We start from the raw sequence: 556,783 nt of genomic DNA on the forward strand, positions 1-556,783 counted from the left end.
GAGTGAATCTCAGTCTCATTAGAGCAGTGTTCAAACGAGCGCAGCTAGTAAAGTAAATGTCGCGACATGATTGCTCGGTCTAACATTTGGTAGGTCCCTTCCCAACGTCCAATTAGGCGAATGGCTTTGTTTGTTAAGGTTATCGCCTGTTTATAGATTCCAAAATTAGGTTTACGAGGATGTGGAACCTGATTTATATCGAACTCTTCATATATCTTCGATGTTTACGATAGAGAAGGGATTCGATGTTTATTTAATTACTGGACGTAGGTTAGTAATTTGAGTTCTAAAACATTATACAAAATTTACATTCATAGATTTATTCAAAAGATTATATATTTTGTTTTTTTTTTTTCAATATAATTATCACTTTAAAAAACATTAACTTATAAACCTTAAAAATTAACCCATCTCTATCAAACTATCAAATAGAGTTCAACAACAATTCGTTACTAATTAGTTTACCTCGCTTAAACTAAAGACAATACTTAAATTGTTATGTCAAAGTTTTATTAAGCCGGTTTCAATCAAAACTTCCGCACAAAGACCTCCTGAAACGTGTTTTTTAAACGTAAATCACGTCACCTGACACAAACTTAATTTTCACCGGCAAGAACAAATATTGTTTCAATTAGCGGAGTCAAGACAATTTTCTTTATGGGGCTAGGCTGCTCCCTGTCCCCATTCCCACCATCAAGGGTGGGGTTGAGTTGCGCTGAAAGTCGTGCCTCTTTCATACCACTGAATAGTTGAACGGCTAACAAACTGACGAACGCATATCAGACGACTGTAGATTTTCGCCGACTCATACACATTCATCAAAGTTATTTGTAACAGAGTTCACTTTGGGACGATGCGCTTAACAGAAACTTTTTTTAATTTTTAATATATCATATTTATTTTATACTGATTCCAATCTGAAAGTTACTTTCGAGAAACTTTAAATTTAATCATACTAAGGTCAAAGTCAAGTAATTTATCTCTAAATATTGCAATCGTAAATGTTTGTGTCGCGTTAATTTTATCAAAACAACGTACCTGTCGTTCAAAGTGATGAAGCTGCTGGTGCTCGTCGTGATAACAACCACATTGTCAGGTAAGTTCATTGCTTAAGAGTACTTAAACATATTAATAAAAAAAGATTGACTCTTTGTAAAACTTTAGATTTATTTAAAATACGAAAGCTTTTATATTTATTTTTAAACTCATGAAACTAACTGGCCGGTAACTTTATTATTGATGAATTGTAAATGTCAAAATAATTTCAATAGAAAAATAGTAAATAGGTATAGCGCTTCAAAACATTTTCAATTATCGAGGTAAAATAAATGAAATGCTTCGAATTCATATTTGCGATTTAGAAGTAACAATAATATACTTCATCAAGTTTCATTTCACCTAAACTTAATAATAAAAATAAAAATAGCATTATAAAACTTCAGTTAGTCTATCAAATAATTGGTAAGATCTGTAACGATTTAAAAACGAGGGATATTATATTGTTTTGTAACTTGGCAACATTAACCGTTTGTATCTAGACGACACTACCAGAGCCGTAAAATGATTTACAAAAAAAAAGAATCCAGGTGACGCATATATTTATTTTATTTTATCCTGAATATCAAAAAAATAATACTTTAGTCCTTAGAGTATAGTCTCCAGGATAAAATATTTGCTTTATATCACTTCAATGACATTACTCACGGTGTTGATAGAACAAAAAATACATTTAATAAGAAAATATATAATGTTAATATAAATTAAAATTATATTAATTTATAATATAATAATACGTACTATTAATAAAATTCATAGAATAAAATTAGGTATAATTTTTTTTGACATTCACATTATCAAGCAATCTTCGCATAAAGTCATTTTATAAATATTAATGTAATGGTAAATAATGAAATAGTGAATAAGATTTATAATCGACAATTTATTTATTTATATAATTGCATGAAACATTGACGTTATTAGTTAATTGTTATTAATCTTAATATTTATTTATTTTTTTATTTTATTTAATTTTTATACTTTTTTATTAAATACAACTAAAATATAAATTTTACCAATAAAAGTTTAAAGTGGTCAATGAAATCGTTTTTTGTATTTGATAAACGTAACATAGAGATCGGAATTACCTTAGTCATGAAAAGTAAACTATTTTTTTTATAACTGCCTTTAAATTATTCTAAAACAACAACAGAAGTTCATCGGAAAGTAACAGAGTGTTTAATTGGTATTAATGAATAAAAAATTCATTGTTTTATCAACAAAAGTATTTGTGTCAATATAAGATTTCTTACGTTCATATTAATTATATAACTCATAATTTATTAGAAACTTATGTTATACAGTATGATATTTACGAACCGATGACGATCTCACAGCCGATAGTGTTAAACCAATAGTAAGTTTATAAAATACGACTTTGTATATTTACTTTCATTTGTTAAAGTCTTGACAGATATTATTTGATTTTTATTTAAGCGTTTTATAATTATACTGTACTTTATAGTGTAATAAATAAAATAAAAATATATAGTCCGTTTCAACGTTTTTAAAAGTATTTGCAAAAAAATATACCTTTGAATAGTTTAATTGTTTTTATGTGAAAAATTATAGTGGACAAGCTCTTTTTTATATCGAAGCATTTCAAATTAAAAATAAATTAATACATAAATATATTCTACTATACTTTTTTTATTCACACGCGCACATACTGGTGCAAAATGTCAACATGCCAAGCTACACGATTTCATAAATGGCGGAATGTCGAACAAATTAATATAATAATGTATCTACATAGGTCACCGTTTGTTTACTCCGCAAATTGTTTACATGTCTTCGATTTTTAATTAAATGTTAGTTAGATTGTCCCTTAAATGTCATAAGTACAAAATTTGTCTGATTTTAGTACCCGAATGACATTTATATTTTTTTTTCAAATTAAAAGTAACTTCTTTAGATAAAAAATATTACCTACTTAGATGATAATTTAGATAAATATTACATGGATGCAACTCTATCTATCACGAGTTTTCTTTATATAAAAACATCGTCAGACCGTTGATGTTCTCAGCTTGCAGCCTTAATGAGTGAGTGGTGTTTCCAAGGGAATAGAGAGAGACGGGATCAGCTCCTGAGGGCTCAATGGGTGCGAGCGTGAGAAATATGGGGCGCTGATATTCCCTGTTTACCAGGAGCACAGAAAATATAAGGATATACCGTCGACTAGAGAAATAGTACACTTAATAAGCATTTGGTTCACCACAGTAAAATATATTTTTGGTTGAGACTTCTTTTATCATACGAGTATTTTTTTATTCACATTGACATTAATGAGTTATTTTATAATTTACGAACGTGGTTATGAGAAATTCGTCATATTATTATATTTAATGGGTTAATAAAGAATTTCCATTTAATTATAATAATATAAATAATACCATAAAACATCGCCAGTATTTTCATGGTCATCGCCCAGCCCTTTGACTATTAGGAGTTTTTTTTTTACGGTTTGATGGGGACGTTAAAGCTGAAAGTCATAACGCCATAAGGCGTCTCCCCGGCACTCCCCTGACATTTATCCGTACCCATAAAAATAAATGTCTACCAGGGAAGCATAGCTCGTGAGGGCTCCATTTATAAAGGTCCCTCCACACCCCTTCCCCTGCCTCCCCCAGCGCCTCTCCCCGGACGCCCCAGTAACCCGTTTACCCCGCAACATTCACGGGACGTACTATTTTATAAAAACTTCTATCAACCAAGTTTTATTACTTACGATAGAGACATAGACTATCGATATTAAAGTTAATTTACAGCCTTATATTTCTATATAACATCTGAATAAAAGATTTAAAGTGAGATTTATAATTTCCACAATGAACTAATATAATTTTATTGTTTTTTTCTAAGCCCTTACAATGAAACCAGTCTGTCGTATCTGCAATAACTGGCAAGGAGGTCACGTCATTTCCGTTGCGTGTCCAGTGACTAATGATCTCTTGTTTATTGCTCGTCCACTATCTACTAGTTGTAAAGAAATGTAAAAATAAATTCATTTTTATTATACATACATTCAAATAAATTTGTATATTAAAGTTAATAATATATATATATTTTTATTATTATATCAAAAGGACAGATTTATCACGTACTGGTTTTTAACAATCAAACCTGCTTTTAATCTTATTTAACAGATGCAAGATATTTCAATATGAATAGTAAAAATGTTTAAACTACTCTGAGTTTTATAACATTTAAAAAATATATAAATTACGTCAAAAAGAAATAACTAAATAACTGCATGTACATACTACAACTGAAATTGAAGTGTCTGTTTGTAACTTCAAACGAACAGTTTGTCACTAAACGCATGTGGATGTGTAAACATATATATATATATATATATATATATATATGTTTACATTTTGGTTCTTTACCTCTCAATTTGTTCCGACTAATCGCTATAACGGCTCAACCGATTTTAACTGGGTATTAACTCACAGGTATTTAATGTCACAAGGAGTAACTTAGGACGTTTTTTTAAATGAATTCAAAAAGGAGGTGGGTCTCGATTCAACTAAATGTTTGTTAGGGTATTGATTCTTAAATTAAAGATGGATTTTTAAAAAATATTTTTTATTTATTTATTTATTTATGGGGAAACATACAGCTTATATTACAATAAATTATTTCGGTAGGGTGAAAACAATTTGCGAGAACAATTGTTATATGACTCGGTATGTCCTGAGATGGTTCAATTGTTACCAAGTCAGGATCTGATGGTTGATCTCCAAAAAGTTATATGAAACCTCATAAAAATAATGACGCTTATCTCAAAGATTACTATCCGGCCAAGTCGTAGAAAAGAGCCAGTACAAATGTACACTCCGATTCGAATGCAGTTTTATTGGATATCTGCGATAAGGGTCACTCGACACAGTGCACAAAACACACGACATACGAGAAGCACACAACTAACACATTATACATGACAGAATACAACACACGACACAGCGATATACGACACAAGACACATAATACACAACACACGACAGAGTGTATGCAACAGTCAACATCCTACAACACCAACAAACGACAAAAGATCACAAGACAGTCAACATGCGTACAGAAACAGCTCTCTGCGGGCACAGTTCTTTCACCGCCGCTGGAGTCTGTACGCCTGGTGCTGTGGCCGCCTGCCCCGGCCCGGCCGGCTGGCCACTTGGCAACCAACCAGACAAAACCAAAACAGCCTGGCGCTCAAACAGACATTCAAAGGATACGAAGAAATAATATTAACGACACACAGTCTGATAAACCTATTAAAGGAATTTAATAAAATATTTGATATATGGAAAAAAAATCAAAAAGCAATAAAATAATAAATTCTTGAAAATCACCGGAATATTTGAGATCCATTCTTTCCACCTTCCTTTATAACTTTGTTTCCCGTAACATAGAGACCGTTTTCCAAGACAAAGAATGTGTCGAACGAATTCTCCGAACACTGCTACTACGCTATGCTGCCCTGGTCGAACGAATTCAACAAAGTTTAACCCTTTCCTCTGAAACCAGACATTATTTTTAAACTCTTAGAGATTAAACAAGGGAAGCTTAAAAATATTTTGATGTTTGACAGGTGATGATTTTAAACCTCCCCTCCACCAATGAACGCAGATGGTTAATTTGCCGTCTTCGTAACTAAGAACCACCTCACAACCTATGAAGTCCTGATCAGGATAGATGCTAAGCTTTCAGGAAGAGAAATGTGCGCAAGTCACGCATACTTGCCGTCTCGCCAAACGAAGGGAAATAACGAAGAAAGAAACGTTCAGTCAGTCCCTTTCACGTTAGCCCTCACAAACAACGCTATGAGAATATGCTACCCTGATACTTCGTCGATCTAATTACGCATATCATTATTCTTTTTTTTTTCATATTTAGAACGGATATCGATCGTCCTTCAATAATTAAAATGGAAGAAATTTACAAAGCTGCTTTTATTAAGAATTAAATATAACTAGTTATTCTTTTCAAAGCTACGTTTTATAATATTCCAATTAATATTAGTAATTAATTATTAACAAATTTATGTTAAGTCTAATTTAGTAACTGTTTAGCTGAATAAATTTCTTCACTATAGTTCGTAGATTCGGCATCGAGTCACTCCCCGCAGAGCCTCAGTATCGTTTCATTCACCTGTTTTCAACCGATACATCCTGCCCTATGCTTCGGACACGTATTATAAAGTATTGATTTCTGTTAAGTTAACCTTCTCATCGTCTCTGCAGCCTTAGTATTTTCCGACTGGTTCGACATTATCAGTGATCGCCGATACATTTCCAATAACCGAAATAGGGCTGACTATCGATACTAAAAAGGTCATTCCAGAAACAACCCTACCTTATATTAAATAGGACATATTATGGCTTGCGAATTTTGAGGACTAAATAAATGTTTTCAGTTTTTTTTTTATCTGTTTTGGGTAATATTTCCAAAAACCCAAATAAATAACAAAATTGACTAAACAATGTCTATTTTTAATAACCGGATGGATATCGTGTTAAATTTAAATAAAATAATAATTTTTTGTTCTCCCACAAACGAGGCGGATCCGCTACGACTGTATCGACGTTGATACCAGGAGAGCATGAACGGACAGCAGTAACACGTGTCTACCAAGAACTGCTGACACCTGTCAGACGTGAGCCCTTCGAAACATTAATATAACTTTATAAGTAGTCATATACTCGATTATGACTTACAGGGGTGTAGTTGTGTGTTCGTGCGTACGCGTATTATCTCTTCAGAAAGTTTGTTATAATTTGAATTTTAATAAGAAAATACTGAAAAAAAAATTATTATACTTAAAGTCCTTAATGTTTTAACTATAACGTTATAAGCATACAATAATCATTCATATTTTATGTTAATTCCAGGCTCATCAGTTTAACTTAAACGTAACTTTATATATTTTTTTATACTTGAAAATTTTAATTATACAGTGTATAGGATATTTAGATTTAAAACTTAAAGAGAGGATATACTTAGAGTGTATCTGGAATATAAACAGGGTAAGTTATTCAGTTTTAAAAATAAGGCAGGAAGATATACATGGCATGGTTAAAACATTTATGGAGAACTAAACTGTAAAGAGAAAAATAACCATAAAATATCTTTGAAAATCATTTTCTGTTCCATACGAATGTTTCTTAACACACCCACACAGACACAAACACCCGCGCCCACATACACAACAGACAGCTTACACCCACAGCCGTACATTCCTTAGGGCACGGGACCTTGATGCGTATCTTGCGTAAGTTGGTCTCTCCCCATTGGTCGGTGAGACCACGCCTCGTGCGTACGAACCTTGAAGTAGCTGCGACCGGCCCTTACGAGGCCCTTTTCGAACTCCTCGTAATCTTTGCGTTCCTGGTATTCTGTGTTTTATTATAAATAATTTAAAAGGGCTCTGTCAATAAAATAATAATTTATTTGGAACCTAAGTGAGAGACTCTATTATTATTAAATATTTGTTTTCTCCCCCGATGAAAGAAAGACAAAGAGACGGGCGGGATGCAAATTATTAGTAATTAAATAACGAACAAATAAATAAAGGACGGACCCGCTAAGGGAATTTCTTAAGCGAGAAATAATAGACATGTCACTCCCAATGACTTTGTGTACCAGGACTACATGATTTGGGTGGATATGGTTCTGAGAAAGGGATCCCTAGGTTGGTTTTGTTCCATCCGATGCAGTCCCTTCGTTACAAAAAAAAATAAACGAATGTAAGAAAAAAGAAGTACAAAATGGCCCGATTCCGTATTGTTCTACTAGGATTACATAAAGAAAGAAGAAATGTTACAGAAGTATGAATTTAACAGCTGCGGCTACTCGGCTGACGGAATGCAAGCAATAGTTAGCAAGAAAGGTCTTTTAACAAAAAAGTTTTTGTGTTGAATGCAATAACTTGTCATTTCTTATATCATTTATAATATAAGATTTACGAGTAGAGTGGACGCAACTGGACTTCAAGTTATTGAACGATTATTGTGGAATTAATTTTTATATTACATAAATATGTATGTATATACATATACTATAAATAGTTCATAGTCTATCTGCCTTATAACTCTTTAATTGTAATTATTAAATCAAACTTGAATGGAGGGTATTAAAACTATCATTTTAATTTCAATGTATGTATCTGTTTATTTGTTCCCAGAAACGCAGAAACTAATCAGACAGCTACAGAGCTGAAATTTATCAGAGTACATTAGTCAATTGACAATAGTTTCTCATATCAATGGAACAATATCTATGTTTTTTTAGGTTCCATTTTGTACCATCTTAAAGATTTTAAATTATCTATGTTTATATATGTATTTATGTGTCACTGCATCGTATAAGACAAAGTCACTTTCTCTTTCTCTGTCCCAATATTTCTAGGCATGCTAACATCTTTAAAACTACGCAGCGGATTTGGATGCTTTTGTTTTTATAGATAGAATGATTAAAGAGTAAGGTTTATATGTGTAATGATAGATATTATATGGTAGAGAATTACTGTTATTTTTGAAGTTGAGATTGATCAAAATAATGTACTAAGTGTTGTACACATTGAAAAGGTCTACAGAACACTCCGCGATGGTATGTCTATCCCATAGTAAAATTTATTTGTCATTTACTTTTTACGACAAATAATTGTTAATTTTCGAGTCGATTTTAACCAAAATAGCAATAATCCTTATCCAAATAAATACCTTAATACATTGTTGTTTTAATATGGATCTATATTCTATACGGTCCTATACAGTATATGATATAAACGTTATACCCGTGCGAAACGGGAGCGGGCCGCTATGTTTTTATATACAACCTTTACAACAGTTTTTCTGTAGTGTATTTAGTACCAGCATTGCACCCGTGCGAAGCCGGGCAGGTCGCTTGTATATTATAAATGATTTATACTTGGCGATATGTATTGTTGCGAAACCGAACTGAGCCTACTAATATTACTATCCACGATTCTGGTATGAATTGTTCGTATTGAAACTTTTATTAAAAAGTAAATTTTTGGAACTTACTTCAACTATTTTAGTTTATTGACCTTTTTAGTGTGCGAAAATACAACTACAGTTACATACAGTGTTGTGGAAGGATAACACACACATACATATATAACAACACCCTACGAGTGTGGGGATCATACTCGGGCGGGTCATGTGTGACATTCGACCTCCAGCGAGGCGATGCTCCCCTGGTACATGTAGCCCACATGTTCAACCCTTCTGACACGTGGCAGCCAACACAGACGTGTGTGTTGTTTGATTAGTCTGCCTGACTAGCAAAACAAATTCAATTAATGTTTACATCTGAACTAAAAAATAATACAGTCTAATGAAGCATTTTTGAATTTCATCCTTGTCACTCATCAACAGATTCAAAAAGTAAAACTGTGCTTACAGATAGATATCATAAAAATTATAAGAAATAAATATAAATAATGTTTAATCGGTTAAGTAAATAAACTAACTAGGTCGTGTTTACTTTAAACACGACCATAAACGCAGTGACATGCGTCAAAGCTGACTGTGCTACCAAGACATCAGCGGTCCCGAGAGATAAAGCCCTCATTCCACTTTTCCTTGAAAGCAAATAATGCAAGACACGCGATAGAAGAATGCAACTGATTATATCTGTCTCATTTCCTCTCACAACATGCATTCAATTATTATATTTTTGTCTCACACCGCGCACCACACTTGCGTGTTGCAGTGTTCCAACTTAAACCGGTCTACGTTACTCTAGGAAAAGCACTGCAACTTGGTACTTGTTTGAAAGGAATAAATTTCATTCATAATTGTAAAAAAACATGAGCTCTATTTTCACCTCTACCTTTTATTTTTTTAATAGTATTGTATCTTAAAAGTTCAAAAACTTTATTCCAATATTTATATTTATATAAGGGCTATGGCCTCTGTTGCGCGCACTAACTGTAGTCCTCTACTAATTATACATATCTCAGAACTTAAATCTTAATAAAGAAACTCTACATATTTGAAGTAATAAATAAATATGTTTTGATTTATTAGGAAATCAGTAATAAAATAAGTAAGTAAAAATATTATGTTTTTCAAAACCAAACTAAAACGCAGTTAGTTAGTTAGTTCCCTCCTATTTGAATGTATCTTTAGGCAAGTTGGAATAAGTAAAGGTACCAGGAATACATAAACCGTAGACGTTGTTACAATGTTTCATTTATATACCTTCTCGCATGCAATAGGAACCTATTACTAAACGTTCTACTTGGATACTTTCTGCTGCTTCAGTTACCCTAGTAACTCGTATTCTAAAACAAGAGTCACAGAGTTAGGTTATTATTATTTATCCGTTACCGTGGTCACATAGTTTTAAGTCTAAATTAAGTGTATCAATGGTAAAAACCTGCAAATGCCTATTTAAAATTAATTATTCTAATACTAATTATAAGTCTAATTTATTTATCTAAGTGCTATCATCTTATATTCCTTATAATAAAATATTCACTTATAGTCACCGCCTAGACCTTCTTTATACAATTCGTCTCTACTCCTGGCTGCCTATGAAGTCCTGGTTAAAAATGACGTCATATGACGCAATCCCTACCCTACCATATTTGACGTTATAAATAAAGAAAGAAATATATAAAAATAAATCTTTAATTAAATAAATAAGGCTACTTTAATTATTATGTAACAAATCACTAAATAATTAATTTTAAAATAATATTAATCCTTAATTGAATGCGATTAAGAAAATTTGTTTATTTTTAAAACAAATTTTTAAATTAATTTAATTTTTAGAAAACATATTTGGCCACTTTCGTTTTATAATTTAAACACGAATGGAAAGTAAAGTAAATATAATCTTAAACTTTATGAAAGCCCAGAGCTAGCTATCGAAATAATATAATGTTGCATGTGTCCTGCTCGGAAACCTAATCTCCTGTCCACCTATATCTCCCTGGTATTAAAAGGGAGCAAACGATTGTTTTCACGCACACGCATTATTTTATTGTCAAACCGTTCCGTCTCACTCCTTCGTATAGGTTCAGAAAAAAAAGGTGCGTGTATTGAACGTAATAATAACAAACCAATAAATATAAGTTAGTTGCATACGAAGTGAACGTATGCACCGCGGTCGTTGGCTCGTTATCCTTGAGCGCCTTGTCCTTTCGCAGGACGAAGCGGCACGAGCAACCTCTTATAATGATTTGCCGCCCTAGTATATCGCAGGATATTTTGTCCCTTTGGGAGACGTTGAAGTTTTCCATCCCAAGGGATAAAATTTGTTCTTGGATGTATTAAAAGATGGTTATTTGTTTTTTTTTTTAATGTTACTATGTAATATGTACATTTACTAAAAAAATAACCGGATGTCTTAAATAATCTGATAAACAACTTTTTTATAAATATTTTCTTTAAAATAGAAATAAAATTCATTTTAACATAAAAGCATACAAGATGTTTATAATATTTATAAATATAACGTCAACATTATTTATTATTACATAAAAATATTTTTATATAATAAAATACTTTTTTTATTAAACTATTGAGCCAAAACGCGATCTCTTTTAAACTTCTGAGATCCTGATAATTGTTGACGTCATTCCAATAGAATCCATCCCTCGGGTACCTCCCAAATACATCCCCTTAACCAACCTATGGACTTTCGGGACTTTATTTATAACTAAAGTGCTTAACGCTAGTTATTTTTTATCCATGTTAGTTTGTCGTTTCATATTACTAATTAATGAAAAAAAAAGTAAATACTTTTTAAATTATTGTTTATAGTTTTCATTATCATTTTATTAATATTTCTGAAGCTTTCTCGCTCCTTCCTGACCGATATGTCAGTTATTTACACATCTTCCTCTTTCCGAATGATTTCAAAGCGCCGCCCAGACCGGGTTCGGACAGTACCAGTGTTAAAGGGAGCGGGTGAGAGCGAGAGGCCACGCATGCGCCCTACAGGCTCCTCTTCTAACAAACGAGCTTTCGAATGCTTTCGTCTTCGCTAGACCCCTCACGAGTTCTGTGTTCCTGGTACGTTCCCGCGCCAGTACTGACGTTGTCGCTAGCCGCTTTCTCCTTTTATAAATTTATGTATGCGAAGGGATGTGAGGGTTTTACGGTGGTGTATTTTTTACTTTTACTTTTATGATTATGGTTGTATTTAAAATTATAAATAAAGTAATTTTGATTTCCCAAACGATTTTTACTATATTTATTTTTAATAAGTGAATATTCACTAGCTCAAATCAAACTATTTAATAGTTTTTCGACATCAAATTATTATTACTAATAAACATATTTGTTTCAAAACTTTTCAACATCTACACGTATCAACTATATATACTATCATAATATATAAGTATACTTATATATTTTTTATGTTACAGAATGTTTGTCAGCACGTGTGACGCCAACGACGACCATTCCGAGCACTCCATCCTCTCCAACGCCAGCGACCCTACTCATCAGCCAGGAGCTGCCCACGGTGCCTCAGCCCCCTCAGATATGTTCGGAAGCCGCCAACCCCAACACTCCACTGAGCAGACTGCGGATCGCGATGAAAAATATTACTCAGTTGAATGCATTCTACGACGCGTTCCTAGTGTTCTTCAGCGACGAGCACCTGGTACGTCAAATATGTTTGAATCTTAACCACAACCATGAAATAAAAGGTCACGGTTTTATGACGTTTGACGTTTTTGAAGAGACGAGTATTTAATTTAAAACTATGTGGAATTATGTTTATGTATTTAAAATACTTTTATTGTACTGAACACAATCAAATCGAGACCTACAAGCTGACGAGCAAGATAACGTTGGTTCTATGCACAACAAACATTTCACTTTAACTAGCTTATAGCTTAGAGAAATAGCCATGTAGAATACAACAGTTTTGGATACAACTTTAAAAACACGGGTGAATTAAAAATTATATTAATAATTCGCATAATTTTATAAACACACAATGCATACATACCAAAACTAACATCATATATGTTCCATATAAACAAAAACAAAGAATAACTTAACCTTTACCTTAAAAAAGCAGAATAAAACAATTAATGAACATTCTTTATTATTTTGTTGTATGATCAAAACTATTTTATTTAATTTTATTCCGGATGCTGACAGAACATACTTATTACCTTAGAGCTTCTTAGTGTTGTCAATTTAAATGAATTAAGAATTCTTTAAAAGCAAATTACGATCACCTTTCTCGTTATTATAATTTTCAACTTAAATACTCTTCATAAGATAAGAAATACGGATGATATCTTTCTCTTAAAATTTTATTTATCAGTCTCCAATATTAATTGTGTTTAACTTAGAGTGAAGAACCTGCTCCGGAGGAACGTCGTCTGGAATACATCAGCGGTTGGGAAGGTTCTGGAACAGCGGCTGTATTGGCTGACGGCGGTGCAGCTATCTGGGTACCCTCGGGAGAAGTCAGACGAGCTCGTGATTCACTATCCTGCGCCTGGCTCGTGCTGGATGAGAACGATCCCAGCCAACCCTCCATCGCCGAATGGATTAGCGTACGTTATATTAAATAGTATTCGTACGTTAAGCACCAGTTTCAAGAAATAATTAATGAAAAACCTTTACGTGATTTAGATTTACCATTGAAACTCACTGTTTGCTCACTATTCATTATAAGAAGTTTATTATTTTGATAGCAATAAAACAGTTTCCTTTGAAGCAGGAGCATCCAGGGAGGAACGGTCGTGTGGGTGGTGATGCAAGGTTGATCTCAGCGGCTGAATGGCATTTATTAACGGCGAGCCTCTCACAAGAAGGGCTGCAGTTGGTCCACGTACCGACCCTCGTGGACCAACTCTGGGATACCGAAATTGATCCTGCGAAGAGACGACCGGAATTCTCCAGGATTGTCGCCAATTTACACAATATAGATTATACAGGTTTTGATATTGTTTATCTAATATTACTTAGACCATCTCTTTTCAAAGTCTCTGTCGTTGTCCCTGGGTTGAATGGCACTTTTGGGGGTATCGACGTCTCTAAATGACGGAGAGATAGAGAAAAAGAAAACAAAGTAGGTACGACATTACAAAGGCTCACGTAAGTTTCACGTAAGAAAATTAATAAAACTAATCAAAAAATAAAAGACATGAAAAATAACAGAAGGGACGGGCTATAAAAAAATTATAATAGCTAGTTTTGTCATGAAAAAGGTCGATAACACTGTATTACACTGAAATCTTACAAAAATATAAAATTATATATAATACATATGTATATATATTAATTTTACATTTAGATATGAACATGTTAAAGTAAATCAAAATTTATAACGTCTGTAGCAACAATCATCGGTATTTTCAAAGGTTATAGACATATCATAAGTAACGATTCAAACAAATTTTTATGATGAAATGCTAAAATAAATAAAGGGAAGTCCTTTCCACGAAACAGGAAAATAATGATGAGAAAGTATACTAAATAAATCATCAATAGCCACGCTCTTGACCATGTGGTCACAAGGATTTATTTCAATTTTCATTAACACTAGATCGTGTCGTCCCAGCACTTTGGTAATTATTCTCATTTCGATATCTCATCCTGAACCTGATAAAAATATAATAATATAATAAATTAAAACACAACCTTATGTACAAAGAAACTGCAACACTGCAATAATTATACATAACACAGGTGTTTCTTGGCGTGAAAAAGTGCAGGCTGTTAGGAACGAATTACGACCTCTGGGTTCAGACGCGATGGTTGTCACTGCCTTAGACGAAGTGGCTTGGCTCCTTAACATACGCGGCAAAGACCTTCCGTATGCTCCTCTACTGAAAGCGTTCGTCGTTATTGGCTCTAAAGATGTCAGAGTTTATGCACCGGCCGGCAAATTATCTTTACCAGTCCGAGAGGCGCTCGGCGTATACAATTGTTACGCCAACTCTAACAACTGCACGAGGTAAAGATACATGGATTTGAATATCGCTTAATGGCTTATAAAATAATTAACCTAACGTTATGTTTGCAGAGTAAACGAATATAAAACTATATACTCGGATCTGAGACGAGCTACTGAATCAAAAATTCTTGTTCCAACCGCTGGGACATTCCAACGAGGTGCGTCAGCGGCCATCTTGCAAAGCGTGCAACAAACTAAGCGAGTATCCCAATTATCGCCAATTATATATCTTAAGGCGCAGAAAAACCAAGCGGAGATAAAAGGTATGCGCAAAGCGCATTTACGCGACGCTGTAGCTATGAGCACGGTACTGAGTTATATGGAGGGCATGGTAAGAATAAAGAATATTTCTTTATAAGTACAGCACCCATATTAAATAAGTTTAAAGCGTCAGTGTACATACGGAGACTTTCCGGTTTTTCGTGAATTACCGCTGTTAATTCTAGCGTGCTAAGATTTATGTATAAATAACTGAATAATCTCCGTATGTTAACCTTTAAGTAAGATAATAGAAAGTTTAATTGAAGCTTAAACACTGAGGAGTTTTTTGTTATTAAAAATCTATTTCGATTGAATTTTCTTATTTTCAGGGGAAGTCAAGTTTAACTGAGAAGTCAGTGGCTATGAAGGTAGATCTAACGCGGGCTACCCAGGCTGGTTACGTAGGCCTGTCGATGCAGACGCGCGTGTCTTTCGGACCTAATGGTGCTGAATCTGAGTATAAGGTCACTAACACATCCAATAGAAGAATATTCACAAATTCGACGCTCATCATACAGTCTGGAGGACAATACGACGGTAAGTTATATTCATCCACTCCTCCATAAAATGAGCTGTGTAGACTCACTGCATCAGCGTTGGCTCAATTATATACTGGGCCTTTCAGCACCAAACATCGAAAATGAATCAAATATAGGGGACCAACTCTCCCAATCCTTCCAGTAAAGTCCAATGGTGCTGACAATAACAGACATGTCGAGAATCATCGGGATCCTTCTTAATATACTTGTCTACCATTTCAATAAAAAAAGTCTAAGTTGAAATTAACTTTAAACCGAATTGTAAAAGAAACGGCAGCATTAAACAGATTTAAAACAACTAATGCTTCTAAGTTTTAACCATAGTTCTGTGTTTGCGTAAAAGCATACCACTGCTGTACACAGCGCAACAACGCAAACACCAAATAATTATAAACTACAATCTATTGTCATAGTTAAGTTAAATGCGATATTTGACACCACGTAAATTCATATTCCAGAGGGCACGACCGTAGTTACCCGTACTCTACACTACGGCAACCCTACTCGTGATGAGCGTAAGGCTTACACGACTGTGCTGCGTTCCCTGTCTGCGCTGTCTATGCTGCAGACTCCGTCTACATTACCCGCCGCCCACGCTGATCCTCTCGCTAGGGCTCCGCTGTGGAATCACAAGCAAGACTACATACCGCCAACGGGACACGGAGTTGGCGCCGCCCTAAACAGACGAGAAGGTAATGTTACTCTAAATTCAATCTAACATTCCTCAAAAGTTTATTTGAATCTAATCTGAATCTGGGAAATTAATTTGAATCTCACAAATCACAATTGACTTTTAATTGTTTCCAGATCCCGTTGTCATCGATTATCGTCAAGACACCAATCTACATCCATTCAGAGAAGGATACTTCGTCACAAGTGGTAAAAAAAATACAACGCGCTTCATTCATGTTTATTAATATACTTATTATATTGCCAGCTTTCTGAAGTGTGGATTACCTTATAGGTTAGGGAGATAAACGCATTAATAGAAAATATAATATCTTATTTTAACGCCATCTGTCACCAATGTCACGTAACTTTATAGATATTTTAATGAATTTGAATGAAAAAATACCAAACATCCAGAGCATACAAACTTCCTCGGTTATAATAAAGGTGGGATATAGATCCTACGATCCTTATCTTAGCAAATATTTATTTTAGAGCCCGCATGGTACGACGCTGGAAAATTTGGTGTTAAATTGGGCAATGTCTTAGAAGTGGTCCCGCGGACTGCTGGATACCTAGGCTTCCGAGAGGCTACACTGTTGCCCTTCGAACCTAAACTGATTGACAAAAACCTACTCACTGAATACGAGGTAAAATCATCTTAACTTCTTTTAAACTGCTATACGGTTTGTATGACATCCATTCTATAACTTAAATATTCTCATCCTTCATCAAAAATAAAGTCATGAAAGAGGGCTCACTGTGATTATGAGAACTTAATTTTATCGTGAAGTGTTCACACGATATTCTCAGTACTTATATTTGATACGTGTTTGTTAACGTATAATACTTTTTATATTTGTTTGCTCCGAGATAGTTAGATTTTTTTTTATGTAAATTTATTTCTCGCATTCTTCGCATCATACAAAGTGTTATTATTATGTGTTGATCAATACTTAAATGTATCGTAATGCAGTGTCAGATAATTCAGTTGCTACCGTATTCGTCGCTTAATTTCCCTTCCCTGTTTAAAAAAAAAATCATGACATGAGAGTTTTAATAAATATATTTTTAATGATGGTGATCACTGACGGAAAAGAGTCATCCCAATAATAGCAATAATTTTTATCTACAATACCCTTTAGTATAGTACACTTAAGCATGTACTTTTACGTGAATTAAATACCTATATTTACATTGGAACAAGTCCTTTTCGGCACCTTGTAACTTCATACAAGAATCTAAATAACTCTATGGAAGATCATGATTAATTCCTGTTAGCCTTATTAAAATCAAATAACTTTTAAAATTTGTGATGTTTCGAGGCAATAAGTACACTTATCAGACAATACTTTTCGCAGAAGATAACTGTTTTCCTTTTATCTATTAACATTGAAATTTTTTGTATTAATTACTTCTTAATAATGTACCATCAGATAAACTGGTTAAATACATACAACGAACGGATAAGGAAAACCGTGGGACCCGAATTAATGGACCAAGGACTAACAGACGTTTACTACTGGATGATGAATAAAACTATCAAAGTAGAATCACCGAGAGCCAAGAAATATACAAACTCAGCCTCTTCAACATATTTAAAAGTTCCTTTAGCTTTTGTCTTAGCAATTATTATTAACTACGTTTGATTGCTATTTTAAACCCTTTTTGTGTTTAATATTTCGATGTATGGAGATCTAGAAATTAATGTTGAAACAGGATGTCTCTGATCAAAGTGACTAAATCAATTTTAATTTGTATTTAATGTATGATTTTAGATAGTTATAATAAAAAAACAGTATGAGAAAAATTACTATATTGTGTAATTGTATGTTTATTATTGTTTATAGAGGTACTTACGCACCTTCTAGAGCCCGCGCACACAGCAGTCAGAGATCTGCGTTCTAGTGACCAATGACCGCCCACGAGTTCCAACGCACACAAGCTGCGTGCAAATTCTGACCGCTCTCTGTGTGCGCGGGCTTTTACAGTAGAAACTATCCAATTTAAACTAATATATATACTAACAAATTGTTAATTATTATCAATAATTTAGATTAAATAACTAAAAAGATATATATTGCATAAGCACCAAAGACTGTACAAAACCGTTTCTTTTAAGTGCCTTGCTTACAAATACAATCATTAGTTTAAGAAGATATATATTTATAAAAATTATATACAAACATATATTTGTATTAGGCTAAAGCACCGAGTGCCTTAAACAGTAGTCTGTAAATTGCTTTTAGTCTTATATTATTCTTAGTAAATATTTCCAATAGAAAACTGTAGTTAATATTGATAGGGATATCAAATTAGCAATATTGGCAATTATATGAAAAATATGTACATTTAGATATTATATATTTTATTGTTTTAACATACAAGTTGTTAGTAATCATGTATAAAATGGCTTCCTCCATACAATTTATTATTAGAGAACAAATTATTTAACTATATGATAAATATTCATTAGTTTTGCTTATGTTATGTACTATGAAATAAATGCTTCATTTAGATTAGAAATTTATTAGGTATTTTGTAATAATAAAAATTATATTAAGTAATTTTATTCAATATAGTAGCTATGCTTCTATATAGCAACACTGCCATACATATCATAGCGTGCAATAAATGAAATAAAAAAAATATATATATACATTTTAATTTTTATTGGTCCATAATATATACTATGAAAAACATTTAATATAACTCTAATAAATAATTACACTTAATGTACATGACTATATAATATTAAATCATATTAAACGACCTATTTCATATTTTAATCAGAGTACTATTTTCGTTGGAAAGTGATTTGTGTGATCAATATGAATTTTTATTCCTATCTCATTAAATATATAGCACAATCATATTATAGACACAATAATACTGACATTTTGTTATATAAAGCAAGGCGTAAGCTTAAAATATTTAAACTATAAGAAACATCAAACAGTGCAACGGTTATTGTGATGTTATAAAAAATGTAATGTGAGAGCAGTTTGATTAATGTACAAATTTAATTTTACATTAGTCAGTCTTGAAGAACTCGTAGATTTCACATACAAAAGCTCTAGTGCGAATATCACAGTACAGAATGCAGTGTTCAGACAAAACAAAGAAATTATGACAAAACAACTGATACCTTATAATTTATTATGACAAAACATAACAGAGTAACTTATGTTAAACAGATTATATATTAATATAAATAAAGGTGCTTCATCTAAGCTGTGACGTCAGTAGATTTGTCAAATTCAAGCCCCCTAAGTTCTGAATATCCCTTCATCTTCTCAAATCTACCATTTCAACTGGCGCTGATTCATCAAGCTTTGTGTGGGTTACGCTCTGTAAATAATATAACAGTTAAAATAAATCATAAGTTCCTTCAATTTTGTTCTTAACTGTAACATGCTGGAGAGTTCAAAATTAACTTATTTCTAATCTAACTTTCATATAGTATGTATTATAAAGCAACACATGTATAGGACAATCTAAGTTTTATTATTATATAATATTTTAAGGGCTTATAATCATGTATATGATTTAAAACATACTTAGTGTGCATGACTGATAACTGAAATCTAACTTGCCCGTGGTCACGGTTGCTGCAAAGTAACCGAAACTTCGGGAGTATGTAGTTAAAATAATAAAAAAACGCGTAGTAATCCGTAAACATTAGTTTTATTTTGATGATTTCTCGCGAGTCTTACATCTCATTATACCAAAAGAATTTATTTATAATAAAATTTTAATTATTTCTTATAATTAATATCTATTTAGTAACATAACATATACATACGTAGAACAGCGGTGGATCTGATGGATGTGGATGGAACCCAGGCTGACGACATTTGGCTATGAACGACATACCGTGGTCCTGAGTCAGAGCGAAGTAACCGGTCCTAGGGGAAAATAAACAAATATTAGACATATAATATATATTTGAAAGTTTCTCCGAATATAGTAATAGGTATGTTATATAGCTTGATTGGACCAACTCTTGATATTTTGGTGCGCAGACAATAGCGATGGCTTCCGGCATCATGAGCTGGTAGGAGCACTGTGTGTGAAGATCCACAGATGAAAGAAATGCCGTCTGGGTCGGATGGGTCTGGAATTAAAGAATTTATTATTATTATTTTGTCTAGATTTTGTCTTTATTCTATTCCTATCAGATATCTTATAAATAATATGGACAATAACTGATAATAATTTATTTAAAAATCCTGATTATAATTACATTGTTGAATAAAATAAAGTTTGAATTCATGTCAGATTTATCTTAACATGTGCTAACTCTTTTAACAATTAAAAGATCTTTAAAAATACAGTTAATATATATTAAATTGCTGGCAACACTAAAATCATTATTAATTAATAAAATTAAAATATATTAACACACTGACATGTATCCATCCCAAGGTGATGAGATTGTGTTTGTCCTGGTATTCAAAGATGTCTTCCTCATTGTTTGTACTACACGAGTCTGATGTTCCCGTCTGTTTGGGCACCACCACATGCGTGATCTTCAATTGATTTTGTTCCTGCGGATGTAATACTGCTCTCGAGGTCACACTTCATTGACTAACGTAATATAAGATTTTTATTTGAATACTAAATCTCTAACTTGAACATACTTATAAATTTCTTAATTGGAGCAAAGAAATTTTACAATTTAAGGATTTAGTAAAAATTCTCTTTTGTTTTGTTACATGTTTGTGATGGGAGAGATCACTACAAAAACAGATTAATATCGATAGGATAGAATCAAAAGTGTAAAATATATATAAATAATCATTTAAAAGTCATAATATTCTCACCAGTCTCCCAGCTAGTATGCCGCAAGTTTCTTTGTTTGCGGCTGTGTTTTGGGCAGCCAGTGATAAAAATCTTGGCAACAGTGCCGTGGGTATCACAACCGTACGAAGACGCCTCGCATCCAACAGTCCACTTGAATCACTGGAATTGAATTAACTAATCAACTTGATATGTCACAATAGGATTTTGCAGACCCATAACACATTGGAAGACTCTGCGAAATGTTATTTATTACGTAATGAACCAAATTGAGGGTTTTTTCTACCTCTTTAATTCTTAGAGATTTAATACTTCATGAATATAACAATCGTAAAAACTTTATTGTAAAATAGCCATACAAAAAAGCGAGCCATTTATAATACATCTACCATATAATGTATAATGTATATATGTTTTTATACTAACACAGCAGGTCTTGACGGTGGAATGATGGCGGGGGGTACAGCTGATGGAACACCTGGCAATGAACGAGGAGGATCTGCAAAGTCATCCGGATACAACACATCATCCACTGGAGGCGCTGTTGGTGTCACAGCCCATTGATCCTGAAGCCATCATAAGTTAGTGTAAATTATGTGCTTAGAATAACTTGGAAAAAGCATATCAATTAATCTATTGTTAAAATATTATTATTATTTATATCTCCTCAGGTATAAACTATGTATTTTACTGGTTCTAAGTGATCACAATACATTGAAAAATATTCCAAACAAATATAAGATTACTCACATCGTCACAGGCAAAATAAAAATACAAAATTACTGATCTTGGTCATAATAACGACCGAGCAGCTTCATAAAATTTATATATACATTTTTTTTTTATAGACCTGTGTATGTTTTCTATTTTTTAATCAATACACTTACATTTTTTTGATAAAGATTAATTTTATGTAAACAGGTGAAACTTATGAAACAATTAATTGTAGCAATTCTATGTTGAATGACTAATATATGATCACATCAGTTAATAGGACTGTTGAACTAATTATTAAATTTTGCCTTTCCATACTAAGTCCATGTATATATATAATACTTTACTAGATGTAAATATATAGTCTATGACAGTTCAACTAATATAGATTGTCTATGATTCTGTGGTACAACAAGTGTAGTTTATTATCACCAAAACTCCTTTATTTAATAATAAAGTTATCAAGGACAATACAAATTGTTCTCACCGCATGTAATAAATATGGTGTAGTGCTGTGACCATCTTGTCTGTTCTCATCGGCTTGAAGTCTTTGAGCGACTTTCGCATCTTCTTGCTCTTGCTTTCTTCTTGCCTCCTCCGCTATTTTTCTCTTTGCCTGAAATAATATAACATACAATACATTTTTTTATAAGCCACAGTTGATTATAGATGTTTAAATAAACTTTAAGGGGTTAGTGTATTAATGTGTACCTCATTTTCAATATATAGAGTGTGTTCTTTAGCATAGACATCTAACAACTTTTGCTTTAACTTTTCTGCCTTTGGCATAACTTCTTTTAGTTTACTCTGATTGACCGCTTTAACTTCTGATGGCACAGTGTTGTACTCTGGGTGTTTCCGAATCTTCTCTACAAACAGGGTCATAAACTTCATGTATAATATATAAGCGTTTTCTAAGCTGCCCTCAGCTAGATACACATTTGCCATCCTCACCATTTCTAATCCAGATCGATAATACCTACAATTTTATTGTTAAAGCAAAAAATATGAATCATACTTGGAACACTACGAAATGTTTTTCATTTCAAACTTTTTTTTTTAATATTTATTAGAATGTAATCAACTTAATAGCAATTGTTCTGCAACCCTAAAAAACCTGAGTCACTGCGTAAATACTATAAAAATATCTATATAATTGATAACGCTTACCTTCTAGGAGGAACGTTTGGATCAACATCTACCATTGCCCCATAGTTCGCCAACTGCTTAACCCTAGCTGCTGGTTCTAAGGATGCTAGATCCACTGTTTTACCCTTTTTTTCAATTGAATGCATATTTTTAAATAAGTCTTTCCTCGTGTAAATATTTGATAACTTAATTCAAATAATATACACTTCGTGAAGGCGCACAGAATATTTGTATGTAATTATGGCTCATCGCAATCTTTTAATTAGTAATCATATACTACACCATACAGATGACTGTTTTACTGTTTGATTATCTGATATTTTTGACAACTTGACATTTATCGACAAATTACATTTGACATTTAAAATAGTGCCAGTGTATTTTCTCCATCATAAGATTACCTAAACGAAAACCTATATCTTAATTGATTATCTGAAGAGGTAAAATGTAATCTAAGTTTTACGTGTGTTTTTTTATAGTGCAGCATTATTGAAAAAAATTATACTTATTTGGACAACTTAAACTTTTAAAAAATTAAAGAAAAAGGTTTCAGCATTATGTAATAGTTTTACTCTTACTACTATTTTAACTTTTTTAGTCTGTTAAAAGCCCATGAGATAAACATGAAAATTGATATGTCTCTAGAACCACTGGATCTCGAACACAACTTATTATTTCTTTAATGTACGATTCATAAGGACAAAAAGTTAAAATTTTTATTATTTAGTTAGTTAATTTACTGCAACAAACAATAAGACTGGATGTGTAATTGCAAATAATAATTATAAAATTATTTTAATAATGTTTATAAATATTTTAATTAAATACTTTAAATTCATTAAATATTTCTAATGGTTTTAAAAAAACATGAAAAACAGAAATAGCAACAGTAAAGAGTCGGAAGCCAGATACAAGTATTAATCATAAACATGAAGCTCATCACAATGCTTCCATAAAATTTGCAAAAGGTCGAGAAATTCATTGGAAATGAGGGGCAGCGTTTTTTAAGACTAGAACAAGATACTGTTCTTGATATGTCATGTCTCGGCATAGGTTTGCATACATTATATTTCCATACATTTCTATCAGCATTATTAACAAAGTTTGCAATAGTTTTAAAGGTCCTTTTACACCAGTGATCTTTTTTTGTTACATTTATCCATCCACATTGTTGATGCAAAATGTTTCTTTCACTTTTACAAGGAGGATAATTTAAAACATTTTGTTTCCTTCCGTGTCTTGGGCATATGGGCCTATGATATATTTTTTTATATCGCCTTGGCCGATTACATCTTCTATAATTTGGAATTCTACTATACGACAAATCACATGGGATATTATTTAAAGATTTTTTCGAAACAGATCTTTTTTGGTAAGGCGGGTGAAAGTAACTTTTCTCGTCGGATAGATGATTGAAATCGACAGGTTCTGGTGTTTTAGGTTCATGGGCAATATTTTTGCGATATTTTATGTCAAGGTCTTTGTCTGATTTTTCTTGATTTTGTAATATAGGACGATCTTGTAAAGTTAGAGGACGATCTTCATAATTATGTTCTTTGTTTGTGAAAACCTCCGGAGGTGATGTTATGACAAAGTATGATGAATTAGGTGAATTTGCTAATTTCATATGCTTGTTAGTGTATGTTTTACGTTTCTTGTAAGGTTTCATAACCCACCCTTTATTTCGTTTATAATAAACGCAGTACTTCATTCTTGGATCAGCACACAAATTATGACGACTTTTAAATATCAAATTTTTATGGCAAGTAGTCTTGACAACAGGCGGGTTTAAGCAATCTGATTTTGTAGATTCATTTCTTTTAAACACAGAATATATAGTGTTGGCAGTATATTGAAGTCTCTGAGATATATTATGAAATAAACGACCAAGTTCCCAGCCACCGCGACTACCATCATTACAATATCTATTTTTCGTAGTGAAATCGTTTTTTTCAAATAGATTGAAAGGTCGCACTGGATATGTCAGCAACCAACAAAAACAGACAATTATTATGCAAGGAGACCATAGTATTACTATTACTATAAATATAATACCCTTTAAAATCGACGTTGGTAACGATTTGCGATCACCGGCACATCCTGAAAACGTTGGTGACTCTCTCTCAAATTTTAATAGACCTTCCTGGCACCTTCCCATTTCTTGGATTTGAGTTATTTTACTTTCACATTTAGGGTTTTTTATTTTTTGCTTCAAAATGTGATCGTTAAAATTGTTAGTGTCCCCAGACCCATTCCTGGGAATGTTGAAGCAAGATGGAGTAACCCCTATGCATCTGCTATGAAAATTGCATCTTTCATTCGTTGATAATCTGGAAATACCTTCAACACCAGGTTGATCTGGAGCTGAACATGTAACATCGGCCTGAATATAACGGTCGAGTGTGGGGTAATTGTAATCGCTTGGTTTGCAAAATTCGTAGATACTGTTTTTTATTGTTTGTGAATCTTTGTTACATTCCGTTTGTTCATTGAAATTTCTGCTACATTTATAGTTCAAATCAGCTCTAGATGTGTGACAAGAACATCTGTATAAATGCTGGTTAGATTTGAAATTGCATAGTTTGGACGATCTTGTATTATATATCCGATCCAATTTTCTGACGTCATTTTGAATGTCATTTCTATGATTTTTAGCAATTTCCGTTGTGAAGAGAACACGGACATCTTGGTTATTGCATTGGGGCTTACATCTTTTAGATCTCAAAGATTTTGAAGTGATATACCGTAATGCTTCTTTAGTTTTATTTGCAACCTGACAGTTAGCATTTGAAAACTTTTGTTTTAATTCGTACAAACTCGCTGATCTTTTGATTACAGGCCTCTTAAATTGAACTAAAAATGTATATATTTTTTAATTCGATTCAGACTCTAAAATTGAAAATATAAAAATGACTATAATCATACTCACTAGATGGTCTTTTAAAGGGGGTATTTTTACATTTATTTGTTGTCTTTGCTTGCAGAAATGTCTCTGACGAACTTTTAGTTGAAATAAATTTTGCACGTTTTGCAAGGAAGTAATCAGGTCGTAAGTTTAGCTTCTTTTTTACACGAGGAGTCGATTTTCTTACTTGTCTTTTGAATGCTTTGCTAATATTTGTGTCTTGAGAATCGAAGCGCAAAAGACGTAAATTGTGCATTTGTCCGAGTCCTTTACCCATTTCTAGTTAAGTAGTTACATATTTATTATTAAATGCGTAACTTTCCTCAGAACTAATATAAATAATAAAATATAATTTCTCTTATAAAGTGAATAATGTAAATGACAAACAAATTATATACAATGTGGAGTAATAACAATATGACATCTTAAGACGCAACGTGCAGATTATACACAATGTATTATAAAATTAAAAACTCAACTCTTATTATAATTGTCAATGCAAATATCCTTCGTATTGGATATTGTTCCTGGGCGAAAGATACATTTTTTATTCACTATAATATACTTATTAGACGGGCAGGGATAATGGGCTTATTTTTTCTGTATCTTTTTGTTACGATTCTTGGGAATAACCAAGGGCCAAGCATATACAGGTTATATTTGATTACCACAACTTTGCATCTTTTTCCGTTACTCATTCATTAACTGACATTAATATTGATATTATTATATACATATATTTATATAATGTGCGATGATTTATGATTAAAAAACTCGTAACGCTTCGTATATAGTGTGAATATGCAAATCATGGTAAATATGCTGGATGTGGCGAAACTATGCCAACACTTGAATTATAAAAGTATAAATGTATATATGATTATTAGGTATAAGGCGAGCATTCTGCATACTGAAGCCTTTCGTCACGTAGGTGTACGACAGGAAAATTGACGACTTATAGGAGAAATTAATCCTTCAGATTTCTCCATAGCAATACCTACATAGAGTAATAAAATAAACAGAAATTTATTTCATATACCTGTATTCTACCTGTCTATGTAGCGAATAAGACTTTCGTGATCTCAAACTTACACTATCATTATTTATTAGAAACGAGTTGTAAATCGCATTATATTGTTTATGAGAGAACTTTATATGGAGCTTATTAGGAGCGATCCATTTATACAAGACGTATTGATATACAGTCGTTGTACAAATACATATTTTAATTAACAATCGTGGCAACAACAACATAAAAAGCATTTGCAGACTTCGATTAATATGAAACAGGGTATCCAAAATAAAAATCCAAGAAGGAACATGCACATGAAATGACAATTTTTACATTGACTCCTCAGCTCGTAGTATGGGGAATACATTTTAGGCCAACGGTGATAGATCCAGGCTTGTGGAGTCTTTCTTAAGGACATCAAGTAACAGTCACCCGCATTTACCGGTTGTCTTCTCATGTACTCTGATCTCTTCGTTAGCTGTGGTGCATAGATTGGATTTAAGATTATCCTCGTAAGAGATGTTAGAAAATCTTTGCTTTTGATAGATCTAATCTTTTTTATTTTATTGTCCATTTTAAAATAATTATCAAAGAATTTATGTAAAAAGTTCAATGGCATGGTATTAGTTCTCTTTTTGTTCGACTTGGCACGTCTCTTCTTGGACTTTTTAGCATTTTTACGTTTCTTCTCAAGTTTTTCTATTTTTTCTTTCGTTTTGATTGCTTGATGCATCTTCTTTCTCGCTTCCTTTAAATTTAATGCTGTTTCCGAGTCCTTTATCGGACGACTTTTACGCAGTTTAGCTGCCTCCTTTATTAATTTGTCTAATTTTAGTTCCTTATCCATAAGCACTTTTTCTTTTAATATAATTTCGCATTGCTTTTGTAAAAGTTTTTTTAACTGCGCATTACTTATTGATACATTGTTATTCGTGCTATCATTTAATAAATACCTTTGCATTTTGTAAAAAAATGTTATAAGTGATATATGCTATAAATTATGTTACCCATCGGTTTTAATATTTTTTTTATTTTTTCTTATCATTTTTTAGATTTTTTTGTTTTTTCCGTGTCTTTATAAACCTCTTAAAATATATGTGAAATAGTAAACATTATGAAGCAAACTGACACTTATTATTTATGTCATTTGTAGAAGTTTGGAAATTTATAATATAATAAAAAAAATATGTTAATAAAGTTTTAAAAGTATGTATAACATGCAAACTCAAAAAAAATATTCACCTTATATATTGTATTAGCTTAAGTAACACGTATAAAGATAATGTTGTACAATAAAAAGGGCGTCTGTCTTAGCTATGTTAATAACTAAACATTTACCTACTCTCTAATATTGTTTAAGAAATGTTGATATGTGATGGTGACCTTATTGCATATTATTATGTTTGAACATCAAAAACAAAAGTTATGGAGATGGAAATCTTGTATCGCCCGGTACACACTTTTGGGGTAAAGCTCAAGATACTTAAGTCTCGTTCGCAAAACTACCTAGCCATGGTAGTTGCATGGTTTTCCGACTTTTATAGGGGCTAGTTTTCTGTCTACTTGTCAGGGATTTTCGTGTAGCAACCCTATTTTGCTGGCTTTTAACGATCATGTTGTTTTTGGAATACTAATGTCACTTTTGAACAGGTTTGATGATTTGGTTATCATGATGCCATTCTTGAGCTTAAGAATAAAGTAACCAGTATGCCCTATTCTATTATATACACCGTTTAATTCTACCATCTGCTTTTTACGACGAAACAAAATAAGCACATCTTCCTAAACGTATAAGAGGGGCCTGGGGTCATAATCAAAATATAAAGCAAAAAAAGTTTTACAAAAAAATATATATACATTATGAATTGAATGATTAAGACTTCAGAACATATATATAAGAGTGGTTACAGAAAATGTAACAAGCGTCGGTTGCAGGTCACAGTTCAAGACACCCGAGGTCAAATATAATCCCATGAACAAGTATAATGAATTATTTATATTATTTCACCTCCCGACATTTTCTGGTCTCCTAGTAACACAATCGACTATTTAAATACGATTAAACTTTAAATCAAAACTTGTTTTTATTAATAACTTATATTATTATGGTTTTGGTGAAAGAATCAGAGGATATGTTGCGAAGGTGATGATATCTTAATAGAGATAAATTAAATTATATATTAATTGTAATTAATTTTTATATTTTATTTTATTTCTTTTTTCTATTATAATTTTTTTAAGAAAACGAATGGGATTTTTATATAAGCATAACATTACATAAGTAATATTATTGAAACAATATTGAAATGAATTAATTATTGTAGAGAAATTTACATAGTTTACGGCCATATAAAATTTTAAATGGAAATGCCCTTATATAACCAGGATAAATGAGGCAGACGTTATCCTCGAGCCAGATTATTTATAATGTATTGACGACGCAGATGTAAACATTGTGGAATCGACACGTTCAACCCGACATGTGTTGAAGATAATGTTTGCACTTGGCACTATTTATAAAACATCTTCCAATGTTTAGGTCTATTAAAAAACAACACAGAGTAAAAAAAAAAACAATATTTTAATACAAAAACATTTTCTGCAATGGAATTTAAGTCTTTTATAAATAAATCTGATCTCTTTATATTAACTTACGTTATAACTTATAGCCCATCTGTTATTAATGTATTATGATTGCTCGATTAATACGGAACGGACTTTACGGAACTGCGATATACTGAAGTAATTCCATTTTATTTCATATAAGAGAATGCCTTATCCAACAAGATTTCGTGGACTTCCTGTATCTGGGGGTCGCCGCCATTGGTCTGTCGCTGTGGTTCGCATTTCGAAGTTCGAACGCTCTGTCTTAGATCGCCGCAAGATCGCGACGCGAGCGCATGCGTCGTACGTGCGTGTTACGGAATCGGTGACAAAGCGTGTGTAAATTAATTTACAAAGTTAATTGGATATCGGATTGTGAATCGTTGAGGTATTTTTAGACGTGAGTATTTTTTAAACTGGTTTGAGTGCATCGTATTATAAAGCCAATTAACCGCATCTGATAATAAAATCTTACAAAATTTATTCCGTCTGCAGAAAATCAGAAAAGGTTTTATTTTGTATTTACCGAATAGTCACTTTAACATATATTTGTTATAAACTTTTAAATATTGCTATTGCGCATATTTTACATATTATAATTCATAAAATTCATAATTCTTCTTACAACATTACCATTGTCATTAAAAACCTATTAAGAACTAATTTAAAATATTTAATTTTATCAATGTCTGTTTTAAAGTAAATATCTATGTTGAAGATATTTATTAATACATCTACAGCTAACAAATGCTTTCTTTATTTGTTTACTTTTGAAGTACTTGAACATGACATTTAAAGTTGCAACATCTAAACATTCAACGTTGCTTAAAAGTAAATAATTTAAAAAGTCGTTATAAATATCTTCTGGATGTTTCTAATACTTTTAATACAATTAAAAAAACTGAATTATAAGTATATACGTATTGTTGTTGAACAAGGAATTATGTTACAAAACATAATTAGTATAAACTAACATTAACGCCACTTACTAGAGTAAAAACTTCTTTTTAAGGTTAATAAATTATTTTCTAGGAAACATTGCTGCTTTTCTGCAAAATTAATCAGCGTATTACAGGCTTAAGTGGCTCTAAAAACAACCATTTGTAAAATTCAAACCGTAAGTGAACCTCAACACCAACGAAAACAAAACTGTTCTTTTATATTTTATAACTACTTATATTTAATATAAATATAATAAAATTTTCACGTATTTCTATTAAAACTGATAACGGAAATGTGTCATAATTGTTATTTAATTTACATGTATCCATATTATGACATTAACAAGTCAATATGTATGTAAGTGTTTATTGCCTTCCATTCTTATCAGATACGCCGACCGCTGACCGCGACGCTGATAGTGTACTCAAATATATCCATTAAAAATGATATATCAATTTAAATACGTAATAAAGTAAGAAATTTATATTCAAATCTTAAATAGTATTATTATTATACCAAATTATTTTAATATATAAAACAAAAAAAACTACAACGAATACATTATTACAAAACGTCACAATTGCTACGAACTGATGCATTGATAAAAAATGTATTTAAACATATCGCTAAGAAGTAATTCTTTGAAATTATTATTATTGAGACAATCGTGATGTTAAAGTAACTACCAGATGAGTAATGATTTTTCCAACTAGAATGCGTTCAAATTAAACTAGGTATATTTCTGTATTTTCAATGTATTTTAAATATGTATCTATATTTGATTTACTTAGGATTTGTTGGCGAAAATTTTTTATACTTTGTGGTATAAATAACTATGTAAATATCTTTGTTATCTGTGATAGTTATATGTTTATAAACTATGCATGTCGTTATTGACATGTAATTATATTTATCTTATTAATGAGATGCGACTTTTTAAGTTAATTGGAATATGTAAAAAGAGGTTTTATGAAAAAAAAGAAAAGGTATTGTTGATTTTTATTTCATTTATTGTAGAACCACTGCTGTATATTATTTTACATTAAAATTACTATATACGACAAAGAATACCTACATAATATTTGATTCTTCAATTATCTCACGATATATATACAGATATCTCACGTCAAAATCGTTGCGATATTTTCACACGAGAACAAACAATAGATTACTACCAATCACAGCCATATTGTTTTAAATTTTTACTTGATTATGTAGTCAAAAACAATGTTTATTCATACAGTCTTTATCTTATTTATATGGTATTTTAATTAAGGTTTTAATAAATACATATGTATATCTATTTCAGAGATCCTGTGAACCGATGGCGCAATACCAGTTTTTGTTTCTCGTCGCTGTGGCGGCATCAGGTAAATTTTATCTACTATAAATCGGCCGAAGGGTTCCGATCCCAGACGCTATGCCTACAAAAAGACTATCCACAGATAAGAAAAAAGAAATAATAGTAATGAAATACTGAGGCTGACCAGATGACAATAATATATGAATGCGTCATAAAAATCATTATATTTTTACCAAAAGTCCACTTTGTCTGTGTCACACTGAAGATGGCTACCCGATTATATAGAATTTAATCTGAATGTTGTATTGCTGTTTCTTAAGGACTGTTTTGTTCTTAACGTGAAAAAAATATATAGATATTGTATTAAACTCATTCAGACGTAAACTTGCACAGAGCTAACAATAGGGATCCCATGCGTTGAGTATTGAGGTATTGCTATACATATGTACATATATGTAAGTTTACGCGAAACGGTCATTGCCTTGTTCTGTGATAGAAAAATACAAAACGACATTAAAGTACGTTTCTACTTGGATTGTTTAAAACAATGCAACTAAAAATTAAGGATTTGAGTCACGCGTTTGAAAATATAGTAATCAAATTATTTCTTTTTTTTATTTTACGTAAACACTCTACAGAACGTAAAATGTCTTCGTCTTCTATTGAAATAGATTTTAATAACAACACGAGGAAAAAACAAGCGATGGGTTTCAATAACACTTATACGTACCTATAAGTTTTAACACGTACCTACATACATATTTATTTCATTATGTAAAATGTAGATTAACAGATTCATTCATGTACATATGAGTAAAAATAGTTGAAATATACAGAGTGAGTAATTAAAGCTATAATACTATAATTGTTGCTTATATTATTATAAAAAACTCAAATAAATTTTTAATTTACATTTAACTTTAAGAGAAAACGATATCTTGTACATATTTCATGAATATATATATTGAAATATAAGTTTTCCATATACTACGCGTTTCTAATTATTTTATATCTACATGTTCTCGATATTTCGATTACTTTTCAGCAACTGTGGTCACGGCCAGCTGAGACGTAATTTAAACGTCCGGAAACTTATTGAAACGCAAAACTTACAAGTTATAATTACGAAAATATATATACTTAGTAATAATTCTATTAATATAACACTAAATCTTTGTATGGAGATTTTAGTTATAAATATTACAAGACCCATGCTATTCTGTCCACACAAGTTATTTATAAAACTTCACGTATGTATTATATTCAGCGTGTAAACAACGTCAATGTTTTAATATATATTCCAAGCGCTCGTAGTTTTTCCTTATAAATATTAATTAGTTAACACATCATAGTAAGCCGCAATATAATAAATGTACCCTGGGGACGATATCATTAATCATTAATGATTATGGGTCACCGCAATCATTAAATTGCACTCTAATGATATAATCATTCAAAGAAACCAGGTGATTTTTGTGAATGACTCACCGTTTGGGGAGCCCGTGTTAAAAGACGTTCTTGTTATTTAAATAAGTATTCTTCCGCGTAACTAATTAGCTGATGATTCATGGGTCCGTGGATGGATGTGGTCATAATTATTTACCTTAGCGTGACCTTTCATTAGATCTGATTTTACCTGGAAATGTGACTGAATAATGATTTATACTTACATATGCTCTCTTAACAAACATTTAAGGATAAAATATTTCGCCAGCAAATATTATGACATGATTTAATATATACGTATATAAAACGTATTCGATATTGTTGTAAATGAGATGGTAAACTAATATTTTTGGCATAACAAATAAAATTGTATTAACACTTCTATATGTGTCAAAAATGTCAAACTTTAGATAAAATACATTTTAAATATAGCTTTACCTTTTGATATTATGAGATAGAACAATGTATATGGACAGTTTACACATTAAAACCACAATATTGACAATATCGCATAATATTTAAAAGAAAATTCTTCAATAATTTAAAAGTTTTTACCCGTATATGTAATCTGATGGCATGCCAACGCCGCCAAGGCTCTGCTGTGCTAAATAAGTGCTTACTCGTGACCGAGAGTACTCGAACCGACTTTCAATATAAGTAACAGAACTGGCTCCTGCAAAACAACATTACTTTCTATTTATTTTAATAAACTTAGATTCAGTACTGTAATTATATAAAACCAGTTGTATATCACAAAAAAATAACATTTCATTCTCTCACCAGACATATTTCAAATTTTATTTCTTTTATTTCGATCTCACCGAACAACTTTTTCTATTAAAAATCAAATCATTTATTGTGTGCTAAACGCCTTTCTCCATTTAAAGTCATACATATAACATTAAAGCTTGAGACTGGCAACACTGAGCGGAAAAAATGCCGACTGGACGAGAAATATTAGTCACTTTCGATGCCTGTACTGTATATATATGTACATGGATCGTATAGCTATCTGACTGGTTTTAGCTTTTAATACACCCAGCAATCAATAACACTTGCACCTTTATCCAATACAACACCGGAAAATATTAGATGTAAATGACCGTTATAAAACAATCAAATGATTACAGTTTTATGTATATTGAAATTGAATTCTATGTATGCTTTAAACTTTAAAGCTATTAGGAAGCAATAGATTATTGACTGTTGACCCATTTGAGATAAGTGGATACTTAAGCAATTCACGAACGGTTAGAGTAGATTTAAACAAGACGGCTTATACGCGTAAATGATGGAGATAGATTGTTTGTTTTTAGAATTTATCCAATAAAATTACAAAAACGATTTTTTACATTCATAAAGCGTGACATTTTTTTTTTGTATCTTAAAAGCAGTAAATAAGACAATTATTAATAGTGTTAAACGTGGTCCGTATTTCGAACTTAAAATACTATCAACTGATACTAACTAGATCTTTCTAGGCGATACCCCATTTTGGGGTCTTTAAAAATATTGTATGAACTGAGAATATAAAACTTACCCTTAACTCTCTTATAAGGCACAATGGTTTTATTTAATTTAGTAAACGAAAACTTCATCTACTCATATCATTTTCGCTAACTAATATAAATGTAAGAAAAAGCGATTAGATTACATGTAGTGATTTTAATCTTGAATATGAGATCGTAAGGAAACTGCAATGGACTCTTCCGGCAGCTGTGTCTTGCAAACAAACGGGCCAGACAACATAAGTGCATAATGCATTCCGACCATTTACACTCGCAAGAAACAAAGACACTAAATAGTCAACATACGTTCTCTTTAAATCAGCGCATTAAAGATGTTTTTTTTTATTTATATTTTTTAATTTATACTCTCCTTTCGTGCCAAATGTGCACAATATATTCCTCCAATGTCCATAAGAACGGAGACGACACAAAGATATTATATATTCATATAAAAATTTTAACTATTTTAATTTGTGTCTAGATGGTGCTATTTCTAATTATAACAGTACTGACCAACCCACAAATTGTTTATTTTCTCGAGAACATAAAATTATGTAAAGGAATGCTTGAGAAAAACTTAGGTACTTAAGGTATTATATATATGTGTAACGAAATAAAATGTATTATAACTAGTACTGTTATCAGCTAGTTTGCTATCAAAAAATGTCACTCGATTTTTTTGTTTGTTTAGTTAGCATAGTTTTTCATATTTTCATTTCCTGTCCAACTTTGTGAACTATTTTTTCGGGTATACAGACATAGACATATTATGGGAATAAAAAGGTGTCTTACAGTAATTGAACAAGTTCTATAATGAGGCACGGAAATACTTTCTGACAGAGTAATGACTTAAAATTACAGATAAGATACGGACTTGAGGTTGCGTGACCAATTAATGCGTATCTTATTCAAGTTGAGAGTGACGAGGTAGATTTGAGTTCACATATGTATCGATGGGTATATATTTATCAATAACAAATATGTGTGACGATAACAAACAAACCAATCAGCCGATCCGTCTAGCTTAGTGACTTTCACTGAGATTTATGAGGTTACATGGCTTCAAAAGCTCCAATGATCTTAGTACCCAATGAGTCACACCAATATCTCGTATTAAAATATACTAAGGTTTTCATAAGGCTTACAAGAACCGGGTTTTGGGCACCGTTAAGCAAGCAAAGAGTTACGTTTGACCCACTAATTGAAATATTCGGTTGGCTTCCACCATATTTACTTACGGATTTTATGTTAAGTAGTTCCCAACGTCTCGACCACTTAGATGACTACAATGGTTATCTGACTACAAAATTTATGAGCATTTTAAAGAGGAATAAATTTCTTTTGTGATATAATATATGTATCTATGTGTGATTTATTTCGTTTTGCATAATTTTATAGGTATAGGACCATGTCTCAGTCAGAGTTCCTTGAAAGTTGGGGCCTCAGAAACAACACCAGCCAGTTTGTTGAAAGAACTCGAAGACAACAGTCGTTACAAGACGTTAGAAGCAAACGCTACCCTACTGAAACTTCTCGTTGACGACAAAGGAGGAGTTAGCAAGTAACGTTTTGCTCAAAATTATAGATTTTGTAAACCATTTCTAGAACTTTCAAGCGTAATAAACGTGTGAAGTATATTCCATTTATTCGCATTTAAGATGATATGAAAGTGTCTATTTAGATGGAAATGTTGAATATAAATAGTCAAATTTCTATTCTTAGAAGCCTCTGTCTATTTAATGTCTAATTTATTTAAAAATTGTTTTAAATATACATAAAATATTAAGTAAATGTTTTATTAATTCTACTAACATTATACATGTGAAAGTTTGTTAGGGTGAATAGATGTGTGTAGCCCTTTCTAGCAATAACTACTGAATGGATTTTGATTAAACTTCACACCATTATAGTTTAGATATCAGAATACGGCATAAGCTATATATAACCCGTAATGCGCTCCAGTTACCACAGGATCAAGGCACAAAGTCACACAGAACGTAGATGTCGCTGCCTTTTGGTTACCATGTTTATTGTTATAACACTATACACGACGCACTGCTTTCTTAGCCTAATTGGGATTTTGCAAGCAAAAAGACTAGTGTTATATAAGATTTAATACATCATATATTTCAAGACTGAACAACAATTCTTACTAGCAGCACACGATACACTATTCATTAATAAAAACGAATATCTAGGTCGGAGGTTTTTGACATGTTGCACTCCAAGGATGATAATCAGGATCACGTGGATTTGCCAACGTTCCCTGAAGACGCGGAGGAAGGTCGGGTGGATGTGATGGTCGTACCAGATTCACAGGCAGAGTACCTTCAAGGTACGAATTTTAGAGTCTTATTATTATGAATTTGGTAAAGACTTGTATTTAACGGATTGAAATACGTTGCTAATTCTCGCTTTTACTTACTACACGAATAATTACTTTCTTACTTGTACTTAGGTTAATAGTTTATATAATATAAAAATATTAACTACATAATTCTTTCAATATTTTTCATTAAACATATATTGCTAACTATTCCAATATTATAATTATAATATTTTTTTATTCCTAATGCCAAGAAATTATACCTAATCGAGATCTCTATACATTTCGTCATGAAAATGACCATAAAAATACATAAGACAGTATAAAAACACCTGTACCAAAATGTTTGTATTTCTTCTTGCACGTTGCGATATTCAATTTTACGCACTTTAGTTAAACAGTCATACAAGACATTTTGTTAAGCACACTAAAACATAACTTTAAATCTTTAACAACGAAGATAACACTACGTGAAAGCTATTTCAATTATAATTGACCCTTTAATATGTTATTGTATTTGAAAATGATTTAGAGGATCAAGCTAAAAACTTCTAAGCTCGAATACAGAAGATCAATGGATACCTACACATTAAAATGCTCTCTTTAAATGTTTAGCATTAAACAATTTATAGATAATGATAATAAAACCAAACATACTGGCAAGTCGCCATTAGCGACAGGAAAAATACCTGCCAGAACAATTTAGACCGATGTATTAAGAGAGATATATAAGATGTATAATGGTCTGTTGAAGTTTATATTAAAAGCTATATATATAACAGCATCAGAGTCAGTGCGTAAGGACTCACGAAGACTCCGTTCTGCAGGCGGGCAGGCCGGGGCCGCAGCTGGCGTCATGGTTTTGGTGACGTGTGCCATAGTGGTGATAGCTTACACCGCGCTCGTCGTATGGAGGCGGATATACTTGTAAGTTTGACAAACAGTAGGTACCCTTGCTCCGATTTTCCATCGTCATGCCACATAGCACGATTGTCAGTTTCCGATTCGTGAGTCTTCGCATGATAATGTCAAAAATATGTCTCTATTGATGATATAATGGAAAAATTTCGTATGTATTTTGATGGTGTTAAGTTATAATAAGGGTCGTATCCTATAATTTGTAATTACTCATTTGCAGTTATAAGTTGTTTTTTGATTATATTTAATGTTTATAATATATAAATATATATATATATTGATTTTATGCAAGTAGTTTAGGACGTAGGAATAACGTAAGTAGATTTTTACGTTCTTTACCTGGTTAAAAATATATTTTTTTTATTTTGACTGTTAACGAGGATGAATTATGTACGTAGCTGCTTACGAAGACGCAAATAGGTTTTATAATATCTTAACTGTAAATTTATTGGCCATTAAAGAAAATATTTCATTATACTAGAGTTTTCAACGGACAAACACAGTAAATTCACTTTGAATACTATAAATTTTTATAAAAATAAAACTGTCTGACGCATAATGTTTAAGATATAACATATTTTGTTACGAGATCATAAAGCTGGAGGGTACATGCTTATAAATCGCCACAGGGGTCCTATGGAATAACGGCCCATATTCACTGGGACTCATTGATCGGGTCTTTGACTCACGATTTATTTGGTGGCTTCTCGTTGCTATCCCACAACGTGGGATGCGATCAAATCAGATGGGAAAAACGCTCCGCTGAATTAACATCCTGTAATAAGAGATTGTACTTTCTCTCGGTTATACGCTTTTATAAGGTTACTTTCGTTGAATGATGATCAGCAATAGTATATAATAATTATTACAGTCAATTATCAGACAGAATACAGAATGCTTAGCACAAATATGGATGGCCGAACATACGAAGCGTTATAATGAGATCTAAGACTTACGCGAGTCATTTAAATAAAACTAATACCTTTTCGGATATACTACTCGACATTTTGTTACTTTAAACTACATAGTCCCGACGTTTCGGTTACTTTTCAGCAACCGTGATCCCGGGCAGCCCAGATGTAATAAAAATTCGCGAAGTAAATCCGGAAAGATATTAGTTTTATTTATACAACGCGTTTCCCGTTACTTAATTCAATAAGACATGATAGTAGTATAATGACGCACTTTGACGCAATTTGACTCACCAATACTTCAGCATTTTATGAAAATACTTGTTAGGAGATAGTATAATTGATTGTAACTCCTAACATTAATTATGTAGTATCCGTTTGGTGTGTGGCTATCTTGTTAATTTTAATTCTGAATACTTTGTTAATTTAGAGATTATTATTAGACTAACATAGTTTTATAAGTAAAAATTACTAACAAGTGGGCCTATGTTGCACAAATAAAGAAACTATTATTATTATTATTAATGTGCGATGTGTTAAGAGTGTAGTTGTCTGTAATGCGTCCTAAAATTATGGCAAGCGTACAGTTCGACTCGTACATTTTAGCTATTTCCATTTTATTTTTTCACACCTTTCTTTGATTTACTGCCGTTGAAATCACCGTATATTTTATTATGCATAGAGTAATTCAAGACACTGGTATAAGTCCTCGAGATTCCTTTGATAATTTATAAAGAAATCAGCACGTTAACATAATTAATATATGATAAAAACAGTAGCAGATGTACGGTTAGTGCTAAAGATAATAATGAAGTCTTATACTCAGTTTTCATATTCATTGTAAACAAATTCTTTATCAAATATCAAACAAATCTAGGTAAGCCTTTTAACAATCGCAAGGTTTAATTGGTACATCTCGGATGACGTTAATATGCCTACTAAATCAAAATTATAAATTAAAACGTATTTATTAAGAAATAAAACCTATAATAGGGTGTCCGGTAGAGATTTCTTTTAAGAGATAAGTTATCCTTTGTGCGTCACTTTTCTTTTGTAACTAATTTTGTAACTATTTTTACTCTGGGTACATAAATAAATAAATACCCCCCAATCAAACGCATCCGTATCGTTACTTCAAAGCATCGTGTCGTAACAGGCAGCGTTAACAGATTTTCATAAATTTATTTTCGAACATAATAATTGAAAGTATTAAAATGGGTTATTACATTAAAAAAGGAAAACACTTCGTATGTAGTGTGACGGTACGAACTTGTAGTAAAATGTAAAAGTTCTGGTCGATAAAAATAATTGTAATAAATTTTTGTTGTCGTTTAGAAACTCGATTATTACAATTTTTTTGTTGTGAGTTTTAATATATTATGAAATGTTCTAAAATGATAATGTCTAATTCAATCTGTTAACATATTTTTTACGTTTAAATTTATTTTTCGTAATTGAATGGATTGAATATATTGAAACATTAAATATACAACAGAAATGTGAGAACTAATGAATATATTCTGTATATAATTAATAATAATATTATGAAATTTAATTTTAACAATTGAACAGCTCATGTTTAAATAGACACTGACCAGTGTTTTGTTATAATTCGTAATTGGCATTATGAAAACAAAACGCAAATGACGCATTCATTTAATTTAAACACAAAGGCAATATTAATAATGTAATTTACCTATTAAGAAGATAGTAAAGATATTTATCGTTGTTTCGTATAAGATTAAGGTTAAATAAATTTTTAGGTAGTAACGTTTTTTTCTGGAAGATCCAATGAGAATTTTAGATTTCTTAAATAAAACTTAAAAAGATTTTTTATTTATCAATGATCCGGCATTCGCCTACGCTTCGTCAAATTCATATTACTCATTGATATTCATGAAATTTTCTTATAGGACAACAGTCAAATAATCTTTTGTTAATTTTCAGAAAGAAGCACGGACTGAAACATGAATTGTTACGAAATGAAGAGATCGCCGAAACAAGAATTGAGGTAATTTGCGCTTATTAATATAACGTCAATCATGATAAAGAATTGGCTATGGATAGTATTTTTAACATTTTACCTACAAATAAATGATGCTTGACGATATTCCTAACTAAATACATCTTTTTTTTTCAGTTGTGAACGTAACAGTGCACGAGAATATTCGAAGACTTTCGTGATTACTTTCATTAAAATCAACAATTCTATAAAAAGATGAAGACTGAATTATTTATATGATGAGCCACAGAGCTTGCTAAGTTGGTGTCACAGATAATAAAAATAGTTTTAGTACCGTACAATGGATAAGGAATGCATAATACACTATGAATTATCCCTATGAATATTTAATAGTACATAATTTTGTATTACATGTACATTGTACAATTAATTTGTACTAATTTATTTTTTAAGTAATCTTTTCGAGGTTTTCACATTCATTGTACTCACGTCATTTTACAATTGTTTGTAAGCCACAATGGAATAGATTATCACACTGAGTTTATATAAATAATATTTTTTTACTTATAATCTATGAACAATTGAATAATGTAAGTCCTTTTTATGACTGTAATTAAGAGGAAAAATGCATTTAAAAATGTTTACTCAAAGGGAAAATTTACTGACTTGTGCCATACAACCATTGTCTACTATTAGTTATTGAAATTTTAATACTGTAATTTAATGGCAATTTCATATAATATAGATCAAATAGTCTGTGATGTTTTAATAAAATAAGGAATAAAAAACAAAGCAAAATGCAAAGTTTATTGTTTGTTCATTTATCACTTGTAAAATGATAATCTTAAAAATAATCCAACAACATTGATCTATCCCTACATTTGTACAAATCATTAAACAAAACACTTTTTCTCTTATATAATTGTAGTCTAATTAAGCGGATATGTTTGGGAAGCCGGAGATAAAATCTTTTAAAGCATGAATATGTACATATATGCTATGAAAAATATTTTCAAATTCTTTATTTAAAGCAATATCATGATTTGCGAGACAAAAACGATCTTATCATTGTTTATCATCAATTTTGTTCATATTACTTGTTCTCCTTATGCTTAACAACTACAGGACCTGTGTTGTCTCCCGTTGCTTTGTTGTGGGCCCCATGAGCACCGTCACAGTACGGCCACTGGAAATACAACATTAATTTGTACTCAAAAATATAAAGGAAAATTTTTATTACTAACCTTAAAATAAATAGCATTGGAAGACAAAATGCAGTCAATATTATATTTACATTATAGGCTATATCAAGCGATGATAAAACTGATAAAATGCTGATAAAATTAAGCAAACATGAGCATTTCAAATGAAAAATATGATAAAAAATATATGCTACAAATGCATCATTCTTAGATGAAATTGTTAAAGAAATAATAAGATTAATACTTTCTAAGTTGACCCACTGGCCTAATCTACATCCTTGTACAAAAGAGATTGTAATTTAAAACATTTTTTTAAGAACAATTCTTATATACTATTTAGTTAAACATAGAATTGTTCTAGTTATTGTGTGGATTACAGAATTTTTTAAACTCACATTTTTGCTCCTCCAACATCTACATAAAGACACCTTTTCTGTGATATCCTCGATATCAATGAAATCGACCACTTTATTTATGTCCTTCCGAATTCCAGGATTGACCTGGCCATTACCAGCTTCATTTCCTTTTTTTATAGTCTGATAAGAATAATATGATATGCCTCCAATTGCAAGGGTTGGTGGCAGGAGGGCAAGCCAATCACGGACTAAAACAAAATTTATTTTTTTTTTCAGTTTTTGAACCTTGCAATACTGCATGATCAATTACAAGCCTTTAATATTATATTTAATCCGTAAATACTAACTATAATATAACAATTTAATAGCAATTTAAATTTAAACAAATTTTGCTCCCTCAATGTTGATAATTGATAATAAATAAGATGAAACAATTGTAAAACTAATAATCACATCATTTAGGATCATTGTTGCTTGAGATTATTATACTATGATTAGTTGAAAGTGTGTCACTGGCCTTGGAGGCTATAAGTTTTTTTTTAACTTGAATTAAATACATGTAAAACCGATTCAAAAGTTAAAATTATTCAGTTTAAAATTCTTAAATAAAAATAATAATTCAATTACTTCTGTAAATAGAAATATTCGAGAAATAATAAAATAATTGTTTATTTAATAATGTTAAAACTACACGAGGAAAATTAGCTTACCTCCAAGTCGAAACCATCCTCCAAATGAATCGGGGATTGGCAAACTTGATAAATAATTGGGGATAGTGACTTTAACAACATTGGAAACAAAATACATGTTTGGTCTTAATTTAGACTACACACAATAGTTACACAACTAATTACAAAGTGTGACGTACTCGAAACGACTTGCAAGTTGCAAACTAAAAAGTGTTCAGTCAAATGAAGATGAAGTCGGCTGTCTAGTGTCTAAAATTAAAATGAGACAGCTGACAAATGACATTAACTAAAGTACAAAAAATCAAAATTAATCACAACTTACAACATTTTTGTTTGTGTACTTAAAAAATATTTCATTCTTAATGATATTTTTTACTACCAAATATTGTTTTCAAATTAATTTTTACGATAGGGGAGCTGAGATCATATAGATAGTGGTTATTTTAGAACGGAATTTATCATTTAATATGAAGAGGGTATTATTTCATTTGTAAGTAAAACATTTGGAGAAAGTAAATGCGTTTAACCAGAGATAAGAATAAAATAATGAATATTTAATATATGTATATCTATTATAAATTATATTTGTCATCTGTGCTTGTCTGTTTCTGGTTTCATCGTTTTGCTGGGTGCGTTTGCTATCATACGTTGTAATTATGAATATTTTCATTGGTTTTATTGAGTAATATTCGTCACGTTCGTCCTTTATGAGAAATTGTAAAGTGGTAGAAGTGAAATCCTTCCCAGGATATTGACCAATGCTGCTGTGTACTGAATATGGCTGACGAAAGGCTAGTGGTCCTGAATCGTTGTGACAACTTGGGTTTTGGATTTTCTTTACTCGGCGAAGCCGGTTTGCCTCATATTATTTACGAAATCGAAGAAAATTCTCCAGCTGCTAAGAGTGGTGAGGTGAGTAATTGACATTTATTTCCCCTCGTAAATTATCAGTTCAATAAAGTTTAAGTTACGACAAAATTATATCAAAAAATATTTTAAACATTAATTTTGTTAATTTATCTGTATATATATATATTATAAATAAATCGAGCTTTCTACGAGTTTAATTTATAAGTCCTCAAAGTCATACTTTTAACATGACTGCACAGAAAATATATTATAGAGATAAGAAATCTATAAAAACATTCGATTTTCTACGAAAATATTAACATAAGATTTTATTATAAATTAAGTATGTTTATACTGACACTTTAAAATTTTGTAATAAATTTTACAATAATATTTTACACACTTGTTCTGATAATATTAATTAAACCAACCTTCCTACTGAAGGTAAATTGAATAATACTTTCTACTATAAACTTAACAATCTGTTATATTTATAAACAAAATTTATAAATTTAAATGAATAAAACTTGAAAATCTTAGATCTCATTAAAAGTTATAAAGCTTGATTTTGTCATATATATAATAAAATAACAAATTTCATGTGATCTTTAGGAGTAGATTTCACTAATATTTTATTTTTAATAAACAGTTAAAGAGGTAAAGGTATACATTTGAACATTTTGAAACAAGGATTATTTAAAAAGTATTAATATTACTGGTTCATATAACACAAGCATTACTTAATTTTAATTGATTGGTATTTGTGGCTGTCTATCAAATGGATTTTAATTGCATGACACTTCAGTAGAGATGTTCTAATTTTTTAATAATATTTATAACTAACTTATAATTTTGCCTCCTCTATTTAAGATTATCTGGGAAACATCTTACAGACTTTTAGTAATATTGATCTTATTTTATAATAAGCTTATCGAGGTATATTTAATCAATACAGATCTTTACATATGATACTAAGTTACAAACCAATAATCTACATTCTACATTTTCACTTTATTAGTTAAAAATATTTTTCTTACATTATCAAAGACAGCTCTTGTCTCAGGTTTTTTGTTTTTAGGTTTTGTAAGTTGCCAATACTTTAAATGCAAATTTTTGGTATTATATTAATGTGTTGTTTTTGACTCACAATAAAATCACTTTGGTTTGTCATGAAGTATGTATTATGAAGCTTATAATATAGTATACATTTTATATATGTACATAAAATAAATAAAAGGTTATCTGTGGACTTAGCAATATAAAGTGATGGCGAAAAGTTATGGGTACTTAAATTAGTTTGATGCGACGGATGTAACTATAAAAATATTTTATTTAATGTAAAATTACTTTAAACTATTTGAATTATTGCTATGGAAATATGAAAAAAGATATGTATTTAATGAACTGATGTCTATTAGTTGCGATGTAATTTTAAATAGTTATATATAAGAAATATATTTATTATTCTTCTTTCTTGTTCTTTCTTCATTAAATCCAACAGAAGTAATTAATTAGGAAACTTGTATACAAAAAATATATGCTTTTTTATATGAGTAATGAATGAACCCTGTCATAGTCATGTGCATTTTTAATTATTAAATAATTAATTGACAAGAAACTCTCAGATTTATTGGTGAACATTTTAATAAAAAAATATTTATTTTTGAAGTAAATTATTTAGAATTTTTACTGTTGGATTAAATAACTATCCCTCTACATATAAATTATTATGCTACAATATTAAAAAATCCTTTATTTTACATACAAAAAACACTTATTAAAAAAACTTGAGAATATATTTTATCATAATCTAAGAAACAAACTCAGGAATCATAGACAGAGAAAAGATACGCAAATGATTTTTTCCTATATAAAAATGTTATCTATAATTGTCAAACTAACAAACCTTCAACATTTAAAACATATATATATTCACCCTTTTTTATATTTATTAACCCCGACGTAAAAAAAAGGGGTGTTGTAAGTTTGACGTCGACGTGTGTATGTGTCATTATCGCTATCAAATGGATAAACCGATTTCGATGCGGTTTTTTTATTTGATATCTAGTTTCCTTACAGTGTTTGTTTGTTTTGTTTGGTGAATATCGCTCCAGTGGTCTACGATTACTCGATTAACTAGCAATATAAACGCTAGATGACAATGCGTAGAGGTTTTTTTTTAATTTAATATAATAGCACGCAATTCTGTCAATCTTGATGCGCTTTAAACCTCAATGATACTTTGTAATGTAGAGCACTCTTAAGGCTGACCAGCTCATCAAGTGCTGATAAGATTCAAATCAAGTTTATTAGACTTTTCATTTACTCTTATTAACACATAATACACGCAAGTCAAGATATTAATGTAGTTCCCGTCCGAATTTGGGCAATCTAGTACGGAGTTTGTATTGAGATATACCTATTTGGTGATGATGTTTGCCGTGGTAACTTCAAAAATGTATGTTTTATTTAATGCCATTAAAATGTTAAGATAAATAATGTGTCGTTTGTCATGACTATGATGTAAGCCCATCTTAAAATCAAGGCAGGCAGGCATTTTAAAATGAACGTTTTAATTGAACTCCAATTAATTGAAACGTAATGATATCTAAGATTTTCGACTGTACTCATTCAACGTCGGGATTGTGTAGTAAAAAATATTAAGAAACGCGTAGTACCCGAAAACCTTAATTTCATTTTAATTTAAACATGTGTTACGTTGTACGATTTCTGATGATTTTATCTCGTTTCAGAATTATTCATTTCATTGTAATTAATATAAATTTATTTGAGTTACGTTGTATTAACTGATCCTCACCTGAATAGGATGTGGATTTTCTAATTTTTAGGAGTCGTATTTGAATTTATCTAAACGCATGGAGGATGACGGTTTGAGACCGTTGAATGTTAATAAAGTTTGCATCGTGTGCAACGCTGAGACATTGAGTTGACCTAAATATCAGAATATAAATTAAATAGCGTTACATCGAGCTGCACCAAGATACATCAGTGAATCAACAGCCAAGGATGAGACGGCAACAAACGATATCCCGGATTTAATCTCGAAATCTATCTTAGGATCAAATCAGCGGATCTAATATGCTGTTAAGAGTTTGTAAACCTTCATTAGATAAAGAAAAAAATAGATAAAATGTCGAAATGACTAAGACGTCGAGACGATTGGATGACGCACTGTCTGATCCGTGTGTAACGTGACGTTTGTAACTAATGTCGTAAATTACAACGAAATATTAATATTTACTAGCAGTGGGCGTCTATAGAGATAGGATTAATGATGTAATATGAATTTCAGCACTGCAACGTTACAGTTCACATTGAAATGATAATTAAACACTGAATAATTAAGGCCCGGAGCTTAATAACGGACAATAGTATCAGACGGGGACAATGGTTTCCTCCTCAGAAGATACGCTCCAAGAGATCGTACTTTGTCTCCGTCTGATAGCTAGTGGCGTTCAATATCTTCAACTATGTTTTTCACGAGGCATGCGATGAATTACAAATTACGTACCAAGATTTAGACGCCAATAAAACGCAGCGGTGCCCGTCTGGACTTTACATCACCGCACTGTACTATTACGTTTTGCAATTACTACACTATATATTGACCGAAGTTTTCCGAGATAACAACTTAATAGGTATACGATATATTTTGAAATGTCTGTTAATATAGATGGTATTAATTTAAAATTTTCCGTATAATTTTCAGTTTAGATACGGATCTTATTTTATTTTTTTGGGTATAAATTAATTATATGCATTCTAAAGAAGCAATTACTAATATATAATATGTATATATATAAATGTAATTTGAGTCGTATTAGTCATTCCCTGTCATGAAACCCGACACTAGCCAACCTCATTGGGTCCTCTGGTAAGATCTACTTCCTCACGCTACTTGTAAAATTAGAGCGAACCACTTCAAGAATGGTCGATATCCAGAAAAGGCTTTTATTATTTCATTCATATATCTAGTTATTAATTTTTCTTTATTCCATCACTTTCACGTAGTAGTATTTCTGTTATAATAACACTTAATTTTAATGCTATTAATTTTATCTGGGTATAATTATAGTTTATACTACACTGTTGAAAATAAAATACGATACAAAGTTAATTAGGTTTTATGAAATATGTGTTCAGCTATGTCTTCATGAATTATTCTTGACTTTTGTTTTATAATTCTTTCTACGAAGTATATGAAAATGTATTCCATGCAGCGTATATATGCTATATATATGATGCTATATATGTATATATATAATTTTAACATTTCTTTTAGCTGAACGGAATACAAAAAGAAAAGTTACGTCATTGCAACTCAAACTTTGCCATTGAAAACGTTCAATACCTAATTCAAATACAAGTTAGAAAGTCATTAAAAGTAAAATCTAGCTCTAGCCGGTACACCAGTATCTGCTTATCTAGAAATGCTGCCAGCGCTTTCGATTTTCCAATAACTCATTAGTTATGTCAATCAAGCGAGACGGTGTTATATATCAATATAACCAGCATTATCATAAATACGATCGCAGTGTATGCTGTAGGTAAAGTGTGAGTGTTTGCTCATACTAATTTATTACAAAAGGTATTGGAAATTCTTAAAATGTTATCAATATTTACCGCTGACTGTAGGTACGGTTACGGTAATTGTGGTGAGACAGTTTCATCCGCCCGCCCGTGATCACGGTTGTTGTAAAGTGTAAAGGAAACGAAACGTTGGGATCATGTAATAAAATAATAAAAAAACGCGTAGTGTCCGAAAAACTTAGTTCCATTGAAATCCTGATATGATAGTTCAAACCTAATTAAACGGTTTTCGTTTTGTTGTGATTAATATGACTGTTCTTTACTTTGTTAAAATTAAAAGTGATTTATTCATAAACACACAAACACACATAGACATCACCAATATTTCTGCACTCCTGCCGCTAGTTCGCAATGTAGAACTTAAAAAAATATGAAAAAATAACTTGAGACTGTCTGTGTGTAGTTTTAAATTTAAATACACACCCTTTGTAATTGTTCAGTATCGTGTTTCAGAAGTCCTCGCTTACCTTTAGACGTTTTTAGCTCATATACATGTTAAAATACAATAATATTCTGATTTATATAATTCGCTACGTCGTAGGTCTATCGGAATCCTAGCCGTGACCGTGAAATGTTGCCGTCGAATGGCCAGAATAGAATATTTTTATAGCATATTTGATAACATTCCCAAAATTGCCATATTGGCTTAACAAGCACGAGATGTTTGGAAGCTATTCTTTAGATTTAATTTTAAACTACGGAATACACTGTTAGTGCTATTATTATAAATTAAGATTAAAGTTAACGAGAGCTTTATAACAATAAATTATCGGCTTTGTTTGAATTTCTTCTTTGTTGTTAACTATTTATTAATTGGTGTCTATTTCAGTCTTTCTACTCTCTCTATTCTCGAGTCCCGTTGGTGATATTGGAATAATATAAAATCTTTACCACCGAGTCGTTTTGATTACAAAAATATCAATCAATACTGAAATCGTCTATATAAAAAAATAATATTGATTTATCAGGGATACTGGCAGTATATAACCGAAACGGATAAGTTGTAGTAAAAATGTAAATTAATAAAAAAACTCGATTCATATCCGTTTTTTTTTTTTAATTTATTTGGGTACAGGTTAATTATAAAATGCAATCTATGAAACAATATCTGCTGTCAAATTTTAAGCAACTCTTTTCTATAAAACTATAATACATGAGTGGGGACACGGTAAAAAGTTAGTTATGTTCTGATACTGCATCCTTCCGAGCACTCCACTTGTATAGCGGAAAATTCAGGTCGATGGCTTCCTTTACCGGAGCTCTTGTAGGAAATTGTACTGGAAAATATATAATAATGATCTAGAATGAGATTGTCTTTGTGGTAATACTTATAAAAATGTATTGTATTTATTGTCTCAAGGAAAAATTAAGAAAGGTATTATTAGTAACTCAGTTTTAAATAATAACTCGGTTGTAAAAACTGAATGAGAACTCTTTAAATATATCACATAGCATTAATATAAATTGCTCAGCGGATATAATTGAGGGCTAGGTCACAACTCGACAGGTTACAGCCATACTGGGACGCATCACACTTGATACATGACCCTACAGATGCGTACACGGCAGTCACCGTACTACAAGTTTCGTACTAAAAAAGCGTTACCATTTTATCATTCGTACCTAAATTATTAGCATCACGTACAAAGATTTATTAATGAAAAACTACAAGTTCTCCGTGTGTAATGTGACGATGCAAACTTGTGGTAACACTATATACAATTCCCCCCTACCAAGATCGACCTTGATATGTAAACGATACTTGAACCTCGGTATTATGTAAACTTAGCAATATCAACAACAAAATACAGTAGCAACAAAGTTTTCAACTCGACCTATATGGCATTGTTCAGCCAAAAAAGGGAAATAATAAGTGAAATCGGTTTCCTACTACCATTTTATGATTGTTTCTATTAAAACAATTGAAAATGTATGTTACTTGAAATTAAATATGTCTCCAAGTATTTATTGCTGCGACTTAGTATTTTGGTTTGCGTGTAAGTTTAAAAAAGACACATTTGTTATATATTCCCGTTGTATATAGGTTGAAATTCACAAAATTGTTATTAGTTTGACTATTAAACTATGTATATACTTTGTCACCAAAAATATTATTTCTATTTTAATGATTTACTCGTTATGCCGCCAGTATTTTTGCCATTTTCTATGGTCAATATAGAAAAAAAAATTTTTTTATTATTATTTTGAAATATATAAATTGGAAAATAAATATAAAAATAGGTCGAACAGGTCGACTATTCCGATGTTACAAAGTTTAATCAAATGCAGTTTTTTTTTGAAGCAAAGATCGGAATGCTGAATGAAAGCTAATTGGATCGTGGGCTGGCACGGTCGGAGGTGTAAGAACCGCCCACGACTCCAAGATAAACATTTTCCATCAGCGGGATTTACCGCTTTTCATTTATAATGCCCCATCGACCTGAACAACCTGTCCCTGTGTACTGCGTTACTATTAAGAGATGGTATGGATACTATTGATAGTATTATATAAAGCAAGATTTCTTGAAATATTTATGAAACACCATATGTAGCCATTTTCATAAATATTGAGGACCCATTCATATATTTCATAGTATTAAAAGAAATTTGCTACCGATGATTTATATATTTTAAAATATAACTTTTTTCACTGGATTTGATAAACGTATTTTATTACGTATTTGAGCTTGTACATAACATAATCTTAAATTTATAACAATACTCAGAAGTCTTTCTAGGAAGTCATTTGTAACTATTAAAAATTTCACCAAAAATAATTATATCGGAAATAATTGAAAGTAACGAAAAATATACCCCAAGTTTGCACATCACACTACATACGGAGCGTTAACAGTTTGTCATTCAGAAATCTTTACACATTATAGTATTAACGTAGGTTATTGACAAACGGGAAACGCTTCGTATGAAGTAGGAGCATGCAAAGCATTCGCTATTAATACCTACAGATCAGATATATATATATGTCGTATAAACATTTTAAATCGTATCTTTTTTAATATTTAAAATTGCTTGCCATTTAAATAGTAAATATTATTGTCCTTATACGCACGGAAGTTGACATTAATAAGAAAAATGTACATACTGTTTGTTACTTTTAAATTTTAATCAAGTTTTCGGTAAACATTTTTCGATCAAAATAATTATATTTTTGTCCTTTTTTTTTGGTTCATTATAAGGGCGGTGATGAAATTATGAGAAACACTTAGAAACCTGATAGTTGGTTTGTGGTTTATAGATACGCTTGATTACACACACACACACACACGCTTGCTTATATATTATTTAGGTATTTCTATTTATAATAGATATCAATTAAGGTTTTAATATATAGTCTATATGAAGGTTTTAATATTAATAAAAACATTTTTTTCTACGTATATATTTCTCGATTCTCTCAGTCCGTGCTCTACACTAAGGTCTGTCTATGTGTAACTGAAAAACCATCTAAATTCAGGTGAATGCCTATATTAAGGGTACTGCTCTAAGAAATCCTTGCCATAGTATCGAGAATAGACCAAGTTATATATATCAAAAAATAATTAAAACTATATGTACGTATAATGAGTAATCTCATTTTGATTATTTTACTAAAAGACGTTTAAGATATACCTTATCCGAATCAAAGATGTACGAGATTACTTTTTATTAATTCCAACCTTTCATAACTTGATATGAACCAATAACTATATACGTATATATATTATGTTATATACATAGCAATAAATGTCCGTAAATTTGACTTATTTCCTTAGTAGGACCCGTTAAATTGCTCATTATTTGACAGTCACATTTTATTGCTAGTTTCTACTATTTGCAGGTTATATATATTGTCTATATTGCTAAAAAATAACTGATAAAGATTGTTGTTTTTTGCAGTCATGAAAATGTAGTGATTTTTTTTTGTTGTGATGAAATAATATCTCATTTAATATAAAACGGAATTAACATTGATTTTGTTGTTTTGTGTAGTTAAAAACAAATGTTAATTTTGGTTTATCACTCGGTCTGCGTAATGGTATCTAAGACTTTCTCGAGCATACATTAAAATTAAACTAAGTTTTTCGGATACGATTTTTATTATTTATTGACTACCTACATAATCTCGACGTTACGTTTCCTTTGCAGCAACCGTGATCACGGGCAGACAGATGGAAATGACTTGGCGTGCTTAACCATACTATTTTTTAAAACAGTGTCTGATATACTGTCCCAATAATCTTTGACATGCACATAGCAATACTTATTAGTATGTTTACATGCCTGTTTGTTATATAATTATACACAAACTACCAAACGAATAAATGTTGACAAAAAAATCATATACATGTCACTATAGTAGGCAAATAGTATTTTACTTTTTGTGGGAAAAATTTACTTGGAATTGTGAGGAAAGACGAATGTAAATTCATTATAAATCAGGTTTAAGTGACGATTTTATCTAATATGTAATATACGATTTAGTAACTTAAACGTATCCTTATAAGGATACTTATATAGATAACATTCAAACCGTTATATCAATCAGTATATCAAATAATATACAATATGTTTTTTAGTTAAAGATTTTGCCATCATCAAACGACAATTACTCTTTCTCAATATATCAGGCAACGCCTGCAAGAATTTTATAGAATTGTTTCTTATGAGATGATTGATTATTTAGTTATACATTTTTTATCATATCATTCAAATTATAAATAAATATATTTCAGTTTGTATCATAAATTATATCACTTTCATTTTATCTTTTTTTTGTACACGTAGCGTATTTTTATATACACGTATCGTATTTTGATTTTTTTCATAAAATTTTTCAGTATACACAATTCATATAACTGTTATGCCTATTGTTAATCTAACATATGTAGTAGAGAATGCTTTAATTAATTTAAAAACAAAGGATTTTATCAATTTGATTATTATAAAAATTAATTATATAGAAAAATTTATATAATATATTAAATGGTAAAGGTTATCTAGATTCATTTTAATGTGTAAATTAAAAATAACTTTTGCCCAACTGTTATATAAATTTATTTGTTTTATTTAATTAATTAAATAAAAGTATAAGTGTATGTTACTGATTAAAATATCTCATAACAGAAATGTTACTATCGGGGAATGATTGCCGCCACGGTCGTGATTATTCCGATTTAGTTTTTTTTTATTACTTCAACGAAAGACCATAAGGTTCGTATCATGAAGATATACAAGAAGGTCAAATAGATTTATAAATTTGAAATAACATTTACATATTTTAAAATCGTAATCCTTATTTTAAACTTTCCCGCCATTAAATCGGTTTTCGTAACCGTTGAAATATTTTATTTAATAGGTAATTCTGGTAGATAAGAAAATATACTCAATCGTCCCCTGATTTACTCCCGACGAGTCCAGGTGGAGAGGGCGAGTAATTTCTATTTCCTGCGCCCTTATATAGAGGTTTCATTTAATTTATCTCCTAGCTGCCATTAGCGCTCCCCAGTTCGACTTTGATAACAGTTGTCGGCGAGTGGCGCCGCGTGCGGACGTGTCTCAAGTTAGTCGCCGATTTGCCCGCAGTTACAATACTTGTTTTTCGTCATTACAACTCCGCTTTGTAAAACACATATCTATATTTATCGGAATCAAGTTTTTAACTGCATACCAATAGTGATGTGATCACGTAAATTCTTATAAGGTATTGATGATAACTTATACCGTTTTCGTGTGATATATATGTATATATATTAACATTTTTAAGACATTGTTGACAAATGCGTCATATTCGTCAGCCCGCATAACACGAGAGTAGGGTGAGTCGGCCCTAGATTCGTTCTGTTTTTAAAACGGCACACTTTTTTATTATTTTTTCAGCCAGCGCTCTCGGACTTCACACAATACAGCCAAACGTTAAACATTTGTTTTAAACTCATTTAAAATGTTCATATGAGTGACTAAACAAGCCGCTATATATATAATTGTAAATCGCGTACGTTATTAATTGTTATTATGTTTGTAACGCGTTACTGATTCACATTAATGTGATAACGTCTTAATGGTTCGAACGGTATATGTTATTGTATAATAAATAAGCTTTATGTAGGCCAAATGACACTAATAAGGTTATTGGAATATCATATTTAGAAATTATTTTTAAATTTGACAGTTAAACATTTAGTTGGCGCGCTTTTTACTATTTAATTTACAGTTACATAATTAAGTTGTTTTTGTAGATGAGTTTATTATTTATTCATGGATAGTACATAATAAATTTAAAAGATGAAACTAAAGCTTTCTTTTATGAATGATGCATAAAATTAAAATAAATATTAAGTATTATATGTAGTTGTGTGAACCGTTTGTGGTAATGCGATAAGCCCTCTCAGAAATGCCGATTATATTATAATATGAATGTCAATAAAGAACAACTCGCAATTGTCCTTCGTTATAGAATAAAAATTTTCAAATGATTTATTTGTTGTGCTATTTAATTGTCGATATACTCGTGTGCTATACTTTTTTTTAATTTAATTTAATATTTTATAAAATGAGTAAGCTTTAAATAAAGAAATGCAAAAAGGATTTTCTTAAAAAGCTATATGTTTCTGCGTCTTATAGGAAGCAGTAGAGTATTTTTGGTTTGGTTGTTACAAACTATTATAATAAATGGTTGTTATTAAAAAAAAATTAAAAGGCGATACATTAAAGTAGTGGCGAAACGTAATCAGAGCGTTCCTCAATTACAGGTTGAGGTTGGTGATGTATTGCTCAAGGTCAATGGAACTGATGTCAACAGGTTCAGCACACGCGAAGGTAAAGATTCAGACAGTGAATATACATACAAACATACTGTAATATTACATATAGTATATATAGCAGCAGTGGCTTTACAGTTTATATGTATACTTGGAAGATTTTTTTACTGTATTAGAAATAGATTAGATTTAATATTAATGGCATATCGATCAATATTAATATTTAACCAATCTCACTGTCATCTCACGCTTCACTTCGCAAACACGCTATCGATTGATTCACATTTTAGAATAACTTCAAAACAAATGCTACTTATAAAATTTACGTACTTATGTAAAAAAAGATCGAAATTTTTATTACTATGTTATTCATTATAAACTATACTATATAATTATATTTAATTTTTAATTTTTTTTACTCAAGAAAATTCTTTTACAGTCTTAAAATGCTTACGACTGTCGGCGGATCCTGTGACTCTTCGTCTCAAAAAAGGTGAACGTTTCTTAAACTGATAATCTGTGTGTTTGAGTAAGTTCGTTGATATTCGATATGTTGCGGTCGCTTGTAATTCTTGTATCCCCAGCGGATCGGTCTAGTTCACGAAATAAATCGAACAAATGGGAGTGGCTGGGAAGTTTATAGCAGAATATACCAGGGGATATTATATGGAGTACACTTTACCATTAATATTTAATTAAACAGAACAGGGTTGTGTATAGATAGCTTTATTTAGTTGCACAGCAGTCTGTATAGTTGAGGATATTCTTTTATTATACGAGTGTGATAAGCTCAGTTTTAATTGGTATTTTGTTATAGATCCTCAGATCAAAGCGAACGTGCGACGCTATCTCTCATCCGGCGAGAGACGTTCTAGCGGGCCGCGTATCAAACAAGATAAGTATGTATTGTTAAAATTAAACTATGCTATGATAAATTTTATATTAGCGTATGTTTATTTCCGTTCAGTTTATTTCCGTTAGCCCCCGTGTTGTGTCGTATCCGATCGACCCCTCCGAGTCTTGACAGTTGATATCCGAAGTCGATAAGCGATTTCTGGTGCCATATGTCTCCCAGACACCCTCGCCCCCAGCAACCGGGGCACGGTCTCTACGGCTGGCTATAAAGTTACGTTGTGACGTATCGTTAATGACATTAACGGCGGTACGGCGTACGCGGACCGAGTTAAAATTCTTCGCGTCATATTAATCACGCTCATGATTTTAGCTTTCACCTGAGTTTTGAGCTAAATTAAATTTTTGCTCGTTTCGCTCGTATCCCCAGTAGGAAGGTTCGAGCGATTAAATTCGCTGACCCAGCTTCAACTGTAATGATATGAACCTAAAGTTGATAGTAATTTTATAACGTTCCATTGATATGATTATACTATTATACTAATGTATTGCCAAAGTTTATGTTAATGTACGTATGTTGTTTCTTTCTCTTTCACGCAAAAACCACTCAACTGATTTTTAAAAAGCCAAATAGATATCTAGTATAATACATACATGTATTTCAAAAAGTAATATAGTAAGTTAGTTGTTTTATATTAATCAGATATTTTGTTTTCAATAAAAATGTGAAATACAAAAACGAACAGTTAGGCGATCTATTGTTTTTATTTCCTATCAATGTAATCAATGTTTTATATTAAACAATATTAATATGCAACCTTTCATAATAACTGTATGTTTTATTGCAATTCATATAAAATATATTTGATACATCGGTATTCTGTTAGGAACGTTCATTATACTTAGATACTGTTATTCTAGGCGACGCCTTCACAGCTTCCTTGTACTGTAATTTATAACTCCAACTAAACAGCATTCCAAGCACGTGTATCACTTTGTTCATTAAAATTTAATTATCGGTATGTTAATGTATAAAAACATATTAATTTACGCGAATCAATAGAATTAATATAGAAAATACGTGTAGATAATTATAAAAAATTATACTCACGGAAGGATTGCTTATGTTTTTTTTTCTCTACATTACGGTAATTTAAAAAGTAGAAAAATATTTTAGCTTTACAATTTATATTAATATTTCTTGTAAGTCGAATTAAATGAAATCATTATTTAAATGAATCATTGCATACAGATGTGGATCGCCTCCGTCTAGTAATTCGAACAGCTCGTCTAGTTCGTCGAACGGTCTAGCTCGGTCTGGCGAGAGCTGCGAGGCGCTGATCGAAGACCGGTCTGACAGACCGAGACTCACCCAGCCGAAGTTCGAGGCCTACATGATGACCGGCGACCTGATGCTGAACCTCTCCAGGGTTGAACACCCACATCATAATCACCACGCGCCCACACACCGCACACACTATCATAGGTCAGTTTGTAACATTATATTTCTAACATAAATATATATCGTTTTAAAATTATAACCAAATATTTTAATTTATTAAAGAATAACAAACAATTCCTAGGTTATATGGAAAGCGGTCAATGATGTTATATGCAATATTATTATGAGAAATTTTCGCTTATTGGATACTTTATTTTGTCGTTTGACAATATTCTTATAATTGTTATATTTTATCTTTTTTTCGCAGATATAATTCAACCCCAGCCTCCCCTAGTGAAAACCGTCTAGCTGCTCGTGTGGAACTAACACAGAGGCACAACTCATCACCTAACACCGGCCTATCGGATCATGCGAGTAAAATGTGTGTATTAAAACTGAGGATATACTATATAAGAAAAATATCCGTATATCAATAAATAAATGTGTGTGGAGTCCCTCCGCGCGGAAGAAGTAACATATTAATGTTGGAATGAAAACAGGGAGGGGGGGTAAAAATGATTTTTAAGGATTTTTTTGTGTTTCTTTTAGACAAACTTTATTAACATTACTTACGAGTCACAATTGATGGCCCGCATGCGGTCGAGCGCCAGGCATTCCCTCTCGCTCTGTCTCTTCTCCCCCTCCCCTCATGGTCGACAAAATCTACTTGGTAATTAACACATAATTAATGATATTACTACACTAAATTTTGTTCAGGTTCAACTCCCAGCCGGCATCTCCAGCTGGTGGTAATACCTCATCAGCTGAGTCCGCTACAAGGACCCAGCACATCGTCAGAACATCCAGATCCGAAGATCACTTACAGGTAGAGACAGCTACACTTATATGCGTCATATAGGGCCAACGAAACGTAAATATGTACAACAATATCAAATTATGCATTAAAAAAAACGATTTATTTACATTGTTTATCTAGTTTCGTTGGCCTTACACAACATTTAGCGGATGTATAGATGTATGTCAAGTTTCAGAAGGAATCGTCTTTGAGCGCGGTAGCTGTTGATATGGAAGAGGATGTGACGTCATCGCTCAATACACTATTGGACGCTCGGCCGGATTCCGCCACGCCAGGACCTCGCTCGGATTCCGACGAAAGAGACAGGTTCATAAAATAATCACTATTGGAACATATATGAAGAATAAGGCTATTTAAATATATATTATGTTGCTTACAATTACATTTAATCTAGTACACGATCGAATAATACGGAAATGTTTATATACTTATATATAATTGTTTGAAAATTCCAGGATTGTATGGACGTACAATGCCCCGGTGTCGCAATGTAACGGGTCGGCCGCGACATCAAATTCTACCTCCATATCAGATGGGATGTCACAACGGTGAATACATACATTAAACTATTATAATATACAGTTTTCTGAAAGAAAGTTAGAATAACATTCTACTTTCATATATATATATATATATCATTTCTATGTGTATCTTCAGGTCTTCATCCCCGTTGTCGCCAACATCAGCGTCGTGGTCGGCGCTGTCACCACCTCACCGCGCACCCCCCCTACCACGAGCACCACTCAATGGTACCACCACATAAATCATACCACAGAAACTGCTCAAACTAATACAAATTAGAATATCAATGTACTCTCACAGTAGAAGACATCACACAATTCATTAACAAGAATGACATTTGGCCTGTTCAATATTAAACTTTATATAGAGATGTCAAGTAAAACTACGTAGACTATTTAGACTTTTAGATAGATCTTTTTCCTTACCACTAGTTGACATCATCAGACAGACAGACAAACAGACAGTTTCCATTCATTAGTCCTCGTATATGTTAGTATCAACATTGGTATATTAATGTAAAACTGGATGCTGTTAAGTTTAAAAACATACGATGGGTTAGGATAATGTTTACTAATTATATTTTATCTACATTTAATGCGCATCAATTTCCAGGCGACATGAGTTTATCGGAGGCTGTCTCAAACATATCGAGCCCCGATTTCCAAGACCAGGACGACATGTTCGAAACGGGTCGGGAGTGTCCGAGAATGGAACTGTCCGACCCGTCGGACTCGGACTCCACGATACTGGTGTCTGAGCCGTGTCACAAGAGAGCCAAGTCGAACTCCACGTACTCCACGGAACACGGGAGTGACGTCACCCTCAACGGCGACCACAGCAAGGAGTACAGAATAGTCATACAGGTCAAAGGTCCGGACAAACAGAACAACTCCAACGACAACGTCAACAATAATAATAACACGAATTACGCACAAAATGGCAAAGAGAACGGGCACAGCTCGCCCGAAAATCAAGGTTATCAGGTGAGGTGAATGTTTGTTCTGGATTTTTTAAAATAAATGTTGATATATTATGTTTTTTGCTTACTTTTTATAACACGAATCATATACATTGAGACTTTGTACGCCTGGTCTATGTCTATCGAGCTCTAGTTTCATAACTTCATCAACATTTTACGTAATTGATCTTAATTTATCAATTATTATTGCTGGTAACTCCATGGCTTGGCCTAAAAGTAATTTATTCCTTGCTTCACTGAAATGGTCAAATCAGCACATGCTTTTCATTCATAATTTCACGTAATTTTATTTGATATTTTTGTTTCTTTTCACTTTATAATGAATAAATCTAGTAATAGAAAAGCTACTTTAAAAAAAAAAATGAAACTAATGTTTTCGGTTTACTAAGCGTTTTATAATTTTTAAAAATTGATAACGGTCGCTGCCAAGTAACGGAAACGTCGGGAGTGTGTAGTTTTAAAAAATCTATGTTTTAAAATATTAGCCATGTACGAATAGTAATAATGATGTTTAATGTTGTGTTTTCAGGAGCTGTGCAGTGGTTCGGACGCTTGTTCTGATGACGGGTCAGACGGTGATTCGCTCCACTCATTCCACTACAGTCCGAAGGCAGTGGACATACCTTCAGCTGAGAGGCTTGCGAAACGACTATACAATCTAGACGGTTTCAAGAAATCCGATGTTTCTAGACATTTAAGTAAAAAGTTAGTATTAGGATTCAATAAATAAAATATCTATGACTCTATAAAAAAAAAATATGTTTAACTATAAATCGATAATAAAAAAAAATACATTATAAAAATATACTATGGTTGATCTACATAAAACTGTATTTTAAATAAAATTAGACCTTACATGGCAAAAACATATATTAAACAGGTCTTTAAAGATCTCTTCATTATCACCATATTATAAATTAAAGAAAAGGTTATATACCAAAAAAAAATGCTATTAATAATTAGGAAAAATATATAATCTGAACACCCTATATAGTCTATACTAATAATATACCCTGTCTTTTCCAGCAATGATTTCTCCCGCGCCGTGGCGGAGGAATACGTGAAACATTTCGAGTTCGCCAACACTACTTTAGACGAAGCGCTACGAGCGTTCCTCGCGCGGTTCGCTCTCAGTGGAGAAACTCAAGAAAGAGAACGAGTCTTAGTTCATTTCTCACGACGGTATTTAGAGTGTAACCCGGGAGCGTTCAATTCACAAGGTACATACAGATAGTTAAAGAAGCTGTTTGAAATCAGTTAATAACATAGCTCTATTCTATATATATAAACAGTTCCTTTGGTAAAAGTTTGTAGCCTATATGTAAGAAGATTAAAAAACGTGTAGTTGCAAAGAAACCATTCTATCCTATTTTGTATTTAATCATTAAAAACTTAGCAAAATTTCGTAAATCAAAGATTTTTTTATTGCTTTATTAGCGTTGTCTTTTATGAAGTTTTTATTGTTTCAAAAACATGATTCCGTATAAATGTAACAAAAAAGTAACGATAATATTTATCTGTATGTTCCAGATGCCGTTCACACGCTCACCTGCGCGATAATGTTACTTAACACAGATCTCCACGGCTGCGGAGGGACGTTCAGGCGCATGTCGTGCGCCGAGTTCATTGATAACCTGGCTGATCTTAACGACGGCGAAAACTTCCCTAGAGAAACATTAAAACACTTGTACCACGCTATACGGAACCAACCGCTCCAATGGGCGCTGTTAGTATACTGTATCATAATAATAAAATATAAAGTTATGTATAAACCCATAATATAATATTTGTACATTGATATTTTGCTATTTGAAGATCTAATATAGATTTAGATTTGAAAAACTACCAATGATGATATTGGCCGCGTGAAATATTCACTTCATTCATACCTTATTTATACAAGTATTATGGAATGTCCATTTATTGGATCAAAAAACATTTAGTTTTTTTCGATAAACATTAATTTACCGTTTTGGAAACAAACTGACGATTGACTAAAACTAAATCATGTGTCATATATATTAAACGAGATCAAAGAATGATATCTTTTTTATGTAATATTTTTACAAGTATGAGAAGAAACTTCTTAGCTTTCCATGGATTCAGACGCGTGTGCTGGGTCCATCGCGTTGCAGGGAGAGGAGCTTCGACAGTATCTGGGACTTGGGACCCAGGTGTAGGTTTAAGGGCTCCTACCTATGTCGCGTTAAAAGCTCACCTCCACCACCCATGCTCCTCTCCCTACCTAACCTAATATTTGAAATGACTTATATTATATTTACTTATGACGAATTCATCCTCAGGGACTCTGAAGCAACAAACGAGATTCGGACCGCCCCCGCCGTTGGCAACAATCCGTTCCTCGACTTGCCGGACCAGAGCCGCGCGGTCGAGTACAAGAAGGGTTATGTCATGAGGAAATGCTGTTACGACGCTAACGGAAAGAAAAGTGAGAACTACAGCACAACTATAGTAGTATAGAACTCAGTGTTATCATACCTTCACTCATAGATCTGCGATGAACCGACCAATAAACGTTGGCCAATGAATATATATAGCTTACATGTCTTTATTTACTTAGTGTATGCATACTTTTTAAACTTATACTTACTAACAAGCATTATAATTTTTTTCATTATACCCCAGCTCCATTCGGCAGACGTGGTTGGAAGATGTTCTACTGTACGCTGCGTGATCTAGTCCTTTATCTGCACAAAGACGAACACGGCTTCCGACGGAGTCAGATGTCAGATAACCTGCACAACGCTATAAGGTATGGAAAGTTTTAAGAATACCCTCTGTTTGACAAAAAAAATTATAACGTATATATTTTGTTTTGTATTTAAATTTTAATACTTTTCATTAAAATGACCTTAACTTTTATTCAAATTTATCAATGTCATTATTTTTACTTTTAAATATAAATCTTTATTTGTATTTGAACTTAAATATTCTTATTATTTAAGTTAATTTCACGTCAATGAACCGTTTTTTTTAATCTCATCCCTCTATTAATTATATTGAAGAATTAACCTTTGAGGCATTTTTTCAAAGAAAAATTTCGATTGGGGAATTTTTTGGCTTATACAGTAATTTACATAGCAAAAGAGCCAGAGGCAGAGGTTATTCCTTAACAAGAAGACTACTCGATATTATTATAGAATCTGTCAGTTAAAATATTAGATGATATTTTTTATTTGTAGGTAAAAAAAAATATTACTCTTTCAGAATACATCACGCCCTGGCGACTAAAGCCACAGATTATACAAAAAAACAACACGTGTTTAGATTGCAAACTGCTGACCAGGCCGAATACTTGTTCCAGACGAGGTAATAAAATGCCATACTTTTATGTTACTGTCATTTTAAATTGCACTAAATTTAACTCGTCAATGTTTTTAAGGAACATTTTTTTTTTGTAGTCATTGTAGATTTTGTGTTTCTATTTAAATAGAGTTTGCTTATTTGTTCATATTTGAGGAATCTCATTGTTTTGTTTATCCTCAGTGATTCAAAGGAGTTGTGCTCATGGGTGGAGACGATCAACTTTGTATGCGCGTCGTACTCAGCCGCGCCTCTGGCTGGCGCTGTCGGCTCGCAAAGGAAATTCCAAAGACCACTGCTGCCTTGTACTCACACCAAACTTTCCATGGTAAAAATATTATGTTGTGTATATCTAGATAAATAGACGGACAATATGGATTATCGCTACCTATATATCTTTAGATGTACAAATGTCTCTGTAGGGAAAAATTATATGAGAGAAGTTAATAGGATATTTAGGATAGTCCTACAATAACAACTAGCAAGCTTAGTTTTTAAAGTAATAATAATAATAAAACATTTTACCTAAGACCCTTATAGTAATAGAATTATTTGGTTCAGATAATTATATCAATAATCAATTTCTATGACTTAAACGGTATGATTATAATATATATAATTTTATATCCAGCGAGAACAGCTAGCGGAGCACGAGGAGCGCGCTGCCCGTTTAGAGGAGGAATTGGCAGCGTTGAGACTAGCCAGAGATCCACACAGCAGGGACAAAGATCATTACCTCGTGCACGAGGTAATATATAACCCTTAATTACTACTTCCATCAACACATTTAAATGAAACTAATAGGTGTCGGTTACTTTGTAGCAGCCTTGATCACGGCAGATATCTCGACGGCCAGTTAAAAATAATAAAATACGGGTAGTAATTCGAAAATATTAGTTTCATTTAACTGAATACTCGCGACAGTTTGCCGTCAACGCCCGTCAAAGAAATTCAAATGTTCCTTAATACATTATACGCAACTGAGATGAGTGCTACGTTCAGGGTGTTGTATTTATTATATTTGTTCTTGATGCAATAGTCATAGTTTAATTATAAAATTGAAAGGCTTAATAATAATAATATTTTTGTCTTAATGCAAATAATTTTTAGTTGATCAACACAATGGTATTTAATGAAAATACACAAAGTATGTAGTTATTAATAAAATTATTGACAGTAATTATTGAAACAGTCAATTCACTAAAAGATAATATATGAATTCACATATCCCTAATCAATAATGTATCATATAGGTATTCAGACACTGAGTTGTCTCCGAGTTGTTATAAATAACACATTCAGATTAATGCTAAACGCGAATCATACCTTTCATATTCAAGCGATAATGATTATTTAATATTTTTGGGTTATACGATAAACGGTAAATATAACAAATTTAGTAAACAACACATCATTAAAAACTGTGATTCTCGTTTTTTGTATAAAATTGTGTTAAAGGGGGGCTTTATGCATAAGCGACTTCTCTGAAGGATATAATTATAATAGCTTTGACAGTAACCAGTTATATAAAAAAAATTGTTCTTATTTCTGATCAACGTCATTTCAGATAAAGAGGTATCGAACATACGCGTATGTGATGCGTACTCGTGGTGGCGGCATCGGCGCTGAGGAGAACGCGCCCGCGCTGCCCGAGCGTCCTCACAACCCTCACCACGCGCCGCCCTGACGCGCCATGGGCCTGTTCGCGGCCTGCGTACTATGATGCTACCCGCGCGCACCACGCTAGTACGACAGTCTGCCCAGTACAAAAGTTATTATGATAAATAACATGGTACACGGGACGAGATGTCGATTGAAAACGTGTCATGAACAACTAACGTGGTACGCGGGTGCGTGATATTCATGCATGAATAAACTATGTTGATTAGATCGTGTGTGATAAGTGTGGACTACATATGATTCTATCTGCCTTATACAAGTTACTCACACTTGGCTTTACTTGCTAAAAGTGCATCATACGTGTTATAAATGAAAGTAAAACCAAAGTGATGGCATCCCCACCTAATCTTCAAGTGATTGGATAGCGAATGTTTCAGTTTGACATCACACTATCGTCTTTTTTATTCTAAAGTAATCTCAAATAAAACTAAGTCAACTATCTGAACGAGACTCCCTGTACCTATTATTACACATATTATTTGGTAACCATTGGTACTCGGTAGTGGGTTAAAATTATAGGTTAAAGTATAACAATCAGTGTAAATAATTTGACACAAAGTGATTTTAAAAAATTTTAAAACTATTGTATAGCTAGTCTATTTGTCTTCAGTGGATGACGCTTGGTACAGTTGTGAACACAAACTCATTGTATTCTATTAAAAATGCCTAATGATTCTGATTAAATTGATACAAATTATATAATACATTTACTAGCTGCGTTTTCAGTTTTTGTATGTCAATTGCTGTGACAATATGATTTACGCTCAACTCATTCAGTTATTGCACCACTGTAGATGTAAGCTCTTATTAATCTGAATAGCGATAGTTAAGTCAAAAGTAAAAAAGTATTGGAAGATTTTAAGGTTTGTTAACAAAATATAACTGTCTAATACTTTGATGGAGATGTAATGATAGTGATCACATAACTATGTATATGTATATCTTAATCTCCCATTGGCTTATTTACTTATGAATTTGATGCCGCAATTGTCTATCTGTTGACCATAAGACTGACTGATACTCACCAAACATTCCATTCCCCTAAATGCTTCTAGCATCATATCGATTACTTTTATTGTCGAAGGAGGTTAATGAAAAGTAAGTCAATTCGGATTTGAGTAAATAGAATGGAATTGGTGGTTGTTGTAACAAAAATATGATTATTATAGAACTGTTTGAACTCACAATGGATTTTAATGTTGCTCATAGCCTAAGTTTGTCATTTACTTTTGTAAACAATACAATAATGCTTGTACGGGTCACATTAGGCAAAAAAATAATGTAATCTAAAGTTATAACTTACTGTTAAAGTATATTCATATTCTTAAATTATTTAATTTGGTCCAAATTATAATTCTTTGATTGAAAATTGATATGATGTTACTTTGAGAACTGTTAATTTGCGTGGACATAATCATAAAATACACTAAATTTGTTCTTTCTGTGACAAATAACTTAAAAGCTATTTGGTACTATATAGTGTTGAAAAATCTGGTAGCAACGTAATATCCGTCAGTAGTTTCAGATAAAATTCACAGATCTAGTCTTGTCTTCCTTAAATATGTAGTTTTAAAACTAATATCCCATGTTTTGAAACTTTGCTAAGAAAATTACAAAAATTACTTCACCATTAACTAAACAAAATACAAGTATGTAATGTATTTGTCTAAATCAAAAAATTAAAAAAAATTATGAATGGGTAAGCTAAGAGTAATTCGCCCCATCATATTGATATTCTTAATGTGAATTTGTAATGCTCTAGAAGTTAATCCTAAGTAAACATTAGTATTAAACTATCAGATAAATTTATTTATTATGTGAATGACCCGATTGAGAAAAGTTCAGTGCGAGTGATTAAACCGATAGTATGTTATGCTTTAATTATTATCTTAAATTTGAAACTTTATAAAAAAAAGCTTCTCTACAGTTTGTGAAAATTGTTAATCATTCCATGTAAAATCAGTAATATGTATAGATGCAAACAGAGTTGTATTAAAAATATTTATTTTGTCAATCATGCTCGAATGCTTTATAGGTTCGTTATTTCTTACTTTGGCAGAATTTATAACATTATATGTAGATTCTAAAGTATTGAGACTGATAAATGAAGTAATTTATTTCTATGTATCAACCAGTGTCAAATGTTGGGCTCTAAAGACTTAAGCATCAGCTCTCGATGCGCCGAGTGATTGTATCGTTATATAAGTATTAAAAACTTTTAAATACACTGCTAGCATAAAATATAACAAATTATTAATATATATATATATATATATATATAATATATATGTAAAATTTTTGAGCAGTGCACCACTTACTTTTGTATATTTTCATTTTATTTGATACATATTATATACTTTGTGTTAAATCCGTAAAGGTGATTTTAATTTTCGCAAGATTCTGTTGCATTTACATATTAAATATTCCAAAGTGTTATTGTAACCGAATTTTTTTTACACAGTTGGTCTATAATCAAAAATCATTTATATAACTCTGTGAAATACTAAAAAATTAATATGATTCACTCAATGTTCTGAAGTACAGGTGTGATTAAAATTTACAAGTTAATTAAAGTGTTACACTTTTTACTATACATAATGTTAACTTTCTATACCGAGAAATCTACATGTACTTGGATCATATCAACATTGCCTTCAATGCAATCAAGAATCTTGAGCAAAATGGACAATACAAAGTAATGTATTGATAAAAGTCAATCTTATAAACGAATCAAAATAGTTATTTGTTAAATATTTTGTCATGTAATCATGTAAATAGTTTTTTTTTAGTTTTTATTTACAAGTTACTTTTATTTTTTTTTATTATTTACTGAAATGTATAGTTGGATTAGTTTTATTTTGTTTTAAATAAAATGTTTGCCTTGAGCTTGATGAAATGTGTGCTTTTTTTAAGTGGCTATTAAAATAGCATATTTACATACTGACATACATACATATATAAATTTGTGGGGTTATATGAATTCATTCACAACAAACACATTACAAACATATCCTTACAAGTGATTGAGGTCTTCCTTGATTTGTTTATAAACATTAACGTTATAAAAAGATTTTAATTCCATAATGTCATGGTGGTCTTACATTCGCCATACACCATATTTATTGATTCTGCCAATGAAAAAAATCAATCAGAAAGAATTGCAGTGCAATAGAAAACTGGTATGTAAAGGTGACTTTCAAATCATTAAAATTGCTGTAACATAGCTATACGTTCTAAATTTTGATTATGTCAGTTTTGATAGATGCAAATAAAACTTAAGATGTGACCTAATCATACAACTCAAAGGGCCTATATAAAAACACATAGTTCCATTTTGTATGACTGACAAAATTTTTGCATCAATCATACAGCCAAGAAAGACGTAGAATAAAAAATTTAGGTTAAATTTGTTACGTTTTTTTTTTGGTTATACTCCTTTTAATATATAAATTATTACCTTCTTTATAATTTCATTGACATTCAAATTAATTATCCATTACAACTTTATTAAATAACAAATATTAAAACTGCTCATAAAATATTTGTATAATTTGAATACCTACTAGCCTCTGAAACACAGTCACCACAATTATTCAATGTTGATAAAATACATAATGTGTATATAATTGAAAAAAGTAAGATGGTTTTATTTCTTTACATTTACATCTAATTTAAAAGGTTCCTTAATATTTTTTTCAATACTCACAATAGAGCTCTATCAATGATTTTACAAATGTGACCCACTTGATGGTTAGTCTTTTCGAGATTTGTATTAATTAGCACAACTAAATATGAAAATCAAATCTTTCTCAGTACTTCCATTGAAGGTCTGATTGAAAAATTCCATTGATTTATTGCTTCACTTAACTGGGACAGTTAACAGCTAAATGAAAGTATAAAGGGATAAGTATGAGAAGATGAATGTTTGTTTTGTGATGCTAACAAGCTAATAGTTTAATAGTAATCATTTAGCGGGTAGAAAATTAATGTATTATCATTATAGTAAAAGTCATAAAAACAGTTTCAAAATACTTAATCTTAACTTAACATAATTACTTTTACAATATATAGGACTGTCTAGTACAAAATGTATAGTCTGTATTTTTTTGTAATGGCCTTTGTAAAGGGTGAGCTAACAGTTTTGCAATGCAATCATGGATTTTGGTTGCATTTTTTGAGACTTCAAACACAAAAGAATACCCATTGTCCAGGTCCTGTAGTGCATCATAGATTTCTTCACATTTGTAGAGAGCACAGTCATCTTCATGTGCATATAAAATATCAAAATAAAAGAACAAATGCTTCTTTAAGATATTAAAATATGGATCATCCTGTTGAATGACAGGTATACAGTTGGAGCGATTATACAATACAATCATACGAACCACATAAGGAGGTGGTAGAATACATTCTGATTGTTTGTATTCAGGTATTTGTATATCCTGCTTCAGAATCTTAAAAATTTTGTGAAAATCAAATGTTTCCTGTGTGCATTCTTCTGGTTGAACGTAATCTATAGCATTAATAATATCTTTAATATTGTTGGTAAAGTTTTGAATGTATTGAACATCTGAATCATTTAAAACAAATAATGCAAACTCTGTCCTCTTATTGATTGCATGTTTTGAATGTATAAAGAAGTCAAGAACTCTCTTCAACATGTTGATTGGTGTGTAAGTCGTTCCATCTGCCAGTCGAAAGAGAGAATTTTGTGCATCATAGCACAAATCCAAACATATAATGATTCTCTCGGGAACATTTATGTTAGGCAAATTAGGCTTTTGGAAATTTGCCATTACTTCTTCATGTAGCTGTTGATATTCATCATTAATCACCGGATTACTAAGTGTCCTGTAAGAAATGAAAATACATTACTGTATATAATTAGATATTTCCAAGGGTATAAATTTAATGTATCGTACCTGTTTTCTTCCTGTGTGATAACATGGGACATTTCCTCGGGAGACTCCATTTTTTATATTAAAATAAATTATCACCATTCAATTAATTAAAAAAACAACGTAAAGTGTAAATGTGTATATGTACCTTTACTTGTTTTCTGATATATTTTCTGTCATTCAACTGTCACTTAGCAATTGACAAATACGAAAGTCCTCTACAGTTTCTCAATTCTCACGCACTTATTATTGCAATTTACAAATGGTTGTTTCATGTTTTGGGTTGTATTCAACTCAACCCCACTTTGGATTTCTACTTTCTTGGGCTAAATGTTGTAAAATATAATACATTATTGAGTAATTTCTTTATTATTTCCCTTAATTCTAGTATTAAGAAATAAACTAAATTTAAACCAATTGATATTAAACAGTCATTTTATAAGTTATATAAACTTCATATTTATCAAAAGGTTGAGAAAAGGCAGTACATCTTTGTGTACCACCTCATAATATTCACAAATTGAAAAATGTCAGACGTCAAAAGACATATGACATCGTAAAAGTCAGATATTTACCTACAAATAACCTATTCAATAATTATAATTGTAATAAGTACAGAAAGGACAATAAAAATTGAATTAAAAAAGGTTTTACCATGGACTATCATTACGAACAAACTAGTGAAGTTGAAGCTTTAGATTCCATTTATTATGGAGATATGCAAAGTAAATAAAATGTTTTATAGATTTAAACTTACGACAAAATATTGAAATACTTATAAATTTACTTTTAGTTTTACAGACAGAGCCTATGCACAAGTTTAGTATACCAATTAAATCAGAGGAATATGATGAGGGAGAGGGTTTAGCATGTGAATTAGTCTTCACATACACACCAAAATACCCTGAAGAGTTGCCTTCATTAGAAATAAATACAGATGAAAGTTTCGATGAAATTGTCGACAAAAACGAACTTTACAAACATCTTATGGAACAAGTATGTATAGATTTATTTCTGTCCCTGGAATTTGTATGTTCCGTACAAACTTTGTATGTTATACATAGAAATGTTTAATACAAAAATACTTTTGTTTATTTTAAAGTGCAATACTAAATAATGCATTGAAAATAGTTCACTGTGAAGTAGTATATCTTATGAAAATTTTGTTTCTTGAAAATATTTATATTTTACTTAAATATAATGAAATGATTTTTATATATAGAATTTATGAGGAACTCATATTAATGACAGTTTACAAAATTAGTAAACTATCAAAATTGTTTTCCATAACACTATTTATGATTGAATAAGAATAAAATGCATGAAGAATTATTTCAGGCTAATGAGAATCTTGGAATGGTAATGATTTTTACGCTAGTGTCAGCTGGACAAGAGTGGCTCAATGAGAAATGGGATAGTATTAAAAAAGACAGAGAAGAAGCTGTTCTACTGAAGAAAAAGGCTGAAGAAGAGGCAGAGATGGTTAGTTAGATGTAAAATTTAAGAATATTGATGAGACCATTTACATCAAAATGCAACAAAAAATTACTCTTACTTCTTTGAAATTCAGTCTAAATATATCCTATGATAAACTTTTACAGAAAAGATTTGAAGGTACCAGAGTTACGGTTGAATCATTCCTTGCCTGGAGAAAACAGTTTGAAATAGAAATGGGTATTCCGGCTAAGAGGGAGAAAGAAAACAAGGACAAAAATAAGTTAACAGGAAAAGAATTATTTATGAGAGACACCACACTCAACGAATCTGATTTGAAATTCCTTGACGATGGTGAGTATTATGAATACTAACTATTGGCTGCAGCTTTGTCTGCATATTAAACCCCCTCTGTGCTATCCATTATGACATTATGACATTTCATTTGATTTCTCAGATACCCTTTAAACAGTCCCTGACTTGGTGATATTGTCTCACCAAGAACAGTGCCATTTAAAATAAAAAGATTTAAAAATTAACCTTTAATTTAAGGAGTAATAGTGCAATAAACATTTAGTTGTTTTGAGAGTCACCCCCAAAAAAGTATTCCAAGTATATCTTTATGACATTACCTACCTGCAAGTGAAATTCCCATCGAAATCAGTCATGGCATCTCAAATATTTTAACAGGTGATGCTGTTAAAGTGGATGAATCCCTGTTCCAAGATCTCGATGACCTGGATATATCAGACGAAGATGATGAAGATTACGTACCAGGACAGAGTGAAACTGACAGTGACTAACAAATAATATTTATTAAATGATTTGTACAAAACACAAATAAGCTCTGTTTTATATCCTACTCTGTAGCAGATTACAAAATGATAACCGCATACCCGATTATAATATTTACAGCATTAATTTGGTCAATATCTTTGCCTTAACTATGTCATCCTTTAAGAAACATAAAATCATCTGAAAATTTTTTAACCAATATTATAGTGTAGGATGAGACTGATTAACTGTGTTAATGTTTTTTAAATTAAAATTAATTATTTGAATAACCAACAACGGAATGATAATAAAATGAAAGCAGAACATATTTGATTGTTGTTATAGATTCGATTTGTTAATATACAGTTATATGTGCCTTGCAAAATTTTAATAGTTATAACCTTAAAAATATCCTACGGCATTGATTTTCATGACTTGAAATGTTATGAACCATATTTTTTTTTTTACAAAAACCTAAAAAGCCCTGGATAAGAATTTAAATGGTCATGTTATAAATTGAAGGTCTATTTTAAATTTAAATTTGGCTTTAAAATACTCTCACAAGCTCCAATGTATTAGTTCATAAGTGCTACATTGTAATTTTTAGTTTAACATTTGCAGTCTTATGTTATCATATAGAATTTAAAAAAAAAGTCACTCAATTTATAGAGAACTCCGACTTTTTTAAATAAAACAAGTTGTTTTTATTCAGAGAATAGTTATTTTATTTACATTTTCTCTATATACAACTGACATCAAATAAGTACTTAGTAGGTAAACAGATAGTTCAACATCCAAGTAAGAAGGTAATTTAACAAGCTAAACTTAATAAAGCAAACAAAACCGAAGCTCTCATTACTCATATAATTAATAATTATGTCTAAACTTAACGCTAATTGGCAACATAAATACCAACTTAGTTTATTTACACTAAGTGCAGTCTTGAAATTAATGGTGAAAATCAAGATTATACATCTCGTTTTTATTAAGTATTTTTTTTAAATAATTAACCACAGATATGTATATTCAACGAATGTATATCTAGGGAAAATTTTGAATCACGAGTAAGATTATATAAAAAAGTAAGATTTAAACATTTCAAATAAATTCTCAGTCAACAATGACTTCTTTTTAAATAAAAGATTTTGTCTTCCGAGTTCCAACGTAAATCCTCCCTTAATGTTAATTTGGTAAAGCATTGAAAGCAGTATTTGTTATTAGATCAAGATATCATGGATTTCTAATTACTAATCAAGTTTGTATTTTAAAAATATTACTTAACGCAGACTTATCGTTCTTCAACACAAGCTTTTAATCGTGGAAAATTTAATTAAGTGAAAAAGGTGGAAATAGAACATTTAAATCTTTGAACTACATCCTAAAAGTAGATGTAATATAAATAATTTACTAACATCGATAACTTCATATTATACGTACCGTTGACAAATAATTTATAATATTCGACTTACACAAAACAACAATATGTCATAAAAACTCATTTCTGAACAAATTCTCACAATATTGCCATATCCCAAACAACAACTATTCCTTCTACAGACACTAACGATAAAGGCCAGAAATACATTAGCCTGATGTGTTACATTATAATTACGACCCTCGCCTCAGTTCTATGTATGGTAGAACCAGGAGACACGTTGACTTACGACAACACATGGTATGGCTAGAAATACATTGATAATAGTTAATCAACACTACACAATATCATACCAAATTTATGAAAACAATTACTTCATCGTAACGACATAGGAATTTATTACTTTTTAAAATCTTCTCCATTTATTCTTCTCATTAGATATTTCGCCTCGCGCTGTTTTTTTTTATAAACACATCAAATAAATTAATCTGTCCTCAAAAAGATAACGTAATATTAATATTCAATAAATTTAAACAATAATCGCGGTGTATAAATTATTACTATTATTTGGGTGCAACAACACGTAGTAAGTAGTTAAAACAGATTATATTATGTATACTGTAACCCTAATATGAACAGGTACCAATCAAGTCCATCATTAATCACTTGCAACAATCTGTGGCCACTATTCATAAGTCATAACATTAGAACATGTCTAGCTACTTACGTCTAAAATTACAGAAGGCCACAATAAAGAAATTCATAACAACATTCACTTCAATTCTAACATCGAATTTATATATTAATCAATGTAATTAATTAATTTATCAATTCATTCTAATTTCAAATAAGTGTCTTATCAAATACACATTTATGTAGGAGTCTACAACTATGTAGGATTGTGTCTAAAAAAAGGCCGGCTACTATATAATAGATAAGTCGATGGTCCCAAAGGCACCACGCTATTATTGTTCCTACCGGCGAACGGATATCATAATATCGAGTGAGAAGCCTTCTTGATTTTTCCGTGTAAAAATATTAATGAACGTTTGGCTATAGCTTTCATAATACACACACATATAAAAATTATCCCTATTATTATAACATTAACACTAAATTCACCGACGTCCGACTACAACTTCCAATGAGTGCCGCTATTGTTCGTAAGGTGTCACCTATAACGAATTATTATTTAACATCCAATTACAATTACATTTTAAAGGAAAGGTACATCGATATAGGGGGAGAGGGGTTATGGGTGCAGGAAACAAAACGTATATATTCACAATATTGTCCATTGTAGTGCACGCTAGCAGCAATTCACGCCCCACAGCGGTTGTAGAAGCCGTAGGAGCGCAGTCGTTTGCTGTACGTGACGGCGAGTGCTCATTTGAGCCGTTGCGTCACGTTCGCTAACGCGACCGCGAAGGCCTGCAGCGACGAGAACGGGTACTGGAAGTCCAGTGTGTACGCGTTGCCATCGATACGACCGAATTGCATCACCTGGAGTAAATATATTGACTATCTTGGTTACTGTAAATTATGCTATATGGTATTGTTTGTTTTTTATTATTTTGAAGTAATTTTTTTATCGATTATTTTGAAATTAAAAGATCCTAGATAATTCGCCAATAACAATTTACACTAATAACGATTTTTCTTCTTTATCCGAAAAAATTAATATATGGTTTTTCAACAAAACGAATGAATAGAAGTCCATTTTGTTTTTTTTTTTTTAATTTAATAATATATTTAACAAAAGCGCCTTTCAAGTCTAAAGGAAGACCCTTAGAAATAAAATTCCATTACATCTTAAATTACATTTTATGAACAGATAGCTATATTGAACTTCCTTAGTCATTTTTATCATAGTTACACGCCTTAAGACAAATAGTCTACCAACATAGACAAAACCGTGATGACTTTGAAAAATAAAGACATTTACTTGCAATTTCGATCATGAATATAGTGTAAACGAGTTCAATGATCTTACTTGCTTCCCGTGGTACTCAATTTGGAAGTTTTTGGCGGACTCTTGCGTGACCCGTCCGCCGAAATCTAGCTGGTACACCTGGCTGTTCTCGTTCCACATGGGCGCCTTGTTGTGCATCATCAGCTGACGACGCTCTCGGACCTCCCCCGCACCCCCCGCGCTCGCCCCTCCACCCGCGCCCATGTTACCGCCAGCACGTTTTAGCTTTTATATAACACCAGTTATAGTAAAAATATATAATGCTATTCCTAAATATTCCTAACAAAGATGGGACAAATTTTTAACAATTGACCTTGGTGTGGCCTTGCAATAATAAAACTCTAGATAAAAACGGTGAACGTGTCAGTATAAAGCAAATACAAACAAACTAATTCTAATAAATACTATTGCCTACCGAAAAAAAGTTACGATGGTTTGTTTTTAAAATACCTTATTTCTAAGTTGTGCCTTCTGGAAACTTTCAAGGTCTCTGTAGTTCTTGCTGTTAACTTCGTTGTAACCGTTCGAGTACTCGTCGTCTGAACTCTCAGACAGCTTCTTGTTTCTTCTTCTATTTAATAGAGGCGAGTTGAGCAATTGTCTGTAATGTAAATCATTGGAAAAGTCTAAACCAATCAATGTGTAAATTTCTCACTCAGTTCGCCATTTATCTCCGATTTATTGTCAAATAGGTTTTATAACTTTTCTATACTTAACGTACATACATAAATGAAGGGTGTGTTTATCTAATAGTACCTTATCGGTGACGCGGAGGAGTATCTCTGTCTCCTGGTCCTCGGAGCTGGTGTCGCGGGGGTGGGGGAGGTGGCCCGCGCCGGACGAGGAGAGGCTGGTGCGGAGCTGCTTTCGCGAGATAATGACCCCGCGACCCCCGCGACACCACCGGCCATCCCCTCGCCAGCACGCTTCGATGACCGCGAAGCCAGCAGCCGCAGAGCCAACTGCTCCAAAGAACCTGCCCACCAGACTTTTGTTATTCGTCTGTCATATCCTAATTTCTTGAGGGTAATCTCAGTCTATTGGAATTACTTGTAAAAGCGTAGTCTCGTGTCCGCATTTTAGCCGTATCGAGTATTTTTTTCTGATGGCTAGAGAAGCGGGTGTGTTATTCTACGTACGCTTATGGAATGTTATTTACGATCGATACAGACCGGTTGTGTCTGGGAAGACCTTTGCGAACTACTCAGCAGTTACTTTACTGGGAAAAACTAGCTCGCAGTAATTAAAGCCGCATGCGTTTCGACGAAGCGCGGTGCTCTTTTCTAATGGAAGTCGCATGGGTCTCACCATTGAAGTATTCAGAGGACTGGTGAGAAAAAGCATCTACTACTAACTATAATACTTGCTGTAGTCGGAATCACTGTCGGTGAGGAGGGGTGCCGGGGGCGCTGCCCGAGCTGCGGGCGGTGTGCCCGAGCCGGCGGGTCTAGTCCCAAGCTGGCATCCTCCTCTAGTTCGCCCTTCCTCCGTACTGGTGCCGCTGCCCTCTTCCCCTGTACTGTTGTAGCGACTGCTGGAGTTGGCGGAGACGTCGGGCTTGATTTTCGCCTCCGTTTTCGATTGCCGTTTACTTTTCTCTGCTGTGATGGTCAGTTCTCCAGAATCCAAGCTCCGCGATTTCCCACATTTCTTCAGGCTTGGTGTTTTGTTGTCCATTTGTTTCATATCGTTTTTAAGGTATCTTTTCGGGCGTCGTTGTCGTTTCGTATTTACGAGTATCAGGCGACGTGGCGGTTCTCCCCTCAAGGCGGTCAGGCTGACTTGAGCATGTAGTACTTGTGGGTCGACCAAGTCAAGATAGCCCACACTGCAACTGCGCGTCATCGTATCATATACGGGAATGTTTGCACACACTGGACTAATGGGTACTACAGTAGTCGTTCTTTGAACTCTACCTTCTCGAACTTTATCTGTTAAATTATTAATATTCGTATCGACTGGAGTCTCTTCGTCAATAAATTTTAAATCTTCACCTTTTTGCAAGTTTTTAAGTGTTTCTGACCTTTTAGACATGGCGTCAGGATGAACTTCGTGTTCAAAATTCTTATTACAGAGAGATTTTAAAATTCTGTTAGTATTAATTTCGTATGACGATTCTCCCCTATTGCATATATTTTTTCTTAACTTTGACAGACAATTGTCGGCCACATGGTTATCGCACTTCTTTATGGTCACTTGCCTACTAGGTTCCAAGCTGAGGTTTAGGCTAAAAGATTGTTGGTCCATGTTGGGTAGATTTCCTTTGATTGCAACATTATCTCTGACGCTATACTCCGTGCGTCCTCCACAAAAGTCGCCCCTACCGCCGCAAGTGACAGTCTGAGGCGAGGGCCTCTCGAAAATTATATCGGTCGGTGCAACAGCATTCTTAGGGGACTGCAATGTGGGTACGGAACCCTCACACCTCAAAGGTGATATAGCATGACGGTTGGTCACCCCGGCTGTGTTGCTGACACGTCTTTCTGGCGCCTGGTTACTATGTCGAACAGGAGTCGAATTAAAAACATTATCTGTCACATTGTTAACAGATTCGTTGGTATCTATAAAGGGAAATTCTTCGTAAGATTCCGCCCTAGCCATAGCGGGGTTTGAGTTGTTGTTGGGTGAATATATTTCCGATTGATTTATTATATTATTGGTGCTAGTCATCCTATCAGTCATTATTAATGGATTGATTTTTTTTCTAACATTGTTATTAGTGTGTGACGGAGAGTTTGTTTGGCTAGGCTGGAATACTTCTTCTTCGTCTTCGGAAAATATATTCGGATTGAAATTAGGATCTGGCCCGACGGGGTAGTCATCTCTGAGTTCTGTTATTGTCAATGTCATCTGTCTGGGTTGGAGGTGTAGTAATGAAGTTTTATAGGTCACTTGTCCGAGGTTCGCCGGCACGTTTTTGGCCAAACCGTGCATTTTAAATTTGGTCCCCCATATGTTCGATGTTACTTCCACTAGACGTACATCCTGCAAACGAATTTTGGGTATATTTTTTTACTTTTTACTAAGTAAAACTAATAACATTATATAAAGTAAGATTAATTGCCATCCTTCAGGTAAAAAAACATGTTAGAAATAATTTCATTTAAGACAAATTCGTAATACTTCTGGTAACGAGTCTATATAGGCCAATTCATCAGGGGTGTCATCTTTTTCACTGGCATTGCGAGCTTTCCGTCGTTCTCGAGCTCGTCTGCGTCTTTGTAAGCGTGGAGAGCCAGAGCAACCTGAAGTAAATAATGTGATTTAAATGTTTCAACAGGTAAAGTATAGCGAATATAGATTGAATGTTCCTTACAAGGTCAATAAAGATTAGAGACATAGTGGATGAATTAAAATCTTTTCTCTGATGTTACTGATACACATTACTCATTAATATGAACTACAGAAAAATAATGTTACAGATAGGATTGAGTCAAATCTGTTATCACAATGTTGTTATTTATTCAATTAATTGACTCACCATCCTCTCGTTCAGTGTCCGAGGAGCAAGAGTCGTGTTGTGTTGCGGGTCTTGGTCGGGGGGCTCGGGAACGGGGCGAGCCGTGAGCCCGGGACAGGCGGGGGGAGCCACGGACGCCACCGCTGCTGCTAGACGCGCTAGTGCTGCTACTGCTGCTTGACTCGCGCGGGGGAGGGACCCCTTCTGGAAGGTTTGCTGTTTAATACTAATCAAAAACCTGTTACCTCTACAGTTTTACTACATAACTCTATTGTTATTCGAAGTTTAAATTACGTATTATAAAGAAACACTTTGTTGAAATATTAAATCCTCTTTATCAATTAACAGTCCTCTCATGTCACTAGACGTCTTCTAATTCGATAGTATTTTCAAACATCGTTCAATGGACTATCGTCATATAATCACCTTCACCCTGAGGATCGAATATCACGAACTCTGGTCTGATCTTGCTGGTCCTCCTTCCTTTGAGTAAGGGCACTAGTCCCCCGAGATGTTCGAGGTAGAGTGTATAAGCACCCGCCTCCTCATCGTCATGTCGAAGCATAGTGCAGTGAAGACGGCCGCCGGAGGCCGGTGGACGAGATACAAACCGGCGTAATTCGTTCGCTTCAGGGACGTTGCACTGCTTACCAACAGTAGAAAGATGTATAAAAAAAATCTTAATAAAGTATATTGATTGTGACATGTATATTGATACTCCATAGTATTATGTGGTAAAATAAATACATTTTTAAAATAAATTTTTGGTACTTATAAGATAATATATGAGTAACAAGATGAACTCATATTAGTTCTGTTACCTAAAGAACTCCAATTTGTCTATCTGTATCTATCAACAGTTATATAAGTTTTTTTGACATACCAGTACAATTTTTACTAACTATTAGAATATATATCGAAGTTAGAACATAAATTTTATACTTATACATGTAAAAATGGTGTTACCCGTATGGTATGAGCGAATAAACTCGCTAAAGCGGGCTGCAGTCTCGGTGGTAGAGGCAGTTTGGCAGCGAGGCGCGGGTGACGTAGAGCGGCAGCGGCACGAACACGTGCCAACAGTTGCAGGGGTGCCACGACTCGCCACACGCGAGCAGTGCAGACGGAGCCCCCCACACCCACGAATAAGCGACGCGCTGCATGACCCCACGTCAGAGCTGTCACACGCGCCTGATTAAACCGTAGACATTAACGTTAGCTGTATTTGTTTTGCTACTATGTGACTACATCTTAGTTAATGTTAAAAATATTGTCTTAAACATTTTTTTTTTATATTTTTTAATTCCACGTCGATAGATAAGAAATTTTCGGCCGGCCTGTCTGCAATACGAGGGCTATATATTTCGCGCAACATTACACACTTACCACAAATACATTAAATTAAGTATTATGCTATACAGAATTTTGGATATAAAACATTTTTTTTGTTAAGGTTTACAATAAGTTTTATTATATTATTATGGTCTCATTTGGTATGCAAACGTCTTGAATAACAACAACGCAAGATGGCGTTAATTCGTGTCCATCCTAAAGGTAAACTATGCACAAAAATTTCATAGTTTTTTTGATTTTCATCTCATGTTATAATTTAAACAAGGAAAAAAACTTGATCATTTTATTAAAAAGTATCAAAATCATTAAATAGTGGCCGAAAAGCGTCTAAGTGATAAAATAAATTTAAGCCTAACAGATACACTTAGTTTATTTTGTTAATATTTTCCCAAAAATTTTAAATTCTGTCTGCAATGAACGTCTTATGCAGCTCTTTGGAAGTCTTCACTGACTGGTGAGTGCAGTACTTGAAAAAATATGCACTGTTTTTTGTTTACAGTTTTACAATTTTTTTAAAATGACAAACTTCTTAGCAGCTTTGTTTTCATTTTGTAGTTTTATCTGCCATAAGAAACACATGCGAGATTTTTCATTAATATTTATCGGTTAACAAATCCAAATTTTCTGAATTTTTCACTTACTTGGGTACAAGGGACGGGCACGGTGTAAATAAGAGCTCCTGTGTCCGCGTAAAACTTGACTATGTTCTTAAAGGGAGGTTCGTCTTCAGGTTCATTTGGTTCTATAATAACAAACGCGCAGTTTGTTATAAATATTCTCCATGCTAGAGAATATATGATTCGTAGTCTTTAGATATTAGAACAAAACTTACCGGCAATTAAAGTGCCAGCAACGGCCAACAGTTCCCTAGAATTCGCCCACTCCATGGCCAATGTGTTTCCTCTGACACCAGTGTGTATCCTGATGGGACTGACGTCATCATGTCCTCGTAATAGTACTATCTCTCCGTTGCCAAGAGCTACAGCCAGCACATGCCCGCCTTTATTCTCCCCAACCTCCTCACCTTCCTCCATATTAAATTTTTCGCAAGACCAAGCCATTGAAGTTATACCGCCTTCTTCTACTAATTGCACCTTTAAAAATAACAAGAATTAATACTTTCTAAGCAATCTAAATCTCATATATATATGATTTGCAGTTATAACATAATATTTTTTTACTTTATAAAATTCACTATTGTTATGGGGGCCTATACACTATAGCATTCATAGTAACATAGTTGCCACTTATTATGACATCTTGACAGTTATTCCCTGGCATAATTAATTAATTTACATTCTATTCATTTGTTATTATAATTTGTTAATAAATCCTATTAAGTAAACTATTTCACAAAAGAATTATGTAAAGTCAATAATCATTTTTGAGGTACAAATTCAGGAGAGCATATAGATAAAATACATCGCAATGTTTTATAATTAATTAATAATATTTTTCTATGTATTATGTAAACGACACACTTAAAATAAGTTATGTGTGTCCGGAAAACCAACCGCTCTATATAGAAATTGATCAAATGACCGGGTGCTGTACGTTCATAATTCACTGTGCTTGTTGGCAGAGTTTCAAATACTAAGAAAATCATTTTTAATATATATTTTTTTAGAAAAATAATTCTTGACGTTTTTTTTAATTTAACTCTCAACTATTATTAAAGGAACAAATGTGATGTGTGTTATTATTATATAATACGCGTAACCATTAATTTCGTTATTTGTTTAATTTGAAAATAAATTATATATAATTTATGTACAACATGTTAACTTCTTCACAAAAAGCTATAGTTGTGTGGTGAATAGTTATTTTTAAAACGACCCTCGTGTGTTACAACACAAGCGACCTCTCAGAGGCGCGTCTAACCCTCTCGAAGACCTCTATCCTCTTAAACACGTTCGCGTATAGAGATTTTAACAACTAGTAGTATCACAAAAAAGAAAAAAAAACTATTGTTGGCCGTGTCTTTTGATCTGTAGTAAAGTGATTACACTTTTTAAACATAAGAAAAATTCTTCAGCTTAAAATCTATTAATCGATTGTTATCATTTCAATTGCATCTTTTATACTCATAAAAGAATTCACATTGCGAGGTACTTAGCCCCCATTATTAATGGAAGCCGAGGTATCAAAGTTATTGCTATGCGTTTGCCTTTTTGTCTGTTTCTATTATAATTGACTAAGAATATCTTATTAATATGCTTTGAAATGAGACAAATTGAAACCAATTAACATTAAGCCTATTCGTCCGTTAAACAATATCCATTTGTGCAACTATATTTAATTAACAAGGGTTCCAGAATCTAGAAATTATTGAACGTTTAACTTAGAAGAAAGAAAAAATAATTAAGTTTCTTAATAGCTAAGACAGTTTAATGTTAGGATTTGTTTTATAGATATAGGTAAAAGTAATATTTTATTGTGGTTTCTATTAGAAATTTTTACCCGGTATCGATCTCTTTGCAATTCTATTACTGATTACTGAACTGAACTCTGTAGACCATTTCATAAATCCTTGTTATCGATAAAAATAATGAAGCATGTAAAAATGAGCATAGATAAAAAAATACATCGTTTTCACTGGTCAGCGTTGCGATGATAAAACGATATATTTAAAAAAAAAACCTTTTTTACTTATTTATTGATACAACCAAAACTTAAATCTAAAAACCAAATGCCACTTGAAATAATGCTCAATCGTGTATAGTACAAAATAAATACAAATTTTTTAAAAGATTTATTTCAATTTAACTAACCTGGGACACCATAGCTCCGTGAACATCCATGACAACGAGTTGTGCGGATGCAGTGCCGAGGTAAACCTGGCTGTCATCAGGAGTCCAGCATCCACATGTAATACGAGCATCCAGGGACAGCATGGAAGACCAGTACCTCTGTCCGGCCACAGAACCAACGAGCACGAAGCCATCCTATTAGGATACATAACATTTCTTAAGTTCCTTTCACTTTTCGATCTCTTCAATATACCATAATTTAGTGACTGATATAAATGATCACATAAAAATTGGCTAGATCATTAAATTTAAATAAAACTAGTATTATTCGGATATACTACGCGGATTTTATTATTTAAAAACTACATAATCCCGACGAGGTGTTCATTTAAATGAATAAAACTCGCGAAAATCTTAGATCTCATTAGATCATTAAATATTTTTCAATTTTATATGTTACCGTTAATCTTACATATTTTCATCCTTATTCTAAGTTCACACAACATACGAAGCGTTTCCCGTTTCTCATTCAACACCTATTGTTTTTAATATAATATAAAGTAAACTATTAATGACCCCCATTTAACGTGACCAAGCCAACAAAGAATAAAGCGTACCTCTTCACAGACAAGGGTACATACTTTATTTTTTTGTACACTGACTCAAAATATGGACCTAATTTCAAAGACGTAGACCGTTTTAAAATTCATGGCCGAAGTAAAAACACGAACTAATTAGAGCACGGTTTTTATTTTATATTCAGAACGCAAAAAATTCAGATAGTATTTTTTTAATCTAATAAGAGTTTACTTTTTGTTATTTTTTTCATTTTCATAAGATAAGAGTATTTTATTATATTTTAGCTACAGATATAATTTCATTTTATTATTATCGTGCTGGAACATCTGATCTCAACCCTAAAACATTTTGTAATCTTTGATATAAAAAAATATATAACGATCCAATTTTCCTACGTAATAATCGTTTTTGTAATGCCTCTTGTCTTAGGCAGGCAGCCGGTTTAACATTTTTTTATATTTTATCAAATTCTGTATCTCGCAGAATATTATTACACACTGTTTTTTCCACGTTCGAACTAGACATGTATTAGACCCTACAATATATTGCAGGATGTATCAAATAAACTCCCAGTTACTTATCAACAATTAATTTTTCGAATCAGCAGAAACAAATAAATCATGTCCACTGTTCTAATAGACTGTTCAGTACCAACAAGTTGAACCTGACTCATTGTGGTTATTTTTCTATTTCATATTATACCAAAGTCATGTTCTTGGGAATTTAATAACGTCCAACAAATCCGGTGACCTGTGCGCCAACTGCAGTGTAGCAGTAGGCTGAAAGTGATTCTTTCGATTCACCGCCCTTCAGATTCTGTTCCACAGGACGCGGTTGACCAATAGCCACCATCTACTTAACCCGGTCATGTCTAATATAAAAGTCGTTAGCCTAAGGTTTAATCTTAACAGCGAATTAAGTAAACATAATTTTCACTTAGTCGCGATGAACCGAGAATGAGATAAATAAGTTAGAAATTAAATTAAGATACATCAATATTTATTTCTTTCGGTGTTTTAATAGTTAAGAAAACCGCGCTCTGAACTAGCTTTTAAAGTTTGTTCAGCTACCTTGGCACTTCAATGACGTGGAACGTACATTGTACATAGTACTTGATCTGCCTAGCGTGCCTTGAGTTTGCAATTTTCAAGGTTTGTTGTTCGTAAATTCTATTAAACTATTAACTTCGAAAGAATTCGCATTAAAATTTATACGAAGGTTATACATATATTAACATTTCCATCAACGATCTTGTTTTCTATGTAAATACTATTATACACTAAGGTTGCAAATACAGCCACTATATTGAATTGGATCGGACGCTCCCGATTTGAAGAATACGTCTAGTGGCCTGAATCTAATTGGTGAATAAAAGTAATAACACATTGAGCCGTACAGACAATTTTTGTAATGCCAGTGATTTAAAAATTCAATCAAACTTTCAAGGCTTTAAAGAAAATATATATAAGATTCACCATTCATGTTTTCAATACGTATAGGCTTTAAATATTTTAATTACAAAATTAAAATTTAACTTCTAAACCACGTCCTCAATTTTCATCTTAACGACTTAAAAAAAAAACATTCTCACACATTCACACAAAATAAGAGATTATTTATGTTTATGATATTCTTAGTAAGTTGTGATGCTATCGATGCCATCCGAGTGTTTCAGAAGTCGAGAGATGACATAACTCTTCCTATAAAATCGATTTTTGACAAGGAACAATATAAAAAAAAACATATAAATATGTGTGTCTATTTGATGCTTGCAGTTTTTGGATTGGATTTAATTTTATGTATAAACATAACTTCGCAATAAACGAATATATGTAAATTTACGTAACAAAATTCCATAATAGTTATTTTTGGTATTCTCTTTTTAAAAATGCGCATTCATATTATGTGTAAGTATTTTAATTAAACAGACATTATCGTAATAAATCGTTGACCAAAGTGGGTCGTGAAATGTAAACATATGTACGTACAGCCCGACCTAGACACCCTTCGCTCGAGAGTCGTGGGAGACTTTAATATACATAATTTATGCGAAATGTGTTTACTTTCAAAGTGTCGAATTCCTTTGCTCGTATGACTTCAAACAGTAAGCTTTTAATAAAATTAAAATAATATATGTATCTCGTAAAACAAACTCATAAATAACGTTATTACATACACACCAGGCACTAAAGCGAAAATAACTTTGTAAGAATACAACAAACTTAATTTTTATTAAAGATATCGATTAGTGAAAAATATAAAATAAAAGTTTCACATCGAAATATACATATGAAACAATATTTTGGATAAAAAATGAATTGAAAATGATCCTATTATTGCATTATTTACTTATAAGGAACATTTTTATACGCATCATTCGTACAAAAAAAAAACATAGGTGGCCAGTTTTTCGAAATGAGAATCATTACTATTTCACTTTTAATAGTAACCAAACTAAAAAATTAATCTAAGTGATATTAATAACTAAAATTCTAAAATACCTGATAGCATATTAGCGCCATCCGACCATCATGAGACCACGAGAAGTGTGTGACTGGAGTGCTCCGATCATTAATCAGCTCAATGCTCCAGCGGCCCTCGTACTTAATCCACACGAAGATCACTCCCGAGCTGTCACATGAAGCCAGCTTCTGATACGGCTCATTCCATTTCACCAGAATCACCTGGATAGAAAAAAGGATCTTTAAAGGCTAAACAATTCATTCAATAGTATAAACTCTTTATAGAAATAAGGGAAAATATTTTATAAAATTAACCCTTTCTTTTAAAAAAGAGAAAATGATGTTCGAAAACTCAAAACAGAAAATATTGTCTAAAAAGTCATTATTAAGAAACTTCATTATCAATTATTAAGTAGGTTGAAGGTTTGTACCTAAAATAAATAATATTTATAGTTTCCAGATTACGGATTGTGTTCTATTTTTTTTTTCTTACTATATTTTTGAAATTCGTAAGTTATATTACTTTACTACGTAGTTGTATTATTTTACTTTGAAAAATAAAAATAAATATTTTTTAAAATGATGTAATCTTTGGCTCCACCGTAACATAGCCTGGAAATATGATGTCCGAAATATGATTCTGAAAGTATATTTATTAAGATTTGAATTTTATAAACATGGCCAGTGAGAAAAATAACTTTAAAAAAAATCACAGATCTAAATATAAATACACAATTCCAATAACTGTTTAAATTGTTTAAAAAAAATTATTCGTTAATTTTTGTATAGACTCGTATTGTACTTAATATAAAAAATATATATAACATCAGTAGTTTAAATACTTATAAAGTCCATATAAATGACTCGGCTCGTTAAAATGTATTGTGGTGACGTACCAGCCGGAGTGCGCTGTCATTATGTAACAGTGAGAATTGTCTGAGTGCTTTTATACCATATTTCAATTTAAAAGTATAAAATACTAAAATAATTATCTTAGAATATTTTTTATACATCTTGTATGCTTTAACATATTATTCTGATTGTTATGGAAACATATTAATCTCTTTGTTATAAGTGATGTGATTATGTTTAATCTGTGCGCTTAAAATACAGATTTATTAATGAGTTATGACTAAGCTGTACAGATTTATTTATGACTTTCTTCTGATGTTAATTATTCTATATTATATATTAATTAAATGTATATCAATTCTTTTTAGTTTGTTTATCAATTTGCTCACAAAAATCTCTTCCATATCTTACATCCAAAAGTTCCCTTAATTATATAATTGTTATTACACCATTATGATGTCTAAAATTACGTTTTTAGTGAAGATTCCTTTAAAGTGCTCGGAAGGTTAATAAGTTCCGTCGGGAACAAATGGAAACAAGGTAGACTCATTAAGAGGAACAATTTTTACCGGCATTGCGAAAGTCGCCTTATTTTAATTACGTCAAAGGGAAGAGTTACTCTTTCACCAGCTAAGCAGTTTTAAACTTTATAATAAAACCTGTTTTATACATTTAATGACGTCTAGATTCGAAAATTCATAAAATCAAACAGATCCGCCTTTCCATTTTGGTTTTTAAAGTGACTTATTTTTATTTTATATCTTTATTATTTCTTCAAAAATTTTAATGAATAAAAAATTACACAAATTTACCTCAAAAAGAAATTAAATCCAATTGCTAGTGTATGTCAATAGCTAGTGTATCTCAATACGATAAATAATAACAATTATGGTCATTACATGACCGAATATAAATAAAACAGATGTTCGTTCTAGCCATTTTTTTTTTTCAAAAAGCTCCATTAAAATTCAAAATATTTCTTTTTCATATGACTTTGAATACATTGTTTTTATTACCAAAGGCTCTTTATATTCATATATATTCACATATATACTGCGTAATAGTCAGCGTCGGTTATACGTAGCAGTCTACAGCGCTACGGAATCTCGTTAAACAACATATAATTTAAAAACTAAATATGTAGATAAAGAGCACAATTTGTTTCTGTTATAGATCCTAACATAAAGCTCAACCTTTCGTTGAATTATTCGTAAGAGCACTAATTGTTAATAACAATAATTAATCAACTTTTATAGTTGAAACAACTTAGCGCTTAACGTTAATTATAAGACAGAGCAGGCATCTTGAGTCCCGGCCTTGTTATTTCCAGAGGCTTGAGTATTATTTTAAGACTTTTTTTAATTACATACTATAAAGTTCTCAAAGACGGTGTTCGAGCTTAAGGCGACGGTTGAGATGTTATTAATAAAATGTTTCAATGTCATTAAATGCTTGATAAAACTGCTCGTCCCTAACAGAAGATTCATTGAAATTTTATTTCCCTAGCTGTTTTAAAAAGCAATTTAGTCAGAGATCAACTTTAAATGTCGAGTTACCTCTTTTGCATACTGAAGAAGTGAAGTTGAAAACAGATACTGATTTAAATTAACAAGAAATATCTGTGGTTGAAAATTTTGTGGCGTTGAATGTTAGTGAAATTTTGTAAGATAAATAAAATAGAAAATTTTATTTACTTGACACTCGTAAGTTATGAATCATTACGAATATAATTCGCTCTCAGAACAAGATGCTTGTAAATCGAGTTCCGAATAATTTTTATGTATATTTACATTTATTATTATTTTTTAAATATTATTTAAGGATTGGTTTGATGGAGTGCGACTAATACTGTTCTCTGAATGTTCTAGTGTACATGGACTTTGGGCTATATGTATAATAAAGTTTTTATAACGTTTTTTTTAACGTTGTGTGCATTTCCATGATTTTCTTGCTGTAGTTATATATCTTACATCTGATCGATGTCCTCGCAGATTGTAATTGGTTCGTAACGGAAGCTCGTGTGGTCTTCTCGCGTGTGAAGATGTGAATGTAACTCCCACAACCCCACGCACGTTTCCAGTCGCTAGCCAACCTTCTTGATAATAATTGTTACGATTCAGCTTCCATCCTTCTTCCTGTTGGTATAAATATAATTATTAATTGTTTATTATTTTTTATTTTCTCTAAGTATCATCATTTTGCAGAATTATATTTTTTATATATTATTGAAGACAGTAATCTGAAAAAATAACAAGCATCATTCAACCATTACAGAGTAGTTTATATATCGAGTAAATTTTTTTCGTCCTTCTGTCGCATGTCGCGTTACAACCAACCGAAAGGTAGGCTTAAAGTTTCAGGAGCTGTTTAAAGCAGTCAAGACATAAAATATATTATAATATAGCCAAAGGCGAGAATCAGCTATCCATTAACATTATATTTAAACTCATTCTCACTAATGCTCAGCGATATTTTCTATTTTGGTCAATGATTCAAATTAATTTTCAGCTTGGTTTTACGTGTCCGTCATTTGATTATCATTTATTATGAACTGTAAAACGCATATTGAAATTAAAATTTATAGTCCCATAATTTGGTTATTTTAACAGCATAATAAATAATTTACTAAAAATTCTCAGATAAATGCCTATGGCCTGAAATAAAAAGTTTTTGCATCATTGTTTCATAAAATTACATCATCCTTACAACTCTAAATATTTTCATAAATGCTAAAATGTATAGAAATATATAACCCTTTACTGCGCTTATCTTCAGTATTGTATTTAGTATTTAGATGAAAATTTGGAACCTGTTTGTATGTCAATGGAAATAGTGGTGATGGCAGAAATTTAAATCGTATAAGAGTTCATACTCATAAACAGGGACACCGAAAATTGAAAGGAATAAGCAGGTATGTGTATTAAATGTTTTTTTTTAAATAAATGTAAACGTAGTTTTTACCGTAGTTTTTTTAAGAGAATCAACTCTTTTTCAAATATGATGTTAACGTATTATTCTTAAGTGCTTTACGCGTGATACTATAACCTTTAAAGGACAATTAATGAGTAGGATTTTTATTTATTTCTCTAAATAAATGGTAAATTGTGTAGCTTTTTTATTCCATTTTTTATAATTCCATTCCATTCCATTCCATTCCATTTCTTATTAAGTCTTTCTTTAAAGAACGCTTCTATCAGTTTCATTTGAAGTTGTCGTATTTCTCATAAACAATTTATGCACTTAATAATGTGATTGGTTCTCACTTAAATAATATTCATTCTAACACAAATGAATCTTCGCTGTACTTTTTTTCTATAATTTCAAGTAACGTTTAATAAATAGCAAAAAGAAGAGGGCAGACGAGATGTGATTGGTGCTCGTGATCACGGTTGCTGAAAAGTAACCGAAAGTTTTTTACAAAAATAAAGCACGCGTGGTATATCCGAATAATATTAGTTTCATTTAAATGAATAAAACTCGCGAAAGTCTTAGATCTCATTATATGTACATATTTATTTAAGAGATACATGAGAGTTTAATAAAATTTTAAAATTGTAAAAAAAAAACATAATATAAAAGCCTTCTTCTTTTATTCCGTTCACATATCGTACAACGAAATCTTAAAATTATTAGTCCAACTGTGATCCCGGTTATGGTTGTTATTTCAAATATAAAGAGATGTTTTTCATTTTTCAGTTTAAAAGCTTAGTTTAAGTAAATAAATCCAAAACTAAAAACTGCGGCACTGCCAGGAAATTACCAGTTCTCCTATAGAACATTGTTTCGTATCCTAAAGTAATAAATGTACATGACCTTAGCAAGAACATGTGTTTGTCTCATTTTTTTAATACAAAAAATTTAAATTATGACAGAGAAGTGATGAACAATAATAATTATATGTTTTGTCTTACAAACACACGAATGTATTGTGTAAAAAAATCATCAGTGAAAGGTATTATATGAACCTCTTAAGTATATATCTTTCTAATAATTGTGTATAACTTGATAAATAAAATATAAATAAAGATTACAACAAAATTGCTGGATAATTAAATAAATTTTAACTATAATATAGATAGACTAAACTACATGATTTGTTTTAATAATTGACATGAATTAAATAATCAAATACCTGTTATTATTTAATACACGTTTATTAATAGTGAAACTTTCAATATATTGATAAATAGGTGCGAGTTTAACTGAGGTTTAATATAAAATGTAAAAAAAACAATTCCACAGCACAAATTGCAAGAAGTTTGACATTAATTTGGTCTACTTTCACGAGCCTTTTAATTGTGAACAAAGCGGAGGCCCGGGGGTTTTTAAGGGGTTATTCAGAGGCTTAGTTAAACTGCCACCTAGTTATTGGTTGTTTCAAGCCTGGAGTTATATTTTGTGTGGAATTTAATATGAGGTTATGCGCTTTTCTGGCACAAAGTTTTCGTTATATTTTAAAAATGAATAAATTGTGTTGTTACTTAAATATATACCAATATTTAAATCAGTTTGTGTTTATTTTTTCTATTTCTGTTAGAAAGGGCGAAATAAAATAAATGAGTTATTTACGCGTCACATACGTCTTCTATGATAAAATATTGAATTTATAAAGCTGTGAAACCTCAAAAAGACGATGTGATGGATGTAAACAAAGAAACTTAGTAGGAATAGAAGCGAATCGCTAGATAAAGAAAAATATTGTGACCTACTACCGAAGTAATTGCTTATCACGCGACCGTCGCATTATTTTCCTTACCCATTATTTAAATGTTGAATTATATTTAAATATAACATATTACATTTCCATATTAAACATTAATTTTACTTTTACTGTAAAGCCATATCTCTTAAAAAAATCTTTTTAGAATTTTTTTCCATGCAACAGGTCATAATTACTTTAAACGGCGCTCGTGAATCCAGAGCCTTTTATGACGTCGTTAAAGCTACATTCTAACGTAAAAGCTCAATTTATGATAATATTGTTACAGCAACATGATTTGAGGGTACGGATGTGATAGAAATGTGTTTTAATAGGAAACATTAAGTTGCAATTAAATATTCTGACGGACAGGAAATGGAAGACAGATTGACTATTCGCCGGATTATTGCTTCGTAACAGTATTTGGTCCACAGATTATAAAACAAGTCTAGGGGAGAGCTCCAATCAAATATCATTTCCATTACTATGTTTAAAAAAATAAACGAATAAAACACATAACCTTTATATACTAAGTAAGAGCTAATTCGATTTTTATTCTATGTTACTGTCTACGCAATTTTGTTTCACATTATTAAATCTTCTAATAATTGTTTGTGCCGAAGCATATAGCAAAAATGTAAATTGGTTCCTTGGATCAGAGGGTCGGGAGAATTGCCTAAAGAGAATCCATTCTATCCCGAGTTACTGACCGTGAAACAGATTCCATCAGGACAGGCGGCTTCTTTACACTTTCCATCTGATTTTTATCTGCAATTGTCGCCGCTGTTCAACTATAAGCAAGTATTCACAATTCGCTAGCTTTCTCTTATCTGATGATCAAGATTTTGTTTATTTATATATATATATATATGATAAATGACACAAAAAATTCCTTAAATAACATATAAGAAGCTTATATATTACTAATTTAAAAAGGTTGTTAATTTATAAGAAACCTTTAAACTTTGGTCAATGTGAAATGAAAAAAACTTAATCCGAACTTAATCCGAAAAAACTAAACCGTGATCACGGACTCACTTCTCGTCTGCCCGTGGTCACGGTTGCTGCAAAGTAACCGAAACGTCGGGATTATGTAGTTTTTAAATAATAAAATCCGCGTAGTAAATCCGAATAACACTAGTTTCATTTAAAAACTTTTATGTTTGAAATTCGAACTATTTCCATACATATTGTGAGTCGATCTACGTCATTTCTTTAAGGTATATTAGATATAGATAACACTTATATTGAGCGAGATTTTATATAAACTGTAATATTATAACGAATGCATATATTGGTAATCACATCAAAAAAATATAATAACAGAGGTATTTACATGAAGACAGCAATAGCAGTTCGTGAAGTTGATCAGAGGTAAGTACTAAGTAGAATTGTTATGTATGTTTAAATTTAATTACATAACATTGTATATTGAAGGTCAATAAAATAAGACTGAGAATCTTTTACACTTCTTATATAAGACATGTTTATTATTGTGACTTTACAAGTATCAAGGAAGAATATCATATATTGGAAATAGCCAAGCTGTAGGTATATATTCGTATCGTTTTTTTGAGATTTTAATTTATATATGTATATTCTTTACATTGAATTAATGTACATAAAAGATTAAAAAGTAATTTAGCAGTAGTTACACAGAATGAGTGCATTTCCATTTTTTTAAGAATGCACTTTGAAGAAATATATAACATATTTGCGATAATCCTTTTGTTCCTCTGGAAACTGTAATACTCTTATGCATCCAACTTACGAGTACTACTATGATGTAAAATTCTTTTATGAATTTTTAAGATTTTCAGTTACTAACTCGAAATAACGTTTCTATGGCACGCTTTAAATGGCGATTCTTTATACGTATATTAAAACAGGGATATGATGGAAGTAATGTCAATAAATGTAATCCTTCCGAATGAGGATCTTTGGCTCAGTGAACGTTCAATAATCCTTCTTAGGCAGGCATCGGCTACCTTTATAAGCGTTCAAACTATAATAAAGATTAGCTACGATTTACATTCAAGTAGCCAGATTATTTTTTGCTTCATTCATAAATAAAAAAAGCTAAATAGAATTTCACCCAGCTCCAGCAATGAATTTTTCACGATTCCTTTTCTATTTTATCTCATTTCGACCGTAAGTGCTTCAAACATGTTTCGCAGTTCAATTGGCATATTCACCAGATAGCTTACTGAATCGCTAGTAGAGAAACATTCCTTATTTTAGTTGTATTTTTTATAGAGGAATTATCATTTACTTTTTAATTATTTAATATACGAGTACACACATAAAGGTAACGTACGACGATATAAATTGTAGAATATCGTACAAGTATAGGTATTTATTTATTTTACATCTGGCGTATTTTATATACCTACTTAAATATTTTTTTTGTATATATTTTTGACATATACATGAAAAAATTAGATATTTTAGATGGTAGAGCCTAGCTGTGGTCAAGTTACTACAGCTCGAACATAGGCTGACCCGACCGGAGAAGTACCACTCTCACAGAAGATCCGCGTGAAGTAGCTTTTAGTGGCTGCGTTTCGTCCGATAAGTGAGAGAGCCGGTTGCCCTTTCCCTGTTCCCACCCTTTCCTACCATTTCCTTATTCCCACTCGTCCCTTTTTCTCAACCGTTAAGGTTGGCAACGCATCCGCAAGGTAAATGTTGCGGATGTCCATGGGCGACGGTCCCTACTACCCATCAAGTAGACCGTCTGCTCGTTTGCCACCTTTCACGTAAAAAAAATTCTTAGAAGCTTTAAGAAGATAAAATCACAAAATTTCTAATAGTATTTTCGTAGCAGCTTCCATTTGAGATTAACACTGACAGGAAAATGAAGGAAAATATCGTGAGAAAAACTGGACTTATAAATCAAATAATAAGTTTGAAAACACCAATCTGCCTTGAGCAAGCTTGATGATTAATGATCTAACCTTCTCCATGTGAGAAGAGGCCTTTGCTCAAGAGTGGCCACCGATAGGCTGATGATGATACATAAATAAATAAATCTTACACAACTAAATGTGGAAGGTGTGAGTCAATGATACGACTTAAAGAGATTTTGCAGTTATTATGTTCTACCTAAGCTTTGTTAAAAGAATTCCACTATTGTACAGTCAGCAAGATAAGTCAGCTGACTGGACGTTTTGAAATCTATATCACTTTAATTTATTAATTTCCGTATCGTATTCTTGTGTCAATTGTTTACTACAATATATCTATTTACTTTATAAAAAAATATATAAGCTTCGTTTGACTATAGTTACTGTTAGGAAAACAAAAAATAAGAGCTCATTAACTCGTTGTTCACGAATGTAAATGAAGATTTTATGAAATATATTTTTAAGGCCAAAGAATACGTTTCTCATTTATATATCATGTATGTAAGAGCCCCAAAAAATTTTTTTTTAGAAAAAATTATTGAGTTTTTTCTCATAAATAAAATATTTTTCTCGCAAAAAATCAAAATAAAGTTTAAAATAAAATATTTATATTTCGAGAATAAAATATCACCTAAAAAAACTAAGAAGTACTAAATATCACTTAATAGAGCTCAATAATGTTATTTCTTAATACTTAATAATAAATACTCGTATACAGTATAAGACATAAGTATATAGTACGTTAGTCCGAATTGCCACGAAGAAACAAAACTATTCTTTATATAAAGCAAAGAGATATAAAATTACACAATTTATATAAAACCTACATCAGTTTTAACAGGATTTCCCTTAATGGAAACGCATGCTTTCTTCCACGCAATTGCATTTTTTTTTTTATTAAAATGGACATGCAACAAACATTATTTATGCGTATAAAACCTTTTTCTTAAAATGTTAAGTAAAATATGACGTTTATAGGTATTTTAATATTGTATAATTGCTCGTGAAGTTAACTGCAATGTAATACTGACGCAACTATAAACGGCTTACCAACGTCCACTTAGAAACCCTTGGCCACGTACCTACATCAAGTGCTCGGTTACAATTTGATATTTTATACTTCTATCCACTCCCAACTCATAGAATAGAGAAAGCCATATGGATTTTTCATTGATTGAAAACTAAAATGGTCCAAGGGAAAGCAATTTCGCCAATTCAGATACCAATATACGAGTCGGATTACATTTTTCATCAAACGATGTCTATAGCTTTTTGCTTTTATGCAATTTTGAAAGGAAAAATAAACAATCGACTTGTTAAGTTACGCTTACGTTACTAAGGTTAAAATTAAATAATGTATTTACGACATTACTTTCATTCCAATAATAGATGTAAATGGAAGGAAGTCATCACAGCTGAATATTAATTCTAATCATTTGATATGGCAGGATATTTGATTATTTTTAATACACTCACTTAAACAAAGAACTTCAAGCCGTCTGGATACCTGTTCTGATGTAAGACTTCGAGTTGAAATACATATATGAGTGTTGAGTGGGAGGCAAGCTTGTCGTTAATTAAGAAATATGTTATACATGTGTCGGCAAATGCAAGGGGAAAGTGAAGTGCGTGCTGCTCGCCGGAAACGAAACCTCTAATTCGAGTATGGCTACCTCAAGATACTGAAGGGGTGTACATTAATTTCTTTTAACCGAGAATCAACTTGAATCTATATCCGTAACACTGCAAATGTTTTGGATGTTAGGAAAAAGGAAAGTGACATTTCATCATCTCTAATACTGAATCGTATTTAAAAAAATACATTAGTTATTTTAACAATATTGTTATCAGAGAAAACTTAAGACATTTAAACAAAAGAAGAACAACACATTCTATTTTTAAAATTAAAATCGAACGTTTATTATAATATTACATTTTTTTATGTTATTCAAAGAATTACAGCCATAGTTGAACAACAATGGAATTGTAATTTAATTTCAGATATAATGGATATTTAATGTAGCGAACAATTTACAGAAAAAATACTGTTTTAACGACCGCTAATTGGTTAATGAAAATGACTACGAACCAAGTTTTATATAAAAACTGTTTGTACAAAATTAAGTAATCGTTATTAAAATAAATATAAATATATAATTATATGCAATTTACTTCATTATTTAAAAAAAAAACTAGATAAACAAAACATTAAGTAATTCAGTAGCAGGCTCACCTCGGGCAGCTCGTCTGGTACTTTACCCATCCATGACAGAGACAATATAGTACAATCGCACTTCGCGTTAACGTTTCTCTCGAAATGTAAATGCATTTTGACAAAACACAGTCGCCGTTGCACTAAAACGAGCGGCTATCACTCATGAAAGTCGAGGATTCATTTTAGTTTTACGTGTAACCTTTCACGGGGATGGGTCCGCCAGCCAGCGAGGGTGACGAGTGGTGTTCGCAGTGCGCAGGTATTGATTGCGGGGTGAGGGACGAACGCGCCCTCTGACGGACGGAAAATGGGAAAATTCCCGTACGTAGATGGCGCGAAGATTAGATTTGTACACTGATTGGCGTTTATTAGCCCTTTATTTCGAGAGGGTTTTTCAATGAATATGGTTTGTTTGATGCCCTTCGTAATTGGCCACTTTCGTTTCATTTTAGGGTGTAATTTTATATGGTTTAATATAAAATTACCAATGATAAAATATAATTCATAGAAAATTTGTATGGCTTCGTTTTTTATGTACATCGTTCAGGATTTAGGTATGCAAAAAAGAGGTCGTAAAAAGTGTGTAATTTGGTTCAGAAATATTTTATTAACAGTAATAATACAAAATAAATATCACAGACTACTAACTAAAGAATATAACTAATTAAAAAAATTCATGATTATACGAAATATTATTTGACGTCCTCCATTGTACCCCAGGTTTGACCACACTTTATTTTGACCGGTAAAGGTACGTTCAGACGGACGGTATTTTCCATAGATTTTTTTAAAATAACTATAAAATCTTGTTTATTATTAACCGGTACTTCGTATATAAGTTCATCGTGCATTTGTAATATCAGAAGTGATGAAGTGCTTTGTTGTATGGAACACATCGCTGACTTCGCTATGTCTGCGGCCGATCCTTGGATGGTCGTGTTAACAGCTTGCCTTTCAGCTGCACCTGTAAATTAATAAGCCTTTAAACGAAACTAATATTTTTCGGATTACTACGCGTATTTTATTATTTTTATCACATCTCGTCCGGCCGTGATCACGGTTGCTGCAAAGTAACCGAAACGTTCAAGTATGTAGTATTTAAAAATAATAAATAAAGCATAGTAAATCCGAAAATATCAGTTTTATTTAAATGAATACTCGAGAAATTCTTACATCTCATTCATAAGCTTTTATATATAGAATAATAACTAAGGAGTTTTAAACAAATCCTACTTTCACGTTGGTATAAAAACCGTAGCGCATAGGAAAGTGATTTAGGACTATCAAAATCTGTCTTGAACGAGATAAAAATCTACGAATACGTATATAAAAGGAATATATGAAACTTAAAAAATATTCCAAAAAATTTTCATTTCATTTTTAATAGATTCTTAAACTTAATTAAAAAATATCACAAAATAGTTACATGATAAAGAATATACATAAAGTGTTATGTATGTCATTATAAAAACTCACTCCTCTTTGAAGGAACACTGCTGTTGATGTTAGGAAGATATCTTCTCCTTTTCATCAAAGTTTCCACGTAACCTTTCTTCCTACACTCCTCTATCAGACTCGCTGTAAAAACTTTTATCGATGGATAGGTCTTATAAAACATATCCATAAAATATGCAGCCTCTAATTCTGTTACGTTTAAATGTTGAGACAGAGTCCTATTACCCATTCCGTATAATATACCGTAACAAAGTTGCTTGGCTTTATGACGTAAATCTTCGTCTACCTGGATAAAAAAAAAAAAAAACATTTTGAAGCGGCAATAAATTATAATTCATACAAAGAGTAAGATAGTGTGATTCAAAATCGTTGAAGCTGAAATTCATTAACAGTATTCATATTTATTCCTTGTAATTAGAAATAACATATGTATTTTCAGTTTGCCTGTGTGCGGGAAATAAAGGTCAATATTAAATCACGTAATTTAATTATTTTCAACACACAACCATTAGTAATTAATAGTTCAGTCAGAATCACCTCGTGCTCGGGCACACCACTCCAAGACGCTGCAATCGATTTAAAAACGTCAACATCCGAACCCATTATCCTAGTTAGAGTAACGTCCTTGGAAAAGTGTGTCAGAATCCTCATTTCCAACTGGCAGTAATCAGCCGATATGAAAACGTAACCGGGCGCTGCTCTGAATATTTTCCTACAATTGAACTCTATTACGTCGTCACAAGATTCATTATCGCATAAATAGTTTGCTGGTATCGTGAATTTCCGCGGTAAGTTTTGCAAATTCGGCTCGTGCATGCTAATGCGTCCCGTGCATGTGTACATGGTATAAGATGGAGATATCCTGGAATCGTAATACATTTATGAATACCCGCAACGAATTGATCGGAATATTGAATTGGTTATGAATATATTGACAACGTTCTGCCTTCGACTTCACTTGCGTTTTCAGTTTTCTTGGAGAACTTACTCCCAAATAAAGTTTTATCGGACTTAGCCTCGGTTAAAAAAATACTTGTAAGAATTTATATTAATATAAAATACTTATAAAGATTTCCTTCTGCACTAAAACTATAATCCGATTCAATAGTAATTAATCGACCACATGACTATTTAAAATATTAACGTACGATGTAGTCAGCTTCAATATCTATATGCAGCAACTTCCTTCACATGGCTGGTTTGAACAAAAAGATACAACTTAAAAAAATATACAAATAAATATTTCATACAAGGCATACCTATTATCTTCAGTGTATACACAGGCTTGTTCAGTGATGGGATAAAGACTCTTGGTGAGGATGGAGTTGAGTTTCCGCCAGTATATTATAATACTAGACATAGGACTGTTGTGCGCCGAAAGAACACTCTTCCTAGTGCTGGTCTTACGACCCTTGTAAAGTCCTAAAACCTACAAAGTTATTTCTATAAATCTCGCTGCCAACAAACTTCGCTTTTATGTTACCTAGATATATTATATTGAATCTAGTTTCCACCGTATGATAAATTTGCTTTGTTTTTGTGTATAAAAAAATCTAATTGCGAGTTTGTAATTTGATCTTGACTTTTTATTTTATTTTCATTTAAATAAATTAATTTTTTAACCTCCCTCTTTTGGTACAAAAACCTAACAATTTGCACCTACTTTAGCTACATCCTTGGATGAGTTGAAATTAAAATGGTATCCGCATATCTTAAATGCCTTCTTCTGTAAGATCTCTTGAGAATTTTTCACATCAATCAAAAATCTCGACACGAGATCTTTATCCACCGTAATGCCGTGGTACTCGCAATCCCCAAGGATCTTGCAAACTTGGATTTCTGTATCTGAAAATACAAATATTTAGAATCTGACGTTAAATGTGATCGTGTTTTTCATTCAATAGTTTCTTCCATGTTATCTCACTTAAGATCTTCTCCATGACCAATGTTTCTTGCGATATTTTTTTCTCCTGTTGTTTTACTATATCGCATAAACACCATGCCCTTAAACAATTCATCTCATGCATGTCCAAGGATTTGTAACTTTTTATCTGATTGTCAATTTTTATTTCCATCTTTTGTAAATCTAGATCACAGTACTTGAACGCCTGAAAAAAAAGTTATAGTTTATAAATAAAGTTAACGATTTACTGAATCTTATAGTTCGACTTCAAGGTGCACACCAGATCAGCGATTGTCGATATTTTCTCCTCACTATCTAGAAGCCACTCAGCTAAAGACACGTCGTTACAATAAGACAAATTAACTCCAAAATATTTCTTGATTTCAGCGTAATACGTCTTTATCGACAGCATATCCAATTGGAGGGAATCGTTTGATAGAATCTCCGACATCTTTGTTTTAAATATCTGCTCGTGTTCGCCTATATCAATTAAATCTATATAAAAACACGTATCATCTCTTAAGCAAAACGCAATTCCTTTAAAGGGTAGCTTATATTTGTGTAAATTACTTTCATTTTCGAAAATTTTATTCCCTATGTTGCAATTGGTTTTTGATGATGAGTTCATGTCCAATATAATCGAAGCTCTTTTCGCTTTATTAACATCTAACAGACTCATAACTATATCTTCGTCTCGTGAAAGCTTACAAGTTATCTTGGTTTTATTAATAGTTAACAAAAACTCCTGAGATCTCGATATTTTGTTTTTGACCTGTATTTCTTCAAAAGGTCGGTTACTAATTAACTTTCTTTGTAACTTCGATCTCTTTGCTGAGGAAATTTTATCGGTATTAGCACGACGTTTTAGTGGACTTATGAAGTGATGTTTGATAATAGTTTCATTCATATCTTGAGTGTCTATTATTATTTCATTCTGAGAATTGTTTATATCGTTGTCTTCGCTGCATTTTTTTTCGTCTTCATACACTAATTTAATGTCTTCATCCTCATCTATATCAAACACTGAACTAAATGCATTCACAGTGGAATTAGGACTAAGAGTACAATTTTTTGCCTTTACAGAGCTGTCATTGTTTAGTTTATCTATAATAGTGGAGGGCAAATCTGCTGGGAAACTTTCCTCAAAGAGACTAGAATCATCTCCGTCCGAAGAAAAAAGACTAACATCCTTAGACGATCCACTTTTTGTTAGCGCCATATCACTGGTCGCGCTTTCATTGTGTTTAAGCTCATTGACCTTATCAGAAGTATCTATTGGAATAAGGTTATCTGAATTACGAAGCTTAGATATGTTATCGAATCCTATTTCAGTTAGATTTAAAGAAACCCATTCAATTTCTTCTTTGAGACCAGGACTGCTATTTAAATTTTCAATATTTACTTTATTAATTTTTAACTCACATTCTTTGTTACTTTGTCCAATTTTAAGACATTTAGTACTACTGAAAGTCAAGCGGTTATTAGTTTGAATTTTTTGATCAGAATGAGATATTTCTTGAGCGATTTTTAAGTCAAGATTGTTAATATTCGCATTTCCTTGTGTTTTTGTTTCTTTTTCATTTTTAATAATTTCATTACAATCTGTATTTCTATTATTACGAGTTAGTTCTTGCTTATACAAAATTTTATTCTCATTGATACTACTATCACTCTCCCCATTTTCTCTCTTAGAGTAATTTATAATACTGGGTTCCTTGTAAATTTTTCGTTCAACTATCTCTAAATTTTCGGGTTCGACTATTGATTTGTTTTCTGTGTCTATTATATCTTTACTTTTCGTTTCGTCATCCCCGTTCATATTCGGTTCAATTTTATTTTGTTGTAAACTATCGATCTCATTTTTTACTAATATATCTTTTTCCGATCTTGTATCTTTCCATTTTATTTCTGTGACACCGATCTCTTGGGCTAAATAATTCCTCGCTTCTATTATCAACTTTTCTGCTGCTTCTGTGGCAGTCATACCACAGTAGCCTGTTATCCATATATTCTTTATTTTATTCCTTTTTCTTAAATCGCTCATATCATCTTCGTCCCTTTGTTTTTCACTTTGGAATGGTACGGATTTATGAAGTGCATTTTCTATAACATTAACCTCAGCTGATGCAATGCTTGCAACAGTTTCAAAACCCGCATTAAATAAAGTTCTCGCTCGAACGCCATTTAGGGAGGATAGTTTCATGAGTTCTAATAACTCTGAATGTATACCAAAATGCAAACGATCTTGAAATTGCGATATAATCATTTCCATGTTTTTCCATCCAAGTTGATGACAAAATGATGTTACCATTCCTTTTATAATAAAAAAAATATATATTAATAATTTATATTTGAATAAAAACAAAGAAACATTTCACCAGCCTACCGGCAAATGTAGCGGAAGCTTGCTGTAAACCTTGTAAAAAACCTCTAGCGCACTGAAATTTACCAGCAACTTCAGAGAGTGGCACTTCATTCACTAAATCCTGTAATGCTAGTGCTGTATAAAATCTGTAATAAAGAGTTCCTATATAAAATACACTTATTCATGTCAACACACGCTTGACATTAATATCCTCTCACCTCTTATGTATATTAAGTTTATTTTGGTTATTATTATTTTTGTTTGTTCCCCTTAAGCAACGAATTATAAAACTCTCTTGGACACCAACAAGCTCGCCAACTCTTTTCATGGCGGATGTGAGACTTTCCCAAAGAGTGAGCAGATGTAACCAATCTATATTATTCCATTGATTACTAACGCTATATGGAGTCACTAAATAAATAAGATGTAAGTCTGTTTCTAAGACTAAACATTGTCGAGCTTTTTGTAACTCACAAAACAATGATATTCCATCGTTTGGCGACATGGAAGATGACAAACAGGCTTTCCCTAATGAAGTGGCTACATATCTTATTTCTTCTCCATCTTTTTGTATTCTCACAAGTTCATAATTGATGAGTTCCTTTAGAGTGTCATTTAATAAAAAGTTTTGGGATGGATGGAGACTTTGTTGGCTAAATAATAGTGTACTTTTAGAGTACAAATCTAACTGTTCTTCTGTACAAACATCTTGACTAGCAATCATTTCTAATACAGCTCTCATAAATTTATCTTCAGTCTCTATGCAACTTTTTACAGGATCCAGATCCCCCATCATCAGATCAAATCCAACTTTTTGTTCATTTGGAGTGCATATTAGAATACTTTCTCCCTTTGTATCTTTTCCCATGCGCCCAGCTCTGCCAACCATTTGTTTGTAGGCCAAAATATTAATTGGCTGCTTCTGGAACATGGGGCACCTGATGATTACTTTTCTAGCAGGTAAATTAACACCGGAACTCAAGGTGGATGTAGCAACGAGTACTCTCACAGCACCAGATTTGAATGCCCCTTCTATTATGTCCCTCTCATCGAATGTAAGTCCAGCATGATGATATGCAACTCCAAATGAGATAATATTTTTTAATACTGGATCCAAACCAACAGGACAACCTTTCAATTGTTCTAAAACTTCGAGAATACTTGAAGTCTTTAATTGTTCTCTTAAAATCATACCTTGTTCATTATTCATACAACCCAATTTAAAAAATGATGATGCAATGCTCTGTGCTAAGTTTTCACATCTATTCTTAGTCATACAAAATATAAGAACAGAACAACTGCTTTTTATTGTTTCCAGACAAATCAAAAGGACACTATCATCATCAATTTCTTTTAAATTTGACTTACACAGCATGCCTATGTGTTCACCTTTTTTATTATAATACTTGTCTCCAACCAAACATGATTCAATAAGAGGTATGGGCCGAAATTCTGTTATAAATAAATGAGCTTCCAACCAATCCGCCAACATTTTTAAATTTGGTAAAGTTGCAGACATTCCTATTATTTGTATTGAGAGATCATTTAATTTAGATGCTGTATATTTAATTTTAGTTAAAAGAAGCTCCAGAATATATCCTCTATGTGGATCTCCAAGTAAATGTAATTCATCAACAACTACAGCACCCAATTCTGATATATTTCCTTCATCTAAAAGTTTATTGATTAAACTATTCGCTTTTTCAATTGTACATATCGCAATGTGTACTGCCTGTAAACCACCAGGTGGAGACTGGGAGCCCATGAATCCTTCTACCCTGATACCTGAACTAGATAATATTTCTTGCAAATAAAACATTTTCTCTCTCACAATTGATACAAAGGGTAATATGATTATGACTTTTTTCTGTCTTTCCAGAACAGTCTTAATGGTCAATAATTCAGCAACAAGTGTCTTACCAGCAGATGTTGGTGCCGAATATAACAGATTTTGACAATCTATAAGCACTTTTGGATTGCTGAGACATTCAACTTGCCAATCGAACATTTCAATAATACCTTTTTCTTCATATTTTCTACATATTTCAGTGGGCAGACCCCAGTTTTTTAATTTTTTTGTAAAGGACTTATTATTGTCAGTAATCTGCGATAACACGTGCTTGTTACTTAAACTTAAGTTTAAACTATTTCCTGGTGACTGTGAACAAATCTTATTAACTTGAGATGCTGATCTTTTACTTCCGGTGGCCGGTTTTGGCTGTATTTCTGATACATAGTCCTTAACATAATTTATAGTACTCTGAAGTGAGAAAGTATTTTCAAAAACGTCGGCTAAAAATGACACATTTTCTTTTAATTTCTGCAAATCTATTTCATCACTATTGCATTTCATTATTTCATATCAATTAAAAGTAATTAAATTAACAACATTTGAAATTACATCAAATAAGAAGAGATTTAAAAATTAACTTTAACTTAAACATTTCATTGTATTTCTAAATAAACTTGTTTGTGACACTGACAAGATAGCAAACAACATTTGACACAAACCATATGTTTTTATAAAGGTAACTCTACACGAGGTATTTCACTTAATTAAGTAACAACTATCAAAGATATAAGTAGCATACTTAAGAAAGAATGCGAATTGTTATAGAATACAATAATAACGAATATAGAAAATAGATACGCCTTATCTTCAAATAGAGTCATAGAGCTATCGTATAGCAAAAAGTGATGGAATTTATACTTTATTTAAAAAAACATTTCTATTTAGTTAACTCGATGTTTTGTTAATATTTCAACCACTGCCGAAAATGTAAGTTTCTTTTTATTAGTAAACCTAAAATTAGGATTTCATATGACCATAGTCAAAACACTCAAATAATGGTAACCCTTACCCCTTTGGGTAAGTAGTTAAGGGTTAAAATTACTAACAGGCAAGAGCTGTATAATACAAGCAAATGTTTAATATAAGCAAAGTTTTTATTAACAAAATACAAACAAAAACAGCCATTTGTGTTAACATTTAATCAACATTATGTACATAATATAAAACATTTTATATTATTTAAATATTAAGGCAAGTTTTAAACTTCTATCACAGCAAAATAGACAATATATACTTTGTAGAACATATTAAAAAGAAATATTTATGATTCACTATTTTAACACATTGTCACCTGAAAATATCATAACTTAATTTCTGTAGCAGTTGGTTCTTTTCCCTCAGTTAAAGCTCGGGACTCCAGGATAAATGTCGCATATGTAACACCCTGGAACACAGTTTAATTATATACAATGCAATTTTATAAAAAAAATTATATACTAAAAAACTTGTTTTACCTGTTGTGCCGCCGCCCTAACAAATCCTTCATTCGCAGAAACTGTGAGAGCTTTAATTCTGTGTCCAAAATTAAATATTATTTTAGATCTTAATCTGACATGGCCTCTAACTTTTAAGTTTTGTCTGGGATAATCATCTTGACCTGAAAGTACCAAACTATTTATAGAATACACATAAAAATTTAATGTATAATATTTCAATTTTTTTTTAATAACAATTAATCTGTATAACTATGTTTTCCTCAAGATGACTTATTAGTTTATTATTACAAAGTGTTATCTAATTGTATATAGTTTACCTCCATAGTCATCTTCATATACTCTGACCATTTCCTTCAATTCTAAAGTTCGTCTCTTTTCATTCGGACCTCCCAAAGTATTTACTATCTTTTCAAAATCATCCCACGCTGTTCTACAGCATACAAGCATTTTATCTATAAACAATAAAAATATTAGTGTTATATAATTAAAATAAAATACTAGTGATATCTTCACACAGAACTATCTATTCAAATTCTCAATTGTTTTCATATATCCTTATATTTGCTACCTTTAAAGAAAAATTTGGAATAGTCTGCTACATCAAAAGGAAAGGCAACTCTTCTCTATTATTTATTATTTAAATGCAAAATTAATTTACAAGATATACTGAATAATCTATAATTAATGAAATAGTTAAATTAAAAAGCTTTAATTACTTTCAAATAATTTTTCTAAAATTGGCTTTACTGGCCGTTCAGCTTCCCATTCAGCTTGTTGAGTCAAAACAGGCTGTTGGAAGATATAATTGCAGGAGCCATTTGTCATGTTACTCACATATGCCATCATAGCCGTCACATCTAGGTTTAAAATATTAAGATCTCTGTGATCTTGCATACATTGTGAAACATCTTGTAATATCTGAGAACTAACAAAGAGGTTTCATGATATATTAGAAAGCAGTACTTTGAAGCTTTAAGTTGAATAAAACAAAAAAAATATATAGTTTCGAAAAATAAGAGAAAATGATAAATTATGTTATAGTAACATATATTACAAATGTTTTATTTAGAAAAACATACATACAAGAATATAAGTTTAATAACTTGTTCTTACCAGAACATACCTATTATCTACTTCACCATCACTGGACTCAAAGGGATCTTCATATTCCTCTTCTTCTTTAGAATCTGACAATATTTCTCCTTCAACAACAACACCTTTTGACTTCAGTTTATTTGCCAATGATTCTTCTATTCCACTTACAAATTCAAAAACAACCTGTGCAAAGATCAAAGCATTTAGGAGCAAGTACTTTTTAAATTATTAATATATTAGAGATATTTATGTCCGAAATGTGTTTCATTCATGTTAAATAATGAAAAGGACTTACCTTAGGAGACTGATACATACATGGATATAATTTAGCACATTCTATATAGTCGACAGCTTGGTCAACTATTGAGCGAGCCCCATATGATGAATTTCCTGAACTTAATGCAGAAAGAGATCTCGGATTTCTTGCAATTACTGTAAGCACAAATTAAAGTAATACATTAAATAACATAATACTACACAATTCGATTAATCTAAATATTTTAAAGACCAAACAAACTACACCTTTAGTCCAAGTCTTTCCATCATCACTTATGATATCAACAAGCAACTTGCTATCATTGCTGACATGAAAGATTTTACACACAGATACAACTCCAGGTCTTATAGCACAATCTACCATCGCTTCCAAATGTCGTAAATTTGAACACGACAACTGTTCTTTTTTCACTTTTTTAGATTTTTGCAACTAAATTAAAATATAAGATTTCATGAAAATATCATTCTTGATCTTGATAATTTAAGTTAAAAAAAGCATTAACATTAAAAATAATACGAACTCTTTGGAGAAATTCTATTTCTTGACGAACTTTTCTTTGAAGTTTCTTCACCCCGTCAATTTCATACTTATCCTCTAGTAACTTCACTAACTTATTCCCATAATCAATTTTGTCATCTACCATACGCAAGAGTTCTTCTGTAGTGTAATTCATTTTTAATGATGTATCTTAGCTCAATGTACTGTACATCGATTTAAATATAAGTTTCAAAAAAGTTGATGGAAAACAATATGTCACAAATTTAAAATTAAGATCAAGATTTATTAGTTTCAACGATGAAAAATAAAAACCAAATTAAGTATTCTTTTTCCTACTAAAATAATCAGATCAATTTAAAAAAATACATGTAATGAAATAAAATTGTCTTTAAAAGATAGGTACTCTGGGTTTGAAAATTTGAAAAAGAGATTTGTACTTTCAATAATTTATAAACGTCAATTCGAATCGAAGATATGAAAATAAGAAGAAAGCACTCAACCACAGAGTAAATTATACTTTACGTTACTACAAGTGAAGAAGGTTGTGAACACGATATAGCTTTATCTGTATCTTTTGTCTTCTATTATTATATTAATGTTTATTAATTATTAAAGAAAACAAAAGGAACAGAAATTATAAATAAAATATTATTTAAACAGTTGTGTCTATCATTACGTATTGTGATTACCTAGCAGTAAACATGACTATGACAAGACACGTTACACTTATTAAATCGTTTTATCGTGCCATAAAAGAAAGGTTTTACTCAATTACCTTAATATGAAATAAATTAGAAAATTCCTGTAATAATATTTTTAAACTTACGACTGTCATTGGAGATATAAATCTCTTCCATTAACTTAGTAATTAATTAATATGCAATAAATCAATATTTTAAGAATTAAAATGACTGCTTTTTTATAATTTGTTATAATTACTCGATTTTTTCATAAACAAGTACATCTATATTATCAAAGGCGTTAAGTTCTCAAAATATTCTAAAAGAATCAGAAAACACCAACTATAAATATTTTGTACTCTAATTAGATTTTGCACTCTATTTCGCTTATTATTATTTATATTTTAACTATCTTGGATAAATATTTTTTAATCTGAAGATAATTTACTATTGGAAAAAAGGCTCTTAAAAAAATTATAACATTTCATGACAATAAAATTAAAAATCAAGTCAGTTTCGACTCAGGCAAATATTTTAAGTAATCATTCATGAAGCCATAGCTAATATTTAAAAAAGGAATCTTTCATAACGTTGCGTATGTTTGACTCTTAAATATTTAATTCTTTAATAACGGCCAATGAGTCTTTAATGCTTTCCACACTACATTGCCCGCCATTTTTGACTATACGTCACGGTCACGTGACTGACAACTAAAGAGCCAACCAACAGCTTCTATAGAGCGTAGTTGTCTAACCAAACTACAAGTTTGAGAAATGGCTGACGATAAAGAAGTGGAAAAAACTGTTGCAGAAGACTTGGTTGTAACCAAGTATAAATTAGCGGGGCAAATTGTTAACCGTAAGTTAGAAACTTGTGTTTGTATAAATTTTATTTCGAAAATAGTTCAGGTACATTATCCATTTGATTTAATGACTCGGACGCGTGTCATCGCCATGCGGACAGTGTGGTGCCGCTTCTATATTTTAACCCTAGAATGTTGCTTAACTTTTATTACTTTATGTAAATCCAGACAATTTTCGCACTTGCAGGTGTTTTAGAACAAGTGATTGCTAAATGCATACCAGAGGCGTCTGCACGTGAAATATGTGAATTTGGTGACAAATTGTTGCTTGACGAAACTTCTAAAGTCTTCAAAAAAGAGAAAGATTCCAAAAAAGGCATCGCATTTTCGACATGCGTATCTGTAAACAATTGTATATGTCACTTTTCTCCAATACCAAGTGAAACGGATTACATCCTGAAAGAGGGTGATTTAGCTAAAATGTAAGTTCCTAGACTTTTTGTAAAGGAAACATCAAACCAATTTTCCGAAAGTGTCTTAATTTTAAATTAGATATATACACTTTACGACTATTTATCCTGAAAGTCTTTATTAAAAATGCTTTCCTTGCTGACTTTCTCTTTTCTGCCTTCTTTTTAATATTGTATCACTGTCATAATGTTGTAAAAAGCAAACAACATTTTAAACTAGTTTACATGTGCTCGATTTTATAAGTAGTTCAGAAAAAAATTAAGTGCCAACTCATCACATGTTTTTGAATTAATGTGAACTTGTTTTTTAATACAAAGAGTAAAAATCAATATATTGAATATTTATTTCAGTGACCTTGGAGCTCATATAGATGGCTTCATAGCAGTGGTAGCACATACAGTGGTGGTAGGCGGTGGTGAGGTCACTGGTAGAGCAGCTGATGTCTTACTAGCTGCTCACTATGCAAGTGAAGCTGCTTTGAGACTCCTCAGACCTAGCAATGAGGTTATATATCCTGCATATATTCATAAGTCGCTACTAATAACCTAGTTCTGTTTAATTTATCATCATTTGTTACAAATAATTATACTATATCTAGGAAATTTTGTTTTGTTTTAAAAATAATATATATATCTCTATTTGGAAAACCATATATTGTATGAACTCTACAGTCTGATTGTTGATTTTTTTTATCAGTTATTTAAAAAAAATATATTTGTTTGTTTTAGAACTATGCTATCACTGATGTTGTTCAAAAGATAAGCGCAGAGTATGGCTGTAAGCCGATAGAGGGTATGTTATCCCATCAGCTGAAACAGTTCAGAATTGATGGAGAGAAAAGCATTATCCAGAATCCATCAGAAGCACAACGGAAGGAACATGAAAAGGCTACTTTTGAAACTTATGAAGTTTATGCTATGGATGTATTAATCTCCACTGGGGAAGGTGTTGTAAGTAGATGCCCATATGTTATCATCAGCAATCAGTATGAAACTATGATTTGTTAAGATAATAAGTAGATATTGATATACCCTGAATTCTTTCCATGTTAATATTACATTGGTTAACATGGCAGTACTCAGGGGAAAGCAATTCTGTTAAAACTCTGAATTAAAATGTATACAAGCATTTTGATTTTTTTCATTTATAACAGAACAAAATTATTTTAACTGAAGATATCGTTCATAGAATTGCAAAAATATTTAGGAAATTTTTATTATTTTTGATGTTAATATTTTGTAAAAATTTACCCAATATACTTTATTTTTCAGGGCCGTGAAATGGATACTAGGTGTACTATATACAAAAAAACAGATGAAATCTATCAACTTAAATTAAAATCATCTAGAACATTCTACAGAGAAGTAATCATTTTGCTATATAACTTTTCCCTAATACTGTTTTTCAATATCACAATTGATATTGTTATTATATTTTAGGGAAGATCAATGTAACAAGTTTGAGCCAGTATATTTCTTATAGTATACTGGTATAGAAACTTACAACAAATTTCTTAAAAACTAAATAACAAATATATCTTTGAAAACTTTTTTCACTGTTTCCAATTACTGATAATTTTGTATTTTCTCATCCAGGTCCGAAATAAACATGGGTCAATGCCTTTTAACTTAAGATCCTTTGACAAAGAAACAAGTGCAAGACTGGGTGTAGTTGAGTGTGTTAACCACAAACTCATTGAGCCCTTCCAGGTATACTCATTGTTTAATAACAGCAATTTGTTTTATAGATTATTATGTTGACCTCATACCAAATACAAAATGTCTGATGTGTTACAGGTGCTATATGAGAGACCAGGTGAATTGGTAGCACAATTCAAGTTTACAGTACTCTTACTGCCGAGTGGCACTCATCGCATAACGGGTTTGCCATTTGACAAGAACCAGTGTAAGACTGAACGGACCATTAAGGACCCAGAACTCAATGTAAGTGTAGAGGTTACATTAAAATGATCTCATTTTAAAAAGAAAATGCCATAGTTCAGAAACTTTGAATACCATTCCCTGTTATCTTTCAAAACAAATTTGATCAGTAATATGTTTTGAACAAGCACAGGGTATATTAAAAGAATTTTATTTTGAGCTAATTTGTGTTTTATTCACAATTTAGTTTGAAAAATTTCGACATTTTAATTCTTCTATGAGATTTCCATTTCATGGAAAAAATTTAACAATTTCTAATTTGCATGTTATCTCAATTCAGGCCCTTCTGAATTCTTCGGCGAAATCAAATAAAAAGAAGAAAAAGAAGACCGGTGCGGAGGAAGCGATGGAAGTTGAAACAGCTGCCTAGCGATTGAATTTAATAATGCCCAAGGACTCTAAAGATTCAGCTTTCCTTAACTTTCACACGGACAATATTATAAGTCACCTCTAACAGTGATTGTTATGAGCAATATCAAAGCTTATCCTTTTTATATGGCTTACAAGTGTTTTAACTCCCAAGTGTTCACTTCAAGCTGTATATATAATAACGAAATTGTTGTTAATGTTTAGATGTTTATTTACAAAATTTTCAAGCATTGATAACTGTTTGAGATATACACTTTTTAATTCATCCGTCTGTATTTACCGGTGTGATTTTTTTTTTTTTTACTCCGACAAAATTAAAAGGATAATGTACATAACATCCATAATCATTTCGTTTTTACATAATAAAACAGGCATAATGTATAAATGTTAAAATAGGACCATTCCCCAGAGTTGTTGGTTTTGTTAAATACAATTTTAATGTGCACAAAATTTATATATACATATACTTCAAATCTTGCAATTTAGTATATGTATGGTAATATTTACTATTATTTTGATGTTTTCAATAGTTTATTGATCATCCATATGTTTTGATTAACTAAGACTATGAACACTCTTAACAGATAACTGATTTTATTTAACTATTATATACACTATTTGAATGCTTCAAAATGATAGTATCAGTATGTCGATGGTTCCAACATCTCGATTGAGTTTTATAAATAGATAATGTATTTTCGGTACATTACATTTCTTTTAAGAATATGTGGAACTAAAAACACAGGAATTGAAAAAATGTTGTCAATGTGTATGTGACATTACAAGAATGGAACAAATCAAACTGCCACAAAATATTGTGGCTTGTTTTGTAATTGGTATTATTATTTACTGTCCTTTCTATAGTTCATTGATTTCGAAATTGTTGTCTATAGTAATCCTTCTTTGTTCTAATAATGATAGAATTTCTATAATCAACAAGGTTTAAGATATATTATGAGTTCATATTTACTTTCTTTTTTAAATCAAAGCATTTAGTGGACATGCTAATTAATTTCCGGCAATATCTTGTTTGATTCATATTAAGACCCAATTTATAATATTTTAAAATATAATATAATTATAATACTTAAAAAATAAGGAAATTTAAACAAAATATTTTTTTTTCTTATAACTACAGGGATTTCTGGAAATGCAGTGTTTTTTGTTAAACTAATGAGTACTTGTGCTTCATAGACCCAGTGCCATCCCAATATTATAGAGAAAAGCTATGTAATTTATTGCAATTAATTAAGGTTATTGTAACCATTAATTACCCTAGTACAATCGGACCCCATATAAAAAATGGTTACACTACTTAGTAGTACAATTTATAAAATTCCACAGTGCAAAATTTCAACAAAAAGTACTATTATTGATACAATTTTCCTTATAAAAAAGAAAAATTACTATTAATTAATAACACAAATATAGCAATAAACTGAGTAATATAATTCTTCCAAATTTTGAAACAATAATGAATAAGTATTAAAAAATGTGCAATTTAATTTATTTAAAATATTCTTTGGAAAGAATTTCCTATTGGTTACAACTACCGATTTTAATTTTAAATGTAATAACATTGGAGTAAATTACTTCTAAAAACAAGCTTTATTCTTAATTAATGTTTATTTAATAATTTACATTTGCTAGAAAACAATCATTTTTCATTATCTTGTCTAGAAGCTGGATCAACTGGTTCTATTACTGAATTTATAAATTCGTACGACTTGCTTGCAGCATTCGTGGCGTGTGTAGGAAGATCAATCAAAAACCTAAATGTGGCTTTCACTCCACTATTCCAATAATATTTGAATAAATATGTCATTCTATCATTAGACGGTAGTGGAGGTAGCTGGAAACAACACTTCAAGTTTATATAAACATAACATTAAAAAGTAACATTTACAGGTGAAAACTTACTTGCATTTTCTTAATCAAAAATGTTATATTTGGTCTATGAAATCTTACCTCGTATGGTATTTGTTTTTTTAGTTCGCCTACATAAGGTGACACACCTTCTTCAAGTTCTTCATACAGCTTAGAAGTTGTCGAGCTGTCTTTCCATACTCCTTTATCAATGGTATAATATACTGCTGAGCCCAGTATTACAGATTTTACACCAAACCTTGAATAAATATATTGTTCAATTGAATTAAAAATAGTTGATTAAATGTATCCCGAAAAAATATGTGTTCGTCATACTTCAACATTTTAGTTGTATTTTCTTGTTTTTAAAGGAATTATGTAATTTTAAGTCTTCAAATACATATTATACGAACGCTCGAGGAATACAAATGACATGTGACAACTTAAAAAAAGACAAGTCGTTTACTTTTATTATAGCTCTAGGGAGGACTTAAAATATACTGGTGCAGTATACAGATATTTTATTTTAATTAAAGTTTTATCTAAAACAAAATTTTTATAAACTAGAACAACAAATGCGATAGTAATATCTTAATGTCACAAAAATAATATTTACATTTTATATCTGAACTACGCACTAAATCGGCTGTCAATATTAAACCAGAAACTTCAAAAGTTCATTATATAGTATATACTTATATAGCAATAGGAGAAGCTAACAATGTCTGATTATTAATTAGTCCTATTATGTATACACATAATATGTGTATTTAAGGATAGGGATAATAATTTAAAATTATCAGTTTTCTCCTATGTAGTCCAAAAAATTGGTGTGTGACTTACCTACCAGCTTTCATTTTGTTGAATGTTTCGAAAGGAAACAATTTAAAACAATGAAGTATATTCTCAAACTATTGGATAGTATAAACCAATGCTTAATACCAAAACTAGCAAAAAATTTTGACGAACGGGAGAATCATCCAGAGTTTGAAATTCGAAATAATACCTTAGATCAAAACTTCAAATCTCTTGAACAATACTTAGGCGATCTGGATCTTCCAAATACAAAAGGAACCGCTACAATTATAGCAGCGCTTATAATTTTATATAAAGAATTAGATTGTGAATGCCCATGGAATGGCGAAAAATCAAAAGAATATTCAAAAAAATTAAATATTTACTTTGAACTTGTTTGTGGTTCTCGTTTGGACACTATTTTGCATGAGAACAAAAATTTTAATATACAAGAAATATTCAATATATGCTTAGAAAATTTGCACAGCAAGTTGACATATGAGAATTTCAAAAAATATCCCGGCCAGGTTGAAGTGTATTGCTGGCTGGCTAAAGATTTGAGGGTATGTATCTTATTATTATTGAATTATCTCAAGTGATCTCTACTACTATAATTTATATTTGTTATAGAGATTTCAAGTGAAAGTGAAACCAGCCCAAGTTTTTCCAGCAGCTCTGCTTTTAATTGAAGATTATATAAATATTAATACAAGCAAGGGACTTATATGTTGTTTATCTATACTGAGGTGTCTGGTAAGTATTTTTGTCATTACTTTATCACCTAATTTTAAAATTTACATTAATTAGTTCTAATTGTAGGAATTGTAACTACCAACAGTAGAACCTCGCAAAATTTCAATTGATTTCTTATTACAAATAAGTGAAGCAGATTTGAATTTTTGATGTAACGTTAAGACTGGTTACTGTTAATGATTTTATATGCCTGTGATATTTTTAGAAATCTGGTGATTATGAAGGTGGCAACTATTACGAAGTCATATACAGGAGTTTAAATAAAACCTTCATTGAGAAAGATGCGGACATAACTAAACTGACTCATGCTTGTCTCCTGGAGTTGTGTGAAATTTTTCCTCCTATATTTAAGGTAAATAATATATTTTTTTAATAATATAATGACTTACATAACATTTCATATATAAACATTGTTTTGTTTTTTTAGACACAAAAACTTCAAGAAATGTATACTGGAATTCTAGACCAATTAATGACTGAATCAAATTTATACAGGAAAGGAGAATGTTTGAGTTTTGCAAAATCTATTATAGAGATGCACAAAGTGAACTGCATCAGTGAGAACACTTTTAAAGTTATAATATGTGACTGTTTAGATATATGCACTAACGAGGTTGTGGCCGATATACTTTTAAATAAGACATTGGAGGTAATATGTAATACTGTGTGCTAACCACATATAAATAGTTTCCCATTTCTAATTTGATAATTTTTCTTAATAGTATTTTTAGCCAAGATTTAAGAATGAGAAAGTGAAAACATATAATATATTATGTATTTTGTATTCACAGCCTAGCCTAAGATATTTTATTAACAATTTTGTCTGTTGTTCTATTTAAACTCGTAAAGTGCTGGACCAATTGTTATGGTACTTTTCTACGGTTATATCTGTTGTAGAAAGGAATAACGAAGACAAAGTAGCAGGTAAAGCAAATAATAATTTTAATTTATTTTGCAGTGCTTAGATGAGTGGATTCAATACGGATGGTGCGTTTGGAGATTTTCAACTGATTATAGAATGATATCAATACTGTTCAAAGTGTTGTATGTATGTAAGGACAACAGCACAGCTCTATACATTCAAAAGCTGATCGTCACATTCATTACATTATGTAAACCTGAAGAGAAGAAGCAGATATTGAAAAGTTTGGAAAATGTTAACAAAATATCGAGTGTTAATTTCAGAAATCAAGTGGAAGCAATAAAAAAAGAAATTAATATTTAAACAGTCTATTTATTTTTTATAACAAAGCATATATGTAAAGTACAAATATAACCTGATTTCATTTTGTTAACAATTAATATCATATAAAATATCACAAACTTGGTCGATGCTAGGCCTACTTTTCCTGTTCTGAGCTAAACACTTTTTAGCTAGGTCATATATTTGATTAGCTTTTGTCCACACTCCGACAACAGGGTCCACAAGAGGTGTGATATCGTTATTGAGAGTATTTTCTTCAACATAATCCTTTATATTAATTTTTTCGCCATTACTTGATAAAATAGGCTTTAGACCTGTAATCAGCTCTAAAAGAACAATTCCAAAGCTGAAAATGTCAATTTTTTGAGTGATAGTTCCGTGCAGACCCTCAGGTGCCATATAAGCTGCAGTTCCCATAGGAGCTGACGTCATAAAAGTGGAGTCGTATTGCTTTGCTAAGCCAAAGTCACATAACTGCAAAAAAAAATAACATCTTAACCACATTAAAAAATAATGATCTCATTATTATTTGTGTTTGCTAAATTACCTTTGGGATACAATCCTTTGTTAGCAGAATATTCGCAGTTTTTACATCACCATGTACAAAATTCTTTGCAGAGTTCTGTGAATCTATTTCACTGTTCACACCAAGAAGATCTCTACTTTCTTTGCTACATAATGTTTTTTCACTCGTGTGTAAATATTTTAATCCCTCAGCAGTTCCAATAATAATGTTCATCCGTTGAGTTTTGTTCAAAACTTTAGCTGCAATATTTTCTTGTAATGAACCACCATAAATATATTCGCAAACTATACAGGGTACTGGGCCATCTTTAGCAAACCCTATTATAGGAACAATATTACGATGTCTGAACTGAGATAAATATTTAACTTCAGCATTAAAAACTCTCATAGTAATGTCTGGTTTCTGGTGTAGTGCTAAATGGCTGTGGGCTTTCTTAATGGCAAGAATTCCATATTTTGGATGATTACCAACAAAAACATCTCCAAAACCACCACTGCCAATACATCCTTTCAGTCCAGAACTCGTCTTATTCAAGGTTTCACTAAAATTGTCAGTTATATCTTGCAATTCCTTATAACTAAATTGAATAAGATTTCTGTCCTGCAGAATTGCACTGTCTATTCTAGATGATATGTCAATATTTGGAAAAGAAATTTGGTAGCTATTGGGATATTGAACAGGGTCAAAACTGGTGCTGCTATTAGTTGTTGTGGAGACGTCAAAACCTTCGGAATCGAGTACTGCCGGCAAAATAGAGCTTTTGCTTTCAGTTTCATTACTATTTATCATAACACTCAAATGTGGTATATTTGGTTCAGATTCAGTTTGTATACTTTCCTGTTCTTGGGTAAATTTCATAAGATCTGAATCAGATTTTAGTTGAGCTGTAGTTTTTCTACTGAATGATGGTTTGAGATTGTTATCTGCTATATTATCAGGACAATATTTTGAAAACTCAATCATGTCACTTACAGACTTAAGTTGTCTGGTGGTACCATTACACATATCGTGATTGGTAGTCATTTCATTTTTAATACTCTGTTCAGTGGTGTTTTGTAACATCTCTGTGATATTCATAGTAATTGGAGCTGGTGGTCCAAATAAGGGACGTTCAGGTCTAGGTTCTGTAAATAAAAGAATATAGTAAATAATTATATAATAAAATGTAATAATTATTATTAATATGTTATATTGATTTATTTTTAATATTACCTACCATTTAACATATCTGCTATGGCATCTGCAGCTCGAAATATTTGTGCTTTGATTAAAATATTCTTAAAGGTATCAAGAGTTGGTCTGATTCTTCCAGATGTAGCCCACTCATCTATTAAAATTTCGGTGCATTTTTGATTACTAGCCTTTGCTTCCTCTTCAATTAATCTAATTTAAAGGAAAAGAAAAAGGTTTAAATATACTATATATTTTTATGTTATGATAAGAATATTTCTTTTATGTTTAAATTATAGAAGCAAGGATATTGAAAAGTTCATTGTATATTTCAAAATTGTAGAAAACGTACCGTATGTGTTCATTGTTGTATTTCGGTTCAAAATAATCACTATTTAATTCTTTAGGTATAATAGACATAACTCTTTTCCAATCATTATCAATTTCCAAAATATTGACGATATTACACAGTTCATCAACAGGTAGTTTTCGAAGTTCTACGTGTTTATACATATTGTTTACTGGCACTTTAAAGAAATTAGTTTAAATTTCTTATTAATCTATCTTCATAATTAATTGAAACGTTAGTTCTAAAACTTTTCATCTGTTTAGTAGTTACGATTTAAAATATAACAACAAACTAAAACTTGCAATTATTTCGGGATTCCCGATGACAACATATCTCTGTCAGTTGTCAATTGTCATCCTTGACTTTTATGTGCATTCACAATTACAAACATGACATAATTCAAAAGTCTGAGCTCGAATTAGAATAGATATATATAGAAAATCTTTTAAATTAACAATTAATGAGCAGGAAAAATTAATAAAACTTTGATTTTCTGTTTACATGTTTTGAATGTTGGTTGGAGTCTGTTAATTTTGAACTAAGAAATTTTTGTCTTGTGGTTGCATGTTTGATATTGATTTAATAAGTAACTAATAATGGAAATAATATTATATAAAAATGTACTTAAGCTTTCTATTTAAAATAGAAAACATATTCCAGAAGTCCATTTATGTAGTTTTATTTAATGGAATAAAACAATTTAAATATCAATTTTAACAGACATATCGAATTTTAATAACGCGACTTGGATCAATTAGAATTTGACAATAAATTCGATGGCCTCTTAAAATTGCTGACCTTTATTAAATAAAAATATATGAATAATAGTCGTAAGAAAATAAGATTGTCTATTTATTAGTACATAACTTATTTTATTGGATAAGTACCTTCTAGATATATTCCAAACTAATTAAAGAAATTTTTAGTGGCCACTGCGACTTTGCAGGTGTATGAAAAATCGCTAGTTGGAATAAAACTCTTTTTTAATTTATAAAAAATATATTATAAAAATATTAATTTCATGATTTTATAAATTAAAAATTAAAAGCTAGATCGTTGTATGCAGGAGGAAGGTTAGAAGTGACTTCGTATATTTCATGTAATTTCTGTGATGCCGTTAATCTCCGCCACAAAACTGGACATTCTGTATTCTCGCATTCAGAAGACGCTTGATGTCCGCAGCACGAGTTACAGATCTGTAAAAATATTTCATGATTATTATATGTTACTTATACTAAATGTTTGTTGCAAAATTATAATAATTTAAACGAAACTAATATTTTCGGATTACTTCGCGTATTTTATTATATTTAAAAAACTACATACTCCCGACGTTTCGGTTACTATGCAGCAACCGTGATTACGGGCAGACGATATGTAAATGTCTCTCAGTTAGTCTTGTTGTTTACCATCTAAGGGTGGTATGTGGTTGATCAATTCGACATACCGAGATCAATCCGCGGGGCTACTGAAATTTTAAAAAATCCCAATTCCAATAGAGAAGATGGCTGGAATCTATCCAACACCTGGGACTTCCTGCTTAAAAATATAAAATCCCATGTCCGGGATCACACCGCAGGACCTCGTGACACAGTAAGCGCATTCTGCCGGCATCCAAAGAGGTACGTTATACGAGGTAAGAAACCGTTGGCGGTAGATGATAACAAGATCAACTGACAGACATTCCCGTCTCGTCCGCCCGTGATCACGGTTGCTGCAAAGTAACCGAAACGTCGGGAGTATGTAGTATTTAAAAATAATAAAATACGCGTAGGAATCTGAAAATATTCGTTTTATTTAAATGAATACTAGCGAAAGTCTCAGATGTCATTATATAATAATTTATATCACGGTAAGCTCGTTTCAGTGTTGCTACTCCGCAAAAAAAAAATACATAGTTTTTCCTTAATATTCGATTTAAACCCTCTTTAACAAGAAAAGTTAAACGTGAATCATTTGTATATAACGCGTTATATGAGGTCATACGAGCGCGATTTACGAGAATTTTCGTACAACGCGTTTTCCTATAACGCGGAACAAATATACCGTGTAATAGGGGGGATTACTGTACTCTGCTCATATTTTAACAAATGTATCAACTCTTATTAGATTTATGACAGGGGTAATTACAAGCGTCATGTGACAAATGACTGTCTACGAGAGGCTAAAGTAGTATTTAGCTATGGAAATATGTAATATCAGTATTAATAATATTATTCTCAGTGCGAGTACCTTGTTATTTTATGTATTTAATAGTTATTGTGGTGAAATTGAGATGAAAGAGAATTATTTTAAAAATATATATATTTTTTGTAACTACGTACGTAGATCACGAGCATTCAATAAAATTATAAATTAAAATAATAAATAGCCAATTCAATATATACATATGTTATATTTATGTAACCTTATCGCAGTTCTGTTTGTTTGTCTGCGCCCGCGCAAGTCTCACAGCCAATAAGGCAGCGGAGTCTTTCGTCTTCGTCGCACACGTTGTACATAAAGCGCGCTGTCCCTTTCCCCCACAGGCGACACACCGCCCGCGGGACATGTAACGTGCGATTCCGCCGCGTGCGTCGGATCTCTCGACCTGTGATTCACGAGTCCAGCCGATTTCCTGCCACCTGGAATAACATGATCAGTTATAACTGAAAGGCAATATGGTAAATTAACAGTTATTTTAAAAGAGCACACGATTAGGCTGATTTTATCAGCGATCTTCTTAATCGCTGTCGGAACATAGATATTATGAGATGTTTTTGTGCGAACTCACTCACCACTTAAATACGTCGACTCCTAATAAAGACAGACATCTGTGCAATGGCGGAAGGAGTACTCTCATAGCGTAGTACGCCACATGGGGTGTTAGGGCGGCGTCTTGCAGCAGTTCTTGGGGGGCCCGGGACAGTCTCACGAGCGGGACGTGGGCAGGACCCGCGCACACCAACCACGCTACACGACTGCCCCGGGCCGGAGCGCTGCGGCCGTCGCGAGAGAGAACACGTCTGACGGACAGAGTTATATCACATATTAAGGCGGCCCATACATCTACAATAATATTGCACAATACAGTCGATTGTACAATACTATCAGCAGTGTAGGAATAATATTGAAAAATTGCATAATGATTGAACAGAAGTTTGAGCGAGCTTAAATTTTATCTCGCAATATTCATTTTTATACTGTGTAGAGTTAGCGTTGGTCAATATTTTTTCAGTCCGCTGTTCTGAGCGGTTGTGATCGGTTCAGTCGCGGGAATGGTTTGTCAATCTCATTGCTAAATATTATTGAACGTTTGGATTCGAAGAGGTTTTCAATATTATTCGACAATAAAAAAATTGTGTGAAATTATTGCAGATGTATGGGTCGTCTTACGGTCTTTTCAACCTTTCTTTAACATTCAATAGAATATAAACCTCTTTTGTTATATACACTGAACAAATATGACTTGGATATATTTTGTTACGTAATACATTCTTATAAAATGGTAGAACATTGAACTGTTTTTTTTTAACGTTACCGTTTTGACTTTCGAGTCTCGTAACTGACCTATAGGATAAATATCAATGGTTATCAAAGGATTTAAGAACAGAAAGCTAATACGAAAGCTAAGTACATATGTATACATACTTAGCGATCTCATTAGGCGGAGCGGCTGCCCCGGGCCTGTAGCCGCCCTGTCCGTGATACTCCCTCGTGAAGAACAACTCCTGCTGTGGGAGACTGCCATCAACCATCCGGGCCAGCACGCCGCACACGAGACGCTTCACACGAGACATGTTCCCGGATTCGAACAACTCGCAAAGGGATTTTTGAAGGAGCTACCGGAAATTAAAGAAATTTAATGAGATCCAAGACTTTCGTGAGAATTCATTTAAATGAAACTAATATTCTCGGATTACTGCGGGCTATTTTATTATTTTTAATTCTTTCAACTTTTTTTAATTTCACATCTCGTCTGTCCTTGTCCGTTGTTGCAAAGTAACCGAAACGTCGGGAGTTTATAGTTTTTAAAATAATAAATCCGTAAATATTAGTTTCATTCAGAGATATGTAGCTCATTGAGATGAGTATAGAAATATGACACAACACAAGCGTATATATAACCTTGACTCCCGCCGGACATCCGTCGCGTCTAACAGTTTCGATTCCCTTGGCCTCGTACACAGGCTTCTCTTGCTCCGCCGTCTCATACATGTACCCGACATACCTCTTCTTGGTCTGTAATATACACGGCTGGTACACCTACAGCGATAGAACTTGGATATTACATATCATTATTTCTTTTATTGATAACAAATACAACATGGTGAAAAAAATATTATGTTCATTTCTTACACTTGCTGTTTTTTTACATTTTGCTTTTTAAAAAATAGTTTTAGTGAATCTGTTAAAAGAAATGTGACTTTTAAGTTTTTTTTTTTTGACAAATGTATACATTCGTGTAACAATAATTTATAGTAAAATATTCTTCAAATTCTACTACGAGTATCTGAATTCAGATGTAAACACTTTGTCTATGACTACTACTTGTTTACGTCTGTCAATGTCAGTAATATCTGTTTAAATATGCATCTAATTGGATTTGTGTTGTTTTAAATCTACTAACAAAGTTCCTAATTGGGACTTGGAGGCTGTAAAATTTTATTCCATTCAAAAGTTAATCCCGGATAGTCTCTCCTCCATTCTACACGACACTGGCAGAATATACTGTACACGTCTTTGCACGGATGAAGGCCACATTTTTTTTAGAATTTTTTTTCAATTCTAAAAATCAATTAATCGGTATAAAATGTTAACTTTTCGACTTTCAAGTCGACTTTTTAAAAATTACCTCCAATTCAAGTTTAACAGATATTAAGCAAACATTACAGCTATTTATTTATTCCCAATAAACGATCTATAATTCGCAATAAATAATTATTTTAGCGTATATACAAATATAATTTCTAATAATTTCATTAAATATGTATTATAAATAAATTGCACGCGATAAAGCACCGAACATTAGAATAAAATATTTAAATTAAGCAATTGAAAAATTATAATATCATAATAGTAATTACGAATATCACAAATCTCCAACTGATCTCAAAAATACCGATTCATCTTAGTGCTGCGGTGATAACCGGCTCCTTATTTGATTAGCACCGAGTTCAGCATGAGGGAATAGTCTCTCGATGACTAGCGAGGTTGTTAAGATTGTAGTTTCTAGCAATCTTAGCTTCTCGGCCGCGGTCCATGAATGTGGATATTCGTATTTTTTCGACTCGCAATTGACGAGTGGATTAGAATTGTTTTACTATCAAAAGGGTCGTTGAAAAAAGTCTAAAGTCACCAAATAAGAATCGATTCTAATCGATTTGAAGCACTTCAACTCTATTCTAAAAAGTTGATTCTTTTCAGATATAGATATATAGATTTCTATCCCTGTGATCAAATTGGTTTCAATATTACAGTATTCAGTACATGTTAAGCAATATATTGTGAACGCATAAAAATAAAGTATTAATTCTAAGGGATATGATTTTCGAACAAAAAAATATAAAGAAATACCTTCTCCAACTTCAGTAGAACAGGTGATGGATTATCAGCGGTGACAGCATCAGCTATCTCCTGCCCGATGATAAAAGCTTCCTCGCGAGTCCCGCCAGGAACCAACACGAACATAGAATCCGTGTCGCCGTAAATCACCTGGTAGTGAAGAAAAACACAACTGAGTTTCCGACACTATTTAAGTTTGTCTTAGAATATTTAAATTAAATAATAGCAATAATAGTTGATTCTACCAAGTGTTATGAGTCAGGTTTTCTTGTAATTGTTAACATATTAATAAGATTGGCTTGCTAATATTTTAGTTTTCGTGGTTTTGATACTGTAAGTTTTAGGCCAGCAATAGAGGGGCGAGTGTCTCAGTTCTACTGCATCATGCGGCCGGTCTATGGCTGGCCTTAGTAAAACAACATCACTGAACACGTAATGCTCACATTAAACCGTAATTTCTTAAAGCTTTAATAATATTCAATATTTTTGTATATAACGGCCAATGGCCTAAAAAATAATACAAGAAAATTTTATTACAATCCCATTCAGATATTCTGTAGTCTGGTATCATTTTTATAATATGAACGTTGTGGTATCATACTTTAGCGTTCCATCTTCCGTTCCTGACGAGACTGATGGCCCTCTCCAGCGTTTCCCTGGCCTTCGCCAGTATGCTGTCTCCGAGCTCCACGCACGGCATGCGACCGCTGAAGTTGGCCGCTGTATATCCATATGTCACATTCGCTATCAGCTTCAGACCTGGTATGAAGCCGAAGTAAAGCCATTTACGATTCTATTGCCTCAGACTCATGTTAAAAAATGAAGGAGATGAGTAAAGAATAATTCCCAGTGGCACAAACGATGATGACGGTTTTTTTGTTGGTCGTATCATACTTAGGACTTAGTAATGTCAGCTTGTAGCTTACCCAGTTGCCTAGAGTGCATAGATTTTTTAACAGCTTCATCAGTTTGCAGCTTCATGCCTTTTTTAACAGCTTGTCTCGCTGCCAGTATTCTTCGCAACAGACTCGGCAGGACTCCGCGCCGCACGGACTGCTTCACAAACCCAACGCCTATCGGAGACCAGTTCAACAGATTGTGGTTGGCGAGGGTTTGTAATCTGTTCTGTGATATCTTGAGACGCCATGCGCCAAACTCGTAAGGTTCCTTACTGTGCGATGTTAGAGAATAGTTTTATACATTAGTATGTAAGTTTGTAGGTAGTTTTATATTTCATTGATCATGCTATTATTATTAATTTCCTAACGCTCTCGTATTATTATATACCCTACATACATTATAAATATCTATGAAATCGGTTGGTGCTCACCCATTAATGTTCTGTATCCGTCCTATACATGTAGAGAAGCAATAATTGTAGGCGATCATCATAGATGGATAAAGACTTTGGAAATCAAGTACTATCACTGGATCTTTATAGAAACGGGATTCTGGAACATATTTTAATATTAATAATATTTTATTTACTCTAAAAGCTTTGTCTAGTTTATGAAAGAGAGTAAGCTTTACTCTACCGGGTTCAAATATGAGAGGAAGACATTCCGGTGCTTTCATAGCTGCCCTCTGTCTTACGGAGGGCGAGAGCGCGACCAGGTTGAGGGGTCGAGCGGCTCGCAGCATGAGAGACTCCACCCTAAACTGTGACCCCCGGGATAAAACCTCCCACCATTGAAGACCGAACAGCCGCGCCAGCTCTGACGTACGGTCTAATGAGGACAGACATTCAACCCAAATAATTTTATTTATATGATAAATAAAAGTTTGAGAAAATTTCAAACATACAGCAACCAAACGCACCTGCATAGACTACATGCACAGAAACACTGAGTCTATGAAACATATGTATGTATGTAACTTATGAGACGGATATCTACTTCTGTATCCAAGGGTGTTAAAGGGAGGAGAAAAATCTTATCCGTAATTATTTTTTTTACCAAACTTCTATTATATTTTAATTGTTATATTTTAATTTCAAGGTTTCTAAACCATCTTCATTGAATAAAAAAAATGTTAAAATGTTAATGTTTTATAATACTGAAGTGATGCATAGAATATAAAAAAACCTATGTCTTACTTATCATGTCGAGTTTATCCAACATCCTCACGGTTCCGGACAATCTCGTTAAATAGTATTCCACTGGAATCCACCTCAGGATCCGGGATTCGTGGTTCCACCACTCAGTTAGCTTTCTATAACTGTATTTAGGAACCCGTTCGTTAAGTATCGCATACATACAGTTTTCAAAACTATAACTCGACAGCGCCAATTCATGCCTGAACAGTCGCCAAACATTAAACGTTATTCTGCCAATGACTCTCCCCTCCAATTCGTTCTCATCTTGCCTGTATCGTTTCTGGCGATTCTTCTCCGTGATTCTAGAAAGTTCTCTCACCATCTCAAGCCCCAACGCCGTAGATCTTTCAAGAACATAGCCCCAAGATTTCGACTCTATATCATATCCGCACATGATATCTGGATCGTGTTTCTTAACCATTTCCACGAGCTTCTCCAATAGCTCGTTTTCATTTTCAGCGTAATTCACGTTATACTTAAAAACGCACCTATTCAAGTATTTGCTATTCTTTTTATCATCGACTATAAAGACTTCAGTAATATTCTTTTGTAAATAATGATTAGCGGGACAATTATTTGTAACTGTAATGAATACAGCCATTATATTATCTATTGCAGGATCGGGATAAAGATCCGCTCTAGTTGAAGTATGTACTTCCAGCAGCATGATAGTGAGGAAATCTGTCTAAAAAAAGGATTTTTATGTAATTATATGTCAGCATCAGAATAAATGAGACAAGTCAGTGATATTTTTACCTCCACTGTCGGCGTGTTAATATCCGTTTTTGAATCGCCGCTACCGAAACAAAGAAATGAACCATCTGGATGCATCGTTATTTGAAGAGATGTGTTTAATTCGCTTTGTTCCTGCACAAAGAAGATAAAATATAAATCGTGATTAAAAAACATTATTTGACAAAAAAAATTATATTTAAGCACCTTGCTTGTACTTTCCAAACTTGCACTGCTGTTTAATTCATTGAGACCCAGAGCTTGTGAGTTTTCTAAATCATCAACAGTCATTCCAATTTCTGTGTCGTTATTATCAAAGATCTCTTCAGTTTTTAATTTGTTCTTCTCGTTGGAAAGCCATTTTTCAACGTGGCTTCTTAAGGGAGCTACTTTGACAGGTTGTAAAACACAATGCCCGTTACTAGCCAATAACAATCTCAATTTTTCCGGTTTGGAATATTCTTGGGACATCTCGTGGGACTGCAAGAAAAATAATTGCCTCCATTCTTCTATACTCGTCGTGTTTAATATCTGCTCGAATGGTTTCTGATCGCGGGCCAACCTGCTCTGTAGCCTCAGTATCATCTGACCGATTTCTACTTTTTCACCCACGTCTTTGTAATTCGAGAAGTAGGGCTCTGGATTTACGGTTCTTGGTATCTTATATTTATCTAATGTTGACATCACATACTCTTTAGACGGAGGTCTGAATTTTGGTATTAGTATTCTATCATCAGAATATTTAGCATCACAGATTGGGAATTCTGATTTTTCATGTTTTATAGGAACTTTATCATCTAATATTGCACATTTCTCAGGGGTCTCATCATAAGATTTTAAGATGGATTCGGATTGTTGAGATTGCGGCGGGTCATTTTCTAATGACAAATCAAAGAAAACTGACTTATCATAGAAGCTTTCTATCCCTTTTGCGTTATCGTCTAAAGAAGACTCTAGGTCGCTGTACAGATCTGCTTCTATATTATTTTCTAATATATTATTATTAATATTCGAAGGGCCAGCCACTGGTTCAAATTCTTCTTGTATATTTATATCATTACTGTAACGATTACTATCCACATTTTCATTTGTACTAAGTTTTTGCACTAAATCCGTAACCGACTGTTCATTATTCGAGCTATCTATGCTGTTGTCACTTGCTTTACAGCTTCTTCTAAGATGCAAATTTGATATATTCTCAATTGTTTCCATGGAAACGTTGATCTCATCTGATTCATCAGCATCTACACTGTTACTGTTGTCATTGATCAACACCGGTTCTGCGGACCTCTTACTCCTAGGTCTTGACAAGCCCACCTTAATTGGTCTCATTTTTCTTTTTCTCACTTTTTTCACGTCTAAATAAACACATTTTTTATCGTAAACAGTAACGTGTAAAAAAAAAATTATGATAGCCTAATTATATTTAATGAATTTTAAATTATTATAACAGTCAAGATTATATTAGAATTAAGTGTCAGTTGTACTTTTTAACATATATATTAATTTCAAAATAGTTTTCTTTTTGTTGGGAAGCGTATTGAAATAACTCACGTTCATCGTCGCAGGTTCCGTCTAGCTGTGGAATATTCGCGTCTTCCCAGATAGAATCGCTCCAAGACGACGCTATGTCACCGTTATCTCTGTTGCTGTAATTATTTAACTGAAATATATCGTGGTTACAATTTTGTAGTGCTCTTTTAACTATAGCAACATGTATATCATATATTCACCTTTTGACTTCCATCAGTATGGTTTCATCATTGAAAGCCTGTGAATATTCCTCGTTTTCAGAATCTATTTCGTTTTCTGTATTGTCCTCAACTTGCGTTCCCATAACACTATCTTTGTCTACTGGTTTTTCTTCCAGATCCTGTAGCATGTCTACTAATTCCAAATCTTCACTATCCACTAAAAAACAAATTTCCAAATTGTTCCAAATTCCAAATATTGTTTTTATTGCGAAGTAAAAAATGATACTCACACATAACCTGGCTGTAATGAAGAGAGTAGCTACTATTCAAAGCTATTTCTTCATTAACTAAAGTGTCGTCAAAAGAATTACAATTAGAATCTTGTTTTATCTTTCTTAAAGTATCATTCATATTTTCATTAATGGTGCTCTCCCGTATGTGATGGCTAACATCTGTTGCGTTTAGTAACTGAGATCCTTCCAAACTTTCTGCAGGATAATGTATGAGTTCGTTCACTTTTTTAATAATTTCGAGTGGTTTATCGTCCAAATTGGATAGCTTAACTAAAATCATGTTTTCGTATTTCTTATGTGTATTAGTTTCGTCATTTAAACGGGTCTGGGACAGAGATTTTGAAGCCATGGAGACGTTCAATCGTTTCCGCCTTTCCATTTCTTGGTGCCATACTTCTTCTAAGCCTGGATTCTCAATTCCATCGCCTTTACTCACATAACGACGGTTCAGAATGTGAGACGCCACACAATCGGCTTCGTAAAAACAGATACTTTCAGCTTTAAGATCAAAATTATCATGACTTACGACGGGTTCATCACTGTGCTGTGAGGACCCCGTTTTTCTGTATTTAACCGTCTGCACATCGATGTAGCTCATACCAAATAGATTAAAATCTATGAAGAATTGTAATGTAAAATTTAAATGGGCCTCATGGGGTTGGAATGCTTGACCCAATACTGCTCCATTACAGCATAGTTCCACAGCTTGTTTTATAAGACCGGGATTGTAGAGGAATATTTTCAAAAAAAGATGTTCCTTATCATGATAACCATAAAATGGTCTGAAAAAGATTTGTGGAAGTTTAAGATACATATGTATTTTTATATAATGAAACTTATTCATAAACTTTAAGTATACATAGTAGGTATAAATACATAGATAGAAATACTTACAGCCCTTTAACCACTGATATTTTATAAACATGTTGATTTGCTGATGTGGCTTGTTTTAGAGCAATGTTTAATGCTTTGTCAAGACTTGCAGCAATCTAAAAGAAAAATATTAATATAAACGTTAATCTATAAGTTTTTTATAGTAATGGCAACCCTAAATTCTTGTAATTTGAATGTATTTACTTTAATTACATTGTGAAGTGGCAGCACTAATCTTACAAACTTTTCCTTGAGACATTGTAAACATGTGTATTCACATACTATTTTTGTAACTATTTTGAGAAATTAATATGACTTTTCAATTGTAGATTGCAACATTTGACTACAATAACATTATAATGTTTAATTTTTTGAGATTTTAGAATTATTTGAGGTCTTTGTATATATGTATAACAGATTGTTAATGTAATATTGGTATAAAGAACACTTACCTGGTATAAAAACTGTGGTTGAGGATTCGCTTCAGGGCACGGAATATAGAAATAGGGAAAGACACCATGAATATGCAAACATGCCTTTTGACCTCCAGGACTAGGTCCAAACACTCTCAAAACTGGTACCTAAAATTATCTATATCTTCAAATATTTTCTGACAGAATTTTTAAAGTTCATCTATTTATTTTAAAACTCAATATGTAGTTTTAATAAAGTCAGATAACCCACAAGGAAAATCATTCATTATGTTTTTTTAATTGAGGTAGTTTTACTCTCATATTATTTTTACATTCTAAACTACATTTTCTTAATTAATTTTCCACATAAATCTATGAAACAACAAATTTAGAAGAATAATAATACTTTCGAATATTTCCTAAAATTTAACTTTTATACACTTACTTGTTTAATATCAGACCCCCTAAATTCTGAATAAATAACATCTATTCCGGGAATTGGCCTGGTCAAATAATGGTCACACACCACTATCCGCACAGAAAACTCTGGCTTCACAAATGACAAATCTGAAAAATATATACCATGGCATAGATATACTATACACTATACTAATACATATAAAGATTGTATTTATTATTGCATATTAGCAATAGCGAGTATTATGGGGAATTGTCTATAAACTGACAAAATAATAGTATTTTCGTTACTCACTGTATTTTCATCACAATACATTTTGTTAGAACAGACAATACAAGATTAAAACTAAAGAACATAAAAATCGTAATTATTACATAGAAGATTATATACCTATCTTTGAAGGTTTGTCGCTGCTACTGTCCATAGTATTTTGTTTAGTGTAAAGAAAACTTCTTCATTGTAATCTTCTTAATCGATGAAATATTATTTTATTCATCAAATGCGATTGAATTTACTAAGTGAGTATTTTATGTCGATGATTTTTCCTCTTTATTATTGTGAAAACATGATTACGTATTAAATAAAATTAAGTGTCACATACAAAATTAACCATTTTTCATTATTTTAGTACACGACAAGATTCAACTTGTTAGAATTCAATATTTATCAGCTTCCGTTTATCATAATTTATATTGTTAAATGTGACCATTCACACTTCACAGTATGTCTGCTGTCTTAAAAATCAACAGTTGTTATATGTCATATGTCACATGTCACATGTCACATGTCAAATTGTCATTTTTGTTAATGATAGGTATTGGAATTATGGCGATTATGGAATATTTTATAAAAGCGCCAATGTGGGATGAGTTTGTTTAAGATTTTACAGTTTATCTTATTAGTTGAGAGTTGAAAAAGTATTTGCCTATTTTGTAGATATATTTTATGTAGGGCAGATAGAAACTTAAATATTTATATATAATTTTCAATTAATATTTGTTATAAGTTAATATAACTAAAATTGTCGCATTGTTGGATAAAATAATATATAACTTTAAATTCCTCTGCTTGAATTATTTCAACCAACTTATTGTTACAAAGAGGAATATTTTTCAGTTTTACTTTAGTCGCTCTTAGGGATAAATGTTTTTATAAATATCTATCGTCTCCAGTTATTTTGTGTCCAGGTTAAAATTAAAACTAATCACTAACAATAATATATTGAACTAAAACAAATGTTAATTTCATATTTTCATCTATATAAATTGACTTCCCTATTTTATATACTCTATACCCTGCGGTTTAAGTTCCTCATAAGCAGTCTGTGCTATATATTGTTGTCTGTAAAAATGCTTTTTTTTCTCCGTCTGTTCAGCTGATCCAAAAATTAGTCGTGTTTTCAGTTCTTTCATTTGAGTGTTGTAGTTTTTTTTAAAAAATAGAAAATAGTCTCGATAAAAACGAGACAATCTGATTGTGTTCTAGCGATGAAGCCATTATTTTAGTAAACGTTAATTAAACAAAGAGAGTTTATTGTGTTTTGTGGCGTTGCAAATAATAAAGATGAAATTTTAATTTGAAAAATGAAGTGCAATTTCGATATTATAATTGAAAAAGAGATTTTTATACAAAGATAATAACGCGAAAATAAGGCGATGGATGATGAGGAGGCGGACTTGCGTGAGCAGATATTCCACAATAATGTTAGGGAGCAGATAGTACGTTTAATTACATTTAATTGCCTTCTTCTAAAATAAGGTACTGTCATTAAAATGAATCTTTATTTTCAGATATTTCTTCTGCTTTTTATACTCCTGTATCTATTATCGTTTATTCTCATCGAGAAGTTCCGTCGTCGTGACAGTGAGGATTATTTTACGGCTGATGAAGATGAAGTTAAGGTTTATAGAATCAGCTTGTGGCTTTGTACCTTCTCACTGGCCGTATCTCTAGGTTCTGCACTCCTGCTGCCAGTATCAATAGTCAGCAATGAAGTGCTCATACTGTACCCAAACAGCTATTATGTTAAGTGGCTCAATAGCTCACTCATTCAAGGTTAGAACAAAGATTTTTACCATGCTACCATTATTAAATTATTCTAAACTTTGTTATGATAATTTAAAATTAAATTTAGTTCTTCAAAAAAAGAAGATAATGTATGTATGTTATCATTAATTATTAAATAATTACTTAAGACAATTGAAATATGCCCTGGATATTTAGCATTGTTTTTCTTTTTCAGGGCTATGGAATCATGTGTTCTTATTTTCAAATTTGTCATTGTTTGTGTTCCTGCCATTTGCATATCTTTTTTCTGAGTCCACTGGATTCCCAGGCTGTAGAGGTCTGAAGGGCCGTGTATATGAGACCTTTATTGTGTTGGCTCTATTAGGAGTGGCTATGCTGGGCTTGGCATATGTTATCTCAGCTTGGCTGGAAGGTGACAGATCTAGTTTGGATGCATTATTGAGTAAGTAAATTATTAATTTATATTTATATATATATTTTACAATTATCATTAATTTTAAAGTTACTGAGAAAAGATAGATGTCTTTTGCTCCTTGGTACATTTATAACTAAATCAAGTTGTTTTAAACCAAAATAATGGAACCTGTAGTTATTTTTATTAGCTTCTGACATTACGTTTGTCTATATTACAAGAAGGAAGCATTATTTTTTTAAATGGTTTTAATTTTGATTAAACAAGCTAGGTTGATATGTATTAAATTTTTATGGGATATTCTGTAATGATATCATGATTTTACAATTGGTGTTGCCTGTGCGATATATACCTCCATGAGTTATAAAATACATCATACAAATAATTTGCATTGTTTTGATGGTTTGTAAGACAATTATATATGTTTAAAAAATAAAATTGATTGCCATGTGGCAACAGTCATTAGGATCTGTTTTACTTATAAGTAAATAAAAGCTGAGAGCAATTTTTTTATAAAACATTGTGATGGACGCTAGGAGAAAGTTAAAAATAATATTAAAGATAAAACTAGTAGGCCAATGAATTCTTTAATGGAATTACTTTTAAACTTCCTTTTGAAGTATACATCTTAAATAATCAGAGATTTTTTAAAAATAGACAGAGTACATATTTCAAAATAAGATTTTTTTTTTTAATTTCATTAATCATAGATATTGATATATATTTTTTTAGTCAAGATTACCTTGGCTTCTTGCCGGTATAACCGGTTTCTAAATAATACTTCACATAAAAAGTTAAATAAACTGTGATACTGTTTTCTCTTTTATAAATGACTTATTATTCTTTAACTTCATACTAATCACATATTCCTATGCCCTTTTAGATATTTTATTTATTTTTATAGTACACACATTATTAATATATATTATAAACCAGAGATATTTATATTGAAAATATAATTTTAGTTTTAATTTACAATAAATAGCTTTTTATTAATAATATTTTCAAATATAATAAACAAATGACTAATGACGTGTGTATGTGATGATCACTGTTCAATTGTCATTTTTCTGTTTCACTCGCCATTGTCTTATATATTTATTATTTACAGCAAATGTTTCTCTTAACAACCTAATATAGGCAATGTAATTCTTTTCCTGTTTGTATGTTGCATAAAGCTTTCTCTTTTCTTTATTTAGATATCTAGATTAAGAACCAGATTTTGTAATGAAAGAAGACAGTTAGTAAGTTGTATACAACTATATTAATGGTTAGAAATATTTAAATTTAAAAGTTGACACAACATAAAATACTCATTTTATTAGAATGTGTAAGTAAGTTAATTAGAAATTTAATTAATATCACTTTATTACATCCTATGCATTATTTTGTTGGCTTGAGGATAAGAAGCAGGTTTTTGGGTTGAAGGTAAACTTATTAATAAATAAAAATAATTGATGTACAAGATTTAAAAAGACTAGTTTATCAAATATATTTACTGTTTTTTTTTTAACAATTTAAAACCAAGGCATCTTCATTTAAAACCAATGAAAATTAATTTTAAACATGTTTACAAATAATTAAAAAAAATTGTATGGATCAAAAAATCTTATAACAATTTTATTGCCTTTTCATATGTCTAAAATATTTATAAAAATTTGGTTTTAGTTATCTTTCTATATATTTCTGTATATATGAATCAATTTGTCCACAGATCTATGGACATATCTACCGTTTCTCTACTCCTGTGTGTCGTTTGTTGGTGTCCTCATGTTACTTGGTGAGTTATATTGGATTAGCTTACTAGCAAATGTACTTATTTCTGAAGGCTTATAATACTTAAGTTTCTTTTTATAAAATTTTAAATGTTTTCTTTATTTGAATATGTGTTGACTTTGACAGGTCGTTTGACAAACGTTAATAACAAGCAGATTTATAATATCCATATCGAATCTTCACCTTATTATATTTGTTTCGTCACAGGTCATACCATATTCTTAGAATATTAAGTTTTGTTTTATATAAAACTATTTCGCCTATGGAATTAGACTCGGAGAGAAATTTATAAAGTGTGTTAAAACAATAGTGACGGTAATCAATAGGCAGAGTTATTTATAGTCTATGCTACGTGGCGTCATATACAAATCACAATACAACTTATGCACCGTGACCCTGCGCTAACTAAATTGAATTACGGAATAAATTATATCCTGTTCTGATGTTTGAGCTACTGTAGTTTTTTCGTAAAGCTAAACCTACAACGTAATGTCAGTAGGATTTAACTATCGTTTATATCAATTACATCAGTGTTGTTACTAAAATTGTCCTACCAACAAAGGTCTGTGTTCATTCAAGGTCGACCCAATTATCAATAATTATCACAGAGTGACCCAACGGAATAACATTTATCAGATTGTGTAACACCCTCGATTGGATTAGTATTATCGGCGCCGGTATGAAATAAGCTATTAAATACAATGAATCCATTTATCGTAAGTCTAATTCAATTTAGTGTTAAATTTATTCAAACAAAACAATTATAGGTATAAAAAGATGACTGTAAATTTAGGCGTCGTCATAGCCGTCTTTCGCATCTAGGAAGTATTTAATAAGCTCGTCGTGTTGTGGGAATTTTTCCTCCAATTCCCTCCTGCATTCTTCATACTCGTCACTATTTTCCAGCTCTTTGTGTGCTTTAGCTCTGTACAGTCTCGCTTTAAAGCTGTTTTCATTGATACGCAGCGCCCACTCGCAGTCGCTGAACACCTGTAAATATGTTATATGTTATCGTTATCGTACATTATAACATTTGATGCGTTTTCTTTTGCTTATCAGTCGTTCTTGACACGCTTCTAGTTATAAATTAGTTTAATAATATGATCATGGCCACGTTTATCAAATAATTGAATAGTGAGCATTAGAGATGCTTGATACAAGTTTGAATCGAAGAGTTTTCCGTTTAACTTAATAACTTATGAAAATAAAACTTAAAAACACTCAGTATGTAGTGTGACTATGCAAACAAGTTTTAAGCACAGCGTTAAACTATGGAATTAAGTTATTTTTAAGTTATATAGTTTTTAAGGTTTCACGTATCTTTAAAAAAAGGAGATCATCAATTCGTTTGTATTTTTTTCTGGGTATGGTATAACACAAATATTAAACTTTATTACCTTTAATTCTTATTTAGATAATCAATATATAAGCCACTCAAATTTTATATATTCATATAAATAATTAATTTGTTAATTGCGTAACTGCACTACCCGTGTCTTTATGTATGTATATATATACATATATATGAGACTTATAAAAAAACATTTCGTAGTTATCCCGTGGTCTTGGAAGCGATTCAAATGTTTCGCATTAGATAAATCGATTTGTTTGATCGGTATAAATAATTTATTCGTATTAAAGAATAAGATGGATGCATTTGTTATTGTTCAAAACTATTGTACAAAAATAAACGAGGTATAAGTATAGTTTTTAGTTATCACAGTCCACAGATGTGAGTGTACTTAATCTTAACATTATGAACCCTAGACACAAATAGAAGTGTTAATAATATGACGTCGATGCGTGTGTGCGTATGTACGCATGTGCGTGCTTGTGAGCTGCCGTACGTATGTGCGTGCGTGTGTGCTGCCTGCGTACAACTACATTATAAATATATTCCTCACCTTTTGATAGTTCCCAAGTTTGATATTGGTCAAAGCGCGATCACAGTACAGCATGGCGTTATCTTTAACCTGTTCTATAGCCTTGTTGTAGCAGGACAGAGCTCTATCATAGTCCTCTCTTCGAAACGCTTTGACGGCCTGAGTTTTGAGAGTATCAGCTTTTTCCAGACGTATCTTTCTATCCAGTGCTCTTTTCTCGGCATCCTTACTGACCTCTGCCATCCAAGCGTCTTTGTCAACTTCACCCTAAAATAATATCATTAAGTGACTTCGAGCTATTACCTGCGCTCAAGTTATGCAAATTTTTCATTTGAAATAATTTCAGTTCATGAATATCTGGATAATTTGCAATAAATGTTTTAGTAAACCTCTATTCTACGAGTAATTTTTTGTTTGGATTTTGATTTTCAGCGCTGAAGACAAAAGATTCAGCAAAAATCCGTTTTGTAAGGAGGGACTAAAAGTATAGCTTAATCTTCCTACAAGAGAAACAAATTCTTTTATATTACAATAATATTATAAAAATGCAAAATTAATTCTATAAAACCGGGTTACACCGGTAAGACAAGCACCTAAATGCTCGTGACGACAGCTTAGTCACGGATCGTGAGCTATGCGCCTTAGCTATTTAAATTATGCAATTTTCGACTAAATACAAGTCCTATTTCGTTAAACTCATATAAACACAAAATAGTTTAGGCGGTTTCTGAATAATAACAGTATTTCCAAAACTTTTTATCTACGTTCTAAAATAAAGCGCTTGTTTATTTTTATAACAGTGTAAGTTAGCATATTTGAAGTCGATTTCATATCCTAAAAGTAGATGATAATAAAGAGGTCAAGGAACTCATACAACCGAAACTGTTATTCAAAACAAAAATATATCGTCTATATACAATTTACCGTAAAGCCAATACAATTTACTATACATCAATGTATAGCGTAAGTAAATGCCTAAGTCGTTAGCTATAAGTAGTGGACATTAGCGAAATTGGTTTCAAAAAGACAAACATATTAATGTATGTACAATTATACAATATATACATAAGTTTTTATCTTGTTCATGTTAATGAACTAGAAATAAGTCGCAGTTGTAAGTTACGAATAGATAACTCGATTCACAAATACTTGTTCTACTTAAAATCAATGCATGCCATTATCATACATACGACAATAAAAAAATATCGTGACGTAATAATACGGTATTGCTATTGTATTATTGGAATTTATAGGAACTTTATCTCGATGGATTTTCTCACTTACTGTATCTTTCTTTCCCATTGTTTTGAAAGCATTTTCGTTAATAACAGTCCTATCTTCTTTGACGACCATTTTGATGTCATCGTCTAAAATCATTTTGCCCTCTAGGAATTTGTCCGCTACAATCTTAGCTGCCTCCGCTCTCTCCTTATCACCGCTAGCCATATCTTTGACCAGATTTGATACCTCTCCTATTCTCTTCATAAAGTTATTCCATTCCTCGTTAAGTTCCACAGTTTTATGATCCTTTAAAGCAGGATTGGATAATGCTCTGTTGCTCATTATGTATGATCGTTCGGAGCAGTTATTTAAGTATATATCTTTGTTTCTATAAACAAACTCGTCGCTCAGCATTGTTCGATTGACGCATCTGTTTACATAGCAACCGCTGATACGTGGACATTTTGAAAATAGATCGTTTTTATAACCAGTATTTAAGATAATTTCAAAATAATTTACATGTATGTATATATACAATAAAAAAACAACTTAGTCGTATTTAATATAATTAAAATTGGGTATATTATAAAATATATTAATATTATTATAAAACCTCGTTGCTGAATGATGGAAAGTTAAACACCTTTAGTTAATATGAAGTAACGAAACCAGTGTGATTACTTTTGGTAAATACTTGCTCTTTGGTTAAAGTTGACACAAATGAATTGTTTAATGAACATGTTACGAGTCAATACAATATTGATGTAAGATTATAATGTTCTGCAAATATTAATTTAAATAATGTTATACCCGATTACTTGGTGGGGGTAAATCTTGAATATATAAATATTCGTATATATATAATACTTTACATTTTCAAATCGAAAAAGACTTGTAATAATTTTAGATATCATCATGACAGAATTTTTCAGATTTCCTATTCGATTTATTTTGATTGTTCCATAAGTTTGGTGTTTCCTCCATTAAATGAATGTGTAATTTTTATTTATTACGTTAAATTATTTTCATGTCAGTGTTCACTCCGTTGGGCTTCGTCCGTCTTTTTGGTGTGGTGGGTGGAGTGCTCGTGAAGCCGCAGTTCCTGAGGGACCTCAACGAGGAATACTACGTGTACTCATTTGAAGAAGATACCATAAGACGTAGAATTAACAATGCGGTAAACACAGGTGAGACATGTTTATAAATATACTGTTATATATGTATATACAAATTAATTTAAACTAAGTGGAATATAATTTACATTTTTTTTTTATATTGATGTATAAACATGTTTGTATTGTAACAGATTTAATAGCTACTAGAGTAGGCAAAACATTATCGCGTTACAAATGAAATATTAAATAAATGAACAACATAATTCAATCGGAATATACCGAAGTAAAGTTTAAAGTCGAAGTTCAAATTTTTTTTATTTTTTTTTATTAACAACAATATAAACTCAAAGATTCACAGTCGCACCTCTCATTAAAAATATTATCGGAATAATAACATATTGGTATGCAAAAAAATATAATCCTCCGTTCAAATTGTAATTGTTTCGCGTGCTATTACGATTTGTTTTGACAAAATACTTTAATATTTTTGACTAGTTGACTAAAATATCTACTGTATGCTTAGTTCAAGTTGGCACCGTCATACTCTGGAGAGACCGTTTATAGATTTTTCCATAATACTTCACTTGAGATTAGCAGGGAGAGGGGCTTGGACAGTGGATGTGAGCGTTTAACGCGCGTTAGATAGGGGCCCTTAAACCTACACCTGGGTCGCAAGTCCCAGACACGGTTTAAGCTTCCTCCCCCTGCAACGATGGACCCGACACCCGCACGGTGTCTCCATGGAATGCTAAGAGGTTTCGTCTCTTAACGTAGATTATCCAATGAGAATCGGGAAATGCTTCGCGTGTAGTGTGATAATGCAAATTAGGACTAAGCGTATCCTGTGAGATGTCTATCAGATAATCAGATGTCATTATACAGTTTGTTCTCAACCATGGTAATGCTCTGGCCTCCATAACGCGACCTTGTTGTTTGAATAACTACGTGACTTTTGTTAACGCTACATCTGAATTCTGTGTGCGCATGACCCGGCATACATTTATTTTTAATCATATCTCTTTTTTCGTTACTAGTAACAAGTTTGATATGAAGGTTATATGATGAGGATTGATGTTGAGAGTCAATAAATAATTTAACTACTTTTTATATTAAATGAATATGATATGTAAAGAAAACATCTCGAGTTGCTTAGTAATTCAGTTACTACGATTTTTTTATTGCACTATACTCACAAACATTAACGTATAATTGTACAAAGCATTGACGATTTTTCATTTTTCATTCAGAAATCTTTTCATATTATAGTATTAACATAGGTTATTGACAAACGGGAAGCGCTTCGTATGTAGTGGCGACAAACTTGTATGTTTATCAAAAGTTTTAGAACAGAGGCGGATAAATCAAAATTGTTTTTGTATTATCTCTTTCAATCCAATCTCTTTACAATCGAATTTCTGTTAGACAGACATAAAACTATTTTTAATCTTGTCAAGAAACTAAGGAATTGTTATTTTTTAACCTTTGAAAGTGCCACAGTGTACGTGATTGTGTGGTCCTTCCTTCAGACTTTGTAACTCATAGAAGCTTTGTAAAAATTAAGAGACCCATAAGTATTTTCTTTGTTTTGTCTGTCCGTTTATAGTGTTTTCACTACGATCGTAAATTAAGTTTCGATTCTTTTGCCTTCATCTATCTTAATGTCTTACAACTAACATTGATGTAATCTAAAATATGACATAGAAATAATGTTATATACAATCATACGTAATAATGAGATCTAACACAATCGCGTGCATTCATTCAAATAAAACTAATATTTTCGGATACGAAACTTTCATCTCGTCTGCTCGTGGTCACGGTTGCTGAAAAGTAACCGAAACGTCGGGAGTATAAAGCTTAAAATAATTAAAAACTCGTAGTAAATCCGATAGTATTAGTTTTATTTAAATTATATACAATTTTTATGATTCATACATGATGGAGGGAAAGGTTAAAAAATACAAAGAAAGTTCATAGTTCATAATGATTTAGCATAACGAAAGCTTTTATTGTTTTGTACCGACTTCAAAAAGGAGGAGTCTTCTCAATTCGACTGTGTATATTCTTTTTATGTCTGTTCGCGCATTATTAGAATCTACATTGTAACAGAATATTTGTTCTGAATTTTGAATAATTTTTGATTTTTTCATTGTAGTAAAACTTAAAAGTTAGCGCTCTTGTTATAACAGAATCTTTGTTTTTAATTTTTTTTGCCAAACAAAATCGGTTTTTGTTTTATACTGTAGATGTTTCCTCCAACAAAGCAGACCAATAAATATATATATATATATATATATTAATTTGAATCCCATTTGTCGTATCAGGAGTGGGCTACATATCACCTGAGCCGATGTACCCTGATCGCGGAGACATATCCGCTCCTGTTACTCCTGATGTCTCGAAGGACGGAATTTCAGTTAACAAGGAGACGCCGTTATTGAGACTCAGTAATGGCGCCCTACAAGCCGGCCTGAACCAGAGGCTCAGACAGGTCGTCGCTATGAGGAAGGTGCGTTTAAATATTCTGTCGTACATCAAGCCGTCCCGATATTATGTTTGCATGATCAAAGTACATACGGAGAGTTTTTAGTATCAACGTAGTTATATATACGAAATAGTAGAAATTTGCCTCGTTATGTATGACGTCGGAAACTCGTGGTAGGGGAATTCAAATGCCTGTGTATATATTCGTCCATTGTTCTGTTGGTGCTACGGATCGGTTCGTAGTACTGCGGTATAGCCGGATGTAACGGTCATAGGCAATGGGTTATTATTTATATTATCTGTTACTTGTATGCATCCGAATTCCACAGGTTAAATAGAGCTCGACACATTTCATTTGTCTTTTTTGACAGGACATCTCTTGGTATTTAAATCTACTAATAAATATATAATTATAATTTATAAACAGCTCAAGTTGAGGTCACACTTTTCTAATCCGGTATTAGTTAATCGTCTTTAACACAAAACTGCTAATATTTCAATATAACACTTCAACATTAATAACATCCACGTTCATTGAAATTAAATTTTAAATTCACATAAAAACATTTCCAGGAAGTAGAGAGTCAACGGAAGACGTCATCGTTCCAGCGTAACGTGGTGTATCCCCTGGCTATGCTGCTGTTGCTGGCGTTGACCACCATCACCGTCCTCATGGTGCTGCAGAATACACTCGAGCTGCTCATCGGCATTAAGGCACTGCCGCTCAGTACCCGGGTGAGTGCTACAATTCTATTTTCATTACTCGTTTTCATACAATCTTGTTAAACGGCATTTTAATTTTCTATATCAAATTTCATGGTGAACTATTTTACAAATTCCTAAATGTAATATTTCTTTTATAAAAATCTCTTCCATAGAAGTATGCAGAAACATTGATATTAACGGTTTACTAGTCGGAATTGAACAGTAAAATTTAATGAAAACAATTTTTGTACCGCGATGTTTGTTGCCAAACTCCTCCGGATAAGCTCGACCAATTTTGATGAAGTTTTGTGTGCACATCGTGTAGGTCTGAGAATCCGTTAAAACATATTGTTTATACCCCTTCTTGTTGTGTGCTCAAACCTTATTTTTTTTTATTGTTAGTCAACTCTTTTTATGAAAGAAATACTATATACAGCCAAAAACTTTTACTTTCCCATGATAAACTCCTATATTTTTGTATTCATATGATAAATTGCGCAGTAACATTGAAAATTTAATCATATTTTTATTATATTTGTTTATTTGTCTATGCTAAGCACATTTGAAATGACAGGCGCTTGTCGAATATGATGATGTTTGTATCAAATAAAAATGGCGGAATTTTATTTGAATAACTAAATAGTTAACAATGATACAGTGACATCAAGAATGTCTCTATTCCTTCAGCAATTCACATTGGGCATCGCGTCTCTATCTAAATTGGGTTGGGCGGGCGCTTCGTTGGAGGCTGGTTTGATCCTGTACTTGCACGCGGCCTCCTTGACCGGCCTGGGTACGCCGTTGCGTGCTCTGCGCGTGCTGCCTAGAGCACGACGCACGCCGCTCGCACGAATCATCGCGCTATGTACCGTGCTGCTCGCGCACTCCACGGCTCAACCCCTACTGGTTAAGATACTCGGTGGGTAAAATATATAAGACATAGACATATATATACATATATATATTTATTACATACGACAGTGCTATAAACTGCATATGGTATTAGTATAAGAAATGAATATATTCTTATAAGAGACTAACGGTACTAATATCTAAAGCCTAAATGAGATCTAGACTTTCGAGTTTTATTCATCTAAATGAAACTAATATATTTCGGATATAGTACGCGGATTTTATTATTTTAAAACTACATAATCCCGACGTTGCTGAAAAGTAACCGAAACGTCGGGATTATGCAGTTTTAAAATAATAAAATCCGCGTACTATATCCGAAATATATTAGTTTCATTTAGATCTAAAGCCTTACCCTGATTCCCTTTAACATACTCAGCAGGTAGTCTTATTGCTAACAATCTCATCCCCTCCCCATATAAGAGCTAATTATAACATTCAGTACATTATATTATATAACATAGTCTGTGTTTCCAGGTATAACAAATTTCGATCTGCTGGGAGAGTTCGGTCGTATAGAGTGGCTCGGTAACTTCAAACTGGTGCTCCTCTACAACGCTATCTTCGCGGCCACTGTGACTCTATGTCTGGTCAGCAAGTTCACAGCGAGCGTGAGAAGAGAACTATATAACAGGTTGGTAGAGAACATTAATATGTTGGCACATTGCGTCTCGTTCCTTAACAACTAGGGTTGCGGTTGACAAAACTGTTTCAAATACAATAAATACAAAGGTAGGGATGACAATTTTAACATTTAAATATATCAAGTATTGGATTCAAGGAAATTATATTGAAATAGATTAAGACATTTCCACTAGTGATGTGCGAGGCATTGAGGCTATGTAAGATAAAATATCTATTAATCTGCCTCTTTTATATCATTAAAATATTGTATAGATAATTCAATAAGTGTATATTATATGCCAAGCACAGCCCTAGTGGATAATGCATTATTTTATGGCAGCTAATATATAAATATAGTGTTTTAGAAAAAATATGGACCCATATTGAAATATAGATGTGTAATTTGATCAAAATGTTATATCTAGATTATGAATTTATTGTAAATAAAAAGATAAATGTATTATAGATATAAACAAAAGGTTTATATAAAGAGCTGTACATAGTTACAGCCCTATATACACCGCAACCCACATGCATTAGAAATACATGTTTAAATTTTTTTTATATTCAATTACTTACTCTATGTAAGTCGTCACATCACATTGAGTATATAAAAATATAATTCAGTAATATTATATTGATAGCATTTTAATTGTAATATTTGCATTTATTTTAGTATTCATAATGTAATTGACGGAATGTCCTTTGATGGAAGAATCAGATCTTAATTTTAATATTATTATTATTATAATTTTTTTTTTACCGATGAGACTGAATTTGTTAACTGTTTAAATTTATGTTGGGAGATTATTTATTTTATTTGTAATTAGAATTTTTCTTTTTTGTGAATTTTCTTTAATATGTACTATGATGAAATTTGTATGAGAATCCAAAATACTGGAAGGTTAAAAGACAATTCAAAGACTGTTTTCGTTTTAAGATAGTTATTGTTCCCAGGAGGTTACACTCTAGAAACATAACAAATTATAGATTATATGTATTATTTGATAGAGTTTTTGGTAAAAGTGTAATCTCTATTACATTTGCTCAATTGTCACTACAACTAACTAACTAACTAACTAGATTAAAACAATCAAATGTTAGAAGATCAATCTGTGTTTCATACTTTAGGTCTACTAATATGTTTGTTGAATTTTTGCTTTGAACCACTAATATAAACCGTATGTAATGTTCTACTCAAATTTTCCATCATCAGTAAGAATATAATTTGTGATGGCAAGAAAAAAGAGGCTCGACGATAATTTCTAGTCTTTAACGGATCTCTAAATTTATTGCAGCTTGAATTGTCATCATGGAATAACAACTAACGCACATTAATACAATGTACTGGTACATCACAAATAATATAGTCAATGAAAAATTATGAAATAAATTGTAATGTTCAGATTGCCATATAAAACTTAAGTGAGGCAGGCTACCGAGCCAGGTTGCCTAATAGACTAGCCATTGTAATATTAGATCTTGAATATAATATAGCTTACAGAACCCTGGTAGAATTATAAACATATCCAGGGCATATTACCTAGTATATCATACACATAGTATTGCGTTCTATATAAGTGGTGCTAAAGTTTGATTGCCACGAGATTATAGGTACTTAGTGTGTTTATATTGTTGCTTAAATAAGACCCTTGTGTGAATAATCTATGATTTAATTTTAAAAAATATAACGAGTTTTATACATTTTTTATTATCTGTACCAAACGTTGAGATTGCATTTGAAAATATATGTGGAAAATTTAAAAAGTTCTTTTTATTAAACCCCCATACATATCATTATTAAAATTATTAACAATTGCATTTTAATGTCATTTAATATTTAAACGATTTTAATATTCATTCATCTGTAAACCATATGTCAAGCGCAAACATTAATTTGACTTACAGTCTTTGGGTTTCGTAATTACCAAGCGAAAACGAGAGAAGGTAAGAATTTTATAGTCATAATATAATGGCCGCTATTTTGGTATTTTCAAATAAATTATTACTAAATTTAAACAGTTTAATTCAGTCTCGATTAGCGTTAACACAGTTTTAATAAATTTTTATATGTATTCAGATTTAAATGGGTGGCCAATATGTTCAGTGTGCCAGAAGAAGTGCAGAGTGGGAATATTACAAAAACGAATAAACGAGTAAGTACGGAACGCTCGTTCAACATTGAGAAGACTGAATCACTAGATCCATCACATTTGAAAACAGAGTAGCACTTTTTTATGGAATATTACACTTAAAAAATATGAAAATAATAATAATAGAATCTGTCACTGTATTAATATTTATCGATTAAAATGTTAATTGATGTCACAGATAATAAAAATTTTCATTTCATGTTTGTGATAAATATAAATGTAATTATTTTGCCGACGTTGCGTTTAGACTGCTAGACATTTTTGTAATGTTAAGAATGTATTAATTAGTTTGTCTATATTAAATGTATTTAAAATTAATTTCAGTATACTCTTTTTGAACAATCTCAGGAATTATTTTTAATTTAATAATTGAGTTATAACAGGTATTTTTTTTATGTCAAATATTTTTTATTTTCTTGCCTGTTTAAATAAAATTCGGTAGTCTTGGTTTTTTTAATTAATTGAGTAATGTTCTTCACATATTTAAGTTCCGTTTAAATATATATTTCTTTATTTTCTTCTATTATTATAACTATAAAATCTTAAGAAGATATTGAATGTGTTCCTCTAGTTTGTAAGTATTTTTTTTATTTACACTCATTAATTATTTATAACAGTAGTAAAGGCAGATATTTTTTGTGTATATAGTACTATTTTTTATAAATTATTTATTATAAGAAAGTAAAAAGGGATTTCCTTATAAATAAAATATGATATAATATGATAAATTTATAGGTGTTTCAATGACTTGTTAATTCCAAATAAAATTATGATATAATTATTTTTTAAAATTTGAATGTGACCTTTTGCCATTGAAATCCTTGTTTAAGAATTTCTGATTTCATACAATCATCTGATGGATAAAATCTCCTTCCGTCATTTATTTTATTAAAAAACTATAGTCATAATCACTTTCAAGAGGGGATGAATTAAATAAAACATTACATTACTGTAAATCAGATGTTTTATTTTCATCTAATTCCATTTGTGTAACTTCCACATAATATTTACCACATCTTCTACTTTGAGCTTTGAGAATGAGCTTCCAAGTATTATTTCTTATAACCTGTACACTTTCATTGCTTTTTAAGCCTAGAATGAAACCAAGGTTGATGACATCGTGAACATCTCTAACTTGTAGAAAATTGGCCGCTCCACTAGAAACAATAATGTTTTTCGACCGACCTACAGCATGATAAGTGTGAGCTGTAGTGATAATGTTCTTCCTTGAGGTAGAATCCCGTATTGCTGGACTATACATCAATTCAAAAAATATACCACGTTCAACAGCCTGCCCATACAGTTTACGGGACATTCTGAAGGGAAGCCTCGACTGAGGGTCAAATGTTATTATATCTACATCTAAAGTAGTGCAAATATATTGGAAAGCCTGACTTGTTCTAGGCAAAACAGCTATGATATCATACTTTTTAATATTCTCTGATTGATGTATTTTGTGTGCTATAGCTGACTCGGAAAATTCTATAGTTACCCTTTGCAGTATATTTAATTTAGAGTTTCGTTGTAAGTCAGCAGGTATTTCAGGAGGTGCTGGGATATAATCTTTTTTTTCTTTTGTTTGTTCAGCTTTCTTCTTCTTTTTTTTGGGCTCGTCTTCAGCTTCTGGTACGTATGTGTTTATAGCAATTGTATTATAATTAAGTTTTTTTATTGAACTCAACGTTTTAAAGTCAAAGCCTCTATCAATGCATAAATCACAAAAACCCCAGTTGGGTCGTTCTGCAACCTCCATTATTATTTATTTCTTATGTCTCTACTGGGTATAATACAGAATAATAAATCTTTAGCCTTTTCTAATTAAGAAAGAGTTTCAAAATATAACCTCGCAGTCTTGCACGAACAAACAACAAGGTTCGCTATCAACAAAATGTCAATGATCTTTTTTGATTACTTGTCAATGTCAAGACTTCATATTAACGTCAAACATGTTTAAAAACGAAACTACTTGTAATCACTAATCGATTGGTCTTAGAAAGCTTTGCATAAGAAACCGTATTTAATGTTATATGAACTTAATTTATAACGAAAATTGTTACATGTGACGATTTATTGCTGTTAATATTTTTATTATGATTCGAGTTGAAGCCTCTAGAAATAGAATAATTATAAGAAACCAGTTTCTAAATGAGTTAGGTATTTATTGAATATTATAAAAACTTTTTATATATGTATTACCAAATGACATCCATATATTAAGAGATGAATAAAAATGTTGTTTACAATATAAAAAATACAGGAATTTATATTGGTCTCAATAAAATGGTTTTCCGCATTGTAATCGCGGGAGAGTCACAATGTAATATTTTTGCTGAAGTGTGTTTGGTAGCTGACCATATTTCTCAAAATTTGCCTAGCTTTTGTTACGAACGCATAGAAAAACCAGTAGCTGAATGGAAGGTAAGAAACTGCAAATACCCCCTTACAATCTGAACAATTTCTATAATATTCTTTTGCTTTAATTCATATCATAATGTTAATTTCAGCTTTGGTTGTGTAAAATAAACCAAAAAAACAAGTGGCATCATATAGATTCTCCAATAATATGGAAAGAGCTGTTGATGATGGGCAGCAAGCCATTTTATATTGGTGGCGCTTGTGAATTTTTGGAATATTGTCATTCATATTATAATTTTGATCTCTTTTTGTCTCCAACGAGATTTGAACATTTGGTATATAATTACGGACAATATCAAAGGAAAATTAAACAAGAAAAAAGATTGAACTCGTCATCACAAATTTTCGACTACCAAAATGATGTTAAAAAGTCTGATTACACAATTTGCATATCTGGTGCAGGGAATCCGATATCTATGTTTATAATATCTGGTTTATTTGAAATGACATCTGGTGATAAAATAATTTCTAAAATATATATTTACGATGACGATTGCTCTCAAAGTTTGATGGATTTTATTGAATATGAATGTAATTTCCTCGGTGGCGATCTTTCAAGCAAAGTTGTTAAAAATATCGAAAAGATTGGCGTTGCTCTTACCGGGACCAATCTTTTAATAATCTTAGACTATGTACCTTTTAGGTATTTTCAGAACTATTTAAATGTTAACAAGTTGTATAATATCATATCTGAATTTTTTTCTTTTGCAGATCTACTTATTCTATTGGAAAATGGCTATATGAAAATAAGAAAGTTATGGAAAGAATTGCTTTAAATATTAATGCATCAGCATCCCAGAAAATGTATATTGTTTTCCCTAATCTAGGACCTGCATGTTATAATGCCACTGTTTTAGCAAATGCTGTAAAGAGTTTGCCTAGGAGTAATATTGTAGTCGTTACGTCGGATATTGGTTTAGATATAGTTCCAGTGGCTGCCGAAATAGCCGATGTTCCTCTTAAGAACATATTTTGTCCACCAGTCTGGGGGTTTGTAGGAATAAATCATTTAGCAGATATTCATACGACTATTCACAAATACGAGTCTTTCGATCCTTATAATAGATTTATCAAAGTTAGAAACTCAACACTTTGCGTTGGTACGCTTACACCGGAATTGCGATCAATGGAATACCTCATGTTTTCAGATGATACTTTGTGGACAAAAGTTGCTGAACGAAAAGTAAGTATTATATTAAAAATAATACTGAGATGTCAATTTTTATATGTAAAAAAATGTAAATCATTGTTTAAGATTCAAAAGAAGTTGTCTGAAAGACCAATTTGTATAAATAAAGCAGTTGCTGTTTTAAATTTGGTAAAGTTATGGCTTTTTTATCCTGATCCCAAAAATGTTGTTAATCTAGGTATTCCATGCAATGGTGAGTTACTAATTGGGATTTATTTATGTAAGCTTTTTAATTGTTACTTGTAATATAAATTCATTAATAATTTTTTATATCTGACGTTTTAGATACAATGTAGGCTTCTTTTTGACTGTTTTTTTTTCTCATTGTGTACTATTTTTTAAATAATTTTACAGGTGCTTTTGGCTTAACATTTGGAGGACATTTTTCACAGCCTGCAAACTTAGTTAATGGAAAGTGGGAACCAGCTTCGAATTATGCATTACCAAGAGATCCAAATATGTCAATTTCATATTTGGAAGAAATAGCAAAATTGGTAATGAAACTCTCTAAAGAAGATTTACCTCAATTGGTTCCTTACACTCCATGTATTTGTAAACAACCTATACGATTCACAAAATATAAATAATTGTTGTTTTAATTTCTATGTTCAATATTATGTTAAATTGTATTTATTTATGTATCGATTAATCTATATGTTTATATAATGAAAATCGATTTTAATCGACTTACAAAGTTTTCGAACGCAAAGTGCTAACGTCACTGAAGGCTAATGACAGTGGGATGTAAACTAGTAGAATCGAGTCGTTGTAGGTAGTGAATCTACTTTGAAGTTCAGCGGTGAAATGTTATGACGTGCAGCTGTCTTTGTTTCAACATAATTCGTACATTTATTCAGAATCTTAGTTATTATAATGTAATAGCCGCGTATGAAATATTAGTTCCATTAAAATGTTTTTCGAAGTATGATCGTGCCACGAGGAATTAGCATAGATAGGTGTTCACATTGGATAAGTTTTGTGAATGTTGTGCCAATAATGAGATAGTGGAGTGTTGTGATGCGGCTGTGGGACATGTGGGGTGCTCTCTGGACCGTCGAGGCTCTGGTTCTGTTCCTGGGGGTTCTTGCGACGCCTTTGGATCCTGTGCCACAAAGTTTGGGAGGTGAGAGAAGACTCTATTACTCCTACGCGCTCTTTTTTTCGAAGTAACGTTGCATGTGCTTTTGTATTTGATTTATAAATTTGTGTTTTGTACCACATAATAGAATCTCGAAAAGCAAAATTCTTTTCATTTCTTGTCAAAAGTTTGTTCAATAATATTACTGTAAAAAAATAAATCTATTTAAAGATGTAGATAGTTTTTTTTAACCAATGTTGTTAATCTTTAATCTGTTTAAAATATTTTGTGACCCAATATCTGTTTCATATTATAAATTGTTTAATAATAATATTAAGAAAAGTCAAGAAAAAAGTTCAAAAAAAGGAAAAAGTTTAGTAACAAATTAAATGAGAAATTGTTTAGTTGAGAATTTAATTACTAATAAATAGAAAGAACTGACAATAAGGATTTGATCTTAAAATATTTTTCAGTTTCTTGTTAATACAAATAAATTATATCAAATCGTAATGTTTTCAAAAAAACTAAAATAAAAAAATATTATACGGTATATTTAATAATAGAGAGAATTAAGGGGAAGTTATTTATAATATTATCTTTCTTTGATCATGTATCATTTGGTTTGTATATTGAATCCTTATAAATGATACTGCAAATATTATGAAAGTTTAAATCTCAACGCAATGCAAATATTAGGTAGATAAAGATATATATTATAAAATCAACACTCAATGCTGGCCGTGACAAGGTTTTGTAACATTTAATTAAAAAAAAAGAACAAAGAAATTATTTTAATTTTAATCTTAAAAAAGTACAATATTTAATGTCTTAAAAAATATGTTATTTATATTCATTATATGGATTTCAAATATTAAATAACTAAACAATTTTTACAGCTGACTTTTCATGTTTATTACTTGCTTATTATACAAAAGAGAACTTTTCCATCCCAACTATGATATATGTTTTTACTTTTAACTGTTTACATGGATGCGTAATAAATTCAAGTATGCATATAAATATGTTATGAAGGTGCGTATGTCTATATTTGTATATCCTTAGAACAACATCCTTATCAAGTATAGTGTTTGATTAACGTAATTTATATCATATATATTATGATAGAAAACAGGATTACTTTTTCATTTGCCGTTTGGAGGATAATTGTATTCCTATATAATTCTTTTATTTAACTGGTAATGTGTATTGAATACTTTCGGACGCGCTAAGGTCAGCCACAAATCTGTACAAATCGTTCTCATTGACGATAATCTGACTAACGCGGGGCAAAGTCGAGGGATGAGGAGCTTTACTCGGTCCTACGTTCTGGAATGTTCTCGTTTTCTTTTAATGGAATCCAATTGAGTATTTATGGGTTGCAATACTTTCGATCTAAATGAAACTAGTATTTTTCGGATTTACTACGCGGATTTTATTATTTAAAAACTACATAATCCCGACGTTTCGGTTACTTTGCAGCAACCGTGATCACGGGCAGACGAGGTGTGAATGTCTGTCAGTTGGTCCTTGTTATTTATCATCTACCGCCATCGATTTCTTAATTTTCTGGCGTACCGCTCTGGATGCCGGCAGAATGCGCTCACGGTGTCTTGAGGTCCTGCGGTGTGGTTTCGGACATGGGATTTTATATTTTTAAGAACGGGGTCCCAGGTGTTTGATAGATTCCAGCCATCTTCTCTATTGAAATTGGGATGTTTTTAAATTTCAATAGCCTCGCGAATTAATCTCGGTATATACTTGTCTTCCCGAGCGAGGATTTGAGGTTTATCAAAACGAATGTAGTGGCCTGGTTTGTCCATTGTGTGTTCACACACTGCTGACTTCGACGCGCGCCTGTTTTTGATGTCTGAGATGTGTTCCTTAACTCTTGTACCGATGCTCCTCTTCGTCTGTCCAATGTATGACAAGCCACAGTCACAGTCGAGTTTGTATACACCCGCTTGTTGTAAAGGAATGTTACTCTTGATTGGTCTCAAGAATTGGCTCACTTTCTTATGTGGTTTGTAAATAGTTTTAATGGAAACCTTCTTCAAGATGTTGCCTATTCTGTCAGTAACTCCCTTCACATATGGTAGTATCGCAGGTTGTCGTTCAACTGTGGGTGGCTTCAGGTGGTTCTTGCGATGCTGGCGAGGCACGGGCAGGTTGTTGATGGTGAGAGCATGTTTTACATGCTGCAGCTCGGCCTCTAGGTGGTCAGCATCACAAAGGTGTTGGGCTCTCTGTAACAAAGATTTGCCAACGGTAGCTAACTGTATAGGGTGGTGGTGCGAGTTACCGTTGAGGTACCTGTCCGTGTGTGTGGGTTTCCTATAAACAGTATGTCCCAAAGTAATCATCAAAAACAGGCGCGCGTCGAAGTCAGCAGTGTGTGAACACACAATGGACAAACCAGGCCACTACATTCGTTTTGATAAACCTCAAATCCTCGCTCGGGAAGACAAGTATATACCGAGATTAATTCGCGAGGCTATTGAAATTAAAAAACATCCCAATTTCAATAGAGAAGATGGCTGGAATCTATCAAACACCTGGGACCCCGTTCTTAAAAATATAAAATCCCATGTCCGAAACCACACCGCAGGACCTCAAGACACCGTGAGCGCATTCTGCCGGCATCCAGAGCGGTACGCCAGAAAATTAAGAAATCGATGGCGGTAGATGATAAATAACAAGGACCAACTGACAGACATTCACACCTCGTCTGCCCGTGATCACGGTTGCTGCAAAGTAACCGAAACGTCGGGATTATGTAGTTTTTAAATAATAAAATCCGCGTAGTAAATCCGAAAAATACTAGTTTCATTTAAATGAATACTCGCGAAAATCTTAGATCTCATTACTTTCGATCTATCCGATTTTCGCAACAGATTTATTTAAAGAATAGCGTAATTAAAATTAAGATTAATTATTATGTATTCTATATGATTTGTATTTTACTGATATACATCACAATTGCCTTCAAACCGATGCTTTAAAGATGTTAAGGCATCGATTTTGTGGTTTCCGATGCAATCTCCTTGTAGGCTTCTATTCAGGTTTGAAAGCGAATTACTTGCCTCAAATGTCAAGTTAATGTACGGTGCATACAGCATACTATAAATAATATAATTTCTATCTGCGGCGAAGCGTCAAGACTACGGACAAGACACGCTACATTACAGTTTAATGAATATTATATAAGACCAGATAGCGTATCCTAGTGGGTGGAAACAAGCGCATGTAATGTCACCCATTTGGATTAAAGGCTAATTTAAATTGTTGAGCCTCGGATGAACGACGATCTAACATTGAAATTAGTGGACAAATGGTATAGACATTACCGTATTGAGGTCTATCTTAGTCGTATATTTGATTAAAATTACAAAATTCTTGATATAAATTCAAATAGGACAAAAATAATATGATTTTTCTAATCTAATTGTTACATTTACCAAAAGGTCGTATAGCTTAAATATGTCAATGTAGAGATGAAAGTGAAAGTTTTTTTAGGTTCAAATTGTCACAAAAATGTCAGTATTATTATAACTTTTAAGCAATTTAATTTCACTCGGAATGTTTGCTTTCACTTTTCAGACCCAGACAAATATAATTATGCCATCACACGTCAAGTTTTGTCGAGACGCGACCCTACAGCGGTTGCGATCGATAAATGCTTTAATACAAACACAAAATAAATATTCACCTATATATAAGGACTTGATTGTTTTTGTTTATATATTTTAATTTTTGTATATTGAAGGCATTTATAATAAATATGTATGTATTATATATTTTAATATAACAATGCACCAATTGTTGGCAAAATGGAATCAATAAATTTATAAATTAGGCCGAGAACAAGTTCAAAAGGGGGAAAATTAATTTAAGGTCTGTACAAAACCCTTGAAGTTGATGGTTTTCGAAGTTTTTAAGCAGACTTTGAACAGTTATTGGACGTCTTCCTCAGGCTTTGATAAGAATATAGTAAATAACGTAGAACATAAAGTGCTCCAAGATCGAACGAAAAAAAAAGTTGGAATATTTTTACTTTTTATAAAATACTTGAGACAACAATCAACTACAGAGAAGTTTAAATTATAAAATAGTTGTAATAAGTAGGTACTGATATAATCTAAATGTAAATTATTGCTTTACCTTCTTGGTAAAATTCTGGTTGGCTGGTCACGTTAGCCCCGACGTGTTTAGGAATGATTGCCATTTGCTTGTCATGGCGATGTAACGTAAGCAAGTAATTATAAGGCGCTGTGCGTGCAGCATCAGGACATCTACAGGCACATCAGTTGCATAACAAGCGAGTTGTGTCATCTAACGGGAATATGGCGCGAGCTGACCAGCCGTCGGAGATCCGTTACAGCTATATTGACCGGTAATTTGCATCCGCCCAATTTCGCTGTTCGGAATCTCACGGCACTCTCGTTTGAAAAGTTTTTAATAAAATGAGTGGGTTCGTTCGTGCGACGGTGACTCCGTCCGTAACCGATTGGTCCATTGCCCCTGTCGAATGCATAGATAACCTCTTTAATAAACGTAGCGCATGTCGGATGTGCACGCTGGTCCTTATACGTTATGGTTTACAATGTAATTGAATCATAATAATAACAAGGGGAAGAGGCGAACCGCAATTCCTGTTTGCTCGCATACTTCCAACTGGTTTGTAAGGGCATTGGCGGTTGTCTACATTAGCAAAATGACGACGTTACATGTTACCATCATTACGAGATCAAACGAGAAATATGTAATGTATAGACATGACAATATTGCATTGTCCACAATTGACTACTAGGCAGCGTGTTCCCACTTTATAAATTTTAATATGGCAATACTTTCCATTATTATAAGTTTGTTTGAAAGTTTGGCTCATAAATAAAAAAACAACAACAACATGTTATATACCCTGTCGATTAAGAAGTTTAATAACTACATATGTTTTTGTAAATCGGTTGAGTGGAGGGAACAGAAACTAGGTTATTCGGTTACGTATGATTGTATGTAAATAAAAAATGAAAAAAAAAACTACAATCCATAGCTTTATAGATTTTGTTGTAATTGCCCAAAAATAAAATTACCCAATAAGTCTGGTTGTTTTTTTAAACAAAGATTTGCTGTAAATTTTAATGCAATACAAAATTCAGGATTCAATTTTCTGACAATCGTAAGCTATATGTACTACAGATATGCAAATATAATGTACTTATTCAACAGCATTATTAAATGTTCAAAGACGTTAAAGCTAAATTACAAGTGAATATATTTTCATACAAAATTTCGCAGCATTCATAAAGCCGAAGACTGAGTAAACTTTTATGAAATCTTCCTTAATTAGTACGTAATATCTTATTTCTAGCTTCGGTAGCTTGGCTTAACATTGAGTCAGTTAATTAGGTGCTTTATTCTACATAGTTATAATGTTTTGACTGCATGTTACTTTTCGGTGTAACATAATACACTATAACATTATTTTTTTAATCATTTTACTTCAATGTAGACGAGAGCACTGTTCACTTTAAGTTCTTTGTTGTGAATTGTTTTAGATAGAATGTTTTAAAACTTCCAAAGTTCAAAACTATGAATTTTGTATTCACCGAAAGAAAAAATATATCACTACAACGCTATATTCGTTTTAAAAACAGTGTCTATGTAAATCCTAAGTAGATTCCAGCGGATTAACTCGATGGCCGTGAAATCCGTCTGAAAGCCTTTTTCCGTGTTTTTTTTCAGGTTATACTGCAGGTCTTAGTAAAATTAACGCCTCATTATCATATACACTCTACGGATATACACATATATATTCATTTCATTTAGGTACCTACAACCATCGTTTAGTGCTAATAAGGAAAATTAAGTTTTTATTTTTTAATAATATCATGTATTTTATTCCTAATAGACTTTACGTATTTCTTTGTAAAACAAAGACCGACTGGAAAAAGAAATTCAATTACGCTAATTGTGTTATATTTTTTCTCTGAGAAACTTATTAGTAAGTTGACACATAGCTATATAACGAGATCGTTCTTTCATCATGAGAATAAGTCGTAAACTTGAGAACATTTTGAATCAGTATAAATGTTATCGTTGTATGAAGAAATAAGTACCAACTCGTTTGATGTCGCCCTTTGTTCCTATAACGAGCTCACAGTTCCGCGCTCACTAAACCGAATGTAAAAGGCCCTGGCGAGGCTATTTCGTGTAATTTAAGATTGGCTGTTTCATTCTGAACTCGGAGTTCGAAATTGTCTTTTATGTTTTCCTTGGTCATAGAAGACTTAGAAATGGATTTAAAATTAATCAAGTCCAATTTTAAATCGTTTTTTTGCTATATCTCAAATTCTTTAAAGAACAGAGTTCAAATCTTACTAAATCGGAGATAATCTACGGTGGACGTAAAACATAGTACATATAAAACACGTTCTAACATGACAAAATTAATGAATATTTTCCAAATAATTTATATAACTTTCAGTCGAATTATTCTTTTTCTTAAAATTCAGTGAAAAAATTAATAAAGATTTCTAACGACAGTCGCCTACGGGTTTTCTCAACGACGATGTTAATCATTTATAACATGACGAGGTCATCATAAGTTCTCACTCTTAGCCTACATTAGCTAAACAGTAATAAAATACATCAACACAATCATACACGCTTAGAGCACACATAAGCAAAATATTACCTATCGTTAATATTCGGCATTCTCAAGGTCATGTATAACAAAACCTGTTAATTCTGTAAATTCTCATGTTATTGTTACGTGATTTTATTAAAAACAATAGACACAGAGCCATCTTGATAAGCATGTGGGTAAAAAGCATAATAAGATTACAACACCTCAACTATGGGAATATTACGACAGGTTAGTCAACGATTGTATCGGAAATGTGGGACTGCCAGCAAGCTATTTTTATTACGATTAGTGTGTAGATCCATATGAAGGAATTGTTATCTTGTTTGGTCATCTACGATATCGCATTAGAACAATTGTATTTTATATTTGAAGAAGTATTAGTTGAAGTATATACCTTGTTAGATCAATAGAAAATCCATTATTCCTGCTACAATACCTCGTTTGCATAGTCTGTACTTTGCGGTCTACGGTATTCCACTATACTGCCGTTTATCAAATAGGTATGTGCGGGTTTGGATCAATTAAGAAATCATACAGACAAACGGCATTTAACAAATACCATATTATTTAAGACGTGAAGAAAGTCTATTTTCAAATCAAAGAAAAAATTGGTATAACATCTAAAATATAAACAGGTGAATTCATCAAACATTCATAACAATTCATCGGCTGAGACTTCACTTATTATTAAAAGGGAGTCTTCCCTTACACCTTACAGTTAAACTATTAATAGAATCGAAACCGGTTAGCATGTAATGTTATTTCACTTTATAACGTAGCCGGGACCAGTAGACTGACCTTTGGCAATTATGCACGCAGTTTTAACGCTGTTTCCAAATTGAGCTGAATAAGACAACATGAAAGATATTTATTTCATCGTTAGTATTTTAAACAATCTATTTTTCTATATTAATAACTACACCAGTTACCTGACATTCGGGATATCCTCACGATCAAGTCGTTTTCATGAGCAGCCAATGTCATAATCCCGACATTGATCGATTCTTTGTTAGCGTGAGAGCAGCGGTTTAAACGATTTACAAATTGAATTCTATATAAATATTGTCGTTGGAGTGATACAAAACTACTTTAGATTTGATTTACTATAATGTGATACACATTGGTACATATATGCTTTATCAAGCCGGACATGGAATTATAAATACGCGGTTTTCATTAATTTCGTTACGTTTAGATTTAAATCGGTTTAAATGAAACTAAACTTTTCGGATACTAGCCTTTTTTATTATTTTGTAGCTACATAATCCCTAGCGACGTTTTAATTCCATTACATCAACCGTGATCACAGGCAAACGAGATTTGAAGTGAACTTAGCTTCATTTAAATCAGAACACGCGAAAACCTTAGATATAATTATTTGTTTGATAGTAAGCAAGTTAGTTACACTTTGATATTCTTACATACAGACGTTGCCATTAAGAAAATACGTAATAAATATTCACATTTAACATATATGTATATGTAAAAATATTATTACAGTTCTAAAACTATATAAGTATTTAAAACAAAATGTACTCTTTAAATAACAAATTATATGATAAAAGTTTATTTGAGCGTAAGTTTATATTAAGTTGAAAAGTTTGAATTTTTTATTCTCACCACCACTTTTTTATATGAACATTATATTTCAGCTTGCAAGTTTTATTTTTAATTATATGATTAAAAAAGCTAAGAGTAAAAGATAACACAAATAAAATTAAAGGAAAACAAATCGTAGATGACGTCATAGTAAAAAAAGATCGCGGATAAGGCACCAGTCTCTAGAAATGAATCTAGTTTATCTTTTCAACGTATAAGCTCTAATACATGGGTTATGTGTATGTTACTTAACGCACTCTACCATTTTATGTTTCGTATGACCATATTCTCTATGGAAAATAATTTATTCACTGCTAATGAATGTAAACGACAGTCAGCTAAATGGAAATAAAAGTCCTTAGGGACGCTCGCACAAGGCTCACATTGTACGAGGAACAGATTTTGGAACATCCTACTTATCAATATTTGGTTTCACATTTTACATTTCTGTATTAAAATACGTCATATATACAAAATATCATTTTAAAATCTGTACAAAGTTTGTCATTTTTCAACATGTATATTTTTTTACCATTCTATTTTTTTTATATTTTATATAAAATACACAAATCCTCAGGGAATTTCAACTTATAATTAAATTTAAAATACGAGATAAGATTTGATTCTCGTATTTCATGTAAAATATCATTCCAAATTTCTTTTGTATAGCATTTTGGATCAACTGTTATTTAATTAGAGAAATAAACATTAAAAAATATTTCGTTATTTGAAAATAGATTTATTTTTTCGTCATGTTTAAAGATTATTATTATTTATTTTGTTTATTGTGAACTCCAGTATATATAGGGTTGTATCAAAGGATATCAGCATATTTCATAGGCGCCCGAAATCAATTCCGCTGTGTATCGATGAAACATGAAAAAGTAAACATTAAACTCAACTCATGCCCCGACCCCTCGTCGTAAAAACAATTTGAAGGAAATAAAGCGTCATGAGTGCCGCGAGGGTGGAACTTTATACGAATATCAAACTAACTTCGACAATAGCTACCAGAAGTTCCTCCGCGAGCATCTCATTTCTATACTGTCATGTTTCAAAAGATTTAATACATTGCTTCACGTCGGTAGTAATTGAACTGTAGTGTTAGTGTGAGTAAATAACGTGTTACTATCTCGCCTGTCCGTCCACGTTTACTGCGAAGTCGACCGAAACGTCGGCTAAATTATATAATCATGAAATGCAAACGAATGGAATCATGCTTTTATTTTAATGTAATTATGATGTTATCGTTGATAATAAAAAAAAATATATAAAAAATGTATTGAGCGATCTGTGAGTGAAAAACACTAGTAATGAATTTGTTCAGGTAAAGTCAGATGTTTTTTTTAAGTGAAATACCTCATAAAAACTCCATTCTATTCTTCACCAACTGAACTAGGGCATACTTATTACTTCATCGTTTATATACTCGTAAGTCAGTCCCATATCATGTATGTAATTATATTTAAAACCGTTAAAAACTTTCAAAAGAAAAACAATTCTATTTATAAGCTATATATAGTAGTTATAATAAATAATTATAGGCGAATAAAAATAATTATATAACAATGTTTTTTCAACATCGTAATGTAATAGGTAGCAGTAAGGTCGACATGCTCCTTCCTACACATTAAGTTAATAATTGCCGTACAAAGTATATCATTCATATATCATAATACTTTAAAGTAATGATGAAATATCTCAGTAAACCTCTTCGTTGTTAGAATAATATGTTAATATATATTCTATAGTACTATTATAGGAACGTTTTTTTCCTTTAAATCCTTTCGTCGGTTGATTCATGATATGGTCATCATAAAGGAAGTCACGTTGCTATAAAAGATCATGCGAATGTTTACAGGAAATATATTTAAATAGGTAAGATTCACACAGTGCGTGTATAGTTATAATTGTTTTTATTTGAGATATTTCATATAAAAATAAAAATTAAATATAAAAAAAAATTACAACTTTAAATAACATATATATATATTTTTAAATTATATATTATGTTGTGACGTATGAATATCAGATAAACGGCGATACACCAGGGGAATATCGCTTTGGAAACTATGTGACAGTCATATTACAATGTTTCGTATTTGAATCAAATCGATTTTATCATATAGTTTCAATTCCACATAACGGAACCTGTGTTTGTTTGACGTTGATATTTTACTGTCAACTTTTCTTAGTTTAAATTTCTTTATCTCATTTTATTGATATTTGACACTAACATTATAAGTATATTCGGTAATTATTGTAAATTGTTTGCTATCGGATTGTTATATCAAACCTATTTCTGATGAAGTCATCAGTCTGTTTTCCGTTGACGTAACCAGTCTAGAATCTTAAGAATATATATATATATATATATATATATATATATTAACGAGTTTGTATATAAACCATTGTTCCCAAGTCAAAGCTTATTTATGTAATTTTAATTTCATTGGAATCTGTTGAGACCTAAAACTATAGAAAAGAACAAAAGTAATAAAAGTGTGACGTCATTAAAAGTGCTTATATATGGTTTAAAAATCACCAAAATTTACATTGGATATGTAAACATTTATTTTTTTAAAGGATAAACGTGCTCTATAATGGCTTAGTTGTGTCGTAAGAACATAATTCCATAAAAATCTTGAGCACCATAACATGGTTAATTGGATAACACTCTTATGGTTTCTGTATTCAAAACAACCTGCTTCATTACATCATATGGCTTTTGCGTGTTTAACACCAACAGATCCCGTCCTTCGAGCGCGGATTTGATTAGACGTCTTACATAAGGCAAACTCACTAAATCATAACATACAACAAACTGATTTCTTAATATTGAATGATTTCTAATATGAAAATTATAACACCTACATATATATATACACATGCAGTAATAATTCAGTACCACAATTTCATAAATATATACACAGTACATGCCAAAAAGTTAGGGAGCACTTGTTTTATTCTTAATTATTTAAAAAAAATTGCAACATATACCATTGTTACCTGAAGAAGGATTAGGTATTCAATTAATATAAAAATTGTAGTATAAATTAAAATAAGCGTCTTATTTATAAGGCACAAAAGTAATTTATTTAAGTATTCAGCGATAATTTCCTTCTAATCTTCCTGTACGTATGGCCTGCCTCAGTTCTATAGTAATCGTATAAACAGTTCTCTAGTTAACTTAGTGGTAAACGTTCTTTGGCTTTTAGATCAAATTCATCCCATATTTTTTTTAAGGGCGTTAAATATTCTTTTTATTTCAAAGGCGGCAAATGAGCAGACGGCCTACTTGATGGAAATCTGCAACACCCCTTATGTCGCAGATGTCCATTGCCGACCTTGGTAGTGGGAGAGGGAGAGGAAAGGGTAGGAAAAGGGAAAGGGCAGGAAAGGGAGGGAAAAAGAAAGGGCAACCGGCTAAAATCTGGTGATTGTGGAGGCCATATTATAATTCAAAATGACTTCTCTATTCCTGTTCTTCTAAAAAGGTTTTTCATACTCTTGCTGAATGCACTGCAATAAATGCATGGTTCACTAACCATACGTAAGCCTGAGGGCAAAGCATGATTTTTGTATGTATTTGCAAATTACTGCTCCTTCCTCATGAATTCCTAAATTTGAACAAGATCTTTTACAACTGTTTGATCAAAACAACCCCAGACTAAATAATTATCACTGCGTGTTTTACCGATGATACCAAACAGTCTTCAGATACTCTTTCATCAGATCTGCGGAAGAGAAAAACTTATCTATTACAATCAAAAATTTGAAATTTTGATTTACCTGTCCATAGTGCAGTTTTCCATTGTTCCTTTGTCCAATGTTCATGCTGTTTTGCTCATTGTTGAAGTTTTTTCTTATGTATTATTACTCGTAGTAATGGTTTCTTCACTGCCGCGTAACAAAGCGAACCAGCAGATAGAAGGCGCTTCATCCTGGTAGAAAATGACACTTATTTGTTTCGCATTTTATTTAACTCCCGAATAATATCCAGTGACTTAAGTAGACGATTACGCTTTGAAGGTTTTTGTATAGACATGGTTTTTGCCGCACAAGTAACTTGTGGTCTTCCACTTCGTTATCTATACGACAACCTGCCAGTTAATTAACTTACCGTTTTCCTTTTTACATTTTAGGCACACAATGGTAAAGTTGTTGGCAGTTTAAAAAAGTCGAAATTAAAGTATCCAAACTCCTATTTATATGCAGAAAAATAATAAATACTATTCTAAACATAGCTCGCTAGAAATATAGCAAAAACTACGTGACGGTAAGAATAGTGTGTTTGTCAATTTTACTAAAATGTTTAAGAAGAGGACACACAGAATTTGTAGTACCGTAAAATAATTCAATTTAACAAATTATTTTATTACAATATCGATTATATATACTTTTTACCGATTAGCTAGTTTTTTTTCCGAAAAATATTGGTGCTTCCAAACTTTTTGTCGATAGTGTATGTATAACTATAACTGAACAGTTACCAGCATAAATCGAAATAATAATCGAGACATCTAATGAATTAGTTTATATTATCCTAATATATTTCAATCAAAAAATTCTATACCCTGTTTGAGATGTAATGGAAAGAGATCAAAAATGATGAGAACCAAGTTAAATTTAGTAACCAGTAAGCGAAGTTGATTAGGCTTATAGGCTTTGGTTAATTCTATTGCGGAGCTTTATGCAGTTTGCCAACTCACAAAGGTTACAGCGCAGATTGAAAAGGTTAGTTGTTTGACCTCAGCAGTCAAAATGCTTGGTCATGAATTATTTGATCATCCACCTGTATTGAAGACCACATTCCTACATACTTGCTCCTAACCAAATTTAAATAATCGTAGGTATTTAATTTAAATTTATATGTTTTGAAGTATGTCTTTGATTTTTTTTTTAATGCAATAATATTTTTGATTTTGTTTTATTTGTACTCATATTAAGGACACGTAACTTATGTTAATATCGGATTGCGTCAAATGCACTTCGTAGTAAAATTTATCCTGTTTCTTGGATGATATCATTTACAATATTCTTGTGACACTGTACTTAGGTACATTAAAATATTATAATATGTTTATACTAAGAAATTGTATTTCCGTGTTTCAGTTTTTTATATGTGACATTTCAGACCATAATTCTTCGTGCTAACGTCAATAATATAATGATTTATAAAGTGTTCACATTAAATATTTTTTTAATAGAATTAAACAGAATTACGCAGTGCACTAAAAGCTGAATGAAATGACATCATCGACTTTGTGTGTGTGTGTGTTTGTGTGTGTGTACCCCACACAAACACGTAAAGAAAAAGCCTCCGTTACAAAGCTAGATATTAAATATATTAAAGTCACCACTTTTTTACCATACAAATCTATTAAAATAGACTATAAGATAAGATCGTAAAAAAAATTTCAGCATTGATATGAAAGAGCATTTTTTCCATGAAATGACTTAGTATCCCAGAATAAGAAGCTGCATCCCATACAAATATTTATATGATTAGTCCTAATAAGCCGATTTTATAGAGACATTTCGTGGTCTAGTTTTTTACCAATGGCCAACGATAATATAAACCTATAATCATGACCTAATTCCAGTCCGTGTTGATATAGTAACTTCGGAAGCGCGTATTCTGTTACCGTCACAATATTGTTTTTTTTACCAGTTGATGTTATTTTACCAGTTCATCAAGTTAGTCAGTTAGTGCCTACTAGGTATTTGGTACCTAACACTGTCAGTTAGTTTCTTCACGGTAGTCGTCTAGGATACGTACACATATATTATTTCAGTAAAACTGGCGTCAACTAGACTAGACCAGGCTGTGTGAAGGCATTTTGAAGGCAAGCAATTCTTAAGAAAGCGCTGAAATGAAAAATAGTTTAAGCAGCCTGTAACTGTTTTGAAAACAGTAGCTTTTATATAGATTTATTGTTGGGTCAAGTAATAAACATTAAGTGTATACAATTAGTTACCGGGGCTTCACTTTAATGGGACTCTTTGAAATTACTGTAGAATAAAATACAGCTGTTATGACACATGTATTGTGTAAGTTTTTGTTGGTGCATTCCTACATTAATTAAAATTCCGTTATAGTTTCTTACATTCATTAGCCAAACAATAATGGAAAGAATTTCACATACATTTGGTGTTCATACTTTATTAATTACTATCAGTCTCTTGTTAAGATCGGAATATTACGCAAATTGTAAATTCTTAAGCCATTTATCGGTTACTTTGCAACAACCGTGATCACAGACAGACGAGATGGGAATGTCTGTCAGTTGGTCTTGTTATTGATCATCTACCGCAAACGATTTCTTGATTTTCTGGAGTACCTCTCTGGATGCCGGCAGAATACGCTTACTGTGTCACCAGGCGTCACGAGGTCCTGCGGTGTGGTCACGAACATGTGATTTTATATTTTTAAGCAGGGTCTCCCAGGTGTTGGATAGATTCTAGCCATCTTCTCTATTGATATTGGGATATTTTTTTATTTCCATAGCCTCGTGGATTAACCTTTGTATGTACCTGTCTTCACGACTGTCTGAGATATGTTCCTTTACCCTAGTACCAATGCTCCTCTTTGTCTGTTCAATGTATGACACACACAGTCCACAGACACGAATGAGTTTGTTACACCCGCTTGTTGTAAAGGAATGGTACTCTTGATCTCAAGAATTGTTTCACTTTCTTGTGTGGTTTGTAAATAGTCTTGATCGAAACCTTCTTCAAGATGTTGCCTATTCTGTCAGTAACTCTCTTCACATATGGTAATATCGCAGGTTGTCGCTAAAAATATGTTAAGTACGCATAGTAATACGAAAAATATTATTTTAATTCAAATGAATACTCGCGAAGGTCATAGATCTCATATATGATATTTTATTTTGAAAAACTAACAAAGACTATAAGAAGTAGTTAAGCTCATTAAATACGTAATATACATAATTTAAATCTAATTTAACATAAAATAATCATTTTTTAAAATATTTTAATACATTGTTTAATAAAAGCCATTAATGTAGTATTTAAAAGAAAAATAAAATTCAATTTCAAATAAAGAAAATCACTGTTTAGAAAGGTTTTAAGATTTTTTTACGGTTTTTAAATTAATTAAACTGCAATAACTCCGAATGTGAGACGAGCTTAAACGAGAGCAAAATTACAAAATTATTAATTAAAATATCGCGACTGAGGCAATGGAAATGTTTGAAGATCTCTTCAATTATAAACACGTCAAGAAAAACACTCTTCATGTATAAAATACAAACAAACAACGTTAACTCGGATGTGGTAATGAATGCTTGTGATAAATCGTTGCGAAAATTTGACAATTAATTATCACGAATGGCTCACGGTATGTATATTAAGGCCTTCCTCAGCACCACAAACAATGTAAAGGGAAAAATATTATACCTTCTTAATTTTTTAAACATCATCAAAAGTTACCAAGCAATATATCCGTGGTTAACTAATTTTACAAGTCAATTTCAAACTTCAGATGTTAGTACGCTGAAGTGGAATATTTATTTCCACTTAAAAGTTTCAAGAGAATTACTTATTGCTAATTAAAACAGGAATATTTATAGCACAATAGACTTAACTGTACTTTTTAACGTGTCGCTTTGAATCAGCGATCGTTAACCCATTTCCGCCCACGTTCAATTATAGTGAATACCTAACTCGTATTATAATAAGGATCTGTTCACATGATACTTAATATCTAACAAAAAGACTCGATCGTTACTAATATAGCTGTTGCTCATGTAGTGTTAGGGTTTTTATTTTTTGTTTTATTGTACACACAGCCTTACTTGTGTAAAAGTTGAACAGCGTCATCGACCTCCGCCCGTCGAGTGTCAGTAGTGTCGTGACACAATACTGTAATCGTTCTGCTTGTTATAAAAAATGTCATGTGAAATCCCTTTCTAGTTACAAAAATAAAAGGTTTACTGCACAACGTAATGGAACTATCAACCATTCATGGGTTGTTATACGTTTAAATAAAAATGTTTGTTTTTTGACGTCGTTGACCGTGAATTCGGTATAAATGTTAAATAATAAAAATATGTCTGTATTAACTATCAAGCACTAAGGTTTAATGTTTGCAATTCTTTATTGTGATCGTTGATTTTAATGGAATCCAAACCAAGTCCAATGTTGTGCAATAACGATCCTATCGTCAGACAAACGCAAAAAATTAAAGTAATTAAATTTTCTTTACAGCTAGATTTTGATGATTTTTGTAACTTTATTAATAAGTTATGAAAATATTTTACATATGTAGAATTGTATATACAAGTAATATCGATACTAAAGGTTTACTAAAATGTTCATAAAAATATCGCAAAAGAGGACATTTTTTCGTCACTCAAATAAAATGGATCTTAGTTGAAGCATTTTTGTTTATTTTAATTTCCATTAAAATAGTCAAAGTGTCTCCCTCACTTTGTGTTTATAATACTTCCTGTGTAATGGACGAGTTTTAATCTCAGACGCTCCGTGCTTTGAATAACATTTCGTTCGTTAAGTTAAATTTTAAATATCTATTCGGAAAATAAAACTCTGTTATACGTAGTTTTATATTTAATTGACATTAAGTGACACTAATCTGAATTAAGATATTGGATAGATATTTTAAAACTTACCCTGGTTGTATGAATATTGTTTCTTCATCTGAATTACAAAATAAACTCTTTTTTAACTTTTATACGTCTCTGACTTAACTTGCGAAAGAGCCCCGGATTCACTGGACCTTTTTTTAATATGTTATGTTATCGAAATACAAGTATATGACTAATGCGTTGTTCTTTTAATATACATTCATTTGTTGCAATTGATTTCAATCTTTTGATAATTTTGATTGGATTATATTGAAAATAAACTGTACCAATAAAAATAGATTATATTCAACAATTATTATATCACCATACTTAACTTTCGACTTCATTATTTTTGGCTAGTAATTATCAAGAAAAAACAGACGTAAAATTATGGTAACTGTGTGACAAAATATTTTCCGTTAAAATAGAAAGTATATGCGGAACAGTTCTAAAGGAAACAAATTCTGTTACCCACACGTTACTCACCAGTTTTAAAGAAAAACAGGTAACATGTTGATATTTATGTACAGCAAAATAACTCTAACACATATGTGTTTAAGGCTCTTTTGCTATAACTATAAAAGGACGAATAAAATTTTAAGCTGACATTTATGGAGCCGTAGTTTTAAACAGTTTTTTTTTGCAAAAGAATTTCATCCTGGTTACCGCTCGCAGCTCGTGTGCCTTTTGGAATCATGAATGTACCTAGACAGACTTTATGTTTTTCATATAAAAAATTAAGCATGAGTTTAAATAAAATTAATTATATTTATAAAAATAACGAACATACGTATATATAATATAAATCTGACCTTGTGTTTCGAGGTCTTTATTCATTAATTTAAGCGGTAGCTATTTCGTTCTAATTATTATATTATTATAAATTATTTGATAATTAATGTAGGTACTGAACATTAATGTCGAGGGACGGACTTAGGCTTCTATTGGATGATGGTTGTTATTGTCTTCTTTAGGATAATTGTGACGTCAAACGGTAATTAGTATTTTAAAATGAATGAATTAGTTCTTTTCGATTTTAACTTGGCATTGCTTGGTGTAAATTTTTTTGATGTCCGTATTGACTCTCCTACGATGGTCAAATAAATTGAACCAAAATTTCAGTGTCCTATCTTAACATGTCAAAGTCTTATCATACGATTGCATTGATTTAGAAGTTTGATATTTTCTCCGCTCCTAACCTGTGTATTTGATAATAATTTCAATAAAATAAAAAGAAAACATCCTAAAAGTTTCTTTAGAAGAATGGTCAAGAGTGTAAGACGGACGGACAGACGGCCAACAAAGTTATCTTAAGATTTCTCTTTTATATTAATGTCGTATAGACAAATGTACGTCGTCGAATTCGCAGAGCAAGTCCGCGATATCCACTAAGCGTGCTTCAATACGACAAAGCTTTGTGCGACCTCACAAACACCAGTTAGGTAAATAAGTAAACGACGAGTACTGTATGAATAAAATGGTCATTAAAATAGAATTTTCATAAAAAAATAAGAAAACTTGTGTATTGACAAAAAATAAAATATTATTCATATATATGATTAGTAGGCAAATTATATTTTGATGGACTGACTATTGGGGTCATTAACCTTATCGCGTTGTATTGTTTTAAAGCCTGTGAATGAAACCCCGTGCTGACAAAGAGAAAAAAAAGAATACAGTCAAAATTTTCCGAAACGGAATTGGTACGAGATTGGATTGGAGTTACGATGGAACTATAAAATAAAAGACAAATCACACTGTGATAAATTTTTAGAAAACTTTTCAAATCTAAAACATGGGTGAGATTATTCTTCGTCACGAACATTCGCATAAAGTGTCATTTAAAAGAAAAAACAATTACAGATTGAAATATTGCACGATGCTTTTAAAAAAAAATGCTTACGGTCCGTTATTAAAATATTCAGTCACGATTATATTATAGTAAATATTGCATCATCTCATAACTATATATTTATTCATTATAAAATAGTGTTTTTTTTTATCACTACTATATTGATTCTACCCTCATTTTTGTTTCGTTTTGAATTCACACAATAAAATAAAAATAATATTTTTCTACATGTATATGAAACTTAACTGAAGTATAGGAAATAAATGAGACGTTTTAAAATATTTTAAGTTTTTCTAAGAAATCTGTACATTTCATGTTTGGGAGTGTCTTTTGTGAACACACCAAGGTTGTAGATGAAGTTGGCATTGCTTGTTTATTATTATTTATTTTTAAACCGTCTATTGTAGTTTCTGTAACACGTTGTATGAAGAGTTTTTATCGGAAGGTTGCTAGGACCTCATAATGATCCTTTAGTATAAAGTAATTTTTCAGTGCCATTCGATTAAAATATTGGCAAAAATTATATTAAACTGACTAAAATGACTTAGTTCATATCCAATAAGATATCAGACACTGTGACTTATACAATTCTACCAAAATAGCGGATAACCCAACATCTGTTAGGGATGTTGCACTTCTTAGTACAACAGAACCAAACTAAGTCTCTGTGCTCTCGGATTTATATGTAGCATTAGATTGTTTCGACCGCAAAATATTTTTGCGTATAATAAATTCATTAAAATTTTCATAGAATTGTGTGAAGTTTTCTATTCAAATCTCGACTGTTGTAATAAAAACTATATTGACAGGAATATAATTACGTTTGAATTTTTTTTTCTTTTATTTATCTGCTAGTTAGTTGCACTATAAAGAAAACGTACTCTTGTGTGAATACTGTATTAATTGCTGATGAAACATTACAACTATTTTAATTGGTCAGTAATTATGCTGTGATGAATTAAGTAAAACGTTATTTTCTGTTTGATTCGCTAGATTGGTTTTTAATGTAAAAAAAAATCGCAGGTATACAGCACACACTTATTTTAAATTTAAAATAAGCAATCAAAGAAAAAAATACATAAAGTTTAGAACATTAGATGAAAATTTCTACAAGAACTCATCTTTTAACCCTCACATGTAATGTCAAACGCTTGCATTTAAGAAAGTAAGGCTATTAACAGCAGTAGACGTGTTTATTTTTTTATAGCTTATTATTTCTTTATTTTTTTAAACCGTATTTTGAAACAGTGTTGCCATAGTTATTGAATATTTAAATAAATAGAATTGAATTATAATTAAGGTGCTTCATAGCTGTTTTAGTAAATTCATAAGCGATTCCTTCTAAAACATTTATTGCGTCTGAGTTACGATTGTAAAGTAAAAGAATTTATCGATATATTTTATACAACTGCTAAACACCGTAAAAATGATTTTCCCATGCCTGGTTTACGTCACTAAAAAACCGATCAAATCGTTTATTGGCATTGGAAAAAGGGAACGAAATAAGCATTTGTTATAGTTTTTATGCTGAATGTTCTCATAGGTATTTAAAACGTGGAGTCTTATATATGTACTTAGTATGCTCGTCTGAATAGATGATTACAAGCAGATGGTAGCATCAATACAAACACACCTTAGAGACAAATAAATGATAACGATTCAAAGTCTATGTCATATCCTATCAGAATATATTTACATCAGATTTAATTTCATATTCGAGGTAGAGCTGCTTCTCAAGTCTATAATATCTGTATATATATTATAATTACCATTTACACTTTAAAATGATTAATCAATAATTTGAAGATGTTTTTTATATTATTTATCTCTAATTAAGTTAGATTACATTACAATTGAGGGTCTTGTTTAATTGCGACTTATCAGCAAATTGCAAAAACGATTGGCTTATACATAAATTATCTCGTATTCATAAGAAATTATTTGAAATTACTTCTTAATTAATTATATTTATTTTAAATTAAACATAACAAACAAGGTGGAGTGGAGCAATATGTATCTTTATACATTTCTTATTATTTTTGTGTGTTCATAAAAAAAAAAATAGTTCATGAAATAAAGGTTCCGTTGAAAACTTTTTCACAATATCTTAAATTTCTGCATTTTTTTTTAAAGATTTATTTATTTTAATAAGTTAACATTACTCATGATTAATATGCATGACGTTGAAAGCAGTTTTTAATAACCAGTTAATGGTTAACGCAGATAATATTATTTTAACAATACAATAAGTTTATTATTTGCTGGAGATTAAATTGTTCGATGCCCGAAATAAGTTTTTTCATAATACATTTTTAAGAGAATCTACGAAATAATGTTTTTCAGGTTCTTTCAGAGAATTTCGATTTCAAGTATCTTCATCAGCGCCGTCAAAACATAATTGTGTTTTTTAATTCGAATCTGCAATTTTATTCCAAAGACGTAAATTAATAGGATGTGTTCAAAGTAGAAAAGTGAATATTATCGAAAAAGTTTACTTAAAAATGATTTATCACATCTAAATACCGCAACCAATCAATGTTTATTTTAAAACCTCGCTTGAATTGCTGCAACATAGCCTCGGACGAGCAGTAGACTCGCGTTATAATTGTGATGAAAAAAACCCGGAACTAGACAGCTCTCGTGGGAAGCTATACGAGCGGTAATAACGTAATAACGTAACAGTAAACAATCGCGATCGGTGTACGTAGCTTGTGGAGCGTGCGATACAGTTCATAGCAGTTTAACATAACGGCTGGCGAGTGGCGGCTAATCGGCTAATCGGCTCGACGCAACTATTCAATGGAATGTGTTTAACAAAATAGCTTTCCGTTGTCATCTATAACACTTCGATGGTTATCTTTTGTGTAACATTGATCATATAGTTCTCATTGAACTGTTAATTAAAGCGTTATTGAGTTTAAAGTGAATAATATATGTCCACTTGCTCTTTTCCTCGAATTATTCCTGATGTTCTAAATCATTATAGTATTTTTTATATAAATAATAACTTTCTACATCTCTTTACTGTAACTGTATCCAATGACGATGGTCCCAGCTAGTTTGCGAACTCCTTCATATGCTATATGAAAATATAACATTAATGTACAGTCAATTTTTATTTATACTGCTTTGACGGCGAGAAGTTTCTTGTTGGGAGGAACGATACATGTACATTTTTAATGCAAATTCCTCGTCATATCTTTTAAATTATACATGAGCTTGACAAAAATATGTTGAATTTTGATGTAATTTAGTTATTGACGCCTATAGGCGCGTCTATATTTTTGTGTATATCACTTTCAAATTCGAAGCGTAGTGCTGTTGATAACTCGATAATATTTTTTGTTCTAATGCGCAATTTCACGGATGCGACATCGAGATAATGTCAAGGATGCGACGAGTTTGGTAATTGTGAGATATGGTCCGGTATCGACATTGAAACATGTTATCCCCCCCCCTAAACCGTCGCTTAACATTTGGACGACTTGACTCATCAAGACAATGTGTGACAAAACTTTTGTTTAACCTTGATTATAATGACTTTATAACATATTCTTTATTTAATTTTTAAATAATAGCTAGGCTTGTCATATTATTTAGATTTTTTTTTTAAATATTAAATTGTTTTCGTAAGAAAAATTTATATATATATTTAAAAAATGTTCATAAAAAAGGGGAGTTTGAAAACAACTGCTCTCTGTAGTCATGATTTTAAGTATAATTATAATGATACTAAAATGACATTTTTGTTTCTCATCCACATTCATCCGTTTTTTCATAACTGATCTGGATGTTGGAGGCGGTTGACCAAACCAGTATTAGGATTTCAAAGTAATTTTACATCAACGATATCTGGAATCTGGATAGACGCGATAATAGCATTATGGTCATTATAAGTTCATCGTTCTAAACTTCTACATAATGCTTTTTATTATTACTAAAATAGTCGTCATTAAAAATATTCCGACCATAAAACTGCTATTACCATTATATACGCTTTAAAAATTTCTCCTACTTTTCAATTAATTTTAAAAATAAGAGCTCAGGCCTTGGTTTGAATTATAAATATTTAAAGTCAAACAAAAGTCATTGAATATCATCTTTTTTATTTAACATTAAAAATGTATAATTTTCATATGATTTCAAATGAGTCTTTCATGTATTGTGTTAGTGAAAAAAATTAAGTTAACTAAGTAATATTGTTGTTGCCTTATTGTTAAAAACTTCTCGTTGTTTTGTATTTTAAGCTAACAAACCAATGTTTGCTTAGTTTCGCTTTATGTTACTAAAACAACAAATATCTTTGAGAAAGCATATTATAATTAATTAGTTTAGATATCCATAGTCAAATTAAACTCGGTGAATTGTAGATTTAGTAATATGGGGATTAAAAATATGAAACGATATATATTTGGGTTCATGAGGCGATTGATCTTGACGTACCAATGCTAGGTAACTCTTAACCTTACAGCTGTTAAACTAATCTCAGCATCAATTAATTTCTATCAACTGTGTTCCACGGCTAGTATAAATTTAAGTAATGTTTAATTTAATCGAAAACCTATATGAGATTTATCAGCGTGTTTCAATAATTCTTATTATAATTAATTCAGAGCAGTTTACTTTTCTCTTTTAGCAATAACAGAATGTAAATGTTCGATTGTTCAATATTTAATATTTGTAATGCCGTAATCACGAATGCCGGGGCGAGTATGTTTGCAATATTAAGGGAAATAAATGCGATTGTTATATTATTCCGTTATTCACATGATTTTCATTATTAAATAATTTACTGCAACAATATTTACTTTGCTTCTTTATGTACAAAATTTACTTAAGACAACATGTAAAACGCTAATAAAAAATGCAAAAAATATAATCAGAAACATCTCACAATAATGAGATAAAATTGTTGGGATGAGTCCTAAGATATCTTTTTATAGGAAAGAAATCTGTTCCTGTACGTCAAGCAATGGCTGTTGAAACCTTAAATTAAAACGGTTATCTCATTGTAAATCAACAGAGATACATCTTTCAATCAGTATTCCTCTGGCGTACAGATCCGACCGTTAATCAGTATTGAATGCAGAACGTTTTAATGAGATTTCTTTTGGATATCTGTTTTAAGATGTCTCAAAATGTTTTACGGTTCAATCAATTCTTTTATACCCAGTTGTTTGTTGGTTAGCTGTCGCAATTAGTAGAGGTTTTGTTTTTTTATTTTTAAATAACGTCCAATTCAATTTTCTCATTTATTCATACTTGTTTTATGTTATATTTTGTTTATCTTATATACGAATCTTACTAAACAGTTAATGTTACGGACATCGTCCAAGCACGGGGTTTAAGAACTCTACGAGGGCTCACACGAAATAAGAATATTTTTAAAAGTCATACCTAATTTAACGCCACGTGGTACAAGTTATTTAAAAGTCTTTCTTAATTATTTAAGTGATAGTTACGCTTGTTCAACATCGTGTAAAAATACAACTTGTCTCATAAGAAGCTCCTCCTGATCCTAGCATGTGAATTTTAAGCTTCAAGATTTTCTTTTTGTACAATAGATGAAATCATTTATTTATTACTGAAGACAAGACGAAAGCTATATAAACCTGATAATTAAACTAAATGAATTATACGATTAAAGGCTATGTTACAATTCATATGCAATTAATTTAATACCATCTACAATAATAGGAGGCTGTAATTTAGTTACGTTCGTATGATTATGTAAATGATTGGCCTTTCCTTAGTGTGTCCGGAGTGCGGTCAAGGGCGTGTTTGACACGTTTTAATAAAACATTACAATGTTTAGATAGGGTTAAAATTGCTTGCGTATGTTTCTTATTTACACTTTTTCATAAAGATGAAGACACATAAATCTAATATGTAAGCAATATTATTGCACTATAAGTATTTGATGTATTAAACCTTTACAGAATTGTGTTAATGACGAATAGCTGTTAGTTAATTTTGCTTATAAACGTTGTATTGTAATAAAGAACGTCTGTTCTGCTGAGCCGTCCGGCGCCACTTGATTTATTAACTTTTACTCCTGTCTCGAGGCTCCTAAGTAAATAAGCCTCGTAATATTGCGTTATCGACTCTCACACGGCGTAAAACATGCAATATCTCCAACCAAACAATTTCTATAATTATTCCATCACAACAAATTGAAAAGACTATATACATATATGGTTTTGTTTTATATCAGCTTCAATAAGAAAGATGGACGATTGGCGTTGTGTATACGGCCTGAACAGTCATATATGTTACTTACGAAAAAAGTATAATTCTATGATAATTTATAAGAACATTTAGTTCTTTATTAATGAATGAAGCCATGTCGCTTTGGATGGTCTATGAAGGGTATAAATAGTTATCATGTATAACCAAGATTCATACATCAAAAATTCCTTAAAGTGGCTTACAGGGAACCTTTCTATGATTGGGAAGTTGATATCCGGCCTGCTTACACCTTCAAGCAAATTGTATGGACACGCCCGGGACTTTATAATATTGAATAAAATACTGAATCACTTTACTTTGTTGTTATTAAAAAAAAAAAGTATTCTTTGCTATTGTAAGAGTTTCAATACTTAGGTATTTTAATTAATTTAGAATTATTATTTCATAGCATCAAGTTTTTCGCTCCTTAGCATATTGTTATTGTATATCTGTTCTATACTATCTTTTGTCAAATAGACTGTAGTTAATAATTTTACATTAGCGTTGATTTATCTACGTCGTGGAGCGACTAACGGAAGTAGATGTTTAACAGAAACGTAATAAAAATACTCAATCATAGTTAAACTAAGAAATTGATTATACTTTTAAAAATATTACGTACCCGTGAGAACTGACTCGTTCCCTTCTAATCCATATAACGCCGCGGGTAGTTCATGTTTTTAACACTCCTGTAGTTTACAGACGATATCTACGTTTCTATACATGGCACGGGACAGAACGTGGTGTTATTAAGGAAAATAAAAGCTTTGTAAAGTTATCCTCAATATAATTGAAGAAAAAAAAATCTAGACAAGATAAACCTAGTGTAGAACCTTAAAATATACTCAGAATGGTTTCTAACAACATTTAGTAGTAATTAATGTAGTAGAAATACATGCAAAATGCAAAATTTTTCACAAAGACTTTTAAAAAATGCTTTTGTTAAAGGCTGTTGTTAAAAAAGAATGAAAACTTGAGTCTGAGTAGTGGCTTTCTACTCGTTGGTATGTTTATAAAATGTCGGTGATGTTGTTTGTTTTATTTGTAATAAACTTATATAAATAATGATCAAATATTTGTGGTCGTTGTTTGGAGAGCGTCTAGTTTATAAGGACATCTAGAATCCAACAACGGTGGAGAGTGTTTCGTGCCAAGTCGTTAGTGAATGCTTCCACGTGGATGCTTTCGACTCCCGTTCGCCGTTTCCGTATTGTAATTCCCATGTGTTGACGCTGGAGAAGTTTGCTCAACTTATTTATCACTAACAATAGTCGAGATCGTGTAAATAATAAATTGGGTTGCAAAATCTTTACAAAATAAACACTGCACTCATTTTATCTCAGGATCTTTATGTCAGCTAAGTTGAAGTGGATGTACGTTTGTATATTTATGGTTAGAAATGTCACGTAACCCCAAGAAATAGGTGCCGTTTGGAATTAGTTACGCCAATGAATATGTGCCATTAATTTTATTTTAATCCGTAACAAAAATCTAAGATATTTTAAATCTTCAGCCTATAGTAATCTTGCAAAAGGAAAAATATAAAACTATAAAAAACTGTATCAAATAAAAAAAAAAATATCTTCTTGTTTAAATGTTATTTAACGTAAAATTAATTAAAGCAATAAATGCGTTTTCAATTAGTAGTAATATTTTTTATAATGTATAAAAATAATTCATATATATTATTTTCATTTCAGGTAACGAATTGATATAAATTTTGGATTGAAAGCTGGAGTTTTCTTGGTCGGGTTTGTATGCTAATATATTAGTATGTATGTATGTATGTATGTATGTTTGTATGTATGCTAATATTTCTCTTCTACCACAACTGGTCTGTTACATCTGGTTTAGTTATGCACAATTATCGGCAATTTTTTTTTAAGTAATCTGAGATCTAGTATACGTCAAACATCTCAAATACTCAACAGTATGTGTGAATGAAACCGCTTTGGTTGTCTTCTTATCGTTCTAGTTAATAGCTGAGATTCGTAAGAGTTTTGAAAGTTCCTTTGGAGTCTTTTCTCTAGAGGCTCAGTAGACATGGTCTTAACTGCAATGCCCTCAAATCTATCTAGGGCTATCCGTGTAGTTTTTGGCGTATTGTCAACTGTACTTAGCTTGTAGGCTTTCTGAACTCGTATGTGACTAGAATAACACATTGTTGTTATGTCAAACACTCTGTTTACATAACTTTGGAATACAAAAATTTTTGTTTCTTTTTTGTTGTGGAATGACTGAATGCATTTCTTAAGTTATGTATGAGCGTTTGTATTTTTAATACGTTTGGTTTCCTTTTAAAGTTTAGTTCAGTTTGGCTTCTTATGAAATTTGCTTTTCTTTAACCAAAAACTTGCAGAGCTTCTCGTCAGTTCTGGAATCTCCTGTGTTATGTTTATAACGAAAAACCAAAAATTACGAGAAACCACAGACATTGAACTTACTACATGTACTGGTTGTAAGTTACTGGCAACTTTATAAGCGTCAAAGGGCCTTACCTAAACCTAAAACATGTTCGTGTTTTCGTATAAATTGGAGGTAAATAAAATACGCTTTTAATTTTTGTTAATTTGCAAATATTCAGTAAAATTGTTTATCTTTTTCCACATAGATTCTCATGTAATAATCGAATTTTAATATATCTAATAACAAGAACGTATAAGAAGACATTTTTTTATAAATATTTTTCACGATCTAATGAAACGAGAGTTCAACGGCTGATACTAATGAGGTACGGACACACTTGTTCAATAAATAATATACAAAAATATTATGATTGTAACATATATCAGAATAAATAACTCACGATAAAATTATTTTCTTTAACATTTGTAAGAGCTTGTGTTGGCTCTATTTTCTATATGTTTGCTTTGTTCTTATAAAGCTTTATATAAAGTTTTCTTAGCTAGTCTTTGAAATAAATAAAGCGGTGGAAGATTTTCAAACCTTTTGCTTAAATAAATAGCCTCGGATTTAATTAGCACCGCGTCTGTTTTAAGCGCAGACATCGCTTTAAGAGTTTTACGCTCACATTTCTTTAATTTGTCAATATCTTAAAACTAGTTGATGTTGTTATTTTTCCATAAATACATGATACATCAATATGTACGGATAGTGCTAAATAACAAGATACGTTTTTGTATGTCAATAGAGTGTGTGACGAATAGTTTGCATGCGGAAAATTAAATAATTTGACTCCCTCATGATATGATCACGGTTACGTTACGCTACGTAACTGAGATGAGAAAGTTCCAACAGTCACAAAACTTTCGTGATCATAGATAATGACCGACGTTCCTTGTAACTGGATACATCCATTGTTTAGAATCGGACGCATGATTGCAAATTTATAGTCGATTTTCAATATTGCTTTATATCTGTAGTATCATATAAAAATCAACTTTAATTTTATTTCAAATGACCTTTGAAATTTTTTAATATATAAAACTGCGGCGATGACGTAAATGAAAAATATTTTAATATAGTATATAACGTTATGCTTAATATCTTCATTTAAATAAAATATTCCATACTCAAAAAAAATATTGGGTTCACAAAAATGTATTGAAATAAAACATAAATTTTCAACATAAATTCATCCAGCCGATTTAACACATCCGTGCAGTATTTTTTTAAAACTTACCCGAAATGCTTAAATTAATATTTTATGCAATATTAATACGAGAACTTGTTAATTTCTGTGAGTACGGTAATAAAGCCTTTGTATCTTCGACTATACTTGTCCGGTTTGTCTATGAAGGTCATACATAATAAAAAGAAATCACAATAATGTTATTTTTATTATAATAAGTGAGCCAGTGGCGTGTGGTACCCAGTTTTATTAGTATCAAGCACTCTAAGACTGTTGAAAAATATGTCGCATTTACCGCAAAAGTCTCTTTACTATTGTTCACTTCGTCTATAAATACTCCGCCTTCGATAATGTCCAAGAATAAAAGTTTGTTAGTTATAAATATTGTAGGTGACCGACTGAGTGACTGGCAGCTCATGAAAGATTAATCTCTGCTTTTGGGCCGACGAGAACAGTGAATGGGACCAGGTTATGTTGAAGGATTACATGAACTATAGTTGTTAACAAATTGTTTTGACGGCATTCCGTTTATAATGGATTAGAGCTTCATAAAGGAATACGTTCAATCTTATGAATGAAAAATTAATAGGGAAACTGCTCGTCATGTCCGAGAGATTTTTACTTCAATTATATAATCGCTTTTGAACTTATATTATCTTTTAATTAAATTTGATTGAATATGATATAAATTAAATACGTAAATTGGAATCCCTGGCCATTAGATCGATTAAGAGGATTCTACTGAAATTTAAATATTTTCATAAATAAGCATATTAATATCAGATTTTTTTTTTAACACAAATTCATTTTAATACCTTCGTGAGAAATTTTATATCAGTGAGTCTCGTGATAACTTGGTTAAGTGCCTCATATAATCATATAGAGTTGAACGAGATATCATCAATAATTATTATTTAAACACAATTTTATGTAATATATACATATTTGTAATTTTTATATACACCATAGATACTTACAGATTTATCACCCACCAGCTAGCAGTGGTGAAAATGAATTACGGTATAGAAAACGAAATCTGTTTTACGTACCTACATTTGTTCTTACGTTCGTAAAGACTTTCACCATTCACGGCACACTGGACACGATATTCACAGCGATACTTTAATGGCAATCAATTAAGAAAAACATCTCCAATATAAACAACGCCGCATTTATTATGTGAAAGCACGCGTTTCAAGAATCAAGCAAATATTACTGCTACTGAATGAAAGGATACCTATAAAACCGATGAGTTTAAGAAGGTCAGTGAAAATGATTTATTTTAGTGGTAATATTGAAGCCATTGAGAAAAAACATAAAACATTATCCAATATTTTTATTGTTACTAAAGAATGAACCTTGATATGAGACGTTTAATTTTAATAGTTTTTCGTTCGCTTACAAAACATATTTAAATTTATAAATAGTGTTTGAGAGTAAATTATGAAGTAGAAATTCTAATATTGCATCAGTATATTTCCATCATAACCTATTAATTGGTTCATTCAACACGTATGATCTCAAGATGTCCCTTGGATAATTTAGGAAACTGAGAGGTCAAGTTGTATCTTATTTTGTCTCGGCATCTGTCCCTTAGGAGACCCTCATTTCGAGGTCGCCGAGCATTTCGAGGTATCAGGATCGCTAGGAAGTCGACCGTGATTTATCGGAAGAATGGCGTTTATGTGATGGTCAGATATGGAGAGAGGGTCTCATATAAATATATGATTATACCTTATCCTTTCTACTAGACATTTGAAAAATGGGAGGCGTTAGTGGATTGTATATATATAACATAAATTTAAATAAATAGAAACCGAATGTCTTTCTTTCAAATTTGTTTTCATTACAAAGTACAACGTTTCGTTTACGCACTTGATGTTTTAGATAAGAATATTAGATGTTCTTTCAAAAGCTTGTGTTCTCACAAAGGCTCGTGAATATTGTAAAAGTGAGACACACTTCTCACGTCTTGACGGCAGTAAAACGGCTTCGTAACCTCGACAGACTTTATTGCAGAGCAATTTTAATTTTACGGACTTAAAGCAGAAGGTGCTATATGCTCCCTTTTTAAAAGCTATTGGATGTTTGACATATAAAAGTATTATGCTAAAAAACCTTTGTATTATATAGCTGCTGTAATGTTTTATATTAAGAAGAGTTAAACTAAAACATTGAATGAATCAGATTGCATAGGTTGAACTTAAAGTCAATGAATACAAAAAAAAGTGTTGCTAAAACTTTCATAATTGAGTTCGTCTTCTTGAATTCCTATGTCATTACGACTGTGAAAATTGAATGTAAAAAAAAATTATTACAATTTCAATATTATCTCAAATTATATTTTTAAAATATCTAATTACCCAAAATAATTAAATTGCTTCACTCAAGTAAATTTGGTTCAAAAAAGTAATCGTTTTCGATCAGCGTTATTCTCACATAAGCTTTTAGTGCTATCCTAATTTGGTTTTTCCGCATATTGAAGGTTTTTCATATCTGTCCACGAACAACCATACTTTGGAATTACTCGATAGGACTATACCTAACAATAAGATAAGATTACTACACCTTATAATTTTTTCTTAAGTTAAGGGAAAGTGAAGACTGGTTCGTAATATGTACATTTTATAGAACACTGGAGCCTGGACTCGCTTTCGTTGCCCGCAGCTATTTTTACTCTACTATTAGAGTTTCAAACATAATCCCGACATTGTAGACGTTTAGATAATGAAACCGATAGCCGTTTAATGAGCATTTTTTAATATTTTTATCTCAAATCATCCGTATTAAGTCTCAAATAAGTTGATACATATATTAAAATAATATTTCATCTGAGAAAAGCCAGCCGAAGTTTGTTAAAATCTTATAAATGAATATCGATTCAGCCTATTTCATGACTTTGAAATGTATTTGTCATTGGCTTCTAAGCTCCGAGTTAAATAATACAATTGATAAAAAACAGACCTTCTTGTAATGTACTTAGCGTTATTCTGTTTCCAAAGCACTTTAGTCGATTTTATTGTCTTTCAGAATCTTTTACGTTTCTCTCGTCTTATTCGTTGAAGAGCTTAAATGGACGAGGGTCAGGCCATAATAAGGGTCTTGCTTGATTGGTTATATTGTATCTTTGTAGACTGGCGGAAGGTTACCAGTTCTATTAGTGAAAGAACCTATTCGAGACTTGTTAACTGTTATAAGAATTAACAATCCAGAAGAATATGTACGAAAAAATAAAATTTTGTACATTTTAAAAAGTTATAGTTATTTATAAATGAACTTACCTATTGCTTGTGAGGTGTTTATGGTAGTTAAAATACAAAAATATGTGTCAATAAATTCTTAATTACAATCTAACCCAGGTTATATATTTTTAGTCTATATATCAAAAAACATTTTTAGTCTATATATCAAAAGACATTTTATTTTATTACACCTTTCGATTTCATTCTTCGCGGTCATTCATCTTCCAAAAACTTACCATAAAGGAGTTAATCAAGGAAAAAGCCTACGCAATAAAGGGGATTGACCAGTGTGTCATCACACTAAACAAGGTAAAAGAATTGCAACTGCCACAAAAGATATTGCTCATTTTACATTCAAGAATACTACATGCTTAGGGTGTTTTAAATATTTTGCATTAGTAATTAGTAAACACGGTAAACTTTTGCCAAAATAATGCTCTCATAAGAGAAAGCTTTTATATTTTAATAAACACGATGCATAATGCAATGAAACTAAAAATTTATTTAGTTTGCAGCGTGTTCTATATTAAATCTGCTGGTATAAATTTCTTGTGCACTTGAACAGCACACAGCGAAATGGATTAATGCAATCTCGGCGTTTAGTTTGATTTCCAGTAAACAAAAGAGTTTCCACTAACAAAGCTAATAAAACGAGTTTCAGAAGTACGCTATAAATAAGAATGTGACACTGCCTTTTTGCTAGTATAAATTAAAATTACCATATTTTTTTAATCCTCATATATATAATGTATGTGTCAGAATTGTTTTTAAACAGGCAAGTATTAAGAGTGTTGTTAAAAGCGTACGCCTAAAAGGAAATTGTGTGTTTTAAATAAAACTTTCTTTGAATACGTTTAATAGCAAACTTCACATAAGTAACATTCACATTGCGATAATTTTTTCTTTCAATTCTTTAAGTTCCTTTGCGTGTATCCATTTAATACCCGTAGCTGACGCAGCACTGGGTGGTCTTGAAATGCACCTACAGAACAATAATTTTGTATTACTATTTTTTTTAAAACTATTACCCCCTGAATTAATGTTGCTTAATTTATTTATTCTATACTTACTCCACTTTCTTCCCAAAGAGATTTTCGAGTCTATTTCTAACGAATGTCCACGGTCCCTGATTTTTATGTTCTTCTTGACAAAATGCTACTTTAGCGCTGGGGTAAAAGCAAAACTCTTTAAGTATTAGGTCGTATGGGAATGGGTATAGTTGTTCGATGCGACACAATGCGATCTTGTCTTGTAGCTTCTTTTCTTTCCGTAATTCATCAATTATAATTGCGACTTTGCCGGAGCAGAATATTAGCTTCTTTACATTTTTAGGGTCCTTACTGGCAGGACCGGTTTCTCTTATTACCCTAGCGGATGGATTCATTATAATTAGGTTGTAAAACTTATTTATTCCTTTGAACTGCATACGTACCTCTGAAACTGAGTTCCAAGCAAGAAGTCTTTAAATGGTGAAGTGTAATAAGGATGTTTGAGGCCGACTTTAGGAGTCATGAGGATGAGGGGCTTGCGGAAGGGCAACGCGATTTGTCTTCGTATCATATGGAAATAGTTGGCTGGTGTAGTCAAGTTGCAAACAATCCAGTTTGCGGCACGAAGTTGGTTTACTGTCGACGTACATATATAAATACTTGAGAGAACCGATACTTCCCATTTGGATGGTTATATTCACATAGAATCGAACCAAAAAATATTAAACATAAGATCTGACTAAGAGTTTCACTATCATTCACTGGTAAATGTAATGATAATTCATGGATATAAAAACTTAGAACCTAGCTGTTTTTACTAGCCGTGTTATATATATAAAACAAAAGCTCGTTATGTATATGAAAAGTCAATAGCGTTTTGGTCTCAGTTTGGAAACTCACGAGGCATATTTTTGTCATCGAGATCCGGTATGACATCTTCATCATCATCTGCCTGCTGCAAGTATCTTTCTGGCCTCGCTGAAGAATGCTCAGGACCCTTATGAAACCATATCAGAAACAAAAGCATAGAATGAATGCCGTCTAAACAATATTTGTTTCTATTGGATAATAATTTTTGTTAAGATACTGGATTGATTTTATGTTAAATATATTATGAATGGACTTGGTATAATACTTTCTGATATTTCAAGAAACTTCTTGAATTCTATGTATAAAAAAAAAAATCTATGTTTATATAATATCATCTTCCTGTGACTAGTAGTATTGTTTACGTTATTTTAGAAATTTGTTGATTTTTTTTTATATTCTTTATATCTGATATGATATTTACCGCTCCGTCAATGCCGTGCGGTAGTTGCACTACAAGGCCCGACTGACAGACCCACTTGCTTTCTCCGTTCACGATGAAGGTGTCGAAAACCGGCTGAGCCGTGTCCGCAAAGTCACCGTACTGAGCTTCCCATATAGTAAGTAGATTCGGACTAGAATAGGAGTAGCCGACCTCGAAACCCAAAATACCTGAAGATAGGATCGTTTCAATCTAGAGCAAAATATTGCAAAAATATATTGCATTTATATTTATCTTTAATATCTATACTGAAAATGAATGATTTAATATAAATTAAATTCAATCGCACATTAAATATCCCGATACATTAATGTAACCTCAACCTTGGTGCTGCTGCAATGTAATGCAAATGAGGATGCACACTTAAGTGCTCGTAATTGTATCTTGCAAGTCAATTCAACCATAATTACATTGGTAACCAGGCCTTAATAAGTTTTGCTACTAATATATAACGTCCACCCAACACGAGTAGGAGGCTAATGCTATCTTGATAAATAAATACTCGGCGAACAGGACAGATGCGGAATTCTAACGTGTAATGTGACTTCTATCGTCGTGTTTAATTTAAAATACCTGCACGTGAATGTAAGCATTGGAACGTATAAAAATAAACTAAGACGATATTTCGATGCATAGAATACGTACATTCGTGCAGTCGTCTATCCATATCTATTTAATATAAATATTACATAATATTTTACTTTATAGGTTATTAAATAGTCACCAAATTCGCATAACGAGCTGTTGTGAAGGCTATACAGTGATTGATCAGCGTACAAGGTATCCAGTACTCGGTGCGTCGCCCCGTCTACACCTTGGTGATGGTAAACATGATGTCTGTTTTAAACATTACATTAATTAAATACACAATTGTATCAGTTTAATTTAATTTTTATATTCCACTTTAATATGCAAATGGAACTGGTAGTTCATTTTAATATTTATCGAAACCCAACACCACAATCAGACCGAGTTGTTAGGTCGCAAGCGAATATATCGGTCTAGCTAAAACTAATCAAGAAAGAAACGTTAAAATAAAAGCTGAATTGTCCTGCAGCGGAAATTGAAGCCTTTTCGGTAAAACATAGAACAGTTAAGCTATTGTGGGTTAAATTGTGAATGAGGGTTAGTCGTCCGATACACGGGAAGTCGGTCCCCGGTCGATTAGTCCGGGCTGCGGTGAAATGATCAATTTAGCGAGAAGAATAAAAATGCGCCACTTTGTTGCAGATCTTTGTTCGGGATTTTGTTCCTTTTTGCAATTCCTTTGGTCTCCGGCCATCGTTATAAAACTGTTTTCACCAGGCTTTAATGGCCTTATTGATCGTGTTATAGCTATTTCTTTTAACACAATGCTTCGTTTTGCAAACTTTTATCGAATTTGTAAGTTTTTCGAAGCCAAAGATATGTATATATACTTATTTATATCTCCTTAAATATATAATGTGTATATGTATTACCTATGTGCCATAGTCCCTCTTTCTACGTCTTCCCCTGTGAGTCTTATGTGTACTTTATCTCTTAATAGCGAACCGTAGGCGAGAGCTTCTCCCATCGCCCAATCTGCAACGCCTTCTTTTACCTGTATTTATTAAAAAAACATTGTTTTGTATACTTCATGTACGGTTGGTTATCGTTTTGTATGAAATATTTTAATACTTGATGTCATAAAAAAAACAATAACCATTTTCGCCCTCTTTTCCAAAATCTTGTGGATGCCTTTATGGACTTCGAAAGCCCACGGTTCCGGTGCTTTACAAAAGTGGTGTGCTATCGTTGATAACGATGTTTCGCAAATTCCAGTCTCTTTTACCTGGTGACAATATATATATATATATATATATATATATATATATATAAGTTAAAATGAAATCTGGTCCCAAACGGAAAGCTCAAACTTTATTGTTGATATCACTACAAAACCTTTTTCGGGTCACAGGATTCGAAGAATCCGGTCCATGGCGTGTCAATCCAATCCATTATGCTCAGTTTGGTAACCTTCTTTGCCAGTTCGAAATGTTTGTTCAAAGTATCGTTGTATTCCTTTTCCCATCGATTGATATCTGCTTGCGTCACGACGCCCTCTGCCAGTATTTTTTTCGCATAGATCTTATCAACTGCACAAATCGATTAATCAGTAAAGTACCATATATATGCCTCTTCAGGTAGGATGTATGGCAATAATATTACCAGTTTCCATACTCCGTATTTTCTTGTACATAAATGGCTGCGTGAACATCGGTTCGTCTTCCTCGCTGTGTCCGAACCTTCGATAGCAGACCAGGTCCAAGACCACATCCTTCTTAAATTTGCACCTGAACTCGATGGCGACCTTCGCCACGTGCGCGACAGCCTCCGCATCATCGCCGTTTACATGTAACACTGGCGCGTCCATGCATTTCGCTACATCTGTTACAATTAGATATATTTTATTAAGAATTCACTGTTGTTATTCTTTCGCTTTGTTTCTCTTCATGACGTAAATTTTATATCTGTAAGTTTTTTGTTAACAATTAATAATTTCAATTCTAACTTGATTTAGCAACTAATATAAAAATGGTAATTTGGAAAATACACCTTCGGTAATTCATAATCGCTACTCTAGTTTTGGTTTTCCAAAGCCGGGACACGGGAAGACACACATATGATAAAAAAGATTTAAAATAGTTAAATTAATATTCAAATAGAATCCCGAGCTAATTACTAATTGCCGTAATTATTCTAACGGCTTGATCGTGATGTTATTACCGGAACAATAAGGCGAGCTCCTCGCGAACCTCGGGTCCGTGGTGTACCCGATCTGATTATTGCACACTATGTGTATGGAGCCGTGAGTTGTGAAGTTGGGTAGGTTGCCGAGCTGAAGGGTCTCATACACTACACCTTGCCCGGAGAACGCCGCGTCACCGTGCATTATGATCGCCATCACCTGGTCATATAGTTATTATACAACTTTGTAAACTTTATAGCTTTTTCAGCTCAGTTTTAATAAAAAATTGATAGTTTGTGTTTGTTTTCACATGTTATATCACAAACCATTTAAATTTATATTTATAAAATTAAAAGATTTACATTTTAAACTATATATTTATATGAATTATTATGGATCTATTAGAAATTATACATTGCATTGACCAGTACAGATATAAAAAGGATACAGTACAGATATAGGAAAAGACAAGTTCCCAACCTTATCGCCTTGATTGTCCCCCTTCCAATGTTGTTCAGCACGAGCTTTTCCGACTACAACCGGAGACACAACCTCCAAATGAGATGGATTGCAGCTCATGGACACCTTCAAATATTTATTCGTCTTCCGGATGAAGCGGTGGATGAATGTACCCAAATGGTACTTTATATCCCCTGACCCCTGGTAATTATCGGTAATTTCATAGAGATAAGACATTTATTGAAGATATAATGGTATAAAAGTCAATCGTCTTTAACTAAATATAGTATTTTATTATATACCGGCTCTTTAGGTTCCATAGGTTTAAATTGAGCAAAAATATCAGTCAGCTGTTTCCGACACACATTCACTAACATATTTAGACGACCTAGAACAATATAACAATATATTACTATTATGATATTAATTGCATAAAACTGAAATTAAGAATTATCAAGGTGGATATAAAAATCTATTATTATTATTATTAAAAACGTGTTATCATAACATTATTATGTATTATCTTAAGCTACATTTTATAATGTATTTACAGTTGCAAACATCATACCCACATACATTATCGGCTTTGGCTCAGACTAACCAAACAAATTACTTACGCTTTACTTCTAATCAGATTTCAGTTTTATTAATTCATAAAACTATAAACTTTTAATTTATTTTCTGGTTTAATCTACAAACAATGCGAATAATATAAATCTGTGTAGCAGTATAAAAACTATAACCTTTTTTCGAGAAAATAATATCACCTTAGCCTTATAAACGTCTACGTTACTATTATCAAGTCTTATTTTGGAACTGAATCTTATGTTGGAAAATCTAAGGAACCAGTCTGCCCGTTATCACGGTTGCTGCAAAGTAACCGAAATGTCGGGAGTATGTGGTTTTTAAAATAATAAACTAACGCGTAGGAATCCTAAAATATTAGTTTCATTTCAATGAATATTCGCGAACTTGGATCTCATTATAAGGAAGCATTTTGGTATATTAAAACTGTTATTTACCTCTATGCTGCATGGCCATCACTATAGACTCAACTCCCAATTGAGTGCTGCTGTCAACAATCTCCTCCAGCATCACGATCATACTCTCTCCACCTTCCAGACCAAAACGCTTTTCAGCCGGCCATTTCGTTGCGAAGTACTTTTCTAAGCTTAAAAATTATTTACCACGTATATTTATTTGTGTACTAGCCAAAAATATATATTAAATTCTAGTTGATAAAGCGGCTATCACATTATAATCAAGATGTATAGAAAGTGTAAATTGAAAAATATCTTCTAATTAATCTGTAACTTTCTTGATCGCTTTTGCAACATTAATAACAAAGTGTCCAATTTTAAATACACGAGTAAGACAAATGTGACATACTAGACCGCTTTCGTTAAACGTCTCATGATGAGTTTCTTCTCTTCAACAGTTCTCTGTAAACATCCTGGTGTTTCCATTTTTTCCCTCATAAACTGCAGACAGTCGATGTCAAATAGATGCATGTACTCCACACCTATAGGACCGCAGTACACTATCTCCAAGCGTCTTATGATTTCCCTATACGAGAGCACAATTTGATGTGAAAAACCTTACAAAACAATATATTATAATTATTTCTTATGAATTTAAAATCTGTTTTCTGCAATAAGTCCACATCCGAAACGTATTACTTCCACTAATGTTAGGTTAAACACAGGTCGTAGGTGTGAATGACTATCTCAGAAATATATACTACACACTCTACATTCCAGCCTTGACACGCAAATTTTATTGGTAGGAAAGAGACGAAGGTGAATTGTTCCAATCCTTTGCTGTAGACATGAGATTGGACGCGTTTATAGTAAGATCTGAGTGTTGGCGAATTATCCAATGATAAAAGTATCATAAAAAATCGGATAATAAAAAAGGCAAATACGTAATTGTGCCAAATGCATACCAAATTTTTTTTTTCCCAGTATTTTTAATATATTTTAAATTCTTTTTAAAATCTGTTATACAATACCTAAGAGTCAAAGCAGTTTCATTTCCCCCGATACAAGTTCTTTCAGGTAGTTCAAAAACAGTATCCATATGCTCTTCGCCTGTAATATTTTAATACTTAACTTACAACTTGGTATCGCTATAAAATAATGGAAAAGTTACTCAGTTTCCTCAATATAAAATTATTATCTTAGGATACTATTATATATTTTTCTTTAAAATACTTATTTAATTAAAGTGTCGAATAAAAATCAACAATTAAATGAGCTGATACTTAATACACCACTTATAAAGTGATCACGCGAAAAAGTAACTGTAATATTAAATCACATTTTATTTGCTAAGATATAATAATGCTGGTGTTTTAAAGATATCTTAATGTTGTAATTTATAATAATTTTATCTTTGATTAAAGAGTTCCCTTTAAAACGTTTTTTTGACGTACATATAAACTTACGCAATATAGTACCAATTTCTCTTGCAACTACAACACTGTCTACTCCTTTTATTTCCATTGTAGGCTTTTGAGTTTTAAGCAACCAACCCGCTCCTATAGACAGGTTCAAAGGATCTGTTTTCGCCAGGAGGTGACCGCGAGCCTAGGCCATATATTTCGAAGATAAGCTCAGTAGGATTACAAATATATTTTATGAAACTCATAGATATTAATATCACATTCTTTTCGCAGTTAAAAAGATGTATAATACTAAGACACTTTGTCGATGCTAATTCCGTTTAATCCTTCAAAGCACGGATCTCAAGCTATAAAATAATTACGAAATTCCAATAAGACCTGATAACTTCGAATGAGATTCTGTACAGCCAGATGAAGTTTGATTCGTTCTTTGGCTTCCTTGTCATCTTTTTCAGATCGCGACGTTTTATCTGGGAAGTTTTAGTTATGTATCTTAAGAGTAATAAGATGTTAAAATTTGGTATGTCTAAATTAAATGTTGTATTACTTTGACCGATGGTCTTAGGACTGAACTCGTCTTCAAACTCTTCTATTTTTAAAGTTGGACCACTGACGCTCTCGTAGAATCTGTCCCATGACTGTTGAACATTACATCTTTAATAATAGATCTGTTCTAAAAGTTTTATAATTCTGCTGCAAAATACTCACAGGGTCCACTGATCCACGGGATTTCGACCAGTTTAAATATTGGGCTTCTAAATAATTCGCATTGGTGCCGCTTAAAAAGGTTTCCGCTTTGGATGACACGACTCTCCCTAATAGCATTAAATGCTGAAAAAAAACATTTTTGTGTTATATCAATAACAAACAATCACTTATAAAATAAAAAATTTGATATCAATTACCGTCGAATTCGATGTGTGTACTGGAAGAGTTAGTTTCCGAATTGTACGAAATAAAGCCATATCAATAAATAATAGAATTAAGTAAATATTTATAATTATATGTTTATTTTTTTATAAATATATCATACTGTAAATGTTAATAAATATATATAAGTATAAATTAAAGATATATATATATATAAGTTGACAAAAGTAAAATTTATGTCATCCAAATTTTTTACGTTTTACGATTCTCTATTTAAAGATCTGGAATATAACGTGCCAGTAATAAAATATATCGTTAAGTTTCATGAAATAGCAGATAAAGACTTCATATTAAATTAATTTCAATTTCATTACACTTATTATAGATTTTACATATTAAAATACTTTTATGGTGTGTATTAAAATAGTACAGTTAGAAGTTTTATTATAGTTTATGAATTTACCTGATGCCAAACGTATGGGGGTTAATTAAACACACGTTCGTTTAATATTCAAACATAAATTTCCATTAAACGGGTGGGCTTTACGCAAGATGCGAATATCAAAATAAGGGGCAGATTCCCGGCGCCGTGGGGGAAGACGCGGCGCCACTTAGAGGGGAACTCATGACAGCTGTGACGTATGTGGGGTATTCAGTTTAATTTACTTACGCGATAAGCTGCCCCGTGCATGTTTACTTCAAACTTTTATATTTGCTTCGGGGAGATACTCGCCATTTGTAGGCCCATCTTAATTTATTACAACATTAGCTGGAACTTGTGCTGTATTTACAAATGTCACGTGAATTATATCGACGTCAGAGATGTCAGATAGTAAAGTACTGAGATTTATATGTTAATGTGATCTTATATAGCTCGTTCAACTACATAGTTTTATTTGAAGTTATATGACAAGGGTCGTGGCTGTTAGCCGGTCGTCAAACGTCGGTCGTCGCACGTGAGTGATAACCGCCGGCGTGATTAAGCATCGGCTCCCTAATGTCAGTGACCTTAATACTAATTAATGCGGTGCATGTAATCTAAAACTAATTTCGTTACCACGTTATTACGGCACTTATATCAACGTGAGTACATTATTTCATACTGTACTAAGTACGGTATGCACAAAAAAGTTTGATGATGTTGTTTAAGATTTGACATCGAAATTAATATGAGATTTGTTCTATTTATGTTTAACCTCTTGTGCAAATGATCAAGGTTGGGACTCTAAACTTGAATATAACCCGAGGGCTTATTGTCTCTAGTACATAATGAGGTCCCTAAGCGACTTGCTTACATTTCGACGACTTTTATTTTATATCACTTTAAAATATGAATGTTATGTAACATTACTAAAGTAAATTTTTACGGTCTTTTACTTCTGCAAATTCGTAAAATCGGAACTCTTGTGAAATTAATTAACTATCTTTTATATATTTAATCTGTTTGTAGACTTTTATTTTAAGGAAACTAAGGGGTTTTCCAATAGGGACGCTTGAACTTTGACAGCTGATTGCGGCCATGTTGTTTGAGTGACAGCTGTCAAATGCAGTGTGTTATATTCATTCCGTCCTCCCAAACCACCATGGCAGGTTACAGTGTCGAACAGCACGTGCAAATCATAAAATTGTTTTATGAAAATGGGTCTTCAGTTCGAGCAACGTTCCGCGCACTTCGCCCGTTTTACGGTCGCGATGATCGTCCTGCCGAGTCGACTATCCGTCGATTGGTGGACAAATTCGAGTCAACCGGGTCAGTTAACAATCAGCCGGTTCCCGTGCGTCAACGTAACGCGAGATCTGCCGAGAATATCGCCGCTGTGCGCGACAGTGTCCTCGAAAACCCGCGGCAGTCAATTCCGCGTCGCGCACAGGAACTCGGCCTTTCGCAGACGACAACTTGGCGAATTTTGCGTTGTGACTTGAGCCTGCACCCGTACAAGATCCAGCTGACCCAAGAGCTCAAGGTTAATGACCATAGACAGCGCCGTGTGTTCGCTGACTGGGCATTAGAGCAGTTGGAAGTTGACGCCGATTTTGGCAAAAAAAGCATCTTCAGCGACGAGGCGCATTTTTGGATGAATGGCTATGTCAACAAGCAAAATTGCCGTATTTGGGACGAGACCAATCCACACGAGGTTCACCAAGTGGCAATGCACCCGCAGAAAGTGACTGTTTGGTGCGGATTTTGGGCCGGAGGCGTGATTGGTCCGTATTTTTTCGAAAACGATAATGGTGTGGCCGTCACCGTCAATGGTGAGCGATACCGGTCGATGATAACCAACTTCTTTTGGCCTGAAATCGAGAATATGGATCTGGACAACATGTGGTTTCAACAGGACGGCGCTACGTGCCACACAGCACACGCTACGATGGAAGTTCTGCACGATCAAGCGCCCTTAATGGAAAACCCTATATAACTTATTTCCTGCTACTTCTATCAATTCAGTCTAAGGAGAAGATTCTGTCTTCTCTAATTAAAATATTCAAATAATTATTTATTCGTCTTTGGTAAACTAACCTGAGCCTATGGTATATGGCATAATAGTTTTAAAATAGATTAATTCTTATTTACTGCATAAGAACTCTTAATTGCAACTAGATACCCACACTTAGACCCGTAGTTGTGATGGCACCCAAGAGACAGTTTGGATTTAGGACGAAATTTAGTAAAAAAAATAAAGAAATTTAGCTTTGAGAAATATCAATTTTGATCTCAACTGCAGTTAAATGTAAAGCTAAAGTGTAAAAAATATAATTATATTAGTCTCTCCTACTTCTTTTCAAACTTGAAAACATTTTGATTTGTTTATTTTTTTGTTACATCTCCACTCTATCATCGCCGAGCCTTTGAAATCTTCAGTTCTTCGCACTTCGTAGTTTCATATAGAAAAAAAGAGCGTTTCTTAAAAATTTTAATTCAGTTTTAAATATGTTGTACCCAAGTAACAAATCAACATTAATATTATTTCGTTTTCTTTAATTAAATTGTTTTGTATTGAATCTCTTTTAGCCGTGACCTTCCCTTCAATCAGTTATTATAATTATTATAATTAAAATCAATGGTAACATTTATTCGTATATTTACAATAATATATAAAATTAAGCCACTAATTTAATAGAGTTCATAGTTTTTATGAATTGAATCCATGAGCCCTCTAGCGCACATTTTAATTTTCATTCTGTGATAATCTAATTTTAAAGCTATATTAACATAGTTACATAAAACCAGCTTTGTAGTATTTACGTGAAAAAAAAACCATCATCAGAATATTTAACACTCACATTAAAATTATTAGTTGGTTTAGTGGTAAATGAATAAAATATAACATTCACTTTAAAGCGGTTATTTGAAATATTTTTTTATAGAAGTAAAATAATAATGAAAATTTAATTTACATTTTCACAGAAATTTGTTAAACCTTTTGTTGTTTATATATATTTTTGAAATGAAGCCGCTGTCATATAATCTCTACCTCTTAACATCTTTATTAATATTACCGACCAAAAGTACATTGTTAATTATAACCTTTTTCTTTGACTTGAACTCCTAATATTTTACATAATATCATCAGCAGTAGATAGATAAAGGATGTCCGCTATCTGAAAAGAAAGTGCGTCCTTAAAGAAAATAAGATATGACATATACTCAAGCGGAACCGCAAACAACAACTAGTTTATTTAAACATTATATCATACTATGTTACCTTCACGGTGTTATAACTCTTGCAAATTGTATTTATGTTAAAAGTTTCCTGAGGTGAGGGCGATCCGCAACACGTGCTGCTGAACTTTTGACGTATATTCATGGTTAATAAAAGTTTCACTAGTGAAAACTGAATTCCGTCCGCAAACAGACATCCAGCTTAATGAACAGAAATAAAATTCACAGTACATTGCTCGTTTCCGTATTATATTGTAGGTAAAATAATAATGGTGCGTTCAGCTTAAAACGATACTACGTGTCATAAAAAAAATCCTTTTACAGAATTTGTTGTATGGCAACTGAAAGATTCCTCCGTGATTGCAATATTATCCATAAATTCATTTATATTAAAAAAATTAAAGTCTTTATAAATGTTATTATTATAGTATAATATTAAACAAACAGTCGTCGTCGAAGTCTTACTGCAGTCTGTACATGAAGCAACTTGAACTGGTTAGATGTTTGCATTAAGATTGTCTTGGGGACTGTATGACAGCTCAGTTATGTGGGATGTTAGAAATTTGTCAGGTATAATATATCTGGTTTTCCCTAATTAAAAAGTTCTCTTACTTTCTTTTCCTTTATAAATAATAAAGGTCGATACCAGAAGACGCATTTCTGCAGATCTCTATGCGCTAAGATAGTCCATCACGAGTAAGACCGTCTCCTCGTCTACCTGAAATATGATTAAAAAAAAAAAATCAAAATTAATCAGATCATACTGGTTTAATCCAGTTAAAGAAACTAGATTTACGTTATAAAAGTATTATTCAAATATCCTTTAAACTATAATATATAAACATATTGTAAAAGAAAAACTACCAACAGATTGAACAATAAAAAAGAAAGTTGCGTCTGTTTTTATATCATGTTTTAAATTATAACGAAACGTGACTACAGCGTCGTGTTTAAAATGCTATTGTAATATGCTAGAATTCTTATAAAGGAATGGTTATCTTTCTTTAAAGGGATACTTGACACACTTAAATCCAGCTTCAATAAGAAATAAAGTTACGTGCTGTGTGATTTAAGTTGTTACGAATATATGAAAACAAAATAGGTAGTAAACAGTATACTACTTCTTATACTATAAATATGACCAAATCGTACTTTAAGTAAATTTGTCTGTTACTTTTCGAGTTATCTCTTTATGTATAATTTTATACAAATTTGTCTTTAGTTGCCCCTATTTGCAGAGTAAACTTTCGGGGTTATAATATAAGATATAGAACCGGGAGAAAGTATAGTTTACAGGTTGCAAACGAAATACAACCAAAAAAATATCCCAATATTTAACATTAGAAATAACAACCTTTTAAAGGTTTTTATCGTTACTCATTAAACATAGAGTTATGTTTAAGTTATACATATGTATTGCAATTGAATAAAAGTTATTAATAGATTTGTTTATGAAATCTATAGTAAGCGTTTTTCGTAATTCATGCATTGGGGTTTATTTTATGAGTGTACTGCGAAAACAAACATTTACCCACAATGTTTTCTCTCGATGGTCTTAAGTTTTATATTTACTAGAATATTCCTTTGAGAATATAACGCTGTACCTTTGAACTTTCAGCATTCCTTGTTTATTTATACAGTCTGTGATAATACCAAATTTATTATACAGATCTATAAAGTAATTAATTTTAGTTATGGTTTGTCTGAAATACGAAAATAATAATTTTCTAAAGCCACCAAGCATTAATGAATTTATTAAAGAAGTTTTTATCAATTACCCCGCACACCTGTTGTCATGTTAAATAGGTTTTCCGTATTAAATACTGAATACGAACTGATTTAAGTCCCAACAAAGTTCTAGCGAAGTTAATTCAACTTATATGAGGTGGCAAATGCATTATTCCGCTGTGTCACCTGGTACGAGGAGAAAATTGCATTGCTCCTTTGTTTCTTAACGCATTACGCTAAGATGTATGTCCCAGCACAGCTGTAAACTAATTCTGACATTTGACATTAGCTTTCTGTCTTCCGATATATGGAATTGTCTTATTTTTATTATTTCTTCCATAACATAAATAGAGGAGTTATAAAATTAAAATCAGGGACATGTGGTGCAAAATTTTCTAAGAGTTAAAAAAATACAATCTACATATATTAGGTAAAATTTTAGCCTAACATTTATTATAAAACGCTTGCAAAGATATCATTTTTTGAACTATAATTTTGTGTTTGTAATTTATCTTTTATTATTGATTTTGGCCACGAATTCCTCATTCGATTTGCTTTGTTTTTAAATTGAAAATATATGTGAATATTACGAAGTGGAAAATGTAATATTTAACGAAAATTATTGTAACAGGTTCTTGGTAGTCGTAACAGCTACATTATGACAGATTAATGTTTCTTCAAAATATCAACAGATTCTAATTCTTTCTTTTCAATCAATAGAATGGGACTTGTAACGAACGAACGAAAATTATTTGGTTTCACTCTGACTTCAATCATTTCTCTTTAACCGACACTGGTTTTTGTAGAATTATTAATTAATTTAACTTAGTTAGCTGTAAAATTGACGTTGAAAAATATATATATTTTTGCAAGTAACGCTTGTCAGATGTGCTACAGAACAAATGATGGAATCAAAAAACGCATATAGTGTGGCCTAGGAATTAACTTACAGGTGTGTAACGTGACGTTTAGCCTAAAAGACTGTCGTAAAGTCTACACAGAAAATATTGCCATGTCAAATTATAAAATTATATTCCAGATGTGTTACCTAATCGCGTTGGAACTAAGAAACTATACGGTTTAAACGTGGTATTAAAGTAGCCCGTGTTTTAATAACATGTACTTTGTGTCATTTGTTACACATTCATCTCAAACAAGAAGGTCCAAAAAGAGAAAAACAACAGTCGAATACGCCAATGGAATATAGTTTGTAATAAAGTTATTTTTAACTTACAAGTTAAGAAATAAACGATAACTCTAAACTATATTATATTATGTTTAAGTTGATTTAATTATAGGAGCGTTTGTAAGGCAACGGAACAAAATTATTTAATATTAGACGTCGGAACGACAAATTGTTCAAGGTAAGAACAATAAAAAGGATTTAATTAAGGCTTTAGGTCTGCTCATTACGTTACGTTCACCTGGCCTTCGTTAGAACATTTCATTGAGTCAATCGTTCAAACGACTTATTAAAAGAATTGTACGCACCACTACAATTGAATTGTTGTAGTTATATAATGTTAACTAACAGGGTACAATCAATATAAAAGTGATAAAACGTTTAATTTGCACGCTGATTTAAAACTATAAGTAATTAAAGTTATGTAAGGATTTTATGACATCATTGACAAGAGTTTTGTTATTTAAAAGAAGTCTTCGTCTTTAATATTCATAAGTGAATGACGTAATACGACTTCGTTAACATTTTCTTTATAACGTTAAATGTATATAAAACAAAAATTTGGAATTTTTTTATTTTTATCCCGATACAAATGTTGTCCGCCAATATTACGATGCCCATGCGATCGATAAGGGCCCGCATTTGTATTAAATATTAATATAAATACGTTTCCGTCACGATCCATTAACACGTATGCTTTGTATTTTTCATAGACAACTGTCTATTAAGTCCCTCTGACCTGCAATAGTCATTTGTCATCAAAGTTTTTTATTCTATGTGACATTGGCTGAATATATTCTGTCAATTCTGGCACCCATCATGAAAGAGTTTAAAATTATAATTGGATTAATTCTAGAATATCAATTTAGGCTAATTATTTACTTACTGTATGTATATATATATATATATATATATATATATATATATATACATACAGTAAGTATATATATATATATGTGTGTAAGAAAAGTGGTGTAATGTTCTTTTCATGTTAAATTTTCACTAATTTCTATAATAATATTCTCCGTACAATTCCATAACGATGGAGGTGTAATATCGTAAACGTAACCTTTTCAATAATCAGCATAATTAAAATAAATGCCTCTCCTTTCATTAATCTTGAAAATACTGATTGTTCTTCAAATCATGGCGACTGTTCAAATTATTATATAAGCATCAATAATAGGTTCTTGAGTTAGTTATTGTCTTACTAGTTACTTCTTAAGCATAATGTGCCTGATAATGTATTTTAATTTACATCTTCATACCAAAATATAATTTTAAAGCTGTGAAAACTTAAACATCAACCATTCAGCTTCATCGCGACGGTAATTGTGAAAAGCGAAGTGCATAATTTGAAGTAAATAAAATTTGAGCCAGACGAGAAATTGCCCCAAAAATAATATGAAGCTTGGAGCGTAGAGCTTGAAAAGTTCAAGAATTTACTCTCACAAAGACCTTACGACATGCCTACGTAAGTTGAAAAAAATTGTACGGCTGCTTTGGGATTTTTATCTTTCATTCAGAGTACTCATATAATTCGTGAATTTAAGCTAACTTATGCAATGCTTCATCAAATTTGAAATTGTATTAAATGTATTTGAAAGACACGGAGTCGTCTGCATATTTTAAACTGGTTTTGATAATGTAATGTAGAACTTAATTATGTGAATTGTGTCCCGATGTAAATTTTCATGTACGTTTCAAGTAATATTCTAAATATACTCCACGTGAATAGTGAATGTTCAAGTTGGGAGTACATACAATATGAAACGTTCAATTCATTCCCTGAAGGATGTTGTTTTTAACTTTGTAAGCAATTTTTCTTCCATTTCAATATCACTTGTGTTTGTTGAAGAATGCTTAACTTATTAATATGCTCTGTACGTCTGTAAACACAAAAATTTCTTTGAAAGCGATATCATTATACCGTTTTACCTTTTTTATTTTCAAATCAAATACTTGAATCAATAGCAAAAGTTCATAGATATTTTTTAATTGATTAAAGAAAATCCCATAGAACTTAGTATTAACGTAAAAGATATATTAGAGACGGGCAGCAAGGTCAATAACCTTCGCCGTTATAAACGCAATGAGAGGTCTTGGATGTTTTTCCAGGAATCCTTGAATATCTTTCGATTAGCGTACTGAACAAATTACAAATAAAATAAAGAAGGATCTCGGGTAATATTTATACAATCGTTTAAATGAATTCACTGGAATTCAATCTAAAAATACATAACTTATAAAAAAAGTTAACATTATTCAATTTACCAATAAAGCCCACCACCTAGTGTTACATTTACAAACTGTCTAGTTATGACATTACTTGAATCAAATATTCAGAAAGACTTACCGGCTCCGAGTAAAACAATTTATCCTTCTTTTGAGACAGAAATATTGTATACACCGCAATCGTAACGTTTAGACAAATTACTTAAGGGCGATATATATTTTTACGACATAACGCTTTGAACATCCTTTACTGACTTTCAAAATAATTTTGAAAACATCAAGGGTAGAAAAATCTCATTGTTATTATATTAACGTCTTATAAGACAGTGACAGTGTTTCTGATAGTAAACAATATAAAATAGCGCTAATAATACTGTTAAGGTATTGAAGAATTATATGGGATAGCTAGTAGGTTAGATTGATTCTTTTGCTACAGAACCATTTATCAACACAACAATCACTCCACAGGGAATGAATTACTTTAGTGTAATATTACTAAGAGCGGTCCAAGGGAACCCTTTTTTGTGAGAAAATTCCATTTTCAGTAAAACGACAATGAATTGAAGGTAATTTGTATAACTCCAGCAATCTCTCCGGCCATGCTACAGTTCGCCAATCTCTGCTGCGTCCACTCAGACACACAAATACTTCTTCCATATTGACGCTCGTAAAGGCCAACCGTGCGTGAAATTGTACAGAAATAATGTGAAAATTTAATTTACGTAGAATATTTTTGTATTTACATAATTTGTTTTTTAAATATCTCAACATTTATAGTAATTTATAAATATTCAAATAAATCTTTATCTAACCGACGTTTAATGAATCAGTGACTGACAGCACATTAAATTGAATAAACCATAATGTAACAACTAAAAGCTACACTTGTTAACGTAAATTTATAAATGACTGAAGACGTCACTGGCTGGCATTCGACAAATTGTACCCACTTCAATTTATTACAGTGGATGTAGTCGGCTTGATTCCTCTCTAGACGAGCCCATCGACATTGACGTATGCTGATCGATAAATTACTAGTAACAATATATTGAGACTAATGTAATATACAGGACTCATTAAACAATGTTGCATGAACGTAGGATGCTGTGTATGTATGCTGTGTTGTGACAAACTGTTTGGTAATAGCCAGGTAGCTGTATACATAGTGTGGACGAAATCGTGTTAGTGGTTGTAGGAGCTGATAGAATCTGTCGCCTGCATGCGACACGCCACAACAATGTGAACAGTGCACTTCGAACTCATCTCATATAAATGTTAACTCACGTTTACGCTTCAAAGTGAGACAAGCCAACAACTAGCCACTACGGAGCTTTATAAAAGAATCTACTTCTTTATATAAATAATAATGTATATATATACTATCCTTATATGAATATGAAATACCAACAAACTACCAGACGAAATAAAACTATGTGATAGTATAGGGATTTTTAAACTCAAACTAAAAAATCATTTAATATCCTCGCTATAGTAAATAAAGGAAGCCTTTTATATCCAATGGCCCAGATGTTAAAACTATTTTTTTGCAAATGTATAGAAATGTTCATTGTATCTCATTGTAAGTGAATGTTAAATTCTTATGAGAAATAAAGTTCTTTATACCTAAATATCAATCGTGTTATTGACAAATTCTGACATGAAAATAAGGAGAGACACATATTGCTGAATCTCGTTATTTTCCGCCCCCGCCGCGTCTGTGTAATCCAAGGTGACGAAGATTGGAAAGTCATACCGTCAATAGTAGAAAAAGCAGAAGAAAAGATAAATTTAATGATTCCAACATTATTGTCATCATCTTCAATACCGATCTTTATAAATATGTTATATATTTTATAAATTAACCATAACAAGGTATTTACTATAAGGGAGAGTAAACATTTACTTTGCTATTATTTTAAAACATCATGGAAAAGTTTTATAACCTTTACCGGCACTTGTGTACGTGAATCTCTTCCTTGGCCGTCTAGTCAAATATACCTACTGAAATTGGCTGGGAAGGCTCTTAAAGGCTCTTCACGTTTTTCATATTCTGAATATATTAAAGCAATGCATTAGTGAGGTTTGACGTTAAATAAATATGCTTTATACATATAATTGAATGACTTAAAATATAAATAGTATTAATAAAAAAATATTATGACTTATTATTCAATATCAACAAATAAAAATTTCGAGATATGATTCTTTATTCCTTTATAGACAGACTGTCATCCAAACAGGTTACGTTCTCAAAAAAAAAAATATCAATAACCTTGAATATATGTGCATGTGTGATTTCTTTTCTTCTGATCTTAAATTAGTTTTTTAACAGTAAGACCTTTTACATACTCTTACTTAAATAAGTTTGATTTGTTTACATCAAAAGAATACTTACTTTGTTAGTAAAAAACGAAATACTTATAGTCACGAGGTACAAATTATTATATGAAATCCTAAAAAAAAAATGATTATATCGCCTAAAGGTTTGAGTTTTTCGTTTTCAGAAAATTATAATTTGAGTTACATTCAAATATTATTTCGTAGATTATTTATTAAATTTATAAGCATATTAGTTTAATGATGCTAAAAGTCAAATTAAAATATGAAATGTCCGAGACGAGGCTGGTCAATGAGGTTTTTATAAAAATATGTCGAATAAATCTGATTTTCATATCAAGAGCGTTGGCCGGTTTGAAAATTTGAAATACATAAATGCATCATATCTTGTATAAATTCGTCATTTTTACTGAAAATTGTTATGTATGTTTTAATATTTTTTGTACATTCCTTGACTTTGTTAAGTTTTGTTATATATAATATTATAATTAATGTGATTATGTCATCAAATGAAATAATTAAAAAATGTGTTATGTTCAAGTCAAGAGGCACGACTGGGAAATTCATTAAGGAAGCACTCCTGGCAGACGCTTGAGTTTAATCATTGAGGCGAATGCTGAGAGCGTGAGCGCCGAAATTAAAATATTTACTTTGTATGATACTCACAAGGACATTATTGAGCTTATCTTAAAGTATGAACAATTATAACAAACTAAACATTAAAAGACTTCCATATAAATTCTTAATTAACTGTGAGTTTCAGACAGTATATATAACATTTTATTAATATTATTAATTTTGTTTTAAAAAATAAAACAAACAGACACACATGCAGACCCCAGCCCACGCTCACACGCGCATACATTTGGAAACGCTCACTAAATCATGGACAACACTAACACTGACACAAATAACGTATTTGGTGAATAGAAACATAACGGGTTTGTCAATAAAGGTCCAGGGTCCGCGGTGATGGGTTTAGCCAGAAGAGTTATATACTGAGGATTTAAAATTCGAAACATAATTTTTTTTTTTTTTTCAAAAGAACCAATGAGGTCATGTAATGTCATGTACTTTGTCGCATTTCACTAAACGAGGTGCTAAATACACACGTTGCGGGATTGTAATATTACACAATTTTTTATTAATATTACACAATTTTTTATTATAACAAAAAGTAAAACTAGTTGTGTCATAAAAGTTTGTATTTTATTTGGATGAAAATGTATTCGTCTGTGTCTGTAGAAGTAGTAACTACATATAGTCCGAAAATGATTAATAGAATAATGTAGAATTTTAAAAATACATAATTCCACAATCTTGAGGGAACATAAGTCTAAAATTTTTATCTTATAAGGTACAGTGCGAATATTTTCCAACACTGTGTAATCTGATTACCTTTATACTGAGAGTTTAAAAGTAAATCATGATTATCACAGTTTCAGTGCAGGTAATTAATTTTAATTACCATGTTTTTATTAATTTAGAAATTCCTTTAAAAAAATATATTTTTAATTATGTTATGTATCACTTATTAAAAAAATTGGCCAGCACATCATAGCAAGCCGATAAACATTATACGTTTTACTTAAGATAATAAATCACTAGCGGTCTGCAAGCTTTTAAAACGCCCGGTTTCGGTTACGAACTTAGCATATTCTTTAAGTCTCACATGCATACTTTGCGAAAAATCTCCCCGTCGTAAATGTGTTAACATAAAATTGTGGATCGGTCCCGGAGGCCCGAGGGTACTTTTCACTCTTTGTGTTGCTAAAAGTTCACTCTTTCATGTGCCTCGCGAAGTATATTTGTTGGAAACAAATTGGTAGGTATGGATTACGTCCTTTGAACTCCTATCAAAACAAACGATAGTTTAACACGTATTTAGAATATAACGTTAACTGTACTTCATATTTGATATCTTTGAAAATGAAACAATATATAAACCTTTTCTTTAAATTACGATTTTTGTTTTACCATTTACTAAGACAAAATCATTGTTAGTTACGAATCATAAACTTACATAGTTTTAGCTCATACTTAAAAATTGACAATTTTTAAATGTGAGTAAGTTTAGTAAATTTAGTAGTCTTAATATCTTTAAATTTAACATTTTCAACGACTCATATAAATACTAAAATATTAACACTACAACACCCAGTGCTATTTAATTTAAAGTGACCAAGTGGTCCATTGTAATTTCAAACAAAAGTTAATAAATAAAATAAACCAGACATAACACGAGGCGGTCATGTTTTGCGTTTATTTTTATTCCATTCTTTACAGTAAATTCATCATAACTTATAAGGAGTACAAAATGTATTATGATTTTTCAATATAAAAAGATCGACAAGTCCATTGTACCCGGCAAGACACGGATCATTAGTTGTGTAAAATGCGAATAAAAACCCGTAAAAATAATTATCGATTGGTTTCACTCTAAAAAACATGTAAAGCAATTTATCCTTAACGGATTATTTTGCTTATATATTTAAATTTTAATAATAAACACGACTAAGCCTGGAGACAGTTTTGTGTTTAATAAAGACTATTATAATTTACATAAACTATATACAATCACAAACTGTGAGAAGGCTATACTTTAAAATATATTCTTATTTAAAAGGCTGAGGTCAACTGCCTCGTGTTGAGGTAACTCATGAAAGACTAAAAAGGAATCAGCGGTGTGAGTTGAGAGTGAATGAACTCTGGCTAACATGCATTGTCCTCCCACAAGACAATATTGATATTTATGACTTACGACGAATATACTATTTGCAAAGTATAAGTTCATAGTATTAATTATTTGGACAGTTTGATGGACGACCCAACTTCAATCAAGTTTAGATAAAATGTAAGTCTTTTGAGATTAAAAATTCATCAGTTTTTTAAGCTTACTTTGTGGGATAACTTTAATAGAAACAGTAAATTCTTATAGTTATAATATAACATAATTGATGTATGTATTAAGTTTCATTGTTATTCCGTCTATATATTTCTGCAGCATACCATTCTATGAACAAACAAAAAGTTCTCGAACTCTTAAACCTATTAAACTATACAAACAATACGAGCTCCGCTTGTCTTTATTTCAAATACAAACAAGGCTCCAAAACTACAGAAGCTCGTGATGATACAAAAGATTTTGCCAAAGTCAAAGTCTATGGAACGAACGCTAACTTCAAAATATAAATTTGAGTTTCGAATCAAGTCAAAATATTATTCGGTGCTGGTTTTTCGGATCGTTCCCATTCCTCAGACTAGACTTCTGAGAATTAATAAACTGCGAATGTTAACATTTTTTTTTGTCCTCGATACCGATATAAGCAAAAAATTCTTAACTTATGTGGATAATATTTTGTATTGTAAAACTAGAATACAATTAATCATGCTTGGATACAAATTGTTAGAGGAAGAATTAAGTTAAAATTATTAGAATTAATTTTATTGAACCAATTAATGTATCTTCATTCTATTGAGTTTCCAAGAAATCATATGGAAATATAAATTTAAGCATACAACAGCCATAACTTTCAAGGAATCAATTTCAATAAAACATAACTGGAATTGTACTCCAGCAAACGACACGTAGAAAGTAAAACGAAGATATAAATGTTTAAAGGTTATTGTGACTCAAAGAAACTTTCTGTAAGAGTGAAATCAACTTAGTAAAATTCATTTACAAATAGTTTTTAAAACAATATATCATTTGGTTTTTGTTATTCTGTTTAAAAATATTGTTAAATAACATAGAGTTGAGTAATTACATTAGCAAGGTTCGGAGGGAGGTCACTTACCGAGATTCAAATTCTCGTTACAGGATACTTTAATAGTCACATGTTTTTGTTTAATTGAAATCTCGTTTTAAAGCAAAACGTATGCTGAATTTCGATATTAGCGATTTAAGCAAAGAGATGGGCAAAACTATCTATGTATTTATAACTAACACCAATTGTTAGAGATCTTATGTAACTATAAGTAACTGTATCTACAATTCAGGTCGGTAACTCATCCGCAAAATCCCTTATGCTGCAGATGTCCATGGACAATGTGACTATCTTCCACCAAGTAGGCCGTCTGCTCGTTTGGCAGCTTTGATATAGAAAAAATATTAATCTTATATTTTCTTAGTTTCAGGTAATATTGTCTCATCAATTTAGAAGAGTTACACATATAATACAGAAAATTTACGAGGTATTTGGTATGTTTATTTACATTCATATTACAAACTTTGAAACGGGCATTGAAATTAACGCATCGATTTTTTTTTTAATTTAATTAAAACTTTTTTAATTTGTTTACGACAAAATGAAATCACTGGTTTAAAATAGTCCGAACATTTTTGTTGTACGAATAGTTTTTAATATCGAATACCAACAGCTTTAATAATATGCGATATTTATGTATTCGTTCTTTGAACATGACTTCAGTCATTACGGTAATAAGTCCATTTATCGTATACCGGTTAAAATCTTAAGAATTTTTTTCCTTAAATACTGTTATTTCGATGTTCCGTGAACAGAATTCATGTATTTTTTTTTTTATTAAAAAATCTGTTAAATTTAAAACTGTTATTATGGTCAAACCGTGCGAATAATGTTTTATGTTAAAAATTTCTTAATTAATAAAATTAGGTCCCATAGCACCTTTTAAGTTTAAAGTTCTTTTTATGTGAGGACTATAACAATGTGATGGGCAAAGTTTTTTTAATATATACTTATTGTCATGTCTTAATTATTACAAACTCTATGAATAATTATATTTTATATTTGTCCTTATTTTGTTAACACATTTTTCTTTCTTCAGGACCTTTATTTAACGAGATTGCTCAAATCGGACTAGGTTCGTAGAATCTCCTTAGAAACTCATCCTTTGTCTGGCTTTGTTGTATAAGTTTATTTTTAAAATATAGTTCTTGACTTATTCTAACTACCCTTTGCCGCCAGCGATAGAGAAGCACCCAAGGCACTTGTGCAACCGAAAATATTCTTAAGTCCTTCTGCTAAGACTAATTTCTTATTAAGGTTTTAAGATTAGACGATTATACGTTTTCTCTCATACAATTTTTAGCAGAAGTATAGTAACTCTGTTTATTATTTTCACTAGAAATAAACTATACAACGAATCTCATTTCTAATGAAATAATTTCCTGATTTTAACTTCGATCACAATTATATCCTTGTCTGTTATGAACGTTGAATAGTTTGCATTTAAACGATGTCTATGATTAAGCGATCTGAAATTAATATCCTGTTATGCCGTGATTGCATCGGAATACGCAACAAAATGTCCAATCGTGATTGATGTCCGGGTCCCGCTTAATTGCCGGCCTCCGTCATCTGTATTGTTGTCAGTTAATCTCCGCGAACCACTCAAAAATCTTTAAAAGTAAAGATTTCTCGCTAATTAATAATAGCTGTCAGTGTGTTCACTCATTAATTTTTAACGGTCAATTTTTAAATGGTTCCTTTATATTCTAGACGTTAACGTAATTATATTTTCATGGTTAAAATTTAACGGTCAAAATTACCTAAATGAAATAAAATTTTATCTTGATTTTTCTAACGTCTTTTTAGTTAACAAAAGATATTGTAAGTTATATTACGATATTATTATATAAGTCGATATTTATGTCAGTGTGTTAATATGCGGTCAATGACATTTTTGACATATAATTAGATTAACATTCTAACTATTATTGCCGGCACATTTATAAGAATATGTCTTTTTGTATTTCAACTAAATCATTATATAAAATGAATTTTTGTATATGCTTCTAGAAAAATGTAAGTGTAAATGGGTTGTTATATATCTTCGTGTTTGGAATTTTTACTTTCTTTAATGTATGATTTTATTAACGTTATTGAAAATATGTTTTTTGGTGTAAATAACAGTAATCTCACCACCACTTATTCTTTCGTGTACCTCCGAGCACAGGATTGCGTATCAAGATTTGTATATATAAAACTAGAATTTTTCTATATTTATTGCGAAGTTGGAAAATTGCAGTAAATTAATCGCATTCATCAAGTAAAAGTATTTTAATCGGTAGTTAACAATTCTTATAGTTTTATGTTTGTCAAAGCGCTTATTACATAAAATGGGTTGCTCCAAACCAAAGTTATGAAGCACACTAGTAATTAATCGAGTAAAAATATTTTAATCTACAGTAAATGTTTAAAGTAAATGATTAATGCATATATATAATAAGACATACATATATTATTAATAAAATTGGTCATGAAACTATAATTCCATACTATATTTTATTTGTCTCAGTTCCGTGATACCAAATAAATAACGTTCATATGTTTAACAAATCCGATAATAATAATAAGTAACCGTAATTATGTTATTAATATATATATAAATTTAATACGATTTAATTAACTATTTAAAACCGTAATCGACTCGTATTGATAAACGTGCCAAACGAATGATAGCGATATCAAATTTTTAATTTATTTGAAAATTTTTGTTGGCAAATAAATAAATTAATTAAATTAATTTTAATTTTAAGTGTGCATTCCAGCATATGAAATATTAAATTACATGCCCGTAAAGTGAGCTTTCAGGTGAATAGTGAGGACATTTTTTACCTGAGCTCATGTTTCTTCTGGTTGCCCTGGACGTCTAGTGACCCAACAGTTTCTCTATAAGATCCTTAGCTGATTCCTTCTTATAAGAAAATTTAAGTTACGTTTTAATAACATAATCTCTGTTTCTGTTGGTACAAATTATATGTAACATTATATAAACATCTGTTAACTGCATGAGGTTTAAATATTTCCCTAGTATCCTGATGTTCCTCGACATATACCTTTCTTTATTAAATCAGAAAATTTATAATTTACTATTTTTAAATATCGATAGAAAACTGTCAAGATTTTCTTTATACTGATTTTCTCATAAATCGTTGAACACTAACTTTACGCGAAGTTATATTAGGTATTGTTAAAGTTAAGGAAAATCTCTTTGCATATTAATTGCTTTATTAAAATTAGTTTTAAATTATATTCTTTTATAAGCCATTTGTAGTATTATATTGTAGTTGCATACTGTAGTAGTATGCTGTAGTGTCTTCAACAAGGCAACTGTGTTTATATAAATAAGTAAGTATCTATGCATATGTATCAGTCCTGTCAAAAATAATACTAACATGGAAGAGAATTCACATACATACTTGATACATTTAGCACGAAAAATCAAATAATTTATTAATCTTAACATTAGTTTAATATTGTCACAGTGTTATGTCATTCCATCAAATAAATAGCAAGAGTATAAATTAAAAATGAATTTAATTATCAACTCAATTTTAATATTCAATATAGTTTTGAGCCTCGCAAATTTAAGTCGTAACGTGATACTACAAGCAGCCCTCTGCAAGGTGGGCTGCGGTCGGCTTGTGTTACTTAGTTTACAACACTTGATAACTTAAAACTACATAAAAATATATATAAAAAAAAAAAAAATCATCATAAGTCACTTTTACGATTGTTATATTTCCAGCGGATTCTCTTGATGACATATAAATAAATGGTTCACCATCAAATAATTAAGTTTTAATTAAATAAATAACTTTTTAACGCATCTGAAATAATGGGAGTTGATAATAATAGATACACTTATATAAAAAAGCTACACTGAATTGCATGGTAAAGAAAAATAAAAAGACGCATTAGCGGAAATTCTAGACATGTCGTTGGTTTATTCAGAACGATTGCACGAATCCAAGAAACTATTATAGCCGCTTAAAAAAATGTACAAATACATATTGTAACAACACAGTCACAAGCACTTTACATACGATATACATTAATGTGTACTTATATAATAATTTCTTTATTAAATCGACATTTCGAAGTGACTGTTATACAGTCGTATTAAGACGTGATAGTGTAAGAATAAATAATAATAGATTTGAAATACAACGACTATATTTTGTGATATGTTTGAAAATATGATTAATAATACTTAAATATCATCATACACGTGCAGTAAATGCTTTTATGGACATCGCTTCGATTCATATATATACTAGCTTTTGTCCGCGACATTGTCCGCGTTAGTTTCAGAATTAGAAATGTTTTGATTTAGAGGCAGTTAATTTTTTTTAAAACAGATTTTGGGTTTTATTAGCAATTTTTTTTTTGGTTGAACAAATACAAGTATCCAATGTCCGTCTCTTGATTCCAACCTACCTCCCCACCAACATCAGCCAAATCCGTACAGCCGTTCTTAAGTTATAAATAGTGTAACTAACACGACTTTCTCTTGTACATATGTATATATATTTATAAATATATTTATGAGTTACACCTACATCTATATAAATGTTTGTATGTGTGTAAGTTATCAGAGGATGTATGTATTACAACGGCTGTATATCCTGACATCCCTCAGGACCACTGGACACCCGGGATAATGGAATACTGGGCCATTAGATGTACGATACGGCTTCAGCTATATTACATAACATTGATGTAATAATACAGAAACTAAAATACTCCTACACAAATATAAAGCAATAAAAATATAATTATAATAAATAATTTAAATCTATTTATACATATAAAAAGTATTATATATTCATAAGTTTTACAACGTGTATAATATTTTTTTAATGCTATATGTATAGTTGTTTGCCCCAATAAAACAATACAAACGTAAGTAGTTATTAAACCGCAGTAAATTGAGGATCGTAAACCAATAATCCGGATTTCCTTTATTTGTTCAGTCCTTTTCTTTCCATATCTTTTATCCTTACATTGGGCATTTTAGTGGCCCCATATAAGTTTATTTAGGACTCGTAGGCCTCCGAGCGTATTGGGATCTGATTGGGCACACGAGGCGGCCTGTTTATTGTACAAATAAATCAATAAGAAGATAAATAGTAATTTAAGATGATATATTTTCAAACGTGCCACGAAATACACTTTTTTTTATTCAAAGAAACACTATTCAGTAAGCCCAAGGATTAGTTTCTGATGTATTAATATTATTGAGAATTAATTGAATCTAATTGATAATGTGTCCACTGTCAAAATCAAATTAATTCCTTACCACAAAAACTAAAAGTTACATTAATATAAAACAAATTTAAAATATTTCCTCATTTGTAACCATACACTCTAAGATTTCGGAGTGTTAATTAATTAAATTTAACATTAAATCAAAACGCCAGAGTTCTGAATCTGAATTGTTAATTGAGACATTATGTGCCGAAATTTGTTTCTAGAAGTTTCTTACGGTCGGTCGGCTTTACTAGCTGTTATAAATTAATTAGCAATCACCTCAGTCTAGCGAAGTTTCCGAGGGATACAATGAAATACATAAAGCAAATGAATTCCTTGACTAACTACCATTGTTCGAAACGGTTAAACAAAACGTCCAGAACAAACAGCTCATTGGTTGCTCCTGATTAGATTTAATACTTATTTCAAGATACAGGTGAATTATTTTCATTAGAAAAATATAAAGAACTGCATTTTCATCACGACGTATTTATATACCATTACCGAGGATATATATGACATGAATTTATTGAAAACTGGCTTTGAATTCTAGTGCGGAATTTTCGTTGATCTGATTCTAAGGTATTGTTGTATTGTGAGGTGTCCCGGGGGAAATAAGCGGGTAATGTGTGAATTCATTGGGATAGCCTATAGATATATACGTTATTCGGAGGCTCCGTTGATAAAAAAAAAAATACAAAAACATTTATAATCAAAATATCTTATGAAGTAACCTTATTTCATAATTGAAAATTAACCCTCATTCCGTTTTAGAATGGGTCCTATTAAAGTTTATCTTAAACATTAAAATTTTAATACAATAAATTCAACCACTTTAACTTCCACCTGAAACTTAAACCTCTGAAATTTAAAACTTCTATTGTTTACTCATTTAAATAAATCCCATAGATTTTTTATTCAAGTGACTAAAATATTATTTAGATAGTATTTTTATCTAAATGACAGAGACGATATTATATGAAGAAATGTTGTGTGTATATTAAGTTAATTTGTACTATCAACATAAAAACTGTTCACGAATAACCAATAAGAAGTTATAACACAGACCGCTACCTCTTTCGTGTTGTGCTCGATGCAAATTACCGGGTGTGGTACAATTGGCAAACATTAAACACGAGTACACAGGTAAGTTCGTAATTTCACGGATGCTTGATCAAAGACGTATCGAAGAATACTGCGTGTTGTTTAAAAGAAAACATTCGAATTTTATGCTCCGAACATAAAAGGAAAGTAACGTTTGTTTTCACTGCCATTGCAGACGTTTTAACATGATAATTACAGACAAACATTGACACACATACACACACACAGACATTTATATATATATAATTAAAATTAAACTGTAATTTTCTTATTAACTTATACAATTCTGACAAAAGTTAAGTTTCATTAAAAATAGCGTCTGCATAAAACATCTCAATATTATAATTATAACATAATATTAGAAAAACAACTCTATTTTTTCCATTAAATTTAATTATTTATCTAACCGAAAAGGAATAGGATTGTTTAAACAGATTCCTTGCTATGAATTCAATACAACGAAACGTACAAACGTTAGCGTTTTGAAAAGTATGATAAATTTTTTGTTTGTAAAGAACATGAAGTAAAGATATTTATAAGATAGTGCTTAAGTAAGTGCGAGAGAAGGATAAGTCCCCGTGTGACTGGATGATACTAGAGGACTAAGCTTTGAAGTGCCAACCCATGTTGACGTTGGTTTATCTCAGCTCTATTTTAGTACCAGCATTGAGCACAGGTAATAAGGAAGGAGCGCCGCAAGCACTGGCTCTTACTCGTGACTTCCATCCTTTTGTCTTCAAACTTCGCTATCATTATTTTAGCCTAAATTTTACCTGTTGACATACGATGCTCGCTGCTAAATCTCTCCGTTGATTTCGGAACTTGAGTGGAAATGAAAGGGAAATAACAAAAACAAAATATTTCTTGTTACAAGGAATATATTCATATAACTAAATCGTATAGGCATTAAATTAAGCAACACGAATATTGATGAATGTATATATTTTTTTATTATACGAAATGTATTTTTGTCCTGAGTATCTAGATATATTCGGGTTTAAATCTTAACACAGTTATTAACCAAATCACCTCAAGTAATAGCAAAAAACCGTTAAGTTTGGGTATATATTCTTCAAAAATTACCGAATACGTATAATTGATAATCAATAACTATAATATAATATTATAATAAAAAAAAATTCACAATAAAATGAAATATGTCCTTATAGTAAATTTGTAACGCTTGTATACAATGTTTTTGTATAACATAAAGATATTTTTTTAGAGCATTAAATAAAAGCTTAAAACAAATTATTTTATTATTCTTAAAACATTTCCAAGGTTGGAAGAAATCGATAATATTCCCAAGGTTTTTAGGAATCCGTATTAAAACATTATTATTTTCAAAACTCTCGGCTGTTGCTGTCGTCTGCGTGTTTTAATTGAATGTGTTTATGTTTTACTCGTAACTTAATTTTACGATGTACTCGCTTGTGCTAAGTTTGAGCAACTTTAAATATTCCGGATATCGAGCATCGGCTATGAAGATGATTTTAGCAACAACCTACAAACAAAACTCCATATTGTTTACGACTTGGAGTATCTGTGTATCTTGTTGTGTACCGTCTGGGTACGATCGTATCCGCTTAGTGCGGAGGGCGTTAATGTTTTTATAACCCATGCCATCACCGCGAATGCTTTCATAGCATCCCACTCAAGGGATCTCGTAAAAACCACAACAAGTGCCTCTATAGCACTAATTAATCCATTTGAAATGGTCTTTCTTCTTTATTAGGACTCGTCCGTGATCCTTGTTTTATTGCTATGGCCTGAAAAGGTTCGCTCACGGGCCGTATAACGTTAATGGCAATAGCGTTCATTAGCAACTATTTCATATTGATATGGTAATGATTTTATACATCTAGAATTAACCAATATATATTTAAAGGAGAGATAAAAACCTTTAAGTATATAACTTGAATATTTTTATTCTATACGTTTGATAAATGTTTATAATTTCAGAATTTTGACAACATGCCGTCGATCGGAGTTTTTGGTCTTAGAATCATACAAACCTTTCAATGTTGAAAATTCAATAAAATATAAAGTGAGATAAGAGTGAAATTTTTCTTTTTAGGTTAGAAAGGGTAAAAGGTACCCTTTTCTAAGAGTACTTGTCTCCTTCACATGTCGTCGAGTAATAATCAACGGTATTTTTTTTTAAAAGCATCGCTACTAGTATGGTGATACAAAACTGTTGAAAATCTATTCAAAGTTATTGTCCGAAAATTATATCTCAAACATATGTATAAAATACAAATATCTTTCTCTTTATTTAAATTTTAAAAGCATTGTAAATTTATTTAACGTTTTATTTTCTGTTATATTGTACACAAAAACAAATTTGTGTATCAATATGTGTACATACAAACATACAAATGTATATAATATTTTTTGTACTTTTACAACTCGATCAGAGCATTCATTAAACTATATTTCATTTAAAACTTTATTGATCTATGAACATTATTTAATACATCTGTAACCAAATATAAGGAGATCGGAAAATGGTTTTCGTTTTCTTAGTCTGCGAGAGAGTCTCGACGTTTTCTCTTACAAGAACATCTGTAATTGCACTAAAATTGAAATTAACAAACGTATTTTTTTTATTAAAAATTTAAAATAATAAATTACGATAAAGATTAAAGTAAACGAGGTACAGGTTAGCATTGAATTAAGAATTTTGAATTAAAACTTTAACGAGTATATACTCGTGAACGAAATAGACGAATTTATAATAAAATACATTTTCATGTGGATTGTTAAACAATAATAAGTGAAACGAATTATTCTCACCCTAAAACTATGTAACATAGGAATTCAATTAAAGTGGGTGTCATTTTATAGAATTTCTGCCGAGATATGAAGCGTGGAAGAATGTTGTCGTCTTTGAATAGAGTTATTTCATTTATGACGGAATGTCGGCTAAATTTTACCCGCGAATTTGCTCATCTAAGCTACGGAACGTGCTCCCTAATGTCTGAGCTACCTTTGACAAAAGATAAGATCATTTTAATATCGACAATAGATATCAAAGCAAGCGCTGCCGAATTTAAATGGAATAGCATTTATATAAACATAAGCCTTATAACTGTTATGCTATTTCATCTGTATTTATCTCATTACAAATACGAGTAGATTTATGTAAGAATTAAGCAACGCAAGTCTTACTATCAATCCGATATTTCAGTTCCAAATTAAGTAAACCAGTTTAGTTATGTTTATAAATCATTGTATAAGGTATGAATGTTTCATTGTATCTGTACTGAGGAACAAACTTAATTTTATAGTCGTTAAACGGTTGAAATTTTACATCAACATCGCTCTCGCTTAGTTTACTAATTGCAAATAAGTTAGAATTTACGAAGCCATAATTTAAATGTTCTGTACAGTAAAAACAAATTAATGGCTTTCTCCTTAAAGTAACAATCTGTAACAAGACGTGATCCAGGATCACCGTTGAGTCCTTCATGCGTATATTCTGAGTGTCTATTATTTGCGAAATGTAAAGATGCTTAGAAGTCTGAGTTTTCACTGAAAATGTATTTAGTGCGCATCAAACTGTGAGAGTTCATTTTCATTCAGATTATAATACGAACCTTAAAAGAATGACAAATAATTAAAATGGTAATTTAAACAATGAAATAAAATTTTTCCAATCTCATCATTTTCTCGATATATTGTCACCATAAGCATTTCTCTCCGTTTCGTTCCACTGGTGAAAGTAATTGCCGCAGGTGGAAAACAACTCATCGCTAAGGTGTTGTCATTCCAATTTCCTTACACCCCAGCCTTTATTGGATTTTTTTGTAATATTCCTCGCGCCTGATAAACGAGGCGTGTTGAGACTTAAGAGCCACAAACGACACAAAACAGAAATGTTTAATTCATTCAACATTTTTATTTGTTTCGCTCCTTATTATATTTTAATTAAATTTATAAACTATTTCTTTAACGCTTTCTACAGATTTATTGCAAGGCATTTTTTAATAAAGCTTTTTTTTTGTATATTATAATCTAGAATCTTTCTTACATTCTTTCATTCATATAACTGTTCAAATTTTAAATGGTCACCGAAATTTCTATCATAATTTTGTTAGATTTGCAGCTGTTCTTACTTTATAAATCATCTCCTACTATTCCTTTCATAATGTCGTTACCTATTTACGGCCAATCCGTGTCGATTAGCTCTCATAACAACCGTTTGAGCTTAATACTATATACAACAGAATTTAAACATTCTTTGAATCGTCATTTGAATTAAGTGCCTCATAAATCTTAATCACTGATGATTGCAGATTTAAACGAACGTGTCCTGAATATTTTAAATTTATGGGAATTCGCGTAATAATGATTTTCGGGGATTCGTAATAACATTTAATAGTTTCAGATAAAACCTTAATCCTCTCAAACGTCTTTACTTAAAGCTTTTATTGTCTTTTATATTATATAGTCTTTATCAAAATTCCCATAAAGAAATAAGACATGTGACTTGAAATAACTTAAGACGATTATTTCAACGACTGCTGTTATATAATTTTCTTTATAATAACAACTTTATAATAACAACTCCTTTCTTATTAAACCTAATGTGAATATAGTGTACATATAGTGTAAAGAATGGTCCACGAAACCTTTGTTTGAAATAGAAAACACGGGAGTTTCATATCTATTTTTAAGTCTATTATAAAACTTATTATATATGATTGACGAACAAGTCTAGACATGAAAGAATCGAATCGAATCGACGATAATCGACCCATGTTCAATTAACAATGTTCGATTTAATATTAATATAATACATCAGTCGCGGCGCACGTCCTCACAGTGCTATTGACAGTGAGATAAACGTTTTTAATGGTGCGATAGTAAAATATAAAATGGAATGTATAAAGATTTAACATAATGTATAATTTGTTAAAAATATTGTCAGTTATGGCTTAACCATATGAAAAGTTATGTATAAATCATGTATCTTTGTTTGTTAATTTTATATATCTTGACTGAATGGAGCAATGTTGTGTAAAATTGCAATAATGGGCGTCTTATATATTTCAAATTTTTCTTTTTCTATAACAGAAAGCTTTGTTTTAGAAGCATTTTCCGAACCACGTACATACGAGACGTGTCAGTTGCTGTTCGTGTTGACCAGACAAAGTGGGACACAAATTTATTAATAAATCAATGTTATGATTAATATTTATTTACAGTTTTATAAAAAGGATATCTTAATTTTAAGATCTATCAATGTTTTCAAATATCTACTTAAAAAACAACCACACAGACACACTGTGAACATTAAATAACTTTATATATAAATAATTTATTTATGATCCGAGAAATTCAGAGGCGTACACGTAATTTGATTCCTAATAGAATAGAAGTACTTTATTAGATCTGAAATCGGAGGTTGTATTTACATAAATACCAGCCCCAAAAATGGGCCCCGTAACCCGTTAACTACTAAAGTAATATGCGTACGTAATTAAAGTCGCTAGATTAAAAGCCTTTAAGAATTTGTTTTTCAGTATAAAAACTTTTTAGTTCGTCTTTTCTATTAGAGATACTTATTGACGGAAAAACGTCACTGATTTTGTTTTCTCTGTCTTTTTTTTCTTTGTTAAAATCACAGTTTCAGATTGTGTTCATTCTGCTTATCACTTACAAATGATTTATATCGATGTTTGATCTCTAATAAAAATTCACACTTAATATCTCAATGGATGGCGATTTTCTTGAGTGATTCAGTCCAATAAAGACGTATTGATTTGAACTAAAACACATATATTTTTAATGACTATAAAATATAAAATGGCAGCTGTTTGTAAACATGCAACAACAGAATGTGCCGTAGTAAAACTATTAGAGCAATGATTAATCTCAAATTATGTCTCATTAACTTTATCAGTATTTCTGATTAGTAGTTTGTTTTGATATGGATTACATATTAGCAAAATTTTATTTAACGTAACCAATAAAACGAATTTCAAGGACCTTAATGAATAACTTGAATTTAAATACACCAGTATCGGTTAATCGTTTCATAAATTCCAATCAATTTATTTAAAATGTAACACAAATAATTAATTTATATTTCTAGTTATTGATTGATTTTTTCGAGATAAACATACCGAGTTACATACCTACAATATGACTTATACGTAATCTAAACAAGGTCGAACTGTTCATAGTTTTGTGTACATTTAAATCATTAACTGAAATTATTATACAATATTAAAATGAATACAATGTTGATTTACAAATCAAAATTATGTACCGATTTTCAATCGGAGTTAAATAACATTTTGTTTGAATTATAATTTATTAAAAGTAACGCCGAGTGTCAAGATTACGGATGACATCTGGAGGCAAGACAGCCCCTTGACCTGTTCCAGTGAAAGAGCTTTTCGAGTAGACGTTAATGCCGAATCCCACTTCTCGGAAGGCTTTTCATAAATTAAATGCGACATAAAATGAGTATCCGTTTCTTTCGATACACATTATTACACATTTAGTAACATTATAAATATATAATGCGTGATTAATAACGCTCCGTGCGATTCAGAACATTGATTTTCTATTCATATATCCGAATATATAATTTGCTTACGTAATTAATAATTTGACTTTGTTAGAAATTGTTGGACGGGATTAAAATTAGATCAGTTGTTGAACAAAATAATATTTGACAACGGTCATTTTATTATTACATTACATTATAGGATTCGGATAACTAGAAGTTGAATAGTATTTTTTTTTAATTACACATTAACCACTATGAATATTTATTAATGAAACAAGAATACGAAAGCGCTGTAGATATTGTTTTGGGGTTACACATGTTTTTTATAGTGATAACTTCTATAATACTTTTCTTTAATAAAGTGGTGTTGTCCTAGATATTTTAACGGTGAGTTTAAAACTACGGCAATGTCTCATACGTTCCTTCCTTTTTTATACTATACTGACGTTCTATTGCATATCTTTAGGTATAAACTAGTGCTATACGCAACATTGTAGAACAGAACAAAGTGATTTTTATTTATATATTTCTTTTAAAGCCAAATTGTAGACGGAAGCAAATTACATTTTTTTTTTGTCTTATGCATCGTTCCATGGCGTAAGCAAATGCTTAGCCAAAGGTCAGAGAGGAGAAGAGGGGAAAATATGAAATTTAAACAACGAATTCAGAACATTGTTTTGGCAGTTGCGCTCGAATCTTTCTTTGAAGGTTAAATCCTAACCTTGGATTTTATAAAATAAGGTTTCCTGCCAAACGACCTCTTTACGATGTTTTTACAATTTGGCAACCGTTTTCAAGGACTCAAATAAAACTCATATATTTCATATTATTGTACGAATGCCAGACTCCAGGCCAAGTATCTGAAATAAATCGCTTTGTAAAACATTATATAAATTGTCAGAGTTTGGGATGCCGACAAAGCAAATTCACTGACAAGCACTGAAAAGCAAATTCACTCCAATACATTTGCTTCAATTACTCAGTTGGAAGGATAACTATTGTTTCTGTTGTTAACATTAACTACATATTATGCTTATAACTATGTTTGTGTATGTCTATTTACTATACGTATGGATTATAAATTGTTTTTATTAAGGCTTCGTGCTCAAAACTTTTATAATTCAAACCACATAATGAGGGATAAAAGCTATTACGACGTTAGAAACTGGAAGATACTTTTCTGATTACCCAAAGACAACTTATATTAGGTCCCAGTACAGGCAGGGACTTGGATCTTGGCCAAATATATCTAACATAAGATTTCGCCTTGTTAGGTTTAGATAAGTACATTTACAACAAACTTTATTTGATACTTCAAACAGTAAAAATAATGAAGTTAAATATAAAAACAATTCAAAGCAAAAGTTATAAAAACAAATCAAAATACACGACAGATTAACTATTTTTCTTTGCACTATGCTACCTTCTACAACACTTTTTACACGCTCAATCGGATTCAATTTAATTTAAATATACAGAACAATTGAATTAATATGTTAGAAATTTAGATCACACTTTCTACAATCGTGTTTACAAAACGTGTATTACGTAACACAACCTTATTACCCACTAACACAGCATTCGGTGCGTAAACTGTGAATGAAAGTATAACTCGCAAACTTGTTATTGCGGCCACACTAACTTCTATTACAACGATATAAAGATTATATTCAGAACAGCAGTGGTCATTAGGATTTTTTACCCAAGCATTAGTCTCATTCACATAGTTAGCGATAATTTGTGCCTTGAATTTTATGTGTTTAAAAAGGCTTTACCCTGATGAAGCTATCGACTGCGTACTTTTTAATAAACTCTTATAGCACAGCGGAAATTTATCTACAGATACAATCGACGTAGTATATATTTTACGTAAAATATAGCGGATACATAAATATTTTCATTTTATAGGAAAAATACGAACGTGAAATACTTTGCACTGAAATTGAAATACGAAATCCACATAAATGGACAAAAAAAAATTCTCGATGGTAGCGTCCAACGCAAATGTTTTGTCTATAGTTAAATCGGAGTGCAAACTCGTACAGCGGACGATATTGCATGCGGAATACGAATTTTGAAATTTATGGACTAACTTATAGAATACGTAATCGGCAGAACATTTTGACAAAATCCTACTACAGCCTAATTTGCATACATTCCGATGCGGGGAGTATTGAGAGATTCTCCAGATAGTACTGATATCGATCAGATGTACGTATTAAGTCAGCTTAATCTGATTCTAGTGTTCTGAATGAAGTTATCTTTTGATGAAATTGATTTAACTTGGATTCTGTTACAATGCTTTCAATGGAGCGCCCATTTCTGTATATTCAATCGCTTTTTGTTAAGAAATCATCTCTATTATTTTCATGATGAAACTATAATTTTTAATTTCATTTATTACAACTGTTTCACCGCCTCCAACAACTTACTCAAATAATCAATATGTTCTTTAACAGTAAGGTTATTATGTTGAAATGGACAACAGACAAGACAATCTTCTGTTTCGCCTAAATTAGTTTTTTGCCACTTTCTTGTATCGATATGCCATATAAATGAAAAAACCATGTAGATTGCTTGTGTAAACGGAAAGATGCTGTACCTACCTCTTCATAAACCAATAGTTGTCTTACGGCATTTCACAATTATTCCAATATATGACAGATGAAAACATTGTACATTTTAAAAGCTCGCTCCATTAAAATTTTAACATGTACGTTTTAACACAATAAATTTTAAATTAAAAACATAAACGTAGTAAAAATGCTGTTCAACAAGAATGTATTAACAACGAAACAGGTCACTGACAACGTAATTAAAGTGAAGCTAATATATATAATATGAAAAAATTGCCTTTATATGAGAATAAAGGTCTGGCCTATACTCTATGAGTTTTATTTCATTCAATTACCTCGAAACATCTGCAGTTTTGGACTTTATAAACTCATCATCTGACCTTATTATTTCAATTAACTGAACATAACTATCAGCTATAACTTTTCACTTCAACAAGCAAAAGTTTTTCTAAGAAAATTAGTCACTTTTATGTCTTAGTTCGATTTACCGATTCAAAATGTTTTAAGTTTTATTGTATTAAATCTAATAAGACGTAAATTTTTATATTTATATACAAACGTTTACAAAAATAAGTTTTTTATGAGGAATAACAATATAATTTTGTATTATTCAATATATTTTGTTAAATTACATTTATTAAATCGTTAAAATAGTGACCAATTATTAACACGATGAAATTTCCAACTCACGTAGCCATTGAAATCGGAATGTGCGAAGTTTCTAGTGGGATCAGCTTAAAGCTGTTCAGTAATTAGCATTGGTACTCGAAGCCTAGGAAACCTAAAGTTAGACCTAAAGTTTGTAGACAGGTACTTAAACCGTAGCGCATGACCACTTCCCGACCAGGCTTTTAAGAGATTTGCTCCTAAGTCCCTCGCAAAAATATATTATTTTAAGTCCCTCGGTGGACTTAAACAAATTAGTTTTCTCGTCTATAATACTGTTTAATGCTCTTCAAATTACCGAGTATCAAAGGATGTGTTAATATACGAATTATATAACGTTTCGTTATTTTGTTGTATGTTCCTGTTATTAAGGCCCATACCTTACCATTCTCAAATGGTAAAGTCAAGGGATCTCAATATCCCTGGATACGATGAATAAACAACAGATGTTCCATCAATTTCTTTGAGGACGCGGGCAGGCGTGCCTAAATATTCAGTATACACAGGTACCTTATATATTTGCATAGTATATTTCAATAGTCTCTAAAATAACGGCAGACTTTTCACAAAGGAGAGTTTGGATATTTGTTATACTTAAAGCATATGTAAATATCGGTGTGTCTGGATATATTAAAATACTAAAAGGCTATAATTCCCGGACTGTTTAACACATATAATTTGGCAAACCAACCTTCATTTTGACAGCTGTACTATTTGTTTAGAAAAAGTAGGGAGTTGGAACAATGAAGCCGATAATCCGGTCATACTGCAGATAGCCAGTAGGTAGTATAATTACAGTGTACAAACCCAACTCGCCAGTAATTGGATTAAGGCATATAAAGCAGCTAGGGAGAGCAATAAAAAACATGAAACTGCTGTTTTTCAACATTGAACGTAAAAGATCTCTTTAGTACACGCTGTAGTCATTATTAAGAGGCGTATCGGAGCAAATAATTAAGTAATTCCATAGTAAAAAAAATATTAAATTATACATTTTGACTTCTAATAGCAATAGTATTTAATATATCTATATATTTCCCTCCTCACTCATTAAGATCACTATCAAAACTTTTCTTTTCTCATATATCTCATAACGTTTAAAATCGAGCGAAAGCCGACATGAAAATTAAGCCTTCAATGAGATGTTTAAATCTAGCCTTGAGCCAATGAAGCGAGATATAGAACAGCCTTCGAAGTTGTGGATCGCTGAACATTAAGAGCAAGTTAATCAGAATAACGAAACGTGATAACACACTCGTCACAGTTCTGAGGCTTCAATATAAATTCAATTAATAATTCCTATTCATCTAAATAAATATACAACTATATGACAATATATAACTATAATTACAGAAATTATTCTTTAGCCATTAGACTATAAATTAATCTTACTAAACAAATCAATTACTCGTTCTGTTAATAGTGGTTCTTAAATGGTGTCTACTAATATATAATATATCGTTATTTGTGTAAAATTTTATTATAAAATGAAATAAACTGGTTTTGTACTCTTATTCGTTGTTTGGTGAAATAATCACAACTTTAAAATCCGATGTCTGTGAGTATCGTATTCACTAGCTAACTCTTGCATAGTTCAATATCTCTTCTGAGAGCCATTAGTGGCTTATGAGCCAGTAAGCCAATAACAGCAACGCTTGGCAAGCTCGCAGGTGCTTTTTACTTTCATGCTTATTTTGCTTGTATTTGAATTATAATTGTCTCACTGTCTGCAGTTTTAAAACATTGCAACTTTTTCTCCTGAAAGCAATTTTTAGCACTGGTTTAACTTGAACTATTGAACTACTTGAAATATTTATTTTATTCTACTACTAGTTTATTATATAGAATTATAAATAACCTTTATGTCCATAAACACACAGTAGACAAAATGTTTTCAGAAAAAACGGTTCTTCAACGAAGTGCACGTTTGACGATTTTTTTATGTCCGTAAGTAGTTTAAATCTTAATATGATATTTGATATATATGATATAAGAATAAAAGAATATCCTAAGTTAGACCTGAATCACCCTTTTCATACCGCAGCTACAATCATTGTTACTCGAGATTAAATTATCTCAGGCGGGAGATAAATAGATTCGCAATTTATTTACGTACAGCACAAGAGGGAACATTGCTTTAGTTATCTTTATGTAGTTTTAAATGTGTTTTTAATTATTTCAAAGCTTTTTAGGGAAATGAAAGGGAAGATGACGTGTAGACAATGCTTTTTAGTACCATTTCAACGATATCAGAAACAGAGATTCTTAATGCACCAAATTATATAGATTTTTATACAATTTAACTATAAAACTATAACATCGTAGAGAGGACGTTAAAATTCTTTGTGAGTACACCGCGTCTTTGTGTTATCAGATTTCCCTCAGAATCTTGATAGCAGACGTATAATGGACAGAATATTTGTACATCGAGAAGCTTGGCTTGGCCCTGCTCTCTTCTTTAATAAGATTTCGAACCAGACGTCCTTTCAGTACTACCGTTGTACAAATTCTTGATACTACGTAGCTTCGGTATAGTCGAATAAGATATTAAATGAGCTGACCTCCTCATACCATTACCCTTTAATTTATAATTATTGAAAATAAGTTATCAATTTGATAACTTTAATGTATATATATATATATATATATATATCTCCGTCATTTTTAATTATTTTCGCCATCTTGTCTTGCTGTTTGTGTTTACACTATTTTTTTTCCTAATAAAAGCTATATTTACTTCGCCGTCCTTTCGGGAACAAATTATAACAAATACAAATGAAATGTTTGTAAATATGTAAAATATAATGTAATTTAAATTCTTCACATTGGGAAAATTCATACAACGAAAACAAACCAATATTAATTATGACTAATCTTAAGAATTTCTCGTTAAGCTGACAGGACAGTTCTTTAGGCCTCTATTAAATCTTAAAGACTTAGTCAGCGCTTAATAAACGTTCAAGCGGTCCTCATTAAGATGGATGGCGTCTGTGGCTATTGATTTTGCAGGTATCACAATGTTTCAGAACCGCAAAATGATTATTAATTAAATCTCACCGATACCCATTTGCCGACTAATAAACCGAAATTGAATTTGATCCAAATTTACCACTTTCGTAATTCTGTCGATATATCTACACTAATAGAAAAATATGGTTCGTGTAGCGGAGAATATTTCAAAATTCGTTATACAATTTCCAAGCGAGGTCGGTTTTCTCTGGCTTCGCTCAAATTCATTTCGTTCGGTTGGCTGGAGAGGTATTTATTTAGCAATAAATAGGCTGAAGCGGATTGCTAAAGTACAGGAGCGGTGTGTATTTCATTGAACTAGCTGTATTAGCCATTGACTTCCAGAAGTTATGGAAGCTGTAGCGCTGCAGAAAAATGAGATTCCGTTATCAAATTTCAATTTCATTTGATGTCACTTTCGTACTAACTTGACTGTATACTTTGACTCGCTTTGAACGTGTATGAAGTGCTCGAAGTGTTTTTGTCTGTCGATATAATCTTATACACAGACATTTCAATTTTTTATACCTTTATTCACAAAAATATAGAAAATCACTTTTAAGTAAGAACATTGGTTTCAAATTCATATTATATTTGTTTTAATTCTGTGTCATTGTACGAAGGTCATAAGGCGTTGCAATTTTCTGAAAATGCCAAATCTAGTCTTATAAAAACCAATCAATTGCTTTTAATGAATTAATATTTAGTTATACCTGATATTTTTAGAATCGTTACCAAAAGTAAACCCTGTAATGGTATGTAATAGGGGGAGAAATTGTGCAAGCAACATTTTTAGCCGAAGATATTTGAAGCGCAAAATCACGTCTGCACACGCTGACGCCGCGCACGTCCAACAAATGACGCGAAAAATTACACACTTTGATTCAGTTTGGTCCTGTTCGAGTGCTCTGCTGTTATTTTAGATGTTGCATTGAATTGTTTACAATCTATCAATTTTTTTACGTTTACTTCAGTCCCAAATAAACAAAAGATTTGTATATCCCAATATTTGGTCATATTGTTTTATTTTTACGGTCTTAAATAGAAGCGGGCACTCAAATATTCCATATACCTACTTATTGTGATAAAATGTATAATAAGTTCCGTATAACGATTTATTTGCGGATTATAACCGTATGTTAATCTAAAGTATCCACCATATAAATCCTAGCACACCCCGGAGACCGTTGAAACGTATGGCTCTCGATTTACCAATTAGGTTGAGTCGAAGCTCATATTTCGGTGGAGGGATTAAGTTACTACCGAACAAAAATTTGTAATTTACTATTTAAACCGCTTATTATTGCTTAAACTTTTCACATATAATATTATAAACTTAGAGTATTTTTGGACAAAATCTTCGTATTACGTAAAAATAAAGAACTTTCTGTCCTATCGATAAATGTAAGGAATTTGTTGAATAAAGTAATTCAATGGTAGTAGACGATGAATCGCCTCTTTTAACAGAGTTGTTGAAAGAAAACTAAAATTAAAAATAGCTGGCTTTATGCTAATAAATATGAAAGGTTTTTCCATTTGAAGCCGTCGAGGAGAATCATTAAATTTATGCAGATCTTAATAAAATATGGAATAACATTAAATCGTTAAGAAATATTTAATATGTGTGTTATAATAACCAAAGAAACTTTAAAAACCTAACTTTTAATATACGAAGTTAAATGTACGTGTATATTGAGCTAACACACATTTATTTAATTGAGAAAATATTTATAGGTTCAAAAAGAGTCTAAAAAAAAACAAATAAATCCATTGCAGTCGATAGGTATTGGAAATATAAATTTGAACGCATAGAAAATTGGGTTTAACGAGCATTTTATGTAAATTTTGAGCAAAAAAAAACACAAAAATCAAACCGAGCTATCAATACCATTTGAGACTGGCTTTTTGTGATAATTATTCAATTTATATCTAACTGTTTCTAGACTATGCAAAGGTCAATGAATATATATATGTGTGTGTGTGTGTGTGTGTGTATTGTGTGTGCATGTGTTACGTTGGAATTTCTGATATTTTACTTCAATAGCAACAAAAATAACTTTCATACAATGAATAATTTAAAGAACAAATTCAAATTATGAAACCCTTACTGTAGTCTATTGCCAATAAGAAATTGTTAATAAGTAAAATGATTCACAACATCGTTTCTGTAACTACTTACGAGTATGTTATATTGAGAAGAAGTTTATTTCACATTCGTCAATAAAAGATTTTCATTAAGTCCACCTAACCATAACTATGTGGGACCCTTTATGTGGGACCACTACACTCTAAAAAATACAATAAATATTTTAATTACAATTCCTATTTATGTTCAATATTATTTTTCTAAAGTGCGTCTAAATATATAGATTGATTTTCAGTTGAATATAAGTTTTATTATTATATTCCCGGTTTATGAACGTAAAGATGTTGTATCTCGCGTGTGTATGCGAGCATAAGTAACAGAATAGAACATACATATCACAGTTTTTTAGTTTTTCATTTAATTAATAATAAAAAATACACAAAATTTTCTTCTTTGTTATATCAAAGATAAATATATAGTATTAAAAGCGTTTATAAATCTTCGACATTTTAATCACTACCAAAACAAAAGTAGAATATATAATTATAGGCTGAGTCGAAAAATTTTCTTAGTTATTTCTAAAACAAAATACAAATTGAAAGGCAATTTTATTGTTCTCTTGATATATTAAGAACGTTCTATAAATAAAAATATAAGTTTACAATATTGCTTTCGTATCAGTATTACGTTTTGTGGAATTGTTATTTCTTGAATATTTTATACGTAAACATATAATAATTCATTACTTCTAATTAGTTTAATATGTTACTGATAATAGCTACAGTAAAAATACAGTAAAAATAATTTACTTAATATATCGTATATAATAAATTAGTTACCTTTGTTTTGATGAATATGAAATTGTACGTTGCCTTTGTACCGTCTTTGTCATCAAGGTAAACAACATGAGGCACGCGTTACGTCGTCACGTGTAATCAATATTCGGTAATCCCGATAGGATTAGTGTTAGATCATCTATAATAATTAATAAAACTGTTACACTTAGTGTCAATAAATCTGCATAATGTGAGGGTCGTTATAAATGCCATCAATTAATTAAATACTAACTGTAATCGGCGAGAGCTCTGCTTAAATTAATCCCATTATAAATTGTTTAAAACCCCTGATATGTTATTCTGATTATCTCCTTTCTATGTTATGTATATTTTATGCTGGTAATGTCTGTTATTGTTCTATATAATTAGATGGATATATAAATTTAATATCAAGATACGCTAGGCTGGCAGTGCCTTTGTAATGAAATGTAAATAATTAATAAAAATTACAAAATTTAGTTTGCAATGAGGGAATCTTAATCCTACCATATCATTTTGAATTACCAGAAATGTTTCACATTTAGGAAAACTATAGACGTCAATAGTATGAAATACCATATATGTATGTAGTCTCGTTTAGTCTTGTATGTTTGTTTTGTTTTAATTGTTATTGCTCATATTTATAATGTATTAAAAAAACTCTCTACACTTTTCTATAAACTTTGGTTGAGCCAGATTATATTCGGATTCATTGCATTTTAGTTAAAATAGTTACAAACTTTTTGCTTCGCGTGTTCATGTATTCGTAAATCCTTTGGAGATATTAAGTTTTGCTCTTTCTATTTAACTATATTATGTGAGTATGAATGTCGGGTTTTATTTTTAAATGAGAAATCTATTTTGCGAATTTGAAGTTTTTTTTTTATGTAACCAACTATTTACGAGTATCATTCGTAGTATTAATGTTGTTTAAAAACGTAAAATTAATAACTTATTGCCGTTAAAAATATTTTACTTTTGCTTGCTCAGAAGAAATTTTTTTCGGTTTTTTTTTTAAATTTTAAAAACATATTTTCATTCATTGATAACTACTTACATTAAGATATACATATTATTATATGATATTTTCATTGTATATCAATCAATCTTTAATTAATTTGCTCCATTATTCCTCATGAACATGCACAGCCATAATAATCCCTAAGGATCCAGAGGAAAAATTTCACAACGAATATGTGAAGATTTTAATGAAAAATTAAAAGTTGAAATGCTTTCGGGTTACACATAAATCTAAAGCATACTCAAGCGACTGTATAAAAAGTTCTGTTTAATAATGAAGTATGATTAAAAGTTATTACTCGCTCATGTCGCTCGTAAATTAAAGTATAACTTCTATAATGAGTATGTATGTTTTTCCTCAGAGTTGTCACCATTCATACGTCACTGGCAGCCTACGAGATACGAGCCGGCGCGGGGGCGCGGGCGCAGGTCACTCACACCCTCCCCGCAGCCCCCCACAGATATAAAGTTCTATTTCAAAGCCCATAACAGGTATGTACTTTGTGATTTTTTATATATGAAAGCGAATAATCAATATTTCAGGGCCATTAAACATAAAATGCGAATAATGTACAATAAGTAACTGTGGGAAATCATATTAATGATAGATCCATTCAGACATCACACACGCAGCTATCTGTGTAATCCGCAATATATAAAAACCAATTGCACTCAATTTGCATATTCCCGTTAAACTTTAATTCTATTAAAAATTGATGTTAATCAATTTAAACCTTTATTTGATATGAGTAGTAATTTTTTTAACGCTGCCATATATTTGATGTTAGAAAAAAAACCTTGTTACAATATTGCCGCTGAAAAACAATTTATCTTCACAGCCATCCACCAATTCCATTTGCCGTTCAATAATTATTGAATAGAGGGTTCGCGTGACTCATCCACATATTATAACTATCTACCTTATCAGTCGCTTTGATGTGGCCGCTCTGTTAATTTATTACTCTGTAACAGCGAGCCCGACACAACTGTACGAACTATCTATGAATTAAACAAAATTACTCAGTAGTTGTTAGTTCGAAAGCTCGTTTAAATGAAAATATTTATTCAAATAAATGTATGTACAGCTTTTTGCACGATATATGAAGCAAATCAAAGCCAAATTTACGAAGAGCTAACACAATATCAGTCCTAAGATTGCGTAAGTTTGAATTAGCAAATCCAATGATAATGAATGTCACCTACACTGTTATATCTTTATTTTCAACTGACATATAATTATTCCCTTTTAATATCATTCGACATGAAAGTAATCTTATATTTTGAATTATACATGCAATGAATACCAATGTATTTATTTAATTTTTGTTTACGGTTACGTTGATATTTACCACGTTAATAGAGCGCATAACACTCCGACGATTTCCGCACTTGTAAGCTGTACAAGCTATTTATATATGTGAATAATAAATAATTTTTATGATTTCATAATTACAAAATGATTTACTTCAATTAAAGACGGATTAAACGATATAGGAATGTATTTTTTAAATTGTATTTGATATTAAGTTATACTTTTGTATACGTACAGTAAATATAGATTTAATTGAAAAAATTGTAGAATATAACGGAAAGTTGCAGACGGAAAAGGAAGCCGGTGAGTTTGCGAAACTAAAAAAAAAAAAAAGTTAAGTCGGGGGAAATCAAAGATACATCAGACTAATACGTTTGTATCAAGAACGTACCACAAACATCCATTCCCTTAATTAAAACATTCCCAATAGAAACGCCCTCGGTGTAAGAGATCGTTTAAACTAGCCTTTTTATGTATTCCATTTCAGGGTTATTCAATTAACTATATTGATGTTCGCACGGGATTGTTAGCTCGTGTCCCGTTTTATTTTATTTATGACTTTGAAATAATTTAAGACACAATATTGACATGATCACATTTATGTTGTTATAAAAATAAAGTATAATTCACAACATTCATATTATGGTCAAATAGTTTTTTATTATTCGTGCGATATATTATATAAAATCGTATAGAGAACGAGAGAAAAATTTACAAGCAAATAACTTAAGGGCTTCTTATATAAGTGCTACCTTAGATGACCGTACTGAGAATTTTTATTTATAAAGAATTTCAGGTTTATGTTTACAAAGAACTCCAGCGTGATGCTCAAGGAATCTCGCTGTCTATATATTGTTCACTTGTAATGGGTTCAAAGTTGGAACGGTTTTCGCTCTATATGTAAATTGCAGGTAACTTAAAAGCAGACTCATGTGTTGTATCGAAAATCAATTTTTTGAAGTCGTTCATAATATGTCTATAGAAGACTTTTAAATTAGGAAAAGAAACAAAAATATATAAATACTATATATAATACGGGCCTTTTACCATGTTAATTAATAAGAAGTGTCCCTATACTTGCTTTCATTTAAATCGATCGAGTTTTTCTTTATATAATAGTTAACTAGTAGCGTTTTTCCAAAAAGTCACATGAGATTTTTTTGAGTAAATTTAGATTTTATATACAGATAAAACGGCAATGGATTGTTTGGTCTGCAGAATTAAATCGAAAGACATATTATTTTTGTTACGTTACGTTACGTTATGTATTTGAATGAGGCTATAGCTTAGAAAAAACATGGTTATTTCTAGTCGATAAAAAATTTTTGGTATACTTCTCATTACCTAGACAGAAAAATGTATTTAAAATTAATTTTGTTAATCTGAAAGCAATGACAATCCTAAAGCATGATAGTACTTAAAGCCACAACTTAATACCTAAATGAATTAAAAACTCCATACATGTAAAATTACAAATATAAATGATTAATCACACAAAATGAAATTGCCACAGAAAACAGTCAACAAAATTTAAATATGCCCAGTAGTTAACACTGTTTTACTGGAAATTATTACAGAAAAAATTTGTTATGTATCAGTAAATGTAATTATTTTTATGTTAGATAGATTTGAACATTTTTAACAATTACTTTTCTTACATTTTAATATTCACAAATTCCAGACAAATTAATACTATTTATAAAAAAAATTAATTGCTAAATACTAATTTTACAAGAAATACTTAATAAGTAAAAAAACAAACATCAATTTGAATGTATGAACGAGTGAAAGAATGTATTTACAAGGCTTTTGTTAATATTAATCAGATTACCTGTTTTCATATTCGGTCATAATATATAGGGCCTTACTTTCTTATTTACTACTATTGTATACGCTCCAGGTTACGTGATTTGAATAAAATGAAAACCAATAAGATAAATTAAACACAATCGACGCCGTCTTCAACTTGCCGATCTTTAAATCATTAATTTGCCAAAACATTTTTGTATAACATCCTCTCCCTTTCGCTTTTTATTTTATTATAACCGTTCCACACAATTCAAAGCTTGAATTTCACGTTTCATAACAATGTTGCATAAAATATAAAACACTAACCCCGCTGTAAAACACAGAATCCATTAAACAAAAGCTAAAGCTATTAAGGCAGCAGAACTGTGTTGCATTAGCCCCCAGGTTCCAAGGGGTGGATTAACCATCCTTCCAACCAATTGGGTTGAGTGCAGCGCTTTAAGCCGTCTGTATGCAACCGTTTAACAAACCAGATGTAAATAAACGTTAAAATAACATACTGTATATACAATAATATTTTTGTTATTCATTCGCTCATTTGTGGCGAACTTTCGGAAGCGTGACCCGAGTTTAATCGTACTTTCCGTTCACTCAACAAAAAGTCTTAACAACATCAGTGCGGGAATTCCTCTCAGCCGTAGGTTAATCCCGGATATCTACGGGCGAAGTTTTTGTGACAAATTGTAAAAATATATCCCAAGGATAACGGACTTTGTGAGAACGAATATCCCTTAGTGTTGGTGTCGGTTACATCATAAACATGTGTGTCCCTTGGCTCCAGTAACAATGTCTGGACAATATGAAAACTCTGTATGATATTAAAGTATTTCAAACTTTCATATTTCTACCTCCCTCACACTACGTAAACTATTCCAGCCTCACCAAATAGATACTTATCACATTGACCGTTACCTAAGTTAAAAATCATGCAGCACTGTCAGTTTTAATTTAAATGTACGTTATGACAGGTCTTTTATGAGATGGCTTTAATATTGCCTTAAAAGTCGGGATAGAACGTCCCGGGACGAGCTAAAAGCCCGTCTTGTTACCAGAAATGAGTAATGGCTTCGGGAAATTGCGTTCCCTAATAACTTCTTTTCTGAGTTTCCAGTGTTGAGCCACACAAATAAGGACTGGCGAATGTTGGCCGAGCTCTTAATAAAACTTCATAATTTATTCTGTCACTTCTGCTTTGATTTCAAGACATTATTTATCTTAAATATAGACTTGTTTCCATAATTCTGCCTACAACGACTATGAAAGAAAAATATTTTTGTTCTCTCTACTTGCTATTTAATTTTATGTGTTTACGATTTTATAAGAACTCTCTTGTAAAGTCGTAAACACTTTTAATTTATATAAATGTTGCGTTGCTTGCTTATTCGTTGCTACGTCAAAAAAAATATTGTTAGTCCTAAAATTCAAACAATGAAGCGAACATCTTCGTCAGTGTTAAAAGTACTTAACAATTTAATTAATTACAATAAATGCAAAATAGTATACCATGTTTACCAGTAACTTTCATACGTATAAGAATTACAATTTATAATATCTTTCATAAAACAATGTATATATTAATAAAGAACTATATTGATTACGTATAATAATTATTATTATTCTCCTATATATATATTCTATATAATAATAAGATAAAATTCTTAATAATCCGAACTCAATTCATCGTAGCTCTAATACGGAGCAAATCCGTAATATTCATCTCGTTCTAAGTCTCTGAGGTCAAATAACTTCCTAAACTTATCCATTAATATTTATCAAAGGATCTTTTCGAATGATATCAATTAATAGGGATATTGAATTTGGATTTTGATAGCTAATACAATTAGACTGCACATCCAGTTAATATGTACGGTAAATTAATTCATTAACGTACATACATATATATAAACTAATTGGATACGTTTAATTTAGTATAAACGCAGATTAATTTTATTTAGAGTTTATATTTCATTTGTAGGCTTAATTTAAGTCAAACGTATCGCAATTAGCACCTATTTACTTGATATTTAGTCTACAAATATATATACGCTGTTGTAGAAATAAAGTGTCCATTTTTTTGATATCTATTTTTTTATATATATACGAAATAGATGCCTTTAAGACATTTTAAGGCGCCCACGTCCTTTAAATATAGGTACAATTACACAAAAGCCTGATTGAAGACAAAGTCTCACTTTCCAATGGATGTTATGTGATAATTCCAATCGTGCGTCAATTCAAGAACTATTATTTAGGTCGATTCTGGTTTATCCGAGAACAATAAATGGGATTACATTTTTATGTTTTTTTTATACAATTGTGTCCTGGAGTTCCTTTAATAGATTTTTAAGCTTTCGTTTCTTTATTCAATGTCTAATGTCCATTATACATTATTATCATATATTTGCTATTAGATCTTAGATGAGAAATCTAGATCTTTAATACAATTTAATAAACGGTTGTAAAAGTATGATAATTCTTAATCAGAGGCGTCCCAAATAACAATGTGGCGGTGGACAAAGAATAAGTCACAAGTTTTCTATAACTGAGTTAGGAGAAACAGTTGGGAGTTTGTAACTTCATTATACGTAGGTCGTTAGCGACGCTTCCGATCAGCGTGATCTTTAAACATAGCATTGTACTACAACTGACAAAGCTGACTAACCAATGTTGAGGATTTTTGTTTTATTAAGCCAGTATTGTAAATTTTCAATATGATATTCTTTGATGTTATATGTTATTGTTGTCTTAGTGGTCATAGATAAATCTCATCTAGGCCACAATATTAAATGTAAATTAAACTCTTTAAAACCATGACCGTCTGTAGCTTGGTCTAGAGTGTGCGAGTGGACGTGATGTACTGTGTAGCATCAATATATCAGGAAGCCGCTATATGTTATAACGTAACAATGATTTAGAACCAACACGTGAGCTTTATCGAATCGCTTTCAAAGTTAAACTAAATTTTCTTACTATCCCTGAAACGTTAATGAATTCAATTCACGACAGATGTATCGCTTATAACAATTATTGCTATTACAAAAAGCATTACAACATCGAATGTAGTTCTAACAGCCGTTGAAATAACTTTAACAAACAATCATGATAAATCGTCTGAATTAACACAGACTAAACTTTAACAATCTTGTTTTAATCCAGAGATCGTTCGTTACAGACATTTCTGTGATTCATAATGTTGGACATACCTAGTTTCTGTGATCCAAAACTACTAGAAGTTTTCCCGTCGTTAAAAAACATACTCCCTGACAAATACTTCAAGTAATAACCTCGAATAAATAAAATTAAACTTTTTTTCTTTACGTTTTATGCATATTAAGTTCTATCATTGACTACGTAGTTAGGTAGTCGAGCGCTGTTATAAGATCCTTAAGATGCGAGTAGCCAACGTATCCAATATATTAAGGCGTGAAGGTGATAAAATATAGGTCAGCGCTGTAACGACGATAAATCAAGCCATACTTTTATAGCAGTACGTGGTTGACGTTATAATTTATACACGAATCCGGAAATATGTGAAAACTTACACGTAGGAAGAATTGAATCCTTGACGTCTCTGTGTTATATAGAACATTATAAATATATCTAAGAAAGAAAGTTTTCCAATCTCACCAACATTAAGGCTAATTTGATCCAAAAATAAATATCCTTAGCATTAAAATCTCAAGAGATAATAGATCGAGGTCAATAGAAGTTTGATTATATATTTTGTTTGTTGCAGGGAATTCAGGCTGATCCTGCATCCTGATCCAAGCTCCGTGTTCGCTGAAGGGGTGCAGTTCCATTCATCAGCCGGCCCAATAGATTACAATACTGCTAGTGTCTACTCCGGAAAACTAGAAGGTATTAGCAATTTTAATCTTATGTTACATAATAAGATCTATATTCATTGATCTCGGTAACGAGTTGAACAATTTTAAACTCTATTCGGTATTAGGATTCGGTAAGAAGAAATCATTCTTTCAGTTCAGAAATAGTGAGAACCTCATACAAAGTCCGATGGTAGCTATTTCGATATTTTTTGTAACATTTTATATAATACTGTTTAAGAATACAATGAGTATAATCAACAAAATTTTACGACAGAATACGATATTATTGAAAGCCTTGAGGCTTAGATTTACTGTTAGCGTATTTTATTAACTTCAAAATTAAAAAAAAAATATTGTATGAATATGTTATAAATATGAGAGATAGTTTCCGCTTATGATTGCTATGTTTTATTTATCACACCGCAAAAAACTATCATTATATGAAACAATATTCTAATACATCTTTTCAAATATTTCTTCTTTAAATTTTTGATTTTATTTTTAACATGGGCAGGGATGTGAGTTTACTCTGTATATTCCTTTGTCTTTTCAAAAGTATTATACGACATTTTGCCATGTGCCATCTTCACGGTTTTACTAACGCACTTTACTCTTCAAAGTTAAATGTCCTCAGCATAATCCGAATAGTTTTCAATGTAAACGACTTGTGTCTCGCCTCTTCTTACCACGCGCTTCCAACGCACGGCGGTGGAATGTCTAGAAGGAATGCTCAGGTTTTGTCGGAAAACTATAATATAGGGTTGTCAAAAATCTCACTTATAGGTCTTCCTTACAAGCAGTACTTTTTTATGTTATTGCTCTATAGGTGAACTGATCACAGTTACCATTTAATGTTAGGTGGATGGTATGCGCAGCCCACATTCATAACATTAAAATGATCAAATGTATTAAAAATTTGAATTAAAAATTTATCAAACTATGAAAATATACTAACCGTGTCCTATTACACAGGTTTTTATTTGAGTTTTCACCGAGTTGAAGCTCATTAAACACAAAAATATTCAACCGTTATGTTAATTAATGAATAGGTAATAAAGTAGACGGTTAATTTTATTCGATTTGATGGTTTTGTGGAATTATTGAAATTTTAATCGGAACTACATACCTTCAACTGAAATTCAACATATAACTTGACCGAGCCATAATTGCGAAATAGTATTTGCAGTCAATGTTATTATTTGCCAAACTAATCGGAGTTGTTCAAACAGTATATATATTGGCGTTCAGACAAATGTCACCTGGGAATTAATGAGGAAAGTAACAAATGGAACGCGCTGATATCATTATCATACGCTATGTTCGAAGCGTATTATCTCAATTTGCGATTTAATTACACCGTTCGTATATATTTTACTTCATTAGTGTATTAGACGTGATATTTAAGGAAGCAAATACGATAATTAAACGCTCTTCATTGGCTTATTTCAAACTGCCAGCTGTGACACGTGAGAGACGCGACCAAGGATATTGACTGGTATCAGAAACTAACGGAGTGTAACTTATGAAATATTGAAGACGTTCGAATTTTAATGTATATTTATTTATTTCAAACTCGCTTTTGATTGCTACTTAGTGTGCGTATCGAAATTGATTTCAGAGAGGAATAAATTATATGTGCTTAAAAAAAAAATCATCTTAATTATATGACATTTAAGCACAATATACATCTTAATGTTTTACCGCAAGCACTACACGGAACTTAAAGATAATTTACATTATTTTTTTCATTTTCTATTCTATCAACCACTAAATGTAATTTTATTACCCTCACGCCCTTTCATATAACGGGATTTAAAAATGAAATTTTAATAAAAAGGTTTCTTTCTTTTAATTATTTTTCCATACAAACCTCGTCCTGACAATAACGAACACGAAAAAAATCCAATTTGAAAAAAAAAATGTCCAATTTGGAGCGGTCCATCGGAAGTTCGCGTACATACATTTCGGTGATTAATTTTTATTTATATAGATTATTCGTTTATGAAATTTAATCTCGACACATTTCATTACTGTATAAAAGCGTGCGTTCGTTTGATTTAGAACTAAATAAATCAATAAGAAGTAATCCAGACATTCTTCTTTCACAACTAACGTCACATTCTTCACGAAAATGTACATCATGTATTTATTTCGATATATTTTCTTGTTTTTTATACAGTAAGGAGGTCAAAGCAGATAAGACTTATACATTTTTGGTTCATGCCTTGTAAATTGTGTTTCAAGTCCTCGCACGCTTCGCAGATGTTGGATTATGATCTCGCAAGCCTACGAATGATACGTATCTTAATGTCAAAGCAATCAGATCCCATAAAGACACAAGACGTTTAAGTGCTTGTTACAACTTTCTACGAAGTTTCTCACGATCTGTCCTTTATTATTTTAACTGACAAGTTGTACAGTTACCGTATTCTATCTTTGTTATAGGTGTTCATAATGATCTGCTTTAATTATATTTGAACTTCTAAAATCTGACTCTTTAATAACTTAAACTGAGGATGGCTTCTGTATTGCGTAACAAACTTAATAAAATTAAATTACAAGGTGCGACCCATCTGGTACATTCGAGACAAAGTGAGTTTTGATAAAATTAGCTCACAAGTTTAATGGAGTATGCTTCTTCGAAGTTTGACTTCCCTTGTCTTTGGCGGCGCAACGCAAACTCATTTAAATAATAAATACTTTTATAATTACTCGTTTATTTGGTGGGGAAGTTTATAAGGGCGGATGTTTTTATTCATTTATACGTTAAGCTCAGATCGTTTATAACAATAATGGCTGTATTCCTAGGTTTGATCGCAAAAAGAGAATTTTATATGTGTCTTATATTCAAATTTAACTCATTACAAAAAATATTTTAGTATTTTATCGTAAATTTATCTCATCATAGACTTTATAACATTAGTAAGAATTTTTCTTTACCACAACATCGTATTAAAAAAAATCTATTTTCTAAGAAATACACAAAATCTGTTCTGTGCAATTTTATTCTGATCGTTTTATCAATAAAATAAATGTAAGGAAGCTATTTAGAGTTGTAATTATGGTTATTTATAGGCGGTTTCCAACCCTCCCGCAACCAAAGCAAGTTGTGATTTTAATACATTGAGAGACTCCGGCTCTTTGCACTTCTAATTAGTTTGTATAATATATAGCACTTCATTAATTTTCAACAACCTTTAGTTACTTGTTTGAAAGATTTATTTGCAGAATTAATTATTACTATTTAATCATAGTTAACTCGAAGTGTTATTAAAAAAATCTAAAATATATTAACATCTTAAACTTAGTAACTGTGGTATGATAGTATAATACATTTTTATTTCAGACGACGACTCGTCTCATGTATATGGCGTGATAACCGCTGAAGGTCTTTTCGATGGCACCATATGGACTCAAAACGAAGAATATTATGTTGAGCCACTCTCACGCTATGATATCGAGCACCCTTCCATGCACAGCGTCATCTACAGACGATCAGACGTAGAACATCCACATGCGAACAGTGAAACATCACACTGTGCCTCTCATTTGCTTCACATGAAGACTAAACAAGGATATGAAGGGGACTTATTCAACTTCACCGATCATGTATCCCTCAAGAGAGTGCCATTCAGCAATAGTACGGAAGACTTGAAAACTGAAATCAACAGGAGGAAGAAGCGATGGCTTCCAGAGGACGAAATGCAAGACGACGAGCCAAAGAAGAATCCCGAATTACCTTTAGATTTAGACGTCCCGTACACGAGTAATAGCGATCCTTTTGATAAGTTTAGTACGAGAAAGCCAAAAACTAAAATCGATAAAAGTAATCTCATAACGAAGGTGCGACTCGATTCAGAGGAGTCCAGACCCAAACCAAAGACGCACGTGGAACTTATAAAAACTAAAGCCGGCGTAGTGACTGTCAGTAAGGACGTGGTCAAAAAGGAACCGGTTGGTTATACAATACTGTCGGCGAACGCTACCGACGACGGAAGACATGTCAACAAACGAGCCACAGTCGATCCAAGAAAGACTACATGTTTAGTTTACCTACAAGCGGATCACATGTTCTACCAAAGATATGGATCTGAAGAGGCGTGTATAGAAGTCATGACAAGACATGTCCAGAAAGTTAACGCGATATATAAAGTGACAGGTGAAATATTTCAGATATATTTTTTTTTTTTTGCAAATAAAGAATAAAGTTGATCATAAACAGAATTATTATATAACATTTATCTGTAAAGTCTGCATTTATAAATAATTCAAATAATAGAATAAGTAGCAAGAGTGAAGTAATAATAGAAAAAATAATAGTAAATAAGACAATTACGTTTACATAACACTAATAATGACAAATTTATATTATAACAAAATGTAAGTGAGATTTTATTATATACTTTATTGAAGTTATTCGTGAAAATAAATTATTTTTATATTGTACCAGATTTCAATCAAGACGGCAAGCCGGATAACATCACGTTCATGATTAAAAGGATTAAAGTGCACACGCTGGACGCCCTCAAGGACCCGGCTTATAGGTTCCCCAACAACTACGGCGTGGAAAAATATTTGGAACTGTTTTCAGGTACATGGAAGAATTAATAACGGTCAATTTAAAGCGACGAACAGCAAAAATAAATATTCATTTGATGTGATAGCTATGGGATATATCGAGCTCGAAAAATCCTTACGCGATAACATTTTTATTCCTCACCCTATTCTTCAGCAATGCGTAGGATAACTTCAATTATATATAACAGAATCATATCAAGTTGCGTGTGTCCTTAATATGGGAGAAAATCAAATTCTCATTTAATGAAATCTCAAGGATATTTCGTTTATTCCGTATTTTTTATAAATATGATTATATTTGGAACTGTTAGGGTATATCGAGAATAAAAAAATTGTATACAGACAAGGCGTAGTGAGGAGTAAAGAAAATAAAATTCAAAACAATTCTTATTTGATATATTTTACAATAATTTTAACAGAGGAGGACTATGACGCGTTCTGTTTGGCGTACATGTTCACTTACCGAGACTTCGAGATGGGTACCCTGGGTCTGGCCTGGACAGGGGATCTCAAGAACGCGGGTGGGGTCTGCGAAAAAAACGGAGTAAGTTCAGCTCTTGTTTATGGATCATGAAAAATATTTATCACCACCACTTCTTTCTTATACTTTATACATACTTAACAATATATTAAATATGTTCTGTCCTTTAAAACATTCGTTATTAATAAAAAAAATATGAATTTTAATCATTGTGGAGTAAGAACTGTCATTAATCAGAGTTCAATATCCATTCATTATTCAAGTTTAGTAGTTAACAAAGACTTCTTGTAATGAGTTAGTACATATAGAATGTCATGAAAAACAAAAAAATCTCTAAGTTTAATACATTTTTAACTTTGAATAAACTTCTCCCAGCACTACCGAGGCAGTATGAAGTCTCTGAACACGGGTATAGTGACGTTATTGAACTACGGCAAACACGTGCCGCCGGCCGTGTCTCACGTCACACTCGCCCATGAGATAGGACACAACTTTGGATCGCCGGTGAGCCGTATATATACTACACAAGTCACAACTAGACCTACACATAAAACATCCAAATGCAACAGTGGTCAATGTTTTTCAGTTTTACTGATACTAACAACTACTGTTCTATAGATACACTTTTACTATTCAGTGTTTGTGTGTGCGTGTGTTGCTTTTGTATGTGTGTAAATTTAATTGGAGGGTAGAATAGCTGTTTAGTTAATATTTTTATAACCATAATTTCCTTACTACTTTTAATTCTAAAACATAGAGAAACTTTTAGTATCTCATCTATTTAACATATTTATACAATATATATAATATATTTTAATAGCACGATCCGGAAATGTGTACTCCGTTCGGCGAAGACGGTAACTACATAATGTTCGCCCGCGCTACGAGCGGCGATCGTAAGAACAATAACAAATTCTCACCGTGTTCACTGAGAGCCATAGACCCAGTGCTGAACAATAAGGCGCGCTCACCCAAAGGATGTTTCACTGGTAATACATTTATTCTCAGTTGTATAATACATTTTTATGTTATAATATCCTCAAACGTATATTACGATATCTGTTCTATATTTAGTATGGAGTCACAATAGACATTGGTTAACATTTCAATTAAAAATGAAGTGTTTGAATACATTACGCCATTGTTCCGTTATAACAAAAAATATACAACAGACTTCATACATTACAAAACAATAAATGACAAATGAATGTGCTTTTTTTAAAAAAAAAAGGCTTAAAGCAATCAAAATAATTTTCTATCCTGTGATAGTCTTTTTACAGGAGAATTGTTATCCAAACAATGTGAAACCGTTTTAATACATTTCTAACGTGAACTTTTATGTCAGAACCTCAGCCCGCTATCTGCGGTAACGGTGTAGTTGAGGACGGCGAGGAGTGTGACTGCGGCTGGGCGGCGGAGTGTACCGATGTCTGCTGCCGCCCTCAAGCAGCACGACCACACTACAAGCCCTGCACGCTCACCGAACATAGCGTCTGCAGTCCCAGTCAGGTGATAACACCACAGAAGACCTGCAACAATAGATTTTTTTTTTGCTTTTTGGACATTCCAAACCACCACGTTTTATAGAATTAGATTATTTGGCATCATCTGTACGGAATGATTCCGATAACTTCGTACTAATTATTGGACCTCAAGATTTTTTTAATAACCTATCTGTTTATATTTTTGACTGCCATACTTTCCTGGTATTTTGTTTTCATCGCTACTGAAACTATAAACATAAATCAAGTCATAGCCGATATGATAATTTTAATGTTGTCCAGGGTCCGTGCTGCACGGCCTCGTGCACGCTGAAGTTCGGGGACAAGTGTCGTTCTGATAACGGTTGTCGTGACGCTGCTCATTGTGATGGCAAGCGAGCAGCCTGCCCCGCGAGCAGACACAAGCCGAACCGCACGAGATGCGACAAAGAACTCGTCTGCTTTATGGGAGTACGTACTTCATCTGAAATATAATGACTGTATAGCATCGAACTAATCCCATATAAAGCTCATCACGATTACATCTAAACTGAGCTATATTCTTAACGTAAATATGTTCCATACAAATGGAAAAAAAAATTATAAATAATTTTATTAATTTATTTTCATTTTAATCACCGATCTTATTAATTAAGTAATTCACCATCAATGTAACTAACAATAACGGAATAGTTCGCCTCTAAACAGTACTAGTACTATCTAACTTTCCATCGTTTCCAGGAATGCACTGGATCTATTTGCCTGGCGTATGGCCTGGAGTCCTGTCAGTGCGTTGCCCGTAAGGACGATCCTCGGTCCGCCTGCGAGCTGTGCTGCAGAAAACCCTCAGGACCCTGCGTGTCGTCCTTCCACTGGAACACCGCCCCCTACGATGTGCCAGATATGTACGCTAAGCCCGGCACACCATGCAACGATTACAATGGGTAAAATCATTATTCAAACATATTTAATGTATGTAGGTTACACTATGTTAGCTCTTGTCCACGACTTTGTTTGGACCTCCGAAGTGTATTCAGAGCGAAATAAATTTTGTTTAATTACAAAGATATGGCAATCAACTGTCTGCGCAACTCGCCCGTATCACCTAATTTTATATAACATACATTTTTCTTTAATTATTCCTGACGCTGCATGGAATTTTGGGATAAATGTCTTTTAACTATTCTGATGACTTGGTCCCATTATTGGAAATCTGCTAAGTAATATCACCAACAAACATCCGTGCATAATCATTCCTAGTACAATAACAGCCGAAATAAATTTGTTATAATACAAGTGACACGCATCCTCATTCCATCAGATACTGCGATGTGTTCCAACGTTGTCGCGAGGTCGATCCTTCCGGTCCGCTGGCCACGTTGCGTCGTCTCCTTCTGTCCGATGAGTCTCTGGCGGGCTTCAGGCGGTGGATGCTGCGTCATTGGTACGCCGTCCTGCTCATCCTGCTCGCTGTCATAGCGCTGCTGGTAAGTTATGGTGGCCATAAAACACTTACATATATGATTAAGATTATTATTAAACAGCAATATCTTTTTAATCAATGTAGATGGTATAATATTATAATTGATTGTTTCATATTAAAAAAGATTAATCGTAGTCATTTCGGATTTTAAAATTTCATAAGAGAAAATCTGTAGAAATAAAAATGTTATATATTTACTTATTGTATGTTAGTGCTCTTACATATTTTGAGTTTAGGACCGGACGTCAGTGACGACATAAAGGAAACAAAACTATACGTTTACTTGATCTTATGTTAATATTTATATTTTTTTTCTATAGCGCTGCTACAGAGCTCTGAAGGTCCTCGATTCAGCCATACAGAATGCCGAAAAAAATAACTAAATATCTTTCACGCTTCATTCGTCTTAGGTACTGATTGAATGGAACGCGTAGGCTAACAAAAAACTATGTACAGCGCCAGACCTTCCATAATATGCTATGTTAATATTGTAGAAACGCTATATTTTAAATCTATTTAAGTATTAAATCCGATCGTATGTCCATATTCCTACGACGTGTTTTCCTCTGTGCAGGTCGCTAGCACCCGTTTCTTCGGCCGTAACGCTAAGAAAATCAAGTCAGTAACAATAATACACTCGTCAACCACCGAGACCGTTCGTCTTCCGGACGCTACTGACCAAGGACTCATAGTCCACACCGCCGTGCGGTTAGTTACAAATATCTTTAATATATCTAACATTAAGGCCATCTTGAAGTAAATCGTATAGAATGCATAGAATGAAAATTTATATACAGCTACCTGCTACTAGCATGTTATATCCCAGACGTTTAATGTTCGGTTCCTACACGTGGAGATATTTTTTTTCCATCAATACTTTTCCGCATGAATGACAATTATAATTGAATAATGTTTCTTAAGTGACTTATGTTAGAGATGGTTTTATTTAAAAATTATATTATCCTAAGATTACTCACAGCTGTGAATTCCTTTCGCATTTTCTTATATTAATAGTCTCTTCAAAAGTTTACCAAACGAAAAAAACTTGTTAAATATAAGTCATATAATAATTTGTGAAAAATTGTATCTCAAGACACAATCTAGGACGAGACTGTCGATTCGCTTTTAAATTTATTATACAATATTTTTATTTCATTCGACAGATCAAAACTGCCTCTGAAAAAGAAAGTAGCACTCAGAACGCGCGGCTATAGAGTCAAAAAGGAAATCCAGAAACAGGGCGACAAAGCGTCTCCGTCTCATAACATCAAGAAGAGGGTGAGTTTCATGAAAAAGTTCAGCATTTTATATTTTATTAATATAAAACTGTGGTTCATTGTTGGAAATTTCAGAAGCCGAACGGTACTCCGAAAATTGACGACATCCATAAAGAAAACACAGCAATTGTAACAAATGCTGAAGGGAAATCACCGAAACATGTTATACTATCGAAACATAAGAAAGGTAAAAAACGAAAAGTTAAAGTCAAGAAAGAAACTATAGATTACAGTTCAATGCAGAAGCACTCCTCGAGCACACCGCCCAAGGACACCGAAGCTTTAACGAAAGTACAGAAATGGCTACTGAGTTCACCACAGCCCACTGCCATACCTAAGTCTAAGTCAATTCCCGTGGGCCTCACTGAGAGAACTCACAGGCAAGTATCGAAAGGTAGAAAAACTCGACCGTCCAAAAGTGCAACAAATCTACTTTCTGGCGAAAAAGCCAGACTGCAGGTTGTTTTTAAACCTCCGTTTAGGTTTAGTGTAAAAATCTGTAAGAGTGACAAGACTAAGGTTGTACTCGATAAGTCTTCGAAGCCCGACGTAGAAAGGAAACGTCAGGATACTCTGCCAAAGGCTATCTGTCCGGCCGAAGTGACCAATACGAATACAAAGCTTCTCAGACAAACTTCAAAAAGTACAGACAACGCAAACATTCCAAAAACAGAAGCTGGTAACAAAGAGAAAGACTGCCATGGATATGAAAATTTACTGCCACGAAGTGCCAGCGATTGTAAAGTCGCTAAAAAAGTACCAGATTTAAAAAATAGATCGGGCCATAAGAAGAGCAACTCGGTGGGACAAAAACGGGAAACTACTGAAAGTAGACAGAATCTCATTTTACAAGAGGACTGTGATAATGTACACGTCTACGAGAACTTGCTGCTGACGGAGGACACCTTCACCCCCAAAAGTTGTAGTATGCCGCGACGACAAACATCTCCCGGAATATCTCGCCAGAGCAGCTACGGTCATCTACCTCGAGCTCAAATCCGCCCACATAGACATAGTACCAACAACGTAAACCGTTCACGAAATAACAGCACCAACGAACAAGAACCCTTCTATAATATAATAGAGACGTTAAAGAAAGACAAAACGAGCGGAAACAAAGGGAACACGTCCAATACCAACACCAGCAGTTCATCTGGCAGCGCCAGGGACGAGGTGTCCAGGATAAGTAGGTCCTCGCGACAGAACAGTCTAGTCGACAAGCCGTCTCGCTCTAACGTCAGTGAAGCGCCGAAGAAACTATGTCGCCAGTCAAGCGAGGCGGAGTTAGGGAAGCAGGCGAGTGAGAAAAACTTAAGGGGCTTCCAGTTGGTTGTGGGGAAAGACAAGCTGAAACGGCAGCTCAGCGACAATGAACTGAGTCGATCAAGGATGCAGTTGGCGATGCCGATGTCAGCCGGCGCGGAGCCGAGGCGAGCCTTTTGTTGGAGCAAGCGAGCGAGTCTCGACTGTGAAGCCTCGCTGCCCACCACGAGGCCCAACAAGAGAACCACGTACACCTTCGGCGAACTCAAGAACACGGTCCCCAACTCCACCGAAGCAGCAGCCGTCGACGGCATACAGATCTCGCCCGAAGATTTCCTTAAAATTATCGACAATTAGTCGACCAGGTAATGTTGGTATCAAAGAAGTTATTAATCGACGTGTATGTATATTATCTATCGGCTGGTGTAAATATTGTATGTGCTTCTACTGTTAAGATTAACACACGCCACTGAAACAGGCCATTGCTCAGTTCCTTATTAACTATTGTGTGGGATCTATTTACTATACTAAATCAACAACACTCATCGATTCGTTCAATGCTATATTTTTTATAACAGCGATGTGTTTAATAATTTCTTCTTCAATACAACCAAGTGAGATTTCCTGGGAAAAATTTTAATATTCAAAAAGCTTCCAAATAAAATATTTTTGTAGTTTAACCCTAGTTATTAAGGAATGTTTGTTGATGAACAAATATTATAAGATAGTAGTATGATCGTGCTAATTCCAAAATTTTAATAAAAATCACATTGTTAGATCTTCTATGAATAATTCAAATCAATTTTGAATGTGTCCCAAGAACTAGACAACGTGTATTAAAGTTCAAGGTCACTATCAATTAAAGTAATACCAACAGTCATATTTATTTTTCAACAAGTTATTCTTTACCGCTGGCAATGGTTTTGTTTCACTGTATTTCTATAAACGAATCCCTATTTTTTCTACATACTATGTACCTATTGTACAAATTTATTAATACTTATGTAAAGATTTGATATATAAATAATTTCATTATATCACAATATGTTTATTTATCTATTTTATTTTTATTAAAAACAAGCTTTCTCGTTACAATTTCTGGAGTGCTTAGTACAGTAATATATTTCATGATTACTGAGGACTTGTATATTCTTATTTCAACATGAGCTGTCAATTAAAATGTCAATATGTTTGAATCTCAATAATGCTCTAAAATTTCCCAAAAATAACTAAATATATTATAAATATAAAACAGGATTGTTGTGATTGTAATAGATGCCATTATTTCTATCCAATATTTGGTGTAAATTTTATGGGTTGTGAAAAATTGCATAATAATTTTGAAGATACAAACTGAGAATCCTGTGTTAATATAAAATCCAAAAACATCAATAATATTAAGGAATCAAATGAAATTTTGTTAATAATAAGCATATTTTTCTATTAACATTGATATTTATTGAAACTATATCCTAAAAAAAAACTTTTAACGGCTGTTATTTTTATGTTCTGCAATATCTGGGATGGAATTAATATTGAAATCTATGTATTAGAGTGACAATATTATGGTATATGTTATAATTAATATTAAATGTAATTGTAAATACGCTATATAAGTACAAGTAACATATGATATTGTTTTATTTTGATGTAAAACTTAGTTTCGCCTTTTGTGTTGTACTGTTATCTCGTCATTAGTGCCAACACTAGTCTAAAATTGGCGGTTTTAATGATATAATTATGTTGTTAGCTGTTGTTCAGTTTCCTATCTCAGATATCAGAATGTTTTCATTTCGATGGCGGTCTCTGTAAGGTGCGTACGCTTTGCTACGCCATAACGCAACGGCATCTATGAGCTTCGTTTTAGGGAGTTAAGGGTAACCATAAAGCTAGATATTGTATTCTATAGAAATAATTTCTAAGACGATACTAAGAGTATTGGAAGTGTTACAAATTTGTATCTTATTTTTTTCTTCGTAAAATAATAAAATTAATAAAATTATAAATGATAGTCGCTAATGTTATTGCCTCTGTGTGTAGCTCGTCTTATGATAGAATATACAATGTATTGCGTTAAACCCTTCTTAATAAACAAATGTATCCGTTCATTTTAATATATTGTAAAATATGTAGGACTCGAATTTTAAGACGCAAGAAAATTGCTCGTTAACATAATGACTTGACCTTCCCATGAACTATCTGTCCACTAGCAGATACCAAGGAGCAGATTGTCTGACGGCGTTTTTTAATTTTTAAATTAGATATTGATGTATTAAATGTTTATTGTAATGTTTTATAGTCCACAGGCGCTTTTATCTATTTGAAATGGATTTTTCGTACGTTATGTGTTTCTGTCAGTTTGGGTAACGATTTGAAATTATAAGTATACAATCTAGACTCTAGTGACGTTCGCTAGACGTGCCCATGATCTCAGTATTTGTTCCAAGTGCCTTATGAACAAATCGATTCATTCCTACAAACATTCCAGTCTGTCATGTTACGTTCATGTATTACTGATATGATTCATTGTAAGTTATAACTATATAAGTAATAAAATACGTATTATAATATTATATTCAGCATCTACTTAATTAATCTGTGATAGTATAATTTCGAATTTTTTTTTTCATTTACTTTTCTCTTTTGATCAAATTATGTTATTTAAAATAAATACAAATTTGTAATAAATTCATCTTCTAACATTTACTATTTTTTCTGTATTTTTTAAAAATAAAAGATCCAACACGCTTTTTGTGTATTATTTATAAAAAGTCCAAAACATTTATTAGTGCTGAAATTGTAAGGCTAGTGGACTCATTAGCCTTTCAATTTCAAAACTGACTAGTTTACACACAAATAAATGAGTATACAAACTTTTTAGTGTGTGTTGTGTGTAGGTGTATCAACGCTGGCTGTATGCAAATTGGTTTTGATAGTTCTTAAAAAGTTTATTTTGAAACCTTCTTTGTTTTAACCTTTGAAAGTTGTAAATATAGTTGACATAATTTATTGAATTTACATGCATGGTAGGTTTATTGAAAAATACTTTTAAGGAATGGCTCCTATACGATACAGCTTACACTATGAAGATTATTCCGAACATTTAATGTCTAGATTTGGAAAACTGTTGCAAATGCAATCCTTGGTAGATATGACTCTTATGTGTAGTTCCCATACTTTGCGTGTCCATAAAGCCGTACTGGCAGCGAGTAGTGCATATTTCCAAGTGAGTAATTTTAAATATGTAAAATGAACGTTGATCATTGCTTGCACGTTGTTTTAACCTACAGTAGATCATTCTCATTAATATATTTTATAGGAAGTGTTACAAAAACAAACGGGGGAACCGTTAATCATTTTAAAGATGAGATTCAGTGTGTTAAAGTGTCTAGTTGAGTTCATGTATTGTGGTAAGACTCAATGTTTGGAAGAAAACTTGGACGAGCTGGTATCTGCTGCCCAGTTCCTAAAAATAAAAGGATTGTCAAAAGTCACCAAAGAAGGTCTCGGTATAACTAACCATAGTAAGTTTCAGTTTTCACATATTCTTCGTTTTGACATTACTTAAACAATTTTTATAGTTATACAAACTATAGAGCGTTTAACAATTTTTATAGGTAAACAAACTATAGAGCGGTCACCACAGATAATTAAAAGTTTAAGGCCGCTTTTTTAAAAATTTAATGATAACCTCCATCCAAACCATATTCTATTTTACAGCTTCACCTTAATAATTCTCTACAAAATGATTAAACTAAAATGGGCTGCCAAATTTTTCTTTTTAGTTTTAAACAGAAAAAGGTTGAATTACTAATTTTAAAAACTTGGTTGCTTCCACTCCAAATATCACTTTCTTACTATAATATGGGCGAACTATTATTATGGAAGTGTCAGCTTTAGTTCACTATACATTATTTAAAGTGCGTCCCATACATATTTGATGTATTTATTTGGCATTCGAGTTCTGGGCTTAGAAGATGCCCTCGTATTGTAATTGTTTGGAGTTAAAGAAAAACACTTTAAAAAAATTGCAGAAGAAAATATTACTGAGCATCCAAACTGTATAATACCTTCCAAATAAATTTATATAAAGTGTTTCTTGTGCTTGCATAATGTTTGTAATTTAAATCTCTTCTCCATTCCATGCGGTGTCTATGAAAGTAATTCACGATCTCGAGGCACTGTTTGGCCGACAGTTTTTGTTTTATATATTAGATTAAATGATATAATTTCTCTTAATTTGGCCTCTGACAAATATTAAGGCTGCTTATATCACTCCCGAGTCCCGTGTTTGTTTTTTTTTTTGTAAACCTTAGCCTAGTATTAGAATTATTAGTCCGTTGATATTTGTGGCAAGTAGTCGGGCCTACGTTTTTGTAAACCTTGTTAGGTTCCTAGAAAATTGTAACCAACATAAACCATAGGAAAACTAGTATAATGTTTTATTTATTAAATATTAGAAAAACCAGAATATTTCCCTTCTTTAAATGTTTGTATAATTAATTTGCTGCTTATATACTTGCTCGCCTTATATACTTACTCCGCTTATATACTAACTCGCCTTATATACTAACTCGCCTTATATACTAACTCGCCTTATATACTTACTCGGCTTATATACTTACTCGCCTTATATACTTACTCGCCTTATATACTTACTCCGCTTATATACTAACTCGCCTTATATACTTACTCGCCTTATATACTTACTCCGCTTATATACTTACTCGCCTTATATACTTACTCGCCTTATATACTTACTCGCCTTATATACTTACTCGCCTTATATACTTACTCGCCTTATATACTTACTCGCCTTATATACTTACTCGCCTTATATACTTACTCCGCTTATATACTTACTCGCCTTATATACTTACTCAGCTTATATACTTACTCGCCTTATATACTTACTCGCCTTATATACTTACTCGCCTTATATACTTACTCGCCTTATATACTTACTCGCCTTATATACTTACTCGCCTTATATACTTACTCGCCTTATATACTTACTCCGCTTATATACTTACTCGCCTTATATACTTACTCGCCTTATATACTTACTCGGCTTATATACTTACTCCGCTTATATACTTACTCGCCTTATATACTTACTCGGCTTATACTTACTCGGCTTATATACTTACTCGGCTTATATACTTACTCGCCTTATATACTTACTCGCCTTATATACTTACTCCGCTTATATACTTACTCGCCTTATATACTTACTCGGCTTATATACTTACTCCGCTTATATATTTACTCGGCTTATATACTTACTCGGCTTATATACTTACTCCGCTTATATATTTACTCGGCTTATATACTTACTCGGCTTATATACTTACTCGCCTTATATACTTACTCGCCTTAAGTATGTAAGTAGAGTAAGTGTACAACGAGGGTTAATATATAAAGGAGTGTAAGTATATAAAAGAGTAAGCACATAGAGCAAGTAAGTATATAAGAGCGTTAGTAGATATGGGAGTATGTATATAAACAAGTAAGTATATTAGCGAATAGAATATAAGCGAGTAAGTAAATAAGCAGATTATTATATGAGCGAAAATAATATCGATATATACGATGTGGTAGACGCAATATTAAAAGTCGTTTAATAACAAGATTACGCACACGCACAAAGTACACCTTAAGTGTACTCTTTACTTTACGTGCACATCCTAAGTATTTAAAAAATGTAAGCAATATGAAATATTTCAAGAAATGTTTTATTTCTAAGCCGAGTTGCCTGTGTTCACTCCGCCCGTTGTCATCAATCGACCTCCCCAATCACTTATTGACTTACATACACAGGTAATCTTTTTATCATTTCGCAAAACATTTAGCTTTAGAAAGCGGCTAGCTCGCTTTAACGCAAAGTTGTCTTATCCTATTCCTAATTAATTACCAGAATTATACCAGACACTATGTATAAAACATTATTACTTTAATAATAAAATGAATCATTAGGAATTCAGTCTAAAATAGTGTACCCTCTGTAAATTTGACATATGACTTTATTTAATTGTAAATTTATTGGTGCCCCCAACAAGTAAAACATATTAAATTTAAAATTTTAAGGACAATGTGGACCCAAAACCACAAACGACCCTCTCTACACCCGCCAATCAGCCAGTGGATGCTTTGACCAGAACTAATAAGGTTTATATATGCATACTGTAGTAGCTAGATTGCAATAGTTACAGTGAATCTACAGAAAAACAATGTTTAACTTAGTAAAATTTAATTTTAATTTAACATCAAATTACTTTAGCAAAGTTCTCATTAACACATTTATACACTAAGAAAAAATCTGATTTGTTAAGTTGCCTAACAATGGAGATAATCAAGGATTAATATATGTAGTTCAGGAAATTATTTCCAGGATATGGTTGTCCGTATTCCATTCGACATAGAAGGTTCAGGGGCGGAGTACAACGACCCTCGAGCACGACCGAGACGAGGCAGGCCCAGCTTTAAGGTAACATAGATTTGTCTATGAGGAAATGGCTAAGAAAAAATTATTATAGTACCAAAACTAATTGTAAATAAATTGGTTCATTTGATTGTAAATCATGAATGAAAGTATGAGACCGCTGTCCCCTCTATCCCTATAGCGTCCTCTCTCTTGGGAGAACGCGGTGGGGGGCGGTGTGATGGGGACAGCCTCGGGGCTGGGGCGAGCCGCGGAGAGAGCGCTACTACGGAGAGAACAGGATTCGAGGAAAGCCATACATCATCTCAAGCATCTCCAAAGTAGGCACATGCAGGTATAACCTTTTTATAGATAATTTGGCTGACATGGCTATTTTTAATTAAAATTTTTTGGTTTAATATTTATCAAGATGTCCGTCTAAAATCATTTAAATTATTTTCAGCAATAATTGTTGGTACAAATTGTAATGCGTTTTGTATTTTATAGGACTATATGGACAGAGTGACGTTATCACAAGCAGTGAACAGCATCTGTAACGATGGTTCATCCAGCTACCTCAATATGGACAATGATCTTTTGTACATGGACCAAACGGTCTCCTCCAACTCCCTCGACCCCACGAACCCGTACTCGAAAGATCATTCTCTGGGAAGCGAAACGATAACTTCAAATTACTCAACCGCAATAACCAGCACGGCCAATACTACAACGAATAGCGGAATCAACACAGCTATGTCCCAATACGTAAACGCTTTGAAGAATGCTGGTCTGCCGACAGATTTACCGATACTGTTTGAATCTGGAGATGGCTCTTACATTAACGTGAACGAGCAGGTCCTCCTTGATATGGTACAAAGTAGCGAAATACAATACGAAGTTATAGAACAACCGAATATAATCGAGAAGGTCGCTGATCCCAGTGAAATCAAAAGCATAGACGATCTTTCAAAATCCATCGAACGTGGGGAGATGTTGATGGGATCTAAAAACTATACGACATCTAGTGACTTCGACAAAGAGAGTAGCGTCCATGAAGATACAATACACAGCTTGAACGCCATCCTGCCTGATAATTTAGAATCGTTTGGAGATCAACAAAACTACGTGGTTCTAGATAAATCCCTTCAAGACAGTCGAAACACCATAGATCATGACAGTGCTAATGATTTCTCGTGTATAGAAAACGATATGCAGTTCTTTACTAAATCTATGAGCGATGATGTAAAAAAATACTACGAAGAACAACAACTGAACGACGCGACCACCTCGCTGGACACCAGCTTCAACATGTCTCTCCTTGACACAAAATCATCACATTTGACCGACAACATGAATCAATCTTACAACTCCTTGAATACCGATGACATGAAGAGAAATGTCGATTGCTACGACTTTAGCTTACAGTTACCACACGCCACAGACTTTAAAGAAGACGCTCTCGACTGCCTGATGTCGACGCCGAGACGCACTGAAAATCAGGACGGATATATTGATGACACCCTCGATAACACGAGAGTTCAGGAGAGGGACGAAATAATAAAAGACTTGATGAACATTGAGAACAAGATCGTTAATGAACAGATAGACGATAAGAGCAACGAGCAGGGCAAGGACACAGCTGACGATGACTTTGGTGCCAGCAACACTATTAAGGACAGCAGCAACTTCTCAGATGTTTCCACTAATGATCTACACTGGAACTTAAACACGGATGCCAATAATCACAAGAGTAGCGATTTTATATCAACCGACTTCATGGCGCCTTCGACACAAGCGTCAGAGTCAATAGAAGATTTAGCCGAGTCCCTCGAAACTGAGAAGTGGGAAATGACAAACGAAGATCAGACCGACAAAAACAATGTAGATAATAATGATGACACAGAGAAGCTTGACACGGCAGTGAGTGACGATATACCGTTTGCTGTAGGACTCCTCCCACTCAAACAAATACAGGCGGCAGAGGATGAGAGTTCATTAAAAAGGAAAAGTCTTTACGACTTAGATATGACAGGTAACGATGACGCCAAGTGCCTGAAACGGAAATTAAAATATAAAAAGAAATAACTTTTATAGATGTACGACTGTAAGGAAATATAATACTTTGATCCCAAAGCTTGGTATTCGTTCCGTTAATTAAAATTGCATTTATATCCCTTACAACTTACTAAAAACCTAATCGGAAAATGAGGATTTTATCACTAGTAATGTGATAAAACAATAAATAATCGAAAAGATGTAAATTAATATACAGGCTATAAAAATAGCTCTTAAAACAAAAGAAAAGCTACAAAAAAAACAAATTTACATTCTGACTATGAGATAAAAAGTTTATTATGTTACACTGAATTTTCACAATTACTGCTTGGGCGTACAAAGCAAAAACGAGGATTACTAATTTCGGTTCGTTAAAACGTTAAAGAAATAAAACTATCAATAATAATACAAATTAGTTTAAGAAATTTTATTAAACAATAGTTCTTTACAAAAACTAGTGTATCGAATCTATAAGGCCTTACCCACTATTACTTTCACATCAGGCACAGCATGCTCATTTAAGAGAATAGTTACATCAATATTATTTGATTGTTCACTGAAGGTCAACACAAACTGACAGTTGCACATTTATATATTTACCAGATCTACCTTATCTATATAAAATGGCTCGGATTCAAAGCTTGTCACAACAATCACAAATATAAAGATTAATTTCGTTTTTATAAAAAAAACTTATATGACATGATTCCTAGTTCCACAAATATACATCCTATCATTTAAAGTAAAAAAAAAATTAGAGATTCATTTGTCTTAAGTAGAAGTTACAGTTATTGTCAAAACTACTATAAATATTTTAAACAATTACATAACTATGTGTAAAAATAAAGTGAAAGTTGCAAAAAAAAAACATAGTATAAAAAAAATAATGGCCGGATCAATATCACAACAAAATGCAATAAAAACATGAACAATAATAATATCAGAATAAGTTGTATAGATTTAAGACATATAAAAATACTTTTGTAAATGCTCAATATTTAAAGTGTCACTTACAACTACAGACTGTAACAAGTTAAGAAAAATATATAAAATAGAAACATTTCTACAGAGTATATGTGAGAGACATTTTGTTTATGAGCTGCACTTCTAACATAGTATCCGTAAGCATCACTGTGGTAGTCGCCCATTTGGAATGTTATTGGGGGAGAGGACATCCTGCCGTCCCCACCATTGGAGTAAGCCAAGACTCTCAGGTTATAAGACTTCCCTGGAGTCAAACTATTGACATACGCTTCCAATTTATGTTCCACCGGCACTAAAGTGTCATTAGCCGTGCTCATATCTTGATCTATCTCCCACACTCTCACCTAGAAAAATATATGAAATATAGAGGATTTAATATTATAAGATTGTCTAAAGTTTTAAACGAATTCTCAATTTTCTAATGAACCTATGCAAGTAGTGTGATTTGTTTATATAAAACCTATAAGTTATTAATAGTAATGGTAATCGAACCTTATAGCCTATGAGAGGTTCCTCTTCGTCAGTGGGCTGGACATATCGCCAAACAACTCGCACGGTGCTGGGGTTGACAGCCCACACGTTGACAGAAGCAGGGGGCTTCTGAGGAGCCTTCCTGTATGTACGCTCCAAGTATCGCTCGCTTTCCGGACCTTCACCAGCTGAATTAAACGCCATAACCTAGAAGAAAATAACATGTTCGTGTAAAATCTCCTTTAAAAGAACCCACCGAAAACTTGTGTCTTATATATTACAACTTATAAAGATTTATTCAAACAATGTATGAATATATCAAATAACATTATTTGTTTGTGAAATACGATAACGATATACATATATATTTATATTTGTTTGGTTCTTAAAAAATATTAATGCTACCTAATCAACAGCGAATACTCACTTTGACATAATAGTATGTGTCTGGCTGGAGCCCTACAATCAAAGCCCAATTCCGTGTTGTTCTTGATAAATAGTAGATGCATTCCTCTTCCTTGTTAGCTTGCTTCCAGTACTTAAGACGGTGACCGATTAATTTCCCTCGTAGTCTATCACGTGACTGGTCGATAGGGTTCCACGTTACATTAAGAGAGGTAGAATTGAATGATCTTGAATATACTTGCTGAGGGGCGACTTGAGGCATATCTTCAGCAGAATATATAGTGACTACCTCACTCTCGGGACCGGCGCCAATGTCATTGAACGCCTGCACTTTTATATTGTAAGGAGTGAAGAAGTAATCCAAAGGTACGTGTACAACGTGCATTCCTATGTTCCCATATTCTTTAAGTGAAAGTGACTGAAATTCGACTTCTGTGTTATTCCGACGCCAAAATATCTTATAGTAAATGCCTGGACCGTTTTGCAAGGATCTTGGTAGCGGTGTCCACTTAATGGTAAGGTCTCCAATTTTTCCACCACCACCTCCAATGTTGAAAGGACTGTGATAGGGCTTATCGGCTTGTGTGGAGAATTGAGGACTAGGAGAAGACGGTTCCCCTATACCTAAACTATTGACAGCTTGGACCCTGAACTCATACACAGACCAAGGCATCAAGGTTGTGGTTACGGTGGCTCGTTTGCGTCCATTGTATCTGTCTATTTCAAATACATTTGTGACACTCTCGCTCAACACAAACCAAGTTGAATTCCATTGTGTTCGTCCCGTGACAACATAATTAGTTATAGGACGTCCATTAGGATTACTGTCGGTCCATTCCAGGGTAACAGAAGATTGTTGAATATTTGAAACCTGTACACCACCAGGTGGACCAGGCGGCCCTTCTATACGTAATTGTGTGCGAGTCGAAATACGACCTATGGCTGATTTAACAATGCACTCGTATTCTCCAACATCCGACAAACTCACGTCGAATATCGTAAGTTCACCACCGTCGATTTTAATTCGTTTATCTGCGTACAGATCAGCAGCTTCCTTCATCCTGATACCATTGTGATTCCACAAGTAAGCTGTGTCGAGCATAGAATCTATTTCAGCATTACAATGAAGGAAAATGACTTGTCCTACCTGTGTTGTTATTCTTGGAGGTAATCGTTCAATGAAACGAGGGGCTCTAAGAACTATAAGACGTCCCCGACTCTCATCCGTGCCGTATTGATTCTTGGCAACACAAGTGTAAACACCTTCATCGTCTCTAGATAGTTGTCTTATAATAAGATTTCCATTCTCCGTTATAAACCTCTTCCCTCCGGCACCTATGACAATGTTATCTTTCTTCCACGTGAATGTAGGCTTTGGCGCAGCTTCAGGGTTACACCTGAGAGTCACATTCCCACCTTCTGATCCATATGTTTCGGACTCTAATGGATGCTTCTTAAATGATGGCTTCAATGACAGCACACGTAACTGGCCAGTGGAATACTTTGTTCTTAGCTGGTTCTTGGCCTCACACTGGTACATACCCGGATCTCTGGTTGGATCTAAGTATTTTATTATCAATACATTATCCTGTATGATATACCTGTCTCTATCTTCAGTCTCTAAAGTATCCATAGAAAGTTTCTGACTATTCTTCCACCAAGTGTAATTTACATCAGGGATACCAAATGCCTCACAATTCCAATGTAAATTTCCCTTATTATCCACATGTTTATCAGTTAAGGGAATGGTGAAGTTAGGTTCAGCCTGCACTTTAAGATACACATTATTTGATATATGAGCTCTATCATTACGAACATCACATATATACTCCCCTTCATCTTCAACCCCTACACTGGGAATGGTTAAGACTCGGTTAAAGTTACTTAAGTATGCTTTCTTAGGAATATCCCCATTTTTCCTTGTCCAATTGTAAGAAGGTACTGGATATCCAAATGAAATACATTCAAATCTGACTTCCTGTCCAACTATTGGAGCCTCTGGGAAGAGTTTTGGGAAATTGTTTGGGAATTTCAACTGCTGGTAGTCTGAATGTGGATAAACAAGAAGTGGAAAGAATGGTCCATTTCTTCCTGCATCTGAAACTTTACTCATAACATTACAACTGTAATTGCCTCTATCAATTGTCTCTAAAGCAGAGAAGTATAGCCCTCCATCATATGACACAAAGACGCGTTTGTCTTCCTCAACAAGGTTGGGGAAATAGTTGCGAGCCCACAAAAAGTTAACTGAAGGATAGTAAGAGGGTGGATCACAATACATAACCATTCCCCAGTACTGCTTACCACTCTCAACCGGTCGCTGCTGATTGAATTCTCTTATAAATCCAAAAGATAACCTTACCGACTCAGACCTTACTGTCCCATATTTGTTCGTAGCTGTGCAGTGATACTTAGCATTATCCTTATCTGCATCAGGATCGTATATCATGAGGGAACCTCCGCTTAGTATAAATCTAGAATCAGACAGAGGATCAATTTCAGTGAATATTGTACTGTCTACTTGATAATCTTCTCGAAACCATTTATATGTAGGTGCTGGATAACCACCAGCAACACAGGTTAACTGGACATGTTTATTTCTTAGAGGATCATAAATAGTATCTATTGGTTCTTTGATAAAATAAGGACCTCTAGGAATCCTTTCTGGATCAAATGTATCCAAGCCATATGTAAATGACCTCTGTTCTTCAATTAGATAGTGCAGTCTCTGTGTTTGTCCTTCACAAATAAAATGAAAGTATTGTGTTCCTTCAACAGCAGCAAGACCCCAACGGCCATCTTCATGTGAGAATCTATACACTAGGTAATCACGTGGGAGTAAATTGTAACTGGTATATGTCAGTTTTCTATCATCGAAGAAAGCATTTTCCAAACCTGACAGTTGTGAGCCATCTGCATCATTCGACCAGTAACCTGGAGATTGCTGATGAGCTCCAATGTACCACGACCCTTTCTGTGGATCCAGACGCATTAAGTTAGTTATTATAAAACCATGTTCTTCCGGACTGTTGACGGATACGAGATCTGCTTCGTAAGCTTGACAAATTTTTCTAGCTTCATTTCGAGGCCGGTCTGGGGATTTTGTAAAACGGTAGCATGATTCTCTATAACGAATCCAATTAGGAGGACACCTATAACGCTCCTCGTAGTCCAAGCCGGCGTAATATGTTGCTGTATTCTGAGGGTCTTCACCATCTCCATCCCCATAAACATCTGAATTTTGATTGTCTTGATAAAATGAGCTCTGTGCTGTATGTTGTTGGTTAGAGTAATCATTCCCGTTTACTGGAAAACTTCCATAGGGAATTTGATTTGGCCGATATGCTGTTGCATTCTGACTATCAGATTGATAAGTCTGTTGGTAGTTAGGGTTGAAGGGAATATTTGATTCCGACCCTTGACAGTAAACACAACCGAAAAAAACTAAAACAAAAGGAAAACTCTCCTTCATGTTTATATCATATACACAATTCTTTCTTCATTAATATGTTTATATTTCGTTAATATTCTGTAACACTTTATTCAAACAAAATATATCTTAAACGAATTATAGTAAAAACACAAGTGCTATATACATTTTTATTTGAAAACGATACGTTAACTCTTTAGAATTCCGATCCGCCTCGCCCAAACATTGTCATTTCGAATAAATAACTTACAATTCACATTCTACTCTATGGTCACTTCCTCAGAATAACCGAGTATAAACCTATTAGAACTTTGAAGTTTATTCATGAGTAAAGTTAGTTACAGAATAGGTAAATGGTTGTCGTGTTGTCAAATCATAGACAATGATTAAATATGACATTTAAAGTTTATTTAAAAAATATTGTAAGGATTTTATAAGTATACAAACATTTTCATCAACAAGGAATTGAATAAATAGTTTTATTTTAAATATTTCAATGCAATTGATACCAGTAAAAAGTATATAAAGATATGAATTTAAAGAAAAACATTTTTTGTAAAACCTTTTCAAACCTTAAAATAAGTTCAACATTTTATTAAAAACAATCTTTACATTTTTAGTATCTGTTCTTCTTTGAAGTGAGTTTGATTGGTATTGTTTAACTATTTATACTAAAATAAGTTCAATAACGTTTTTTGAAGTCACAACGCACATTTTCATGTGTTTGATTCGTAGGTTTAATTGAAAATTTTCAAAAAATATTTCATTTAGGGCGTTAAAATTTAAATTTATCTGAAAAATTGAAATGATTTTTTCTAATCAATAGTAGTAGACAAGATATCCAACTATAAAATGTTCTTTCGAAGCGAAAGGAATATATCTTAAAAAAAAGCTCATCAGTCAGGCGATACGAGATTATTCTCCCGAGCGGCTTCACTTTATTCTTACTCCGTGTCCGGTTGTAGTCTATCAATTAATAAGCAATGAAAATAAAATTTGTGGCGATATTATGACAGTTTGATTTGAAGCGAGAAGTGTTCTTAAAATTGTATATGTCGGAAAAATATCCAAACCGTGGTTTTTAAAAAGACTGACGTCACCAATGACTTTATTCTTGAATGTCGTCAGGATCTCAGACCCTTGAAGGTAACCTCGTAGATGGTTTGACGAATCCCTTACTTTGAAGAGGTCCGATCTCAGCGACGGCTCGAGTGAGACCCCCTATAATCTGTACTCTTGCCTCTATTTATACCAACTGACACTCATTGTTGTGACAGGTGGCTACGCAGGTGGTTATGCGACTGACACCTGATAATTTCAACTACCCTCAATTATTAGTTATTCAAATAATAAGAATTTCGCCGACATATAATATCTCAATAAATAAAAGAAACAAATTTTATTGATCACTTTCTTTATTTCCAAGATCATCAACAAGAAATAGTGTGTCAATATTGATAATTAATACTTACACTGTAGGTTACACTTAACAAACAGTATTTTATGCAGTTTTATTTTCAAAGCATACAGTTTGCAATATAGCTTTTTTCACGACCTCTATAAATTTGGGACGAACTTCCACAAACAAGATTATTCTTCTTATAATATTTCATCACAGATCGATCATGTACTTCTTCGTTCAAATCTCCGTAAAGAATTGATTTAGGGCGGAATAATTTTTGATAATGTAATAAAAAAATGATATCCACACATTTCACAAAGCTACTTATTTAATACTGTCTGAAGATTAGCGTCATTTGACAATGACATTGACACTTTCGTTATTCAGGCAAATTGGAAATAAGTTAAAAAAAAACATTTCTTTACAATTTATTACATTTAAAAGGATATTTTTGTAGATATGCGTAAAAACTATAATTTAATAAATTTTTCTAATACCGTATGGGACTGTATAAATAACAACATAACTTTAAAAAAAAAATAAAGGAATAAATTGTACAATAAAATATTTCAGGCAGACAAATATTGGCAAACATAACAATAAACAAAAAATAATAATTTTAGTCCTATGAGATATATATCTAGTAACTTAGTCTAGCATAATCTCAGGAAAGATGAACAAAGAACTTTATTGAGATAACGTATCAGCGCATTGTACAAGATCGTATGAAAATATACCTTATCGAAATGTATTTATCATGCCTTATATGTAACTCACAGAGGCTAACCGTAGGAAAGATTTACGAAGAGTGTAACGAGTATACTAAATATATTTTAAATCCTGGGACGCATTATAAAACATTTCTCGCCTACATATGGACACTTTGTTCACAACAAAATGTTACAACTACAGTGCGCCGTCAGAAAACGTATACTATTGCACACTAATTTCAAGATTATGCTTTACCTTAAATTACATTATGGTAACTATAAATCGTATTTCCTATAATTATTCTATAATTGCCGACATATATTTAACTAACCGTCTAACTTACAAAGTTAACACCGTACACCAATGTTAAATAGCACCCATGAAAATTATTATACATTAAAAGCGACATATTATTATTTTTTTTATACAATTGCAATAAAAATAATCTATTTACATTATTTACACCTGTAATGTCCCACAACAATATCTCACTCGTAACACTCCAGAGCCGAACTCGTCGAATTCTTACGAGGCTCTCTTAATTACACTTATATTATTTTGTTCCTAAATGAGATGCATTTTATTTTTTGTTTAAAATAAATCAGTCGTAGTGGATTTTAGATCGCTTCGTTATCCTATACAACATACATAACCTTAAAATTATTTTACGTAGTTTCGACGTCAGTCAGAGATCAAAAACTGTGTCAAATCGATTATTTTAAAAACAACATTAGTTTTCGACGTTCTGTTTTTTATATAAGTTGCTAAAATCAATCAAAGATTTCACCAGTGCTCGGTTAAACTTTAAGCATTTACAAAAGTGTTTTTTTTACTTTTGTTTTAAAATCCATCAAGGTGTAGAAATTTTTGAGAGTATGTCTACTGTCAGCTGACAAGGACGGTCTCTATCTTGAGCAGTTGTCGCAGCTTGTCGGTGACACGGATCAGCGCAACCTTGGAAGCGCGGACGTTGACCTTTTCCCCCGCACAGAGGAGCTGGTGACACTGAGCGCGCTCTAGGAACTCCTGCGTGCGAATCTCCCGGAGCAACTCCCGCGGTGATCCCGACCCGCAATGGATCTGCTTCAGTAGACTATCCTTTGATTTGATCTGCAAAATACAATACATTGTTACTTCACTACAAATTTAGCTCAACAAGACGGCTAAGTGTTTGATGAATAGCTATAACTGACCAGGTCTTATTGCTGGAGATAATAATTATTACTAAACTGTTATTTAATTAGAGAATTCTTATTAATAATCGTAATAGCAACCAGTTGAAGGTCTAGCCAGCTGTGGAACTTTACAAACTCGGTAACGGATATGCAACAAAAATAAGTCATCGTAAAAACCTGTCGCTTGTCACAGACATGCAACAGACGTATCAAGAGCGAACCGTCGCTGATGTACCTGGAGAACGTTAGTGATGTCCTGCAGCAGACACCAGAGCCCGTCGGCCGGTTGTCCTGTGGCTGTACGTAAGCTGTAAAACGGTGGCAGAGGAGCCTCCGTGCATTGTATCTCGATGGTGGTGTCGGGTGGTGGGGGAGGAGACGCCGGCGGTGGGGACGACAACGGGTCGCAACCTAATTCCTCACGATCTGCGAAACGAGAACGCCATATAGTATCATATTGCTCTATTAAATAAATGAGATAATTTGATGAGCTTCGTCTTTTTTAAATTTTGACAGGATAGTACTTGTGAATACTTCTATTGGTAGGTGATGAAAGCACTTGTCAGTAAAAGAATTTCACTAAACGGTCTCAATTCATTGCTGTGCTCATGAGGAACGAGGAAGCGTATCGCTTCGCCTGATGCAGGCAAAAAATGAATGTTACCTATTATTGCTGCGGGCGTCGGAAACTTCCATGGCTCGATAGCCCGTCCTTGAACATCGGCTATATAGAGATGTAACAGTTTGGCTGACTGTCCCTCCGCTAGCTCTTCCGGAGTTTGGCCCGCATACGTTCCGAGTAGCGGGTCGGCCCCATACGCCAGTAGCAATCTTATAATTTCAACATGGCTGTTCTCGCACGCTTCGTGTAACGGTCTGTAATATTAAACAATTTTTGCTTTTAGTATCAGCACACATGTGGACGGTAGTTTTTAGAGTTATTCTAAGTATTTTTAATAGTAACGAAATTAAATTTACCTTATTCCGCCCTGGGCTGCGGCCGAAACGTTGGCACCGTATTGTAAGAGTAATCTGGCTATTCTAACGTGGCCTCTAGCTGAAGCCACATGTAAAGGAGTGAATCCTGCATTGTCTTTCGCTGACGGATTCAAATCCATTTTCTCTAAGCAATACGCTACACAGTCCTGCAAGAAAATATTTGTTAATTTTCATTTATATGTTATTTCGAGTACACTTTATGTCTGAAATAATAAGATACCATACTCACGGTAAAACCGAGTCTCGCGGCTCGATGTAAATGGGTTTCTCCGATACTTTTGTTAATAAACCAACTTTTTATTTCTTTTTGAATGTCATGAACGGACTCTGGACTAGGTTTAGGTGCAGCTCTACGTATCTTTGGAGCATTATCTTCGCGTCTTATAATCTTCTTCTTCTTCCTGATGTAATCAAAACCAGAACTAAATTTTCTCCTGCCAAAGAGACGTTTCAAGCGCCTTTTAGTATTGCTCTCGGTTGCACACGGTGAAGTAGTTCCTTCTTTGCTATTATCTTTTTCATCGGTTGTAGAGCTAATGTCTTTTTTCAATTTATTAGTCATGTCTTTTCTTCGTTTATGAGCAAAACTTTTCATTAAACTGTTTCTTTTCTTCAAACGCATGAGTCTTCCTTTAGCATCATTTGTTTTCAAAGACTTTGTGCTCCTCAATCCATCTCTAATTGAACTAGATCGCCGCTTCATCTTGTCCTTTACTTTCTTCGGTTTCATATTGTTCTTAGTATCTGGTTCTTTTTTTATTACGACACTTGGTTGTTCTTCCTCCTTTTCAAGGGCCAATTCTTCCCTACATGATGAAGGAGGAGCTGAAGCTGGTCTATCATCACCAAAAATTTCTTTAATAGTAGCACGTTGCTTCAATACTCTACTCTCAGTTCGTGTCCTTGACTTCAAAACAACCGGAGCAAATTCTTCCGTAGCACCGATAAGCCCATCAGTCTCTTTAATAAATGCTGTCCTAAACATAGTGACAGTTTCTTTTCTGAAAGCACCTAAGTAGAAAATATCCTCCATAAATTTTTCTTTCTTTGCGCTCAAATTACCCTTATTTCCATTTTTCAAAAGTCCTAAGCTTGGAGTTGGTAAAAGTTCTGCAGCATTGGAAGATTTTGCCATAACTTTCGGTGTTTTGTCATCTTTATCCTTATTCTTTTTTTTAGATTCTTCTCTTTTACCACATTTTTGTATTAGAACGTCGACTATAGAGCTCCTGTTTTTATTAGCTTTCGTCGCAGAAAAGACTGTTGACGTTGAGGCTTCTGAATCATAATGTAATTTATTAAAAGCTGAACAGCTTGAATTAGAATCGAGGTCACTATCCAAGTTAAGTTTATCTGGTCTTCTATATAATTCATCAGTCGCGGCGGAGGGCGCCGATGATGGGGCTGGAGAAAGAGGAACGGGATCTAAATCAGGGAGAGACGTAGAACCACGTTGAAATTGTGACATACATCCTTTAGCAAACGGTCCACCAGAGCGCCCTCTTGGTATAGCAATGAGTCTCGTAGGCATGCGAAGAGATCTCTTATATCTATATAATTCTTCCTCCCAACCTGGATGAAAATCAGAACCGTCACCAAAACCTGGCTTACGCATTGGTGAACTATGGGCACTAGAACTATCGAACCTTTTGGTAGGTGTAGATTTAACACATAATTTTTGTGTAGCTGTGCTTGTTTTACCCTCATCAGTGTTACCATTTTTTCGGACTCTTAGTCTGTTAGCTACACTTAAAGTATCGTCACTATCCGAGCTAAAATCGTCGCAAACTTTTATTTTCTTCGTATTTTCGGAAGATTTCCCTTTGTATTTTGTTTGACGTGTTTTCTTAGCTTTACTTACTTTTTCTTCTTTTGGCGAGGTATCTATTGAATTTCGTGAACTTGTCATTTGATCGTCACAGCACTCTAGTTTGACATATGCAGATTTTTCAGACAAGTCTTTTAATAATTGATAATTTAAGTTATCATTTTGTTCCTGTTGTTTTTGTTTGAATATTTTGCTCTTAATAAGAGGTTCATCGTCATCAGTAGACTCTAACTCCTCTTTAATTACGGTCTTCATTACTACTTCATCTTCTGCTTCTTTTTTTACTAAGACGCTATTCGTAGAACAAGTGCCATTATTCAGAAATTTATTTTTAGTTTTTTGATTAGATCTTGACTTAAGTGGCTTATCATTGTCTTTATCGTTCTTTTTCAAATTTTTGCTTTTTTCTGGCTTACTCTTTTGTTTGTTTTTTATTGAAGAGTCATTTTTATTTGACTGTTCATTTTCTAGCTTCAGTTCCTCTTCATCCACTGGTTCTTTTTTAATTTGAATGACAGTTGATTCTGTGAAGGAGGGTCTTGTTTCAGATGGATAGAGAGATGAAACAATAGACTCATCGTCTTCTAGATGATCTGTTTTATTTTCACTCTGAGATTCTAAGGTACTATTACGTTTCCTTATTACCTTTTTCTTGTGACAGCCAACTTTTAATTGTTCCATAAAATTATCGCAAGCATTAGCCCAATCTATATCTACTTCTTCTACAGGAATATTTGCTTTTGCTTGAAATAAACCAGAGTTTATAATTGGTTCATTAGTTTCAGATTTGATATGTAGCATAGCATCTTTTTCAATTTCATCAATATTCATAGGCTCAGATTTCACTTCTGGAGCTGAGTCACTTGGCTTTTCATTTTTAATAACAGATTCCAATCGTAAGTTATCTTCCCGTATTTGGTTAAAAAGGTGTTGTTTTTGTGATTTGGGCAAAGGCTTACATTTTTCATGTTTGGATAGTAACAAATCTTCTTTCATTTCAATTTTTGAAGCACTGTCGTGACTTGGAGGCATAACTTTAAGTTCTGCTTTAGTCCTTATTCTAGCGACATCACTCTCCGGTGAATGCGTTTTTGCATCACGACTTTCAAACCGTTGATAGTCTGAATCTCTTGGCAATGAATCCACTGCTTTAGGCATTTTTATGTGATAGTCTAAACTAGCACTTGACTGGCATGGATTACTTAAATGACTTGAGTTCGTTGCTATATCGCCATCAACTTCTTTAGTCAAATCAGTAACTTCTATTACTGAATCGTCAACATCGTCAATAACAATGAGATCAGGAATGCCTTTTGTTGATTTACATGTTTCTGAGACTCCCGTTTGTTTGGTTTCTAAACTATTTCTTAATATGCTCAAGACTTTCTTTTTATCTGGAGGATGTACATTATTATGATTTACGTGGGGGTGGAAATCTCTATGCGTTTGGCTGGGAATCTTCTGAATAATATGACGATTATTTGGCATCCTTTCGTGATACTGCGTATGGTAATCATTAGCCTCATGCGTATGGTAATCATTAGGATAGTGATGAACAGAATGATGTTCACGGTACACATTGGAAGTTATTGATCTTTTATGATCACTTTGATATGCTTCAAATTTTTTATGACTAGTATAGCTGTACACTGGTCGACTCATAAGTTCGTGCTGTTCGCGAGCTGATTGGCTCATTCGCTCCATACGATCAGACTGAGGCCAAGCCTCATATCGTACGATTTTTTCGGGAATGTTAGTAACAATAGGTCCAGATGGTCTTTTTCTTTCTTCTATGATCAAATGTCTATCATCACGTATACGACTCTCGTTATATCGATCCTCGCTATTGGGCCTCGTTAGATCTATGCGTGGAACATAATCTGGTCTATTTATTGAACCGTTATATTTAATACGTTCAGCGTATACTTGGTGGCGAGGTTCCACGGGGTAAGCTGGCTGAGGCGAATCATTTGCACCGTTGTAACGCATTTGAGGAGGAACATTTGGCAGTGAATTATATCCCTGACTTGATGTTCTTTCCCTATATTGAGCAAAATCAGGTGAAAAATCTACTTTATGTGATGCTATATAACCGATTGAACCATTTCTTGTACTTGATGTTGGTCTACTTTGCAAAGCAAGATTATCATTTTTCAACGATATCGAATCAATTGCATCGTCTTGTGTGGTCGAAGAATCCGCCGAATTTTTTACAGTTTTTACCGATAAATCTAAAGGTGATTCTCGTTTCTGTTTAGTTTGGTTCATTTGATTTACTATAGATGTAACTGACACTGTCATTCGCGCCTGTTGACTAGGATAACCAGGTTTAGCGGTAGAACGGGATGGAGATATTTGTACATGATTAGATGTTGCAAAATCATAATTCGTCTTTGGAGCCACTGCGCTGCGATATGAAGATCTAGATTGCACCGTCGAGTTATTTTGAACGGCTGGAATATTTCCATTCTGTGCATATCTGACTGACGAAGCAGAGGACGTCGATGCTGCAGCATAAGGATAGTTACTTCTCTCCACAGATCTATTTTTTCCTATATAATCAATGCGCGGCGGGAGTCTAGCAATTTCATGACTTTGCATTTGTGATGTTCCCTGAACTCGATCATGAGGACGAATAGCGTAATGTGGGCTGACCACGTCCACGGGTGTATGTTTATATTGTACTTGGTGATGTGATTCAACTCTATTATTTGGAATATGTTGTGGCCCTGCAGACGTGGGTCGATATCCAGGGTACACTTGTTGTGGATCATATTTTCGTTGCGGCAAAACCGCTTGCCTTTCATATTGTGATGATGGTCGAACACATGATGCGGATTCTCGTCGTTGTGGTAAGGATGAATATACTTGCGCCGCCCGACTTTCCAACGGAGTAAGTCTTTTTGTAGATGGTAAATGTGGATGATGAATCGGTGGTACCCTGTCGTTATGAGGAGTTGCGACTTGTGTTGGTACATTATAACGCTGTACTTGTAGATGATGTGCAGAAGATTCAGTCAAACGACTGACGGCATGCTGCGGCGTTTTATTTGATATCCTTGCATATGTTTGAGGACTTTGGCGGGGGGCTGTAGCCTGAGGGACGACGATTGGTGGCCCATGTGAATTTCTTCCACTCTCAACTACACTTGACTCGTACTGATAGCGCGTGTAAGTTTCTGAAGGATGCGAGATAGAATGGTGGTCTGCAGGCCGACTATTCGCAAATTCGGCTGGTCTACCAATGGGAGTTTGTACCCTGTGGTTAGACGCTCGATATTGAGTGGATGGATCTGCTTGTTCTGCTGCCGGCGTGGACAAGTGAGACACGGCGGAAGGTGGACGAACTGGGGACGGACTTGGCACCGCCGAAGCCGGTGCTGGTGATGCTAAGGTATGAGTTGAAGGCTTCCGTATAATATGAGAAGGTGGTGACAATCCCCCGACGTTCTCCTCCTCATCCTCTATCTCGTTTCGCTCTCGGCGTTTTTCTGCTGCTTCACGCATAACTGTAGCTTTGTGAATGATATGTGGTTCTGGTTCAAGTGGCTCCGAGGGTGGTCGTGGGGGCACAGCAATTACCGTAGGCGCTGGCGTTAATGGCGGTGCAGCGGCAGCGGAAGGTGGCCGTGAACTTGGGGTTGGAGCCCCCGAAAGCGCAGGGGTTCCTTCCTCAGTTGAAGCTCCCGAAGGCCACATTTGTTGACCGGTACTCTCTTGTGCCGGCTTTGGTAATCCCATGAAGTATTGGCGCACTGTCCCTTCCAGCACATTGTTAAAACTGACATCCATACTATGCAGCCCCCGGTCCTGAATCCACCACCTGGAAATAATAATGAGGTTTTGAATAAATTTCATTTAAAATATTAACACGATTTTCTTCCACTTAACATTTATCATAAAATCATATAAGAATGCAACCTGCAAACCTAAAGATGAAACTTATTTAAAAATTGCATATGTTTTACCATTAGCACCAAATATTTGATTGCACATCCATATTCAATTGATTAAATTACGATTTACTACGTTTTCATTGAAAAAAATATGTATTCACTCTTGAAGGTTCATTACGAGGACATTAACCGCTCGTTGCCCTTGAGCGGTTCTCGCCCTCTCAAAAAAATTCACACACGCGCACACCACAAACATACCATGAACACAGACACTTACTATACCAAGGCATGCAATAAACATACGATAAATCATATTGATTGAACACAAACGGTTTATTTCTGATGGCTATTAAAATGAATAAATAACATTTACCAATTTAAATTTTAAAATTTAAATTAACTAAGGTTAATAAAAAAATCTTTAAAATTTGTAAATTAAAGTATTATAAATCGTATACATACTATTAACTTTATATAGGGGCTAGGGGATAATCCTAAAATTTATTGTTTTAATATAGTTTCCCCCGCGTCGTAATCAAACATGAACCGGAAAACTACTGACAAATATTTATGCATTGGAGTTGAATGACCTCATTTAGAGAATAAATAATGTAGAAATAAACATTTTACATGCTGGTACTGACACAGTAAATATCAAAAGTAATGAAGGGACACACATTAATTCGTTTCATTTTCTTACTAATGGTTTTAAACTAAAAAATTATCTTCTGCAAAGACCACTCCTAAAACAACACGATCCTTAAACTCGATGTGTGTATGATACACAAGCACGATATATTAACTATGACAACAAAAATAGCATTACCTGAACAAATACAAAGCGGGAGTAATGATTCATTTTATAGAGACAAATATGAAATGTCAAAATCATGTTATTACAGGCCGTCGCGTCGGCAGATAACATTGAAACAGCGATACCCAGATCAAACCGCGAGAAAGGCGGTCGCCCTGACTACCGAAATCGATTGCGTGCCCTGACGCTACCTACACACATATATGATTATAGCTCACCCTGTATAATGTACTCGTGTACCCGTACATATAAAACATATTAAAGTCCTTTAATAAACTCCTTATAATTAACAGCCATGTCAAGTATCTAACATGTTCCACGCCTATAAGAACTGCTTAACGTTTAAGTTATGTGAGTTATTTGCAGATACGACTCTTCAATAAACCAGAGTATTGAACTTAATAGTATAAACAGTCGGCCAGTGACGTAGCGTATAATATTGTTTAGTATTTACAAGACGCATTACCGCCAATTGACGAACGTAACTTGTTTGACGTAAATTGTTTAAGAGTACTAGATACATGTTTTAACATATTAAAATATGTGTTAATTAAGAAGCAAACAAAATCCACATCATAGTGTTGTTTTGTTAGTTAGGACGAAAAAATAGTGATATATTAACGAGTAACAAATATGTAGACATAGACATAATTTTTTATCATGAATACCGATAACTACTAAGTTTTTATTAAAAGGAATAGTGCAGTTCAAATATATATGTACAGCATACAAATACGATTTTTTAAAATAACACAACTACATCTTAAGTCTTTCATGTCCTGTTTACCGGCACGTTACAGTTGTTAATTAATAAACAAAATTCCAATTAGAGAGAAATTAAAATTAGTATAAAATCGAAAACATGTCAAGTTTGAAAATAAATAAATAAAAATTTTAACAAAGAGACCTTTCTTAAATAACTGCTTAAAATTCTGCTCTCCTTACCATGGTACGACGCTTGTGACATTCCCTTGCCAACAAAAATATAATCATCAAAATTGTTTACAAAGGACGTCGAATTGAGCAACCTTCTCCTTTTTAAATGGTTTAAAAAAGTCCAAAATAAAATGGTTAAAATTTTGTAAGGAGGTCTATTTACACACGCTCGAAAATATATTGCTAAAACTGGTTACCTCACTGTATAGTGCACCCATACAACGTAATAAACACAAGAAATTCCAATATGCAGTTATAAGGTTTTTGGTAACTTGTAGACGATATCATATTCACCACTCTCGACGAGGAAATTATATGGACCTTTGTCCCGAATGATTTTTTGTCAGTAGGTAATTTTTTACTTATGCAATATATATTTTTCATAATCGCTTTATTGTGAGTAAGTCAATTTATAATTAATATATTAAAGCAAGGAGAATAAGTAACTAACCTAGTTTATATTTTTGTTTTTGTCTGAAATTAAATATTTACGTTCTGTAACATTGTTTTTTTTATCTTGCCTGATATAAAGTTACTCTACACCCTACGAAAAACAAACATTAAATGTCACAAAGATAAAAAATGTACTTAGGTTTAAACAATAAACTTTCTCTCTAAGGATGATAGTTTTGTTTTGTACTAGTTTTTTTCTGCGACTTTTTCTGCTTGAATTTTTGAGTTGGCCTGTGAGAGTTATGTATAAACTATAAAGTGTATTAGAGCTCAAACATGCTTAGCAACTGAACTACACGTTATTTGTCGATAAATTATAGCCTAATCTTATTCTGATATCTAAGCTATATTACAGTGAAGTTTAATTAAAATCTGTTAAGTAGTTTTTGCATGACACACGATCCCACAACCCTATATCCTCACAAACTTTGCATCTTGTTGATTCTTAAGACCTCACAACTGGTTGTTTCTTACGACTTTGCCAGTGTAAAAATTGGTTGGTTGCGCATAAAAATTATTGTTACAATGATATGTCTCCCAGTTCAAACATAAACTTAGTGGCCCCTCATTCTTCTTAACATGCATTATTAAGAAAAAAGAGTTTTTTTTTTTCGACATACCTTAAATCACCAGAACCGGAAAGAAATATGATATTGGTTTCATAGATATACCTAATACAAATTAAAATGGCTTCTGGTCTTTATAACTTTTATTGCTCGCAAATGTTAGGGCAAAATTATGTAATACCTTGTATATGTACAACAAAATTAATGGATAATTTGCGGTAATTATATGTAAGAAGAAAGTGGCTTATATTAATAATTGTTTATGTATACAGACACGTGAAAAATATAGCTTATTTATTCACGTGTATATTAACTTATACATATTACTGTTTCTATCATCCACGTGTCTCACTAATATTTATCGTCACAATATTAAAAATAACTACTTGACATTTTTGTTTTGAAATGAATTCTACGATTTAAAAAAAATTATAACAAGACTATTCGATTATTATAATTTTTTATCAAGTTTATATGAATAAATGATTAATAGAAAATCTTAAAAACGGATGATTTTTAAGATTTTTATTAATCATCACGTAGTCTATCTGTAGATAAAACTAACAACGCGATCACGGTTGCTGCAAGGTAACCGAAACGTCGGGAGTATGTAGTTAAAACAATTAAAAACAAAATATACGTTTCGTTTAAAAAAATACTCGCGAAATTCTTAGATCTCGTTGCATATGTGTAGATGTATGTTTCTAAGAGAAAAACCTCTCTGTACTAACAGAGTAACATTAAGTATGCTTTAATATATATTTGTATACAACAATATATTAACCTTGTGATGCCAGTTATCCTCCTTGATGAGAATGAAGGTTCCTACTTCCACTCATCTCTCCCGTCTTCTTTCTTGTGTTATCTGTAACAAACATTAATAAACATTAATTTAATGTGACGAGGTGTGTACGAAGTCATAGCAGACGGCAATGTTACGTTTAATTCAAATAGATTGATGTGTTTCTAATAAAATATACACCACAGTAATATATAATATATAACCTTTGACTGTTTTTAATTAAGCAACCATCTTTCGCTTTACTTATTAACTAAAGAATTGTAAACATTTAAAAGGCAGATATTTTGTCGAACGCTTTTTGTTTTACCGAAAATGCCTTTTAATTTATATGTTTAATATATATATTTATTATTTCTCCCATACAAATCTTTCTTATTATAAAATCATTACGTTAACTTATTAACTTTCAAGAGTATACTGTTGGAAGTTTTAAAACAATTAACGAATAAAGCAATTTTACTTGTATATATAAACAGTAAATAAAATGTATGTACATATTTTCTGTTTCCATTAATATCAAATGTATCAACATTTATACCCGACGTGTGGACATTGACCCAGATATGTCTATGGATTCAAGAAATCGCGTGGACCGAGTTTTAAAACCGTTTTGTTCAACCGGACCCGTGTGCTCGAATAACAGTTTGAATTTTGCATTTACTGTATTATATATAACATTCAACATACTTTTTAAATTAATATCAGAAATAATGAAAACTCGTCGATGATTAATTTTAAATAAATTATATTTTATAACATCTTTTATTTATAATGTCGATTTATTTGGGTGTTTCACACAAACATAATGTTTCATTGTGTGCGTGTTCTATTAATACGCGTTACAGCTGTGCCAGGTCATTCCCCCGCGAAACAAGGTGAATCGTAAAACAGTTTTTTTTTGTTTGTCTTAAAGAAATGCGACTGCATTCCAATAAGCGTATTATATACATTATTTATAACTACTGGCTTTAAATTTCTGTTATATGAGATATCATTTTAATTATATTAAAAAACCCATTTTTAAGTATATGTTTTTTATTATTTTTAGTGACACGTCGTTAAAAAAGCTCGCAACTCAATGATCTCCTTGTAAGATATGTTCCATTGATATCTTTTTATTTCTATAATAGCGCCGCAATCGAGGCGTTTGCGCCAGTGCTATAAAAAATATTATTTTATTTATTTACATTAGAAACCATAAAAATTAAAAATTAATTTACTTATAACTAATAAGTACTACAATTTTTTTATTAACATATTATAGGTTATACACAGTATAGGTTAATTATAGGTAAAAAAATCAGTTCCATCACAACTTCCGATATAAATACTCTTTCGTAGCCAAAAAACCCAGACAATTATAAATACAAATAGATCGCAGGAACACTATGAAATAAATTATTTGGCTGTGATTTCGATCCGACGGTGGACGCTCGAGAGATTTACGATAACAACTACTTATAGGAGAAAATTATATTATTAAAAATATAGTTAACGATCACACTTCGTATATATAATATATGTGTATGTTTATGTATGTATATATAGAATGATGTGTAAAGCTTTTAAGAAATTTATTGTGGAATGTAAATATTTGCTAGCGACACAGTTTCAAATGGTTTGCGAAACAATTTCATAGCACATTAATCTTAGCGCCCTTGTGCGTTAATTTTATTATAATTTAACCCGCTGTGTAAACGTGGGGTTCAAACGAAGGTAGCGTCCGATTGAGGCTCGTTTTAAGGTTTAGGGTGAATTGAATATATTTAAAGTAATTTATTTCAAGTTGTTTGTAGCACAACCTTGATTTTATTATAGAGTCATATTATATAATAATCATTCAATTTTGATATACGTGTTTTTCTTCACACAGTTATTAATAAATATTTATATTGATAATTTTATCATTTTCATGGCAAAATTAATGAAATTAATAGCGGCCTGTTTGTTATTCTGTTCATCCACATTCATTGAGCTCTTAAAGTGTCATTTTCACATTTTGAAAACATCTTTTTTGAAAACCACATACAATTTGCAGAATTTGGTTTAACCGTTTCTCATTAAAACTCGTTTATATAGACGTATATTTCAGAAACTTAACCTTCTTTTTGCTTAGCCGCAGTCGGGTAAAAAAATAGCCTTGACGTCATAAAGAATACTAAAGGCCAATTAAATTATCGGTGGGCACTTCCTGATAAGTCTCAAATATATAATTTAACATTCATATTAAACATACATATCTTTAAAATTAACAAGTTACCTGCTTTAATATATGTGAAGTACGTTCTATGACTGTTTACATTTGATAGATTTATTTAAGAATAGGATTTATTAGGAGACGTACATAAACTAACAAAAAAAAAAATTTTCTTAATCTTTAATTGCTAAATATTTATTTAAAGTTGATGACTGATGTACAAGGAATTATTTATTTTAATTAATAAATACATATTTAGTACCCACATGTTCTTGTTTTAACCGGTTGGCAGTTGAAATAATAATAACCGTTGGCTTTATCATATAATACCTATGAATATACGATAATGTTTTTAGTTAATGAATTACATTTAAAATTATATAAATTACTTCGTACCCTTAATTATCGTAATCATTATCCAACTAATTTGAAAAGAAACAAAGTAATTAATGCGTGATTCATACTAGCGTAGAAACTAACGCCATCTATATTTTGCATGTGGAACTAAGCAAGAATGGCTGTAAGCGATAAAATGTGTTTAACAATAATTAATAAAAATCTATGAAGATGTAATATGAGGAATGCAATCCGTGATGTAAGGTAGCGGTGATGCTCGTCCACGCCAGTGGCACACATATCGCTAGTTCTATTTTTCGAACTATCGCTCTCTATAATTAGATCCGCATTGTTTATGACCGCCTTACAGAGTACAGACTCAGTACTTCCTGTAGCATCATTGATAACGCTGTTGTCTTTTGGCAAATAGATATGTCGAATTCCGTCGTGTTTTGTGTAGATTGTGCGGCTTTCAGATAAATTTCTTTGATAATAAAAAATAAACAGTGTTACTGACCTTACCAGTACGACTTTATCTTTATAATAATAATTCATTATACATGTAGTTCGTAATACGGAGTCGAGATTTTAATTTCAGTTCTATATAAAAGTTATACTTATTTTATTAGCACAATTATACTTCAGTGTTACCAATGCCATACCAATACTTGGCGTTAGTTATAAGATGTCATGAAAGTTTCGTGTTCGCTTTATTGAAAGTCATTTTATATTCGAGATATACTTGATACTTATCGATAAAATTTCACCGACATGTAGGCCGGTGAACAGCTTTACCGTGTTGTAAAGTACTAATTTAATAATGCCAGAGATTATATTTGAAAAACAGAAGAACGAATTGTAATTGCATCTTCTCAACATTTATATTTCAAGTTAGTAAAGAAACAACCGTGAAGGTATTTAGCAATAGCACACAGATGTAATTTTTAGTGTATATTTCAATCAGAAATTATTTAAATCACAAAAACGAGACGACATTCGACTATCTGTTAACAAATTCGAACATTTCAAATAATATTTAAAAAGCATTTAAACGTCATAAATTTTCGTAGAGGCCAGCATTAAGGACTCGACATCTGTCTAAACGCAAATAGGTCGAGATAAAATACCTGATTCTATATTAAGAGACAACTAGCTCTATTCGTTTGGAATTCATCCAACGTATATAATAACATTGTGTTTGTGACCGTTCTTATGTTTACATTGTGGATTGTAATAAAAAATATATTTGTATAAAATTTATTGACCAACAATTGCCAAAGCGGTGGCAATAGACAATTTCATTTCGCGCCATTTTATAAACGTGCTAAATGCTACGTCATTTAGTGAGTTCTTTTTTATGTTGGCAAGATTGTTGCAATCTCAAGTCATGTTGAATCCAAGTTCTAAAACTTCCTCTTCCTCCGTTCACAGTGCCGCGGATGAGAGCACGCCCGTTAGCCGTGAGGTTGGCTTGTGACACGCAACGGAGTCGTTTTCCTTCTACAGTTTGTGTGTCAGTAGGTCAATAGCTGGTTACTTTGGAATAATTTTGAAGCAATACAGAAACCGGTTGCCGTGTTACATTCATTCTAACACAAATTAACGTCGAAAGCGAAATGTTATCAAGGTTTTTGATGAAAGATTTTTATTGCCGACATAACTGACCTTCAAAAGATATTTAAAGTATTGTCGATGCGCTATTTGAATTATACAAAAAACTGTTGTATAGCAAATAGTTTTGTGAGTCACTTGGTAATTTTTATTAGGGTCATATTCAAATATATTGTAAGTTGTCACATAGGGGATCGAAAAGTTCATGTTTATGTACAGCTTATGAATTAAACATTGAATTGTTATTTCCGCTGTCCGTCTGTCTCTATTACGCAAATTTATATTAAAATTGCTATGTCAGATAGTAAGAGCGAGCGTTGTGCAAACCGCTCGATCAGTAGTGGGTTAGCGGGCCAATGTCACCGCTCTCCGCGCGAAATGTTAAATTTGTTAATCTTTTTATTTGAGTTATAAACTACATTACATGGGTTTAAAGGCAACAATCCAGATGATTAATTTGCAATGAATAAAGATAAACACGATTAATGTTACAGGAAAATTCCTACCCAGAAATCGTTAAAGATATTGTTTTAATGAATAATTAGTAATCACATTTTTCGAATTCGTTGTCATCACGTATCTATAAATAAATAAATTAAGATACTACTAACTTTTAAGTAAACTGAAAGTTCAATTCAATTCAAAGTGATTATTTAGACGTATGATCATATTGAATTGTCATGAAATTTTTTATAAAGATTTAAATGGAATCACGAGAGGCCTACAAACTTAGCAAAATAAGTCCGTGAGACGTTATAAAAAAGCCGTACAGAAATGTGTGCTGACGCGGAAGTGTCGGTGAAAGTGCGCGAGCGCGGTGAAAGCGCATTTACCTAATACCAACACCGTTACATCAGCCAGTGTTGTGAAAGTCAATGTTACTAGTAGCGGTACACGTCCACATATTGTGCTTAATATATTACGAAATACATCGAAATCATCGTAGGGACATGTTTTATTGAAACATTTAAAAATTATCAATGTGTTTTAAAAAAAAATTGTAGTGTAATTCATTTACGCAAAGAGCTTAGAGCGGTTCAAAGTTGACATTTTATATTTTTTTAGTGATGACGAGTATAGCTAGGTTACTCTTCCTGGAAGTAATATCGGCATCTTTCGTATAGCTGACAAGAGACTGCCGCTTAATACGAGTTCTTATAAAGATAATTAAATCACTACTTGTTATTAAATTCCTTTATATATATTAAGGTACGTGGGTAGTTTCTAAGTATTTGTAATTTAGCACTATATGTCTAGAATGTCGAACTTACTACACTATACTATGTGAATGTGTATAATAATGGTAAAAGATTAGCAATTAATAAACAAAAACATAAAGAGACATTTTCACTTACACTTTTTAAAGTTAAAAGATTTTTTATTCTAAAGATTTGAAAGAAATATGAGGGGACTTAGACGAATAATATTTTTTTTTTGAGGTCCAAAATTTTTCCACTTTTCTATTTGTCATGTCAATGGAATTCATTATTTCTTCACAAATATCAAGCTAAGACGATTATTAGACAATTTTTAATGGAGTACAAAATGTAATAAATTTAATTATTGAAAGTTGTTAAATAATTTCTCAACACTGTATTTAGAACTTATCATATAAAATACATTGTGTTAAAATATTATTCCATTAAAAACAATTTTTTATGGTTTCAAAACACATGCCATACATAAGATGACAGTTTCGAAGCAAGTGTTAGATTTTTTAAGTCATATAAGGCCCAGTTTCACCAATCAATGTTAAATAAATAATGTCTTGTTAAGGCGTTTGATGAACTGTTAGATGTATCGAGCGTCTCACAACGCACTAATATCTGTTTAAATGTCTTAACAAGGCATTATATTCCTGCTCTAGAGGTCCGTCAAATGCCTAACGGACTGTTAATAGTATTGTGAAAACTCAAATGTCCAGTCCCATCCCTAAGTTTTTGTAGCCATAGTAACAGCATCTGTTTTGTCATTTTTCATTATTTAATTGCATTTATAAAAAGGGGATTTAAAATTTCTTTTTTATATGAGGAAAAATTTTGCCCCCGGCTTTTCTATGACATTGCAAATTAGGTACACTTTTCATTACTTATAGCGAACACAATTTATGCCAATACATTGACAACACGATTTTGACAGGTTACACCTAGTAAACTGAAAAGAAAGATTTTTGCGTACCAAATCTATGCAATCAATGATAAATAAAATTTGGTCGCATTAGCTAACACGTTACTTATCGATGGATATATACGATCAAGGGATAAAGTGGTGCATCCTAGCAAACATGTATTAAAGGCTATAACTTCAATTTGGTCGTCTTATAACAAGAACGAATAATTTGGCTCCTCATTTTACGTGTCATTTAATAATTTCTTGTTAATTATTTTCGTGGGACGTAAATATTTTGACAGACAATTATATTTTTGAAGGTTCGTTAATAAATGCCTCGTTAAGATTTAACAAACAGAGTTTTGTAAAACTGGGCCTAAATGTGTTATAATAATTTTTGTCACATAATTTGGCTCAAAATTGTAAGTGAGTTATACGAAGGGTTGTAACAATAGGAGCGAACATTCTGTTATTATATCATAAGGATTCCCATAGGTTGTGTGGCTGTGTTAGCTTTCATAAGTATTCCTATCCGGCATGTATTATTCAATTGTGTTCACGGCCTACATAACTTATATAAATGAATGTTTATAAATATATATTACGTAATGACTGTTTGTTCATATCTACATAACGACGGTACCGAACATATAAAACATATATAAAAATATATATAATCACTTAATAATATATAAATAATAATATTATAATACATTTAGTTATTTTATCACACTATCTAGGACGTTCTGGTGTGTTGATACCGTCTTCGTGCCATCGTTATGACTGAATATATCAAAGCGACTGATAAGGCACGTTTTGTGATTAAATTCATTTTTTTAATATGCCAACACGTGATCTTCGTCACTGATAACGTATATATATAAAATGTATATAATATTTATAAGACACGTTCCTTTATTATAAACTCATCATAAAAGAACAATACTTTGATATTTTTAAAATTTTATTTAACAAAGTAGTTCTTGTCTGCGAATGCGTCTGCGTGGATTTCAGAACTAGGCTCATAGAGTGTATATTGTCATACTACAATAAACACGGTATTAAACAAGTAGCCACATCTATACTCTGTGTCACGTGACAGCATACACAATACAACTATTATGCCGTGGTCGTGAGCATTAAATAGATAATTTATAACCTATGTGTTATTCCGAATTCTAGCTTAACTACTGTAACTTTTTTATCAAAATTAGTTCAGTGAAAGAAGAACAAACATCCCTACATCATCTAAAACTTTTGCATTTGTAATTATTATTACTACATATTTAATTGAGGTTATTATATTTAAAGTAATAATATTTTCAGATCATGGGGTCAGTAACGGTGTCAATGCGTCTTAAGGGAAGTATATATTTTTCTGGTTAAAATTAAGTTTTATACTTCGGTCTGTAGTTTGCGTGTTTGAAACACGAAAAATAGATGTACAATACATATCAATACAGAATTAGATGACTGGATAAAAGAAAACAGTATACTAGTTATTGTTTTTTGTTTAAAACACAAACAAACACATACAAAGACATTATTATTAATATCACTAGCCAGATAGTCTTTATTATCAACGATGACGAAATAATTGTTAGAGAAAGCGTGTTTATCAGTTTGATAGTTATATCGAAGTAGGTTACAAACATACTCGGTCGCTGATTTATTGGATGCAGTCAAAATACAGGCAGAGATACAAGTGAAGAAAGGCGTTTATCTAACCCTTGACCTAATATTATTTATCGTGACCCACTGCTTGTATTAGATAAAATATATAGCCATTCTCAAGTCTCGAGTATCTTAGACTGATTGTTAGCAAGACTTACTTTCATTAAATTTAACTGTCAATAAACTTTTGCGCTACCACGAGTTTACACTGTCAAAGTAATTATAGTGAATTTTTAGTTTTTAATTCGTAAATCGTAAACGTAGGTAATGCAAGATAATTGTAATTGTTTTGTTGGTAATTTGGTGGAAATTACATAGAATTGATTGAAACAATTCAATATTATTGAATTCTGTATTTGCATCGTCATACTATTTACTCAGAGTCACAGTTCTGTCATTTATAAATCTTCGAACATTATATTATAGTAAGTAATTGTATGAGAAACGGGAAACGCTGCGTCTGTCGTGTGATAATGCAAACTTAGAATAAGCATACAGATAACACAAGTATGTATTAGGCTGTCTAAGACTTATCAATCGACCGATCCATGTTCATAATCATTGTAATCTGAACATGATTATGTTCAGCTGGTCTGGTTTCTTTGAAATATAATATAACTGTAGTGTTTATTTATAAATTATTCAAAAAAATCCTCAGAACCGAAAATAAAGTGAGTCATCGAGGAAATGCTGCTTCTAAGAAATTTTTATTATGTATTTAATTTCTGTCCAATTTACCTTAAAACATTACATTTATTGTATACACATACATATACTTTAATGATATAAAAAATATAATTCAGATTTATGCTGTCTATAAACCTGTTTGTTGCTAACGTACGTATTAAGAGTAATTATTTTCATTAAAACTTCAACAACACAGAACCAGCTAATTCAAATATGTCAATAAAATTTTATAGATAATATAAAGCAAGATATAACTATAGAGGTATTATATGTAATCTACACCATAGACAATAAGGAGTTTGTTGTTTTAAAATTATTTCATAGCGTCAATCCACGAGTACAGTTAACGAGTGGCTTCCTTGTAGCGGTGGCGAGTAGGAAACAGAGTAGCGCCTTGACCTAGTTCATCAATAGCGATGCCTCTCTATGGATCTAGCAACGAGATGCAATCATCTTCAAACAACAATATTATCACCAAAACCTTGATTATATCAAACGGTAATTACTTTACGTTCGAACTCTAATACATATGTCATGAAAAATGTTAAATCATGAAACAAATAATTATTTATTTAAAAAACAGTTTCTACATATTCATCCCGCCTTTGCCCGGCCATTTTGGCTCTATAATCGCTCATATACTATTAATGTAATCTGTGGTCTATGCTGAGCATATTTTAACATTTTTGTCTACCAATATAATAATTGTAAGAGTTCTGTTCTATTAAAAGTTGCGAAAGATTCCGTATAACTCGGATGTTCCTCTTGAAGATGGCGTGGATAGAGTTATCATTAGAGCAGCCTTGCGCTGTGATCCGTGTGATATACATATATGAAGGTCGATCAATCGCCTTGAGATTTGAGAACGCCTGAGACAACATAATTGAGACTGAACTCGCCTAAATTGTGCGGACGCTTTCACAATATTGATATTTATTGCTCTAACAGCAGATTTTAAACAAATCTCATCTTTATTTGAGAACAAAGGACGGACAGCATTGACATAAATCAATTTATGTATGATAAAATTATTTTTATATTTCGTGTCCTGCAATCGTAATATTCGAGATCGTTGGGGACTGATTTCACTTGTTGGTTGTAAGTCCCAAATATTTATCAGAAAAAATATTAATTTCAATATCACACATAAACTATATTAACAATGATTTTATATGAAATCGTTCTGTAAAAAACGTTTAATTTCAGATAATATGATTAAAATGAAATTCTATAAGCAACAGAATCAGACCACTTCAGATTCGATCTTCCATATTTAAAAAAATAAAAATAAAAAAATCAACATTATATAAATACTAAATATTTTTCACAAACGAATGCCATCAACTTAATTTGAATTTAATTCAAATACCGAACACGTTTTTAATACGTTCCACCGCAGTCGTTAAAACTGTTATGTGTCGAATTGATAACCTCAATTAGAAGGACGCCCGTCTAGATAACTAAAATGTAAGGGCTCCGTATATTAAATACATTATTTACTTACAATTGCCATCGAGCCGATTGGAATCCGAGTGATTAACAATCCATTAACAAACGACACAGAACACTTATTTGCGACACAATAGAATAGAGTAAGATTCCTCACTTCACGGACGAATTCACCACAATGCAAGAATGAAATATCTATAACACTCACAGCTCAGTTTTTATATGTACACTAACTAGTAACAGTTTAAATTATGGTTATATAAAACTACACACACAGAGAACGTATCTGGGCTCACACCCTGCTCCGAGGTACCTGTAACAAGACAAAGCGGTGAGTTCACAATACAAGCATCGTAAACAATTAAATTAACAATTTAACAAAAATATCATATTATACGAAGACTCACTTCAAACGAAATGGATAAAAGTGAACACAAAAACGGAGACGTAAATAATATCGTTGTTAATACCGGACGTGCTATCGTTAGGTTGAGCAAACGCTGACTGGCTAGTGGCTGGCCGACGGGGAAATCGAGGGAGGGGAGGGATGGAGGAGTGAGGACGGAGATCGAGGGAGGGAGACTGTCTGGTCGACTGGTTGGTCGACCGGTCGGGCGATCTGTTGCCACGACACACAAACAAGACTCCAGTAGAGTCTCGAGGCTGATTTGTTTGACGCCTACAGCCGCGTCTCTCGTATCTACTAACAGAGATTATAATATAAGAACGCGGTAATTTACGCGCACATTTAACTTGATTTGAATAACTTTATAATAATAATAAGTCTGCGAGTTAATCCACGGAATCTCTGCATTTGTTCTGAACGTGTAAAATCAACCTTCAGGAGTTCTCATGGCCGCGCGCTCGACCATAAAGGTCATCTTATACTGGCAAAATAACAATGTCAGTCAAATTACTCGCTAGCTATGAGTTCATCTGAAATAACACGAAACCTTGCCAATACACAGACAACAAATTATCATAGAACCCTACATCATTAATAACATTGACGTTCCCAAAAGAGAATAAAGACAAATGTATATATAGACATTAATAGTTACAAAGAATAAATAAGTTAAATAAAATAAATATGATATAAATGATGAATGATAAAAAAAAACATAACTTACTGTTTTACAGAATAATCATTAATAATGTAGAAGTTACTATAATTACATAATTATAATGACAATGAAATATATTGTTGATCATTATTATAATCATAACATAATTAAATATAATTCTACCATGAAACCATTTGAAAATTATTGCAGGAATATCACAAACAGGTGCAATATGGAATCGAAAGTATCAATGTAAATAAAATACATATTTCAGACTATCTTGTATTAAAATATAAAATTATATTTAAATTGTTGTCTACTTTACGCCTTATATACTTTGTTACTATAACATCGAAGTAAAAATAAGTTATAATAAAAAAGCGTTCTGCTACAATTAAACTGCGATAAAATTTATTAAAAAAATAATATTAAAGTGCCAATGTGAATGAATTGTTATTTTTTTAATAAGAGAAATCTTTTTTAAAATATTTAAATTTCGAACGACACTGTAAGTCACATTTGAACGTGTAGCGGTATACGGAGAGATAAATAAAAATAAATAAGTTGGTAATCTTCGCGGGGGTAACGTACTTGTTAGGTTCTCTACCTCTTTCCCTCTCGCACTCAACTGTACAGGTTTTTTTTGCTCGCTGGCCGAGTCATCGTCTTAGCGATTCTTTATTTTTAATGGTCGCATGCGAATTCAGTGACAGCTATCACGTTTCATCGAATTCCACATTCAAATAAACTATGATTAATAATACCGCTAACGAAGATTATTAATTTAAAGTTACATATATGAACTCACCTATAACATCCAGCGCGACGTTACGCGTACAGCATACGACATTGCAAAACTTTAATTCACAAGGTTATAACACTGTCGACAGCATGTTTAGACTATAGAAATACGGTCTAAGGAATATTTTCTCTATAAATTCGCTATTTCATTAACATTGCAACACCGAAGTATCACGTGGGCAACGTAAAGCTGCGAGCGTCGCGCGAAGACTGAGACCTGTTCTAGAGAAAGTGACCAAGCCATTACTTTCCAGCCGGTCCGTGGTGTTCATACTCCGGAGGCTACCGTTACCCCCTTTTTGCGCAACCAGGTCATTATAAAGTTCAATTCTGAACATAGCAACCTAAAATCTTATTCAGAGGTATTGAACCTTGATTCTTAATCATACCTTCCGCTAAACGATTGCGTAATCCCAACTAACAATATCAAAATTATTATCGCTAGAATTAATTAGTGTAAAACCAGCTTATTAAAGCTCATTGAGCTCACAATGACAACTAACTACAGTATTAATATTAAATAACACAGCTATTTAGATTTAAAAATACTAATTTATTTGAACAGAAAAAATATTATAATACTCAAAGGAGGATATTGAAAAACGTTCTTGTATCGGAACAAAATTATTTAAATAACGTCAAAAAAAAATATTTTTAATCTATGTACAAGCTTATTTTCGCACGAAACCCAATAAAATACAACGATAACAAGTCAACGTCCTATTGAAGGAGGGGATAATGGGAATGCCCTCTATACAGACCGACTGTAAATATAGCCCTTTATATTAAACGAATTTAAATACATCCTTATATATATATACGACGATAATGTCTTATAACATTTTTACTGTTATTATATAAATTACTCTTATGTTATGTGTGAGACAATGGAAAATATTAATAAAACACAAAGTTAAACAAAAATGATTGATATAAATGAAATACATTGATTTTAGAAAAAAATATATATAGAGAGCTTTAACGAAGGAATCCATATATATTTTTGCTTATTTTCCTTCGTTAAATCTCTTAAGATAAATTTCTAATTAATTGTAATGATCTTTATACTTCAGTTCACTAATTAGATTAATTATTTTAAAAAAGGGAAATTTTGGACAAAATACTTTATTATAAATAACAAAAATATATTTCTTTCTATGTCCTATGATATGGTGATACGATTTAAGATAATTCTCAAGTTACTTATGTCGTAGAAATTACGAATATTAAAGCAAGATAAAAGTCAAATTTTAATGTCATCTCAATTTGTGTTTACAGAGTGTTTCACATTTTTATAACTTCGTTACGAGCGTTTGTGAGGAAATGATTCATTTTGGTATTCGATTCCGTTCCGTCGTAACTTGTATCGCGAACATATATTTAATAATAATATTATATAAACATTTCTCTCCTACAGATATATTTATATAAATCTATCAAGATTTTTTTAAATAACTATACTAATATTATACATATTCTATGATATTCATGGTTCACCTAAACTTGTATGATTTAAAAGAGTGTGTATTATTGGGTTTTAAACAGTGATAAATAATAAAATACAATTTTTGTTACGTACAGACATGAAAAAATGTAATTTAGAATAAAAAAACGAAAGTTTTTTTTTACTCCATTTTGGAAGTTTCTCGAAATGTTTAATAACTCGATTCCTTATCCGGTTTGTTTTAGTTTGAATTGTTTTAACTTTTATAATTTAGACCAAATAGAGTCTGAGCGAGTCGACCTTGTCTCTCACGGACACCGCAATGAGGTCACTCGGGCAATTCGTACTGTTCGCTGACATTCGCATTATACATTAACAATCAATAAGAAATCCGTAATAAACAAATAAATTCATTTATATTACATAATAATATCTTTTGTATTATTAAATATTTTTTTATGTCTACATAACTTATACGTCATAACTTCAATAGACAACACAAGCTGAACACAGAGTATAAATAATCGTAAGGATAATTATCGGAAACACAGTGTAAATAATATCATAGCTTCGCTAAAACCACGCCAGTTCGGGATGGTATCGGTTAAAATAAATATTTTCTTTAAACGGAAAGGTAATAAAAATGTCGTTTCAAATCGATGGATTTTTTTTGTGTTTCCACGTGTTCGCGTGAATCTTTACTTATACCTCTATAAATAATGTTCTATGGACTGGGATGGGAAAAAAAACCTGTCCAAATGTCCTCTCTCCGCTCGTTATCCATCGCAGGTAGGTGAAGTAGGGATTCCATAGAGCAAGTTTTTTTTTTCTATAAAATATTTGTCCTTTGTCAGCGAGCATTGTGATAAATAAGTTACATAATGCCATCGGTTCACAGTTCATGCCGGATGCGTTTTTCACTTTTTAACTTTTATTGACTGTATTGATATAAGTAATTCTATGTTATCTGTGAAAAATGTTCGTAAATAGTAATGCATTTTTATATAATAATGTATATTAAAGTACATAATAAAAGTAAACGAAAATGCTCTTTATATCGTTAGCTTAATTGTCATTTCAGCTTGTACATTTAGTAAATTCACATGACTATTATGTACATCGTTGGCGGGATTGGATTGCCACAGATGTTGCGCAAACAACGGACAATGTCTTCGTAATGACACGCCGATTTTATAAATCCATTGTATTTTATTATTATTAACGATTAACACAGTCTTATGATAACAAAATAAAAAATATATAACGATACGAAAGACGAAATATATGTACACTGATCGTATTCCTTTTATATTAAAAAAAAAACGTATATTTATTTGAAGTTGTCTTCAAAAACGTATAAAAGCTCTTACAATGTGAAATAATTAATTTATAACGAGATATCTTAATTTAAAATAGTAAATGGGACTTGAAATACGTTTCATAGTGTCGTGAGTGAGCTTAAAAATAATAATAACTCGTAGCGATTACAAACGAGTCAACGACCTTCGAAATATCTGACCTGAGCCGCCGCAAGGTTGCGCGAGTAACTAACACGACCACTAGCGAACAAAATATTTAATAATATATTTAGCTATTTCCTTATTTAACTATAGATATCTATATAAAAAACAACGTATTATATGACGATATTTTATTATCAATATATTCCATGTTGATTTAAGTGTGAAGTAAAAATATATTTTAATAATATTAGTACATATAATGTAATAATTAAAGACTTCTTGTTACATGATTGATGAAATATCAAAAATAATAAAAAAATAATAAAAAACAATGTTCAATGGTAATGAAAAAATCAATTTGAAATTAGAATCTGTTTTTATTGTATTATGGGTCCAATCTGAATTGTCTAGACGACTATTCATATATTTTTTCTTTATGTGATCATAAAACCTGATATTTGTATAGAATTCCTTTTAAGAACAAATCACTATCTGATATATATTGTTGTGGTATCTGTATCGTTCGTTCACCTTTCATCATACGTGTTGTATCTGATTTGATTGTCGTTTAAATATTTTAGAGTTTATTTAATTCCCTTGACCTTTACTGTTGGCGACTAAAAGTCCAGTTTTTGCAGAAACACGTCCCTCTTGAAAATAAACGAAGGTCAATCATGAACGCTTTTAAGGTATTGAGACAATCTCGTACGTCTAAATGTTTCTTAATTATATAAAATTTAATATATATGTATATATATGAAAAAATACCCGTGGCTTTTTACAAATATATTTCCTCAATCATGATTATCAAGTCAATAAATCTAAGTCTAGTTGCGTTGTAACAATTTATATAGTTTAAGGCTAGTATTTACTTGTACGGATTGAAAACTTAAAACAGCGGAAAAATATTTCCTATGTCATTGTTTTAGTCTACTTGTCATATTAACAATCGTGAACTACTCCTTTATTTAAAAGCAATTTAATGTTAACATCTCTGAAGTAATGTCGAGAGATATGACTATAGCAATTTTCCAGTGTAGGAGTTTGTACTCCTACGTACGACCGGTTTGAACAGATCTAATCATATAATCATATATACATACATTGTTGTAAATACAAAAAAATATATCGATTTTTAATAATGTTATAGTGTTGTGTTTCTCTATCGATTAATCTATTTATCGTAATTACCAAGCGCTTACAGTATTATGTCCGTAAAAGATTATTACCAGCGAGTCATCGACCCTTTAAATTATGACCGTTTCTACATTAACGCGTAAATAGTATGTACTGTGAACACAAGGCCGTTATGTTAAAAGATTCAACACGGACATTTACGATCGGCATTGTAGCAAATTTATTGAAATATAAAGAAAACACATTTAATTATACTTTACTGATATGTTTACAGTTTTTGTCATGATTTGTTGCTCAATAGTATTCAATTTAACTAAGCGAGATGTGATCATAGAAAAAAAACACTTACAATTAATTATTATTTGTAATTTTGTTTATATTTATTACAAATAATTAAACGAGACAGATTTATAAGGTTTTTATGTAGAATTTGACAAATACATATGAGATTTGGACTTGCGAATTTATTAATATTAGGATATACTAGTTTTTGATAGATCGATGTTTTATTTAAATACCTTACAACATGGCGACATCCGCGGTTCATGAGAAGGTCGATGGAGGTGAACATCCTATCAAGGAGAACTGTTGAACCACGATCACATCCGCGTAGGATCTCGAGGCGCGCTGGGTACCAACACAATTGCGCTACGTGAATTATATTAAACACGTATCATATATATGTGAAGGAAGTATAATTTTTTTTCATGTTGTTCAATGGTCTGCATCTTGAGTGCATCTCATTAGTTCAGTGAGTCGTTATACACAGGTTACCGTTGTTAGCCGTTAGGGGAAGCCTACACAAACAAGTTGTCTTTCCGGGTTCATTAAATACTGTACTTTTTAAACAAATGCACATCAATACACTTAACGCGGACTGTACTTCGTCGTATGTTTCCTTGTATACCTACTTTAACTAATTTCTATCGGGTTAATTATGTATGGACTGTTCCCGTAACATAAATTTGTGTATAATCGTTTCTTAACCTAAATAATTCTAAGATTTACATATAAAGATCACGTCTGACCATTGTCATCTATTAGTACGGAGTGTAAGCGACTTTCGTACCAATATTAAATCTGAAAAATAATCTTAGGTTTACGAATTACAATGAAATGTTAGGATTTTTTTTAAAAAACGTAACTGCAACACAACGTACACAATGATTAGATGTATTAAATTACCTCTTATCAACTCTCTGGCTTCATCTATCGAGATCAACAATCAAGTTAAAAGTACATTTTATTACGATACTAAATTAATATAATATTAATAGAAAATAATCACATTTTTTATTCCTATTAAATGACGAATATAAGTATTGAGTTAATTGCTTTTCTTGTTACTGATTCATTTGAATATTTATATTTGTATGAGTAGGTCGCCGCCGACGCTGTAATAAATTTGACAGTCATTGTCTTTTATCCTACTTTCTTATTTGAATGAACCTATTGTAATTAATTTAAAGACATATAATAAATTAATACATTTTTTTTTACATTGATTAAATATAGTTTAGAAGTGCTTAAAATATGTATTATAAATAGGTCACATGATATACAAGGAAACGAATAAATTAATTATGTAATTTAGATTGTAAATAATACTCCGTCACTTCCTAATTTTATGTGAAAATAATATATTTAGGTAGGCACAGAATTACGTTACAAGGGTTAACAAAAAAACATTTGAGTTGACGGCCATCAGCCATGCCAAATATAATTGGAGATTAACTTTCGACTATTTTCGGCTCAATAGAATTACGAAACATCTTGCGAAAGCAAATGTTGCGACACGAGCGTGTCCACTCCCCGATATCATCTAGACCGGTGTTTGGTACAGTATCGTGAGATCAGTCGTCGTGGGAGTTCTAGGAGTATCATATAGCAGATAGGGTTATGGAAATAGGACCTCACGCCGTTGGGAATTTATATAAGATGGAATGTTTGGCAGGTAGAGTACTGTATGTCGGCGTAAACTAGATGGTGGTAAGCTATATGAGTCGGTCGGAAACTGGTTCAGAGCGGGGCGGGAGTGAGGGGGTGCGGGCCCAGACGGAGGGACGTCATTGACCTGCGCCCCCTCGCTCCCCCCGCGCCGCGCTCACCCCCCCGCCGACACCCGCTCTAACCGTAACTTCATTGTACTCCTGCACTGCGAATCAAATTCGGTATAGCGGAGACGTTTTTGCTAAAGTCGTCCGCCGACTGAACTCGATTAAGCTTTCAACGGCGGTGATGAGGAAACACCACAATGGATGTATTTAGGTGCTTAATAACGTTAGCTTTGTGATGATGGTAGGACCGGATGTTTACTAATGATATAAAAAACTCCATGGTTACGTTTCCATTAGAGATTCCATAAAAAAACGAAGGTCTAAGTAAGTTCAGACACAATTGATTCGGAGGTCCCGAACGCAGACGGGAGAAGCAATTTCCACCTCACCGCCCAAATTTTCGGGGTCAAGTTCATTGCCCATGTCTTAAAGACACATTCTTCATTCATTTAAACTCAAGAAATAAATATTAAATACTATATAACATATATAAATAATATAACTATTTAACTTGTATAATATGTATTGACCGTATTGGACTCTAATATAATGCTCTAATCAGGCGTAATCTTAAATATTCTTAACTATCCCAGCATGTGTTCAACACTCAACACTCGACTAGAGAGCAGAGCCGTCACGAGTGCTCTGATGACAACATAACAGCACATGTTCGACATTAAAAAAAAATAAACAAATACAAAAACTCTTCGAAACTAAATAAAACAATTATATTCAGCTTAAGTTCATTAAATTCTCAGACTTTCTACAACTTTCGATATAATGTGGTTGGCGTGATTTTTTATCTGCGAATGAATATTGCAAACGAAGGATTTAAAAAAAATTATATTCCTTTGAAGCGATCATTTATAATAAATGTGTTAAATAAATATAATGAATTCAAGTGTTATATGAATTTGTTTTATTAAACGTAAAACAAATTTAAAACAAAGTGACTTTTCAGTACAGCAGTGACGTTGATAATATTAAAATCTTCAATAGGAATATTGACTGTTAAAAAAAAATCCATCACGTATTGGATATAACGAAATATAGAAGATTTATATGAAATACATTTAATATGGTGTAAATTGATAAGAATATAAGTTTTTAGGCTACACAAACATTTCACGATGTCAGTGGCGCACGAACGTCAAACCACACTTGCGACCGCGCACCTGTGGATTATATACTCCTACACTTATTTGAAATACCCAAAATGTCGTTTATCGCCATACTCGTATTATATCTCTCAATACAATAGCTTTACGAAATACGTATTATATACGTGGACAGTTACCAAACTCTGTCTATATCTAAAACGAGAGTTTTTTATTTGTTGCCAACGCGAACATTGTTTGAAAAACTTGACGTCATTTTTTTTTACAAAGTAACAATAATCGTGCCAATTCCTCAATGAGGTGCGCGCGCTCATGACACGCCGTCGACAAAATGGCGGCCGGTGAAAGTGCTCGTAGACGATTTCCGATCACAAACTCACTGATGCCAGAGGCTGATTACCGTAACTAAAAATTAATTTTAATTTATCAAACAAAAATTTTAATTTATAAGAAATCTGTGTTTACAATTATTTTATCTTGTGGAAAAATCAGCCGTAGTGAGATAAGAGTCTATACTGACATCGATAAGTAATTTCCAAAAAACCTGAGAAGATAATCTAGTTATGATTAAAGCAACGAAACACATAACGTAAAAAGTCGGACATGATAACAAGAATCGTCACTTACACTACGTTTATTAGACATTATGACATTAATTTAAAAACCTTCCATATATCTTAGGAATAAATCAGACAGAGGCACGGGTCTAAGTAGTTTATTTACTTAGTAATTATATAACAAGCATAATATAATATAAGAGGACATTTAATCTAACTTTATGCTTCCTGTTTATGTAAATCTTATTGGAATATTCAAATCATTCCAAACCGTACGGTTTCATAGATTTGATACGATTTTCATAGGTGAGGAGTAATTTTCTAAAAAGTATTAATATGTAATAAAAGTTGAATAGTTTTACTTTTTAGCATCTAATTATAATTTAAGATTAAAATTTCATGTTAAATGTCAATTAAATAAATAATTTAATTATAAATTATTATTATTATTCAAAGTTTCAAACGAAGTTTAATATTAAAATGAGACGAAAGTTTTGCTAGTGATGTAATAAAATAAAAAAAAAACCGTTTACTAACAGTTTTTGAAATGAATCACCTTGTATTGTTGGGTAACTGGATACCAATTTACATAAAAAAAGGAATTGCATACCCAATCATGCTTAAAATAGTATTCGTATAAGACATATTAAAATTTTTGAATACAGCAGTAGTTTATTATACAAATTTTGTTTTATTATATTGTAGAACCATTAAAGTTCACAACCAACCCTCAGCCATTCCACACTCGGTTCACACGTAATACAATTTCCTTGTCATTAAAACGTCAAAGGAATAAAACAAGGCTTCCAGAGTTTCAAGGTAACTTTGTAAATGAAAGGACGTTAGTTAATGGTATACAGACGGTCGATGTATTCTTAGTGTGTATAAATTTTCATCGTCTACCTTAAAACTGACAGTATAATCGTTTTTATACATAATAGGACATTTACACAGACGATTTATGAATTAAAAACGCTTATTCTATAAGTTTTATATCAATGCGAACTATTAGTAGGTATTGGCTGTTTTATTGCAAAGCAAATAATATTTTATTTGTTGACACATTACCTTCTGTTAATATATATATATATATATATGTGTATATTATATATATATATGTATATTATATATATATATATGTATATATATATATTAAATTTATCGTAATTATGAGAGTTAATTTTTAAAATACCAAAGTTATAATTACGGATTAACATGCAATTATTTTTCAGCTTATTTGGATGAAGGCTACAAACGCGAGCTTATTGTTAGTTAATGTTTCATGCTATGGATAACTCGAGGTATGTTACTGAATATGTAAATCTGCAAGTCTGCTCCATGGATATCAATTTGTGGGTTCGATAAACGATCATAAACCAGACTGGTGTCAGTATTGAAATATGATTCATAATGGCAGGGAGTAATCTTGGTCAATTACCTGACGCCCAACTATAACCTTGAGTCGAATTGGCGATGACGTCACTATACGAAATATATTACGTTAAGCGTTCGTCGGACGATGGACTATTGTCTCAAATATTATTTAAATTGTTTCTTCATTTATATATTTTTATTACAAAAACTATGGAGCAAATCATGGTCACTCATTATTTATATAAAGTCAATGTGCACTACAAGTTCGAACTCTATTTTATAGTATATGATATGTCCGAACTCTATTTTAAAGTATATAATATGTTCGAGCTCTATTTTATAGTATATAATATGTCCGAACTCTATTTTATAGTATATAATATGTCCGAACTCTATATTATAGTATATAATATGTCCGAACTCTATTTTATAGTATATAATATGTCCGAACTCTATATTATAGTATATAATATGCTCGAACTCTATTTCAGCGCTGACTTCCATAGTATACAAAATACCAATACAATTTTCGATACCGCACATACACCAGTACCCAGATGTCAATATTACAGTTGAATAAATCATTCACGATAAAAATTGGAGACATTTAAAATTAAAAAAAGTATATACTTTATAATGTTCTTTCAATCAAGTTGTTTAAAAACAATAGCTGTATTTTGATAACCTTGACGAAACCGCTTGGCAACGATTGAAATGGGAGACCTTATCACGATGTGAGTAACGTTAAATGTTTTATACACTGGTTATTATCAGTGGCATCAAATAACTCGTAGTATAGAATTAATTTTTAAGCAATATATATAATATTCTAATCTAATCGATTGAATCGATGAAATTAATAATCGAATTAAGTTTAGTTCAATCGATTAATGAGTTCTCTTGATACAAATAAACGTCCTAGTTTAACCGTTAGCGTGTTATCTGAGACTCCAATCCGATTTATAATAGTCCCGATAACCCCCCGACCCCGTGTTACGTACTACATGCAAGATAAGTGCGCGGACATGAGACAAAGTCGAGGTCGTTAACCTCAGCTATCAGCTGACGACATCGCTATATAGCGGGGGATATTATCAATGATGCCATTCGATCGTCTGCTGAAAGCTGACTGTCGACTTCTTACAGATCATTGCTTACCAACGACTGTTTACTTCTAATTAACACATTTGGGGATTAACTGACGTTAAAGCGTAAATCTTACATACGAATGATTTACAAATTATTTTAAATTTTAATCTGTTATTTTTTGTGCTAACTTTCAAAATGACAACAATTATTGCTATTATAAGTCAAGTTTTTTTTTATATTGTTACGAACGTTCTGAAATATTATCGCATTGCCATTTGTATTGCAGACGAACACAATTCATAAAGAAAATACATCGTTTCAAAATGGACACATCACAAATGTCTCAATAATTTTACAGCCACGAAAAAATAATAAAATAACAAAGAAAATTATCACAAATTTGTTTGACTAACATAAAACTTCAAGATATGTTAACTAACGACTTATTTGTCCTTCATACGTATGTCAGTGAAGACGCGGTCGCAGGTAGTATAGCGCGTCGCGGCCGAGCGCGTTCCGCGACCTACTTATACGACGCCCGCGCTCCTACACCGCTAAATATAGACGAAATGTTGAGAAAGCTGAGCTATACTAATTGATGATCCCATGTTACTGAACGATTTTTATATGGAAAATGTTTATCTAAAATCAAATTGAATTATTATATTCTTTGGACGGCCATGAACGTTTCGTGTGTGGGAATTATAGCGAAATTACAAAAATTCATTAATAATCTACATAAGCTGTCATTTGAGATACAAATAATAAATACTCTCGATTTTTTTATTTATAATATTTTAGTAATTATTAGAATTTAAGTTGGATAGGGTTAAAATTAAATGCAGCTTGCTACAGTGAAGAAATATTTGTAATATAAACATGTTCTTTTAATAGTATGACAAACAGACAGTATAAATATTTAACAGTTGGACGTCCACTGTTCACTGTCCAGAGTAGTCTAGGTTTGTGTAGTTGGTTTTCGATTTTGTAATCTGACAATTGGTAAGTCGTGGTGGACGATTTAAAAACCCGTCCTCGCGGACCTTGGAAATACTTGGCTACTTGCCACGCCCGTATACACTCGAAAGCAGTTTAACACTGCAATCTTAATGGAATCCCTAATTTGATAGCTCTTAGTATTCCTTGATATATAAGCTAATCAATTTTATTATATGCTCTATAGATACATGCATAAGATTAGAGATTATCTTTTAACGTAGACATTAAATTGTAATGTTCATTTGAATGAAAATTCATAATAATAATTCCGCGAACTTTTGAAGTTTGAAGACTGCTATCTTAAAAATACAAATTACAACAGGGAAGCACCGTGAAGTAGCTTCACTTCCGTATACGTCAACCTCCATAGATAGGTAATGACATTGAATTATGTTAACCTCTTATTTCCTTACTCTTTTATCAAAATCCACCGAACTGCTGCTCAAATAAGGTGACATAATCTACGGATCAACTTATATTTGTTCTTTCAATAAGACACGTCACATAACGGTAAAAATATCGCCCGTAAACGAGAGAGACCTTAAAAGATATCTTGAAATTTGTTTAGCAATATATTTATGCACTTCACAAGTCACAGTTTCGTAACTACTGAGAAACGATATTACAAACAAGTAGAAGTTTCTGTATTTACCTCGAAGACCATAGGATCCACGACGACTCGTTCAGTACGACAACGTCGCGCAAGTCACAAGCACTCTCACAAACAACATAACACCCGCACAACACGCTCCCACCTTCCGATCAAGCGTATCATCCAGTTTTTACATAAAACCCAAGAGTCTTCAGTGCTCACAAAGAACTTACGAATTAAAAGTCTGAACAATACAGTTTTAGCGCACGCGACAACCACACACACGGATAGCTCGCTGAAAACTGAAGTCCCGTAGACAGTAGAGACGATTCGACGATAGCTCGACAGAGAACGACGGATGTGTGGCGGAAGAGAGACGAGCTCTCAGTCTCTCCCGAGGCTCACGTAATCACACCCGAGTTTAGCCGAACGTTTCCGATGTTGAACGACTAGCGACTTGCCAACTATTCCCGCTATCAACGAAGCTGGTGCATGCCGCGCAGCGCGCTGTCAAATTTTGAAGCATAAACGTCAGACACGTCAAAGTGTCTTGACGGAATTCCGTTGTCTTAATTCACTTCCTCCAAAATTTACATTTGTCTTTCCTGAGATATTACCTTAATATTTCAAGCTTTCTTAGAATAGGCATGTTAAATATAATAAACACATATTCATTGCATTAAGTGTCTTTGCGTGCTTCTAAAATTACTGTGTTAACATTTATATATAATACCAATTACCAATACACAAAGATAGTTTTTGTTTTTAATTTTTGTCTATTTCTCATTATACTTGACAGGGGTATTCTTCGGAAATCGATGAATGGCTTTAAATAAGACTTTGGATGATTCATGATAGACAAATTTATAGGACAAAGGGCAACGTAAAATAATTAATTATACAAATCTGTAAAGTTAAGACAGAATTTGCTTATCAGAAAAAAACAAGTAATACTCACATTAGATAACAAAAAATTTTCAATCTCAAACACATGTTGTAAATGTCATTAGACTACTAGAGTATGAAAATGAGGAGTAAAATAACCAACTGTTCATGTGATTGAATCTCTGAGACAATAAATATAAAATTAGTTAACACAAGCTCATAAATTTGTATATTTATAAAAACATATAATAATAAGTTTATATATAATAGTGTGACAGTCTCCCAACTGTTTCTAATCCTATACTTATAATAATTACTCAAATTGTTAAATAAAAGTCTATCTAAATTAAAATAGTACATACGATCAAAACAGTTCTATAACAGAGGTTTTTACCCCTCAAATATTTTATATACTGATATAAAACGATTATAAACAATTTGCATAATAAAAACAGTGTTCGAGAAAATTTCTCCACGAGAATTTTTTTTTGAACGTTTCACGCTCGAATCGTGCCTGACGCGAATCTGCGTTCTAAAGAGCGAGAGGCCAGAGAAAACTAAATAGCTCTGTCTCTCTCATACCTACATAACTTGAATGGCTCACTTGATGCGTATGGACTCGCTTGACTTTTCTCCACGACACGTTCGCATAACTTTCCGAGGCATTGTTTTAGCACGTGGGAAGCGTGTTTTTGTTTTGTTTCCTAGATTTTCTACAAAACACACTTGGCAACGAGTTCGAACACAATAAGGAAATAACTTATTTTAACATTAAACCGTCCTGTTTTTTTTACGAAGACTGAATGTTTTTTTCATATTCGTGATGATGTGTACATCGAATAATTATAACGGTGTTTAAAAGTTAAAAGCATACCAATATCCTCAGACAAAATATTTAAAATAGCGACATTATGAGAGAATTTTTGGAATTTTATTACTAATAAAATCTTCTTGGCTCTATAATTATATGTACAACAATGTTATGTTTTTATATTACCTCTCTTTCTGCTACATTTATTATACAGAGTTTCTAGTTAAACAAATTATAAATTTTATGTAGGCATGTCCCCTCTCACTATCCAGAAATGTGTTATGTAAACATTTTGAAGAAATATTTTATTTTTAAGCCGGACTGAAAGAAAATATGCATTCTGTCACTTATACAAAAACATATTAATGGTATTTTATTTATTTTCGACTGGTATTAATGTTAGATGTATCGTCGGTTAGCTTATCAAAGATGGTGTTCCAAATTGCCTTTCGTTTGAGAGAAACATGGAAAAAGTTACATTGAAATAATTTTATTGTCTTCTTACTATACTGATACTTATATTTTTAATTAACTTGATATATATACAACTATCTAAGAACCTGTAAGCTAATAATATAATTTAAATATTAAATTAACATATTACGTTATGGAATGTTTAGTAAGCACTGAATAGTGAATTCTTGTGACATTTGACAGATGCTCTTGTCTCTGCAACCATTAAAACTATGATCCATAAATTAGGTCGACAAAAATAAACACAGCTAAATGATTTTTTTTTTATTTGAAATACTGCTCCATTTGAATTGTATTATTTCGCGTATAAATAACACAAACTCAAGTATTTTTATTAATTATTCAAACATTATATTTTTATTATGATTTATAGGATTTTCACGGAAAACACACATATAGTATCCAGTTGTCGGATTCTCATACATTATATTTATATTTGAGTCTCCGACTGTAGAGATGGTAATTATAAAGAAATCGAAAGTTGGTGTAAATAAAGTATATATAATCTTTTAAGATTGGTTTACACGAGGATAAAATAATGGAGGTACAGGTAATTTGAGTCAATAGTTGATGTATATGCGAATACAATATTATTGTTGATTTTCTAACTGTGCATGTGATGTCAATGACCAAGATTCGATTGAATAATGATTTTTTAATGATTTAATTTGTCATTAGTTGACGGTTATAGTATGTACTTGCGAAATTTGATGTACCAAAAATGTTGAGCACGTGCTGCGGTCAATGTCTGTGGTAGACTGTACAGTGTATATACATTTATTTATATCAGCTCGCTTGGCAAGCGCATATGACTCTGCATGACGACTTATCTTGACCTAGAAATGTATCGGAAAGCGATACATATTAAATTAGGAGTTCTATGTTTTTTTAACTGAATAATTTTGCTGTATTTAAATATAATTAAGATAACTAACGATCATCACCACTCAAAATAAATTGTGACGACAAACATACATTTATAGAAATATTTTGACAGGACTATTTAAAACGTGTTAACCCACATTTTAATAATTATTATTGATTTTTCACAATATATATTCCAATAATATATTATTCACTTTCAAAGTAAGTAACCTTTGAAACATCCTACTTCCATAATTAATCTTTTATATTAATAATGGTGTGTAAAATAAAATTAATTTTATCAAACAAAAAGTATCTATTCTCACAGATCTTATAATAATAGTTTTTTTCTACTTTATTGACATCCAAAGACCTTCAATGTAAAACTAAAAAACATCGCAAGCACCTTATTAAGAGGAAGTATTATTACATAATCATGATCTCATGACGCAACTGTGAAAGCCGATAGCGCCAGGAATTGGGTTAGTATGAGGCGCGCTCCACCACTCTGACCATTTATTTTTATTCAACTCGTTTATACTGTTACATTACAGTTATCTCTGTCACTCCATTGTCTTACTTTCCATGGTTTTGCTTGTGCTTTGTGCGATTACATTATCAGATATAAAAATTTTGGCCTATTAAGAGTAAAATCATGTTATGTTGTTATTTTAAAACTTCTACGATTTGATGTCAGTTCTTGTAATATGGAAATTAGAAATCATTTTTGACACCTGTAATACATACACTATACGTGAACGCAAAGCTCAATTGGAATGATTTTTTTAGTTTAGAATTTTTTTTGTTATTACAGTGAAATTTTTATAACACAGCCTTAAACTTTTCGTCCATCACATGTCACTTAACATCACTCAAAGTAAAAGGCACTCCGTAGAGCAACCAAGGTCAATATGGCGGCACCAATATAAGGCATCAGCTGATCACTCATTGGTGTAAATATTCACGATATTTGCGTGTTTTTACATTTTTTACAATTATTTAATTGTTAGGTTTTAGTTCGAAGTTCACTTAAAAAATTGTCTTTATTATGTATGAATTACTCATATACATCAACACGATGAAATAAAAAAATATGTAATATTGTTTTTCAATTGACATTTATGTTTTCTAATTAAGAAGATAATTTTAAATATCGAATAAGTTGCACTTGCGTCGTGATTCTATAAAATTAATTATAGAAAAGCAATAAAAGAACACTCTTTTCCCTTTTATATAGTCTCAATTAATTTGACATATAATTACATAATAATAATATTCTCTTATTTAATACCCAAGTGACCAAATATTGTGACTCCAGCCGTGACACGACTTTGACCTGACCGTATTCAGGTCACAAGGAATCGATTTGCGTTATTTATGTCTGTCTACGTTTGCTCTTTTCGCGAACTTTCTCACAACAAAGAAGCTGTTTGTCTGGAGACAGGAAAACTGTTTTCGAATGCTTTTTGCGATGACATTTGTTAATTTTTGTTTTTGAAGTTCTTTCTCTATTACAGTTGACATATACATATGTGACAAGTCTGACATTTTCTTTTTCTGTTCTTAATGCTTTTATCTATTATTTCTGTATATTTATAAAATAATATAGTAAATGTCTATTTTATATATCTTATTTAATATAATATATGTTTTAGGATATAAATTATTTTTTAATGTAATAATAGATATTTTTGTAGCTATTTTAAAAATTTACTTTATTAAAGGTTGTCTATAAATATCATATTAAGTAGTCCCTGACTAACGGCAGGATCTAATTATGGAGTTACCTTTGGCATTTCTCGGATATTACTCTTACAAGCTCTTACTGGCTCTATTATTAGATGCTATCTAGTATCTAGGAATATTGCCTTTTCTATGACCCTTGACTCCTCCTTCGTTTGATATTAATTTCATTATATTGTTTATACGGATTATTTTCATATACATTGGTTTTTATTTTAATATATGCGTCATTGTTTTCTAAATGACAAATCAACGAACATTTGAACTATTTTTTACAAGATCAAAGATGGTTATTGATCTTGTTTAATTATAATTTAATATTCAGCTAGGGAATTTTTATATAACTGTGCTGGAATGTTTTTAAAAAATGCAATGTAGGAAAAATTGAAATCCTATATCTTAAATGACCGTAACAAGTAAAATATTCTAATCTTGCTGTTAATTCTATGTAACCGTTTACTAATTTCATTTAAACGTAGACGGTTGGGATTGCAATTTTATTATTTGATTATCTGTGCTTTCCAAATAAATATTTATTTTATTTAATATACAATAAAATTTTATTTATTTTAATATGGCAACATTGTTTCACAATGAATTTGTCGAGTTTAACATAAATATTAAATAAATCATCAAAAGATGTCAAAGCGTCTGGTTGAAACTGAATCGTATTGGTCCATATTTTAGGATTAACCTACTTCACTCCATCACGTCTATAAATAGTACTTTTATGAGTGTATAGCTACAATTTAAATATTAATCTAGTGATTTCCAAATTTCTATGACACATAAGCCCTAACCTGTGCTTTAATTTTAAATAAAATTTGACTTATTTTTTTATACGACGTAAGCGAAATACCTAATTAATTACATAAATACACCTATTATTTTTGTTATAACAATCACTGCTTAGCCGTTATAATTATTAACAATTTATACAATAAGTATTATAGTATTTTACAATTAGTGTTATAGTATTTTACAATTAGTGTTATAGTATAAGTTTTAAAGATAAGGAAACCCGCTTGCTAGCTAGATTACTAGCTCGCTAACTTCCTCGCTCGCTCATTTGTTTGTTGCTCGTTCGAGGTCGCCGATCTCGTTCTTTCCATCTAATGCCAATATCAAGGCCTTTGCTGCTTTGTTTCCTTGATTATTTAAACTCCTCTTGAAGCTTGTACAAAATTTTTGCTCATGGCTTCTATCACTTGACTATATATTGTATATACCCAAGTTATTTTATGTAACCTAATTATTTTCATACGTTATTTAAAAAAAGACGCCCATTTGTCATACATCCTTAAAACACAAATTCGAATCACTATTGTGAAATATAACAAATTAACATTAATGTGTTACGACTTTTTTTTGGGTTATATATCTTAAATCGTAATTTTTATTTACCAAAGTATTTTGTTAATAAATCGTATAAGTGCAATGAATTCACAGATTCCAAATGTGAAGATCTGATCTGTAGTAACAAACTCTAAACACGTTATTAACACACTTTATCCGTACAAGGAACTTTATGATGTCGGACTAAATAATGTGTACTTGTCAGTTGTATATGGTCGTTCTGAATGCCTTCACGACTTCACGCATGACATCAAGGGTCCAAACTGTAAAAAAACCGTTAAGATTGATATCATATGGAACGCCTTAAAAAAAGTTGTATAAGATACTAATAAGAATGGGAAAAAGCTGGTTGTATACAGCTATTTGTTACATATCATGACCACACTTATACAGTATTACATTTTTTTTTAAAAGCAATTTGCGGTATAGAGCCTCTTTATTTATAGAAATAATAAACCTTGATAGTTTTTGAGTACTGTTTAATGACATATTCAAAAACACCTTAAAATACATTTAAAATATATAGAAATAAATTTTTCATCTTATAAGACTAGAATTTTATTTGATCATGTTATTGTTTACATTGGCAGCATTCACTCATTCATAATGGTTTTATGAAAAATAGGACATGGTTGTCAAATGCACGTTGACATAGACATTTAAAAAGAGCTTAAAGAAAAATGGCGACCCTATTTATATTGATCACTTTTAACTGTAAAAAAACGGAGTATTAAATTAAAAAGTATTAGGCCCGAATCACTGTAATAAATTTTAAACTAAATACAAAATCTAAATAACTTTATATATATAAACATAATATAAAAGGGGTGGTGACGTCTGAAATATATTTTCAATGAAAACTAATAATTTGATAGCATAATACTGAATCGAATTAACAATGTAAGTCAAATTTTACACAAGGCCAATGTACAATTTTTATCCTTAGGAAAACCATTTCTTTGCTTAAGTTTAGTTTCTTAGGAAAATATCTTTCTGTTAAAAATGAAACCATTCACTATTATAAAACAATTCATTATAATTTTTAGTTCATGAACTAACTATTCATAACTATTTAAAAAATAAGCAGACATTACTTAAATAACAGATATGAATAATTTTTTTAAAATAATCCCCAAAACATCTAAATATTAGTATAATTGAGAATCCATATTTAATTTTAATAATTTGGCTCTGGCTATAGTTATGCTCTACTACATCATGCAGTCATCACAAAATTAAAGATTTTTTTACAGCCACAACACATTTTATCAGCTTGTGATGTGACGACTGTGAAAATGACATTTTCAATGACTTTTAAATGTCAAACAAAAAGTTGACTTACTCATGATTTTTAAGTAAGTAGATATTCATTTCAAACTATTGCTTTTCATCACTATATTGCAATAGTGATTAAATATTTGCATCTTCTCTTTCTTCCTGAAAAACAGACTGAAAATGCCTTATATCGTTCAGACAAACAATTTCATACCGAAATAGATGCAACGATGTTAAAAAATATTGTTATAATCTAGAATGAAATACAAATTTAATGTTTCAACATTCATACATTTTATTTTAATAAACCTAATATGGAAAATATTAAAAAAATATTGAAACATTAAATATCGTATGATATGATTTCACATTTGAATGTAGCTTGAGCTACACGCGTGGTGCAGACATGGCAACATTAAAAACTAATATTTCTTCATTAGTTCTAGTTGTCTGTCTTCAATTGTATATAATAAGGTGATAAAACCTTCCATATATTGAAAATATAGGATTGGAAGAAGCAAATCCTAAAGAACGATGTAAAATATGACACAGTGCAAAATGAACTTTTATAGCAAACACATGCAACGTGAATAAATGCACAAAAAAATTGTATGCGCAAAAAAGTGTGTATGCTTTTTTTTCAAACAGTACTTATCTATCGATGAGTTTTACAAATCATTAACCAATATCATTTAATTATACAACAAAAGGAAGTATATAAAAACAAATCTTTTCCACAAAATATATAACTAACAGCACAAAAAACAATAGACATTAATTCAAAATATACTCAGATAGGATGAATTTTGACAAAAAACAAAAATTGAATAGTATTTAATGTAGAAAATCCAAGACTATTCTAGAGCTATTGTTATGAAATTGTAAACAAATTTTTAATACTTTGAATTAAGGACCAGATGACTAAAAATATACCATAATGTAATTTGATTTTTTATCCATCGTTATAATAAAATGATGTACAATGTCAATAGTCCTTTACATTTGCCCGCAATGTTCTTGATAAAGGTGAAAAGTAAATCTGGCATCAAAGGAAGTTTAGCTTAGAGCAATTCAAAACTGTATACGATAGTGGTGTGTTCTCTTATTGTTATCTTTAGCGGATTCAGCGGAACGTCGTCTAGCTGCAGCGTAGACCGCCAGCTTGGAAGGCGATGGCAGGCTGGAGTCGCGCGGCCTGACGAGAGACTCACGAGATTCAGCCGCCGGCAGGGAAGCGGATGTTGGCACTGATGGTAACTTACGGACAGTGTCGTACGGCGAGGGGGAACTACGAGATGCTGTTGATGCGATGGAACCAGACCCGTCGGAGTCCTTAACGAATATTTAATAAGGATATTACACACCAAATATAACGTAATGTAGATTAACAAATGTACAAAATGAGAAGCAGATATTTTAAATTACATTTAATTCTTTTCCTTAAAAAATATAAGTATATAAATCATTAAAACACCTTTAGTGTAAACAAGGTTTATTTATTTATATATATCGGTCCGTTTAGTTTTGTCTACGGTTAAGTAATATAAATTGCTTACTTTCCGAGCGTCCCTGTGTTCCATTCTCTCGTATCTAGTGTTTCTGGCGGAAGGTTTCCGTGGTGGTCGAGGGAGAGCTGAGGGTGGCGGCGGAAGGCTGGACGAACGTGTCTGTTGGGAGGCGCGACCTTGACGCTCCAGGAGTAAAGCTTCCTCGCCTCGACCGCGGACACCGGCGGCGCTCAGACCAGGGAAACAGCATAACCCTCGCTAACACATAAAATTAACAATCTAACGAATGGCTAATAAAAGGGGTTGTGTTTTAATTCATATCTATTTATCGACTTCAAATTAATTGCTCCCCTACATTTATTTCTCGCATCGTAAACACGTATTGATAATATATGTACGTGAATACTCTATAATGCTTTGCTTCTGTATGCATTTGCATGCATCTAATTGAAGTAGAAATGTTCAGAAAGTGTTAAGGAATCCGCACTTTGTTATTGAGTTAATGAACCAGCACAATTGAACAATACAAACAAACTGAATGATTTCTTAGCTTACCTTGTTCCGAAAACAGCTCTCGTGAAAGCATCGTCCGTCTTAACGTGAGCTATCAATGTGCACAATTCCTTGTCTAATCTCAATTATTTCAGATTTAATATCTATACTAGAAGTACATACACATTACATATAATTTTTAATTTAACTTATTTTAAGTCGTCTCAGTTAATTTCTTGCCACCGAGAAACGAAGTCGTTTTAATTACGGTTATTCTGCAGGCTTTTTGAGTTTGGAATATGTAATAACAAGAGGTCTTGTCATGTAACTACATGAATCATTTCATCAAACTCTATACCTGACTGTAGACTGAAAAATTGTCGATATTTAATTGATTTCAAATATTACCCGAAATTAAGTTATTCTTGAAGTACAACACACTTTTGAGTCTCCTTACAATCCTATCTCAGACAGACATTAATTAGGTGATTTTTATAAAAATGTATATTTGTACGTTTTTTCTTAACTATTATATTATTTTAAATTCCATTGTCGTAGCTATATTCACTTAAAGAAAATTCGCACACTGATCAAAAATAAAACTCAGCCAACACACTACACTCAAAATTAAAAAAAAACGTGTTATTTGAAGCTCAAAACATTATCAATCATATTGGAATCACGAAATACCAGCCGCGTCTCTTTAAAGGCTACAAATATTCCTTGATCCCAATAAATAAACAAATCAAAGTTAATATATCAACTCCAAGCCTCTAGTATTAGGAACAATTAAAACCACAACAAACAAAACATTGTTTATTACTGACATTCCATTTTTAAATATGCCGATTACAAAACCCAATACAAAATATATTGCTAACACTTAAGAGCCTCGCTGTGAAGCTGCCGAGAGGAATATCATCAATACATTGACTTATTTTAATATACAAAAATACGAGTCAGACGTCTGAAGTACATTCTTAGTTTATAATAAATAAGAATACATTTTTACCAATATATATACTACAGTAAGATTATCTCGAGACTATCTTTATACTAGCTTTGGCTTAATTTGTGACCGACTCGATACAACACAACAATTAAAAACATTACAACACAACAAAGTTTCCAATCATTTGGTTAATAAAACGTTCTGTTCACGAAATCTATTCTCAGAGATTCTTATAAAAATATATTGGCACCTACAGTTTGTATATATTATAACAATATCAAGGCCACCGTTTAAGGCAAGTCATTTTCCAGTCACACATTAATAACATAGTACATACTGTCTATGAGATGCAATACTCGTCATATATTAGACAAAACGCTGTTAAAAAGCTGATTATGAGGTTAAATAAATTTATAATCTAAACAGAAAGCTACACTCGTTCATACCGGGATTACTATACACACACTCTTACGGATCACCTTCAAGTTCAACATTTATATTAAGTATATGAAGGGACGTTAATCTGTTATAACATTGGTTCGTGGTTCGAGGAATGTTAATGCGCCATTTTTGCTCTTGGAATGTGTGCAGGGATAAGTTTAAAAAATATATAGCAATTAATGAAAGACACATTCTAATACCTTTGATTTTCAGACCAAGTGATCATTAATTTTTTCGTGTTACTAAAACATTCGTATTGAACTTTAATATTAGTTAAATTTTTAATTAAATAAAGTTAAAGTATATAGTTATGATTATATTATATAAGAGATATATTTTCATGAGACAACAGTTATCAATTCGAGTTTTAGCCGATTCTGTATGTCTTAGTAGTAGCTGGCGTGTGGTCGAGGGTGGGGGGAGTGCGGGGAGTGTGGGGAGGGGGGGCCGTCTGAGAGGTAACTCACAGCGGGCACCGGCGGCCGGTCCAGGCGGGACTCCAGCGCGGCCAACTGCTCCTCCAGGCGAAGAGACGAACTGTCGAACCCGCAGCCTGAATATACCAGTACATATAAAGAATAAAGTTACGTCGCCCTCACAACTATTGACAAAAACAAACAAATGCTCATTCATTCTTATAAAGCCACAATATGAAACTCGTGACGTTGTGCTAAATGTTACTATCTGCAAGGGACGGCCGGCTTGTATGGACACTCAATTATCCGGCCTTAACCTAGTATAAGCTTTCCCAGTATATATAGATATATATATGTATAGTGTGTCGTCATACCGCTGTTGTCGTTGTGAGGGGAGTAGTTCCTCCTAGCGAGGTGTCTGTAGCGGTTGGTGACGCCGGCAGAGCCCACACCCTCCGCGCTGGAGAAGGACGCTCCCGACGACAGACCCACTGGAACACACAACAACATATACATACGTGTCTTATACTTAGGAGCAGGTGATGTCCGCTGTGGGACAGTGAATTGAACTATGTATAATGTCTCACATATATACTTATATAGTGGTCAGTTTTTATTATATAACAATTGTATAAAAAAATCATAATAAACGAGCTTGTGTCACTATGCATTACATAAGATTATTAAAACAATATCAGTTTAAAGAGACCATCGCCGACTTCTTTAAATTTAAAAAAAGCATAAAATGTACAATGAAATATTTTTATTCGTTATCTGATCCTCGGCCGGGCCATTATATGACCGAAGCGAAAGTTATATTTCAATGTAGTAGTAACCCCTCACCGAGTTCCTCTCGACTCGAGTTGTTTCTGAGCGAGGCGGCGCTCGTGTGCTTTTGCAGCACTTTGATCATCGCATCACGCTCCGCCACCTTGGACTCTAGCTCTTTAACCCTAGAATAATAATCATACTCTGACATTAAACGATACGTGACGTCACACAGCAATAAACACTACATTGGAAATAAAAATTATAATATATTGAGATCAGCCGCTTCGAAACTGCGCCCTGCAGAATATTCCAGTTGCTTCATCAATATACTAATGGCAATAGTAAAAAATAATTTACTAACGACAACTTATTGGGCGTGATAGGTTTCATAGTGTGGAACGTAATAGATGTTGTACTGCGTCACGTTTGTCATACATCCGCTGTCCCTCACCTGCTCTCCAGGTCGGCGACCTTCTTCTGTGCGGAGTGCAGCTCGTCCATGTGCCGTATCTTCTCGCTGCGAGCCTCCGCCATCAGTCGCTCGGACTCCGCCGACGTCTTCTCCAGGGCCGCGATCTTAGCGTCCCTGGTACAGATCATACGACGCGCGTTAGACGGAGGTTGCAGCACAACATGGATTTCATGAATATTGCTTATCAGATTATAATTACAACTATATCTCAAGAACAAATTTAATATTTTGTTTCTGTCAAAAACCGGCCGTTCAAGAAATTATATATTTTGTTCACTTATTAACAGGAGTCTGCAGGACATTATAGTTGTCCAGTTAGAAAATTGATCGACGCATTTGAACGATTTTTAGTACGGTCTTTTTATTTTTTTTTAATCCTGTGAAAATACGCGACACGGAAAGTTAAGTGTAACACGTACTTGGGTATGGATGCTGCGGACACCGCCGCCTGTCTGAGTGCGGCCTCCTCGAGGTAGCGCTGTTCCCACTTGGCGCACTCCCCCTCTAGAGCCAGCAGCCTCTCGTCCCTCGACCGCAGCGCCCGCCTGAGCTCGGCCTCCGCCCCCGCTTCACCCCCACACGCGGCGCCCCCACCCCCGCCACCCCCACCACCACTCACACCGGAGGTATCCACACCGCCACACACACACTCACGTTTCCTGGAATATTTATAATATTATACATATGTATCACTTGTTGTGCTTATTTATTTACAATTAGTTTCATAGATTAAAAAATAAAACCGTTTAAAATAAATATTTAACTGTAACACTTTTGTTTTAATACAAGATTTCTATACAAAAATTTCATGGTGTTATATTAACATGTTTGTAGCACAACATATATATTTTTTCATGAAGTTAAAAGACAAACGAAAAAAAATGGATATACTTCCAACCGCAAGAAGAGATCGCATTAATCGAATTAAAATAAAATAAAATGAGACAAGGGTAAATAAAATCCCGATTTTCATGATAGTTTGTTTGAAAATTTTGAGAGATTTTTGTGAGAGGGAAGTACCTTCTAATACTACATGATACGTATAGCATTATTCAACTCCGAGTCGGCCTCCTACCTGAGAGCCTGTAGTTCTGTCTCGAGCTGCGCCCTGAGTTTCCTCTCCGTGTGTTCTCTCCTGTCAGAGGCCTGCTGCAGCGACGCCAGCGCCCTCTGCAGACCCAGCACGCGCTCCACGTACCCGCTCGCGTGACGACACTAACACATCCATACTTTACTAAACAAAGGTCACTGACACGAGTTACGACAAATATTAAACAAGAAAACATTATTCAATTTAATTTAAATCTATTCAGAAATTTTGTGACCCACAACATTGTAGACATATATAATTTTTTTACATAATAAACACGGGACATTTATATATATGTGTGACGAATCCCTAATATATAATGTGCGTTACAAGTGGCGCCATTTGTTCCGTAGTAATTATAATATACTATAATCCTTAGAATTATTTTATTGACTAATTATAATTAATTAACATTAATTAATTAACATTTAATTGTAAGTATCAACTTGTATTTGAAAACTATAAATACTGCCTTCAGCCGTTCTTCTGAGACATTACTGAAAGTAACGCTGAACATTAAAAATCAAGTCTGAAATTGTACCTCGAGCACTAGGTCAATCATACTTTCTTTGATATGTTTAGTGTGTTTGAGTATAGTATCGTGTGTGTATATCTGTCCCACCTCGTCCTCCAGCCTGACCACGTTAGCCTGAGCGTTAGTCAGCGCCGTGTCCAGTATGTCGATGTGTGTCCTCTGTTCCTGTAGAGTCGCCCGCTGAGCTGACATCTCTATCTCTTGACGCTCCTTAGCGCAAGCCAACTCCTTATCTACAACACACGGATGTAAATATCTATAAAACAGTTTAAATTATTTTTTTCATTGATGAATAATAAAACAAAAACTCTCTGGAGGTGATATTGAAAATTAGTAACCCATAAAACAAAAAAAATGTTAACAACAGAAAAAATCAATAAAATACCCTCAGTAAGAATACACGATAAAAAAGTAAACTTCTTATATTTCGCTTCTCTGTTTATTTCGGACAATATTTTCATATAACATTCTCTCCTATAACTGTGACCTTTCTGTCAGTACTAACTCTGTGTAATGAGTTGCGCTATGAGCATCTCCCGTCCTTGTAGTTCTTTCCGCAGAGCCTCCACACTAGCGCCGCCCTCCGCTCGACCTCCAGATGACAGTAACTCCGTCTGTCCACAAAAAATCAACAACATACTTATTGTGGATTAATAGTTACTTAGTGTGCACACACACACGCACACACTCACACATGTGTGTGTATATGTGTATACAATACCTTTACCACAAGTTTGCATAGTGATTTTATTAATATAATCAGGTGCGAAAATTATGAATGAAAAACTGAAAATACTCCGTATGTATTGTGTTGTGTGACTGTGGTAACAGTAGTAATAATTTATAAATAAAATCTAATAATCTGAATTAATGTACAATACTATCAACTGATGACCGGTGTGAATCTGTCGCTTGAGAGAATCCAAAAGCAAGGAGTTTGTCCTTGACGAGTCGTTTGCACCGTATCGTACCGAATGAGCGATGTATTAATTATCTTCTTCCGTGCAGCAAATCGGAACATATAATATAACACGGCCACACGTCGTATATTTCTTCACCTGATGTTTGAGAGCCCTGTTGATCTCGTGTAGGCGTCTACAGTCAGCTTGCAGCCTGACCCGAGCGGCTCTCTCCAGCCGCTCCCGTCGCTCGCACGAGCCCACGAGCTCCTCGTGGGCAGTACGAACCTTTTCCACCTCCTGCTCCAACTACGCGTACGATAAACATTATTTACCGTTACATTACATACAAAAAGCCACACCAAGACTCGCCTAGATTAAGGTTCAGTTAAATCAGACACATGTTCTATTGGGTTAGCAAAATTACTCGAATTGTTTTGCACAGCTAAGTAGTAGATAGTAAGTAAATTCAGCTCTTTTGATTCAGGTCTATTCTCCCTGGACTCCGTTCCAGGTGTAAAGCCAGAATTTAAAGTTTTAATTAACAATATTTAACTGCTCTTAAGAAATAGGTGTAGCGTCTTATATGATTCATAAGTGAAAGGTACTTAATGGAAAGGATTTAACATAACCACCGGTAATAGGAGTCGACAATTAATGTGACTTTTATCGGGCTAGCAACAATTCTAATCAAAACTGCTACCAATTATTGTCTTCGCCATTATTAAAGTGAAATTTTTTTTAAACACCAAATTCCTTTATTTAGTTAGAAAAAGTATTATGAATCTTTATATATTTTTATATTGAATACATATTTTGAAACTGTCAAAGAGAATAAAAGATTTTTTTCTTTAAATTCAAATATATACATATATATGTTAGAGCAAGTAAAATTTTTACGTATTTCAATAGCGATGATGAATGAAACCCAAAATGAAATAATGTTAAACACGGTCATGTGACGTGAATCACTAAGAAAAATAGATCGGGACGCGGTGCAACGCACTTTAAGAGGATTTCATTGAAATAGTGTGACATCACAGGAATATAAAAATAAAAACTTACTCACGATCGACTCGAAATGTACGATGAACAAACACAAGTAAACAATACCTTCTTGCTGGATACCGATAAGTTTTTTATAGAACTTAATCAAAAAAACGTCTTATATTATTGAATACGAACTACGAGTATGGCAAGAATAATGCTCAATAGACTTGGATCTTGTGTTGAAAAAAGTAAAAAAAAAAAATACTAAGATAATATCTAAAAATGGACGTTTGACAACTGTTACTGCTTTCACCGAACCATAAACAAAGAATATTCTTTTTTTTTTACTTTGACTGAATAACAATAGAAAGCAAAAGTTAAAAGAGAGATTGTGTAACAGAAAAATCTATTGCGTATCTGTCTATCAGCTGTTTGTAGGAACGTATAAAATTAATGAGAATTTGAATAAGTTAACTTCACTCGGAATAATATTTATACTATTTTATATACAAGCTCTTTACTTAATTGCGCAGAACAGACGAGAATTTAATGAGTACTTTTTACATATAAATATATATGATGATTATGTATTATTGTTAATTTACCAAAATCACAATAAAAAAAATAAATATTTAGGTGTTTTAAGTATTATAATTTTAATCATAAGAAAATAAGTAGACTGATGATGAGGTTACATTGATGTATTAAATAATATATATATATATTATTACTGAATAATATTCAATTGATGAACTTAATTAAAGTTATAATTAAAAATCGTGTCTCTTAATGTTTGCCAATTTAGAAACAATCTAGTGGAAATCTTTCCGTCCTTCTTTCTGTTAAAATGTATAAGGGATATTCTCAATGAGATTTTAAGAATGCTTTAAAATTTTAATTATCTATATTGAAAAAAAATGTATTTTAGGATACCTTTTAGTTTTAAATATAATACATTTCCTATGACTTATTGATTAAAAAGTAATTTTCTTATCTGTACAAATTTTGTCATTGTCTTTCTCTCTAGCTGTTGAACTGGAAAATTGGGTTTCTTTTCGTAATTTCTAATGAATTCCATTCTTGTTACTGAGTGATGAAATAAAGTTTGATTTTAACGGATTTTTCTATATTTATAGTACGATTTCAGTTTAGTAAATTAATTAATTCTCTGTCTATCACCTTCTGTCTCATACCTTATGTGTCTTAGCGACTCGCTCGCACGCGTCGGCCAGCTGTCTCTTTAGAGCGTGGTTCTCAGCTGCAAGAGCGTCCAGAACAGCTGCAAACGCGTCATCAGCCTCCTCCAAAGAACCCTCCCCTCCACTACACCAACCGCTGGACTCTGATCCACCTGGTACTGCTCGGACGCCAACACTTGAACACACATACATACATACAATTTTAATATAAATTTTGTATGCAATTAAATAATATATTAAAACTATATTAAAATTTTCAATATTAGATAGAAACACTCTAATACAAATGTAATGGTTATAAAATTTTTTGGCTTAACATAAAAATTCACATGGAAAGATATCAATTTCATATTAATGCGCTGCTGAGAGAATAAACTTACTACAAAAAACTCTGCATAAATATGTTATCTGTGAATGCATGTTACTGTAACAACCATTGTATTAACTATTATACAACTTCTTAAAACTTTAAGCCGCTTGCGTTTACTACTATTCCAAGACATGCAAATGCTCTGTATTTATACATACTACTTATTAAATACACATTCATACAAATAAGTAGTCTTATATACCTTGTTAGATCGGGCTGTGATCTTGACAAATTCAACTTCTCCTTACTGAGTTTAGCTTTCGATCCTTTCCCTTTCCTCTCTTCGCGGGGTTTCGAGGGAGCCCGAGTCGAGTGGGGAGACGCTGGAGGTGTGAGCCCTCGAGGTGTCGGAGATTGGGTTACTTCCTTAGCAAGATGTTTCAGAACTGATGACTGATTCAGAAAATCATCCGGTATTTCATTTATTTCCTACATATATAAAATAAGTTTATGAGTGTCGGTATCAGTTACTTGGTTGGTACTGTTAAATAGTGATATGCCGTCAAGTGTATTATCATATTAGCTTCTGTCATTCAGTCTTGCAACTTAGCCAATACCCATATAACGAAATTAATATAGTGTTATTGAATGCTACAATAAGCATAATGGCTTTATAAATCTATGTTCAAGGTGGATGGCACTGTACTATAAATATATTGGTGATGTTATTACCTGAACCCCTTGATCCGGTGGGCTTGTATATATCCTCTGACCTCCAATATCAATATAATTAGCACTTGCTGTAACAGTCTGCTCTTTGTGAACTTTGGGTAGCGGAATCCCGCTAGGCTTCTTCACTGCATCACTCTTTTTTAAAGTGTGGTATGGTGAAGACTGTGTAGTTGAATGCTTAACTTCACTGTTTGTTCTTTCATGTTCCCTGATAACAAAATAAGCAATCACTGGCATAAGACCATTAGAATATTTAAAATTTTTTGTATATTATTTTAGAGAAAACTTAAAGCACACCTAATTGGTGTTGGTCTTGAAGACCAGGAGTCGTCCTGGTTATGAATGATCAGAGTGTTATATGATGATGATGAAACATCCAGCGAACTCCGATTGCTGTTACCTCCACCTACTGAGTCTTTTAGTGAGTTGCGGTTACTGCCCCCTACGTTATCCTGTACATAATTTCAACAATCTTTTAATGTCAAGAGCTTAATCATATATTAATAATATATATTTTTATGACCTTCAATGTGTTTCTATTGTTGTTATTATTATTGTTAGTCTGACTTTGATTTTCCTGTCCTTGTGGTTCAACTCGTGCTGTGTGCCTCACAACATACCTCTCCTCTCTTGACAGATTCTCATTTGATGTGGACACATCTGTCTCACTACCGGATAGACTTTGAGGAAATCCACTTGGGACTAAAATTATAACGTCCTTATTATGTAATTACTATAAAAATAATACTTTGTGATGTGGATTGATTATGCAAAAAGTGTTTGTTGATACACAGTAATTATGAGTAAAAGGTTAAAAAATCTATTTAGATATTAATTTTTTAATACAGCTTTTTGGAACTTATAATGAACGTAATTTTTATTTTAAAAAGAAAATTTCTAATTTTACTCACCAGGTTGCTTTTGAGTTCTCTGTATGTTATTAGCAAATGAAAGGAAACGTCCATTAGGTCGCATGGACCCCATGTTTGCAATATGACCTTAAAATTTCAACATTCTTTCACAACAAACTCATAGCATTTATATCGCTCACACACTATATTATGTTAAATCATCTGAAAACACATGTAATACCTGCTGTATATTACCATCACACATATTAATAGAAATGGACAGCAATAAGAAAAACGAAGAGTAAACTATGTCGCGAATACATTCAAGTAACTCGACAATATACTAGAAAGTTGACACTTTAAAATTCACAACATATTATTTTAAACTTACAACATATAGAGACTGTACAATAATGTCGTGCAGAAAAGAAAAAAATTATACATATATAAAACTATTAAGTTCAACAATAGTTGATAGATAGGGTCAGCCAGCTGTCAAAATCTATGTTTATAAAATTTGTCTATTATTAAACCATAAGCATTAGTCACGGAATTGTATATGACAACACAGTAACCATTGTACAGTCTTACAAAATTCATTACCTTCATACGTAATTACGTATCATTTGTGGTCAATAATTTGAAATATTTTATTTTTGTAAAGTATTTCGAAACTTAGCTATTATATTCATTCATCATATCTTTAAATCTGAATTAACATATGATATTTACTTTCACACAAAATCAAAATAAAATTCTGAACTTAATATCCGATATTCCCCTATATTTTTTTTAAAAGAAACAAATAACTAAATGAAAATTCTAATTTTCAAGAAGCAATGTGCAATAAACAACATAGTATATAAACGTTTTTGTCGCTTAAGTGTCAATACTTCAGTGATCAGTCCTTAATCCTTATCGCACTAGTCAGAATAGAACTTACAACTCAAATCCATTATTAACATCTACCGGAGTTTAGTAATCACTTCTTAAATTTTTTATTGTTAAATATATTTTTTTGTTTCAAAGAAATACTTTGAATGTTATATAACGTATCTTCAATTCTTATAAAAAAATTGTTATATATTAAAAGACAAAATCTATTGTTGATAACAATTTCAAACTTATTCGGCGATTTTCTCTAAAATAAAAATTATGGCCGGCCGATTGAGCAGGATTTTTTACGCATCTGCTTATCAGGTGTCGAGATCTATGTCGTATGTAAATTATTTTAACAAAGTGTCACCAAAAAGTGTTTCTATTGTAAGTAAGTATAACTTTTTAACGTTATTAAATTCTGTACAAGATATATCCATGTATAATATATATCTATATTTTATTATACATACTTTCCAAAATAAAATTATTGTTTTCAACTGCATATTTGTCCATATAATAGTTAATAGACAGGATATAAAATAATAATTTAACTTAAAGAATTGAAATCACAATTATTTCTGTTCCTTTTTATTTTTAATGCAGTATGTAAATACTTTACGCTTTTAATAATATGCATTAAAAATAATTGTAAAGCAGAAATAATTGTGATTTCAATTCTTGTCCTGTCTATTATCTATTTATATGGACAGATATGCAATTGACAATAAAAATTTTATTTTGGAAATAATTTATAATAAAACATTATTCATTATCATCTATCCAACATTATTTACAATTTACTGGAAGTTTAATGGATTTGTATTTTAAACATAGTTTCATGATTTATAAATTTTCTATACAGGTGGCAAGCTTCAATATTTTGCTGCTCCTAGATTCTTTTCACAACAGACAGAACAGATGATAGTTGATTATGATTACGTCAAAAAGGCAACTTCCGATGACAACATATATATAATAGATGTAAGGGAACCTGAGGAAGTTAAGGAACATGGTAAAATACCAAACAGTGTCAATATCCCATGTAAGTTTGTTATAGAACATTTTACATATTAATTGCAATACCGTTCTATTTCAATACATATTTTAATTGTAGTGGGTGCAGTTTCTACTGTGCTGGGTCCAATGTCTGATAAAGAATTTGAAAAAACATACAATAGATTAAAGCCTTCAGAAGATGCTGAAATTATTTTCTATTGTATGATAGGAAAAAGATCCGGAATGGCCCAACAGAATGCTTTTAATCTTGGTTATAAAAAGTGAGTATAAATTTAAATTTTTGTCCAATAAAAAGTTGGAAAATGGATATATAAGAGTTAGTTCCATGGAAAAATACTACTTAACCATTATTATGTAAATTTTAGACAAAAAGTTAATATGTACATTGTAGACATTTCAGTTCATAAATTTGGAATTATATTTATATATAAGAACAAATACTTCAAGCATTAAGACTAACGATTTATAATCTATAAGCTATATGTTGTTTCAGTGCTAAAAATTATGTTGGCAGTTGGACCGATTGGGCAACAAAGATGTAACAAAATTTAGCCAATATTTATTACACACAGACATACCTAGTCAAAAATTTATTTAGTTACATAACCATGCATGATAATTTTCAACCAGTGATTACAGAAAAAAATCTCTTAACAAAAATGGTTGTGGAATAAAGAATATGCTTTAATTATGCCATTTTATTTGACTCTCAATATTTACTGCTGTCTGCTCGACCAGTCATTCCAGCTTCCCAAATATGTCTTGGATCTGTAAAATAAATGATGATATTATATTTATAATAACTGATATGCTATAAGTAAATGGAAATAGATAAGGGTTGTTGATAAAAGGTTAAATGTCATTATTACTTTGTATATCCAAGTTTGAGTGCTCTATCCAAAGCTTCAGTTGAACGACGCCCAGATTGACAATAGAAAATTAACTCATCCGATGAGGATGGCTTAGGTCTCTGGAATTTCTTTTTAAATTCCTCCTCCGACATTGTTGCTAGTGCATTTTGAACATTATTTACTGTAAACAAAATATATTCAATTTATTGAAAAATGGAAATAAAAGAATTTATAAATAGACTTTAAATGAATTATTTATTTTAAAAAATATTAAAACAACATGTTTTAGTAATTGGTAAAGAAGAGTATTTGCAACATTACTAATACCATTCTTACATGGAATGTTAATGCTGGATGGAATCTTGCCAGTAGATTTCACTTCTTCTGGGTTTCTAACATCTATTATCACTTTCTCGGGCTGCTGAATGACTTTAAGCATGTCTTCATAACTGACAACTCTTTTGGGATCAACCATATTAGAAAATGGAGCTTTTGATACCCTATTAATGTAGCGTAGCGTAATCTTCGTAGCTTTGAAAGAAAAATATACATAACATTGAATGTTCTTGAACACAATGAAATAGAGCAGAATTTTTTTGGTCTGATTTTTAATGGTAAGAAAAAAGTGAACAAAAACATCACAAACTGTACCTAGCATATTTTTTAAATAAAAAAAGAGTGAGAAAAACTTCACATTTATTTAAAATATCTTCTCATCAGAACATTGTTCTCTTTTCTCCTGTAATTGTATCCAAATTAGATATTTTACTTGATGTCATTGATCTAAAAAAAAAACTTAAAAAATACTAACTCAAAGGCCACTTTTGAAAATAATTAATTTAAAATTGGGTGTCATATTTTTTACATTGTATATTATTAAATGCAAAAACAATTTTATGTATTCAAATTAGTAAAATATGTTTTTAATATACTTGCGAACTGCGACACAGCAAAACAAATGTTCTGCGCTATAATAACGCTAATTGCAAAAACAATAATAAGAACTCCCATACTTTTCTAACAATAACTTCAGTTATCACAACTGTTCAAGAGCTAAGCTGATAAGAATGTACCTACTCAGAAACTTTAAATGCAATTGCATGTTGAAACTGAAATATTTTGTTTGGAGAAACCAGATTTGTTATACCTTTAAGTCTACGTGATATTATGACTTATTCCAAATGAATACAAACAATATAGAACGTTGTTTAATATTATATATTATATAAATACATAATCCACAGAATGTTATACCGCAACATTTGTCATTGTGATTTGTGAATGTTCTGTCATACGTCAACAAATGTAAAAAGTTAGGTAGGTACCTGCCAAAGTAGGTAGGTAGGTGCTTACCAACTTTAACATAAAGAAAAGAACTAGCCCCAATTTTTTATTATTATTTGAAGCCCAGATTTCGAATATATAATTTTTACAAAAGTAGGAAACACTATTATTAATTTCAAAAAATTGTAGTTTAAAAGTCAACACGTAAGTCTATCTTGCGAACGATTTAGATTTTAGTTACTTGTAGCCTGTTTTGTTTTTGTTTTAGATAAGAGTACTATACTACTTACATAACAATTAACATGACAATAAATTCAAAACAAATTGTAGTACTGTATATAAATTTATAAATTCCAATAATTGATAAGTAATACATAAAGTAGAAAATGTTGAGTTAAGAAAATGATGATGAGGCTGTTACAAGAATAGGTATTCCTAAGTATCGCATAAAATTGCAGGATCTTCATAATATGAGTTAAAATACTTATATATTATTTTTATATAACAAGTATTAAAATAAAAAGGTGTTGTTATTGTTTCTTGAGGTGACCATACTTTAAACCAAGCAAATATCCATACCGATTACCGACTAGTCGTTGGGATATAGTTATACGGTATACATTTCGGGTGTAAGTTATTTACATTTTACGCCAAAAGTTGTGTTCGTAAGTCAGTGTTTTTACGTACATCAGTTTCCTTAACAGCTCGATATTATAGAACAGAGAGATTTGGTCTTTTTTTTAGCAATTTTTAACTCGTATATTTCTGAAAATCTTATAAATAATAGTGTTATATTCGGGACAATACCACTTTAGTTCTCCAATGGTAATGGGGAAGTAGATTCAAGATAGTGTCAAAAGCCATCGTATACATTTTTTAGTGTTACATTTAATGGACTATTTTGAAAGAACAACAAATGAGTAACTATAGTTTGATTCTCTTCAGAGGTATCCCACAACGTAAAATTTAACCTGCATAAGGTAATTTGAAGAAAAACTATGATTGCTTAGGGAAACAGTAGAGGTGCATATAAGTTCTTCCACTCCCATAAGATAAGCCATATAATAGTAACAAAATAAGCATGTCGGTAGTAATCACCAGTTTTCCCCTTCTCTTCAAGACAGCTCTGTTGTTAATCAATCAAAAAATCAATGTATCAAAATATCTCTAGTTTATCAATTCTGATTCAATAGTTGCTGTGTGAGATCAAGTCTCTAAGTATAAAACGGAATTTCAAGGTACAGATTAAAGAAACAGACAATTAATAGAGTAAGGAACATTATCACTAGAAAAATTTAGCAAAAGCGCACTAGCTTTCCCATCAAAAGCTTTTCACTTCTGACTTTTGGCCACATTATAAAAACCCACCTCTGATAGACACAATACTTATTAGTTAATTATTGTGACCCTATAAATAAAATAAAACATAAGAAACTATATTTTTTTATTATATAAACTTTATCTGTTGTTAAAAAATACAAATGCATTGTTACTCATCAGTCTCATCACTGAATATATAAAATTAAATAAAATTGTGGATGTAAGTGAGTATTAACATGTAGATATGTATTAAATATAAGAATAAAAATATACAGACATCACCGAGTGTAATTCAAAACCATCTAAACATTTTATGCTTACATTAAGTAAGGATTTTTTTAGATAAACTTGCAATATAAGAAAAATTATACAAAATTAATATATATTAATCATGTCAGATAAGATATCAGAACTGTTATCAATAATTAATTTATCAAAAATTTGATAATTTGTTCATATACTTGACTTTTAGCTTAAATAAGGGAAATATGTGTGTTATTTCAATCACTTTTATTTCTATAGATCTGACAACTTTTCAAAATATTTTTTCTTTTCATCAGGATTGGGAATAATCTGAAAAAAAATTGAAGTTAAAATTGATTGTTTAAATATGGAATTTGTTTTAAACAAACAGTTTTCACTTACTGTATCTTGACCTGGTTTCCATCCCGCCGGACAAACCTCGCCATGTTTGTCAGTGTACTGGAATGCTTGAACCAGCCTTAGCGTTTCATCCACAGATCTGCCAACTGGCAGATCATTCATTGTAATTTGTCTAAGAATTCCTTTATCATCAATTATGAATAAACCTCTCAAAGTGTGACCCAAATCTTCTAAATATACCCCATAGTCTTTGGCAATGGAATGTGTGAGATCACTTAGTAATGGTATTTTAATTTTTCCTAGACCTCCCTCTTTCCGAGGAGTGTTAATCCAGGCTAGATGAGTAAAGTGTGAGTCTACAGAACATGCTACTACTTCAGTGTTGAGTTTTCTGAACTCTTCAATTCTTTCAGAGAAGGCCAAAATTTCAGTAGGACAAACAAAGGTGCTACAACAGAAATATTAAGTTTAAATATTTAATATAAATTATAAAAGTTTTTTTTATAGAATAAATTATTTAAAAAAAAAACTTACAAGTCTAAGGGATAAAAGAAGAAGACTAAATATTTTCCTTTAAAACTTGATAGTGAAAGTTGCGTTATCTCGCCATTAACGACAGCTGTAGCCTCCCACTCCGGGGCTGGTTTCGAGACTGAAAAATACCCAATATTAAATGTTGGCAGTGGAATTTATATGTTAAAACGATATATAAAACATACTAACTCATTGCCTTAGTGAATTGCAGTTTATGGTCAATTCTTCTGGCGCCGCCAGGAAAAACATTGCCGCTTCCGAAAGAATAACAGGAATCACTTTCGAACAGCGTAGCACTGCTTTGGGATATTAAGCTTACTAATACAAATAATAATGTTGGTAAAAGCATGATCAAAATAGTTTTAAATTGAGCACTAGAATATTAACAATAATTTATATCAGAAAATTGAAAAAGCTACCAATTCGCCACAAAAACCGGTTCACATTATCGTCGCTTAAACTTCATCTACTGTTGACAGTGACACGTTGCCATTATGTTTCTTACTATATAAATAAAGATTGAGTTTAAGTATATTTATACAAAATATTTACAAAACATAATGATATTATAGTTTACTAAGATTATATATTATGCAAATCCGAAGTCGCAAAACACATTTTATAGAATGAATGAGTAAGAATGAATAATCAAAGACTCTGAGCTCTTAGGTTTCAAAGATTTAAAGCCCTATTTTAAGATTGAACTTGTATTTATGTTTTCAAAATTATTTGTAATAGTTTATTACTACATTTTTATTTTTATTTAAGCTATAACTTCATCAGACTGGCACCATACTTATAAGAATTAACAGAATTTTTGTGCAATATTGAATATTATTAATTTGTTTAGGTATTGTGAAAATTACAATTTTAACATTTTTGTATTTAACAAATTAAAATGTCATAAATACTTTTATAGGAATTATCTTTATAAAATGATTATTGTTAGATTATATTAAAAAATTTCAATATACTCTGTTCCTTAAAATGACGCTTTGTCAATTTAAAGTATTATCTGTTATATACTGTTCGTTCGCAATTGTAGCGAATGCTGTATTTCTTCTTTACTAATTTATTTGTATTTGCATGTAATAAACCAAAAATGTGTTTATTTATGTATTTTATATTATTGTCATAAGTTTAAATATACTCAAGTCCATCGCAACGTATTGCGGTAAGTTTACAAGCTAACTTTACAAGTATCCACTTGTCGTTCATTATGGCGGTCTGATTATTATAATAAGTTTAGTTTTATAAACTAAGTTTGTTCTTCTGTCCGTAGTATTAATATTTATGTAAATCAAATGTTTAATAAAGTGCGACATGTGGCTGTTACAAAATTCATATGTTTTAATTAACTTCTGTTTTAGATGGACGGACAAGACGAAGGGGTGTTAGATGTGGATTTATTAGCTGACGATGGCTCTGATGAAGAATGCGAAGCTCAGCCGTCTTCAGGTACATATAAAAATCTAATTAATAAATTAATTTAGCCAAACACATTAAATAATCTACTCCAAAACACCATTACAACAATTAGTTGTTTGTTTTTCGTTTGTCAGCAACGATTAAATAAAAAAAATGTTTTACTATGACATTTAATCTATATATATTCCCTATTAACCAATGATTTCACAGACTTTTATGCAGGACCCGCGTCTACACCGACGTCATGCGCGTCATCTCCGCGGGGCGAGGAGCCTGCTTCTCCTCTCGCCGTGGTGTCGCAACCAACATTCTTCCACCACCAAACTTATACTCGCCCGTTTTTCACATCGGGAAGACGTGGACCAGGACGGCCGCGAAAAGAGGGCGCGAAATTAGCCCGAGAAGGAAAGATTGTCAGAAGGTAGACATTTACTTAAGTATATTATTTACTACAGTAATCTTGTTTGGTACTACAAATAATAATTATCGTCACTTTTTTAGAAATAGAGGCAGTGCTGGATCGGTAAGAGGAGCTAAAAGGCATCGCACTAGTCGTGATGAGGCTCTTGATGATATGATGGATGAAGATGATTTCACTATGCCTGCACCCGAAGAACCCCCCTATGCACCTGAAAAATGGTATTGCAATTAGTTAAATCCTATTGAGTATTAGAGTTTTAAAACAACTATTGGAATGGTAAGTTAGAATTGTATTGGTTTTCATGTTTCAGGCCAGGGAAATTGTGTGCCTTATGCAACTTAAGTGAGCGTAGTCAACTTGGTCAAGGAGAAATGAGGCAAATAGTTTGTAATATAGAAAGTGAAGGTGGTACCACACCAGGGGTCTCCAACTCTGGTGGAGCAACACCAACCAGTATAACAACGCCTAGTACACCAACATTTCCTTTACCGCCTGGTCTTACTTCGCCTTCACCTGAAATGTTAGATTCAAATCAACCACAACAATCTCTGCCTTTGAGTAGACGTCAAAAAGCATTTATGAAGTGCAAGTGAGTCATGGCATTCCAATAGCTTTTATTTCTGTTATAAAGCGCTTATCATTAATATTTTTTATACATGGTTTTAGAACTCCCCTTTACAACATGGAACATACAGATGAGTTATCCATTATTGGTTGGACTGAATCATTAGAGCTTCCTGCAGTAGTGTCATCGGGAATGTTTTATGTACACCGGTGCTGTCTTGAATTCAGTCCTCCTTATCAAGATCAAGTGGCGATAGCATGTAATAATGATGATGACAAAGAACAGCTGGAGGAAGCGAGGATAAGAGGAATTGTGATTGCTGCTTTGGGAAGAAAATGTGCCTTTTGTCAAAGACATGGTGCTAGTATACCCTGCAAGGTATATACAAGAAAAATTGAAAATTAATGATTATTATTGATAATCAAAATAAAATGTCAATTAAATAACATACATTTCAGATGAGTTGCAGTAAATATTTTCACCTACCATGTGTTCTTGCATCCGGCGGTTTCATGGATTTTCAAACAAAGTCATCATTTTGTAAGGATCATTTACATCAAGCACCATTAATATGTAAGTAGACATACTATAAACATACATTAATATAATATAATAAATGGAATTGGAGTTTTGGATTGTAATATTAATTTAATTATACATGGTTCATATACCAAAAATGTTTATTTTTTAATAATTTGTATGTTTATCATCAAAAAATCTGTTCAAAAGCTTTTCACTGGTTTGTAGCTGATGTATAGGCAGTATCCTATTATCACAAACCATCCATGTTATACTTAGGCTTTATTGCAGAAGTCTTATATATATCTCTTTATATAAATGTTTAAAAAAACGGGGGTGCAGTGGTAGGAATGGCTGCTTATTGAATAAATATTTTTATAGGTACAGCGGATATAGACTGTCGGACGTGTCGCACCATCGGCGACATGGCGAATCTGATGACGTGCGTCACTTGCGGTGGACACTACCACGGAACATGCGTCGGTCTCGCTCAACTTCCTGGTGAATATCACGCGATAATTAACTAATAAGTTATCAATGAAGCGCCTTTTAAAGTTTTAACTGTTTTTGTGTTGTCGTTTTCAGGCGTGCGCGCCGGTTGGTCGTGTAGATCGTGCCGCGTGTGTCAGGTGTGTCGCGGCGAGGCGGGAGGCGGCGCAGGCGGCGAGGCGCGGGCCGTGGCCTGCGAACACTGCGACAAGTTATACCACGCGGCGTGCTTACGACCCGTTATGGCCACTGTACCCAAATACGGTTGGAAGTGCAAGTGCTGCCGCGTGTGTTCGGACTGTGGTGCTCGCTCACCGGGCGCGGGACCATCGTCGCGGTGGCACGCGCATTACACAGTGTGTGACTCTTGTTACCAACAGCGCAATAAGGGCTCGTGTTGTCCTCTATGCCGCCGCGCCTACCGCGCTGCCGCTTATAGAGACATGATACGCTGTTCCGCCTGCCGGAGGTAGCTATACTTTAGCTTATATTGGGTCCGCCAGATAACGTTTTTTTTTTAAATGCGATAAAAAAAAACTACCGAATATTTTCTCAAATAATTTTTTTTATTTGAAAGTACAATCCTTCCAGCTAATAATGAAAAATAATTTCATTCAAATGGCTGTCTCGGATGGCCATGCAGTAGCCTATACGATAGGTCCAATTTTTAAGCACATTATCGATTGTGTGCAGCTGTATTTCACCAATGGCTTCACGTATATTGTCTTTGAAAGCGTAAATTGTCTCTGGCTTGTCGGCGTACCACTTATCTTTGACGGCACCCCACAAAAAATAGTCCAACGGTGTCGAATCGCAGCTCCGAGGTGGCCAAACTATATCAGTTCTGCGACTGATACGATCTTCAAAAACAGGGCGCAAAACATCCAGTGTTGTTTCGGTTGTGTAGCACGTTGCGCCGTCCTGTTGAAACCAAATGTTACCAATATCCTCCTCTTGAATTTTTGTGAACTGTAACGGTCACTCTTTGCTCATTTTCGAAGAAAAATGGCCCAATTATTATTATTAATATTATTTATGACAAAAGGGGGAAAATGAGCAGACGGCCTCCCCGATGGAGGTAGTACCGTCGTCCATGTATATCCGCCAAATAATTTTGCGGATGCGTTGCCACCCTCGTTTGGGGAAGAGAGGGGAAAGGTTGGGAGAAGGGAAACGGAAAAAGGCGGGAAAAAGGAAAGGGCAACCGGCTCTCTCACTCATGGGACGAAACGCAGCTATTAAAAACTGCTTCACGCCGATCTTCTATGAGAGGGTGGTACTTCCCAGGTTGAGTCAGCCCATGTTCGAGCTGCAGCAATTTGACAACAGCTAGGCTCTACCACCATTATGCCTCTGCACTAAAATCCGCACCAAACAGTGACTCGTTTTGGGTGCGTCGGCTTTTCCATGTATGCGTGCGGGTTTTCTGTGCCCCAAATGCGACAATTTTGCTTGTTTACATACCCGCTAAGATCAAATGAGCGTCATCTGAAATTTTTTTTTTTTGCAAACTCGGCATCTTCTATAAGTCGATCGCAGGCCCACTTATCGACGCGAAAACGCATTGGATGGTCAGTTGGCTTCAACTCCTGAACCAATTGGACTTTGTATGGCGTCGTACGAGGTTTTCATGCAAAATTCGTCTCAATGATGTCTCCGAAATGTTCAATTGTCCAGAATGACGGTGAATTCATGTGGATGGCGCTTCACGCACACTTTCTGCCACAGCAGCAATTTTCTCGGGTGTGCGCACTGTTTTCGGCTTCTCACGTTTTGGTTTACTGATGAGGATGCCGGTTTTCACTGTTTCATAAGATAATAAACATACGGAGCTGACGGTGCTTCTCTTCCAAAATCCGTACGCAATTTTTGCACACATTCTGCAACATTACCGTGATATTCAAAGTGATGTCGCGATATTTCCCCGCGTTGTTCAAGCGTACACACAACCATATTCGTTCACCGGAAGGATAAAACTAATTATCTGTCAAATCAGACATGAGCTAAGGTGTACCATTCATGAGATAAGCACTAGTTGAAAAAAAAAACGTTAGATGGCGGACCCTGTATGAGTTCTTTGTTGTAATTTTCTTTATATTACAATATGTTATTTTTCTAACAGATACGTACACGGGATGTGCGATCCTGAAGCAGAGCCTCAGAACTACAAGCAAAAGAAAGGAGAGAATTCATCATATGAGTACACATGCCCTATATGTAAAACTAATCAGCAAATGGCTGGTTCCAAATCAGGCTGTAAGTTACATATTTTGAATATACTGAGCTATAAATTATTCTGCTTTCTTACAACTTATGAATGCTAAAAGAATCTTAAAATTTGGAGTTTAATATATCTCTAATTGTCTTCTTTAATTAAATGTAATTTTAGCATTTGATGAAGACACAATGGCTTCGACATCACAGGATTCATCATTTGGTGATGAAAATACACAAGAGCAGGATCCTCTTGCTATTGAGACTAAGGTAATATAAATTAATTTTATATATATGAATAAAACACTACTTACATACTTAATAATAAGACCTTTTTTCAGCCTGACGTTGGACTCGGTAAAGGAAAACCATATACTGTATCATCGAAAGTAGCTAAGAAAAAAATAGGTGGATACAAGCTTAAGGGAGGTTTCCCTCCAGCAGGAAAAATAGGTTTTCAAAAACGACAGAGATCCGTTTTAGATTTTGGAAGGAAGAGAGGGTCTAAACCAAAGATGAGGGGTGTGTTCGGAGTCCCTGGCCTGGGCTTGCAGAGACCTCAGGCTCCTGACACCAAAACCTCCGAGGACGATCCAGGTAATATCGAATATATTATGTTTATGACTATATCTCTTCTCGTTAAAGAAAATATATAATGAACACAATATTACAAAGGGTTTGAACCCTGCTCCAGGCGTTTTATATCTCACATATAATCTATATCATTATTAATTAATTTATTGTTTGTTTTAACTGACTTACTATCAAAAAAATATTTTTATTTCAGGAGTTGAAAATAAACTAGTCTTATGTTCGAGTAAAGACAAGTTTGTGTTGACTCAAGATCTATGTGTTATGTGCGGTGCTGTGGGTACAGACTCCGAAGGGTGTCTCATAGCTTGCTCCCAGTGCGGACAGACATATCATCCTTATTGCGTTAATATTAAGGTACTTTGTAATAGTTATTTTTGGTACTATAAACTTCTTTGGTAAATATTATAACAGAAAATAATTCATAAATCACTATTGAGGTATGTGTCACCAAATATTTCTGAGGGTAATTTGATGTTAGGTCATTGATATGTTACTGAAGCGTATCACGTGTTTATTTCAGGTGTCTCAAGTGATAGTGAGTCTCGGCTGGCGTTGTCTGGACTGTACGGTGTGCGAGGGCTGCGGCTCCCGCGGAGACGAGCCGCTTCTGGTGTTGTGTGACGACTGCGACACGGCATGGCACACGTACTGCGCGCGCCCCGCCCTGGCCGAGGTGCCGCGCGGCGCCTGGCGCTGCGGCCGCTGCAGACGATGTCTCGTGTGCGGCACGAGAGATACCGCGCTGTGGTGCGACAACTACACCGGTAATGTAATATTTCCCGATTAAAAAAGACTAACAAGATAAGTAATGATGCCGTTGCTCAATCCCCACGTCAATTATATTTGAATATACCACGAATTTCTTCATATTCTATATAGTTTTTATTGTTTGATGGATACAAGTAACAAAATATATTTATATTATTGAATTACTATACTTTTTGCTACTTATAGGTAGAAAGGCAATACTTTCCCAATAGTTACTAAATTGATATCATGCTGTTTAATATTGACAATACACTTTGCTGTCAAATATTTTACTCTGTATCTTGTTATATCAATATGTATGGTACCAACTAGTCATTAGTGTTTCAAAAAACCTAATTTATTTTTAATCTTACAGAGTGCGCTCCGTGTGCGTCCCTAGTGATGTGCTGCGTGTGTTCAGAGCCGTATTCGGACGGGGAATTAATAATCCAGTGCACCGCTTGTTCGCGCTGGCTGCACGCGGCTTGCGACTCCATTCGGTCCGAGGCGGATGCGGAGACGTGCTGCCGCGCGGGCTACAAGTGTACGTGGTGCCGCGGACGAGAGGTGCCCCCGCCGCACGCTCTGCCGGGCTCCCGCGCGCCCAGTCCTCGGCCGCGTCTCACACCGCACGCCCTCGGCCTCGCGGGCGAGTACTACGTGGATGACGTCTGTCTTTCGCAGCGAGGAGCCCACCACATGAAGCAACTGGAGGCTGAGCTCGGCATCACACACACTAGACGCAAACGACGCTTTAAGAACGACAACACCGAGAAGGATGCCGGTGAGATATTTCTTTGTCTATACGTAGCCCATACATTGACGATACATGAATTAGAAAATAATTGTAAACAACTTAACGCAAAAAGTGATATTAGATTATAAAAAGTCATGTATCTAACATAATTTTTTGTATGTTGACTGCTGGCATATTGGAATAGAAATAATGGCATCTATTGAAACAGTGGTTCAGAACGTAGAAGGGGAGATGGGAGACGACACGAAGCCTGACAGCACCGCGGAAGTAAAAGAGGAACCTGGTACGTTACTATATAAAGACTTACACTGTTCTATAATCTTATTTATAACAACATTGTAATTTCGTTTTTATCGCGGCAGGCTTGTCATCGACCAACTTCAAGGAAGGCATTCTATGGAATGTTGCAAATGATGGACCAGTTCCAGAAGGCTTCACTATTTACACAACCGACCTCGGACTGACGGTTCTTCGGCGAAAACGACAAAGAAATCTTAACAAGCTCGGCATAGGGGGCTTTGTCGTTCGACAGAGACAAACTACAAAAGCTCAGGCTGATGAGGAGAAGGATGGAGACGGAACACAGGGCTCTGGAGGTAGGGTTGGCAACACTGACCTCAATATATTGTTATATAGTTCTGAAACTGGATTGCATATAAAATATAATGATGTTATATTGAACGTGAATTCAGAGTCACCCAGCAACAAGCGCAAGCCTCGTCGAAAGCCGCGGTCTAAGTTGATGGAGCAATTTCCGTCGTACATGCAGGAAGCGTTTTTCGGGAAAGACTTGCTCGAGCCTGTGAAACCTGCAATGGGTTCAACCGGTACGTTTTAGATGATTTATATCATTTTATACTAATATTTATGGTGTAGTCAATGTTGTTAAGAATCACTACATCCTCACTGTACCAAACCTGTTTAGGTGAAATTATTACAAATGACTATTTCTTATCAAATACATTATTACTTAATATATTAGAATGACACGCAATTATTAAAACATAATTTTGAGACAAGCCATCACATCTGATTGCACCTTTAAGGATGTGGAGAACATAAAAAATATTAATTTAGTTTTAAACCAATGACCATAAGGAATAATAAAAATATAATTGTACATATGTTTGTAGATATAATCCACAAAATGAAGTAATTTCCTGTAAGCATTTGATCTATTACCCTTGTAGGTTCGGCGGATGGAGAAGGTCTGTTAGGTGATCGAGACAACTCCGACAGCGAGTCAGACGACGTATTGTCAGCTCTACATACGTTTAACGAACACGACACCACCGTTTTTATAACCCTCAATACAGTACGTACATCTGGCTAAACAATAACAACATTTGTTCCATTTTGTAATCCGTTGGTCATCATATTAATATTTCCTCTTTCAATACAGGAAGAGACGGAGCTCCTCCAGTCGCTTAAACCTAAGGACGAAAAGGACGATCCGTCCACATTGAACCTGGAGCACGTCAAGATAAAGACTGAGTGTGAGGAAGGTCAACTGAAGCACACCGAGGACTCGACGGCCCTCAAGAATGCGATTCTCGGCCCGCAGCCCAGCCCCGACCACGCCGACCACGCGCCGCACCCGCCCGCCAACGAACAGAACACCGGTAACATATTGCATCCGTACACAGCTTTATGTATCATAGAATCCCTCCTTTAGGACACTTTCTAATAGTCTTAATATTCAAATCCGTTGGATTTGAATGCTGAGAGAATAAGCTGTCTATTCAATTACATACGAACGTGTTCATATATTGTAGTGATGTTTTCATTCCTACATATATTTTTATACATATTCCATTGGTTTGCTAGGCCTATGTCTTAAAATTGTCTTACAGTGAGCTGGCAGCTACATACAAAGCAGCTATATATAAATACTGTACAGAAACTCACTCTCCTAGGATAACATTGTATACACATCGCCACATGTACCTATACAAAATACAAATGTGTCTATTCTTATAAATATGTCAACGAGTAGCTAGAGGTGATAGCTAACATTTATGTTTTTGATATTAATAAATTAATTATTTTTATTTTTCTTTTCGCCTTTTCTATTCTTTTAATTTTATGATATAGAGAGCGCTCCACAATCTGCCGTAATGTCCGCTAAAGAGGAGCTGTCCCTTCTGGGGGTGTCCCTGGACACGCTGCCTGACATGGACAGCAACGACGTTGACGAGATATTCAAGGGAGTGCTCACAGATGACTCGCAGGTGATGATTTGTTAGAATTAATATTCAAATAGAAAATACACGGAGAAAAAATTGACACCGCAATAAACAGAAGTCGACCCGGCGCGAGCGTGTGAGAGGAATCCTATAATGAAGAAGTCGTAGATTCGAGTTCTGATCGTGTCGAAAAATTTGGCATTGTATACTTTCTATTGGAACTGTAACTCATTAATTAGCTTTGAACACACATGGGTATACAGGAATATATAATGTTTGATTATTTTATATTCAACAACCCAGTTTAATATTTTAGTACATACACATTGATTTTTGTAAATTTAGATTTGAATTTTATTTCTTAGGAATCTCAAGAATCATCTGTTTCCTATGTGAATTCTATGGCCGGCACCCCGTACTCTCAGCAGCGGCAGCAGTTACAGAGTCCGATGGACTATGCTTCACCTTACCATACAGAATTCGGTAGTAGGTACGTAAATCTATCTAGTTTCATGTTTTTGCTGCATTTTATTTCGACTTTTTAGTTACCAAAACGTTTTAACACATATTTTTAGCTGTTATTTTAGGAAATATTTATTTTCCATACGGAAAAACCTAGTTTATTTTATATGATGTTTGAATATAGATTTTTAATTGGATTTATATACCATGTTCAAAAGTAAGACGTCAATATGTAATCAAGTGTTGATCTCTCTCTTATGGCGAGAAATGTTTCGTACAGCAGTTCTCTCAGTCCGCTGTACGAGTGCGGTTCAGGCGCCGGCTCGTGGCCCGACGCGCCCGCGCCACCGCCCTCTTATAACCAACGCAGCGCCGATAAAATGCGTGCCGACGAAAGTACGTGACATCCTTATTTACTCCACAAAACTACCATAAATCAGAGCCAGCTCGGACGAACACCAAACGCCATAATTCTCGTTCAGGTTTAGGATCAGCCGCGACCATATCAGCAGTGCTGTACGCGAACACCAATCATCCGGAATGGAAGACCGAGTTCCCCAACTGGGTGGACCGCTGCAAGCAGATACTGAAGAAATGGCGGGCGCTCCCTTCCGAGCAGAAGGCGCCGTACTTGCAGAAGGCGAGGGACAACCGCAGCGCTATCCGCATGAAGAAGGCGCAGCAGGTACGTGTCTGTCCGATCGGACGTGTGTGCTAACCACTACTCACTCACTGTGTTGTCTCGTACTCACCCGTGTGCCCCTCACCACTACCCGCCCCGCCACGCCGCCATCCCCACTCCCGCCCCGCTTATAAATACTCGTCCGCTCCGTTAACAGTTCTCATTTGGTGTTATCGTTGCTCATTGAATGTGTTGCGTCGTCGATGGCCACAGTCGTCGGTCGACGGGTGTATAAGCTGATCCTCGGCCTCGTCCCGTAGGAGACGTATTATGACATAACTTTGCATATACGTACGCTTTAATGAGATGAAAGCCATGGGATATAAATTTGTTGGCACGCTTTCCGTCACTCGACATCGAGCTGTAGATTCTATCGCTTGTTTAGATATGGCACTGCTGTATATAAACAACGTTATATCGTTTTACATTGATTTAATATTAACTTCGACACAAATTTTGAACCGGATCCTCTTCATATGTAACGAGTCAAGTAATTTATATAACACCAATGTAGTCCATTCTTTATTCATACTAAAAGTATACTTTACCTGTGTTAATATCAAAGGGTTATCTTCGTATATCTGGTATAATTTGACGCTGTAAATGTTAACTTAGAAATTTATTTACATTTGTTACTTAGTTTTCATATCTTCTGTGCAGGAAAATATAAAAGAGTGGATTTGTTATAAATTATCGATGAATTTGTGTTTTTTATTTATAGTCATAAAATTTTATTTAAATCTATGCGAAGGAATCTACAGCAACCATATTTGGTTTATTTAATGTATTAAAATTATTTAATAACGTTTTTAAGTACACTGCGGCCCAACTAACGAAATAAAATATGCAGGAGAACTTTCAAAATTGAATGCGGTTTTTAGCACAATGTATTATATGTTTTATTAGTGTATCATGATGAATTACATTGTATACGAAATTTATCTCGTTTCGTTGGCCTATTGTATGTATTATTGAATATAGTTAAGTGTATATCCTTTGTTATTTCCTATATTCTACGCGATATATTAAAAGTTATAAAACGTGTATTTTCTTACTAGTTTTTAAGTAAAACTTAAATGCTATAATATTAGTCCTTAAAGGAATATGAACGCCAGAAATTGTAACACTTATCTCATTAGCAACTTGCTTGTTGCCTCACATAGAGTGGAAATATTTGAGAACTCAGGACATCGTGTTTAAACCATGACTGTCAATGGTCAACGATTAAAATGTACCGAGAGCCCGATTTTGCGTTCGGCCGATTGAAGTCGCGGTCGCCACGGCGGAAGCGTCCTCGCACTCCCCGCGTTGAGAACTCGACAATCGGCCGCTCGGAAAATCGAACCGGACTATGAGATTAAGCCTGAGTTGGCGCGACAGAGCTCCGGCGGCGCTGACGACGGCGGCCGCTCTCCGGCAGGCCCGCCGCCCAGCGCCTCGCCCGCTCCGCCCCCGCCCCCGCCGCCGCAGCCCGCACCCCCGCAGTCCCCGGCCGTCCCCCCGCCGGGACCCGCCGGCGCCCCGGTTCGCGCCCCCAATGTGACGGTGACGGCGGGCGGGCTCCTGGAGGCGGACGCGCACATCCGCGTGCTCACACCCTCCGAGATCATGCGCACGCTGCCGCGGCTCGCGCCCCCTCCCGCGCCCCCCGCGCACCCCGCGCACTCCGCGACCCCCACACCGCACTCCGCCGACACGGTACTCGCCCCGCGCTGCCCTCGCACACACACACACACATCCGCAGACAAACTACACACAGACACAGGTTTCCAACTCTGCATTCCTCTGCCGTCCCTCATTTCGTTTGAACAGAAAATAATAAAACACTCGTCCACCACCACACCGAGATGTCATATAAAGGACCTCTTCCCCCCACCCTCCACACACATACACACACACACAAACACACTCCCCTCCACACAGGTCCACGTACAGTGTGAGTGTGTCTGCGAGTCGCTTCCCGTTTCCTTGTTGGGTGATCGCGCGCTCTTCTCGCGTCCTTTTAACTTTGTCGATCGTCATTTAACTAAAGTCATCACCCAACAAACTGGCTGTTTAATGGCGTTGTAAGCTGTGTGATTATTTTTTTTATTATTTTCTTTTAGCTTTTTGTAAATCGAGGGAATATATCTGTGACGCCTCCCGGACTCGCGTCCTCTGTTTCCGTAACGTTGTTTAATTTCATTTTTGCTTTGTCTTGGTAGAATTGGCTTTAACATTGGAATTTGGTGGCTGGTTTTGGTGTGCTAACAGTCCTAACACTAGATTATTATTTTTTTTAATTAAAACTTGAGTTGCATTTTAGGCTCTTGATGTCTTGTATAGAGTTAAGGTCATATATGTTATTATGTGAATTTTATGAAAACAATTTAGAAGAGAATTTAAAAAATTACTGATTTTTAATTTAATTAATCACTTAATTAGTTGACACGGTAGTTCAAATGATGTTTTTATATTATGATAGTTGTGAATTTGTACATAAGTATTTATCGTTTTTGTATATATATATTTTATAAGTCGATTAATATTTTTTTTATTAGTTCACATTAATTTAAAATAATTTATTAATATATCCAACTAACTAGTCACTTTGAAAGAGCTAATGTTAAAATGAAACCATAAAGAAAATTAACTCGGCATGTCAATTTTTTTTTTTAATTGTAAATACATAACACACATGATTACGTATTTATTATAAATATATGAAACAAGGTTTGAGACCATTTTGTTTTAAACATCTTTGAATTTGAAAAAAAGAAACAATAAATGATTTTTTTTTAATTTAATACAATTCCAAACCAAGATCTTCACACCCCTCGCTCGTTTCTAATTATTATACGTTTTAATATATTTATTTTTTCCAGCAATTATTTTGGTTTTCAAGCCTTGCAATAATATTGTCGATGAATATAACGGTATAAGGACGAGGAAGTCATTGCGACTATAATTCTGCATGTTCATAGATGTATTTAATTTCGTTGTAAAAATATTCGTTTCAAAGATCATAACAGATTTGATGGCTTCACAGATAGACACGAACACAGTATTTATTTATAAAAAAATAATAAATGTAGTTTGCACAAACGACATCAAGTGAATCGTTATAGTTCGGTTGAATAGAAATGTTGTGAAATATTTTAGCTGATATAATAACGAGGGTCGTGTGTGCAGGAGCAGGAAAGGGCTTGCGGCCAGCAGAGGAGCGCCCGCGAGGCGGAACAGGAGCGGCAATGGAAACAGCTGCAGCAGATGAGGCAGCAGCAGACACAGCAGCAGCAGCAGATCATACACGACCAGCGGATACAAGGTACCACATACGCTTTGATGAGTTACTGAACAAATTCAATATTATATTCGATTCTAACTAATTAAGATTGTTTGGCAAACACGGGCATACCTTCTGACGACATGGTGAAAGTCCTATCCTACTAAGTTCTATATGTAATAAAGTCGGGTTAAAGAACTTCCTCTGTGTTGTTGAAGCAGCGATGCAGCGTCTCCGCACGGAGGGCAGCCCGCCGGGCGCGACCCCGCCCCCCACCCCGACAGCCCTGCCCGGCCCCGCCCCTCACCCCCCGGCACACCCTCCTCCCCACGCCGCTCCCCACCGTTTCCCTCTGTACTCCACCAACGAGGACATCAACCGCCAGCTGCGGGACCTGCTGCAACGACATCCCGAGAAGATGTGGCCTGGACGTGAGTATTATACACTATTGAGTACTGATCATGGAAGTTTCTTTTAGTAATCTCTGTGTCTCAGAAACGAACACAAACTCATAGTAACCATTCATTCTGATGACTATAATATAAGTTAACACAACATGTGGACGTTTTTATTGTAATACTTACTTGTCGCGTCCTGTATTGTCGCCAATGAAGGAGTTAAAAATCGCTAAAGATTTATACATATCAATATTGATATGTATAAATCTTTATCTTTAATATTGATATGTATAAATCTTTTGTATATACTAATGAAGGTGCCGTGTTACGTCGGGTAGTCGATATATACAGAAATCAACATATATTTGTGTATTATCCAGCTTCTGGCGAGGAGTCCCCAGCGGGGTGTGTGGAGGGCGGAGGCCCGTCGTTCCGACCGCCGCTGCCGGTGCCGCTCCGACCCCGCACACCCTTACATCACGCGCATAGACCAGAACATAGTAAGATACAAACAAAAATACTATTATTACGTGTATTCTAAACGATGTTATTATAGATTAACCAAACAATATTTATCTTAAATGTCCACGCCATGTCATGCCCAAGTTTGTAATACCCGGTTGATCTCTAGTCTAGTAAATTTTTATATTAAACTATGACGTATTTTCGTTTCAGTGATCATTCAGCATCGCCTGGTGTTTTCGGACGGCGGTCAGATGCAGCAGAATGTCCAGAACTCCTCGCTGCAACAGATCATGGAGCAGAAACAGGTCACCCAAGGAAACAGTACGTGCTCAAAACATTACATACATACATTAGTACTGCTCCAATATCGTTCTTTAAGCTGATTCAAGACATTTTCAGTTTGATTTTATGTTGGAGAATAGAAAATTATGTTTGTGATTTTACTTTTTGTTTTTCTTCTAAATAGAAATACAAGCGATTACCGACATTACAGAATGAACTGGCGTGTGAAATAAGTATTACTTATGTGATGTAGATATTTACACCAGAATGATTTAACAGTGAGCAGTAATGACAAACAAGACAGCGGGCCAGAGCAGGGAACCGATGAGATGGACATTGGGGACATGGACAAGCTGGAACAAGACGCCGGGAACATTGGAGAGGTACAGAAAACGCACAATACATTGGCAACATAATATATTAACTACTGCACTTAATATTAAGATAAGATAAGAGTATGAAAAAATATTCAGTTAAGTATAAAATCGATTCATAATCGTTATTATACACCAGGTTGATATCTTGACTGGTCTCGGAGCGGAGGACGACGAGGAACTGCTGGAGTCGCTGACGGCCGAGATCGGGGAACAGTTCAACATACTGGAGTACGCTGACCCCGAGCTGGCCGCGCTCAACGACGAGACGCTGCTGGACGGACTCGACCTGCCCGACGACGTGCAGCACCACAAGAGGGGGAACACGTATGTACACGCACGCTTACAACTGGTCATATATTAAAGAAGGAAGAAGTAAACAATAACATTTTCTCTCATTTCATCATGCAAATATTTATTGCATATCCAATAACATGTCATACATATATGATTCAGACCGCGGTTATAGTTATTAGATTAAGCTTTTTGTTATGATTACGTTTACAAGGTCTTTTTAATCTGAGTAAGGCAGCCTAGGTGTTCTTGATAGCTTCATTGCTTGTTCCTTGATTGTGGCTCCTATGTACAGCCTAGGTAGCAGTTCCTAAGATTATTGCAATTAAACACCTCTTTGGTAAACCAGTAATTAATTATTATTATTCGGAACAGTGATGACGCTGATCAAAAAGGAGACAACAAAATGGACAGCGACTTGCAGACGGCAGTTAAGAATGTAGAGCCGAAAACTGAGATGAAAAGTGAACCGGAAGTGAAAACTGAAGTGCAAGACGTCAAGCCGGAGGTCCCGGTGTCATCGAGCATGGGACAAATGTTCCCGGACGGCGTCCCAAGAGTGATCACGCAGAATCAACAGATAGCTTTACACGTAAGTCGATAATATTTCTTGGAAACCATTTCGATGTGAATACGCATACATATTTAATATATATATATATCTCTAACTATCAGCTTGATGCATTTTATTTTACTAATATTGTCTCCAAATTTTGTCTTTGGAAAACTGGTAAATTATACTTAGGTTACATTACGTTACGTTACACAATTTTTATAATATTGAGGAACATCATAAATACTAAAAATTCACATATGTAGAACATAGTATCTTCTTGAGAGTAATGAGTTTAACGTGTCTGCCAGTCGGCCATGCAAGCCATGCAGGCCATGCAGGCGGTGAAGGCAGAGGTGAAGGCGGAGGGGGACGACAAGCAGGACGGGGACTGGCCGCGCCCTGTGTTCTCACACATGTACGGTCTGCAGCTACCCGCACAGACACAGGTCACATACACCAGCATTAATGAGATCCAAGACTTTAGCGAGTATTCATTGAAATGAAACTAATATTGAGCGGATTACTGCGCGCCATTTTATTATGTCTTAAATATAATAAAATAACGAGTAGCAACCGAAAATATTAGTTTAATTGATAGTACTATTATTAAAAGATGTTACAGTTCACCTACATTGAGTTGTCATTAAAGTTTTAAAATATTCCGTCTCATCCATAACGATCGTGGCTGTTCGGGTTTTCAACATCAACGTAATTCCGCCATCGATTGCGATCTCTACAACTCCTCGCCGCTTCATGGAAACCTTATAAAAACTATATTAATATTATCTTCTGAGCGGATGACACTCTGTTTGATTATTATCTAACAAATTTTGTCATACATGCACGGTGTGAGGATTCAGCATGATGTATGTACGGCAGGTCCCCAACGTGCGCGCCGGCCCGCCAGCGACCACGCCGCAGCGGCCGCAGGGACAGTTCGTTAATCAACACGTGCAGTTCTCGCAGGTGCCGGCTGCTGTTCACATACACTTGAATATGTTATATATAGTTAATGCCTTTATTAACTTCGGCGGTTTGATACGTATATAATTATAAGATAGCTATTTTTATGCAGAGACTGTAAGTGTCTTGCCGGGGATGGTGTCATACGTCACCTGATATAAACATTTTATTACATTTACATGTATATATTAACACCTTTGTATGTATAATACATTTTCGTCTATATTTTTTTATGCAGTAAATTTTTGGTCTTTGCATCTACTTCTGCGATATAACAACATTTCTTTTGAGAACACTTTTTATCGAAATAAAAAAAAAAATGTATAATAAAGTGAAACGTTAATTGTCGTTATATACAAAAGAAAGTTTAAAAGACCTGTTCTTATTGAATATTTGTAAAACCCTCCAGCCGTTTGACTATAATATTGTATTCGTACTAACGGCTTGTGTCTTTCCACTTGTACCGTCCGTACCAGGAATCTAAGTGATATCTTTTCCACTTGTTCAGGGCGGTGTGAGTGCGAGCACTCAGAGTATCGTGAACGCTATGACCGCTCAAGTCCAAGCAGCGCTGGCCGCGGGTCGCGCCATCGCCCCCGGGACAAGACTCTTGGGGGCCGACGGGGCCGTCGGGGTCGTCAGGCACGATCGCTCTGTTGCGCTGGCTGTACTTCCGCATTCAGGTATATTAATAGTGCAATATATAATGTTTTTTAATAAGTATTGTCGTGGAGACAGACGCTAATGAGTTAATATTATCAATCCATGCCATCATGTACATCAATCCCCAGCCGCTCGTGGTATGGTGAACGCCGCTCGTCCCCACGCGCCGCCGCCGCTGCGTCAGGACACGCCGGTTGCCGGTTCGTGTATTATCGCTACAATATAAAATATGTAGAAAATTATAAAATAAACGTAATGATTAACATTGAAAATTTAATATATGTATAAAATATACTCTGTCACAGTTCAGAAATGTTACCATCTTCATGTTTGATTCATAGCTCAGGCTCAAGACTTTTGCTTCTACTTATAAGTTGAAAATATATAATGACCTCATTCCTATTTATCTGTATTTCGCGGGATTTAGAAGAAACAAAGAAATGCAAAGGTTTCATCATAACAGGCCCAATAAAAAAAGTAATGTCTTGGTTCTATAAGTCGTTCGACAGTTATAATTACTGAGTATTGTCGGTCGTACAAAGGAATACATAGTACAGTCCTCCCAGCAGGCGCCGCTCGCAGTGCTCCTCCGCCGCCATACCCCGGACTGCGCGCTCCGCCGCCGCCACCGTACCCGCAGCTCCAGCAGGTACGGACACCGTAGTCATGCCTCTCTATACCTTCTAAGACATTGACCTAACACTCGTAAAATGTTACATATTAATGAACAGAAATTATTGAAGTGAATATTATAATAATTAGTACAGTAAAATCGTCTTTGATAACATCATGCTTAGAAGGTTATTCAGAGCAGTTTATATACAAAAATAATATCCATAATACTAATAAGTGCAGAGACAATAACTGTATTAAACTCTGTTATGAAAAAAATTAATTCTACTTTTGTGCATGTCATAATATTTTTTTGAATCTAATTGTTATGGTATTTCGTTGCGCTCCCCTATAAAGGGACGGCGATTTTAAAGCTTTAAATGTATGCTACAAGGCGACGGTTCATATTTATTCAGGATCTTAAAGAGATTTAATAAATATGATCCATTAATATCTGTTATTCTGCTTAAAATGTGACCGCATCGCAATACAATGTTACATGTTCGGCAGTAACGTATCCAGCAATATTACTTCATTGATTGGTGAAGGATTCACGTTTATTGAGACGAGCCAAAACGCTCATGAATCATGCAAAGCTTCAGAAACTAATATTGCATGGGTATACCAAATGCTGGCTCCCCTTTCACGCGTTTGTCGCGAAACGTTTATATAAAGTAGTGTGAGTGAAAGGGGCGTCGTGGTAGCGGAGGATGTTAGGCGATACAGGCGTGTTGTTGCATGTTGGTGATTGGTTGTCCGGCAGGCGCCCTTTGATGCGGACGCGTGGGGCGACTGGCTGCACCGCCGCCCGCTGCTGCTGCAGGTACCGCTCCTGCTGCACCAAATCCCCCCCCCCTTCCCGACACCACCTTCCACTTCTTCATATAGACCGATAGTCCTTGCCTGCCCTTAGACACAATCGCAGAACATCTCTGACCGTATACCTTAGGAGTACCCTCTACTCTCTAAAAGGCTTCCCAATCTATATAGTCCGAAACTACTTAAACTTCTCTGAGAAAGCTATAATATTCTATGATCACTTATTAGAATGTTGATTTGGTGTTCTAGAACGTTCCTTAGACCCTGCACTCGAGAACACTGCTCTCACTAAATATACGAATGTAGTATATACCAAATTAGTATAACAATATTTTTTGGGTGATTAATAGAATAGCTCAATCACATTTTGCATGAATGAACTGCGATTTTGTATCGTTCGATGGACTCCACAGACTGTTTTGCATCTCGGTTTAATGAAACAACTTGGTTTAAAAAATTAAATGTAATGGAAGTAAATCTATATTTGAAGTGACGCCTTCCTTTCCCCTCTACGTCTTTCCGTACTTCCAGCAACACGATATTATTTCTTCTTGTCTGTTCCCTGTTACATAAAACAGATGGATACCTACAGCGAATGTTCCACCTATAGGGCCTTGTCACTACTGATCACCTCGTAGTTAGAGCTTATTTGCTTGCTCGTAGCACGCATGCGTACTGATTAACTTCTAATTTCTTTTCAGCATTTCCTCTATCTAACAATACACTAACCGATAGGACAATAACCTTATAGTTTTATATTATTACAAATTGTATCAGGTCGCAGGTAGGATTCGTCAAAATTTGCTTTTTTTATTCGCTCGGTGATGGATTTCATCAGAATTTTTTGCTATTGTGATCGTTTATACTGTAATAATTGAGTTTTACGAATAAAGAATGAAAAAGGAATGATTTTTTAAGTATATATTCATTATTTAATTTCTTTGAAGATCCATTTAGGCAATATAATTTAATGTTATTATATTAAAAATAATTTGTTGATGTATACTGACTTGTCTTTTTTAAATCGGTAGCCATACAATTGAACACAGCCTTTATTATTATTTTGCCATAGAATTTTTTATGCAATACTTGTCACCTAAAGTAGCACTAGATCAATAAGGCGATAACACTGCACCCTTTTATTAAGAATGTAAAAGCAAATTCTGCATTACTTTGATATCTTTTAGAGAACGAGCTTGTAGAGAATTTTATTACATTCGAGCGTTCTCATTTTTTTTAAATAGCAGTTTTATCGGAGAATGTGATAGAATAAATTAAATAATGCATCGCTCCCTCAACGAACCGAGTCGAATCGTGCGGACCGAGATACCGAGCCGCGGAACGGATCGCGACCGACGATGAGAAAGTCGACGGTGCGCGAGCGTCGAGGAGCGATGTGAAAACAGACATTTAACCGTCAGAACGTAAACCAGGAGCAACCGTTGCTTCTGGAGGAGCTGTTGGAGCAGGAGAAGCGCGAGCAGGAGCGGGAAGGGGGCGACTGGGGAGCGGCGGGGCCCGGGCCGGCGCCCCCAGCGCCACCCGCCGCCGCCGCTGCCCCCACAGTGCCACTTTTTGCTGGTTCTGCCCCACCCGCACCTCCTGCGCCTCCAGACCGTGCGCTCTCAGACGCCGATCACCATGCTCGCCTTGTCTACGAGCAGTGGCTCAAGCAGTACAACACCTTCGCGGCCGACCAGCTGCGCTACTATGAGCAGGAAGTGCAGAAGTTGCGCAAGATACGCAAGGTGAGTGTCCAGTAGAGTGCTTCTGTGTTCGTGCGCTTTGTAGTCGCGTGTTTGCGTCCTCCGGTCGAAAGTCACACTTCTTTTGCAGGTTTCCGTCGGGGGTGTTGGCACCTGTGTTAACCGAATGTCAATGTGTACTAACGAGGGGTTGTAGATATTCTCTTTGTCTTTTATTCCCTACACTGTTAATGTTCTCTTTCCAGTCGCTGAATAGTAAGCAACGTCAATTGAGAAAATCCGGAAATGAGTTAATGCCTAACGATGCTGCTGAACTCCAGCGGGTATCGACAGAGCAGCAGGCGCTTCAAAAACATTTAGAAGCTGCTAGAAAACAAGCTAGACAGCATAGTATGCTTATACAGGTACTTTTATAACATACGCATATGCTTCATATGATATTTTTTTAGTGCTACATTTCATTATAAATTTTGCAGGAGTACGAAACAAAACAGCGTCAAACAAATCCACAGCTAGCCCAACAGACCATTATAAATCAATCACAAATCGGCAGTCAAACAGTCTTTGCCCAAAATCAAAACATTACACAAAATCAACAAATGCAACAACAGACAATCAATCGGACTATGCAAATAGGCCTTCAAGGGTCGCAAATACAACAGCAAACGTTAATAAGAACACAGCAAACTGTTCTCGGCTCTGACGGACAACCGATGTCGCAGCAAAGAATCGGCCTCGTCACCTCACCAATGAATACACAAGGGAGGATCCTACAAGGTGGGCGGACCCTTGTAATCGAGCAGGCGGGGGCACCACAGCAGCAACTAGTCCGACAGCTGTCCGGTGTACAGGATAGGCCGCAGTCGGTGGGAGGCATCGTCCAATTCAGCCAGCAGCAACTTGGTGGCGTGCGAGGCCCTATGCCTGCTGGTGGGCCGGCTCCGAGAACACCAGCACGTCCAGCGATGTCGCCACTTCATGTGCAGTCACCTCACTCGCAGTCCCCTCATCACTCGCTTGCGCCGCAGTCCCCTCTGCATCCCATGCAGTCACCGATGCAGTCTCCACTGCACTCGCAACAGTCGCCGCTTCACCACACGTCACAGTCGCCCTTGCATCCATCGACGCAATCGCCTCTCCACTCGCAACAGTCGCCGATGCATGTGCAACAGAATTCTAATATGACACAGCAGAGTCCGATGCATCCACAACAGAGTCCGATGCATCCACAACAGAGTCCGATGCTCCCACAGCAAAGCCCGATGCATCCTCAACAAAGTCCTATGCATCCCCAGCAATCTCCTATACACCAACAGTCACCCATGCATTCTCAGAATCAAATGACTACGCAAAATTCTCCGATGCATCCTCAGCAAAGTCCTATTCATCCCCAACAAAGTCCTATGCACCCGCAGCAGAGTCCCATGCATCCGCAGCAGAGTCCGATGCACTCACAGCAGAGTCCAATGCATCCTCAACAATCTTCGATGCATCCTCAGCAGAGTCCAATGCATTCCCAACAATCACCGATGCATATGCAACAGTCACCTATGCACACACAACAGTCGCCGATGCAATCTTCGATGTCTCCGCAGCATTTCTTGCAGCAACTGCAAGCTCAAAGGACGAGTCCGCAATTGCCAACTCCCAGTCGTAGTCCACAGGTTGGTTAATGTTGCTTTTTATTAATATTATTTATAGATTATTGTTTCATTTAAATTTATCATAATATATTGTTCTAGATTTATCAACAATCGCAAATTCAAAGTCCAGTCGCTTCTCACTCTCCCCAAATGCAAAACGTAAGACATGGTTACTACAGCTTAGTTTTGATATTGATATGGATTTTTAGTACTCTCATTTATATAATGTTTCATACCTTTTATAGGCTGACTACACCTCGGGAAGATTTCCCCGGCCAACATCGGGTTGTTCTCCACTACCGACCCGTTTTGCAAGACCGCCTCATCACCAGCAAGGTACCACTTCTGCACTTGTAACTTTATAATCAAATACGTTTTACCTATTAAACAAAATAGTTTCAAAAATATTATCTTCAAGGTATGAGAGTAGGAGTGCCTTTCGTTAATCGTCAACAAACATCACCACTAGGAAGTCCGCAACCTCTTCCATCACCGGGAAATAATACCAATGAAATGACAGTAAGTATAAAACAAGAACCCGAGAAATACCAATAAATACAGCACTAAAATAAAATATAACACGAGTGATCACTATTTCAGCGTCAACAACTGCTACAGCGTCAGCAGTACAGCCCTATGGGAGGTGCGCCATCATCCCCATCGTTATCTCGTTCGCCGCACGTTGCACGGACGCCGACACCGTCTGCGTCACCCGCCGCCTCTCCTGCGCCGCATCACGACCACGGTGGCGGACACCATCACCACGTAGCTCCCATTCCCCCTGGCTATAGATACTTTAAGCCCGGCCTGTACGGCGGAGCACCCGTCTGGCCTAACAAGGACGACGACAGGCGACGGGCAACTCACATAAACAAAGTATCCATTCTGAAACGCCGAACCCCACCCAGACCTAGATTCACGGGTAAGACGGCGCCTTGTACCGACCGCTCGGAGGACACTGGAGATTCGACTGACACCAGGAAATACGTTCTCTATTCTTCCGATAGCGTTGAATATTCTACTACTTCGGACGACTCAGCACGTATGAGCTTTTCTAAAGACGATGACGATGACGATATTCAAGAATTTGTCGAACACTTGGATGATGATGACATTGTTGTAGTTGAGCCTGGCGCTATCTCTCCAGAGGAGCGAATAGCCACAGAAGAAGATTTCGAAGAACTTATCGACAGTGGGAAACCAGAAGATGAGGTGGAGGAAGAAGTTTCTCAAGAAAAGCCCATTACGCGGACAGAAACAACGACTAAGACTGTCGCAGTAATAAGTCTAGCACCAGCAAAGCAGCCGTCATCTAATATGCAGCAATATAAATTACTAAATCCCTCTCAAAGCTCTGCGTTAACACGCCTACCGGTATTAAGTGCTACAGTGATTTCACCGCACTCTAACGCAAAAATTTTAAACGAGGTCTCTCAAGCTACGGTTGCATCCGTTTCTATCGCTAATCACACTATATCAGTTCCAGTATTAAAAAGTCTTTCTGTCCCAATCGCTAATGTCACCGGTCATGCTAGCGGTATGGCAAAATCACAAATTAAAAAAGTTCCCTTGAATATAAGTAATTCACCGATGACAGTAAACATGTCATCCTCTCTATCAAAGCCAATAAGCTCGGTTATAAGTGTAATATCATCGAATGTCAAAAATGCTACGGTTAACCCGGTGATAACGTTGGCTACATCTAACACAGTTGCTGGTGCGACAAGAGTTCCAGTACCTTTACTGACGCAACATCAAGTTAAACAGAAAATAGTAAAAACTATAGAAAAACCAATGGCTTTATCGTTGTCTAACACAAAATTGTCAAGTCTTTCGGTAACGCATGATGCAACATTACCAGCCAAAATTTTCCAAGATGATGTCGCTTCACCTGATAGTACTGTAGCAACGGAAAGTAATTTAGAAATGCAAAACCCTACTTCATCACGACATATAATGTCGATCTCGCCACAAGATCACTCACAGAAAGAGCAAAAATCTAGCATTTTAAAGGAGTCAACTAAAGATATCGATATAGAGTCTGAAATAAGTCAACAAACTGAACTTCCTCACACAATTTGTCTCTCGGACAGAACCCCCCTTTTACTTGGCAAAGCGGATATTAAAAGTCCCGACCCCATACCCGAAAAAATACCTGATAATATCATGGAAGGTGACGATGAAGATAAGCCTGAAGATGACCTTCAGAGTCACCTCCTACTATCATATAATAAAACAATACAAGATCAAAGTATTCTAAATCCGCCTTCCACTGATAAAAAGCCAGAAGAAAATGTGGTAAAAACAATAAAAGCCATTGCTAATCAAACCAAGGAAATGGTCATAGACTCTAATATGCAAATTACCTCGGATTTAACACAAGATTCAGTGCAGATTTCGATACCATCTCCTACTCCGTCGCAAGAACGATATTTGAACGACATTACTATGCGTGAACATTCGGAAACGGTTGAAGGCAACCAAAAACACGTCGAATCTTTTGAAGAAATGCTCTGTTTGATAGAAAATATAACAGATGAAGCTAAAAAATTCGCAATGAAACAATCTAACCCTAAAACCAGCTCGGCACCTACTCAGAGTAGTGTTTCGCAGGCTAAGAGTCGTAACCTTGCGCCAAAACAAGAAGTGAAGGAACAAGAACAATCCGCTTTTCCTCCCAGAGAAGTTGAAAGGCTCAATCTTCAGTCAGCTACGGTACCACAACTGTCTCCGTTATCTCAACCAGCTGAATTAACGTCTAACATGGCAAATGTATCACAACAGCTGCGAACTATAATGTCTTCGCTCAATACTAACACTTCCAAAGTTGAAACACAAACCGTTATGAGGAAATCTAGTGAACCTACTACTCCAACGCAAGTTAATTTTGAGAATTTGCTTCCATCGTCTAAAGTTGAAGTAACAACTTCAAGACCGTCGCCGATTCAAAGAATGGAAAAACCTCAAACTTCCACTTCTTGTTCTGACCCAGTACCAATGAGTGCTGCACAAGTAATAGGATCAAGGGTCAATGCGTTGTCTTCTGTGGGACAAGTTCGAAAATCACCAACAGTTTCGCCTATTAGTTCACCAGTTGGGATAGGGAATCAAAACCTTATGAAATCTCCAGCACAATCTCCGTTAATAAATAATCAATCGTATAATGTAAATGATGAACCCCAGACAACGTCTATGTCTACGCAAATATTACAAATGCCAGCCCTATCTAAAATACATAGTAGTTCATCAGTACCTACGTCACTTATGCACGGAAACAATATTATAACAACTAGTGTAAGCAATTTTCAAAAGTCACAAACTTTACCTTCGAGTATTTTAGGCCATACGTTATTACAACCGACGAGGCAAATAAATACAAGTAATTTACAGTTCAATCCACAAAGTATAAGTTCTAGTCAACCGCCTGCCTTAGTCATGACTTCGAGGACAATAATTGGTAACAAAGAACCAGCGCCCAATGTTACCGTTCGTACTCACAGCATTGTCAGTCCTGGAATGAATCAAATGCAAAATAAAGTGTCACAGGGCTCAATTAACTTTATAACATCTTCGAAACTTTTACACACACAACTGACATCACCATTAAAGCGATCAAAATCGACAGATGAACCAAAGAGTGAAGTGATCGTAGGTCACATTCAACCTACAAAACGACACAGTGTTGAATCAGTGACGGTTAAATCTGAACCAATGGAAACTGAAGAATCTAATAATGTGCCAACATCAACGCCTGAAAGTTCTGTAAATAAAATAATACAGCAAAACGTAGTGAATCAGAGAAACGATGAATCCCAGAATGTGTTACTGAAACAATTACTCCAAACTACTACAACTTCATCAAGTGTAGTTCCTCAAAGAACTATGACAATCCAAAGAACGGCGCCTGCGCTAGGCACTATTCCTTCGTTAGAAGCACAACTGGCTAGACCATCGATACCACCCCCCACGCTGTCTCTATCACAAGAGGTCGATATACCTAAAAATTCACCTCGACACATAACATCTGTGAGTTCCCATTTCGCAACTCGTTCAATGCAGTCAACTATGTCTACATCTACTCTATCTCCTCTCATACATACTACAACGCAATCGTTAATGGACGTAAGAAAGCAACCGATGAAAATAATGAATAAGGAGGAAACCACACCGCTGCCAGAGTGCTCTCCAACAATGAAAACTTTGCCAATGTATCCGATGAGTATAGATAACCAACATCAACCTATAAAGAAGGAAGTCGCCCCACCACAACAAAGTCCCGTACATCGTCCATTTACTCCCTTAGACGTAAAGAAAGAATTGCTAGATGAAAGCTCTCAGCAATCAGCGACTTCTGGTGTATCAACAGCTTCAGATCAAGGAAAACTAGAACAACCGATGAAAGAAGAATATCCTGAAAGCATTAGTATGGAGCACTCATCAGACATAAACCCGTCGGAAACGCCTTCTGAGGCTAAGAAACGTAAGCGTCGAGAATACCAACAAAAGAAACGTAAACAAATGCAATTGAACATGAAAGCTGCTGCCGAAAACAACATGAGCTCTATCAATGCTAAAAAGAGACCACGTAAGGGCTCAAGGTATGAAGAGGACTATGATACGTTTATAGATAATTTGATGGCGCAATTGAGACTACTACCGCCTATGCAAATTCAAGAACCCTCACTAACCACTAATTTTGCTGTTTGTCCTTTATTTGGTTCCGGTGATTTAACTAAGCTCAAAAATCAGGACTATGATATTCTTAAGGGTGACTTATTAGGGGAGTTCGGTAATGCTAAAATTCCTAACGTAGCGGATTATTACAATACTAAACCATTTGGCGATGAAGAACCCTTACCAGAGAAATCTACGGCTTCTACTCAAAGAGGATTTTACGATCAAGAATTTCAACCCATTATATTTGATGAAGATCCGGAGGATAAAAAACTTGACTTTATTTGCAAAGAAAGAGATACGGAAACACCTGATACTATTGTTAGTTGTTCAAGTCCTGAAGGTTATGAAATTGAGCTTGACGATAGTTTTCCTTTTCTTAAACCTATCGATGATGATGATGAAGATGAAGACGAAGAAGCATCGCCATCCGGAAAAGTTTCCCCCATCATACCACTAATAGCTCCTATTCCTATTAGAGTTAAACCTTGTTCACTGTATCAGTTAAAAGACGAAGAAGATAATCAAAAATCACTTAAGGGCTTGGATTCAGATGCTCCTCTCAAGACGAAAGGGGACGACTCTCCTAGTAGTACGGAGAGTAATGAAAACGTTACAGTAACTCTTACTCTTACATCTGGTGCTGCGGAAGATATATTAGGTGTATTGAAAGAACTGGCCGGAATATTGCATATCCCTCCGCCGACATCGTATCAAATCATCGAACGCACGGCTACCCCACCATCACACAAGTTGGGTCTATATAGATCTAAAGGCAAGGATGGCAAAGAAGGAACGCCTATTGACATACAAAGTATATTAAACGGAGCTGCCAAATTCTGTCGTCATTGTGACGTTGTTATTCTAGATTCAGTGGTGAGAGCGAAGGCATCAGAGTTTCCTCTACTAGCAGCAAACAAAGGAAATGCTGAAGAAATTCTTTGTGATAGTGATTCGGAGCTATATTTCTGTAGTACGCAGTGTTATGAACGATTCGCCTGGCGACCAACTAATATTATATTGGACGGCAAAACTAAAATAGCTAATGTTAAAGAAGATAATAAATCGGATGTCGATACTAATCTTTCCAAAGACAGAGACGATTTCGACACAGCATCCACTGAAAGCATGGAAACTGACGATTTGGATATAAAACCAGACATCAAAGACGAAAAGATGGATTTGTCTTTCATAGACTCCTTAGATAACGACGAATTGATGAAAGAGGTCGGTGATGACGTCAGCGCTTTGAACGAAGACTTGAAGAGTATGGAACAGGACGAAAAGAGTAATCAAAGCGTCGAGACGGAGAAGTTCAAGGGAATTCGGTACAAAACCTGGTCACCCGGCTGCATCGGACCACCCATAAAATATAAACGACCTACGGATCGAGAGCTCACCGAACTTGTGTTCAGGACGGGAGTGGCCATCATGCCGGTCACCAATGAAGACACCCGGAAATGTGAACTATGCGGTATACAAGGAGACGGTGTGGCGGACGGTGTGTCGAGGCTGCTCAACTGTGACGTCGACAGATGGGTTCACTTGAATTGCGCCCTGTGGTCGGAGGGCGTTTATGAGACAGTCAGTGGAGCCTTAATGAACGTGGACACGGCATTGGTAGCTGGCTCTAATGCGACGTGTGCGGTGTGTCGCCGTCTAGGAGCTACCGTGCGCTGCTTTAAAGTCCGCTGCGGCAGTGTCTACCACCTGGGGTGTGCTGTCAAAGACAATTGCGTTTTCTACAAGAATAAAACCGCTTTTTGCGCATCTCACGCCCCTAAGGTAATTTTTAATGTTACATTATTAAATATTAGCTACGCAATTTATAAGCCAATCAACAATTCTCTACAGAACAATGTATGGCGTTAAGCAATCTTGGATTACTTTAAAAACCTTTAATTATTGTGAAACATAAAAGAATTCTAGCGACATTTAGTAAAGTAAATTTTATTAAAATAATAATATCACATTAAAATTATTAACTTCCTGCCAAACTACACCCTCCCAGTAGAGCAGCTATCAGCCCACAGTCGAATTAAATGCCATTTTAGATAAGAACATGTACAAATTATATTCTAAATTAACTGTACCATTCAACAGAACGAAAAAGACAACGAGCTTACGACTCTCAGTGTCGGTCGTCGGGTGTACGTGTGTCGCGACGAGCAACGCCAGGTGGCGTCTGTGATGCTGCACTCCGACACCAACCACCTCATCCGCGTGGGAGGACTCATCTTCCTCAGTCCTGGACATCTTCTCTCCCATCAACTCGCAGCTTTCCATACGCCAAATTACATCTACCCCATCGGCTACAAAATCGTATGTTGTAGTCTTGTTATTTACTGTTTAAGAATAAATGCGTCATTTGGAATTGAATCGACATATTTCTACAATATATGTTTGTGATTTTCTTAGAACCTCAGATTCGAGCCTTATAAAGAGATATACTTATGTAGGCAATATAGTATAGTTTATACCTTATTGTTTTTTTCACGGTCAGGTTCGTTTCTACTGGTCGATGCGTCGCGCGAACAGTCGCTGTCGCTACGTGTGCTGGATCTCAGAGGACGACGGCCGACCGAGGTTCCACGTGCGAGTACAAGACGAGTCCAGACACGAGATGAGTGCGCCCACACCGCGCGCCGCTTGGGCTGCCGTGAGTACATACCGACTCTGTACCGTATGATACGTATAGGTTATAAAATAATTACAAGTTAATTAATCATAAATACGTATCTTCCTCTTAGGTTTTGGATGCCGTCGCCGCTCTAAGAGATGGACGGAAGGAAGCGGGCGAGGAGGGCGTCTTGAAACTGTGGCCCAACTACGTGACCGGGGAAGATCTATTCGGACTCACCGAACCCGCGGTCGTGAGGGTTCTAGAAAGTTTGCCAGGTATCGAAACGTTGACGGACTACCGGTTCAAGTTCGGTCGCTCAGCGTTGCTGGAGGGCGGGCTGGCCGTCAACCCGTCGGGGTGCGCCCGCGGAGAGCCGCGGTGTGCTCGCTCGTGGCGGAGGGCGACTCGCTCACTCCTGCCAGCGCCGCCCGTGCCCACGCCGCAACCCACCGCGCTAACCCCGCACGACCCCACGCACCAGACGCACCCCGCCTGCCCCTACTCTAAACAGTTCGTGCACACCAAGAGCAGCCAATACAAGAAGATGAAGCTTGAGTGGAGGAACAACGTCTACCTGGCCAGGTACCTGCGACAAGCGTGGATGTTGTTCCCTAACTTAACACTCTTTCACATTCAATTACTGATCTAATGCTTACGGTTACAGATCGAAGATACAAGGGTTGGGGCTCTACGCAGCCAGAGATCTCGAGAAACACACGATGGTGATAGAGTACATAGGAGAGATCATACGTTCAGAACTCTCCGAGATCCGGGAGAAGAAGTACGAGGCTAAGGTGAGTCGAGTTTTAGAGATGTTTCTATCTGTCGTGAATGAAGCGCTAACAAACTGCCGTGTGTTTGTAGAACCGCGGTATTTACATGTTCCGCCTGGACGAGCGGCGCGTGGTGGACGCGACCCTGTGCGGCGGCCTGGCGCGGTACATCAACCACTCGTGCCAACCCAACTGTGTGGCGGAGACGGTGGAGGTGGACCGACATCTCCGGATCATCATCTTCGCTAAGCGACGCATCGCGCGAGGGGAGGAGGTGGGTTTGGGAAATACTTATTATTAAGTAGTAACTATCTTTATGTGAACTTTTTTATAGGAAGAAAACTGATTTTATTCTACTAGTTACGCGTCGCGACGATTTCGTTGCTGTGTTATGGGTCGTCTTTTAATACTCGTGTGTGTGTGTTCCAGCTGGCGTATGACTACAAGTTCGATATCGAGGACGACGCTCACAAGATCATGTGCATGTGCGGGGCGCCCAACTGTCGCAAGTGGATGAACTGAGCGAGCTGCGCTCCAGGACGATCAGGCTATGAATTAGTTGTACATACCAAAGTGATCTTACAACCTTAAACTTAACTAGATGGATGTTTTCCATAGCTAATGAACTTAACATAGAGCTGAAGTGTGATTGAAACTTCTTATACGACAATATCGACAGAATTTTACAATCGACATTCGTTTTACAGTAATTTTGTATTAGCGCTGTAGAACGCTAGGTGGTATAGGAGAGTTTTTGTACATAGTCGATACAGATCATTGTTATAAATTTTTAATGTTTACATACTATTAATGTTTTGGAAGTATACGTAGGCTTAGATGTAATTTCGTTTCTATTGTATTGTATAAATGTCTCGTCACCGCTTTATGTTCTGATATATAATATACTTCCTCACTCTGTTGTAACACCAAAGCATATTCCCTGTCGGCGTCGGTTCACCTTATGTTATTACAATTGTTTGCTTCAAACTGTTTCCATGGACACGTTATTATAATAATTATTTACCATTTCCATTTCTCGGTCGCCTCTACATAGAGTATATATGTACAATAAGTCTATAATAAGCTGAATGGAAACGTTAGGTTAAGCGAGTGATAGAACAGTCTGCATTTAGTAAGCACGTGTTACTAGCTCTTTAGTGTAACGTATGCCGCATCGTGCCTCCGGTTTTATATGACAGCCCGCAACTAGTTCGTAGAGTGTATGATTTCGCGCTCAAACAAATAATTTATTTTTAACATCGATACATAAGTGAGGTGTTTTTTAAAGTGAATCTCGATAGTAATCCTAACACCGATTTCAAAAAAAATATAATATTTTATAGTGATTTTTCAAAGCCAGCGAGAATCGATTGTTACTAATGGACGCGATTTATATTTAGATAGTTTTAATAAAAGATTTTATTTCACAAGTAAATGTATAAAAGCGACCACTGCTATAGTTTAGTTTTATAGTGAAAGTGTTAAGTGTGGCCACCTCGGTTAGATCGGAATTAAGAGTTAGTGAAAAAGGATCAACTATGTCTAGAGGCAGAGGATTCACAAATGAAATATAGCGTGTATTATATAGAGGAATAGACAAAGAGAAACTCGAATAGTTTTGAGTGATATACATTGATTAGAACATTTTTTACATTTTTGTTACTGGAATATATTGGAAAATTTTATGGCATCGATGAGAAATATAAAATGCATAGTTCTTTAAGTTACTTCACTCCGGGTTGCCATCAGCCAACTCTGACGAGGTGTAATTAATTATAAGTTTAAATGTGCAATATAAAGTCAGTACTGATTGTAAATAATATACACTTTTTGCAATTCTGTGAATAATTTATAAATCATGTATTTATGTTGAATGCATTATACGCAGTTAAATTAGGACATGAAACTGCTTTTCCATCAATTTATTTATTAAAAGCATTCCCTATTATTTATCCTATATGAGAACTGACTGTTGTTTCACTGGACAGTTTTTCGAGAGCTAGTGAAAATATATCTTTTAGAATATTCTATGATTATTTTTATCACATTATTTTCCTTTCATTAAAAATTTTAAGTATAACGTGTCTTTTTATTAAATTATATATCGTTTTGAAATAAGCGACTGGAAAAAAAACTTACAAGTAAATGGTTATAAATAAAAAAACATATTCTGCCATAAAAATTTTATTACAAACTGTTTTTGGACTTAAACCAGTGTCTGAGAAACGGCTTGTCGTAGTAATAAAAGTTGATTCGATATTCCGCACTTGAGAAAAATAATATATTATATATAAATTGTGCACACAAAACGAAAATACGAAGCGTAAACTAACAGACTGCAGAAAATATTATATAATCTTTTGTATATCAACATGAATGACAAACGTACTAGACCAGCCGTTTCGTTATATTCTCACGTATCTGAATGACATTCAAATACACACCCGACCGAGATGAATGACGGAAATATTTTACAAAAATATAATAAACATGTCGCGTTTACAAATATACAACACAATGAGTTGACTTAAATGTCGGAATGATATTACCTCTTCCATAAATATACCAAAAAAAATAATATTGCGATTATATGGAAATTAATGAAATGTATAATACCTACCGCTACAAGGACGAATACAAAAAATATATTATGAATAAGAAAACTCCGAAAATCAGATATTACATATACTTGCATCAAAATCGAATTAAATATACAGAACCCAATGACATCGACTGCGGTCTCGCAAACCGAAAGGAAATAACATATGATGTAGATAAAACAATTCAAATAAAGAAATAATTACATTATACAGGTAGTAGTATATGAGTAAGTTTAACAAATCTACACTGAAGACAGCTGTGCTGTAAGGATCGTGAGTCCACTGCAACCATGATGTATGATTGTTGTAATGAAAATTAAAGGCCCTTAAAGTAGGCATTAAATAAAACCTATCGTAAGCACTCACTTACCAAAGCATCTGATGACGGCGGTACCTAACCCGCTCCTTTAAACGTTCCGCCCTGAGAAACTAAACAATAATACATAACAATGAAAGCTATTTGAGGCGAAGTTATTTTAAAAAACTGCTGTAGAACGTACGTCAATAACTAGTAACGCCTGGCTCACAACCAAATGGCAATATGATTATTTTTGTACTCTGATTTGTTTCGGTAAGTACATATTGATTAAATATAATATATATTCGTAAAATTAATAGCAACTTTTATTTTATGTGCAATAATTTCGAAAAAAAAAATGTGGATGGAAAGGTTAAGGAGCCGAATTCTTGCATTACTAGTAGACGAGAATTAGGCTAGTTTAAAAAAAAAAGTAACCCCATACACACACATTGCGACCGTTTATTACAACTGACACTTGTTTAGATATCCTATTATTGGGCCCAATCTTTTCACTAGACACGTTTCGGAACCACACGGGTCCCGCCGTACTTGACTGTCTATCAACTAAAATAAAACATTTCTATAATAAGAACAATTGTATTAAATAAAACCATTAAAATGTGATGTCATTATTGTCAGTACGTAATAAACGGAGTAAACGTAAGAGTCGATCACGTCGTTGGCCCCGAGCAGTGTCTTGTACACGGGGCTACGAAGGAGGGGATATAAGGAAGCGGTGTGTGTGGGGGCATAGGGCCGAGCGGGCTACTTCGTTCAGTCTATGTACTGCGCTAGCCAACGGAAACCTTCTCCATAACCCTGACGCTTCAGCACCGAACACATGAACAACTCCAACGGCCGCCCCGGCAACTCCGAGCGCGACACTTTATTCTGCGGAACACACAATCATATACATATCCTACAAGAACTGTCACTGTACTTCACATAACCATACACACCTTTCCAGTAGTCTGTTGGTAGAGGTTGAAGAACTGGCGCAGTTCGTCCTCGCTGGCTGCGCCGGGTTTGTCGATTTTGTTGCCCAATATGAGCACGGGACAGTTGCTGAGCGTCTCGTCGGTGAGGAGCGAGTCGAGCTCGTTCTTGGACTCTACCAGCCTCGCTCGGTCGCAGGCGTCCACAAGGAACACGATCGCGTCCACGGCGGGGAAGTAGTCGCGCCACACACGCCGCGCCTGCTGATGCCCGCCGAGGTCGAAGGTCGTGAACCGCATGCTCCCTATCGACAGCTCTTCTGATGCTGCAAATTATGTGAAGGTTTCATTTAACAAGTCCCACTGACATATTTAAAATCAATTCCACATATAAAAACACATATTAAGGTAACAAACTAAATTGTTGAATATTGTCAATGCATCAACGTTAACACATAGCTTTACACATTAATTATTTAATTATAGAACTCTAGATTATAACCAGTTTGGTGATTCTTTTAGCACCTTAAAGTATTCTACATTATTAAAATATAAATTTTATTACATAAGATATACCGTTATGCTTATTTACATATGAAAAATATTTTAACATCACCTATATAAACATTACAGCCATTCTGAATTCTTTATCCACATCAATCGAATGCATTTTTATACTACAAAGACTTCAATGTTAATTGAAATTATTTTATAATTTTTGTTGTGGTGACATGACCTTGACATGATTTCTTAAAATTTTTGTTTCATTATTTAAATTTATTAATAAAAAGACAGTACCAGTATATTATGAACTATGTTTGTTACTCCACACCAAATCTACTTATGCAATTTTAAGGTTAGTTAATTAATTATACAATCTAATGCCCGTAAACTACTTTTGTAATCAAGAGAACTTATATTCAGATTTAATATATTTATAAAAGAATTTTGCTATTTCCACACAAAAAAATTATGCAATACATTTCATTATAATTCGCTTCTAATTAATTTGAAATTACTTTGTAATGTATCGTCTATTTTACGCAAAAATTTGTCTTATGAAACTAAAATAAAAAACAGTGTAAGTTAATTACAGAATAGGTGTAATAATTAATTAGTTTAGAATTAAGAGAAATGTATATATTGTGATTTATATTATTTTTATTGTATATTACTTACTAATATGGTCAATATAGTTAACAAGTCCCAATTGCCTAACGTGATAACACAGGACAGATTGTTCTGGTGCAAAAAGATAAGGAGAGCCGACCCCAACTAACATGGGAAGAGGCAAAGAAGAAGATTACTTACTAGGATGTAATGTGGGTACATGCTGTGCAAGTCGGTCATCCTTCAACATGTGCAGCAGTGTTGTCTTGCCAGCATTATCCAAACCCAGGAAAAGGAGCTTACCGGACTTCTTGTACAACCCTATATGTAAAGTTATTAATTACAGTGATTGTTTGAATAACAAAGTCAAGTACTTCAAGTATTTATTGTTAGATCTTATTTGTTTAAGTATGATCCAGACAAAAACACTATTTACTACATTATTAACTATGCATACTCAATACACAACCACTCTTCTCATAACAAACTGATAAAAAGCAATAAAATAAACTTTATCTAACAGATAATATAATGTTAATATAATGTTTATAAATCAATATTAATAATTTGATATTTATGAAATAAAATTATTATATATTAAGATCAAATTTAATTGTAACTCTAAGTAAAAACTGGAGTTCTTAAATTGTTAATTGATTTACAATAATTGATTTACTAGGGAAAATCCAATATTCAAAAACAATGTGCTATTTAACTCACCAAGAAACCCTAGTACACCAGTGAACCAATCCCAGATAAACATTTCGAATCTGTAAAGGTTATTATAAATAATTATAAACTTATACCCAGCTCCACTAGACAAGGACTTCACTTGAAGGCGATGACTTGCGAGTTATCATAAAATATCTCATCTAAAACTAAGTTTGTAGCCAACAGTTTTGATTGAAGTTTTAAAACAGTTTAAATTTGGGTTGAAATCCTTTTAAAGATCATTGCGAGTCACATAGCATTGCGATAATGAATTGAGTAATATGAATGACAAGACGTCATTTGCGTAGTTAAAACTTCAGAGAGAAATTCCTGAAATATAAAAATGAAATACTCACTTATTAAAATTGTACTAGATTATCTAACACTAAATTTAGTTGTATCACAATGTTTCGCACTTATTAGCAATATGTTTCGTCGCTAAAACCGACGATATCATAAATGTTCACATACGAAGAAATATCAATCTGTTGGCAATGAGTGACGTGCACTGACTTATGTCTGTTGTACTTCCGGAACTAAAGATTTGACACTCTGCCCAATCAATGCTTAAATTGTAATTATTTATTTAATTTCCTGACTTGGTTTAATATATGTATCTTATAATAGTTATACTAACTATATTATTTACAACCAGAAAAATTGTAGTCATATATTAAAACAGTGTATGTATTATGTAAAGTACTACAAATACTTTCTATAACATGAATATTCATATTATTTATATTTAATATTGAAAGCAATTGTACTAGAAATGGTGATACATTTTTTTGTTCTATGTTTATATTTTGTTTTAAACAAACTTTACCTCAAATAATTTAAAAAATATATTTGAAAATGTTTTTAATATAATGGTAAATCATTTCACTTATAATATATTTAATGATAAGAATTAACAATTACATTAGGTACTTATAACATTTACTACACATACAAAGCCTTACAACTGGTAACACAATAGTCATCCGGAAATGTTTCTGTCTTTTTAGTGTTTGACAGCTTTCAAAGCTAAAGGTACAAAAATGTTTTAAGTTTAAAAGTTTGTGAAATCTTGTAAATATTAATGGAATATATAAAATAACGTCTAGATACATCCCTAATTATCATCAGTGTACTATTATTTCACCTAAAAGTTTACGGATCGCTGTGATTTTTTAAGGTTATTTTGGTGCTTTGAAGTGTTGTTATTTTCAGGCTAACCATGGCTCCGAGGAAAAACAAAGTTGCCAAAGAAGAGGTGCAGGTAACTCTTGGCCCTCAACATTTGGTTGGAGAGACCGTTTTTGGAGTTGCTCATATATTCGCATCTTTCAATGACACATTCGTACATGTTACCGACTTGTCTGGCCGGGAAACTATTGCCCGAGTCACTGGAGGCATGAAGGTTAAGGCCGATCGTGATGAAGCTTCTCCCTACGCTGCTATGTTGGCCGCACAGGTATGTTATTTGTTATCATGTCAAAAACAAGTTAGTCTTCTAATATTAGTACATACTTCTACTAACATAACCCTACTTTTATTTACATTATTATTTACTAAAGTCTATTAAACTTATTTTAATTTTTTTTTGTTTACTTTAACTATTTACTTAGGATAAGTGACATGATTACATAGACCACTATTACAAGAATTTACTGAAGATTATATTTAATAAAGTATAACTATTTCTTTAGGATGTTGCTGAAAAATGCAAGACTCTTGGCATCACAGCTCTCCACATCAAGCTCCGAGCGACTGGTGGAAACAAGACTAAGACCCCTGGCCCTGGTGCACAATCTGCCCTCCGTGCATTGGCACGTTCAAACATGAAGATTGGCCGTATTGAGGATGTCACTCCAGTGCCATCAGACTCTACCCGCAGGAAGGGAGGTAGACGAGGACGCAGGCTGTAATTTCTTAGTTTAAGCTACTGTGGACTCAATATAATGGTTTACAGTTCAATTTTGTTTCATTCATAAAAACGCCCATACTCTACACATTTGTCACTATTCTGAAGGTTACTAGGTTTATGGGATCCATTCAAAAAATATTCAAATATTAAACCATTAAGAATACAGACATCAAAGTATCTTAGATTTGATTCCCTCACAAATTAATGTTTCTTTGGAAAAATTGAGACAAACTATTTTTTCTGAATCTGTTTTTTCCCCTATTCCACAGTTGGTGAGCTTCATTTCCAAAATGTTGTTTAAAGTTTATCAGTATTAATAAGTTTTTAATAAATGAACTTATCATCTTCAATATTGTTGATATATTCTTATAAGATCTGAAGCTATGTTACTATCAAGTTACGAAACTTTGTCTTGCCTAAATTAGTGAAGTCACACACTGCAAGAGATAATGAAGTTATAGTGCCATAATCTCGAGACAACCACCAAATTTGTACGTGAAAACTAATCCTTCTAAGTTAACTGTCAAGAATTTGTTATCCAAAATATATTATTACTATACTATACTTTTTGACTGAAGAAATTTTATCAGCAATGGTCACGAAAAGAACTAGCTATTGGTAAATGTTTTATAATATAATTGTGTAGAAACACAGATCGCGTTGCAGTTCTTTTTTATGGCTGGTTCATATGAACTTGCTTCCATGACATAATGTGCATAAAGTATAGTATTTTGAATAACTAATTTCTGTACATTTGTGCGACTTGATTTCTAATGTAATTGGCAACAATATTTTTGTAAAGCAGAATAACAGACGCTGACAACAATTCTTCTCCTGTTTTGGGTTCTTTAATATCGATAAAGTAGTATGATAATTGTTTTTCTGATGTCTTAAAATACACAATTTTTTATTGTCACACTACAAACAGAGTGTTTCCAGTATGTCATTCAAAAATCTTTGCACTTTCCTCCTCCTTTTCAACTAATATATATTAATAATGAGCTAAATATAATAAACTAACAGGCTGATCATAAGGTAACAAATATCTGCTTGAGAGTATTTTAGACTTGCATTTACAAGTATAATTCCAATACATATGGAAATATTAAATTTCAATTGACAGTATATTTTGATCTGCACATCATGATAAATTTATATAAAAGCTAGGTATTAAGTAACTTGTGGATCCAGTCAGGATTTTGTAATAGCACATGATTTGAAATTTTATATGGAGATAATCAGATTAAATATTGGATTGACTTAGAAAAAAGAAAAAAATAATTTAAATTTCCTATGGAGAAAAACCGACTCAATAAGTTTTGATGAAATATTACCTTAATTCTGTGCTCTCATGTAGCGGTTAACAAAATTATTAAAAGCCATTGCTTAATAACTTGAAATACTTAAATTAATAGTAAATAACTTTTCTGTTAAAAAATTTACTTATTTAACGCTTTACTTGAAAAGTGCTTAGCATGTGGCACAGCTCTTTAAAGTTCCTTTTATGATATTAACGTTTAAAGAATAGCAAAATCCAAAAGACAATCCATATAAAGATATACTTCACAACGTCGATTTGAATATTAGATAGAATTCTTTCTAGTAACAAGTATGTATGAATTTTACCTTTAGTATAAAAACTGTTTAAGGTAACAAATATCCCAAAAGGGTGTTAGCAACAAATAACATGGAACTATTACTCGGTTACGAATTGAGTACATTTAGAAGAACATAAGCCTTAAAAGAGCAATATGGGGCAGTCGTCTCTCTTAAATAAATAATAATGTATAATCAAATAATTTTACATTATTTTGCTTATAATTTATATTTTTTTCATAAAAATCACGAACCAATTTCTGTCCATAACATACTGTAGGTACTCTTTATTATTTTTTAATTTTGACGTTTCAATGTTGATCACAAAAAAAAAAAAAATAGTAAATCGGTATTGTTATTGTTTAATATATTAATATTTGAGATAAATAAATAATTACCATATAATAATATACAGACGATGATTTCTATGTTTAAATATTTTATTTATACACAACGTTTAATTTTTAGTATGGTAGGTACATATATTTTTTAAATTCTATTTACCTCATACAAGAGCGTTATAAATCTTCGTCAACTAATCCAACAATATTGCACTCTCAGTTAACCTAATTACCGCGCACCAATGATGTTTGTATTTTTTTTTAAACGTAATCAACTTTTAAAAATAGAAAAAATATTAACACTAGTTTCTTGTCGATTTTTTTCTGCATTTTTTTCTAGTAATAGTTGATGCAGTAAGTTTTATTTATTTTTTCCAAAAAAATTTTGATTATATTGCAATGAGATCATTCGGTTCATTTTTTCGTTTGCTCCTTGAGCGTACTTATCTGTTCGATAATACTTTACAATTTAAATAATAATAATAATAAAACGTTTTCTTCGTGTCTTTTGAAGTCTTATTTTAATTACAATATTTTTATATCTAACAATTATCTATTCCCAATCGTCTAGACAGTGAGCTACCGTTCTAAAATATCCTTTTAAAACACCGCGGCGAACAACATTAATATGAATTGTAAAAGTTATAAATTTCTTTAAAATGCAATACATTCCAGAAAAATACCCTAGAACTAATGGCAAGCGACAGACGTGTTCCGTTTTATAAAAGTAACGAAGTCTCCCGATGAATCCTATGCTCTAATACTGAGATATTGAAATCAAAGTTAAACAAAACTCACCAGACGTGTTATGTAATGTATTCTATCGTCGCTACTTACGCTATGTAATATAAAATGGATAGTTTGTTCACCGACTGTGGAGTGTGTTGTGGGCGTGTGGGGTCAGTGGCCTTATCTCGCTGGGATACTTCAAGATGTATTTGTATGTATGTTTCGCTACAAGCCGTTCTTGAGGCGTATCTTCTTGAGGTGTGAGGGCGCGGGGTTCGGGAACTGCCGCCTCTTAGCGGCCAAGGCTGTCTCGTGGGAACCGCCCGCCTCCCAAGAGCTGGAGCCTCCGGCGGCCTCTGATGAAGAAGTGGATGTCGGTTGGCGCCTCGCTCTCCCCGGACGGACATACCCTCGCTTGCCGAGCTTGGCGGATGTCGCTCGGTCGTCTGAATCGTCCGCGGCTCTTCGGTTCGCCTTCGCCTTCACAATGCCGCTCATCTGCGTCTTGCTTGTATTTGGTTTCCTGATAGCGAGAACGTTGCGCCTCTTGGTGGATAGCGTCTTAGGTTTCGGCTCGCTGTCTGCCAGGTAGCGTGTTCGTGATGACGATTTTGCTGGTTCGTTTTTCTTGCCGAACTTGGTGTTGAGGTTTGTGAGGTCGAGCCCTGAGCGCGGTGCCAGTATGGGCGGGCTGCGGCGCCTTTCCGTGTCGCTCTTTGCCGCTATGTACGCGTTCTCTTTCCTCTCGTCCGTCACCTTGGCCTTGGAGCGCGCGAACAACGGCATCCTCGTCGGGGAGGAAGTTTTCGGCCGCAGTCTCGACATAGTCAACTGGAATTTTGGGAACGCATTTGATGTACTTATGAATCTACACCTATCATAAACATGTGTCAGCTCTAGTAAACGACATGCTTCATTTTATATTCCATGTGCCCGCTCTACAAGCACGCTAATCAGTTCCTTACCTAACATATTAAGTATTAGGCTGTTGATTGTATTTTATCTAGAAGTTTTGGGGGATGTTTTAGCACTGAAAATTAAAGATAAATATATATATATATTGTTAAGAACTAAAAAATAAAATGAGGTTACAGATTTTAAGGTAAATTATTAGTTTAAGAAAGTAGATTGTACTGATATATATTTAGTATAACAACTAAAATTAACGACCGAGAAAAACCGAATGTTTAAATAAAGCTGGTTTAGATACACATAGACATAAAACAAAGAAATACATACGAAATAACTTAATTAAAAAAATAATATGGCTAAGTGGATTTAATGTCGTGAATTTAAGTACGTATACAGTGATTTTATTAAGAAGACAGGTTAGGACTTCAACCGTGACGTAGTTATTAATATCTGTCAGCGATACTTTACCCATATCTATCCCGTTTTATTACCTTTATACCCGTCGTCACTTCAATGTAATCATTACCTAAATAGTCCTAACAACTCGTCCCCTAATTATTCCAGCTCTATATACGTTATATTACCTGAGGGCGCGCGGTCCTCGAGTGCGTCCTGAGCCAGTCGCGCACGGCAGCCAGATTACGATGTTCGGAGCACGGGATTCGCGAGTTAGGATGCTGCCCCGTCAGATCAAGTATGGACGCTCCGAGAGATCGCCCGACCTGATCATACATATAATTTATCCTAATCTGTCTTATTGTCCACATTTATGTATTGTCCCGGGGAAGTGTTCACACACTATATAGTTTTATTACTCGGATCTTTCGAGCTTTTAAGTACACTAAATAAGGTTGGTCTTTAAAGCATCGCTTGTACCTGCGTGTGTGATTTCCAACAGTTAATATATATGAAGCGTCGTCGGTGTATTTACAGTTGTTTGGCGATTTTAATTCTTATTGCATTTTATTATTATTTCAGTAAATAACGTATTAAAAAAAAAAACACAAAATACATTGCTTTTGTTTTTAAGATATATACATATAGTACGGCCAGATATATGATCTGGGATCCATATTTTTGGTGAGATGGTAAAAATTGGTTTTTAGTTGATATTTTTTTGTATACAAAAATGTGGACATGAGCGAATTTGACTTAGCGGTAACCAAAAGTATCTGGATATATTTTTATATACAACAATCCATACAAATACGTGAATCTCAACATTTCGAGTGTTAAACCATATAACGGTTTCAGAACGTTCGTTAAAATGAACACTCCTCAGTTAACGTTAAGGGGAAGCTCTAATCTTCTTTAAGTCTCGTTTGTCTATTTCAATGTATCCGTCGGTCAAACTAATTTCTACATAGTCAATATCGTAATTCGAGTCCCAATATATTTAGCAGACATAATTCCATTCTTTATATTAGAGTGAACAAAAAACATGAGAATGAACAAAAAATAACATTGTTGAAGTCACATGTCAACTTTACATCTGGAGTCTAGATATTAAAGCTATATGTGCGAGTCTAAACACTAAGCGTGTGTATTTTTCTCGATCTCTCTATAAACATCAAACGAACCTCTAAGGGTTTTATATCTCCGTTATTTTTCTCTACCCTAGCGCGACTCTGCCTTACCTGAAATTTTGGTAGTTCCTCAAATACAAAATACACACTACCCTCTATGAGATAGAGAAACGACTTTAGTTATTAAATGGTAACTACATAACAGATGTAAGTAATGAAGGTTATATGACTAACAGATAATCATAGACAATGTCGTCTAGAAACACAGTTATGAAGCACAAGTAAGGAGTCTCAGGACTGCCATTGCCTGAATTACTATGGATTTTCAACTCAAAACCCAACTTAAACTTCCTATCCCACAAACCATCATATTATATCTAGTCTAGTCTAGTCTAGTATAGCCTGTATGTCATGTAGTGCTATGTACTCATACATACTACATACAGCAGTACCGGCAGCGAGCCGGTACAGTCTACAACACAGTAGTGTCACTCCACAAACCTGGAACGGGTTTACCTCCTCAAAGATGTGCGGCGTGTACTTGGGTGGCGGGGGCGCGGGCTGGGCGGTGGCGGCCGGCTCGCGGCAGGGCGGCGGCAGCACGTTCACCAGGCGGCCCGTGTTGTAGTTGCACTCCAGGGTGTAGGAGCGGACCAGACCGGTGGCCTTCAGCACGGCCACGCGACCCGAGCCCTCGCGGGACATGCCGTCGCGACGGTCCCTGTATACACCGAGAAAATCCACTCAATGAGATCCGAGACCTTCGCGAGTATTCATTTAAATCAAACTAATATTATTCGGATCACTTCGCGTATTTTATTATTTTTAAATACTACATACTCCATTGCTTTGCAGCAACCGTGACCACATCTCGTCTGTCTGTGAAAATGCGCGTAGTAATCCGAACAATATTAGTTTCATTTAGAGGGTCCACTCAGAGGTTGCTCTGTAAGATTTGTTTACCAGAACCCGAGTACGATAGCAGTAGTAGTATGAAATGTATAGCATAGTATTGAAGGCTGTCACTCTCGATCTAAGGTCTGGATATTAAAGTAGAAGTGACCCGTACTTCAGATACATGTTCCTCTCGGTGAAGTTGCAGGATGAGAAGTGGAAGTGCAGGTTGTTGAGCGACATGATGCGAGGCAGCAACATGCACTCCACCGAACTCTCCAGGTCCTCAAAGTGGTTACCGTACATGAAGATGCCTGGAGGAAGTCTTGTATTAATAATTTGATTGAAAATGTAGAGTAAGGAATAGAGCCTTCCTATATACAGCACACCGGTGGGCGCGGGTTGCGGACCCGCTTGCGTTGGTTTATTCTGTATGTTGTATTCGACTTTGAAACCAAGTGTTTAGGTTAAAATGACTTTAATGTTAAAAAAAATATAAATACAAGCATTTTTTTTTCTTCTATCTTTACTCGTACATGCCGGGTGGTAGGTATTTTTCGACAGCTTCGTTTTATAAATTTTATAAGCATGTATATACGACACCTTTCTTAGAGGCGTGTCCGTGTAGATCTATATAAAGGTACAGGCCGGACTCGACGTCCTTGTGCGGTCTCAAGACGGTGGGTGCTGCGGCGGGGGAGGGGGCGGGGGCTGCGGTCACGGCCGGGGACCTCTTCTTAGACGACTTAGGAGCTGACTTAGGTTTGTCGACCTTTCGGACCGTCACTGGCTGGGGGCGACATGACTTTTATTAAAACATTCCGTGTATTGCAAATATGAATAATGTTTGCTTGGCTTGTGTGACAGACGATTTAAACGAGAATATGTTTTGTGACGTCATAGCGATACAAAACCGTTAAGTTCTTAACAATATGATTCTGTTGGATTTTTTTTTTGTGAAAAGCATTAATAATTGTAAAAGATCTAATATTATTTTCAATGGGTGAAAAATATGCAGTAAATACATAGGCAATCTTAGTACTGGTGTTTTATGTAGAAGAATAAAAATTTCCGTTTGTATCAAAGCGGAACTATATTTCATACACGCTAAAATATACAATTATTGTAGGAGGTCTGCGAAATCCATTAATTAGTAATATAGCAGTACTAACCGGCAACGAGTCCCCAGTGCTGCCGGCGGGGGAACGCGTCTGAGGGCGTTCCGGGGGCGGAGGCCTAGGAGATAGAGGGGGGCCCTCCACACAATCACCTGAAGACGTAGCGGTCGCCTGAAACAATTCAAAGAATTATATAGTTTGATCAAAGATTTGTTTGTATAACATGTTACCAAAAAAATTCTAGAACAGTCTTACTTAAGTGCCATACTAACGCGTTACAATAGGAAGATTTAGATTTAATTTCGACTTACAATTTCCTCGTTGCCCTCCGTCACAATGTATCGCTTGAAGCAGTTCGTACAGAAGAACACGTTCACCGAACCCTCGATAACTTCAAGGTCGTCGACCTGAAATAAAACAAGTGCTAAGAGTAACGACGGGGTTACACAGCGTGTGGCGAAATATTAAACGAATCATAGTGAATATACCTTCTGCTCCTTAGTATCTATTTTTTGTCTCTGATGTTCTCCGTACTCCTCGATATTCCTATAGGATGGCAGGTCGGACAGCTGCGTGAGAAAGGAATAAAACACATTATATATATATATATATATATATATATATAAAATATTCCTATATACGCCAATCTGTTGCTGTTGTGTAGCATGTAAAATGGCCTTCATCGAAAATGTATAGTTTAAGAATGTACCCTAAGATGTGTTTGTATCTTCAAACTACGTACGGAGAGTTGTAAGTTATTAAATAAAAAATTACGTCCATACTTTAACGTACGGAGATTCACACGTGAAGAACTGAAAACTCGGTATGTACCGTGACGATGCAGGCTTGGGTGAACCGTACACTATACTTTATATGATCTGTGGCCTGGTGTGCTGTGTCACTCATACAAATGCGTGTGTATATAATTAAGGAATTTGTATGTGTGTGTTAGTGATTATAATAAATTTTGCGTTATTCGCACGAGTACGCACCATCGACTCCCTGTCCCTTCGGCACACTTTACAATAGCCCATCTTCACTACAGGAAGTTCCTGCGAAATACTCTCACTGGAAACAAATTATATTATTACTATATATAACTACGGAATTAGTTTAAATTAGAGAACGAATATATGCCTTCAATATCACCAACCGACAACGCCCTCTATCGTCTGTGTTATATGACTAAATACAGCTATACAAAAAATGAGAGGGGGTGGAGTTACAACATATCATGAAAACTTATTCAGTAGTAGTTTTGGTGTTATACGGTAACAAACATATCTACAACAAAAGTATATGTATTATGCGATTAATATTATTTGTCATACCCGGCGACGGACGAGCTGGACTCCATGAGTAGACTGATGCTGTTCTTCAAAGTATCCCTCAGCGGCTTCAGGGGGTTGAGGCCGTTTATAGTGAGTTCCTCGCTCGTGCTGAGGTGAACGTTAGACCCCAGACACGACCGCAGCACATTATCGTTGAGGAGACACGAACTCTCCTCCAGGTTAGCGTTAGATGGATTCGAGGATATATTGTCTGTTTGTGAAGGCATCTCTTGGAGCTTCATGTCGAGGACCTGGGGAGTGACAACCCATGGGTTAGATACAAACTTGGGTTAAGGCTTGTTTAGTGCTTAACCTTTGATGACCTTGATAATATATATATACGATGCAACATGTTTATCGCTCATATTGGTAGGAGCGTTAGATTAATGTTACACGCCGATTAACATTGAAGCCTTCGGTAAATGATAATAAGTTGAAGTGGAAAATGGCAGAATAACTTCTGATTCACACTTCTGATATTTAATTAAAAAATTAAAAGCATCACTGCTTAAATATAAATGAATATTTGCGAAACTTTCAAAAGAACTTGTGAAATAATGTGTATAACGAATCACAAAGAAACTTATGTAAGATTAATAATAATTGTAACTCATGGGAACATATTATTCAGTCACAGCGTATGTATATGGTTAGGGCTGGAGCTAAGATATGGACAAATAATAAATATAAATCGATTGTTGATAGTGCGGTAGAGTTCAATGGTTTGCTTATATTTGTTATTAAGCTAAACGCTATCAAAATCGGCCCAGCCGTTCCGTGGGTGCAGCGGAGCAAACAGATCGATAAAATTTTATAAACCTGATCGGCCAAGTTGGCGGCGTCTCCACTGAACTCGTCCCTGCTGTGGTCTTCTGAGTACAGAGCTGACGGCTTTGACGGTTGTGTCTTTGCCTTGTCACGCTTGAAGTCACCCTTGATGTTTGGGGAACCGGGGGATTTCTTTTTCTTCGTTTCAACCAGCTGATGGAAACGAAAACAGTTTTTTCATTAGGTTTATTTATTTATGGGAGAACATACAGATTATATTACAATAAATTATTTAGGTAGTTTCAAAACTATTTCGCCAATACAGTTACCACAGTTATTTTGACATGGAGTGTATTATTACCAAATATAGCAAGAACATTAACAAGGAGTATCAAACATATATGTAATTTACTACATTAACTTTTATAAAGAAAGAAAAAAATAAATTTATAAATACAATAATATTAATTCAAAAAGTACATGTGAATCTTATTTCACATTATATTGTTTAAGGATCGTTCTTTAAACCACAGATAAAATTAAAGTTATTCGAATTAAAAATACCAATGTTATTATGTATCTTGTAGGTAGTTGCTTGCTGGGTTTATTTTCATAAGAACGATTCCTTCCTCATTCTTGATGAGATTTAGTGAGATGTTGGAGGAACATAGTCGGACTTAAGTGTGAATAGAGTGTAATTGTTTTAAAGAGATATTTAAAGTACTAAGTAGTATAATAGTAGTAATAGTAGAAAAAGAAAAACTTTTATTATCGAATAGTTGACATTAGATTTCCAATTTTGGACTACCTGGTTTAAGTAGAATTGGAGATAATTTTACTGAAACCACATTTTGAGCTGACGTGATTAATGAGTGACTGGTATATAAAGGGTATTGAACCACAATAACAAACCTCAACACTTTCACTAATGTTCTGTATGCTGCGGGATGCAAAGCTCTTAATATCCTCACAATTATCTTCATCTTTCTCAAATCCAAAATGGTGATATCTTATAAGAGACCTTGATGCATACACAGTGGGATGATAGAGAAGTGATGGATTCAAATAGACCCTGTTTAAATTAACCCCCCTAGTATCGGTTCTGTAATGACCCCTGGCAACACCATCTGGGTTTAAAAACGGAATCATTTTGAACACATAGAGTTTCCTCAATTGGATTGCAATCGGATCGTTTCTTGTCAGTAGTAAGTTTAGGAATCCGTTGAACACAAAGCTCGATGGAGTTTCTCCTGGATGCACCCGAGCAGATATAAATATGACCTGTAATTTAAATGCATGAAATGAAACCCTTTGCTGTGCTTTCATAGTTAATGATATGAGATTATTTTACCTTCTTATTTTGGAATTTGAAAGGCCTCTCCTGATTTTCTGGGAACAAATTCTTTAATCTGTCCTCTCGCTCCATTGTTATACCATGGTGGGATGAAATTGTCAATAAGTCTACACGCCTTCCTAAAAATCATAATTTTTTAAAAATGGAAGCATCTTTGATAGTTAAATTAATTATTTTATTTCATTTACCTTCTAATGAATATATTAAACATTCTCTGCAATAATATATATCATCAGGTGATTGAGGTGGCGGGACTGGCAACATTTTAAGATCAATAGAGTTCAGAGCTATTTGTAGCTCCGCAAATGAGAATGGGTATGTGAATGCAAAGAAAGTTGTAGCTTTCGGATTATCTGATGTTCTATATCGGAAAGACAGTGTAAATGTGTTGTCATCTGTCTGAAAAACAAAATTAAATTAATGGATACCTTCATAAATTTTTTGATTTTAGAAATATTTAAGGTTCATTAGAAATTATTTTATATTTGTATGTTAAGTATAAACCTATCAATAACAATTGTCATTCTTACTGAATGCACTGGACGATCCCTTATCCTTTCCCACTGTGGCTTCCCTGGAAGGGTCCGTGTCACTGGAGCCATACCCTGGTTATACATCTTGCCTTGTTTGTTAAGGTTGATCAAGTTAAGTCGCACCTGATACATATAAATTGCTTGATAAACACTTTTGAAATGGGTATAATAAAAATTTGTCATTAGGGAATATAACAAATTTTATCACCCATACAAACAAACTTAACACTTCAACTTGTGTTTTGACACATGCAGGGATGTTCATACCTTAATTTTTATACTTTTTGTAAGGCATGACAAACACAGGCCATAAAAAAGGTGATATAGATTATATATAGAGATCTGTTTAATATATATCACATTATAAGTGCAAAGATACGGTAAACTCTTGTTGTATTACAAAATTGAATTTATGATAGGTAATTAAAAATTTCTTTGATAATTCATTTGTAATACCTGTACATTAGGCTCACTGGCTTGTATGCCAAAATAAAACCAAGTTCGATTGCCATTCTCGAATTCTGTGCCAGCGCAATCAGGTCGCGTCCATAAATTAAACTCATAATCGGGAGTCTCCGAAACATTTGTTTTCGGATTTAACGTTGGAGCTGCGAATTATAAAATCGCATAATAATTGTGGATACAAACAAATACGTAATATAGGAAATTATTTTTAATACAGGTGAAATTAAGAATGGTTTTAAAGACGACATTAAAAAAGGACTACAACACTCACCAATAAATTCTGTGGGCACTCGTTCTACATGCCCTAAATTCCCTGAGTCAAAATTGTGTATAAAGTAAAATCCGCCGCACTCTATTATATTATTGCGATCCATAACTAGTTTTGTTAGGCTACATTCTAAGAATAATCACAAAAAATACACCAATCGAATTCACTTTTTCGTATACATTTACTTTAATAATTTTACTTTTAAAACTTAACAGTCAATAAACATATTTGAAAATTTCAAAATGACGCTCAAAAAATAATAACTTCACTGTTTTTCCAAACAAAATTATGTAATTTTGTTGACATCGATTGACGGATAACAGCTGATTTACTTTATTGGTGTTCTTTTTAAAATGCAAAAGCTGTAAAATAAAAGTATTTAAAGTTATTGGCACTTTAAAAATATAGACTATAATTTAGAATGTCTTGGTTAGTATTGAAATTGTATTAAATTCATTCTGTATTTATTTCGAATATCACTTTTTGCCACTACCAAATTTTATTCAAGATGGCTGACATGCTTTTCCACACAAAGGATATTTGAGCTGCCAGTTCTAAAAATCAAAAGGTATGTACACATTATCTCATTCCTCAAAATCACTTAACACATACTCGTCAATATTACAATTGTATCCAAGATATATTCGTATCTTAGTTCCTCAAATAAACTGTCTAATACATATTTTAAATTTTTAAATATTTTACTTACATTCTGTTACATGATTGTAAGCTTGTTAGAAAATGCAATCTCATCAATTCCACTAAAGTCTACTGTCTCAATTTAAGGCTACACGAAGTTATTTTAAACAGTAACACTTTACATTTAAAACAGGTAGTCTTTAAATTAAACCTTTATAGAAGGTTCCTTTGTGTAATGTATGGTTTTTATATATAAAAGTTTTTATATATAAAACTATACCAAGATACTTTTGATATACATAGATTCAAATAAAAACATTTTATATTTTAACGCTTTGACTATATAACCTACAAGTGTAACTGCGGGAACCCGAGACATTATCAACTCATTTATATTTTAACGCATGCTTACGAAGTATAAGATAGCATGACACTTATATGTAATTAAGCCTTTTTTTCATCTTAAAACTGTAAACTTCTACTAATGAGTAAAGTTAAATAATAACTTAAAAAAAGATTAAATTTAATATATTTTATATAAGATGTTATGTTGGAGTCTATCTGAAGTCCAAAAAATACAGTTTCTTCAAGGGCCCACTTGATCATGTTGATATAACCCCATTACAAGAGTATTGTCAAACGGGGTGAATAGGAATTGGTAGGTGAATAGTGAAAAATGAGGATTAAATCTACAAATTAGACTTTAGAGCATATAAAGTGACAAGAATTTATGATACAATGTTTACTTTTTGAACTAGCAACATTTTTTTATATTCAAAGCTAGAAATCAATTGCCAAAACAACTTTTTGAAGCTGCGCGTTTGATTTATTCTCTAAATAAGTGTCTTTAACATTATTACATTACGTTGATTTTGTAGTTACTTTTATATCAAAACTGAGATTATCTACTTAGAGTATCTAGTTAGAGTATCTTGTTAGTTAAGACTTTGAACTCTTTAAATATATTGTGTAATAACAAATAGTTTATTAATATTCTAAGAGCTTTTTGGTATACGATGGGGGTTATCAGGTACAACTGAGGGGTCAATAGGGACGAAACATTTCATTTCATCGAGGTTGTATCATGTATGTGAAGAGACAGTCACTCTAGGGATAGGGTTGGCACTTTAAATAAAAAATAATTTAAATTAATTTTCGATGAAATGTATAAGAAGCTTCAATTAATAAGAAATGCTTTAAAAATTAAAAAATAGTTCGTGGGATCGACATTTATACATCGATTTCAGCTTTTTTTCTAACGATTGATCGAAGAGAGATTTTTACAATAATAGCCTTTCCATGTACTTTGTTTTCAGATTTATGGACTTTCCATAATGCCCCGTACATATACACCAAACCGAGAAAAAAAATATAAAAAATATGACGCAATACTTATAGAACAGGCATTAAAGGAGTACAATAGTACAAACATGTCGTTAAAATATATTTCACAAAAATATAACGTCTCCAAATCAGTTCTTCATAGACACAATAATGTTAGTGTGAAAAAGCAAGGAGGTCAAACAGCTTTAACCGAAAACGAAGAGGGACACCTTATACTACATATAAATAATTGGTATAAGGAATGGGGACATCCCCTTAAAATAACAGACTTAAGATTATTTATAAAGAGTTATTTAGATTATTTAGGAATAGTTATAAAGAGATTCAAAGATAATATGCCTGGTCCTGATTACATACAGTACTTTTTGAAACGAAATAAAAGCAAAATTACTCGTAGGTCGAGCCAAAATACAAAAGATTCAAGAGCAGCACTTTCATCAGAGGTGATAAATTCATATTTTGATAAACTAAAAATATCACCACAAGGAATCGAGGACATTAATTTGAACAGTATTAATTCAAGTATATCTGGAAAATCTGACCCTAGGAAAATCATAAAAATTAAGAAAAAGTTTACAAAAATACCACAAAAAGTATCTATAGATCAAAAAGAAAAAAATGATACTAGAATTAATGAATTTGGTAAAGCAATGGATAATGAAAAAAACCTAAGTGAGCCTTCGAATATTCAACCGGTGCAAGTAAAGAAAACAGATAATTCAATACATGTGAACAAAACTAAAATGAAAGTCATAAAAATCATAAAGATGAACAAATATAACAACACAGATATAGGAAACAACAGAACACCTATTATGTTACTTACAAAACCGATATTTAAAAAACCTTTCGCTCCACCATCAAATCCTCAACAGCACATTGACAATTATGTTGAACAAAACAATATTACCATTGATTCTAACCAAACCACTAGTAATCAGAATATAGCAACAGTGCCTGTGGTTTTCGATAACATACTTACAGTTCAAAAAGCAGTCAAACTATCTTCTCTTACAACAAAGGAAGAAGAAAAGATTGAAGTGCAAGCTAATAAAGAAAACATTGTGAAAAAGAGAGCAATAATTATAAAGCCGATATATCTAAACAAAAATATTAAGATTATATCGGTTAAAAAAGTAGCAAATTAACAAAATAAATTAACTGATGTTATTGTAGAAAACAATGAAGAATATTATGTTATTCATGAACGATAGTCTGTATTAATTATATATATTACATGTTAACCGACTGAAGATACTTTTTCATATTTTTGTTTGTATCATTTGTTTGTTAAAAGAGGATGTTTTTAGTTATATATTTTTATTCTATTATAAACAGAGATATTTTTATATAAAATGTGTCAGACACGGTGCCGTTTTGAGTGTATTTTAAATATTTTTATTATAAAAATTGTGAAATATATTTTCATTAAATTCTAGTTGTAAGCCAAAGTATTCTACCTTCAGATATATCTTTACTCTAGTTCACATCAATACTACATGACCATCTATCTAAGCATGTGTTTTCTTCATTTAGGCAGCCCTAACAGATTTTTTGCATAATCTCAATTACAGTAATTGATTATAGCTTTTAATTTTTTTTCTTTAAAACTTTTCTTACACCTGTTTTTCATTCCCCACTAAGCTGTAGATATCCGGGAACCGCTGCGAATATCCTATCTTGTTTTTAAAATACTGTAAGTAGTTTATTGCTACTTTAAAGTCCTACCTAAAAATTTTTTAAAATAACAAAATAATATTTGCCTCCAGGTTTCACTTGACATGTTAATTATGCTATAAAGTGGTAGAGGATTTAAAATTTTGTAGTATAAAATATAAACACAGTCCGTACATAAAAAAATAGCATTTTATTAAGGTTTTATAATGTATTATAAGTATAATAAAACAGGAATTTCATTAAATAATTTATTTTGCATCACATACATTTGCATCTAAAGTGTTTTGCATAAATAAATAGAACATTTAATAATTTTAATCTTAAATGTATAGTTATGAGAATCATATACAGTGGATATCCAAATATCACTGGTGTGTGTTAATTAATGGTACAATCTCGACATTTGATCTCTTTTCAGCTAATACTTTTATGCTATGTTCCCTCTAGTCTACTCTGCTTGGCTGTAAAAAAATATATCTATTAGAAATACATGTACATACTTACAATTTACATAAAATAATGTCAACAAAATAAATAACCATATACAAAAAATAATGAAAAAAATTTAAATACTTTTTATTTTTTTCTATATGATCTATTTTATTCTGTTGAATAATATAAAATTTAATTTGGTTACTTTTAAATTGAAAATATTGGCTTATTGTCTGTGGATTGTAGTGTAATATATATTTAAAAAAAACAAGTAACTCACATGACCCTCATGGTGTTAGTGAATCCAGATCCCTGTCGCCATCCTGTAACGACAACTACATTGTCGCCTGTGTGAAGGAAGCCGCGCGCGCGACCGAACTTCAAGCCGTATTGGACGCGGTTGTCGACGTCCTTGAGCCAGTCGCTCGCAACGCCCTCTATAATATATTTATTAGGTTAGTATAGAGCTATACAGTTAAGAAATTTGAAGAAGTGTCTATAATAATTGTTAATTTGAGATTTTAATTCTACTTGAACATTTATTTACAACTCTAAAGTGAGAATTCAGGATTGTAATTAATAATAAATATAAAGTGCACTATACACACTTCCAGTATTTTACAAGCGGACTTTTCAAGTCTATTCCTTATATATATATATATACATCTCTATTTATACTGTATGTTACCTTCGTAAACAATGGGCAAGACTCCTCTATACAGATGTGCCTGTCGGGCTGTCTGAGGGTGTCTGGTGACGGCGATGATGGGACAGCGAGGTCTGTACTTGCTGAGGAGGTACGCGGACCGGCCGCTCGTGGTGATCACCACTATGGCAGACGCCATACACTTAGTAGCAGCCTCAACAGCTGCTATGGCCACCGAGTGAGCTGGGTCTCCTTGGGTTTTTACCTAGATTTAAATTATATTTATAAAAGACGTTCTGTATGACAAACGACAATGTATAAACTTTAGTGCAAAAAATGCAATATATAAATATAAAACAATTTCTTTCAATACATTACACATAAAAATAAAACTAGTATTATTCGGATTTACTACGCGGATTTTATTATTTAAAAACTACATAATCCCGACGTTTTGGTTACTTTGCAGCAACCGTGATCACGGGCAGACACCTCGTCTGCCCGTGATCACCTTTTAATAAGATTCTATTTCATGTAAATCCTTCTGATACACATTTTATTAATTACTCTTTAAAAACTTCACCTGTTGTACAAGGTCGTTGAACAGCTGCTTGTGCCAGATAGCGGCCTCGGCCTCCTTGCAGATGTTGGCCATAGTGAGGACGCATTCCAGTGGGTAGTCTCCCTTGGCTGTCTCACCGGACAACATGACACAATCCGCTCCATCCAAGATAGCGTTAGCCACGTCCGAGGTCTCAGCGCGAGTAGGACGAGGCTTCTTCACCATAGACTCCAACATCTGAGTCGCGCATATCACTGGTTTACCGACCTGGAATTGTTTGATTATGGTTAGTTGATATAATAGTTCATAGTGGTGATGAAATCATGTGGATGGAGGGAAATTAACCATAGCAGCATTAACTAAAGTATGGATATTTTCTTAAGATTTATAAGTTAGTTAATTGGTAAAAGTAAAACAGTTGTATTATTCCTTTTCATTACCTTGTTACAGCGAGCGATCATTGTCTTTTGAGCTAAGAACACTTTTTCTGGTGGGATCTCAATACCTAAGTCACCACGAGCGACCATAATACCATCAGATTCCTGAAACCGAAAAGGGCACATTAAAAATATTTCCTGTCATCAAAGTCATCTATTAGGTGAAGGAAGCTTTAATTAAACAAATTACTAAAATGTAACAAATATTTTTGTTGCATTCACTTTTATAAGAGTTAGGTCTCAGTTTATTAGATTTCAAGCTCTTGTTCAATACAAGACAATCACTCATTGAGCAAATTGTTACATCCGTCAGTACTTGGCAAACAAATGCTAACTAGATCCAACTAGATACAAATAATGCCTTTTAATAATATGCCTTTGGCTGCGGTTTCTTCATTAAAATGCCCCCGGCTGTACGAGGTTGGTTAATCTAATAAGTTCAATATCATACAAATTTTAACTTAATTTAAATTAAATAAAACTTTAATTGTCTATAAAAATCTGTTTATGAAATTATGTAATGGCAAGATTGTCTTTGGCTGTATCCAGTTACTGTAAAGTTAAACTAACCTCAATGATTTCATCGAGGTTAACCATTCCCTGATGGTTTTCAATCTTAGAGATGATCTTAATGTTTCGTCCCTTCTCTCCCAGAATGCTGCGGATCTCTTTAAGAGCAGCACCATTCCTGATGAATGAAGCAAATATCATGTCGACCTGGGAATGAAAAAATGATAGGTTTAGATGTTGATGAGTTCTAATTCAGTAAGTTATTTTAATATTATTCTTATTATAATATTGCATTAGTTATTAAGTATTATTTTTTAAATCTTTTACTATTAATGTTAAAATAATTTAAAAAAAAACAGATTATTATGTAATTGAATACATACCCCTTGTTCAACACCGAACATCAAATCAGATTTGTCCTTCTCTGATACAGCTGGTAGGTCTACTGGCAGGCCCGGAAGGTTCACACCCTTACGAGATCCAAGCATGCCTGCAAAATTACACTTGTACAATTTTACATTTAACATTACTGTGGACCAAGTAGATAAATTTTTTTAGACTTATATTACAAATAAAGCTTTGTACATGATGATTACAAGTTTATATCAGCACAGTTCAATATTATGAACAAAGAACTTCTGTTAGATAATGTAGAATTGAATTATGTATTAAGATAAGTATATCTTATTTTGGAAGGTTTTGTTATTTTCATGAATCTATTTGTGTTTAGAGATTATTATGAATAAAATATTAGCAAAAAATATTAATTCAAAATTATTCCATAGCCAGTAGTGTGAAAATTTTTTCTTTATCTTCTTAATGTTAGAAAAGACCATAGTATTTTTTTGTAAAAGACTTTTATTTTTGGAACAAACCGTGGAGTTCTATCTGTACGTGATGATCACTGTAACTAATTATATTGTATGTGATAAGTTAAAGTATTATTTTGGATTATAGTAAGGGTGGTTGGTTAAGAAAAGCTAACAAATCATCGTACCTCCATTCTCAATAGTACAGACGAGGGTGTCACCAGTAGCTGACTGGCAGATCACTGAGATGAGACCATCATCAATAAAGATTCTGTTCCCTGGCTTCACTACATTGGTAATATTCTTGTAGTCCAGGTATATAACGCTGGCTGAACCCTTTTCTTGGTAAGCAGCATCGGTAGTCAATTTGATAGTCTCGCCCTTCTTCAATTCAACTTCTGCTGAACCACCCTGTACAAAGAATGTCTTTTTTATATTTATTTCTTTATGAAACCTATGTTCTCATCTCTAAAGAAATAAACAAATTATTTGTTTAATTGTACGTTACATATTATTCGCACATCACATAATAAAATAAATAAAGGGTGTAAAAGTAGATTCAAGCATGTAACCGTTGTTTGTTGAGTCTTAAAAGAAATATGAAATTTCTTGGTAGAATGTCTTCCAAGAGCGTGCTGTGTGTTTCTTCAGATGTTATAAAATACGTTGAGTTAGTCTAAGAAACATGTTTATAAAAAAAAGACGATTTGTTTCGTCTCAAAAATTTTACACAATAAATTATTTAAATCATTGGTAATAGTTTAATATTCTAATATACTGACGCCTTCCAAAAGTCCGGTTCTGATTTCGGGTCCCTTGGTATCGAGTGCTATAGCCAGTGAGAACGGAACTCCCAGCCTCTTGCTGTAATTGGCCTCGGCCTGGCGGCAGTTCTTGATGGTCTCCGCGTGGTACTCGTGTGAGCCGTGAGAGAAGTTCATACGAGCCACGTTCATGCCAGTTTCCATCATCTTCTCCAACATAGCCACGTCGCGAGATGCCGGACCTGGAACAGATTTTTATATAAATTGTAAAGAATTTTCATTGAATATTATGTTTTTTATAAGATTGCTTCTTGGGTTTCTTATAGTAAAGGTTTAAAAATATATATGGAAATAAGAAGGTTATATGTTTGAGATAATTTGTACTGTATTTAGTTTAATGCAATTGATTCTAAAAACCTGTGGTTTGGATTCATTGAGAACAACAGTGATGTGTAATGTTTCACATATTAAAACCAAAAAAAAAAAATCTACCACTAAATATTGATTTTTTTCTGAATTACTACTTTAATAATAAAATATATCGATGTTTCAGAGTTCGTGTTTCGTTTCCGAGAAATTCTTCAGCCCTGCTTATAACCGGTGTCAAGTTGTCATTTCATTTGCTATTGTACGACCTAAATAGTAATACGAAATATAAACTGATACTCATCAGTTATACAAGTTTGTCATTATAGACGTTTATAGGAGTAAAGTTTGATCCTCATTTCAATCGAGAGCAGCCTTGAAGCAAAATAACACGAATTCCCATTTATAGACAGAAAAATGGTGGACAAACACATGTTCACAACTGCTTTTCTATTAATTAAACCCAAATATGTGCAGTCATTTCTTTTACTATTCCAATGAATATTTTTACAATTTAAGGACGTAACACAATAGAATTAAATTATGACCTTAGCCCTATGGAAACCTTCACAAGAAAACGTTAGCAAAATTATAATCGTTTGCTTGAGACGGTACTTTTTTAATTCACTAAAGAATAAAAAGACTTCTTTCCCGAACGGTAAGAACAAATTTCGGTATTAATCAATCAATTTCTGAAGAAATCTCAAGGTTTTGGTGCATTATTTAAAGAATATCTCATGGTTAAGTGCTCTGTTTGGGCAAGTTTATAGAGATATATAATTACCAATAGTACAGATGATGCCTGACAGACGGACATATGAAGCCTTCGAGTCTATGTCCAGAGCGCACATGTGCTGCAAGTGAGACGCAGCATCCGCAGCCACCAACTGCATGGCTGGTTTGTCACCGGAGCCCATCTGGACACATAATAAACGAAATAAGTCTTAGAGGAAACAAGAAGATTAATAAGAAAGACGTCTAAAAAAATATGGTATTTATATTATGAATACAATAAAGATGTTGTGTTCCTTTTATATATCTTACAAATATTTTGCAACCACTCAGAAATAATAATAATTTGGTTATATTATTTTTATTGAAAATTCATGACTTTTTTTTTTATAAAATATATAAAATTACGTGTTTATCTTTGCTGAGCAAGTTTTCATAATTTGTATATAGTTTTTTTAAATTTATTTATCATATCTATAAACGTAAATGAAAATCTTAAATAAATTATCATTGATGTCTTGAACACCTGATCACTGACTTGGCAATGAAAACAAACAGAAATAGCCGAACAAATTCAAAAGGTGCATTCGCAATTATAACAACCGAATTTAACTCTTTATATATAACGAACCTGTGGTACGAAATATAAAGAACATATTAAAATAATTAAAATTTATATATTTTTTAGTTCAACCACTTTTAAAATTAACTTCCGTGCACGCTTTTTTTATCCTTCACCTGTATATTATAAAGAACAATATTCCACAACTAAAATAAAACGCACTCGTATATCTTACATAAGTATGTAATAACTACTCGTCAAGTATATAAATACTATATCGTTTGTTAGAAGCAATCATAACTAGCTATAGCTACTTCAGCATTATCTTTCAGTACATAGGAAGTCATGTGAACAATATTGCACATAAAATGTATCATTTTAAACTCTGTAACTCAAAAGCAAAGGTGCAAGATCGAATGTATTTAGTCACGCTAAGTGCATAATAAAGCAAATCGCCATGGTGTGCACAAATGACATCATTTAAAATTAATTAAAAATGAATATTCCTTTTACATTTGTATTAAAGATGTATTATATCACTTTTTATGGTTAATAATTATCTTACTTCTGCAATTGATTATCATATAATAAAATATATACCTATACATATTTATATGTCACTTATATAACAGACAGGTAACTTTTTTGTTTTATTTCATTGCAAAATTTTTATTTTAGTTTTAAAAATCGTGTTAGGCGATTATTATCCGACGCTACGTTAAAATATTACGGTCATACAGAAATAGAATTCTTTTACCTCCGTTTTTCCATCGTAGACTGTCGACCAAACCATATTAACACTATTAGAACTAACAATTTTTTTACTAATATTATTAAGTAAAACCGTCGGAGCTAGTGATCTTGAACTGCCCTTCAGTGCGGAAAACTTCTCTCGGCTGCTACGAAATGCGGACTTGCGTATTGGACACCGAATCACAATCGTCGGCGCGCGCATTAGTGACGCGCGGGGTATTGTCAGAGAAATTAGGGTGAATACATCAAACTATTCCCTTACGAGAACCAGTCGAGATCAACCCTTCTTTATAATTGTTTGGTGTTTATATAAAAACGAAGGTAAGGTTAAGGTTTTGGACGGAGAACTAAACATCTATATTTAAATTTAAACATTTGAAAATGGGCCAATGTATTCGCCAACAAGATCAGACTTGTATGAAATTATTTTTGAAATTTTCAGTATTATTTGACTCTTGTGATAATCAACTTATCAAATGAAATTGATGTACATGACATTTGCTGTTGTAAGTATTTTTGCAGTCACTTTTCTGTGCTTACATTTTCATATGTTTTTTCAATCGTCACGCTTTTTTTTCGTGACTAATATGATTTTGCTAATATTTTTATATCTTCTTATTTATGGTATTGATAACGTATCAAATAATATTAGTAGTCAACAATTATTAATATATATTTTTATTGATTCTAAAACCCAAATTAATATTTTGTTATAATATAATGAAGAATATTTATTTCGATTTTAGCGACAAGACAACTTACAATAACCTAAAGTAAAATATCTCAGTGCTTGAAAATATTTCAAAGTTAAAAACAGTGGTATTATAACACATACATATATATATATATATATATATATATATATATATACACATATGTATACACACACATATATATATATATATACATTTATTTATTTATTTAATATATTTTAAGGTGAAAATTGTATTTAATGATTGTATAATTTAAGTATGTTGTTATAGCATTTAAATTTATATCCTTAATTTCAAATACCTTTTAAAATATATTAAAAAATGAATTCTCATTTCCATTTTGTTACATATATTGTAGTATTAATTAAATACCATTATAATATTTATATTTTTCATATAACATTGAATGTATAGACTTGGTTGGTGCAGAACAATGTTAAGGATTTTTTTGTAAGCTAAGGCTTGATTCGCAATGGAATTGTGGATTTTTTTGCCAGTGTCAATGTTTTATTAAGGATAATAGGATTAAGTAGTCAAATTACATACATGAGATTTAAATTGTCTTACAAGTGTCAGTTGGCATTTGAAACCTTTCAAAATCCATTGAAACATTTTTTCCATGAAATGTTTGATTTACCTAATTTCATATTTTTAGGATTGAAACTTGTAATCTATAGTTATAGTTGTTAAAATATACGAATTTTAAATTTCAAATCATAATATACAGAAATCAATGGCTTAAAAGATTCGAAAAAATATTTAAGAAAACAGATCTAGTCAGACATTTTAAGATTGTGATGTCAATGTAAACATTGATTCCATGCCACAATATAGAAATGTATCAAATAATTTTTGTACACGTATATCACAATATTTTGAATAATTTAAGTAAGTAGGTTAATTTTAGTTATCAAAGTATAAGCCTTTTACGCTACTATGCCGGTATTAAGGATATGGTGCGAGTTTGAGAGTAACATTACTTAGTTTAGGTCTATTATATAGACTATATTCAACATAAAAGATTAATTTTTTACTTACATTTGCCATTTCGGATAATTATTTCAATTATTGTCAAACAAGTAAAAATTTAACAAGGAAAGTTATATAGATATGCAATGAGAACTGTAATTTTGACAGTGACTAGCGAGTCATCAAGGACATAAGGTCATTACAATGTCACAAGTAGAATGGAATTTTTGCTATAGCCACATTGACACAAATTGAAATTGATCAAATTCACTATAACTTTAATTAATTGAAAACATTTTAATTAAGGAATTCAATTTTATTAAATTTCTCATTTTATTTTAAATCAACGTGATATAAATATGTGTATATATATACACATATTTATATCATATTACATACATGAATATAATATGTACATGTCCTTAAATTTTGTGTGCTCCTTCACAGGAGCACACAATTTTATCACACATTCACACGCAATAATACAAGCCTACTGACCAAATGAAATTACTTTCTCATAGCCTAATATTGATTAATTATTATAAAAACAAAAAAAAAATGCATTATATAAGTAAAATAACAATTTACTTACTTTAGACGAAATGTTTCTGCGTTCCAAGGCTTTCATTTCAATTTTTCAATAAACACGTCTGAATGGAACGTACTCAAATAAAATTCTGATCGTTCATACGATCGGCGTTGATGATATAAAATCGACTCTTCTTATCTGTATCCGTTGTCAATAAACTTTACCCTCGATTGATTAGTTAACGTTAACTGTGATCATAATCGTAATAAGGAAGTTTTTCTATGGGACAAAAAAAAAACCATGCATTTATTCAAATTATATTTATTCCAATCCAATTTACAATGAAAATTAACCATAATGTGTTGTAATAAAATTAATTAATTAGATATCTACTGACAAGAATTTTACCTTTTTCAAAGGTTTTGGAATGGCATCCACAACAAATATACAGCTTACAAATACAGAAGCAATTACTTTACAGTGACAAAAAAAAAAAACTCAAAACCGGAAACTGGTCACAGATATGAGGTATTTTGACAGACTTATTAGACACTGGGGATAATCACATTCATATATCTTCGAAGTGCAGAACACACAAACATTGAATAACATCACAAATACATCAGAATATAGGTTTTTTTACACATAATATGAGACAATTTACTTAAAAAAAAGTTTCATAATGCAAATAAAAACATCTCTCTATTTTACTCAAAATGAATTTTAAGTTGTTGTAAAAATTATTAGTATTTAACAAGATTCACTTCAAGACACGTAGAAAAATCTGTGATTAAATAGCTATCGCAAGAAGTATATATACCAAGACTATAAAAATAATCTGTGGGAAGGCAAGTCTTATATTCAGCAAAATTTGTATATCAATGTTAATTATAAAGAAGCAGTCATATAAGCAGACACAAATTTATAGTTTTAGTCCCAATGTTCAATTTTATATAATAAAAATAAGTAAAGAGTCTATTATCTACATCCAAGGCTTACAATAAGAGAATTAGGATTTCAAATTTGACATGAAAAAATTGAACATATCTTGGTGCGCAAGAACAGTGCTACCACGAAGACAAGTGGAAGGGACTTGTACATTTTTGGAAAACTACATATTATATATATATATATACTTCCTTCTTATTAATATCTAATAGGACAAAGTGCACTTACAGCATTCGTGGTAATACTGTGTGAATATACTTTCATTTTTTATATTACATATAGTTCCAATTTTAAATTATAGAAAATATAGAATATAGAAAATAAGGCCAAATAATACCCATTCAAAGCACTTGGCTGACAATCAGAAAATATTTCTTTCAAGATTTCAATAAACATTTTAATATGTCAATAATTTGTAAGTTACATTTAGGCCTATATTGTCATTATTATTTGATTAGCATAAAATTGATAATTGTTAATATTTGATGTCAACATTGTTTTAATATTTTTTTAACCATCAATACAATGAATGGTATAAATCTTAGAAAATTATATAGGTATTCATTTAAAATTTAGTTAATATTGTCCAATTGTAACAATGTGATAAGAGTGAAATTGCTCTATATATATACTTTAAAATATATTAACCGATGTCATCGTACCCTAGTTTCATTACATCTCGCTACATTCATAATATCACTCGGGCGAACACATCTAAATATCCGCCCCGATTGTCTTTTTAAGCATATAAATCAATATTACAGTTATATATTATAACATTCAATCAACTCGGAACAGACAGGCTACTGAACACACAACACTGACTGAAGCATACTGGTAATGTACCAACAACCATCTACGCTATTTGTTCGGTGCCATCTAGTCGAGCACTTATTAACCGACTTCGCTCTTCACGTAGAACAGTAAGTATGGTGTTGCTGCGGAGCGCATTTTCGGCTCGGCGGATAATAGATCCTCGAACTCTTCATTTGATATGGGTTTGACGAGGTCGTCGTCGCAGGCCAGCCAGCAGGTGTCTAGCCGAGGGCGCGGTACACAGCAATCGTTGGCAGCGCAGCCAGATGGTTGTGCTCTCGGGCGATTAAATAGAGTTCGCATGAAGCTTGAGCCGCTGTTGGTAGATGCCGCATCACCACCGCCAGTTCTCTCACATTTGCTGGCCACCTCGCCGTCACCGTTGGAACGATCTCTCGCGTACGCTACATAGTGGCCACCGGTCAACGCCTGACCAAGGTGCATTATCACCGCCCATAGGATGTATCTGAAATTAATATTATATATAAATGCCTTGACATTAGGGTTTAAAGTTTAAACTAAGTGAATATTTTTTTTTTAATTTGACGTCATTCGAAATTTCATAAAAATTACGTAACATGGGTCTGTCTATTCATATGTTATCTTGCTTTCGTTAATGTAATAGAGATTTATCTTTATAGGTACATTTAAATTGAAGAGTATAGTATGGTATGAAAATGAATAGTCACGAGAAGGATTCAAGCTACCACCATTTTATTGTGTTGTCAAACTGTTTACCTGTGTGTGGGTGGATGATCAGGTGGCCGTTTGGCACACGGCTCACAGAAGCAAGGCATGAGAAGTGGCGTGGGCGCGTGTCTTGTGATCTTTTCCATGCCGCCGCTGAAGCGCTTGAGCTGCAACACTAACAGCCGTGGCAGTCGCGAATACGCGACACTGCGTCTAGCCTCGTTGTAGCGCAGGCAGCGCTCACACCAATACTGTTACCATATGATATATTGAACGTTAAGTATCATACCTAAAGATATGTTATGAATACAGATATCTATCAAAGTTTATATTTTGTTGTATGAATATTGTTTGTTCAATTATTTATTTTTTTTGTAAAAATTTCAGGAACTGTAAAAATATACTATCATGACTAACTACTAACCTCTGAGCTACTCTAAACGTTATGGTCTATAATTAAAAAATAATGTTGTTAGGGAGAGATGGAGGATTCATCTTACGAAGACAAAATCCTCCTTGTGGAAAGTACAGCAATTTTTTTTTTGTTTTTTTTTTCTTCCACAGGTTTAAAGACTGAACCATAACATTATACAGTAGATGGAAAAACATAAGGCCTTTGGATTTCTGGAACTTATATTTAACTAATAGAATTAAAAAACAATTAATAGTACTATTTTTGTAAATTAAATCTATTTTTTTATTAAACCTATGAATTGTATGTCTGAAGAATAATGAATTTTTAACATAAAACAGTTTTAATTATTGCCATTTAAGAATCCTATTAATGTTGATAGTGTGGAATGTTAACAAAATTGGTTAAATTTAAGTCTCATAAAAGGTAAGTGATATTGTAAGTATTGTTTTGCCAAGTTATATATTATGTATGATCCTAAAGCTTTGATTAAAATGAGTAAAATATTATTGTGTTGTTTGTTTTATACCTCTAAGGTCATTTTAATTTAATCTACCTACCTATGATACAGGGTGTGTGTTTTTCAAAAATGTATGGACCAACCTTATTCTGATCCCTCAAATATTCACTAGAGAGACATGCAGCTCTAAATGGTTCTTCATTTGTATCATCATCACCTACTGGCACACAGAGCTCACACACAGCTTGAGCTTTCTCCGTCACCGCCTCACACTCCAGACACATAGTTCGAACAACCATGGTACCTGTGTAACAAGATATTTTTCTATAATAAAAATATAGGACATTATTACTTAAAAAATCAGTACAGATATATGATGATATATAATTAGACAATCGAGTTTAACTTCAAGTATTTAAGAAAATTTATAAGAGAATAATAACCTATAAAATATTAATGAAATTATATAATATTTTCAGTTATAAGGTATACATATATAAAAAAGAACATGTTATCAGTTATATATACATATATAAAAAAGAACAAGCAACAAATAAGTTAAATTGAGACTCTCATACATAAATTGAATTATATCTAAATTGTTAGTCAAAGAATATACCTTCAAAATCATCAGCAACAAAGTCCCAGCCAGGCCTCGAGCGTTCATCCTTCTCAGGATCCGGTGAAGGCGGACGTTCTTCTGAGGGCGAGCTTCTTTTATCAGTGGTTTTTGTTTCCTTGCGCTTTTTCCACGACTTACGGAGATGTCCTAACGTCTTACTGCCATCACCGTCAAGGCTGGGTTGGCGACCGAGGCCATTGCTGGAATTTGATTGTAAGTCACATATAAGACTAGCAGCGGTATCTAGTTTGTCACGTGATCTCATAAAATGCTATTATCAATTATGTAGGCGTTCCTTAAAAAAACTCATACAGCACTGAGGGGATAAATTTTAGCTTATATGTTATTCTCATGTTAAATCTAGGTAAGTGAAGTTTCACCAAAATCGATCTGTAGTTTAAGCGTGAAAGAGAAACAAACATCCATAAATACAAACAAAATTCCAACATTTATAAAATTTGTAGTGTACTCGTATATATTTAGGATTTTTTGTGACCATAAAAAGTAATAATTTTTTTGTTGGCTCGTTTTAGAAAATAAATCTTTATATAATCAAAATACATATATATATACACTTAATAAAAAGATATATAAAGATATGTTGAACTTCAATCGCACGTACATATAATATCAAAGCATATGGGAAGCAGTGTGAATTTTTTTTTTAATTATGTATAATTTTGTGTTTATTATACCTGTCGCCATTTTCATGTAATTGAAGACGGGAAGCTCTTGCACTTAGAGCTCTGCATGTTTCTCTAATGCTGTCCAAGATACAAACAAGAAGCTCATGTGCATCTTGTTGCCGATTACCTGTCAATATAATCAGTAACAGTAAGTATTTAGCCTTTATCCTTAGTATGTATGTATTTTGTACAAACATTCAGGAAGAATTTTAAGTGATGTACATCAATGATAAAAAATACATTTAGGATTTGTGGATACTAAAAAAACATACACAGATATAATAGATATTTGTATACTGAAATACAGGGCTTTGGGATGATATAAAAATGAATAAAGTTTATTTAGCCAGACTGTAATTATTGGCGTTATTTATAATAAGTAATAATATTGTCAAAAAATTATAATATAGACTACATGACTACATCAAGGAATTCATTTCTATTGAGGTGAAACAGGAAGAGAATCACAACTAAATATTTTATATTAATTAATTTTAATTCAAAGGTAAAGTTGTCAATTTATTAATAATCTGTTTCACATTTTTGGGATGATATATTTTCCTTTATATATTTATTTAATTCAAGTTAAATTGCTTACATATTAATAACATCATTATAGAAATTACCTTCAAATGTAGAGTTGACTTCTCTCAATGCCGCTAGAAATGCATCAGCAGCATATGGTTCCGGGCTGGCATCAGCGGCACCACTGTTTATGCACTTGCTTTCCGCGGCCCGTAGGCTAAGATATGTTTCATGAAGCTTCTCTGTGGCTATCTGCAATAATAACAATACTATGTGTAGATTTATATTGGTCATTAAAAGAGAAGTGTGATATGGATTTTCCATTAACTTAAGTTTCAATAACTTGCTTGTTTAGTTTTAATAGTCAAACATTAAAAATATAAATTAAGATACATAATATTCTCCTTGCAGTAATGAAAAATAAATAGGGAAAATATTTTTATCACCTCATCTTTCTTATGATATCATTTGCACTTAAATAAATTGTTTAAGTGTCTTATTTACAACAAAATTTTATACAAAAGTCATTTATATATAAGTATGCCATTTTGCATCCAGACGTTTTATATGTATTAAATAAAATAAGTACTACACTTCACAAGTCATACTTTGTACCAATGCTTTGAATCTATAAAAAATATATATTGTGTATTATATTAAATCATCTGTTATCAATAAACGAGTGACACTATCTTCAAAGTAAAATTCAAAGTTAATAATTTTTATCATGAGTTCAATATATCTGCATAGATAAACCAACATTGAGAGGATATTAATTTTCGTAAGAAATTAATTGCATAAATACTTTTTGTTATGCATATTAAAGTTATTGTTTTTAAACAATCACTTTGCACTTAAACTGCTATTAAATTCAATATGTTACAACCAGTGTGCCTTGGCCTTGATAACTATTTTAATGTAATCGCATATGAGTACAATGAATGGAAAACTGAGTCACAGCTGTGCTTTACATCTATAGGTAATTATATATGTACCTGTATTTTACTTTTTCCTGTGGTGTTATCCGATTGTCCCAGAGATAACAAATCTTTACTGCTCCATGATCTAGTACCAGAAGATGCAAGCCCAGCTGCACTTCGTCCCAGAGATGAGCTTTTTAACCTGATGCTGCCCAATTTCTGTTCCACTCTAGTGAGATCGGACACTAGATGATGGAGGTTGTGCACAAATTGTGGAGCATATCTATAGTGAATATATAAAAACTATATATATTGATTTAAACTTAACTATATACCTTAACATAAAATATTGGGAATGAATATATTTAATACTTATGAGGTATGAAAGTTAATACTTATTTATTTAGTGATGTTATGTTTTATCAGCCCATATAATAATTAATACTAACCGTAGGGTATATAGTACACTATTGAGGAAACAAGTATTTCCAAGATTAGACAGAGTGGCAATGGGGGCTTTCCACTGTGTACTCCCTCCATACTGGTTGTCCGAAGGATGGTGGCCATTCAACATTTCAATGTTACTTATTGATGGTTCAAATACAACTAGCTGTGGCTCACTAACTGTTTCTAAAAAATAATAGCTTAAGAGTATGATAAAAATAGATGTAATATTTGAATGATTAAAGTGAAATATTTAGTACTTTAAAGAATCAAGACGAGTTTTTTAGTATATATTGTATATAAACATACCTTTCGGTTTCGACGTTTCAGTCAAAGGCTTAAGCTTTTTAGCAGCATTCAATGTATTAAGATATGTGCCTGTTATAGGTCTCTTCACTGGTTTATTCTCTTTATTGTCATTTGATCCCTTGTAAGAGCTGTCCTTTAAATCTCCTGGTTTCTGATTTGCGTTGATCGGATTTGTTGCATTATTTCTTCTAAGAGAGAGGGATAATTTAGTTCTCGCAACACCTTTTGTCGTTTCTGATAAAGAGTTAACTGGCATCTTCAGTACCCCTGCGAAAGTACCGAAAATTAAAAAAAACTAGAAAATACAGAGATTTAGCTACTTTATAGATCGTTCAAGGATAGAAGAGTAAATCATTTTAAGTCTAATATAAATAGTATACTTACGGAAGAATTTTATATTATACACATTGACTTACATTATTTGGTATAAGGCAATGTATTTTCTTAATGAAAATAGCTACAGTATACAGAAATTAAGAAAAATTTGCCGCAAATGACCCCAACCGTAGACAGCCATGTTGAATTTATTGTGTAATGTTATGATCGTGTGCGTGGATTACAGATAAAAAATAATAAGATCTTTCATAAATGTAAACTATAAATTATAAAATATTCTGTGGATAAAAAAAATGTCTGTACTTAATAATATTTTCTTAAAAACATCAAATATTGAAAAATTTAGACTTTAAAGTTAGACTCTCGTTGTTCTAAAACTTATACACCAAAGTAACCACCATACAGATCCAAAGTTTTTCTGTGGTTATATTTTTATCAATATCACATTTTATATAGTATGGTATAGTAAAAGTAATTGACTGCAATCATTGTTTTTAAAAATATTAGCCAGTAAATCATGAGAATATACATGTATTTGAAAACGCTATGTTCAGTACAAAAATAATCCATTATATTATGATAGGATTCCTTGATAAATGAATACACATTTTGCGCACGCTAGACCTGATAACCCTTGATGAGCTATTACTGCTATTAATATCTAAAGCCTTCAATAAAGATCTGCAATACACACGCGATTATTTAAAGGTGCATTTAGTTTGGTTTCGAAATAGGACTTGTAACTCTACTTAAAGTTTGTAAAAATGGCAGTTTTAATTATGAAATATTGAAACAAAGGAAATTAATTAAAAGAAGAAAATTATGGTAGTGTAACAAATAACACAATCTATACTCGCTTTCTCAGAAACGAATAACTATTGAATTGTGTTACATGAAACAAAGAGTAAAACTTATATGTAGTAATTATATATTTTGTCACACACCTCCTGAATATTAATGTTAAATAATCATATAATTTTAATAAACAACGATTAAAACTACATTGATTTGTCTGTCTGGACAACGTGACAAGCTTTTCTTACTGTTTAAATGTTATTTATGTAAATCAAGTAAAGACATGAACGATACTTAAATCTTCTATATTTTTTTAGGTAATCTCTGTATTTGTTTCATTTGAAATTCGATGACTACGTAATAGAGGACTTTAAATAGTACAATAGGTGATTTTTTTGTTAGGTATTCGACTCGGTTAAGAGTTATATGTAATCGCTCATCAGTGTGTTACCCATCTAACTTAATCTAACATTACCCATGTAACTCTCAAAAGTTATACTTATCAATTAAAAAATAAAACTCATAAAGTTAATAAAGGAAAACGTTTTTTTTTATATCTGTGCAATCTGCCTAGTTGAGCAAGTACCTACAAACCGACAGGTCTTTCGGGTTTGCAGTAGTTGGTTATATAATTAATAAGCAAATCTATTCACACAATCACTCATTCATTCACTCGGCCCAATTTTTATTTAAGCTTATTTAAAGTTATCGGCATATAAAAAACTACAGATCTGGTTAGGCTTTTGTTGACCAATTTATTTAAAACAATAAGAAATAATATTATAGAACATAAAAAATGGAAGATTAATCATTTGAGCAGCAATAAAAACAATCAATAACTTATCTTTGCAATTATAGAATAGGAAATGTGAAAGATAAATGATAGTGTCGGCCCCAGTCGCAGTACAACATCGTTTTAAAAGTATGAAACGTCATTTCTTCACTTATTTTTAAAACAAGCGGCCGGAAGTAATGATATTATTGTATTAAAGTGAAAAAATGGATAAAAGTAATAGTATGATACGTGTGGAAAAAAATAATGTTAGACAGTACAATATTACAGTGATTCCGAAAAAAAATAAATTATTTTTTATATTCATTCAAATATTTTTTGGTTTGGATTTTGGTTATATAGTGTATAAAAGTAAAAAAAACAAGTTTTTGGTAAAGTTGACCACATTTTTGGTTTCAGTATGCTATGGGATAGTTATAATATCAATGTTATTTGAGATAGGCGATAACTTTTACCTGACTTGGGGATTCAAATTCTTTTTCGAGTATTATTTATATATATTCATCCTCATTTTCACTTCAGATGACAGAACATTTTATTTTTATCAAATTCAATTACAACAGTTTGATAATAAAGTCGGAGTTCCAACGTCGTCTTTTAAATTGGCTAACAAAATGATGTTCTATATATTTTTTTTGTTTTCTTTTAATGTTTTGGTCATATTTTTATATTATGGGTACAGTGATGATTACGAGTTACAAATGTACTTACAGTTATTATTTTTCATCCCTCTTCTTACTTATGATATACCCATTATGATACTTTTCTTCGTGTACCTTTCGATGTTTTATAGACTGGAGCGACTTAAAATATTAATAGAAAATCGAAAATCCTCTGTACACAGTTTACTCCAACATTATAGGTTTTTAGTAGATTCTATAGAAAAGGTTATGAAGTCTTTTACATATATTGTAAGTAAGAACAGTGTAAGTGTTAATAAATTTATCATCAGTTATTTTGAATTATATTTTTTTTAGTATTTGCTGTCCTTACTTTTTAATATACCTGGTGTAATGGCATCAATATACTATCTTCTTGAGACTATACAAAAAACTGGTGACGTGAGTGTTTTATATTTTAAAAATATATCGATAATTGTATTTTATATTTATTTACTAATGCATGATGAGCTATATTGAAAAGATTGGGTAACTTTGGAGTTCATTTAGATCAGAAACTGCGTAGACTATCCTATATTCATTGTTACAGAAAAGTTTTGCACTGATTGTACCATATATTCCTCTGTTATTAATAATCACAAATAGAGCTGCTCCAGCCGTGGCAGCCACTTGGCTAGGACAAGAACCGATGGAAATGAAACTTATTTTGTATAAACGAATTTTCGAAGAAAAAGGTAGCTTACACTTTTATGCGTTAACAAAAATAAATATCTTATCTATTAACGGTAATAATTGTTGGATTTGAATAGTAAATTTTTGTTTCAAATTATGAACATTATTTAAGATTAAATGGACTATAATTACGATTGTATATTATATTCTTTCAGACAAGCGTCAAATACTGACCATGGAGAGGTTCCTTAGATATATAGATGCTAGACCGTTCAAATTCTATATGTTGCACCTAGTACCCATGGACGTTACTCTCCTAGCGATAATTCTTGAATCTTGTGTAACTTACATCATCATCATGGTACAGATGACACATATTGTATAATTGAAGAAATAAGATTCTCTGTTTGTTTTCAACCTAACAACTATTTGTCAGTATTTTAGAACAAAGTAATAAATATAAAAATCCTTGGCATATAAATGTTATTTTTTAAATTATTACGTGTAAACAATAAGTATGTAGAAAATGTAGACGGATATGAAATTATTCTTCTTTAAACTATATATATGATAAACTTTTATGAGTTATAATTAACTCTAACTGTAATTCTGTTGTATCATAAAAAAACAATCTTTCGGGCATATTCTTTTTGTTTTCTTTTCTTACTGTGACAGTGTCTTCATGATGAGGAATTACAGAGTAAATTGATAAGATATTAAATTACAGTTCAGCCTGATCAGTGTACATATGAAGCGTTTTACGTTTGTCATTCACTAGTTAATATTATAATCTACGGTTACTTATGAACGAAAAACTGCAAACGTTCCGTAAATGATTAGTTTTTTATGGATTTTGGATGTGTTTTTATAAACTGAGAATGTTTTTCTAATTATTTACATTGTATCTTAATGGAATCTTTCTTGTTATTGTTCCTTTACAATGTTTCTTTTTTGATTAGATATTTAGATTACTTTTCAGCCGTGTTTATGGAAACGATTTGAAGGTTGTAGTCAACGAGTTAAAATATTACGAGAGAAATCTATTTAAAGATAATTGTATTTCAATGTATTTTTTATTAAAGTAAATCGTGTCGTGTGTTAGTTATTAAAGATTGTTTTACAACTAGTTAATGGTTATTAATGAGAATTGATAAAGTAAAGTACGTGATAAACTATTTACGGTCTCATTAAAATAGTATCAATATAAACTGACATGAACGAGTTAGATCACAAACGTCAGCCGGTTTCAAATATTTAATTGCAGAATAAAAAAAAAATGGAAAATTTAAAAAATATTATTCGGAATCCAGCTACAGCTGCAATCAAGAAGTAAAGTCGAGAATAAATATGAAAGCAGAAAAGAGTGATTATTCTGTTAAAATGCCCTCCAGTCGTATCTTATTCCTGAGGGTTTTATTCGGTTTTCCTCAAAGCTATAATATGGCTTTCGCCAATCAGAAACATGAATAAGAATATTATGACTTATTTACATAGTAATGTTATTTTTTCCAGGACATGTTTAAGACGTTAACTGGAATGATTTATTATAACGACCTTGATGACTATTTCTAATATATTTTTCTCTGTTATAAAAAAAGTTAATTTATATAATTCAAAACGAAATAGTAAATACGATAATGTGCTTCAAATATTTATTAACATCGATTATGGAGAACATGCGAACTTGTAATTTTATTATTTACAGTCAGAATTAAACGTACAATCTTCAATAATTACTAGCAGTTATCACAAAATATGAAATAAAAAATGTTGAATACAAATAATAATTTATAATACAAAGAATTTTACTGCTCGTTTTATTAATTTTGTGCAATTTAACTGATTTTAAAATAAAAGAATTCAAAGGTTATCATGAAGATAAGATATTTGAATAAGATATCCAAATACGTTTCTTTTTTTTTAATAGAATGACCGCACTTTAAAGAAAGAAATTGTAATGCAGCCTTTTTATTTTCCTCCTTTTTCAGCTATTATTTTACTTCAACTGTATCTAACTATGTATACGTTACATATATATATATGTATATATATGTTGTTTTATATTTTTTTTTATCAAAATCGGTTTCTACTTTCTGGAGGTAACAGCATATCTAATTTCAATGCATAAATCATTTCTCTTCCTGACGAGAGACTGTAACATGACTTTACTACGAGTCAAAGCCGTTGTCTGCAAAATGTATCTGAAGACATCCATATAGCCACTTGACTTAATGGACCAATTTTTTATATCCTGTCTTGGTAGGGTTCTTCTTATTGAGTTTGAAATTCACGGGGCAAGATTCTGAATCGTTATATTCCTTTTTAATTCTAATTTCTGAGTCCATAATTGTTTATTACTCCCGTTAGGCGGGCTGAAATTATATCTGATAGTGACTAGTCTGATAAATATTTATATGATATCTACTTATTTCAATAAGCATAATTACAAAATTTTTAGTTTTATAATAATAAAAGAATTTTATTTGAATCAAAAAATGTTTCCGCCGCTTGGCCCATTTACTATAACGAAATATAAAGGTACTTATTACATCTAATTTTGTTATTATTTATAAATTAGTATGTATATTTCTATAAGAATTCTGGTAAAAATGACATTTATAAACATACACTTGAGTTTTGTATGTTTGACTTGAAAGATTAAGTGTATGATGTCAGTAAAGAGACCTAAAGGCTAAAGGTAATTTATGCTGAACAAGCTGTTGCCACTCAAATCGGATTTAGACATATTTAGATGTCCCTCGGGCTTATGATTTATGAATGTAGCATAATGTTTAGATTGTGTTACATCAAATATTCCTAAAGTACTGGTGTTGTAAGCATGACGATTTTTATTATTTAAATTAGTTTATTCGCGTGATGACGACTAGATAATATATTTTTATAGATAATTTAATTTGGCGATGTTCTTCTATGTGGTGATTATTGGAAAAGGAACTGATAGTCTATTTCTATGTTTAATAGTTACTAAAATTAATCTGAAGAAAATAATGCAAAAAAAAAAACAAATTTATTTTATTTTGATTTTCGTTTATAGTAACGGAGTAGATTTTAATGGCGGGCATATGATTACTGTTTTTTTGTGTTATTAAATTCACATCATAATAATTGTATCAAGAGTGAATGTCTAAAATGTCACGAAACGTAACAGAATAACAAATACCTTAAATTTACATTTAAAAAAAGCGACAGTGTAACCAAGAATTTCAAATTACTGTTGTCATTTTAAGACGGACACTCACCCTTATGTAAGTCCTATTAATGCCTTAAAAACCAGTAAAATAAAATTAAAAGAGGAAAATAGTCTTGTTTGTGGTTTGTGCTTAACAGCAATGATTTGTAAGAACAATCTGACTTTGAAATGCAAATTTCAAACATTCAACTTTTTTTTGTAATTAGTAACAGCTTGTACGTAACGTGAACCGCAAAGTTTCCTACTAATAAGTTATTAAAAGTGAGTTCTTATAAATGTTAAGGATCTAAAGAGGTCATTTTATACTGATATATAATGTGTGTTTTAGTTTAGAAAGAAAATATTAAAAATAAAGTCGAAATTGTATCAATTTATCAAAGTGAAAACTTTATAACTGATATATTGTGTGAATTTACAGAAGTGCTTGAAATACCACAGCAAAATTGTATCACGTACGTAAGAGCCGTTGATATTCACATTTAGTATGCAAGTTGAAAAGGAATGTAATTAGTATACAATTTTACTGAGACATATTAATTTCAGTTCCGCTGAGGTATATTTAATTTAAAATAGCCACAATATTTTTAACTAAAACGTGATATAATTTATATAATATTTGTTTGTCCTTAAGAAGAAAAACCGTTAGAAAAAATTAATTAAAGTTGCCTATTATAAGTTAATCTCCTTTTGAACTTGCAAAACAATTTAAAACACTCAATTTTATATTTAATTTGTTAAGAACAATATAATTTTTAACCTTATGCTTTTATATGCCTTTAGTGTAAAGTAAAATTCATAAGACATTTCTTTTGTCGACTATTTATAAATATTTCAACTTCCTATCTTGACTTTTGGTATATATTTATTGGAATCAACCCTGAATCCTTAGCAGGAGTATGTTAAACTTAAAAAGGTTCAGCAGTTGTGCTACTGTAATTTAATGATACAGACGTTCAAAGTAGTAAAATAAAGGTAGGTATGTTTATTAAAAATATGTACGTGACAGTTTTGACTTTACTTATTTTTTTATCTAATTGGGTAAATTTAAAATGTTGAATGCAATGTTTGATTGACATTATAAGAAAAGTTACTGTTTCATTTGCTATGAGCTCTCGTATATTTTAAAATACTTATCTTTGTCGAGTATATTCTCCACTTATGAATATAAAATATTAAATACATAGGATATTGAATGTACTTGACGTCACCTATCCATGAAATAATATGCAATGGTTCAATTTGAAACCAGTCGTATAAATATACTTAAGAAGCCACAACAAATTAAGGGCCCTTCAAAATATTTTGCTACAATCCCTACGCTTGTTAAATTTAACTCAGCATTGCTTCAATACTTGGTTTATTTGATACACTTAACTTTATAAAATAAACGAACAACGGTTCCACCGTATTAGTTCCATTTCAAAACGGATATATAAAAAGCACTTCAGTCATTTATTTATATATATATATTTATATATATATGGACAGCAAGAATATTCTTAAATAAAGATATATAATGCCGATAAACAAATAATGAGGAATTTAAACCTGATGCTACTTTATATTATAAATGTTGAATTTGGAACATTGCCAGCCAAAGGATTTTCTGTCAACATTATAAAGTTTTCATTGAATACATTTACAAACCTTACAAAAACTTTGTATTTGAGTTTCAAAGACTATTTAGTAATTGGAAAACAAAATTCTTAATATTATTATTATTAAAAACTTCTTAAAATTATGAGGTTTAATGATGTTATTTGTTTCCGGATTCCGTACTAAAAGTTAATCATTTATCTAAATGCGTATAGAGACGAGTTTGTCATAGTATATATTGTTTAATGTATTTTAATGTACTTAGTAACCCTTCACCATAAAGATAATTAAAATGTTATATAATTACTTACAATCGGTTAATACGTTTTTCAATTTTGGTAGGAAATCACAAGTGATAGAAGTAAATAGGGATCTTTTAAAGGGGACATTTAACATAATGACAACCGAAGCCACGATAAAATTATCTATGATCCGACACTTAACGTGGATGGATACTTATCGTTTAGTTTATCAATGTTATTCAAACATAAAATAGAGTTTTTTTAATGCCACGTTCATCAGCAGAAAGATAATTTAGGAAAAGATTACTGATTCTTGCATAAAAAGTAGTTTTTTTTGAATAAATTTTGCATGTTTCGATTACATGAAGATATCAAAAATCATTTAATATTTTCAAATGTTGATTACTTAGTTTAGTTTGGTTTGTGACGCGCGTAACAGCAGCAAAAGAACTTGCAAATTATTAGTTGAAAATAAGTTGAAAATAATCAAAAAGTAAATAAAATTTTGATGACAAATATGTTTTGTATAGTAGAAATATTATTAGAGGGTTCTTTTGTAGGTTGTCGTGACATGAGTTTCCTAAAATAATGATTATTTTTGGTTTGGTTGCAAAGTATACGAGTCAAAATTTCTCCTAGCTCGAAATCACTTGTATAGTATTGTAACTTTTTAATTTGTTTGGTCTCGTCTCTTCGTCTCTTTCGAACGAAAAGTAGGGACGACCAGTGTCAGTCGGTTTATGACGGTGGTATGGCCATCTTACACCAGGTATAGAAATTATATCTTATTTTATAGTAAAATGTTTTACTTATTTTTTTAGATGCTCATAGATACAAGCGCAAGTCAGTAGCTGTAAGAGGCTATAAAAATTTCGTCCGAATTTGTTGAACAGTTACAATTAAACCATCGATTCAACAAAGAAGCTCAGATGGCAGGATAGATAGGATTGGTTTCAAATGTTCTTCCAATGACGATCCAGATAATACGCTGTCTAAAATGCTGTAGGAAATAAAACCTATTCAATAAACACAATTTGAAATTCTGTAACGGCCAAGACAGGTTAGAACATTATTGGCCTCGTAAGAATATGAAAAAAAAAATGTTAAGAAAAAAAAAAACGAAAATATAAAGCAGAGGTAAAAAACCTAGCTAAGACTTAAGAGCAGTGACGATAGCAAATAAAAATAAGAAAAAGAAGTTTATAATGAAAGAGGTAATTGTCACGAATGTGGAAAAAATTATTCTGAAACTCTTCTTTGTGAGGACTGCTTTCAATGCATGGTGAGTCAGTATTGGGTTCTCGAAAATTGTACTAGATTTGAAGACATGTGTTCTGAATGTGGCATAGAGAAAAAAGGCTATCAAAGAAAGATTTAAAAACAAAAACTATACTACGAATAGAATTAAGGATATGGCCATCTTACCTCTAGTACTATGGTGCTTTAGGAGAGATGGCCAATCGTGATTTAAAACAAAATGTTATATACATATTGTTTTTCATCAATTTCCATTGTTTAAAGTTTAATTATAGTAAATAGAAAATTCTATGAAAACATGTAAGGTTTTTTTTAACAGCATTTAAGAAAAACTACGACCAACTACCCTGGATTTACCCGATATGTGAGCTTTGGAACCTAAAACACAAGGAATAATTTCACGCTAGTCACATATTTATAAAAAATGACGAAAATTATGTAAGAGATACATCGTTTCATACAGAAAGTATAACTAATATTTAAATACTTTTTGGGATAATATCTTTTAATTGCTCCTTTCTTAAGAAAGAAACTATTAAAAGATATTGTAAGGAAGATTCTTAAAACCTCATGGAAATGAAAACTCAATACTTATAAATTGTCCTTCCGTGAGTTCATGTTGTGGGTTCTAGGTAATTATACCGTGATTAACGTTTCAGCGGGGGCTTTAATCTTCTACAGACATGTTAGAAACGAGAGTAACATTTTCCGCCCAAAATGTTTGCCTTATTTATAATGTTATGTACCATACCAGTCAATGTGTATCAGCAAAGCAATAACCAATAATTTAATATAGTTTTAGATCGACAAATGGAACCGAGAGAGTAAAACTAATATAGAGAGAGAATATTGTGATGTAAAATAATATAATTTATAACTGTTATTTAGGTTTTCCTTAAAAATATTTTATTCGAAAAGAAATTCTATACGTAATCCAACGCTTTTCCAATACAATCCAATTCAATTCAGCCTGGAATCTTTTAACAGTATAATAACGTGCTTTTTTACTTTATTTTAATTTCACTTTTGTGTTGCTTTTGTTTGTATTGTGTTAATTTTCTAACTATAAGTATTTCTTTTTATTATTTCAGATTATTAATCTAGTACACACTTCGATGATTCTTGAGAACCAGTTAAGGAAAACTAATTAAAATCTTATGAATAATTTAATTAATTGCGTATAATAATAGCGGTTACCTTCATTACTAGTGCTAAACATCCACCAGGGGCGTGCACAGACATTTGGGGTAGAGTGAGCAGAATATATGATTGAAAAAAATAACAAATTTTCAGAAAATTTTCAATGCCTTCTAATGAGTTCAACCGCATAGCCAGGATGAAGATTTATATTTAAAAAAAGTTTGGTCTCAAAAACTAGTTTAAAAGTTTTTGAACGAATAAGATTGGGCATTTTTGTTTTAATAAGCTCTGAACTCCGTTAATCTTGAAAGATAAAACCGTTGCCCCATTATAAGTTTGAGCAACTAATTTATGTAGGTTAAAACCCTCTAAAACATGGATAATATTCGCGCATAAAGTTACAGCAGCCCGATCAGAACTAAAATCGATATATTTTATAAATCTAAATACTACCTTTGAGCCACGAAGGAACTTAAAACGATAACGAGCTGTTCATGACCGCTGTATGAAAATTATTTTTAATCGGAATATCCACTGGAGATCCAATATTTTTTATTGTAATTATTTGAAAATAATAAAGAAGGAAAATAAAATAATTTATTTGTACACAACCTGCTATCCAGTTATAACTATCATAATACTTTTTATTAAAACAAAGTATTACCTTTTCCCTTTTCTTCCTTCCTTCCCTTTGTAATTATTTTAATTTTATCATCAAACGACAACATTGAAAACGTATTCGTAATTAATTTTGTTGAGCACAAGCACAGAGCTCACAGACATTATTGCCATAATTCTTTAATAAATTCACTAATTAGCTAATTAAAATTTATTCACTTGCGCTTAGAAAAACAAAAACAACAAAATGGCGAAAAAACATTTCAACGTTATACCGACAAATTAAATAGTCCTTTTTTTATTTGCCAATCGATTCGGTTTCTATGACTTTTTAAACGAACACGGTTAAGGAAGTAATGCCTGTCGAACACTAACCATGCATAGTTTTTTACACACTCATGCAAACATTTTCTGCCTACAACACGAGATTTGTAGATCGTCCTTGAGAATATTTGTATGGAAAATATGCACAGAGTAGTTGCGTTAACGACCACTTTGTCTGAGAAGCGGCGCTAGCAGCTAGCAGCAGCCGATCGGAAATGTTTCTTTTTACGTCGATAGAATGCACTTTTAACAATTTTCCAAATCAACATTCAAATGACATATGAAATATCTGTAAGCATAAGTTTTGCATAATGCATGATTAAAAGTATGTAAGTAAGAATTAAACAAAGTAGTTTTAGTTATTGTATGGGTAGAGTAAGCAGTGCTTATTTGCAAATATTTGTTTTCATTTAATCATTGAACATGTAAAACGAATTCGAATTGAGGAATTTCACCTTTGCTTCAATAGAAGTCAATTTAAAGAATTTAAGATTTAAATATTCGTTACATTTTTAATAACTTCATTATTGGCTATTTTCTAACTTCGTACTAGAATAATTTATGCCTAAGAAACTGTTCGTGAATTAAATGATCTAAAGAGTAATTATGGGCAACTCCTATCACTATGTTTTTTTCATGCACACCAGCCTACACAGCCATTAATTTAAGCAATTTCAGAGATTAGATAAATCTATGAGATTTTTTTACTAAACCTTTTTTTGCAACACGTATAGCTGCATTTAATAATTCACGTAATACTGTCGCGTAACCTTTAAAAATTGCTATCTGACGTAGGTAAAACGATAATCACCTGTTTCTTTATATAATCTATTATATTTTGATTTCTTAGCTGTCTGTTATGTAAAACAGAAAAAAAAAACTAAATTTAACAATTATTTATTCATGAATGTAAGTTTAAATGGATATAAGTAGGTATACTAGTTATACTTTACCAAACACTAAGTTTAGGAGTAATGAACGTATTAACTAATTTTTATAGAACTTAATTTTTCTAATACTAATTAATATCTTTGAAAACCTTGAATGAATTCTTGGTATAGGCCAAGCCATAGACATGACTTTAAAAGCTTCAATTAATGAAAGCAAATTGTGTTTTGAAGAAAATTTGATTAAAAACTCAACCTTATAATGAAAAAGAAAATCTTTGAGAAATTATTAAAAAAAATATTTATTACACGCTATTTTTGTAAATAAGACATCTATTAACCCTTTCGACCCGTCTTGACAATTGTCTTAAAAAGTTTTCCAATTTCAAGCCTTGATGATCTGAAAATATTGAATTATTAATCTACTAAACGGGAAAAAATTAATAAATTTTAACGATTAAAAACGTTAAAAATTTGTTATAGTAAATATCAGTTTGTCTTCCTTATAATATTAAGAGAATTTATTTATTGTATTAATTAACTTAAAATATTTTAAGCCTGTTTGCATATCTATGGCGACCGTACGTGTATTTTTCTCCATAAAGGCAATGGGATTTTGGATTCCCGTGAGTACGCATAAGTGAAATGAAAAATCAAAAAAGGACAAATATGACACTACATTTGTAACACGAAATTGAAATCATAACAAAATAAAATTTTCTGACGGATAAAAATTCGTTCAGAAATAAAACGTTGGAAATTATTAATTGTAAATTAATGTAGTTACTCTCAAATAAATAAAAATGAATATGAATAAAAATATATTAGAATTTTTTGTTTTTGCAACTGAATAATTAAAAGTTTAAAATAATTCAAGATGTATCGACCATTTAAACCGTGGTATGTTGTCCATTGTTGCCACACGTACGACAATCTAACATATTTGAATATTCCTTTGAAAATATGATTTATTGGGTACGACATGTTTGTTTGTACTTAATTTCGTATCGATAATTTTATTTTGAGGTGAATAACTGATGATGGAATTTTTTTATAACAATATGGTAATAGATATAAGTTAAAGTCTCTTAAAAAATAAAAAAGCTGTGTTATTTATGCTTGCAACAATCATTTAAAATTTTCTTTAAGTATTCTTGAGAGAAAACAAAAAGTTTACGCCTTGTAATAAATTAATCAAAAATGTTTTTATATTTTATTATGTTTGAGAAATTACGTTATAGGACTTTTTAAGTGCTCACCTTTGGAATAAGCGTAAGGAATGAAAGTGATCTGTTTTGTAAACGAAAGGAGAAAAGTAATACGGGATAAAAAAGTATTCAATTCTCGGAAGTATTTCCTTCAAAATGTAATTCTCAGTGTTCAATTTGCAATAATGGAAAGTAACAAATTTATGGTAATTGATTTTTTGGTTAAATCTCTAAGTTTTCTTTATTTGTATGAATGTATTATCAATTCTAAGTATTTTCCACTAAGAAAACGGTAATTACGATAATAACAGTAATTTCTTTATAAATCGACTTCCCTATTATTAAATGTCATAATAAATGGCAATTTTAATTATTGTAAGTGGTTGGCGGAATTGGGACAGTCGACCAAGTCTGCGTAATTACCGAGAAAAATGGGCATAAATTTTGATGTTAATGAAAATCTATTATTTCGATTATTTCTTACCCTTCCAAAAATTATATATAAAATTATTTTATAATTAAAACTCGTTATACTTGTCTCAACAAAGACGTTTCATTTTAATTATATTAAAATATTTAATGTTATTTATATTTTCCGAGTAATCGAAATATTATTAAATCGGCGTGAATGCTCTGGGAATTCGTTTTATTGGAAAACAATGTCTGAGTAACATTTTGTGTTATTGTGTTTTATGTGACATTCCTCTTAATCATGCGAACGGAATCGTCTTACAAATAGAATATCTTCATTTTTAAACGAATTATATAAGATAGTATAATATAAGATTATATTAATGTTAAGTTTTTTTTTAGTTTAATATTAAATATGTTATAATAAAATATCAAGCACGATGTGTAAGATTTCTAACTATATTTTTCGTTACTAGCTAAATCCGACCTGGATTTCAATCTAAAACAAGAAGTCTAATTAATTAAAAGAGTTTTAATTAAGAAAAATTTTACGTGAATATTAAATATGACTTGATTAAAATATATATTATTAAAACTGCTTGACTATGGAAAGGTGAATAGAACAGAAGCACTAACAGCCTTAGGGAGTTTAAAACATTATCTATACTTGGGTCTTACAAGATCTGTGGCATAATCTAATAACATGTAATTTTATTTATGCGATAGCACTTTTTACATCCTGTATCACGAAGCCTCATCATTGAAAGTTGATTAATAATATTTTTAAATTACGAACAATAGATTTAAAAAAAAAGTTTATAGTAAGGGAGTATAATAAGGCTTAGATAAATATTTTTTATATTTTAGGTATATTGCATTTTATTTAGGAATAAATATAATTTTTAAAAATTCATTAAAATAGATATTCCTACCTTGTCAATCAAAAGTGTCTAAACAAATAGTTCTTTTAAAAAATAGTAACCAAATATGCTTTTGTCTAAGAAACAAAGGCTTGGAAATTTTTCTTGCAATATGTAACGAAATAAAACTGAAATAACCATAAAAAAACTTCGCATTAATTAATCATCTATGAGATTTTTCACTCAAAAATAAAGAGTGATGTAATGACCCATAGGGAATTAAATATTTCCATGAAATTAGTTTTGAATGACTTTGATGGACGATTAAACATCATTTAGATCGATCCTAACAGATTTACTTTATTTGCTTTAGATTTCATATACTCGCTAATATTTCTCGATCACAAGTTCAAAGAAAATATTGTTGATATCGTCAGATTGTAAGTCGTTTCCCTTTATTTTATGTTTTATGTATGCATATGAGAAATATAGTTTTGGTATAATGAATCTCTCATCCCCCTTAAACAGAAGGAACCGATACTTCAGTCAGTTAGTTTCCTTCTTTGGCATCTACCGCCAAATATTCCTTTTTTTTTTTTGCTTACTTCTCAGAATGAATGCAGAAAGCTCTACCTATGTCTTGAGATCTAGTACTGTAGTCACCTGCATGGGTTTTTATAATTATGATGCCTTTTTCAATACCTTATAATACGATGTTTTAATCACTTTCTAGTACACATTGTTACTAAAAAGAAGTCGTAACGTTTGAAAAAAACATGTAAAATAATAAAATCTCCAAGTCAAATTCAGAAATCCTATGTTAGTTTTGTCAAGATTTTTCGTCGTTAGTTAAATCAAACAAGATAAATTTCTGTAATCCTCATGATCTCCTCTTGCTAATCCTAATGTAACATTATCTGGCTACATTATTATGATGGCTGAAGATCGGCGGGCGTCAGAGGTCTATTCAGATAGTCAAAATTGCTTAATTTTGCCATCCAGACTTAGAGTAAATTGAAAATTTATTTAAACACGTTACTAATCACATACAATTTATCTCAGGCCATGGTAGTTCCAACTTTTAAAGAAATATCTATTTCGTGAAAAGCTTTGTATACATCTTTCATCAATAATATTAACAAAATTGTATAAAGATGCGTACACAACTTTGTAGTATGTAATTTATAAAAAAAATATTCAATTTAATAAAATCTTGTAATTCATCAGTCTATGGGTCCCCAATATAATATTAAGACTAAGTCCTTAAATGGTAAGCGATTTATTAGTTTTGATATAAAATAATATGAGACTTAATTCATTCAAGCAAGAAGAATATAAATTAATCTTTATTGTACCTAGCTTTTATAGTGAAGTCGTATCAAATTAATTCACGGTAATATGAAATTTATAATAATATTTATGATATTTGAATACATTAAAAATTAATTTAGTTATTTGAAGGTACCCCTTCAGGTGTTTTTATACCAATGAGAACTAAGATTTTCGCGAGTTTTATTAATTTAAATGAAACTAATATTATTCGGATATACTACGCGGATTTTATTATTTAAAAACCACATAATCCCGACGTTTCGGTTACTTTTCAGCAACCGTGACATAAATAAAAATCCGCGTAGTTTATCCGAAAAATATTAGTTTTGTTTTTATACTAATTTATAATCTCAGAAATATTTTCAACAGTCATTTTACTATAAAATAATAATTAAAAATCACGAGCAAAGACCGACTAAGCACATGCAAAAAATTTGTAAGTAAATAGGTATGAATGTGTTTGTTTGTTGCTTTTTCACGCAGAAACTGCTAAAAGGATTTTGGATAAAACTTTATAGTATTGTAATGTAGATATCCGAATAAGAAATAAGCTGTGTTATATGAGAAATTTTCGTGTAGGTCTTTCGAGTCACGGCATAACTATTGTACTGTGACTATAGATGTCATTGTCAGTTGATTATCATATTTGTTGTTTTAACACACTTTTATATTTCACATCGGTCCAATGTCAAACTCCAAGCGGACTAAGTTATGGGCAGAAACTAGCTACATATCTGTAGAAACAATTATGTCTGATGTGTCTGAGCTCTCTGAAATATTTACTTTAATTTTGTATTTTTCTTTTCATCGGCAACAAAAAATTATCATCTGCAAAAATTTCCCTTGTCTAATATATAACGATCAATCACTTAATTAATCTAACGTTTCGTATCTGGTGACAGAGGCACAGACAGACGAATATTATGGACTTAATAATAAAGTTCCGTTTTACCATCTCGGTACGGAATCCTAAACATGTATTTAAAACAAAGATGGCTAAGATTTTCACACGTACATACTGCAAATGAAACTATGATTTTCCAATATACTATGTGTCTTTTATCTCATCTTGTGATCACGGCTAGTGTAAAGTAATCAAAACCCTATGTTTTATATACGTATAAACTGACCGTGTTAAGGTAACATGCATGCATAACGATGCAAACTTGTACTTATAGTAATAGTATTGTGGAAGAGCTGTTCATTTACCAACCAATATTGACTGTATCGCTGTAGAGGACATTTGCATTCGTTTGACACTATACTAGATCCGATCACTTATGTTAATATATCACATTTAGAACGGATTGTACTGCGATGTAATAAAGCTTATATTAGAACGGCATTCGGTGTAACGGTAATAAAAGACGGAAAGTAAATATATAAATAAGTCATATTTCTCACTTTCGCGGCATTTATTGATAGATTACTTAGTTCTGTTTAAAATTCAATGCTTGAGTTACAGATTCAACTCGAGTCTTTTAGTTTATATTTTAGTATTTATTCGTGTTTTGGAAAATATTTAGTAAACATGTCCGTGTGGTGATAGAATCGAAATGACTGAATATATATATAAAAAAAATGCATCTGATTTTTTTTTTTAATTTTTGGTAAAGCAGCACAATGGCACACATATAATAATGACAGTGTAATTCGTTATTCCTTAAAATATTATTTAAAATTTTTTTAACTGTGATAATATAAACAGATGGAATTTTCTTTTCTTGTTCGCCATAATTAGGTACATACAATTGCAAAAAAATAAATCAGTTAGAAAATATGAAATATTTTATTATCTTTGTAGATATTATAGGAATAAGAGAATTGATACCGGGGAACAGATATAAATTGATACCTGTGCTTTCAAAGCTATCAATATTTCTTTAAGTCAGCCATCTTCTAAGGTAGAAGCGATAAAATACCCTCGATAGAAATAGAAGCCATAAAGCTTACAGAAGATGACAACTTCTATAGTAGATGAGGTTTCCAATATTACTTTCATCGGTAACAATTTTTATATTAATAAATTTATTCAGTTCGTTTTATTAATAACGTTATATACAGAATAAATAAAAAGAGAGTACTCACACCAAAACAGCAAATTATTTATAAAAATATTAGTTACATTTAAATGAATACTCGCGAATAGGTATTAGGTGGTCATGGTGGGCTAGAGGTTAAAGGCACACTTCTCGTGCATAAAGGCGCTCGTTCGAAACTTGGCAAGTACCAATGTGATTTTTCCGAGTCATAAGTACTTTCTAAGAGTATTTAGACACCACTGACAGACGGTGAAAGAAAACATCGTGAGGAAACCTGAACTTTTAATTTCTAATTATAAGTTTGAAATCACCAACCCGTCTTGAGCAAACGTGGTGATTAATGCTCAAATCTTCTCTATGTGAGAAGAGGCCTTGGCTCAGCAGTGGGCTCTGATAAGCTGATGACGAAAAAATGATAAATACTCGCGAAACTCTTTGATCTCGTAACGAAAAATTTTAAAAGCTAAACATGAAATTAAATATATAAACGCATTGACGAAATTAATTTTATAATTACAATATATTCTATGAAAAAAACAACTAATACATAGAGATATTTTTCATGTATTAAGCCTATTTGAAATAGCTGTATTGTTGTCTAGGGACAATCAGTACAACTTCTGTGACGCTAATGACTCGTTCTTAATGATTCCTTGTTGCTTTCTCCCCTTGCATTTAATGAGACATTGAGCATAACTTTAAATGCTACTAGGTACGTTATAGTCGTATATGTAAACAGAATTTGTTATTGTCCCAACACAGAAATGCTTTGAGAATAATCCCTTCGAAATTTGAACTCCTAAAAGGTATACACAATTATTTATGCCACGAACTTATGTTTTTAATTGTTTCATTTTGAAATAAATACATCCTTATCTTCCTTAAAAAAAGGTTGTTCAAAAGACTTAGATAATTCGTTAATAAAAGAATGTTTTTTTATCAAATGGCGCTGAATCTTTAATTTAATTTATACCTGAAGTAACAAAATGACTTGAATTTGAACTCTTGGCTTTTGAAAAGATTTTAATTAAAGAAAAATACGGAGCCGCTATCATATTTCAGAAGAGGTTTGAATAATAAACGATGTTTCTGTATATTAATCTTAACAGATTTTTGATAACACAGAAAATTAGGATAAGTTAGTACTTAAACATTACATATTTTATATTTTTTAGAACAATATATTTAGATATAATATTTTAATAAATATTGTTTAATAAATATGTTAATATAATATTAGTTACCTTACCTTATGAGTAGTAAGATACTCATAAGGTTATATATACGTACATATGTTAGAATGAATTAAAACGAGGAACTTAAGTTCTGTAATAATCTTGACAAAATTATTAAAAATGTTTTTGAATTAAAATAAATAAATTAAAGGACGATTACCATTTATTTGCCATTGGCGAGGGTTTAACTTAAACTATATTGCAAATGTATTAGGTTAATAAGTAGAAAGGTTGTCAAATAGAGCAACAAATTTACAACATATTTACTTGTTTTTAATGCTTCTAGTAAATTTATATTTATACAGTTAAAGTTATTTTTCAATGCTTTATTGGCTGCAATACATTGGTTTTTAGAAATTATAGTAAAATAATGTGTGTACCAAAATTTTAATACTATGAAGTAAAAATTCAAGATTATCTATTAAGTTAAATTTTAAGATTATCTATTAAACCTCTCAAATCTGTGTTACATTGTGACGGCATTTATCATGTTCTGTATTTCATTGACAATGATTATATAATTAATAAGGATATAATAGACAGTCTGTCACTACATCCATTAACAAAATGTAATTCTTGGATAGATTCTGTTATAAATATCAAATCGTAATTATTGTCCACTTCTAACGTTAATTGTACAAAAGTGATCTGATGGCTCTCAAATTTTGCCTGGCCGTTAATAATAATTGAAAGGACCAATTAAGTTAACGTTTTAGGCTTCCATACCTCTAACGCAAAAAGCTAACCTTATTTAAATTTGTACGTGACCTTATAATACTTGCTGTGGATTTTGTATTTTGAAAAAGAAAAAATGATGATAAACATTACAATTATTTGGCAGCTGCTAACAATGTTAAATAAATCTCCGTGGTTAAAAAATATTTAGTATGAGTTTTAGTAATGCGGTTGCTTGATATATTATTATTGTATTTATTTCGGTCGTGATAGTCAAAAAATACTTTTGAGTTCTGATTTTATCATTGATATTTTCGGTTTTTGTATAGAGACGTTTTATTAAACATTTTGAAACTCAATCGTAACATTTTCGTTTCATAATAATCAATATTTTCTAATCGAAGCTGTCATTAGAATAGGTTTCTATGGGAAATTTAAAAGCTTAAGTCGTCGAACGTTACTCCGTAGATGATTACCGTTGACGTTTTCAGAGAAATCAATAAAACTCGTGGTTTTGTATTGATTTATTCTGATTATAAAAGGTTGGTGCAAAAAAGTAGTGCGCTTATGGTAGTGTTAAGTAACAATTGCTGACACAGAGCCATCGGAAGAAATAGGTAAGGAAAAACTACACTGCAATCTTAGCACCATCGCTGGGGATGGGACATGGGTTTTAACAAATATTCAGTATGGAGTTAGATATGACAATATTATGGAAAATAATTTATTATAAAAATTTATTTTACCTTGTATTTATGGTTTTTATAAGTTTATTAGTTTTTTTGCATCCTGCGCTGCTACGAGACGCAATTAGTTCATGAATACACGTATTTGTGAACATGTGCCTCCTGTTTCCGTTTTCCTGTTTGCGATTGCTTAGTCTAGTCAGCTAAGAACTGCTTATTATATATTTATTAAGTTTATTTTTTAAGTGACATTGTTCAAGTTATTGCAACACGAAAAGAAGGAATTGAAAAAAAATCTTATTTTCAGTAGAGAATATGGCTGGCAATTATATAACACCTGAGATCACTTCATCACAAATATAAATTTCGATGTCCGTGACCAAAGTGTTGAGCCTCAAGATACAGTTAGTGCATTCTGCTTGCATCCAGAGCAGTTTGTGAGGAAAAACGTTTTATAGTAAATAATAAAACTAACAGACAGACAGTTTTTCCGGCGATGATTCCTGTAAAGTAAAGTAATATAAATATATTAAATTACAATGGATATACGATAAAAATTGTTTCATTTAAATGTGCATTCAAAAAACACTTAGAATCATGGTACGCCATACCTTTTAAATTACTCTTCGAATACACGGGAAATAACAAAATAAAGAAATAAGAAGCAAAATTTTGCTTTCATATTTATGTGCTCATTGCGCCAATTAAGATATCGCACATTTGAATTGAAGATTTCTTTCTATTTCCTTTTATAATTAATTTCATTCCTAATTAGTCTTAGTCTGAATTTTTAAATCTTGTGTCACCACTAAAGTTTGTTGATATTTATTCATCAGTGATAGACATTTATTGAGAAAATTAAATGAATTTTATAGTAAACTTATCTAAATATTGCTAATCTATATTCACTTTAATCATCATAATTAAGGCTCCAGCCATAACGAGTGTGCGGAAGTTATTATTTTAACGAATATCTTATATAGGATTTATCAATTACAGATTGAAAATTAAAAATATCATTATTATTTTGTTCACACCTGGATTATTTTTTGGTTTTAAAATAAAATTAAACGATGTCGTTAAAAAAAACCTCGTGTACTAAAATTATTCTCCACTGGATTAATTTTATCCCGGTTTCGGAGAATAAAATTTTATGTTTTATTTTATTGATACCTCGCAATATTATGATTGGTTAGTACAATTTTGTATTAAAAATAAAATACGCAAAGGTTAAAAGCATTTCTAATTCATATACGTTTTCCATTTTCCATATTATATAAAAGAAAAACGCTTTTCTAACTATATTTGTGGAAATATTTCTGTTTTTAAAATGGAAGATAATTTTGTTATAACAATATATCTAATTAAATATAAGAGTACCATTGATTGGTATCGTCCTTTTTTCATACAGCAGTCATTACGAAGGAGTTCACAGTAATTCTTGATATAAAAAAGATGTCGAAGTCACACCATAATATCAATAAATGTGATAGGTTACCGAAATAATATTTATTTTCCCTCGTGTATCTGAAAAGAATATATCAAGATGAAATTTTATACCAATACAGGTTGTGAACTGAATTTTTGATATTACGTTTCATCCAATAAATCACTCTCTCGAGGGACTTCGGAAAACCGACGATGGCGGAGGTGATGACAGTGTGTTTAGTACAACTTACAAACAGATACACAAAGTTATGCCATTAAAATATTATTTTCAACAAACATATTTAGTTCTTCGATGTCCGTTATATTTGTTAATATTGTATTACTTAAAAAATTCTATAGAAGTTAAAAACAGCTCTTATTTTATATTTTGTAGACAATATTTTTTTGCAATTATCGAAAGTTGTTAATAGGTTACGAAATTATTAATTATAAAAATATGTATTCAATACAAATTATGTAATTCATAGGAGACAAGTTATTTTTAATCAATTAATAATCAAACTTTTTCAAAAGTAGGGCGTCTATAGTCTTTTATAACTTTGATGTGTTAAGATATCTCTATTTCAGTCTGAAGAATTGTATGGTAAAAGCAATATGCCACTATACTTTAGGTCTTTCGACCAGGTTTACTTGTCCACAACGGTAGGTGTCCTTTAAATGAAACTATAATTAAACTTCGGAGATACTACGCGAGCTATCTGAAAAATATTAGTTTCATTTAAAAGCATAAAACTCGCGAAGGTCTTAGATCTCAGGTAGTGGTTCTTTTTTAGCGAGGATAGATCGCTGAAGATCTCTTTTTGTGCAGGGCATCTATTCTCCAGAAGCGATCTCCTTCACGTCCAATTTCTTGCAGGAATACCATATTTTCTTTTAATAAAAATGAACCATGCGAAATGCTTTTAGAGAATTATATATTGGCTTACGTTTTGATATATAAATTTTTTTTGTGACTCAAATGAAACTGAGTTTTTCGGACACTACTTGTTTTATATTATTTTGTATCCCGACGTTTCGGTTCCTTTACTGTTTACAGCAACCGTATCTGACACTTTCATCTTATTTTGCTCGTAAGCACGGTTGATGGGTAGAGAGGTTGCTATATTGGTGCAGCAGATGTGAAAAAGGGACAGAGGGGAGTTAGATATACAATCTGAAACAATAAAAAATACCTAGGTTAGGGTTTTGGCAACTTTACTTTCTTTTTTTTATAAATGTATTTCAAAAATTGCGTTCATTATTAAGATAAACAATGGTACCAAATAGTGAAAAGTAGTAGTACAAAACAATCATATGATCTTATTGTTATACACCGTCATAAGTTATAAGTTTTTAATAAGGACGTATACTAAATTATATTCATAAAATTTTTCAGAGAGATTCGGTCTGTTTTGTTTTACAAGTGTTTTAAAAATAAATTTTAATTCTTAATTCTTAAGCATTAGCTAACATGACTTAGAATAAGAGAAAACATTCTGCTTTATAAGCAGAGCAATAAAACTAAGATAAAGCGATCTATCTAGTTGACAAATATTTCTTTCAGAGTGGAATCATAAGATTAGGACCTACTAAAATCTCACAAAAGTTAAGATAACATCGAGCTCAACCTACGTCGTCTTATTTAGACAAAATATATCTGCTTTTTGCGTCAAACTTCTATAATCTTACGGATTAAGACTACGTAAAAATTACATCACGATTTTAGAAATAACTGTTTTCAAGTTCTTCTATTTATTTATGATATACAAAGACAAACGAAGTTTTTGTGGAAATAAGAACGGTTTTATATGATTTGAAGTGGATCATAGTTAAGTTTGGATGAAATAGAAAAAATAAGTATGAGCTTAGCTAATACATAATAGTTTAGAAGAACAACACATCGGCAAAAGTTTGTATTATATGTTGTTATAAAAACCAGAACAATACAATACGTCATGGAATTAAAAAATTTGCATCCAATTTGGCACATCTTTCCAACACTGAGTACTTTCTTATAAAAGCCTATTTAACGACGACGTACTTGAAGGCGGTGGGTTGAAATAGGAGTCGTGTTTCTGAAAGGGACAATACAGTGCCTTCGTTAAAAAATGATAATACACATGAGAATTTCCATTGAACTGTAACGAGACGAATTGTATAAAGTTCGGGCATAGGAAAGTTAAAAATTAAACTATCTACTGACTTACAAACTATGTAGTGTTAAAGTGGTTTTATAGCATACATAACTTTTATAACAAAAATTAAATTATTTATTTTTTAATTATGTGTATATTTCCGTTCACTTATGTACAAGGGTAGATATAATCTTATTTGGAAATTAATGTTCGCATGAATTAAAGGTACTAGGTATCGATTGGTGTCATTATCTTCTTCTTATCGTCTCTAGATGAAAGCCGGCTCAAAGGTTCGGATAAAAGCATTGAGATATTAATGAAGCATCTTATGAAGTCCTATAACCGCTTTGTTACATTAACAAGCTCTTCTTTGAGTCTAAGCAGATTTTTGCCGCGATTCTGCTTGTATTACCTGTACCTTACGTTACAGATTTATGAGGTAAATGTATAAGTGAAACCTCAGACATTTCATTGATAATACAAATATATTTATTTTATACTATTAGTAAAATAACTTTATAAGAGATAAATATAATAAAGTATGTCTTTTTTACTCAACTTTAACACAAATTTGGATTCTTTTGCCTTCTAGATACTGCAAGGAAACACATATTAAATGAAAAGTAAAATGATTTGTAATTAATAAAATAAAACATAAGTAAGAATTTAAATTTTGTGTTAAAGGCAGTATACATGTAATGTTTTCTTTATATATTTATATGCAACAAGTTAAGTTTCAATAATACCTTTTATATATTTATTTTATTAAGTCGGTATCCACCTTCTCGTATGTTAGAGTACGTGACTGTTTTATTTGTCCATGATCCTTTTATCGCAAATATTTTATTGCTCTCAAGGGTCAAGAATGCTTATATTAAATTACGATCTCCAAAGTAAAATTTATAGGGCCTAAAACATTTTTAAACACTGACTAAGAATAAGATGAATTTTAGATTTTAACTGTTAAGTTATAAATTAGAAGACTACTAAATATATCTTAAAGGCATTTACAGGTGACAGATTATTTGACGTAGGCTGTTGTAAGATATGAAGATGCTATGAGATGTCTCTATTATAACTAGCCTTGGTCTTAAGACTAATTTAATATTAATTAAGTTATAGTAATAAGTGATATTTTGTTATAAATTAGGTCAGAGACAAAGGAAATAGTTAAATAAGAAACAAAGTAAAACATCATTTATTTACTAAGTGGAACATTAATAAAGGGTTGTCATTATAATTAAGAAGCCTTCAGAAATAAAGGCAATTAAAATAACATTAACAAAACGATTTCAGTTTCAAAAGGTCTTCGCTTCAGGAAACGGAACATTTTTGCTATTGAGTAATTATTCTAATGTTATAGATTGAGAAAAGATGCCTTATCCAAGTGTGCTAGTCCTCGGTGAAGGCATTAAAATAGCATGCTTACATATTTTGCGAATGTCATATATAAAAAACCGAAGTTATGTTCCAAATATATAGTTATATTTTAATAAATATTTAACCTTCTGAGTTACTAATACGTAATGAATGGACATGTATTAAAATTTCCTAGAAAATTATAGAATAATTACAAAACGGATGTTCATCAAAATTTGTTGTATTTCAGTATAAGCTAAAATACTGCGAAAATGTCAGGATATTTATAATCATAAACTTTAAATGCGGTTTGTTTGGTTTAACTATAGTATCCATGACCGTCGGCGAAACAGTGGGAAACTAGATCAATATTGTTTCAATATGCCGCAACAAAGAGAGTCAGTTTAATTAACTTTGGACTATTGAATAGCAAACTGCAAATATCGAACGTCATCTGAAAAAGTTTTCAGAGCGGAATTCCAAATATAAAACAAGAAAAAAAAAAATGCAAATAAATAATTGATCACGAAATAACATATAATTAATTAGTCAGTTGATATTAGTGTATGAGCATAAGTGATTGGTTTTAAAGGGGGAGTGTCAATTGAAGGTAAATTGTTATAGGGGTGAAGTGGGGTAGAGTCAATATTTGCTAGGAAACGAACCTCGCCTTGACGGTATCTGATTTCGCACGAATTCGATAATACGATAATCTGAAATTAATAGAAAAATAAACGCATTAAATATTAGTTCATATATGAAAAGTACAGACAGACATTAAATAAAGCTGATTTAAATCAATGAAAAATAATGAGAAATATAAAAGTTCTATTAAGTCTTGTTTCAAAAGGCTTGAGTTTTCATATTAAATAAGAGCCAAATCAATTTATGACCACTTAATTTCCACTTCAGTACAATACGTTTGAATTATGTTTCAGTTTTAGCAACATTCAAATTAGATTTTGAAAGTTTTGGCTCAATAGCTTAGGATGAAAATAGTATAAGTTGTTATGTTTTGACAGTTTGTCAAAGATATTGATAGAGTGGCGATCCTAAAATCATAAAACGTGACATATGAAATAAAACACAGACATGTCCTGTATACCAACAATAAACATAAGTACGAGTATTACAAATAAAAATGGTTAATTTTTTTTCAGAAGAAATGATTTAATTTGCATTTAATAAATGCAAATAAACGTTCTCTGTAGAAGAATATTACGAAGTAAAAATTATTTTATTTCTTTCTAATAAGGTAAACTTAAAGCACAGTATCTATGAATTACGTTTAAGGTGTAAAACAATATTTTTTTTTAAATTTTATTTCTCATATGTAATATTAATTGAGGATAAAAATACAAAACTACGTATTTGGAAAGATATTTTTTATATAAGTGAATTTTTGATAAAGGTTTATAGGAAATTGAGTTGTGTATTTTCAATTATTGGTTCAGCGAAGCCATTATTGGCATAATTGAAACATTTTTGGTTTTTTAATTGAAATGCTTTTTAGACCCACAACCGATGTAATAACCTTCTTTTATTTATTGAAATGAAACTAATATTTTCGAATGTACCACGCTTTTAATCCGCATCCGTAAATATTACTTTTATTTAAATGGATACTCGCAAAAATCTTAGATATCAAAATAATCAATGGTTATGATTGGTATTTTGTTGTTTTATTTCCTTCCCACGTTTTCTCTGAAGCAACAACATGGTGCCTTCGAAAGTTAATTGTACAAGTTATTCCTACATCAACAAGGCCGTCGATAACTCCACAAATCCCCAAACGTGACAGATGTTTACGGATGACGGAAGGCTCGGATAGCGAGTTGGACAGTCTGCTTGATCAGAAATACAAGGGATTAATAAAACTTATAATAACAAATAAAAATATACATTTTTGAGAAAAAAATCAATTAAAATTATTACTTTTTAAATAAAAAATTGTAAATAGGTAATCAAAGGTTTTCGAAAATAATCTATACACAAATACACGTTGGATTTTCATTAAGTACATTTTGACTAAGTTAAAATAATAACCAACAGCGAGCTTGCCACAGAGTAACCGCTCGATAATTCACACTCCGCTTGCTCCCGTTTAAACCAGCTTCATTGACTAGTCACAGCTAAATATATTATAATATTGCCTTAGAAAAAAACTATTAAGACTATTTTTTATCTAATACAATTAAACCTTGTAGCTAAAAATAATCCAGGTACCATTATCATATTCGAGAAATTTCTTAATATTAAATTTTTCTTTGTGGGAGACTAAAATCAGCCAAGTCATTTCACCAAAAGATCCGTCGCGTTCGTTGTTTATTTGATTATATCAGTGAAGCTGCTGATCGGCTGATGAACAAAAGCGTCAGATATGCTCGGACATGTCTGGACCTTCTCCTAACAACAGAACCCAGACAGACACAACAACGAAGCCTCGTCCTCAAGGATAACTTCTGGCAACTGTATACCTAAGTCTGTACCTTTATATAAGGAACGATATAAATTGTCTTCTCCTCTTTTAAACATCCACTAACATTCAGTGTTATTGGGATGTGATGCAACATATATTTATTCTTTGCATGTTATGCTTTGATGTGGCTTTGGTTCTCTACTGGAGATCCGACGAGATATTCGGATGCTATAATTTATGTGATGTGTCAGGAGATAAAAGGAGGTATGAGGTATTATATATGAGATAAAGGAGGTAGGAGATATACTCATTTGTGGTAAAGTTTGGCCTTTCTTTAAATCTGGAAATATTCAGATCAAAAAGTATCAAAACTCGAAATGTTATTACAAAACAAAGTGCGACAGTTGAACTAAATCAGATTTATTTAACGAGTTACATTCATGTATGTTATAAAAACAAACGTCTTTGATTGAACAATGTATTCAAATCGAAATCTTTTTTCGTTCACGTTCTCAAGATATATTCTTCATTTTCTTTGTTTGAATTAATTTTGAACAACTATAATAAACTATGATAATGTTGGTAGTCCTGAGAATTTCGACAGCATGACAATAAATGCATAAATGGTTATTATTGACAAGTAACTGTGAATGTTTCTTAATTATCTTTGAACAATTTGTGTGATCTCGCTCAATTAACGTATATTGCATGTAGTATATTTGTGATGCCTAACTTCTTACTTAATGAAATACTCGGATTCAAACTATCGAATTTCTATTTCTCCACCTACAACTATGTCAAGAGGAAAGGTGGAGAAAATTTTGTTACTCAAATGTTTGCGAAATTTCATGAGCCATTCATTTATGTTAATGTCTTTTAAATAACAGTAGAGAAGTTTCCAAGAGGCCATTAGAACTTGCAGTCTTAATATTTTACTTAATTAGTAAAGGTTGAGCAAAACTTTACTCGCCAGGTTTGCTGCAGTGGCTATTTTTTCATACTAAGCATCGCTTGTGTTCGTTATCACAATATGATAATCTATTTAAAATAAATACTCATTATTTCTGATATTCATTTATAATATTAATAATTATGTTCTTTGCTTTATATTTCTGCGGTTAATTCTTAAAAAAGTATAACAAGTAGGATATGTAAAAGAAATAATAAATATTTATATATTTTGCCTTAAAATTAACATAACAATTCCGTCGTTGCTTTAAATATATCGAGTTTATATAGTTACATACACTTTGAATGAGATTACTTGAATAGTTCGTATCCAAGTTTCTGTTGCAGGGTGTTTGGGATGGTAAAACGAGAACAACAAATTAATGGACAGTTCAATGATTACAAGGAGAATAGATAAAATATTGTGAGAGTTATTAAATATAATTTTATAAACACAATTACGGCTTTAAGACAATGTTTTGTCTCTTATATAAACCCGAATCAGCTTTCTATACAGATATATATATAAAAACGTAGCTTATTTATATCCTTAAGTTAAGATCCGCGTAATTTAAAAGGCTTCTTTCCTTCTACAACTATGATTTCCTTTCGTATGCGATAAGATGTTGGACGGAACATAAGTAATAATTAATTATCGTGCATATACTAATTATATAATATGAAAATCTATCCTCCATTCTATCTTGAAGTTTAAAATGATCAAAAGTTTAAAAAAAAATTCGCAATATTTGTTAAGTTTCCCTGATTCCGTGTTTCCTTCCGAGTATTTTGGTGACATTAAGTCTAAAGTGAATAGTCTATTACTGAGAAGTGGATTCACAACCTACGACTTCAGTTCCATCTAACATTGGGTATGCCACTCAGGCTAATCTAGTATATATGTACATATATTTATCTCAATAACATGTACAATTTTTAATAATTTTAATATTAGCATTTACATTTTTATAGTCTTTCATTACATATCATATAACTTTCTTTGTTAATATTACCGACTTTTTGTCAATCATTAAAGGTTATTATGAAAAAAGCAAGTACATAAATATTTTTGTGTTTGTTTGTTTGTTTCCTACATTTTAATAGCATTTTTTTTTAATTTATGTAATTACCATTCGTCATACAAAACATGACAATAATTGGATAAATTAAAGTAATAATAAGAATAATAATTATCGAATTCAAGATATCATACAAATTAAATTAAAATAAGACGATTTATCTAGACAACGTTTATTTTATAATTCAATATAAGTTTCTCTCAAGCGTCGTCATAGTGGTAATCAACAATTAGCCAATTAATTTTAATCGCTCTTTCTTATAGTAATCTAATAGGCTCTGGTACAGGCATATGTTTTTCACAGCAGTGTCAATTGTAGGAACAGTATCATTTAGAAGCTATCATGTTCGTAACACCATTTGGACTAGCTCACAAATTGCGTACCAAGCTCGTTTGCGAATAACAAAAAGCAGTCGGTGTGAGATTACGCAAACACCCGTGATACGCTACGAAACGAGATAGCCCCGATACCGCCAGAAATTGATTATTGTATTAATTGTCGGGAGAATTGTATGTTTTTTAATGTAATTAACTCAAATACTGCAAGAATATAGTAATGTGCAATATGCTTTAAGCGTTACATCAACCGAAGATCGCGCACACCTGTGTGTGCAAATTATAATTTCCCGTATGACGGTGCCATTTTCTACGTATCCATATTCCTTTCATCATTTTGGTTCATTATGATTTGAAGGCCCAGACTCGGTATTGTCTCACCCTTTATAAGGTTACTCCCATTGATTAAAATGGTATGAGTGATATTTTTGTTTGCTGTCGTGTTGCTTTAAAAACAATCTATATGATATTATCAGATCAGAATTTACAGCTCTTAGTCAAATTCGGAATTTGAGTTATCATCTCCTCAATGACATAAAACCTTAAATTTTCTCCCTTCGTTACTACATAATACTGTACTGTAGTCTTGGTAATTAGTATCTTATATATATTTAATCTTTCAGATCATATTTACTGTAGCCTTAATCAAAAGTATCTCAAGGATTCCATAGTATAAGCTAAGATTTTTATAAATTTATAGACGAATATTAATTCATAGGAAAAACATAGAACACATTAATTAAGATTTTTTCCTAAAAATCTAATAGAAAGCAATTCCGACCCCATATGACGCTTAAATATGTAAAATGTTGTATTTACCGACTGGAGCTAGGGCACGACAGCTCAAATGATAAGGCAAATGAAACGCAATAATCCGGATGTTTTAGGTTCAAAAACTATTGACGTAAATGAATTTATCATTCTATATTTTCTATTAGAATTTTATGCCAAGTAATATAATAAATTATATAATTAAGATGAGGTGCTGCTTATCATTGTATAACATTCATTTACTCACTTAAATTTTCTTCAATAATAGTATCGCTTCAACATGTAACTTATAGAAATTGTTATAAAATTATTTAGAATGTTTTTTGTGGATAATGTTTTATAAAGAACTAAAATTCTAAATTCCATAGTCTTAAAACATATAAATTCTATAAATAAATTTTTTATTTGAATTAATGGTCTCTAATTAAAATATCTGGAACATATTGCTTTGATCAATTTATCACATTAGCTCCTGAATTATGACTTATTCAAATATTTCTAATTCGAAAAGTATCCCATTAAAATTTCAAACATTTCAGTTTTAATAAATGATTTAATAAAACGTAAGGGCTCCCATAAACTTGGAAGGTAAAGATTTTTCATGAAAAATTTCATATCTTAAGAAGAAAGACTGAATGATGATAAAAATAAATGTTCTATGTATATATGTATATATAAATAATATGGAATTGTATGTTTGTGTTTTAAAATTAAATGTGTGCTTAAGTGTTTCTGATTTATGTTTACAGTGAGACTTAACTTTGTTGTCTGTTATTATTTCAATAATACCAGACTGTTTGAAAAGTATTTATGATATTTATCATGTGATTCTAGATAAAAATATTAATATTCAATCTATATGTAATTTCATAGTATAAAGTTCATATACAATAAGTAAAATATTTGATAAGCATTTCGTATTCTTAATAAACAGAATAAAAAGATTGGTAAGTATTATTTTATTATATAAATGTTAAGCTATGAAATCTCAATCAATTCTTATAATTAATATATAAATTGTGCACTGAATTTACAATGCCCAACTTTATAATTAACTCATGGATGGTGTTACTGTACACGTGTGTATATTCAAATAATTATTGAAGGTATTGATTCTCTCGGTGCCGGGTCCCTGCAACGCGATGGACCCGGCACTCGCACGGTGAATCCATGGAATGCTCAGAGGTTTCGTCTCTATAATAGTAGAAGTAATTTAGTTTACGAGACTGCTTTTGATATTCAAGTATAGTCTCGTCATATTTAAGACTGTACTATAAAGCATTTTATTTAAAATACGTATAATCAATTTTATTTTAAAAATATTGTTCAACATAAAATTTTTATATATATAAATGTGTACATTCCTTTATTGTTTTGGGAGTAAAGTGACGTTTATATTGAGGCTACAAAAAGCTATCATAATTCTAGAGACTACTGCAATTAACTGTTTTTTTTATTATTAAATATACGTCATAGCTTTAACAAATATACCTAATTATTAAGATATTTTAATAGTTGGAATTTATAAATATTTTTATTTTTTTATTTTAAGTTGTTTTGTAATAACCTTCTTATATAATATCAAATTAAGACAGACAGTCTTATTTATATATAAAATTAAATATTAGCAAAACTTAGTAGGGTATTTAAAAATGTTATTGAATTATTATAAAATGAATTTAAGTATCTGCATTAAACGTTATCAGCCCAAAAATGTATCAAGAAATCTTTTTAAGTCAAAACAGCCATTGCTATTTAAATAAGATGAAAAAAGTTCGGTTTTTTTAGAACAGGCTTTATACACTAAGTGAATTAAGATTTGCTTACTATCTGTCAATACTAAAGATTGAAATTGGAGAGTTCCCTTCAGTAAGTCGCCTGCAATGTATGTGCTTACTGACGTAGTTTACTAAGATATAGACTATAGACATCGAAAACAGAGATTTAGATTTCCGCCTGTCATGATTCGTTGCACCAATTTACATTTAAGTAAACGTGACTTTGTAGTTAATCACTGATAGTTTCGTTTTGTGTATTAAGCTGATGCTAAATTGGATCATAATATATATAAAAAATAACATATTTATATGATCTTAAGTTATTACAATAGCGATAATTACAATAATTTAATTAATAAATTAAATTACAATAATTTAATATTGAACAAATATCATTTCACTTGTATATGTTTGAAGAGAATAACTGACTTAAATTATAAGTAAAATCGGTGAGTTACGTTAGTTTTTGTATTTTGCATTTGTACACGAAATATTAAAAAATTATTTTGGAATAATTTCTTTCACTTAATAATATTAGCTACATGGTTAAGAGTCAGAATTGCATAAATTACTATTTTATTGAGGTGTCTTTATTAATAGTGAGAGGTGTATTTGATCAACATTTAAAGTATGAAAATTCTAGGACAACATTAAATTCAGACAAAATATTTTTAAAAATGTAATTATGTGCAATATTTTTTTTAATAAAAAAAAAATACCTGCAACTATTATAATAAAAAAAAATACCTTTCATAACTGAAAGAATTTTGTAGGATCGGTAATACTAGTATATTATAGATCCTCAATCGATTAGAAAATATTTTTTTCAAACAATACCTAAACAAAAACATTTTGTTGGTGCTTCTTCTATACTTTAAATTCGTACATACATCTGTAAGTGCTAAGCAAACTAAAATAAAAGCAACTACTAAGGAGATAACAGTAAATGAGTAAAGTTTTCGTTTCGTTTACAACAAACATATCACTTCAGATTTCCACTCTTCCACATTTGGTTGGATTCTAAGTTACTTAAATATTGTATCTCGTTGTAGATTTTAGACCATTCTAATATTCAAAATCATCTAACTGATCTTAAAGCATAAGATACTGTTTGTCATTTGTATATATCAATAACAAATAACAAAATTATATAACAAAATATAATGAATTGTCGACGGTAAAAGGAACAGGATTGTATTATTTAACTACATAACTACATAACACATATGGTGATTATCAACGACATGTTGGTATTAAAACAGTATGCATGTTAGTGTACCTTAGTATGTGTATGTACATTATACACACGATCATGATTTGAGAGTTTATATTGTTTTGTTTGAAACTATTAACTGAAATTACTGTTTCAAAGCCCTTGTATACGATTCCCTTACATAAGGTAAGTATTAAAAATGTTTTTAATGCATGTCTATGTTGCTAATTTTAAGATTTTTAAACCTATGGATATGAGTATCTCGTGGTTTATTACCAAAGTGACTTTCCTAAAGTGTATTGATATGTACCCATAAATACTATTTACGATTGGTATTTATTTCAACGAAGCTTTCATTCATTTCATTCAGTAGTAAGGTGATGCCCGTCTTATTTAAAACCGTCCACCATTAAGTCGCGTGTATTAACTCATTCAAACAATCATTCTCCACTAAAAATAACTTAATAATTTACTTCAAAACTGTTTCGTGAGCAGTATTATAAATTAACATATTTTATACATGTATGAGATCTTAGAGAATGTTTGCCATCACTTAACTTAATTATTTAATATATTTTCTTATTAAATTTCTCTTCCATGAATTAAATAAAATGTCTGCAAAAAGCTAGTTTTATTTTAGTTTATTATTTTTTTGTATGTTTCTTTGCAGGTTATATCGATTTAAATTTTTATTAAAGTATTCACAGTGGTGTTAGAGAAAGAAGGTTAGTTATTTTCTTTTGAAGATCATTGGCATTTTCAGCCGACTTCAGAAAAGGAGGAGATTATCAAATCGTCTTTTTTTAAATGTTTGTTACCTAATAACTTTCGACTGGCTGAATTGATAATAATATTTTTTTTTTATTTGAAAGCAGGTGCTTCCCGTTTGGTCCCATTTCTATTTGATTCAGTTGAGACAACCATATAAGTCTTAAATTAGCATTAAGTACGTGTGTGACAAACGAACGACTAAATTCAACGGCAACCGATTTTGATTTATTTATTTATAAGGGTAGACTTTCCAGATGGTCCCATGATAATTAAAACAACGTGATTATGGAATCCTGTGAAAATTGAGGAAAATTGAGGAGAAAAAATGTGTAGGCATACATAATATACATTAAGTAATGAGATTATTTAATGTATATTTGACCTTCAGTATCGGAAAACAGATTTCGTAATCTTAGAATTAGCCGACTTCAAAAGAGGAGGACGTTCTTGATCCGTCAGAATCTTTCTTAATGTATGTCCCCTGATTTCTCGGTGTCTTCTCTACATTGAGTAACTAAACACCAATATATAGTAGTGGAACACTGAATAAGACCGACCCTAAAGTAACCTTAACCTGAATTAACCCACACTTATTCATATATAATTCGATAAATACAATAAATAACAAGTAATCGGTATAAAACTTAAACTAGATTTCGTTTATTCTTAACACAATTAGGACCACAGGATACACGATTGAATAATTCTTAGCTAAATCAATGATATCGTATAGAAAAACGTCGTATGGAGTAGTATAGCAGCAAACCAAATAATTACGTTAGCGCGGTCCATATTACAGGCAGTGATAGGTATTTAGTCAACAATTGTGATTTTAATCTGTTATTATTCTATTTACTAAGAAATATTACCTAGCTGTATAGCTGTAAATCTATATACCTGTAAAACGACTTCAAAAGGTAATTAGATATTAAAAAATTGTATATATTTAGTGAGGTTTAACTAGATTATTGGAAAATTAATAAAAATGGTGCTCGTTTATGTACATAAGGAGTTGAGTCGATTTTAGTATAGACATTTAGAATTTATTATTAGATAGGTTAGATTAGGAAATGGTATTTAAGCATAAAATTATGATATGCTTTTTGGTTGCTATGTCGTTTTTTTGTAATCTTTTTTTTCTTAATAAGAATTTTATTATTCTCAATGATTCTTGTATATATATATATCATTTTCTCACTTCAATTTGGATTATGTTTTTAATGTTATTTGTTTAAATTTTTAATGAAAAAATTAATATGTTTCGTTTTTGAATTTTACAAAGATATTTTTGTAAACTATCATAATAAATAAATAAAACTTTGGTACTGTAACTAAATTTTGAATACTTTTGTCTTTTCTTTGCTTTCTTAGATTTCGTAGATGTTATTATATGAAATGTCAAAAGAAATTAAACAATTTGTAACCAAATATATTAGGGTATTTTAAATAACTTACAATTTAAACTTGCTAACGTTCGAGAACTATTCAAGACATCTCCAAAGTGTATTAGGTAACATAAACTTTAATCTACCTACCACCCAAAGACTTATGTAACTCTGTGTACTGCTCTGTTAGCTTACAAAATTGAAACTTTCTGCACCGAATTACGTGATATTTTGGCTTATATGTAAAGAAAACATTAGTTATTAGATTTTCTAAATAATGTATATATTTTTAGTCATAGTAGTGTTATAACGTTGAATAGATAAAATTTTTCTTTTATAAAAAAAAAAACAGTGGAAAAAGCTTTTGAGTAAACTTTAGTATTGGCAGCAAATAAAAAATATTACGTGTCATAAATGAAAACTAGTTTTGGAATATAAAATATTTGAATTCATATAACTTTGTAAGAAGATGGCTTTGTTTTATTTCCTATTTCAAACTGCTTGAATATTTATGATTTTATTTTGTAATTTATTATAAATTATTGATGAAATAAATTGTTTTCTTAATTATTGATTATGTATAAAAAAATTGCTTACTTCGTACAAATTAATTCGCTTACAATGTAAATGTAATTGAAAATTCAATTTCTATATCATAGTCATATCCAATTAAAAAAATCATGTAAATTTTTTCATGACAATATGCTTTCTATTCTTTATGATGACTTTGTTTGAGCAAGAGATTTCAAAAAAATATATATTTTTTTAACAGATTATTAATTTGATCTGCAATAGGTTTTCCTGAAATAATTCTTAGAATTAATAATTATTATAAAGTACCTGAGAAAAGGTTAATTTAATTTTTCTAGCTACCATTTGGTAGCTCGATTTAATATTTATATAACGTAGATTTTAGATTGTATTGCGAATTGTAGATTGTACACAACACAAAACTAATTTATATTACACGGAATTTATATGTCAGTACAACTTATAAATTCACGTTTAAAAAAACATTGTATTATTTACTCAGAACTGCATTTGGTATGTGACTTGCCTTTATATTTTAACTATTTATTTATTAACTCTACGTTTCCATTACTTATCTGCAACTATCCAGGGGAAGACGAGATGAAGGTGTCACTATGGTCTTACTGTAAGTTTGCTTTGTTAAACTTTTAAATACTGCTGCATTTCCTGTTTTTCATTAATAATTTTACTCACCTAATAACAACGTAGGTGCTTCGTCTGTGTACCATCTTTGTGTTGATTGCCAGTGCCACGAATTTGTCAAGGATCCATAAACGAGAACGTATTGTATCGAGAAATATCCACATTCCGATGATTTTATTACTATTTATGTAATAAAAATAAGATTTATTTAAGTTGAACAAACTTAAAATTTTTGATACATTTTCAATTATATGAATAACGTTTTCCTGGTTTGGAAAGCAAAAACAGAATTTTCAGGAAAACTACGAGAGTAGCTTACATAAACCTACCTATATCTAAGACTACGTGATATCAAGAAAGTGTTGCTATCATATTTTTCGTGTGTTACTGAAACGGTTTTGGCTAACACTGCCAGATGTTTATTCTACGAGGTCAGCAACGACACACGTTTTGTTATATTTTATCCAACTGGAGGCGCCCTGGTTCATATTTTTTTTAATAAATATTTCGTGTACATAACAGATATCAGAATAATAAAATTATATATTTTTGTATTTTTCTCGTGAGTGAAGTAAAGTAAAGTAAATATTGTTATGATAGTTAGAGGCGGTCGCAACAAAACAACCTTCTATTTTTAAAGAAGCGCTTTGAGTAATAATTAGAAACTTGTTCTAATACAATTCACAAAATATACTACTGAGTACCGCCGTTTTCTGAGGGCAACCGTCGGCGGTGGCGACCTCTCGCGCCCGGCCTCAGTTCAGGCCATGGTGCGGAGCGAGAGGTACTGGGAAGCCGCCTCCTCCTGCAAAGCACTCATGCTAGCTAAGGAGAGTGCGGGGCGCGTGAGGGAAAGATCCTCCTCACGCTCCAGCCACTGCAGGGGACGGTCCAGGCGATGGAGATCACGAGACGATATCCAGCTACCGTTAGCGCGAGTCTACAGACGGCGAGCAAGGGTAGTTCACCGTCTAATTAAAACTAGACCACAGCGTAACGCAAGCGCCTCAAAGAACCATCAGACCACCATAGATAGGCCCCAGAGCCGATGTCAACCGGGTAGCGGGTGCAAGCGCAATGATGTTGCGAAAAGAGCTCAATAAAATGTTCATAAACTCCAGCAGAGCTTCTGGAGAGTATGAAAATAAACAAAAATCAAACTAAGATCACCTACGCAGCTATATAAAGACTAGTCCTGTTTCGCAGCTGCTTATCTGTGCTCAAAGTAACTCAGAGTACGGTCTAGAGCCATGATATGCTGACTATGTCATCCAATAAAAAAAGAGATAAAAAAGAAGAAATTAACCAATACTGCTAAATGTGCTGTTAGCTGGATGGATGGTCTTGGCTGGACCTCAACTTGGTCAGTGATCATTCCAAAATTGGGCGTCGTCTGAGTAGTTGTGGAAGTCTCATTTTCAACCACCTGGAATAATGTGATAACGATAATGTTTTTTGCTAATTTTAAAGTAGATGATACCTTCTTTAGGTAGCATCTACATTAAACATGGAGTGATATCATTTAAAAAAGAAACAAATTTTAATAACAGAGAAATTGAGGCACAAATTGAGGCAAATCTTGTATCGTCCTCCTTTTTATGTCGGGGGTTAATAAAAATAATTAATAATCAAAAGGAGACAGTATTTATTATTAGTTTTAGAAGGATTTAACAAATGTATGTTGAAGATGGGATGGCCTAAAATATTATTTATAACAAAAGTACATTTCCCGTCCATTGCAGCTAACCTTATCTAACTTAATTAATTAGGACACTTTTGAAACAATGAGCCAGTCCCAAGAAGAAGTTTCAATAAAAATATATGGTGCCTTGTAATAATTAATCAGCTGGTATATTAGGTGTTTCGATTGGGTCCACTCAAACTTATATATAAAAGTATTGACTGACATATAAATAAAATTGGAAAGTTTGTTTGTTATTTCAAATGATTAATATGTTACCTGGTCATGAATATATTTTTTTTATTTACAACTATTTAGTGTTTCGTATAAAGCTATTTATAATTCTAGTTAGTTCCTGGATCTTATTTTACAATGGTTAAAGGTATCACGATAGTAAAGTTTGATGTTACAGTAGTAATTCCTAACTTAAAATATTTTAACAAGACAGTACGATTTGACGATACTCAAGAATAAATGGAAATGGGTCGCTCAACATCTGTAAAAATTTCATGAGCCATTTATTTTCTTAAACGTCTTTTGAATAACAGTGCAAAAGCTTCTAGAGGGTCTCGGAACCTGAAGTCTTAATACTTTGCTTAATGAGGAAAAGTAGTACAAAATATTAATGGCCAGATTTGGTACTTTGATTATTTTTGTTTTTTTTTGACATAAAACATCTTCTATCATGTTGTCAAAATAAGACAGTATATTGGTATGTAGAGAAAATTATAAATTTGTTATTAACTAGAAATATTCATAGGAATTTGATTTCTGATGCTGTTAAATATTTCCGTCATATTTATCTTTGTGTATCAATTTAAATGACAATCAAATGAGACTTACGAGTGAAAAAATGTACGAGTAATATAATTTTTTGCTTTAAAATTAACGTCGCAATTCTCGAAGACAGTTCCGTCGTTACTTTAAATATATCGAGTTTATACTGTTCAATACACTTTGTAGATTACTTGAATAGTTTGTAACCAAGTCTCTGTTGCAGCCTGTTTGAAATAGTATACGAAAAAAGACGAAATATTATGATAATTTTTGTTTGTATTCACAAACTGATTCCATAAATCAATTCTTCTACCTAAATAGGATTTGATTTGTAATATATATGTATATACAAAAGCGTACATTTAGTGTATCGATATGTTGAAAAATTCATTAATGTTGCTTAAATTCAACGAGTTTTTTTTTTGTTTTCATTTAGTTTTTGTTATAGCTGCTTTCTAGATGCAGTAGTTTGCTTTGGGTCATATTTAATATTATAGAACTTTTGAGAAATAAAAAAAAGGACGGATTTTTTAAAGTTATTATCGTAGTTCAATTTAAAAAATGCGTTTTAGAGATGAATCTTTTTAAAAAATTGTAAGAGATAAACAACATCTATATTTAGAAAAGAAACATCTATAGCTGGGAAGACCTCTGAGATTACTTCAAGTAATTGCACAGATGAGTTCTTTATTCAAACATCTCTCAGGGCCCCGACATATATATTTGTATGATTTTTTTTATTACGTTTTATTGTATTATCTATAAAACTCTGAAAGACACATTTAAATCTGTTCAGTAATATTTTTTTATTGTCTGTAACAATTTTTCGTATATTTAAACAATATTCCAAACACATAGTGCATTTTGAGTTCTTATTTTTTGTCTATATATTTTTAAACATTCTGAAGACAATTTTGGTTACGATAAAACAATAATTATAAATGTTAATTATTCTAATATGTTGTTGAATGACTGACGTTAATATTTTGGTAGACGAGAGAATTATGCGATACTAGTTTTTGCCTTGACGTCATCTGCTTCAATTTAAATGTATGGCGGAATAAGAAATGTATAGCTGACCCGACGAACTTTGTTGCCCTTTAGATATAGTTTATCAGCAGATTTTTGATTATATTAAGTAAATTTTTTTAATCTTTCGATCTATCGGGTTGAAAAGTATCCGTAACAAAGTAAAAGTAACGGTATAAAAAATGTCTCTCTCCTGTTTCTAATCCATCAATTTTTAGCCCACAATTTTTAGCAAAATAAGTACAACCGTACTTAAGTTATACATAGTGTAAGTAACGCGACTTTTTTTATACATATGCATTACTTAATAGTACACATTAGAATCTAGGCTACGGTTGTTATTGCTATGCAGTTATAATATTTGGAAATAACGACATTTTAGTGACATATTTGCTATAAATATTTACAACAGACGTTATGACACCAAACTATTTGAATTCTTGAAACCTGTATGTATTTCCGTATAGAAAAATATGTGTATATATTTATATATATATATACATATATTTTATAATGATACTTACGTAATAATACGTAATTTGATTACGATATTACCATGACGTTTTTGGTTGCTGCGAAGTAATGCTAAACGAAAATAATATTATTCCTACCTTTTCGATATGAGGGAACAAAAATTACATCTAAACGAAACAAGCTCTCACTAAAAAATACATCTTTAAGATATATAGCAAATAAACTATATAGAATATATTCTATTAGAATACTAATATAATGATAATATATATTTTTATTTCTTTCTGTAAAGTGCCCAACCTAAGCGACTAATACTATTTGATGTTAATTTAAGGTGTGAGGAAATTAGGGGCTGATTTAAATGAGAAAAGTAATTTACATATAAATTTGGTAAGATCTCTTTTTGATCAATGGAATACTTATTAATTTTACGTTAGTTTTACACAAGATATGGATATATTCATTAAAAAAAATATATATTTAACATTTTGCCATAATTTTTTTAGGCTTAAACTATCTACACAAGTGATTTATTTGGTCTTTTAAACATTTAAAAATCATTTTTCTTCCTATTAAGACTTCTTTCGACAAGCGACATTTTAAATTGATAATCCAAGATTAAGTTAATGAATCAATAAAGGTATATAGGTTTTCATCGTGTACACGCATCATATAACCCTAGATTTCTCTGTTCGGGACACCTAGATTAGGATTTATTTATTTACAGATATTCTGTCTTGTAGACGCTTTTAAGTCTCATGTATTCAAAATCAACGAGATAATCCTAAACAGTGGGATACAATCCGTCACATTATATGGGGTCACATTTATAGTTTCGCTTAATTGATTTTAATGTAAGTTATTATAATTCTATTTTTATATTTTAAATGTTTTTGTATTTTATTCTCATTTATTTTTAAACAAAAGTTTAATTTTGTTTTCATGAATCAGAAATAAAAATTATTGAAACAGTATGCAGAAAGACTTTTACATAGAACATATCTCAAAATTCTTACTGGAAACTTAAATTCTAAAATCCATGGTTCTTTGTAAAATATATCATAGCATCTCCCGAATTATTTTTGATAAAGTATTTCCTGGCAAAAAGGGACCCGGAGAATTTTTTAGCAATTTCAGTTATAATAAATGATTTAATAAAATCTAAAGGATCTCATAAAACTCGTGAACGATTAAAAAAATGAACCATTTCTTAAGAAAGGTAGAACGACCGTACAAAAAAGATATATGTCTGCTTTGTAAGATACGAAATAGATGGATGTATAGTGTATATATAATATTTTTGTTTAAATGCATTATTACTGTTTATAATTTTCTATTAAAATTAAAATTTATGCAATGAATTGTGTAGAAGTATACAATAAAGAAGTATAAATTAAAAAAAATTAAGATGGTAGTTACAATAATCAGAAAATCTATTTTCTCTCTGTATAAATAATAGCAATATAGCCTCTTCTCACACCTTTTCTAATAAGTTGAGATATTAACTGAGAATAATATCTGTGAATTTTACTTTTGTTAGGGATTTTTCCTCGGTTGTTGAATGTTTCAGAATAATTAAATCTAACAACTCCTTTAGGATCTTCTAAAAAAAACAGTTTTGACATTTCCAAAACCTAAAGCAATCATAAATATAGTCTTCTTGCTTTCCATATTACTTCTTCTAACCTTTTGGCAGTAGTTATATTTACGTACCAGAGTACGGTTTCTGTTAGTGATAATCTTCTTATCCCTTCTTGACCGTATACCTAAATGTTATGAAATTTTTCTATAAATCGACTATTTTTGTTAGTGATAGTAGACAAAAATTAGATAGTTGTGTGCCATTTACAATAAGGATTATCCATTCTAATAGTACAGTACAGAGGTGGCATGCATGGGCTTACTTATAGTGTATTTTCTTTCCAAACACTCATCATCATTTTTATGAAATTTTAATAAAATAAAATCCTCTAAATAATGTTGAGTATTTTAAAGCAAAATATTACAGTCTACATTAGTACATTTCTATTGTCTATATAATGACTATTTTTTAAAACCAATTACTAAAAGCTTCTACAGTGAGTGTTAATAATTTCCTATTTACTATTGAAATGGTTTATTTAGATTATTATGTTGTTAAGCTAATGCGTTGTTCTGGGTGCTGATTGAAAACAACATTAATTTATCAATTAATCTTTCTCGTATTTTCTACCCAGTACATTTTACCTTATATTACTAAACAATAAATTTATATTGGTGTGATATTTCAGTAAATTAAAGAATGAACTCAAAAAAGAAATAAAAAAGTATCTTTTAAGGTTTTAAAATTAAATGAACGAACACTAAGGCTGTGACATTTCTTTGAAATATAAATGATAAGTGCACATGGTGGCTGAGATTTTATTGTAATACAAGTAATCGGTATGAGTGAAATTTATTTATTAGGTAACACTGAACATATTTAGAATAATAAAAACGGCTCATTGTAGAGAGTTGCCAATACTTTTATTGTTTTTAAAAGTAATACACATTGTCGCATTCGGTGGAAACACTGAAAAAGCAGTGGGCCCATTCTTCCTTAGGGGTCATTTCTTGGGCATTTCCGTACGCTTTCAGTCCATCTTCAGGGCTCGTAAATCGAACACCTAAAAATGTTGTCTTTAATTTTTGGGAATAAATAAAAGTCGCATGAAACCAGGCTAGGACGGTATGGCGGTTGACTCTTTATCTCGTCACCTGCCATAATGACATATTCAACAGTACCTTTTACAGAGTGCGCTGAAGCATCGTCGTAGTGAAGGAGGGTCCTGCTTCGAGGACTCTGCTGTTTAATTTTTTTCCGAGCAACAGGCATACGATTGACATACCAGTCTGCAGTAGCTGTCCTTCCATCTTCTAGTACAAATGTCGCGAAATTTTTTTTCCGACCTAAGAATAAAGCAATCATCTTTTTTCCTTGACTTCTTCCTTTCTGTATCTCAGTTGACCGATTCTCGAAAGGAAACACCAAATGAATTAATTGTCGTTAGGGTTCATTTGCACGTGTAACAAGATTTTAAATTAGATTTTTAAAAAAGTTTTTATTAGCAATGTTTCCAACTGGCCAGTTTTAAGCATTTTCAGTGTTACTCGCGTATATATTTTGACCCTACACGAATTCCGTTGGATAAAAACTTAGGTTATTTTGTTACAATTGCTTTTGAGGCTTTAATAAGGATAAAAAATAAAATAAAATTTTATTTAACATAGTTTTATTTAACATAAATTAAAATTTTCACATGTGAACTACTTTAAATATACAAATTACAAAATTATATATAGAGAAGCGTGTGCCCCAAGTTTGACTAATGTTTAATATAACACAAATATTTACATAACATTTTTGAATGGCTTTATCTGGAACGAGTATCTTACTTATATACAAGTTTTAAATATGTGACCTTTATATTATTAGGTACAAATATTTACAAAGCGCATAAAACAGGTTCTTACACATTTGTTTACTAATTTCGTTCATGAGAACTATATAAATAGTCAAAGTTATATTTATTCCTTGTAATGCTTTTTTCGATTTGAAAAACTCAAAAGCGAATTTTATATCAAAGTGTATTAATTTGAAAATACTCCTGCTAACACTAAAATTATCTTACAGGATATTTTAAGCCATTTTATACATAGGTTTCGTTTGTTGTAACCTATTTCTAACACGTTTATTATCTACCTAGCTAATTATTAAATAAATATTATTTTATTTTGAAAGAATTAAACATGAAAATAAATAATTTGAAAAATTCATATGCTATATTACAAATTTGCCATTTACGGTACGCTATGAGGGTTATATAATAATTTACATTGTATATAATAATTTTTTCTGTGCTTATTTTGGTCCGTCAAGGGTTTATTTATTTAAAATAAAAATTAAGTTTAGGCGTAAAGATCTTGAGGTGTGAGTGGAGGTCGGTTGTGGGACCGTGGACGTCAAATCCACGTTCGTTGGTCTTGCACCTCGGTTCCACGGTCGTGCTGATTGCCAGCACCACGTCGCTGTCAGGTGCTGCTCATCAATGGATTGTTGTAGGTGCTGTGCATTGATATACGTATTGTACCTAAAAGGACATTTTTTTTTTATTTTATACAAAAATTCTTGTCGTAAAAGTGTAGTAAGTGTAGCAGATTTTGATGTATTTAGTAATTTATATTTAACGAAAATTTATATTTTTTTTATTCATTAATAAATTTATTAAAACTTTCATCGAATTGTAATACATTTACGATTTTGTAATTGGTGTTTTATTTTAACACCGTTACAAAAGAATTAATGTTTATATCGTATATATTTCGTAAATGTATTATATTTTTTGTCGTGACAGCAATAATAAAAATATCTTAAGGAAGCAAAGTCGTGAATATTCAAAAAGCCAACTCAATACGAAGCAAAGCTAAAATGTTGGTAATGAATGTCAGCGACTAAAACTCAAAGGCCTAACTACAAAACTTAAATTTTGTAATAAATTCGCGAGGTAAGAGCTTCATGAACATTAAGTAGTTTTGGAACGACATTTTTACCAACTTGCAGATTGAACTCCAAGCATCTCCTAAGTGTGTATTTTATTTGTGTGAAGCAAATGAGGAGTGCCAGGAGGATTTTTGGTGAATTTTGACGTTTTGATTGTTTTCTTGAAATAACCTACGCAAAAGAATTATAATCTCTTACGATCACTATTTAACTTTAAAACAGTTTTTAAGGTTTTCATTGACGAAATATTTGTCACAGCATTATTTAAGAGCTTGAAAGGTCTTAGAATTTTTGTATAAATGAATTTTTAGCAAGTGAGTTGATTTACGACATTAGATCAGTATTGTATATTGTATCAATTTATTGGTAACTATATCTTCGCAAACCATAATATTGTTAGCAATGAAGCATCAATGAAATCATCAACGAAACATCACTATAACAAACCGAGCTTTATTATTTATTTTACAGATACACTAATACAATTCAACAAAATAATCAAATGAGCTATACTGACTAGTTCCATTCTTTCTGGAGGGTGAAAGTGATCTCATGGAACGGTCTAGACGATGACGACGTTCACCCAGGCCGCAGCACCAGAATAACTGCTTGAAGCCACGACGGAATCTGTACAAAAAATTTTATGATGCCATGAGTCCAATCAACATTGTTCCACTGAATATTCTAAAGATACTCAGCTCATCGGTTTCTATCTCATAAGAAGGCTTACCCAATACTAATAAGATCTTAAACTATTCTTTAATATTCATTTAAGAGGTTATTTTCATATTTAGGTATTTAACCCAGCGTGAATCTAGGTTCTTTAATTTTTTATAATTTTTTGTTTGAACTCTCTCCATTTTTACATTAAACAAAGCAACAACCTTCTCCATACTAAATGATAGAAACGTTCTACAGCTTTTCGCAAGGAATTTAGGAAGGAGCACAGTGAAATTATTTACATAGTTTATATATAATATTAAATACTCACTTGGAGTTCATCCAGCAGTAGATAATGGGATTATACATGGAGTTGCTCATGGCGAGCCAGTATATAGCGAGATATATCTCCTGAATATTCGGATAGTTAACCACTTCTGGGTAGTATGAAGTCACTACGAAGTACACATGGAATGGAAGCCAGCACACAGCAAATATTACTACAACGACGATCATCATTTTAACGACCTAAAGAGAAATGTAACTTTGATCAATGGTAAATATTTAATAAGTAAGACAAGTAAATACAACGAAACATGACAGGCCGACAACAATAAGACGTAATAATGACAAGGGATGAATAACAGAAAAATATATAATTTGGTATAAAAAAAAATTGTTTTGGAACAAACCTTCAAATGATATTCATAATAAAATCTACAGCGGCTTAATGTTCCATAAGAAGAAAAAGACTTCCAAGCAATTTATTCTGAACAATTCCACCGGGTGATTTAGCATTCCTTAAGATGTCATTCAGAAAAATATACTTTACCCTTCGTTTGCTTTTCACATTATCCAATTGTCGTTGAGTGCACTCTCCTATTGATTTGGACCCCCACAACTCTATTCCAACTTTTGCATAAGTATACGTCATAGATGTGATGGGCAAGAAGTACGTTAGTACCATAAATGCTACATTGTAACTGGAAACATAGAAATATTTCTCAGATTCCTATTATACTCTTTTTGTTCCTTTTTTTACACCTTTTTACTTACATATACTCGAGGTGAGATTCTGTAGTACTACCGTCTGGCCATTCAGGGAAACAAACCCGCCTATAAAGTTTTAAATTGGTTTTAGTTTACAATTTTCACACTGTGATAGATGAACACTTCATATTAATTTATTAAAAAATATATAAGAATAAGTTTTTAGCATTTTATTTATTTACTAACTCTAATAAAAATTCTGTATAAAAATGAAGTTGTGTGAATAGTTTAGAAACTGAAGGGCTGGTCATTGAAATGTTTCTAATCTTAATCTACGCTAAAGATTACTCTAAATTTAACAAATCAATATAGAACGTATCCGTATTCGTTTTTCTTGTTGAAACTCTAAAATACTGTTATAGCTATTTAGACTAATTAATACGATTTATGATTTCTTGGCTTTAGTTTACAAAGATAACAATTTTTCATTATTTTAATTTAAGTCGATAATATTATATAGATAAGATTAAAGTAACGAACACGATGTTTATCACAATGATGTTACCTTGTAGTACCGTCAGGTAAAAGATCTACGTCGGTGGTGAAGTAAATTATGTTAGGGCTGCTGATAACAGAGCTACCAGCCCAAATAGCGGCCGCAATACCCAGCGTGGCGCGTTTACCGAGTCGGGGACGTAGGGGACTCATTATAGCAACGTATCTGTACCAAAATATATATGACACCATGGAATCGTTATATTTATTACACGATACATACGTAAAAGTTAAAATTACTTTAACAAACGTGTGAAGAATTTATTATATTATGATCTAGATAAGTACGACAGAACAGCAAAAGTATTCATTGTGAAAATGGTTTCTGTCAATTATAAGATCGGTTATGAAATATGCAAGTACACATGTACTTAAGAATAAGCTAAATATGTATTTACACGAAGCTTATTCTGTGCATGTTTATGACAAGCATTAACGGTCACCTTTATTAACAATAATTTAGACATGAAAATTAAAGATTACAAACGATGTGACATGTTACACTATAGTATTATTTATAGAAGACTTATGAAGTGAGTCAAATCAGTTAAAACGTAAAGGGTTCATTACCTCTCAAATAAAATGTAAGTAATTTTTAAATAAATATGTTTAATGTTTAGATATTAGTAAAGCCATATTAAATCTTAATCATATTATTGTGATATTTATACTACAGTCTGTAATATAGAGAATCTCTTTTGTTGTAATATTTACATGACGCGATATAAAGAAAAACATTTAAAATATATTTTTTATTCATATCGGAATGACACATTCTACTCACATATTGTTATTATTTAATGTTACTGTATTTTTTCGTTTCGATGTAATATTTTATTGATGTCGAATTGGTACTGCTTTTAACTTATGAGTTTTGATGAAAATTAAGTAAATTAAATTAAATTAAGAACACATGACTCTTACAATCCACAAATATTTTCTAATATTATCTGTAGAGAAACTTATGAAGAATAAAATAAAAGTCGTCTATGCGATTGTATTAATTTAATTTATGTTTCATTTCAACAGGTTAGAAATGATTATTTTTTATGTGTTTATAGATCGTAGCGTTTCTCAAATAAGTAACTGAATTTGAAAGTTTAAATGCCGAGCACGTTGAATAATCTGATAAATTATACTAATCATACTGGTGAAATTGCGAAATCCGTGTTGATTGTCCAAATTGTAGCATTAAATCTGAAGTCCGTCTGTAGCATTTTGTTAATATGATATTTGTTACATGTGAATATTAAATAATATTTATATAACTTATTTAATATTTCAGTAAATAGAAATTAAAACATTAAAAGAACTAAATGTCATGTTTTTTGTTGCGAAAACAAAAAGTTTAAGTTCTGTTATAAATTTAATTAAAAAAAATAACATATGTTTAAACTTACCTGTCCACACTTATGGCCATAAGGGTGAAAACAGAGGCGCTGATACTAAGAACAGCAATGAACTGGCAGAACTTGCAGTAGAAATGTCCGAATGGCCAATCGGAATACAACATGTACGTGAAGTTGAAAGTTACGTTCAATGTTGATACCATTGCGTCTGCCACTGACAGGTTGACTGTAAAAGAAAACTTTTATTTAGACTTTCTTAAAACATCCTGTATATAAGGTCACCATCGAGTTTTTCTGACCAAGATACTGATTATAGTTCGTCCTATTTTTTTATTGTCATTAAAGATTTTCTTATTACTTACCTAGAAAATAGTTAGTGACGCTTCTCATTCTTTTATTAGCTAGAACTATCCAAATAACGACGAGATTTCCAACTGTGGCTACCACTACCATTCCTGCAAAGAGGAATGTCCACAACACTTGCCGCCACCATGGTAAAATGAAGGACTGGTATACCTTATAAAGAAAATGAGATTTATTTTATGAATATAATTGAACAGTAAAAGTAATTTAAATGAAAATGTCACTAAACTTATTTTAACATAAATAATAATTTAGTGAAATGAAATTTCTCTTTCCAGCATATTAAAAGAACATAAGCTCATTAAAATGCAGAACAGTTAAGACGGAGTGCTCTGAGTCGACTCTAGCAAAACTCTGTTGCTATTTTTGCAACATCTTCTTGAGATTTCTAATTATTAAGTATTAATATAAAATATACCTGGGTTGCGTTGTGGTGAGTGCTGTTACTATCTGATCTGTCAGTCTCATCGTAAACAGTGAAATAGTTCTGCGATTCGCTGTAAGTTGAACTCCAATTAGAGGCCAATGTTGGGTCTGTGTCCTCTAGCATTGTTGCATCTCAGTGCCTAATAATTAACAAAAAGTTATCACTATCTGTGTATTACGCAAAATATACAGATGTTCTTTTGAATCAAATATTTTATACTTTATTTACATTATCTATGTCGTGTAACATGTGTAATAGAAATTATATAATGATATTTTTTCAAATTCGTGATGTTCGAAAATCTGGTTGTACTAAATATTTTATATCAGAAATCTATAATAAATCTCTTAACCATCGTTTGATTCATTTCTCAAATAACTTATCCTTTTGTAGTATCTACGAACATTTATTCATGGAAAACCTTGAACGGACAATCACATACATATATAAGGGATAAGGGTAGATACTGTTTGTATTCTTATATAAGTCTGAATCTAAATCTTATTTTATCTTTTCATCGTTAAAAAAAAATACTTTAAATTATCTTGATATTCTATATCCTTTATATTCTTAATTTAATACATTCTCAATTAAAAAATAACTTAATGGGTTTTTAGCAATTTTTTGGGACTTCTTTTAAGACTTGATTAATCTAAAAAACTTAGTTTTTATTTTGTGTTTAGTTAAAACTTAAAGTTAATAAGACGACAGTGTGTTTGTGATAATTACTGTAAAAAATCATATTCTATGAATAACCGTTCAGTGATCGTTATTTGACTGAAGCTTCACAAATTCTTGTCTTGTTTTTAAATTGTTGCTTTATTAAAAGTATTGAATTAAAAAATAAAAGTTTATCTCTCCAAAGTATTATTACTTTAGTTCCATATTGACGTAATTCTTGAAATATCGCCTTCCATATTTCGGTATTTTTTCCCTACGTTCAGTTGTAATATACAATATTTTACGTATAGTTTGAGCTACGATTCATCACATTTCGTTGAATGACTCAATGGTGTTTAATTTATATTCATAGACGAACAATGACGTCATTTCGGCTCAAAAGCTTAATCGAGAATTGATTGAATTCATCTTTCTATTGATTGTTGATATGAAATTCAAGAATTAATTTTATTCATTGAAATAAATCACTATCACATAACCTAAGTTGTAGTTTTCTTTTTAAATAGTAATTTGTTATAAATTTTGAATTATGAATTTGTTTTAAACAATTACCTTCTTTTTAAAACATTTCTGAGATAACATAATTTATTTGCAACTTAATACAATAATTTCCATTTAAGTGAATATTGTTTTACGTAATAGTAAAAATATATTGAAATGTAATGAGATCTAAGATTTTCGCGAGTTTTATTCATTTAAATGAAACTAATATATTTCGGATACTACCGCGTAGTATATCCGAAATATATTAGTTTCATTTAAATATTGAAATGTGTATATTTTTTATTTCAGTTTTTTTATACATTTTAATATTTCTAATCTTTCATAATTTTAGATCTAACTTTCTTCTTGTTACTATTACAAAAATTATCTTCTTGATAAATAGATGATATATGCCTATCCTTTTGCGCCTCACGTCAAAATTATACTAACGTTTTAAAAAAAAAAATTTAGTTCCTTTTCAAAGACGTTTTGCTCTCATATACAAAACAAAATTATTTCGATGTCTTTGTTTAATACGAACTATGAGCTCGGTGAAATACATTATCTGGCACATACAAAATCTTTGTAAATTTTTAAAACATCGCTGACGAGGTCGCGCGTATTAGCTCGTTATAAAAACGCCACATATTTATCTTCTCATAAAAAGAATTCAAATTTTAAGGGGTTTACATTGAAAACAGTAATAATAAACAAAAAATATCATCAAAGCTTATTTAAAAGTTGTATTGGTTTTATAATTAAAAGTTACCATTGACATAGACTAAGGGAAATGAGATCATACGTATAACGTAAATAATATTACGTTCATCTTTGAAGTAGCAATAAAAAAGCTTTACACGAACGTTTTATTTGAAATAACGTTATCTGTTGATTTCCCAATGGTAATACTTCAGATGCTTTCAGGGCTTCAGTTTTGAAGACCACTAATTGGTTTATATACTTCAATATAATCATAATTTTCGTCGGACCTTTTTAAATATCTGTTTTTCTTTACTAAATGAATTCTTTCTTTAATTAACGAATCACATTCTTAAAACCATTGGGAGGACGTAGTAGCTTACGTAAATTAAAAATAATTCTTTTTTCTCACAAAAATTAGTTATATTATATCTGATATAAATTTCGTGTGGCCTGTCGTGGAGGCCTGGAGGTTAAAGGCCCGCCTCTCATACATTAGGGCGTGGGTTCGAAACCTGGCAAGTACCAATGTGATCTATTCCGAATCATATGTACTTTCTTAGAGTATTTAGACACCAATGACGGACGGTGAAAGAAAACATCGTGAGGAAACCTGGTCTTATAATTGAAATCGCCAACCCGTCTTGAGCAAGCGTGGTGATTAATGCTCTAAACTTCTCCATGTGAGAAGAGACCTTTGCTCAGCAGTGGGCTCCTTTAGGCTGACGATAATGATGATGATGATGATGATGCTGATATATATTTAAGAAATTTTCTGACGCGGTTTCGGAATATATAACCTTTTTACCACGTGCAGCGTGTTTATGCTACTATATGACTAAATAATGAATAGTATTTTATGTAATTTTGTCATTGAATGTAAACCTTTACAAACCTAAGTGAATTAATATCTTTGTATTTTGTGATCTTTCAATATATATATATATATATATATGTTATCTCAATAATATACGAGATCCTGAGATCTGTATCCTTGGTACAAGTTGATATCTTAATCTACAATAGAGAACGTTTCATTGTTTATCTTTCATCAATTATGAAATGTATTGTCGACGATTTATCAATGACAGACTTTGAATCTCACTGTTTTGAACTTTATACCAAAAATAATATATGTAGTACATTATACAGTAGTTTGTCATTCGGATAATTCCTTTTCGTTAACATCAAAGCATAATTATTTTTTCCGTAGTCATATTTTACTTGGATTTATTAATAATTATTAATAATTTCATTTAGCCGATGACGTAAAATAGAATCTATTTTATGTAATAATATGAGTGCTGAAACTCAGAACCATAAAAATAGATACTCATGCGCATTTCATGAATTTATTTTTAGAATTAAATGTGACGCAGATGAAAAAAATTATTAGATATTTGAGCATGTATGTCATGTCATGTATATGTCATTAAAAACTCCACTGTGGTGTGATTGTAGCAAGTTATATTATACATACGTCATATAAAATGATACGATTTACTACGTCGTATACTTTATTACGTCGTTTGAAATTACCACAATGGAAGCTGGTACGAATCCAAAAAAAAAGCAAAGTATTAATAGATATTTTCTTAATTACCTTGTAATAGGGACATAGAAAAACAACACCTTTCGTGAATAGGAAGGAGGCTTTTTTCTCACGACGGCTTTTTAAGGCTTTTTGTCGTTAGGAATCGAAACATTTAATGGGATTCGAGAATCAATATAGACCCGACTCCAACATACCAATACGCCCTGAAATTATTATGCAAATTCTGAGTACTTTAATGGCGTGCCGAATACCAATTGATCACCAGATGGCGTGCGAAAGAACCGTATGCTGTGGTGTTGAGAACAAAGTTTCGAGATTTATAATATAGTAACATAAAACGGTCTTAAACAATATTTAGAAATACAAGTGTTAAGGTCTAAAACTAATATGTATAACTCCATAATATAAACATTGGATTATAACAACTTAATAAGTAAAAAACTATTACAGGTTCAGATTAAACAGCTCCCCATATTTCTGATGAATGAATCGCGGCTGTGAAGCTTTTACGAATGCCTTATTTTTTATGAATGAGAATATACGACGTCTAAATACCTGCTTTCTTTTATACATGTTCTATAAATAATTTTCTATTCCTTTACGAATTTTGTTAATCGCATCCGTTGTTACGCGAGGTAGAAAATTATTATTATTAAAATGTGTATATGTATAGTTGCACTGCTAAAATTTTAATAAAACTACAAGAGCTCTGAAATCATCAGGTTTCAAAGAACCAATAAAAACCATTTCTATTCAATTATTTAGATACAATTTTTTTTTTCTTGAAAAACGAATACATATAACTAACAATAACACATTATTAAAGGTGCCATCATAACCTTTTAGAGTTTTACTGTACACCGGGATACTCAGTATACTAAAAAGATGTTCTGACATAGTAAACATAGATATGAAGAAATTTGACATTATATTAGTTGACAGCCATGACAAATAAAAATTTTGTCAATCACAGTCATATACTTATTTCAAATAAGTCTTTTTATCTTTAAGAGGATTTTCCTGTTGAATTGTCACCAGCTGTTTAGATCTACAGTCGCTTCCAAAACACTATTTCCAAAACACTATAAGCCTTACTGGGTCGGACAATTGAGTACTATGTCAAAATCTCCTTTTATTACATAAGTAACATCCAGCCGTTAAATTCTAAAACATTGCTTTCCATCAATATAGAAGAACGAATCTAGGCCATAAATTGCCAGTATTGTGTGCCTTTATTATAGTTGTAGTTATAGTGCCGAAATAAGGTATGACCTCGTCTAAAATTTAGGTAACAGTATGGTTCTAACACGCGAGTCGCGTAAAATATAATGGGTAATAATAATAATACAGTAAATATTGTTTTTTAATACAAATAAATAGCAACCATCCAATTTCACTAATGAAGCATCGTCTATAACATTAATCATATACCAATTTATCACATCTGTCAATCGTAGTGACTCATGTTGGAACGATATTTTTAATTTTTTCATTTCCAAGGCTAAAACAGTAGTAGCTACATAAACAGTTAAATTAAGAACATCCTCCCTGTTTAAATTCCGTTCGAAAATTTAAAATACATTTCAATTAAAATGATTAAACGTGTAAAATTTATTCTAGTTTTTTGCACATAAACTTTAAAAAAAAATTAGATAAAACCAGGTTGATTTATAAAGCGAAATATGAAATAATGAAAATTAATAACTGTTGGACTTGTATTAGAATATGTAAATATATGACATGGATACGATATATTTATAACTACAATTTATTTGGCTACTAAATTCACTTATATGGGTCTGTATGAAAAGTTTAGTTAAGTGACGATGTGGTAAAAACTATAAATTGTAAACCTTTTGTAATAGATTTAATGTTGACCGAGTGTCCTATTGCAGTGTCACCAACAATCTTAAATTGCATAGATAATTACGGTCTCGATTTAGCCCTCCTGCTGTTTCTCCAATAACAACAACGTAAAATGAGAAACATAAGTAAGGGACAAAATGCTAGTAAAATAAGTATGAACAACGGAAACACTCCCGGAATGTTATTTTTACAATAATGATTTTAATATTTAAGTCTGTTTATGTTTTTTCTCATATAGTTTATTTGAAACTCCAACTAATACCTTCTATGTAGCGATCTTATATTTCCAATGGATGATTGTAATTACGTCGAAAGAAGAAAAATATCCACATTAATGGCTGGCGGCCATTAAGCTGTGCTCAACATTATATTCTAGCCTCTAAAACTTATTGCGATTTGTTCTTAAGAATTCACATTAATAAGTGCGAATGTACTAGACGTCGGTATTTATTTTCATTGATAGTGGTTGGTTAGTATAAAAGGTTAAAACTTCATTCTCACAAGCCGTTATTAATGTTCGAAGTAAAAATATGATTTTGTTTTAGTAAAAAGTAAAGACTATCCGCAACAAGTTTAAAATTAAAATATTATTTAATGCTTTTAATTAATATTCGACGGAAAATTTCACTTTAGCTTCATTGCCATTTTAATAATTAAGAAAATAAGATGCTTGTTTGCTGTTAATATTTGTTTACAATTTTATTTGAAGTAACATAGTATAGATGATATATATATTTTATGTTTATCAGTTATCAAAAGAAACTTTATATTATTAACTTATTTATACTTCAAAATTTGCTTCAAGTGGATTAAAACAGTTTTGTCACTAACACCTCAGCTTGTAGCAAGCTCGGACTTTGTGTCACGATGAATCCGCTTTCGATGTATAAACTTTAGCACACCGTATTGTATTAGGACGCACATCTGAAATTTTGACTTGTTAGTACTGTCATCGCTTTATATCTATGTAACTTTTATAATATTAAAAGATTCTTAAAAAATCCGTGGAGGGAAATTTTCGTTTGAGGTCTTATAACTGGTAGGATTAAATGTTATGTATTCCAGTTTATAAAATGTATTTCATTATAGGGGCATGATATTTATTCGGTGTCGTATTAAGTAGTGTCCGTCCTATAAATAGGAAGTCATTATTTATCAGTTTTATTTGCTCAATCGTACCAACAAGTACGTACCCCAAAAATGTTTTATAAATGTTTTTTCATAAGGTTGTTCTTCAGAAATCTCTTCTATCTAAATATTTACCCCTTTTCACCCAGTTTTATTTATTTATATTATTTGTTATATGGTGTATTGCTTTGCAATAAAACCTTATAACTGCTCATTATATAGTAACATAATTATTGCTGTGTTGTTAAATTGTATACAAAACTGCAAAGTTCAGTTCGAACGGTATCGACTTACAAGATTTTCCGAGAGCAAACAGATTTCCAACATGAAATATACAGCATATTAAGTTAAAAGTATTGAAAGGTTGCGCGCTTCGAACATTTATTCTGTATATGGGGTTTCAATAAAGTGATTTAAGTGCACGTATGTATACAATAAAATATACCGGTCGGTAGTTTAGTAAGAGGCATGAATTATAATTAATTGATGAGGAACAGTGATGTGTCGTATGAACATTTATATTTATAAATACATAGACATATTACATATACATATATATATGTATATGCAAATGCAGTTCGTTTGTTAGTTTTATTGATTGAATAAAAAGGATTGTTAATAATGGCGGATACTTGTAATATCTTGAAAAGCAAACTTTCATTATTTGCTAAGATGTAAGTTTTCTTATTGTAAGGATAATTCTATCAGTAGATAACAAAGAATTGCACACTTCCTTGTATTTTTACAGACTATTCTTCCTTTGATAAGACTTTAAACCCCAAGGTTATCTTAAAATTCTCAAGATAGAGAGAACAAAAACAAAGAAACTAATACAGCGCTAGTAAGTCGTGTTCATTGTATGTAGTTTGAGAAAAGAGAAGCAATAAAAAGCATTTATTTGAAAGGGATGGTTAAAGGATTAATTATTAAGTATTTGTTAAATTATATTACACCACATTAAGTTATAAAAAATATGCAACAATCAAATCACTTCTGTGTTTTTTAATACAAAACAACTCATATTTTATGAAACTGATGGCTTCAATGACAGCCGATCTAATTGTTATTTCCTTATTATCCGTATAAATAAATAGACATAATTACACTAAACAATGTTCTGCACAATTCATGTCACAACGTTCACAGTATCCTTTACATAAATTTGTGTCTGCTTCGTCTGGTAACTGATAATAATTATAAATTCAGAAGTTTGGAACTGTGATGGCTTATGGTTTGGAATATACAATACTGTATTTAACGTAACAAGAAATTTACTGAACGTTTCCCAATTCAAATATTCGTGTATTACGAAATATAAGTAATTCAATAATGGATTGTATGAGTTAGTTGTTAATTAATACATATATTTTTTAAACTATATAGAATTCTTGATATAAAAAGAACGTTTTTTAAATTGTTGATTTTATTTCAGTGTTTTTTTTTTAAAGTGAATTTTATCATGCATCAGTCTAGACAGTTTGATCTCAACACGGGATGAATTTATGTTCCGACGTATTCACTGTTATAAATAAAATAAGATACATTTTATCATTTTCTAAGTCTTTCATATCTGTTTCGTATCTATTCATGGAAATAGAATGCTTTATAATGTAGTTTACGTTATCTTAAATTATGACCGAGGTTGTTAAAGAACTTATTTTTTTTTTTGTAATTTTTATGTTTACAGTTTTTACTTTATTTTAATGTATTTATTTATCTAAGTAAGAATTAGATAAAAATAATAAAAAATTGTTATTAAATAATTTCAAAACTAAATTTAAATTGCAGGACATGTGATAATGAGAAAATTGACTTTAATAAAGTTAGTGATAGATCAATATCTCCTATAGTATTTTTATCCTTAAGAAATAAATCTTAAGTGTGTATAATTGCTATTCAATTCTGGCAAATAATAATTCTTGGTTTATTCATAGAAATAAAAGTGAAAAAAATAAATGTAAAAAAATTGCAAAACGGTCACTGAACCCGAACTACAAGTGTAGTTTTGGATTCGGGATCGGGATCGGGAAGTAATGTTTTATAAGATGATTATTTGAATTATGAGTAGGTACCACAACACTAAAATGTGGTTCGCAATTTAACTGGCGTAAAATCAGGATTGGGGTTGGGATTCCATCTCTATACCAAAATTCATCAAAATCGGTTGAGCGGTTTAGACGTGAATACGTAACAGGTAGAGAGACAGAAGGACAGATAAATAGACAGACAGACACACAGACAGACAGACATAGCTACCTTCATATTTAGGATATTAGTAGTGATTTAGTGCGTAAAAAATATTCACCTAAAACACTCTTCATAGAGATAACATGTCAATTTAAAATAACATATACCAGAGAAAATTTAATGGAGTTCGAATTAAAATTTTAGAATGGAAAAACAAGCATAAAGCAAGCCACACGAAGTGCGGAAAACGAATTTAACAAATTGCAATAATGATATAAGCGTAAAGTGATTTTAAACCAGGTAAAGTGATGTGAAGCTTCAAATGTTATTAAAGCTTTAAACACCCTTCAGGCGATGCAAAGCGAAGCGATAAGGAAAGATACCGGACGCTATAAACATTTTATTATATAACAACTACTTTTTGTAAAAAATAAACATAACTTCGTTCAAGTGTAGTTTTAGCGTTGTTTTTAATGGATAATGTCACTGTTTGTATAAAATTTCTTGTGTTTCCTATCTTGATTTGAAAAGAGGTAATTTTTTACCATTTTGGCTGTAAATATATTTCAGATGAACGATTTATCTTATAGTTTTTTTTTTCATAAATATAATTGGGTTTCATTCATTATAGATGAATAAAGTTTTTTTTATAAAGCATGATAATATTAAACTTCTAAGGTTTATAACTTCTCAACCTAACGGCATGAGTTACAAGTGCTTATTATTGAAATAAAATACTAGATACATCTCTTGCTTCTTATCAATATTGATTGCATAAACGGACGTAGAACAAAATTAAAAGAGATGAGACTTAAAATTTTGTAATTTTTTTTTGAATATTAATGTCTTCAAAAGAAACGCGCTAAGTTGGTTTTTTTAATACTCTCTTGCTCATTTTCATTTCATGTTATAGGCAAGTATTAGTGTAAAATAATGTATTCTCTAATTTACATTATTAAATACTTATTTTTTTCTTGAACCATATTTAAATAAGAATTCCTAATTCTTATTCTGAATTACTTCTATTATATTTTTACTCTGAATTTCTTTTATTATAACTTTAACGTGAAATGATATCAAAGTTTTTTAAAAATATATATTTTAATGAAACTATGAAATTCAGATGTAATATCGAATATACGAGGTAAAAGTGTTTGTCAGCTAGTCTTGTTATTTGTCATCTACCTTCAACGATTGATGAGATCTCAGATTTTCGCGAGTATTCATTTAAATGAAACTAGTATTATTCGGATTTACTACGCGGATTTTATTATTTCAAAACTACATAATCCCGACGTTTCGGTTACTTTGCAGCAACCGTGATCACGGGCAGACGAGGTGTGATAATTCTTAGCCGTCTTCTCCATTGAAACTAGGATGTTTTGTAATTTCTACAGCTTTTCGGATTAATCTCAGTACTTATTTGTTTGTACGATCTAATATTTATTGTTTGTTAACCCGGATAAAATCACATTGACGGACGCATATTTTTAATGCTCAATATATATATGTTCATTCAACCTTGCACTGATGATTCCTTTGTTAGTCCAATGTATGGCAAGAAACACTCACAATCAAGTTTGTATACACCCGCTGGTTTTAAAGGAAGTGTATATAAAAATATTTTAAGATGAGTCTGACAATAGGACGGCACATAAAAAAAAAACTTATTTACCAACATTGTATACAGATTTTTCCAAAGGCAAATAAAAATAAATATATTTATGAATATATGAATATGAATTATTTTTAATAGGCATATTTGAAATACAAAGGCAATACGTTAAATACTATTTTCAATGCAAATTTGATACGCTTTTGTCAAATATATATAGTATCAATTTTATTTAAAATACTTTATAAAATATGCAATATTTTTTATCGCATTTCTTCGATGAAACACTATTTTATTCATGGACCTATCAACCAAGTGCTGCACGTACTAAACGACTATTTTCATTAGGTGGAATAATTGAATGATTGAATTATTAGACGGAAAGTACGACGGAACTGTTAATACTAGTTTTAAAATCAGTGTAATATATTTTGATTCAATATATAAGGTATCATATTTAAAAAAAAAACTATAGCGGAAGTTTGTATTATATGCTTTATTGCGTTCAAATAAAATTTTTTCTTATTCGTATTTCTTTTTTAAATACTAAAATAGGAATGTAATGGCATTTTTTCGTTTTTTTTTTTATACCGTTAAATGCCAGTCTATCTTTGTTTAACCAAAAAAATATTATATTGAAATTTATCAATTTAAATCAACCTGAAAATCATTTGTCCTCGAATAGATCTGAAAATTTTACTGCGTCTCCCATCTTAGCTTTTCTTATAAAGCAGAAGAATGATTGAGATAATTGTAATAACATTGAATTTATTTTAAATATTTTTATTTTTTTATTTGTAGGCATTTATTTATACAATATCGATTTCAAAGTAAACTAATAAGAGGTACAAAAAAATATATATAAAGTAAAATATACCGTAGAAAAAAAATTATTATTTATGTGCATTTTGCTTAGATCTTCTATATTAATCAGCGCTGCAAGTGGTCTTTGTAAAAGTCTTTCATTCAATGAAGACAACGTACAAATGTGTTTTGTGTTCCATTTGTAAAGGCACCAAAGAATTATTGGCGAAGCAGCTTTTAACTGTGATACAGGAAATATTTGTTTTCCTAATAAATGGATAAATTCCAAACGCAGTAAAGATATTTTGAAAATAACTTTAAAACTTTCCAAAAATTCCTGGACGTTACAAATATCTAAACGTTTTTTTACTGGCATGCAGACGATAATAAATTTAAATTCTCTCAAAAAGTTTTCTTTGTGTATACAAAGGCTTTTATAAAAACTATTGCACTTTATAAGCTTATGAATAAAGATAGACTGTTGCAACTTTAAATTCCTCTGGAGTTTACTCGACACTTTACGAGCACTCCGATAATGATGTTCTCTATGGCAGCTTATCTTTATGTATGGAGAAGGCGTATAAAAATACGTATCAACGAAATAAAGAGCAATAGGATTTGAAAGCTTTAATACCATAGATTATAGTGTAAATCAATGAAACTAAGAAAAAAAGTTTTAATGTGTGATTAATTGTTATTCAATTCGCTTTTCTGGTCCTCTCGTTATTTAAATGCCACAATGGAAGTCAAGAGAAAATGCTAAGTTATAGAATTCAATACGAAAGGAATTCCAATAACAAAGGTATTTGAAAATTTATAATTTTATTACATTTCTTTAAAGTGTAATTAAAAATTTAATGAAAATAATTTATTGAGATCTAAGACTTTCGCGAGTTTTCATTAAAATAAAACATAAAACTAATATTTTTCAGATTTACAACGCGAATATTATTATTTAAAAAAACAACATAATCCCGACGTTTCGGTTACTTTTCAGCAACCGTGATCACGGGCAGACGATATTTGAATGTCTGTCAGTTAGTTCTGTTATTTATCAAATACCGCCAACGATTTCTTAATTTTCTGGCGTACCGCTCTGGATGCTGGCAGAATGCGCTTACGGTGTCGCGAGGTCGTGTGGTTTGGTTACGGACATGGGATTTTGTATTTTTAAGGAGGGGGTCCCAGGTGTTGGATAGATTCTAGCCATCTTCTCTATTGAAATTGGAATGTTTTTTAATTTTAATAGCCTTGCGGATTAACCTCGGTATGTAGCTGTCTTCACGAGTGGGGATTTGTGGTTTATCAAAGTGAATGTAGTGGCTTGGTTTGTCCATTGTGTGTTCACACACTGCTGACTTCGACGCGCACCTATTTTTAATGTCTGAGATATGTTTTTTAACCTTTGTACCGATGCTCCTCTTTGTTTGTCCAATGTATAACAAGCCACAGTCACAATCGTGTTTTTGTACACCCGCTTGTTGTAAAGGAATGGGCCTCAAGAATTGGCTCACTTTCTTGTGTGGTTTATATATAGTTTTGATCGAAACCTTCTTCAAGATGTTGCCTATTCTGTCTGTAACTTCCTTCACATATGGTAATATCTCAGGTTGCCGCTCAACTGTGGGTGGCTTCAAATGGTTTTTGCGATTCTGGCGAGGCACTGGCAGGTTATTGGTTATAAATTGTTTATAGGAAACCCACACATACGAATAGTTATCCCAATGGTAACTCACACCACCACCCAGTTAGCTATTCAGTTAGCCACCATCGGCTAATCTTTGTTACAGAGGGCCCAACATCTTTCTGATGTTGACCATATAGAGGCCGAGCTGCAGTATGTGAAACATGCTCACACCACCAACAATAAAATTCAAGTTGTAAATTCGAAAAATATTAGTTTTATTTTAATAATTTATTATTATATGATTTCTTAATTCACACAAAAATATTGTTCCTTTTAAAACATAGAAGGGTTAATATTAAACTTAAAGTCACGTACAATTTAATTTAATTTAAAACTAGTTAAATATAAACCAAAATCAATACAGGCCTGTACAAGTTTATATTCCTTTCCATCGGACTTTAAAATCGGTTCCAATCGGATCGAACAGTTTACGACGCCCACAGCAATCAAATTCAAAACCAACGATCACACAAACTTTAAGATTAAAAGCCCTGCACTAGAGGTCTTAAGTCACTTTAATACTGGAATTAATCTTATATCTTATCCATCCAGGTTTATTGACTCAAGTATATTTGGTATAAGTCGTAATCCCAGTCCCAGACGCAATATTTTCAATGTAGTAAACTCAAACCGGTGTGGTTCAGTCTGAAGCAACTTAATAGTTATAAAATAAATTGGCTCATAAATTTGATAGCTTAGATTTTTGTATCAGTATTAAACCTTATTTAATATAAAAGTCAAATTACTTATATGTTACTTCAAATGAAAACTGTGGTTGAACAAGAGACAATGTATATAGATAATAATAATAATATTTTTGCTACTGCATTAGTCTTTTATTTAAATTAATTTAAATAAAGCAAGATTTAAATTATTACAATCAAAATGATTGGCTGGGTAAAATAAACCTGGTATCACATGTGGCGTAAAATCTCTTACTGCTCATTTGAGATGGATCTCAGTTGAACTTTGGGATTATTCTAAAGCAAACTTTGTTTTGCTCACTTCGTTGAAATAAGTTAAAAGATAAAGGATATCTCTAGATTGTATACTCATATATAATCGTGCATGTATATAATCCAGAGATAAAAATATAAAAAGCATGAAGATGAGAATTTTATCATTAATTTGTATCAAAAATGTGTCTTGATCTCTCTCTCATCATTTCTTGTCTCTTTAGGCTATTAGTCACATCTTCAAGAAAAAATGTTAGGTAGACTAAAGGATTTTCAAAAACATAGATCAATAATGTAAACCATATTTGTCTTTTAGCTGTGGTTTGATATTCTGTAACTGAATGTTGGCAGAACATATAAAAAATAAGTGCAATTATATAATTAAAAATCAATATACATATTGCTATAGAATTTCTTTATAATTTTATTTATTATTCTATTAACTCTATCTTTATCTTTTTATACGTAAGTAAATGTTATTTTCTGAAATACTTGTATGTTAAGTAATATTGATGATTTTTACTTTTTCCGTCGTAAGTTCTTTTGGCTGTAATCCTTTTTGTTCACCGAGCCACCATTATAATAAAACTATTATTTTAATTTTTTTAATAGTTGATTTATAGATGTACAAAATGCATTATTATTATAACGCTGCCAAAATTTTTAGTCCGATTACGTGAATACGGTTTCCTGCGTTTGGTTGGCAACTGCAGATATCCATTTATCCTAATGTGAAAACTGGGATGTGAGCTCATTCGTACACTAAGGTTCCACTGCTCTCGGATTTCCATAATGGATTTACCAATACTATGTGGATAAAATAAATAATCTTTCCGTATTTAATGTCTTTGATACCTGTGATGCTAATATTTTTAAATCAATTCACACAAGCTGGAAGATAATAAATAAAAATGGTGTTAAGAAAATTAAGTTTTGGGTTACCAAAAACTGCCCTGATTATGTTGATGTTGATCTTCTGTCGTCAGTTAATGTATTTTCGCAATCAGTTTACAAACAATATGTATAATTTTCATGAATTATAAATTACAAAAAATATATATACATATACAAAACATCATATCTACAATCTATGAAATAATTCATGTTATATATTGTTAGTCGAATATTGCTGTTACCTTTACAAAAGCCACCGCTGTTACCAAATACAAAGTAACTCGGAAATAATAAAGTCTTTTACAAGACTTTTAAAACGACGTCTAATGTTAAAATGAGATTGCTATTGTTGAAATGTAAATTTTGAGAAGTACACTGAAGGAAACAGGTAACCAACTATTATTGAACACTTCTTGCCTTCTGACAGCCTTAACTTCCGTACAACCTACTTGTTATTAATAGGATTCTTCATTTAATAAATAAGTGTGATAGATATTGCAATATATATGTGGAGTTCACAACACGTAAATATAAATAAAGTGGTCCCAAAAAAGGATTTCTTTTAGTTATACCATAGAGAATTCATGAAGAACAGTGAAAGCAAATTAGATTTTTTTATATATTTAAATAAATTACAGTAATTGCTTCTTTTATGTTATACCTTTTGAAAATAAGGTCTCCCCAAAACCACGTATATTGTCTTTTCTAGAAAATTGTATGCAAGAAAGAGATTGATATCAAAAGAAATACGGTAACTGAAGTATTTGAAAAGTTCTTAAAACAAACATCTAAAAACTGAGACTTATTGTATCGAATTAAATGATAGCAGTAGTTCGAAATTAGATATGGTGCGTACATTACAGGAACAGTATTAAGTTTCTGACGGAGAATGAATTGATTAGCGCTTCTGCTGTGAACAACATTTAGAGTATTACGCAGACCAAATGTGAAACCGACTGTTGAGATTTTAAATATCGTTAACTAGGTCGTCATCTGAAATTAAATCAGTAGAGTCAGGAATTGAATAAACTTAGTTAGAAAAAGTAAGAAAGTTTTTCAATTAACAATACAAACCAAGTACAATAAGTCGTTTTGTAAACTTTTCTAATACAGTTTTTTCTCAATTTGAAAATCAAGTAATTAAGAATGACGTCTGTAAACTACGTCGAAATCATCAAGAAATAAATATTTGCATACTTATATTTAAAGACATATTTGAAAAGATATTTTAAAAATACATATATGTAAAAAATATAACCTTTACCAATGTCCTCGAAATTTAATGAAACTAAAAATTTACACAAACTTGCTGGCCTCTTAAGTCTTAGTTTGATGAACAATTAAATATTATTGTCATAAATTCCTAGACCATGTTAATTCTCTATCCTTTTTTGTGTATTCGAAATTTTAAAAAAAAATTACTGGTATCAGATCACATAAATCATATTAGTAACAGCTGGTTTTTTGATTAAATATCTAAATATATAATAATAAAATCCGCGTAGTATATCCGAAAATATATTAGTTTCATTTAAATAAAGTTCTATGTAAATAAAATCAAAAATTTGTATTTAAATATTATCATTTGGCAACTTTCCCAGACGTTGGATTTTGAAAGTAGGAGGATGATGAAGACGAGTTATTAAAACACTCTCGACTTCTGAGTTCATTAATTACGATTTCTTTTTTATTATTTATATTTTCAAAAACACTAATATTTGAAATTAATTTAAATTTTAATTCTTCTTTATCTTATTATGTAAAGCAATTGTGTAAATTTATGACTATAATTGTGAATGACGCCTTTTAATATTCTTCGATTCGATAGTTATGCTTTTAAATTTGATGCGAATAGATTTAATATTGCCTTTTGGATCAGTGGAATGATTTTTTTTTACAAATTATTTCATCTTCAATAATTTGATAGAATTACATGTTTCTGGTACTAAAATTTATAAAGCAGTCAGCTTTGTTTTATAAAAAAAAAATCTAAAAGTTTCTAACTTCATTATATTTCAAATGATTTATATAAATTAATTTGTAGTATTTAGATTGCAAACATTTATTATAGTTGATTAAAAATAGTTTATTCGCATGTTTAACCGGCGTAAATTTTCCATCATATCGATTTTGCTAAACGTGGTTTCTGTAACTTCATCAAACTATTCATTAATAGCGTACCTCGGAGGCTGTCCTGTTTAATAAATGCCCCTAAAGTACATTGTATATAGGGTATGAATACATTATAATAATATACATACTATACTCTTGTATATAATATATATATGTATATATATATTTACTCGTACACTGTCTACATAAAATAATAATACTGATAAAAGAACTGCATATATTTTTAAATAAAATTAATGTTTTCGGATTTACTACGCGTTTTTTATTATTTTAAACTATTTAATCTCGACGTTTAGGTTACTTTGGAATAACCGTGATCACGGGGAGACGGGAAAAATTCATCATCATTTTCATCTCGTCTTCAACAATAATAAACAGGTAGTAAGTCCGAAAATATTAGTTTTATTTAAATAAACACTTCGCGAAAGTCTTAGATGTCATTATGACATAAAATAATTTAAGAATGTTGTTAATTACAATAAATATGTTATTTTGACTCTCAATATGACATAATCAATATATTCCTAAATGTAATGATTAATCTAAATAAAATATATCAAAAACTTTAATCAAAATAATGTATAATTTGAAATAAATAAACCTACGATAATAATAACAAAAAAAATTACAAACGTATATTTTTTTAATTATTACAAACGATATTTCTTTAATTTAATATTATCGTAATGTAATAATTTTGACTTTCTTTTGACAAAAATCTACTGTCATCAAATAGAGACGTCATTATATTAAGTTTTGGATTTTTAAATACGATTTTATCAAACATAGCTTAGGGTACAAAGTTTTTTTGTTCATTCCTATATTTCGTTGTCTTTACCTCGATTGGTTTATAAAAACATAAAATTTACCTCACATTAAGTTCATTAAGTCCTTTGTAACGAATAATAATTATTTAATATAGTCTCAATAGTTTTTGTATGAGAAACAAAAATCTTAACCAACTAATATTGTTGTTTCTCATAGTTTTTCATTTTTCTGAAAATATTTTTTTGACGTTAATAATTCTCGTTTAAAAATAAAAAGAAAGAATTTTTTTTGTAAAGAGTTAACTGGTAGTGGTGTCTTATAGTCCTACTCTCGTTACGCTTGTTTTTGGTAATACAATTATAAGATTCTTAATTATTCTCAGGAATCTTTACCCAGTAATTGATCTTCCTATACAAACAACAAACGAAATCAAGACAGATACACTGAAACATTCGAGTAAAATTATTAGAAATAATATTTATTAATATTTCGTCATTTGTTACGTTGCTGTCACCGCGGAATGAGCACCAAGCCGTGTGAACTAGAAGATTCCTGATACCACACAAGCAATGAAATGGGATTGCTATCCTAAAATCGGGCAATCATGCAGTTTTAGGTGTAAGTTATAAATTTTAATATGTAATTCTAATAATTATAATATACATACAATTCTAATATAAGTTTCGTAGTCTTACTGAAAGCTCTGGTTGCTACTCAATAGAATTCATTGTTATATGTAAATATCATAATATACATGTATATATTAATTTAATATTATTTAAAACATCACTATCAAAAATCTAATATGAATGTTTGAAGCAAAAATCACTATCAAAAAAAATATTTTGTTTACCGGATTTTGTAAAATATTAAAATTTTATTGTATCTGTAACAGAAACATATCGGCTGAATGACGAAAACCATTCCGTGTAACTCGTAAACCGAATGTCAACATCTCTTTGCGTTGTTTGATACGTTGAAATGAACATTTCATTTCGTTTGTGCGGAAGCAGACACACAAACAAACCGATCTTTGGAAGACAGCCAGCGTTTATGATAAGAATATCATACACATTGTATATAATAAAAATTTTATATTCAAACATCGATATTTCTACGCGCTATGAAAATAATGTTATGTTTAATTCAATATCTAAAAACAACAGACTAGTTTTGCCCGACTGCGGGAAACCCACATTTTATGAAGTGTTTTTAACCACAATAGTATTTCTTGTATAATAACTAGAAAAACGCTTTTAACAATTTCTACTTCTTTGTACATCGCTAAAAACCTCTTGATAACTGGTTCATTGCTTCTATTAAAATAAAACAAAATCTGAGAATAATAAATTTTCCTAAATCCATCGAGTGGTATGACAAACAAATACATCCCCCATACATCAAATATTAATTAAATAGGGACAGACTAATAATATAATAATTTAAAAATGAGTTCCTTAGACCCCAATCTAAGAGGTCTAAATAATTCTACATAGAAATTTTAATTGAAAGCCTAATTTGCCTTTTTTCAATTATATAAAAAATAGAATTAATGTTACACATGTTATAATAAATAAAATATATCTATATATATGGAGTTGTTTTCAGTAGTTAAACATTTATTGTTTGACAATAATGAAATATATATTTTGTAGATAAAAATTAAATTTCCATGATGAAAATACGGTCCCACATTGTGCGGAAGGTGGTACCGGGGATGAACTTCCTGCGACGAATATTAGAGTGATGAATTTCACAGCTGTGAAACATTTGTTGTTCTATAAATAAAACTTCAGTAAATATTTTAATAATGTAAAGAGGTATCGTCTTGATCTATGTTCTATCACAAAAACAATACGTGAGTTAGATAATACACAAACATTTACGTCGATAATTGATCAAATCGACGACATTTTTATAACACATGATAATGTGATGAATGTTTTTAGCAACTGCCATTAATCATTGTTGAGTGCCATTAAATGGACGAGGGTTAAAACATTTGTCATTACATATACAGGATGTGTCTATAACAAGTCCGAGCTTTTTATATAAAAATAGAGAGTTACTTTAATCCCTTTTTGTTGGATACACAAAAGGATTATTCAGATTTAGAGGGTGAAAGCATTTTATTAAAACATATTTGTAAACTGCACTACAGAGATCTCTAGCACTTCCATTATTGGGTTCGGAATTATTTTTATCTTTGTTCAAATAAATTGATTTAAAGTAAAATAAGTATATGTATATCAAAAAAGGTTGTAATGTATTAACTCGAGTTTAAAAAATATAGATTATAGAATATATAAAAATATAGATTATAGAAGTTTAAAAAATATAGAATACATATATGTCCATTCCTTCATATTTACTTCATGACATAATAATTATTACTATGTTTAATTTATAATTAATGTGTATCATTTTTTTCAGTTCTAATCATTGAAATTTTCTTACTTCATTATGTTGAGTTTTGAAAAAACCATCTAAAGTGATAAACAACCAAGTATAATATCTATTCTTATTATAATAATGACATCGAAAAAGTCAAGGAGCATTCATCTTTACTTCTATTTAAATTAAAATAGGTAAAGAAAATGTAACTGACATTTAAATCGTCGACAATATTGATGGAGTGGATATCTGTGGAAATCAAGTTACTGTCACGTCATAATAATAAATTACAGGCCGCTTTTTGACGGTAACATCCGCTGAATTCCATGAAAATAACACAGGTGGTAAAATTTACGAGTCATATTTTATTTCCTGCTTTATACGCGTTTGTATTGTTAAGTTAATGAATCAAAGAATTGTTACATTGCTTTACTTGCCCGTTAGAAGTTAAGTATCGCGTTCCTTCATTTTAAACTTTTAATACCGATTTTAATATATTTTTTTTAGTACATACTATATTAATATAGTCAATTCATACACAAAGAAACAGACAAGCTTAAACGAGCCTGAATATTAAAAAAATAAGTGACATAATGTACCTCATGAAAGGTTAATCTTGGTTATGTTGATTTAGCTGTCCTGCTAAAACTAACAATAAGTAAAACACGTGAAAGCATTGAATCAAGGCTTAAAATTGTGAAAACCTGCCCACAAATCCCACACCAACTAATAAAGGTTAATACGTTAGCCCAAAATCAAGATTAATTTGGTTTTAGAGCTACCCAAATTATTTCAAATAGATCACCGGCTGTCTACTGAGGCTAAATATATATTGCTTAGTTTGGACTTAAGTTTAATTAAAGAAGCTTACAAGGAAATGTGGTCACAAACCAAGAATCAACGATAAAGCAAAACAATTACTCAGCGTGACCAGTCAAGGACCCATGTTCTGTTCAAAGACAAAGCTCTTCTCAGATACAGGTGAATTTGAAGGCTTTTAAAGATTTGTATATGTGACAGCGACGGCTTGTATGAGTATTGCACCTACGACATCACAGAAAATCTTAAAGTTGCCAGTTTCGTTAAAGTTTAATAAGATTTTCATGTTCTTTTTCCCAAAAATGATGGAATTCTCAAGTGATTGGTATTGGTTTAAATATAGGAGTTCCAATAATCAGACTTAATTTGAATAACTCAAAATAACGGAAAGCTTGAAGTCTGACTGACGAATTTAAGGTATCTGGAATAATGTCAGGGAACATCAAACCCTGTTCTCATCTATGCATATTGATTAAGTCTCACAACTATTGGAAAGTTTAATCCTCTGTCTAGATTAAAAGACGCAACAATATGCCATATAGTGGGATAATACTGATTCCAAATGCTAAAACCCCTAGTCAGCATGTCAGGCCGTATTGCTTTTCGGTTCTATTGAACTCAACACAAGAAGTATGAACAGGCAAAGGAGGCCATACACTCTGTTGAACATCGGTCCTTTACTCATTACAGTCTAAGTAATAAAGGGTTTTGCTCTAACAAGTAATGGTATTTTTAAAAACCCAGCGAGCAAACATAAACGTAATAAAAAAAAATATTTATTTCAATGCTCTGTCCTTTAAATTGAGTGCGACAGGTTACTCGAATAACGAATTTGCCTCCTCTAGTGAATCCATTAGTAACGTGACATCGTAAATTTATATTAGTCATATAAATTTATGACTATTATTTCTTTGATTATTTTTGTGCTAGTTTCATTTACTCTGAAAAATTATCTTATACAAAATTTTTAGGGCATCTTATTTAGGAGAGGAAAACTATCGCTTTTAAACATCTTTATACTATTGCATGAAATGAAGAGCATATTTCACTCTTAATTTATATGTCAACTGTCAGAACATATAGCGTGAAATGATATTTTTGAAATAAAAAAATTTCTTTGTTTGTATTTAGTAATGAAATAACTGATAGGGATAGTAAAACTAAAAAGGTCAACATTTCTATGGATTGAAGCTGCTAGTTCCATTTACAATAACTTTTTCATCCGAATATTTATCAAAATGTTGTAAAATAGGGAGAATTATATTACAAAAATGTATAACTAAACTTTTGTTCGCCTATGTACAAATATTAAAATGGGGGGGGGGGGGGTTTCTATTCTATTCTTTGAGTTACTATCGTTTCATTATAGATTTCAACTGTTAACTGTTAAGTGTGAAATGGAGGGTTTCAAATTACTTTGTGTAAAAATATAATCGTTTGTCAAATTGTCTTTATAGTAAATTGACGATCTGTCATTTCAAAGATGTTTAGGCCAGGGAGCTGGGTAGACATTTTCATTTATTTGACTACCGACAAAGAGGTTTTATATGAAATGTTTTGATTCCGCTGCAACTAAATTAAGACAAGGTAATATGATGCTATGTTACAATTATCCGAAATTTGTTAATGATATTGACAGTGTGCGTTTTCTTTGTAAAACTGACAAAGATTTGTCAAAAACTGACAGTTATATCAGACGTCCTTAACAAAAAGTATATTTTGATAGCTAATGCTACGGTTACATTAAGATAATAATTTTATTATAAAATGGGTGGTAACGGTAGGTTATTTTAAAATTTCTATTTTTTTTTAATATTTTGTTTTCGTGGGGTACGTTAATGAGCATTAAAAAGGCAATGTAAATCTGAAATAATATAGATGAAAGCAAATGACATGTGTAGATATACTCTTTTGCTCTTTGTAAATTATTACATATTTTTTAAAATCATGAAAATATAAAGGGATAAACTCCCAACACTATTTCAGCTCTAGATTGAGTATTAATTCTAGCTTAATTCTAAATCTAGATTATTTTATCTGGGGTACCTTAGGAGCATGGAGAGCCTTGTGGGTCTGAGTGTCCTTAGGCGCTAGGGGGCCTGAAGGGCTTTCGTTCGTAATATGTCACTAGGTCTTTACCAAACGTTGGTTGTCTGGGCGGCAGCAGGGGTGGGAGCCGGCTCCCCGGGTTTTGTTGGGGTGTTACCCAAATTCCTTTCAGCGCGGGACTTTAGGGCATCCGTGAAACTTCGAGGGATGACCATGTTAGCCGCACAGGACGCAGCTGGGCGGCGTCTCCGTAGGCATGACCCTACTGCAGTCTGACATTTTATTAATTCAATTTAATTAGCTTAAATGTTAATAGACTCAAAAATGAGCAAGCTTGCTTATGACATGGATAACATTGGTATAGAAAAAAGATTATATATTAACATAAAATTCATGTTCAAGTTATACACTTCAATCTACTTCCAATTACATACGAAATATACAAATATTATATTTAAATATATATGTATATCCATATCTTGAAAAAACAATATACAAAAAAATCCCATCAATTTCATCCATGTTATAATCTCCATCTTTTTTCTGTACGCCCATGTATGTCTTTTACGATTCATTGATCGCTTTCGTCTAGTTTATTATCATGTTTACAAGTGGGTTTCATCAAATTAAGTTGCCATCTATATAAGCATATCATAATAACGAGTTTCAATTACACTTCGGTCGTAGTTACATCGAACTTTATTGAATTTATGATGGTAGTTTTTCCTCATTAACACCTCCGCAGAACCGAAATCAATATAAAAAATACTTTATTAAATGTTAGACATTTTTTCTCACTTTTTAAAGAGAGTATAAAATTAAATCAAACAGTTATGCGTTTCCACTCCTGCTTACACTTAACAACCATGCATGGAGACTGAGATCTTCTCCGAACAATAAATATTATTTTACAGTTGCTAAGAAATAAAAAACTCGATATAATTAATACTAAAATTAACAAAACTTTGTGAACGTTTGTATCGAGGGCATTTCGTAATTGAAGTGATGTGCGAAATCTTCATGTTTAAAGAGAGTCAAAAAAAATTTCTCTCTATTACAATTATGGGCAAGAGAAAGCGATTTATATTGCATATAGAATTGGACTTACTGTGCTCTTCATACTATGATCATGTCATAGCCAAGACAAAAATGTATATGTAGAAAAATTTAATTTTATTGTCTAATTTTACTGTGGGTCTATTCTTTTGAAGATTTTTTTTTAATTTGTAATTATTAACAGTAGTTATGTTTATGGTTTCCTAAGTAAATTTAAATTAGGTTTTTTTACATTTTAACCGTTTTATATATCTATGGAAGAACCCTCTTACAGTTGCCGCGTTATGTCTCAATATAAACGTATTATAGAAAAAATGTTAGGCGCGGTTGCTTTATAATGAAGGGTTTTCAATAAGAAGTGTTATTTTGAATAGTCCGCTATTTCGGTGGATGTCACTTAAAAAGCTGTAATTTTTTTAAATTTGACAAGTACAAACTAACAATGATATATGCTTCACCAATGTATTGAATTATTAAAGTTCACTATAAAAATGCTGAAACTTGGCAGAGACGGTTCGTACTACTCGAAAATTTTTGGGTCATGCTGAAGCACCTTGTTGGATCGCAATATAGAAATTGGTGGAAAAAATCGAACGGTTGAGACAACTTAGTGATGTCAAGATTAAAACCAGTGCATGTCGCTTAAGGACAGCCGAGAATATTGCTGCCGTAGCCGAAAGTGTTGAAGAAAACCCAGGTTTATCTAGTCCTTGTCGTTCTTTGGAATTAGGCATTCCACAAACGTCATAACTCCTCATTTGCATTAAAATTTTGGTGTTAAGGCTTATAGAATCCAGTTAACACAAGAACTCAAGCCATTGATGTTGATTAGGTTATTGAAATGCATGACAATAGTCCGAAATTCGCTATCAAGAAACGGTTAACGATTTTATTTATGGCTGGAATTGGATGGTATTGAACTGGATAAGGTTTACTTTCAACAAGACGGCGCCACGTACCATACAAGCAACGAAATCAGTAATATCATTAAGACAGTGTTATCTCACGAAGAGGTGATCACAATTGGCAACATAGATCTTGTGATTTTACACCATGCGACTTCTTCCTTTCGGTCCACGTGAAAGGTAAGGTCTACTCAAACAGCCCAGAGTCGATTCAACAACTCAAAGATGGAATTCGCGAGGCTATCGAGGACGTAGGGTAGCCACTTTGCGATTTGGTAATGGAAAATTTAAAGAAAAGGATATTTTCCTGTAAGTATGGTCGGGGTGGTCGTCTGCCTGATATTATTTTCCACTATTAACGGCATACCTTCCTTTTTATAACGATATAAACACCAAACATTTTTTTAACAAATGGTGTTCTTCTTTGAATATCAGAATAACACCTGCAGGTAAATGTACTTTCTTCTTGTACAAAAAAGGTTTTGTTTTATATGTGATTTATAATTATAAAGTAATATGAAAATTTTAAGTTTTATAATTATCGTACAGAACATATTCTTGGTTTATTACATACTTGTTTTGTGGTTTTTATTTATGACTAACCTCAATTTCTGCAAATTTCTAGTTTTCAAAGGTTTTCAAATTTTAAAAAATGGAGTTGAGGTTAAAAATATAATAAATCTAATTCCTATTTATATTTTAATATTTGTCTGGCGATATTTATTGTTACATAAGGAATTGATTTTATTTAAAATTACATTTTGACTAACCCTGTTAAATTTAAGTTGGTAAGTTAAATGTGTTTTACAGAACAAGAATTTTTTATAACGTAAAAAAATATTTAAAAGATTCACAAATCTAAAATTAAATCAAAATATATTTTGTTCACATAAAAATGTAGTCATAAATGTAATAAAACATTTGAAAGCATTCATTTAGAAATATCCATAGGTCTGAATGAACCTGAGAAAAACTCATCTCAGTTTGATCCACGAATTCCGTAGTCGACCCAATGCTGGAATTCAGCAAAGGTCAAACAATCGATTAAGGGCTCTGAATTGACGCCTTGTAGAGATAGAGGGATTAATGGAATTGTCAGACTAAGATAAACATGTATAGCAAATGAAGAAAGCAATGGGACTTCTTCCGTATAAAATAATTACAGTCGAAGTTACAAGAACTTGTAACAACAAGTGGTTAAATTACTGAGTGTATCGTAATTTAAGTATTTGGCTTTATTGGCAAAACTTTGTTTATAAAATGAAACCTAAAATACGTCACTCATAGCTTTAAAAATTTCATTCATAGCTTTTGATATCAATGTGGTAGCGCCTGTCATTTTGTCATTGTTAATTTATAAGGTATGGCTCCCTGTGGTATAGAGGAAGCCTTATCCAATCCAATTTTGTAATTTTGTCACTAAAAATTTCATATAAATATCTTTTAGGATACACGGGTGATGATGTCTAGATAACGTTGAATAAGTGTCTTCAGAGGCATGTATAAATTTTTGATGAGCACGGTTATAATTTCCTTGAATTTGCGGTTCAAAAGCATTTCAGCTCATGACACTATGATCCTTATAATTTATTCAAGAAACTGGAGATATTGCACAGGATAACTCGAGTCTTCAATTTTGAATTTTGAATATTTAAAAATGTATACAAAAAATCTTCTATGGCTTATGTCATTCTTCTAAGAAAAGTAATATCATTGCGTTTATATTTTGAATATATTGAATATTATATTATAACACATATCTTAATCTAATTGTTATGAAAAGCGATGAAATTAGAAAATGCTATACAAACGGAACCGACGCTTTTTTTAATACCTGCATGCAATTTTCATCAATCACACTTGCGAACATCGATTAAATTGGTTACGCGAATTCCGCGTTTCGAGTAGGTATGTTCCTGGTAAACACAAATTAAATCACGCAATCGGTTCATTCTGATCTCATTATATAGCGTTTGCAATTTCACCAGTTTGCAGTTACTATGATAAAACCACTATTTACAACCTGTTTTTAACCAGGTGTTCTATATTGTTCCCATTGTAATTGATAACGGGTTTGAAGTTTCAGTGCGGTTAGGTAGGTATAAACTTTCACATCTCCGCTGTTATTAGGATTCGCTACTTGACTATTATATACTTAAATGTAATTAATAATAAAAAAGTCTATAAACGGATGTTTTTGCTAGAATACATAAAAAGATATATATCAATAAATATGAATAGATATCATATAAATTAAACTAATATTTTGGTTATTTTTATAAACTACGTTTTCGGTTAACACGTTTCGGTTACTTTGCGGCAACCGTGATCATGGGCAGACGAGATGTCGAGTATTGAAAAAAAGACGAGTAGTGAAAATAAAAATACGCATAGTAATCCGAAAATATTAGTTTCATTTAAATGAATACTCGCGAAAATCTTAGATCTCATTATCGATTAAGTTATTTATTCCGGTCAAATCCTTTGCTTACTTGATAATGTTAATATTATATTAGTACCATATACGTTCCTGTGAATATTACTCAATTATGAAAGAATCATATGGGGATTGTGTATTCCTCCATCATTAAATATGAAGCGTTTATCCTACAAAAAAAAAAAAAGACTTTAAAAAGTTACTAAAATTACGCTTAAACGATATTTAGTTAAGCACTGTATTCTAGTCTTTATTTTAATAGGTTTGGTTACAATTGTAAAGCAAAATCAAACAAAGCGCTGTGGCTGATAACCAATTCAAATAATAAAAAAATGTTTAATATCAAATTTAAGTATGTAGGTACAAAAACCTTTTATAAAATATAACTGTGAAATAATTTTTTACAATTAATTTCGACGTAGCAGGATATATCGTTATACAGATACGGATATATTATTTAAAGTGGTTTAAAAGCAATGCTGAAGCTTTTCCTCGGGAAATTGCTCAAGGCTTTAAAGAAGTTTCCATTTCAACAATTACAATTTAGGGAAGAATTGAAACGAATTTCTCGGTTATATCATCCTCCGAATATTGTTAAAGTAAAGCGAATAATATATATTTGCGTGTGTTTGTAACATAAGAAATTAAAAGTTAATAATGGTACATACATAAAACTAAAATCCTGAACTTTTCATGTACTTTGGTGATTTCCAATCCATATTTTACAAATATTGCAATGTTTTCGATAAAAAAAAAATTATTTATACGTTTTTTATCCTAAAATGAAGTAATTTAAAACATTACAACAACATATACACATATAAATGTATTTAAATGCTTAAAATTCTTTAACTTTTTTGAATAACTATTATATGTAATAAAAATTCTATTACTGAATTGCTCCTTACCTTGTAAATTTGTTTCAGAAAATGTTTTAAATCAATTAAAATCTAATTCTAAATTAAGTATTTTTATAGTTTTTAGACTTTGCTTTTTAAAAGAACTCGGAACCTTTTATTTATCTATTTATCAATACTGAAATTATATATCGGTGTGGCCTTTACTACTGGGTAAAATGTGACGTGGCTAACAGTATGGGAGTATCCGGAATTTGTTATATAAATTTATGTGTACTATGTAACTTCTGTTATCCGAACTGTTTGATCTTTAATACCAATAAGATGGTCTTGAGATCATCTTACATAATCTATTCTTATCACCTCATTATTAATCCTCAATTACTCTGTATTCGACTTAACTTTAATTTTTAATCTGACATAAAAGATACCAATAGTAAATAACTAAAAAAATATAATTTGTCAGTAACGTTAGTGCAAAATTTAAATTTATTTTAGAACCAAAGAATCAAGAGCCATAACTCCCCAGCATTATAATTAAAAGAGTTCAGATTTGTTATTTATAACTATATATACATAGACAAGATTCTTATTTTGTATTTATAGTACATATTTTACTATGACATTTAAGTTATTTGGTTATATAATTTCAGTTAAGAGATCTACCATTACAACGCTGTAAAGAAAATGAGAGAAATTTTACTACTTAGACTTTCAGGGAACAAGTGGAACGGTTAATAAAAACCAGTCGGTTTTAATACCAACCGTTTTACTCTGATTCGCTTTGTTCAAACTTTTTCTTAAGATGTTAAGCTGTAAAGTCTCGGTTGCCAATTTAGAAGAGAAGATAAATGACAACAATAATTATAAGATGATTTTTGATTTGTTTTCTTTGCAAATTTCTGATTGAATGTCTACTTATTTCACGTTTCTTCAATTGCCTAATTTAGCAGTGTTGACGAATGTCAAATGTATGTAAAGTTATTTTAAAAAATCAGGGGAATCGATAAAATGGTTTTCTTCAAACCATATAATTACAGGCAACTTTAATATTAGCTGTTAATATATTTTGTTACAAACATCAATAGTCAAATTAAACTTATTATAAATATAACATACATCTAACTATAAAGGCTGCTCACATTGTAACTATATCATCTAATAAATTACCTTTGTTTGGGAAACCACCCCCATAAACGCCGTCATTTACGGAATGCGATCGTAAACATTTTATTACAATATTAATAAAGACTTGTAAAGTAAAATAATAAACACTAATAACACAGTCAAAATTATATCGCTGATAAAATGTATTCTCTAGATAAATTGCTTTTGAATCTTTCTCATCCTTATAGGTATTTATGTACAAACAAAGATTTTGTTATGTTTTTGTTAAAAGTTTTGTAGTAATGAATAAAAGAATGATTATTATGTAACAAATGTATTAATGAACGAATATTATTCGTAACTTATATACAAATTTTGAAGGGACCTTCTTATCAAACATGGAAAAGTCACGTTTATTGCGAACTCGTGCGTCAATTATATTTTATCCTACTCGATACGTCTATCTTCTGAAACTGAAATTTCGTACGTAATACAGTATTAAAACAAGACAAGTATACTTTGTCTCGAAATAAGTATATTTTTTATCGAGAATTCTTATTATCTTCATATTCTTTAATTGAACACAAAACTTCTGTTTATATTTGAAAATTTTATGGAAAAATATGGCTTGAATACCATACACTATATGCAATTATTTTCACGCTGGATTACTCGTACAAGCAGGGAAAACTGAAGTACCTAATAGTGTACAAAAATAGTCCTCCTGTTTCTTGTTTTTAATTATCGTAACAACTATTTTAATGTATAATATGTTAAGAAAGCAACACAATCCTCTATAAGAACTCAGTGTTTATTTATTCCTGATGGTGCTAATTTTGCATTTGCATTGTCTATTTATATATTTTCTACATACTTAGATATATATTCTATTCCTGGCTGTATTGGAATTTAGTACGTGATTTTTATATTATTTTAAAACTGCTAATTGTTAAGTGTTGATAATATTACATTGCTAAAAAGATTACTTGAAAATTATATAACTTTATTAAAAGACTCTTGAACGTAGCAATAAATTATTTTACTTGTAAATGGAATTCATTTAATTATCATAAATCAATAATATACTCGCATTTAGAAAAATCAAGAAAATGTAACTGTTTATATCAAGCTAGATAATCTTAACAAACCAACGTGTTATTTCTCTTATTTGCTTAAATATAAGTCCCGTGTGTTTAGCTGATATCACTGAACAAATATTATGACTACCGATTCATGTTTAATGCATAAGTCAACCGATAAAAGTAGGATTTCACTAAATATCTCTGTAAAGACAACTGCAGGAGTTAATGGTTTTTCAATATTAATATAGTGAGAATATAAGATATCATAAAACATATTACACTAAAATTCAGCCTCTTATAAACTATTTTGGTAACTTTTTTACCTCTGACATAAAATAAACACTAATACTGACATTATACATTCTTTGATTAGTATAAACTGTCACAAAGAGAACAGTGCTGAGTGCTCAAGAAAATATTAAGTTTCGTGAAAGTATTTCTCGTATATTAAAAGTTTTTTAATTATTATAATTCTTCTCTGCGTTCTCGCTTAAAACCTCTCTGACAGTTTTGTCAAGTATGCAAAACAAAGCTCGGGCTATTATTTAAGAGAAAGTTTTACTCATGATTTTAGCTTTTTATTTTATTATCTATAAGTATTATATTTTGAGGATAAATTTATGTAATAGTCATGTTTCTTGTAATACAAATTAATTTAGCTAATGTGTCGAATTAGATTGAAATGTTCGATAGTAATTTTTTTTTCGTATTTAAAATTGGATGAAAGGTATACTGTCGTTTTTTTTAAAAAAAAACAAGTACATTGCATAAAATAATCATCTATAAAAATAAATATTAATTTTATTACTGATACATAAAGTGCTTGTTAAAGCTTGACAGTATTGCCACCGTTAACGTTTTTACTTATCAACGACGTCTGTCACGCGGTAAACTGCTACTATCTTATCAAGCGTTAATTCTACTTCATAACTTTAATGAAAATTAAACGTCGTTTTCTATAGATACTATATTATTACTTAACTTAAAAGGATTAAGATCAGTGCAATTTAAACCATTTTGCTCGTGATGTATTCAATGGAATTAAGAAGGGCTTTTATAATGTAATAAATAACCCCTGTGGCTTAACGTTTTAATAAAGACAAAATTTAATTTAAGCTGAGGTATATATGCATAATTGTCCAGTTATAATTATGGTATGGTGGTGCAGGCTTTGAAATACATATTTCAATTTGCTACCTTTTCAAGTTCTGTGGGTTATATAGGATTCATAGGAGTATAAGGTATAACAAGGGTCGGAGTATTAAGATAAATGACTCCCCGGGCAGAATGAATTCTCAAAATAACATAAATAAAAGCGAAAATATTAATGGACTCATGGTGTGTATATTTTATTTTCAAGAGTTTATTTAAAAAAGGTTACCATTATGTGAATTATTGACGAACCCAGGTCTGTCTGTTTTAGACAAGAATAAAAATTTGTACCATTAAAATTTAAGCGTGGTTTCAATGGAGCGCTCTCAGCGAGGAAGATCATCAGTGTTTGAACCTAACTTTATACCAAGTTTAATCTTTAAGTCAAACTTCTCCTTCATTGTTTATTTAACTCCTGCTACTATAAAAATTTTCAGATAGCTTTTTAAATTTAAATAATTGTTGAAACCTAAAAACATTTAAGATTTGAGATAGAGTTATGAAAAAAAGACATTTATATTATAAAGTTGATTGTAAATGTATTTTTTCTTGATTGTAACAAATCTACAACGTATAGGAAATATCAAAATATTAAAATTACATCACTTTGTACTGTTTACATTTAAAGTATTTTACTAATTAAATCAGTAAGCGTGATTTAAAATGTAAGACAGTTGTTTTGTAGAACAATTGTGTCCACTGCGAATTGTTTGTCCAAAGCTATTTAAAATGTGTTCTTTAGAGACCGAAATGAAATAAAATTAAGTATCTTTATACAAGACTTCCTAAAGATCGTTGCACAGTATTGAAGTTGGTCGTCTCGTATCCAATTGAATGATTAAATGTTAAGATACTATAGAGTACTTAAATTTTAGGGCTTGAGAGAAAAAAAAAATGCATTTTTTGTTTCAATTAAATAGCTATTTAAATAAAAAGGACGACCTTGTTTTGCGCGGCTGAGCAACAAACGAATATACGGTCACATCCAAAATATTTGAAATTAAACTGTTAGTCGGAAAAAGTATTCATGTAAGACTATGGCAGTGAAATTCAAGTCAGCTGTCAAATTCAATGATTTTTTCTTGTCAAAGTCCAGTTTTGAATTTCTGGTGTTGCTTCTCGAAATATCTGAAGACAAAATATCATTAAAATATATAGTACCAGACTGCCTTTACTGTAGTAGCTTCCAAAGTTCAAAAAGCTCTGATCTGGTTATAGCTAAAAAAACTCGCAACCTAGTATACATGGAATAATATTATTAACGTTTTCCAAACACTTACTACGAATATTACCGAACTGTTTTGGTCATACGAAGAGAAATCTAACTGCCAGCAGATGTTGCTTTGAGACTTGTCAAATGGATTTCATGTTATGTTTAATTATAAACTGTCAGCGATGATTTGAAGAGTTTTACTTATTTATTGAAGAGAAAACTTAAAATTTCTTTTTTCATTAATTTAAGTTAAATGCAGCTGAAAAGGAAAAAATATATAGAAACATCCCAAAAATATTTATAACAAACTATATTCAAATGGATTTTAACGGAGCGAAATTATTGCGAACAATATCCAAAACAAGTTCCAATTTTGATCCGTTAGTTTTTTTGAAATTAGATAAAAAAATAAAATATTCTTCATAACAATAGCAAGAATTTGAAAAATCTGACAGAAGTAACTTATATTACAAACTTATTGACATATTCATGACTTCCATGGAAACAGAAACACTTGAAATTTTTAGGAGATTAAACCTGATAAACATGCACTACTTGATTAAAAGTGAAAAATAAAATACGGATCTTTTAGACAATTTTTTTTTTGTTAAACCATTGGACATATCTTTTGACTAACAAACATTGCTAAGAGCGTATAAAGAATAATATATTAATTGCAAAAGTCCATCAATAATCGAAATGCAGTTCTGCTTAACGTCTACAACATAACAAGTTAAATCTCCTGAGACTTAACTCCAGTAAACATACTTTGTGCAGTTGATTTATTGTTGTAGCTTAAGAAACTAAATATATACGGCGTGGTGACAGTAAAAGTAATTGAGGATGTCAAGGCTAAGCTCTAGCCAAAGGTTAGCTATCAACGCATCAATCAACAGCAACATGCAATTCATTAAACGTAATAGTCAAGGCAATTTGTTCAATGATCTGTTTCTTGAGTTATATGGTAATTTATATATCATAAGTGAGAAATTTCATAAAAAATATAAATTAACTCCATATTCTTTTTATGTTTATTGAGTTAAATCTATCTTAAAATTGGCAATTAAAATATCAATCTTAAAATTTTTCAAAGTGCTAAGTGATGTAACTGTACTAACTGCTATGACTCGCTATTACCACTTCATCTGCTTGACAGTGCAACTACTTCTAATCTGATTGATACATGGCACTCATGACAACAACTTATATTAGCTGAAACAGAGGCAAACAATCTAGTATTAGTAGTCTCAGACAAGACGAGAAACTTGTTATGATAATTTGTATATACTCTGAAGAATAATTTTCACATTTGTTTTTGTTTTATATTCCAGACCTTACTTACTTCATATAAAGTTCAGAAAAGGTCTAGATTCTAGATCATGAAATAATAATATTGGAAGAAACGAACTCTGCTGTTAGATTCACTGTAGTTTTTTGGGAAAATAAAGAATCTGACAAGCGATCTGCTTACTTGTGTGAAAACATATACATAGGAGAATATACAGTTGGTGCTTTTGGTAAAATGTCTTAGACAGTTGTCGTATAAGATACTGAAAACGTAATTTTAAATAACAAATGAAAGCTATTTATATTACAAATACATAGACTTCTACGTGCGAACATTTACGGGAAAACCATGATCCAATTTTTATACACAAAAGTTTTATACTCTAAACAGATTTCACGATGTTCCCTTGAGTTTTTGTCACTCACGGCCTAATGGAATGTTAAATTTGTGGGGATAATTTTATTGTATTTAATGGAAATGGAATGGAAATTTTAAATAAAAAAAAAATACACGGATATATGTAAAAAAAAATTAAAATCTACTATTCGAAACAAAAAGATCAAATAAAGCTGTTTAGAATAAAGAATTTTTTGTCCAAGAATGTTATACTAAGGACAGATAGTAATATATGTCTTAAGGCGTGTAAACCTTATTTGCGTATTTGGTTGCGGCTTAATTACTTTTTTTTACTTGAATTCTAAGTTGGTTTTGATTCAACATGACCGACTTAAAATGTTTTTATGGCCGTAGGAATTCATAATGTATAAACATAATAAGAGTTATATATACCTATTTTTCGTATTCTGGATCAGGGGTAGACATCCCTCTTAATATAACATTCCATTAACTATCTTAGAAACGTTTATTTTAACTTCAAGCATAGTGGAATACTTATTTCTCATATTTTAACTAAAATCTTCGATGCTTTAGTTAAAAGTGTTACGTTATTAAAGAGGGAGAAATTTCAATACCAATATTTTAATAGACCTTAAACCATTTTTCTTTCGTAATGCTCATTGAAATAAGCTTACATTTCTTAATGGTTCACGTTATGTTATTTCCTTGATTCCTTAATTCTCACGTATTGACAATAAAATGTGATGTATTTCCTTCTTCTGACATTAATTTGAAAGTACTGGGTAGCGTTAGCGATTTACTATCTCTTTCGGCTTGGGAATTATGATCACGGCATATGTACTTTATGTACTATACACCATCTATACTATTTTTTTTATAAATATAATAAAAAAAAAAATTTATTGTTCTGAATATTAAAATTTACAAAGTTTAAAAAAAACAAACAAATGAAATTTTGCTACAAAAAACGCCCTCAACAGTAAGTAACGCTCTGTTCCAGGAAATCTTTGATATGAAGATATTTTGTTGCATATTGAGTGGCCAATAAAGAGAGGTATTGAATGATTATATTATTAAAAACATATAAAAATTTATATAAAGACTATGAAATAAAAAGAAAATTCAATAAATTTATTTAAATCACAAAAAAATTGTGTAAACCAATGGATGAAGCAAAAAAATTTTATGACTTCACTATCGTCAGATAATATTCTTTTACAGATTTTTGAAAGCTGCTAGTTATTTTGCTTCTCTTTTTTCTACTGGAATTTTAATCAAACATACACATAAAATAAAAAAGAAATAAGATATAAATAATTAAATAAAAATTTATAATAATAATAATTATTATTATTATATAAATAATTTATATATATAAACAGAAGATAGCTCATATAGATTTCAGTTGAAAGAAGTAATAATGTATGTATATTCATCGAGAATACATGGGCGCTTAGCAATTATAATTTTTATACATTTTTTCATACTAATACAAAAAAATTGCGGATTAAAAATTTCCTCAAAAAAAAACAACATTTTACATTAACATCCCGTAATAAAATACCTTCTTGTAATTGTTTCTCACTGAAATCGAATATGTAATAGCAACTTACTTGATACGGTATTATAATTTTAGTAACCACTGTATTGTACAGGTTTATATCGGATAGGTCGTATATTAAGTTTATGTTGTAAAAATGATTTTTCTTCGGCCTTCCGTCTGTGTCTTACGTAATTAGCTCACTATACTATTTATTATTACCATCAAAGTGGATATGACCATGCTTTTATTTTAAGTAAATGTCCTATTTGGTAATAATTAGTAAAGCGGACATTTATTTTGTTCTCTTTATGAAAAATTTCTTCTTAGTTATTAACAAACCGCTAAGATGAAAAATACAAAGTACCTATGTACTATCACCAGGAATAACTTGTAAGATAACTTGATCTAAGACCTTTCTGTGGATTCGAATAAACACTATTAGTGAAATCACTTATTTGTCCTTCAATTGAAATTGAGTAATAATTTAAAATATAAAATTGTATAAATTGTAAAACTGGTGACAACACGAGATACGAAAGTATAATTCCATATTATTCACAGCTACAGAGGCTCTGTTTTTCAACCAAAACCATCTGAATTTTCTATCGTAATAAGATTGTCTGATTTTTACTTCATCAAATCGGGAATTGGAAATGTTCACTTAAAAAGTTACAGCACTCTAGCATTTAACATATATATATACATATATATATATATATATATATATATATATATATATATATATGTACTCATATAGTTTTTATTTAATTATTTAGTATTTTTGTTGTAGTTGTATCTGAAGAATTAGACTTATTTGTAAAAGCACAATATTTTCTTTTCGAGGCTATAATGGTATTATTTTCACCAGTCACATTTATATATAGATAATACTTTTGAACAGCACGTCGGCCTTTCGTACCTAGAGATTTAAAAAATATAAAAGTTATTTTAACAACAAAGTGATTGTTGTTAACAATAATTAACTTCTGTAATAACTAACGGTAAAATTTGTTACAATCTAGAAGTCCTGTTAATATGATATGGTAATTGGTAGTTAGTGTTGACCTTTTCTATTCTTTGATAAAACAAGTTTAAATCTAACTAAGTCAGAGAATTTTAAAATGCAATGCAACTGAAAATGTAACTTGTAAAGAGATTTTTCAACAAAGAACGTTTAAAAATTTCTCTCTTATACGTTGAAGTGGTTTGTATAACCGTTGTAAAGTGTTTTGCAAATAATTGAATGAAACCTTATACTATTTTACATTGGATAGTCGCAGTTGAGAACGAAGAATTCCATATTTTTTATATACCTTATATTTTCATTCGTGATGTTATTCCGTCTTATATTAAGTTTCGTTTAAACGATATTTATCTAGACGAAATCTTCTTTGGTTGAAACGCAATACATTATTCTTAATTTCGTTAAGTGAAATGGATACAATATAAATGTTTTTATTTTGTAACTGCTGAATTAGAAAGTAGGTATATAAATTATTTAAAAAATAAAGAAAAAAATATTTTTTAATTTGATAAGTGAGTTTGTAATGTGCAATCTGCAACATATTCATTCATAGCAGTATATTAGCGTCTCTTTGGTACCTCCAAACCTTTGTTCATATGTCTTAGAAAGTATTTCATTTCTTTTTTAACGAGACGAGGACCGAGTTATAGTTTGAACTTATCTATATTTAAGTAGGGTATATACATATATTCGTAATCAATGTATAGGAATGTATAAATATATAAATGTATATTTATACAAATATACATATGTAAAGTAGAATAAGGCTGCTTGAATACTGGTAAAACATTTTTGTCAAACATCGCTAGATTCGTCTTATTAGTAATGCTGGCTATTTTAGGAACTTTAGTAGAAGTGTAAAAAAAATGTCCTCTGTAGACTCTATGTTAGTGCTGCGTGGATATAATGATTTGACAATAAATCTTCTCAAGCAATAATATTCTTAAAGAGGAAATAAAAAGTCTTAAATAAACAACAAAAATTTATAAATCGCCTACATGAAAAAAATCATCAAAGAGAATGCAAATAAGATTATACGGAATTTATTGTGCAAGTCTTTTTTACTTCAAAAGAACACCACAATACTCTTCCGATACTTATATTATATGATCATGTTTCTATGTAGTTCGTTATCTTATCTTTGCTTATTTTCCTTAAACTTAGGAAACTATAAACATCTTATATTATCTATAACTGTAAGCCATTTGCTTAAACAATTTTTCTTACAGTTTATCGAAATGTAAGCTTTTACGTGATTACCTCAACTTAAAATAAATGTTTTATTGATATAATCAAGACATCAGTTTAACTTCATCTTTAATATATACATATTAAATTGAAAAATTAAAAACTAAGTACAATATTAGTGTGGCCATAACATCTGCTTCTGACATACTTGCCGCCCATCAAACAAAATTATGCTAACAAACGATTCATCGGGATCCAGTGTTTGGCAGATTAAGTCGTACGGATCAAGAGTTTAAACATTTTTCACTAGCCGTGATGTTGAAATCTGGTACGACATGTATAGGTTTTCTTTGTGTAAGGTGCTCGGTCATGGAAAGTAGTAAGATAAGTAAATAAACGGGTGTTCCGCTACCGTTCCGCAGTGAATACGGGGTCAATTTAGTGGACTAGCCACTTACAATAGGTTACCCCACCAAATGGCGATAACCTCAGAATGGTAGGAAAGTGGAGTTACGAGTCAGCAGATTGGGAAGAGGTAGGATTTCTTTGTATCTTACCCTAGACTTCAGGATTGTTTTTCTTCAGGAATGCTCCTCAGAAGGGCTGATTGAGTTTAAATCGGGCTTTCTAAATAGATGTGCTCTAAAAGTAGTTGCTGACGGTTGCTTATTTGATTCAATGCAGTGGTTCCGCAAAGGTCTGTTCTTTCTTCAACTTTATTTTGGAAGTACATTCATGATTTGCTATTACTAGGTGTTTCCGGTTCAGCAGAGGACACTTGTGGGTTGGTACCAATCCAGTTTGCGGAGCATACATTAAGGTTGAAAAGTGGGGCCATGAAAGAGTGTATTAATTTCACATCTCAAGCACATTCCGACTAAGATGAAGCCTATTTTCTGAACAAGCGTAGCTTTTTACCGCCAAGAGGATTTTGTTTAACTGGACTTCAATTTTTCAAAATGTATTTGTGATAATAAAAAATATAAAGTGTTATACTGTACTACTTTTATAAAATATATCAGTAGAACTTTATTAACATACATTAATTGTCTTATAATACATAAATAATTATTTTAATATACTGTTAGTAAAAGAATCCTTATGTATATAAATAATAAAGTATATGCTGGTAAAAAAATTCTGATGTAATTTATTTTGTTAAGTTGCCAATATAGTCCTGATGACTTGAATCCTATCACGCAATTTAAAACAACATTAAAACTGATGTTCCAGTAAAAATACCAACATAAGCTATAAATAATGCGTATTTTACTATCTTATTCTGTTATAAAAATATACCTATCAATATCGGGTCTTACGAAGAGCAGATTTCATCAAGTAGGCAGATCTTTATTTATGGGTACCAGCTTGTAACAGTGTATTAAGCTATCGGTCTTGTATTCTGGTAAGGCTTTTGTGGCCCATTGTAAATGATTTCAATGCGACCAATATCTATACCACTACCTCTAGATCATAAATTTTGTTTAAACGACATGTACCGTGTATGAGAAGGGACCTTTGATAAAAATGTTATCTTTATTACAATAAATATTTAGAAGAAAGTTCTTTTACTTGGCAGAAAGTTCTTTTAAGTGGCATATCAGATATTTATTTTTTTTTAACAAAAATGGTATCATGCAACGAAAATCCAAACAATCTTAAAACTTTGTTAATGTAATTATGGTCTGAGTCTGATTTACCTTAGTTTGGTAATATTCTAAGTTTTATAGTTTTTGTCGGTCAAATTTCTTTGACAGCTACGGTTTATCAAAATTAGTAATATCGCGACGGACCCGGCCCGGACGGCACGAACGACATAGTGAATCCATGGAATGCTGAGAAATTTCGTCTCAATCCAACTATATTCCTCTTACTATCAACTTGCAATTCATATTAATTACACAATTATTCATTTAATATTGTAAAACCGTTGTATTTAAACTCAAATCTTTGCCGCATATGGTGATCCTAAATAATCGAAGTGACTTCTGCATCTATTTTACCTCTAGGACATATTTCTGATCCAGTGAATAATTCCCGGTCCCTTTTAGCTAGGAAATCCTTTGACCTTTAGTCAAGGAGCAGAAGACATGCTTAATCGAATATAATTTTCCACAAAATATTTTTCTTCTGATATCGAGTTTATTGCTCCATAGAATAAACATCTTATTTATTATAATAGCATAAAGACTGTCTATACCTTTTTCATAAGCAAATATTTGTTTCGAAACGAGGAAGTTTAAATCTGAAAAATTTCAATAGGCTATTTTAATAAAAGTCTTAATTAAATTTTAATGAAATATTTGTATAGTCTTACAGCTGTAGGTATCTGATGCTCATGTTAACGAGATAAAAACATTTGAATAACGTTCACAACTCTGATTTAGCAAAACGTTTGCGTAACAAGGCAAAATTGTGTTCAAGAGCATGTTCGAGAGGTTCTTTAATAGAATAATGCGGTCAGGTCAACACTACTAAACGCCTACTTGTTTATTAATATTACTGACAGTTCAGATTTGTTTCTACTAAATTGTGTATAATATTTTAATTAAAATTATTAACCTGTTCAATGTTTATTAGCTTTATAAATAAAGAGAGTTTGTGATTTTGTTTTAAGCCTGTTTATACATTTTCTAATGTATACAAGAAATAAGATATAAAGGAAAGCAAGCAAAACACTAAGGCTGCAAATTTTTTATAATTTTTCGATTTTTTTTTTGATTAGGGAGCATGGTTTTAAAAGGACTAGGTCATGTCGATCACTGTTAATACAAATGTTATTTCTTAAAATTAAATTAAAAAAAAAAAAACAGAAATTCTTGAACTAGAGAAATTCTTGGTATCATATTATTAACTACTGATAGCTTTATCAAAATATCATTAATTTATCTTCATATGTACTTTATCCATTATCTCTTTTTACCTCATACCGTCACTATTCATATAATGAAATGCTGTGATTGAAATAAAATAACATTTAAACCCTCTGCGTGAATGAGTTAATTCAATTAAGACAAACTTATAGAATTATACATTACCGAGAAGAAAGATGTTGACTAGTTTTTCTTATAATCCTCTATAACCAACATCCTCGCATTCAAAGTCTCTAGCCAAATAAATTTGAGATACGAAAATAATTCCAGTTCTCAATAAAATCAAAGTAAATTTCTGAAATCAAACATTTAAGGTAAGAAAAATGTTCTCAATTCCTTCACATTACTTATTTTTCTATGGACATTAAATTACAGATGAAAAATTATTTTAGTTATCAAAGTCATCAATCTTTAATAAAATTATGGTTATCTTAGATAAGTTAAGGGACTTTTTAATTAATTCATAGAATAATTGCCACCGCAGTCATTGGCCATAACATTTATATGAATTCTAGTCATATAGTTGATTAATTTTGTCGAGTTTGACGTCAATATATGGATTGTTTCATAAATAGATAGAAATAAAATAATATGCGAAGTAGGAATAAATACGATAGTATTGTTAAGGCACTTTGATGTTATTAAATGTTTCACGATACGTAGCTATTGTATATTATTTGTAAAATACTTTTATTAGATCTTTTAGATACTTATATCTGTAAAAAATCAAAGAAAATATATTTTGTACTAAGATATTTACTATTTTTTTCTTTTCAGTGATAAAAAAATATATATTTTAAGAAGTATATAAAGAGATAAACTTTTTTAACAAGCAATTTTTTATTATAAAAACCTCCCGATAGAGTAATCAATTGTTTAATCGCTCACGGTAGAAAGAACGACGAACATAAATAAAAACTATTGGGATAAAAGTAAGCAATATTACTCCGAAAACATTTGATAAAGGTTTCGATGAAATTCTTTTTCTATTATTTATAGCAATTACAGAGCTCGTGTAAGTAGTGTTTTATATAATTCTATAAAAATAAACGTGTTTTGGTAACGCGTATATTTACATAAATAATTTTCACAATAAATTCTTCACATTAAGTGCTAAAAAAAAACTAGTTTGTGTTTTGTATAAAATGTCCCTTAAACTTGACTGAAAAATCTAAGACGGTCCATAATCAATTCATATCTCATGCGGGCCCGTTCATGATTTCTTACTTATGTTGTTATTAATTAAACAATTAGCATATTAATAGTACCTAATTGGTTTGCTGTTATTACACTGAATTGTCTCATTAGTCGGACTAATTTCAATAATTGATGTCAGGTTAAGTAACTAGAATTCACAGAGCCAAACAGTGTAATGGACAGCAGAATTGAATTAGCCCTCAGTCAAACTAGCGTTTCTGCCCGTGCACATTGTTTGTAAAGTTATTTTATAGCTACTATACAATAATAACTCTCAATAGATTGATAAAATAATAAATTCATAAACGAATATAAAAATATGATACCGTCCAATTTACTAAATTAAACTATTTGTAAATGTGTTTGGGTTATGGACATGCAAGGTAAAATAAATTTGAACCTTTATTTGGAAGTCACCAAATTATTAAATTTTTTTTTCACTGAGGCTTCATAGTCAATAAGTGATGTTTTTTTTCTCAATTATTGATAAACATAATAACCGTAAGGTTATTTGAAATGATGCGATAAAGTTCAAATGTCAAAATACCATTTATTTATGTCTTAAGGATATTATCATAAGGATTCTATAAAGATCTTCGTTCTTACCACACAATGACCATAAACCCTAACCCTATTATTTGCAATTTGAAAGGTTTGATATAACTTTGTTCATATTTCAAGGGTTTTATGAAACTCATATCGCATTGCCGACATTCGTAGCCCGCGTATTGGATTTTTGTGCTAGCCATAATTCCAACTACAAAAATTTAATTTATGTGAGAGAACTATTTCAATTCACGACCATTAAGTAAACAAAATATTTTTAAATCTATGAATTCGTTACACAATCAAAATCGGATGTTGATTTATATTTTATATTTAAATGAAGTAGTTTATTTTCGAAGATGAAATTAACTAAGATGTTTTCGTTATTAATATTAAGTAAAGTACCGATGATGGGTGATGATGGAAGTGTGGAAATATTTCAAAACATGAAGGGTCTTCAGATTATTCGAGGCTTCTCAAAGCTGTTTAAATCTGTCTACATAAAAGCAATTGGTTGTTATACCTACTTACTTTTGTCCCTAAAGATATTGAAGGTACTTAAGTAGTATACCTATACGGTATAGGTATTTTTATTCAAGTAAAAAAAATATATAAAATGAATACCTAATACTTATTTTTTATATTACTTATACCTATTTAAGAATAGAAGTAAGAAAGCAATTTTGTCTTCACGTTCTAAAAACTAAGTGATAATAAGAAATTTTTGAATTTGTATCTCAGACAGCCAAGAAAATAACATACTATTTAGATAAAAGAATCTTTCTAACAATTTTTTTGAAACCTGAAATTAATTGTCAAATTTGTGATAATTCAATAAACACAATTAGGTAAAGCCGGATGTACTATTAAAAATACGGTAATTTTATATTGTACTATAAAAAATACGGTAATTTTATAAAATTACTTTCATAGTGTACTCGAAATCAAGATATAATAGTTTAATTTTATTATAAGACTATTTTGGATTTAATAGTGCCTTAATAAATTCTGTAAGTATAACATTAATTATTGCTTTTAATTCTTTGCGAAATTATTTTCAAAAATTTTCTTCACTTAGAGGCTAATGATTTATTTTCATTATTGGAAATGTAAATGAAAATTTACAATTTTGCATTTGAAATAAAAACAGGAATTTAAGTCGCATTCGATTTAATACTTTGTATTTGTATTTAAGGAAGTACTTTTTCCCTCAACAAACAAAAGCTGTCCTATAAATAACTCTTTAAAGTCTTTTGTCTCAAGGGATTTTAGAAATGACACTTATGTATGACACTTATTAAGGCCTTAAAATATCATATCCTTGTATGTATTTTGAGTTTCATTGCTATGAATTAAGCTTTGGGACAAATGGTTCAAGCATCGCACCTTGTCAAAATTATAAACGCATTTTGATAAAATACGTAATTGGGTAAATTATTATTGTTGTAAACCTTAAAGTTTATCATTAATTAAAATGCAATTATGGTAAGCAATATAAGGAAACAAATGTTTACTTCAATGAAACTAATATTTTATTATTTAAAAAAACTACGTATTCCTATTGTGTGAATCGCGATTCACATCTCGTCGGCCCGTGATCACGGTTGATGCAAAGTAACCGAAACGGCGGGATTATGTAGTTTTTTGAAATAATAAAATCCGACAAATATGAGTAACATTGAAATGAATACTTGCGAAAGTCTTAGATGTTATTAAATGTTTACTTACATTATAAATTAATCTTGAAAACGAAGAATCGACAACTTTCTAATAGGTTGGTAAGAAAAAATTTGGGACCAAACTAGAAATGTATGTATTTAGTTCTAGTCTGTCATTGTTTGCACACCAATTAGATAGTTTTTGTCTGTCTTTTAGTAGTCTTTTCGTAATTTAAGTTTTTTCTTTGGAGTTTTGGTAGAAACTTTTAGTTATGTGTAAATACAAATGAAATTTTATTTTTATAAAAATTGTTTGTTTACAGTATATTTAAATGGAGCTTTAATGTATAAGCATTTTTTTTATTTTCATTCAGGCAAGTAGGAAGTCGAGGGCTAAAGGGGACATGTAAGTTTATGGTCTGGATGGCTTGGAAAAAGTTCTCGTTTTATTAAATGTTTTGAGTTTGTGAAAATCAAATATCTATAGGGTTTTCCAATAGGGACGCTTGAACTTTGACAGCTGATTGCGGCCATGTTGTTTGAGTGACAGCTGTCAAATGCAGTGTGTTATATTCATTCCGTCCTCCCAAACCACCATGGCAGGTTACAGTGTCGAGCAGCACGTGCAAATCATAAAATTGTTTTATGAAAATGGGTCTTCAGTTCGAGCAACGTTCCGCGCACTTCGCCCGTTTTACGGTCGCGATGATCGTCCTGCCGAGTCGACTATCCGTCGATTGGTGGACAAATTCGAGTCAACCGGGTCAGTTAACAATCAGCCGGTTCCCGTGCGTCAACGTAACGCGAGATCTGCCGAGAATATCGCCGCTGTGCGCGACAGTGTCCTCGAAAACCCGCGGCAGTCAATTCCGCGTCGCGCACAGGAACTCGGCCTTTCGCAGACGACAACTTGGCGAATTTTGCGTTGTGACTTGAGCCTGCACCCGTACAAGATCCAGCTGACCCAAGAGCTCAAGGTTAATGACCATAGACAGCGCCGTGTGTTCGCTGACTGGGCATTAGAGCAGTTGGAAGGTGACGCCGATTTTGGCAAAAAAATCATCTTCAGCGACGAGGCGCATTTTTGGATGAATGGCTATGTCAACAAGCAAAATTGCCGTATTTGGGACGAGACCAATCCACACGAGGTTCACCAAGTGGCAATGCACCCGCAGAAAGTGACTGTTTGGTGCGGATTTTGGGCCGGAGGCGTGATTGGTCCGTATTTTTTCGAAAACGATAATGGTGTGGCCGTCACCGTCAATGGTGAGCGATACCGGTCGATGATAACCAACTTCTTTTGGCCTGAAATCGAGAATATGGATCTGGACAACATGTGGTTTCAACAGGAAGGCGCTACGTGCCACACAGCACACGCTACGATGGAAGTTCTGCACGAGCAATTTCTGGACATGGTCATCTCGCGCGGAGGCGACGTGAACTGGCCACCGAGATCGTGCGATTTGACCCCGCTGGACTTTTTCTTGTGGGGTTTTCTTAAGTCGCAGGTCTATGCCAACAAGCCGCAAACCACCGATGCCCTCAAAGTCAACATACGCCACGCCATCGATCAAATACAGCCCGATTTGTGCGCCAGAGTCATCGAAAATTGGACCTTTCGTGTGCGCGCCACCAACCGAAGCCGTGGCGGTCATTTGAATGATGTCATATTCCATACATAATGGGGTCAATAGACCTTCCAAATAAAAAAAAAATTTTGCAAATATCTTTCCTACATGTATTTTTTTTTGCATTTCAAAGATCAAGCACCCTTAATGGAAAACCCTATAGTAGAGCTTTTAAAGTTGAAGTTATCAAAAGCAAGCCATAATTTAATTGAAATATTATATTGTTAGTATAAATTATTGTGCGTGGGTTAAATAATTATTCATAACATAGAACTACTTGGAATTGTTAAATTACTTGTCATTAAATTTCATTACGAATAGAGGGTTTTTCAAAAATCTATATCTGCGAAAAACTTGTCTAATTTAGTTAAAGCAAAACTTTTCAAAACGAGACATCAGAACGATGCAGCATATATCGTATAAAAAGACGCACATCACAAAATTGCAATATTTCGCTACTTTTTTATTACAAAACTGTTGTGTATTTTCAGCTTCATCCAAGCTACGATCTATTCCAATGTTTACATCAACAACTGATATAAACAAAGGAGTCAAAGATTAGAGGCCACAATTAGTAAGTCTCGAAGCACGTTGCACCAGACTATGTTATGACTTACACATTATCAGTCACACTATAAAAATTGTGGAAATGTATGAAAATGATGTCGCATACCACACAAAATTGTCGAACTTGGAACACCTAACTTTCATTTATTTCAAAGATTATTAAACATTTTAGGTAGCAGAGATTGACTGATTTAATAAAATTTACAGTTTCAGATAGAAAATATGGATACTATGATTGCTAAAGGTCATCAAATAGAATGGAAGTTTTTTGACTAATAGAAAACTTTTTTGCATAGGAACAATTATGAATTATGCTCTACAGGACAACCGAAATTACTTTGCTATTAACTAATTAACATTAATTGATACTTAGAGATGAGATAAAAATATATCAAACCACTACTGTTACAAAAATAGTAATATTTTATATATATGTGCACTATGTTTACTCCAATTTAAAAAATATATTTAATAGTTAGATATATGATAAAAATGTTGTAGTAATTAAATAATTTCATCATTGTGACATCTGATTATCTTGTATCCATCTTGAACAAAGTAAATCGATTCTTTAAGTAATTACATAATTTTGATTTCATTATTATCAAAAGTGGAATTCCAATGACGGGAATATTAATAATTTCCCCATTTTAAGGGGTTTTGTAAATGGTTTTAATAGGTCGGAACAATCTTTGTTTCTAATTGTTGAGTTTGAACCTTAACCCTTTATTCATCCGGGGTCGATCCCATCTTAAAGGTACTTAGTAATACATTGTTTTTATTAAGTAATTTAGTGATTGTAACAATTCTTCTCTTACAAAAAAATACTTTTGTGAAGAAATAAAACAAAAATCTTTGAACATGATTCACTGTGGCACTATTGTCACGGATATTCTGATTTTTTACATGAAAATGTTTGTATTTTACGTACGCAAATATAACAATTTTAACAAAAGATGTCAACTAATAAAAGTAGCGGTGGCAATAAAATGAATCAGAATACGAAGAATACCAAGAGGTATCAAACAAAGAGTGAGATCTCGCTACCATATATCAGCATTGCAGCTGAAACAACATAATAACTTAGATAATTCAAAGCTTTTCAGCGTCTGTAAGGGAATTTTTTATTTCAGTTTATTTTTAAACATTAACACTTGTTATATACAGTAATTCGCTAGATTTTAGATTGAAAATAAGTAAATAAAAATATGTGAAACGTACTTTTAATAAAATATATAATTTTGGATTAATCTTTCTGTTGATTTGGAATTTACAAGGACTTCCTAAAAACCTATGTATGATCAAATTCAATTTGTAATTATAAATGTATAATTTAAATTAAATCATTTTGAAATACTTGTATTTGCGTCGAGTTTATTTCATAACAATTAACATTAATAGTTATCCTAAAACAATATATATGTATATATATAATATCATGATCTAAAACCATTTATTTTATTAAAATAATCACAAAAAATATATGACAATTAATTCGTCGAGGCTATGTTATCTAAAAATACTATCGTGAGTTTACCACGTCATCGATTCAATTAATTATCAAGACGCTCGGAGTCTGCAGACATTTTCTCATCTGATCATTAATTTTTCAAACATATCCATACAGTATGATGTTCCGTATCATATTTGATGAATTTGCTTATCATGTTAAATATTTTGAAATTTCTTAATAACAACACCTGTTTTATTACATAAATTCATTTCGGTTTAATACATAATGCATAGAATTATCTTGACGGTAGGAATACTGAAAGCCTGTGATATATATTTCCAAGTTGATACATATTATGATTATAAAACAGTACTCATATTTTTGTATTACATTTCTTAATGCACCTTTAGGAATTCAAAGTTTAGATTTTTAATCAGAAATCTTCAAACTCTATGTCTGTTTGCTTTTGTTGGCATTGTTTCTGTTTGTAAAGACGTAGAGAAGTCAAGTTTCTTCTTCACAAATAGTGACACACTTTAATGACTCCTTTTTATAAAAATCGTTTTATTTCAAATTGTATAAAAATCGTATTATATTTGATAAAAATGTTGACTTTCGTATCTTACCTAGTTCTTAATAGTGAAATTGTATATTTAGTGAATTGAAAATTGGAAATTATTGAATTACAAAAGTTCCGGGTTGTTATGAAAGTTATAATGTCCATGTATAAAAGGACAATAAAAGAGGTATCCAGTCTTTTAGAAAGGCCGTATTTAATTTCAATAAACGACGAAAAACAAACCAAAGATAAATAGAAATGTATGCAAAGTATCAATTTTAATGATATCTAAAAGACAAGTTTAATTGTTTGACTGGCTTATTTAGGTGTGTCGAACTTACAAATGAAGAAAGGTTAAGATATTCATACTTAATGTAATTTGAACAGAACTTGGTCATAAGTTATTGATATGTTTAATAAAAATTTGTTCGTAGAACTGATATCGAAGGGTTTATCTCATATTATATCATTCATAAAATTTTAAATTAGAAAATAGAAAACAAACTAGTTGCATTCCTAAAACACTAAACGTAGCAGCAATTAATTTATTAACCTAGACTAGAGTTAAATAACACAAATAGTAGATGATGCGAGTAAGAAGTTTCAAGTGGTTTATTTCTATTGGAGTTGTTAGACGGTAGTTTTTTATTCTAAAACTGTGTTAGTCCGGAAACTTGGCAAAAAAAGCTCTTTCCTGAATTTATGCTTTTAATTTTGCATGTACCGACCAGTGCATGTTAAAGATAAATTTATTTTCGTTGTATTTGGATTGTGATTTGTGGCTGTAAAAAATGGATTAATTTTTTTTTTAAATATTGACAAGATATTATACATTTCTTATTTCTAATTTGTTTAGGATTCATCTATTTTTTCTTTGTTAACTGTGTAAGTGACATGTTGAATATACGTGTATCATTGAGTTGTGTATGGGAAAAGAATTTTTTAATTTACATACTGAGCGGTAGTCATTACTGGCAAATATTCCAAATTCGTAATGGAAGCCTTAAATATTTTTGAGACACTTTTAGACATTTAATACAAATTTAAAGGTATTTGGTAGGTACACATATATTATCACGATATTCTGGTAAAATTATTCAACTTACGTAATTATTGAAACTAATCGAAAAGGGCTTTAACAAGAAAATTAACTAGCAAATAAGAAGAACAAAGAAATATACAACACGTATAAGCAAATAATACAATTTAGATGTCTATACTTAGCTGTACGAATGCTTTAATCACCGAGTAAAAGTCTCAATGAAATTGTTTTAGACTAGCTGTTCCAATTATTACTATACCAAAATCAGAAAAACGCACGTAAAATAATTTTAAGACATTTATTATTTACTACAATTGCAAATATGTTGCTAGGGAAATATTGTACTTGCATGCTCAACTGACTTTTATGTATAGAATTTCAAATATAATTTTTCGTTTTATTTTTAGTCGTACTAATCTCATTATAATGCATATCTTAATGTTCTACTAATTAACATTATAAATACGATAACGACGTATGATACAGAGAGGTGAAATCGTTAAACAAAGTTGTAATTAATATAATATAAATGGTATTGTTAAATCAATGTTAGATCAACAATAACGGTTTTAAAGTTAGCATAACGCTTATGTTCCCAATGTTAACTCTTGATTTTTTCCGTTTGTGAGATACACATGCTTGCTGGCCAATTGCATGTTCCAATTGTGCGGGCAATTGCTCATTCATGTCTATAGAAAAATAAATTATTATCCAAATACAGTAATTTTTTTGTATACGGCAATAAATTTAAAAGATTTTAGCGATATGCAAAAATTTACAAGTCTATTTTTAATAGAAAGTAGGTTAGACTGATTAAAACTAATTTCAGATTAAAAACTAGGTGTATAAAACGGTACTCTACTTCATCCCCATCTCTTATTACTCTGAGAGACTTCAAATGCGACATCGTGATTCTAGGCATTTACAGTCAAAGCATGTTGTAGTTTTCAATGAGGTATTATTGTTGTAGCATTGCAAAGGAAAATAGTGTCAATTATTTTGAAGTAGGCAAAATTTTCACTTGTGAATGATACTAGTTTAATGTTTAATTTGTTTGAAATCTTTTGATCTGATTGAAAGCATTCATTCAGAAGTAAGTATTTTGAAAATTATAAAATTATTTAAACGTAATTTTAAGGATTAAACAACACTTAGTTTAATATTTATATAAAAGTGGTTTAGAATAAAAAAAAAACAAGCGAGTCGGTGACTCTCAAATAATACATAACCTTGTAGATATGTGCATGTAAACTTTCTCATTTAAAGTTTTTGGTTCTTTAACTACTTCCTAAACAATTTAAGTAAAAGGTTTTTTATCGTTGCTTACACTTCTCGACTGTCGTAATCAACTGAAAACTGGCGATTGAATAATGTTTGCGTTGTGAATAAATTCACATATTATTGTTTGTAAAAAAAACTTGTTACAATTAAAGCGGCCTTTATTTAATTTGCAATGTTTGCACTTTGTTACGTGCCGGTTAAGTCTTCGAAGCTGAATTGGGACAGGTTCGTTTTATGTTATATATTTTCAGTGACAATGATTTTTTTATGATAAACATAATTTACAGATTTAAGTACCGTTAAGCATTATTTACCAAACAGTACAAATTCCAAATTATACCAAAACTATCATACATGATATTATTATTTTTTTATAAAATATTATAAAAAAGAATATACCAACATTTGTTTTACTTTCAGATGAGTTCAAATATTGCATTTAAAATTTGCTCGAATGTTGCAAATCGAATTTCGTTTCATATGAATATGTTTTGTTCAATTTATAAAAATGAGTTGTCTTCAAAACGGGCATGAGCATATACTGTTGTAATAAAATGGCGAAAATCTAATTCCATTTAAATATTATTACCGTGTAAAAAAACCGTAATGTATTTACGTTATAATAATAAAGAAAGACAAAGCAGCAATTTTATTAATTTCCATCAAAAATTTTGTATATTTATAAAGCATTAACTAATGTATGAAAGATAACACAGTCCCATCAAAGCGCCTATTGCAAGAGACTTAAAATAATATTAGATATCAATACTTTTGGAGGAAAATACCTTATTGCTACAGTTTTAATTTGAAAGAGAGTTAGGAAGCTTTTCTATATCCAATTGAAAACCTATTATAAATAATCCTCAGTGTTGATCAAATGGTGTCAAGTTTAATAGTGGGGTGTACAAAGTTCACGAATGTAACACAATGATATTAGGACCCTGTTATAATCCAATACAAGTGTTTTCGGCAACTTTTGATTTGACTCACAAAACTTATAACTCCCCAAACTTGTAGCAGATCTATTCGATAACTTCTGTTAGTGAATTACAACTTGTTTCAAATAACTGAATAACAGTAAAGATGTTTCTTACTTTGTATATTTATCGCAAGACGTGTTGTGTAAAGATTTACGATAAGAAAAATAAGCTTCTATAAGAACCAATGATATTAAGAATCTGTAATTTGTAATTTGTCTTATGTTATATTTGTTTGTTTTTAAACTGATATTTTGTTTTCCCATTTTTCATATATTATTTATTTCTTATTTAATCTCTTTTGTGTTATTTCAAACTCATAACGTAAAATTCTATAGAAAGCCAATGTATAATCATGTAATATATCATTAAAATACATTATATATGTAAAGAAAAATGACAATAATTACATGTTTAACAATTATTGTAATTGTAATTTATTTTACGATGCTATTTCAAATTAAATCAATTAAACTTACCTGACGGCACCTCTGTAATATACACAATCACATCACATCAATAAGTCAAAGTTATTATAATAATTTAATATAAAACAGAACAGTCTTAAAACTTTTTAAATATGTTCCATAAGATTAACACTTAAAAAGTTACGTATTGGTCTATAAACTTACAGCACTGATGTAGTTTTTTGATGTACAATTAAAAATACTTTCACGAATTTTAATTTTTGAGTGCTATATATTTTTATTGCGTTCAGGAATCATATACTGCAGCGAGTTTCAGGCGATGTTAGTGAGCGTACCGCCACCGTCACACTGTTGACCCGACGCTCTCCCATCGCGATTTGAGTTGGGAATAAGGATACGCGCAAACGTCGGACGTACAAACAGTATATATTTTTCTCATATAACAATCTAAATATAAGTTTTTTATAACAATAGAAATAGGATGTACAAATATTCTGTTTTGTTTGAATATCTTCAAATTTACAAAGCATGTTTTTTTTCTACGGATCTAAAGCGTGTCGATAAAAATATCCAAAATCAGATGTGGTTTACTGTTTGATAATAGAATACGACTCCCAGCCGTTGTCATATTTGTAAGATGTTAATTGGTGCATATTCTTAAATTTAAAATATAATACTATTTGTAAGATAAATTGTTTTTTAATTTTAATTTATTAATCGCTGCAAATTTTCTTATAATAAACAATACAAAACAGGGGTTTGAAATTAAATTAACTTTCTCTTTAACTTTAATTTCCATCGTATATGAAGCTCAAGATCGCTTCTCACAAATTTTCTTTCATGGAATAACCAATTTGGCATCGATAAAATCGACATGAATCAATTAGCATGTTGGAAGGCCTAAATTTTCCTTCATCAATTTTCTATTGTATTCCTATCTATTTTGAAACGATAACTGAACAGTCTTTAAATCAACAGCACGTCTTATTTTCAATTCTGACTAAAGAATGTTGTCTATTTTACTATAGTAACAACATGAGTATAGTATAAGTAATAATATGAATTTGCAATAATGTTCTACTTATAGTGAGAAATATTTTTAAAACAAATGTTGTTTTGCGATCTTTGTTAGTTTTTATCGTGAATTTATTTATTTTCTCTTCTTCCCCATTTGTTTTGAATATTTGCGGTATTGAGATGAATCTAAAAAGCATTTTGATGGTCTCTAATTTGTGACTTTTATGTTCATTAGATAATAATTTTATTTTGTGTGGAAATTATCTTTTGTTATAAAAATTGTGCTTTCTTAATAATAAACGTAAGATTAAAAATTCGAATCGCGATTCATACAAATATAGAATATAATTATATTTCTAAAGCATATATTTTCTATGAATATTTTATATTTCAAATACACATAACTTCTCCTACATGCATCATGTATCTTGGCCTCCTTCCTTCCTTAAGACCAAGTCATACCATCTACCGAGGTCAGATATAGCCGGCTCTGAGGAAGCTATATGGAAGATAGGTTTGAATAGTTAATTGATGATTTGGGCAGACTATGATACCTCCAAAGATACTTCTTATATCTGTTCGTTTGTGATGGACAGTATCGGTATCTTATAACGGGTTCTCCACCAGCCGTTGGTACTTGAGGGCCCATGGCTAGCTACCCATGAAACACTACCCAATCGGCAATATATAAAACCAGGGTGATTCCAACGTGCTTATTGGCAACCGTATAAGAGGACCTGATGACGATGATACCAAATCAGTTGTTATCATGCTGGCAAAGAAGCTCGAAATTGTGACTCACTAAATGCATCAAGCCCAATCTAGTCCTCATTGTAAAAAAATTGTGTTCCATACGTTTGGCCTGATTTAAAATATTTCATAATAAACGATATCTTTGTTGTAAACTTCATATACTGATTTTTACATAGTGTAATATATTTTTAAATATCCTGATTTTCTTTATAACTTGTATTGCCTAAGAGATGAAATCGATTATTTTCTGAATCACAAAATTATGAAATTCTACTTTTTTAGCGACTTTTTATTTATTTAATAACATATCTTATTCCATCATAAGTAAATTATTCTGTTTTGTTAATTACAAATAAAAGCCTGACCCGTAATGAAAAACATTAAATGTACAAATTTATTATCAAAGCGGGATCGGCCGTTAAAGTATTCGTACCTGATAAATATGTCCGCTATTCGTTTGCTTTTTTATATTCGACCTTTATTGAGCTAATTTATAGTTTACAATTCTTATTTTTAAAAAATAAATCCTTGATGCAGATTTCATGATTTTAACTTCAAAATATGGACTACGTTAATTGAAAATGTTGTGTTGTGTATATTCTTCGTAATTTTTAAATATATGTAATAATAAAAAAATTATTTATCTAATCCAATTTTATATTCAAAAATATTTTGAAGCCCCACGGTCCAAAAACAAAAAGGCATCTACAAATAATTTGTTAAAATGTATTTGAGGTACGTTTGACTTTTTTTCATCTATAACTGATATCGTATATAAATTTAATGTTCACTTATCTGTCAATTTTAAAGTTAATGTGATTTTTAAAACTAATTTAATAATATTTTTGTTTATTTCTTGAATGTAACATAATAAAAGTTTAATTGTTTAATGATTATAAATTTTTTAGTCCAAAATAAAACTACGATTGATTTTTACTATTAATGAATAAAATTTTGTATAGTAAGAAACGTTTCTGTATACAGACTGCAGTTCGAATATCTCTATAAAATATAGCTTTTAAAAAGTTTGTACTCATACCGCTTTGAAAATGTTTCTTCAAATCCGAGTATTCGATTTCATCAAATGTTTTACCAGTTTGTATAAGTAAAACTTTAGGGGTGTCTGTTGCGATTCTCTTCACAATTTAAGTTACCGAGGAAACGTTCCTGAAAACTTTTTCTTTGAACGCTTCTTTACGTTACAAAATATAGTTATAACGGTATCAGGTTACAGAACCGGAAAAAACAAATAAAAAAACATATTGGATAAAACTTTAATTATCATTATTGCATACTTAAGTATATTTAATTTTTCTTTTTGGATATGGCAACATTAACATTCCAATATTTTTTTTTCTTTTCATTTAATGTAATACAATTTTCAATGACACTATGTAGATTGTCCTTAATTCTAATAATAATTGAAAAAATCTCAAAAGTAAAAAACATTCGACTACGTTTATGAAAACGAAAGTCTCGTTCTCAGAATATGACAATTGAATTACAGATAACAAATCATTGCCATGTTATGTTTTAAAATTATAAATCTAACTTCTGTTCAAATTGTCATAAGGTAAGGAAGTTCGAACTTTGTATCCAAATACTTATTTCATATAAAAATAAATATAAATGTATGTAATGAAGTGTTCTTGATGAATATTATACAAAGTTATAATATTAAAATATTCCGTTAATATCAAAAATTTCTGAATATTCTTGGTCGTTATAATTAAATCTAGTTCGGCTATACTAACAAGTCTTTGTTGGTCATGAACAATGGATTGTCAAGGGATTGGCTTTTGTCGTCGCTTAAGTACTTTTCCTGTTTTTAACTCAACCTCAAATATCGGTCTTTTATGAGTTCTAATTTAACAATCCCATGTAAATATTGTAACTTAACTGATAGTGGAGCATATTATAAAATTAAGTTTTTTTTTTTTTTAATTAATTGTCATAAAATTACTATATTTTTATACCATCACTTCAGACATTTTTAATTTATATTAATTTTATTTTAAATGGTACAGTTGGTCGTATAATATTTATTAAAATGAATTCAACTAACTTAAATCAAATAACCTTATTTTCTTTCTAGTGGTGGTGATTAGGAAAGAAAAGATATATGAGACAACCAGAGATAAATGTTTTACAGCTCTCAATAATAAAACGAATACTATTACCAATTTTCATATAAAACTTTCTCTCTTTTCATTTTAAGTGTCAAAAAATCTAGAGTTGACATTTAATGGATCGTATTGATTACATTACAATTTATGAATAGGAAATCAAAGATGGTTATTCCCTTTTTATTCAGCATAAAACTTGCGGGCTCGCATAGTATCAAAATTATAGCTTAATAGAATAAGCTCTTGGTTAAAGAAACAAGAGAAAGAAAAATTCTATAAATATAAGTAACGATATTTTCTAGCCATATTTTATTTCAAGTTACATTTACGTTAATATTAACGATTATTAAAAAGATGCAATGTTCTTTAAGAATTATGTTGTTATACAAATATTTTTATATCACGCATAGGTTAGTCGTGATAAGGGATAAAGGTACAGCGTACATGCAGCCTTGGTATGTGTCGCGGGACCTAAAACACAATAGTATAATTTTCACGTGTTCCAAATATCGTCAGTTATTTTAATGAAAAGTGTTATATACAATATTATCACAATATCTTAAATTAATTATAATAAAAGATTACTCAGTGAACTTTGCATACAATCGGTACAACTTTGTAGCAAACTTCACAAGCAAAATTAATAACTTTCAAGATTGATGATTCGATTTCTTTGATACTAACTGTCAAATATAAATTTTCCCAAATACAAATTAAACTTTCCGTGTTTAAAATCTTGTAAGCAGAAGTTCATGGAGCATGAAGGATTTAAATTGAGTGGGAATCATTTTACAAGATTGAACAAGTAAAAAAATTTTAGTTGGGACACATTTCAATATTTTTCAATGTATTAAGACATTTGTGTTTTCAATACGACCCTGTCATTTTAAATTATACTTTGTTATCAATATCAATATAAAATTAAAAATTAGAAGTCAACTAAGTTTTCTATATATTTTCAATATAAAAGGTGTTGCATTTAGGATGGTATTTATATTTTTTTAATTTTAATTTTTTTTTCTAGTGATGTTAATCTTGTGACAATTTTCTTTATGATATAAATTATATAATAACATAATAAGTAGATAGTGAATGTCTTAAAGCAAAATTTATTGGTTTTGTTTGAGACTATCGTTCATATTCAGTCCGCTATATTGGATTTAGATTGACGTAAATATATTTTTTCGTGTTTAGAAAGTCTTTTTATTTGATACTCATATTACGGAAGTGGGTTAAAAATAACTTATCCAACAATTGGAATATGGCACCATGTTGAATTTAGAATGACGTCACTAATGTATCCATGCAATGTCATCCAAACTGAACTTATGTATATGTAAAAGAAGATATAAATAGATTTTCCTTAATGTTTTATTATCTAAATTCCCAATTGATTATTCATGCGAATGTTAATATCATAGCTCAAATGCGTTATGTACCTTTTATAAACAAACATGATAACCGCAGACTGGTGATCATGATTTTTATACTTTCATGTGACGGCACCGAATTCAACATCAACATTTTATTATTCCAATGATTATTACACAAATAGTTTTATATTTCTAATGATTATATAAAATTTTAATCGATCAGATTTTACAAGAGAAAAATTATTTAATTATTATTACTAACTACTGACCTTTTGACGATTTATAACTTTGTATCATTATTGTGTTTGAATCAACATTATAATAAAAATATATATTTTATTCGGATAAATATAAGGAATTAAGTTATGTAGTGGTAATTATTTTTTGCTGATATAATAGGGTGCTTGCTAAGCAGCTCTATTTAGTTTTTCTTATACGAAAATATTGTAATTAAAATAGAAAGTTTTAATTATTCTAAGCTTGTTAGTTACTGCAGTGTTTTCTAAAGGGCTGCTACTAATAACGACGCAGTATTGCATGTCGCAACGCTAATATAGAGGTCTAATCGCTGCTAACGAATCAGAACTTCATTTTCTGTACATATTGCAGCAGAGAGCTTGATTTCATATATGTTATATAAATTAATATAATAAGATGATAGGATTTAGTCAATGTAAGTCAATTTTGATATACTTTCTGTTAATTTCTCCAGATATTTTTAAGAGACTGTACAGTACCAATTTAGGTACATACCATAACGACGAACGGTCTAAAAGGTGAAGACTAATTTTTACAGTGACTAATACCTCGTATATAGATCTGTATTCAAATAGAATATAAGGTTTTTAGGTAGGCAAATGTTAAAAGAACTTTAAAACCGTACTCGCTTGTAAGTCTAGGATAAATAAGACTTTATTGTCATTTTCAAAGACTAATTAAATGATACGGCTGACACTTTTCAAAAACATTTCTATTGCTAACATTGCTATTGCAAACTTCACTTTGAAGTCACAAGAAGTTTCAAACAAACAATGCGTGACATAATAACATAGCGAGTAGAACATTTTTTAAATAGCATGTTATTTTAAACATTTTATTCTTCGAGGTTACTAAATTAAAACTGAACGTGTAATGATAATGATTATTCATACAAGTTTTTATAAAATATATACTTGTTTATTTAATATATTACATATGGATTAATAGAGTAAAATTTTTCATAATACTGCATATGTTAATTGTAAAAGATATTGTAAAAGCGGAGTTTCAAATTATTAGTTCTTTGTGCTCAGCGTTTATTGCTTCCATACCAAATGGCTGAAGATAGAATTCATAGCTTCAAATACAAGATGCTTGTGATATACTAACCGTCATTAAACATTAACAAACATTGAACATTATAGATAATTATAAATATTATTTTTAATGAAACTAAGATGATTTTTTGAATTTATTTTATTTTGAATTAATTGAGGTCGTGGTGGCCTCAAGGTTAAAGGGCCCGCTTCTTATAAATGAGGGCGCGGGTTCGAAACCTGGCAAGTACCAATGTGATCTTTTCTGAGCAATATTTACTTTCTAAGAGTATTTAGACTCCACTGGCTGGAACAGGCTACAGCAAGCCTTGGGGTCTAAATAGCCCCAAAAAAGTGCTGGTGCAGAAGGCAAGGGGAAAGCACTGCAACTATCTCTTCCCAGGAAAGTCATCATGTATACGGTTCACTGATACGTGATGACCACGACGAGTCTGCAAAGACTCTTGCGCCGATGAAGAATTTGAATTTAATATTATGATACAATAGTTTCATCTTCGACATGTTTATCTTTTTCTAATTCGAAAACCTTAACCATTTTATTTTTATTATTTTAATAACTTGCTTGAAAATATATCAGAGTCTAGAGAAGCAACCCCGTATTTGAAAGGATTCAATTTGTCGATAAATGGAATACATTTTCTTTGTGAAGCGTTTTACAAGATATTTGATATTATTATTATTAAACAAAAGAATATGAATTCGTCAAAGATTTGAACCGACCAATAATTAAAAAAAAAATTGTTACTTAAACTATGCAAGTATCTTTTTAAGATTTTTTTTATGATAAAATAAATTTGTAAGACAACTAAGTGTTATTAAAAAGCTCAAAACACGTGTTATTATGTTTATATAAATTATTAGTGTATTATTGTACTGTTAACTAAGAAATAAAAATATTAAGAAAAAAAAAACATAAACAGCTGATTGATTGTCAGTCAATCCTTACTTATTTATATAGAAAATATTTTACACCAGAAATTTTTGTTTAGGATTTTTAGGCTTCTTGCTAATATATATTTTTAGATCTTGCAAAATGTAAGACAATTGTTTAATAAATAGGATAATGGTAATTTAGTCGACTAAGAAATGAATAGTTATGATTATAAATATAGTCCCAAAGGCATTACTTCGACGTTTTACAATATTTATCATTTTTAAATTTCGTTACATAAGTAGCGAGAAGGTATGTAAAGTTGGCTTGTAAACGTTACATTGTTTTTAGATTTATTAAAAATGTCATTAGTTTCATATAGTTTATATCTCGGTGTCTTAAAAAATAATTGATTATTATACACATAAAAAGAACTTTCGAATGTAAGTCTGATTAGATATCCAAAGGCTACGTACAGAAAAACTGATTAAACTGGTGATTTCTGGTTACGTTACGTTAATTAATTCATTATTAAGTAAGTAGTTAATTTTATAGCTGTAGTGAGTAGACTGTTGCTCATATGAGCAGACTTGTCCAGGTATATGTTGCTAGACAGTTGGCGTAAGTAGCAATTCCATCGTCCTCATTTGTTTCTGGATATTTCTTCCAGTCTTCTTATTGTTAGAATGACAAAAAAAGTAGAACAACTAATTCCGGTATCTGTAAGCATCATGTTACAACAACCAAATGAAAACTTTAACTTTGTCCACCATTTTATTGTTGTTTAAATTTCAACTACAATTATTTATATAGAAATGGATTAACTGAGTAAACTGAATTACTTTTAAACCACAATGTAATGATCACTTTATCCTAACGGAGCCTCAATAGCATTTAACTATCATATCCTTTTAATCAATAATACATTAAAAGTGTTTAAAGTCTGAACTACCTACAGAAATTATTTTTAAAACTTGCTAAGTATCACGATGAGATTTTTGATATCAGCCACTTAACTAATTCTTACAATATATGCGAGTTATTCCATACATATGTATGTTATGGTATAAACCTTTTGTTCATTTGTTGTTCAAATCTCCGTATTTTGACACAGAGGAGTCTAATCTATTGTCTTTATTTATAAAATTCATATACTTAGAAGTTTAATTTACTTTTACTATTACATTAAATGTCTAATCCGATAAAAGATGTATTGTTGTTACTTTTCCGTCTATGTTAAGTGTTAAGTGTGTGTTCCTAAGTTTTCCTTGGAAATACGCCAGCGTTGTCAAAGTTACTTCGATTGTCGTTTGTTTATCAATACTCCCAGTATTGAAGTGCCAATCTAATCGGTTCGACTTTGCAACTTGTATAAACGCGATCTCAATTTAGTTGCAATACATTTTATCTCCATAAAAGCAGTTTCAATGCAAAGTTTACAGTGACGTCAATCACATCTTAATTAAAATATAAGACTAGCATTCATTCCATGCTCAAACCAATTTTAGAATGTATTGTAGCATATATTAGTGCCATCCATCCACGAAATCCCGCTTGTTTTACGATTATTATCTAACGCAATATTATACACAAATGCTTATGTATTTAAAGAAAATAACAAGGGGGTTTTGAAATTGACTATTGTTTGGTTTTTGTAATGTCTTTCCTACTATCTAATGGTCCTTTTTTAAGGCAATATAGAGTAAATTTATTTTCGTCTTTTCTAATGTTTAGAAGTAACACATAGAGAAATAGTATTTATCATTACATTTTGTCCGCGTATAAATCGCTTGTTTTGTTTCCTGAAGTGTTATTAAGTATTACCCACCGTTCTTATTTATGAATTATTTATAATTAAAAAATAATTCTTAAAGCCTCTGTTGCCAATCAAGCTTGGTATAATATTCAGTGTTATATAAATAAATAGTTGTAATTTACACATAACAATTTTTTTATTTTTAAACAGGTCTCATAAATATTGCAAGGTATTACATCTTCCAATTTATTTCGTGTGTGTTTTAAATTTTTAGCACACAATGGATGGAACCTTTTACCATAAAAATTATTTTATGAAGCATTTCGCTGTAACCAATAAAATGTTGATGTGTCGACAAAATCATTGCTTTATTCACCTTGACCCTGGCTAGAGCTGTAAAATATCATATTATTTATTTGTAAATAATCATAGAGAACTATATATAAATAACGCATTAAATTTGTGGAACCCAATTATTATTAGATGGGAAATGATTTTTACATATAGTGTTCTAATTTAAAAAAAACAGATCAAAACATTTCTTATCTCTAATGAGATCTAAGACTTTCGTGAGTATTAATTTAAATGAAACTTATATTATTCGGATTAGTACAAATATTTTATTATTTTAAAAACTTCATACTCCTGACATTTCGGTTACTTTATAGCAACCTTGATCACGTGTAGATTCTCATCTCATCTGCCATGTCACGTCAAGTTTTAAATAAAATTAAAAAATATATATATTTTTTTTACCAATTCATACATTACATCTTTATATAAAGCATAGCATAGCCCTAACATAATTTATTGAAATAGAGCCTGAAAATGCCATCCATCTAATTTTTTCCCAATATTTACTTCCTGCAATAGTCATATTACCCCTAGTGTTATCTATCTTAGTATGTGAAAAGTATCTCTAGGGGAAGACTTTATGTAAATAGAGCCAGAATTATTTTTCTCAAATATATTCCACCTATCGCTTTGCCTTTTCTCTTTAAAAGTATTATATACTTCAAGGCTGGATGGACAATTTAAATAAATAATTATTATATATCATACAGTATTGAAATGTTAAACAGAAAAACCTAAAAACCGTCTCATTTGTTTTGAAGCAATAACCATATTAAAATGACCTAAACTTGTAACTTATAATATAAATATACGCTAATTGACATTAAGGACTGAAAGAATAACGGAAACCAAATTACAGAATAGTTGGTTATCTTTATATGTGATGAAGAAATTATAACAAGTTTTTGCTTTTAAACTTTATTTTCGCTGTTCTTAAGTTTTGCGTTTCTACTAAGAACGATCTATTGAATTGGTCTCATTCAATAAGAAGAACAACAGAGTAAATGCAATGTAAATATAGTGTTCCTTAAATACTTCTTCACCACTAACCCTACGCTATTTTGTTATTGTGATATTTTTTCATTACATAATATATTAGTTTATGCTTGAGGCTATATCCACATGGATTTAAGAGTGCTAGGGTCAGAGAGTAATGTATAAAGTATGTTCGAAAAATAAGTGTGGTAACTAACCTGCAGGACATCTACAGTCTCCGTAATGTGACACAAAATTAATAGAACGGTTATGCCTAGAGCCTAAGTTATACACATGAAGACTCAGAATATAGAAAAATTAAGCTTATATTCCATTAAATGAAACTAATATTATAGTTCGATCACGAAAGCGTGATCATGGGCAGACGACATCTCGTCTGCCCGTGATCTCGGTTGCTGAAAAATAATCGAGACGTCGGGATTATGTAGTTTTAAAATAATAAAAATCCGCGTAGTATATCCGAAATATATTACTTTCATTTAAATGAATAAAACTAGTGAAAGTCTTAGATCTCCTTATATCCTATTTTGATGTTTTTGCTACACTACTGTAAAGTTTCAGCAAAAAAATATTGAGTGGTTTTTGAGAGAAAGAGCAACATACTTCCATACATCCTCACAAACTGCCCCATTTTTATATTAGTATGACTCCTTTTACTTCTTAACGTCTATCGACATTCATTTAACAATAACCATATCGTTTTAAAATTGTAAGTATTACTTAACTTTATTATATCCTTTACATTTTATATGTTTAATAATTTCGTGTTTTTTTTTTATTTTAACTTATATCAGTGACTATTATAATTATATTTATAAACCATCACTATTTTCAATTGTCTGCGAGTGTTCTAGCATCTCTTATTATGAGATTATACTTACACAAATGCATGTAAGCTTGTTGATTCTAAATAGAAACATTAAAGTCAGCGTAGGTATGGGTCAATTTTAATGGTACGATAGCGTGTTTGTCACCTACGAGGTGAAACATTTCCATGCAAAAACATCATTAAAGTAAATAATTATCTCTAGAATTATATGAGGTAACATTCATTTTATGACCAAAGCCGATGAGAGCCGTAATTGAACGTCTTAGTGTGGTGTTGCCCTATTTTCCCGAAATTTCTTCAATTAACATTTTATCTGTATGTGATGTAATCGTTACTATGGGACAGCATGGAAATTTACGGTCAAATATATCTTTCCGAACTTCGTTGCCTTAGAGTTTAATATTTTGAACTGAATATCTCAAAATATCTCGTTATATCAGATGCTAGAGCTTATATTTCTAATTTATTATACTCAAAAGATATTAGACAGATTATATTTTTCGAATATTATGATTTTTGTCAACGAGAAATGAGGAGGTTTTCCATTTGTCCGTATTTTTTTTATTAAGATTGTCACTTTACTGTAATGTGAACATAATTCTTATTAACTATTAATCATATGTGGTGATAAATGTCTTCCTGAATTTCGCAGAATCATTTTGGTTATCTTTGATGGATCCACTTGACTTAACTCGAACCTAAATCATTTCTCATATGTCCTTTTTTGTATATCTGTGCAAACATTTTCGCGCTAATATTAGGCAGAATCTAAGTTAATCCGCCACCGAACATCGCAATGGATATGAGGTTCAACTATTTTCACCTTCTTACTTATTTACATACTGTTACTGGTGTCTGACGCACAAGGTATAAAAATCCTGAGTTGGGTCCGGCAATACTAGAATAAAAAATATATATTAGCAAGATACACATTCATTTTCTCATATAAAACAAACAAAGTAGAACGAACACATACATATGATATAAAAAAACATAAAAATTAAAAGTGGTAAAGTTTAGAGTCGTGGATTTTTTTACATACTTACACAGTGTTTTTGGATTACAAATACAAATGTTTATTTTAAAGTTGATATTTTTTTTTTATGTATATATTTTTATATTGAAAAAATATTTGTTGATTTTATCAATTCTATTTTATTTTTATTTTTAAATGCCATCTTATTTGAGAATCTGTTAAACAAGTTCTGAATAAAGTGAAACACTATTTTCATTTGGCTGTATGATTTTGAAGCCAAATGAATAGATTGGAAAAATGAAATTTTTTATGTACTAGTACTCCTACTAAGTACTATAGTCTCCCACCTTTCAGTCCACATTCAGCCCTCAATTGTTGTTACTGGTAAATAAAACATAATATTTCCAAATTGTTATCTATTCCGTAACATTGAATTATTTATATAATTACCAATTATTATGTTAGTTAGTTTTCATTTTAATAACAGTTATTTAAGTAAAAGTCAATATTAATTCTAAACATGTTACCATTAATTATTTTATTTGATAACATGTAAATATGTATATGAAGCTTTCAATGAGTAGATTTTAAAATAAAGAGCTTGAAATATGAAACTGTTATTTGCTCTGTTGCTAATCCTATTATGATTTATGATATCGATGGAATCGTTCACTTGCTTGCGTTTATTTTCATAGGAGAAGATAATTTATTATTCTAGGGTTTCTTGTTCCATAAATGAAACAAGATTATTGGAAACATTATTTAGTATTCCAGCAAGATTGAATGTTTTATTTCTATTATAAATAGGGTTATTTTGTTTATAATTTTATATAAATATAATAAATTTTTGTAAATATACTTAAATAAAGTTGCTCATACAGAAAGCGCAAAATTTTGCCTTTTGTTTATTTATTTATTTCACATGTAACGTGTTAAATGCTCCGTAAAACACTCCGTTACGGAGATTATGCATGTTCTAAGCAGATTTCAGACACGTGTAGTGAAATCATGGATACCATTTTATTCAGTACTCTGTTAGCTCAGCTGCCTGTTCTCTCGGATTTTTCTGATTTTGTTTAATCTGTGAATTGCTTTCTATTTCAATCACACATTGTTCTTCGCTTTAAGTACCGGTTTGACGGTCATTAGACGATATTACACAATGTTTACAATATTTTCAGTATGAAAATTGAGAAACATAAAAGATTTGATCATAAGTCTTATTTATATAAATAGCTTCAATAAGTAATCTTTATTTAAAACGAGAAATCAAAAGACGCTGTAATACGCTTTGTGTATAAAGTATATTTTTCATTATACAAGTTTTATTTAAATAGAATTGTAAGAACGTCTCACGTGAGGCTACTATTAAAAGCTAGTTGTGTTGTTAATAGATTGAGATTTCAACGGAAATGATATACAACAAGGGTCCTCTGTTAACAAAAACTACAACTTATTCAGGCCATCCATCAATCTTGAGACAGTCACCGTCAGATAAGTCACAAGCTGGGATTACTTATGCTCCTGAATAAAGCAAAATTTATATTTCTTTATTTTACACCTCTACTTTGTCGGAAAAAAAAGTTAAAATTTTGTTATATAATAAATACCTTTTCTTTAAATTTGAGATCCGTTTAACACACACATATTACTTAATAATTGAATAAAGCGACTATTTAATTCGAAAAACCAGAAGATAATTTTTATAACAACTAACAATTTGCGAAATAATTTGGGCTTTATCCATATCAGAAAATTATTCATGCAAATGTAAAATGGAAGTTAAAATTAACCTTTACCATTTTTATAAAATTAAATAGTAAAAATGCAGCAACTTTTCTATACATCAAAAAAACTTAAATATCAGGTATACCAAATTACAGATAATCTTTTATAGTATTATAATTTGAAGAATAAATTTAAAGAATCGAATCAAGTTTTAATGTGGTTTTTTTTTTTTTATTATCTTAATATTTATACGTCACTTGTTTTGCAATTTAATTAGCGAATAAAGGCTATGCCAACACTGAATTACTTATTTAACAAAATAATTATAGAATACGGTACTTTTATGTTATTTTGGGTACCTAACTATAAATTACAATATGTTATGAGCAAAATAATTAATACGAGTATTTTTTAAGATTTTTATTTATAAGGAAACAAACACTCCAAATGACAACGTAATAAATGAAATAGTTGAAACAAATAACAAATAACGATAAACAAAAACTATTAATTCAGATTCTTAAGGCAAGTGTGCTCCCTGTGGCAGGAAGCCACGTTCATCAGCAGTGTAGTCTACTCTGTATTTAATTCCATCAACACCAACATATTCGAAGAAACCTCTTACCCTCATGCCACTGCTTTCGTTATCAATTTTTTCGATACGACCTTCTTCTTCAGCCAGAATTTTGTTTTCTGTCTCATATATGTAGTGGTACCCATCAGGAAGGACATCTGCGTCATGTCGGATAATTCCGTATTTATATTCATAGTTTTCTGGTAACAAGGGTACGGCTTTTACAGGCTTAACAGGTATGTATGGCACGTAAGCGGGAGTGGGTTTTACGTATACTGTAGAGCTGACGTATTGGGGAGAGCTTGGTGGAGCAATACTAGAAGGTACTGAAGGACTTGCTACTTCAACAACAATTGGGGCGGGTGTGGACATAGGTTCAGCAACGGACTCTGGAGCATCCGTGGAAACAGGTACAACGGTGGAAATCACTGGTTCTTCATTGACAGCAACGCTAGCGAATGGTTCAACGGTGGAGACAGGTACATCTCTGCAATACGAATATTTTTATATAATGAATGCTCTTCAAGATTTAAATTATTGTATCATAATAAAGTGTTAACTTACTCTACAGTTGACTTTTCAGGAACATATTTGTTGGAGTCATCTTTGTCGCCTTTGTAGAAACCACCGGCGGATCCGTTGTCAGAAGAGCCAGAGTAAGCACCACCAGGACCTCCTTTGTCAGAGGAACCGCTGTAGAAACCACCAGCAGAGCCGCGGTCACCACGGTCGCCACTTGTAAATTAATGTAATTAATTAACAAACAGCTTTGAATACTGAAATTAACATTTAATTGAAAATAAAATATTGCCTACTTGTATTGCCCACTTTTGTCTGGGTTGTAGCGTCCGGACTGATCGTATTTGCTGGGGTCATATTTTCCAGGGTCGTAGCGTCCGGCGTCATATTTGCCAGGATCATATTTACCAGGGTCGTATTTGCCGGGATTGTAACGACTGGAACTGTCCGTGCTTGTCGGTTTAAAGAGCAGGCCACTGTAGTAGCGGTATGGGTCATATGTAGAAGGTGGAACTACTGTCGTTGAGTAAAAGAAAGGCTTGATGGTAGATCTGAAAAACAGATATTTTATACAATAAGAATACAGTGAATAGAAATGTTTTTGACTAAGTTTAATGCTACTCACATGCTAACATCATCGGCTAATACAGCCGCGACTGATATAAGAAATACCTGGAAAACAGTGTAACAAATTAAATCTTCCAAAAAATCTAAATATTCTAAAAGTTTTAGTAAATTAAAATCAAATGAATCTGAAGTAACATTTTTTTTATCAATAGAACAAAATCTATTCAAATATAAAAAAAATATATTGTGTATATTTTTTAATAATTCATAAATAAAACCAAATATCATACCACAAGTGTCCTCATGATTAATGCTTGCTCGACACCACTTCGCTTACAATGTGATGTCTGCAAGATGAGAACCTATATATAGTGTTTTATTCAATTCAAATGTGATTCATCTCCTGTTCTGATTTTTTTTTTTTATAATTTATTATTATATGCTTCAATATGCAAAATATTTCCGTTTCAATCATTATCTACTCTTTGGTCTTAAAATTTTAATAGTAATATAAGTTTTACGTCAAATAGCAAATGAAAAGTTTAGGAATACAAATTTTATGTTCTAAAGAATAATGAGGTTACCACAAACATAGTCTATAAACAATAACCTAACTTTTTGGGAAGTTTGACCTTATGTTGTTTGTTGGTATTATTCGCTTACTAAAAACAAAATAAATGGAGCAGTAGGAATTTTTAAGAAACTTTGTTAACCGTTAAATTTTGATAATTGTAGCACAAATCTAAATTATGATATATATACAGTATTATATGAGGATTTTAAACTAGCTCAGCATTTGTAGTAAAATATTTTTAGATTATAAATTTAGACGCATTTTACGTCAAATATTTTTACAACTACCATTAATGATATAGGTGGATGTGCGTATCTCATAAAAAATAATATTAATAACAAAATGATTAAAAACGTAACTACTATAACTCCCTAAACTATTTCAATTCACATAAAACAAAAATAATACCATTTTGTTAAATCTAGGTTAATATAAAAGTTTGAGAATCGTAAGTTGAATGTATGCAGGTCATCCATGTAACAGGTCACTAATTCTCAAATACAGCAATCATAGGATAGTAAAAAAGGCATTAAATATCCTGATTATAACAAGGAAAAGTATTTATATTAAAAAACTATCTTCATGTTAATATAGTAGATCACGATCACGATCAAGTGATTTATTGGGATAACCTTTTTTGTATTTTTTTTAATAGTTACTTAAAGCTTGATGAGATCCTATTAATACTTTTTTAATGAATTATTATCTGATAATAAATATAACCTAACAGATGTCTATCGATTGGTTGCAGAAACTATTATTGGCAAACAAATAGGCAAAAGATTGTATATTATTGTTAATTAAATAAGGAACAGAAATTATTTTTGTTGCAGTTGCTAAAAATAAATAAATGTTTGATTTAAATTGAAAATATTTACAAAAGCATCATTCTTTTCCTGTTGCGATACCACTAACTAGTTATGAAAATAGAGTGAGCCTCCGCTATCAAATCAGCCATAAAAAATAGATCATTAAATAATTCATAACAATTAATGTGAATCCGTCTATTAATTAAGATAAAGTAAATTAAGGAATGTGAAGGTTTTAATATTTATTCTGCATTATTAATAATACTATAGTCATGTTTATATTTCGATGTTTAAAAATTGTATAAATTCGTCCAGATGTTTAACTTTAGTGCGAAGGTCGGGTTATCTATATACAAAGCTGATTGTTTTTGATGAAACAAATATTACACATTTCGGTTTCATTAGAATAGTAAACGTATGTGGTATAAGTTGTATATGAAATATAGAAGTAGAAAATAATAGTATATGTAGTAAAAATGTACATAAGAATATAAACCCTTCCCTGATAGGTCATGCTCAAAACTTCGATCGAAACAAATAAGCTTACGTTCTTACCAATTTAAGAGGGCCGTGATTAAAAATAAATTTTAGGGCTATTAAAATATTATAAAGTGATTATTTTAAGCATTTATTAAATAAAGTTTCCGTATCCCTCATTTTACATAATTTCGTTGTTGTTTATTTATTTTTTTAAGAATTGTTTTATGATGAAAATATATTTTTTAAAGTAAATATTATACAAAAAAAAACAACATAGATATTGTTGTAATTTTATTATAATGTCATATTGAAATGCCAATATTCTTCAATATAAAATCAAATAAATTTTCCGTATGTTAGTCTTCTATGCGTTCGAAAACATTGAACAAATCTGTTCAAATTTTATTATAGTATTATAGGGAAGGCCGAGAGTTTCCTAGAACTACAGCAAATTCAATCCCACAATAGGTACGGTAGGAATAAACAACAATGTACATTCACTACTTATTTTAAGAAAAAAATACAATTATATTATGTAGGTGACATTGTACATTCTAAGTGTTTTGTTTTTAAGAACATATGTATTTGTAAATGCTTTGAAAAATCTATTTTTCGCCATGAAGACTATTGACTAGATTAATCAGATTAATCACCTATATAACATTTAAGCCATAGAAATCTTTGCATTTTATTTTTAATTTTTTAAATATATGTTATTAGGCTGACGAATTACAGGGACAACATTTCATGCAAATGACATTAACACTTGAAGAAATATAAAAGACAAGTTCATTCACATTCAAAAAAGCAATTATCTGAACTCCCTTTTAAATTCAGTATTGTTTGCTCAAATCAGTGTCAGGAAAATGCAGTCTTTTTTGCAACACAATAAAATTATATTTTAATTTTATCACCATCAATGTAATTGACTTACTTAAAAAGCAATATGGGATCGACCGTTGAAAAATGGGACACAACACGTTAATCCAATAAAGAACGGGACGATTTATGTAAGCAGGATTGTTAATTACATCCTTGTAAATGGAAAAAAATATGTTCTGATCACATTGAGTACTTCAAGAATACATAATTCTGTTTGTTTATAAACCTTTATAGGTGTTTACATAGTTATTCTCACTGAAATCTTTGCCTATTAAGTCTTCTATTTTAGAGATTTCTACTAATTTAACTGTTGCTAAGGTCACATAGCAACATGTTTTATTTATATTTTAATTGGAAGCGAGTACGTTTATTTGTCGTTGCTCACCGACCTAATAACTCAATCGAGCAATATAAAATTTGGGAAAATTTCCACCCTTTCCGTCCACACGAAAAACAATCTCATACAAAATTAATTCTCCTCTTCATTTATACTTTTTACCGTCTAAATAAAACGACGATTGATTGAGTAATTAACTTCACAATTATTAAAATACGTATTTTAATAAAATAAAAGTATTTGTTACATATATATTTTTTCCTCATACAAATTAACCTACGATATCTCGATAACTGTTCTTAATCAAAAGCTGTCTAGACTAATTATTAATTTAATTCAAAAGATTCGATTCTAAAATATTGATATATTTTATTTGATATCATCCATTAATTACTGGAGTAAGGTCAAAGAAAATGTAGATGGGTCAACCTGTTTTATATATGTCATCTCAATATTTTAAATGTTGACATTATAATATTATGTCATAGGAAATTTATATTTTTAAGGAAATGCAATAAAATGCTAAAATTATAAATATTTATAAACATTTAAATTCTATCTCTGTTGAATTTATCTCCATAATTTCACTATACAGGTACTAAGGTTAAATGTTAAATATTTGAGTATAAGATTAAGTCTATATCTGTGTGCGGATTACGTTTGCTCCTCAAATTGCATGTAAATGTAGGAGAATAATACATATTTTTTGCAGTATATTATTCAAAAAACAAGAAACAGTAAGCTTATTTAAAAGATAGTGCAAAGACGCCGATAAAGTCGAATTTTAATATATTTTTTTTTAAATAAATTCTGGTCGTAAAAAATATTCAATGATCATTTATTTCACTTGAATGTCATGTCATTCTCAATATTAAAGCAAGTTTAATAAATTATCAAATAAACAATATAATATGTGCGAAAAAATTAAGAGGTCAAAGTTAAAGAATTGTATGAAGGGTATTATAGTAAAGGTTATTTCTTCTTCAATTTGTTTTCCTTTTAGCATTCTATTAAGAACCCATGAAAGAAAACTAATTTCCATTCAATTCTTATTGCTATTTTACTAGAAGTTCATTATAAATATAAACGAATTTATGGATGTCTACTTTATGTAAGGGAATTTTCATTCAAATTTCAAATCATATTTAACGTGTATGTCAAATACACGTCCCAATACGTCCCAAGACAAATACTTAAATATCAAAGTAAGACACTTAAGATAAATCCATTATTAATATTGGTCACAGTCATTAGCCCTCAGCCCTGTCCTGTGTTTTTAGTAATGTTCTGGTCTGAAAAGGATTTATTTAATTTTCGATAAATATCAGTACAAAGTTATGTATGCAATACGAATATTATTATATATATATATATATATATATATATATATATATATATATATATATATATAATATGTATATATGTTAATATATTTTTATTATATAGTTCCTGCTAACTCCGTATTCCGAATTGCAAATTTATTTAACACATTTATGTCGAAGTGCTTTAAAATGTCACTGTCAAAAAAGAGGTCAGCAGTCACTCATAAATTAAAATATGTTCGATGACATTAATGTTTGACGCTATAAGATAAAGTATTGCCGACTTTTGTGAATGTGGAAGGATGTTTTTTTATCATCTTATTAACCTAGAGCATAAAAAGTACATTGAATAACATCTTTCTCAGGGCCCGGAAGTTAAATAAAGTTCAAAATCAACTATATGTTATTTATTCTCTTAACAGAGCGGTTATTCCAATTCGGAATTATGATTCAGTCAAAAACGTCACCGGTTTGACCTTACTATACTTTTACTTAGAAAAAAGTCAAAAACGTCGCAGTATCGTTTACCACTAAAGAGATAGATTCTGTGATTTTTTACTACGATTACCTTATTTTATTATAACAAAAAAAATGTAAATTCAGTATAAATTCTATTATTTATACAATTTCTTCAATCTCAATTACAGCTCAGCTTAATTGGACGAGGTAATTAAAACCGTAAAAAAATAATTATAAATAAATACAACAATTGTATGGGTACTTTGGTTTTTAATAAAACGACTGTATGGAATTAGGTTTTATCCGACGTTCCTAATTACGTCGGGTCTGTGGGACAAATTGAGGACATGTGTTGGCTTTGTCAGTGACGTAATTATTAACCATGTCTAGGTGTTAAAAGAATCGATTTATTTGCGATGATTTTTAAAAAGCTATTAGTATTCTCAAGTTACTTAAACATACAGCTTACATGGTAACAGTCACTGGTGTGAACATTACAGCTCTTGTAGAAATTCCTTTTTATTTATTATCTAATACTTTTACGGTACAAAATGAACAAATTATTAGTTGCTTAGTAAGGTAATAGTCTATGTTCATTTGGCTTTATAAGAATAATCATTTTAATGTCCATCATAATTCCTCGAACAAAAACTTTATGAGATTTTATAAAAAAGAAAATTCTTTTAGTATTTTCTTGACTAGTAGTTTTATTTGGAGAGGATAAGAACTCTATGAAATTACTTTATCAAATATATTATAGTGTACGAGATGTTAATTAAATATATATACAATTTTGCTTCTATAATTTGTAAACTAAGAAAAATATAGAAAAGCTAACCAATACTAACTCTGTGTCTCATAAGTAATAATTTCTTAACAAATAATATACAATAAGAGAAGCTAACTAATAAGAACTCTGTTTAATAAGTAATAATTTCATAACAAATAATATACAATAAGAGAATTTAGCAAAATATTAGTAGTAGCGCTTATAACTAGTTCTTCTAATTTCAGCAGAAATGCAGTTTGGCACAACATGAAAGTCTTCTTATTTTAAATTGCTGTAGCAACAAAAATAATTATTTACTAATATTGGCATTTACTTGAATAGTATTTTTACTTACCCAGTATTACTATAAACATGGTTATAAAGATTAGTAGCACTTTTTATGCACGTAGCATTTATTACTATTAATTTATTTATTTAATTAATTAATACAAAATCATTAAAAATAAATAGGAATTATTTCAATTGGTCTCTATTGGCTTCAATATAGTCTATCATACGTTAGGGTAGTTATCTGTAGCATATTGGTGTGTATAAGGAGTCCAAATTATCATGGCGTCTACAGGAAACCTAACTATGTAAAACTGACAATAAATTAATACTCAGGTTATTACTATAAAGACTAGATGCTTCTGTTTCAAACAGCCAATAAACAGCTCGGATAAAGTCCACAATGCTTGTTTCTATCTAAAATCGACCTCTATGACTTGGCTCCGAAACTTCCTGAAAGGAATATTCTGATTATTGGACATGTTGTTGAGGGGCTTTACTGTCTCATTATTAATTCACACATAAAATATTTATCAATATCCTTCAATACATTTAAGATATCCATCATTGAATCTTTTCGTTTGGTAAATATAAAAAAAATATGCAACTAGCAACAACATGAATAATGCAACTAACGTCAGTTTTATCTGAGCCGTAAATCGTGAAGAGGTTTTACTGTCTCGTCGCCTTTATACTGTGTTTGTTGTAGCTTGCTGGAAATGTCTCATTAAATAGATTATGCTAATTTCATTTTGCCACCTGGGGCCAATACCGATCGAAGCTTTAGTAATATTTTAGTGAGTCTTTTTAAATTAATATATAAAAAAGGATATTTGTTTTTTTAATATGTTAGAAAAAAAGTATCCATCATAATATAATTGTTTTTGTTTAAATATTCCTCACAGCCCTAACATGTAGGTATGGTATATTAATTGAAATTTAGCCATAATTATCTTAATTTAATTTCATTTATTTTTGGGCCTTGTTATACTTTGAGTTGAATTTATGCCCCCTTACGTTTTTTTTTACAAGAACAATATTTAAAGACAACACATGTTTAATGTAGGCGCTTAATCATCTATTACAATTGGGACACTAATTTAAACAGCTATTATATGAGTGTTAAAGTATGAAGTACTGTTATATCAATGGCATTTGAGTCACTTTTATGATTTCTCCTTATATTATAGATTATTGTATTCAAGGCCCTAGTTTTCCAATGCCTCTTTTGCATTTCAACACCAACACTTAGTGAGGGAGATTTATTCTTTCAGCGTGTATTGCATTCGAACCTTGAATGCGTCACTTCCGTGAAGAATTACGAAATTCAAGTAATAAATGTTTCCTTTGAGATTCAATACTATTAACTCACCTTTTTTTTGAAACTAGTTAATTTATCTCACATAAAACATAATCTTACATCTACATATGTAATATACTTCTTAATTTATTTTTAAACATCCTTCCTTTTTAATGGCGTCTCAATAAAATAACACTTAATTTTCATTGGAAAGTTTTTATCTAAATTATTATTAATTCTGTTAAAAATTTTTCGTATACAACACTTAAAAATAAACCTAGTTTTCGAAATTGTTGGATCTGATTGATCCAAAGGATATTGTACTGTTTTAAGTCAAATGTTTTCCATAAGAGCTAGTGTTTTCGTTTTATAAAATATAACTTTGGGATCACGAATTTTTTTTATTTTTTTGGCGTTTTTGATGATGGTTATTATTTTCACATTAAGCAAAATTAAGCATTTGAAATAGTAAAAAAATGTGAGAAAAATCTCTTAAGTAGGTACTCTACTGAAATATTTTACGAAGCAATAAATATTTATCACTAGTTGGGACCAGAAAATCCCTGAAAAATATATGTTTATGAAAAGCCTCTATAAAAGACGATTGGGTAATAATTTATAGTGGACACAACGTTTTTTCTCTTACAACAAAATATCTGTTTCCTGAATTATTTTTTGCGCACCTTGTTGTTATAAATAATCGAATATTGTGGCTCTAAATTTATTATTTATGTGTTACTGTCGTTTACGAGAAGCATTGTTCTTAAGTTTCTAAAAACATAGAAACATATATTTTGAGCATGAGGAATTTTAATTCATCCATCCTTACATTTCAATCAACAATGATCATTGGCCAGGGTTTATAATAATAATAATTTGATATTTATGGCTTTAAAGTTTCAGGTTCGCATTTTGATGGCATCGAAGGGTTTTTCATTATTTTTTATTTGAGTTTCAATAAAAATTGAATAAGGTGTCTTTTTATCTTTGTAACACCGTTTGAAAATTTATATCAATATCTGAACATAAAAAGTAAAAAATTTGAATGCGCTTTATTATACTGTATTCAGTTACATTAACTAAATATTTATTATTTTTTATGAAATTTAATAAAATATTTACGATATATAAACGTTAAGGTAACTGTGATAATTGTATTATTTTCTTATGCACAATCACGATATCGACAATAGGATCCATTGAGAATATCCGCTCTCTTTAAATTAATAAAGTGTCGGGTCTTAAGGGTCGTGTTGATAAGTATGACCCAACATCTGTTATTCATGTAGACCTATTCTTGACTTTTGGTTTGTGTAGGTTATTTAATATTGATTCCATGGAATCCTTTTCTTCAAATTTCAATAATATAAATATGTAATGATTATATTTCTTTAAAAAAATTCAATAAAATGTCCTTTAAAATTTTTTTTTTAAATTGAAGTTGGGTTGCAAAACATCATTTAGTAACTTGTTAATATAGGTATAAATAGGTCATTTTCATTATATAGGTCATGTACATATACTTATTTTACTGTAATGAGAAATCAATATATGCATTTAAGTATTTACATAAAAAGTACCTTAAGTGTTTATTATAAGCCAAGTCTAGTTTAATTGCTTTCGAGATCCTTCTCTTGTAAAGTACCAGCACTTTTTACAAATCTTTACGCCCTTCCGAAATTGGCAGTGACCAAGTTAGTCGATGCCAAAGTAAGCATTAGTTTGAGAGTCGCTTTGAGGTTGAGTTACTTTTTGTAATGTCTGGAGAGTTGCGAACATAATATTCAAAGTTTTTTCTTTGAATTGTAAAACAGCTAGGTTTGAACTTGGCCGTTTTGGACGTAGATAACCAAGAGGATTAGTACTCTTATGGTTTCTCTTCATAAAGATAATAAAAAAACAATATTATATTTCGTATTATTTGTCGTATGCAAGAAAAATGTCTTGGTAATAGAAAACAAAATAACGATATAAGTTAGTTAGTTTTAGTCAAGTAGTAATTATAATTTTTTATCGCATTTTTGAAGTTGCCAACTTGATAAATATGAATTACACAAAAAACTCGTTTAATAAAAAAAAATATATGACCTTTGTTTTTAAATTGATTGTGTATTTCGTTTTAATAGTATTATCTAATCGTGCTTTTATTCCTAAAATATATTTTCTTTCTTTATTAATATAATTACACAATTAATAATTTGTTCATTTATTATGAATAGGAAATTTAAAATTACTGGACCTGTTTTATTATTTATTATATGTTTAAGCGTTAAATAAATGAAATACTATTAATTAATTCGCTCATGAATATGGCCTCATTGAATAAACATTAGCAAAGTACTAAAGACCAGTATGCCATTTGAATTGACTGAGATCAAAGTGAAGTTGCGGTGTTATATAATTAATTAATTTATATTTGATTTATTTATACGGGCAATTTACAGTAAGGCCGTCAAAAATTTTATAGCCGACAGCCGTCCTTTTATATTTGACATCAAAGTGTTTAGACATTAATGTTCTCATATTGTAAATACACAAAGCTTATTAGTTTTAAAGTACCTTTTTATGTTTCTCTGATACTTTTATGGAAACAACTTTTGTTAATCATTTCGCTATTTCGTTACATCATTTTGTTCTGGGTTCTTAACTGTCATTTTATAAACTTTAATTCTAGAAATGAAATGAGACACGTCACGTGGTAAAAGACAATGCGGTTTTCATGTTTGTAATTTTTTGACACAAATTTTTCTGTCACGTTGGCTCAGCGGTCGTGATAAACTGCCTTTTGCTTTTAAGCGGAGTGTTTTTGAAGTCTTTTTGGGTACAGCGGTTTGAAATATAAAATACATTTTGTTACAACGTGAATTTGTATTTTGAAATCTATTTTATACTTCCGTACAGAAGGAAATAAGTTTGATTTATAACAAGAAAGGCCGTGACTATATTTCCGCTGTATTGAATACTGCCTTTTGATTAGTTTATGCTGTGAAAATTGTGAAAATTTTTATTTTGTTTGGTACTGTTTTATATAAGAAATTTAGACTTTCTTGAAGCTTACTTAGATTTTATACCAGTATCTATCTTTTGATGTGCAAATTTTTATAACGCTTTAATTTAGGAAAGTGTTAAAGTACATATTTTTTCCGGATTTAAATTTTGTTAAGTATGTAATCAAGTAGTAGATAAGAATTACCTTTTTCATTTTAGTTAGAAGTGCCGAGTTTAAAAAAAAAAAGGTAAATGTAGCTTGGACGGTGGAGGTGAGTGTTTAACGCACGTTAGCTAGGGACCCTTAACCCTACACAAGGCTCGCAAGTCCCAGGCACTGTTGAAGCTCCTCTCCCTGTAACGTGATGGACCCGGCATTCGCACCGTGAATCCATTGAATGTTAAAAAATATCATCTCAATTACATACGTTTTATTTGAAATGATTTTTTTTTATAAAAAAAACAAAAAATTGTGTTAGAAAACATTTATGACAGGAATATTGTTTTACAAAACATCTTTACGACTCGTATTGCTAGGAGATTTTTTATCTCCTTTCGGCGCAAGTTGAGTGAAGCGAACTCAGCGTTTCGTTAGCCAACCGGTTTTTTGGATATGGGTTCCGTTTTCCAGCAATAAAATTAAAATTGATGATCAAATATTTTTTTTTTATAAAAATCACCCCAAATAACTAGGCTAACGAACAAAATAAACCCCGACTCAATCGGTTATCCGGTTGCCGAGTTGACCTTCGTGAAAAAATGACCTGAGTCGCCAATAATACTGATAATTATAAAACATTTCTCTTTACTTTTATGATTAATATAAGAGAACAGAGAAGTTGTTACCTAAATTCCAATAATGTCCTAGGTAAAGACAACAAAATTTTAACAATGTTATGAGTTGCGAATTGTTAATAAAATTAAACAAAATATCTCTACCATTACAACACTGATCAAAATAATGCAAAGCCTGAGCTGTGTCCTTAATAAGGTGAAATATACTTACAAAAATTTTGTAACAACACACTACCTTCCGGTATGATAGCAGTTTCACATACATAAAATTTGAATCTTAAGTTTCTTTCAGGAGATATATTCATAAACACACAACATTTTGATAACATATTAATATTTAGTAGGGTTCTGTATAAATATTTATAAGACAAATTATAACATATGGAATTTTCTGCAATTACATTTTTCGTGAACTAAAACGAATATGATAATCCTTATATTACTCGAAATTAAAAATAATTTTAATATGTTTATAGATTTTATTTTATGTCATTGTAAACATACTGTAATCCCTTAATCGAAAAAGGATGTTACAATGTTTTGTATTTAGTAGGACTGCAAGCATGTCCAAATTTTCAACTGGCATATCTAAAACGTTGTTATTTGTTTATAATATTAATTTAATTTAAAGTAATATAGGATATTATTTTATTTAAAAATTAATTTTCAATAATCAAGCACCTGAAGCAAAGCAAAAAAATACATCCTTTCGTAAATTTACTCTTAACTACTGTTTGAACTTTCTATCATTTTGTTTAAGGATAAACTGAAACTTTAACTTAATTCTTATTAAAGCAACATCTCTTGATGTTGCTTGATGTTTATCGTAGTTTTTTTCTTATAAATATACTATATTTAATAAATAACTTGCCCTAGAATTTGCTGCAAAATTTATTAATGCAACGATTACCTACTAAAATGTTATTTTCCTGTTATGACAAATTATTTAATTCATTTTAGTTTGAAGATGAAATTTTGTTTGTTAATCTTAGAAGATTATAAAAAATCATCATCACTTTACCATCGGAAGTTGGAAATTCTTGCCAATGTAACAATTAAATTCCGTTTGGTTTATTTTTAATATCTTATAGTGATTTCCAGAGAGTTCAACATTTGTCATCTTATTAACAATTATCTTAGTCTGTCCGAATCAGCATTTGAATATGTTCTGAAACTGTTCAATATTTACCATTATTTACGTAAAAATAATCATTAACACTGTTTGAATGAAACAATGTTTTAATTCAACATTAAATATTGCCATTTGATGTACAGAGTGACTTTATTTATTTATTCTAATATATTTCTATATGAAGCTGTTTTCCAAGATTTTCCTCCTTTACCTTAATTTAAATAATAAAATGTATTAAATATAAAAATCTTAGATCTTAAAATATATTTTGAAAGAGAAAGTTAACGTTAAATTTACACTAATTACACAAATTTATTAGCAGTTTTCCACAAATTAATAGTTGCTATGGTTACTTGCTAACTACTTGTAAATAATTATTGTTAATGAAGGCATGAATGTAGACTGATACGATATATATCAAATTATTCTTGCATATATGTTTAACGAATAGATTAGGATTTTGAGGATTAAAAGTAGATTTTTCATCCTTCACCATCTGGTATTAACAACGCTGGAACTTTTTTTCGAACCCCGCTAATATGAATAAAAGATAGGCAGATGTATTCTATTTTCGGCTATAAAAGTGAATAGACCACAATAAAATTAAACTCTCTCTAATGTTTTTTTATCAACACGTGTAAGTGTGTAAGTTTCCAAGTGTAATATGTATGATAGTTGTAATGTGTACATTTAAAATATACGAATCCTGCCAACTATAAATACATAAAAAAATATATATGCTTGTTTTTCATATTATCGTATGTTTTGCCACAATGTATTATCTCTTTGTTTTATTAAAAAAAACAGTTTTTTCCTCCGTGAAATTTATCGATGTATTTCACGACGAATTATTATAGCATGAAAAATTTACGATCAAGATTCTTAGGAGAAATAACTATGAATAATGATGTCTACGGAAAGGATTTTTTTTTCTTTATATTTACATTAAAAGAAAAGAATTAATGTGAATTATTACAACAAATTAATATGATTACCCACAACCTTAATGAATTACATAAATCAAATGAAATAAAACGTTCGAGTCGGACATGAGAACTAGTTTCCGTACCATTATCAATAAAAACTTAAAAAAAATGTGTCTGTCGTGTTATATAACCTCTTTAATAAGTATTGAATTATATTTTTTACTATTTGTTGCTATAGCAACGTTAGAAATGCATTACCTGCAGATATTATGGAATTGTTTAAACAAAAAAAGATTTAAAAAAATATTATAAATTTTTTTTTATAAACTAGCTGAAGCAACGACTTTGTTCACGTGGAATACCAGCTTCCGGCATTGTGTTTTTGGTATATCGTTTGGTTTATTTTGATTTATGAGCACTTCAGTTTTGGCTTTTAAATATTACTTTAGTATAATGGTTCTCTTTGCACGATGTTAGGGGAATGACTATTGGATATCAAAGCCTACAGGTTGATACGATTACAAACACGGGACAGTCATTTAAGCTACATAAACCCACATATCTTTTTATATACGTCCTCCATGACCAGACAGCGAGAAGATAAAAGTTTGTTCTATGTCTATAGATATATCGTATAGTGCTAGTTTGTCTGATTCAAAACAAGTTGTACTTAACAGAAAATTGTCAATTTTTATACCCACTGAGTTAAAAGTAACAAACGAAGAAATTAAAATTAGCGTAATGGCAAACCAGCTGTGAAACATCTTCAACAAAATCCGTATCCGTCCGACTGAATATTCGTATTTTCATTCTGATGTGTTTTTCGATTACTCACTGCATTTTAACTAATGTCTAAGGTGAAGCATAGTGTGCATATTACAAAACAGATTTTATCTTGACAACTTGTAAGATACTTGCGTCCCATAATAGAAAATAAGGGAAGAAAAAAAACTGTGACAGAAAACGTATTAATTATTTAATTCAATTAACATCTTCGTCTTTTTCTGTGTTATTAAAAAGAAATATAACTCCTATGTCAGTTTTTCGTTACGGCGTGTTGGATTAATTTACTCTAATTTCATTACGTACTAATTATTAAAATGTTTTAATTGTCTTATTAGACAGAAATAAAAATATATGATAAATATGTGATGACAGACAATAAAAAAAAAAAATTATATGTAAAGATATTACTATAGTATTTCTTTAATTTTGAATTTTGCCGCCTTGGCGCTATTGATGGCGCTACACAAATGAAACTTAGTTTTATCTGTGGTTAACAGAGACATCTGTGTGTCAAGAGTTTGTCTATTAAAGAAAATGTGGAAGTTAGATTACAATAAGTTAGATATTTCGAAATATTTAATTTATTAAAAAGTAACAAGTAATTGTGAAGGAAAGGATAGGTTTAAGAATAAACCTTAATGACGTTTCTTTGTTTACAGGTTAGTTTTGTTACCTGTAAAAGTATCTTTGTAAGAGATTAGTTTTGTCATAAAAATGTTTTACAATAAAATACTTTGTTTACAGAGCAACTCAAGTATATTCATTCAGAATCCATAATTAGAGAAAATAATCTTTTATATAGACCATAAAGAAATACTTTTACTGTATAATATTGCAATATTATTCTCGTTATATATAGAGATACGGATTTTGTTTAACGAGAGCGTTACATAAATTTTATTAAACAGCAAACAGTATTTAATGCGACGAAAGTATTGAGAAAACCTATCGACGTTCGTGATTCAAAAATATATACATTAAATTATTTACAATGTTTGTGCCGTCTAGATTTTTAAAATTTTATTTTTTTTAAACTTATTCAAATTACAAGATACCATTCGATGGAACTTATTTTAGAACATTTAATTTTTATTTATCACTATAACACAAATATACTACATAGTGCTGACCTATCGCAGTATCTTAAACACTTATTTCTTGAAATTTAAAGTCCTCAAAGTTCTGATAAAAATATATGTTAAGACAAAATAAATAGTGTGTGTACTTCAGCTCGATCAGCTTTAACATAGCGTTCTGGGATTTTTAATATCTCTTTCTTTCGAAGCGAATAAAAGTAAATAGCAAGTCATCTGACTGATGGCGTCGCGGCTAAATCCTTGTCAAAGTAATAAAGTAACTTTAAGATTAATTGAGGTTACGTGAACACTCACTAGTTTAGGTTAACTGTAAGATTCGTTTAACCTACAGATTTGTGATTAACAACTATTTATTTAACTCCCCCTGAGCTAATACCACTAAACGAATTATTTTGATTATCTTTGATCTCTTGATTGGTTTGAAAGTGAATAGTAATCTTTCGTTCTAAGGCCAAGTGAACTTTGAAAATATTGAAATATAACTATTAAATAAAAATATAAAGAGATAAAATTAGATTATAATTCATAAATCTTTATTTAAACGATTTGAAATTTTCGCCGTGGAAACTTAAATAACATCGTTAAAAGTCGAACTGTTAATTAGTCTATGCAAACAAATTTTAAAATTTAATACCTTTTTTTTTTACTAATTTTGTAACATAAACAACAGGTAATAATCAGATTTAACTAAACGGATTTTGTTTAATGAAGATTGAGAACCATAGAAAACAATTCGTAGTTAAATTAAACAATGATTAAGTGATGAGAACAATTACTTTTGCAGCAGGATCTAACTAAGGGTGAATTTATATTAATAACTTCCTGTCTTGTACACACCACAATGTCTTGAAGTGAAATATTATTTGCTATATTTAAAACAAAGCATATTGATTTTTCTATCAAGACTGTATTAACACATTGGTAAATAAAAATATTTATAAATATTTATTTATAGCTGCCAATGCTATTTGAATTTAGCTAAATTTATATTTAGGATTAATAGTTAATGTATCATCATTTTACTTCATTATAGAAGAATATACTGCCTCTTCTCTTACCAAAGCACATTACTTTTCACAAAAGCTTCCGATTTATTTATACGACTAAAACACTACAGATAAATCTCGATCCAATTTACTGTTCTTTACTTTGTACATTTCAGTTCCCAATTTCGTTTTTCCTTTGTTTGGATAGCGTCAAAATTTGAAAAATGTTTTTATTAAGGTGATAGAAAAAAAATATTGTTATATTGAAATAGTCACTAATTTACCAAAGTTTGATGTGCAAGCCAACATTATGTTCCAATACCCTTTAAAATATAAATCACCGCGCAAAATGAGTTTATATACGTTCAGAATATTTTGTTTCAATATTGTCCTCATTCAATATCAAACTCATCGCTTTAAATAAACGAAGTTAATCTCATCACTTTATCAGATTCCTTTTTCATACGGAGTGACGTGACACGACTCAGGATGATTTTTATTTAAGATTTTAGATACATTCTCTCCACTTTATATAATAAAATTGCAGTTTGTACTGTGGAAGAATTTATTATTAGCTATCTGCAGTATAATATGTTGTGTTAACAGTGGCGTGATTTTAGACATCACTTAAAAATTTTAAAAATATAAAACAAATAATACGTGAGTAGTGAGTAGTAATTTTAGGATTCCAGATTTCCCATCACGCCATAAGTAAACAAAGAAGGGTTCTATATTCTAAATATAAACATTCCAGTTATCAGTTTCTGCTGGACAAGGTTAATTTAATTTCTTTCCATATATTCTACATTGAGTTTGTAAGACAAATGCTCATAACTCAATTTAGTCCTATAAAAGCAGCAACGAAAACAATTTCTAAATCTAAAATCGACTGTACCCAGCACTTGTTTCATACGTGATAGTTTTAGCAATGTAGTCATAGAAATTTCCAGTAGCTATAACCATATTATTATTGACGTTGTATTCGTTATTATTATTAATTTAAACATCACATTCAAGGGATAAATCATTTCACATATTGTATTAAAGTACTGAAATATACGTATCGGTTACAGTAATACATTGAAACTTTAAGCAAATAAGTAGAGATTTTTATTTATTTGATTATAAAAAAAATATTAATGTTTATGTTATTGTTGTCATTAATGTCAGCGCAACGTCATACATTGAAAGTTTTCTTTACTGAGTTCTTTTTGTTTCAAACAATTCAGGCGTTGGTTATCTCAGTGAAAAATATCACGTTATAACTTTTCCAATATGGTTAAGCAATTCGTTTTAAAAATATGATTTAATATTCCATTCAATAATAAAAGCTTTTATAATTTTAAGTCAACTTTTGTTTAAAGCCATTATAAGGGATAGTTTTTTGATAAGTATTTTACTTTAGAGGGTAGATGTGACTTATTCAATATCATGGCGTTAATGATTTCTTTAACAAAATTATTTGTTCTCTGTATGATTTTTATTATTGAACAGTAAATGTTAATTCATATCGTGATTTGTAATATGCGAAGGTTAGTCGTCCTGTAAGTGTTAGTAAAACGAAAACTTAAATAGTAACCAATTTGTAATCAATGTTAGTCAATTACGTTTTCTATAAAATTTTAAGTTGCTATATAAAGTTTGGATAAATAATCGTTGGAGCCGAAACGTGATTGACTGGAGACCGTAGTGAAAGACACTTGCAGCACAATGGACCGACGACTTGAGAAAGGTAGTGGCTGGCTGGATGTGACCTTCCAGGCTTGGAACAGTTGGCACAGTTTAGGGCAGACTTCATTTATCAGAATACGGGGATAGGGTGACTTGTTTGATTGATTGATTGGCTATTGAGATTTAAATAGAAAATTTAGAATGCTGAGAATGTTGGAAGGTCATGTTCCAGTTCTGGCACAATTAAATACTTTTAGTTTTCGTTCAATACAATTGCCTTTCCACAATATAAAAAATTATATACTTTTTATAAAGTCATTAAAAAAAATATTTTGTGCCCTTGAAGGGCAGTTGTTACGCAGAATCGTTACTTGACAAGTTCTACCAGTTTACTCTTCTAAAGCTGGGCGAAAAAACTTCGTTGCAAAACTTTTATGAAATAAACCAAATTGTAGGGATGGACGAATTTGTAATGGAAGATTGAAAGTTAAGTTATATTTACAAGAACTTTTCATGATGTTGAGGGAATAAGGATTCACATCGTTGATGAGACTACTAAAATAAGCGAAGTAGGGTATCGGGGTATTATAAGTACTCTTAATAATGTTTTTAAGAGCAAAGAATTACTAATGTTTTTAAACAGCGACGAAGAAGTTTCAACATTTTCGTTTAAGACAACATATATCGCATGCAAGGTAATGAGGAATAAACAATAGTTAAAAGCTGCCGGCATAAGGTCAAGAATTTTCAAATATGGCGACAACTACATATTTCGTATCAAAATAATAAAGAGAGCTAACTTAAAAATTTGGAAATTCGTATAAGTCAGGCAGGAGAAATATTGAAACTTTATAGAATTTTTTGATTTGAAGTCATCTTGGATATAGGTGCTTAAAATTCTATCCATCGCTTCGGTATGGAGTTTCAAAATTTTTATGTTTTGTTTTAAATCCCAAATATAACATTTAAAATTAAAAAGTTTAACTAAATAACATAACACCTTCGCAAAAAATAACCGAACTTCATGGGCATACATATATTGAAAGTTTTCTTTACTGGGTTCATTTTGTCTCAAACAATTCAGGCGTTAATTATCTCAGAGAAAAATATCACGTTATAACTTTTCCAATATGGTTAAGCAATTCGTTTTAAGAATATGATTTAATATTTATTCCATTCAATAATAAAAGCTTTTATAATTTTAAGTCAACTTTTATTGTTTGGTTATTATAATGATAATGAAATATAAAATTGTATTTTTATTTTTGTAACTTAATTTTGATATGAATAAAGTAACACACTATATTAATATCATCTCATTGTAAAATTAATGTATGTTTTTTCATGTGTATTTTTTATCTAATTTTGAGGTGTATTTCAAAAACTTATCTCAGAAATATGAAAATTAAAAACCTTTAAATACTTTGGCCATAATTAATTATAAGTTAAATACCTTGTTAATATTACTCATTAAAAAGTAAATACGACACCTGCTTTTTCCCAATCAAACGGACATAAAATTTTCGAGAATATACGGGAAGGTTTTGTATAAAATATTAAATGACTGTAATAACTTTTTTTTACGTTTCGATTTATTTATTATATAATGAATAATATAATAAAAAATAGGGTAATGATTATAAATTTAAAAATAAAACATACCTATAGTATGATATCAAATGACAATATTAAAATGAATCTATACATTTTTATTGGCATAAAATCATAGTCTCTTCATTCGTAAATTTTAATATTTTACCAACAAATATTATTCTTGAAACACCTGTGTTTTTCGAAACAATTCTGCTTATCTATTGTTATTATAACAAACTCGGAATATTTTGACAATTTTCATCTACTTTTTCATAGACTTGAGTTTATATTTCTTTATGTTTATGAGGAAAAAATAATACAATTGTGCAGAATGATTATGCTAATCTGCTTTATGAATAATTTGGCTTGTGTCGTATTATATTGCTATGATTATTTTACACTGAAACCAAATCAGTCTATACTTTATATTTTACCACAAATAAATATTCAACATTTTAAAACAGGTCGCCTAACCTTGTGATCTAATGAATAAATAACCTTGTTGGGTAATTATTAAAGTTGATAATACAAAAAAAATATATCATATACTCTACACAAATTAATTGAAACGTGTGTATTCCATAAAAAAAAAATTTCACAGTGTTATGACAATTCTGAACATTAATATCACTCCGAACACTTACTATTTTTATAGGTCAAATGTTTCGTAAAGGTCATTCTCTCGTTTAGTAATTTTATTTAAACACACTAATGTGTATCATTAGTGTGTTAAACACAACTAGTCCATTTATTTCATGCAATAATTATTAACCACTTCAAAAATATGTTCCATCTAATGTTTTAGAGGTGTAAATTAGTTATAAGAACTTTAAAATGACAAAATTAATATATTTATTTAATTTTGTCACAGTTTGTAATATAAAACAAATCACTTTACTATTATTCAGAGGGTGTCCTACTAAGTATTTTTCCGATATTTAGCCTTGGGCATACGGGTACGCGACCCCGGATCCTCGAGCCACCACTTTCATACCTCTATCCTCAGTCCATGAAGGTGGTGTCCCGTACCTCCCCTCATTCCCCTTCCTAACCTCTTTCCCCCCTTCTCTATCTTTTTCTTTCCTGGTTTTACCCGGAAAACGGGGTTTTGGAGGTCAGACGGCAGTCGCTCCGTTAAAACCACTCCCGCCACTCTTATGGTTGCAAAAGTTTATGGACTGGGTACGGCTAGGGCGTCGCCGATAAACGACGCGCAGGCACATCGCCCTACACCTGCGATAAGTGGGCAAGGGCTACCGTGTCAAGTACGGGCACGGCTAAAGACGTTAGTACCCCAAAGGAAACTCCGCTTTGCAACGTGGAATATTGGCTCTCTAACCGGACGATGCAGAGAACTCGCAGATGTACTCATGAGACGTCGGGTCCAGTGTGCGTTCCTCCAGGAAACTCGCTGGAAGGGCAATAAATCTCGGAACATCGGACAGGGTTACCGGCTGATATACACTGGGTCGCCTTCAGGTAAAGCTGGTGTAGCGGTAGTGCTATCTGAAGAGCTTCGGAAAGGTCTTCTTGAAGTTGATCGTCGCTGCGACCGCCTGATGCGGGTGCGGGTACTGATCGAGGGAGTGATTACTAACTTGATCAGCGCTTATACTCCTCAGGCTGGATGTAGCGGGTCCGAAAAAGAGTCATTCTGGGAGCAATTTGAAGAGGTTCTACGAGCTATACCAGCTGCTGAAGTAATCATAGTTGGGGGGGACTTAAATGGCCACGTAGGTAGGGCTGCGGAAACGTTTGATCGTGTACACGGTGGTTTTGGTTATGGTCGCCGCAATGCAGAGGGAGAAAATATTCTCAGAACCTGTATTGCGTCTGACTTAGCCGTCGTGAACACGTTCTTCCAAAAGACTCCACAGCACCTTATCACGTATAAGAGCGGGTCCCACTCAACCCAAATAGATTATCTGCTGACCAGACGGCGTCATATCGGCAAGGTGACTAACTGTAAAGTCATTCCTGGTGAAAGCCTGACTGCCCAACATCGACTTCTTGTCATGGACTATGTCGTTATCCCGAAAAAGAAAGTGGCCGAGAAACGTAAGCCTCGCATCAGGTGGTGGTTGCTGAATGGAACGATGCAGACCAGCTTTCGGGCAGAGGTTGAGAGTCAAAATCTGTCGACTAATACCGAAACTGCTCAGGAAGTTTGGGATCGAGCCCAGTCAGCAATTATCACAGCAGGTAAACGAGTTCTAGGCCTTTCTAAGGGAGGACGGGTCATTGACAAGGAGACATGGTGGTGGAATGACGAAGTGCAGGAGGTGATTCGTGAAAAGAAGACTGCCTTTAAGAAGTGGCAGCAATCAAACTCTCCTGAAGACAGACTAGAGTACATAGCAGCGAAACGTGCCAGTAAAAGGGCTGTTGCCAGAGCCCGCAGTGATAGGTTATCACCATTATATGATACACTTGAAACTGCGGAGGGGCAGAAGCTCATTTACAAATTGGCACGAGCTCGGGATAAGGCGACGCAAGATATCGCAAAATGTCTTAGCGTGAAAGATTCCCAAGGCACGTTGCTGTGTAATCATGCCTCTGTGAAGGAAAGGTGGAGATGCTACTTCAAGGAGTTGCTAAATACTCAGCACCCGTGCAGTCTTCCAACCGAAATACCTCCAAATCTTGGACTTATTGCCCCGATAACACCTGACGAAACTCGGAATTGTCTTCGACGCATGAAGAATCGGAAAGCGGTGGGACCTGACGATATTCCGATCGAAGCGTGGAAATCATTGGGCTCTCTTGGTGTGCTCATACTGACGGACCTTTTTAACCGCGTCTTGAACACTGGGACTATGCCACATCAGTGGCGTTATAGTTACATTACCCCTATATACAAAGGCAGGGGCAGTGTTCAAGATTGTGGTAGTTATAGGGGCGTTAAGATCATGAGTCACACCATGAAGCTCTTTGAGCGTATGATCGACCTCAGGCTCCGCCGAGAGTGTACTGTCTCGGAATGTCAATATGGATTTCAGCCAGGATCGGGTACCTTGGACGCCATCTTTGCCATCAGAACTCTGATGGAGGCATACAGGGAAAAAAGGAGAGCTCTGCATGTCGCATTCCTAGATCTGCAGAAGGCCTTTGACTGCGTGCCTCGTCAATGTATCTGGTGGGCATTGCGATTCAAAGGGATCCCTGAGGCCTATATTGACATCATCAGAGACATGTACCGCGATTCCGTTTCAATGGTTAGGACTGCTGTTGGCGATACAAAACCCTTTCCGATCTCAGTAGGGGTTCACCAAGGCTCGGCTCTTAGCCCCTTCTTGTTCAATGTAGTGCTGGACACTGTCTCGGCTAACATCCAGGACCAGCCTCCATGGCTGATGATGTATGCCGATGACATAGCGCTCATTGATGAGAGCAGGTTGACGCTAGAGCGAAGAGTGAACCTCTGGAAGGGTACGCTTGAGAACGGTGGTCTTAAACTAAATGTGACGAAGACCGAGTACATGGCTTGCGGAAGCCCGGACTCTTGCACTATCCATATAGGTCCTGAACCAGCCGTTAAGTCGGAAAAGTTCAGGTACCTTGGATCTATTCTGCATGAGTCCGGAGGCATCGATCACGATGTCCAAGCCCGGATCAGCGCTGCTTGGGCGAAATGGCGTGAGGTCACAGGTGTGGTCTGCGATCGCAGAATACCTACCAAGCTCAAGGGAATAATATACAAGAGCATAATCCGACCGGTTCTCTTATATGGAAGCGAATGTTGGCCAACACTGTCCAGGCACACTCAGGAGCTTCACGTCACGGAGATGAAGATGCTGAGGTGGATGTGTGGCGTAACGCGGGCTGACCGTATACGTAACACATTTATCCGAGGTAGTCTTGGAGTCCGTGACGTAGCGGATAAGCTTCAAGAGAGTCGCCTGAGATGGTATGGCCACGTTGCACGCCGGCCTGAGAATTACGTCGGAAAAATTTGCCTTGACATGTCGGTCCCTGGAGCAAGACCCCCAGGACGCCCAAGAAAGCGATGGCTGGACACCGTGAAGCAGGATATGAGAGCCAATGGACTTACCACCGCGGATGCTAAAGACCGTGCAAAGTGGAGGAGTTTGAGCAGGAAGGCAGACCCTGGCTAATGCTGGGATAATTGCCAGGAAGAAGAAGAAGAAGACTTTACTGGATATAGTAAAACAGCAAATGGTATAAATCTATAATTCTTTACACAACTAAATACAGATATACGATAATGTCTACCTACTTTGTTAATCTTGTGCTCGGAGTCTAAGACATTCTCAAAAGGTTCCCTCACTCCTTCAAACCTTTGTCTCGCAAATAATAACCTCATATGGGCCACGTTTTTAGTCTTGAGTGTTTTGAACTTTTTTTCCTGATAACAAAGCGCCATCGCGAATCTCTTCAAAGTTGTCATGAATTTCGTACCGTTGTAAGAATTTAATGGATCAGAGACAAAATGTCGTCAAAGCATTTTTCATTTACCTCACCTGAAACAGTAATGAAAATTTTCTTAATTTAAAATTTATTTGTTCAACTAACGTAAAATCCATACTTCCACAGATCTATAGAGCTCTCTACGCCATTGATAGTCTAACTTAGCGTTACATGGAAAATAAATACTCTAGAAAATCATCTGTTGCTACAGAAAATACTACTACAGAAAATGAATTAATTGTGTTAGTTTATTTAAAAAATCTTAATTATTTTGTTTGTGTGACTAATTATGTATATACATAAATATTCTATACAGATAAATAGAATTATTTAACGTCTTTCAATTTAGGGTGTTTTAGTTTAATTTTTGGGGGTTTTTGAGATGAACTTGGGAGAAAAGATTTTGAATGGTGGTTACACTGACCTGAAAGAAGAGTGTGTGGAGAAGTATAAAGCAAATAGATTAAATGCTGCTGATAGAAGTAATCTTTAATTTATGGAGACAGAGGCTGAGACAGTGACTGCTGCATGTCTCAAGTATGGAATATCTATGAGTAATACGGTTGTCAGAGGCCTCAAGATGAGTGAGACAGTGACCGAAGTATTTCTGAAAGTATTTATGCATAACATATTTGTTGAAGCCATGACAGAAAGAATTTTAGGATTAGTCGTCCGCACGGTGTGAGTTCTCTGTCTTCGACTATTTGGCCGTTTTGAGGTCATACTATGCTTGTACAGAATTTCGGTTTCTAATTTGTTTATAGTTGTTAAATCAAATACTGTATCAATGAAATCTTAACCAAGCCACCGTGCTAGCACCTCGTATGCTGCTCTTAAGCATAATTTTTCACACAAAATCACCACGCTCAGTTACTCTTAAGTTCTTACCTAGTGTACCAAAATTTTGATGATTAAATGTGCCGAGTCATTTGTAACACAGACATCAAAACTTCTACATTAATTCCGAGGAAACAATTTCTAAAATCACGGCTCTCCAGCCAATCAGTGACTGTAATCACAAACTCAGTACGCATATCCATCAAGTTGCTAACCCGTGTACATTACCCAATAACCACACGATAGGGTTTCGGTTGAACTCGCAAGATTCAATAGATACCTCTACTCGACTTTACATCAAAACTTAATCTCTAACATTGTCATTTACGTCAATTGGACTGGTTCATGACGGGTGGCATTCTTCTTAACTTTCGGTGTGTGTACTTGTAAGTACGTTGACTCTAAAGTTCTTGAACAGGTTTTGTAATATGGTTTATTTTCGAAATATCTAGAGGATCTGGAGGATAGAACTCATCAATAGACTCTGGCCACGAAACACTACCGCCATTTTCTATATCATATTTAACATTGTTTAAGTACGATCACAACACGTTTTATCTGGACCTGTAAAGGAATTCACAAAATTTTTCTTATATATATATATGAACATCGGTGATTACGTAAGTATAACAAAGGATCTAAAATTAAGGCTAGTTTTACAACAATATTGAAAAATTAAGACAACCAGAATTTAAGCTCTGCATGTGCCATATCTTCATTTTTTTTAATCACATTAAAATTATAGCTTTAAAGTATTCATATTAATCGTATATGGAATTATAACAACCCATCCAAAGAAGTATAAATGCACATCAGATATTTTTAATGGTGTATCAAACGAAACTGCATGCCACCCAATTTCAGGACTCTTTACTATCAAAGATACCTCATATGTATGTACATCGGCACAGCCAGACAGCAAATAGGAAAATTATGGTACTTTACCAGACCTAAGCAAGACAATACATTTAGTGTATATCTATCGTTCGATTTTGTACCCTGGAGTTATGAAGGACTCTTTTTTTCATATGAGATTCTTCAGTTCTTAAAAAAACCGTATATTGACCATTAGCACTTAGGCGGATTTTATTGGTAAATTGTACATACAAGACTTTGTAACAAAACCTGGAGTGATGTGGAGTGATCCTCAAAAAGATATAGGGCCATGCTTTAGAATTATCATATAAGCATCTCATTCACAAATACGTGTATATTATAGATTTATGTATTTAAGTGTGGCAGCTTAACTAAAAGTTAGAGGAAACTATTTAATACGAGATCTTGTCATTCTATTTTTAATTCTACTTGAAGAAGTAATTTCAAAATATATAATTAAGTTGAGAAATTGTAATCGTAGTTGTCAATAAAATAACATAAAAAGTTTAAAATGCCAATAAAAAGATATTTTTTTTTTATAAAGTGGTAGTTCCTAGCTGTGGTGTTGATCACAGCCTGAACAGCAACAGTTACTGTAGCTGGAACATGGGCTAAACTTTCCCTTTTCCCAACCTTTCCTGCTCTTTCCATTGTCCCACCCTTTCCTTTCCCTTTTCCTCCATCAAGGGTGGCAACACAAACGCAAAACTATGTTGCGGATGTCAATGGGCGAGGTAACTATCTCCGCCCGGTTGCGGTCTATTCGTTGGCCCCCCTAGCATATAAAAAACGAAATTATAAAAGTAGAAGTAGGCTTAAAATGAAAATATTAGGTTAGGCGTATAAGTTAGCAAAAACCATTTCTATATAATGAGATCTAAGATTTTCGCGAGTATTCATTTAAATGAAACTAGTGTTATTCGGATTTACTACGCGGATTTTATTATTTAAAAACTACATAATCCCGACGTTTCGGTTACCGTGATGACGGTTGCTGCAACCGTGTTCTCGTCTGCCCGTGATCACGGTTGCTGCAAAGTAACCGAAACGTCGGGATTATGTAGTTTTTAAATAATAAAATCCGCGTAGTAAATCCGAATAACACTAGTTTCATTTAAACTATTTCTATATTTATTCACAAAAGCTTACCAATAACCTAAAAATATAACACCGGAAAAACTATTTTAGTTCAACTTTATATTAAAAAAGTTTTTATCGATAAGTACTTTGACGACAAACTAGAATACGGAACTGATATAAGCCCTGATTACGCGTCGAGGGAATATTTATACGTAGTGAAGAATAATGTGACCAACAAAAACTCTTTATTCTTGTTTCATATAGAAATAAAACCAAAAGTTACCTTCACGACTATTTTAAAACGTACTTCAACTGTTTCTCAATTATATCTACTACAAACACAATTTTATTTGAGTATTAATTGTGTACATGATTTTATTCTTATGTTTCAAGTTCGAAATGGTCAATTTGCATAAAATAGTCTTATAACTATTATATATCATAAAACATGTCCATTAATATACTGAATTTTAACAAATTATTGCCAAAGTTAGACAATATGAAAAATATTTCGTAAGGCATGAGTAGTTGAAATAAATTGTTTATATCTTAACAAATAGTTGCTGATTTGACTATTTTAACAATTGAATTTTTCTGTTGATCTTTTTCTCGTTTTAATTTTAACTTATAATTTCAGCATAATATGATCTTGATCAACATACACATAAGTACCTTTAACTACTAAAATTAAGAGTGTTTTACATTCCCCGTTTGCTGATTTTTACTCCCATTTTCAATTTATTTGTATTAATAACAATAATATATAATTTAAAAACCTTGACAAAATAAAATTGCAATTTAATGAAATCTTATTTACTCGATCCCTAATTCAAATTTTCAATTTACTTTTTAAACAAGTAATGAACGATATGGATATTTTTATAAAATAAACCTGATGTTAGCTTTCAAAATTGTTTCCATAAAAATCGAAATTTTTCAATGTACCGACACTTTGTATCGAGAATCAATTATTATAAAATGAATAGTAATGAGCATGACTTTAATATTTTTTATAATGTGCTTGAGAATGTATCATATTTTAATTTCTTTAATTCTTATTTAAAGAAGAGATTTCAGAACCTGTGGCCAAAATAGTATTACTTTTTCGGCACAGGGTTTATGACCTTTCAGATTTTCAAAAATATTGTTTCGATAGATAATGTAATATGTAAATTCCTATCGATACACAGCGGGGTTGTAATGCTTTCCGCGACTAAGCCGGTATGTATTGCTTTCCGCGGCTACATAACTATGAAACCTTTGTGGATCTTAGTTTTATTAAGTCATTGCAATACTTCCAAATATTTGAGAATGAAGTTCATCCTACATCAAAGCATGTGCAGAAAACGTAATGCAGCATTGATGTGAACTCTGTCTTAACAACAGATGCTTTTTGGATGAGATATTTTTCTTCGTATCCGAGAAATATGGATATGGTATCTTTATGTTTTGAATAGCATCTAGATGTAATAAAAAAAAATAGTTTTTTATTAATTTTAAAAGTTAATGACGATATTCTGTAATAAAATAGGGCCTGGCTTTTTGCAAATATTTCAAATACTATTCAACATTTCTTGAATTTTTAAAAGATTCAAAAATGAGAGCAAATTTATAAAATCCAAGTTTTACGTCTCGGACTTTTAGGGTAAATTTTTGTTAAATTTTAAGAGGTTCAGAATAAGACCAAAAACTTTTTGATTAGAAAACTGGCATGGCTTAAATTATATATGCTTAATCAGACCTTTTTACTGTATTAATGATATCGACCATGTATATTTGCTAAGCAATCTAGTTCTATAAGTTCGTCTATATAGTTATCCTACCTGTTACGTACGCGCTACATATTATAAAATATATGAACATCGCCGGGGCAACATCGTTGTATGGATAAAATATCATATAACGACTGACGCCGCTGACTCCGCGGAACGAACACCAAGCCGTGTGAACCAGAAGATTCCTGATACCACACAAGCTATGGAATGGCATTGCTATTCTAACATCGGGGCAATCATGTTGTCCTAGGTATAGGTTATAAGTTTTAATGTGTAATTTTTTATTATAATATACATATAAGTATGTTTCGTAGTTTTCCTGGAACCTCCGGTTGCCAACTTATATAATTTACCTTAATATTCTTAATGTGAATGTTTGTTTATCTTTGTTTGTCTGTTTCTAATCTAACACCCTATAAACAAACAATTCTGGACATACTTTCATATTTTTTCAATTAATGTAGCTATTGATGGAATTACAAGTACGCACCCTTTTTCGCTAGATCTCAATCAAATGAATGGCTTCATATAACAATAAAATGTTGTCTGAAAATTAAAATTAGTTTAATGCAAATTAGATTTTATTTTTATTTTCATATTCTAATATAATCGAATCGAATAACGAAGAGGACGATTACATAGGAGCTTTAAATATAATTTACGATAACGGAGTTGAAATGAATTTTTATAATGTGCTTTACAAAACAAATACATGTTAATATAGTTAAGTTAAAGTCTTGTCAACGGAAACGTGATACTTTTTTTAAACTATTAATGAAATATGGAGATTTTTTAGTTACAAATCCCTTAGCTTTAAGATCGCCAATAAAAGTGAGTAGCATTACTGGGGTAGCCCAATTGACTACTGAGCTCGTTCCATGAATTCTCTACCATAACTATGTCGTCAGCAAATCGAAGACGGGTGGATGACGTCTTTATTAATGTCGACACTAAGTGCTTTTCACTCTGTCAGTTTGAATAAGTTTTTTAAGATGAAAGTAACTAGTCACTCTATTTTACGTCTCGCTGCAACTGGATAATGTTCAAGAATACATGTCATGTAATTCAATTAATTGGTTTACATGTTTATACATTATGTATGTTTCAATAACTCAATTCTATTATCAACGTGATTGAATATTCAAGATACTTTTATAGGAAACAATAATCAAACCTTATATTATTTGTTTTATAAAAATATATAACTAATTTCAAAATGTTATTTTGGACTGTACTTTCTTGCCACGTACGAAAATTTATATAACTTATCTGATAGACAATTTTGTTTAAACTTGGTATGCATAGCAATTATATTTGTAGTATACGCTTACTGCATTAAATATGTTAATAAAATTTCTGATAAAAATTTAAAACGGAATAAAATAGTCAATGTACGTGATGTATTATCTTCAAATCCTATTAGTCGAGAAAGCTGGCAAGTGACGCCGTCGGTAATAAATTGTTCCAGACGCTCACAAATGGTTGGTGATGTTCCGAGTAAGTTACGAGGTAAGAACTAACCTATTTTAAGGGCTTACATACCTAGAAGTATTACATTTTCACTTAGTGAGGTAACCCTAACTTAATGATTCGATGTCGATGTCAGACGCTGTATTAAAATATTTTCATATATTTGCATTCTTTCACTAATCTATAACTCATTATTATAAGTAGCATAAAATAATTATTCGCACGGCCAATTTTTTATGTATCCCCTTTAAATTGACAAATAAATACTGGAGTTTAAGTAAAAATATAGTTCAATTTAAAAATAGAACAAATCAAAGACTTTGCTAGAAGAATAGTTTCACATACCTCGTGACAAAAGTGATCTTTTTTTAAATGAAACTGTGTCCCGCTTTATCGGTGAGGTGAGAAATGTTTAGACACGTAATTAATCAACAACGTGAGACTAAGTAAAAGCACGATTTTACCTTTCCTATACTTGTAATTTTTTTTAACAATTTCACAAATTTTTATAACTTGGTTAAGGAAAGGGGAATGATACCAGTATTTAAACGTAAATAGTACAATATTTCCTGTCATACATTTATTTTTTTTAATTTAGCATTATTTTATTTAAATATTGTTTAATCAATTAGATAAAATGAGACTAAAGTCACTTTTATAGAATGTAGTTTTAAAACTAAACTGTTTTGCGGCGTTAGCGGAATAACCACATGCGATGCGTTTCCCGTTTTTCATTCAATTTTTTTTTTTATTGGATTTGATATTTCACTTTGACCCAAAAGGTGGGACTCCCCGTAACAGGCCCGGGGCTATTCACTGAGCCTAAACTTTAAACGTATCGCGGTACTCGGTCGCCTGAGCATTCGACTTCTCATTCAATAACATGCTTTAAAACTATCACGGATTTTTGTGGACGAAAACTTCCAAGGCGTCATCTCTATCTTCACGATGAAAGCTCGAGGTAACCGTCCTAAACTGTTTTCATTTTATTATTATGATTGTGTTTGTAAAAGAGTTATATACGGGGACAATCCCTTGGAGTAATTTTCCTCCCTTTTGAAATTCCGCCTAAATGTGACTGCTATCTAGTTTCTTAATAATTTTAGAGATCTGTTTAATTTCACAAACATGTGTGGACTGGAAAAATTTCGAAAATATAAAAGTTATATTTTATCGTTGTGCTATTCGTCAATTGAAATATACTAACTTATACTTTCTTATTCCATTACTTCGCGCGGAGTTAAATAGAATCTTGATCAAACTAAGTTCTTGGTTCACTTTATTGCCGTAGCTGCGATAATTAAGGAGATTGTAGGTTTAACATTTATAAGTTAATATTTCAAGCACGTTCTAGCAGTTTAATAATGAAAAAATATCGTTTATTTTGTAAAAATAAGAACATAATGTACCTACTTTTTTTATATATCATGTAAACCAGAATGAGACTTAAATAAACTTATTCAATGTAACATCTGAAACAAAGCATATGTTAATTACATAAAATCTAAATACAATTTAGTAGGATAAAGAGATACAATTTACTTCACTGTCTCTCGCACAATCCGCAACATATAGTATTTACTAAAAATAATGAAGTCTGCAAAACTGTAAATAAGTTTCCAGCTTCATCCTTTGCCTGAATACAGATTAGATATTAATCAAGGAATTGCATATAAATAGGAATGTAATGAACTTGCTCTAACATTATTAAGGTTCCTCTGTTCCTCTGTTTACATCTAAAGTTTAAAGTAATTACTATTTTGTATAAAGACATAGTGTATCTTGATACAAATTATATATCTATATATATATAGAATAGTTAATAAATAATGGTAACGTAAAATTAGATATAGACAACATTAAAAGGAAAATTGATGTCTACATTTTCAATTTGTTTACGTTAGGGGACATGGAAGGCAGGGCATAATTATTTTATTTTACTACATATGTATAAACTATAGACTATAGAGCGTATGATCGAATACATACTTAATAATAACAAAGTAAATAATACATAGTTGGTCGTTACTATTTACATTTATTAGTGATTTAAAAAGTTTAATTCGAATAATCGTTGACTACAGTTACAAATATTATAGTAAAATATTACTTTCTGCTTTACAACATGCTCTCACCTAGAAATAGAGTCGGCAGAAATCGGAAGATATTCAAGGGAAACATAACAAAATACAATCACTGAAGTCTGCTATGTTACTGTTCAAGTACTTAGTGTTTGAAAAGATTTATAGCACCTAGATTTATCGTCGTGGTCTAGACTTAGAAGCTTCTTCAGTTTACTCTTTGAATAAAACCCCTTATTGTAAAGTAAATTAATTAATAGAGTTGAAATTAATACAGGCTGGTTTTATTTATTTTTCAAGTCAAATTTTTAAGGTTAAAGACCAGTCAAATTTTAAATAACATGTACAACAGGTATATCTAAATTTACTTGTTTAATTTTGGAAGCCATCACCATACATTTTACTTTCAATACAAGATATATACATTGGCTTAAAAAATTTAAACAATTCAAGCGATAAATCAACTGAAGTTATAAAAGTAAGAAGCCATTTACTTCTATAAATATATTTTAGATATAGTTTCCTGTAAGATAGTGTCAATATAATTTTGCCAACACGTGTCAGTTCCCGCCAAACATTAAACAAAAAACAAATGTGTGGCACGGAACGTCAGCCACATGTCAGATGTAACAAATTTAATTATTTTGGTGCCAAAATGAGGGTTTGACGCTAAGTGTTTCAGACATGGTTTTCAGCATAGATACATCGGATGATTGTTTATTTTTATAAAATTTTGTTTAAAATGGATCTCAAATGTATGTTTTTGATATACAGACGGACAGTAAAAAAGTATATTAACCTGAAACTCGTTTATTTATAATATTAGTGGTTTTTATTTTTATAATTAAGTATCCTTTTATTTTTTTAAACCATTTATAAAATATTTTTATATCTATTGTGCCTCGTTCATTCGCAACCATAGACAATGAATGGCTGGCAAATATTTCTATGTGAAGTTAGCAATTGTTCTGTCCGTGACAGATTATCCTGAGTTCTTTTAATAATATCATAACAAAGTTGTTGCTGTTGTATTATTTATATAAATTTTATTCGTTATCGACATAAATCATAAACTTTTAGCTGCGGATTTTATCTTTGTTTATTTATAGTACATTTATAAACGATTTTTAAAACAAAAAGGTAGGCTTATTTCCTTTATATATTTTAACCAAGAAAATTAATTATCGGTACCTATGAGGTGTTTGCTTACTTTTAAAAGTCCAATATTTTCTTATAGTTTTTGTTGTCTTCATAGTAACGCTTTCTCTATAAATGATATCGTTTTTTCGATGTTTACCGAAACAATGACAAAGAGCTCTTTGCTTAGAATCTTTTATTTTTTCTTTTGTTTGCCTTATTAGCTGTTATATAAAAATTGAATTAAATTATGTAATGTGATTAAAATATTGTCTCGAAAAACCTTGGCAACAAAATCAACTTGCGACATGAAACGTGTGTAGTTACTGATATAGCACTGAAATAACTTCTTCTTTCAATTTGTTCAGAAAAAAAAAAAACAAAACAAGTGTCTCATGTATTACATCGGACTAAAAACATACTAAGTCTTGCACTGTCTCCAACGACAGCGCATATGGACTGCTGAATAACGCTAATTCAGCGTTCTGCGGTAAGCAGCACCCAAAATTGGATAGTACCAGCCACCTGTGTCCTCAACATCCCGTGAAACAATCACAGTATCTCAACTCCGATTTTTATCTCTGGTATTTGTTTTAATGTTTTCTCAATTCTCTTAAATAATTTTACTTAAAGAAATTTTACCACAAAACTGAAATATGGACCGTAAATTATTAGGAAACAGTTAAAGAAAAATTTTTGATGTGCCAAAAACAAAAGAGTATATAATATTTTTAGTTCCTTTATAAATTTTAATCAATATTAGATATAGATCGGAAAAATATTGTTCGCAGCAATTGCTTAGAAATTCCGCAATTTTAGAATGTCGTAGTCGTTTAAGTAATTTCTTTGATCTATTTTACGGGTCGCTGAACATCGAAGCAACAAAATTCATTAAGGTTATTGGGTACTTCTCCCAGTTACATCGATGGAAATGACCATACAGACGTTCAACAATGCTTTGTTCTTGTAAAATATAGTTCATAAAAATTGCTAATATCTTTCGTATATGTTAAATCTTACTAAGAGTGGCCGTCACATAATATGGTACATCAAATCTTCATATAATCCAGTGATTAGAGAGATAAAACTATCACCAAATGCATTACATTACATTAGCACATTACATTCCAGTTATAAGGAAAAAGAAATTTGTGTATAAAAATATTTACAAACAGAATTGATTTCATTTCTGAACTACAAATTATAATTAAAAAATATATATTTAGTCAAATATTTTGTAGTATTCTACTGGCATTTTTTTGATGTATTCACAGCTTTTTGTACGGCTAAAAATTCTTATAAATCTTTATGATTAGTATATCATTTGCTCAGGATGAAATATTACATACTATATATAACAGTAAAAGTGAGAATAACATTTTTATATTACGAGAATAACATTTTTATACACTTAATACATTTAGTTAAGATTTGACTATGAAAATGGTAATATTGTATTAGTAGCTGTTAATTCCAAGGCTACAGGTGCCACAAATATGTGTTTTTTTTTAACAAGAAGAATAATAAAATCTTATTTTATAATTTTTTTAAAAACGGTAACATACTATACTAATGTACTTTCATTTTAAGCGGTGTGAAAACAGAAATTTTTCAATTCGCTACCGATATAAGATTTATGATTTCTTGTGGTAGCAATATTTAACAACAGACAAGTTAAACTGTTTACTGTTTAAAACATTCTTTTCCGTCCGCAATTCGAAGTACGGTAAAATATTTATGCAAATTAGTTTTATATTAATTTAAATAATATTAAAACAAAATACAAAAAAAGGCTTTTTTGTAATATAATATTTAGTAAATTTTAAAAATAATCTTATTATTACAATGTAAAAAATAGATTCTCATACTCGTAAATAGTCCTATCAGATATATAAAGATGTATAAAGATATACAGAATTAAAAATTCGCGTAGTAACTCCGAAAAATATTAGTTTTATTTTAACGTATACAGATATATATATCTACAGTATTATATTTATTTATTAATCTTAATGTAATATAATAAAATTTGTTCGTAGTCCGAGTAAATTTTCACTTATCATTATGCTCCGCTTGCAATGAAAATTTCTTTCAGTCAATTTCGCAACTTCTATAGAACGGCAGCTGGCATCAGCGTTTTCTGAATATTACCGTAAACAATCTCAAATTTATTTGACCAAAGGAAGAATAACTGATATTCAATATAGAGATTTCCTAATTTACTTATTGATAAATGGGAAGAATTGTACTGAATATAATAAAAAGAAATCCTAGAATTCTTTTTCATATAGCATCCAGGAGATGGGATGAGATCCTGATATTCTTTCGACATTAAGAAAAGTGCCCAATCTTCTTATTTTATGTGTATCACCGTAGAAAAATATAAGCCGTATCTACCAATAACACATACTGTTCTTATCAAGTAGTGTTAGAAATAATCAAATATAAATCAAATATGGATGTATGGAGAAACGTAATAAATTTGTTTTATAAATAACTTCGTACTTATTCTTGATAGCTTCATATTAATTCTTGACATGCCTTGCACGGTTGCTGCATATCAGCAATGTGTTGAAATATACATGAATTTCCTATTCACTCTAGGGAACCTCAAGGTTGGGGGTAGCAAAGTTAACACATATCAGATCTTATACAAGAGCAATACATAACTTAATTAAAACGTTAACATGCACTTTCATGTGGATATACTTAAAATTTCAATTCGATCTACAAAATATATAAAACATCTGTATAGATTTTGATGTTTTCATAAAATTTTCGATAATAAATCAATCAATGAAATTTTTGCAACTTCAAGATGATTATTTAGTGACTTGATTTATTTTTGCATCTGATTCTTTGGACTGCTACATTCTCATTTTCGGGCTTCCACATACGAGCCTTAATATACGAATTCCTTAGCTGCTGCATCCGAATTATAATGATATACTTTATCCACTTCCGTAGGCAACAGCATAAAAAATCTTTAACATATAATTCCTTTGGCTACAACATCCGAGTCATAAAATACCTTCGTGAGCCACGATATCCAAGTTGTAACATCCGAACAGCAACATAACTCTTGAAAAATTGTCGCATTGTTAAAAGTGATGAATTTTTATGACGCACGTAGTTGCAGTAAATTTAACCTTAATATACGATGTGAAATTTGAATACTTCCCCTATAATAATGTTTTTAACGTTACAGCGGTTAAAACTTTGATGACTAATAAAAATTGTCATTCTATTTTAATAAATGCTTTGGTTGAACCGATTTTGCTTTTAATATTATGTATATATTATCCTATCATTAAGCTACTTAGTCGTTTTAAATATTAAGGCCAATGTGGTCTTTTATTCTTTGTGCTCTTTCACCAGGATTTACGTATTAAATGCCAAGTATTTTAATTTAAATTCGTTCATATACCTTACCGCATACGATTAAAGCTTCAAGAAAGAAGATAAATTCTTCTATTTCAATAAACAACTTCTTCGTTTATCATATTTCATTGATTGAATGCAATAAAAAAACACAACAGTGACATGTACAATGGATGCTATCATAGATTCTCTACGTTTCAATATTTCCGATGGGATTCACTCCATTTCTAATAGCAATTTCCTGTCTCAGATATTTTTCAATTGATTTTACGTGGTCAACAACCGTATTCATTGAATTTTATCATTTAACTTTGAACGTGATACTCTTTAAATAAAGATGTATCACGTTTAGTGGCGAGTACAGTTTTGTTATATTATTTATAAGGTTCTTAGATTTCTATATTGTAAACTGTATAGTTTTATCTTTTTACTTATCTTTATTCCTTTTGTTTGAATGGGGAATTCTTAACCATTCTTTTTAATTGCTGATAATAAAACTAAATAATAATGACCTTTTTTTCTATATAGACACACATATTCTATAATATGGTGTACAATCATTGTGATATAAAAAACTCGTTAGATTTTTTCTATAATTTATATCTAAGATAGTTTTAATGCAGTGTATTTAGTGTTGTTATTATCAATATACTTTTACTTCCTTTTCAAAATCAAATTTCTTTTTCAGTCACTGGCATGTAGAAGGCATTTGAACCTTACGAAATTCTTGTAAATTATTTCTTAAAGATAGTATATTTTACGCTGTAACTTTTGAGTGAAAACATTATTAAATTAAAGGGTTTCAGAAAGTAAAACAAGGCATTACCGGTTTTGCAAAGCAAGCACCTATTCTAAGTCTATTTTATTTTCTTTATCTCTAATTATAATCCGTCATTTTTCTCACTCCTAAATATAATTTTTCGTTCTTATTTTAGCTCCCACGAAAGCTGACTTCGCTTTAAATCAGCTAAAGTTTGAAAAGAATTAACGCTTCTCTAAATCGAATATTTTTTGCTGTTCCTTAGATTATATTTAAGTTTAATTAATATTCATTCGGACGATTGTGATAACTTATTTTTCAATAATGCCTTTACATATTATTATATGACCACTAACAGCAAATTATTATATATTAAGTTAAAAAAGCAAGCCTTGACTTACAATAACTTGTATCGTTAATACAACATTATAATCAAAATAAATTATATTCAGTAACCGTTGAAATATTATATAAAGTTTTGTTAAAAACCAGTGCAGTTTCACTAATACGAAGTAGAAAAATTATAATGCATATTAAGACAAAATAAAATTATTACTTTCAACTTAATTTTTTATTCAACTGTTCCATGATGTCATTTCAAGGTAATATCACTAATTTGTAAATCATATCTAAAAACATCCTATATTTTGTGCCACTGATCTTAATTGAAGCCCTGGCTGTATAATTAATAAGAATCTTATAATAATTTATTATACGATTCTAGACTAAATCATCGCTGAAAATGTCAAGGCTTGTTAACTCGTCTATGAGGGCATGTTAATCAACGATCGTGTATAATTTCCAGAGCATATTTATTCTTGCTGTATAATTGTTTCGTGCGTTTCGTGCCATTTTTTTTTATTCCTGTGGTATGCCACATTTTCACTGGATGACATAGAATTTTAATGTTGTTAAAAATAGTGCATTACATGACATTAACGATGGTGTGTAAGTCGAAAATATTTTAACAGCCGGCAACATCAATATATATGATTGACAACATGATTACGAAATTACAAAATGTATAGTAATCTGTGCTCTTGTTTAAAAAGTAATTAGAGTTCCATCTCAAAATACAATATTTTTGTTACGGAGACCGACGAAGACATTAGAAAAAGCATTTGTCATATAATAAAATTTAACAACTTTGGACATTAATAACTATTTCTTAATTACCACAGTAAATAATGACACGTCAAAAATTTTATTCTTTTTAGGTATAATTTTAATAAACACTTCCCATTCTTATTTACTGCTTAAGAAGATAGAGTGCTATAGGAAATAAGATGTAAAGTAAATTTATAATAGTGGATCTTTCGAGAATATTGTTACATTTATTAAAATAAACGTTAACAGTTGATGTACTATTTATTGAATCTGTAGTGTTGTGTTGAATTTTACATATATATGTACTTACATAGGTACTTTACTACTTTAAAATAAAAATAAAAATTCATGTTTTCGAGTACCCTTTCATTTAAAATCTTCAAAAATCATATCATGTTATAAGTTGTCTAATATAATTCTTTCTTAAAACTTCGTTGATAGAAAATATAAAATATTACTATTGTCATAAATATTTTTTTTATAATACACATATATGATTTTATTATAGGATACATCAAGATATAATTTAATATTATGTCTTTAAAAATATATGACAGTTTTAAAACTTGAGTAATGGAAGTCGTTGGTTGTCCCTTATAATTGTTTTTTGGGTTTCAAGTATCGGTGAGAAGATAAATTGTTTGAGATGAAAAATAACGATCAAGCACTTCAGAAAACAATCTTTTCCGTATACTGATTTTGTTCAACTTAATTCTAAAAAAGTCATTTAAAAAATTTAACCATAGTTTTTACTTATTTCAAATAAATGAATTAAAAAGACGTAACAATTCTCGTTAACTAGTTTGAGAGAGATTAGAAACATCCGTAGAGTAACGCTTTGAAATGCCAGACATTGCACTAACAAAGTTTTGGTTTAAATGAGTGTTCTAACTAAGTAAATTTTCAATATATATTTGAGTTTGTAAGCCGAAGCGTTAAGGGCACAACTCTTTCTATATATAACTGTCAACTGATCTGTCTAACTAAAATTTATACATATATATATTTTTAATATAAATTTACATAATGTAATTTTATATCTGGACACGTACTAACAACTTTTACATTCAAAGGATATTTTAATGTGTAAGTTCCTTCAAGCAGTCCTGAGTTAACTTACGGGTACCTAAATCTTGTCGACAATCGCTTCGAAATCCAGAAATGGAATTACATTTTTGAGCGTGTTTATTCAGCTAACATTTTGAACTACTTTAGATTCTGAAAAGATTGCTCTATTGAATTTATTACGGAAGCATGTAACATTTTTACAGTAAAGTAAAACTTCAAGCTGGAATTTTTCAAAAACCTTGAGTGAAATGTCTATTTTTTATAAATTTTTCTTGTAAACATTTAACAGATATTGTCAAAACTAAACTCTTAACTCATAATATATCGTCTAATATAATACCAAATAAATAATCCATTACCTTATTTATGTTAATTAAAACAATTAAATTGAATAAATTTGCTTGGTTTTCACCAAATCGTTGTGAGAATAAAAACCTATTTACTATAGGACTATGTTTATTCTGTCTCATTCTGGACCTACTGAATTTTTGAACCTGTATTTTATTATAGCAATTGCATTAAAATATCAGTAAAATTAATAATAAAAGATAAAGTAGCATAGTATGTTACGTCTTCTTATTACTAACAAGACGTTATGTTTTATGTTTGAGTATTGCACCCCAAAATTACGAATCATGAAATACCGTATTTTTGGTCTATGCCAGGATTTAACAGTTTAAATCTACCGCCATTATTGTTATCTTAAACTATAAACCCAAAAGTTTGTGGTACAACAAGAATTAAGATTACTCGGGATCTACATTATATGGAAGACGAGAAATATAACCGACGCTTCATATTGTATTATTTAACTACTCGGTCCTAAGACGCTGGAGATAAAATTTGAAATTAAAGGCTATAATTTATGAGAGTGAATATCATGGTTTTAATTTGTTTACGTCGTGATTTACAAAACACTAAATACTGCTGACAAAGGAGATGACATCCTACAACGCCGGAGTAACTGGCAATAACATTTTTTTTAATAAATGTTTATCATTTTCTATGTCCAACACTCCTTGAAACTAAGTTAAATTTAATAATTTTATTGGTAGTGTTAATATTGCTTTTAAACTAGATTTTTTAACTTAGTGAATTTTGTTTTATTTTCAAATGTTAAAACGGCTTCATAAAAACCTCTTCTATGCATCTCGTTGTAAGGATGAAGGTCATATTTAAAACAACCAACCAACCAACGAAGACCTCATCTTTGTTTATTGTTTCACTCACTGTATTTTGACGATAATTTTCATATATCATTTTGATGAGACGGACAGTTGAAGTTAACAGATGCAATTCTAATTCGCACTGCCATCTTAAACCTGGCTGATTATTTTACAAATTGATGATTAGATTTTAAAATTTTACTATATTTATTTTACCGCAAAAAAGCAGACTAATAATATGCAAAAGGAGTAAGCCGCTTTATGTAAAAGTGCTTACTAGCCCTTTGGACGTCTCTTTTAAAGTAATACAAAATACAGTTCGAATAATCATAGGGATTTGCTATCAAAACAATTTTAGAGACAAAATAAATTAGATTTTTTCAATAAGATATAATAAACATCAAATTTCATATTTAAATTATTTTATTCTTTCTGCGTTACTTTTGGAAACCCTACCCATGTTCTATACTTTTATCCATAGATCCTTATTTGTTAAAATTGAATGTCTTTGCACTATGTTAAAGATTTCAATAAACCGAGAGGAATTATGAGAAGATAAAAAAAAATCTAAATATGGGAATTATTTTTTAAGTTAGACTTTGTGGTGTATGAAAAAAGCCTGTCAAATCTATTGGTTCATATATATTATATGTTTTTCATAAAAATTTTATGGCTTCCACACCTCTTTGAATTTTTTTAATGTACCAATAGCAGGATAATTAGTTTTTTATTTCTTTGGAATAATTTTATCTTTTTGGCTTACGTCTTATGTGTAATTATAAAGCTATAGTTTTGTCTATTTAATTGTTATTATATCCCATCAACCGACTTCAAAAAAGGAGGAGGCTATTTTATGAATAACAGAACTGTCCCAAAGTTATCCCATTTACTCATATGGAAATATTATTGTACAAAATCTTCTATTAGTAATTTTCATGCTTAACCGTTTGTCTTTCACGTAGAAGTTTACTTGCAAGGAGATACTGCATAAAAAAATAAAAATCATAGCGTAAATATTATCTTTTTTATATTATTTTATTTTATCTGATTTAATACGGAAATGTTAAGAACGATATTATATCTAGACCGTTTCAATGAAATGTTTAAATATATATGCAAAATACTAAATGTAACTGATCAAATTGGTAACGATTGAACAAACTAAATTAGAACCGATAACTGTGGATTCGATTGATGGAAGTTAATCAAAGTCCTAACTACTTCTAAACCCCCAACCAACTGAATCAGACAAACTAAATCATCCACTTCTGCTAAATCGCTGTTACAATCTATAGTTAAATGGATTACGTAACGGCTAAAAGTCTCGAAAACGGTCCTCTTATTCCCGTGTAACGCAGATAAAAAGAATGTAGATAATATTAAATAGTTGTCGCTCGTAAAGTATAGAAACGAAAAATTAAAAAGTGTTAATTAAAAAAAATATCAAGCTCTCAAAAATCTTAGAAGATTTAATCTATAAGATATGATAATAAAAAATTATTAATTTTGGCCTATGTAATATTTATTATATGTGATGTTAAATTGCACCTACCTTATTTTAGTGCACGATAAAATATTCCAATTTTTTATAGTCGATTTAATAGGACGATCAGAATATAAATAATTGAAATGAAAGTAATCGAGCCAATGAATGCACTTCTTAAAGGACGAAAGCTCTTTTATAAGAAAAAATATTATTGGCTTCTTATCATGTACCTATTCCATTAGAGAACTTCATTTTCAGTTTGAAAGGCATTTTAAGCTAGTGTTCTAAAGAAGTTAAATTTTTGTGACATGTCTTACTTATAAGAACAACTTTGACTAACTATTCTTCAACTTTGACTGACTATAATGGTAGCATAATGTAAGTGACAGTTCAGAGAATTTATTTTAAATTTAATGTGAAGTTGAAAGGCAATAATAGTAATACATCTATGACTTAGAATATCTACGAATAGATTTAAGATTTTCACTAGTATTCATTTAAATAAAACTATTATTTTTCGGATTATACAACGAATTTTATTAACATCTCTGACTTTTTAATTTGAAAATTGTTAATAAAGACATTACATTTGTGCTTGTAAAATAATTAATTTTTTTTTTCTGAACCAGTGTAAGAATGAAATAGTTTTTATCCGCAGCTCAAAAAATATTCGACTTTTAGTCCCAAACAGGACAAATAGGCGAGTTCAGTTTACCTTAACTTTATTACCCCTGAGATCGAAGCCACAAATACAGCCGCACTAATTTCATTGTTGGCTTATCGAATGTTCGATTGTTCTATCAACAATGCGTCAGCACCAGATGAACTTCATGAATTGTTTTAACACTTAGCATTATAATTAGCTTTTTGTTTTAACATTTAATCATAATCCATTCGTTAATGAGGAATTACGAAATGATGCACTCATAGAGTAATACTCACTATACTCACGTTTTCTATTTATAAAATAGATTTTCTATTTATTTTCTATCGAGATTCAATTAAAACAGTTACTTTTAGTTGAATTATATATATCGGATTTATTACAAATTCATTATTTTAAAGAGAGGACGCCAGCCTCGCTGACGTCACTAATGTCACTTGTTTCAGTATGTTCCAGATATTTTAAAATGAAACTTCAATTCTTCTTAACGTTCTTGTATTTCTCGAAGGTTCTTCATAATCACATTATTTATGATCCGCACTCGCTGAACTCTGCAGTCTCCTGTCGTGCGTCCAAACGTCATATTTATACCAGAATTGAAACATAGTTCTATTCTCCTTTTAAACAGTCTTTGATTTCGTTTTACTTTTAACAATAGTAACGACGACCAATAAGTTGTTATAATAATTGATGACAGCCTTAAGTTATTTTCATGTTGAATCCGTCATTGAAGCTGATAGCGCCGATATATATAAGATATCACGAACGTGCTTATAAACGAACTTCCAAGCTATCAAATAAACACAACTCGTAATATTCTCACCGTGTTATCACACATCTTTAGTTAGTTCGTGTATTTTGCTCTTTAATAAATTTAATACTTGAATATCTTATAAAAATAGTATTAATATATTTATTATTTATTGGGTTTCTAGTCCTTAATCACATCTAATTTCATGCTGTCTCCTCCAATACGCTGAAGAAGATCAGAACTCCGAGATTATCGAGGGGCACTCATAAACACACAATGAATAGATCTTACATTGAATATATATTTATATATAATTACTTTGTTTTCGAAATTCAAAAAAATATTCGTTTTGAAACTGGAAACTGTACCTATACCAATGAATTCGAAATTTAAAATAGAGTTGCAAACGGAATTAGAAAAAAAAAAACAATTTTATTTGTAAATGAGGCATTCGGAATTGTTAGAACAGAAACAAGTGTACGCCATTGATTAATCGCTCTTTCTGAATTTTACGCTGTGCTGTTAAAATTTATCGAGTTTATTTTACTCAAAACTAAAAATTGCTTAATAAAAATACAGCGAATTGTCGTGAATGCAATAACTTCTTATTTTTTTTCTTTTTTTTAAACATTTCAAAATACTAACAGTGAACGGGTGCCTCAATTAATCCCGAAACGAGTAACGAAATGTTGGAGTTCGTTAACTCTTACTCATTGTTAAAACTTTCGTATAAAACTAATAATAGAGTTTTGGTGCCATCGAAGTATTAGAATAAAATAAATTAGCTGATATAAAAATACAATTACCGAAACCATTCATCTTGACAATTAACGCTAGCCAGTGGATCAAGTATAAAATAATTTTTGTAAGTAAAAGCATTCGTTTTCTACAAATAAAGTAGCTCACTAATCTACTGAAAATAGACATGTTAGAGACACGAAACAAACAATAAAATACTGATTATGACTCAAAACGATTAAGAATATGGATTATTAGATTATTGCTGATTTTTCATTATATTTAAGTTTCTATTCATCTTACGTATAAAAGCGAATAATGTTTGAGGCATATTATAATTTTTGTTGTTAATCCATCCATAATGTTAAATAATTAATGATCAAATGTTATAAAATATTAATAATCTAATAAAACTGTATTACTAAATGGTACTAGAATAAAAATACAAATTCGATTATTAAAAAAATTATGTAACATTGAAGGTTATTTTGTTATAAATTCAAATATCTGTTTGTATCAATAAAACTCTCGGCGTCGAAAACTTTCACAATGAATAAATAATAAACAATCTGCTTTATCGGTGAAATTTAAGTATTTGGAACTCGTGATTTATTCTATTTGTTTATAACAGAGTAAATTAAAGAATTATTAAAATAAAAATTCTAAAAAGAGACAAAAAATGTTAACTTCCGAAAACATTTTTTGTATGGTCAGTATTGAAACTTTGTTAAGGTGAAAAATATTGATCATGCAGCGGATTAAATACATTTCTTAGGTTCCTTACCTAAGAAATGTATTTAATCAAATCAAGAACTTTCCTTCACTGTTAACCTTAGCTTGTTTTTTACTTAAATACACTTACTTAATAGTAATCAGCTGTTATAAACATGACTATACTGTCATGACTCATGATAAAATCTGCATAAATAGTTTATTTTTAGGAGGCTACTCTTGATTATGAATATATTAAGTCGTTAATTAAATCTCCAATACATATTAAAACTCCTTTGATTCTGTAGCAATAAAAATATGGAAAATTTTGTACTCTTAACTTTTACTAATCCTGAATACCGCGCACAAGTAAAAATGCAAGTCCAAAGACATTTTTAGATAGATATTTACGTATCCGAAGTAATACAGATTAAAATGGGTCCTTTAAATGAAATTTATTAGTGAAA

General features: G+C 31.7%; 39 protein-coding genes and 2 long non-coding RNA genes across 71 annotated transcripts; 17 read left to right on the forward strand and 24 right to left on the reverse strand.

The window, feature by feature from the left end:
• Positions 1-979: 979 nt before the first annotated feature.
• Positions 980-18,464, forward strand: LOC116766971 (xaa-Pro aminopeptidase 1). 2 transcript variants are annotated; one of them, XM_061521647.1, is made up of 11 exons: positions 980-1,096; positions 12,464-12,702; positions 13,406-13,612; positions 13,777-13,996; positions 14,751-15,018; positions 15,088-15,349; positions 15,609-15,816; positions 16,277-16,510; positions 16,626-16,697; positions 16,983-17,137; positions 17,924-18,464. In XM_061521647.1, exons 1-11 carry the CDS (start codon positions 1,054-1,056, stop codon positions 18,134-18,136), a joined length of 2,121 nt encoding a protein of 706 aa, XP_061377631.1. In that variant the 5' UTR covers positions 980-1,053; the 3' UTR covers positions 18,137-18,464. The 2 variants fall into 2 exon arrangements, with proteins under 2 accessions (XP_061377631.1, XP_061377632.1); XM_061521648.1 differs by having other exon boundaries at positions 13,780-13,996.
• A 1,165-nt stretch (positions 18,465-19,629) lies between these two features.
• Positions 19,630-23,477, reverse strand: LOC116767025 (STAM-binding protein-like A). The gene is made up of 9 exons (XM_061521649.1): positions 23,175-23,477; positions 22,716-22,983; positions 22,492-22,620; positions 21,717-21,856; positions 21,314-21,452; positions 20,900-21,037; positions 20,492-20,604; positions 20,293-20,395; positions 19,630-19,838 (listed from the first exon to the last, which is right to left on the reverse strand). Exons 1-9 carry the CDS (start codon positions 23,297-23,299, stop codon positions 19,776-19,778), a joined length of 1,218 nt encoding a protein of 405 aa, XP_061377633.1. The 5' UTR covers positions 23,300-23,477; the 3' UTR covers positions 19,630-19,775.
• Positions 23,478-23,968: 491 nt separating this feature from the next.
• LOC116766844 (uncharacterized) lies at positions 23,969-26,448 on the reverse strand. Its single transcript, XM_032656970.2, has 2 exons — positions 26,083-26,448; positions 23,969-26,006 (listed from the first exon to the last, which is right to left on the reverse strand). Exons 1-2 carry the CDS (start codon positions 26,333-26,335, stop codon positions 23,992-23,994), a joined length of 2,268 nt encoding a protein of 755 aa, XP_032512861.2. The 5' UTR covers positions 26,336-26,448; the 3' UTR covers positions 23,969-23,991.
• A 3,465-nt stretch (positions 26,449-29,913) lies between these two features.
• LOC116766830 (uncharacterized) lies at positions 29,914-41,795 on the forward strand. Of its 3 annotated transcripts, XM_032656953.2 has the most exons (8): positions 29,924-30,074; positions 30,707-30,791; positions 31,926-31,986; positions 36,272-36,434; positions 37,072-37,208; positions 37,982-38,126; positions 40,976-41,039; positions 41,169-41,795. In XM_032656953.2, the coding sequence occupies exons 3-8, from the start codon at positions 31,941-31,943 to the stop codon at positions 41,172-41,174; spliced, it is 561 nt and encodes a 186-aa protein (XP_032512844.1). In that variant the 5' UTR covers positions 29,924-30,074; positions 30,707-30,791; positions 31,926-31,940; the 3' UTR covers positions 41,175-41,795. The 3 variants fall into 3 exon arrangements, with proteins under 3 accessions (XP_032512843.1, XP_032512845.1, XP_032512844.1); XM_032656952.2 differs by lacking the exon at positions 30,707-30,791 and having other exon boundaries at positions 29,914-30,074; XM_032656954.2 differs by lacking the exon at positions 30,707-30,791 and having other exon boundaries at positions 29,914-30,074; positions 38,027-38,126.
• Positions 41,773-43,482, reverse strand: LOC116766831 (CDGSH iron-sulfur domain-containing protein 2 homolog). The gene is made up of 3 exons (XM_032656955.2): positions 43,260-43,482; positions 42,589-42,797; positions 41,773-42,177 (listed from the first exon to the last, which is right to left on the reverse strand). The coding sequence occupies exons 1-3, from the start codon at positions 43,354-43,356 to the stop codon at positions 42,085-42,087; spliced, it is 399 nt and encodes a 132-aa protein (XP_032512846.2). The 5' UTR covers positions 43,357-43,482; the 3' UTR covers positions 41,773-42,084.
• Positions 43,483-43,807: 325 nt separating this feature from the next.
• LOC116766683 (PH and SEC7 domain-containing protein) lies at positions 43,808-67,967 on the forward strand. Of its 4 annotated transcripts, none has more exons than XM_061521566.1 (20): positions 43,808-44,150; positions 55,448-55,514; positions 55,896-55,949; positions 56,274-56,355; positions 57,561-57,794; positions 58,018-58,131; positions 58,467-58,575; positions 58,736-58,872; positions 59,022-59,114; positions 59,224-59,315; positions 59,701-60,071; positions 60,597-60,772; positions 61,094-61,287; positions 61,598-61,793; positions 62,371-62,516; positions 62,714-62,840; positions 63,296-63,397; positions 63,575-63,719; positions 64,023-64,139; positions 64,959-67,967. In XM_061521566.1, exons 1-20 carry the CDS (start codon positions 44,016-44,018, stop codon positions 65,076-65,078), a joined length of 2,811 nt encoding a protein of 936 aa, XP_061377550.1. In that variant the 5' UTR covers positions 43,808-44,015; the 3' UTR covers positions 65,079-67,967. The 4 variants fall into 4 exon arrangements, with proteins under 4 accessions (XP_061377550.1, XP_061377552.1, XP_061377551.1 ...); XM_061521568.1 differs by having other exon boundaries at positions 58,745-58,872; XM_061521567.1 differs by having other exon boundaries at positions 43,809-44,150; positions 58,742-58,872.
• Positions 67,968-68,776: 809 nt separating this feature from the next.
• On the reverse strand, positions 68,777-70,290 carry LOC116767114 (BRISC and BRCA1-A complex member 1-like). The gene is made up of 2 exons (XM_032657294.2): positions 69,994-70,290; positions 68,777-69,922 (listed from the first exon to the last, which is right to left on the reverse strand). Exons 1-2 carry the CDS (start codon positions 70,041-70,043, stop codon positions 69,130-69,132), a joined length of 843 nt encoding a protein of 280 aa, XP_032513185.1. The 5' UTR covers positions 70,044-70,290; the 3' UTR covers positions 68,777-69,129.
• Positions 70,291-70,513: 223 nt separating this feature from the next.
• On the forward strand, positions 70,514-72,893 carry LOC116767115 (RWD domain-containing protein 1). The gene is made up of 5 exons (XM_032657295.2): positions 70,514-70,694; positions 70,763-70,965; positions 71,308-71,451; positions 71,571-71,757; positions 72,094-72,893. The coding sequence occupies exons 1-5, from the start codon at positions 70,625-70,627 to the stop codon at positions 72,204-72,206; spliced, it is 717 nt and encodes a 238-aa protein (XP_032513186.2). The 5' UTR covers positions 70,514-70,624; the 3' UTR covers positions 72,207-72,893.
• Positions 72,894-74,913: 2,020 nt separating this feature from the next.
• On the reverse strand, positions 74,914-97,046 carry LOC116767113 (tubby-related protein 4). Its single transcript, XM_032657293.2, has 15 exons — positions 96,819-97,046; positions 88,951-89,115; positions 86,168-86,350; positions 83,109-83,282; positions 81,170-81,431; positions 80,979-81,079; positions 79,951-80,175; positions 79,411-79,627; positions 79,006-79,188; positions 78,648-78,769; positions 76,880-78,509; positions 76,281-76,500; positions 75,975-76,125; positions 75,546-75,749; positions 74,914-75,055 (listed from the first exon to the last, which is right to left on the reverse strand). Exons 1-15 carry the CDS (start codon positions 96,912-96,914, stop codon positions 74,939-74,941), a joined length of 4,050 nt encoding a protein of 1,349 aa, XP_032513184.2. The 5' UTR covers positions 96,915-97,046; the 3' UTR covers positions 74,914-74,938.
• Positions 97,047-97,387: 341 nt separating this feature from the next.
• LOC116766751 (DNA polymerase theta) lies at positions 97,388-104,997 on the reverse strand. The gene is made up of 9 exons (XM_032656835.2): positions 102,742-104,997; positions 102,545-102,669; positions 100,439-102,471; positions 100,180-100,363; positions 99,919-100,100; positions 99,515-99,684; positions 98,793-99,117; positions 98,277-98,541; positions 97,388-97,764 (listed from the first exon to the last, which is right to left on the reverse strand). Exons 1-9 carry the CDS (start codon positions 104,874-104,876, stop codon positions 97,493-97,495), a joined length of 5,691 nt encoding a protein of 1,896 aa, XP_032512726.2. The 5' UTR covers positions 104,877-104,997; the 3' UTR covers positions 97,388-97,492.
• A 498-nt stretch (positions 104,998-105,495) lies between these two features.
• LOC116767035 (UPF0415 protein C7orf25 homolog) lies at positions 105,496-108,124 on the reverse strand. Its single transcript, XM_061521539.1, has 8 exons — positions 107,704-108,124; positions 107,429-107,612; positions 107,202-107,338; positions 106,935-107,089; positions 106,528-106,736; positions 106,129-106,263; positions 105,830-105,972; positions 105,496-105,759 (listed from the first exon to the last, which is right to left on the reverse strand). Exons 1-8 carry the CDS (start codon positions 107,854-107,856, stop codon positions 105,676-105,678), a joined length of 1,200 nt encoding a protein of 399 aa, XP_061377523.1. The 5' UTR covers positions 107,857-108,124; the 3' UTR covers positions 105,496-105,675.
• Positions 108,125-109,062: 938 nt separating this feature from the next.
• Positions 109,063-112,776, forward strand: LOC116766803 (proliferation-associated protein 2G4). Its single transcript, XM_032656911.2, has 8 exons — positions 109,063-109,219; positions 109,411-109,645; positions 109,985-110,138; positions 110,363-110,584; positions 110,906-110,998; positions 111,230-111,343; positions 111,431-111,577; positions 111,855-112,776. Exons 1-8 carry the CDS (start codon positions 109,135-109,137, stop codon positions 111,942-111,944), a joined length of 1,140 nt encoding a protein of 379 aa, XP_032512802.1. The 5' UTR covers positions 109,063-109,134; the 3' UTR covers positions 111,945-112,776.
• A 774-nt stretch (positions 112,777-113,550) lies between these two features.
• LOC116766775 (MICOS complex subunit MIC13 homolog QIL1-like) lies at positions 113,551-114,270 on the reverse strand. The gene is made up of 3 exons (XM_032656867.2): positions 114,146-114,270; positions 113,912-114,068; positions 113,551-113,795 (listed from the first exon to the last, which is right to left on the reverse strand). Exons 1-3 carry the CDS (start codon positions 114,151-114,153, stop codon positions 113,601-113,603), a joined length of 360 nt encoding a protein of 119 aa, XP_032512758.2. The 5' UTR covers positions 114,154-114,270; the 3' UTR covers positions 113,551-113,600.
• Positions 114,271-114,478: 208 nt separating this feature from the next.
• On the forward strand, positions 114,479-116,583 carry LOC116766973 (uncharacterized). The gene is made up of 5 exons (XM_061521442.1): positions 114,479-115,167; positions 115,235-115,357; positions 115,563-115,709; positions 115,785-116,006; positions 116,316-116,583. The coding sequence occupies exons 1-5, from the start codon at positions 114,703-114,705 to the stop codon at positions 116,580-116,582; spliced, it is 1,224 nt and encodes a 407-aa protein (XP_061377426.1). The 5' UTR covers positions 114,479-114,702; the 3' UTR covers position 116,583.
• LOC116766804 (uncharacterized) lies at positions 116,572-118,937 on the reverse strand. Its single transcript, XM_032656913.2, has 4 exons — positions 118,610-118,937; positions 118,304-118,470; positions 117,109-118,211; positions 116,572-117,035 (listed from the first exon to the last, which is right to left on the reverse strand). Exons 1-4 carry the CDS (start codon positions 118,768-118,770, stop codon positions 116,649-116,651), a joined length of 1,818 nt encoding a protein of 605 aa, XP_032512804.2. The 5' UTR covers positions 118,771-118,937; the 3' UTR covers positions 116,572-116,648.
• A 648-nt stretch (positions 118,938-119,585) lies between these two features.
• LOC116766983 (DNA polymerase zeta catalytic subunit) lies at positions 119,586-131,386 on the reverse strand. Its single transcript, XM_061521584.1, has 20 exons — positions 131,059-131,386; positions 130,696-130,817; positions 130,290-130,418; positions 129,859-129,953; positions 128,962-129,746; positions 128,711-128,888; positions 128,532-128,626; positions 127,185-128,335; positions 127,002-127,112; positions 126,246-126,930; positions 125,686-125,877; positions 125,481-125,601; positions 125,077-125,321; positions 124,752-124,909; positions 124,163-124,300; positions 122,714-122,851; positions 122,237-122,427; positions 121,384-121,611; positions 121,014-121,230; positions 119,586-119,802 (listed from the first exon to the last, which is right to left on the reverse strand). Exons 1-20 carry the CDS (start codon positions 131,090-131,092, stop codon positions 119,641-119,643), a joined length of 5,175 nt encoding a protein of 1,724 aa, XP_061377568.1. The 5' UTR covers positions 131,093-131,386; the 3' UTR covers positions 119,586-119,640.
• A 622-nt stretch (positions 131,387-132,008) lies between these two features.
• On the forward strand, positions 132,009-146,937 carry LOC116766979 (protein Lilipod). Its single transcript, XM_032657123.2, has 10 exons — positions 132,009-132,386; positions 132,459-132,723; positions 132,911-133,138; positions 134,823-134,888; positions 139,023-139,175; positions 141,428-141,612; positions 142,161-142,322; positions 142,980-143,211; positions 143,682-143,838; positions 145,909-146,937. Exons 1-10 carry the CDS (start codon positions 132,324-132,326, stop codon positions 146,054-146,056), a joined length of 1,659 nt encoding a protein of 552 aa, XP_032513014.2. The 5' UTR covers positions 132,009-132,323; the 3' UTR covers positions 146,057-146,937.
• On the reverse strand, positions 135,602-138,397 carry LOC133318941 (tetratricopeptide repeat protein 12). The gene is made up of 3 exons (XM_061521540.1): positions 138,052-138,397; positions 136,789-137,034; positions 135,602-135,874 (listed from the first exon to the last, which is right to left on the reverse strand). The coding sequence occupies exons 1-3, from the start codon at positions 138,328-138,330 to the stop codon at positions 135,674-135,676; spliced, it is 726 nt and encodes a 241-aa protein (XP_061377524.1). The 5' UTR covers positions 138,331-138,397; the 3' UTR covers positions 135,602-135,673.
• LOC116766981 (ribonuclease P protein subunit p30) lies at positions 146,913-147,876 on the reverse strand. Its single transcript, XM_032657126.2, has one exon. It carries the CDS (start codon positions 147,732-147,734, stop codon positions 146,928-146,930), a length of 807 nt encoding a protein of 268 aa, XP_032513017.2. The 5' UTR covers positions 147,735-147,876; the 3' UTR covers positions 146,913-146,927.
• A 325-nt stretch (positions 147,877-148,201) lies between these two features.
• Positions 148,202-150,182, forward strand: LOC116766980 (putative malate dehydrogenase 1B). The gene is made up of 5 exons (XM_032657124.2): positions 148,202-148,399; positions 148,486-149,039; positions 149,108-149,579; positions 149,652-149,778; positions 149,940-150,182. The coding sequence occupies exons 1-5, from the start codon at positions 148,202-148,204 to the stop codon at positions 150,170-150,172; spliced, it is 1,584 nt and encodes a 527-aa protein (XP_032513015.2). The 3' UTR covers positions 150,173-150,182.
• A 151-nt stretch (positions 150,183-150,333) lies between these two features.
• On the forward strand, positions 150,334-249,394 carry LOC116766975 (uncharacterized). The gene is made up of 15 exons (XM_032657118.2): positions 150,334-150,708; positions 229,498-229,627; positions 235,993-236,114; positions 239,430-240,242; positions 240,534-240,674; positions 241,081-241,205; positions 241,518-241,646; positions 241,963-242,131; positions 242,488-242,651; positions 242,927-243,094; positions 243,365-243,567; positions 243,945-244,110; positions 244,681-244,814; positions 245,270-245,384; positions 245,459-249,394. Exons 1-15 carry the CDS (start codon positions 150,603-150,605, stop codon positions 247,001-247,003), a joined length of 4,230 nt encoding a protein of 1,409 aa, XP_032513009.2. The 5' UTR covers positions 150,334-150,602; the 3' UTR covers positions 247,004-249,394.
• On the reverse strand, positions 183,277-191,403 carry LOC116766977 (2-oxoglutarate dehydrogenase complex component E1-like). Its single transcript, XM_032657121.2, has 21 exons — positions 191,211-191,403; positions 191,014-191,136; positions 190,853-190,943; positions 190,684-190,775; positions 190,348-190,489; positions 189,913-189,991; positions 189,291-189,467; positions 188,924-189,072; positions 188,204-188,289; positions 187,923-188,102; positions 187,481-187,661; positions 186,923-187,141; positions 186,656-186,849; positions 186,417-186,545; positions 186,193-186,314; positions 185,457-185,569; positions 184,715-184,902; positions 184,324-184,420; positions 183,867-184,059; positions 183,505-183,801; positions 183,277-183,416 (listed from the first exon to the last, which is right to left on the reverse strand). The coding sequence occupies exons 1-21, from the start codon at positions 191,268-191,270 to the stop codon at positions 183,317-183,319; spliced, it is 3,012 nt and encodes a 1,003-aa protein (XP_032513012.2). The 5' UTR covers positions 191,271-191,403; the 3' UTR covers positions 183,277-183,316.
• Positions 249,395-249,628: 234 nt separating the features above from the next.
• LOC116766978 (uncharacterized) lies at positions 249,629-255,200 on the forward strand. Its single transcript, XM_032657122.2, has 7 exons — positions 249,629-249,872; positions 249,966-250,170; positions 252,393-252,466; positions 252,734-252,814; positions 253,038-253,133; positions 253,270-253,422; positions 253,575-255,200. Exons 1-7 carry the CDS (start codon positions 249,702-249,704, stop codon positions 255,150-255,152), a joined length of 2,358 nt encoding a protein of 785 aa, XP_032513013.2. The 5' UTR covers positions 249,629-249,701; the 3' UTR covers positions 255,153-255,200.
• Positions 255,201-255,534: 334 nt separating this feature from the next.
• LOC116766976 (contactin) lies at positions 255,535-260,721 on the reverse strand. Its single transcript, XM_032657120.2, has 3 exons — positions 257,005-260,721; positions 256,599-256,784; positions 255,535-256,450 (listed from the first exon to the last, which is right to left on the reverse strand). Exons 1-3 carry the CDS (start codon positions 260,452-260,454, stop codon positions 256,139-256,141), a joined length of 3,948 nt encoding a protein of 1,315 aa, XP_032513011.2. The 5' UTR covers positions 260,455-260,721; the 3' UTR covers positions 255,535-256,138.
• Positions 260,722-261,809: 1,088 nt separating this feature from the next.
• LOC116767096 (uncharacterized) lies at positions 261,810-298,061 on the reverse strand. 2 transcript variants are annotated; one of them, XM_032657270.2, is made up of 8 exons: positions 297,813-298,061; positions 284,113-284,370; positions 273,977-274,057; positions 264,929-270,350; positions 264,679-264,845; positions 264,365-264,576; positions 263,936-264,126; positions 261,810-263,635 (listed from the first exon to the last, which is right to left on the reverse strand). In XM_032657270.2, the coding sequence occupies exons 4-8, from the start codon at positions 270,317-270,319 to the stop codon at positions 263,411-263,413; spliced, it is 6,186 nt and encodes a 2,061-aa protein (XP_032513161.2). In that variant the 5' UTR covers positions 270,320-270,350; positions 273,977-274,057; positions 284,113-284,370; positions 297,813-298,061; the 3' UTR covers positions 261,810-263,410. The 2 variants fall into 2 exon arrangements, with proteins under 2 accessions (XP_032513161.2, XP_032513162.2); XM_032657271.2 differs by lacking the exon at positions 297,813-298,061 and adding an exon at positions 284,465-284,556.
• Positions 298,062-304,347: 6,286 nt separating this feature from the next.
• LOC116766644 (angiomotin-like protein 2) lies at positions 304,348-317,363 on the reverse strand. Of its 4 annotated transcripts, none has more exons than XM_061521435.1 (18): positions 317,210-317,363; positions 316,879-317,040; positions 316,491-316,669; positions 316,265-316,419; positions 315,968-316,175; positions 315,498-315,724; positions 314,920-315,100; positions 312,896-313,045; positions 312,343-312,451; positions 311,925-312,070; positions 311,288-311,427; positions 310,632-310,871; positions 310,192-310,326; positions 309,813-309,922; positions 309,344-309,460; positions 309,021-309,106; positions 306,717-306,926; positions 304,348-306,492 (listed from the first exon to the last, which is right to left on the reverse strand). In XM_061521435.1, exons 2-18 carry the CDS (start codon positions 316,949-316,951, stop codon positions 306,232-306,234), a joined length of 2,727 nt encoding a protein of 908 aa, XP_061377419.1. In that variant the 5' UTR covers positions 316,952-317,040; positions 317,210-317,363; the 3' UTR covers positions 304,348-306,231. The 4 variants fall into 4 exon arrangements, with proteins under 4 accessions (XP_061377419.1, XP_061377422.1, XP_061377421.1 ...); XM_061521438.1 differs by having other exon boundaries at positions 316,879-316,965; positions 317,210-317,327; XM_061521437.1 differs by lacking the exon at positions 317,210-317,363 and adding an exon at positions 317,060-317,203 and having other exon boundaries at positions 316,879-316,965.
• On the forward strand, positions 305,647-308,488 carry LOC133318935 (uncharacterized). Its single transcript, XR_009752664.1, has 2 exons — positions 305,647-305,783; positions 306,279-308,488. It is a non-coding gene; the product is annotated as an uncharacterized LOC133318935 (long non-coding RNA).
• Positions 317,364-317,634: 271 nt separating the features above from the next.
• LOC116766645 (uncharacterized) lies at positions 317,635-319,402 on the forward strand. The gene is made up of 4 exons (XM_032656568.2): positions 317,635-318,085; positions 318,560-318,739; positions 318,812-318,974; positions 319,208-319,402. Exons 1-4 carry the CDS (start codon positions 317,974-317,976, stop codon positions 319,254-319,256), a joined length of 504 nt encoding a protein of 167 aa, XP_032512459.2. The 5' UTR covers positions 317,635-317,973; the 3' UTR covers positions 319,257-319,402.
• On the reverse strand, positions 319,254-320,845 carry LOC116766646 (thiosulfate sulfurtransferase/rhodanese-like domain-containing protein 3). 3 transcript variants are annotated; one of them, XM_032656573.2, is made up of 5 exons: positions 320,498-320,844; positions 320,217-320,348; positions 319,902-320,096; positions 319,584-319,746; positions 319,254-319,482 (listed from the first exon to the last, which is right to left on the reverse strand). In XM_032656573.2, exons 2-5 carry the CDS (start codon positions 320,221-320,223, stop codon positions 319,431-319,433), a joined length of 417 nt encoding a protein of 138 aa, XP_032512464.2. In that variant the 5' UTR covers positions 320,224-320,348; positions 320,498-320,844; the 3' UTR covers positions 319,254-319,430. The 3 variants fall into 3 exon arrangements, with proteins under 3 accessions (XP_032512464.2, XP_032512460.2, XP_061377423.1); XM_032656569.2 differs by lacking the exon at positions 320,217-320,348 and having other exon boundaries at positions 319,398-319,482; positions 320,498-320,845; XM_061521439.1 differs by lacking the exon at positions 320,498-320,844 and having other exon boundaries at positions 319,398-319,482; positions 319,902-320,348.
• A 1,458-nt stretch (positions 320,846-322,303) lies between these two features.
• LOC116767146 (peroxiredoxin-4) lies at positions 322,304-323,792 on the reverse strand. Its single transcript, XM_032657332.2, has 4 exons — positions 323,496-323,792; positions 323,307-323,424; positions 322,815-323,220; positions 322,304-322,742 (listed from the first exon to the last, which is right to left on the reverse strand). Exons 1-4 carry the CDS (start codon positions 323,653-323,655, stop codon positions 322,686-322,688), a joined length of 741 nt encoding a protein of 246 aa, XP_032513223.1. The 5' UTR covers positions 323,656-323,792; the 3' UTR covers positions 322,304-322,685.
• A 539-nt stretch (positions 323,793-324,331) lies between these two features.
• On the forward strand, positions 324,332-356,560 carry LOC116766974 (histone-lysine N-methyltransferase 2C-like). Of its 6 annotated transcripts, XM_061521475.1 has the most exons (51): positions 324,332-324,480; positions 324,677-324,764; positions 324,945-325,155; positions 325,236-325,373; positions 325,466-325,744; positions 325,822-326,098; positions 326,179-326,293; positions 326,621-326,740; positions 326,825-327,197; positions 328,851-328,984; positions 329,118-329,212; positions 329,284-329,539; positions 329,730-329,890; positions 330,057-330,300; positions 330,660-331,067; positions 331,225-331,323; positions 331,403-331,636; positions 331,733-331,867; positions 332,231-332,355; positions 332,443-332,662; positions 333,135-333,271; positions 333,592-333,716; positions 333,969-334,084; positions 334,171-334,373; positions 335,751-335,894; positions 337,542-337,677; positions 337,854-338,066; positions 338,414-338,533; positions 338,709-338,819; positions 339,060-339,163; positions 339,294-339,481; positions 339,824-340,040; positions 340,313-340,450; positions 340,884-340,970; positions 341,476-341,650; positions 341,759-341,830; positions 342,200-342,279; positions 343,006-343,065; positions 344,483-344,809; positions 345,013-345,171; positions 345,244-346,431; positions 346,510-346,569; positions 346,656-346,746; positions 346,829-346,929; positions 347,011-352,869; positions 353,188-353,406; positions 353,588-353,743; positions 353,835-354,289; positions 354,372-354,501; positions 354,572-354,754; positions 354,910-356,560. In XM_061521475.1, the coding sequence occupies exons 2-51, from the start codon at positions 324,677-324,679 to the stop codon at positions 355,000-355,002; spliced, it is 15,159 nt and encodes a 5,052-aa protein (XP_061377459.1). In that variant the 5' UTR covers positions 324,332-324,480; the 3' UTR covers positions 355,003-356,560. The 6 variants fall into 6 exon arrangements, with proteins under 6 accessions (XP_061377459.1, XP_061377460.1, XP_061377463.1 ...); XM_061521476.1 differs by lacking the exon at positions 343,006-343,065 and having other exon boundaries at positions 342,197-342,279; XM_061521479.1 differs by lacking the exon at positions 343,006-343,065 and having other exon boundaries at positions 342,197-342,279; positions 344,495-344,809.
• Positions 356,561-356,648: 88 nt separating this feature from the next.
• On the reverse strand, positions 356,649-360,672 carry LOC116766776 (GTP-binding protein SAR1b). The gene is made up of 5 exons (XM_032656868.2): positions 360,494-360,672; positions 360,147-360,196; positions 359,628-359,747; positions 358,341-358,642; positions 356,649-358,272 (listed from the first exon to the last, which is right to left on the reverse strand). Exons 2-5 carry the CDS (start codon positions 360,187-360,189, stop codon positions 358,156-358,158), a joined length of 582 nt encoding a protein of 193 aa, XP_032512759.1. The 5' UTR covers positions 360,190-360,196; positions 360,494-360,672; the 3' UTR covers positions 356,649-358,155.
• Positions 360,673-361,048: 376 nt separating this feature from the next.
• Positions 361,049-362,096, forward strand: LOC116767031 (small ribosomal subunit protein uS11). Its single transcript, XM_032657180.2, has 3 exons — positions 361,049-361,169; positions 361,350-361,593; positions 361,829-362,096. Exons 2-3 carry the CDS (start codon positions 361,357-361,359, stop codon positions 362,045-362,047), a joined length of 456 nt encoding a protein of 151 aa, XP_032513071.1. The 5' UTR covers positions 361,049-361,169; positions 361,350-361,356; the 3' UTR covers positions 362,048-362,096.
• A 1,892-nt stretch (positions 362,097-363,988) lies between these two features.
• Positions 363,989-374,229, reverse strand: LOC116766758 (cytosolic carboxypeptidase-like protein 5). Of its 3 annotated transcripts, XR_004353265.2 has the most exons (18): positions 373,885-374,229; positions 373,605-373,756; positions 373,146-373,271; positions 372,804-373,014; positions 372,613-372,734; positions 372,174-372,542; positions 371,313-371,474; positions 370,494-370,744; positions 370,155-370,230; positions 369,651-369,731; positions 369,474-369,569; positions 369,217-369,333; positions 368,648-368,834; positions 368,220-368,358; positions 367,652-367,871; positions 366,209-366,346; positions 365,678-365,742; positions 365,407-365,543 (listed from the first exon to the last, which is right to left on the reverse strand). XR_004353265.2 is itself a non-coding variant. In XM_032656846.2 (17 exons), the coding sequence occupies exons 1-17, from the start codon at positions 373,985-373,987 to the stop codon at positions 364,938-364,940; spliced, it is 3,141 nt and encodes a 1,046-aa protein (XP_032512737.2). In that variant the 5' UTR covers positions 373,988-374,229; the 3' UTR covers positions 363,989-364,937. The 3 variants fall into 3 exon arrangements, 2 of the variants coding, with proteins under 2 accessions (XP_032512737.2, XP_032512736.2); XM_032656846.2 differs by lacking the exon at positions 365,678-365,742 and having other exon boundaries at positions 363,989-365,543; positions 367,667-367,871; XM_032656845.2 differs by lacking the exon at positions 365,678-365,742 and having other exon boundaries at positions 363,989-365,543.
• An 88-nt stretch (positions 374,230-374,317) lies between these two features.
• LOC116766760 (uncharacterized) lies at positions 374,318-377,885 on the forward strand. 6 transcript variants are annotated; one of them, XM_061521494.1, is made up of 3 exons: positions 375,312-375,441; positions 375,551-375,606; positions 375,837-377,885. In XM_061521494.1, the coding sequence occupies exon 3, from the start codon at positions 375,855-375,857 to the stop codon at positions 377,010-377,012; it is 1,158 nt and encodes a 385-aa protein (XP_061377478.1). In that variant the 5' UTR covers positions 375,312-375,441; positions 375,551-375,606; positions 375,837-375,854; the 3' UTR covers positions 377,013-377,885. The 6 variants fall into 6 exon arrangements, with proteins under 6 accessions (XP_061377480.1, XP_061377481.1, XP_061377478.1 ...); XM_061521495.1 differs by having other exon boundaries at positions 375,321-375,454; XM_061521496.1 differs by lacking the exons at positions 375,312-375,441; positions 375,551-375,606 and adding an exon at positions 374,318-374,449.
• LOC116766984 (pyruvate kinase-like) lies at positions 377,776-386,512 on the reverse strand. 4 transcript variants are annotated; one of them, XM_061521490.1, is made up of 11 exons: positions 386,389-386,512; positions 382,852-382,984; positions 381,720-381,943; positions 381,126-381,348; positions 380,512-380,618; positions 380,189-380,335; positions 379,622-379,723; positions 379,203-379,448; positions 378,662-378,884; positions 378,254-378,410; positions 377,776-378,002 (listed from the first exon to the last, which is right to left on the reverse strand). In XM_061521490.1, exons 1-11 carry the CDS (start codon positions 386,422-386,424, stop codon positions 377,990-377,992), a joined length of 1,611 nt encoding a protein of 536 aa, XP_061377474.1. In that variant the 5' UTR covers positions 386,425-386,512; the 3' UTR covers positions 377,776-377,989. The 4 variants fall into 4 exon arrangements, with proteins under 4 accessions (XP_061377474.1, XP_061377475.1, XP_061377472.1 ...); XM_061521491.1 differs by lacking the exon at positions 386,389-386,512 and adding an exon at positions 385,866-386,012; XM_061521488.1 differs by lacking the exon at positions 386,389-386,512 and adding an exon at positions 384,119-384,295.
• Positions 384,312-389,700, forward strand: LOC133318938 (uncharacterized). Its single transcript, XR_009752669.1, has 4 exons — positions 384,312-384,435; positions 384,557-384,620; positions 386,745-389,054; positions 389,167-389,700. It is a non-coding gene; the product is annotated as an uncharacterized LOC133318938 (long non-coding RNA).
• On the reverse strand, positions 386,631-393,720 carry LOC116766759 (ubiquitin carboxyl-terminal hydrolase 1). 3 transcript variants are annotated; one of them, XM_032656849.2, is made up of 10 exons: positions 393,574-393,720; positions 393,158-393,424; positions 392,854-393,034; positions 392,480-392,687; positions 391,586-391,736; positions 390,969-391,086; positions 390,271-390,473; positions 389,795-389,955; positions 388,828-389,030; positions 386,631-388,555 (listed from the first exon to the last, which is right to left on the reverse strand). In XM_032656849.2, the coding sequence occupies exons 2-10, from the start codon at positions 393,411-393,413 to the stop codon at positions 388,168-388,170; spliced, it is 1,869 nt and encodes a 622-aa protein (XP_032512740.2). In that variant the 5' UTR covers positions 393,414-393,424; positions 393,574-393,720; the 3' UTR covers positions 386,631-388,167. The 3 variants fall into 3 exon arrangements, with proteins under 3 accessions (XP_032512740.2, XP_032512738.2, XP_032512742.2); XM_032656847.2 differs by having other exon boundaries at positions 393,542-393,700; XM_032656851.2 differs by lacking the exon at positions 393,574-393,720 and having other exon boundaries at positions 392,854-393,048; positions 393,158-393,298.
• A 1,089-nt stretch (positions 393,721-394,809) lies between these two features.
• On the forward strand, positions 394,810-397,017 carry LOC116766761 (uncharacterized). The gene is made up of 4 exons (XM_032656853.2): positions 394,810-395,992; positions 396,059-396,142; positions 396,291-396,435; positions 396,589-397,017. The coding sequence occupies exons 1-4, from the start codon at positions 395,288-395,290 to the stop codon at positions 396,756-396,758; spliced, it is 1,104 nt and encodes a 367-aa protein (XP_032512744.2). The 5' UTR covers positions 394,810-395,287; the 3' UTR covers positions 396,759-397,017.
• Positions 397,018-438,086: 41,069 nt separating this feature from the next.
• LOC116767020 (tachykinin-like peptides receptor 99D) lies at positions 438,087-496,216 on the reverse strand. Of its 2 annotated transcripts, XM_032657164.2 has the most exons (11): positions 495,903-496,216; positions 443,707-443,854; positions 443,288-443,441; positions 442,977-443,151; positions 441,587-441,742; positions 441,088-441,147; positions 440,864-441,014; positions 440,363-440,559; positions 439,889-439,998; positions 439,422-439,542; positions 438,087-438,961 (listed from the first exon to the last, which is right to left on the reverse strand). In XM_032657164.2, the coding sequence occupies exons 2-10, from the start codon at positions 443,836-443,838 to the stop codon at positions 439,451-439,453; spliced, it is 1,227 nt and encodes a 408-aa protein (XP_032513055.2). In that variant the 5' UTR covers positions 443,839-443,854; positions 495,903-496,216; the 3' UTR covers positions 438,087-438,961; positions 439,422-439,450. The 2 variants fall into 2 exon arrangements, with proteins under 2 accessions (XP_032513055.2, XP_032513056.2); XM_032657165.2 differs by lacking the exon at positions 439,422-439,542.
• A 14,135-nt stretch (positions 496,217-510,351) lies between these two features.
• LOC116766836 (larval cuticle protein LCP-30-like) lies at positions 510,352-511,984 on the reverse strand. The gene is made up of 5 exons (XM_032656960.2): positions 511,897-511,984; positions 511,665-511,711; positions 511,336-511,590; positions 511,085-511,255; positions 510,352-511,007 (listed from the first exon to the last, which is right to left on the reverse strand). The coding sequence occupies exons 1-5, from the start codon at positions 511,909-511,911 to the stop codon at positions 510,467-510,469; spliced, it is 1,029 nt and encodes a 342-aa protein (XP_032512851.2). The 5' UTR covers positions 511,912-511,984; the 3' UTR covers positions 510,352-510,466.
• Between the last annotated feature and the right edge of the window lie 44,799 nt (positions 511,985-556,783).

Source organism: Danaus plexippus, chromosome 10 (genome assembly GCF_018135715.1).
Source record: "Danaus plexippus chromosome 10, MEX_DaPlex, whole genome shotgun sequence".
NCBI classification, from domain to species: Eukaryota; Metazoa; Arthropoda; class Insecta; order Lepidoptera; family Nymphalidae; genus Danaus; species Danaus plexippus.

What these genes read in the sequence shown, in the direction of transcription:
- LOC116766971 (XM_061521647.1), top strand. Translation starts at nt 1,054, where the DNA reads ATGAAGCTGCTGGTGCTCGTCGTGATAACAACCACATTGTCAG. An exon ending in CGCCCTAAACAGACGAGAAG is followed by an intron (nt 16,511 to 16,625) that starts GTAATGTTACTC and finishes AATTGTTTCCAG; the next exon opens with ATCCCGTTGTCATCGATTAT. An exon ending in AGGATACTTCGTCACAAGTG is followed by an intron (nt 16,698 to 16,982) that starts GTAAAAAAAATA and finishes TATTTATTTTAG; the next exon opens with AGCCCGCATGGTACGACGCT.
- LOC116767025 (XM_061521649.1), bottom strand. Translation starts at nt 23,299, where the DNA reads ATGCATTCAATTGAAAAAAAGGGTAAAACAGTGGATCTAGCATCCTTA. An exon ending in CACCATATTTATTACATGCG is followed by an intron (nt 21,857 to 22,491) that starts GTGAGAACAATT and finishes TGATGGCTTCAG; the next exon opens with GATCAATGGGCTGTGACACC. An exon ending in TCACCTTGGGATGGATACAT is followed by an intron (nt 20,605 to 20,899) that starts GTCAGTGTGTTA and finishes CTTTAATTCCAG; the next exon opens with ACCCATCCGACCCAGACGGC.
- LOC116766844 (XM_032656970.2), bottom strand. Translation starts at nt 26,335, where the DNA reads ATGGGTAAAGGACTCGGACAAATGCACAATTTACGTCTTTTGCGCTTC. An exon ending in CCCCTTTAAAAGACCATCTA is followed by an intron (nt 26,007 to 26,082) that starts GTGAGTATGATT and finishes ATACATTTTTAG; the next exon opens with TTCAATTTAAGAGGCCTGTA.
- LOC116766830 (XM_032656952.2), top strand. Translation starts at nt 31,941, where the DNA reads ATGGCGCAATACCAGTTTTTGTTTCTCGTCGCTGTGGCGGCATCAG. An exon ending in GACAAAGGAGGAGTTAGCAA is followed by an intron (nt 36,435 to 37,071) that starts GTAACGTTTTGC and finishes ACGAATATCTAG; the next exon opens with GTCGGAGGTTTTTGACATGT. An exon ending in GTATGGAGGCGGATATACTT is followed by an intron (nt 38,127 to 40,975) that starts GTAAGTTTGACA and finishes GTTAATTTTCAG; the next exon opens with AAAGAAGCACGGACTGAAAC.
- LOC116766831 (XM_032656955.2), bottom strand. Translation starts at nt 43,356, where the DNA reads ATGTATTTTGTTTCCAATGTTGTTAAAGTCACTATCCCCAATTATTTA. An exon ending in AGGATGGTTTCGACTTGGAG is followed by an intron (nt 42,798 to 43,259) that starts GTAAGCTAATTT and finishes ATTTTGTTTTAG; the next exon opens with TCCGTGATTGGCTTGCCCTC. An exon ending in GATGTTGGAGGAGCAAAAAT is followed by an intron (nt 42,178 to 42,588) that starts GTGAGTTTAAAA and finishes TTGTATTTCCAG; the next exon opens with TGGCCGTACTGTGACGGTGC.
- LOC116766683 (XM_061521566.1), top strand. Translation starts at nt 44,016, where the DNA reads ATGGCTGACGAAAGGCTAGTGGTCCTGAATCGTTGTGACAACTTGGGT. An exon ending in CCGCGTATCAAACAAGATAA is followed by an intron (nt 56,356 to 57,560) that starts GTATGTATTGTT and finishes CATTGCATACAG; the next exon opens with ATGTGGATCGCCTCCGTCTA. An exon ending in TCTAGACATTTAAGTAAAAA is followed by an intron (nt 60,773 to 61,093) that starts GTTAGTATTAGG and finishes TGTCTTTTCCAG; the next exon opens with CAATGATTTCTCCCGCGCCG.
- LOC116767114 (XM_032657294.2), bottom strand. Translation starts at nt 70,043, where the DNA reads ATGGAGTCTCCCGAGGAAATGTCCCATGTTATCACACAGGAAGAAAAC. An exon ending in ATCACACAGGAAGAAAACAG is followed by an intron (nt 69,923 to 69,993) that starts GTACGATACATT and finishes CATTTCTTACAG; the next exon opens with GACACTTAGTAATCCGGTGA.
- LOC116767115 (XM_032657295.2), top strand. Translation starts at nt 70,625, where the DNA reads ATGGACTATCATTACGAACAAACTAGTGAAGTTGAAGCTTTAGATTCC. An exon ending in TTATTATGGAGATATGCAAA is followed by an intron (nt 70,695 to 70,762) that starts GTAAATAAAATG and finishes ATTTACTTTTAG; the next exon opens with TTTTACAGACAGAGCCTATG. An exon ending in TTTGAAATTCCTTGACGATG is followed by an intron (nt 71,758 to 72,093) that starts GTGAGTATTATG and finishes ATATTTTAACAG; the next exon opens with GTGATGCTGTTAAAGTGGAT.
- LOC116767113 (XM_032657293.2), bottom strand. Translation starts at nt 96,914, where the DNA reads ATGCATTTACATTTCGAGAGAAACGTTAACGCGAAGTGCGATTGTACT. An exon ending in ACGGAGCTATGGTGTCCCAG is followed by an intron (nt 81,432 to 83,108) that starts GTTAGTTAAATT and finishes TTATTTTTAAAG; the next exon opens with GTGCAATTAGTAGAAGAAGG. An exon ending in TCCTCCGCGTCACCGATAAG is followed by an intron (nt 76,126 to 76,280) that starts GTACTATTAGAT and finishes TTTACATTACAG; the next exon opens with ACAATTGCTCAACTCGCCTC.
- LOC116766751 (XM_032656835.2), bottom strand. Translation starts at nt 104,876, where the DNA reads ATGAAATGCAATAGTGATGAAATAGATTTGCAGAAATTAAAAGAAAAT. An exon ending in GGTCATGGAGAAGATCTTAA is followed by an intron (nt 100,101 to 100,179) that starts GTGAGATAACAT and finishes TTGTATTTTCAG; the next exon opens with ATACAGAAATCCAAGTTTGC. An exon ending in GTGGTGTGCCCGAGCACGAG is followed by an intron (nt 98,542 to 98,792) that starts GTGATTCTGACT and finishes TTTTTTATCCAG; the next exon opens with GTAGACGAAGATTTACGTCA.
- LOC116767035 (XM_061521539.1), bottom strand. Translation starts at nt 107,856, where the DNA reads ATGAATTACACTACAGAAGAACTCTTGCGTATGGTAGATGACAAAATT. An exon ending in AAATAGAATTTCTCCAAAGA is followed by an intron (nt 107,613 to 107,703) that starts GTTCGTATTATT and finishes ATTTTAATTTAG; the next exon opens with TTGCAAAAATCTAAAAAAGT. An exon ending in GATGGTGAAGTAGATAATAG is followed by an intron (nt 106,737 to 106,934) that starts GTATGTTCTGGT and finishes CCTCTTTGTTAG; the next exon opens with TTCTCAGATATTACAAGATG.
- LOC116766803 (XM_032656911.2), top strand. Translation starts at nt 109,135, where the DNA reads ATGGCTGACGATAAAGAAGTGGAAAAAACTGTTGCAGAAGACTTGGTT. An exon ending in AGCGGGGCAAATTGTTAACC is followed by an intron (nt 109,220 to 109,410) that starts GTAAGTTAGAAA and finishes TCGCACTTGCAG; the next exon opens with GTGTTTTAGAACAAGTGATT. An exon ending in TTAAGGACCCAGAACTCAAT is followed by an intron (nt 111,578 to 111,854) that starts GTAAGTGTAGAG and finishes ATCTCAATTCAG; the next exon opens with GCCCTTCTGAATTCTTCGGC.
- LOC116766775 (XM_032656867.2), bottom strand. An exon ending in AAAAACAAATACCATACGAG is followed by an intron (nt 113,796 to 113,911) that starts GTAAGATTTCAT and finishes TGTTGTTTCCAG; the next exon opens with CTACCTCCACTACCGTCTAA.
- LOC116766973 (XM_061521442.1), top strand. Translation starts at nt 114,703, where the DNA reads ATGAAGTATATTCTCAAACTATTGGATAGTATAAACCAATGCTTAATA. An exon ending in GGCTGGCTAAAGATTTGAGG is followed by an intron (nt 115,168 to 115,234) that starts GTATGTATCTTA and finishes TATTTGTTATAG; the next exon opens with AGATTTCAAGTGAAAGTGAA. An exon ending in TTTTTCCTCCTATATTTAAG is followed by an intron (nt 115,710 to 115,784) that starts GTAAATAATATA and finishes TTGTTTTTTTAG; the next exon opens with ACACAAAAACTTCAAGAAAT.
- LOC116766804 (XM_032656913.2), bottom strand. Translation starts at nt 118,770, where the DNA reads ATGTATAAACACGTAGAACTTCGAAAACTACCTGTTGATGAACTGTGT. An exon ending in CATAGCAGATATGTTAAATG is followed by an intron (nt 118,212 to 118,303) that starts GTAGGTAATATT and finishes TTTTATTTACAG; the next exon opens with AACCTAGACCTGAACGTCCC. An exon ending in CAAAGGATTGTATCCCAAAG is followed by an intron (nt 117,036 to 117,108) that starts GTAATTTAGCAA and finishes TTTTTTTTGCAG; the next exon opens with TTATGTGACTTTGGCTTAGC.
- LOC116766983 (XM_061521584.1), bottom strand. Translation starts at nt 131,092, where the DNA reads ATGGACAGTAGCAGCGACAAACCTTCAAAGATAG. An exon ending in GGATAAACTCGACATGATAA is followed by an intron (nt 125,878 to 126,245) that starts GTAAGACATAGG and finishes TGTCCTCATTAG; the next exon opens with ACCGTACGTCAGAGCTGGCG. An exon ending in ACAAACAGAACTGCGATAAG is followed by an intron (nt 119,803 to 121,013) that starts GTTACATAAATA and finishes ATATTTTTACAG; the next exon opens with ATCTGTAACTCGTGCTGCGG.
- LOC116766979 (XM_032657123.2), top strand. Translation starts at nt 132,324, where the DNA reads ATGGATGATGAGGAGGCGGACTTGCGTGAGCAGATATTCCACAATAAT. An exon ending in TAGTTTGGATGCATTATTGA is followed by an intron (nt 133,139 to 134,822) that starts GTAAGTAAATTA and finishes ATTTGTCCACAG; the next exon opens with ATCTATGGACATATCTACCG. An exon ending in TGGTGTCCTCATGTTACTTG is followed by an intron (nt 134,889 to 139,022) that starts GTGAGTTATATT and finishes TTTTCATGTCAG; the next exon opens with TGTTCACTCCGTTGGGCTTC.
- LOC133318941 (XM_061521540.1), bottom strand. Translation starts at nt 138,330, where the DNA reads ATGAGCAACAGAGCATTATCCAATCCTGCTTTAAAGGATCATAAAACT. An exon ending in CAATGGGAAAGAAAGATACA is followed by an intron (nt 137,035 to 138,051) that starts GTAAGTGAGAAA and finishes ATATTATTTTAG; the next exon opens with GGTGAAGTTGACAAAGACGC. An exon ending in AACTTGGGAACTATCAAAAG is followed by an intron (nt 135,875 to 136,788) that starts GTGAGGAATATA and finishes ACATATTTACAG; the next exon opens with GTGTTCAGCGACTGCGAGTG.
- LOC116766981 (XM_032657126.2), bottom strand. Translation starts at nt 147,734, where the DNA reads ATGGAGGTTGCAGAACGACCCAACTGGGGTTTTTGTGATTTATGCATT.
- LOC116766980 (XM_032657124.2), top strand. Translation starts at nt 148,202, where the DNA reads ATGAATAAAAATGTTGTTTACAATATAAAAAATACAGGAATTTATATT. An exon ending in AACCAGTAGCTGAATGGAAG is followed by an intron (nt 148,400 to 148,485) that starts GTAAGAAACTGC and finishes TGTTAATTTCAG; the next exon opens with CTTTGGTTGTGTAAAATAAA. An exon ending in TTAGACTATGTACCTTTTAG is followed by an intron (nt 149,040 to 149,107) that starts GTATTTTCAGAA and finishes TTTCTTTTGCAG; the next exon opens with ATCTACTTATTCTATTGGAA.
- LOC116766975 (XM_032657118.2), top strand. Translation starts at nt 150,603, where the DNA reads ATGCGGCTGTGGGACATGTGGGGTGCTCTCTGGACCGTCGAGGCTCTG. An exon ending in GCGTCTGCAGTCCCAGTCAG is followed by an intron (nt 242,652 to 242,926) that starts GTGATAACACCA and finishes AATGTTGTCCAG; the next exon opens with GGTCCGTGCTGCACGGCCTC. An exon ending in TCGCTGTCATAGCGCTGCTG is followed by an intron (nt 244,111 to 244,680) that starts GTAAGTTATGGT and finishes TCCTCTGTGCAG; the next exon opens with GTCGCTAGCACCCGTTTCTT.
- LOC116766977 (XM_032657121.2), bottom strand. Translation starts at nt 191,270, where the DNA reads ATGGCTTTATTTCGTACAATTCGGAAACTAACTCTTCCAGTACACACA. An exon ending in GAAACTGCTTTGACTCTTAG is followed by an intron (nt 189,468 to 189,912) that starts GTATTGTATAAC and finishes GCTCTCGTATAG; the next exon opens with GGAAATCATAAGACGCTTGG. An exon ending in CGCACGGCATTGACGGAGCG is followed by an intron (nt 184,421 to 184,714) that starts GTAAATATCATA and finishes TGGTTTCATAAG; the next exon opens with GGTCCTGAGCATTCTTCAGC.
- LOC116766978 (XM_032657122.2), top strand. Translation starts at nt 249,702, where the DNA reads ATGGCTCCTATACGATACAGCTTACACTATGAAGATTATTCCGAACAT. An exon ending in CGAGTAGTGCATATTTCCAA is followed by an intron (nt 249,873 to 249,965) that starts GTGAGTAATTTT and finishes TATATTTTATAG; the next exon opens with GAAGTGTTACAAAAACAAAC. An exon ending in CTTTGACCAGAACTAATAAG is followed by an intron (nt 252,815 to 253,037) that starts GTTTATATATGC and finishes AATTATTTCCAG; the next exon opens with GATATGGTTGTCCGTATTCC.
- LOC116766976 (XM_032657120.2), bottom strand. Translation starts at nt 260,454, where the DNA reads ATGAAGGAGAGTTTTCCTTTTGTTTTAGTTTTTTTCGGTTGTGTTTAC. An exon ending in ACACATACTATTATGTCAAA is followed by an intron (nt 256,785 to 257,004) that starts GTGAGTATTCGC and finishes ATTTTCTTCTAG; the next exon opens with GTTATGGCGTTTAATTCAGC. An exon ending in AACCTCTCATAGGCTATAAG is followed by an intron (nt 256,451 to 256,598) that starts GTTCGATTACCA and finishes ATATTTTTCTAG; the next exon opens with GTGAGAGTGTGGGAGATAGA.
- LOC116767096 (XM_032657270.2), bottom strand. Translation starts at nt 270,319, where the DNA reads ATGGATGTCAGTTTTAACAATGTGCTGGAAGGGACAGTGCGCCAATAC. An exon ending in CCGCGAGACTCGGTTTTACC is followed by an intron (nt 264,846 to 264,928) that starts GTGAGTATGGTA and finishes ATTTTCTTGCAG; the next exon opens with GACTGTGTAGCGTATTGCTT. An exon ending in ACATCACTAACGTTCTCCAG is followed by an intron (nt 263,636 to 263,935) that starts GTACATCAGCGA and finishes TGTATTTTGCAG; the next exon opens with ATCAAATCAAAGGATAGTCT.
- LOC116766644 (XM_061521435.1), bottom strand. Translation starts at nt 316,951, where the DNA reads ATGGGGTCCATGCGACCTAATGGACGTTTCCTTTCATTTGCTAATAAC. An exon ending in TCAAGACCAACACCAATTAG is followed by an intron (nt 316,176 to 316,264) that starts GTGTGCTTTAAG and finishes TTTTGTTATCAG; the next exon opens with GGAACATGAAAGAACAAACA. An exon ending in AGCGCAACTCATTACACAGA is followed by an intron (nt 312,071 to 312,342) that starts GTTAGTACTGAC and finishes CGTGTGTTGTAG; the next exon opens with ATAAGGAGTTGGCTTGCGCT.
- LOC116766645 (XM_032656568.2), top strand. Translation starts at nt 317,974, where the DNA reads ATGGCCGGCCGATTGAGCAGGATTTTTTACGCATCTGCTTATCAGGTG. An exon ending in AAACAGTGTCAATATCCCAT is followed by an intron (nt 318,740 to 318,811) that starts GTAAGTTTGTTA and finishes TTTTAATTGTAG; the next exon opens with TGGGTGCAGTTTCTACTGTG. An exon ending in TTTAATCTTGGTTATAAAAA is followed by an intron (nt 318,975 to 319,207) that starts GTGAGTATAAAT and finishes ATGTTGTTTCAG; the next exon opens with TGCTAAAAATTATGTTGGCA.
- LOC116766646 (XM_061521439.1), bottom strand. Translation starts at nt 320,223, where the DNA reads ATGCTAGGTACAGTTTGTGATGTTTTTGTTCACTTTTTTCTTACCATT. An exon ending in ATCCAGCATTAACATTCCAT is followed by an intron (nt 319,747 to 319,901) that starts GTAAGAATGGTA and finishes TTTTGTTTACAG; the next exon opens with TAAATAATGTTCAAAATGCA. An exon ending in CTCAAACTTGGATATACAAA is followed by an intron (nt 319,483 to 319,583) that starts GTAATAATGACA and finishes TTTATTTTACAG; the next exon opens with ATCCAAGACATATTTGGGAA.
- LOC116767146 (XM_032657332.2), bottom strand. Translation starts at nt 323,655, where the DNA reads ATGCTTTTACCAACATTATTATTTGTATTAGTAAGCTTAATATCCCAA. An exon ending in GCAATTCACTAAGGCAATGA is followed by an intron (nt 323,425 to 323,495) that starts GTTAGTATGTTT and finishes GGTATTTTTCAG; the next exon opens with TCTCGAAACCAGCCCCGGAG. An exon ending in GGAAACCAGGTCAAGATACA is followed by an intron (nt 322,743 to 322,814) that starts GTAAGTGAAAAC and finishes ATTTTTTTTCAG; the next exon opens with ATTATTCCCAATCCTGATGA.
- LOC116766974 (XM_061521475.1), top strand. Translation starts at nt 324,677, where the DNA reads ATGGACGGACAAGACGAAGGGGTGTTAGATGTGGATTTATTAGCTGAC. An exon ending in GAAGGAAAGATTGTCAGAAG is followed by an intron (nt 325,156 to 325,235) that starts GTAGACATTTAC and finishes TCACTTTTTTAG; the next exon opens with AAATAGAGGCAGTGCTGGAT. An exon ending in GCCGCCCGCTGCTGCTGCAG is followed by an intron (nt 343,066 to 344,482) that starts GTACCGCTCCTG and finishes TTTAACCGTCAG; the next exon opens with AACGTAAACCAGGAGCAACC.
- LOC116766776 (XM_032656868.2), bottom strand. Translation starts at nt 360,189, where the DNA reads ATGTTTATCTGGGATTGGTTCACTGGTGTACTAGGGTTTCTTG. An exon ending in TGTACCCACATTACATCCTA is followed by an intron (nt 358,643 to 359,627) that starts GTAAGTAATCTT and finishes CATAATTTGCAG; the next exon opens with CATCAGAAGAGCTGTCGATA. An exon ending in ACCAACAGACTACTGGAAAG is followed by an intron (nt 358,273 to 358,340) that starts GTGTGTATGGTT and finishes TGTGTTCCGCAG; the next exon opens with AATAAAGTGTCGCGCTCGGA.
- LOC116767031 (XM_032657180.2), top strand. Translation starts at nt 361,357, where the DNA reads ATGGCTCCGAGGAAAAACAAAGTTGCCAAAGAAGAGGTGCAGGTAACT. An exon ending in CTGCTATGTTGGCCGCACAG is followed by an intron (nt 361,594 to 361,828) that starts GTATGTTATTTG and finishes CTATTTCTTTAG; the next exon opens with GATGTTGCTGAAAAATGCAA.
- LOC116766758 (XM_032656845.2), bottom strand. Translation starts at nt 373,987, where the DNA reads ATGGATCGCAATAATATAATAGAGTGCGGCGGATTTTACTTTATACAC. An exon ending in AGTGCCCACAGAATTTATTG is followed by an intron (nt 373,757 to 373,884) that starts GTGAGTGTTGTA and finishes TATAATTCGCAG; the next exon opens with CTCCAACGTTAAATCCGAAA. An exon ending in TAGATACTAAGGAGCAGAAG is followed by an intron (nt 369,570 to 369,650) that starts GTATATTCACTA and finishes GTTTTATTTCAG; the next exon opens with GTCGACGACCTTGAAGTTAT.
- LOC116766760 (XM_061521496.1), top strand. Translation starts at nt 375,855, where the DNA reads ATGCCCCGTACATATACACCAAACCGAGAAAAAAAATATAAAAAATAT.
- LOC116766984 (XM_061521490.1), bottom strand. Translation starts at nt 386,424, where the DNA reads ATGAAAGCCTTGGAACGCAGAAACATTTCGTCTAAA. An exon ending in AGGCATCATCTGTACTATTG is followed by an intron (nt 381,944 to 382,851) that starts GTAATTATATAT and finishes AATCTGTTCCAG; the next exon opens with GTCCGGCATCTCGCGACGTG. An exon ending in TCAACGACCTTGTACAACAG is followed by an intron (nt 378,885 to 379,202) that starts GTGAAGTTTTTA and finishes ATTTAAATCTAG; the next exon opens with GTAAAAACCCAAGGAGACCC.
- LOC116766759 (XM_032656849.2), bottom strand. Translation starts at nt 393,413, where the DNA reads ATGCCAGTTAACTCTTTATCAGAAACGACAAAAGGTGTTGCGAGAACT. An exon ending in AGTCAACTCTACATTTGAAG is followed by an intron (nt 391,087 to 391,585) that starts GTAATTTCTATA and finishes TTATATTGACAG; the next exon opens with GTAATCGGCAACAAGATGCA. An exon ending in TTACATGAAAATGGCGACAG is followed by an intron (nt 390,474 to 390,968) that starts GTATAATAAACA and finishes ATCAAATTCCAG; the next exon opens with CAATGGCCTCGGTCGCCAAC.
- LOC116766761 (XM_032656853.2), top strand. Translation starts at nt 395,288, where the DNA reads ATGGATAAAAGTAATAGTATGATACGTGTGGAAAAAAATAATGTTAGA. An exon ending in TGAAGTCTTTTACATATATT is followed by an intron (nt 395,993 to 396,058) that starts GTAAGTAAGAAC and finishes TATTTTTTTTAG; the next exon opens with TATTTGCTGTCCTTACTTTT. An exon ending in CTATACAAAAAACTGGTGAC is followed by an intron (nt 396,143 to 396,290) that starts GTGAGTGTTTTA and finishes TCATTGTTACAG; the next exon opens with AAAAGTTTTGCACTGATTGT.
- LOC116767020 (XM_032657164.2), bottom strand. Translation starts at nt 443,838, where the DNA reads ATGCTAGAGGACACAGACCCAACATTGGCCTCTAATTGGAGTTCAACT. An exon ending in CGTCACTAACTATTTTCTAG is followed by an intron (nt 443,152 to 443,287) that starts GTAAGTAATAAG and finishes TTTCTTTTACAG; the next exon opens with TCAACCTGTCAGTGGCAGAC. An exon ending in GAATCTCACCTCGAGTATAT is followed by an intron (nt 441,015 to 441,087) that starts GTAAGTAAAAAG and finishes CTATGTTTCCAG; the next exon opens with TTACAATGTAGCATTTATGG.
- LOC116766836 (XM_032656960.2), bottom strand. An exon ending in TTAGCCGATGATGTTAGCAT is followed by an intron (nt 511,591 to 511,664) that starts GTGAGTAGCATT and finishes TCTGTTTTTCAG; the next exon opens with ATCTACCATCAAGCCTTTCT. An exon ending in CCTGAAAAGTCAACTGTAGA is followed by an intron (nt 511,008 to 511,084) that starts GTAAGTTAACAC and finishes TTCGTATTGCAG; the next exon opens with AGATGTACCTGTCTCCACCG.